This window comes from Staurois parvus, unplaced genomic scaffold, assembly GCF_062004578.1.
Source record: "Staurois parvus isolate SC_StPar_1 unplaced genomic scaffold, SC_StPar_1.0 ptg000238l, whole genome shotgun sequence".
Classification (NCBI taxonomy): domain Eukaryota; kingdom Metazoa; phylum Chordata; class Amphibia; order Anura; family Ranidae; genus Staurois; species Staurois parvus.
Window position 1 is genome coordinate 1897082 of NW_028318034.1, and position 576716 is coordinate 2473797.

At 41.0% G+C, this 576716-nt stretch overlaps 1 protein-coding gene across 1 annotated transcript; it reads right to left on the bottom strand.

Annotated features, from left to right (window-relative positions):
* Window positions 1-172924: 172924 nt before the first annotated feature.
* Window positions 172925-416121, bottom strand: ANOS1 (anosmin 1). Its single transcript, XM_089680281.1, has 14 exons — window positions 415755-416121; window positions 341098-341145; window positions 276747-276809; window positions 267859-268081; window positions 253254-253438; window positions 247387-247516; window positions 225836-226041; window positions 224307-224451; window positions 223096-223242; window positions 203262-203350; window positions 199575-199746; window positions 188581-188801; window positions 186928-187069; window positions 172925-180601 (listed from the first exon to the last, which is right to left on the bottom strand). The coding sequence occupies exons 1-14, from the start codon at window positions 415983-415985 to the stop codon at window positions 180543-180545; spliced, it is 2061 nt and encodes a 686-aa protein (XP_089536407.1). The 5' UTR covers window positions 415986-416121; the 3' UTR covers window positions 172925-180542.
* Window positions 416122-576716: the final 160595 nt, after the last annotated feature.

Here is a 576716-nt window from a genome sequence, read left to right on the forward strand (position 1 = left end):
CAGTACCTGGAACATGTTTGAATGTCCAGGATTTTTTTTCAGTGATGTTTTGTTTCTTCAGTACAATTTCATAACATCTTTGCTTACATTTTATTTTACATCTTCACATTATAACTTGCCTCAATAGTTATTAAAATCCACTAAACAGTAACAGTATCTAACATATTTATAACACAATCCTCTTTATGAGAATGAAAACTCTTTAGTTGTGTGTTAGCTCCTAATAGTATTTATCCAAAATTGAATTTAAGAATAAACATGTAAGTGTTTAAGGACTCCTATTATTGGGAAAATATGTTACATAACCTGTTAATTCATATCATCCATGGGAAAATTCATATCATCCATTAGAAATCTTCAAAATCATGTTCTGAATGGTATGAATGGTGAAAAAAGCCATGTAGTGACTAGTGATGAGCTGAAGGTACCCGAGCTCGGTTCAAGGAGGATTAACCTAACATTACTGAAGTTCAGGTGCTAAATCTGAACCCCATTGACATTAATGGTAGCTTAATCTTTGACCATTTTCTAGGCTAATAGGTAAAGGATTATCAAAAAAGATGTCCTGGGGGGCTGGGCACTTCAGTACTGCCTTGGGGAGCATATGCCAAAGCAAAAATGTCTTTAAATATTATGTAATCACTTTAATATTGCTTAACCCCTTCACGACAGAAGGAAAAACATATCCCAATGCTGAAACACAGTTTTGCAACTTTCATGTGTTACTAAAACTGTACATATCATCACATACTTGTAGTATTGTTACATAGTAGCACACACTAGTGTATTCAGGTGAATTATACCTTTTTTTGGGGGGGGAGGGGGGAATAATTTTTGGCTTTAATTCAGTGGTAAATGTTAATAGTGTCACAGGACTGATCAAAGAAAGATGGGCACTATCACCAATACACATCATGGCCACGGGTTGCTTGCTCTTGTGCGCATCGGCACATGCATGGCACAATTGCACATGCGGATGCTCGAATCAGAAAGTGTGCATGCATGGTGGCGAATACATTCTGCTGCCTATTTGCCTTTAAAAGCACAGCAGCTCTGACCACTTGTTGCTGGATGATGGTCAGTCACCCGTGTCCCTGTGCTTCTGTCTTTTTATTTGACTTCCCATTGCTGAAAAGGATTGCCTCTGGCTTGCCTTGTCTCTTCTCCTGGCTCTAACCCCTGGCTTGTTCTTCTGACTCTGCTGCTGCCTGACTACCTGTGTATGACCCCAGCTTATCCTCCTGACCTCGTTTCTGCATGATCACCTGTGTTTGACCTTGGCCTGTTTGGACCTTGCCTCTTGCTTCTACTCCTAATTGACCTCCTGTGCATAACCTCCAGCCTGGCTCTCTACCCTGCTTCTTGCTTGCTCTCAAGTTCTGCCTGCTAAGTCTGGAGAACATCAGCTCTGCAGCCATTCCTGCCAACTTCAGGTGATCACCATCTCAGCTTTTCAGGCCTTGACAGCTGGCAACCCGTGCTTCTCTGGGCCGAGCATCTCCTGTTCCTACTTTCAATGGTTTTCCGCACTCAGCTGCAAGGGTAGCCCTCTCAGCACTCCAGCCTCTGACCAGGTATGTGAAAAGCAGATATCTCCTGATTTTTGTTTTTATTATTATCAAAAGAACACTGGCATAAAATAGTAAAAAAATATATTTTTTTTACATTTAGCTGTACATTTCTTGCTATTACCATAACCTACTGCCAAAAAACAACCAAAAATAAATTTTACTTCTGACAATCGCAGCAATACTACATATGTCTATACTATTTGTTGTTTGTACCCATAGTAGGGCCCAGAAACAATATGCTTTTTATATCCTACCTAAAAAAAACTGACACTGACATTAACTAACACTGATACAAATTTAAAAAATGCTTTTTTTATCCTACCTAAAATACACTGAACCTGACATTTGACCACATCATTTGACCCTGGCCTTGACTCTAACCATGGTCTTTAATCCTTGACCTTAACCCTAATCCTGGCTTTGATCAAACTCTAATCTTTAATTTTTTTTATTATCCACTTCTCTAGTGAGGAGAAAAAGATACAATGTATTTTATTCTCAGTTCAAGAGAAGAAAAAAAACACAGGGGCAGGCTATACAGTGACTGGTCACGGTGATAGTCAATAAGTGGCTATCACAGCAAACAGGCGATCAGAAACCAGGCTGCTCAGTTCCCTATTATTAGTACAGGACCCAGAAATCTCGGTGAGAGTCCAGTCTCTGTGCTGGAAGCATGTTGTACAGCACTCTCCCTGCACACACAAAAGTACACATATATGTGGACCACAAATAAAGGACCACTGCAATGGAGCTGCATATATAAGTAGAGTCGTGGGAAGGGGTCAAGATAAAACATTTAAAATGCACAACTCCTTTAAATAATGTGTCTGTGGGATACCCTTAAACTTTCTGTGAAATGGCATATCTACACAATTTATACAACCTACTACAGCAAAACAGACATTTACTGTACAAAGAAATAATTCCATTTAAATTGCTGGTAAATAATGGCTCCTGGCTGATTTGTTCTGTCTGTAAACAAAGTGGCTGGGGAATCTCTTTATCTATACCAGGCCCTTATCCTAAAGAAGGGTCTGGTATAGATGTTAATGTGGGTTGTTTACACACAGACCTCTCCCCTTTCACTGTTTCTCAGCGATCGCTGGGTGCCAGTGGGGAATTTCCGCCGGGACCCGGTGATCGACAGCTATAGCCGCCCTACATGCGCCGCCATTGGTGGCTACAGCTGTCGATCACCAGGTCCCGGCCAGAAAAAAAAATTCCAGTATCTATACCGCCATTTGTAAACGCTATAACTTTCACGTAAACCAATTAATTTACAAGTATTGGGTTCTTTTTTAGCAAAGACATGTAGCAGAATACATTTTGGCCTAAATTTCTGACAAAGTTTGATTTTTCAAATTTTTTTACTGGACATGTTTAATAGCAAAAAGTCAAAAGTATTGTTTTTTTCTCATAATTGTTGGACATTTTTTTTATAGCACAAAAAATAAAAAATGCACAGGCAATAAAATACCACCGAAAGAAAGCTCAATAAGTGGGAAAAAAGGATGGAAATTTAATTTGGGTGCAGCGTTGCATGACCGCACAATTGTCAAAGTAATGCAGTGCCATAAAAATGGCCTCGTCAGGAATGGAGGTAAATCATCAAGAGGGCAAGTGGTTAATGAAATCATTCCTAAAAAGAAGGATCACTGATCACGTAAAAACACACAATTTGCTGGACCGAAAACAGCATGGCTTTACTGAGGGCAGATCATGTCAGGCTAATCTGATTACATTTTTTAATATATCACTGATGTTTTGGACCAGGGTGGTGCTGTGGACATAACCCATCTTGATTTATTTGATATGGTTCCACATAATGATCTAATACAAAACATTGTACAAGCTAGGACTTAATCCTTTGGTGACTCAGTGGATATGCATCTGGTTAAAGGATAGATTTAAATGGGGTTCATTCGGACAAAGACCAGTCACCAGTGGTGTATCACAAGGTTCTGTACTAGGTCCTGTTCTATTTAATCTGTTTGTAATTGATATAACTAAAGGTTTTGTGGATAAGGTATGTCTTTTTGCAGATGACACAAAGATATGCTATAATATATAATAATATATGCTATATGCTATAAGGTGTCTGCAACATGGAACACGACTTGGCATTGCTGAAAGTTTGGTCAAAGCAGTGGAAACTGCAGTTCTATGTTTCTAAATGTAAAATAATGAACCTAGAGAATAAATCCCGTGATAGACTACATTATTGGAAATACAGTGTAGGCCAGCACTACAAAGGAATACGATTTGGCCTACTTATTTCAAATGACTGCAAAATGAGCAAAAAATGTGGCAATGCAGTTGAAAAGTAAATAGAATTCTAGGGGTTATCACTAGAGGGGTAACTAACAGGAGGAAGGTGGCCCTGAATCCCATGTACACATCTTTATTTATACCTTATTTAGAATACTGTGTCCAGTTCTGGAGACCTTCCTTGCAAAAAGATATTGATAGAATAAAACAGGTCAAGAGAAGGGCAAAACAGTGGTCTCAGGAGAGACTTTGGGAACTTAACCACTTGCCTACCGGGCACTTATACCCCCTTCCTTACCAGGCCAATTTTCAGCTTTCAGCGCTGCCGCACTTTGATTGACAATTGCGCGGTCATGCAACATTGTACCCATATGAAATTTTGATCATTTTTTTCTCACAAATAGAGCTTTCTTTTGGTGGTATTTAATCGCCACTGGGCGCTTTACTTTTTGCGCTATAAATTAAAAAAAGTGCAAAAAATTTGAAAAAAAAAAAAAAAGTTTATTTGTTTCTTTTATAAAATTTTTCAAACAGGTATTTTTTCTCCTTCACTGATTTGCGTTGATGAGGCGGCACTGATGGGCACTGATAGGCGGCACTGATGGGCACTGATAGGCAGCACTAAAGGGCACTGATAGGCAGTACTAATGAGGTGGCACGGATAGGCGGCACTGATAGACAGCACTAATTAGGGGTCACGGATAGGCGGCACTGATATGCAGCACTGATAGGCGCACTGATAGGTGACACTGATGATGGGTACTGATAGACGGCACTGACTGGCATCACTTCTGGGCACTGACTGGCGGCACTGACTAGCACAACCCCTGGGCACTGACTGGTGGCACTGACTGGCAGCACTGGTGGGTGGCACTGGTGGGTGGCACTGGTGGACAGCACTGGTGGGTGGGCTCAGGTGGGTGGCACTGGTGGGCACAGGTGGGTGGCACTGGTGGGCACAGGTGGGTGGGCACAGGTGGGTGGCACGGCTGGGCACATGTAGGTGGCACTTCTGGGCACAGGTAGGTGGCACTGCAGAGTGGCACAGGTGGGGGCACTGCTGGGCACAGGTGGGGGCACTGCTGGGAATGGGTGGGCGGGGCTAGTGGGCACACTGCTGATCGGAACTTGCGGGGGTCACTGCTGGGCACCGATCATCAGGGCACTGATCATCAGTGCCCTGATGATCGGTGCCGATCCCCGCTCTGACAACTGCCGGTTCTCGGCAGTACTTTCCTCACGATCTGACAGCGTGAGGAAAGTGCAGCCGAGAACCGGCACTTGCATTTTCCTGTGATCAGCGTGTCATTGGACACCGCTGATCACGTGGTAAAAGGCCGGTGGGATCGGCCTTTCACCACATCACGTGATCAGCTGTGTCCGTAGGACACAGCGATCACGGAGATCGCCGGGTGCGCGCCCCCTGGGGCGCGCAGGAGAGCGCGTTCTGGGAGGACGTCATATGACGTCCACTCAGAACTGGCCGGCCGCGGTGAAGCCGTCTTTCGGCTATGCGCGGTCGGCAAGTGGTTAATATGTTCAATATGGAGGTAAGAGGGAAAAGGGGAGACATCAAGGGTGTGAATATGGTTTAGTAGGACAGTATTTTCAATATGATACCAAGATCACAGGGACATGACCTCAAACTAGCAGGAGGAAAGTTGATGCTTGGATTAGACTTCCAGCAGAGGTAGCGCATCAGTCAACAGTAAGTGGATGCAAAAATGCTTTGGACAAATATGGATCTATGTTCAGAAAATCAAGTTTAAAAAAATGGAGCACATTTGATAGACCACTTGTTCTTTTTTCTGCCATCACTCTTCTGTGTTTCTATGATTCCATGTTGCTCTTTATGGACACATAGTTGTGTAGCACCACATTCTATAGCACATAGTTCTATGACTATACAATCTAAATATATTTATTTGTACAGTATTTTCCTATAAAGAACATTCATGTTTTGCCAATAAAAACAAGTAAATCTAATTGAAGGAATTTAGAAATTTACTTGGGCAGGTCCAAAAAGCTTATATAAGTTTCTGTTAAAGAGCTTTTCCTAATTTACAACCCATTTCAAATTTTTGTAGCCAAATCATTATTATAGAAGATGCCACTGTAACTCTCTAAATTACTGATATTGTTAATCTGAGCATTAAAACATTACTTGATTATAGCTAGCTTAGCAGGGGGTGAAATATTACATCTAATCTCAATTGCTTGATATTGCCATTGGAGATCTTAAACAAGTCAAGGTCAATATCATCTAGATTTAAGTCATTTTAAATCAAATGGAACATGCACAACACAGGCTACATTCATTTTTTTTATCTGCCATCAAATCTATACCTTATGTTTTATATTTCTCCTTCTCTTCATTCTAAATTTAGCTTGCACTTCACTGAAGCTATCATACTCAAATTCAATTACCTGCTCAAATTTAAGATACATCTGATCACAACAGAAAACCAGGTGGCCATTATAGCTGAACTATAAAAAATTCAATTGGTTAGACTGAACATAAAATTTTCAAAGGGAAGAAGTATGTTACATGATTTTGAAACCAGCATTTTGAAGATGTTACTCATTAACTTGTTGGCGTAATGACGGCTCCTATGTAACAGGAGAAAGGGGTTCAGCATTTTAGATGATTAAAATGATTCTACTTAAGCCTAACAATAGTAACCTATACAGCATAATAGTCCTCCATTAACCTATTCACAAAACATTCAATGATTGCATACAATTAAAAGAAATGCACACACAAGCAGATGCATAGTTTACATACGCTGCATGCTAAAATAGCTTGACAGAACAACAGCACATTGAATATATAAATAGATATTTACATAGAAGGAAACCTTATGCTTTTTCTGTACCTACAAAACATGTAATTATATACTTTATGTTTAACAAGAAGACAGTTTCATTCTAGTTGAAACAATTATTGCTTTTAAGAAAATGAATACAACCTGTTCTTCTACAACCACTTGTTTTTAACAACTGTGAGTTACGTTTTTTAGTCTGTGTCTGTTAATCTCTATCAGTCTGCGTTTGTCTCCGTCTGTCACTGCTGATGTCCATCAATACCTGTCAATACAAAACCTACTTCAGTGTCTGTCTGCACCCATCTGTCACTGTATATCATCCATTATTATTATTACTATTACTGTTATTTTTAGTAACACATTTTCTTACAGAATAAATCAGTACAGCATAAAAGGACATCTGGTACATTTGTGGGCTTATTTAGTAAAACAGCATGAGCAACACAATACAGTACTTATAACAACCAATTACCAATGTGGTAAGGTTTTAATAAAGTATATTCTGATTGAGTTACAGCTGTTTGTTCCTTGCTATATTTTTCTTGAGTAACAATATCTCAGAAGCAGCTGTATACAGTATTCCTTACATACTTTTGTTTCATAGCCAGGCATTACTGACTGTTTCAGAGTGGTATTCTAGACAAACAGCTAAACACTCCACACACACATACTTATATGTTTACTGTTTTACTTTTCAAAGGTTTTATCACATTGGCCAACCATTGTTATTTTGGGGAATTTCTGAAGACCCACACAGTTATTTTTATCATTTCTGCTCTTAATATGAATATAAATATCATATGTTTTCCAAACCTTGACACCTATATTAAAATAATTGGAACTCTGATAAATGAACCAGGCATTCCATATGTTCATAGGGGCATGCCAAAATCAGTCATATATAAAATCACATGAAACATGGAGGCCTCAACGTCCTTGACTTGGAACTATATACAGTAGTTAAGCAGCAATTGCTGGATACAGGGCACCAATGCCGATACAGATTCTGATCTGCTGTAGATAAAAATACAACGCCAAGCTTAAATGTTTTTTATATACTCCAAAATGCACAGAGATCTTCTTCACGCAGAGACTTCTAAACTCCTCTTTTATTGTGTTAGGCTCTTTGGCACAATATTCAGAATAAATATCACTTTAACAGCCATTCTTACTTATCTTTGCTCTGGTATTAGCCCTTAAACTAGCGACCTTGTTTAACCATATCATGCAAGGCAATACATTCCCGGAGGTGGTGCTGCTAGCCAAAATGTTCCTACTTCCAAAACCAAATAAAGACCATTTACTCCCTCAAAATTGCAGGCCTATCCCAAGAATTGATAATGACCTAAAAAATATCAGCAGGGTTTTAGCAGATAGATTGGCATTGCTTATCTCAGTTCTGACCTCTCCTGAACAATCTGTGTTGTATCCCAAACAGATTGATTACGGATAATATAAAATTAGTCTCCAATGTTATTCAGGATGCTAATTTATTCTCTAAACAGGTATTATTATTAAGCTTAAACATCAACAAGGCTTTTGACAGCATTCTTTGGCCATATTTACAAACTTTGTTATAACAATATGGGTTTAAGTATGAATTCCTCAATGAGTTTAATGCACTATACCACCTTCAAAAGAACAGAATCCGTACTCCTGGATGTAACTCTTCCTCTGTTTTTTGCATCTTGGGCAGAGGAAAACAAGGATTCCCCCTTTCCCCTTTATTATTTGTACTTGCTGTGGAACCCTTGGCCATCGTCATTAATATGCACCCAAATTTTAAAGAATACTTTAGCACCTTCACGCCGATGTAACACAAATATGCGTCCTTACAGAACTGGGATTTTTTCCGCTGGGCCACATATTTGTGTACCTGTCTTTGTGCTGGGAATGCGCTGCACGGCACGCTCCCAGCATAAAGACTGGGGTGTCACTGAGAGTCCCGAGTTCTCTTCTAATGATCGGGACCTGGGACTCCCGATTCCGGGTCATGTGATCACTGTGATTGCCTCTAATTGGCTATCACAGTAATTAGTCATTGTACAGCCCCCTTGTTTTTTTTCTCTATGAATGGAGGAGAGAGATACATTGTATCTCTCTCTCGCTCATTGCATAGAGGAAATAAAAAAACCTGTTAAAAAGAAAGATAAATAAATATTTAAAAATAAAGTAAAAAATAAAGAAAAAATACCTAGATCAAGGTTTGATCTAGTTCAGTGCCAGGGTTAGTGTTTGGTTCAAGGTCAGGGTCAAATGTCAAGGTCAAAGGTCAGGATTTTTTATTTTATTTTTTTTCATTGGTGTCAGTGTCAGTTAGTGTCAGTGTGTTTTAGGTAAAAAAAAAACAAAAAGAAAATGTGCACTATTGCTTCTGGGCTGTACTGTGGGTACGAATGTAATTTCGGTTGTTCTTTGGTGGTAGGTTATGGTAGTAACAAGAAACATGCAGCTAAATTAAAAAAATTATTTTTTCTTTTACTATTTTGGGCCAGTTTTCCTTTGATAATAAAAAATAATCAGTTGATATGCATTACCATTTACCACCACATGAAAGCTCAATTTGTCCTGAAAAAAAACACGCTATAATTCACCTGGATGTACAAAGTAGTTGTGATGATATGCATAGTTTTACTAACACATATCAAAGTTGCAAGATTGTGCTTAGCCTTTAGATTTGTTTTACCCTTAGGCATGACAGGGTTAAGGTGCAGTTACAATTAAAACTCTGTATGCGTATGATGTGGTGTTGTTTATCATTAAACCTCATATCACTAGCTTATTGAGTGTCCTTCATTATTTTGCTGCCATCTCTGATTTTTCCGTTAGTTTTCTATAATGCCTATCAATGTGCCTCTGTTTTGATGCAAAGCTCTAAAACAACAGTTCCCATTCCATTGGGTTACAAAGTCTTTACCCTACCTTGGAGTACATTTGACCCCTTGTGTTTCCTCGCTCTTCCAGCAAAATTATCTTCTTTGAGTTACATGTCTTTATAATAAACTTAACTTATGGAAATTCTACTCTGTATCTTTCCTCGGGAGAGTTACCACAACTAAGATGAACATTTTACCTAAACTTACTGTATACCTGTTTTGAGCACTCCCTATTGTAGTACCTAAACAGTTTATAGACAAGTTTCAAACCGATATTAATGCATTTATTTGACAGGACAAACATTCCAGATTCTCGAAACAGGTTCTTTATCTTTCTCAGCACCCAGGAGGTTTAGGCCTACCTAATTTTGGCTTTGTTACTTGGCTTCCAGATTTTCTTAACTAGTCCAATGGTATATTGACCACTTCAAGTTCCATGGCTCAAATTAGAGGTCTGTTCAAACACGTACTACTTCCAAGGTGTTCTATGGTCTTCCTCTATATTATATTAAGCATTGGTCACTTTGGTATTTCAGTCTATTTGCCTTTGGTCCAGTTATTAATTTAAATTTGATCTGGACTCTCTAGTTTCCCTTTTGACTTCCTTGGAGACCCTTCTTTTAGCTTTTTCAGTTGATCATCAGATCTTTTGTTGCTCTTTTGGTGGAAAGCCAATAACCTTGTTAAATTATTTGCATTTAAGAATGGGTTGGCGTTCATCTAGTCTGATAAACTTCACCAATCCATAGACATTCCTCAACAGGAACATCTGCGATACTTTCAATTTAGAAGCCTTTATGCTTTTAGTTTTGCCCTCACGCCTACCTCTCTTAAATCTTTTTATGAGCGTATTTGTAGTTCCTCTTGCAGAGAAAAGAGTTTAATGTCTGACACTTACAGATCCCTAGTTAGCACTCTAGCTCCTAAGTCTCTTCCTTAAAAGCATAAATGGGAAAAGGATTGTAATCTACAATGCACTCCACAGGATTGGGATGCAATTATTGACAGTCTCCTAGCATGCACAAGATCCCTCACTATTATGGAGACAGCAAATAAACTCTTAATAGATGATATTATACACCTGCCTGCATCAATGCTATATTTCCTAATTCCTCAGCTCTTTGCTTTCGGGGCTGCCCTTCTCTAGGTACACTATATAATATGTTTTGGTATTTGGTGAGGTATTACAGCCAGTGTGGCTTAAGGTTAATAAGATCAGTCAGCCACTTCAATTGACCTTCAGCCACTTCAATTCTATGTGCTTGCAGTTTAAATCTATCCCTGGAGTCACACCCCAGGAGGACAGGCTGTTTGGATAAGGACAGTTTTGGTGATAGTCCTTCAATAGAAGTCCACTGTCCTTCCATTTACTCCTATTATTGACAGAGAGTGCTGATGGAGCAAATATACCACATGTTATATGATACTATGCCCCTCTGATGCCAAATGGAATGCTTGAAAAGCTTCCATCATTCTTTTTTCATCATAATTTTTATTGTATCAGAATTACCATATACTGTATTGAGACATTTATTTCATGCTTTTATTTTTTCTTCTTTGAGGTATATATGACATGACTTTTCTTTTGCTTTCATACCATTCTTGATGTTGTAGCTATACTGCTGCTATTTGTATATTGAACTGGATGGGGTTTTTTTTAAAAGCTTCTCATTTTCTTTTGTAACTATCTGAATATTTAAAACCCTTTTGGATCACTTGTGGCTTCTGTTTATTACCTACCAATGAAAATAGTTTGTAAACCAAAAAATAATGGGAGCAGGCAAACAAGGGATAGTGTAAAACTGAAATACAATAAGTATCTATAACTGGCTGGTAGAGGAACCATACATATCAACTGTAATATTGTTTGGATGAGAAAATGTAAGTGTTTGTAATAAGTGTGTAATGACAATTTCTATTTGTTGCCTGTCACTGGGCAAATGGAACATATCCTGTCAGTCAATCCTAAGAGCTATTACAATATTCTACCATAAGAATTTAAAGGATATGTTCAACTTTTAACAAAAAATAATAAATGCGCATTTATTATTTTTTGTTTCTGGAGCCACTAAAGCATTGCACCAGTGACCAGCAGATTGCTGGTGCCATGCAGGTCTCCTGCAGACCTGTCAGTGCAACTGTGTGCCCATACATTCCATACAGGCAAGCAGATACTTACTAACAGGAAGACTCAAAGAACTACCATGGCACTCCACAGCGCCATGGTACTTTATTGAGAACTACAAGCTGACAGCCGCAAAGGCTATAGAAACTTGTAGTGTTCTTGCAGGGCACAGGTCACTAAATGGTGGACCGCGGTCCGCAAACGGCCCCAGTAACACTGCTGCCCGGGCCGCCAGCCCACAATGACAGATCCACTGCTGAGCAGGACAGTCATCACGGCAACATGACATCACGTGTGCAGCCCGCCCCTTTCAACTCACTGTCTCTCCAGCTCCCGCTCCCTGCCTGTACACAAGCGTCCAGCAAGGATCTCAGCAAAGCTCCTGTCTGCCCTCAAGGTAGGGTGTAGTCTTACAGGAGCACTCTGGTGGGCACATTGAATGTTAAGGGGCACTCTGATGGGCACAACATAGAATGTGCACATCAGAGTGCTCCTTATTTTATGTTAAGGTGCACTCTGACGGCACATTTTATGTTAAGGGGCACTCTGACGGCACATTTTATGTTAAGGGGCACTCTGACGGGCACATTTAATGTTAAGGTGCACTCTAATGGGCACAACATAGAATTTTCCCATCAGAGTGCCCCTTAACATAAAATGTATCCATTAGAGTACCCCTTAATATAAATGTGCCCATCAGAGTGCCCCTTAACATAAAATGTATCCATTAGAGTACCCCTTAATATAAATGTGCCCATCAGAGTGCCCCTTAACATAAAATGTGCCCATTAGAATGCCCCTTATTTTATGATAAGGGGCACACTGACTGGCACATTTTATGTTAAGGGACACTCTGATGGGCAAATTCTATGTTGTGCTGATACTGATTTTGCTAAATACCATTTCTCATCAGCAGTTAGAGCAGCCTTTTGACTTCTATCAGTGTCCAGCAGAGCACAGGTTAAAGCTTGTGTGAGGAGTTTTCTATAGGAGGGTGTAGAACCCTTGACCTTTGTCTGGGCAGTGCTGATTGGCCCTGTGCTGATCAAATGCACTCTCTCAAGAAAAGAAAAAACCTCTCTACCAATATACACCAAAACTGAGCATGTGCAGTGTCTCCGCATGATGTCTTATCAGGAGATAAGAGGTAACACTGGAAAAAGGGGAGGATCGGGCAAGTCAGGATCAAACAAAATTTTTACACAATGCAGAAGATTAACCCCCTAGGTTCCACAGTGAGTATAACAAGCATGCTTTACTTCATATACAGACTGATTTTACTGTTGTGGGTTTAGTAACACTTTAACTTAAAAGTACCTTCTGCTGTACTCAGCTTCCTCCAAATCTCCAAATTCCTTTTTTTGGTACTGTGATCTGACTTCCCATTAGAGGGCAGCCACATTCGCTCTCCATGGTCCCACCATATGTAGGAGTGTAGCCACCCTCTCTTGCTGACTCCCAAGGTTGACTATGAACTATGGGATTTGTAGTATGCAAGAAGTAGTGCACACGACTTAAACTGTCATGCACTGCTTGTTCCAAACAAATGGAAGTGAGTTGAAAAAGGAGAGAATTCATAAAAGGATGGAGAACAACATCCTAAGAAATGATTTCATGAAACATAGGTACAGGGCCATCAAACAATGGAAGTATATGATTTGTTTAGTGTTACTTAAATTATGTATTAATGAATACAGAGCTGAATTTATAAGTATTTTTATATCTGCCTGGAATTCAGGTTTAACTGACGCTTACTGCAGCTTATCAGAATGACCTTCCCTACTTTCCCCTAAAGCCAGTTGGCAGCAAAAGGTGGAAGCCCTGTGTAAGCTTCAAGTTTATCCCAATTACAACTTCCACAGTGCTCTCTCCCCATCCCATGCGACAGCATTGTTTTCTAGAGTCAGCAAACACTCTAAATCAGCTCAGTAGAAAGTAGAGTGAGTTACATGCACCCTATATCTGGACACAAGAGTTGCATCTTTTTACTCTAAGCAGGGAGCAGTGATAAGGAAGTGAAGGGAAGGTGCTTTGCATGAGCAATGCAACACTTTCAGTTTAATGCCCAACTGTAACTGCAAATTAACCTTGCACTAAGGTCTTCACACTGCAAAGGGTAAATGCTTGTTGAGTCTAGGGGTAATGGAATAAGTTGTAGTCTTGTATTGTAAATAATGATTACAAGGGTCTCCCCTTCAATTCAGAACATCAGAGAGAAGAGGAGAGTGAGGGGACCTTCCAGAGTGAGGAATAAGGTAAGTATTTTACCTTATATTCCTATCCCTATATTTAACAAGAACTTAACCCTTGTAGTATGGGGTTTTTTTTTTTTTACAAATCCCTAAGTTCAGCTTTGTGTTGTACCAAAGTTCTTCTGGAAGTACATACTACTGTTAATATATATAAAAAAAAGGATGTTTTCTTTGCCCAGATGAAAAAATATCTCCAATATAAAGTATTTCAAATTTACATTCTAACCTAACAGGATATATGATTTGATCCACATTTAGGGGCATAATGGTCATTTACTTTTCCATTGTCATGTGGTGACATTGTGGTTTTGGGGGATTATATGATGTTCAGGAATGTGATGCTTGGATTTGGTTGAAAGAATAAGTCATCTGCTTCTCATTACAACTCCCCTGAGCAACAAGTAGCCAAGATGAACAGATTCTTACTATGTCTGCAGTATCTTCCTACAAAAATATTTACTGCCTGCTTGAAAGTTGTAATTGCCTGTACAGTTCTCTGTTTGTCATTTTAAATTAAATTAGGTTCATGTTTATTAAGACTTACAGCTTTATTTAATAAAAATTCCATAGTCTGTATTCCATTTTCTATCTGTTCTAAAGCCTAGTCTTTTCCAGCTGATGGGAGCCATCTTTTTAAAAGTTTGTAAGGTGTTATGTGGGTTTCTCGGTCATGTGATCACTGTGATTGGCTTTTACAGTGATCATGGGATTGGGAGCACACCAGCTCCTGATCACAATTAGTGCCTGAGAGCTGCTTGGCAGCGCCAATTCCAGTAAGTCCCCCCACAATGATAAAAGGTATATGGTCTGATACAGTATGTTCAGGAAGGAAGGCTGCAGGATCCCTGTCCTCTTTCCTTTTACCCAGGATGTCTGGATGAGTCTGGTTGAAATGTTAAGTGGAGCCCCATGCTGTTTTGCCCTTTTTAAAGGATGTTAACTTTTAAAAAATTAACAATAAATGCCTAATTTTTTACAGGTAAAAAATTAGCATTTGCTATTTTGTTTGGGGGAAGGGGGCATGGAAAGCATTGCACCAGGGATTATCATATCACTGGTGCCATGCAGGACTCCTGCAAACTGTGTTCCCATACATCCTGTACAGGCAAGCAGATACAATCTGACAGGAAGACTCAATGAACTACCTCAGTGCTCAACAGCACCGTGGTAGGCTGTCCAGACTTGTAGTTTATTAATTCACAGAACTCTGCGAATGAATGACACGCCCTTGTGGGTGGAGCTCCGCACGGCCATGCTGTTTTCAAAAAGTGACAGCTAGTATGGGGAACTTCTCCTCGTAGTTTTGTCACAGGTAGGGGGGGGGGTCAGGCAGCGGCTGCGGTGGTGGGAACACATTACATGTTCCACCCTAAAAATGGATGGAGCATGTTCCCAAAGGTGAACTTATCCTTTATTGTTACTTTTAAAGAACTACATCATACTTTCCTGTAACTTCACATGTGGCTTTAAGACATCCCCCAAGTATTTGATTTAAATAATTTATGTATTTTCAATAATGCTCTTTAAGCTTGTTAAGTCACTTGAAAAGATACTGAAAGGTATTTTTTTTTTGCATTGGTACTTTTCCCCAGTAGAAAAATCCAACTACTTATGTCCTTTTTGTAACACCAGCTTGCAAATTAGACATAAAAAGGTCAGAAAAATATTCAGCTCTCATAGACCTCAGTAGGGATTGGTGCTATTTTTGGGGTTTGCAGACTTCCAGCTGGGTTTACCAAACCTCTAGTAAATAGAACTTTGCTCATCTACCACTATCATCTACATATGCAGGATTTAAAGTATAAACAGATAGCAGAATGGCTTCTTAAAATGTTCTGCACCATACTGTCAAAGAGTGGCCCAGTTATCCAACTATCTGAAACACACCAAATGGTAGTACAGAGTTTTTTTGTTTTTAAGTGGTGCTATTGTCAAGACAGATAAGAGGTGTACCTTAAATACAGTCAAGAAAGCTGGACAAAATGCAATGTCAACATTGTTATACACTTTGGCACCAACAATTTGTCCATACTTTTTGTACAAAAGCATGTTGTAAGTCACAATCTTTGCAAGTTAGTTTGTTCTGTTTCATTTTCAGAGGTCTTATAATGCACAAAAAGGGAAGTATTTCCTACTGCTGAGTTCATTGCTTGGTTAAACGAATGATGTAAAACTGAAGATTATGGTTATGTTAGTCATGATGTTAGCAGAAGATCCGATATTGAGCTGTACAAAATAAATGGTCTGCATCCCTCACACAAGGGCACTGAGCTACTTAGTATGAATCTCAGAAATTTTGTATATGCATTTTAACTGGTAATTGAGGATAGAGATGTTGGTGATAAGGAACCTTTCTATCCCCATCAGGTACAAAGCAAATGTGAGGGTTTTTGTTTCTAAGGACTTTGTTGATAGGGTATTTAATTCAGTTAAAGTTCTAGTACTGAAAATCCAGCAGTAGATAGCAGTGTATGTCACGTGCATTAATGTTAGTAGTTTAGGAAACCAGCTGTGTAAGCTGACAGCTCTTAGGTCTGAGGATAACTTGAACTTTGTTGAGATTACAGATATGGTCTAGGGATTCACATAAATGGGAAAAAAAGGGGTCCCAGTGGAGGTGCGAGACTTTGTCTGCATGATAATCAAACCACGATTTGACAATACCATGGTCATCATCATCATGATGAGGGGGTCTGCAGAATACCAAGATATGGTTGCTCAAACCATGAACGAACCGCCACCATGCTTTACCATTAGCACAAGACAGTCCTGGTCGTAAGCTGGGGATTGTGTTTGCCACATGAAAACACGTCCAGTGGTTGGTAACAGTGTGAATCTCGATTCATCAGACCATATTACAGTCTTCCATTAATCTACAGTCCAAAATTTATAGCTGTTGCACCACTCTCTCCTCTTCTCATCATTATTATTGGTCACTAGTGGTTTGGCAATTGCAGCTCCTCCGTGAATGTTTTGCTTATGGAGTTCCCTCCACACATTTTCATGGATACAGGCTTTGGAAGACTGATACTGAGCTCTGCAGAAGTTACTTTCTTACTCCAGGCCACAATCCTCCGTAATGTCCTTTTGTCTCTTTTTGTCAGTTGACCATGTTGACCAAGCTTATGTTTATCAGACAATGTTTTCTCGGCAACTGTGCAAGCCGTAAGAACCTTTGATCCTGTACCTTGTGACACTGCAACAAAAATTGGTAACTTCAGTCACAGAGGCACCAGCTAAGCAGGCACCAACAATTTGCCCTCTTTGAAACTCTGAAGCTCTGAAATGGCTCAGTATTACTAGCAGTGCACACAGTGAATGATGAGAATGAGGCTTCCCACCTGTTAAATAGGTGTCTCATCGCACAGTGGAAGCAAAAGAATGTTACATGAGTTCTGCTTTCAATGCAAAATATGTAATCACTTTCACACCTGAAAATCATGTAATGTTTCCATATTTTTGTCCAACCACTGTAACTACAGGGTAAGCAATACAGAAAAGACATAGCAGAAAAGAGGGGAGGTGACGTTGCCATTCATGTAAAACATTGCATAAAGCTAACATTAATTCAAAAACACAAAGACTACTTAAACCCTTGTAGGTCTATCTGCAAGCTATAAAGGGATTTTCCTTCAGAACTGGTGAAGTAACCAAATTTTGCTGCTACAAAATCTTCTTACAATGGAAGAATCATGGGGACTTCCATCTAACCTAATTTGGGAGATTTTCCTGCTCTGTTCCAGCCTCTGTCCTTAAGTAAGTACAAACATAGTATTGGTGTTATTATAGGACTGAATATGTCAATGTGAATATATGGGAGTGGAGGTTGACCGCACTCCAATAGCCAGGAAAATGTAAACTTTATTGAATAAAATCCATACACAAAACCAACACAGTTCACAGATACAGGATGACAGCAGTTATAGTTACATTTTACTGGCAATTGGAGTGCGGTCAACCTCTACCTTTGAACTATTGGTGGGGCAAACATTTTGCCAATGCAAGTAGGCAAATGCTTTATTCTCTGTTCCACATTTTATATTATATCATGTATGCACATTGTATTTGTAGTTATTAGTAATGTATATTTTTGATTTATAATGTGGTGAAGTTGTATACCACCGCCTCGTTCTGAAGAAGTGGTGCTTGCCATGAAACGTAATATCAGAGAATACGGGAGGATGCCCTACAATACACCTTGATGGACATTGTCCTTGTAATATTGATGATTGATTAACATAGTTGACAGGGCAGCAGTCCAATTCCTTGGGCAGTGTATGCTATGTATATATGAATAAATATTTGCATCCTGATTTATCATTAGCTGAATTTTTTATTCAGTCTCTTCCATCAGGAGTTATTCCTCATGACTGGCGGGCATCTAATAATGTACCTATCCATAAGAAGGGTTATAAGGAAGAAACTGGCATCCCACAAGAACCTCAGATTTGGAGTTGCTCTGTCTCGACCCAGTTGTCTTGCCATTACAATTTGGCTGTTGTCAGGGTTGTTCTTATCCTTTTTTCTGCACATTTGTCTGCTTTCAACACATCAACTTCAGGTACAACATGTTCAGTTGCTGCCTAGTGTACCCCAGCAACCTTCAGATTCCACTGTAACAGGATAATCAATGCAACTCACTTAATCTGTCATTGGTAATACAGCTATGGCTAATCGGTGTAAATATTTCATAAAAAGTTGTACAAACTCGGACCTAACCCTTGGGTGATTTAGTGGACACTCACTTGGCTGAAGCATACTGTAGATATGAAAGTGTGTTTGTGAATGGGGTTCATTTGGAACAGAGACCAGAGACTAGTGGTGTATCTCAAGGCTGTGTACTAGATCCTGTTCTATTTAATATTTTGTAATTGATATAACTATGTTTTATGTTTGTAATTGATATAACTATGTTTGGTGGGCAAGGTATGTCTTTTTGCCAATGACACAAAGGTTTGCAATAGGATTGATATTCCTGGATGTGTCTGTAACACAGAACATAATTTGTCATTGCTAAAAGATTGGTCAAAGCAGTGGAAGCTGCAATTTAATATCTCTAAATGCAAAATAATACTCTTAGAAAAATGAATCCTCTGATAGAGTGCAATATTGGGAGTACAGTTATCCAGAACTATGGGAGAAAAATTTGTGTGGGTGCTTTTTTTAGATGATTGAAAAATGAGCAAACAATGTGTCTTGGCAGTGGCAAATTCTAGAGTGCATCATTAGATGCATGACCAGCCAGAGGAAGGAGGTCCTGATTCCCCCATATACTGTAGATCTTTAGTGAGACCTCATTTAGCATACTGTGTCCAGTTCTAGAGACCTCACTTGTTAAAAGAGATATTGATCAAATAGAATGAGCCCAGAGATAGGAAACAAAAATGGTGAAAGGTTTGAGGGATAAAACATATCAGCAGAGATTGCAGACACTTAATATGTACAGTCACAAGCAGGGGTGGACTGACAACTCATGGGGCCCCCGGGCAAAAGGGGATCATGAGGCCCCTGTGTCCTTGCCCAAACTCAAAAAAGCCTATGAAAAAGGTACTAGGGGCATCTCATGGGGCCCCCTACTGACCCTGGGCCCTCGGGCAGTGCCCGAGTTTCAAAATGGTCAGTCCACCCCTGGTCACAAGTAAATAAAGCAAAGGGGGGGGACTAAGCTTTAAATACAATAAGGGTGTGAGCAGGGGCGGACTGACCATTTGGAAACTCGGGCACTGCCTGAGGGTCCGGGGTCAGTAGGGGGCCCCATGAGATGTTCCTGGTACCTTTTTCATAGGCTTTTTTGAGTTTGGGCAAGGACACAGGGGCCCCATGATCCCCTATTTCCTGGGGGCCCCATGAGTTGTCAGTCCACCCCTGGGTGTGAGTAAGATTCAGGAGGGCAGAATTTTCAATATGACACTAAGATTAAGAACATAGGTACAGGTACATGACTTTAAACTAACAGAAGGACAGTTCAAATCTAACCTTAGAAAGCAGCTGATGCTTGCAACAGACTTCCAGCAAAGATAGTGAATCAGTCAACACTAAGTGAACTTGAACATAATTGGGGCAAACATAGATCTATACTCAGACAAAAAGGTTCAAAAAGAAAGAAGGGTTAAAAAGAGGTAAATGTTATGGACCGTATATATGTATATTTTTTTTGCTGTCACTCTTTTTTTGTTTCTAAGTTCTAGGCTGGTAAATTGTTTGCATAACACCTGCTATATATGGGCCAAAATACAGGGTAATGGGACATGCTCTAAATTTACCCTGATCACTTGTTCAAAATATGAACCCTGGAAGAGAAAAGGCAATATATTTATCTTTTCAGAGGCTTGTGTATAGAAATGCTACCTCTTCATTGCTTGCCGGCCACAGGAGGTATTAAACCTTTCAATTGTGTTAAACACCTGTTTTCTTTGCCACACACATTGGTTGCTTCTACCAGCTCATACACACTGTAGTAATAGCAGTGATGCAGTGGTATTCTGTTAGAGATTCTATATAAAGCCCTAAAGAACAGTCACTGCATAGTAAACATGTGTTTATCTGCTGCTTCTCTGGAAACAGGAACTTTTTATTCAGGAAGAAGGCATAGGGCACAGGTGTCAAACTGGCAGTCCTCCAGTTGTTGCCAAACTACAAGTCCCATTAGGCATTGCAAGACTGACAGTTACAAGCATGACTCCCAAAGGAAGAGGCATGATGGGACTTGTAGTTTTGCAACAGCTGGAGGGCTGCCAGTGTGACATAGAGTATAGTCATAGTTGCAGCTAAACACTTATAAACATTGGCATCTACTGGTTGAAGCATATATGTCTATTGAACACTGAAGTAGTTGTGGCAAAATACATGAACACTGTATTCCAACATATTTCAGCACACAGGTCACTGGAAATATAATTATAATACCGCTTCTTTTACAGTCTTGGCCTTTTGTACAAGTGACCCTCACAGTGATAAAGTAAAGGATATGTTAACAAATAGTAGTTAATGAATAGGAAAAAGTGGTTAGGTAAAAGGGCCACTTTCACGTGTTTCTTGAAAGTAGACATAAGAAGTAAAATGATGTACATGTATGTCATCTACCATATTAATCTGACTAAATCAAAATCAAAATTGTATTATTTAGCCCTTAAACTTACAGCATATCTAAAGCCAAACCATTGTTTAGTTTTGTTTTGAATAGAATGGTAATACTGTTGAACATTGTCAGGTGGCAAAAATTGCTTACACACCAAGAAACCCACCCCGTTGACACTGGAGGGTTTTTCAGCTCAAAGCTCAATGCTCAAAAACGCTTAACAAGTAAAATGCCATTATTTCCAATAGCCCCTGTTCATGCGTGAGTGTTCTGTCGCCTATTGGAAAATGAATGTCGCTCAAAAAAGTACTTGCGCTTCTTTTCAGGCACTTCTGAGCATTTTGTCCCCAGAGACTTGAATGGAAATGCCTGAACAGTGGTAATGGGCATTTTTTCAAGTGTTTTCTCAACCGTTTTCAGCTAAAAAACAATGCTCAAAAAAGCCTGAAAAGAACACCTGAAAAGAACTCTTGAAAAAATGCCTGAAAAATGCTCAGCTCAGTGTGAATGCAGCCTAAAGTTTTAAAATTTACTGAATGTCTATGAGGACCTCCGCCAATGTTTCAGTGACAGACATGGTAAGAGCATACAGTATATTCATGTTGTACATGGGTTCACTGTTCTTGTCTCCCACCTTGATAAGGAGACCTGTGATTAAATGTTCTTTCTGTTTGCAGGTACCCTTAATGAATTTTTAAGCCCGATTGGCCATTTTCTGCACTTTGTTAATACCACCGTGCTCCCACCCAATGAAATATGCATAGAAGGTGGATTTGTACATATCATGCGTTCATTACTGCATCTGCCCACATTAGGGTGGTTTGCTTTGTCAATTTAACCTGGTAACTACAGTACTGTTAGTGGACTAAAATTGATATTATATTAAATGTCCTCATGTTACAAAAAATCCATAAGTAAACCTAAAGTAATATAAAACATTTATCTCATATTTATACTCTTGCTTTACCCAGCTGGAAATAAATTGTTTGCATTTATCTAACACACTGATGCTACTCTTGTGATTTATGGACATTTTCAAATGCATATTACTGAGATGCCAAAAACATATTTCATTATGTTTCTTCTTGACAATTTACTAATGTAACCTTTTCAAATATCACAGTCAGATATTTAAATATAAAAAATGCTGACTAAAATAGAATATCAAATCAGTAGACTGGCAGTTTTTTCAGGTATCTACCTGCCATCTACAAATCGACCTGATCTGGGTCAACTTTTGTGCCAAGCAAATTACTTTGTCCATTGCCTGTTAGCATGTTTTACATGAGGGAGTGGAGATGCCCTTGAAAATATTTCTAAGCCTAGCAGAACATATCTAAAATTCCAAAGGAAAGCAGCCGTGTTGGACAGAAGAGAACAGATTTTTTTTTTAAAAAGTCAGTTAAATGCCCATGTTCCCCGCTAAGTTACCACCACCTCCTTCCTGCCCAGAATTCTGAAAACTTAACTTGCTGATGTACCAGCAAGTTTCCACTCCATTCTCTCTAACTGGAGCTCTGAGAGGTAGGGATGAGAAAGTTTTTTACGTTTACTATTTACACTTTTTTTAACCACTTTACCGCCGCCCTATAGCAGAAATATTGCTACAGGGTGGCAGGGGTGCGCAAAATCATATATGTATACGGGCATTTTGCATTTCCAGGTAGGGGGTGTATGTGAGCCGTGTGCACCCTTCCCGCGCCACCATTCGTGGCCTCGACATTCAATCTCCGGGTCCCAGCCGGTATGTAAACAATACAGTTCTCTCCCCTGTCAGGTCCAGCACAGACACAGCCCCTTATTACAACACACACAGCACACTGTTAACCCTTTGATCGTCCAAGATGTTAACCCCTTCCTGCCCAGTGCCATTAGTACAGTGTCAGTGCTTTATATTAGCATTGATTGTGACGATCACGGCGTCAGACCCCAGCCCTTCTCACCAAATTCGTGACTGAAGGACTAGCCAATCTAAAACTGCGCTGTCACGTGCGTAACAATGCCATGTCCAGCTGCACCCTGCACAAAAATTTTCCAGCTAATGGACCACAACCTGTGTGCCGGCAGCCTGAGAGCGATTGTTACTGGGTCAGGTTAATTACGCAATTAACCCTTCACACTGCCACCACCTCATTTTTGTACAGAGAAAGAGGAAACTCGGCAATGTCAGCAATAACACAATGATGGTTGAATAATCATCGGTATACCACTGTCACCGCAGGCAGAGATATACTGAAGTTTAAAACACACACACAGTAGCGCTCTTCAGAGGCAGGGGTGCTTAGTTTGCATTAAAGAGCTTTAAAAACAGTTCAACACTTTCATAAAGTAAGATTTATTACTAAAAGGTCAAAAGGGTGCAATAAAAATATTTACAGAAAAAGATGTAGCCAATATATACAGTCATGGCCGAAATTGTTGGCACCCTTGATATTTTTCCTGAAAATCAAGTATTTCACACAAAAAAGGTATTGCATTAACACATGTTTTGCTATACACATGTTTATTCCCTTTGTATGTATTGGAACAAATATAAAACAGAGGCAGAAAAGCAAATATGACATAATGTCACACAAAACCCCAAAAATGGGCTGGACAAAAGTATTGGCACCCTTAACTTAATATTTGGTTGCACACCCTTTGGAAAACATAACTGAAATCAGTCGCTTCCTATAACCATCAATAAGCTTCTGACACCTCTCACCCGGAATTTTGGACCACTCTTCCTTTGCAAACAGCTCCAGGTCTCTCTTATTGGAAGGACACCTTTTCCCAACAGCAATTTTAAGATCTCTCCACAGGTGTTCAATGGGATTTAGATCTGGGCTCATTGCTGGCCACTTCAGAACTCTCCAGCGCTTCTTTGCCATCCATTTCTGAGTGCTTTTTGACGTATGTTTGGGGTCATTGTCCTGCTGGAAGACCCAGGATCTTGGACGCAAACCCAGCTTTCTGACACTGGGCCCTACAGTGCGACCCAAAATCCTTTGGTAATCCTCAGATTTCATGATGCCTTGCACACAGTCAAGGCACCCAGTGCCAGAGGCAGCAAAACAACCCCAAAACATCATTGAACCTCCACCATATTTTACCGTAGGTACTGTGTTTTGTTCTTTGTAGGCCTCATTCCGTTTTCGGTAAACAGTAGAATGATGTGCTTTACCGAAAAGCTCTATCTTGGTCTCATCTGTCCACAAGACGTTTTCCCAGAAGGCTTTTGGCTTACTCAAGTACATTTTGGCAAACTGTAGTCTTGCTTTTTTATGTCTCTGTGTCAGCAGTGGGGTCCTCCTGGGTCTCCTGCCATAGCGTTTCATTTCATTTAAATGTCGACGGATAGTTCGCGCTGACACTGATGCTCCCTGAGCCTGCAGGACAGCTTGAATGTCTTTGGAACATGTTTGGGGCTGCTTATCCACCATCCGGACTATTCTGCGTTGCAATCTTTCATCAATTTTCCTCATCCGTCCACGACCAGGGAGATTAGCTACAGTGCCATGGGTTGCAAACTTCTTGATAATGTTGCGCACTGTGGACAAAGGCAAATCTAGTTCTCTGGAGATGGACTTGTAACCTTGAGATTGTTGATATTTTGCCACAATTTTGGTTCTCAGGTCCTCAGACAGTTCTCGTCTCCTCTTTCTGTTGTCCATGCTTAGTGTGGCACAGACAGACACACAATGCAAAGGTTAAGTGAACGTCTCTCCTTTTTATCTGCTTTCAGGTGTGATTTCTATATTGCCCACACCTGTTACTTGCCCCAGGTGAGTTTACAGGAGCATCACATGCTTGTAACATTCTTATTTATCCGCAGTTGTGAAAGGGTGCCAATACTTTTGTCCAGCCCATTTTTGGAGGTTTGTGTGACATTATGTCGAATTTGCTTTCTTTCCTCCCTTTTTTTGTTTTGTCCCAATACACACAAAGGGAATAAACATGTGTATAGCAAAACATGTGTTAATGCAATACGTTTCGTGAGAAATACATGATTTCCTGGAGAAATATCAAGGGTGCCAACAATTTCGGCCATGACTGTATATATAAATATACAGAGAACAATAGCACAGCAAAGAGATAACAGAATCAAGTTTAGAGGGATAAAGTACTTGCCGTCCACCTTGGGTTAAACAGATCAGGTTTCAGAGCCAAATGGGTCTTATCTCCTGAAGTTAGTTCCGATGTTAAAAGGGAGATTCTTCAACTTCAACTCAGCTTAGCTTAACTTCAAGCTTCACAGCCTTTACCTAGGAACTCAGCAGGGTGTCTCCCTGAAGCAGCGAATCAATCACCTCATTTGGGTGGGTGTCGCAGGAGGAGACCCAAGCTATGGCCAAAAATCCCTCCTAGCTTATATGGTTCATAACTTACCCTGGATACATATAACATTCTATCCATGAGTAGATTAATACGCAGAATCTTCTGTTGAACGTCTACATATGAAATATGAGATGAATGGTTAATGGTTAAGGAGATATAATTTTCTGCTCTCCTGTATATGCCAGCTAGGGGTTGTAATATACCAGGCGACTTGTCTTAAAGTGTGCCGTCCGAATATGGGCTCCATGTTTATGTAATTATGTCCTATTTGAAGATATAAAATTATATGGAAAAGTGAGTTTTAAATGTAAGTCTGTTTTTACGACTACCTGGAACGTCTTTGAAGCTCCGTGAGGACTGGTTTATGGTTTTACAATCCCTTCTCCAGCAAGAGTCTGCAGACATAGGGGCACCAGCTAGTAAGGTTTACAGCTATGACGCCCTCCCAATGAGTTTGCTGCCTGTGATATCTGTCATCATCCAGACCACATGTCACTCAACAGAGAGGGAGGGGGGATATCAGAGGAATCTGATTTGGGAGAGAGAGAGATACAAAATGGAGGGGTTTGGAGCAAAATGGATGACCGCGTCTATCTCTGTGTGCATGATTGCTACACTGGTCATTGTATTGGTGCCACTGGGGATGTCAGTTCCCTCCAGTGTCAGAATGCCCGCCACAGTCCCACTATAAGTCACTGATCACTGCCATTACTAGTAAATAAAAAACAAATTGCAGTATATATACCGCCATTTGCAAATGCAATAACTTTCATGTAAGCCAATTAATTTATACATATTGGGATTTTTTTTAGCAAAGACATGTAGCAGAATACATTTTGCCCTAAATTTATGATGAAATTTGAATTTTTACATTTTTTAATTGGACATGTTTAATAGCAAAATGTAAAAGATATTGTTATTTTTCTCAAAATTGTCAGTCTTTTTTTGTTTATAGCGCAAAAATAAAAAAACACACCGGTGATCAAATACCACTGAAAAAAAGCTCTATTTCTTGAAAAAAAGGACATGGATTTAATTTGGGTACAGCGTTGCATTATTCGCAATTGTCCACAAAAAATGGCCTGGTCAGGAAGGGGGGTAAATCCTCTGGAGGGCAAGTGGTTAATGAGCAACACTGGGCCCATACCCATTCATTTGGGGGTAGGGGCAGAAAGCTGGGGTCCCCCTTATTCTAAAGTATTCTACAAAACTATACCTTGTACAATGCCTATTTATGAAGGGAATCCTACTTTACCCTCCTTTTTACAAGTAGAAACAAATAGCTCTGTGCATTCTAGCTGTGAGAACCCACGGTCTCTGAGAGGTCTACACTAGAAATTGTAAACCTATCAGCATAGTTCTCAATCGTGTATTGAACACCTCAGCAATGTTTATAAACAAAACCATGTCATTGATAGATACCATTGTGTTTCTCTCCAGCTGAACCAAGAAAAAATAATTGTCTTAAATAAGAAGATAATAATAATAATAATAATTATTATTATTATTAGTTGTAGTAGTAGTCATAGTAGCAGTGATAGTAATAAAATAAAAGTCACTTTATTGTCTACCAGTCAGAGTATAATTACAAATTGAGGCACAGCATCTGTTAAAACATTGTTTCAAATAAAAGCCTCATATGTCCTTAAAATACAAAGTAAAAATTATTTTAGTAGCCTTATTAGTCTTAGGGGCATACTATGTTTATAAAGCAGTGAATGTGACATTTACCAAACATTCACTGTAAGTGACTCAGTCACTGTACTTTATAAGACTTGCACCAGGAAAGATTACCTGCAGTGAATGTTTAATGAATGTCACATTCACTGCTTTATAAATATACCATTACATTGTCAAGTTACCCAACACATAATCACATTGCTAAATTTGATCTGGATATCTAGACTTAAATGACATTTGTGCACAGAAAAGGTTAAAGCTTTGCAAAAAAGCAAAACAAACCACAATACTACTATGTTTAAGTCCTTGAATGTTTTAATTAAATTATTTTATATAAAAAATGCAGAGAACCAGTGAAATTAAAAAAGGAAACTGGGAATACAGTAATTAGGACTACATTTATTGAAAGTAAAGACACATCAACGCTTACCTAAGGTACAAAGGCAAAAATAGCATTTCATAGGACAATTTTGATGTCACTAGATAGATAATTTTATACTGATACATCATAATTTACAGTACCTGCTATCTTTATCAAGTTATAATTTGCAGACTCTGTCATTAAGTATACATTGTCAGATCAGAATTGTATGTTGGTAATATAAAATTAACTTGTACTACTTAGTAATAATTATACAGCGAGACATGTTATGTTAATAAAAAAAGAAAAGTAACACATTTTTATACTCATAGCAGATTACTAACTCCTGACCTAAAAGCAATGATAGAGCATTCGTTTAATTTTCCAATGGTTTTTATGTAAGAAATGTGAAATATAATTGTCAATTTAATTAATAAATGATGTAAAGGAATAGCTAATAGATTGTTTTTAGTTAAATATGTTAAATCTTGCTGTAAATATTTATGTCAATGCATTTTAATGTTATTTTCGGTCAGCAGTTTTTAGTTATGTAGGTAAATGCAGCTAACCATGTTTGCAGTAATTCCAGAGATCAGTAAGAGAAGATAACCAAATACATAGTATCTAAAATATTGAGAAGTATCATGAAAAAACCTTTTATTACAATTAAGCTGGCCATAGATGGATTGAAATTTAATCAGGTTGAGCAGGGACTGGCTGAATTTTGATCCATTTATGGCAATTCCTGTTGAAGAGGAATCAGTCTAGTGATCAACTTGCCTCAAACAGAAATTTAGGAAAAGTTGTGTTTGATCAGCACATGCAGCCAATCAGCTGCAGCACTGATCAGTGCATTCTGCCAGTGGTAGGAATTTCAATATTACATATTGTATTGCATGGAGGATTCCTTCATACACCTCAAATCCATTTTTTTTTGTGATGGCAGCCGGAAAAAAAAAGAATCATCTGCAGCCAGCTGTAGTTGGCTTAAAGCATATCTAAACTGAAAAATAAGCATTACATATTGCACTACATTCCAGTCTGTGTTACAAGCTGTCTCCACAGCCATGAAAAGAGAGGACCCCCCCCCCCCCCCAAAAAAAAAAAAAAAAACTGATGCAGCCACCACAAGGACTGGCAAACTGTAACCTATAATACATATTTTGGGGGTTTTGATTTGCAATAAATACACTATATCATGGCTGAAACTGTGTGGACGTGATTATAGTGTAGGGCTTTCAGGCTTTAATTAAGAATTAGGGATTAGATTTATCAGCAATAGTAGAGTTAGATTAGAATCAAGGATTACAGTAAATTAGAATTAAGGATTATTGTGGGTTAATTTCTAAGTTTTGGGCTAAGTGTTAAAAGTCCTATGTAGAGTATTAATGTTAGGGTTAAGAGTTAAGTGTTAGGGTAGACTAACCACTTCAATAACAGACACTTTCACCTCCTTCCTGCCCAGACCAATTTTCAGCTTTCAGTGCTGTCACACTTTGAATAACATATACTCAGTTGAGCAACATTGTTCACATATAAATAAAGTTTTTATAATTTGTTTGAGACAGAGTCTTCATTTGATGGTATTTAATGATCACTGGATTTTTCATTTTTTTGGTATATAATTGAAAAAATACCAAAAAGTTAAAAAAAAAACACAATTTTAAATAATCTTTCTTCATAAATTTAGGCCAAAATGTATTCTGCTACATTTCTTTGGTAAAAATAACCCACATCAGTGTATAACAATTAGTCTGTAGGAAAGGTATAGAGTCTACAAACTATATTTATATTTAAAAATTGATCAATCCTGATTTACTGACATCTCAATCCTTGATGCCATAAAATGGCAGGACAGTATAAATACTCCCCAAATGATCCCTGTTTTGAAAGTAGACAGCCTGAGGTATTTAGTAAGAGGTAAGGTGAGTTTTTTTGTTGTGATTTTTTTGTCACAATGTTTGGGAAAAAACTAAATTAAATAATTTGTTTTCAAATTGTTATTTGTTTACATACTGTCACCAAAGCAGTATAGCATCCTCATATGACTAGTTTGGCAGTGATCAGGGATACTGACTGGTGACAGTATGTAAAAAAAAATTTTTTTTTCAATTTTTTTAAACATTTTTACTTTTTTTTTCTCTATAGACTGTGACCAGAGTAGTGCAGTGTTACCATAGATACATAGTTAGTCTGGCTGAGAAAAGTCCTTTCAGTTCAACCATTAAAAAAAAAGGTTATAATCCTATACACACAGTTGATCCAGAGGAAGGCAAAAAAAAAACAAAGAACAATCCAATTTGCTCCTGCAGGGGAAAAAATTCCTTCCTGATCCCCCGAGAAACATATTCCCTGGATCAACTTTACCTATAAATGTTAGTATCCAGTTGTATTCTGTGTATCTAGGAAAGAATCCAGGACTTTTTTAACCACTTGCCTAGCGGGCACTTATACCCCCTTCCTGTCCAGGCCAATTTTCAGCTTTTAGTGCTGTTGCACTTTGAATGCCAATTGCGCGGTCATGGAACTCTGCACCATATGAAATTTTTTATAATTTTTTTCACACAAATAGAGCTTTCTTTTGGTGGTATGTACTCACCGCTGGGTGTTTTATTTTTTGCGCTATAAACAAAAAAAGAGCAAACATTTTGAGAAAAAAAGTTTTTCTTTGTTTCTATTATAACATTTTGCAAACAGGTAATTTTTCTCCTTCACTGATGTGCATTGATAAGGTTGCACTGATAGGTAGCACTGATGGGCACTAGTAGGCGGCACTGATGAGGTGGTACTGATAGGCGGCACTGATGAGCTGGCACTGATATGCAACAAAGATGGGCACTGATAAGCAGCACTGATGGGCACTGATAGGCAACACTGATAGGCGGCACTGATAGGCAGCATTGATAGGCGGCACTGATGAGCTGGCACTGATATGCAACAATGATGGGAACTGATAGGCAGCACTGACGGGCACTGATAGGCGGCACTGATGGGTGGCACTGACTGACGGTGACTGACGGCACTGACTGGGGGCGCTGCTGGGCACTGACTGGCGACACAGCTGGGCACTGATGGGTGGCACTTCTGGGCAGCACTGATGGGTGGCACTGATGGGCACAGGTGGGTGGCACTGATGGGCACAGGTGGGTAGCACTGATGGGCACTTGTGGGCAGCACTGCTGGGCACAGATGGGCGGCACTGGTGGGTGGCACTTTTGGACACTGATCATCAGGGCACTGATCATCAGTACCGATCCGTCCTCTGACTATTGCCAGTTATCGGCAGTTCTTTCCTCATGCTGTGACAGCGTGAGGAAAGTGCAGATGATAACCGGCAACTGCATTTACTGGACGCGGCATTTGTTGGACACGTGGTAAAAGGCCTCTGTGATTGGCCTTTTACCACATCACAGCAATCACAGAGATCGCCGGGTGCGCCCCTGGTAGGGCGCGTTCTGGGAGGACGTCATATGATGACCTCAGAGTGAATAGCTCTACACCAAGTTCACTATATGATCCACTGCTGTATTTATACCCCTTATCACCCCTTAATCTCCTCTTCTCAAGAGAGAATAAATTCAGTTCCTCTAATCTTTCCTCATAGCTGAGCTCCTCCATGCCTCGTATCAGTTTAGTTGCTCTTCTCTGTACTTTCTCCAGTTCCCCAATGTTCTTTTTTGTGAATTGGTGCCCAAAACTGAACTACAGGTGAAACTCGAAAAATTAGAATATCGTGCAAAAGTTCATTTATTTCAGTAATGCAACTTAAAAGGTTGAAACTAATATATGAGATAGACTCATTACATACAAAGCAAGATAGTTCAAGTCATGATTTGTCATACTTGTGATGATTATGGCTTACAGCTCATGAAAACCCCAAATCCACAATCTCAGAAAATCTCCTATTGGGGAGATTTTCTCTCACTACCTGTCAGGGTATGAAATTTTGGGTGCACAGATAATAACAAAAACACAATTTTAGTACCACAAGGTTATAAATTCTGACAATGATTGTATAGCTTTATATGCCTTTCTTTTTTGTTAACAGCAGTAACCCCAATTTCTTGTACCAACATTACAGGGACATGAAGTGAAGTAAAATCTCCCAAATTTATTTATTTTGTTTATTTTGTATCCAAACACAGAAAAGTAGACATTCACAGAGGTTTTATTCATTAACTCTAGCATCTTTACTTCCTTATATTCAATATTAAATATATTCACTTTTTAGTATTATTTTCCAATTTTCTTATTGGAAAACGTTTTACATAATAACTTGAGAGGACACAGTTGTAATACATAAGTATATCAACAGATATGCATAACAGTTTATAGTGTTACAAAACATATATATCTTCATTTAAGTACGATAATAAAAATATATGTCTACTTGTTACTTCTCAGTTCAAAAACCAAAAAATTTACTATACAAAATATGGTACAGAATAAAGAAATATAACCCCAAAAGGTGCAAATTGAGTGAAAAAAGATCTCAAGGTCACAATGCTTCAGAATCAGGATTTGTAATCTAATTATCATTTGAAAATCTATAAAGAAACCAAGGATCCAATTTTAGGTTGAATAATTTCTTTGTGTTGTTTAGTGTATATTTTTTTTTTCCATAATCATAATTTTATCAATCCTAGAAATACTTTGTGTAAAGGAAACTATAGTAGTTTTCCAGTGAAGGGCTATTGCCCAGTGTGTTGCTACACATATATTTTGTATGCGGTTTGTTAGAGATGACGATATACTTGGAATACCTCTAAATAATAGACAGTTAGGTTCACTTCTTTGCTCACTAAAGTGTTAATTAAAGATCTATTTCCATGTGGGAGCTACTTGTGTGCGTTCTCAGAAGACATGCAAAAATGTACCAGGAAGGGAAAACAACAAGATGGTGACACAGTTGGGTAGAAAATACACTATATTGACAAAAGTATTGGGACAACCCTCCAAATCTTTGGATTCAGGTGTTCCAATCACCTCCATGGCCACAGGTGTATAAAATCAAGCACCTAGGCATACAGACTGCTTCTACAAACATTTGTGAAAGAACAGGTTGCTCTCAGGAGCTCAAGCTTGGTATCATGTTAGGTTGTCACCTGTGCAATAAGCCCATCTGTGAAATTTCCTTCCTACCAAATATTCCACGGTCAACTGTTTGTGATTTTATAGCAAAGTGAAAGCAACTGGGAATAACAGCAACTCAGCCATGAAGTGGTAGGCCACACAAAATGTGGCCTTCAGATTAGCACAATAACAGTGCATAGAGAGCTTCATGGAATGGATTTCCATGGCCGAGCAACTGCATCCAAGCTTACATCACCAAGTGCAATGCAATGCATAGGATGCCATTGGACTCTAGAGCAGTAGAGATGTGTTCTCTGGAGTGATGGATCACACTTTTCTATCATGCTGTCATTGGACTCTAGAGCAGTAGAAATGTGTTCTCTGGAGCGATGAATCACACTTTTCTGTCTGGCAATCTGATGGACATGTCTGGGTTTGGTGGTTGTCAGGAGAATGGCCTGACCAAATTTTGCCAAGTGTAAAGTTTGGTAGAGGGGGGATTATGGTGTGGGGTTGTTTTTCAGGGGCTGGGCTTGGCCCCTTAGTTCCAGTGAAGAAAACTCTTAAACATACCAATACATTTTGGACAATTTTATGCTCCCAACTTTGTGGAAACAGTTTGGGGAGGGCCCCTTCCTGTTCCAACATGGCTGCACACCAGTGCACAATGTAAGGTCCATAAAGACATGGATGAGTGAGTTTGAAGTGGAGGAACTTGACTGACCTGCACAGAGTCCTGACCTTAACCCAACAGAGTACCTTTGGGATGAATTAGAACAGAGACTGCGAGCCAGGCCTTCTCAGCCGACATCAGTGCCTGACCTCACAAATGCGCTTCTGGAAGAATGGTCAAACATTCCCATAGACACATTCCTAAACCTTGTGGAACGCCTTCCTAAAAGAGTTGAAGCTGTTATAGCTGCAAAGCTGACAAGTCAATGTTAAGCCCTATGGACTAAGACTGGGATGCCATTAAAGTTTATGTGCACGGAAAGACAGGAGTCCCAATACTTTTGGCAATATAGTGTATGTAGGTGAGATGAAGTGTAATAACATGTTGTAAATAATTTTACTGCTGTTTCACGTATTGTTATTTTTGAGAAGAAAATTGTAAACCCAATTCAGCTTCACATCTTAACAAATAAGGTAATTTGTCAACTAAAGTAGAAGAATTGAGATTATTATATGAAATAAAAATAAGCCATTTTCCTCTGTGGGTTTTATGACATATATGTTCATAGATAGGGAAGTAGTAACTTGAGGTTTAGTATAATGGGTATTATAGAAAAGTCTTATTTGTAAGTAGTTTTGGTATTCTGAAATGGGAGCGGATTTAAGTTCTTGTATTAAATTAAGCGCAGAAAGGTGTACTTTTTATAGAAATGTACTATCTGAGTCATTGTATTGTCCACTCACCACTGGAAAATCTGTGGGGAGGAAAAAGTACATTTTAAATCTAGGCTCTCCCAAGAAAGAGGCTCCAGGTGAGGGATTGGATGTCAAATTCCAGTCTTTTTTACACTTATACCATAATTTTGGAGAGTGCACTACTATTGTATTATGAGTTGCGATAGAACACATTGGGATAGAATTAGCCCAAAGGAGGCCTAAAAGGTACAATGATGAGATAGAGGCAATTTCGAATAATAACCAAGGAACTACAGGTTTTAAAATGCCCCATTGGGCTAATTGTTTTAGTCTACAAATAACAAAATATACCCATAGTTGTGGGAGTCCTAAACCTTCTTACCTAGATTACGTGTATATGTGAATACACCCTAATCCTTCTAGGATTATTTACATATACACAGCTAGATATGAGAGTTCCTACACAAAAAAGGTATTTCCATCTGCAATACACATTTATTCATAGAGTTACATAATATATACAAATTACATGCTAAACAGTATTTACAACACAATGTACAGTATAATGGGGTTGCTAGCAGCAATAATTTGCTTTCAACAGAAAGCCTTTATTATTGGTTTTAGACATTGATTTTAAGCAATTAGCTAAGCTATTGAAGCTCAGGTTAATACTTAATAAACAGAATATTTAATTCAAATAACTGTCCACCCGACAAGTACCTACCCCAAACTGCAGCCCTTTTGATGCATGTCTGAAGAGCAAGTGTCAGAGCCTGGGATTGAACCTGATCCTTCTGCAGTGGGAGGCAATGTCTCTTCTCACTGAGCTATCTGGAATGCTGGACAGCTCCCTTGACAATTCTTGGATAATCCTGCCTTGTGCCTTGATTTCTCTTGAACCTTGAACTCCTTGCTCCTCCCATGTACTTCCTTATAAAAGCCATGTCCATGCACTTCCTCCTTGCCAGATTATTGTGCCTTACCAGCCAATATCCTGCTTACTGTTCTTGCTGCTGTCTTCATCTACGTTACCGACCTTTGGCTTGCTACTGACTACGATTCTGCCTCATCCTATCTACTACCATTGGTGACTGACCCTTGGCTTGTGAGTGACTCCGCTTCTGTTTGATCCCTGAACTGTTTGATCCGATTTTGGTTTTCAGCCTACTCATTCCCTGGTGGGGTGATCCTGAGATCTGCGACCTGGCATTCACACGCAGCCAAATCCATCTTCACCATTAGGAGCTCTGGGGAAGACCGGTGGATGCTTAGACCCCGCACCTCAGGTGAGCCTGCGTCATTCCCAGGGTGGGCCGCTGGTGTACCAATCCTGCTGGGTAAGCCTTACAAGTGCTGTAGCAACTGGTCTCTGAACCTGACCTTATATCGTGACAGCAAGATTAAAGATATCCAAGCCAATTTCAGACAGCTGTATTCCATCCCTCCACTACAGTCCTGGAATGCCACCCTCCAAATCCACATGCTGGTAAGACTAGAGACATGTACTATTAATTAATTAGCCCTATTAATATGCCCACAAATTTTTTCCAAATTTTTGGAAGCAATAGAATTTAACCATACCTATCGATGGATGTTGTCAGAGAAAACTGAGACAGAACCCGGAAACAAAAGTTTCAATTGATGAATGCTATTATGCATATCGAAAAATAAATGTAAAGTTCTTCATTTGCCTACATCTTCTCCACCTAAATGAATAAGCACAACATTAGGTAGAGGAAAACCATAAAAAAGGCTTCTGAGCTCCGTCAACAGTTCACCCCAGACCATCCCACGCTGACCAAACCAACATATCTTGAAGAGGTTAGGATCCAAATATAAATATTTTGTATAACTTCTTGAAGCCACTCTTTGTTGTGCCCAAAAAACAAAGGAGTGACCAACAATCCAGACAGTACTCGGATGACCTGAAATTCAAAACATAGAGTTATGTTTAATATACAATTTGTATGCATTGGATTTCCACCTACCCAATTTTTAATAGCCACATAATCCAAACCCAATCTGGCTTTTTCAGTCGCAGCCCCAATTCTAAAAGAATGTGTAGAAATCACAACATTGCCTAAGTCAAGTAACTACAAAGACCTTCTGATAATCTTCCAAAATTGATACATAGTAAGTGGTAACTTATTTTCGTGTAAAAATAAAAGACCAGCAAGTGAAGGTCTAATGTTAAGATAATTTGTAAGCAATAAAAGTGTGCAAATGAATGGATCATGGCTTGCATATAGAGTAATACAAGCACCTTTGCCAAATTGCTAAATATATTCATTTTAGACTGGCTTATAAATATTTTAAGCTTTGCAGGTGTAAATATAATATCTTTGAACAACATACCAGACCTAATCTTTGCATTTGCTGGAAAAAGCTGCCTTAAAAAGAATGGCCTCAAAATGTGAAAAACAAACCTCATCAGTAATTGTACATAAATATTGTAAAATCTGAGGAGTAATAGGAATTCTATCATCCATTGAAGAATACTGTTTCTTGTAGCCTTTCATAGCCTGTTGTACCATAAAATAACTAAAGCAAGATGGAAAACCATGCAATTTCAAAATAAATGAAACCCCCAAAAGAATTTTATTAACATGTGCCCAGGAGAAGCGAGCAGCTATTAACTTATTTAAAAATAATAGAACTACATTTTCAGAGTATGCACTTAAAGAAATGGTATGCTCATTCAAAAGAGACAACCACAACCACCATGCAGAAGTATAACTTGACCATCTTGAAGGTACCAACGATTTTATAATGTGAGAAGTAACTAAGTCAGATCCCATAAATGAGGAGGGCAGGATGTTCCACAATGGTCGGCAACCGAAGGTGCTAAAAAAAAAGGTGCATCAGAAAATAAGAGAGAGCATCTGCTACTTAGTTATCCTTACCTGGTAAATAATAAAATAATAAAAAAAATAACCCAAATGTTTAAACTCAAACATTTATGCACAAGATATCTCAGCAAGTTACTTACAGGTTTAGATTTTGAAAATAAACAATTTATAGCTTATAGAACGCCCTTATTATCAGTACTAAATAAGAGCCTTCTATTACAAAACTGTTTACCCCAAAAGTCTGTAGAAACGATGATAGGAAAAAGCTCTAATAAAACTATATTTTTAAACAACTCCTAATTTCCAACTTGCAGGCCATTTATCAGTGCACCAATGCATCTACCAGATGGCTGCAAAACCTAAAGAACCTCAGTAAATAGGAACAATTTTAAATCTAAAATAAAGTCCTGTTGCCATGCAGATCTGCCATTAAATGCTTCCCGATGGCCCTATAGCAGAAATACTGCTACATGGTGGCACGGGTGCACAAAATCACATATATATGCGTAATTTTGCATTTCCGGGTAGGGAGCACGCGCGCTCCCTACCCGTGCCACCATTTGCGGCTGTCAATCACTGGGTCCCGGCCGGTGATTACTCTCTGGCGCCCAGTGATTTACGAGGATCTCTGACGGGGAGGAGTACTGTTTTGTTTACTAACAGTTCTCCTCCCTGTCAGCTCGGGCACACTGCTTTGGATGGAATGCAGTGTGCTTACAGTGAAGCACTGTAAAACATTCCCAGCACACAGTTAACCCTTTGATCGCCCCCATTGTTAACCCCTTCCCACCCAGTGCCATTAGTACAGTGTCAGTGCTTTTTTAGCACTGATGACTGTATTGGTGTCACTGGTGATATCAGTGACACCAAGTCAGTTCCCCCCAGTGTCATAATGTCCACCGCAGTCCCACAGTCCTGCAGTCCCACTATCAGTCGCTGATCGCCACCATTACTAATAAAAATAACATTTAAAAAAATCCCAATATATATACTGTACCACCATTTGTAAATGCTATAACGTTCACGTAAACCAATTAATTTACATGCATTGGGATTTTTTTTTAGCAAAAACATGTAGCAGAATACATTTTGGCATACATTTATGATGAAATTAGATGTTGTTTTAAATTAGTTCATTGGACTTGTTTAATAGCAAAAAGTCAAAAATATTGTTGTTTTTTTTTCTCAAAATTGTCTTTTTTTTATAGCGAAAAAATAAAAAATGCACAGGCGATTAAATACCACTGAAAAAAAGCTCAATTTGTGGGAAAAAAAAGAACATAAATTTCATTTAGGTGTAGCATTGCATGACTGCTCAATTGTCAGTTAAATTAACTCCTCGCCGTAACGCAAAAATTGGCATGGTCAGAAAGGGGAGTAAATCCTCTGGAGGGCAAGTGGTTAAATTGTGACAGAAAAGAGTTCCAGATCAATAAATCTTCTCTCAATTCAGTAGTCACTCTAATATGGGAAGTAGGGCTCTTCAAACCCGCAATGGCTAGATAAAGTTTTCTAGAAAATATTTTACCCATTGGTAATATTCTTGTAGCAAAAGCCAGAAGTCCCAATAACTTTTGCATATCTTTTAACATGACCTTTTACTTTCGAACAACAAGAATTAATAAACCTAAAATTTTACATATATTTTCTCTTGAGAGACAGAATTCTATGGCCAAAGTTTAAATTATGATGCTCCAAAATTCTAAACAGGTGGTAAGAAGCACAGTTTTGTCCAATGCTAGAGGGACACCAAAAGAAGGGTCTGCAACAATTTTAAACAAAGGATGAAATCAGAAGGGTCAAGGAATAAAAAATTGTCCAGATAGTGAATTAAGAAAAAAGAGCCAGCATCTTTTGCTACAAGCAGTTCCAAGAGAGTTGAAAAAGTTTCAAATAAAAACACGATAATGAGCATCCCGTTGGCAAACACCAATTAAAATAAAATTTTCCTTCAAACTGATATCTCAAAGAAATGAAAAAATCTGGATGTAATGGTAAGAGACGGAGGCAAATTTAATATTCACTTTTCCCAACAACTTTTTGTCCCAATTGATGGAGCATGGAGATGGCATCTTCAAAAGAAGCATATGTAACGGGACACAATGCTTCAGGAATTTGATCATTCAACAACTTGCCCACCGGATAAGAAAGATGATGGATGAGTCAGTAGGCATTTTTTTTTAGGTAAAATAACTAAAGGAGATATCCTGAAATTAGAAAACAGTGGAGAATCACAAGGACGAGAAAGTCTACCATCCTCCAATTCTTTGAAAAAAATTTTCCTGAGCAACGGAAGCTAAATCATATATGGAAGGAAGATTGTCAACAACCGAGCAGCCACACCACCAAAAGGAAGTAATTGAAAACCATCATGAAAACCTTCAAAGAATAACCGCGCCATCAATTGATCTGGATACAGTTGAAGCCAAGGGACCATGTTTTCCAGAAACACTGGCATGCGTGCTTCTAAGAAAGGAATCATTCTGAGTAGGCTGACAAGAAGTAGAGAATTTTTTAAAACATTTCATGACAGGATGGGCACCTGCACAAAATGCACATTCATGCTTATATCTACAATTGTTAGGCCATTTACATTGGCTATCATTAAAGGAAAACCAAATCCCTTTTTCATAACCAGCAGGATAACTGGAATTTAAAGTACGGTATTTTGTACGTCCAGGAGGAGACCTTTGCGGGACAAACAAGTTTAACCACAGCCCCACATCCTTATTTCCCCATCATATTCCTGAATGCACAGATAATTTATGACAAAGTGACTCATCATATGTAAACTACCTGAAACCGCTAAAATTCTTGTAAGCCTCCAATATAATTTCAAAGTCCTAAATTAGGTTCGGGAAATATTTCACACAAAATACTAGTGTAAGTACAAAAAAGCTTGATGCCAGTTATTAAAAGGGCAAATAACAGGTTTTTTCTTATCTTCTTCAGACTTATCTTTATCAATTCTAAAAACTACATCCCTATTAGATGGCAATCAAGATAATAAGTCAATAAATTCACCATGCCAAATTTATTCTTTTATGGCTGCAGACAGGTGGAAACCTAAAGGAGACATGATGTAGGGTGTATTTTCCAAATACTATTCTCAGAAGGGGACATAAAAGGAACCTGTGCTGAATTTGTAACTCCCTCTCCAGTCTTCTCCCAAGAAGAAAGCATGACATTAGAATTAATAGTGTCCTCCACCTCTGGATTACTGTCCCATACTGCAGCAATCACATCTCTGTCACTCAAATTAGGTAAAGAGTAAGTAGGATGAACAGTAGAAAGGTTCTGTGCAAGTCGAGAGAGAGAAGAGGATTAGGAAGACAAAAATTACCATGAGCAGACTCACCAGCTCCAGTAAGAAGTGATGTGGGGGTCAGAGCCTGAATTAGGATCACTGGATTAGCTGGCACAGAAGGCGGTTGAACCTCTGGGACAGGAGAAGGCAGGGAAACTGGCATTTCCCATCTGTGCAGCTGTCTGGAATGGCATACTGTTGGCGTGGAGACCGGTGGCCAATCTTTTGCGCTTACCTGCTGTGGCTCCTCCCTCTCTGCTCTTCTGGGTGGCATGCTCTAACTGCCACCTCCTTGAAGAGGCCAGCCCAGCAGTCCTGCTGCTCACTCCTTGAATGCACTGAAATGCCTACGCAGTTGTCTCCACCTCTTCTTCTGCTTCTTGACCTCATTGGCTCCTCCTACCAGCGATTTGCACCGATGACCAGAAACTGGATCTTCAGGGGGATCCTCTTCCTTCTTAATAGAGTCTTCTGGACCTGCACAGGCTTTCAGATAGCCACCGCCATCTCCGCTGCGACTGCCAGGTGCTGCCGCCTTTTCATTGTCTTGTCTCGCTAATCACACAGGCAAGGAAATGCACATCTTCAGCCAGGTGGCCGCATCTTCAGCTTCGGCCCACTTGATAAGCTGCCAAAGAAGAGTCTTAATGCCACCCTGGGGTTTCCAAACTGTGGGTTCAAAAGGAAGCTCTTTTGCATGGAGCTCCACAGCTGTCCACCTCCAGTGGTGACTGGCAACGGACCCCTGATAGAGCCTCTTTTATATAGGGGTTCTCCTGAAGTTTCCTTGACTTACTGTATACTATATTTACAAAATACCCGCATAGACATATTTACAATACAATGTACAATACAAGTATGAAGTTAGTTTACGTCTCAACTTCAGGTCTGGTCATGATGGCTGCTGGGTGTCCCAACACAAAGAGACGTACAGCTTGCTGACAAAGCATTATATTTCCCCCCTCCTTTCTGTACGGTGGTTAATATAATGCACTGTAATTGGCCACCGTACCTAGAAAATGTATATTAGGCACAGCCTGATTGGAGGATTCAAAGAAGGCTTCTGTTTACAACTCATGTGAGATGTGATAAAGGACAGCAAAAGACCAGAACTTATATAGTGGAAAACTATATACATTCACACCAGTATGGAAGCTAGGAATAGTTTGATGCTGCAAAAACACTCAATGGTTTAAATACTGTATATTTCTGTCTAACTAAAATATTCTTGTAATCATAATATTTTTTACATCTGTTAATGTAGATTTCACATAAGCTCATTATCTAACAACCAATCCAGATTTGTGTGAGTGTTATAGGATTTTTTTATAGTATCTTGGGGGTTTATCATTGGGCTGCACAGTGGCTAAATGGTTAGCACCTCTGCCTAGTAGTACTAGCGTCATTGCTTTGAATCCCAACCACGGCACCACATGCCTGGAGTTTGCATGTTTGCTGTGTGGGTTTCCTCCCACACACCAAAGACATGCTGGTACGTTAATTGGATCCTGTCTAAATTGGCCCTAGTATGTGTATGTATGAATGTAAGTTAGAGACCTTAGATTGTACTCCCCTTGAGGGTTAGGGACTGATGTGAATGTACAATATATGGAAAGCGCTGCATAAATTGATGGCGCCATAAAAGTACCTGTAATAAATAATAAAATATGTATTAATGGCTGATTGGAGTTTAGAGTAAAAATTATTTTTAATGAAAGTGTCTGTACAATCTCTTTAGCAGATGAAAGGTCCTTAAAATCTGCAATGAGAAATATGCTGACAGCTAACTTAACAAAAAATATATGTCACTTCCAGTGCCAGATGTAAAATCTTTATTGAATTCTTTTCATATGGAGGTAGATTTCACTGTAGATATGGAAATTATCAAAACACACATTGCATGCAAGTTTTCTAAAGTGGTTACATGTGGACATCACTGATTTGTAAAAATGATTAAAATAGAAGCTGACAATTCTATATTGTCAAAAATATTTTATGTGCGGGAAAATTGTGTTAATGCGTATATCTTTCACTTTAAAATGTATTTCCCCTCTGTAAAACTATCCTTTTTGTGTTTTTCATAGTCTAAACCTTGGGGCTTTGTGGTGCTTTGTTCCATAAGGCTGAGTAATAAACACAGTGCTATGGGAACACAGGTGGCTATCTTGGCTTTGCCTAAGCATATTTCTTTGTTCTTAATCACAAGTTCCCTTCCTTTGCCTACTGAGTAGTTAATAAGCAGAAGGCATGGAACAATGAGCTATACCTGTGTACATACCAGTGTCTCCTTATAGGACAAGGACAACAGCAGGCATTCTCAGCTGGAAGAAAATAAAGCTCAAGAGCAGTTAAATGGCTATGAGACATCAGAATAGAGACTGCTCACTTTGCAAAATAAATGTTCATTTAGCTCTTTGAATGAGGTGGGGCTTTGTTCACCTTAATCATCCAATCATGCAATCCAGTGCAAAGTTGTTGTTTTTTTATAATGTCCCTAGTACATGTTTATGCAAAGTAAACACAGCTTCATCTTATCTAATAGTTTTAAGAAGAGGGGAGAGAAGCAGGGTGACAATGGATTAAAACCTTGGAGTGCCATCATCTAAACAATCATATTACAGCAGAAAAAGAACTTGGGACTTTATAGGACAGCACCCAAGGACATACACTCAACACATATAGTAATTATTAAAAAAAATGTATTAATCACAGCATATAAAAGTTTAAAAGTATTACATTCGGTGCACAAAGCAATGTTCTTTTGTTTGACACTCTACAAAGATCACTTATACTGAGTGTCCCATTTCACAGGTAACAGATTTCTGTCAACACATTTCGTAGATGGCCCACATTGTCAGCACTGAAGAAGACAGCCATGCAATTTCATTGATCTCAGTATAGTGGTCACAAATAGTTTCTGGCATCATACTTTACAGCAATCTAAGTTTACACTTATTTACACAAGAAAAAGCTGCTGGGTTACATCTACATGGAACTAAATACTAGAGAGGTCTAGGACTTGCATGTTGACCTATCACAAGATGGTAGTGTTGGAGAAGACTTCCTCCCTTCCCAATTCACAGAATAAAAATTAGCCCAACAAGATTCTCATATTATTTAGTATTATTCACTTTCCAAAGTGAACTTAGATGTGTTTAAGTGAAAGTAGTTGAACTGCTTCAGAACCTTTCGTAAATCAACCTCATTGTGTATGGCACTTGACATACGTATTCTAAGATACAACCACTCTAGAAAGATTGTCACTGCACTGAGATTGTTTACAGTCATTTTCTACTAACAAACTATTACAACATATTATTTACTCTGCATGATTCTTTTTTATTGTAAATACTTATATGATTCCCTTATTCTGTTCTTTGATTAGATTATTCCTGCACAATTTAACATATGCTATGCATAGGAAAATAAGTGGCTGAACTGCCCTTTGATTCCATGAAGACATTGAGCATAGGAGATACGACATAAACAAATTTCAACAGAGTTTCTAGAGCATATTTCCTATGTTTAGCTCTTCTCTTCCTGTCAGCACTCAACCACTTCAAATACCTGCAATTTTCAAAATGACAGCTGTTAATTGCTATGTATTAAATAGTTGGAGCTGGAACTGTCAAAATGCAGCCTTCCTGTGAAAAATTAGGTTTACATATAGTTTGCAAGTAGTATATATACAGTAGTTTACAATGTAGTTGAATATTACGAGGGGTGTTCAAAGGGATGCTAGCATGGCAGTACTATATGAAGTATTTAGTGGTAAGTGTGTCCTATTACTGATAGGTAGCGCACATGTCGTGAGCCAATCCAGAGACCGTTAATCAAGATGGCAGACAACAGTGTTAGTGTGTGCATGCAACAGCGTGTGGCGATGAAGTTTCTTGTGAACAATATCTACAGAAAACTTCAAGAACATTTGACTGGTGTAAACGTTTCAAAGATGGCTGTACGACCATTAGTGACAATCCCAGCCGTGGTGGTTCCCAGCCCACAGCAGTCATTCCTGTGAACATTCAGCGCATGGAATATCTGAGCCTGGATAACCAAAGCATAACCTGCCGTGAAATTGCACAAGAGGCAAATCTTTTTGTGGGAACGGTGAACACAATCATTCACGGACATTTGCATTTTCAGAAAGTTAGCACATGCTGGGTACCAAGACAGCTTTCCACTTCTGACCAACACAAAAGAGATGAAGTCTGCACTGTGTTGAAGAATCATTTTGACAGGGAAGGCCAGGATTTTCTGGATTGCATCATTACATGTGACGAAACCTGGGCACATAATTTCACTCTGGAATCAAAACATATAAATAAAAAATGTTAAAAAAAAACCCTTGTTCCGAGAGATTTCCTACCTGTTTGGATCCCTAAAAGAGTTCCTCGGAGGTCAGTATTTCAGCATTGATGACGAAGAGAAACAGGCTGTTCTAGGATGGTTCAGACATACTGACAAATCGTTCCATGCCAAAGCTTTCCAAGCATTAGTTAAATGCTGAGATAAGTGTATAAATGTAGCAGGGGAGTATGCTGAAAAATAAATGCAGTTTTCACTCCTTGAAATTTGTTCTTTTGTTATATAAACTCAAAAGTCCTGGTTTGACTTGAACGCCCCTCGTACAATGAAAATACAATGTGGTGTTACACTGTATTTACTATTTAATTAATTTAATAATAGCCATCAATTCAAATCAGTCCTGCCTTCAAGGAGCTTACAATCTAAGGTCCCTAACACAAATGCATAAATATCCATTCTCTTACCCATTGATCTACCAGCATTTCCTTTGGAGTGTGGGAGAAAACCCATGCAAGTGCAGGTAGAACATTAAAGTTTCCTGTAGGTACTGTTCTGGTTGGGATTCGAAGCAAGTACACTAGTGCTACAATGTAAGAGTTTTAGCCTCTAAGCCACTATAAACATGAGTTATCACTTACTTACAAAGTAAAAAAAGAAAAATTAACAAATCGTATCCCTGTTTAACTTGTTTTTAACCCTTAGCTAACTTATTAACTTCTCCACTTAGCTATTTTTTTTTTATTTTTAATTCTTGTTAATATTTGTTAATATTTTAACTTTTTTGTGCTTAGTTGCAATGTAGAATAATAAATAATGCTAAATTTTTACAAATTGCCTGTTTATTTTCAAACAACTTTGCCATACTTTGTATCAGAAACATTAACATTTAAGTGTCAAGTTTAATGGGAAAAATTATAGAAAAAAAGTATACTTTTTAATTTAAACTACTTCAAAAAAAGAATAGCACTGGTCAAATTAGAATAAAACATTCTATATAGTTTTTTTTTGTCTATAAATGTAGATAGAAAATAAAATACATTTTGTTAGACACTAGTTCCACTAGACACTAGAAGAAAGTCTAGTTTTTCTGCCAAAAAAACAGTGAAGAGAATTTGTTAAGCAGTTGATATCTGGAGCATCTTTGAATGGTAAACAATCAGCTTTAGATTTTAACCTCTTCCATACAGTGCACTTTTACCCCCTTCCTGACCAGGCCATTTTTCAGGTTTCAGCGCTCTCACAATTGAATGACAATTGCGCGGTCATACAACATTATACCCAAACTAAAATTTTATCATTTTCTTCACACAACTAGAGATTTCTTTTGGTGGTATTTAATCACCACTGGGGTTTTTATTTTTTGCTAAATTAACAAAAAAAGACTGAAAAGTTTGAAAAAAAAACACGTTTTTCTTTGTTTATGTTATAAAAGTTTGCAAATAAATAATTGTTCTTCATAAATTTAGGCCAAGATGTATTCTACTACATGTCTTTGGTGAAAATAACCCAAATTAGGTTGTATTTTTTAGTTTGTAGGAAAGTTATAGAGTTCACAAACTATGGGATATATCTGAATATTGATCAGTCCTGAAGTACTGACAGCCAATCTAATTTCTTGAGGTCCAAGAATGTCAGAACAGTACAGATATCCCCCAAATTACCCCTTTTTGCAGAGTACACAGTCCGACGTACTTCATAAGAGGCATGGCGAGTTTTTTGAAGTTGTATTTTTTTTGTCATAATTTTTCGGAAAATGAAAAAATTGAAAAAATGATTTTCACTATTTTTTTTTACATACTGTCACCAGTGCAGTACAGCATTATCATATAATTGGCATGGCGGTGATCAGGGACACTGACTGGTGACAGAATGAAAAAAACATTTTTTTTTTTGTTTTTGTTTTTTTTATTATTTTTAATTTGTTATTACATTTTTTTCTTTCTGCCCAGATCCTGTCCGCATGGTACATACACTCGCCTTACCGATCAGCTGTCTTCCTTCTCCACCGCTCTCCTCCTCTTTACCGCCTCTGGCTGCTCCCTCACTCTAATCAGCTTCCTCAATCCTTGTGCTGCTGCTTGGCTCCTCCTCTATGCCTGTGGGCTTTCCCTGAGCTACAGATCCAGAGGCCGATACCGGTGAGGAGGTGGAGCTTGCAGGGGGAGGGGCAGGCTGCCATAGGCCACCCAGTGATCCCAGGGGAGTAGCCAGATGAGAGGGGCAGCATGTCATCCCGCCCACATTATGGTCCACCTAGAAAATGAAGACACTGGATGGACACCCTCTCTACCCCTCCTCTAACAGTGCCTTTGTGGACCGGATTGAAGTGGGACACAGACACAGGTAAGACACATAACAGCAGCCCCTATCTCAAGTGTCACTTCCGTGGGAAAGGGGGCACAGTGGCGCCGCTGCCCACCCTGAAAAGTGCTGCCCTAGGCAAACACCTTGTTTGCCTCGTGACAAATACGCCCTGACTTTGAGACGACCATACTGTGCACATATAAATTAGAAACTTATTTATATGGTAATAGTTACATAACACAAGTGATAAAAGGCATCATCCTTCTATGAAAGCCCTGACAATAAATGTAAAGACTTCGGCAGGGTCTAGCAAGATGGCTGCTTACTAGCTTTAATACACATTTATAGAAGAAAATCAACTAGTTGATAAGAATTTACTTCACTCTTCACTCTGCTATTAAAGTACAAGGTTTATTTATGCAGGCTTGTTTACAGGGTTCAACTTTCCTTTTTTCTTTTTTCTACTGTATGTCATAAAAAAAAAAAAACACAAAGAAAATTTTCCCCTCTCACCATAGGCAGGTAGAATGCACAAAATTGCTTTCTAGATTGGGGTGCTGGAGGTGGGAAAGAGTCGATAGTCATGGGGCCCACGGTCAGTAAGGGGCCCCATGAGATGCCCCTGGTACCTTTTTCATAGGCTTTTTTGAGTTTGGGCAAGGACACAGGGGCCCCATGATCCCCTATTGCCCGGGGGCCCCATGAGTTGTCAGTCCACCCCTGTTCAGCACTCACCTCTTCCTGAACGGTATATAAGCTAGTACAAAGTAAAAGCACAAAAAAAAGGATGCACAGTTGTCAAACTGATATTTTTCATAAAAGGTACACAGATTTTTTTTATAAAGTTAGATATTAGAAGAAACAAATATTCTCCAAATCAGCTGACATTTGCTGTTTTCTGCATCCACACAGCAACCTATCCCTGACTGGGTCTTACATCTCTTAAACCACTATCTCTGTTTATAGCTAAAAATACCATCAGCTGAAAACATTAAAATTGCCCTTTAATCTTTTTCAGCAAAATGATTGTTTCTTTTGTATATACTCTTAAACATATGATTTTTTACAATGTATAACATTAATCAATACATTTTTTAGAATTATTGTTTTTGCTACTTTACCTTTTTGTATATTACCTTTCTGACACCCGACTGTTGTCCAGTGCGGCAGTGATGCAGTCAAGATTGATACATTGAAAGATTTTTGGCACAAGAGAACACATGACTTACATTGTAGTGATATATGGGGACTTTTTTTTGGATTCAAATCAGTATTTTATGGAACCTGATTAGTATTGTGTTTCACTTATTTAGATACTGTTTTCATTATAAGTGACGTGTAAAGTTTTTTTTTTTAAATATTTTAGCACTGTTTTTTGGATGTTTATAGGTCAAATTTAATAAAATTATTAATAAAGTGCAGGCACTCCAATCTTTATAGCAACACATGGCATTCATCAAGTATAATGTGATTCCATGTTTTGTATCTCAATGATTTTTATTAGCTTATAAACATTAAGAAAAAACACTGGAGCAACAAGACACGCCCACGCAGGGGCCATCAATTGAACATAATGATTCCATGTTTTAATTCCATGTTTTAAACAAATAAAGTCCACCTAAACAAAATAAAGCCCACAGTGTGATCCTATGTGTTAAAAATGTAATCTATTTGTTAAAAAAAAAAACAAAATAAAGGTTTAACTATACAAGATAAAGTCCAAGGGCAAGTGTCCCAGCACCAAGTGAAAAAAATCATGAGCATGTGATTCTTCCTTCCTCTGTATACATTTGAATGTATGTGCCACTGCGTGAATACAAAAATGCACACTCACCATAAGGACATGACTTCTTTGTTAACCCCTTCATGTCTAAGGGTAAAAAAATCTTAATGCCTAAGCACAATTTTGCAACGTTGACATGTATTAGTAAAACTGTACATATCATCACAACTACTTTGTACATCCAGGTGAATTATAGCGTGTTTTTTTCAGGACAAATTGGGCTTTCATTTGGTGGTAAATGGTAATGGATATCTCCTGATTATTTTTTATTATCAAAGGAAAACTGGCCCAAAATAGTAAAAGAAAAAAATCATTTTTTTTAATTTAGCTGTGTGTTTCTTGTTACTACCATAACCTACCACCAAAGAACAATCCAAAATAAATTTTTAAGATCTTGACGATCGCAGCGATACCATATGTGTGTATTTTATTTGCTGTTTGTACAGCCCATAAACAATAGTGCGCATTTTGTTTTGTGTTTACCTAAAACACACTGACACTAACTGACATGGATACCATTTTTTTTTAATCCTCACCTTTGGCCCTGACCTTTAGAGCTTGACCTTTGACCCTGACCTTGACCCACACACTAACCCTGGAACTAAATCAAACCTTGATCTAGGAATTTTTTTCTATTTATTTATTTATCTTTATTTTTAACAAACATATATCTCTCTCCTCCATTCATAGAGAAAAAAACAAAAAACAAGTGGGGGGGGGGCTATACAGTGACTGATCACTGTGATAGCCAATCAGAGGATATCACAGTGATCATGTGACCAGGAATTGGGTCCCGGGTCCTGATCGTTAGAATGGGACCTGGGGCTCTCAGTGCCACCCCGGTCTTTGTCCTGGGAGCGCGCTGTGCGGCACACTCACAGCAGAAAACAGGTACACAAATATGTGTTCCCATGGAAAAAAGTCCAGTTCTGTGAGGCCGCATATTCGTGTGACGTCGGTGCGAAGGGGTTAAAGAAGGTCATTAAGCGCTTTGTTCTGATGTATCACTGGGTATCAGGGTCACTCTAAAATGTATGCTCTTTGTTATTGTTGAAGCTGGGTCATGCGCTCATTCACCAAAAAAGATGCCAAAAGATTATAATATACTGCAGTATTTATTAAAAATATAAGATCCGTCAATATATAAGAACTATATCCTCTCACATTTGATAGAGACTGGCACCAGTATGTACAGCTTGCATTAGAGGGAACAGCTACACCGCTCAATTCACTAGAGCCGGCGTGCATTCCAAGAGCCGGCTCTAGTGTGCTGGATTTGATGTCACTAAGGTACCAGAAGTGATGGCAAGGTCCACCTCAACCAGCTTCACCAATAAGGCATCTTCAGGAAGCAGATTTGAGAGTGTCCTTGTACCCAGTGATACACCAGAACAGAGCACTTAATGACCTTTTTAACAAAGGGATCATACCCTTGTGGTGAGTGTGCATTTTGTATTGATGTTGTGTGAATCACAAGTGCTCCAATTTTTTTACATTGGGCAGCACAGTGGCTAAATGGTTAGCACTTCTGCCTGGCAGTACTAGGGTCATTGGTTCAAATCCCAACCATAGCACCACCTGCCTGGATTTCTCCCTGTGCCTGCGCGGGTTTCCTCAGGGTACTCCAGTTTCCTCCCATACTCCAAATACATGCTGGTAGGTTAACTGGATCCTATCTAAATTGACCGTAGTATGTGTATGTATGAATGTGAGTTAGGAACTCTAGATTGTGTGCCCCTTAAATGTTAGGGACTGATGTGCATGTACAATATACTGTGTATATGTAAAGCGCTGCGTAAATTGACAGCGCTAAATAAGTACCAATAATAAATAAATACAAATAAAATACTTGGTTCTGGGACACTTGGCATTGGACTTTATATAGTTGAATCTTTTTTTGTTTTTTGGTTTACCTGTTCCTGCCCAGCCAATAGCAAAATTATGGCCAAGCAGGACTCTCGTTGATCCTGGTGGGCGACATATGAAGTCCTTCCCAGATCGGGCCGAGCGTATGCCAGCTTGTCCACACTGTGGCTAATCACATGACACAGATGGGCTTTGATTGTCCCAGCCTGTGATCACTGTGACCATTCACAGCTAGACACACTTGTATACAATGGATGGAATGAAATAAAGCCATCCATTGTATACAACTGTCATGTGACCTGCTGTGATTGGTCACAGCAAGTCACATGGTACTGGCAACGGGGCCGGTACACAGATCTGTCATTGGCCATGTCCGAGGTACACAGCCGATGACAGATCTCGCCAAAGTGCTGCCCTGTGATCCAGGAAGGACGTCATATGACGCCCTCCCGGAGGGACGAAGTGTTCGCCTGGCCGTCATATTACTGTAGGCCAGGAAGGAAGTGGTTAAAGAGGTGGATAGATTAGGAGATAGCATGGTAAGTTTTTTACACAGGGCTGCATATATGCAGCCTCTCAGCATTAAGGCCCAACCTCTGAGCAGCCGTAAATATGCGTACAGCCGGTGTGAAGAGGTTAAGCATACACCCATGTGAGGGCCAGGTTTTGCTTGCACAGGATGCACAGGTGTTCGGTGCATCCATGTGTAGACAGCCCCATTCATGTCAACTGGGACACAACACAATTGGGATGCAGTGGCTGCATGGACACAGCTGCTGCTCCCAATTTGACATCTGTGTGGGTGCATGTACTTGCTAATGGGGATCCCCAAATGCAGACATTGTGGGGAGACATTGCAAACATTTGGTGACCTGCATACACCTGCATCCACAAGGAAAACAAAACACCTGTGCATTCTGTATAGGCAAATAGGGCCCTCAAAAGGGGGTACACTTAAGTACATCAGAAAACAAGTCTTTGAGCAAATTGTATTTGCCTGTTGCAAAACAAAACAAAAGGTCTAAAACAAGTATTTTCATTTTGTTTTGTAAATAGTAAAACAAATGCTCTAACTGTTAATATACATTGTATTACATCAGGACACTTCAAATAGAATTCTGACAGATGAGTTTAGACTTTATTTAAAGTGACAAAATCCAAACCTATTTTTGAATGGCTTCCCCTTTAACATTTTAATTGGGCTTAGCAGAGAAATAAGCATGGCATTGTTGACAGTAGCCAACAGCTGACAAAACATTGTCTACTTGAACATCCCTTTTTTGAAAACCTTTAAGACTTTGTGATGACTACTGTGGAAATCCATACTTGAGATTTGTGTAATAAAAATACCAGAATGATGTCATTGCACACAACTCTAGGAAGCTTGGTTATTTCATTCTTTCTGTGTGGCATGCACAAACTAGCCTAAAAAGTTCTTTAATGTGTCAGAGTTTGCAAGTAAGTACATTGTACTGTTTTTTTTTTATTGTTCTTCAAAAAAGCCTTTGTAGTATTTTAAGGTGTATTGCAATTGCATCTCAGTGAGACCAATTAAATATACTTTCATTCTTGCAGATGTTTCCATCACCTGCTCTCTGATCTGCTAAAAGCAATGAAGCTTTCTTTCTTCTCGGTGCTGCAACACAGGTCAGAGGTCATTACTCAGCATAAGTTCTTGATGCATGGTAAGTCTCACAGGTCTTTGTTAAGGAGGAAAAAATATGTTCTTCATGAAATTTATGTACTGCAAAAGATAACTGCAGCTGCAAACCAATGTCCTTATTGAAAACACATGAAGGCTGTACACTATAGTGCAAAATGTTGCTCTACAAAGGATAAATGAGAAACATGACGGAACACCAACATGGTCTGTAAACTTTCAGCACTTTGCCAAATAGCTCAAAGTCTTCTAAAATCCCACTGCATTAAAAGCATACATTGTTAAGAAGCCTACAGGCTCACAACTCAGTATTTTAAATTACCCAAATGTATTCTGATTGCAATGAGCTTTCCTTGGATTTCCTAAATATTTTTACAGAAATGTGATCAAGATGCTTCATACTTAGCAGGCGACATAGAATGAAATGGTCGTGTTTGATGTGAGGTAGATGAAATCCCAATTAAGCATTGGGTGGGTGTGGTCTAGACACCTGCACCCTTACTAGGACCAGAACATCTGCCCCACTCCTATCAATCTGGGGCCTCTAATCCCCTGGGAAATTATGTACTAACGTTAAAACTCAGGCATTGCATAGTTCAGAAGTTCTTTGTGAGTCATCAGTCAAACAAATTCATAGTCCTGCACAGGGGCGGATTGACAATTCATGGGGCCCCCGGGCAATAGGGGATCATGGGGCCCCTGTGTCCTTGCCCAAACTCAAAAAAGCCTATGAAAAAGGTACCAGGGGCATCTCATGGGGCCCCCTACTGACACCGGGCCCTCGGGCAGTTTCCAAATGGTCAGTCCGCCCCTGGGTCCTGCACATGTACCTGTGTGCATAGTACTGCACAACTCTTTGCCCCCAAAAGGCATTAACCACTGGCTCATCTCTCCAGGTGAATAATACCATTTTTGTGCTTGTGTAACTATCCCAACTTGTGTTTTTCTAACCCTTTCCCTGTCATTTCCCTGTCAAAAGGTTTGTGTGCATTAAGACAGATAGATACATAGATGGATAAATAGATAGATAGATGAATTTGGTAAATCAATCCACGGAAGGTGGAAATGGTTATAGGATTCTGCATGTTTATCTGCTAATTGGACAGAGAGTATTTGCCCAGCTTCACATTAATAATCCAAACAAGGGCCATAGAGCTTTTTGACCAATAACTTCTGCTTCTCACATGTCTCCATAATGAACAGTGCAAGGTGTTTGTGAAAATGGCAGGAGGCCAAGCAATGACCCCAGCACAATTATGCATAACTGAGCCTCAAATCCAAGAGAAGCCATGTGCAGCTGCACATCTACACAAATGATATGTCCTCCCTTAAGTCTACCACAGCTTCATCCATATTAAATACAGTCTTACAGACCAATTGGAATATTCAAGTTTGCTAGCACAACCTATAAGAGAGGAATTGCAAAACCCTTTCTGAATACTGACAACACTTAGTGGACTATTGCATAGTTAAAGTAGAACTATAGGCAAAATGTTTTTTTTATTTATTTTGGATAGAGTAAGAGAAGACTATAACCCCTGTCAGTATATTTTTTTTTTGCCATTTGTGTCCCACTGGGGAGATTCCATAGCCAAAACAGGAAGTGGGAGATAATCCACGCAAGTTAAGGGAATTCCTTAGGGACCCCCATTGGAAAATTTACCCTCTATTACTTTTTAGGGGACAACCCAAAATTTGGGGTTTTCTTTACTTTCACTTTCGATGATAATGGTAAACAGGACAAATATAGAGCGTGAATCTCCCTAATGGGGGCACAGAAAACAATAAAAACTTAATAGGTGCTCTAATCCCTCACCACTCTGTCCAAAAAAAAAATTGTTTTGCCATTAGTTATACGTTAAACTTGCTAACAGGCATGCATATCATGGAAACCTGCTTGGACTGATCTATTTCAAATTATGCCTCTATGGACCTGGCTTTGTACACAAAGGCAAAGTCATAATAAAGTAGAAAAAAGTGGGAGCTGCCAGAGTTAAATTTCTAAGTTAACTAGCAGGTGATTGGTTGCTAGGTGGTCCTAGCAATCAATCACCAGCTTGTTAATAGGTAAAATTAACTCCAGCAGCTCCCACCTTCTATTCGGTGCTGCTTTGTCTCCCATTCTGCATGCCCCAGTAAGGTAGGAAGGGGCAGAGTTGCGGAGGCTGTGTAATGTGAAGAAGAGGGAATAGCTACCAGAGTCTGTGTAATTTGCAGGGGGCTGTGTAATGTAAAGGGGGTTGTGTAATGCGCAAGAGGCCATGTAATGCACAATGGCTGTGTAATGTAAAGGAGGCTGTGTAATGTAAAGGGGTCCAAAGGTGCAGGGGCTGGATAATGTAAAGGGAGCCAGAGGTGCAGGGCCTGTGTAATGTAAAGGGGTCAGAGGTGCAGGGGCTGTGTAATGTAAAGGGGCCAGAGGTGCAGAGGCTGTGTAGTGTAAAGGGGGCCAGAGGTGCAGCTGTTGTGTAATTTAAAGTGGCCCAGAGGTGCAGGGACTGTGTAATGTAAAGAGGCCAGATGTGCAGGGGCTGTGTAATGTTAAGGGGGCTAGATTCACAGGGGCTGCGTAATGTAAAGGGGACTGTGTAATATGCAAGGGGCTGTGTATTGTAAAGGGCACCAGAGGAGCAGGTGCTATGTAATGTCCGGGGGCTGTGTAATGTAAAGGGGCTATGTAATGTGCAAGGGGCTCTTTAACATGCAGGGGGCTGTGTAATGTTAAGGAGTTGTGTAATGTAAAGGGGGCTGTGTACTATGCAGGGGTTGTGTAATGTTCAGGAGATGTAATGTAAAGGGGACTGTGTAATGTAAAGTGGGCTGTGTAATGTAAAGGGGACTGTGCAATGTAAAGGGACTCTGTAATGTTCAGGGGGCTGTGTAATGTAAAAGGGTCAAGAGATGCAGGGACTGTATAATATTGCCCAGTCCTTGAAAAAAAGGGTGGGGGGCTCCATATCAATTGGATATCTCCTCCTGATACATACAGATAAGCTCAATGTTAAACATGGTGGTACTGAAGATTGATGGCCCCTGTGGATGTCTATCATGGTGACTCATGGGGACCAGAGGCACAAACAGAGGCAGGCGGACTTCCAGGAGAGTACAAATCCTCATATAGTAGTCCATAGTGATAAGTGAAATAAAATAAACCGAAATAACGCTTTAATGCTTTTAATTGCAATTTAAAAAGCCACAGATGTGGGACATTAACCTCTAATTGGCATTTTAACCCTTGTGTGTCATCTTGTGTGTCTGTACGAAGGCCAAACATTCCAGGGTATGTAAACTTTTGATCATGGCCATTTGGGTGATTTCTGTTATCATTATGATTAGAGATGAGCGAATTATTCAAAAATTCGGTTCGGCTGATTCGCCGAATTCGCCGAATAAATTCGCTTCGAGCCGAATATATTCGCTGCGAATTTAACTTATAAAAAGGGTGTTTCTAGGCTTCAGAGAGACTTAATATTAGTGCAGAACACTGTACCTTTAATTTAAATGCCCTTGGAGTCTGCTGGGGAAGAGAAATAATACTGTCAGTCAGTATGACATGCAGATGAGTGCCGTCGATCTTAGAATCACCGCACACTTCACTCATTTGGGCAGTCACGGGGCCAAAACCAGAGTGTGGAGCCACAGTGTGGCGGTGGAGGCAGCAGCAATGGGAGGCCATACAGCACCCTATGACAAAATGGAACCCACCAGCAGTGTGAGGAGACCTGAAAGTGGCACATGGCAGAGTGTGGCGATGGAGACAGCAGCAATGGGAGGCCGTACAGGGACCCATGACACACTCTGGACCTGGCAGCAGCATGAGGAGGCGGTACAGGGGCCCATGACAGATTACGGGCCTGGCAGCAGCATGAGGAGTCGGTACGGGGGCCCATGGCAGATTACGGGCCTGGCAGCAGCATGAGGAGGCGGTACAGGGGCCCATGGCAGAGTGGCGGAGCGTAAGCAGCTAAAATTGAAGGCCATACAGAGGCCTATGTTAAAAAGTCCCCCCAGCAGCAGCGTGGGGAGACGACTATCAAGAGTCCAATGGCAGAGTGGCGGAGCAGAAGCAGCTTCAATTGAAGGCCATACACAGGCCTAGGTTTAAAAGTCCCTCACAGTTAATTCCAATAACGAACTCTACTCCTCCGTGCAATCTACTTACGAGACCCTGGGCAGGTCTGGGTCCAATTTGTGGTAGAGACTGGTTTTGTTCAGCCATGCTTGAGCGAGTAATAACAGGTCTGTGCTGCCCTTTGGTGTCTGGCTTAATGCGCACAACACTGAACGTCCCAGCGTTTGTCAACGATTTGCCGTTAAGTGATGCAAACCCGCTGAACCACGTTCATGAGGAGCCGGTACAGGGGGCCATGAATCAGTATGGACCTGGCAGCAGCGTGAGCAAACGACAGAGGCACATGGCGCAGGGTGGCGGTGTAGGCAGCATTATTCTGAAGCCATACACTGGCCTAGGTTAAAAAGCGGAAACCGTCAGCAGCGTGAGCAGACGACAGAGACACATGGCGCAGGGTGGCGGTGGATGCAGCAGTATTCGGAAGCCAAACACAGGCCTCGGTTAAAAAGCGGAAGCCGTCAGCAGCGTGAGCAGACGACAGAGGCACATGGCGCAGGGTGGCGGTGGAGGCAGCAGCAATGGAAGGCCATACAGCACCCTATCACAAAATGGAACCCACCAACAGTGTAAGGAGACCTGAAAGTGGCACATGGCAGAGTCTGGCAATGAAGTCAGCAGCAATGGGAGGCCGTACAGGGACCCATGACACACTCTGGACCTGGCAGCAGCAAGAGGAGGCGGTACAGGGGCCCATGGCAGAGTGGCGAAGCGTAAGCAGCTTAAATTGAAGGCCATACAGAGGCCTATGTTAAAAAGTCCCCCCAGCAGCAGTGTGGGGAGACGACTATCAAGAGTCCAATGGCAGAGTGGCGGAGCAGAAGCAGCTTCAATTGAAGGCCATACACAGGCCTAGGTTAAAAAGTCCCCCCAGCAGCAGCGTGGGGAGACGACTATCAAGAGTCCAATGGCAGAGTGGCGGAGCGGAAGCAGCTTCAATTGAAGGCCATACACAGGCCTAGGTTAAAAAGTCCCCCCAGCAGCAGTGTGGGGAGATGACTATCAAGAGTCCAATGGCTGAGTGGCGATCCGGGAAGTCAGCGTTGTGATTGCAGATGCAATGCAGAAATTCTACGAAGTAATGCCGTGGGTGCGAAGAAGATCATATACCGTCGTACTTCCATCCATAAGACGGAACAACCTGCGAACCGGGAGCTTTATTGCCCTGACCCGCTGAGCAGCTTCTGGGATACCCAAGAGGCCCATGGCAGAGTGGCGGAGCGTAAGCAGCTTCAATTAAAGGCCATAGTGTCTGAGGATGGACGTTGGCGCAGAAAGGCAGAGACCAACTGACTACATAGGTGGTTTTTATAGTACTTTATTTTGGCCTCCCTCTCAGCAGGTGTGAAAAAGGCCACCATTTTTGAACGGTAGCGAGGGTCCAACAAGGTGGACAGCCAAAAGTCATCCCTCTGTCTGATGGTTATTATTCGCCTGTCGCTACGCAAGCAACCGAGCATGCTATGGGCCATTTGTGCCAAGGAATGCGAGGGACTCCCTGCCTCCATCTCCACAGCATACTGCCACGGTGCATCTGGGTCCTCTGTCTCCTCCTCCTCTACGAGATGCTCCTGCTCCTCCACTCCTGTCCGCTGAGTGGAAAAACCACCCATTTCACTCAATAATTCCTGAGCACCAATGTCCTCCTCTACCTCCTCCTCTTCTTCCTGTCCTGCCCCCACAGGGGTCATGTGGCGTTGAGATCTGTGCGCCACGTCTACCGCACCCTGACCAGCCATTGTTAACAGCATTTGTTCCAGGACGTGCAACAGAGGAATGACGTCGTTCATCCCATAGTCCTGCCGACTCACGAATAGCGTGGCCTCCTCAAAGGGCCTGAGCAAGCGGCAGGTGTCACGCATGAGCTGCCAATGGCTGACATCTAAGTTACACAGGGGAGTACCTTTATCCGCTTGTAACATCAGGAAATCGGTGATGGCCTTTCGCTGTTCGTAAAGGCGGTCTAACATATGTAGGGTTGAATTCCACCTTGTTGCAACGTCGCAGATCAGGCGATGCTGTGGAATTCCGTTCTGCCGCTGCAGCTCAAGGAGGGAGTGCTTTGCGGTGTAGGAATGGCTGAAATGCATGCAAAGTTTACGTGACATTTTAAGGATGTCTTGCAGTGGGATGGTGGATTTTAGGAACCGCTTGACAACCAGATTGAACACGTGAGCCATGCATGGCGCATGGCACAACCTTCCTTGACGCAGAGCAGACACCATGTTCTTTCCGTTGTCGGTCAACATGGTTCCGATTTTCAGTTTGCGCGGAGACAGCCATCTGTCGATTTCTCTGTTCATTACACTCAGAAGTTCCTCCCCTGTGTGACTACGTTCGCCAAGGCATACCAGGTGCAGCACAGCGTGACACCGTTGCGCCCTGCACATGTGATATGCCGGTCGGGTAATGGGACTTGGCACGGGGGTGGCGGCTGAGGACACGGCGGAAGAAGAGGTGGTAGAGGCGGACATCTTTTGTGGACCAAGGACGTGCAAACGTGGAGGCAAAAGCGGCGTGACCTGTCCAAGTTGCTGGTGCGGATGTGCCGGCACCACATTCACCCAGTGGGCCGTAAATGACATGTACTGTCCCTGACCGTAGTTACAGCTCCACACGTCGGCGCTGCCGTGCACTTTGGCAGAGACCGACATGCTCAAAGACTGGCCCACCATCTCTTCTACATGTGAATGCAGGGCTGGCACTGCCTTTTTGGCAAAGAAATGCCGGCTTGGCACTCTCCACCGCGGCTCGGCACAAGCCATCATTTCTCGGAAAGGTGCTGAGTCCACCACTTGGAAAGGGAGGGACTGCAGCACCAGCAACTTGGACAGGAGGACGTTCAGCTTCTGCACCGTCGGGTGCGTGCACGCAAACTGTTGTCTCTTGGAAACGGATTCCAAGAAAGACTGCTGACGGAATCCGTGAAGAGGAGTAGCAGGAGAAGGAGCATCTGAACAAGCGGAAGATGCCAACGAGCGACAACTCCCCTCAGCAGAGGTGTTGGAGCCTTGACTGGCTGATAGAGGGCGATTGACGTTGGGTGACGGAGCAAGTAACGGAGCGGGTGATGGAGCGGGGGCTGGGGCAGGCAGAACCGCCGTATCTTTATCACGGTTTTCCCAGGCCACCGAATGGCAACGCTGCATATGCTGACGCAACGCTGTAGTCCCAACATTGGCCCCCTGGCCACGCTTGACTTTCTGGCCACATAGTCGACATACGGCTACGTTTACTTCCTCGGGCGGCTTGACGAAAAATTGCCACACCGCCGAGTAGGAAACTTTGCCCCCGCTACTCCTCACTGGCTGACTGCTACTTCCTCCGTGCACACCGGCACCACTACTGGCCGTGGTGGTAGGCTGCAGTGGAGCTGGTGCTCTACTCCGTGGCCGTTTGGCTCCACTGACACTGCTGCGACCCTGCTGCCTCCTGGGCAACCCACCGACTGTTTTGCTCGCTGCCAAGCTGGCACCCTCTTCTCCTGATGATGCGGAAGCAATAGCCTGATGACGACGAGGCTGCCAAGTGCGATCAGCCTCATCATCATCAATTAGGGTCTCCGCGTCACTACTAGCCCCCTCGGCTGCGTGTGGGTCAGGAGACAGACCTGTCTCTAGACCGGCTACCGAGCCACTCTCCTCGCCAGTACTTCTTCGCCTGGCTGCTGAAGAGGCGGATGTCTCCCCCCGTTCCTGACCGCCCTCTGTTAGCTCTTCCTCACTGTACAGTGGGGCTGAGCCCACAGCATGCGATACTTCGCTTGGTGAGGGAACACCAAAGGACAGGGGCAGGTCGAGGACACGTGATTTCAGTGGGCTTGCTCCCGGGCCATGCCAACTAACGGTTGTGTCTGACGTACCCACCGACCGTTGGCTGTAGGTGTCAGAGGTGACCTGGGAAGAGGAAGACGACCGAGTCAACCAATCGATGACGGCAGGGTTGTCGGTGGAGACACGACCGCTGGATGACACCGGGAGCACTGGCCTCTGGCTGCGACTAGTGCTGCCTCGACCCCTTCCTCTGCTGCCACGTCTGCTCGCTCCTGAAACATTGCCTCCTCTGCCACTCCTCTGCGTGTTGTCTGACATACTCTTTAATTCAATAAGCACCCCAAAAATAAAACCGGATTTAACTCTTTGAACGTACAATAGTGGTTGTGAAGCAGAAAGTCAGTTTATTTAGCACAATCGGTCAATTGCAGCTTGCCGTTGGCTGGAAACTGTACGTTTATGTCACTGGAATGCACTAATCACCCAAAAAATATTACCGCCACCCGGCGTGTATATGGATTTAACTCTTTGAACGTACAATAGTGGTTGTGAAGCAGAAAGTCAGTTTATTGTACACAATCGGTCAATTGCAGCTTGCTGTTGGCTGGAAACTGTACGTTTATGTCACTGGAGTGCACTAATCACCCAAAAAATATTACCGCCACCCGGCGTGTAAATGGATCTAACTCTTTGAACGTACAATAGTGGTTGTGAAGCAGAAAGTCAGTTTATTGTACACAATCGGTCAATTGCAGCTTGCCGTTGGCTGGAAACTGTACGTTTGTGTCACTGGAATGCACTAATCACCCAAAAAATATTACCGCCAGCCGGCGTGTAAATGGATTTAACTCTTTGAACGTACAATAGTGGTTGTGAAGCAGAAAGTCAGTTTATTTAGCACAATCGGTCAATTGCAGCTTGCCGTTGGCTGGAAACTGTACGTTTATGTCACTGGAATGCACTAATCACCCAAAAAATATTACCGCCACCCGGCGTGTAAATGGATCTAACTCTTTGAACGTACAATAGTGGTTGTGAAGCAGAAAGTCAGTTTGTTTAGCATAATCGGTCAATTGCAGCTTGCCGTTGGCTGGAAACTGTACGTTTATGTCACTGGAATGCACTAATCACCCAAAAAATATTACCGCCACCCGGCGTGTATATGGATTTAACTCTTTGAACGTATAATAGTGGTTGTGAAGCAGCAAGTCAGTTTATTTAGCACAATCGGTCAATTGCAGCTTGCCGTTGGCTGGAAACTGTACGTTTATGTCACTGGAATGCACTAATCACCCAAAAAATATTACCGCCACCCGGCGTGTAAATGGATCTAACTCTTTGAACGTACAATAGTGGTTGTGAAACAGAAAGTCAGTTTATTTAGCACAATCGGTCAATTGCAGCTTGCCGTTGGCTGGAAACTGTACGTTTATGTCACTGGAATGCACTAATCACCCAAAAAATATTACCGCCACCCGGCGTGTAAATGGATCTAACTCTTTGAACGTACAATAGTGGTTGTGAAGCAGAAAGTCAGTTTGTTTAGCATAATCGGTCAATTGCAGCTTGCCGTTGGCTGGAAACTGTACGTTTATGTCACTGGAATGCACTAATCACCCAAAAAATATTACCGCCACCCGGCGTGTATATGGATTTAACTCTTTGAACGTATAATAGTGGTTGTGAAGCAGCAAGTCAGTTTATTTAGCACAATCGGTCAATTGCAGCTTGCCGTTGGCTGGAAACTGTACGTTTATGTCACTGGAATGCACTAATCACCCAAAAAATATTACCGCCACCCGGCGTGTAAATGGATCTAACTCTTTGAACGTACAATAGTGGTTGTGAAACAGAAAGTCAGTTTATTTAGCACAATCGGTCAATTGCAGCTTGCCGTTGGCTGGAAACTGTACGTTTATGTCACTGGAATGCACTAATCACCCAAAAAATATTACCGCCACCCGGCGTGTAAATGGATCTAACTCTTTGAACGTACAATAGTGGTTGTGAAGCAGAAAGTCAGTTTGTTTAGCATAATCGGTCAATTGCAGCTTGCTGTTGGCTGGAAACTGTACGTTTATGTCACTGGAATGCACTAATCACCCAAAAAATATTACCGCCACCCGGCGTGTATATGGATTTAACTCTTTGAACGTACAATAGTGGTTGTGAAGCAGAAAGTCAGTTTATTGTACACAATCGGTCAATTGCAGCTTGCTGTTGGCTGGAAACTGTACGTTTATGTCACTGGAGTGCACTAATCACCCAAAAAATATTACCGCCACCCGGCGTGTAAATGGATCTAACTCTTTGAACGTACAATAGTGGTTGTGAAGCAGAAAGTCAGTTTATTGTACACAATCGGTCAATTGCAGCTTGCCGTTGGCTGGAAACTGTACGTTTGTGTCACTGGAATGCACTAATCACCCAAAAAATATTACCGCCAGCCGGCGTGTAAATGGATTTAACTCTTTGAACGTACAATAGTGGTTGTGAAGCAGAAAGTCAGTTTATTTAGCACAATCGGTCAATTGCAGCTTGCCGTTGGCTGGAAACTGTACGTTTATGTCACTGGAATGCACTAATCACCCAAAAAATATTACCGCCACCCGGCGTGTAAATGGATCTAACTCTTTGAACGTACAATAGTGGTTGTGAAGCAGAAAGTCAGTTTGTTTAGCATAATCGGTCAATTGCAGCTTGCTGTTGGCTGGAAACTGTACGTTTATGTCACTGGAATGCACTAATCACCCAAAAAATATTACCGCCACCCGGCGTGCATATGGATTTAACTCTTTGAACGTACAATAGTGGTTGTGAAGCAGAAAGTCAGTTTATTGTACACAATCGGTCAATTGCAGCTTGCTGTTGGCTGGAAACTGTACGTTTATGTCACTGGAGTGCACTAATCACCCAAAAAATATTACCGCCACCCGGCGTGTAAATGGATCTAACTCTTTGAACGTACAATAGTGGTTGTGAAGCAGAAAGTCAGTTTATTGTACACAATCGGTCAATTGCAGCTTGCCGTTGGCTGGAAACTGTACGTTTGTGTCACTGGAATGCACTAATCACCCAAAAAATATTACCGCCAGCCGGCGTGTAAATGGATTTAACTCTTTGAACGTACAATAGTGGTTGTGAAGCAGAAAGTCAGTTTATTTAGCACAATCGGTCAATTGCAGCTTGCCGTTGGCTGGAAACTGTACGTTTATGTCACTGGAATGCACTAATCACCCAAAAAATATTACCGCCACCCGGCGTGTAAATGGATCTAACTCTTTGAACGTACAATAGTGGTTGTGAAGCAGAAAGTCAGTTTGTTTAGCATAATCGGTCAATTGCAGCTTGCTGTTGGCTGGAAACTGTACGTTTATGTCACTGGAATGCACTAATCACCCAAAAAATATTACCGCCACCCGGCGTGCATATGGATTTAACTCTTTGAACGTACAATAGTGGTTGTGAAGCAGAAAGTCAGTTTATTGTACACAATCGGTCAATTGCAGCTTGCTGTTGGCTGGAAACTGTACGTTTATGTCACTGGAGTGCACTAATCACCCAAAAAATATTACCGCCACCCGGCGTGTAAATGGATCTAACTCTTTGAACGTACAATAGTGGTTGTGAAACAGAAAGTCAGTTTATTTAGCACAATCGGTCAATTGCAGCTTGCCGTTGGCTGGAAACTGTACGTTTATGTCACTGGAATGCACTAATCACCCAAAAAATATTACCGCCACCCGGCGTGTAAATGGATCTAACTCTTTGAACGTACAATAGTGGTTGTGAAGCAGAAAGTCAGTTTGTTTAGCATAATCGGTCAATTGCAGCTTGCCGTTGGCTGGAAACTGTACGTTTATGTCACTGGAATGCACTAATCACCCAAAAAATATTACCGCCACCCGGCGTGTATATGGATTTAACTCTTTGAACGTATAATAGTGGTTGTGAAGCAGCAAGTCAGTTTATTTAGCACAATCGGTCAATTGCAGCTTGCCGTTGGCTGGAAACTGTACGTTTATGTCACTGGAATGCACTAATCACCCAAAAAATATTACCGCCACCCGGCGTGTAAATGGATCTAACTCTTTGAACGTACAATAGTGGTTGTGAAACAGAAAGTCAGTTTATTTAGCACAATCGGTCAATTGCAGCTTGCCGTTGGCTGGAAACTGTACGTTTATGTCACTGGAATGCACTAATCACCCAAAAAATATTACCGCCACCCGGCGTGTAAATGGATCTAACTCTTTGAACGTACAATAGTGGTTGTGAAGCAGAAAGTCAGTTTGTTTAGCATAATCGGTCAATTGCAGCTTGCTGTTGGCTGGAAACTGTACGTTTATGTCACTGGAATGCACTAATCACCCAAAAAATATTACCGCCACCCGGCGTGTATATGGATTTAACTCTTTGAACGTACAATAGTGGTTGTGAAGCAGCAAGTCAGTTTATTTAGCACAATCGGTCAATTGCAGCTTGCCGTTGGCTGGAAACTGTACGTTTATGTCACTGGAATGCACTAATCACCCAAAAAATATTACCGCCACCCGGCGTGTAAATGGATCTAACTCTTTGAACGTACAATAGTGGTTGTGAAGCAGAAAGTCAGTTTATTTTGCACAATCGGCAAACTGCAGCACCAACTGTGCACGACAGCCACCAAAAAAAAAAAGGGTGTATGTCACTTTAAATTTTCGATTCTTTGATAGCTGTGGCCCTAAGTAACGATTCGGTGTCCCTGAGTAACGATTCTGTGGCCCTGAGTAACGATTCTGTGGCCCTGAGTAACGATTCTGTGGCCCTAAAGTCTCTGTGGCCCTAACTCTGTCCCTGTCCCTAAGGTCTGTCTCTCTTGAATGACCGGAGGCTAATGGAGAATTCTAAGATGGCCGCGATTTATAGCTCCACCATTACACAGTGCTGGCTGGCTGCTGATTGGCTAATGCGATCACATGTCATGAATGCATTATGGGTCAGCGCGCCTTGTCTGCGCGCCTTCCCAGAGATCCCCGCCCCATCTTCTCTGTCCATTTTCTCCGTCGCCACACATGTTGCCGCCATTTTTGGGAAAATTCGATTCGTGCATCCGAAGTTTGCTAATCTTCGGATTCGTCGCGAATAGAATTTTTCCAAATCTTCGGAACGAATTCCACTTCGTCATGTTCGATTCGCTCATCTCTAATTATGATTTAAAAAGGAACCAAACAGCTATTTGATAATAAATTGCTTCATATGATCATCATCCTTCAATAAAAGAGCATTTTTTGGCCTGATCAGTCATATTTTCAATATCAATGCCCAAATTTCACAATTTCTGACAGGGTATGCAAACTTTTGAGCCCAACTGTACATTTTGTAATGAGATAAATAACTTTAAACCATGTGACAAAATTCCTATAATGAAAAAGTCCAAAGTGGTATTATACCCAACATCAAATTATATTAAATAGTCCTTTTAGAACCCTTCTTATGGAGTGCTTCTTTTTTTCTTCACCACTTGTGCTCAAAAGCGAGCACTCAACAAAAGTGTTTGACCCCTCTTTACAGGTAGGTTAATCAGCTCTTTGTTCTTTAGGGCCTTTATCCCCATATCTTCCTACAGTCTAATGGCAAATCACTCATAAAGCAACCAAGCATGAGACATCATATAAAACCATCATGGCATAGTATTTATTATAAACCAACAGTTAAAACTAAAGATTTGACACCAGTGTATACAGCTTGTATGTTAGCGCCACGTCACACCACTCTCACTGTTTGGTGTGCGTTTCAAGCCTCGATCTTGGCTGTATGTGACATCATAAGGGACTGAGAAGCAGCAGTCCTTGTACTTCAACTTACGTTTCAACAGAGCAGCATCTTCCCTTTATAAAATGTAAGGATCAAAGTCAGCCAATAGACTAAAAACCTTCATTTCACTTTGTGCCTGAAATCTAATCTCAAAATTATTGAGAAGCAATGAAAGTAATTGCATTACACCATTGAGAGCTCCCACAACTGGCTAGTTTGAAAATTTCCACACACAAAAAAAACAAATGTGAACATGAAAGGTTACCATAAAATTAAAAGTTAAAGGATTAAAGGATAAGTTCACCTTTCATAACATGTTCCATGTTACACCTATATTCAGGGTTATGAAAGGCCTAGCCCCCACTCCTCCTCACTCCACTGCTTTGACAGTTAGCAAGAGTTCTTCTCCCTCCTCTAGCTGTCAACATTTTTTAAAAACATGGCTGTGCAGTATTCCGTGAATAAGAAAACTACAAGTCCTGACAGCCTTACTGGCTATTGGCTTGTAGTTCAGCTTTAAATCTGTCAAAAAAATGCCTTACCAATCTTTCAGGCTCATTTAGTTTATCAGAGGAGGAATTAAATAGCAGTGCTACTGCAAAGATACATTAATGTAAGCATGTGTGGGGGAACAGATGTTTCAATTTCTTTAATCTACTGTTTACAACACTGGTATACTTGAAGACATAGACTGTCCTAATTCCAGAGGCAAACATTAAGTTGCGATTTGTTAATTATCTTGACATCAAGAGTGCAGCAGTGCTTGAGAAAAGACATACTGTTTACATTAATGTTACGTGACTAAGTGTTTAGAGGAGCTTCCATATTGCAAGGTACGTATTTTCATTTTTAAATATAGCAAAGGATGGCTAGTGAGGACTATAATGTACTTTTAATCCTACTTAAGCACAATGATTACTTTCCTATATGTACATCACTGAGTAAAGCAATATAAAACATAAAAGTAGATTCATTTGTTACCTAGTTATATTTAAAGAGCCATTGATTTATGATATAATCAATACATGTTTATTATATCACTAAATCTGACGCTGTTGTCTGTGTGATATATAACCTTGTAAGAAGATTCAGGAGTCAAGACATGTACTAGGTTGCTTTCCAATATTTATTTTATATGGGAAGCAGTGTCTTATATACAGGTACCGTATACATCAGATTCTCATGCTCATCATAAATGTATCTACTTGTGTTTTGCCTATTTATGTGCTTATTGAGATGTAGCAGTGGTAAATAATACCTATACTTCTGATTTTAAAAGAAGTGGATAGGAAACATGTTTGAAATCTATTGACTAGAGCAGTTTTTCTCAACCGGAAGAAACTGTGACCACTATGGGCCCTGCTAGTAATAATCCTGTAATGTAAGAAGATTCAGGAGTTAAGACATGTACTAGGTTACTTTCCAATCAGGGGCGGACTGACAACTCATGGGGCCCCCGGGCAATAGGGGATCATGGGGCCCATGTGTCCTTGCCCAAACTCAAAAAAGCCTATGAAAAAGGTACCAGGGGCATCTCATGGGACCCCGTACTGACCCCGGGCCCTCGGGCAGTGCCCGAGTTTTCAAATGGTCAGTCCGCCCCTGTTTCCAGTATTAATTTTATATGGGAAGCAGTGTCTTATATACAGGTACTGTAAACATCAAATTATCATGCTCATCATACATGCATCTACTTGTAGAATGTGTGTTTTGCCTATTTATGTGTTTATTGAGATGTAGCAGTGGTAAATAATACCCATTGCTTCTGATTTTAAAAGAAGTGGATAGGAAACATGTTTGAAATCTATTGACTAGAGCAGTGTTTCTCAACCTTTTCTCAGTCAAGGCACCTGTAAAATTATGCACAATCTTGAGACACCCCACTCTAAAATGTAAAAAACTAAACTAATAGTTTTATCCAATACAGCATCATCCACACACTTAAGGCAACCAAGACTAGTGGTGATTTATTCTTCTAAAGCAAATATACCTTTGCACACTGGTACTGACTTGTATTCCAATTAGAGATGAGCGAATTATTCAAAAATTCGATTCGGCTGATTCGCCGAATTTGCGGAATAAATTCGATTCGATGCAAATTTATTCGCTGCGAATTTAACTTATTAAAAGGGTTTCTAGGCTTCAGAGAGCCTTTATATTAGTGCAGAACACTGTACCTTTAATTTAAATGCCCTTGGAGTCTGCTGGGGAAGAGAAATAATACTGTCAGTCAGTATGACCTGCAGATGAGTGCCGTCGATCTTAGAATCACCGCACACTTCACTCATTTGGGCAGTCACGGGGCACGACGAAGAAGAAGAAGAAGAAGAAGATGAAGAAGATGAAGAAGAAGAAGAAGAAGAAGAAGAAGAAGAAGAAGAAGATGAAGAAGAAGAAGATGAAGAAGAAGAAGAATATGAAGAAGATGAAGAAGATGATGATGAAGAAGATGATGAAGAAGAAGATGATGAAGAAGAAGATGATGAAGAAGATGATGAAGAAGAAGAAGATGAAGAAGAAGAAGAAGATGAAGAAGAAGATGAAGAAGAAGAAGAAGAAGATGAAGAAGATGATGATGAAGAAGATGATGATGAAGAAGAAGATGAAGAAGAAGAAGGAGATGAAGAAGAAGAAGATGAAGAAGAAGAAGATGAAGAAGAAGAAGATGAAGAAGAAGAAGAAGATGAAGAAGAAGAAGAAGAAGAAGATGAGGAAGAAGAAGAAGAGGGTGAGGATGAAGAAGAAGAAGAAGAAGAAGATGAGGATGAAGAAGAAGAAGAAGAAGATGAAGAAGAAGATGATGAAGAAGATGATGAAGAAGAAGAAGATGATGAAGAAGATGATGATGAAGAAGAAGAAGATGATGATGAAGAAGAAGAAGAAGAAGAAGAGGATGAGAATGAAGAAGAAGAGGATGAGGAAGAAGAAGAAGAAGAAGAAGAGGATGAGGATGAGGAAGAAGAAGAAGAAGAAGAAGAAGAGGATGAGGATGAGGATGAAGAAGAAGAAGAGGATGAGGATGAGGATGAAGAAGAAGAAGAAGAAGAGGATGAAGAAGAAGAAGAAGAAGAGGATGAGGATGAGGATGAAGAAGAAGAAGAGGATGAGGATGAAGAAGAAGAAGAAGAAGAAGAAGAAGAGGATGAGGATGAAGAAGAAGAAGAAGAAGAAGTAGGATGAAAATAAGAAGAATTCCAGTACAGCAAAAAGTGTATCTGCAGAGAGCTCCGCTATTTCTGACAGTTCTCTGACAGTTCCTTCACATTTACAGCGGTTGAAACATTGTATCTATTTGTTTCCGAATAAAAACATCTGTATCCTAAATGGAAACAATTAGATACAATGTTTCAACCGCTGTAAATGTGAAGGAACTGTCAGAGAACTGTCAGAAATAGCGGAGCTCTCTGCAGGGACACTTTTTGCCGGCTGTAGAAGGGATGAAAATCGGCCGATCGGGAAAAATTTGATTCGTGCATCCGAAGTTTGCTAATTTTCGGATTCGGTGCGAATCGAATTTTTCCTAATATTCGAAACGAATTCCACTTCGCCAAGTTCGATTCGCTCATCTCTAATTCCAATGTTTCTCCTCTCCCCCAGTTTCTCTCCCTCTTGCTCTAGTTCTGATGGAGAGCGTCAGGAGAAGAAAAAAAAAGGATACTGTGTAGGTGCCCGATGTTCTCCTTATTAACTGATTACATTATTGGTTGTTATGACACCAGTGGCTAGAGGATTGTAATGGTGCACAATGGTAATACGTGGCTCTGTGGTTTTGTGTAGCTAAAAGGCAGGCTTAATCCACCCACTGGCTTGTATACAATGTTTGGGCAATTTTTAGGCATTTGAAAATAAAAAAGCAAAAGTCTCTCAGCACTCTCAGCTTAGTACATGAACGATATTCAAAAGAATATAAAAAGTATTTATTCCTCATTCCTATTGGTGGAATGGCTCAGGTCAGCAGCCTTAATGATAATTCCTGTGGAATGAAGACCAGGAATGGATGGATGAGAGGATGGATGGATGGAGAGCGCTAATGAAATTCCACTGCTTGGCACATCAGATCTGGGAGGAATCCTCAATGGTATATAGAAGACAAAAGCACAAGAATTTGTAAAAATAATGTGTCATTTTTTAAACAAATATCCAATCTTACATTCAAGTAAGAGAAGTGCTGCTTGGACATGGAAGGAAATGACAGTATGTGCCTGAGAATGATGAGCCCGGTCTAAACATCGGCTATAGCTGTCATCCACAGGAAACCAGACTCGTTGTGTAAAGATGGAAAGCTGCAACATCAACGGCCATCTTCAACGAACATGTCATCCACTGGGAAGAAGTGAAGGGGGTACATACAACGTGTTTCAGATGCCCTGCCTTCTTTATCAAGTACCTGATAAAAGGATAAAGGAGGCAGGGCCTCTGAAACGCATTGTACATGTCCCCTTTGCTTCTTCCCAGTGGATGCCATGTTCATTGAAGCCTCAATTAGATGGGAAAATGCATGACTTGTAGATAATCAGAAAATGTAAATACTCAGCAACTCTTTCTGTACAACTTTGAAGGACTTGATGATGCTGCTTTTCATAAGGTTGTGTAGTCTGCATATCTTTAACCTTTTGTAAACCCAAAATGATTGAAGAGATAAGTAGTCCAGGTAAAAGTAGGGGTTAAAAGTAAAGAGAGCAAAGGGAGATGCAAGATAAAGAGGTTAAGTAGAAAATATTTATCTTTTTTAAGAAAACAACAGTACATTAATTGCTCTTCATTTCTTTCATTCTTTTTCAATAAACAGAACTAAGAAACTTGCAAGCCCAAATTCATCTGTGACAATGCAAGGGTTATTGTTTTTCGCTGCAAATTAATACAGTATGTATTGGAATGGAATGGAATGCTGTATATTTTTTGGAAAACATTTCAGAAAACATAGTAACGTGAAAAAACTAGCATGTGTTCGTGCCCATTACCTACTTTTGGCTCGATCTATCAAATTTTGCAAATTGAATCTAGTGAGTGGACCTGGTCCTGGCCAATATCATATCAGGCAAATCAATGTATTCTTTTCTCATTGTTTCTTGTCAACATTAAATTAATTCATTAGGTTGCATTTGTCTTCTATGTATAGTTGCAGATTTATATTACATTATGTAACAATATTTAACTATCTAGTTAGATAATTTAAAATTGAATTCTGGAACATTATATAGTACAGTCAGATGAAAACTCTCATCATGTGTAAGAATTAAGGATTCTATCAAAAATAAAAATGTGTTACCAAGGCACTTGTTTTGCAGTAATCTTGAAATTTAATGCAAAACGGGTGTTCTGAGGGGCATATCTTATAATCATCTTTCACTGAAAGATATATCCTTATCAAACAACAGTTCATTGACTAGGGGAACTTGCACTCCCTGTAGTTTAGATGTTCACATGAGTAAATGAATGGAACTATTATTTGTGAAGATCATTCTCCTATTACCTGCCTAGAGGGAGTAATCCGAGTGTCTCAAGTCACCTATAAAACAGCCAGTTAACAGCTAAGCCTATTTCATATGTGCAGTCCAGAATTTCAGTATATGGCAGTAGAAAATGGCATTTAAGAAGAGATGATGGTATATGTTTACAGCCTGGTTAGGTTAGGTTTCTGAAGAAACACACTGGGTAAGGGAACTAAAGGACCTACAGTAAATTAATGGGTTGGATACTGTGCTAAAATCTGGATATTATTCCAGCATTTTTCATATTACAAAACATTTGTCAGGAGCAAGGAAAGTGCTACTGTGCTGCAGTATAACAATGTCATTGGGCTGAACTTGCCTTGGCTGGTGGGTCACTGATGCTGTGGGAATCCAGAAATACAGAACAACCAGGCATGCCAAGAATAATTTAAAAACTCTGTAGTGTCTCTTTTAACCACAATTCCACATCAGTCAGTAAAGTTGTCCATCTCAGTGAACTTCGGGAAATCATTTAGGATTTGCATAACAAAATATCCTCTTTTTAGGGCACTCAGAGCGCGAGTGGACACTGATTCATCCTAAGCCTGAACTGCAGGCAAATATAAAAACACCATTTTCTACAGTTTTGTATTTATTTAAAGGCTAAGTTCACCTTTAATGCTACATTACATGTTACATTTATGTTACATGTTATACTAATATTTAGGATGTAACACGTTAACATGGTGCCACCCCCCTACACACACACACACACAATCCCCACTCTGACAGCATGTGTGAGTTCCTGTCCCTTCATTAGATGTCAGATTTGAAAATGATATGAGAATCTTTGAATGCATAAACTTAAAGTCCTGTTTGCCACTACAGCAGATGGACTAGTAGTTCTCAATGGAACATATTGGTGATCACCATATTCAAAGCTCATTGACACTTACTCCAGCCCTCTAACTGAAAGCTCATACCCTGGTATGGAAATGGAGCTAAAGGAAGTGTCTGCAGGAGCTTGGCATTGCGTCAGAGATCCACTGATCGAGGTTGCAATACTTTGCTGGCAAATTTGCAAAATAAATTAATACACATTTTGTTCTACAAATATATGCGCATATATTATTATCATTATTATTATTATTATAATTTAAGCAAAAAGGTAGTCTTAACTTTTAACCACTTCTCGCTGGAGCACTATATATAAATGGACTAATAGGATCAGGGGCGGACTGACAACTCATGGGGCCCCCGGGCAATAGGGGATCATGGGGCCCCTGTGTCCTTGCCCAAACTCAAAAAAGCCTATGAAAAAAGTACCAGGGGCATCTCATGGGGCCCCATACTGACCCCTTGCCCTCGGGCAGTGCCTGAGTTTCCAAATGGTCAGTCCGCCCCTGAATAGGATGTATCTGTCTTTATAGTGACACTGCACTGCTCTGGTGACTGTATGTAAGAAATATGTAAAAGAAAAGATTTTTTTTTTTTTGTAACATATTGTGACAAGAGCAAGTGCAGTGCTGTGATGGTGATCATCACAATGGTACAATGTCTGGCTGCTCTGACATCACTCTATGTGCTGCCAGACATTGTTTCTGATTACCACTACAACAGTACAATGTCACCAGACCAGTGCTGCCACTTAGTGTCCCTAATCACTACTGCAGAAGTCAGTGTCCCTAATTACTAACGCATACCCTGTCCCTTCTCATTGCCACACCAGTCATATTGTCCCTAATCACTGTCACACCTGTCACCGTGTCCTTGAACACCGCCACACCCAGTCCCAGTGTCCTTGATCACCATCGCACCAGTTACAGTATCCCTGATTACTGCCACACCAGTCCCAGTTCACATGTGCAATGCTTTCTGAAGAGTGATCCATGTTCAGATCACTCTTCAGAGAGAATTTCACAGGCAGTGAGGAGGCTTTGTTTCACCTCCTCACCACTTGCTTTAACCCTTTGGCCCAAGCACCAAAATTCACTCAGTAGGTGTACAAGAGGTATCATTCCTGCCACAGCTGTGAAGCAAAGCATCACTACTGCTGCATGTGTACACACCCAGCAGCTAAATGAAGGGGGGGTTTAGCAGTTTAGGGGTGGTAACACTGCAGCGCAACAACAAGGTTTTACCAAACCCAACCTCACGTATAGCCAGTCATTGTCTCCAATTACCACCACACCAGTCATAGTGTTGTCTGACCAGTAGCTAGAATCAGTGTTCCTGATTGGCACCACACCAGTAAAGCCAGCTATTCCTGATCACAGCCACACGAGCCCCAGTGTCACCAGACCGATGTATGCCAACAAAGTGTTCCTTATCATCACCAGCACCAGTGTCACTACACCAGTGTAAGAAAGCAATGGTGTCCCTGATTGTCACCACACCGGTCCCAGTTGCACCAGACCAGTGTAAGTCAGCAGCAGTGTTCGTGATTTTTGCCAAACTAGTCCCCAGTGTCACCAGACTAGTGTAAGCCAGCAACAATGGTTGCCTCTGCCTGTTGCCTGTATTAATCATGGCCTGTTTATTGACCATGTTTCTGCATGCTGCCTGAGCTGACCCATAAGCACACCTGACTGATTATGTTCCTGTGAGACATCAGTTCCTGTCATCCCCTGTGGTCAACTGCACTCCTGGAACTAGAGGAACTCTTTTGTTCTTCATTTCTTCAGCATCCTTTACCGCCTAGCCTTTGAACGTGGCATTCCTGGGGCAGTCACGCACTAGGAGGCTAGGCATGCCTGGCTTAAAGGACCAGGGACTGACGTAAGTGACAGACACTACACTAAGCTATATTTCCTGACCATTTGTACAGAACTGACCATTACAGTACATTTGTTTTCATACAATTGTATAATACACAAGATATGATGTCCGTTACATAACATAATCATTTCAAACACTGAAACAATCTCACACATGTGGTATCCCATACTCAGGAGGAGTAGCAGAATGTGTTTTGGGGTGTAATTCAAAGTATGATCTGTGGAAAACACTTACATGTGTTTACAACTTTGTATAAAAAAAGCATTTTCATTTTCTTTCTGCATTTTTCAAAAAAATTAAATCTTCAAAATACTCACTATGCCTTTTAAAAATACCGTAGGGTGTTTATTGTTCAAAATGTTGCCATCTTGTGGGTGTTTCTACTGTCCTGGTGCTCCAGGGCCTCCAAAAATGTGAAAGATAGTCAGGAAATGACAAGTGTAATTGTGCTTATTGTATATTGGGCTTATGTGGCCAGATTGTGAAAAGATCTTACACATGTGGTATCACAATACTCAGGAGGGGTAGCGGAATGTGTTTTGGGATGTAATTCTAAGTCTGCCTATGCTGTGTGTTAGAAATATCTTATTAGACAACTTTGTATTAAAAAAATCATTCTTTTGTTTTCTTTTTTTTATTATTATTATTGTTATTATTATTATTATACAGGATTTATATAGTGCCAACAGTTTGCTCAGTGCTTTACAATATAACAGGAGACAATACAGCAACAATACAGTTCAATACAAGAGGGATTTGAGGGCCCTGCTCCTTGGAGCTTACAATCTAGGAATCTTAAATGCATTGTCCAAAAACTTGTGGCAAAAAAAAATGACATTTTCAAAATACTCACTATTCACTTTCAGAAAATGCCTTGGGGTGTCTGCTTTTCCAACATGTGGTTATAACTCTTCACAGTTCTTCTCTTGGTCCTCCATACATGAAACTAAGAAACAAATAACTGGATTGTGATTCTGTAGGAATACTTAATTTAGAATAGTTGTTATAGGTAGTTTTTCCAAGCAGGTATAGCAGATACAAATTATTGCAGCTCTGTGTTCAAAGATATGTTATGAAATGTACATTACTGAATGTAAAAAGTATCTGAATTTGACTTGGTGTTGGACAGAGAAAAAAGATGTATTAGTGTGCTACTTCTCCTTCACCATACAATTGCAGGCAAGGGCCAGGGACAGGTTGGGGTCTAGTTGTAATGACTATCTGGGGGGGGGGGTTATTCATTAAGAGTTAAATAGTGCATTCATTTTTGCCTTAAAATAATTCATGAGGTATTCATCAAAAAAGCAGTCAATTTACTAAAAAAGTGATTTGTTTTATGAATTAGACACATTTTCTGTTCCTAGTTATATTTGGCAATTAACTTAGTTTTTTGTTGTTGTTGTTGCTTTGTCTTTTCACAGGCTGTAATGCTGCACCAGTGAGATTGAGTGAGATTAATGAAGACACACTAAGAACTAAAACTTTTTAGTGAATTGACTTTAACCACTTGCCCTGCAGAGTATTTACTTCCCTTCCAGACCAGGCCATTTTTTGCGATATCGTGTTGCGTTACTTAAACTGAAAATTGTGCGGTCATGCAACATTGTACATAAATAAAATTTATGTCCTTTTTTTACCATGTTTTTTTTTTCTTTTTTGCGCTATCAACAAAAAAAGACTGACAATTTTGAAAAAAAACCAATATTTTTGACTTTTTGCTATAAAACATATCCAGTAAAAAAAAATTAAAAATAAAATTTCCTCACTGACACCCCCAGTGACACTAATACAGTGATCAGTACTAATAAAAAAGCACTGACACTGTACTAATCACACTGGGAAGGAAGGGGTTAACATCTGGGCAATCAAAGGGTTAACAGTGTGCTGTGTGTATTTTACTATGTGGACAAGCTTCTTTATATTGCTTTGCTATGCAGAGCAACACAAAGCAGCCTGTGCATGCTGACAGGGGAGAGATCTGTGTTATTTACATACAGACATCTCCCCTGTCAGCTTCGCCGACGATCACCGAGTTCCGCATGAGAATTGGCGGCCCAGACGTAGTGATTGACATGCTGAGGAGCAAATAGCGGCGCGGGTAGGGAGTGTACGGGTGAGCAGCCCTTACCTGAAAGTGCAAAATCACATATATATATATATATATATATATATATATATATATATATATATATAGTACATATATAAATATATACATGATTTTGCACATCCCTGCCACCCTGTAGCAGTACTTCTGGGCAGCGGTTAATAAAGCTCTGCCGCTATTTATCTCACATTTGTTTTTGTTTTTTCATGAAATGGCTTTAAAATTATATCATGCAATAATTTAGGTTAATAAAATAGATAAGCATTTCTAAATTTCCCCTGAATCACAGAAAAACAAGGTCCCCTGCCCTATGAGACAGTGAAAAGTTGAACAGACAAGTCAAAGCTTTCAAGGAGTCCCCTCATGCTGCCAAAACAAGTTGTGAGAACATGCTTTGTAATACCAATAATCACTATCCTAAAATATCTTAAAGTGGTTTCAAAGTTATTTATTTATTTGTTTATTTGTTTTACCCTAATGCATTCCCTGCGCTAACATAAAAAATGTTTTACGGCTTGCTGTCACCCCTCTCTCAAAACATTTACTGGAGTCCTTTATTGATCCAAGGAAACAGCATACAGGGTACACACCACTCAAGGCTGACCTGCCAGAAATCCAATGCTGCTGGATGTGTCTGTGTACCTCCTTGGTCCCTTGGTATATTTTGGTAATTAAATTAATTCACATGATATTTATATCTATATATTTATATGTACATACTTTTATATTTTGTCTTAATTGTATATTTTGCTTATTATGTTTTCTTTCTTTTTAGATGAGTTTTTTTTTTTAATTTCTTCATTGTTATTATTTTGGTGGTTGGCATACAGCTTTTTTGTTTTGTTTTTGTGTTTTCCTTGGGTGTTTCAAATTAGTATATGTTGACTATGTGTTTATATGTTGGGTTATTTTGAGCTCTATTGTTTTAATACAAAAACAAATGAACACTGCTCCTTTGGATACTCCTATTAGTTTGTTTGTTTGTTGAATGTTTGTCATTGACAAGTTAACCCCTCCACTTCAAGTGTGTGTGTGGGGGGTCATCTGGGTTGATTTATTTCACCTGTTGATGTAGGACCAAAAAGAGTGAGTATATTTTGAAAGCATGTTTAATATGTATTTGAAGGATATTTGTAATTATGTTATTTACCAGTGAAGTCAAAATTGTCTTTTGTCAACAATAACTCTGTAGGAGGTCTTACTATTGAATTATTTCTGTGTAGACCAGGGGTCTAGTCAATAGCACAGACTTGTGTAAGATGCTTGGACATGGATAGGATAAATTACATATACTGTAATTAGATTAGCACAAAGGGATTTCTTACCTCTGTTTATAACACAGCAAGGATTATCCTAAAGAGTTATTATTGAAGTATACTGAGTGAGTGCATTGAAAAATAAAAGACAAAAATAAATTAAAAATAATTTAATCTTTATTGTATATGTAGATATCCACACTAAATATAAGTATAGAATTATTCAACTCTGAGTAAGCAGTGTGGAAAATTATAGTATTTGATATAAGAAACTATGGTATATGGAATACATTATTGCTGTCTTGTCTAAACACAGCTCCAGGCAAAACGTTTGTTTATTATGCTGGAGTCGGGAGGACCTAGAACCCCTTTGAGATTTTTATTGTTTGTGTTTACACTGTGAAGACTTCCCCTAACTTTTTAGGTGACCACTACAAGTTGTAAAGAAAAATCTCCCCAGTGAAAAAACAAACAGAAGCAAAAAGAAACTTATTTGAGCACAGTGTAAAAGCATTTATTGCTTTCTGTATAGGAATTTACTGAGATAAAAAAAAAGCAGTCTATTCGTAAAATAAATTAATAATATATTTTAGTGAAATAATGCTTTGGAGAAAAAAAACAGGAATACAATAATTAAATGTAACTTTCCTGACAGCTCCATGTCAGTACAGCTGGTTAAGGGCCCCACCCCCCCCATGCTTCCAGAACCTAACTCATAAATTTGAGCCCACCTGCAGCCTCAGCAATCCTTTTTTTTCCTCCCATGTGCAGGACCTAGGTGTGCTCCTCTACCTGGCTTGTCTAAAGGACTGGTAAAAAAGCAGTAATACGAGCGCTATCAGAAATAAGGGTAGGATGTAGCGGCTAGAAAACTAAAAGGTAACAAAACAACACCTTCAAAATGACAAATAACAAAATAAGTGCAGCGCTGAAAATCAAGTACCAGATGAATCAATGGATATAACAAAGTCACATGTCACTAATGGTGACTAATAATAAATTAAATCAATGTCCCAAGGTATGAAAAGCCCACGTGAGGATCCAATGTGATCCTAAAATTGGTGCGTGGAGGACTTGATCCAAAGTGGTAAATTAAATAAATGAGTAAATTGCGCACTCACCAGAAGTGCGTAAAAATACGCCTTTGAGATTTGCCTGTCTCACCAGCTGTGTACGGGGTCAACAGCACTCATATAAAGGTCACGATCCTGTGCGTATTCTGGTCACGTCTCAGGTGTAGTACTCAGATGTGAAACACGTTAAAAGGTTCCTTTAAAGTGCAGGTTCTGCGGGTGAGGGCTCTCAATAAAGAGAGCCCAATAAGGGACACACCTTAGCATGATACCGCAAAGATAATTTATTCACAAATAGGTGTAAACAGGTAGGTATGAACGTGAGCAAAAACGCATAGGAAAAAGACACTGACCATATAACATTCAGGATGGCCACCAGCGGTGGCTAGACGTTCAGCTACTGTACCCCCTCTGACGCATTTCGAGCGATGCTCATCATCAAAGGGTGCAGGGCTTACAGGTAGGACGTTCTGCTACTACTATTTATATTTGAAAATGGCCATTTACTCATTTATTTCATTTACCACTTTGGATCAAGTCCTCCACGCACCAATTTTAGGATCACATTGGATCCTCACGTGGGCTTTTCATACCTTGGGACATTGATTTAATTTATTATTAGTCACCATTAGTGACATGTGACTTTGTTATATCTATTGATTCATCTGGTACTTGATTTTCAGCGCTGCACTTATTTTGTTATTTGTCTAAAGGACTGTCTGTCTGTCCATGTGTTTGAATTTTAGCTGATCGTGGTCCCTGGTGTACCGGCTAAATTACCCATAATCCAGGGAGCCCTGTTGGTAGTCCTCAACTTTTATCATGACAAATAGCCTTGCCTGGGGTCTATGTGAAGTGGGCAGCGGTGTCAGCACAGTCTCCCCTAGGCAAACACACCTGCTCAATCTTTACAGTTGGATGACAGAGGTTGGGTGAACTAAATTTAAAAATGCTGCATTGCTAGGTATTGTTGTGCCCTGCTCTTTGCAGCTGCTGTGCATACCCTGGGCTCCTCCACAGATTGTACTCTACATAATAAGTGCACAAAATAATACTCTGTCTGTTCACACATAGCATTAATCTATTGGTGGATTCTCAGGTTTTCTTTACTATTGTGCCATTATGCCAACCCCGTCAAAAGACCAGCATTCCCAGAGAAGGTAGGGGAGTCACCTGTGGATGACTGCTGTAGCCAGCATTACCTGTTGGAATATAGGACATTTTTTTTTTCTATTAACAATTTTTATTGGTTTTTACATATATACTGTATATACAAACAGTAAATGAAAGAGGAACACAAAAGAAAGAAAGAGCACATCGATGGTAAAATCTGCATGATTACAAACATATTAATGTCACATAACAAAAGTGGGGAGGCCATTAGAACCGTACATTTGGAGAAAGGTGGGAAGAAGTGAAATTATCCCATGGGCGCCACACTGCCTCGAACACAGCAATCGAACAGGCATGTAGAGCAGTGAAGTATTCCATCTGTCTCAAATCAGCAATAATTTTAAACAGAGTTGGCATCGAAGGAGGTATAGAGGATAGCCAACACATAGGAATGCTTCTTCTAGCCGCAGTCAGAATATGCGTGGTGAGTTTCCTGGCCATTTTAGGAAGACCTGGGAATGGCAGGCTCAACAAAAAGTATAGGGGCTCAAAGGGGAGAGAGGTATGTAATAGCAATTGTAAAAAGGACAAAACCTCTTCCCAAAAAGGAACAATGGATCCACAGGTCCAAAAAATGTGGAAGAGGGAGCCAAAGTCTAGGACATCCCTTTTATATTTAAATGTGCTCTCTAGTTTCTCAAAAAAAAAAAGAAGGTCTTTATGACGTCAACAATTTCCTAGGATGGTTTGTGTGCATTGAAGAATATTGTCATAATTCTGTTGCAGATTCCTACCTTTTTGTTGCTTGTCTTAACAAAACATTTTCATTATCTCCTGCTCTCTGGTAAGGCAAAGCCTGGAGCTTACCACCTGGGGAAATCTGGCTATGGTTGGAAGCTTAAGTATCGACCTCCATCTAGCAGTTGTTAACCCTTTAGGGTTTGTAACTAAGCAAGCTATTTTCTACTTCATTACATTATTTTTTTAATTTTTCTTTAGGTGCTTTAAGTGGCAGGAAAAAAACCTGCCTCTTAAAGCAGATTATCTAGTCTGGCAATGAGCAGTCCCAGAGCTTTCCTAAGCTAGGCAACCCTCTTCAGACTTTTCAAAAAATAAGAAACAGAGGAACATGATTGTGTGATGAACATGAATGTAATTGTTTCACTCACCCTCTAAAGGGGTTATATGTTCTAGCAACAAGCAGTCTAATAGCCTTTCCAAGCAAAACAGCCTCTTCAGACTCTCCAAAGGGGAAGAGAAGGGTGACCATGACAGTATAAATCTTGCTTTGTTCAAGCAACCAGAAATGAGGATGATGACACCTAACATGTTGTGACATTCATTAAACAAGTGCCCAGTACACTCAAAAGCAGTTGTTTCCACTCATCTATATGTTATATGCAATCTGTTCTAGCAATTAGAAGTCTCATAGCTCTTCCAGGCAAAGCAGCTTCTTCAGATTCAGGAAAATGCAGACAAGCATGACAATATGTATCCTGCTGGTTTAAGCAGCCAGGGATAGAGATGATGACACCTAGCAGGATGTCACATTCAATAAACACATTGTCAATACTCTCTAAAGGATTGGTTTCCACTTACCCTTTGAAATGGTTATCTGCTTTGGCAATGAGAAGTGGTCTAGCCTTCCCAGGCAAAACAGCCCTCTTCAGAGTTTCCATAGAAGATGATATGGTTGGACATGACTGCATGAATACGGCTTTGTTCAAGCAACCAAGGATAAAGATGATAACACCTAACAGGTTGTTACATGAGGCTAATACACTCTAAAGGAATTTTCCACTCATACTGTGAAAGGGTTATCTGTTAAATCAATGAGCAGTCTCCTAGACTTCCAGGCAAACAATTCTCAGACTCTTCCAAAAGAAGATTCAAGTGAGCATGACTGTATGAGCCCTGCTGGTTAAAGCAACCAGGGATAAAGAAGTTGACATCCAACAATTTTTCACATTCATTGACCATGTGGTCAACACATTCTAAAGTATTCTACTCACCTTGTGAAGGGGTCATATATTCTGCCAGTCAGCAGTCTCAGAACCTTCTCAGTCAAATCAACCCTTTCCAGATTTGTCCAAAGAACATGTGGACAAACATGACTGTCTGATTCCTGCTTTGTTCAAGTAGGCAGTGATTAAGATGATGGTGACCAAGTTGTCACAATTCATCAAGCATGTGGTCAAGCCACTCTTAAGGAATTGCTGAATTTACCTTCTGCAAGGGCTATCTATTCTGGCAATGTCCAGTCTTCCATTTAGGAACATTATAACTGGTCTCAGAGCCTTCTCAAGCCAATCAATCCTCATCAGTCCCTTCTGAACAAGAAGATGAGGATGACCTTTGTCAAGGTTTTTCAAGTGCCTCCAGAGGACAGCTTTACAATTCTCTTATGGTGACTGAATCAAATGCTTGTTCTACAAGATTGGAACATGTTGTCATAGAAAGGATGTCATGGATTTTGAATCACCCCTTTGGTTGTTGTGTCCCTTCTGGGTTTGGCCAGATACATGACTTTACCATTAAAAGATGCAGTGGCCTTCAAGGACATACTCTATAACTGGATTATTCTTGATCTTGGAAGGTGAAGTCTGAATTAATAGTGGTCATTTTGGTTTCCTGCCTCAAGATGAACATCTGTTGAGTTAAAGGAGACTAAAGTTCAAGACGCTTCCATGCTCACTCCAGAGAGAGTAGCTTTTGCATTTCTGACTGGGAATCAAAGAAAAAGCAAGCACATAATCTAAGAAGTCAGCAAAGAGTCAGGATGCTTTCTGTTATTTTGGGAATTGTTCCATCCATGCATGCCATCCTTACATGTCGTTTGGGCACTTGGTGGTTCCTCTTTGAACATAGGTATAGCTTTGGTGATGGACACATGGTCACTCAAGGCAAGCATTTCGGGACATATTTGGGAGATCTTTCATCCTTCATGTCTCAAATCCAACAGGTCAGATAGGCTCAGTTAAACTCTCACCCTCTATCAAGTTGGATTTCTGGACTGGTAGTAGTCAGAGGGCCTAAATCAGAAGATATGGATTACGTCCTGTATGTAAGCGAGCCACGACTTGTGTTTGGAGAATCTTCTGCAATGTCATTACCATCTGATGACCTGGTGGCTGGTGATGCAGTAAGACACCAGCAAAGTAAGAGTTAAGAATGTAATTTTAGGCTCTCCTAGCCTTCAGTGACCTCATCCAGGGTGGACCTGCCCTGTTGAAGTTAGACAGCACAACTGTGACCTACATCCAGAAACAAGGCGGCATTTAGTGTCTCCCTCCTGAAGGAGGTTTCTCTAATTCTAGATTTGACCCAAGTCAATATCCTGCAGCTATCTGCTGCCTATGTGCCCGGTCAGATGAATTTTTAGGCAAACAATTGTCTAGGACAATCCTGGATGACAATGAATGGTCCAGACTGCCACAACTCTTTCAAGAACTAACGGGCTTGGTAATCTCTTCCAGAGATAGACCTGTTCATATCCCCAGTTAACACCAAGTTGATTTCCAGTCCAGCAGCCACAAGCAATCGGGGTGGAGGTGCTGATCGCAGAGTGGATTTTCAGGACAGCTTATGCCTTTCTGCCTCTCCCTCTTAATCTCAGCTTCCTGCTGGGGCTGTGGCAGGGGAAGGTGATAGTTCTGGTGGTGATCCCAGATTGGTTGAAGGGGCTTTGGTACCCTCTGCCCCTCCTAATGAGTGCCAAGGATCCACTCCCTCTGGCAGTAAGATCGGATTCTCCAAAATCCCATTCGTCCAACACCTGACAGGCTCAAGCTCATGGCTTGGGTCTTGAAAGGCAGAGGCTAATAGATCTCATGTGCTCTGTAAGGGTTGTGAATACGCTTATGAAAGCAAAGAAGAACAGTAGAATATGAAATAAATTCACAGGATTGCTGCTGATCAAGGTTTTACACTGGGCTCATCACAAGTCTGTCACATTCTGTAGTTTTGTAGGCAAGGCTTGGTTTAGGTTTATGCATAAGTACACTATGGGGTCACATTTCAGATACCTCTGCCTTCACCAACATACAGTGGGCATCCAATACTCCGTTATACTGTCCTTCAAGCTGCAACTTGGTTGAAACCTACCTAAATTGTTTGTGAAGTGGGATCTCCCATTGGTGTTGGACTTGTTTGCATTCGATGTCTTCAATAAAAGTGGCCCCTTGTGGGTACTTCTTGCTGAAAACTGATTTCCTGGTGGCAATTACATCAACCAGAAGAGTGTCTGTATTAGCAGCACTGGGGTTTAAAGAACCCTTTCGTATGTTCATCCCGGATAGGGTGGTACTCATGCTGATGCTCAAGATCGTGCCTAAGTGACCTTCAGAGTCCATATCACATGAAAAGTTGTCCTTCCTACATCCCACTTGGGGAGTACCCAATTAGTTAGGCCATCAGATGTGGGTCAAGCTTTAAAATTTAACATCAAGGCGACATCTGGCATCAGGAAGTCGGAGCACTTGTTTGTCATTCCAGGTAGAGCGTGTACTGATTTTATGTCTTCCAACAAGATTATTGCCTCCTGGTTGGTGAAGCTCATCTCCTTGGCCTACACGTTGAAAGGGTTGGCTGTGCCAGGAGGATCACTTCAGTGTCCACCGAAGGGTCTCGACCTTGTGAGCGGCAGCAGGCTGAGTGTTCCCAGATACTATCTGTAAGGCAGCTGCATGGGGGTCGATATATACGTTGATGGCTCATTGCTGTATAGAAGCAGGCTTAATGACAGTTGAGTTTGGCAGGGGCATCCTGGCATCTACTTTTTAGCAAGAATTGAGGAGTGCATAGCATTTTCCCTCCCCTTTTTTGGCTAGTTTGTTCCCAGCTGTGCTGACATGGAGCTGTCAGTAAAGCAGAAAATTGAATGACAGATACGTAACGTAATTTTCCTTTTCTGACAAGCTCCATGTAAGCACAATTCCCACCCAGCTTGGTAGGACTAGTTACAGAACTTCGAGGCTGCAGGTGGGATCAAATTTATGAGTTAAGTCCTGGAAGCATGGGGGGGCGGGGCCCTTACCCAGCTGTGCTAATATGGAGCTCGTCAGGAAAGGAAATTACGGTAAGTATCTGTCATTCAATTCTCCGTTTTCACAGCACAGCTGCACAGTGCATGGCCTGCAGTCAATATTACCGTATTTTCCGGCGTATAAGAAGACTTTTCAACCCCTGAAAATCTTCTGAAAAGTCGGGGGTCGTCTTATACGCCGGTGCGAGCCGGGTCAGGGCGGCACTTTTTTGAGGGGCGGTGCGGCGCCGCCCCCCTCCTCCTCCAACGAACACAAAGTACAGGGGTGGGCAGAGGGGCTGCTGTACCTTACCTGGCTCCAGTCCCATGACGATCCGTCCAGGAAGCCCGGCTGCTCCATCTTTCAGTTCGGCCGCTCGATGGTCACGCGGCCGCTCGGCTCCGCCTCCTCACCGGTGATTGGGCGCCAGCACTGGAAAGGCACACAGGCGACCAATCACCGGCGAGGAGGTGGAGCCGAGTGGCCCATGAAAATCGAGCGGCCGCACTGGAAGAAGGAGCAGCCGCTCCTATCCCCCACTGACACCAACGATGGGGCACTATTCCTCCTCCACGCTGACACCAATGATGAACCACTGTTCCTCCCCCACTAAAACCAACAATGAGGCACTGTTCTCCCCACTGATACCAATGATGGGGCACTATTCCTCCTCTCCACTGATACCAATGACGGGGCACTATTCCTCCTCCCCACTGACACCAATGACAGGGCACTATTCTCCCCACTGATACCAATGATGGGGCACTATTCCTCCCCCACTGACACCAACGATGGGGCACTATTCCTCCTCCCCACTGATACCAATGATGGGGCACTATTCCTCCCACTGATACCAATGATGGGGCACTATTCTCCCCACTGATACCAATGATGGGACACTGTTCCCCCCACTGATACCAATGATGGGGCACTGTTCCTCCCACTGATACCAATGATGGAGCACTATTCCTCCCACTGATACCAATGATGGGGCACTATTCCTTCCACTGACACCAATGATGGGGCACTATTCCTCCCACTGACACCAATGATGGGGCACTGTTCCTCCCACTGATACCAATGATGGGGCACTGTTCCTCCCACTGATACCAATGATGGAGCACTATTCCTCCCACTGATACCAATGATGGGGCACTATTCCTTCCACTGACACCAATGATGGGGCACTATTCCTCCCACTGACACCAATGATGGGGCACTATTCCTCCCACTGACACCAATGATGGGGCACTGTTCCTCCCACTGATACCAATGATGGAGCACTATTCCTCCCACTGATACCAATGATGGGGCACTATTCCTTCCACTGACACCAATGATGGGGCACTATTCCTCCCACTGACACCAATGATGGGGCACTATTCCTCCCACTGACACCAATGATGGGACACTATTCCTCCCACTGACACTAATGATGGGACACTATTCCTCTCACTGATACCAATGATGGGGCACTATTCCTCCCACTGACACCAATGATGGGGCACGATTCTTCCCACTGATACCAATGATGGGGCACGATTCCTCCCACTGACTAATGATGGGGCACTATTCCTCACACACTGACACTAATGATGGGGCACCATCATTGGTGTCAGTGGGAGGAATAGTGTCCCATCATTGGTATCAGTGGGAGGAATAGTGCCCCATCATTGGTGTCAGTGGATGAAATAGTGCCTCATCATTGGTGTCAGTGGGAGGAATAGCACCCCATCATTGGAATACCATACTGAAATAGCATACCATATTGAAATCAAATCTGATGTTTTTTTATTTGGTGTGCGTTGGAAGAGGGGTAGTCTTATACGGCGAGTATAGCTCAAACCCTATATTTTAACAGGAAAAGTAGGGGGTCGTCTTATACGCCCAGTCGTCTTATACACCGGAAAATACGGTACTTTAAACTTATATGTTTGCTGCCATTACTGTAACTTTAATGCATATCTACACACTGTTGACTCAATAAAATATATTTGTATTATATTTATTACTTTGAATATATTTGAAAAAAATTGGCATATAGGCTATAGGCAGGAAATGGGGAAAGGTGACATTTCTACCTCAAGATTTTTCTTAAGGCATTTAAAAGCTTTACTGATCTAGCTTGCAAGGCACTTATTCTGGTGTTGAATGCATGAGAATGGGTATGATTCAAGAGGGCAGTGGTTCACACTAACTATCCTCCCTTTTCTGGCCAGCCAGGCTGCATTTTTAATGTGTGTGTTTCATATTAAAAAAAACTAGTGAATCCCTCCTTAACATTCACACCAGACCCTTATACAGGCATGCAGTCTGGTTGTCAAGGAAAGGGAGGGCAGTGAGCATGCACCCCCCCTCCTGAACCATAAACAAAAGTCTCCCCACTTGCAAGACACCTTGTTCCCAGGTGGGAACAAGAGCTTCTTTCTCACATCTAGTTTCCAAGAGGATGTGGCTATTTACAGGGTGGGTACTTGTCAGAATCTGGAAGCTCCCTTTAAAATTAATAGCTGCCCCTCCTGGGGGAATGAGAACAGAGTATATGAGTGCCCCTTTTCAGTTATTTCTCAAAAAAATTAAATATTAAACAGAAAGACATATACACTGAAAAAAGTACTTAATTGAAAAAAAAACAATGCTCCCTGATGTAAATCCAACTATATTCACATATCCAGCAATATACATCTTCATCAATCATGTTGCACCACCACCATTGTGACCTGCCTTGTGATGATGCTTCCCTGCTGCTACCTACAAGACAGATTTGGTAAATATTTGACCAATGACTTTGCCTGTGATTCCTGTCTGTTTAATTCACAAACAGAAGCTGGAGGATGAGGCAGGCAAGCTAGCCTTTATTTCTTTGGGAAAATCAGTTCAGATGATATCCATGTGCATTAGCCTTGTTAATTTAATTAGAGGTTACATTTAGGTTTTAGCATTGGGAATAGAGGTTGGGGCAGATCAATAGATAGGTTAGAGGTTCCTTTAAGGTTTACATTATATTGAGAGAGAAGAAATCTCTTTAAAGTGATAGTAAATCCTTTCTAAACACCCATTCAGATCTATAAGTTACATATGGCAAAACAGCATTTACCACAACATACAGTAATGCACATTTGCAAAACATACCCACAAGGCAGTTCACTCCATAGCACATACCATCGTAAAAGGATGTATTTCCATTTTTACTGTATTGTGGTGCATTGGCAGCAAATTAAAAATGGGCAGGTTGCCTTAATGAATTGGGCATTAGCTAGCCAGTTCCAGAACAGTTTCACATCCTGTCTCTATATATATCCACTTTATTTTAATATGTATATATTTTTAACAATTTCATATATCAAATGCCAGAGAAGTATATGCAGAAATTTAAAGATGTGGTCATGTAGTATTTTAATTAAATGTACACGTATAGCTGTATCTGTAAATAGTGGAATTCCAAAGCATTCTATTGAACGCGTATATATTGTTTACATGTTACAAAAATAACACCATGATTTCAGTGTCAATGACAAAAACCACAATAATATCCTTAGCTTCACTTCCTCATCCTTAAGGTCATGTTAGAACTTCTAATTATGGGAAAGTAAACAATTAATGCTATACTCAAAACAAAAGCAAGCCAATACTGAGAACAGTATAGGTATAGCTGCTTTACAAACTGGTTCAAACATTTGTCTGGTAGTATTTTGTATTAAAAAAAACAAGTTATGTCTTAGGATATAAGAATGGAATAAATAATTTCATTTTGTTTTTCATTATATAAAGCCAGTGAGCTTACAAAATACAGAAGTGCAAAATACCTAATAGGCAACAGATCTGGTAACTGGTAAGGGGGGCACAGAAAGAAGAAAAATCAAATAGTTGATTAAAGTAGCATATGTGCTATACGGAGTTGTTTGATTATTTAGTTGTTTAGTCTTGCCAGATTTTTGTGTTGAACTTGTCTTTTGAGGGTTTGCTTCTTGGTAGAGCCTGTGTCGTAACCACCTTACCTCACTGTGGAAAGAGAATGCATAGTTTTGTGTATTTTTTGTTAATATTTTATTGTTTTTTCTCAAATTTCTTTAAAAAACGTGGGCCTTTCCATGGTCTCATAATGTAGACTGAACAAGATGTTGGCTGCCCTAGTACCTAGAGGTGTTGACAAGAAGGAAAAAGAAAGGAACAATTGATAACATTAGTGAACAGTCCAAAGAAAAAAGCTTTGAAATCTTGCTGTATATAGCTTCAGGTATCCTCAAATGATCAATTTGTTATATCCCATGACATGGATCTATCTATCTATTCAGTCATATCCGACCCTTGGTGATTACACTCGTAAGCGACTTTTTCCATGAATTCATTTAGCAATTATTTTACAGGGTAGGTTGCCAGGTCTTTCCCCAACCCCTACCATGCAGGAAATCCCACGTGGCCAAGGATGAAACTAGGACAATTTAGACAGGAGCCAATTAACTTACCAGCATGTATTTTGAGTGTGGGAGGAAACCGGAGTACCTGGAGGAAGCTCACGCAAACACAGGGAGAACATGCAAACTCCATGCAGGAGATGCCATGGTTGGGAATTGAACCCATGACCCAATTACTGCAAGGGAGAAGTGCTAACCACTAAGCCACTGTGCCGCCCCATGACATGGGTAACCAGTTAAAAATGATCCATTTGAACTTGAGTAAAACTGAGTTATAGGTGAAGCACCTGGCCCTGATGTTACCCATGTGCTAAGTGAACAATTGTAATTGAAAGGCCATTATATATTCTTCTTAACCAAAGCCTGCCCCTGCCCCCCTGCCCCCCGTGTTTTTGCTTTGATTAGGATTTGTCAGTGTTTTGCCTTTATTTTACAAACATTTAGCTTTTGTAACTCAGGGTCCCTGAGTTCCATATTTACTTATAAAATAAACCATTATTTCCTTTTAATAAAAGGGACATTGTGCAAAGAACAGTGATATCGGGAGTTGGTGCACTGTACACTGTATAATGGTGCCCTGTAGCATGCATTAATAGCAAAAAAATAACAAAGTTGAAAAAAAATATAAAACTAAAAGTGTCCCAAGTTATAAATAGGAAATTAAACTGTTTTCTTAGGAAGGCTATCTTTTTTTCTGACCAAAAGGTGCTTAATATGCAAGAGGTAAAATTTTAATTTTCTATGTGGTTTTTAACCCATTTTGTTGGTTTTCATCTTGCCATCTTTTTTCATTTCTAGATTTCATTCACAGGGTTTGTGTAACATACATAAACACTGCTGACATGTTTAAGCTAGCCAGTCAAGTTTAACTTGGTCAGACAGCATAGCTTATTGCACAAAATCTGTTCTCAAAATGTTGGCAGATACTGGACTTTACCTGATTATTTAAAAAGGAATTTGTAAATGTTGTGAAAAAATTGTTTTAATAACTTAATACTGCTATTTTTTTCATTTTTCAGTCATATGATGCCTTAACTAACAAACATTCAGAAGATATCCTTTTGAAAAGCAAAGTCAAGATGACTGCCTTCAAGGTTAAGTGTACCTTAATTGCCAAAAAAAAAGGTTTTCAGAAGTCAGTCAGGTATTTTGCCATTCCCTGAACTATTTTGCTTTGTAAATTGTGTTTGACCATTTCAGCAGAATATCCAGAGTAACGTTTGGATATTGATTTGTAATCTGAATAGCAGCATAAAACAGATATATTTTAACGTTACATTAAAATTTTAGCCTATATGAAAAATGTAAGAGACAAAATCATAGTAACACTCAGGAATCTGAACCATATGCCCTATTACCATATTAACCTTAGGGTCAAATTAAAACAATCAATAGGCACTCCAAAACAACTTTAAATTACCAGTACATTTTCAGACAATTGAAATAATATATATATATTTTTTTTAGGTTTTTAAGCACATTCCTTTTCACGCCAGAGCTAAACAAAATCTAGTAAAAAATGATTCAATATAAAGGATATTGAATCATAGGAAGTTGCACTTTTAAAGGGAATAATCCCCAGGAGCTCTACTGACTACCATTATCCAACCACATGTTTTTAATATTTGCCTTCAATATAACTGAGTATTTTTGGCAAAGTAAAATTGCACCACATTCGCTGGGGAAAATTCCCTTTTAAAGTGCAACTTGCTAAGTGAACATCCTACTTGCCATTAGCAAATCATAGTTATAATATACGACAAGACAGAAACAGGTGAATTAAAAGGGGTTGAATTGAGTTAATTACAATGTAGTGTTTTCATAAAGGTTGAATGTCAATAAATATACATATTCTTAAAGGGAGTGTATATTGGTTTATACATATTTTATTTATTTTGTTATTGTGGCAAAGGGCCAACATTTTAAATATTAAATTGTATCTTATTCTCTTTTTGATCAAGCAATCTTTTCTCCAGTCTTCTACTCTGCTTGCTTATACAGGCCTGCACTGCATAACTCAATAGCTTAAAGTGAAACTCTTACACAAACATGTGGATATGTTAGAGCAGTGAATCAATGCTTATCTGACAGCTCCAAATATGGCTTTCACACATTAATTAGATAACCCATAGTGAACTGGGAATCCTTTGTTACTATAAATATATATATATATACTAAAAGTATAAAATTAAGAAATAGTCTTTGCTTTGTATTTAGTCACTTAGCAGTAACATACATATGAAATGCAGACCAAGAAATTAATACATAATATGGTGCATAATTTTTATGGGTTTATGTCAATAGGCTTTCTGAAAAATAAACTTAAGAATAAATATTCATGTAGCACAAATGCTTTTCGACGATTAAGATTTATTAGCATAACTAAACTACATATTGGCTATTACCATAATTTCTATGTTAGGACAAGAGACATTCAAAACCAGTTTCATTTATAGTCTAGACTTATGTTTATTGATACTTTTAAAACATTTGTAAAAGTTTGTGGTGTCTTATTTAAAAGAGTTTAGGACATGCGGGGCTCTCTGCTTCCTATTGACAATATGTTTTGACAACTTGATTGTTCACAAGCCCATAAATCCCACATTTAGATAAAGCTCTTAATGGAAAAGTAACAATTCTGTGTAAGTCATAATGCATTATTTTTCATAAGAATTGTTTGGCAAACAGGCTGTATCTTGTATAATAAGCAGATGTACAGCAAGGCTGGTTCTAGAGAAAGAAAACCCCAGAAGAATTAAATAGACATGGTCCTAGATTGCAGTGTATGAAATATAATACATGTCTTTATCTAAGGATTTAGCCATCTAATGTGAATCCCAAAGAATAAAGGGGGGGGGTGATATTTTATTCTTCTGCTGTGATTCAATAACACAGTCCATGTCATTTTGATTGCAAATCAGACTAGTGCTCATTGTGTGGTAAAGTTCCTGAAAAGGACCCATAGACATTTACAATTTTTATATGAATAAACTTATTAATATGTGTTAAATTAGCCCTGTCACAAACCTGGACAACAATGTCAAAATGATTAGCAGATTCAGAGCCAGACACATCTGAACATCTGTAATAAATAAATAGATAAATTTAAAACTCTGTTTGTCTCCACCCTGTCCCACCATCTTCCCTATTGGTCAATTATACTACAAAAATGTAGGGGGGGAGGCTAGACCTTCCATTACACTAACGTTCTGGAAAGGAAATGAGGAGTCACAGACTCCATCAATAAAAACCTGATAGTGCTTTCAACCTTTCTTCCTTTTACCTAAACGAACAAACAGGCTTTCAATACTCTTTGTATATTTCTTTGTGCAATCCTGATTTTAAAATAAGTTTTAAAATTGTAAATAAAGCTATTATATTATTAGATTGACTGTAATGTATCAAATATATTCAATGCCTTTCATTGTACATCTTTATCACTATCACTGATATTTAAAAACTATAAGTATTAAAAAAATGGAAACAATTATATTACATTAAAGTATATGTCAAACCAAAAACTTTTTTTTTTTGTGGATTGAGCACAGATGGAATAAAACTCATGTCCTGTTTTTAGTAATATCAGGGGTTCAGAACAGTAAGAATGAGATTAAATCTTTTAATATGAACAAAAAAAAAATGACAAAGGGTTCCCTTATTCAGAACTAAGCAAAATGGTTTTAGCTGGACATACACTTTAAATAATGATCATTATTCAGATAGACATGAAGTATTATGAAGAGTGACTTACTGGTACTTTTTTTTACCATTCTTTATATTCTAATAGTCTATGCAGACAAAATGTTTGAACCATTTAAATTTTATTTTCAAATACAACTTACAAAGCTGTCACATCTAAAAGGCAAACTTTAGCTATAAATTGTATTTTTAACTTTTAGTAGGACAAACATTTGGCATCAGGGCTAAAAGTACTTAAAATCCCATTAAAAAAACATGTTTACTTCCTTCTCAGGAAGGAAATTCCTTTTCCAACTTTTGACGTCATGTAAAAGGTTTTTAAAAATCTGTACATGTAACCAAATAGATCCTGAAGGTGAAATGCAAATAAGCAATCAGCAACACACAATTTCCATTAACAATTTTCATTATAAATTTTCATCCAATTTTCATGTATTAGTATTTACTCTAAATAACAGGAATATCGCTTTACCAATGCCTACAAGTATAACACTTAGGCTTGACTCTATACATTGAAAATATATGCTCAATTTTCCCTTTAAGAAGTGGGATTTTTACATATTTTTATACAGGAATAAAATATAGTATGCAAACAGAGCATCTATTTTGCAGAGCTCAACATACAGTAATCAAAGTGGTAGTGGACTGTACATGAGTTTTAATACTCTCTACAGTCATTTACATTGATAACACAGTATCATCTACCTACTGTATCTTTTTCAGATTAACAGAACACCTAAATCTGAAAATGCAGACAATGCTTCATATTGAATATGCTACTGTAGTTCTCTAGGCTACTAAATTACTAAACAATGTCCTTATTCTGGGAACAACATCATTTGCTAGATTCAAAAGTGTGGCATGGGTATTTCCTATCTCTCCAAAATTCACTGAAGGTGGGACTCTCAGCATAGATTGTAGACATTTCACAGTTTGTGGCATTCATTTTTCTAAGGCTGATCTATGTAGCTGTTGCTACATAGAGTCTTGCACATTGCACTCACGATTGGTGTGGTGGAAAAAGAGACATCTCTTCAGACTTTTTTTTTTGTGGTATTTATTTAATATTGGACTTATTTCACACTAATTCGGAGGACATTTTATTGTGTGCATTATTTTTTATTATGTATAAGTATTTGGGTATATCACAGCGCTACTAGTACCGTTAACATTTATTTGTTTTGCTTGCACTATTTATATACATTTCTCATATAATCACATTTAAATTCATATATAAAATCCATTGTACAATGTAAGTCAGTGCATACTGTTAGTAGATAAATAGGATGTAGTAGAGGTACGCCTACATTCCTTTTGATTAGATGCATACTTTTATTTCTTTAAAAAATTCTAGTAATAAAGTGATCTCTATTAGCAAGATCACTCAAATATAATTCTTAGTCCTGTCCTTACCAATCTTAATGTCTCATCCTGTTTCACAGAGGTATATAACTGTCCTTAGTATGAAATTGGTGTAATGTCCAACAGGAAAATTCCAGACATCTCACCGCCAGAATCCATGAGAGATAGAATCTCCTAGGTGGTTTAACTCTTCAGCAACTAATAAGCAATGAAATATCTCTTAGGGGTAGACTGACATGAGATAGTTCTAAGAGTAATGATCCAATAGTAAACATATAGTTCACATCATTAAACAAAAAGTTTGTACTTCATTTCATTCAGTCACTGGGGTAGTTCCTCTTTCCCCCAAATCCTGCTAGATGACATTAAAGGGCAGAGACAAAAGTAAACAGCTGTGGGTTCCAAGTTCTTCTTCTGTTGCCATTTACTCCAGGATAATATAGCCAAAGCACATCCTGAAACTTTACTAGAAACAAATTAATTTTATTGTAATTCCCTAATGTCCAGTAAAACACATACCAAAATCGATGCCATGGGTATAGTGTGCTTTCACAAAAACACATCACAGACAAAGAAAAACCACCACACTCTTTAAAAATCACACATTTGCACCTGACCATATTGCGTAATGTTTCTCGATCTGCATCTATAAAACAAAAAAAAAAAACTTCTTTTAAAAAAAAATTTACAGATGCTTACAAGCATTCCAAGTTCCTTAAATGTTTTTTTTCTCTTTCATTCTAAACTATTTAGCAGATCTTTTCTTTGTTGGCTCTCCGGGGGATGAACTATAAAAATGTGTACACATATAGTTTATTTCAGAATTTTATACGGTCAAAGCGTGTTGTGTCAAGCTGCTTTTCTTCAGACAGCACATTTAGACAAGTATTTGGACAAATGTGCTCCAATTTTTAGATGTACATATACTTGTATAAAGCAAATAACTATGTTCAATGTAGATATGCATTAACTGCTGAAGTGATTACTTACACAATATAATAATTTGAAAAAGAGCAGCTTTCTATCTATGAATGCGAGTGCAATTTAATCTTTAAAAAATCCCATAGACTCAAGAATAAAGGTTAGGGGCTTTTATATCCATGTAGAATTTAATAAAATGTTGTATTTTTATTGCATTGATTTGTAATGAAAAATTATGCCAATCAAATTCAATTCTTAGAAATAATTTGCAGATTGTCTGCTATATGGTTATTGCCATTCGCCTAATCTAACTAACAATAGCTTCACTCCATTATTTGTATTAGTTATACCAGTTCTGCTGAGTTTTTTTTTCTTTTACATTTACTAGCCATAAACCTTAATTTCACATGAAAAGCATTTGCCTTAAATTATTCTTAAATTATTATTAAGTTATCATCATTCTACCCCCCCCCCCCCCAAATCACAAGAATATACAAATTGGGTGATTTTTCCAGTTATTGTACCAATGTTAAAAATCAATCACAAATTAAATAGTGGCTTTACCTTCCAGTTACCATTGTAGCCATTCAAAATATACACTTAGGATATCTTACATTTTTAATGAATGCTTTAATTGTGCATGGTTAAGCTCCTCAGCAAAGTGTGAAAATAGGACTAGACTTGGCTAACACTGGGATACTAGAATACACATGTATTTGTTGGTTTTGGATAGAGTAGGGAAGGATTAGAACCCACTGATTTTTTTTTTTTTTGTTTTTGGAGACATTACAGTTTTGCACAGACACAACAGGAAGTACATTTATCAAAATGGTGGACAAAGTCACCTTTTTATGTAGAGGGTGGGTAAGTGAGCGCAAACAGATCAGATGAGCAGCTAACATACAGGGTAATCCTCAATACCTTGGAATATAAAAATGTGAATGGGATATGCAGCGCTAAAGAATGAATAACAAGCAAAGAGGGTGTCACCATATATAGTAACAATTCAATAGTTCATATGATGTAGCAAAAAGGAAGATGGATATGATCCAATGATGTTCAAAATCCCATTCAGTGGAATAAGAGAAAATTAGTGAGGTTGTGCGCTTACCACAAGTACACACAATGTGAGCATTGTATGCAAATAAACAGCAGCCGGGCGTCACGGTCTGGTCAGCAGCCTGGGCAACATCTGGTCATATGAGGACATCTGGGTCACAGGTCCAACGCTGTCCAGGCCCCCTCTGGCTCTCAAATCCAAATCGCCACCTTGCAAAGCTCATTAAAAAACGAGCCGGGAGGCAAGAAAGTGCTAATAGTGAAGTACGTTTATTATGAGCATAAGAAGTGAGCTAAAACAACAAGAACTCACATCGATAAAAGCATACATCCAGGCCCAATAGATAGGCTTCCTGGTGGTTAGTGGTTCAAACAGCATGCAGACCATATACATCCAGGTCCAATAGATAAGTCCCTGGTGGCTAGTGGTATCATCAGCATAAATACAGAGTTAAAATATGTGATGACAAAGATACTCATCCAGGTCTGGTGAAGGTGTTCCCTGGTGGCTAGTGGTTCCCTAGTAGCAAAGGCGTCAGTAGGGTGGATCCCCTAACATGTTTTGAGCTAATGCTCGTTTTTCAGACCTCTGTCACCAGAAAAGGTGTCCAAACTGGAAAATTTTCCTTTACCTCATACTCCTTTGATGCTCCCATCACTTTCTGTAACTGAAACAATGATCACCAGGACCAATAGGGTGAATCCTCCCAAGAAGGACATAAGAAAAAAGTTGAAGTTAGTCTTCTGAACAAGTGGAGGAGTCCTTCAACATCTTTTTTTGTACTCAACATTGATAACTTATTAAATATTCTGCCCTTTACAGTAACCCTGGCATGTAGCTAAAACATATGTGAGTATTGTCTCTTTTATAAGTTTTATAGCAAATGAGTACCATACATTCTTAACCAATCTCAACTAATTAAAACAAGGTTCTTGTATGCTTGTCTGATATACTGTATACTGCACAATCACTGGAAGGTATAATCTGCAAGTGTATTCTTAGTTAAAGTAAGAATGAGATAGACCATAAATAGAACATCTGGTGAGAGAGAAAACAATGGGGAAAAATGTCTAACAGGGATCGCTCCTCATTTTGAAGAAATTAAAATTCACTTCCCAGTGTGTCTCTTGGAAAGGAAGTGATGGGTAATCCCCCCCCCCCCCAAGGGACAAAGACAGCAAAAAAAAAAATCCAGCAGGGGTTCCTATTATTCCCTACTCTATCCAAACCTTAAAAGAAACATTTTGGCTGGAGATTTACTGTCTCTTTGAAATGTATACTACAATCACAGATGTTTTCAGTTAGTAAACAACCCTTATGCCTTAAATATTTTGTATGATTTTTAAATTGCTGTTGCATATGCATGTATAATATTACAGCAATCTACACTGTGTCCTTGTGGGAACTGTAATGCTACCTAGTTAGAGCTGATGAAAACGATACTATATTCATGCTCTGGTTCTAGCTACCTGGAATATTTTTCTGAGTTTTACATCACATGTTTGGATAGAACCAATAAACATTTTAATAAAAGGAAAAAAACAATAGTGAAATGTCTCTTTGTTCATTGAATTTATACATACATATGTACATTTTTCTGGGACTCTGAAATAAAACAGTCTATTTAAACAGGTCTGTGTTTATCATTTTCCATTCTATCAGTTGCCAAAATGTTATTTTAACAATTTTTTCCCACGGGAAAATAAAAAAAAAAAGTTTCATATTTGTAGAAAATGTAAGTCAACGTTTCATGAAAAATAATTTGAAGATAGTGGTGTATTTGTCATGAAGCAAGATGGTCATGTCATCAGAGGTGACAGCTTGCAAGGGGCTGGTCACTGGAAGACCATAAAGTGAATGTGTGGCTAAAGGAAAACTGCACATTAAATATCAGTAGTGGGTAGCTGACAGAAAAAGCTGTCTGCACGTACCTACCGCTGTAGAATATGTGCTCATATTTCTCATAGTCTGGACATCTTTTGCATAAAAATAGCTGGCCCTGACTTGACATTGTTCAGGCCTGCTAAGAGGTAGATTAAGGACTGGGCATTTCATTGTGGGGGTGAATGCAGAGGGTGTCAATTCTCCATTACCAAGTGTAGAAAATGCAGGGGTGTGGGGATTTAAATTTTACAGAAAAAGGCGTTTCCTCTGCAGCAAGAATTCTCTGACAGCTTACACTTTCAAATTCTTGTTCCTGTTAGCTGTAATTGGATAATTGTTTTTAAGGGGGGTCATGATCAAGAAGCAGCAGGAGTGGAAGTGAAAGAATAGATCCCGAGAATGGATGTCACAAAAGCAGCAATAACCTTAGACTGTAGGTTCTCAAGTATGTATTCCTCTCCAGGAAAGAGAACAGTGGGCTTCACAGTAGTGACATTACCAACTTTCACTCTATATCTCATAAGTCTAACAGTCTGAGACAGCGGTACCTTGGAGGATCTCACACTATATATAGATATACAGCTATTAACCTACAGGGAACAGGAAGTGCACTGATTATTTTTATGAGGAATACAAGGCAAAAAATATATTTTGAAGGCTAATGTTTAGGCACAATTTCTACATACTCCCTATAACATGGCAAATCTTCATTACATAAGTTTAGGTCTACTTTATATACGCATCTGTGTAAGCACATGTAAAAAGCAGTCCATCTCAATCTGTTTTCAGATAAGTCTTTAAAACTTCAAACTGCCCCAGTTTTACTGTTGAAGTTATTAAGCAGAGGTCCCTTTATAAGTAACTGTAGAAAAGTTCACTTTTATAGCTCCCCAGAGAATCAGCAATATGATGATGGCATGTGAAAAGCTATTTTTTTAGTTGTACAAAACTAAAATGTTACGGACAGTAACGTCTGGGAAACCCAAGCATGATTATTCAGTGAAATTAGTGGTACGGCTGGGAACACTGGGAGATCAAGAAAGCATAATAGAGGACTAATAACCATCTTATACAAAGTTTAATTTACTTAACTTAGGGGTTAAATAAAACAAGCAATCTGTTTTAGAAATATTCTATACACGTATGTTAAAGAATTCTTATGTGACTTTAGGCCAGATCATTATTGCACAATATTCTTAAAAATCCAGAACTGAATGAGTTATAATAAAAACACATTTGGGAGTAGAAATCACCTGCTTTGGTGTATGTTTTTCTGCTTTCTGAACTATTAGGAGGAACAAATAGATAAAGAAAGTGACATCAGTAAAAGGTTGTAGAGCTTGAAGGAGACTGCCAAAGAGCAGATTTAATACCCAGAATTAACCTACCCTTTGTGAATTTGCTTTGGGAGATTCTAAAATGTCAAACACATTACTGTGGACATTGCAACTGCCTGATGACTAATATTGCTTAAAATAAAATTTGTCCTTACTATAATATGAACTTTTATTTGCTGACAAGCAAAAGGTTTAATTTTCTGTGATGTGATCTGACCTTCAATTGCTAAATATAAATAAAACAAACACAGGCAAAACTGAATTTCACATAAAGCTTTGTAACAATATGATAGATGTTATTACCTCCTGTGCAGAGTGATACATATGCAGTATTATATATATATATATATATGGCATTCAAGTCAAACTGGGACTTATGAGTTTATATAATAAAAGAACAAATTTCAATAAGTGTACACTGCAATTATTTTTCAATATAATCTTCTGTTCCAGTTATACAGTCATCCCAGCGTTTAACTAATGCCATAGAAATATTTTTTAGTATGCCTAAACCATCCTAGGACAGCCTGATTCACTTCACCATCAGTGCTGAAATGCTGACTCCTAAGGAACTCTTTTAAGGGTCTAAACAGATGGAAATCATTCAGAGCAAGGTCCAGGCTGTAAGGGGGATGTGGCAGTACCGCCTAGCCGAGCTGCTGTTATGTGCACATAGTGCAGTGAACAGTATAAACGTGTGCATTGTCCTGGAGAAGCAGGACTCCCTTAGTTATCAAACAAGGCCATTTTTTCCACAGACAAGTATTCACATCACTCAGAACATAATATTCACTGTTGATAGTGGCACCATGGGATAGAAAAACCACAAATAATGCCATGTTGTTCCCAGAAAACAGTTGCCATCACTTTGCCTGAAGACGCAATTGTTTTAAATTTTTGTTTGTGGTAGTGAGTCCACATGCTTCCACTGCATTGATGCTCGTTTTGATTCCAGAGTGAAATAATGTGCCCAGGTTTTGTCACATGTAATGTTGTGATCCAGAAAACCCTGGCCTTTCCTGTCAAAATGCTCCTTCAACACAGTGCAGACTTCAACTCTTCTGTGCCAGTCAAAAGCGATAAGCTTTCTTGGGCTAACTTTTTGATATTGCAGATGTTTGTGAATGATTGTGTTCACCATTCCCACAGAAGGATTTGTTTCTTGTGCAATTTCACAACAGGTTGATTATGCAGGACCAAGCATTCCACGCATTGAATGTTCACAGGAATGACTGCTGTGGGTTGGAAACTACAACAGCTGGGATTGGCGCTGATGGACGTAAGACCATCTTTGACCATCTTTGAAAATTTTACACCATTCAACTGTCTTTCTATGGCTGAGCGTCTCATCAACATACTGTGCTTTATGTCTTCTGTATATATCCATGGGTCTTCATTCACAAGAAACTTCATTACCACACACTGTTCCATGCACACACTAGCACTGTTGTCTGCCTTCTTGATTAATGGTCTCTAGATTGGCCCACAATGTTACATAGTTACATAGTTAGACTGAAAAAAGACAAAAGCCCATCTAGTTCAACCATTAAAAAAAAAGTTATAATCCTACACCCACAGTTGATCTAGAGGAAGGCAATACAACCCTGCAAAGCATGATGCAATTTGCTCCTGCAGTGGAAAACATTTCTTACTGATCCCCCAAGAGGCAATCAGATATTCCCTGGATCAACCTTACCTATAAATGTTAGTATCCAGTTATATTCTGTATATCCAAGAAAGAATTCAGGCCGTTTTCAAAACAATCCACTAAGCATTACATTACATTATACAGTGTTTATATAGCGCCAAGGGTTTGCTCAGCGCTGTACATTAAAGCGGGGGGACAGTACAAGAGACAATACAGTAACAATACAATAAATGAGAGGTTCGAGGGCCCTGCTCTTTCGAGCTTACAATCTAGGAGGGAGGGGATAGACGTAGAGGAGGAAGTGGCTGTGGAGGATGGAGTGGTAGGAGGAGAAGAGGAGAACGGCTGTTAGGTGAGGGTGGGGTAGGCTTCCCTGAAGAGATGGGTTTTCAGGGTGCGCCTGAAGGTGAGGAGGGTAGGTGACAGTCTGATGGATTGGGGTAGGGAGTTCCAGAGGATGGGGGAAGTTCTGGAGAAGTCCTGCAGTCGGGCGTGGGAGGAGGAGACCAGGGAGCTAGAGAGTAGCAGGTCTTGTGAGAAGCGAAGGGCACGGGTAGGATGGTATTTGGGTATCAGGTCAGTGAGGTAGTTTGGGGCAGCATTATGGATGGCTTAGTTAGTAATTTGAATTTAATGCGTTGGGCAATTGGGAGCCAGTGAAGGGATTGGCAGGGGGGGGGGGCGGCCGAAGTGGAGCAGTTGGTGAGGTGGATGAGTCTAGCCACTGAGTTCAGGATATACTGGAGCGGGGATAGCATTTGTCGGGGTAGGCCGGTGATAAGGGAGTTGCAGTAGTCTAGGCGTGAGATAATAAGGGAGTGTACAAGTTGTTTAGTGGTGTCTGGGGTGAGGAACGTATGTATCTTGGAGATGTTGCGGAGGTGGAGCCTGCATGACTTTGATAGTGATTGGACATGAGGTTGGAAGGAAAGGTTTGAGTCCAGGGTGACACCTAGGACTTTGGCGTGTGGGGTGGGATTGATGGTGGCGTTGTTAGTCGTGATGGAGAGGATTGGGGAGGGGCGGCGCGGGCTGGGGGGAAAACTAGGAGCTCGGTTTTGGACAGGTTTAACTTGAGGAAATGGAGCGAAATCCAGTCTGATATGCCGTTTAGGAGGTGGGTGATACGATCAGAGACTGAAGGGGTGAGTTGAGGGGTGGAGAGGTAAATTTGTGTGTCATCGGCATAGAGGTGATAGTTGAAGCCGTGGGAGTGTATCAGTTTGCCAAGGGAGGAGGTGTAGATGGAGAAGAGAAGGGGTCCGAGGACAGAGCCTTGGGGGACCCCAACAGAGAGGGGGAGAGAGGCCGAGGTGGAAGCGTTATAGGTAACGCTGAAGGAGCATTAGGATAGGTAAGAGGAGAACCAGGGCAGAGCAAAGTCCCTGATGCCAAAGGAATGTAGTTTAGTAAGGAGGAGGGAGTAGTCGACTGTGTCAAAGGCCACGGAGAGGTCGAGGAGTAGGAGGACTGAGTAGTGGCCATTAGCTTTTGCGGTTAGCAGGTCGTTAGTGATTTTAAGTAGGACGGTTTTGGTGGAGTGTAGGGGACGGAAGCCAGACTGTAGTGGGTCAAGGAGATTGTTGTCAGTGAGGTGGGCGCTTAGGTGATTGTAGACTAAGCGCTCAAGGAGCTTGGAAGTGAGTGGCAGCAAGGAGATGGGTCTAAGGTTGTTCAGGTCAGTGGGGTCCAGGGAGGGTTTTTTGAGTATGGGGGTGATGTGCGCGTGCTTTAGGGGGGAGGGGAATGCGCCAGTAGAGAGGGAGAGGTTGAAGATGTGGGTGAGGGAGCGAATGATGGAGGAGGGGGGTGACCGGAGGAGTTGTGAGGGGATAGGGTCCAGGGGGCAAGTGGTGAAGTGGGCTTCAGTGAAGACCTTAGTGACCTCCTCAGTGGTAGCAGGGCTGAAGGAGCGGAGTGTTTGGGAGGTTATAGTGTGTGGGACGTTAGGTGTGGTGGGGGGCAGTGCGGATGTGAGGTCAGAAGAGGGGAGAGTTGAGGGGGTGATGGAGGGAGGGTGGCTAGGTGGATAGGTAGATTGTGAATTGACAATGTCCTTACGGATTGCGTCAATCTTATTTTGGAAATGATTGGCAATCTCATGGGCGGTGAGTGAGGTACTGAGTGGAGGTGGAGGGGGGGGGGGGGAGAGAGCAGGGAGTTGAAAGTGGAGAAGAGCTGGCGAGGACAGGTGGAAAGTGTGTTAATGAGGGTTACGAAGTAGGCTTGCTTGGCGGCGTGGAGGGAGGAGGTGTAAGTGAGGAAGGCGGATTTGTAGAGGAAGAACGGACGAGGGGATCTGGTTTTGCACCATAATCGCTCCAGCGCGTGACTGCGTCGTTTGAGACATTTTGTATGGTTGTTCTGCCAGGGTTGAAGCGGTCGGGGTCTGATGTTACGTGTGGTTAGGGGTGCCAGGGAGTCTAGGGCAGTTGACAGTGAGTCGTTGTACGCAGTAGTGGCCAGGTCAGGGCATAACAGTGGAAGGATACTGTCGTACAGACGGTCAGCTGCCGAGTGGAGAGGGGTCAGGTTCAGGTTGCGGAGGTTGTGGCTGGTGATGGTTTGACGCTTTGAGGGGGGGAAGTTAGAGGAGGGGGAGACGGAGAGCGTGAGGAGGTGGTGGTCAGAGAGAGGGAAGGGGGTGTTAGTGAAGTTGTGGAGGGTACAGAGGTGGGAGAAAACAAGGTCCTGGGTGTTCCCATCAGTGTGGGTGGAGGACTGTGTGCACTGTGTGAGCTCGAAAAAGGAGGTTAGGAGGAGGAGTTGAGAAGTAGCCGGGTTGTTGACATTGATGATGATATTGAAGTCCCCAAGGATGATGGTCGGTAGCTCAGAGGAGAGGAAGAAGGGAAGCCAGGCGGCAAAGTCGTCCAGGAAGCGGGATATGGATCCAGGAGGCCGATAGATTACTGCAATCCTCAGAGGGGTGGGAGAGAAGAGCTGGATGCAGTGGGCCTCAAAGGAGGAGAAGGATAGGGAGGGGGGGGTTAAGGACGAAAGGAGCAGCGGCGACAGGAGAATGCCGACCCCACCACCTCTACAACCGCGCGGTCTGGGTGAGTGGGTCCAGACGAGGCCTCCATAGGTGAGTGCTGAAGGGGAGGTGGAGTCAGTGGCTTGGATCCAGGTTTCGGTGACCGCTAGGAGGTTGAGGGAGTGGGAGACAAAGAGGTCATGGATGGTGGTGAGCTTGTTGCAAACCGAACGGGCGTTCAGGAGTGCAACCGAGAGAGGAGGGGTGGATGCGGGGAGGAGGGAGACGGGTATAAGGTTGAGGGGGTTGCAGCAGCTGGCGGGAGCAGGAGGGTGCCTAGAGGGGGAGTGGGGAGGTGGGGGGCCAGGGTTCGGGGAGATGTCCCCGGCGGATAGGAGACGGAGAAGGGTGAGGAAGGTGGCATGGGAAACGGGATGTGCAGGAGCGTGTGGATCTGTTAGTGGTGGCATGTGGGTCGGCGGGAGAGTGGAGTATCAGGAGGAGGTGGTGAGAGCCGTAGTGGGGAGAAGGAAGAAGTGAAGGAGCAATGTAGAGCTGTTTTGGGGGAGTAGGGGGGTAGAGGGAGGCGATTTTGGGAAAGGAGGAGAGGAATACAAGGAGGAGGAGTGCAGGTGACATGTTAGGGTGAGCGGAGTGCTGGTCAAATCGAGGGAGGTGAGAGCTTTCACATCAGGGCGTGATGAGAAACCTAAGCTGGCCAGAACCAACTCTTGAGGGAGTCTATTCCGCATTTTCACAGCTCTTACTGTTAAGAAACCTTTCCATGTTTGGAGATTAAATTTCCTCCAGATGTAAAGAGTTCCCCCTTGTCCTCTGTGATGACCTCAGGGTGAATAACTCTACATTGAGTTCACGATATGAACCACTGATATATTTATACATGTTGATCATATCACCCCTTAATCTCCTCTTCTCAAGAGAGAATAAATTCAGTTCCTCTAATCTTTGCTCATAGCTGAGCTCCTCCATGCCTCTTATCAGTTTGGTTGCCCTTCTCTGTACTTTCTCCAGTTCACCAATGTTCTTTGTGAATTGGTGCCCAAAATTGAACTGCATATTCCAGGTGAGGAATTACTAATGATTTGTGCAGGGGTAAAATGATCTCTCTCTCTCTCTCTCTCTCTCTCTCTCTGGATTCTATACCTCTTTTAATACAAGAGAGGATTTTGCTCACTTTAGAAACCGCAGCTTGGCATTGCATGCCATTATTAAGCTTGTGATCTACCCGAACTCCCAAATTCTTCTCCACCATTGATTCCTCCAGTTGTACTCCCCTAGTATGTATGATGCAGGGGTGGACTGACCATTTGGAAACTCGGGCACTGCCCGAGGGCCCGGGGTCAGTAGGGGGCCCCATGAGATGAACCTGGTACCTTTTTCATAGGCTTTTTTGAGTTTGGGCAAGGACACAGGGGCCCCATGATCCACTATTGCTCGGGGGCCCCATGAGTTGTCAGTCCACCCCTGGTATGATGCATGCATATTCTTAGCCCCCAAGTGCATACTCTTACATTTATCAACAGTAAACCTCATTTGCCACATAGTTGCCCAATTAAACAGTGCATCGAGGGCAGCTTGTAAGTTGTAGACATCCTGTGAGGACATTATTCCACTGCACAGCTTGGTGTCATCTGAAAAGATTGAAATGGTATTTTTAATCCATCCCAGACCCTATATCATTTATAAATGTATTAAAAAGTAAGGGTCCCAACACTGAACCTTGGGGTTTACCACTGACAACCCTAGACCATTTTCAGTATGAATCATTAACCACTACTCTCTGAATACCATCTTTTAGCCAGTTTTCTATCCATTTACATACAGATTTTTCCAAGCCCGCAGACTTTACCTTACAAATTAGCCGTGTGTGGGGAACTGTGTCAAACGCTTTTGCAAAATCCAAGTATACCACGTCCACCGCCACCCCTCTGTCCAAGGTTTTGCTCACCTCCTCATAAAAAGAAATCAGATTTGTTTGACAACTTCTGTCTTTCATGAATCCATGCTGTCTGTTGCTTAAAATATTTTTTTCCAGCAAGAACTCATCTATGTTGTCTTTTATTATACTCTCCAGTATGTTCCCAACTATAGAAGTTAAACTAACAGGTCTATAATTACTTGGTAAAGATTTTGACCCCTTTTTAAATATTGGCCCCACATTGGCCTTACACCAATCCAGTGGCACTATGCCAGTCATTAAAGAGTCCCTAAAAATGAGAAACAATGGATTTGAATAGAACAAACCTCAATTCTTTAAGGACCCGTGGGTGTATGCCATCCGGTCCAGGTTCTTTATTCACCTTTATTCTGTCTAAATATTTTTGGATCATATCAATTGTGAGCCAATGTGGATCATCTGGAGCTGTGTCAATACCATGCCCATTATGGACAAGAGCTCCCCCATGTTCCTTTGTATAGACAGAGCTGAAGAAGGTATTTCATAAATTTGCCTTCTCTTTGTCCCCAGTCACCCACTCTAGATTATTTTGTAAAGGGCCTACATTCTCAGACCGGACCATTTTATTATTAATATATTTGAATAATTCTTGGGGGTTGGTCCTGCTATCTTTTGCAATCTTTCGTTCATTTTCAATTTTTTCGGCCTATATTTCCTTTTTGCATATTCTGTTATATGCTTTGTAATGTTTAAACTATGATAGCGTTCCTTCATTTTTATATTTAATAAAAGCACTTTTCTTCTATAGCTTTTTAACTTTGTCCATAAGCCACATAGGTTTGATTTTTAGCCTTTTAAACGTGTTGCCCATTGGAATATATTTTGCATTGTGTTCACATACAGCCTTTTTGAAGAACTCCCATTTCTCTGTTGTGTTCAGTGATGCCAATATTCCCTCCCAGTCTAAGTTTTGAAGAGCAGCTCTCAGCCTTGGAAAATTAGCTCTCTTAAAATTGAGCATTTTTATTTTTCCGTATGTGCTTGCTGCTTAGAGCTAACAATAAATTAAATCATGTTATGGTCACTGCTACCTAGATGTTCTTTTATATGGACATTCGTAATAAGCTCTGCATGATTTGAGATTACTAGGTCCAGCAGAGCATCATTCCTAGTTGGGGCCTCAATGAACTGTACCATAAAATTGTCCTGTAGTAGGTTTTTGCTCTTTAACTGTTCCTGCAGTACCATTATTCCAGTCAATTTAGTTAGTTAGTAGTTAAAATCCCACATTATTACCACTGTCCCAGCCCTTGCAGCCATTTCCTACTGTGCAAGGAGTCTCCACCTCCTCATTAACACTGGGAGATCTATAACAAGCTGCAATAATTACCTTTGTAGTATGTACCCCCATGTGCAGTTCCACCCATAATGCTTCAGCCTTATCACAATCTCCACCAACAAGGTCCTCTTTCACACTTGCTCTGAGATCACTTCTCAAATAGGGTAAATAGCAAAGGTGGTGGTGTCTGTCTCTGTCTCTCCGAAAGTGAACATAGCCAGGAATATTAATGGCCCAGTCACGTGAAGAATGAAGCCAAGATTCAGCAATACCAATTAAATCATAGTTCTCTTCATGCTTGGCAGACTTCTGGCATTGGTGAACAAACACTTTAATCAATTGACACCTTGTTCACACGTATTTTGCATATTTTTTATTTTCATACAAATGGTACCAATTCCACTGGTTGTTTGTAACATGGGAACCTTCTTATCATATGCCATAGCCTTCCCCCCATCTTTCCCCATTCCACCCACAAAAAAGTACTGACCCCTGTCTGATCTGTTTGCCTCATAATCTAATTCACCCTCCCCCCTCAATCCTAGTTTAAATACTCCTCTAACCTTCCCATAAACCTTTCCCCCAGCATAGCAGATGCCCTTCCATCTAGGAGCAAACCATCTCTAGCATATAGGTTGCACCCCAACGAAATGTCGACCCAGTGCTCTAGAAACCCAAGTCCTTCCCTCTTACACCAGGTTTTTAGCCATGGATTGAGTTTTCTAATCTCCCCCTGACTTTCCTGAGTTGTGCATGGCACAGGTAATATTTCAGAGAATATCACCTTGGAGGTCTTTCCCTTCAACTTGCAGTCTAGTTCTTTAAACTAATTCTTAAGGAGCCTCCACCTTCCATGTATTCTGTCATTGGTTCCAACATGAACCAAGACAGCTGGGTCATGCCCAGCCCCTCCCAGTAATTTATTAACTCAGTCCACCACATTCTGAACCCTGGCACCAGGGAGACAGCAAACCGTTCAGTTGAGGCAATCCTGGTGACAAATTATTCCATCAGTCCTTCTAATTCTAGAATCCCCTACTACCACCAGCTGTCTAGGCCTTCCGTCCCTACCCTCACCACCCCTCCCAGATGGTCTGCCCTCCCGGCTGTTAAGGATGGCAGTGACATCCAGGGCTGCCACCCCTGAGCTTGCCACCCCAACATATTCACCCAACTTGGCAAATCTGTTTGAGTGCACAAACCCAGGGCCAGCCTTCCTTTTCTGTGAGTCCCTACCACTCCCTTTCATTACATTAACCCATCTTCCTACCTGATAATCATGATAAGCCCCTCTGCCATCTACATCAATCCCATTAGCTACCTGATCAGAGAGCAGAAGACCTCTTTCAAGGTTGTCGGTTCTGCCCAGTGTGGCAACTTGCTCTTCCAGATCTCTAACACGAGTTTCCATAAGGGCAACCCGCTCACGTCTATCGCAGCAATTTCCATCCTGGAGCTGTTGCTCCTTTGTTGAATGCATGCGGCACATTGTGCACTGCACAAAATCTTCCACCCTGCTAGCACACATTATCCCAGTCACAATATTAATAGGAAATATCAGTTGTCACTTACTGGTTAGTAGACTCCTGTTTTCCACTCCTGTTTTTTAACTCCACTTATCAAATGTCCACTTAGTCAAAGGTCCAGCAAGCAAAATACAGGCAAGCTCAAGAATGAACAAGCTCAGAGTGAGCTCTACATCAGGTTATATAGTTCCTGTATCACCTGTGACCAATTAACCCCTCCCCTTTATTAGCAGACTGAAGGAAGGCCAGGAAAGGAAGAAAAACATGCTATTTAAAAAGTGACAGAAAAAGTGATTTAAAAAAGTAAAAGCTTTTATCAAGACCCAAAGAAGAAAATAAAACAACTACAAGCACCAGCAATCACCAGTATTCAAAAGTAAATCTTTTTCACTCTCCACTCAAATGTCCCACTCTTTTTAGCTATCAGCCAGCAAAAAATGCCAGATGTGTTTGCCACCTATCAGTAATAGGACATACTTGCCACTTACTACTGTGTGTAGTACCGCCACGCTAGCATCCCTGTAAAATTAAGTCTCAGTTTGATTTTAACGCCCCATATAGATAATTAAAATAATAAAAACCAGGAGATACCCTTTACCACAAATGAAAGCCTAATTTGTCCTGAAAAGCACAAGGTATACTCCAGCTGGATACAAGCATTAGAGATGATAGTTACAGTTTTACTAACAAATGGCAGAGCTGCAAAATTGTGTCCAGGCATTAGGATTTGTTTTACTTTCATCATGAAGGAGTAAAGTGACTATCACTTCTGTAAGAAAAACATAAAGAACACATATTTTTCATTTGCAGAGCTATGAGTTGGCACACTTCTTGGTGTGTTGGATTCCTGATTCATTGCCACGTCCATTACAGGACACAGTAGTGATGTTGAGGGGGTGCTAATGGAACCTAAGCATATCAGGGGGTACACAAGCATCTAACTCTCCAAGAAGTGATAGATGAGAAAGTTCTAACAGAGGCCACAGATCTTGAACAGAGAAAGATCTGAAGAACATGCAGTGAAACGGGTAAGTATAAGATGTTTCCTTTTGGAGGTTAAATTTGTTTTAATTAAAGAAACAAACTTGACAGAGTCCTAGCCTTCCAACTGTTAGACCTGTTTCATATGGGTGTACTAGAGTGCACTCTCGTGTGAGGTCCATGCTTGCATGCACAGGTGTTTCGTACACCATTGTGCAGGCAAGCCCATTCATGTCCATTGGGATGCAGAGGCTGCAAGAAAACAGCTGCTGCTCCCAATTTGACAGCTATATACGTGCTAGGGCCCAAGTACATGCTGTCTGCATCTGGGGCCTGATATCCACATGGATGTCAAATTGGAAGCTGTGTCTATGTAAATAAGACTGCCTGCACAGGGATGCACTGAACACATGTGCATCTCCGTGTGGGCAAACACAAGCCTCACATGGCTATGCGCTGTAGTATGCTCATGTGAACAAAGCTTTATAAATCTAATCTAATAGTGCTAAGATTTTCATTTGGTAAATAATATATACTGTATACAGTATTTCCAAAGATTCATCTGTATACCCCTAATTTTGAGTAGATGTCTGATTTGCTATTGGAAAAATACCAGGTGGCAAAACAGTTGTAGTAATGAGCAAAAGTCAACACTTTGGGATTTATAAATGTGTTAAAAATCATTTGTGGACTTTTGGCTGCTAAGCTAACAAACCCCACAAATTACTTTGATCTCTGTGTCCTTGTCCTTGTGGAAAAATCAACTGTGTTCATTAAAAAGTTATTTCTGACATATATTAACCCTACTGGGTGAAAATATCACCAGTCATATCCTTTTTCAGGAAACAATAGGGACAGGCTAGCATAAAATCAAGTAGTGTGGAGTGGAAGTGGGACAAATCTCTGCTCTATAAGTTTATATTAATATGCCTTGTTGGAAAGATCTTCAGCATTGCAACCTTTACTGACAAAAGGCAAAGATGGGGAAAGCACATTTTAAAGACCTGTTTACAGGGGCCTTTAAAATGTCATTATTCTGCTGCTCTTTATTATTCGTTTTCTTCAGGGAGATAATGGAATATTTATGATTATACATTATATATGAACACTCTTTTAAGAAGTAAGGTTGAAAACTGTTCAGAGAACTGTGGAAGTAAAACCTTGTCTTTGAATATGCACCAGTCAATAAGGTTTGATTTGACACAACAGGCACCAGTGAAAGTATATAGATGCTGATTTACAATTTATCGTAAATAAAATAAGTCCTGTGCAATGGCTGTGAATCATTACAGCTGAACTCCAGAAAAACTGTCAACGATGATGACAAACATATAAGGGAGTTGTCTCTGCCAAAGGATTTTTACTGTATTTCTGTCCATGCAATTTTGAGATAAACATACTGTAGCTTTGACACACAGCATAGCCATTTCTAGCAATTCAAATTCAAATTTTCTTACTTATATCTTTAAATATATTTTTTTAAATGTACATTAGTTAATACACTGTCACGTTCATTATCTGTTATATCTGCCCTGAACTGAGCTGTGAAAAAACACACCATTGAAGGTACAGTATTTGTAAAGGTCAAAACTGATCAAACAAAAGGTCCACAAAGAGAATGCATTTCTTCAATGTATGCACCAAAATCAGTAATCTAAATTATTTTCCCCATTGCAGGTTTTGTAATAATGAGCAAAGTGAAAATTTCTTGAAAATGACCACTGAATTTTTGCTGTATGATGTATTTATCACATGCTTTATAGCACAAATACACAAAAATGTGGGAGAAAAGCACAAGCATATCTGCACATTTTATGCAACTCTTTTTTAATCTTTTTTTCTTTACTGTTTAATAACATTTTAAAACAGCATTAACACCAAAAATAAGTTGCAAGACACTACACAGAACACAAAAACAGAATATACTTATAGCACATTAAAAACCATCATAAACCACCTTCATTTCACCTTCTTCAATTACGCACATTTTTCAGCAAAGTAAAAACTGCCAATTTCACTTACAAACCTATTTTTTTTAGAAAGCAAAAGTCCTACCAGGAGAGATGGGTAGGTTAAATAATGACAACAGCTATACAGAAATCACAGACTAAATCTGGAAAAACAATGGCTAAAGGAGGAGCTGACTACATGCAACAAGCTGTTTCCAAACCTCTGGTCAGGGTTACACAAATGGAAGTCCTGCCAACGATGGAGGCCTTGTGCTAGAGAATTAAATTAAGTGCATACAAAATGGGGGCCTAAAGCCTCCTACCACTGATATCACCAGTTCTTGTCCACACTGTCCCAAGGTGGCTAGCTAAAGCTAGACTGTTGGAAGACTAGAATGCTAAAAAGCAGGAATGACTCTGGAATAACTAGAAACTGCAGCAGTAGCTCCACTCAGAGGCACATGGCCCTGGGGCCCTCAAACACATACTCCCCATCATAGCAGCCATGCTCCCTTCAAAGCAAAGTCCTCTTACAACTTTCCTTCTGCTACATGGATCAGCAGAAGACAATCTCTTGCAGCAGAAATTGTGGTATCACAACTCATATCAGCTGCATAGGTTGCTTAAATAGTTGGGAGTGGAGACTGCAGGGGGTATATCAGCCAGGGATCGAGAACAGCAGCACACTGATCTTCTCTTTTAATTGCTGTGCAGGGAGCGCATGCCAGCACAAGTCTGACCATTGGATTACAGGCTGGCAGGCTGTGCTCTGAAGCAGAATGCAAACAAGAAAACTAATCACATTGGATGTTCCTCCATGCCTAATGTGGTCAGTTTGAAATAGGAATGCAGGGGGACTGGAAGGGTCACCTGGTATATCAATGAAAGAAAGCAATGCAAAGAAAACAGGATAATTGTTGATACAACTACATGGCAGCACAGACACATATCAGAAATATGAAATGTCAGATTAACATACTCTTTAAGTATACAAATGTGCTACTGCCAATCTTAACATGTTTAATTATATCAACTATAGCTTTCTGTCAGTACAGGCACTGCCATTGTTAGACTCCTTCTAAAAATGCTAGATGTCTGACTAAACCTTGAACTCCAACGTAGTGTAAAATTTAACTTTACAGCTGGTCCTCCAATACATTACAAGACAAGTCCTAAATACCCTTTAGAGCAAAGGAATAATCAGGAATACCTCTCTTATTTTCAACTCCATTAAGGTTATTGCTTCCAAATTTCCAAAATCTATACTGCTTTATTGTTGGAGATGTTACCTTATAACATGGATTTTCCCTAGATATTTTAATATTTGTATGTTTTAATCTATGTAAATAAAGTGTAATAAAGATTTTATGTCATCCCTGGTACCAGTACAGTCCACTTCCATTTTGTTTTGGGCTGTTATTCCAACTCCCAGAGTCTCTCCTCTCTGCAAGAATGGTAATCCAAAGCAGTGTCACTTTGCTGCTCAACTATTTGCAGTTTTCCAATGTCATCCAGTGCAATACAGGATCACATGCAACCTGGGAGGATCAAAGAGTGGAAGAGAGTGCCAACTTCTAGGGAAAAGAGGGCTATAGTTAGTATTGTTGCTTATTTCTATACCCCTACACAAAATGAGCATTTGGTTCTTGCAGTGCAGGGGAAGAGGGGCACTGAAAGTTTATTTTTTACAGTACACTAGAGTTCAGCTTTAAATGTTTTTGAAACAGCAGTAGTCAATGCAGGCAGCATTAAAGCCAAACATCAGTTTGACAACAAGGCAAGGAGAGGTCAGCAATGACAGCCTAACTGATTTATCCAGACTATATTATGAAAGGCAGTATAAAACCTGTTACAAAAACCAAGCTGCATTTAAATTTTGAAGCTGAAGAGGTTTGTTAGACTTGATCTGTATTACATGAAGGCATGTGGATACTAAACTATTAAATGTTTCTGTTCTATATACATTTGCACACCATATTAAAGTAAGGAAAGGGATGAAGTCCTTAAACACATAAAAGTGACAGCTTTAAAGGTTTAGGTTGCAAGGTTACCTAGGAAGATTGCTCCAGTACGTTTGCCCTTTAAAGAGGTTAATTTGATGGTTTCTTTGATTCCCTTTGCTGAATGTATAGAAAGAGCAACTCTTCTGCATGAGCATTTTTATGTTGGTCATTATTTTAATCACATTGGAATGTTTTACTTTTTAGCAAAGAAACACGGGAAAAAACATACCCTCTAACATTTATATTGCTCAGCAACTTACTTAGTAACTTCATTTTACTGTTTATTTAACTAACAAGTAAAGTTACTTTAGTGAAAAAGACTTGATTGTAATCTAGAATCTGAAGGAGAGAGATAAGATATAGCAATAATAATTTTAAATAGATAAAAATAAACGATAAAAAAATGGAGGAGTTTTATTTAATAACAGTTCAGTAAAAATAATAAACAGCATTCTTTCTTCTTTTTTTTCTGATTGTGGAGGTTATACACAATATACTGTTAGAATGAAGCCTGCATGAGCTCCTGGGGACACAGTGAAACAATATTCTTAAGTTCATAGCAAGAAAATGTGAGACAGATAATAGCAGAAATCTGACTTATGTAACAAAGCTAATAAGATCTTAAAGTCATTTTGTGTACACAGCCTACAGGTGAACAGCAGTCATTTTTAATTAGTACAACCAAAAGTCCACATTATTTTTTACTACCTTGCAGGAATATTTACAATAATTTATAAGATATATTTTCATTTAATAATTTGTAAAAATAATTGTAATAGCTTCCTATCCGGCCCATGTATATTATTGGTTGTACATTAGCTATGTCAATGTGGGTGCACATACCCAAATGTCCTCCACAATCAGCAGCTTGTGTGTGACTCCTAGAGCACGGTTATCATTGTGTTCCCCAGAAATAGTAGATCATATGATCAGATAAAATTGGTCCTGTACCATGTGATCCCATGCTCCCCACCATGCCAGGGTCAACAGTATAGTTTCACCACAATCTGAATGCCATATTCAAAAAATGTACAGAAACAAGAAGGCATTCCAACAATGTCACCAGACCAGTGCTATCAGTCAGTGTCCCTGATTGCAGTGATATTAGACTGCTCTACACTAGCACCAACGTCCTGATCATTACCACACTAATGTCATCAGAGTGCTCCTAATTGCATTGATGCTAGACTGCTATACACCAGCACATGTGTCCTGATCACTACCACATTAGTGTCAACAAAGCCAGTGTCCCTAATTGCAGTGACAGCAGACCACTATACACCAGCACCAGTGTTCTGATCACCGCCATACCAGTGCCAGTGTAAAGAAAGCCAGTACCCCTGATTGCAGTGATGCCAGGCCATTGTACACCAGCACCAGTGTCCTGATCACCACCACACCAGTGACAGCAGTACAGATTCACCACAAGCTGAATTCCATGTCCAAAAAAATGTACACAAGCAAGAAGGCATTCGAGATTCTGAGCATAATAGATTATAATAGTGAGGAACTCTCACTGTCAGATTCAGATTCTGAATCTGAACCCCTGTAGAGTAGTAGTTCAGTAACCGATTCAGAGCAGAGAGACCTAGCAAAAAAGAATTAGGCATTCTGAACAGCAGCAGGCAACCACCAGCAGCATAACTCGCTCCTGTGAAGTGTCATGCACCATCAATGAAGTATACCCAGATGTATGGCCAAGTACAATTATTGGGGTGTCACATCAGCCACAAAGGATTGTGGCCGATACTAGTGTCCCAAAGGCACTTTTAAATTTTGTATGGCCACCTTCAAATTTAGCAGCACCTATAATCCCTGCATTTACAGCGCAGTCAGGCATTCAGGCAGAAACCAAAAATGTTAGGCCCATTCAATGTTTTATTTATTTTTCACAGAAGATTTTTTCAATCCAGTTGTGGACTATAATATGTAATATGTAACCAGTAATGCCAGTTACATTTATGTCCATCCAGTTTCAGAATTAAAATGCTTCTTGATCTAACACTAAATATGGGACTCACAAAAAAATCAACTGGAGTCCTATCAGTCCACACATACCATGCACCACATGTTACTTCCTTATGTCCAAGACACACAATTCCACCCTTATGTCCAGGGCACATGTCAAATAATTATGATATTTTTGCATTTCAATGACAATTCCCTGTGCCCTCCCCAAAGTCAACCCAAATACAACAACACATAAGGCCACTTATCAATTATTTTATATTTATACTCATGACAAACATCTGTGTCGACAAGTCCCTCATCCATTTTACAGGCAGGTTGGGCATTAAACAATACTGTATATACCAAGCAACTATCCAAGATATGGGGTGAAGTTATGCAAACATTGTGAGAGGATCACAGGGTACACTTATGACTTTTGGATTTATCAAGACAAAAGACAGCCAACTGGAGTCCTCTGGATGTCCATCCTATCGGGGGAGCAGTGGAAAATATTGTGTTGGACCTTGTATCACCCCTATTCCATCAGGGATACCACCTCTGTGTGGACAATTTTTACACCAGTATTCCACTTTTTCACTACCTTTATCTCTAGCAATTGTACTTCCTGGCTAGTAAACATAGCATTCTGCTATGGGGCAGCCATGTACCAGTAGATTAGACCTGCTTAACTTTTAGGAATAGGAAGTGCTGTAGGTGAAGTTACACTATGCTATATTCACTGATCATGCATACATGACCCGGTCTTCTGCTCAGCAACGTCTGACCACCTCTCCCCTGCAGGTGGCTGACGTTGGCTGGGTGTCGCTAACGGCATATCCCTGCCCCCTTGGTGGCAGGTGTGCACCACAATGAGCATGTGCTGCCATTCCTGGCCAAGCGTGGTGACGTCACGTGCCCCAGCACTACCTAGTGGTGTATCATCCTTGTGGGATCCCCCTGCTGACTTGCCTGACACGTGGTTGCTCCATGCGTTATCAACATCTGTCCTGACACACTTTCTGCTTTGTAGCTGATACCTCAAGGTATTTATGAATTTATAGAAACAACTAATAACATTATACTATGTCATATCATGTTATACTTATATTCAACCCTTCTTTTATGTAGTAACTCCTGAAGAAGTGATACTCTCGCAAAACATGTTGAGTAACTACAGAGTGATTACTAATACTAACATCTGATCTATGTCTTTTGATACCCTTACCGGGATACGGTATTTGTGTATCAATTTTAACTATTATTGATGAGTTTTCTAATCTACATAGAATGCTCCACCCCCTCTTGAGGGTCTTGAATTCTTAGCGGAATAAACTGTATGTACTGTTATGTGATGGTTTACATTCAAATAATAAAGTGATTTTAAAGATATCTTTGTTGCAGTGCCTCTAAAGTCCGCAATTGGCCTTTTTAAGTTTTCTTTGGTTCAATGTATTAATCATTATGGGACATGGCACATAGGAGCCTGTTATATGCCCTTACAGTCTGTCACTCTGTGTTGGGCATTAGTCTATGTCATTACAGTACATTGTTTTTTATTCAGTGTTAGTTGATTTTTTTGTGATACAGGAGGTTGAAATGTCGATTACATAATCAGTCCAAACATTGAAAAGATCTTACATATGTGGTATCCCCATACATGGTGGTAGAAAGTGTTTTGGGGTGTATTTCTAAGTATTTCCATGTGTTAGAAATATCTTACTTGAAACTTTGTGTGCAAAAATACAACCTCATTTTATTTTGGTATTTTCCAAAAACCTGTGGCAAAATATTACACTTTCAAAAGACTCATTATGCCTCTTAGATTTTTACCAAAGAAATGTAGCAGAATACAAGCATTATTGTTTAATGTTGTATATTTTTAACAATTTATAATTGTGTGGCATCATAAGGAGGTTTTAGTTCTAGTCACTGCATGATCACAGACTCTACATGGAGTGCTGTATTGCACAACATTGGGCATTGATGTTTTTTTTCAGTAATTTATTAATTTGTGATTCTTTTGTAGATAGTGGTGCACTTATTATTTATCTCTTTGTTACTGTGGGTCAAGTCCAATGAGGTGCATGCTACCTCATGGACTTATACCTTTTAATTAAAAACTGACAACTTTACTGTGCTCTCTGCACTTTGACTGGAGAGATGCTCCTCTTTTTACACAGCAGCCACTCTGCCTGCTGTCCATTCACAGAAGGTTTGTATTTTGTGAATGGGTTCTTATAGTACCAAGCATTCTGTGATTGGGCTGGAGGAAGGGAAGGGTAGGCACAGCAGCTGCATACAAGTCTGCAGCTACAGGAGCCGAGACCAGAAGGTCTAGCATCAAAGCACTAGACGTATAGCAATAGTTGCACTCCCAGTGCTCAGCAAACATTTAAATTGTAAATTAGACAGAAAAGTTCACTAGGTGGCATGCACCTTGTTGGACTTAACCCATCACAATCACCCACACTTCTGCCTGTATTCCTAGAGCTTTAAGTAGGGGAGTGCTAGAACCTCTGTCAGATTTGTATTGTTGTCTTCTTCCCATGTTGTTGTTTTCCCACACTTGTCTGGTAAAATTTTGTCCCCAAAACTGAAAGTGGTATAAAGCGATGGAGCCCCAGATAGCAGCACAACATTATAGGAGGTCCAAACCTTCCCTACGCTATCTAAAAGTTAAAAAAAAAAAAAAGTTTAACTATGAAAACACATTAACTGCAATATAAAAAAAATCAGGTCTCCACACTGGCTTTGCCATGTGACAGAGCTTTGTAAATTTTGTGAATGAATGGACAGAAATACAAATCTTTTGACAGGTAAATAGCTCTCATGTGTGGACTGTATCTGCATATTTAGTGGTTTTCATGGAGCTTTAATTTTGTCCAGCATTAAAAGAAAAAACAGTAAAGATAAAAATAAATGTATACCGTATTTGCCGGCGTATAAGACGACTTTTCAACCCCTGAAAATCTTCTGAAAAGTCGGGGGTCGTCTTATACGCCGGTATACGGCGAGCCGGTGTGTCAGGGCGGCACTTTTTCCAGGGGCGGTGTCCTCCAACGGACACTAAGTACAGGGGTGGGCAGAGGGGCTGCTGTACCTTACCTGGCTCCGGTCCCGGTCCCACGATGATCCGGTCCAGGAAGCGCGGCTGCTCTTTCAGTTCGGCCGCTCGATGGTCGCGCAGCCGCTCGGCTCCGCTTCCTTACCAGTGATTGGGCGCCAGCGCACACAGGCGACCAATCACCGACGAGGAGGCGGAGCCAAACGGCCCCGCGAAAATCAAGCTGCCGAACTGAAAGAAGGAGCAGCCGCTCCTCTCCCCCACTGACACTAACGATGGGGCACTATTCCTCCTCCACACTGACACCAACGATGGGGCACTATTCCTCCTCCCCACTGATACCAATGATGGGGCACTATTCCTCCTCCACACTGACACCAACGATGGGGCACTATTCCTCCTCCCCACTGACACCAACGATGGGGCACTATTCCTCCTCCCCACTGACACCAATGATGGGGCACTATTCCTCCTCCCCACTGACACCAATGATGGGGCACTATTCCTCCTCCACACTGACACCAATGATGGGGCACTATTCCTCCTCCCCACTGACACCAATGATGGGGCACTATTCTCCCCACTGACACCAACGATGGGGCACTATTCCTCCCCCACTGACACCAACGATGGGGCACTATTCCTCCCCCACTGACACCAACGATGGGGTACTATTCCTCTCCCCACTGACACCAATGATGGGGCACTATTCCTCCCCCACTGACACCAATGATGGGGCACTATTCCTCCCCCACTGACACCAACCATGGGGCACTATTCCTCCTCCCCACTGACACCAACGATGGGGCACTATTCCTCCTCCCCACTGACACCAACGAAGGGGCACTATTCCTCCCACTGATACCAATGATGGGGTGCTATTCCTCCCACTGACACCAATGATGGGGCATGATTCCTCCCACTGATACAAATGATGGGGCACTATTTCATCCACTGACACCAATGATGGGGCACTATTCCTCCCACTGACACTAATGATGGGACACTATTCCTCACACACTGACACTACTGATGGGGCACCATTAGTGTCAGTGGGAGGAGTAGTGCCTCATCATTGGTATCAGTGGGAGGAATCATGCCCCATCATTGGTGTCAGTGGGAGGAATAGCACCCCATCATTGGAATACCATACTGAAATAGCATACCATATTGAAATCAAATCTGATGTTTTTTCATTTTTATTTGGTGTGCGTTGGAAGAGGGGTAGTCTTATACGGCGAGTATAGCTCAAACCCTATATTTTAACAGGAAAAGTAGGGGGTCGTCTTATACGCCCAGTCGTCTTATACGCCGGCAAATACGGTAAATGTGCTTGAAAAATGTTTTGGCCTTGCATTTATTGTTCGTACTAATTTATTCTTTATAAATCATCCTCATATTCCACAACACTGTATGTTGAAAAGGTTGGCATAAAGTCAAGGCAACATGCAGTGCAGAACATGAAATTAAGTAAAAAGAGAACATTGTGATCGGGAGCATACAATCTATTAAATACCAGGATTTTGTTTCAATTAAAATATATACACACATCATGAATAAATATGACAGTGTTATATGGTATTACTTAAGAACAGACTCAGTGGCTTCTGTTGCCTAAGCACATATCTCTTACTTATCATGACTTAAAGTACTATGAAACCATTTCATGCTTTTTAATCTATTTTGCATGTGTGTGGTCACAGTGCTGTGCTGCATATAAAGGGAATCTGTCGTCTCCAGGGCTTTAAAACTGTTAGCCTAATAATCACATTCCTGTAATCTTTAGAAGTGGTGATACCGTTTCCCATCTGAGGGGATGCTATAATTCCAACTTCTTGTCCGTATCATAAGGATACTATTACATGCAGACCCAATAACACATGGTGGCTTTGTTGTTGTGGTTACCTAACTGAAATAGCATTTTCCTTTTAAAACCTGACTTTTTATATAGCATTAGGCAGATCTATATAGTGGCCATTTATGGATGGGTCAAAAATGTTAATAGAATAAATGATTCCAAAGACTGTAATAAAAACATATGCATGCAATTCAATAAATGTTTTATTATTATGGGTGTATGCTAAGTGAAAATGGCATATAAAATGCTTTTCAAAATAGAGAGTCTATTTATTTTAAAAATTAGAAAAAAATCCTTTGAAAATGTTAATGTTCATTTTTTTCTGACTTTTACACCTTGTGAGAAAACATTCATAGACTCCAAAATCAAAAGTTGACCCTGAGGAGAGCAAAAATCCTTTTTAAGCCTGATTTAATTTGCTCCAACAGGGAAAAAATATTTCCTGTTCATCAAAGGCAATCAAATACCCCTGGATCAACATTTAAAAAAAATAAAAATAAATAAATATATGTATATATATATATATATATAAATAGCTATATAAATGTCAACATTTCTAACTTTCTGTACCCTATTAAATCCATCTTACAGTGCATTCAGCATGATATAGAAAAGCATGCGCCTTGAAATTGTTTCTAGTAGATTTATTACATATAGATTGTTTATTTGCACAAATCTTTACATATTCTATTTATTCTGATAAAACCTCAAATCACAATTTAACATTTAGGAGAAAATCACAAATTAAAAAGAACAGATACTGTACCAATGCCAGATACTGTATCAATGCCAGATATATAATAAAACAGATGTGCACTAGAATCACACTGTGTATTGTTAAACACAGATGGCCTAAAGGTAAGGTAAGCTTTTGGTAGTTTTCACATTATAAGTTCTAAAAAGCCTTTTGAAACAATGATCTGGGAAACCTTCAACATATAAAAACAGCTTTGATAGTTCCACCTATCTTAACCAGGATTCCCACCAACTGATCGCCACCCTATCTACAATTTGATGTCAGTTAAGAGCATAGGGAGTGGTCTTGGGGAACTCTTGTACCTGAAATCTGGCATGCTAACTCATTCCTTTGACCTAAATGCAGTTCCGTAAAGTTGGTTCTCTAGAAAATGGCAGCAACCGGAGGTGGTGCTAATAGCCACTAAAATACAGAAACATTCAATAATCTAGCACTAATCTGAGGCCATATATCCTCTGAACATTTCACTGGCAGGCATGAGCCATACATACATATTAAAACCCTGGAGTCACTTACATCCCTTCAGATGTGAAAGGGCTTGTTACCTCTAGTCACCACCAATAACAAAAAGACTTGTAGCAGTGATACTGTGGATGCCATAAATTATATAACTCCCTTATTTTGTCTACTGTGAGTGGTAGGGGTCTACAACAAATTACTATAGATGTCAGGTTTTGCAAAGAAATGCCTTTCCCTCTTTAAGACAAGGACAGATCTCTGCAGAAGCAAAAATGGGTTTTACTACTAATATTTACAGCAATGATGTAGATGTGCCTATCTAGAGTTATTTAACCATAAGGTATTTTACAGTATAACACAAAAACTTGCTCAGTGCTGTTGTTAGTGCTTAAGGCTTGGACAAAAGTATCTCTAATAAAGAGCATATAGTTCAGCACTTGTAAATAAACAAGCTTGACTAAACTTGTAGGAGCATTATTGTTTATATAGTGGCACCAAAGATTATTATGTAAGCTTAGGCTGTAAACAGTGTCATTTAAAGCCACCAATGTAAAATCAGCCAGCATTCTACCAAATGTTGTAGCTGTTAGTTTGGGAGTTCAAGTCTGATCATCAGGGTTCTCTTTCTCAAAGCATTGCCAAACAAAGTAATAACTGGGGCTATTGAACCAGAAGATAATGTGTGATACCTACCTTCTATATGTAGATGTCAAGTCAAAAAGCCTGAAAAACTGTATACAATTTGAAATAAATTACTCTATATATTAGGATATTTTTGCCCTATGGATGATGGCGGTGAAATATGTGTTGGAATTAGACATGTGATTGCCTTTTGTTCTAAGAAGGCTTTACTGGTTTAGTTGGAGAGCTTTTTGAATCCTTTAATTTCTTCTCACCATAACTTGTATGTATATACTGTCCTTTGTAGATGTCAAAGAGACAGTGTGAAATTACATCTGTACATACAGAACAATTTGGTTATTGATACATCCAATAACTGTGAATATTGATGTCACTGTGTGTCATATTTCAAAAAGGATGGTATATATGAATTTGGGATTCAGATCTATCATCTGTCTAAAATGTATCTCACACAAAATAAATCTAAAACAGACCGTCATTAAATAAATTCTTAGAAGAGACATCATGTCACAATATACAAGCCATTACTAAGAAGTGATTCTATCGAGTGATCCAAAAATCAGCAACATCCGTTCCAAGAAGAACAATTTTGTGGAATTTGCTTCGTATATGAGCATTACAGACACCTCCCATGATACTTTGTAGATAGTAAATTGCAAATGTTGGCATAGCACAGGAAAGAAGCTTGAGATCTGTTAATACAAATGTTTCCCGTAAAACAAAAGAACACATGCCAAAAACATCATGTCACTGCAGATGTTTTTCTCTGAGCACTGAATGTATTAGCATGCATACACATTACTGGTCTCCTACTAAAAATGCTGTCATACATCCAGAATATGACTTTATCTGTTAGGTGATATAGAGGTCATATAAAATGCTATTCTGTTTTTCCTCTGTGTCTCCTTGCTGAATGATGCTGATTTTGTCATTTTAAGCATCTGTATTTTACCTTTTATTTCCAATGTTTCTGATATGACCAAAACAGCCAAGTCTAAAGAAATATTAATAAAAGCTGTTTAACCAGAATTCTATGTGTATGTAAAATATCAGTAAATAGCAAGTCAGTCAAATAAATTTGCTTTTTTTTTTTCATTCAAAGTTATGCAAGGTGATTGAATGAGGGGTCCACAAAGTGGTCTTTCATAGCCACTCCTTCATGGGAGATTGTTTCTTTATTTCTATTTTGGCTTTATTGGATGCTCTTGCTCTCAATATCATTGCATGAGCATACATGAAAGTATCATTCTGTATTTGCATCCTCACACTTGGCAGTAGAGCTGACACTTTCATTGAATTGTCAAGTTGAAAAATGCTATAATAGTGTCTAAGACTCACACTAGTTACTAGAGTGTACAGTCACTTGCTGCACTTGTCTTCAAAGCTGGTATTATATAACTAAAGAAATAGAGACTGTTCAAAAGAAAAATGAATGTTCGCTTTGCTCTTCTCCTTTGGAAAACCAACCCAAATGTGTAATGTTAACCACCAGCAACAACAAGAAAATGATCTGTAAAACCCTGCAGATTAAGATTGTAGCAAAGTCCAGTTGCAGGGGCCCTTGAGGATGATCATGATAAAAGATCAGTATTAGTGTCAGAGACCTGAAAAGAAAAGATGAGCAGTGATGGGGAAATCCTCCAGTGTTGTCTAACCAGCCTGGAATGCAACTTCTCAAATACAGAAACTGGTGTGGCACTGAAACTCAGAGTCAGCCTATCTACTCTACACTTTAGTTCCTCCCTAGTAGTTTCTAATCTGTCATACAACTGGACCTCTAACTACTATACTGTGGCTGTCGGATGCCTAATCTAGCTCTAGCCTAAGCTGGTAATTTCTAAGCTAAACCTAGCTATAAAATGCCAGACAAGAAGAGAAAGGGTTAACTAAAATAACAGGAAATGCAAATAAACTATATTACTAATATACTGGAAGGCAACCAACACACACCATTCAGTAGCACAGACCTAGCTATTTGGCACTGTGCATGTGAAATAATAACACTAGGATAGAGATACTCTGTCTGCCGTACGGATTCAGATACACATTCAAGAAGCTACGGACTGCTGCAGTTAAGTTAGAGCATAGGAATACTTGTAGAATAGTCTCTTCTAGCCTGGGGTTTGCAGCATGAACAGAACATATGGCTGAGACTTTCTTTCTCTCCACTTTCTCTTTCTGGAGTTTTTAAATGCAGCCTACAAGAGACAAGAAGTGTTAATACAAAATTAAACATAACATTCCTGCAGCTGCTGTATTATTGCACTCTACAGTTTTTTCTTGCCCTATTGTATAGGCATTGCAGACCTTCCTAAATAGACCTGATAACTCCACAGTGAAACAGATGAAGAATATACTGTTCTTGGGGGGGGGGGGTTTAATGGAGTGATTGGGTTGTTTTCCATACCCTTCATTCACTTCCCTAGTACAACTATAAAAAAAATTCAAACCAAATGGTGAGCTAAACTCAGCTTTAGAAGTTGGAAATCTCAGGTAATTCTGATCAATTTGAATATTGGAGAAGGATCTCACTTGAAGAGATGAACTACAGAACTTGTGGTACCTGAAATTGTCCATCCAAAGTGATACCTATGAGCTAAGCTTAATTGACAAGTACACATATAAACATATTGTCATACATTTTTATATAAAAATTATATTGGGGACACCTTAATGGTTTACAGGGGAAAGACACATAGTAGAACAGATAGCCAGTATGAAGGAAGGTCATTCTTTTTACCATGATTATTGGGATTCACCTGTAGAACCCTCTGTAGACTTAACTGTACACATACAAGACTTATGCATGGGCTTTTGTCTGTTAATACAGGTTTCTCTATAAAAAGTGATGTCTGTGCAAGCACAAGTGGAGTAAGAAGAAAAGCATAACATGAGGTCTAGCATAGAACAGAAACAAAATGAAGCATACAACAGAAACAAAATGATATTCTATGACCTGAGATTTGCTGCTAGCATCAATTATAGGATACACTATAATATGTATAATAATAAAGAAAACAAATGCTGCACTACTCCCCAGAGGATCATAGAAAAACAATGCTAAAATCATAAATAATACAAATATCAAAATAGTAAAGCTTATTATCTATGATCATAAATTCAACATGACTGAAAATGATAAAAAAAAAAATCACAAGACCATAAACCAACATGTAAAGTCATTACATTTTGCAAAGAGGTGATCTGATGTGACTTCTCCCAAAATCCTCACATGCAGTAATACCCTGTATCACTTCACCATGCGATACATAGAAGGCTTACCAAAGAATATACACGCACCGGCCATTTTATGAGGTACACCCTGCTAGTGCCAAGAAAATATCCCCCACACCATTACACCACCACCTCCAGCCTGAACAAATGATACCAGGCAGGAAGGACCCATGCTTTCATGTTGTGTATGCCAACTTTTGACACTATCAGAATGGTGCAGTTGAAATGGAATAACCATTATCCTCTGACATCAACAAGGCATTTCCATCCACACAACTGCGGCTCACTGGATATTTTCTTTTTTTTTTGGACCATTCTCTGTACACCCTAGAGATGGTTGTGCAAGAAAATCACGGAAGATCAGAAGTTTTTGAAATACTCAGACCAGCCTGTCTGGCACCAACAATGGTGCCACATTCAAAGTCACTTAAATCCCCTTTCTTCCCTATTCTGATACTCAGTTTAAACTTCCGCAAGTCGTCTTCACCTCGTCTAGATGCCTAAATGCATTGAGCTTCTGCCATGTGATTGGTTGATTGGCAATTTGTGTTATCAAGCAATTGAACAGGTGTTCCTATTAAAGTGGCAGGTGAGTGTTTGACTCAGAGTGAGAAGTAAAATAGTGCTTGATTTGTATAAACCTGTGGACACTGAGATAAATCTCCACCACGTTTCTCTCCAACGCTCCTCCAAAAGCCATATACATAAGGAGAAAAAAGAAAGAGCCTTCATGATCCAAATAGTGGCCCTTATGATGCCATATCTGACCAAACACATAAGAAGCTGGATGTTGTGACATTGCCAAGCGCTACCAGTACTTAGAACTCTGGGAGTTGTAGTTTTTATTGCTGTTCTGTATACAGCTTCACCAACTGAGAAAATACAGTTTTATATTGTATGTATTACTTTTGTATGTGGCTTCTGGAGGAGAGTTGGAGAGGGAAATGGCTGAGTTTTATCCCACAGTGACCACAGGTTTCTACAAACCAACTGTTGTTTCACTTCTCAGTCTGAGTGACATACTGTATATTCTCTGGTATGCCTTTAATGTATTGCATAGTGAAGTTACACTGAGTGTTATTGTATGTGAAGATTTTGTGTGACATCACTCCATATCACCTCTTTGTAAGATTCAATGGCTTTACATTTTGGTTTATGGACTTGTGATTCTTAAAGAGCACTCATATATTGCACTTTGTTATTTTGGTCATATACACCAATCTATCATCATAGATATTAAGTAGAGATGAGCGAATTATTCAAAAATTCGATTCGGCTGATTCGCCGAATTTGAGGAAGAAATTCGATTCGATGCGAATTTATTCGCTACGAATTCAACTTATAAAAAGGCTTTCTAGGCTTCAGAGAGCCTTTAAATTAGTGCAGAACACTGTACCTTTAATTTAAATGCCCTTGGAGATGAGGAAGGAGAAGGAGAAGGATGAGAAGAAGGAGAAGGATGAGAAGAAGGAGAAGGAGAAGGATGAGAAGAAGGAGAAGGATGAGAAGAAGGAGAAGGATGAGAAGGAGAAGGATGAGAAGAAGGAGAAGGATGAGAAGAAGGAGAAGGAGAAGGATGAGAAGAAGGAGAAGGAGAAGGATGAGAAGAAGGAGAAGGATGAGAAGAAGGAGAAGGATGAGAAGAAGGAGAAGGATGAGAAGAAGGATGAGAAGAAGGAGAAGGATGAGAAGAAGGAGAAGGATGAGAAGAAGGAGAAGGATGAGAAGAAGGAGAAGGATGAGAAGAAGGAGAAGGATGAGAAGAATAAGAAGGATGAGAAGAATAAGAAGGATGAGAAGAAGAAGAAGGATGAGAAGAAGGAGAAGGATGAGAAGAAGAAGAAGGATGAGAAGAAGAAGAAGGATGAGAAGAAGGAGAAGGATGAGAAGAAGAAGAAGGATGAGAAGAAGGAGAAGGATGAGAAGAAGAAGAAGGATGAGAAGAAGAAGAAGAAGGATGAGAAGAAGAAGAAGGATGAGAAGAAGAAGAAGGATGAGAAGAAGGAGAATTCCAAGCCGGCAAAAAGTGTATCTGCAGAGCTCCGCTATTTCTTAAAGAAATAGAAATAGAAATAGAGGAGCTCTGCAGATACACTTTTTGCCGGCTTGGAATTCTTCTTATTTTCATCCTACTTCTTCTTCTTCTTCATCCTCATCCTCATCCTCTTCTTCTTCCGAGGATGAGGATGAGGATGAAGAAGAAGAAGAAGTAGGATGAAAATAAGAAGAATTCCAAACCGGCAAAAAGTGTATCTGCAGAGCTCCTCTAAGTGTATCTGCAGAATAGAGGAGCTCTGCAGATACACTTTTTGCCGGCTTGGAATTCTTCTTATTTTCATCCTACTTCTTCTTCTTCTTCTTCTTCATCCTCGTCCTCATCCTCAGAAGAAGAGGATGAGGATGAGGATGAAGAAGTAGGATGAAAATAAGAATTAAAAGAAGAAGAAGAATGAAAAGAAGAAGAAGAAGAATGAGAAGAATGAAAAGATTCTTCTTCTTCTTTTCATTCTTCTTTTCATCATTCTTCTTTTCATCATTCTTCTTTTCATCATTCTTCTTTTCTTCATTCTTCTTTTCATCATTCTTCTTTTCATCATTCTTCTTTTCTTCATTCTTCTTTTCATTCTTCTTTTCATTCTTCTTCTCATTCTTCTTCTCATTCTTCTTCTCATTCATTCTTCTTTTCATTCATTCTTCTTCTTTTCATTCTTCTTTTTCTTCTTCTCATTCTTCTTCTCATTCTTCTTCTTTTCATTCTTCTTCTTTTCATTCTTCTTCTCATTCTTCTTCTCATTCTTCTTTACATTCTTCTTTACATTCTTCTTTACATTCTTCTTTACATTCTTCTTTTCATGAAGAAGAAAAGAAGAATGAGAAGAATGAAAAGAAGAATGAAAAGAAGAATGAGAAGAAGAATGAAAAGAAGAATGAGAAGAAGAATGAAAAGAAGAATGAAAAGAAGAATGAGAAGAATGAGAAGAATGAAAAGAAGAATGAAAAGAAGAAGAAGAATGAAAAGAAGAAGAAGAATGAAAAGAAGAAGAAGAAGAAGAATGAAAAGAAGAATGAAAAGAAGAATTTCATTCTTCTTCTTCTTCTTCTTTTCATTCTTCTTCTTCTTCTTTTCATTCTTCTTCTCATTCTTCTTCTCCTTCTTCTTCTCATTCTTCTTCTTCTCATTCTTCTTCTTCTCATTCTTCTTCTTCTCATTCTTCTTCTTCTCATTCTTCTTCTTCTTTTCATTCTTCTTCTCATTCTTCTTTTCATGAAGAAGAAAAGAAGAATGAAAAGAATGAAAAGAAGAAGAATGAAAAGAAGAATGAGAAGAAGAATGAGAAGAATGAAAAGAAGAATGAAAAGAAGAAGAAGAAGAATGAAAAGAAGAAGAAGAAGAATGAAAAGAAGAATGAAAAGAAGAAGAAGAATGAAAAGAAGAAGAAGAAGAATGAAAAGAAGAATGAGAAGAATGAAAAGAAGAAGAAGAAGAATGAAAAGAAGAATGAAAAGAAGAAGAAGAATGAAAAGAAGAAGAAGAATGAAAAGAAGAATGAAAAGAAGAAGAAGAATGAAAAGAAGAAGAAGAAGAATGAAAAGAAGAAGAAGAATGAAAAGAAGAATAAGAAGAATGAAAAGATGAATGAGAAGAATGAAAATATTCTTTTCATTCTTCTTTTCATTCTTCTTTTCATTCTTCTTCTTCTTTTCATTCTTCTCATTCTTCTTTTCATTCTTCTTCTTCTTTTCATTCTTCTTTTCATTCTCCTCATTCTTCTTTTCATTCTTCTTTTCATTCTTCTTTTCATGAAGAAGAAAAGAAGAATGAGAAGAATGAAAAGAAGAATGAAAAGAAGAAGAAGAATGAAAAGAAGAATGAGAAGAAGGATGAAAAGAAGAATGAAAAGAAGAATGAGAAGAATGAAAAGAAGAAGTATTCCAGTACAGCAAAAAGTGTATCTGCAGAGAGCTCCGCTATTTCTGACAGTTCTCTGACAGTTCCAGTGGTTGACAGCGGTTGAAACATTGTATCTATTTATTTCCGAATAAAAATATCTGTATCCTAAATGGAAACAAATAGATACAATGTTTCAACCGCTGTACATGTGAAGGAACTGTCAGAGAACTGTCAGAAATAGCGGAGCTCTCTGCAGGGACACTTTTGCCGGCTGATCGGGAAAAATCCGATTCGCGCACCCGAATTATGCAAATATTCGGATTCGACGCGAATCGAATTTTTCCTGAAATTCGAAACGAATTCCACTTCGCCTGGTTCGATTCGCTCATCTCTAATAATAAGCTTTACTATTTTGATTTTTGTGTTATTTATGTTTTTTGGTTTTAGCACTGTTTGTCTGTAATCCTCTGGGCAGTAGTGCAGCATTTGGTTTCTTTAAATATAACTGCATCTCAAAAGCTCTGTACTCTATGCAATCCACAAGTCACTTATAAATTAATTTCACCACCTTAAGATGCAGCTGTCAGCTGTCAGCTATGATGGCCAATAGAATTTCTTCATTTATCTCTGCAATTACTACACCCTCAGGAAGTGTAACTGACATCTCATGCTGATATACTTGACTTTTAAGGTGCTGATTTATACTCCTCCAAGGCCTCCCCCAGTGTGGGGGAAATTCATGAATTTCTTTCAGAATGTCTGCTTCCTCAGCTGAATTCATCTGATAGAAGACTGTTGGATGCTCCTATCACAACTGAGGAACTAATGGATGCCTTGGCCCTATCTTCTCCAGGTAAATCCCTGGGAGCAGATGGCCTACCAGTGGACAGACATTCTTTTGCCCAAACTAGAACCGGTGTTTAAAAATGCTGTGAAGCTGGGACATCTGCCTCCTTCTATGAATGAGGCAGTAATAGTTATCTTACTTAAGCCAGGCAAAGATAGTTTGTCCCCTGATTTCTATCGGCCCATTTCTTTGTTAACAACAGATATAAAACTGTTAGCAAAGATGCTTGCAACGCGTCTTGCTAAAGTTATCTCTAAAATTATATACACAGACCAATCTGTATTATCCCAGCTAGAGTGACTGCATAGAATATTCAATGGTAATTTTTGAATCTTCAGATACCAACCACTAACTCAGGTCACCTAGCCATACTGTCCCTTGATGCAGCTAAAGCCTTTGCTAGTGTGGAATGGTCATAACTATGGGAAGTATTGGTGCACTTTAGCTTGGGAGAATGGTTTATTGAGTGGGTGAAATTGTTATATTCTGCTCCCAAAGCTATATTGCAAATTAATGGCAATCTCATGGATTCCTTTCCACTGCATAGAGGAACACTGCAGGGGCACCCTCACCCCTGCTGTTTGCATTGGATATAGAGCCCTTGGCAGCTGCCTTCAGTGTCCCCACATATCACTGGGTTTATATGTGGATCTGGGGAGGACAAAGTGTCAATGTATGCCAAAGATACTCTCCTGTATCTAGGTGACACTGGTCCCTCCCTCAGCCAAGCTATGTCCCTGATTGAGGACCCTGTTGGGTTTCTCTATTAATTGGAGTAAATCAGTTCTTCTCCCAGTTAGTGAACTCACTCCATTTCTGCCACCCTGTGTCTGGGAGCTGAAAAGAGTCACATTATTTAAATATTTAGGTGTCCACATTACAGCTAATCCCACAGAATAGCTGACACTGAATCTACTCCCTATCCTTAGACAACTCCAATTTAAATGTCACACCTGGTGTAAACTTCCCCTAACAGTAGTGGGCATAGTAAATCTGCTAAAAATATTGTGGTTCCTGCAACTTTTATATGCGTTTCATAATTCTCCTCAATGGATACCACATCATTGGATTCTAAATATTGAAACATTATTTAGTGCCCTCATATGGAGGAAAAAATCTGCTAGAATAAACTTGTCTACATTATAATATAAAAAGGACCAAGGGGGCTTCATGGCTCCCAATTCTAAACTTTACTTCCTGGCCTCTCAACTCCAACATATAGGTTGTTGGGGGCTACACACTCAGTCTGATCCAAGAGGCAGATTGATATTGAATGCGACATTGGACTGTGTACCCTTGTCACAACTGGAATCAGGGTTCTCTAATATTTCAGCAGAGGGCCCAAATTTAACTTTAATGATTAAAATATGGCAGACAGTGAAGGAGCATCAAGATTTAAGGGGATTTCTGAAGGAAACACTACTTTGGCATAACCCCTCTTATGCTGAGTTGTATAAGCTTGAGGGCCTCTGGTCCTGGGAAGAGGCTGGTATCTACTATATCCCCCAGTTATATTCTCAGAACATACTGAAATCTTTTCTTGATCTACAGGAAGAGTCTGATTTACCCAGACAACAGTTTTACAGATACCTCCAGCTGAGACATGCCCTTCAAGCCCAGGCCAGACATTTCACTTTGTCTCTAGCTGATCACCCTTTACTGAGGGAAGTGATGTTGGAAAGTAATAAAAAAGGGTATGATTTCTATTCCACCTTGATTTCTACTATACAGGACTCTGCCAAATTACCCTGTAGGAATAAGTGGGAACAAAACCTGGGAGACTTTGGGGGAGAGACTTGGGCTTACAATCCATCCCCCTCAGTTCTGTCTCTCCATCATACAAATTATCTCAATTATTCCTGCAACATAGAGAGTTTATTGTACACCAGCCCAGCTATATGAAAGGGGCAGATGTGACTTTCCTCTTTGCCCTAAATTTCGTAGTGAGGAGGGCGGCCTTATACACCTGTTATGGAGATGTCCAAAACATATTGGAAAGACGTTACCAACACAATAACTGCTGTGTTTATGCTTACAGTTCCTATGGATCTTGTAATATGCCTACTGGGCATGGATGATGAAGAACTCTTTCCTTCATCAAAACATATGGCTATTATTTGATTACTATATATAGCCCAAAAACAAATTGCCCAAGTCTGGATGTCACTCTATTTCTCTACTATACACTAGATCAATCAAGTTAACTATATTCTGATTCGGGCAAAACTAACTTACCAACATAAGAATGCACGTTGTAAGATCTGTTCTTTATGGCAGGCATGGCTTGAGACCCCTGGACTAGCTCCTTACCAATTGGTCATTGAAAGATTACTAAAGGTATAAGAACTAATACGTTTTTTTCAAAATCTTTACTTTTTATTTTGCTATGACAGGCTGAAAATTGAAATTATCATTATGTACTATATGCTGCTAACTATGAGATGGATAATCATTTTTGTATTACTTTTTCATAGTAAGTGATAGGACTGAGGCTGGCTTGTTTGCCAGTCTTTCAAAAGTTTTTCTTTGTCTTATGTTCAATTCTTACTTGTTCTTGCTATGCACTCTAATATGCCACTATTGCCTTTGGAAGGCTACTTGACAGTTGTACTTCCAGTTTGATATTTATACTTTGATATGTATCTTTGTCATACAATTTTGTTGAACCTGGCAGAGTGATTTACTTGCTTCTTGTATGTTTAAAACATACTGTAAGTCTTTGTATCTTTTTTAGGAGGGTCAATAAACACTTTTCTGTGACCTAATTAAAGATGCAGCTGTGTCCAGGCTATGGGAATTAAACATTTTACAGATTCTTAACAAACCATAAATTATCACAACAAAGACTCTGAAGTCAGGTTTCAGTCAGTTTTTAGCAGCTTATAGTCTCCTGCTTTGTGCTTACATTAGAGAGCTGGGAGCTTGCCAAGGTTTGGAACTAAAAGAAAGGAAAGGGAAAACAGGTTGTGATTTAAGGGATCTTGTTATAAACTTTGAAGATTAATTTTCCACAATGCCTTTAGATACAATGATCAATGTGGTCTCTCTTTAAAACGTTTTTAGTATTTGGAATACGTAAATCTTTTATTGTACATACTTTAGCCTAGGCACAGGTTCACCATACATCTTCCTGCTTTGTTTAGATCTGATGTGCTTAAGTACATTCTCTCTTTAGGCAAATATTAGTACTTAAGCACAGCCATGTCTTAAGTTCATCTCACTTTAAAAAGAATAAAGTTTTAAATCATAATTCACTCAATGCATATGCAGAAATATCAGACTCTGAGTTTGGAAAATAATCCTGCTATTACTAGGTGTTACTCTGGTGAAGATTTGGGAAAAATCTTATACCTTCTAAACTACTGGTTGCTATGTTTCTGATTGGTTTCCCTTAGTTATAAGCTACTTTGAATTCTCTTCTCCGTTTGCTATCTGCCCTAATTCAGCCTGATTCTTCAGTGCTCTGTCCTGCTCCCAGGTCCTGACCAATGGCATGACCTCACCAAAATTGATAAGCTCAATGAGAAAAACACTTCATCACACAGGATCAGGTCACAGTATAACATGTTGTGTACTCAGAAGGATGAGAGAGGAAGGTGGGTGTTGTTGGATGGAGGTTCTGTAAAAGCTAGAACCATTTAAAGCGTAGTATAGTAGACAAGGGTGGACACAACGTTTGTTGCAACTGTGAAGCTGCATAGGGACCCTCTCAAACTTACCAACTCATGCATGCAAAAGGTTTGTCAGATGAGTGCTGGGATTACTCCAACAAAGCTGTCAATCAATAAACAGTAAATAAGTAATTTTACTTGCCCAATAGTTGAAAATGGGGTCAAAGGTGTTTTCAATGTCATCGCATAAACAAAAACACAGGTATCATTTTGCATTTGCATCTTCACACTTGGTAGTAAACCTGACATTGTCTTAAAATTTTGGATCTGGGAAAGCTTTACTGTATCTGAGACTCATGCTAGTAACTAGAGTGTGTAGTCACTTGATGATCAGCGTTGACATTTTTTTTCTATTCAAAATGTCTTGCAGAATCATATGCACTTAATTAAAAAGTTACGCATCAGACATAAATATATTATGTGTCCCTTTTACATTGCTCATCTCTGTGACCAAGCCCAGTGGAAAGGGCAAAATGCATCAGAGGATGGTAGTCCATGGGCGGAACTGTTATATCTGATGTGTTCATGTTGAACTTTAAAATAAACTTTATTGAAAGTTAATCATCAGTGAGCAACCATTCTTTACTACAAACATGAGCTTCCTATTAAGAAGACTTTGTGGCCCCCACCCCAGTCTCTCAAGGTGGCACAGAACTGTGCAGAGGCAATCTATTGGTCTAAACATTAACAAAAACACACTTGAATGATGTATTCATGAGTTCAGAGTTGCATTAAAAGGATAAGTTCACCTTTGGAACATGTTACATGTTCTACCCGTTTTTAGGGTGGAACATGTAACATGTTCCCATAGCTGCAGCTGTGACCCCCCCTCCCCCCTCTGATAGATATTACAGGGAGAAGTTTCCCTGTACTATCTGTCAAATTTGAAAACAGTACGGCTGTGCAGGGCTCCACCCACATGGCCGCATCACTCATTCATGGACTTAGCAACTGTGGGCTTGTAGTTTTCAATGAACTACCACGACACTGTGGAGTGCCGTGGTAGTTCATTGAAGCTTCCTGTCAGTATATCTGCTTGACCATACATCTCATACGGCAAGCAGATATTCTGACAGGTCTGCAGGAGACCTGCATGGGATCAGCGATCTACTGACTGCTGGTGCAATGCTTTCCAGACTCCTCTGGACAAAAAATAATAAATGCACATTTTTTACCTGCAAATAAATGTGCATTTACTGTATTATTTTTGTCCAAAAGGTGAACTTATCCTTTAATTCTTGTATTTTAAATCTGCCTGCAGTTCAAATTTGAGCATGTATACTTTGACTGCAGAACTTCTATTCAGTATAATTTATCATGGAACCTACAGGCACAAACTATTCGTAAATGGTATCACAATAAGGAGCAAGAGTGACTTACTATTTTATACAGTATATAGGTAACATACTGTACAACAATAACACAAACGAAATGTGGGTTGCATAGAAGGCTTTATGGAGTAGCACATCATGACCACATAAACTGACTTAAATGTAACCTACCACGTCTGATCAGTTTTTGAAGGTTAAAGTGGTATAAACCCAAAAGCAAATATTTATTATTATTCTACATTATTTATAAAGCACCAACAGTTCGTTAAGCGCTGTACATTACAATGGGAGACAGTACATGCGACAGTACAAAACAATACAATGTGATACACGAGGGGTTCGAGGGCCCTGCTCTTTCGAGCTTACAATCTAGGAGGGAGGGGATATTGGTACAGGAGGAAATGGCTGTGGGGGATGGAGTGGTAGGAAGAGTGGAGGAGGTTGGCAATTAGCAGGGGGTGGGGTAGGCTTCCTTGAAGAGGTGGGTTTTCAGGGTGTGCCTAAAGGAGAGAAAAGTAGGTGATAGTCTGATGGATTGGAGTAGGGAGTTCCAGAGGATGGGTGACACCATGGAGAAGTCCTGGAGGCAGGCATGGGAGGAGGAGACCAGGGAACTAGAGAGAAGGAGGTCTTGTGAGGAGCGGAAAGTGCGTGTTGGGTGGTATTTGGATATTAGGTCAGTGATGTTGTTTGGGGCAGTATGATGGACAGCTTTGTACGTCAGCGTTAGCAGTTTGAATTTGATCCGTTGGGCAATCAGAAGCCAGTGGAGGGATTGGCAGAGGGGAGTGGTGGAAATGGAGCGGTTGGTGAGGTGGATGAGTCTGGCTGCCGTATTCAGGATCGACTGAAGCGGGGATAGCCTGTGGCAGGCCAGTGAGGAGGGAGTTGCAGTAATCGAGTCATGATATGATGAGGGAGTGGATGAGCTGCTTAGTGGTTTCCGGGGTTAGGAACGGCCGAATTTTGGCGATGTTGCGGAGGTAGAGTCTGCAAGAGTTTGTTAGTGATTGGACTTGGGGCTGGAAGGATAGATTGGAGTCAAGTATGACACCAAGTACTCTGGCTTGTGGGGCGGGCCTGATGGAGGCATCAGGCCCGTGATGGAGAAGTTGATGGGTGGTGGTGTGCGGGCTGAGGGGAAGACGAGGAGCTCAGTTTTGGAGAAGTTCAGTTTAAGGAAGTGGAGCAACATCCAGTCTAATATGTCGTTCAGTAGGCTTGTGATTTGGGCGGAGACTGAGGGGGTGAGGCGAGGGTTCGAGAGATAGATTTACGTGTCGTCAGCATAGAGGTGATAGTTGAAGCCATGAGAGTGTATGAGTTGCTCAAGGGAGGAGGTGTAGATGGAGAAGAGAAGGGGCCCGAGGACAGAGCCTTGAGGGACCCCAACAGAGAGGGGGAGTGAGGGGGAGGTGGTAGCGTTATAGGTAACGCTGAAGGAGCGTTGTGATAGGTAGGACGAGTGCCAGGAGAGAGCAGAATCTGAGGCCAAGGGAGTGTAGCTTTTTGAGGAGGAGGGGGTGGTCGACTGTGTCGAAGGCCGCGGAGAGGTCTAGGAGTAGGAGCACTGAGTAGTGGCCGTTAGCTTTGGCGGTTAGCAGGTCATTGGATAGTTTGAGTAAGGCAGTTTCGGTGGAGTGTAGGGGACGGAAGCCGGACTGTAGGGGATCAAGGAGGTTGTTGTGGTTGAGGTGGGAGCTTAGACGATTGTAGACTAAGCGCTCGAGGAGTTTGGATGTAAATGGCAGCAGGGAGATGGGTCTAAGGTTGTTCGGGTCATTGGGGTCCAGAGAGGGCTTTTTAAGAATAGGGGTGATGTGTGCATGCTTCAGAGGGGAGGGGAATGCACTGGAAGAGAGGGAGAGATTAAAGATGTGGGTGAGGGAGGGTAGGATGGAGGAGGAGGGGGGTCGTAGACGTTGTGAGGGGATAGGGTCGAAGGGGCAGGTGGTGAGGCGGGCATTAGAGAAAATCTTGGTGACCTCTTCGATGTAGTGAGGTCGAAGGAGTGGAGTGTTGAGGGGGCTTCAGTGTGACGAATGTTAGGTGGGGTGTAGGTCAGAACAGTGGTAAGGCCGAGGGAGAGGGGTGATGAGGGGGTTGCTGTGTGAGGGGACTGGTGGGTAGGAAGTTTGAGAAGTGGCGACGTCCCTGCGAATGGTGTCAATCTTATTTTTTAAATGATTGGCAATCTGAAGGGCGATGAGTGAGGTGCTTGGTGAAGGTGGGGGTGGAGAGAGTAGAGAGTTAAAGGTGGAGAAGAGCCTGTGAGGATTGGAGGAGAGGGTCTTGATGAGGGTCAGGAAGTAGGCTTGTTTGGCAGCGTGGAGGGAGGAGGTGTAGGTGTGGAAGGCAGATTTATAGCGGGTAAAGGCTAATTGAGATCTGGTTTTGCGCCATAGTCGCTCCAGTGCACGACTGCATCGTTTGAGAGTTTTGGTGTGTTCAGTCTGCCAGGGCTGGAGCGGTCAGAGTCTGATGTTTTGTGTGGTTAAAGGCGCTAGCAAGTCAAGGGCGGCTGACAGCGAGTTGTTATAGGTAGTCATGGCCAGGTCGGGGCAGGACAGGGGAAGGATGCTGTCCTAGAGTTGATCAGCTGCAGGGTGGAGAGGGGCAGGGTTCAGGTTGCAGGGGTTACGGCTGGTAGTAGTATGCAGCATTATATTGCAGCTTACCGATTCTTAGATGTGATGGTTGCATTCATTTTCTTTTTTAGGCTTTTTTTCTATTTTCATCTGGTCATCCAGCCAGCAAGTCTGCTTTTCAAAAGCTCAAACTCTCCAGTAGAATGTATCAGCTTACATGGATAGGACAAACCATTTAACACTGACAGGGGTGGTTAAAATGATCAGTTTTATATATTCATGCAAAACCTTTATCCCAAAGGGGAAAAAACAAAACAGTTTGCTGTAACTGATTATAACCTGTGAGCTGGAAGTTGACTTAAATTAATTACTGTTTTGAAATCTGCGAATACATTTAACACTCCCCTTCACTCCCCGCAGAATCAGGGGCATAGACAAGGGGGGAGTCAGTGGGGTCTGAAACACCCCCGCCCCCAGAGGAGAGTTGCCAACCATCCATGCAGCCCTCGACATTTCCACTTATCCTCTAGTGGAAATAAGGTGGGGGTGGCGAGTAGTGCCGGGACTAGGGTGTGTGGGAGGGGTGGCAGTGGGGGTGGTGAGAATCAGCAATCTCCTGTATGGCTTTCAATAAAGCAGCTGGAAGCCTCAGGAGAGAGAGGAGGAGAGGCGGCTTCCATACAGGAGATCGCTGCTTGTCACCCCCCACAGTTGCAAAGAACATACCTGACAGGTCAATTTTTTTCCTGCCCCCCTCCAACCACCACTGTGTTCTTCTCAATGACCAGCCCATCTCTCCATCCTTCACACCAATAGGAGAAGAGTGGAGAGAGGCTGGATCTGCCCTGCCTTCCCCTGAGCCTGCCCACACTCCAGTCCATGCAGCTTAAGAGGAAGTGTGGGCGGGAAACTGAATACAGCAGTCAACAGCTCTGATGCATCTGAAGAACCTGCATCTCTTTCTTCCATGAGCCATTGTGAGTCCTTCCTTCCTTCCTTCCTTGTTGGTGTGTGTGTGTGTGGGGGGTAAAATGCAGCTCAGCTGAGAGATGGACTCTCCCAGAAAAAAAAATTATCTACAGCCCTGCCCAGACTGCCACTGCTGTTGTCTTCTGTGCTCCCTGTGTTTCTACATCCAGAGTGGGGGCACTCTAATATGGGAAGTGTGTTACTGGCCAGATCACCAGGTGGAAACAGAGAAAAAGCCAAATAAAAGAAAACTGATGCAGTCAACACTTCTAATGATTGGTAAGCTGCAATATATTCAATTTTTGGTTTTAGATTTAATACCACTTTAAGACTCTGAAGGCTGTCATTCTTATTCTTGCTTCATTAACAAGTAAATCACTGACTTAGAAGAGTTAATCAGCCAGTGAAGTATTTGGACAACTGATATGTGCATACTTGTTTAAGATCTGTGTGTGATAAACCTTCATAAACAAGTTGGAAGTGGCAAACAAACTGAAGCAAAAAGTGGTGTTTCTGCTGTTCACGAAAAATAGCAGAGATGGGTCTGAAAGAAGAGTGCAATTGCAGAAATCTGTTACATATGTTTCTTTAAAACACATTAAAAATGTAAAACCTTGCAGCTTGTTTTCTAAGAATGTAAATCTACCTTAAATGACTCTTACTCATTATCTGTGGTAGGTCCTTAGTAATAAAAAAAAGTGGCTTTTTATGCTTTACTCGGAATCAGCAAGCATCTTCGTTATAAGATCAAAGCTTCTTTAACACATAACCATTGCCTGACCCATTCCATCAGTCTGTCGTCAAACAACTCCATGTTATTTTTATTTAATAAATAGGAACTCAGGCATTATTGATGGAAAAAGCTTGCTTTGCTCTTGATTAGTTTGACCTCAGGTTAATTTATGAGAAGTCAGTGCTAAGTTCAAGAGTAGACAAACATCTCCTAGATGGAATGGATAAAGATGGGTCAAGTTCATGTGTTCATTTTATTACTACAAAATGTACCATGAGCCACTCAAGAAGTATATAGTATTCTTTATATTGAGCTGTATTTAAAGAAATGTTGTATTCCAATAATATAACATTGCATCATGTTTTTAATTCTATTAGACACTATCACAAAACAATGCTCTTAATATCTCCAATATAGAAAAAATGCTGCACTAATTTCCACCACTTACAAGTTAAAACCAATAATATATCACCCTAAATGTACATACATATAACAAGTGGATAATAGAATAAAATAAAAAAGTAATAATGTGCCATGTACAAATATCTGTAATAATTAAATTATGTGCACAGAACTCCTTAAACAATGAAAGTCCCATAAAATAAATGGTGACTGTCCTAAGAAAAAAGTAAAGAAAAGGCCCACGTCCACCAAAAGAGATCCTGGAGATAATGGTATCCGAAGATCGATGTAAAGCTTCCACCAGATTGTAACAAAATGCAGCCTTACTAAATGTGAATGATCTTCATACTAAAGAGAAGTCAAACAAAGCATGAGTATTAATGTTCCACAAGAATTGCCTCTTTCAGGGTCCACAAGAAGCTTTGTAGAGGAAGATTTGGCTCTGATCCACTCCAGCCATATGTAACCTGAATCTCCTTATTCAGCCATCAATCATAGCTCATAGAAAAATATAAGCAAATGCCCCACATGGCATAAAACCAAACCGATACACTCACATTTAAAATTCAGTAATAGCGCTGTACATAAAACCACTGGTCGGCAATACAAGCCCTCACTGGTTGACATCTGGTTATGCAATGACATCAACAGCATGCTAAGCCTGGTGGAAGCTTTACATCAATCTTCAGATACCCTTATCTCCAGAATCTCTGTTGGTGGATGTGGGTCTTTTCTTCACAGTCTTCTTAGAACATTCACCATTTATTTTATGTGACTTTCATTGTTTGAGGAGTTCTGTGCACATAATTGAATTATTACACATTTGTATATGTATTATTGGTTTCAATTTGTAAGTAGTGGAAATTATCATGGTATTTTTGCTGTAAAATTTGAAATGTTTTATATTTCACAGTATGCTTGCAGCTTATTCCACCGATATGGTTTCATGAGAGCAATTTTCTTTGCTTGTAAATTTGCCTTTAATATCTCCTACTTAAATAAATCTGAACTTTACTGATGGAAAAATCCTGTTTTTCTCTTGGTTAAATGACCTCAGGTTAATTTATCAGTGCTAAGCTCAGGAGTAGACAAACATCTGGATGGATTGGTTAAGATAAGAAAAGTCAATGCACCCCACATTACATCACAAAATGTGTATAACTTTACATACTATAAGGCCCTCAGAGAATTATGAGAATATTGTATTTCTTATATACAGCTGTATTCACACCACCATTGTATTCCATAAACTATATACACTGATCAAAAAAAGTAGAGGAAAACTTTTTAATCAGAGTATAGCATCAAGTCAATTAAATTCTTGGGATATTAATCTGATCAGTTAAGTAGGAGAGGGTGTTTCTAATCAGTTTCAGCTGCTTTGGTGTTAATAAAATTAACAACAGGTGCACTAGATGGGCAACAATGAGACGACCCCCAAAACAGGAAAGGTTTTACAGGTAGAGGCCACTGACATTTTTTTCACTACTCATCTTTGCTGACTGTTTTTCACTTGTTTTGCATTTGGCTAGGGTCAGTGTCACTACTGGTAGCATGAGGCCATACCTGGACCCTACAGAGGGTGCCCAGGCAGTCCAACTCCTGCAGGATGGCACATCAATACGTGCCATTACCAGAAGGTTTGCTATGTCTCCCAGTACAGTCTCAAGAGCATGGAGGAGATTCCAAGAGATCGGCAATTACCCTAGGAGAGCTGGACAGGGCCGTAGAAGGTCCTTAACCCATCAGCAGGACTGGTATCTGCTCCTTTGTGCAAGGAGGAACAGGATGAGCACTGCCAGAGCCCTACAAAACGACCTCCAGCAGGCCACTGGTGTGAATGTCTTTGACCAATCAGAAACAGACTTCATGAGGGTGGCCTGAGGGTCTGACGTCCTCTAGTGGGCCCTGTGCTCACTGCCTGGCACCATAGAGCTTGATTGGCATTTGCCATTGAACACCAGAATTGGCAGGTTCACCACTGACACCCTGTTCTTTTCACAGATTAGAGCAGGTTCACCCTGAGCACATGTGACAGACATGAAAGGGTCTGGAGAAGCCTTGGAGGGACACACAGACCTCTGCAGGGTAGACAATAGCACCCTGACTGCCATTAGGTAAATAAGAAGTAATTGAAGAAATATTTTAAAAAGTTTAACACAAGTAAATATGATACATTTTCCTATCTCTTTACTATGCTAGCAGCATAAGAATTAAAAATAGTCAGTGATTTCAAACCATATTTTAACATTTCTTAATAACGTTGTTTTTGAGCATGAAAAAAAGTCTATGCTAATGCTATATAAATACTTGCAATATGTAAATAAATAAAATGTTGATTGAGAAAGTGATGTTCTGCTTTAAATATTTCTAAGCTCAGGCAATATTGATGGAAAAAATCTTGTTCTTCTCTTGGCTCTTAAACAAGCTCAGGTTAGTCTCAGAGAAAAATCAGTGTTCAGTTCAAGCATAGTCAAACATCTCCTGGATGATATGGGTAAAAATTATTCAAAGTCAAGCATCTATTATATTACCACATGATCTAATAATTTAGACCCTCAATAAGTATATAGTATTTCTTATACAGCTGTATTTATAACACCATTGTGTCCCAAAAGCCATATATTATGGCCTCCAATCTTAAAGTGGTTGTATAGGCTCAAGGTGTTTTACCTTCAGGCATTCTATGCATGAAGATAAAAAACCATCAGTGTGCAGCAGTGCGCCCAGCCCTCATCACGATCCAGCGATGTAAACGACAGCCTCGGCTGTCCCGGGTCTCTGCCTCCTCATTGGCTGAGACAGCAAGTGGGAGCCAATCACAGCCAGTCAGCCAATGAGGAGAGAGAGGCGGGGAAAAGCCTCAGCTCCATTTGGGAATGGACACAGCGAGTGACCCCATAGCAAGCTGCTTTCTGTGGGGGCACCAGACAGGAGGGAGGGGCCAGCAGAGCCTGCAGGGGACCCGAGGAGAGGAGGATCTGGCCTGCTCTGTGCAAAACCACTGCACACAGTAGGTAAGTATAGACATGTTTGTTACTTTTCAAAAATAAAAACATTAACCTTTAGAATCACTTTAACTAAGTCTATTAGACTTAGTTAAGTCTAAGACTCCCTAAGTCTATATTTAAACCACCACAGATCATTCCCTTTTATATCTCCCGCTTAAAAAAAGGCTTGTGTTATTTCATAGCTTTGGTTATAAAGTCATTGTCATAGTCACGTTTCCATTGTACAACTTTCATTGTAAGTATCGACTATATAAAATTGCTCACGTGGCTGATTTTGGATGTGCACTCTAGGCATGGAACACTACACTACAGGCTGTCAGCACTCTATAAATGCAAGTATTTAGGCAATACAGTACTTTTGCAAAAATAAAAACATAAAATAAATATCCCCTAAAATTAAAATACGGTAGGTAATCTTTATTTATTTTACAGTCTTTACTGCACATTTCTGCTTTATCCAAGAGAACCACCCACTGGAAAAAAGCTTATGCATCCTACACTTCTTAAAGTGTCAGGTTCCTCATCCCCAAATGCATGTAGTGGTTTGATCTGCCAGCCCTACTTCACTACTGTTTCCTGTAGCAGTTTTAATTGATTATAGAATGAATCTGTGGCACAGACAATGGGAGAAAGGGGCATTAGCTGCCTTCTTTATAAGGGAGGCTTCATTTTATGTTTTTATTTTGTGAAAGGGTCTCTTTAAGGTAGCATCAGCTATATTTTATGTAAAGTACATGTACTGTGTTTTCTGTTTTAGGAGCATATAGCGATCTTTGATCAGGCCTCATCCAGGGTCAACATTTATTTCCTGGACTGAAATGCTGGATGACAAGGTCATGTAAATCCTGGTGCTTGTGTTATTTTTGTGTTTTCAAAATATATGACAGAATAGTCTATGATGCAGTCTCATCTTGTGTCTTCCTACGAAGTTGGAGTATTTGCTGGAAAAAAGAAGGCTGAGAAAATGCTTCAGACCGATGACTTCATATCAGTCTAGTTACAGTCACTTGATTGGAACTCAAGTAGTGATGTTAATAATGCAAAGTACAGCTTTTTGGAAATAAAAAAAAAGTCCTTTTGCTGTATACTGGTACATGAACGAATTTATTAAAGTGTTACTCCCACAGTACTCAGTATATGTAAGCGCAATTATTTTAGTCAATATAAACTGTAAAATACCTTTTCTCATCAGAAATTAGAGCAGTCTTGTGACTTCAGCAGAGCACTGGTTAAAGCTTGTAAGAGGAGTTTTCTTTCTGGTCTAGGAGGATGCAAATCCCCTGACCTCTGTCTGGACAGTGCTGATTGGCCTTGTGCTGATCACATGCACTCTCACAAAAAAAAAAAAAAACTATAGCAATACACACAAAACTGAGCTTGTGCAGAAGGGCTACGTATTCAGTCTGTCTTATCAGTGAGGGCATTTCAACAAGAGGAGGGGCAGGGATGTCAGGATCAAACATCATTTTTACACAATGCAGAGGATTAACTCCTTAAGTTCCACAGTGAGTATAACAAGCATGCTTTACTGCATATACAGACTGATTTTACTGTTGTGGGTTTTGTAACACTTTAATGTAGATTTAAGGTTCACTTTTATATCACAGCTCCTTTTAATCTTCAGATCAAGATGGTATTATAATCAGATTTTAATCATCTCCCCTAGGTCTCGGAAAGTACATTCACTAATCAATGAGTCAGTCTGATGCAGACAGTTGATGTAAGGAGGCACACTGATGAGGACAATCCATGTAAGGGGGCACTGTGATGGGGACACCTGATGTAAAGGGGCACACTGATGAGGATAACTAATTAAATCTAAGGGGGCACTGTGATGGGGACACTAATGTAAGGGGGTGTTCTGATGGAGGACACTGATGCAAGGTTGTGCTCCGATTGGGAGACCTGATGTAAGGGGGCACTCTGATTAGGACATCTGATTTAAGGGGATACTCTAATGGAGACCCTGATGTATGGGAGCACACTGATATAAGGGGGTACTGTGATGGGAATATTATTATACAGTATTTTTAAAGTGCCAACGGTTCACTCAGCGCTGTACATTACAAAGGGAGACAGAACATGCGACAGTACAATAACAATACAATGCAATACACGAGGGGTTCGAGGGCCCTGCTCCTTCGAGCTTACAATCTAGGAGGGAGGGGATATTGGTACAGGAGGAGAAAGCTGTGAGGGATGGAGTGGCAGGAAGAGTGGAGGAGGTCGGCAAATTAGCAGGGGGTGGGGTAGGCTTCCCTGAAGAGGTGGGTTTTCAGGGTGCGCCTAAAGGAGAGGAGAGTAGGTGATAGTCTGATGGGTTGGGGCAGGGAGTTCCAGAGGATGGGTGACACCCTGGAGAAGTCCTGGAGGTGGGCATGGGAGGAGGAGACCAGGGAACTAGAGAGAAGGAGGTCTTGTGAGCAGCGGAGTGTGCGTGTTGGGTGGTACTTGGATATTAGGTCGGTGATGTAATTTGGGGCAGTATGGTGGACAGCTTTGTACGTCAGTGTTAGGATTTTGAATTTGATTCGTTGCGCAATCGGACGCCAGTGGAGGGATTGGCAGAGGGGGGTGGTGGAAACAGAGCGGTTGGTAAGGTGAATGAGTCTGGCTGCCGTATTCAGATCGACTGAAGCAGGGATAGCCTGTGGCGATGCAGGCCAGTGAGGAGGGAGTTGCAGTAATCGAGTTGTGATATAATGAGGGAGTGGATGAGCCGTTTAGTGGTTTTTGGGGTTAGGAACATGCAGATTTTGGCGATGTTGTGGAGGTGGAGTCTGCATGAGTTAGTTAGTGATTGGACTTGGGGCTGGAAGGATAGGTTGGAGTCCAGAATTACACCAAGTACTATGGCCTACGGGCGGGCCTGATAGTGGCATTGTTGGACGTGATGGAGAAGTCACGGGGGGGGGGTGCGGGCTGGGGGGAAGACTAGGAGCTCAGTTTTGGAGAGGTTCAGTTTAAGGAAGTGGAGCGACATCCAGTCTGATATGTCGTTTAGTAGGTTTGTGATTCGGGCAGAGACTAAGGGGGTGACGCGAGGGGTTGAGAGATAGATTTGTGTATCGTCAGCATAGAGGTGGTAGTTGAAGCCGTGAGAATGTATGAGTTGGCCAAGGGAGTAGGTGTAGATGGAGAAGAGAAGGGGCCTGAAGACGGAGCCTTGAGGGACCCCAACAGAGAGGGGGAGTGAGGGGGGAGGTGGTAGCGTTATAGGTAATGCTGAAAGAGCGTTGTGATAGGTAGGATGAGAGCCAGGAGAGAGTGGAATCTCTGAGACCAAAGGAGTGTAGTTTTTTGAGGAGGAGGGGGTGGTCGACTGTCGAAGGCCACGGAGAGGTTGAGGAGTAGGAGCACTGAATAGTGGCCATTAGCTTTGGCGGTTAGAAGGTCGTTGGAGAGTTTGAGTAAGGCAGTTTCGGTGGAGTGTAGGGGATGGAAGCCGGACTGTAGGGGATCGAGGAGGTTGTTGTCCTTAAGGTGAGAGCTTAGGCGAGTGTAGACCAAGCGCTCGAGGATTTTGGATGTGAATGGGAGCAGGGAGATGGGTCTGAGGTTGTTCGGGTCATCGGGGTCCAGGGAGGGCTTTTTTAGTATGGGGGTGATGTGCGTGTGCTTCAGAGGGGAGGGGAATGCGCCTGAAGAGATTAAAGATGTGGGTGAAGGAGCGTAGGATGGAGGGGGAGGGAGGGCGTAGGAGTTGTGAGGGGATAGGGTCTAGGGGGCAGGTGATGAGGCGGGCATCAGAGAAGACCTTGGAGACCTCCTTGATGGTAGTAAGGTCGAAGGTGTGGAGTGTTGAGGGGGTTTCAGTGTGAGGAATGTTGGGTGGGGTGGAGGTGGAGGTCAGAGCAGTGGTGGGGCCGAGGGAGAGGGGTGATGAAGGGGTAGCTGTGTGAGAGGGGACGGGGTTGGAGGGAGTTTGAGCAGCGAAGATGTCTCTGCGGATTGTTCGAGGGAGAGGGGTGATGAGGGGGTAGTTGTGTGAGAGGGGACGGGTTTGGAGGGAGTTTGAGTAGCGGCGATGTCCTTGCGAATTGTGTCAATCTTCTTTTTGAAGTGATTGGCAATCTCAAGGGCGGTGAGTGAGGTGCTGGGTGGAGGTGGAGGTGGGGGCGGAGAGAGTAGAGGGTTAAAGGTGGAGAAGAATCAGCAAGGATTGGAGGAGAGGGTCTTGATGAGGGTCAGGAAGTAGGCTTGTTTGGCAGCGCGGAGGGAGGAGGTGTAGGTGTGGAAGGCAGATTTATAGCAGGTGAAGGCTTGTAGGGATCTGGTTTTGCGCCAAAGTCGCTACAGGGCATGACTGTGTAATTTGAGAGTTTTGGTGTGATCAGTCTGCCAGGGGTGGAGAGGTCGGGGTCTGATGTTTCATGTGGTTAACAGCGCTAGTGAGTCAAGGGTTGTTGACAGCGCGTTGTTATAGGCAGTCATAGCCAGGTCGGGGCAGGACAGGGGAAGAATGCTGTCATGGAGTTGATCAGCTGCAGAGTGGAGAGGGGTAGGGTTCAGGTTGTGGAGGTTACGGCTGATAGTGGTATGACATTTGGAGGGGTAGGCATTAGAGGACGAGGAGATAGAGAAGGTAATAAGGTTGTGGTCAGAGAGAGGGAAGGGGGTGTTTGTGAGGTTGTGGGGGGCGCAGCGGTTAGAGAAGACAAGGTCCAGGATATTACCGTTGGAGTGGGTGGTGGATTGTATGCACTGTGCAAGTGTAAAAGGAGGAGGTTAAGTGGAGGAGTTGGGATGTGGCCGGGTTGTCAATGTTGACAGGGATGTTGAAATCCCCAAGGATGATGGTGGGTAGCTCGGAGGAGAGAAAGAAGGGTAATCAGGAGGAAAAGTCATCAAGGAAGCGGGTTACGGGTCCAGGAGTCCGGTAGATTATGGCAATCTTCAGGGGGGTTGGGGAGAATAGTCGGATGCAGGGGCCTCGAAGGAGGAGAAGGATAGAGAGGGGGGGTTTGGGAGGATTCGGAAGGTGCTCTGTGGTGACAGGAGCAGACCAACCCCACCACCTTTACGACCGTTGGGCCTGGGAGAGTGGGTCCAGGTGAGACCTCCATAGGAGAGTGAAGCATGGGAGGTAGAGTCAGTGGCCTGGATCTAGGTTTCCGTGATCGCTAGGAGGTTGAGGGAGCGGGAAACAAAGAGGCCGTGGATGGCGGTGAGCTTGTTGCACACCGGTCGGGCATTCAGGAGTGCACACGAAAACGGGGGGGGGGTTGTGGTTTTAGGGAGCAGGGGGACAGATACTAGGTTGAGGGGGTTGCGGCAGGACGTGGAAGCGGGAGAGTGCTGTGTGGGTGAGCGAGGTGGTGGAGGGCCAGGGTTTGGGGAGATGTCCCCCTCGGTTAGGAGGAGAAGAAGGGTGAGAAAGGTGGCATGGGAGCGGGATGTGCAGGAGCGTGTAAGTCTACCAGTTGAGGTGTTCGGGTCAGTGGGAGAGTGGAGTATTAGGAGGAGGTGGTGGGTGCCGTAGAGGGGTGAAGGAAGCAGTGGGGACACTATAAACAGTTGTTTAGGAGGAGCTGAGGGATATAGAGAATAGATTTTGGGAACGGAGGAGAGGAATATGAGGAGAAGGAGTGAAAGAGGCATTGTAGGATTGTGCACGGGGTGGCGGATAGGAGCGGTGGGAGGCTTGGCTGTCGATAGTCCAGCGTGTAGTGGTGTATCTCATCGCTGTGTCTTCTGGTAGCTGGAGTTTAGGGGAGTAGGGAGAGGGGATCAGGTGTGGATAGATGGTTTCCAGGGGCGCTTGATTGGAGACTGTCTGGCATGCAGTGGGGTCTCTCGTTGTGGTGGCTAGCATCTAGGGTTCTAGTCATTAGGTCAAGTTGAGCTGGCGTCGGTGTCAGTGGTCCCTGGGTGGTCGGATCTGGAGTGTTGTGCGGCTGTTTCTTGTCCTTTAGGTCGAGCTGGGTTAGGGTCGGCATGAGTGGTGTCTGGGTGGTCGGATCAGGAGCGTTGTGTGGCTGTATCCTGCGCGTGCTCTTGAATATGAAATAAAGGGGTACTCTGATGAGTACTCCTGCTGTAAATGGGGATTCTGATATGTACATCTAATTTAAGGGGGCACGGGCTCTGTTTAATCACTCTAACCCAATGACAACCTAATACATACTAGTGTTTCCCAGGTCGTGACACTGTATGACACACTGTCAGTGACTCGCACAGTGTTGTCATTATGCCCCCTGACTTTTTTTTACCGCACCTCCAGATCAGAGAGGCTATATCCGGCCCTGATTATAATGCAAAATAATTATAATAAATGTTGTTATTGAGTTCTTTTAAACTCTGCCAGCGTAACAATCTCACCAGTCCAAAACATCAAAGTGGTATTAAACTCTGCAAAACACTCACCTCCAACTTCCATTGAGGCAGTTATATTCCATGTCAGCCACTGCCGTTTATTCCCTGGGCTACTTATGGGTGCTGGGTTTCCTTGATTGACTAGAGAGGAGTAACATTAACTTGTGCATGGGCACATTAGTTAGTCTTTCTGGCACCGCTGTAGTATGCTGGGAATGCATGCAGAGCTGCGCATGTACTGCTCAGCGTACATTCATTGGAAGACTGGAAAGCAGACTCCAGGCAGGTAAGTGTCTTTTCTTAGAAGAGGCATAGCATGTCTCTTCTTCAGTAAAGAGCTGCCTGCTCACCGTTTTTAAACTTTTAGGTATAGTTCCACTTTAATATGTGGTCAGTGTACCTATGCCACCTTATCTTTTGCTGTTCCACCTTTTAGTAGTAAGCCCTGTTTCCCACCACTGTATAGGTTGGGCATTGAAGGGACATATGCCCCTTTTCTCAGAATATATAGTAGATTCTACTAATATTTGAGATATTTAACGTAAATAATCATTGTGCCGAGAAATGTTAATTCAGAGATTGTAGAAGGGAAGATAAAACCGTTCACATAGTGTACTTTACAGTTTGTCTAGGGTTTAGCTTTAACAAGGGAAAAAAACAGCATAGCATGGTTTAAGATTAAAAAATATATAACAAGGGCTAAATTATTTTATATTTACCTATAACATATGGCTTGTATTTATATGAACATTGTATCTAGCAGAGACAAGTTGCTCATCATCAATCATTCTTCAACTCAAGGAATGTCATTCTAGTATATAGAGGCAAAACAGTGAAACATCTTAGCAAGATCTCCACCTTCTATCATCAACAGAGTAAGATCGATGGTGTGTGATGGCTTCCCTTTATGTGAGTCATGAGATCTAAATTGTTCCTATCCATGTATAAAAATATTTGCAGATATCATAAGCTGCTAATGTTGATATACGTGCCATCAGATCTCAGCTGGACTACTAAGCCATAACTGTTTACATATACAATTATTTTTTGAACATTTAGGTAGCAAAAACAACTGAAAATGACTTACTGTGACAGGGTTGGTGTTTGCAGAATTCTTGGTGGTCCTAAATGATTTCCTTCTGAAATCTGCATTAGTACCAGGACAGATGTTAGAACTTTTGGAAAATCATTCACGTAAACATGTTTTTAGAAACCACAGATGTATACAGCATGGGTCATTGCACAGGTAGTAAATGAAGCTAATGGTTTGTGTCCACAACACATTTCCTTTCTTCTGTGTCCATCTATTTTCTGGCTGTAAAATTCTCTTTAACAGCTTAAACAAAGTGTGTCTTTTTAAAAGCCTTTAATGTTCTAGTGGGTTTAATCTTACTTGCGAGAAAATATTCTTCTAATAATGCATGTGCTCTATAGTGTCCATATGGGGTTACCCTATATGTATATGATATGTAAATGTAATTGGTTTCTATATGCTTACATTGCTTTGTTATACCTATGCCTTCAGAGAGAGAAATAACAAGTCAAACAACACATATGATTTTTCGCTAAGTGATCTAACTGAAAAGGCCACCAGTTATCCTCTAGCATCAACATTTTTACATGGCAATGTGGGCTACAGGGGAGAGAGAGGAGCAAAAAGTTACATTTGGCACAATCATTTTCTGCAAAAAGACATGGTAGAAACACAGAGATACAGAAACAGAAAAAAAAAAATATTTTTGCTGAAATAATTTTTTTGAATTCATAATGTATAAACAGTTTCTGTAAACTAAGTCAGTATGTTTGGGGTGTCCAAAAATCAAGGCAAAAATAAATATGAATAAATAGTTACATAGTTAGTCTGGCTGAAAAAAGACAAAAGTCCATCCAGTTCAACCATAGCAAAAAAAAAAGTTATAATCCTTTACCCACAGTTGATCCAGAGGAAGGCAAAAAAACACAGCATGATCCAATTTGCACCTGCTGGGAAAAAAATTCCTTCCTGATCCCCCGAGAGGCAATCGGATATTCCCTGGATCAACTATACGTATTAATGTTAGTACCCAGTTATATGCTGTGTATCCAAGAAATAATCCAGACCCTTTTTAAAGCAATCCACTGAGCTGGCCAGAACCAACTCTTGAGGGAGTCTATTTCACATTTTCACAGCTCTCACTGGGAAGAAACCTTTCCATGTTTGTAGAAAAAATTTATTTTCCTCCAGACGTAAGGAGTGCCCCCTTGTCCTCTGTGATGACCTCAGGGTGAATAACTCTACACCGAGTTCACTATATGAACCACTGATGTTGATCATATCCTCCCTTAATCTCCTTTTCTCAGGAGAGAATAAATTCAGTTCCTCTAATCTTTCCTCATAGCTAAGCTCCTCCATGCCTCTTAACGGTTTGGTTGCCCTTCTCTGTAACTTCTCCAGTTCCCCAATGTTCTTTTTGTGGATTGGTGCCAAAAAGTGAACTGCATATTCCAGATGAGGTATTACTAATGATTTGTACAGGGGTAATATGATATCTCTCTCTCTGGAGTCTATACCTCTTTTAATACGAGAGGATTTTGCTCGCTTTAGAAACGCAGCTTGGCATTGCAGGTCATTATTAAGCTCGTGATCTACCAGGACCCCCAGATCCTTCTCCACCATTGATTCCCCCAGTTGTACCCCCCTAGTATGTATGATGCATGCATATTCTTAGCCCTCAAGTGCATAACCTTACATTTATCAACTTTAAACCTCTGTTGCCACATAGTTGCCCAATTAAACAGTGCATTGAGGTTGTCTTGTAAGTTGGAGACATCCTGTACGAACGTTATTCCACTGCACATCTTGGTGTCATCTGCAAAGACTGAAATGGGATTTTTAATCTCAGACCCTATATCATTTATAAATGTATTAAAAAGTAAGGGTCCCAACACTTAACCCTGGGGTACACCACTGATGACCCCAGACCATTCAGAGTATAAATCATTAACCACTACTCTCTGAATACGATCTTTTAGCCAGTTTTCCATCCATTTACATATGGATTTTTCCAAGCCCGCAGACTTTACCTTACAAATTAGTCATGTGTGGGGAACTGTGTCAAACGTTTTTGCAAAATCCAAGTATACCACGTCCACCACCACCCCTCTGTCCAAGGTTTTGCTCACCCCCTCAAAAAGAAATCAGATTTGTTTGAAAACTTCTGTCTTTCATGAATCCATGCTGTCTGTTGCTTAAAATATTTTTTTCCAGCAAGAACTCATCTATGTGGTTTTTTATTAAACTCTCCAATATCTTCCCAACTATAGAAGTTTAACTAACAGGTCTATAATTACTTGGTAAAGATTTTGCCCCCTTTTTAAATATTGGCACCACATTGGCCTTACGCCAATCCAGTGGTACTATGCCAGTCATTAAAGAGTCCCTAAAAATGAGAAACAATGGCTTTGAAATGACAGAGTTCAATTCTTTAAGGACCCGTGGGTGTATGCCATCCGGTCCAGGTGCTTTATTCACCTTTATTCTTTCTAAATATTTTTGGATCAAATCAGTTGTGAGCCAATGTGGATCATATGGAGCTGTGTCAATACCTTGTCCATTATAGCTCCCCCATGCTGTTTTGTATACACAGAGCTGAAGAAGGTAATAAATTTGCCTTCTCTTTGTCCCCAATCACCCACTCTAGATTATTTTATAAAGGGTCTACATGCTCGGACCGAACCTTTTTACTATTAATATATTTGAAGAATTTTTGGGGGTTGGTCCTGCTATCTTTTGCAATCTGTCGTTCGTGTTCAATTTTTGCAGCTTTTATTTCCTTTTTGCATATTCTGTTATATTCTTTGTAATGTTTAAACGATAATAGCGTTCCTTCATTTTTATATTGAATAAAAGCTCTTTTCTTATTATCTATAGCCCTTTTAACTTTGGCCGTAAGCCACATAGGTTTGAATTTTAGCCTTTTAAACTTGTTGCCCATGGAAATATATTTTGCAGTGTGTTTACATACAGTCTTTTTAAGAACTCCCATTTCTGTGTTGTGTTCATCAATGCCAATATTCCCTTCCAGTCTAAGTCTTGGAAAGCAGCTCTCAGCTTTGGAAAATTACCTCTCTTGAAATTGAGCATTTTTAGTTTTCCCGTATGTGCTTGCTGTTTGCAGCTAACAATAAATGAAATCATGTTATGGTCACTGCTACCCAGATGTTCTTTTATATGGACATTCGTAATAAGCTCTGCATGGTTTGAGATTACCAGGTCCAGCAGAGCATCATTCCTAGTTGGTGCGTCTATGAACTGTACCATAAATTTGTCCTGTAGTAGGTTTAAAAAGTTTGCCCTTTAACTCTTTCTGCAGTACCATTATTCCAGTCAATTTCCTGGTAGTGAAAATCTCCCATTGTTATCACTGTCCGAAGCCCTTGCAGCCCTTTCGATCTGTGCAAGGAGCTGAATTTCCTCCTCAATAACACTGGGAGGCTTATAACAAACTCCAATGATTACCTTTTTAGTACGCACCCCCATGTGCAGTTCCACCCATAGTACTTCAGCCTCATCACACTCTCCATCAACTAGGTCCTCTTTCACACTCACTCTGAGATCACTTCTCACCTAGAGATAGACACCACCACCTTTCCTATTTACTTTGTCTCTCCGAAAGAGAACATAGCCAGGAATATTAATTCACCAATCATGCGAAGAATGAAGCCAAGATTCAGCAATACCAATTAAATCATAGCTCTCTTCCTGCAACAAAGCTTCCAACTCACCTATTTTGCTTGGCAGACTTCTGGCATTGGTGAACAAACACTAATTGATTGACACCTTGTTCACACGTATTTTGCATATGTTTTATTTTCATACAAATGGTACCAATTCCACTAGTTGTTTGTAACATGGAAACCTTCTTATCATTTGCCATAGCCTTCCCCCCATCTTTCCCCATTCCACCCACCAATAAGTACTGACCCTTGTCTGATCTGTCTACCCCGTTATAATCTAATTCTCCCTCCTCCCCCCTCGATCCTAGTTTAAATACTCCTCCAGCCTTCCCATAAACCTCTCCCCCAGCACAGCAGACCCCCTTCCATTTAGGTGCAGGCCATCTCTAGCATATAGGTTGCACCCCAATGAAAAGTCAGCCCAGTGCTCTAGAAACCCAAATCCTTCCCTCTTACACCAAATCTTCAGCCATGCATTGTGTTCTCTAATCTAGCCCCTGTCTTTCCGGAGTTGTGCATGGCACAGGTAATATTTCAGAGAATATCACCTTGGAGGTCCTTCCCTTCAACTTGCAGCCTAGTTCTTTAAATTGATTCTTAAGGAGCCTCCACCTTCCATGTATTCTGTCATTGGTTCCAACATGAACCAAGACAGCTGGGTCATGCCCAGCCCCTCCCAGTAATTTATAAACCCGGCCCACCACATGCCAAACTCTGGCACCAGGGAGACAGCAAACCATTCGATTGAGTCGATCCTGGAGACAAATTATTCTATCAGTCCTTCTGATCATTGAATCCCCTACTACCATCAGCTGTCTAAGCCCTCCTGCACTACCGTCACCACCCCTCCCAGATGGTCTGCCCTCCCGACTGTTAGGGATAGCAGTGACATCCAGGGCTGCCACCCCTGAGCTTGCCACCGCAACATCTTCACCCAACTTGGCAAATCTATTTGGGTGCTCAAACCCAGGGCCAGCCTTCCTTTTCTGTGAGCCCCTACCACTTCCTCCAATTACAGTAACCCATCTTCCTACCTGATAATCCTGATTAGTCCATCCGCCCTCCACATCAATCCCATAAGCTACCTGCTCAGAGAGCAGAAGACCCCTTTCAAGGTTGATAGCTTTGCCCAGTGTTTCAACTTGCTCCTCCAGATCTCTAACGTAAGATTCCAGAAGTGAAAGCCGCTCACATTTGTTGCAGCGGTATCCATCCTGGAGCTGTTGCTCCATTGCTACATACATACGGCACACTGTGCACTGCACAAAACCCTCAAGCCTGCTAGCACTCATATCCCAGTTACAATATTAACAGGAAAGATCAGTTGTCACTTACCGGTTAGTAGACTCCTGTTATAATCTCATGTTTTCCACTCTGGTTTTTTAACTCCACTTATCAAATGTCCACTTGGTCAAAGATCCGGCAAGCAAAATACAGGCAAGCTCAAGAGTGAGCTCTACAGCAAGTTATATAGGACCTGTATCACCTGTGACCAATTAACCCCTCCTCTTAATTAGCAGAGTGAAGGAAGACAAGGAAAGGAGGAAAAAAAATGCTATTTAAAAAGTGACAGAAAAAGGGATTTAAAAAATTAAAAGCTTTTAGCAAGACCCAAAGAAGAAAATAAAACAACTACAAGCACCAGCAATCACCAGCAGTCAAAAGTAAAACTTTTTCAAATTTCCCACTCTTTTTAGTGATCAGCCAGCATAAAATGCATAAAAATATTGGTTTAGTATATTCAAGCATAATTATTGTATTAATTTTAGCCCTGATGAAGGAGGCAGTTTTGAACCACAAAATGCACAAGATACATCCACAGATCTTGTGTGTACATTTTAAATTACATATACAACTTTGGACTTTCTGCCCCTTATTCCACCCTGAAGTGGTTCTTATAGCTCTTCTGTTGTAAGAGCTACATGTTCAATATTAATATGCAGCACATTAGTACTTGTACATAACCTTCGGAGAGTTACCTTGGGTTTCCATTATCATCTTTTGCAATTCTGCTTTAGAGTATCCAGCCATTCTGTTTCTGAGCTCAGGACTATTATTAGCAAAGGAGTCAGAGTTACTGACAGGACTTCTACATATTTGTATATACACTGCTCAAAAAAAAATAAAAGGAACACTTTGAAAACACATCAGATTTCAGTGGGGGAAAATAGCATGCTTGATATCTACATTGATATGGAATGGGTAATGTGTTTAGAACGTAAGGACGCCCCATCACTTGATGGAAATTTAAATTAGGAATTCAAAGACACCCCAAAAATCAAAGTGAAAAAATGTTGCGGCAGGCTAGTCCATTTTGCTAAAATTTCATTGCAGCAACTCAAAATGGTACTCAGTAGTTTGTATGACCCCTACATGCTTGTATGCATGCCTGACAATGTTTGGGAATGCTCCTAATGAGACGACGGATGGTGGCCTGAGGTATTACCTCTAAGATCTGGACCAAAGCATCACTGAGCTCCTGGACAGTCTGAGGTGCAACCTGGCGACGTCAGATGAACCAAAACATGATGTCCCAGAGGTTTTCTATTGGATTCAGGTCAGGCAAGCATGGGGGCCATTCAATTGTATAAATTCCTTAATTCTCCAGGAACTGCCTGCATACTCTTGCCACATCAGGCCAGGAATTGTGCACCAGGAGGAACCCAGGACCCACTGTACAAGCATAGGGTCTGACAATGGGTCCAAGGATTTCATCCCGATACCTAATGGCAGTCAGGGTGCCATTGTCTAGCCTGTAGAGGCCTGTGCATCGCTCCATGGATATGCCTCCCCAGATCATCACTGACCCACCACCAGAACGGTCATGCTAAACATCATTAGAGGCAGCATAACATTCTCCATGGTTTCTCCAGACCCTTTAACATCTGTCACATGTGCTCAGGGTGAACCTGCTCTCATTTGTGAAAAGCACAGGGCGCCAGTGGCGAACCTGCAAATTCTGGTGTTCAATGGCAAATGCCAATCAAGCTCTATGGTGCCGGGAAGTGACCACAGGGCCCACTAGAGGATGTCAGGCCCTCAGGCCACCCTCATGAACTCTGTTTCTGATTGTTTGGTCAAAGACATTCACACCAATGGCCTGCTGGACATCATTTTGTAGGCCTTTGACAGTGCTCATACTGCTCCTCCTTGCACAAAGAAGCAGATAACGGTCATGCTGATGGATTAAGGACCTTCTACAGCCCTGTACAGCTCTCCTAGAGTAACTGCCTGTCTCCTGGAATCTTCTCCATGCTCTTTAGACAGTGCTGTGAGACACAGCAAACTTTATGACAATGGCATGTATTAATGTGCCATCCTGGAGGAGTTGGACTGCCTGTGCAACCTCTGTAGGGTCCAGATATGCTCATGCTACCAGTAGTGACACTGACCCTAGCCAAATGCAAAACTAGTGAAAAACAGTCAGAAAATATGAGTAGGAAAAAAAATGTCAGTGGCCTCAACCTGTAAAACCACTCCTGTTTTGGGGGTCGTCTCATTGTTGCCCATCTCGTGCACCTGTTGTTAATTTCATTCACACCAAAGCAGCTGAACCTGATTAGCAACCCACTGTACTACTTAACTAACCAGATCAATATTCCAGGAGTTTAATTGACTTGATGCTATATTCTGATAAAAAAGTGTTCCTTTTGTTTTTTTGAGCAGTGTATATACAGTATATGCAAATGTTTTAGGCTGGCTTGAAAAAATTCTGTAAATTAACCTCCATGGCGGTAATCCAGAGTGTGGCTCAGTGTTAACCTTCAGTAACAGAAGCAGTAACCCCGAGCAACACTCGGGATTACACTGCAGCGATCCCCCAAGCCTTACATTGTCCTGTGATCCCACAATGTCCTCCCGCTGCGTCCCTGGCCATGTCCTCTGACCGATGTCGGCATCCTTCTTCCAGGTTCCATTCTCTGAGAGTGTCAGGATGTACAGGGGCAGAACTGGTGGCAAATTCAAAAAAGTTATAATGTGACATATACACAATACATTGTAATCTTTTAGAATTGCATTACTGTGTCACTCCATTTCACCTCAGAATTCTCCCTAGTGCTTTGTCCTGTGCCCTGCCTGTACTTTGACTGTTATTTCTGCCTGGAAACTTGAGAAAATTCATGGCATCCAAGAAGTGTCCCTGTAGGCCAAAAGTTGTTTTGGACCAGCTAGAAGACAGTGACAGTGAATTAGAATCACTTTTAGAATTGAGCGATAGTGATTCATGGGGAAATTCGTCATCAGACACTGAAAGTGAGGACGATTCTGTGACTGAGCTCAGTGATGTGTGAACTTGGTGCACTATTGACTGTGGTATGGATCAGGCATAGCCCCCAAGATTCCCATTTACTGGAGCACCTGGTATGAAAGTAGACATCAAACATGACAACCCCTTGGCATACTTACAATTATTTCTGACCGATGAGGTTATTGAAAAAATTGTTACTGAGACAAACCGGTACCAAGAGCAACAATTGGCTACTCTGCACTGGAAGCTTTCTAGAAGCAGAAAGTGGGAACCAGTGACCAAAGATGACATTTGGAAATTTCTGGGCCTAATAATACTTCAGGGAGTGGTGGGGAAACCCCTGCAGAAGTGGTATTGGACAACTAATAAATTACTGCCACTCCATTCTTTGACACGGTCATGTCAGAGTACAGATTTTCCCTGATGTTTACACTTTGAAAACAACGAAGAATTTAACTAAACTACTCATCCTGCACCAAAACCAAAGAAAATTTGGGAAGTATCTCAAATGATTCTAAAGAATTTCCAAGGGAGCTATGTGCCAGAAAGAGATATCAGCATAGATGAAAGTCTAATGGCCTACAAGGGAAGGCTCAGCTGGGTGCAATATAATGCATCAAGGAGAACATGATTTGGAGTAAAATCCTGCATGCTATGCAAATCGTCACCTGGCTACATTTGGAATTCAGTGATATACACTGGGGAAGGAACAAAATTCAGTACAAAATACAGCAACTATGGAATGGCAACATCTTCCATTCTTTAACTAATTGAGCCATTGCCAAATCAGGGCTATTGCGTAACAACCGACAACTTTTATACGTCTCCTGAACTTTATCAGTTTCTTCTCCAAAACAAAACTGATGCCTATGGAACCAATAGGGTTAACTGGCGCAACATGCCGCCAATGTTTAGCAATAAGAAGCTGAAGACTGGAGAAATAGTTGCCTGGCAGAAAGGCAAAATGATGGCACTGCTATGGCATGACAAGAAGGATGTGTGCCTAATGAGTATGACTCATAATACCTCCACTGTTATGGTACGCACAAAAGGTGGGAAAGAAATCATGAAGCCACAAGTAATGATAGACTACAATAACACCATGGGAGGTGTTGACAGAGCCGACCAAGCAATGACATTCTACCCAGCAATGAGAAAACAGCAAAAGAAGTACTACAAGTAGATCTTCAGGCATCTTCTTGAGCAATGCTTGTTGAATGCCTACATTCTACTCAAAAACAAAGAGTGACAAGCCTGTGATTCATTCGGACTTCATTTGGAAAATTGCCGAACGTATCTTTGTGAACCACCAAACACCATCAATGGCTGTGACTAGAGGTCATCTTGCTGTTGGTGTTGTCAACCCGGAATGCCTGACTGGTCGACACTTCGTGGACTACATTCCACCAACTAAGAAAATGTCAGCACCTACTAGGATGTGCGTGGTTTGTTGCTTGAAGTGAGATGACACTGGAAGCAAAATCAGAAAGGAAACCAGGTTCCATTGTCCTGATTGTGACGTCAGACTTTGTGCAGTCCCATGTTTCAAAATTTTTCATACCCAGGAGGTTTACTAAACCAATATGTAGTGTCTAGTAACATTGCACCCTTGTTTGGACTAATGTCAATGTTTTTGGTTTGATTACATTATTGAATTAAATTTATTATTATAATATTATTTTTTATAATTATTTATTATATTATAATTTATGATTTTGTGTTTCAAACTTTATCATACATGTTTACTAGACTCTTGTTTGGACAGACTTAAGTGAGTTATTCCTAAGCCTACAATATAAAACAACACATGTCCATGCAACACAATGTACTGCTTTGGATTCCAAAATACTGACATAATCAGACTGCCAGGGAGGTTAAGAATGCTTTCAGAAATAGTTTATTTTTATCAATTAACAAAATGGAAAGTAAACAAACAAGAGAAATCCAAATCAAATCAATATTTGGTGTGACCACCCTTTTCCTTAACAACAGCATCAATTCTTCTAGGTACACATTTTGCACCATTTTTGAAGGAACTTAGGTGTCCGTTTAAGAAAGAGAGAAAAGCTGAGATCCTGAGGATCACAGCTGATCTCTCAGGTGTGCCAGTTTATGAAGCTGAAGTGAGGAGCGGAGAACATTTTCTTCACTTCTCATCACAGGACACACCCTTCTGTTGTTCACGTTTACAGAGATGGCCAGTGAGATCTGAAGATCTCACTGGCCATCTCTTTAAAATATCTCCATCCCAGACTCTTTAGCCCAGATCTGGAGAATCTTGGTGAGAAGCTGCTATGATGTTAGGAAGAAGGCTTCTTTCTTCCTAATATCAGTACTAGCGGGGTTAAACATTGATATAAATTATAACTATATATGTTTATGTTTATTTGTGTTTTATGTATGTATATATATATATATATATATATATATATTGTAAGCTCCAAGGAGCAGGGCCCTCCTTTTCCCTCTTGAATTGAACTATATTGTTGCTGTACTGTCTCCCTTTTATATTGGAAAGCGCTGAGCAAACTGTTGGCGCTATATAAATCCTGTATAATAATAATAATATATATATATATATATATATATATATATATATATATACACACACACATACATACAGTATAGTTATAATGTATTGTCATTTAGGACTCATTCACCTGAGCATGCAGAATTGTTGGCAGAATTGCACAATTCTTGCCGCAATTCCACATTGTGCTAAAATTGTGTTAAAATATGCAGTGTGCTTTTGAGTGCCATTCATTGTTAATGGCACCCCAAATGCTGTTAGCAAACATGCATTTTACCGCACATTTTGTCATTTCACAAATACGCTATCAACGCACCAAAATACATATTGAAAAAACACACAACACTCCATACCCAAAAAAGGTTCAGTTTGGCTTTTTGGGGCCTTTTTAACGCACATTTTGGTGAAGTTTTTAACAAACATTTTGCTGCTTTTTTAACACACATTTTTTTAAAAATGTGAGCTGAAATTATTATGTGCTTTTTGGTGCTTTTTTTAGTGTTTTGGTTCCTTTTTTAGCTCAGTTTTTGTGTGTGCTCTGGAAACACATAAAAAATGCATGCCATGTTTGTGGTGCCATTATTTGTAATGGCACCCAAAAGTGGCTAGCAGATGTGCAGTTTACCAAATTATCCACAAAAACCAAAGCAAAATGCACTTTAAAAAAGTGCCAAAATACGTGCTAAGAAAAGTGCCAAAATGTGTGTTACAAACCACACCAAAATGCATGTTAAAATAACCTGTGCCAAAATGTGCGTTAAAGTGCCTAAGGCTAGGTTCACACCTATGCAGGTTGCCTTTGAGCCGTTTCTGCATTGTGTTTTGCGTTGCGTTTTTGCACTTGTGCTTTTTATATGCATTTTGTGGGGAGGGGGGTTCATTTTTTTATTGTTCTTGTTGCTAGACAGATTTAAAATGCAAAAAGCAAAATGCATAAAAAATGCTGCAAAAACGCAGCAAAAATGCAATACATGCTTTTCTGCAAGGTTTCCATTGAAGTTTATAGAACCAAAAATGAAACTTTTTGCATTCAAAAAATTCCCTCACCCTTTCCAAAAAACGCACCAGGTGAAAAAGCACAGGTGTGAACATGTGCCATAGGAAATCATCTTAAATGCTGCAGAAAATGCTTAGGTGTGAACCTAGGGTAAATGTGTATTTAGAAAAGCACCAAAATGCACATAAAACAACCCACATCAAAATGCGTGTTAAAAAAATACAGCATGTTAAAAAGCAGCAATATGAATGTAAATAATGCTAAAATGTGCAATAAAAAGGAGCCGAAATACATATTTAAAGAATGTGCCAAATTGTACATAAAAAAATACCAGTGGTAAGTGCTTATTATTTTCATGTAATGATCTTTTCTTTTTAACTTTGGTTTCACTGTTTAAACTCAGGTGATCTGTAATCACACAATTATTTCACAAGATCACATGCAGCCCCTTCCCTTCTACATAGATCTCAGCTGTTCTCAGAGGAAAAACTTCTCTTCTTCTGAGAACATGTTCTCTGCTTCATAAACAGGGGGACAGAGAAGATTTTTCCCTGAGAACTGCAGAAAACTGAAATGAGATAAATTATCTCTGCTTAATAAACGTACGGCGAATAAACGTTCATAAAATCCTAGAGAACTAACCACAGAACTTTGATTTGACTTTGTGCAAGTGTAAGAACTGATGCTGGTTTAAAGCCAAATGGTAGTGACGCCAAATACTGATTTGATTTAGATGTTTCTTCTATTCTCTCAGTTTGCATTTTGTAACTGGATAAAAATAAACAATTAAAATATGTTTTTAAAAACATTCTTATTTTACAGCATTTCTTCACACCTGCCTAAAACTTTAGCACAGTACTGTATACATACATATAAACACACATACATCTAAATGAAAAAAGCTACAAGACAGGAAACATTAGGTCAACAACTGTGTTTAATATAGAAAAGACTTACCTATGTAACAGCAATGTTTTTAAGAAATGGCAGAAATACATCCCAAGTCTGTGTATTTAGCTATTTACTTAGTATTTAAAGTAGTATTAACTCCTATAAAAAAATCTTTCTATTTAAATGCATTTAACATTGCAAATATTATTATTTCTTTTTTTTCCTGTTTTAAAACTTTGAATTTCATCTTCTAGGTGCAGCACTACCCCCTAACTTTTGATGATATAAATAAAAGCCTGCACTCACGCTATACAACTATTAAATGATAGTAGTGCAAATCTCTATAACAATATAATCAACAGAGTGCAGTCAATTAAAAATGTATGTTCTTTAACCACTTGCCGCCCAGCCACCACATTAAAACGGTTGCAGGGTGGCACGGCTGGTCAAAACCACGTTTTAAAACGTAGTTTTGTAAAACAGATAGGGGGAGCGCGCAAGGTGCGCGCCCGCCCTACCTGTCCCGCGGGTATCACCAGCGGGTGTCAGCCGCCAGGTCACAGTCGGTGATTACCGGCCGTTTCCCCGGGATTTGCCGTGATCGCTCACAGAGAGCAGGGCTGCATTGTTTACACACAGCTCGTGACAAGCTGAAGAGGGAGAGAAAAGTTTCTCTCCCTCGATCAGCCTGCCCCCGCCCCGTAGTAAAACACTCCCCTCACACAGTAAACCCTAAAAATGTTAACCCCTTCCTCCCCAGTGCCATTAGTACAGTGTCAGTGTTTTTTTTTTCACTGATCACTGTATTGGTGTCACTGGGGATGTCAGTGACCCCAAGTCAGTTCCCCCCCAGTGTCAAAATGTCCGCCGCAGTCCCGCAGTCCTGCCATAAGTCGCTGATTGCCGCCATTATTAGTAAAAATAAAAATTAAAAATCCCAGTATCTTTCCGCCATTTGGAAACGCTATAACTTTCATGTAAACCAATTCATTTACACGTATTGGGATTTTTTTTAGCAAAGACATGTTGCAGAATGTATTTTGGATGAAATTTGTGACAAAATTAGATTTTTTAATTTTTTTTACTGGACATGTTTTATAGCAAAAAGTCCAAAATATTTTTTTTTTTTCTCAAAATTGTCCATATTCTGTCATATTACTTTTGGTCCCTTAACAAGTGGGAGGAACATATGCAAACTGTTGTAATTCCTACACCGTTTACCTGATTTGGTAAAATTGTCTCAGTAGCTCCGGGACCCTGTACCACCTGGACAGGAGTTTGTATCCCTGCTCTTAGAAGCTATTAGCAATGGAAGATTTGTGCGCTAATTGAATGATGCGGTTCACCTGTTCTCCGAAGAAGGACACCTGCAAGTCATCTTCCCTTTTGCACACAAAAGCCTCCTCTGGCATGTTTAACAGTATATATAACTTATAGGAGGTGAGGCGTGGACAGTAACATTGTTGGTTGGGCCTTCAGTCTAGTAGAATGGATAATGTCAATAACCTTTGTCGTGTTATCTCTCGCCTCTCTCTGAGGGACGAATCCCACTTGGTCAGTATGAATAAGCTCAGGGATATAGGGGAGCAGTTTCTTTACTATGATCTTAGAAAACAATTTAAGGTTGACATTAAGAAGAGCAATGAATCTATAGTTGTGATCCTTGTCTGGTTTCGGAAGTACAGTGATATGCACCCTCAACATGTCCGGCAGAGGAAGTCTGAAAGTGAGTTGTACGCCCTTAGGAAGTAAGGAGAGAGGATCTCTCTAAAAGTTTTATAGTAGTTTAGAGTTAGGCAATCTGGGCCAGGGGCTTTATTCACTTTGATGGAGGCTATTGAGAGGTCTAACTCCTCTGTGGTAAACAGACTTTCCATCTCCTTGCAAGTCTGTGAGGGTAAGGAGGGTATGCCAGAGGTTGCCAAGAAATAGGCTATTAAATCTTGCCGCTGAGAAAGAAGCAGAGGGGTGTGGTCATTCATGGTTATAGAGATTATGATAAAAATCTCTGAAATGCCCTGATCTGAGTTACCATTGGTTTTGACTGAGTGCCATGGAGGATGTTCGCTAAAAGGGTTCCAGGCTTATTCCCAAATTTCTAAAATGACCGTACCAATCTACAGATTTTATCCTGTATTGTATGTTCACCTGTACTCGCTGTCCTAGTTGTTCTCTCAACAGCAGTAGTTCCTTTTGTGTAACTATGGCTAAGGATTTTGTCTGGACAATCTCCAGTTGCCTAATGTGATCGAACAGCGTGGAAGTCTGCATTGTCCTTTCCTTCTTCAGTCTGGCTCCACGCTTAATAAAGAGCTCCCGCATTTTGCACTTGTGAACTTCCCATAGGGTCAAGAGTCCCATCTCTGGGACATCATTCGTTTGAAAATAAGATGTAAGCATCTGGGATACCTCTGCCATGGTGGTAGGGTCCTTTCAAATTGCCTCATTCAGTCTGCAGGAGGAAAGCTTGTGTATAGTAAGTGAGAGGTCTAGCTCCATATGTATGGGGGCATGGTCAGAAAGAATTATTGGGTCAATAAAAGTGTTGCATACCCTAGCTTGTTCTCCATGAGGGAGAAAAAAGTAGTCAAGGCATGAATAGATTAGATGGCCTAGGATGTCTGGATGGCCTAGGCGCCATGAGTCCACTAGATGCAGGAGGCTCTCCATCTTAGCTAAGTCACGTAATAGTCTTGTTCTCTTTTTGGGTGCGTTCAAGCCTTGGAAGTTGTATGAGGTGAACTTGATGGGGTACTGTAGCAGCTTCCCCCCTCTGTCCATCACACCTGGTCCCATCTCAAAAAAAAGTGTGGGGAAGGGGGGGAAGGAAGTTAAAAAGAAATTACGCTGATGTGCAAACACTGTCAAATATGCCTGCTTGCCTCAGCGTCTGCAATATGTAGGTATAACCTCCCTATCTAACCCAATGGGATTGGGAGGGTCCTATGAGGGAGTAGAACCATGCACTGGCACCGTAAAAATAGAAATAGAAATAAAAACATATCGTAAATGCCAGGCCCCCTTGCAGACTAACCAAGGGCATAAATCTGCTAGATTGTAAGCTGTAATGAGTAGGGCCCTCTGTTTCCTCTTGTACCAAATTGTATTGTAACTGTAATGTCTACTTTCATTTTGTAAAGCACTGCACAAACTGTTGGCACTATAAAAATCCTGTATTATAATAATAATAATATTAATAAGAGTAAATGTACAGAACAACACACAATATAGTAACCAGTAGATAATGAACTAGCAGCCCTATCCGCTTCAGGAGGAAGCAGCTGCCATTGAGTCAGGGGAGAAAGGCCACCACTCCCATCTCTCCCCCAAACCCCATCCATACAGGATCCCACCGTAATCCTTCACTACTAGTCTCACCATTGCATGACATGTAGCAGCACTCTTTCCACTTATGTAGCCCATGCAGAACTGTAAGAGGGTTCTTAGCTGTATGGCATATTCATACAAATGAGGCTCCATGTTGCTCACCGGTATATCCCAAAATTGTATTAAATTTAGGTACCCTCACGGAGGAAAATATATGTAGGCTGCAGGAACCCCCTGAATCTTTTATCCTATGTCTAACATAATGGACATCTGGGTGAAACATATAACAAAATAACGCAAGACTGCCCAAACCCCCGGGATAATGCCAATCCCGAACATGAAAGCCCTACAGTCACTGTTTATGAATATCACCATGACGCATGTCGGTAGCAGTCACTGTCCTCCTCTGTGGTCTCTGTGCACAGAGTTCAGGTTCTGCAGGTCCCAAAGACTGGCGGGAGGTGGAGACATTTCTTGATCTTGCACGGCATGCCCGAGGTGGATGAGGAACCATATCGGTGGAAGCACGGCCTTTGTCAGGCCACTCCAGCTAGTCTGGAACCTCTACCGGGCAGCATCAAGAAATTGAAAAAGATCCAGCAACTGGGAAGGGGTATGCAAGGTGAAGGACCAGTTTTGGTTGCTAATGAAAATATGTATCTCCATCTGTAAGTGGCCCCGGCAGCTTGTATCACCTCCAACAGGGGGCGCACCATGTCCCACATTCAACTGGTATGTCGAAAAAGGTCTGGAAAAATCTAGTTCTGTGCCAACGGGCCATTCTGCCAAGCCTTATGAAGGATATGTTCTTTAACGGTGTAAAAGTGGACTCGGCATAAAACATCCTGGCCAGATCTGGGCAATGGAATCTGGTGTACTCTAATTCTAGAGTGTTATCCAAAGCTTTGCCCAGGATGGTGTTACAAATAGCCAGAACCATGGTTTTAAGCTCAGCTCCAGACATGGATTCCGATATTCCCTTTAAGCACAGATTATTTCTCCAGCTGCGATTCTCAGCGTCCTCCTGGTGGAGGAGAATGGTGGTAAAGTGCCTGCAGGAGGAGGCACAACATTCCTCTATAGCATTTTGGCAAGAGTTAACAAAGTCCCTTGCTTCCTCCAGGGAGGCCTGCTTGGCATCCACCTGGGATATCTCCTGCCTGACATCTGCTATCTCCTTCTGCAGGGCACCCTCAATCCTCCATCCTGGAAGAGAGGACATCTATGTCTTGCCTGGTGGATAAGGGAAGGAGGATGTATCTAAGCTCAAAATCCAACTCCGAATACTGGGAGGACTCCGATACAAATGGGGTAGATTCCCTGGTGAGCCGCGGGGTGGGTATAGGGGATAGGGACAGCTGAAAGTGGGCACTGCTCTTCAGGAGGCTTAGGTCTGACTCTGTTATGTTTAAACAAAAAAACTTATTCCTGCGCCAAAACTTTCCAAATAACACTCTAAAAATGCTGCTGTGCCAATCGTGAAAACACAAACAATATAAATATAAATAAACAGCGCAAATTTAGATAATTAATCAATATAATAAATCATTAAAATAAGTGCATAAATTATTCGTGTTTCCCCTTAATAATAAACAAAAACACCCAAAAGTCCATGTGCTGAAGACATAATTAAATTGTAGAAGTGAAAAAATAAAAAATGAAAGTGCCAACTTCTTTTCTTCAAAAAATATTTTCACCTTCCACCAGTGCACACACCAACATTGAATACACTCACCAGAACTTGGTGAGTAAAAGACCTTTTAAGGAATTTTAGGGATCCTAAACCCTCTTTGGTGCCACGCTAGGGAAAATCTTCACCCTCCGAATAGACTCCACCATCCAACCAAAAGAAAAAAACTCACATAGCATAATATTGTCACACCATAGTAACTTATTCCAAATAGAGATTAAGGCCACTCACATGTTAATCACTTGCTAAAGGCATGTTTATTATGTAAAACAGGCTTCAGTTCCAGCAGATATACAACCTTTTCCTTCCAGGACTCTCACATCCACAATGGAACAAGGACAAAACTCCTCTTAGACCAAACAATGAACCAAGATGGCCGCTGGAACGCACCGCTCCGCGGAGCGGTGCGTTCCAGCGGCCATCTTGGTTCATTGTTTGGTCTAAGAGGAGTTTTGTCCTTGTTCCATTGTGGATGTGAGAGTCCTGGAAGGAAAAGGTTGTATATCTGCTGGAACTGAAGCCTGTTTTACATAATAAACATGCCTTTAGCAAGTGATTAACATGTGAGTGGCCTTAATCTCTATTTGGAATAAGTTACTATGGTGTGACAATATTATGCTATGTGAGTTTTTTTCTTTTGGTTGGATGGTGGAGTCTATTCGGAGGGTGAAGATTTTCCCTAGCGTGGCACCAAAGAGGGTTTAGGATCCCTAAAATTCCTTAAAAGGTCTCTGACTCTGTTATGAGCTGTTGCTCCCATGATGTGTCTGCAGCCAAGTGGCTTAGCGCCATATTGGCCACGTTGCGGCTGCTGCTGGAGGATGTGACAGGGAAAGATACCTGTGGATCCCTGCCGTGTGCGATGCACTGCTGTGCCCAGACTGTCTCCAGCCCCTGGTCATGTGTGTGTTGGCTTGGTCTGCTGAAGGTAGCACTCGGGATAGCCACGAAGGAATGGAACTCCATGAAGCTGGCATGCGTTCCAAATGGCAAAAGTGGCATAACCGGAAGTCCCTGCCCCTATGCGTTTCATCACATCTGGGCATCCACGCCTCCTGATGACATCCCAGATGTGATGAAATGTGTAGGGGCAGAAACTTTTGATTACGCCACTTCCACCATTTGGAACACACTCCAGCTCCAAGGCATATGGAGCGGCAGCGTTTCCACAGAGAGCTTAGGCAGATTGTTCCGGGTGTTGGGAAGGACAACATAATATGTGAGTGTACTATTGTTTTTATCTTTTGAAGTTTATTAAACAGTAAAACCCTATGATGTTTTTCTATGGCTTTCTCTCTATACATGGGCTATGCAGAGCTAAAAGTTTGGACTGTGTTAAAGCACCTATTGACCTTTCCTTGGTGTACACTTAGGGGGTCAACAACCTCTGGTGAGTTTGGTCCCCGCACCCTGCTTTTGCGCGCTCCCCGGGAGTGCGCAGCACCGCCATCCGGTGCCCGCTGTGTCCTCTGAACACAGTGAAACACTGATCGTCAAACGGGACCTCTGTACGAGGTCCCGATCATGTGATCACTGATTGGCCAATCAGTGATCACATGCAAAGTAGTAAGCAAGATATCACTTCTTTTTTTTTTTAAATTTAAATATTTATTAATTTTCCATATAAAATACATGTTCCATCATTACTCTCATATAGCATACAAAACCATCATTTATATCCCTTTCTATCTTTATTCCCATTGCCCCACTACCGCCAATCTAATACCCCTACCCACCCTGAAAAAACCTACCCCCACCCCACCCATAAGACCACCCACTCTGCATTTCTCCATTACATCTTTTCTTAAGTATTTTCACATATCCCACTCTACTACTTCATATATTTCACCTTGGACACAAAATCTTCCCATTTTCCCCACCTCCTATAATACAACCCCATCTTGTCTTCTTGCATATAATACAGTTTCTCCATCCCACATATCTGGTTCACTCTTTCCACCCAATCCTCTTCTCTCGGCACCTCTGAGCTATGCCAAAACGTAGGTATCAGACCCTTTGCCGCATTCAGATAATACCATATACCCGAATCCTTGGATTTGTTCACTGATAGTTCTGTACTATGTAATAGACACAACTCTGGATCCAATCCTATCTTTATCCCAGATATTATCCCAATCAAATGAACCATTGTCTCCCAAAAACCTTGAATCTTTGGGCACTCCCACCATATGTGATATAACGTACCTATCGTTCCACACCCCCGCCAACACTCCAGTGTATTCTCCCCATTCATCTTATATTCAACGTTCGGTGCAATGTGCCATCTTGTTAAACACTTATAATTTACCTCCACCTCTCTCATGCTTATATTCTCGTGTGTTAGTCTATATATTTTCCTTTGTTTGTCTTCATCTATCTCTATTCCCAAATCCCTTTCCCATTTTACTATATACATCGGCTTTGCATGTGTGTCTAACTCGGTGAGAATTTTATAAACTTTTGCCGTGCCCAGTTTCCCATCTCCACGTGATTCCAACAGCCTCTCAAACAAATTCCAATCCTTTCTTAATCTCAAAGGTTTCGGAAGATTCCCGACAAAGTGTTTCAATTGATGGTATCTACCCTCATCTATCTTAATAAAAATTTCCCTTTTGTCCTTTTTCAAATCCTTAAGTGTTTTCAATTCCTGCCCTTCCATAACATCCCTCAATTGAATATCCTCCTTTTTACACCATTTTCCTGTGCTCTCTTCCCTACCTGGAGGGAAAAACTCTGTGTTCCTCAGTGACATCAATTGTGAATTAAAATCCCATTTCATAAGCTTGTGCAGTTTAACCCACACCTTTAAAACATTTAATGTATAAACACTTGTGGTATCTTTTAATCCTCTATATTGTGCTGGTACCCATATGATTTTGCTCAAGTTAACTCCGCTTAATTCATTTTCAATCTTGACCCATCTTTTCCCCTCTGGATTGTGTGTCCAGTCATAAATTCTTGCTAGAACTACTGCTCTATAATACCTCTTAATATCTGGCACTCCCAATCCTCCCTTCTCTTTATTTCTACTCAACAAATCATAAGATATTCTAGGTTTTTTATTTTTCCATATATATCTTGTTAACATCTTTTTAATTACCTTGAAAAAAACCTTCGGAAGTTTAATTGGGATCATCTGGAATTTATACAGGATTTTAGATACTATTACCATTTTTATCAGATTTATGCGACCTATCCAGGACGGGTCCTCCCAATTTCTTTAATTCCTCCTTAATCTCATTTAAAAGTGAGATATAATTTAATTTATACAAGTTCGTATATGAGGCAGTGAGTTTAACCCCTAGATATTTTATCTCTCTATCTTTCCATATAAAAGGGAATTCTTTTTGTATCTTTTCTTTTTCACTATTTGGAAGATTTACATTTAAGATCTCAGTTTTTGTTGGGTTGATTTTCAAGTTTGATAGCTCCCCATAATCCTTTAAGCTCTTCATTAAATTTGGGAATGTTATCCTAGGATTTCCCACATAGAAAACAGGTCATCCGCAAAGGCTGCCACTTTATGTTCAATTCCTCCTATCTGTATTCCTTTTATGTCCATATTTTTTCTAATTGTTGCCAGTAGAGGTTCCAATGACAATACATACAACAATGGGGATAGTGGGCATCCCTGTCCTGTTCCATTTGACATTCCAATAGGTTCCGACCTCTCTCCGTTAACCAAATTAACCGCGGAGGGCTCTCTATACAATTTTCCTATCCACTCTCTCATTCTAACTCCCAGTCCTAGAGTCTCCAGAGTGTCCATCATGAAGCTCCAATCTACTCTATCAAATGCCTTTTCAGCATCGTCAAACGGGACCTCTGTATGAGGTCCCGATCATGTGATCACTGATTGGCCAATCAGTGATCACATGCAAAGTAGTAAGCAAGATGTCACTTCTGACATCATTGCTTACTACATGTGAAATCTGTGAATGATCACAGAGGTCACATGGCTATTCACAACAGCCTTGTACCATGTGACAAGCTGTGATCAATCACAGCTCACTCAGTAGTTCTCAATGGCTGCAAGAATGCAGACAGAGAGAAAGAGAAATTATTGCTTTTACATCCTATATGGGTGTAAAAGCAATCAGTGTAAAAAAAAAAAAATCTTCATCACCCCCCAAAAGTAGTACATGGTGAAAATTGCCCTGGTCAGGAAGGGGGTAAAAGTGTCCGGACTGGAAGTGGTTAAGAAGAATCATGGCATATATGTTTGCATTTTAATGTGACACTTTTTATTGCACTGGTACTTTGAATGTATAAGGACACTTTAAGGGACACACATTTTTGATTGACTGCATGATGATGATTATGTTGTTATAGAGATTTGCACTTATATCATTTAAGAATTGTATAGGGTGAGCACAGCTTTTTATTTATATAATCTATTGTATGGTGCGTGGGGAACATATATCATTAGGGAAACAGCTAACTAGCTCATAGTTTATTTTCACACATTTGTTTTCACTGTGATTACTTGTATTTTAGTTGTTGCGCAGCTATTTTCAAAATACCCCCTAACTTTTGTCTGGGGGGTGATCACTCTATCTCTCCTCAAACAACTCCGTCAGGATTACATCCACTCGTGCATACTGGTAATGTGCAATTACCAATGTAAAATAAGTAAACAAGTACACTTTTTAAAATTAAAATTATGACAACAATCTTTTTTTTTTATAAACTTTACTCACTATAGTTTACATGGTTTCTCTGCTACAATTCAATGACTGATCTGTCAATCAAAACAGGTGGACAGGGAGGTGGGCAGAGTTCCCTTTTGCTCCAGGCTCTCTGTGCCACCTGTGTCAGTGCAAAGAGCCACTGTATGCATCTGTGTAGTGCTTGGGGTGTCTTTGGAGTGTGGGAAGAAACCGGAGTACCTGGAGGAAACCCATGCATGCACAGGGAGAACATGCAAACTCCAGGCAGGAGGTGCCATGGTTGGGACTTGAGCCAACGACCCTAGTACTGCCAGGCGGAAGTGCTAACCATTTAGCCATTGTGCTGCCCCATATATATAAAATACATCACAAATTTTATTCAAACAATATATAAAAACAAATTATATCACAAAGATCATAATGTATGAATTACACTTGTTGAGAGTGAAAAATTACACGTTTCGTGTAAATCTTGCTATAGGAGCACTGGATAGCAGCAAAACCCTTCCTTTACTATCCAAAACTAAGCAAACAAATTTTGGCTTGACATAAACTTTTTTTTAACTGACGTTATGTATTCATTAGTCACAATGTAGTGTTTTATGCTGAGTTTCTCAAGTTTGTCCATTTAGATATTATATACTGAGCTATTCAGTTTGATATAATTGGGACATTTATAAATACCTTTAGTTTAAAGCATTTATATAGTTGTTGAATTACCTATAAGTAAGTACAGCTATCCTTAAAAAAAGACACATAAACATTTTACATTTAGGGATAGTTTATTACATAAACATTATGTACAAATTCTAATGTGAGATTGGTAACTTAGGATAATATTTACACTTAAAAATTTCTTTACAAAATCATCTTTACACTTTTTTCTTCAATTTTATAAACTTTATGCAAGGGACAAAAAAACAAACCTTTTCTCTTACATATATAAATAAATATGTGGTGACCATGACATAAGCCATACTCACCACCATCATTGAATATGATTTCTACATTCAAACATATGTAGATTTGCACAAAAGAGGACATACTACAGACAGATATGGTTTTATGATCACCAGTTTTATACAAATATATTCAGCAAATGCTAGATGGGTTCAACTGAGCCATGCCTAAAACTGAAGATTTCCAAAGACTTATATTTTGACATGCAAGACACATAAAACACGCTATAATTAGCATTGGCATTTATACATTTACAGCTTAAATAAAATGTTAATATTACTACATGCAACGTTGTATTCACATCATGGTCATTTCTACAAAACATTTGAATTAGGCTACTTTCCTTGTCCCTATTATTGAAATACACAGGTGTTGCACCACAATGAAAGGCAATAAATACAAAATATTAAACCATTTTTTACAGAAAAACCGCCATTAAAGCATTTTAAAAACTACTATTTTTGGGTTATATGGATATTTTCCCCCTTACTACTGCATTCAGTTCTATCTACGGTATTAGTTTTACATACCACTGTTATATGACCTAAACAGACTTATTATTATATATGACCTATTCTGGGTATGGTTTGCTTTATGGTGATTATATTGTATTAAGCGGACAACAACCTGATGCAGCTTGACTGCACAAGGTTTAAAATGTCTCTATAAAAGAATTTAACAAAAAACACTTAAAGCCTGTTTCCACATTTCTAACAAAATGTGACAGTCCTAGAAAGAAATGAAATAATCAACTTGATTATAAATAAAATACACTTACTCCATTAAAAAACAAAATCTGTAAATTTTGGCAGCGTGAAATGCAAACACAGATGTTTCAACAGAATGCAGTGTGAATCTTCACTTTGAATACCTAATCATGCAGGTTTTAACAATAGGAACTGCACAACTGGGTGTTTAAACTGAACATAGACTTGCTAGGTTACCTAAAAAAAAAAATGAGTTAACCCTTTGTATGCTGAAAGCCAACAAGAACATTCTGTAGGAGTTACTGTGCTTGGAACTTTCTCATAGCAACAAGCTAATTTAGGTGTCCGTTTATGAACCAGCGGTAATAGATCACTGCTCAGTTCTCCGGCATTCTCAGAGAACACAGTTCTCCTGTGAATGCTGCTTATGTAGCATATGTAGATCAGTTCTCCAAACGAAGGGAGAACGGTCTACAAACGCTGGAAAACGGCTGATTTAACTATAATCTCGCGAGATTACAGTAAAAGATCAGTTTACTAAACAGAGGTAAATTATCTCTGCTTAGTTTTCGGTCCCTCCGATTCCCCAGCTCTGGGATGGAGAATCTGGAGGGAGAACACAGATCTCCAGAGAAGGGCTGAACATATTCTCCTGGATGTCATAAACTGTGAATGACCAGAGAATAGCTGTGATCCTCTGAATCTCAGCTATTCTGTGGTGTCCGTTTGTGAACCAGCGGTAATAGATCGCTGCTCAGTTCTCCGGCATTCTCGGAGAACACAGTTCTCCTGTGAATGCAGTTTATGAAGCAGTTCTCCGAACGAAGGGAGAACGGTCTCCAAACGCTGGAGAACGGTGTACAAACTCTGAAAAACGGCTCATTTTACTATAATCTCTCGAGATTATAGTAAAAGATCAGTTTACTAAGCAGAGGTAAACTATCTCTGCTTAGTTTTCGGTCCCTCTGATTCTCCAGCTCTGGGCTGGAGAATCTGGAGGGAGAACACAGATCTCCAGAGAAGGGCTGACATGATCTCCTGAGTGTTATAAACTGTGAATGACCAGAGAATAGCTGACATCCGTTGAATCGCAGCTATTCTCTGTGTCATAAAAGGACACCCGTGTGTCATAAACGGACACCTTAGTCATTTCCCTTTGAACATAATGTCAAATAGTTGTCAGAAAGGTGGAGTTAAGGTGCAGTACACCTAGACACAAAGATAAAAAGAAAGAGCATACATTGGTAATAATATTGAAAGACTCTGTATTAGAAGAAAATAATAAAAATAGAAGAGGAAGAAACAATAAAATGGCTTCAGGGTAAACACATTTTGAAACTTTGCTGGCTGTTAAAACAGCTAACTTCTATCAATGTGTTTTTTTTGTTAACATAGTTGCATTTCTGCTACTTTGCAGTGTATGTATTTAGTAAAAGTGTTTTTGCTATTTTTAGTAGTTGTTTTCTGCATGCATTATAGTGCACAAGAACCAACATGTGAATACTTCTACAGATTTTGTTTTTGAAAACATTAGCTTCTAGGTTAAGCAGTATATGAATTTGTTTTATTCCTGCACATGGTATACAGGGCTAAATTGTGTCAATATCCAACACAGTAAATGTGTGAACACATTCACTTCTAAAATGAAAATGTTAACTAAATTTATCACTGCAGAGAATTCAGAATAAGAGTTGGTATACACATTACTTATTTTTTACACTGATGTACATTTAGGTGTCACATGCAACAATCTGCTGCCAGAAAATTTTTTGGCAATACATAACTGATATTTTAGAAAAAAATATAGTTTAAAGCTGATTTACGGATTTCGGCAAAATTTGGATATAAAAAGGATTGTCTCTTACAGACAACCCTAGATAGTGCTTGCAAGTGTTCAGAATCTAAATAGGATACATACCACCCAAACTATTATGCTGAGAGTCTCACGGACTACCCTCCTTTCAGAATATTGCATGACCTCTGTAATTAGCGTACTCATCCCAGAAGTATAATCTATACATTTATGCAACATTTGAACTTGTAGAAAAAATTACCAGGAAAAAAAGTTGCATATGTAAGTTGCAATCAAAATGACAGCTAAGTCACTGCAAAATTTGTGCTGGTCATCACAAATATGAAAATGACACACTGGAGTTCGAGATTACAATAACATGCTTTTCCATACAGTGATTAGCTTTAAAACGAAAAAAAAAAAAAAAATACTGGACTATAAAATTACAACCTTTTTGTTTTCTAAACAATTGTATACGTCTATTTATTTTACAGCACAAAAGAGTTACTAATAAATGATGTACACAGCAATTGATCTAGCCTGAATATGCTGGGTAAGACAATTCATGTATTTTATGTATTTTTCACATTAGGCTTATAAGTATTTTACATGTTTTTTTTTCTAAATCAGCTGAAACTTTTTTTTTCTTTTACCTTTTTCATATTTATCTTTTGAAGAAAGTACACATTTTTGAATAACTTAGATTGTAAGCTCCAAGGAGCAGGGCCCTCCTATCCCTCTTGTATTGAACTGTATTGTTGCTGTATTGTCTATTGTTATATTGTAAAGCGCTGAGCAAACTGTTGGCGCTATATAAATCCTGTATTATAATAAAAAAAAAACAAAGGAAACCATCTTTAAAGACCCTGTCAAAATGTTTAGTAAATACAGAGACAGCAAGCTGAAATAATATGTAAATTTTGACTTTTTTTGTAAGAATCAAACTTGAACTCCCCCCAGATCTAGCAAGCCTCCACACTGACCCTTTAACATAACCAGTGGTGTCGATGAGAAATAGGGAGGTTGATGGGATTAAGGAAAGTTCAGCTTGTCTTTAGCTGTCTTTATCTTTGGGTCTGCAGTTTGTTTTGAGTGGTTTCACTGAAGGTAACTTTTGCATATGTATTTTCGCACTCTGTGCTCAATTTGAATTTCCCAGGTTTGTGACAGATTTTGTTAGGTAGGTAATGGCTACCATAGCAAACATAGTATTTGCCATATACAGTACTACAGTTCTCATTACATTAAGCTAAACTCCAAGCAGGTTTTAAATACATGCAGTTCTGTATTCATAAAAGCAACAGTAAATGTAACTTTTCTGAATAAGATTAGTTATCATCCTTTTGCAAAATCCTGTATATAAAGTTCAGGCTAGAATGGGGAGAAGTGATACAAGGAGTTCTCCAGTGCGTTGCCTCTCATTTCAGTGTCCAGTCACAGAATAAGGGTATTGAGTACCTATAGATGTTGCCTAAGTGCAGCAGGGACAAAAGCACATCTCCTGTTCTGTCAAAAAGGGCTATATACACCGCGTTCCAAATTATTATGCAAATTCTATTTAAGTGTCACAAAGATGAAATATTTTGTTTTTCAGTTTAACTCATGGATGGCATTGTGTGTCAGGGCTCTTTTGATCACTGAAAACAATCTCGGACACCTGTGATAATTAGATTGGCAGGTGAGCCCAATTTAAGGAAAAACTACTAAAGGACGGTGTTCCACATTATTAAGCAGAGCACCATTTTCAAGCAATATGGGGAAGAAAAAGGATCTATCTGCTGCCGAAAAGAGTGAAATAGTTCAATGCCTTGGACGAGGTATGAAAACATTAGATATTTCACGAAAACTTAAGCGTGATCATCGCACTATTAAGAGATTTGTGGCTGATTCAGAGCACAGACGGGTTTGTGCAGATAAAGGCACATTGAGGAAGATTTTTGCCAGATCCATGCATCGGATCAAGAGAGCAGCTGCTAAAATACCGTTACATAGCAGCAAACAGATATTTGAAGCTGCTGGTGCCTCTGGAGTCCCACGGACATCAAGGTGTAGAGTCCTCCAGAGTCTTGCAACTGTGCATAAACCTTCTATTCGGCCACCAATAACCAATGCTCTCAAGCAGAAACAGCTGCATTGGGCAGAAAAATACATGAAGACTAATTTTCAAATAGTCCTGTTCACTGATGAGTGCCGTGCAACCCTGGATGGTCCAGATGGATGGAGTAGTGGATGGTTGGTGGACGGTTGGTGGACGGCCACCCTGTTCCAACAAGGCTGCGACATCAGCAAGGCGGTGGTGGAGTCATGTTTTGGGCTGGAATCATGGAAACAGAGCTGGTCGGCCCCTTTAGAGCCCCCGAAGGTGTAAAGATGACCTCTGCAAAGTATGTGGAGTTTATGACTGACCACTTTCTTCCCTGGTACAGAAGGAAGAACTATGCTTTCCATAATAAAATCATCTTCATGCATGACAATGCACCATCTCATGCTGCAAAGAATACCTCTGCATCAATGGCTGTTATTGGGATAAAAGGAGAGAAAGTCATGGTGTGGCTTCCATCCTTCCCTGACCTCAATCCTATTGAGAACCTTTGGAGCATCCTCAAGCAAAAGATCTATGAGGGTGGGAGCAAGTTTACATCCAAACAGCAGCTCTGGGAGGCTATTCTGACATTTTGCAAACAAATTCAAGCAGAAACTGTCCAGAAACTCACAAGTTCAATGGATGCAAGACTTGTGAAGCTGCTATCAAATAAGGGGTCCTATGTTACAATGTAACGTGACCTGTTAAAATGTTTAAAAAGTTAAAATGTTGTTAAAAGTTTGATTGAAATAGCTTTTGATTTCAGTAAATATGCTGCAAACAACAATTTTCAGTTCTTTACAACCTATAAAGTGTTTTGAAACTTACTGTGTGTAATAATTTGGAACAGTGCATTGGAAGTTTTTTATGTTTAAAAAAAATACTGTTATCATTAGGAGGTTTGTTCAATAAAATTTGAATTGTACTCTTAAAAGTTGATAACATGAGAATTATGCTGACTGTTATTTACATCAATTATTTAGGTAAATGAGAAAAATATAATTTGCATAATAATTTGGAACACGGTGTAGGTGGCAGAGCTGTGTACATTTCAGAACTGGATGGAGAGCAATACAAATCCTTTGGCAATTCTCCAAATATGTATTTTATCTGTGTATTTAGCCCTTTTCCTTTAGTTCAGCTTTGAAAAAACACCTTGAATCAACTACTCCAAAGTAAAATAAATGTTAAAACAACAACAGAAGTAAGCAAGCCCATACCAATTGGCATTTTGTATTTTCTAATATTTGAAAACCCCATTATCACTTTATGAACTCATCAAAAAATCCTTATTTTACATACATATACAAACAAAAGGAGTGCTATGTTTTACGTTTAACACAATGCAAATTTTAAAAACAAAAATATGACAAAAGAAATCTAAAGTCTACCAATCAATAAACTACCCAATGAGTTGATTATTCTGAAGCCATTGCATTAACTGATTAACTGGTTGAAATTATCATAAGAAAGCATAGCATAATATTTTGGGTGAAAATTAGGTAACAATTGGAAGACATTGTGTTGAAACTCAGAAACAAAAAATATATATATTTATATATATTATATTATATATTTGAATGAAAAATAATTATAAATTCTACTAAATGCAGCACTGTATACGACATATAAAATGTGAAAGTAATTTTTAAAGCATCACATGGTGACCATATTTTGTCTTGCAATGTAATAAACTATTACAAAGAACAAGATTGAAGTACATTTTTTTTATCGATTGACTTTTGATGTGTAGATATGAACTGTAGAGGCACTCTTTGATGGCTAGCAATACAATATGGCTATACACAGCTACTATTGTCCGCTGTATATTCTCAAGGACCTAAGGAAAATTAAATAAGGGAATATTAACCCTTACTGGAGTGAATATATGCCATTCTCCTTAAAAAATGTCTTGTATTTATCATTGTACTTATAATGAAGGAAATGTTTAGTCAACAAATGGACAACTGAGGAATAGCAGTACAACCAGAATAATTGGTGAATGTCCATTCGGTCTGCTGGTCTGTCCATTCTTTTTGGGAAAAAATGGTGTTTCCAGGTCAGAGTAGGCAAACACAAATCCCACTGAATGGTAAACATTTGTGGATAGCACAAACAGCAAGGTGTTCGAAAAACTAGAAAATGGCAGCTCAAAAGGGGCAGTGCATCACAGAGATCTAGATGTCCCATGTGTACTCTGTGTAGCTAAGAGTTTTAAAGAAAGCTCTGCTGAAAGTTTCTTTTCTCTTTGCGGTATGAAGAAGCACCAATAGCTGCAGATGTTTTGAAATCTGAAGCTATACAAGATAGGTATACCTTTATGGGGCAAAAATACACACTAGAAGCTAATTGCCCCATTTCTTTCCATGAAACAGTCAGGCTTTTGCAAACCTTATAAGCTTCCCTGGCTGTTGCTTTGCAACTCTCTCTTTTGCATCTTATTTCTTCCATCATTTATACTGGCCTCCTTCCTGTTCCTTTTATAATTAATTTTTGTTCCTACACTTAGCAGTATTTACAAAATATAATATTCACAAACCAATAACTACAAGGAATAATTGGTACAAAGGAAAAAAGTGCCATATAAAGCACTTTTTTGTTACAATCTAGGTAAAATACAAAGTAAAGCAACACAAGTAGCTCAAATCTATCCTTCAATATATGCTACACGTTGCATACTGGGACTTGAGAAGAAGCCACATCGAAGGTCCAGAACACAAATGCAGAAATGGCTGCCTGTTTTAAATTTGATATGTCTTCAGGAAAATGATGCATTGTCCTTCTAGGTGGGTTTTTATGTCATGCAAAGTTAATTTTATATAAGTCTAACAGTAATTGTTCAAATTTTATCTGAAGATGACTTGTAGTGATGAGGATGATGTTGCTTCACACGAGGCCCTGCAAAGAAAACAGAACATCGAACATTAATCTATTAAACATAGGGTGGCATATTATTATCATAATGATGTTAAACATTTAGTACATAATTTAACAAACTGGCATAGAACTAAAAAAACTGAAAGGGGTTATAACCTTCCCTTACTCTATCCAAAATTAAAGAAAACGTTTTGCTTTTTACACTTTAAATAACATGCTTGAGGGGATGCCTTATAGCTGTATGTGGTGTTAGGGAACAGTACAACGTTCAAGTGCAGTCTCAGCAACAGCCTACACTGCCAGCACATGATGGGCTGTAGAATTGATTGTTTTTTTTTTCTTTTGCTTGGCTTAACATACAGCAGCAGTCCAATTAGATTTGTTTAACTTTTCAAAAAAAATGGCCTTTTCAAGTAGTTTCCTCAAACAGTCATAGACCCACTTTGACTGACTGATACAAACTGACCAGTAGTTTGCTGCTCCTGCTTTTGCTGATGCAAACCTGTCCTGCAGCTGGCCAAGTTCTATCAACCTCTATTAGACCACAAATTATAAAGAAGTGTAGAATTGGCCAACAGCAGGAAATTTTGAATGAGGGAGAATTGTCTGAAATATACTAGGAAAAAAAAGAGTACAAGTGGGAGTTTTACTAAAAGAATTAAGCAGTGTAAAATTGGCCAGCAGCACAATTTTAATCCAGAATACTAGACCTAACTAAAGTATGCCTTTATGGTAAACATAGTCAACCTGAAAAATGCTCTGTCTCAAGTGGTAGTAATGGAAAAAAAAACTTAATACAATTTTAAAACATGCTGTACGATTTTTTTTTAATAAACTGGTGTATAATTTCTAAAGATATTTTGGAAATATCTCATTTCAGGGAACTGATTCTATTACCATGTAGGACAAGAAAGATTTTTCTTGACTAAGTTGTATTTGACTTACTCTTTCTACTCTTATGCAGCCTGCTCTCTTTTCTCTTTGTATTGCTCCCTTTGTGTGAAATCTATGGTGGTCCTGCCAGTTCCTTTGCTTTCCTATTAAAAACTAACCACGCTAAGCAGGAGAACACACCATGGTCTGTTTTTCTGTGCTGAGAACTCAGCCTGCTTTCCACCAATGATCAGAGTTCTGTTGTCATCCCCCCCTCTTTACAGCCATTCACTGAGAAGATCAGTGTACTACTGTTTTTCCTCCCCCAACTCTGCAACATCCTTATGCATCTGAGCACAGAGGGTATGTGATCACATATAAAAAAGGGAAAACAGGTATTTATAATTTTTCTTATTTTTATGCACAAATGTTTTGCTTTTTATTTCTGTTTTAAACTGAGTGGTTTGTTTTACAAGGTGAGGGTTCACATATATATTAAATGAACCCTTTTATTTCTAATAGATATTATTAAACTGTAACATTCAAGCAATACAATAAAATATAATATTTCCTGTAGCAGTGACAGAAAAATATAGTTTATATCAGTATATAAAATAAAGTACTAAAGTTTTCTTGTACACATTGCTTAAAACTGAACTGAAGCAGCTAAATTCACAAAAGAAATCCAAAGACTTTATATTTTTGTCCATTCATTCCGGAGATTTGCACAGCCCCTACACAGCACAGCTAGGTGAATGACACCGCTTACTAAGGAATGTGTCCTCCCTCCACCCAGCCTGTTGACTTTATAGTAAAATAGCATTAGCAGACTGGTAAGGTTATCTCTCTGCTTTCTCCTCCTATGAGCATGCTCCTGTCAACACATTGTCATGCAGCACATCTGACTGGCTACCTGGCTGACAGTCCTGTCCTTCTCCCTCTCAAGCTAAGAGTTGCTGTACAGGGAGTTCTAAGGTTGAGTTCCAAGAGGCTTATATAAAGTCAAATTCAGGCATTAAAGCCAGCCATAGATGATTTGAATCTCAACCAGTTTAGTGGGGACCGGACAAGATTCAAGCCAAGAATCGGCAGGCTGAATGTACCCAAGTTAATCGATCGATCAACTTGGGTACCAGTAGCCTGTAGAATTTTACATGTGATTATTGCAAGTGGCTATTATAGCCACTAGCAGTAATCACTGTGTTCTCCCGGCGGGGACAGCTTCCCCCAGGAGAACACATTGGCTCCGCGAGAGGGATTCCCCCATCAACACTTACTATGTTGATGGGGAAATCAAGCGATTTTCTTTCTAACCCAAGGTTGCAGGAAAGAAAATCGCTCTGTCTATCGCCGGCTTTACACTAGAAAAATAAACAAGTTTAGTGATTTATTAATGAGTACAGAACTGCATTAATTTGTATCTTTTATATCTACCTGGAACGGTATGAATTTTTTAAAGCTACCTTTCACCCATATAATTGATCACACAATAATAGAAAACAAACAAAATACTGCAAAGGAAGGAAAGATTAAAGGTGATTCTTAGTATCAATCATTCCTGCTTGGTTGAACAGAGCACTCTTTACCCAGCAAAGAATGTAAACTAAGGGAAGAATGTAACAACAAACACAGTTTTGTTCTTAATTGCCAATTACAACACTGTTTTTTATGCAGCTGTGCAGGATAATGGTACATCCATTCACTGCTTACCAAACTGTTTGTGTTCTTTTACTATTTAGTGCATTAACATTTCAAAAGCTCTGAAATGTTTGTGAATTTCTTCTTGAAAATACTTGGTAAAAAGAAAATATTCCTTATGCAGAAATTGCAGGAATGCACACAGGACTCCACTTGTAAATAGTACACAGAGAAACCATGTAAGAGTTCAGGGCCGAAATAAATCATAAAGCTACACACTGGTGCCATGTTGAATCATGGCATAGGAAAATACAAAAGTTATCAGTGTTGAGACTGTCATCATAAAGGTGCAGAATAAGGATGACCATGCCAAATTCTTGTCATCCCCCTTAATTGTAAACATATTTAGGCATTTGGGTAGAAGCCTGTACAGATGTAGAACTGATTTACAGAACCATAATGAAACATTATAGCTGGTAGGTGGAATCTTAGGCTGAAACAACACAGTCAACATTCTCAGCCAAAGATGTGGTTACAATCTGAATTTTAATGAAAATAATTTAATATAATTTCACCAAGAATGTGCTCCCAGAAAGGGTATAATACATTGGACTTAACACATAGCTTTCACACTGATATACACTATACTGCTATAACACTAATTCTTCAAGATAAAACCATCCAATTTAGGTGTCCGTTTATGACACAGAGAATAGCTGCGATTCAACGGATCTCAGCTATTCTCTGGTCATTCACAGTTTATAACACTCAGGAGATCATGTCAGCCCTTCACTGGAGATCTGTGTTCTCCCTCCAGATTCTCCAGCCCAGAGCTGGAGAATCAGAGGGACCGCAAACTAAGCAGAGATAATTTACCTCTGCTTAGTAAACTGATCTTTTACTGTAATCTCGCGAGATTATAGTAAAATCAGCCATTTTCCAGAGTTTGTAGACCGTTCTCCAGTGTTTGGAGACCGTTCTCCCTTCGTTCAGAGAACTGCTTCATAAACTGCATTCTCAGGAGAACTGTGTTCTCCGAGAATGCCGGAAAACTGAGCAGCGATCTATTACTGCTGGTTCATAAACGGACACCTTAGCTTCTCCCTTTGAACTAGTTCACAGTGTAATGTCTCCACCACAATCAGTTTTTGGTGTACAGCAATTAACCTGAGAATACACTTATCCACTGTTTTGAAGTGGCTTACATACCAAGAGAAAATGAGACTTAAGCAGCCCATAGATTAGTAATTTGCTTTTTAATTTAGCAAGCAAGTTGAATGAAAAAAAACAGACTCGATTCAACAATCCACATTCCCAATGTGGATGAGGGAATCCTCCCTGCTGTGAGAATACACCCGCCATCAGAATACCTTGATCACCTTTGATCAAGTGGAAAAAATCTGACAGGGCGGTTTTACAGTAGTACAATACAGTACTGTAGATTAACTTCTGTACAATCTCCCTGCCCAAACATAGATCAAAATGTGGCTGGTCCCTGATGGACCTGCCAAAGTTTGATTCAAGTATGGTCAGCTTTGCTTGAGAATGTACACAAAATAAATTGTGCAAATATTCAGTTCAACTATCCAATCATGTACATATGAAATAAGTAAACAGGGATTTTCTTTTTACATTATCAGATAATTTAAGTGATGTGAACATTCTCAAATCCTCTAGTAAATCAGCCTCAATCTATAAAAACTCTGGGAGACTGTTTACTTAACTTCCCTGGCGGTCTATCTAATCAATATTTTTGAATGTCAAAGCATTACATTGTTTTGCATGAAAATGTGTTGTTTTATATTGTAAGCCTGTAATTCTTAGGAATAACTCACTTAAATCTGTCCAAACAAGAGTCTAGTAAACATCTCAGGTATGATAAACACACAAAATCATAAAATATAATATAATAAATAATTATAAAAAATAATTATATAATACTAATACATTTAATTCAATAATGTCATTGTCTGATGATGAATTTCCCCACAAATCACTATCACTCAATTCTGCAAGTAATTCTAATTCACTATCACTGTTTTCTAGCTGGTCTAAAACCGCTTTTGACATAAAGGGAGGCTTTTTGAATGCCATGGACGTTCTCAAGTTTCCAGGCAGAAAGAACAGTAAAAGTGCAAGCAGGGCACTGGATAAAGCACTAGGGACAAAATTTAGGTGAAATGGTTTGATACAGTAATGTAATTCTAAAAGATTACAGTGTATTGTCTGTATGTCATATTTTAACTTTTTTGAATTTCCTGCCGGTTCCGCCCCCCCCCCCCCCCCCCGTGCATATCGACGCTTGCAGGGAACGGAACCCGGAAGACGGATGTTGGCATTGGCTGGAGGACATGGCTGGAGGACATAGCAAGAGGACATCGTGGGATCGCAGGACAAGGTAGGGATCGGGGGGGGGGGGAAACAGGAGAAGCACTATGGAGTAGTCCCGAGTGTGGCTCGAGGTTACCACTTTTGGTACTGAAAATTAACCCCGAGTCACACTCGGGATTGCCACTAGGAAGGTTAAGCTGGCTATGCTCTGATAGAAATTCCCCGCTGGACTAGATGAATTACTATAAGTGTGTGTGGACTCTACAGCTGCACAGGAGTTGATTGCTTTATCGACTTTTGTCAAAGGAACATGTTGAAAAATGCTCCATCAATCAGTGGCTGCAGCCATTGATCAGTGTAATCTGACAGCGGTGGGTGCCATTGTCAGAATACAATGACCCAGTGGGGAGGATTCCTACATTCACCTTGTTTGTCTGGATGGCCAGCTTGGGCAAGGTGAATGTTCACTGCACTGTTTACAACAAACAACCAATCATGTGGTGAAGAAAAATTTTATTTTATTCTTTATTTTCATACATTATTGATGTGACCACAGTTTAAAGCAGGGTTTCTCAACCAGGGTTCCATGGAACCCTAGGGTTCCTCCAGATGTTGCTAGGGGTTCCTTGAGCAATGAGCAATATCCGCTTCTCAGATTGGTTCCCACTAACACCATTGATATTTTCAGCTATCTATAAGGGGGTAATTCTTCTCAATGACCACAAGTGTAAGGAACATTCTTTCCACTGACCATCACACCAATGTATCATGAGCCGTAGATAGAATAATTTTTAGCAGGGGTTCCCCGAGACCAAAAAGTAATTTCAAGGATTCTTCTGTGTTGAGAAAGTTGAAAAAGGCTGGTTTAAAATGTTATTAAAAGCAATTTAAAAAAAAATAACGTGTCATACTTACCTGCTCTGTGCAGTGGTTTTGCACAGAGCAGCCCTGATTCTCCTCTTCTTGGGTCCCCTGCTGGCACTTCTGGCCCCTCCCTCCTGCTTAGTGCCCCCAAAGCAAGCAACTTGCTATTGGGGCACCCAAGCACGCTTGCTCCTGAGCTGCTACTCTGCATGTCCATTCACACATAGAGCCATCACTTGGCCCCATCCCCAATGGCTCTGCTGTTGTCTCAGTCAATGAGGAGAGAGAGTCCCCAGGAAGCTGAGGCTCTTGTGCACATTACTGGATCACAAAGGGGCTCAGGTAAGTATTGGGGGGGTTGGGGGGCTGCTGCACACAGAAGGCTTTTTACCTTCATGCATAGACTGTATGAAGGTAAAAAAAACCTTCAGCCTTCAGAAGCACTTTAACCTTATTTACTGTGATTAACTTGCCAAACTAAACATGCACTTTTCAGATTTTTTATTCACTTTACTAAGTGAAGTATCTAATCCTTCAGGCTGGATTTAGAAAGTAGATGCACTGCTTTTTGGATAACTATATTAACATTTTATAAAATAAAATTTGGAAATAAAAAAAATCTGACACCAGAGTTTACTTACTATGAGGTAATGATGGAATTACATCTGGTGTTTGGAAGGATTTTATTGTTGCTGGACCCTCTCCCCCTGTTGTTAATACTTGGACTTCCAATCGGTAGAGCATTGATGGCCTAAGATTATGAACTGTCAAAACATAATGGTCCTGCATATAATAGAAAATGTTTGTTAGATAACTCTGAAGACAGTGTTCACAATTAAAGCAGAACTCCAGCCTCACCTGTTTTGGTCTCATCTGTTTTTCTCTCTGATGCTTTGCAAAAAACAGTACAGGGCAATGCAGCAGGCTCAATTCCTGTTTGCAGATCCCCAGTCCTCCACTAGACCCAATGAGTCTCTTAAACATATCATCTGGGTTTCAGGGGATGACAAAAACTGCTGCAATGTCCTATGTGGGGTATACAACTTCACGGGAGCCAGTTTCATCTGGATAAGAAAGTATTATGGTAGAGCCAACCCCCTCTGCACATTGAATCCCAGGACTTAGGAACTGCAGTTAACAGTGTACTCTAAGGTAATCTGTTACTCTCTATGTAAGAATATGGTGTTGTTTCTCAGTAAATATAACTGACATGCAATATTTCTTATCATATTAGATGATAATATGTAATTTATTATCCACTTACACAGGAGCAGTAAAGGCTATGGAAGGAGAGCTCAGTCTTATGATTACAATGTACAGTGTGATCTGAACTGCAACACATGTAACACACAGCATCTGATTTACTTTCTTCTACTGTTTACATTTAGGTAAAGCTGCGTATAATAGTTTAGATAGGCATAATGTCTACTTAGTAACATTGAGTGGGCATTACTGCAGCGATTTGTTGGATCCACATGAAGCCTCCCAGTGTGGGGAAAACTGAAAAGCACTGGGATGGTCATATGAACTGTTTTCTCTCTCCATTTTAAAGTATAAAACCTTAGATAAATGATAAAATACCTAAGGAAAGCTGCACAATATTCAGAGGGGAGTATAAAAATATAGCGTGCTGCAGAACGAAGTTCTTCTTTAATGTTCAGTTATTTTTAAAGGCTAAGTTCACCTTTTAAAAAATAATAAAAGCCCATTTTTTTGCATGTGCGTTTATTATTTTTTTCCTAAGGAGCCAGCAGAACATTGCACCCAGGATCAACAGATGGCAGGTGCAGTGTCAGGCTAATGCACTGCCTACAGCTTTCTGCCCATACCTCTGTACAAGCTTTCTGTTTGAAAGCATTAGGAAGTGTCAATGAACTACAAGAGCACTCATCAGCACCCTCACAGTTCATTGAGAACTACAAGCCATCTGCTGTGGTGGCGGACAGACTTGTAGTTCATTTATTCGTGGCTTTTTGTGAGTAAACAATGCAGCTGTTTGGGCGGAGCCCCATACAGCCCTGCTGTTTTTAAATTATGACATTGGGTATCAGGAGAACAACCCCACCCGCTGTCACGGGGGGTTTCTCGAGGTGCAGGCAGGTGCTGTATACATAAATACAGATGTAACATGTAACATGTTACGAAAGGTGAACTTATGTTTTAAATAATGTAAAGTATTAAATTATAGTTAACCATATGCACTTAAATTATATGATAAAATTGATCTTTCTAAAAGATAATTAATAGAAACAAAACTTACAAAAACAACAAAAAATAATATTACTGTATCTTACCGCTGGCAATATCTGAGACTGGGAAATGATACTGTTTGGTAAACTGTTTTGTCGGCTCTCTGTTGTGACTTCTGCCCATGTGACCTGGAATCCTGTCATAGGCTGTTGAAGATTTACTTTGGAAAGTTTCCATGAAAAATGTCCAGTAATGTTTCCCTCCTCGACATTAAACGAAGCTGACAGATTCTCAGGTTTAGCCAATACTTTAGAGACAACTTGTCCTGTAAAAAAGAAGTGTCTTTGAATTGAAGTGTTCAGCAAGATCTTTCCCTTTATATTGTCAGCAAAATTATGTATTGTAACATTTAGCAAGCAAGAAAAACGATCCTGTGATTCCTGCTGTGAAATGCAAGGTCTTTTCATAAACTGTTAAAGCAGTTATAGCATTAGGGTGAATATGTGCTGACATACCACTTTTAGTAATTACAATGTCATATGCAAAAACCAAAACTGGTTTATTTATTAACAGCATAAACACTGTTTTACTGGTTTTGATTTTACATTATTATTGCTATTATTTTTATCATTATTACTTCTCTGTGAATTACAATACACAATATAATACCCCTAATTCAAGCCAACAACATTCTGCTAGAGGATGACTGGTAAATTAAAAAACAAATATGTTTGGGAGATTCACTGTTCTCATCCCCATGGGTACCACAGTTATGTCAGTCACTCACAAGGCTTGATGTGAGGTGGGCCCAGGTGGGCCCTCCTTCTCTCTGAAGCTGAATTGTTGGCTTCTAGATTGCAAGAGAAAGGACTACTCAGACCTGGCACTAGTGTCTCCTTTTATCATAACAGAGAAGCAGCACTGCAAAAGTTCTTCCATTCAGATTGTCAACTTGCTTATTGTAATGATGTTAAAGGGCTTCTTCTCAATATGGGACTGCCCGCATATGATTCAAGTGAATGGAGACTTGTTACTGAGCGTAGTAAAAGGAGTTTGAAATGTGTGTTACTTCACAACAGAAATATATATGGTTCAATCCCAATAGGACACTCTGTAAAAATGAAAGAAGAGTATGCCAACATCAAGATTGTTCTGGATAGATTGGAATACCATGTTCATGAATGGGTAATTTGTGTGGATTTGAAAATGGTTAATTTTCTGCTGGGTCAGCAAGGAGGTCACACCAAATACCCTTGTTTCCTGTGCTACTGGGACAGTAGGGCTACATTAGAACACTGTTTTAAAAAAAACTGGTCACCAAGAATCAGTTTGACGCCTGGTGACAAGAACATCAAGAATGAGCCTCTGGTTGATAAGAATAAAATTGTATTTCCCCCACTGCACATAAAACTTGGGTTAATGAAGCAATTCGTCAAAGCTCTTGATCATACTGGAGACTGCTTCAGCTATATATGTTCAACCCTTTCAAGTTTCAGTGCCGAAAAGAAAAAGGCAGGAATGATGGCCCTCAAATAAGAACACTCATCAGGGATCCACACTTTGTTACAACAATGACTGCGGCAGAGGTTAGAGCTTGGAATGCATTCTCTGATGTGGTGCGGAATTTCCTTGGGAACAGGAAAGCGGACAAATATCGAGAGATTGTGGAGGAGCTGCTCTTGAGTTTCCAAGCACTTGAATGTAGAATGAGCATTAAGGTTCACTACTTACATAGTCACTTGGCCCACTTTCCAGAGAACATGGGTCAGGTCACGTGAGCGAAGAGCAAGGTGAACACTTTCATCAAGACATTAAAGTTATGGAAGAACATTAACAATGCCGGTGAGACTCAAACATGATGGCAGATTACTGCTGGTCCTTGATGAGAGATATTCCACAAGCTGTACATCAGAGATCATCAGAGAAGAGGTTGTTTATGCAGATGTAACATCAATATTGTGAATGAACTTTTTGTACATATTTTTCTTATCTTCACAATTAAATTCTTTCATGGTAATTTGCATTCACTCACATTGATATGCAGTCACTCACAACTTTGTGCTACGGCTCATTAAATGTTTGTTTCATTATTATTGTATATTGTATCTTATCTTATTCTTGTATGTATGCCTGTATAGCTATTCGTATATGAGCATAAATATGCTGTTTTTATTGAAAATGCAATATATGATATCTCAAAAACCTGATGTGATAGACAAAAACTGATGCCAGATTTGGAATCAGCACTCCAAAATTACCTTAAAACTGTCGGAATACCTTATGCCAGAAAAAGTGTGTTGACCAGTGTTATGAATCAAAAAGCAGTAGACAATGCCTTGAGTACACTTTGGATCCTTAAAGTTGGAAGCCCTCTACTTTAACAAATACTCCATTACTATAGATGCTACAAGGGTTGTGGTTGGGTAGGTTAAAGAGGATCTTTAGTCCCCCCCCAAAAAAATTAAAAGTGAGTAGTTACACACACTGTAGCTGCTGACTTTTAATAAAAGGAGACTTACCGTCCAGGGAATCAGCACTGTTCTCACCTGGTTCTTTGATGGTCTTCTGGTCCCTGGTGGTGCCAATTCTAGAGTGGGAAGCCAGCTGGGACTTTTTGTAGCTTCAGAGCTGGTTTCCAACTGAGTATGCACAAGTCGCGCTGACTGTTGTGAATGGACACTCAGCATCCGGGGACCGGTGACATGTCCCAGAAGGCTGTGGGCAAAGGGGCGGGGGAACTAGGAGATTCAAGCAAAAGTGGAAGAGGGTTCCTAATGAAACTAGGTACTTGCTCCAAAAAAAAAAGCCCAAAAGCTAAAGAGGAGGGAGTAAGAGTCGTAAAAGCAAACCTTCCCATTTGGGGTGAAGTTCCACTTTAAGAAAGGGGTTAAGAAAGGGGTTTAAGAAAGGGTGCTGACTATTTTGGCAACATTTATAACTTCTACTTTTGTGAGACCAACATCTTGATTTTATGTACAAATAGACTGCTTTGCATTTACTGCACTAATATAAAGTATGTGTTCTTCTTTTTGCAAGTTTGTATTGGTATCTGTATCACCAATTTAGAGGGCCATACATACTGAATATCTGCTACTATCCTCTCTTGTGATAAACTGGCTATTCAGTGGTCAGTTTTCAACGAGGACTATATATATATATATATATATATATATATATATATATATATATATATATATATATATATACAGTTGTGTTCAAAATAATAGCAGTGTGTTGAAAAAAGTGAATAAAGCTCAAAATCCTTCTAATAGCTTTTATTTCCATACACACAAATGCATTGGGAACACTACACATTCTATTCCAAATCAAAACATGAAGAAAAATATATCAAATTTGTGTTGTTCCTCTAAAACAATTGAAGAAAAGTGAATATTTGACTGTTCAAAAAAATAGCAGTGTTTGTATTCCTCTTTACAAACATTCACTATATAAACTGAAAAATGTTTGAAGATTTTGCTTTCCTTTGAATCGCTTAATTAATATTTAGTTGTATAAGCACTGTTTCTGAGAACTGTACATCTGTGTTGCATGGAGTCAACCAACTTCTGGTACCTGTGAACAGGTATTCCAGCCCAGGATGATTGGACTACATTCCACAGTTCTTCTCTATTTCTTGGTTTTGCCTCAGAAACTGCATTTTTGATGTCACCTCACAAGTTTTCTATTGGATTAAGATCCGGGAACTGGGCTGGCCACTCCATAACGTCAATCTTGTTGGTCTGGAACCAAGATGTTGCACGTTTACTGGTGTGTTTGGGGTTGTTGTCTTGTTGGAACACCCATTTCAAGGGCATTTCCTCTTCAGCATAAGAGAGCATGACCTCTTCAAGTATTCTGATGTATTCAAACTGATCCAGGATCCCTGGAATGTGATAAATAGGCCCAACACCGTAGTATGAGAAACATCCCCATATCATGATGCTTGCGCAACCATGCTTCACTGTCTTCACAGTGTACTGTGGCTTGAATTCAGTGTTTGGGGGTCGTCTGACAAACTGTCTCCGGTCACTAGACCCGAAAAGAACAATCTTACTTTCATCAGTCCACAAAATGTTGCACCATTTCTCTTTAGGCCAGTTAATGTGCTCTTTGGCAAATTGTAACCTCTTCAGCACGTCTTTTTTTCAACAGTGGGACTTTGCAGGGGCTTCTTGCAGATAGCTCGACTTCACATAGGCATCTTCTAATTGTAACAGTACTCACAGGTAACTTTAGACCTTCTTTGATCTTCCTGAAGCTGATTGTTGGCTGAGTCCTTGCCATTTTGGCTATTCTTCTATCCATTCGAATGGTAGTTTTTCACTTTCTTCCACGTCTTTCAGGTTTTGGTTATTATTATTATTGCCATTTTAAAGCATTTGCGATCATTTTAGCTGAGCAACCTATCATTTTCTGCACTTCTTTATATGTTTTCCCCTCTCCAATCAACTTTTTAATCAAGGTACGCTGTTCTTCTGAACAATGTCTGGAACGACCCATTTTCCTCAGAATTTCAGAGAGAAATGCACTGTAACCAGCATGTACAACATTTGCTGCCTTCCTTCCTTAAATAAGGGCAATAATTGCCACCTCTTTTTCAAAGAATGAATGACCTCACTAATAGAACTCCACACTGCTATTATTTTGAACATGCCCCTTTCAATTAGTGATTCAATTACACAGAATCAGCAGCATGCATGTCATGACTGTTGGGTCTGTTGGACTTCTATTACTCTACTACACCTGCTAGTAAATTATTTGCCATGTAGAAATATCAATTCTACCAAAAACAGAGATTGATCAGGTTAGTGATGTCTGACTGCTATTATTTTGAACACAACTGTGTATATATATATATATATATATATATATATATATATATATATATTCTTAGTTAGTGGAAATTGATGGTTCTCTGTGCTAGTATATGTTTAATTAATTACTGACACCATTGAAAATAGGTGTCCAAGATACTTACTAATACATTAATTTAAAATAAATTGTCACAGTTTATTTTAAACTTGACGCTACTTTTATACACTTGCGTTTCTCACTAGTTAAACTTAACTCTAACATATTTATGTGTTATACACACACGTATCTGGACAGAATAAAGAAAGAAAAAAGTAGCCAGTCTCATTTATTTCTGTTCATAGTTTTGCCAATTTGTAATAATGAAATGAATTGTTTTGTAAAACGCAAAAAGAAAAAACATACTAACACACTAACTATTTTCACTTATAAATTTGTGTTTTGTATTCAAGGGCAGATCTGCTGACCTAGTTTGTATGCCGTCTAAATACATTCAGTATGCTAATTTGAAGAAACCATGGAGGTACTTAATAAATAATGCATATACAGACTGGGTTTATTTCAACTATGCATGAATATATAAACATCTACAGATGAAGATTTATAGTGTACACAGAGTTTTAAACCAGGAGCAGTATAGTATAGCAAAATTTTATGTTTATTAGAAACCCTAGTGTCTAATTTGGACACATGTAAATTTAGTCTACACCTCCACACATGAACTAATATTAAAGGGAATTTACATTTTTTTTAGGTTTGCACAGTTTATGGACAAGCTCTTCTAGCACTTTTCCACCTTCTAAGGACTCACCACACCCACTGTGATTATATACTTCACCACTATGGTTGTATCTTGAAAGAAATTATACCTAAACATAGTCCTTTCCCAAGCATAGTCTGTTAATAAATAAATCCTTTCACTGCTTTATTTATATCAAATATGTATGCAATGAATACTTCTACATGTATCTTATAATTGAGCATTTTTTTTTAAATAGGGGAAAATAGAGGAAGCTGTCCTGACCTTAGGTTGCAACTTCATACTAACAGCTAAGTAAATGGTCCCTGCCACTATATAATATTATTATAATTAATATTCTTATATTCTTTACAGAACATTGAAGATAATACAAGTTTTGAGAACACTAATTTTTTTCTATTGGTTAGATTAGATTAATTTGTTTCTTTCTAAATGTAACTGTGTAAACTTGATGGCTGTAGGACTGGACTTAGTTTTTTTATTTATTCACATAAATGTTTTGTAAAGTGTCACATTCAATAAAAGTTTCACATTCAATAAAATCCAGCACTTTTAGGGGTACAAAGGGTTCACTTCATCAGTTTGGCAAATGCTGTAGAATAGAAACAGACACTGTTCTGATACAGGTAGAGCGATCTTGAAAGATATCTCAGTTGCCTAAGATAAACAGCATCTGCTCCAGAAGCCGGTATAAGCAGCCTGAAAGTATTAGTTCCAACACCAGTAGCCCTAGCACTAACGCTAAACCTAACACTAATCCTAGGCCACAAAAGGGCCAGCCTTGGACACCAGGTGCTTTGCGGCTTGAGTTTTTTTTTTTTTTTTCTCACTTCCAGTTCCCCAAAGGCTTATATCTTCACTTCTTGTCTGCAGCAGCACTTCAGGAATGAAGGTTTCAGTACAGGTACACCATTACAGGTTTAATATAGAGAAACTGGTGCTCACAAAAGCTTTTAGATAAAAAGAATGGGACATGATTTTAAAACTAGGTCATTTAGAAATGGAATGTATGAACAGAAAAAACACAATAGACATTAGCATCCATATAAATATTTGAAATAAAGGACTGTTTTATTTCAACAAGTTCTATGATTTGTTTTGTGTTTAATTTGCATTTCTGAGGTTATTTTGTGGCATAAAGCGATGTGAAAGCTCTTCCATTTTTTTTACATAAGTTAACTCTTCCTAAATTAGCCTGTTGAATAAGTGCAGATACACCAACAATGAAAGCTTGTACCAATGTCTGGCAAGACTTCACAAACATTTCACTGAATTACAGTAAACTTCAATGCTAAATCTTTGTAAAAGCAACAGAGTATGAAAGACTGCTAACTGAACTTCAACACCTCTCTCCACACAAAGAAAGCCTCTATTTGTTCTAAGTCTTTAAGTTTTAAAACATCAATTGGAAATGTTTTGCAATATAAGTAACTTGGTTGACCCAAAAAGCTCTACCTTGAAGAGTTTACATTCCATTATGATACATGTGAATCCATTCCAAGAACATCAAAGTTACATGAGTTTATTTTGTAATACAAAAATCAACTTTGGATATGGCCAGGTGTTTTTTTTCATAGACATTGAAATAAAATTACTCAGAAAAAAATGTGTATGCTTTAGATATCCTCTGTTAACCTTAGCTTACTATCTCAATACCAATACTATATACTCTGCATATACAGTGTATAAATATATATATATATATATATATATATATATATATATATATATATACTGTATATACTATATTGCCAAAAGGATTGGGACTCCTGCATTTACACGTACATGATCTTTAATGGCATCCCAGTCTTAGTCCGTAGGGTTCAATATTGAGTTGGTCCACCCTTTGCAGCTATAACAGCTTCAACTCTTCTGGGAAGGCTGTCAACGAGGTTTAGAAGTGTGTCTATGGGAATGTGTGACCATTCTTCTAGAAGCGAATTTGTGAGGTCAAGCACTGATATCAGACGAGAAGGCCTAGCTTGCGGTCTCCGTTCTAATTCATCCCAAAGGTGTTCTATCGGGTTTAGGTCAGGACTATGTGCAGGCAAGTCAAGCTCCTCTACCCCAAACACGCTCATCCATCTCTTTATGGACCTTGCTTTGTGCACTGGTGCGCAGTCACGTTGGAAGAGGAAGGGGACATCCCCAAACTGTTCCCGCAAAGTTGGGAACATGAAATTTTCCAAAATGTCTTGGTATGCTGATACCTTAAGAGTTCCCTTCACTGGAACTAAAGGGCCAAGCCCAACCACTGAAAAAAAAACCCACACTATAATCCCCCTCCACCAAACTTTACACTTGGCACAATGCAGTCAGGCAAGTACCGTTCTCCTAGTCACCACCAAACCCGGACACACCCATTGGATTGCCAGACAGAGAAGCATGATTCATCACATCTGAGAACACCTATCCACTGCTCTAGAGTCCAGAGGTGATGTGCTTTACACCACTGCATCCATGCATCCAACACCTTGCATTGCACTTGGTGATGTAAGGCTTGGGTGCAGCTGCTCGGCCATTGAAATCCATTCCATGAAGCTCTCTATGCACTTTTGTTATGCTAATCTGAAGGCCACATGAGGTATGGAGGTCTTTAAGTATTCACTCTGCAGAAAGAGGGCAGCTTCTGCACACTGTGTGCTTCATCATGCAATGACCCACTCTATCATTTTACATGGCCCACCACTTCGTGGCTGAGTTGCTGTTGTTCCCAGTTGCTTCCACTTTGTTATAACACCACTAACAGTTGACCTTGGAATATTTAGTAGCAAGGAAATTTCATGGTTGGACTTATTGCACAGGTGGCAACCTATCATGGTACCACGCTTGAATTCATTGAGATCCTGAGAGTGAACCATACTTTCACAAATGTTTGTAGCAGCAGTCTGCATGCCTATATATATAAATATATATATATTGCACTCTTAATGCCAATAGTATATACACTGCTCAAAAAAATTAAAGGAACAGTTTAAGAACACATCTGATCTGAATGGGGAGAAATATCATGCTGGATATCTATACTGATATGGACTGGGTAATGTGTTAGGAACATAAGGATGCCCCATCGTTTGATGGAAATTAAAATTATCAAACTACAGAGGACTGAATTCAAAGACACCATGAAAATCAAAGTGAAAAAAATGATGCAGCAGGCTAGTCCATTTTGCTGAAATTTCATTGCAGCAACTCAAAATGGTACTCAGGAATTTGTATGGCCCTCGCATGCTTGTATGTATGCCTGACAATTGCAGATGGTGTCCTGGGGTATTTCCAGATCTGGACCAAGGCATCACTGAGCTTCTGGGCAGTCTGAGGTGCAAACTAGCAGCTTTGGATGGACCAAAACATGATATCCTAGAGGTCTTCTATTGGATTTAGGTCAGGCGAGCATGGGGGCCATTCAATGGTATCAATCCCTTTATCCTCCAGGAACTGTCTGCATACTCTCGCCACATGAGGCCGGGTATTGTTGTGCACCAGGAGGAACCCAGGACCCAGTGCACCAGAGTTGGGTCTGACAATGAGTCCAAGAATTTCATCCCGATACCTATTGGCAGTCAAGGTGCCATTGTCTAGCCTGTAGAGGTCTGTGCGTCCAGCCATGGATATGCCTCCTCAGGCCCACCACCAAAACAGTCATGCTGAACGATGTTACAGGTAGCATAACATTCTTCACTGCTTCCCCTTTCACGTCTGCCACATGTGCTCAGGGTGAACCTGCTCTCATCTGTGAAAAGCACTGGGCGCCAGTGGCGGACCTGCCAATTCTGCTGTCCATTGGCAATTGCCAATCAAGCTCTATGATGCTGGGCAGTGTGCATAGGGCCCACTAGAGGACGTTGGACCCTCAGGCCACCCTCATAAAGTCTGTTTCTGATTGTTTGGTCAGAGACATTCACACCAGTGGTCTGCTTGAGATCATTTTATAGGGCTCTTGCAGTGCTCATCTTATTTCTCTTTGCACAAAGAAACAGATACTGGTCCTGTTGATGGGTTAAGGACCTTCTACAGCCCTGTCCAGCTCTGCTAGAGTAACTGCCTGTCTCCTGGAATCCCCTCCATGCTCTTGAGACTGTGCTGGGAGACACAGCAAACCTTCTGGCAATGGTACGTATTGATGAGCTATCCTGGAGGAGTTGGACTGCCTGTGCAACCTCTGTAGGGTCCAGGTGTCGCCTCATGCTACCAGTAGTGACACTGACCCTAGCCAAATGCAAAACTAGTGAAAAACTGTCAGAAAAGATGAGTAGGGAAAAAAAGTCTACCTGTAAAACCATTCCTGTTTTAGGGGTCATCTTATTGTTGCCCATCTAGTGCACCAAACACCAAAGCAGCTGAAAGCGATTAACACCCCACTCTGCTACTTAACTGACCAGATCAACATCCCAGGAGTTTAATTGACTTGATGCTATATTCTGATTAAAAAGTGTTCCTTTAATTTTTTTGAGCAGTGTATATAGTTGAGTTCCAGCAAAGGTTGGGTAATGGGAGTCTATGAGTGACATCACAACTCCTGGGGGCAGTAGAAGACTCCTGGGAAATTATCAGTCCAATAGCAGGTAGGGATCAAGTGAATCTTTCACTTAGAAGTAAGTTTATGATTTGGCCAAATTCAACAGTAGGTTTAACCACATCTCCCTGACCTTACAATATGTCCTCAGTCTTCTGGGTTTAATAGTGCTGTGCTTGTACAATGACAGTGAAGACAATAGGGGACAATACCAGAGAGGAGGTGAGTACTGCAGCAGGAATTACAATTTTTGTTTTTATACAGGTTGTGGAATTAAAGTAGCAAATAAAATGCCTCAAGTTAAGCTTTAATTGTTCTCTGTAGATAGCTGGAGAACATGGCATAATTTGAATTCATACTATCTAAAAATAAATTTTTTGGAAAGTTTTATACTTGTGGTGTGGAGTCAAAAAACACCCTATGCTTTGCTAATGAGATGCAAATGATTAAATGAAAAGCTTAGTTTTTCTGCACATACAACATAATATAACAGGTCAAAGACTGATGATATGCAAAGCAATAACCAACAAACTTATTTCAGATTAATCAGAACTTATTGGTTGGTGCCCTTTGCTCCTTGCTTTAGTAAATGAGTGCAGAATTGATTAATTCCTGCATACTGTTTGTGTCTAACAAAAGCCTATTCCAAATGATCCTTTTATTGCTAGAACATACAGAGCCAGAACTATAGGAAAATAAGCATTCTAAAACACTATCAGTAGTAAAATCTGGAAGTGTCCTGAGAAAACTCAGACATGCTGCACTAAATGGGCGCCTGTGATTATTTGGATTTATGAAGTACAAGCTGAACCCTGGTTAATCACACACCTGAGATATAACATGGAGAGAGCTCAAAAACAACTTTAGAACACCAATGACATACCGCTCATTGATCTAACTCCTAATTAAACATAATGACTTGTAAGCCAAAGACAGCAGCTTGCCAACACACAGAATGTAAATTATAGAAGCTGGCTTGGTCCAGGATACATGGCCAAGATCATTCTTACCTCCATTGGTTGGACAGTTGATGTGTTTGTGGTTTTTGCCTTTCAACGCTGAACAGGGAGGAGTTGTGAAGAAAATACTTTCAGCCTTTAGATGGCCTTTAGATCTGGCTGGTTGTACTGTAACTTTGTATTTGCAGGAAAACATTAATGCTGGTAGTATTATGTGGTGGTCCTATAAGAAAAAATGATAGGGATAATACAAAGGTAATGGATGAAATGCTGATGATTGTGCACGTAAATTAGCATTTCACGAGCTTTAACAGACTTGGAGAAATCCTGTTCTCAACTTATAACAACTAAAAGCACCAAAAAAATTAAGTATAATAAACCTATAGATCTTCCTTTCCATATTTTTTTGTAATATTCAGTATACCTTTGAACATCTGAACACGTAAGCACATCTGACTTCTTTATTCGAAATCAGCTGCCTAAAACAGCCCCCACCACCTCTGAGAGTTTGTAATCACTGTCTGTGGTCAAGCTTTTCCATCCCTCTCTTCAACTAGCTGCACAACGTTTCATGTAGCTTCCAAGGGATGAGTAAGGAGGAATAATACAGAGTGTCACCGAAATGACTGCTCTGAGTCTGCTGGGACTGATTACTTCACATGCAAGGTAGTAGTGGCTAGCAGCATCTTCATTGCTTTTTGAATTTTTTTTTTTTTTAAAAGGAAACAGGTAAGAAAAAAAGCATAAAATACATGTACATATCTTATGGAAAGATTATTGTTGAAATGAATAAAGTTAGTGGCAGGATCTCTTTAAAAGAGAATAACACTAATAAATGAATAACTCTAATCAAGGAAAATATGTTTAATATATAAGGCTAAAAATAACTAAATCAATCCTCTTGAATCAAGATCTGCTCTGGATAAGGCCAAATTGTGAAGTATTATTTGGTCTGCTTTTTTTTTATTGTTTTTTTAAAATAATGTGTGCCCTTGAACCAGAATAATACCAGCTGGGCACATCAGATGCTAATAGTGACAGGTACACCATCTACCTGTTCTCCCTTATATCATCTACTGTAGATGCTGGGACCTGGCAAGGGATTTTCTCAAACTCTGGGATGAACAGAACTGGCATGCGTACAGTGAAAGTCTTGCTTTATTTTAAAACAAAGAAGGCCATTTAAAAAAAAAAAGAAGGCCTACTGTCACGTAGACATTTTCCAACATGTTTGAATGCTTCTGGGTATCATAAGTGTTTCTCAGTTTACTATTGTTAACCACTAAATAGCTTTTGATTGATTGTTACAAGCTGTGCTGAAAACAGACATGCTTTTGGACTCCTAGCTAGAAGCTAGATAGTTTTCTTTTAAAAGCATTGTCTGTTCTCTTGCTAAATGCTTTTGTCCTACAAGGGTTCTCTGTTCTCGCTGACTACATGGCAGTAACAGACTATGAATTAGATTTACTAAAAGTGTAAAGAATGTTTGCAAAATTAGATTGTAAACCCAAACACTAAACTTCTACGTGAGCTTTAACATTTAATTTTAGTTTCAAAAGTAATTTCCAACAGTTTATATCTGCAAATTTCATCTTAATAGCACCTTGGGATCTTTTCATGAAGATCCTTGTTCAGGTACTTCCTGCTTGTGCTCCTGTTTTGTCACCCTTCCACAAAGGTTTCTGATGAATACTACAAGTGGCCCTTGCAACACACCTTACCCAGGCAATATTTTATCTAAAAACGCCATTTGTTTATGACACCCAATGCTTTTGCAAAATAAATGTTAGGGTTTACATCTATTTTTTGCCAGCATAGAAACTCCTGCAACAGCAACTTTTGTATGTGTAGCTAAATTTAATTAATTTCAACCAATTAAATGTATCCCAACCTTTATTTCAACATTTGTTTCAGTTTGTACACTGACTGCTATATCCTTCTTATATGATTAAGAATCTGTTATGAAGTAGTTTCAGTATACTATGTACAACACAATTCCAGCACATTGACTGAACTTGTATTGTTTGTGAAGTCTAGATATTTACTTTGTATCAATATATCATACTATGCGACTGTTTACAATGTGGGTGGCTACTAAAATGATCTCCAAAAGCTGGCAGCTTTAGCTATGCGTTGTGAATCACCTGGACTGCACTGCATCAAAGTAACTTGAAATAGAGAGCAAAATTCCCATGACGTGAAGAAAGATGGTCTATAGCACATTATGAATGTAAATGTTCATCCAAGCAAAACAACTAGGGTATTAGAGCCAGCATAAGAGGCCAGTTTAGGATACACTATCAATTCCTCTACAATGTTATGTAAATAAGGGAGTGTTATTCATCACCATTTTCATATTCTGTAAATTGTAACACAATGTTTCTGGATAATCTAACATCGTAAGCCAGAACAGTTTAAAAATACAGTAACTTTTGTAAACAGCAAATAGCCTAACTTATTTTAACCATTGACAAAGTCATTAAAAAGCCTTTGTGTGATAATAGCTTTTGAACCCCACATCCGAATACTGCCCAAATACAAACTAGATAGATAGATAGATACATAAGATAATCATAGGTTTATGGTATGAAGGGTTTAAAGGTATCAAAAAGTCATCAAACTGAATCAGCTCCTAGCACAGCAAAGCCTTCCTAAGACAGGTGATACTCTCGTCTCATTCCATCACATATCCCAAATATAAGAGGATTATTCCTCATTTTAGGAACTGGGTGAGCCATGACAATTATTAATTTATGACCCAATGAGCAAATTAACTTCTGGTGTATAGTAGAGATATGACCTAATATTATAAAGCCGCTTATTCCAAGCTGCATAAAGCTGTTTCAGGCTTGTTGGCCATCACCAGTGCAGTGCATGCAAACGATTGCTCTATGGAGTAGGTCTTGGGGACCTATAAGAAAGAATAACTGTAAAGGTTATGGTGAGAAGCATTTAAGGAATTAAAAAGCCATCCAAATGAAACAGTGGACACCACAGTATGCCTTGTCAGAGCAATGAGGATTTACATGTGTCATTCTTTCCCAAAACTAAGAGGACTTTTTCCTCATTTCAGAACAATAGATAGATAGATAGATAGATAGATAGATAGATAGATAGATAGATTATCCTTTGTGATACCTTGAACTATCTTATAGCTTATAATTTGTTAGGCAGCAAACACACCTTCACTTCCAGTGCAAATGGAGGAAGCACTATGTACAGTATATCTAAGGCTGCTCAGGAAGAAAACAGGAAAGATGCTAGCTGCACAACACCACTTAGATATTACAAACCAGGGCACAGTTGTGGTATGATGGTTCTGGCTTTCATCCCATTCTAGAAGTGAGCAGTGTTCAGGACTATATTCATTTTCAGAAATTGTGAAATAGTATGGGGTTGATTTACTAAAATTGGTGCAAAATCTGGTGCAGCTCTGCATAGAAACCAGTTAGTTTCCAGATTTTTTCGTTAAAGCTTAGTTGAACAAGCTGAAGTTAGAAGCTGATTGGCTACCACACACAGATGCACCAGATTTCACACTCTCCAGTTTAAGTAAACCTTGACTAAGCAGACCTCTTCGAAAATGTCTGAATAAAAGAAAGAAGGAGGCACATTTGAAATCATTTAAATTTTAGATAATTATGAAAGCATGTAATTGTTGTGTAAGTATAACGATAACTAATTTTCCCTAAAGCCCTTCTTTGTCATCCACTGTATATCACACTACATATTACTTACTTGAGTTATTGCTTTCTCTGGTCCTTTGGTTTCATTATGTGTACATGATTCAGGATGCCATTGTATATGGTAAAGCCCCATAAGAGGATCTAAAAAAAAAAAACATAAATTATCAAACAAAAGGGGTTTAGTTTTATGCTTTTTATGGAGTTGGACATATCCTCTTGGACTAGAAAATGTGCATTAGCTCCAACCAAGCCAACAAAAAAGTCCAAATCCACCTAAACGTTTTTATTTCTGTAGAGAGGATGGAAAGGTTGGAAACTTTCACATTTGTATGCCTGTTTGTGTTCCGTTGGGTGTTACAATGACAGGCAGTCACATGACAGCAGATTAATTTAGTAGCATAAGGAGGGGTTAGAATATATTATTATTATTATTATACAGTATTTATATAGCGCCAAAGGGTATGCTCAGCTCTGTACAGTAGCAGGGGGACATAACATGAGACAAGACAGTAACAATACACTACACGAGGGGTTCGAGGGCCCTGCTCTTTCAAGCTTACAATCTAGGAGGGAGGGGAAGGTGGCACAGGAGGAGATGGCTGTGGGGGATGGAGTGGTGGGTGGAGTGGAGAAGGTTAATTGTTAGGTGAGGTCGGGTGTTAGGTGAGGTTGGGGTAGGCTTCCCTGAAGAGGAGGGTTTTCAGGGTGCGCCTGAAGGTGAGGAGGGTAGGCGACATTCTGATGGATTGGGGTAGGGAGTTCCAGAGGATGGGGGAGGTCCTAGAGAAGTCCTGCAATCGGGCATGGGAGGAGGAGACCAGGGAGCTAGAGAGCAGGAGGTCCTGTGAGGTGCGGAGGGCACGGGTAGGGTAGTATCTGGGTATCAGGTCAGTTATGTAGTTCGGGGCGGCATTGTGAGTGGCCTTGTAGGTCAGGGTTAGCAGCTTGAACTTGATGCGTTGGGCAATCGGGAGCCAATGAAGGGATTGGCAGAGGGGGGAGGCAGATGTGGAGCGCTTAGTGAGGTGGATGAGTCTGGCCGCTGAGTGTAGGATCGACTGGAGTGGGGATAGCGTTCGTTTGGGTAGGCCAGTGAGAAGGGAGTTGCAATAGTCCAGGCGTGAGATGATGAGGGAGTGTACGAGTTGTTTGGTGGTGTCTGGGGTGAGGAATGTGCGTATCTTGGAGATGTTGCAGAGGTGGAGCCTGCAAGATCTAGATAGCAGTTTGATGTGGGGTAGTTATATGTTTTTATTAGTCTGTGTCTTCCTGTCCTAGTGACAAAACTTGACAAAAGTTCTGATCCTAGTCCACTCTTCTGAAAACAAGTTTTGAATGAAGGGAAATTGAAAAAAATCACTTGTGTCTAATTGAGTGTTCTAAGAAATTGCTATCTTCTTTTCCCTAATGTACAAATAACTACTTTATAAATAAATTAGTATTTGGCACCATCCAGTGTACACATATGTTGTAGCTAAGTGGAAAGTGGAAACTTCAACAAGCAATACAACTTTTTACAAACTTCTCCTTATGCAGAATTATGCTTGGTATTGTCGAAACACATCTACCAATGAAACGCTACTGCTGAGAACAAGGCATATAGCAGAAATGGGAATGGCATGGATAACCACTATTTATTTTTAAATTAAACCTTTAAGGTAGCTGAAGAAAGCGTAAGCCCAAACTTACACTGAAGGGGCCATAGTTGGAGTAAGCACAAAGGAACCTAGAGAGAGATAAACCTGCTGGCCAAGAATAAGAGCAGATGGCAACGATTTGTAGACTCACCATGTTTCTTGAAAGAAAGTATGTGTATGTGTGTGTGTTTGTGTAAAACCACAAGTAAGCACATACCACACATAATATACCCCGTTAACCACAATTCATAGTAAAAGGAGCCTTCGTATAGTAAAATCAGAACCAGACCAGACATATACAACTAACTAAAGAAATATTTAAAAAATCCATTAATCTGAGAGTACCCAGAAAATCTATACATTATCCAGGTCAATCTAATATACTCATCACACATTTTATTAGTTGAAAAGGATGGTACAAAGACAGGAAATTTACTGCCTAGCTGTATATTTTAAATCAGCTTTGAATAAAATATTCAACAACTTTGTACTTTGATTTAAATTAATCCTGGGGTGTGTAAATCTATCATAGATATAAAAGTATGTCAATAGTTAGTAATGTAATACAGCTTTGAAGTGTTCACAGGTTTGGTCCATATGTGAATGTATTAAAGGTCTTAAGGCTTGACTGTCTTGTCTGCTGAGGAAATCTTTACAATGTATGTATTCAGATGGCTTAAGTCTAGGTTTTTCCTACCATAGAACTCTGTTCAAAGGAGATGCCTGATCAATATGATTTCAAGGTAATTTTAAAGGGTAACACTCTAAAGTGATACAACTGTTTTGGCAGGGCACTCATTGCTGCAGTCCCCACCTGCTTCTAATAACACTGTGACCCAACACAAAGAAATTCTGGTTCTGCCACCACAATTTTACTCATCTGACATGGCTTAATGACAAGTAATGCTGTTATGGTATGTCAACTGGATTAATCATTTATTCCATACAGTCAAGGAGGAGGGGCAAAAATGTGGTTTATATGAGAAAATATTTATTTGGGTATATGATTTAACGTTAAAGCTGAAATGCAGCCCAAACAGTTTTGTATCTACCGCATCTGTGTTCGGTGAGCCGGGTGAAGTGCGGACCCCGTAACCTTAGATCGGGGGACCTCTGATGTCATCATGTGGCCTCACTCCGGGGTGTTGTTACTGCTTCTAGGACTCAGCATAGCTCCCTGGTGAGCCTTACATCCGTTCTAGAGCCCAAGCATCAGGAGTCTGTGACATATGACACCACCCTAAGGATGAAACACGCACTGATGTAGGCCGGCTAGTACCCTGTCCATTTCCTAGAGGGAGACAACAGTTTGGCTGCTCTACACCCAGAGGAAGAAGAGTCCACTAAAGACGGCCCAGCCCGTCCATCCCATTCTATGAGGGGGACCTCTGGTTTATGCATGACATGCGTATTGAAAATACGCATCTGGTGAGTGCGTATTTTCACTATTTGTCACCAGACCACAAGATCGGGAAGTCACTAGCAACTCCTGCTTAGATCACTTATCACGAACTGTCACTATTTATTTATTTATTTTGACATTTATTTGACATTTTTACATTGTCTTATTGTGTTTCTTTTATTACCCACATGATTCGGAGAACATACACTTATATTGGAGTATTTAGCGTTGCACTTCTTTTTGTATAGTTTTGTATCTGTTTTGGACAGGTCAGGGAAGGGTTTTAACCACTGTTATATGTTTGCCCTGTGTTCTTGTTGGGAAGATTTTGCCATACTTCCTATTCTGGTCCCTAAACAGGAAGTGAGGCGATCACAGGTGGAAATTAAAAACTTGACATAGGTTCTAAACCTTCCTCACACTTGTTTAAAACATATAGAGGACCCAAACCTTTCCAAATTTGACAAATAAAGGATTTTGCTAGGGTTGAGCTTTAAATTACCCTGTATTTGATTCATTCTGCTTTCCATTGGCTCCCGCTGCTGTAAACCACATTCAGTAAGCCAATGAGGAGAGAGAGAGGCCTGGGCTGAGCCTTGACTCTGTGTGTGAATGGACACACAGAACAGCAGCTTGGGAGTATGCCTGCTTGGGTGCCCTCATAGCAAGCTGCTTGCTCTGGGGGCACTCTGCAGGAGGGAGGGGTCAGGAGCACCAGTGGGGGACCCAAGAAGAGAAAGATTGGGAAAAACCATTACACAGAGCAGGTAAGTATGACATGTTTCTTATTAAAAGAAAAAAATGCCTTAAATATCACTTTAAGCTTATTTGTACTGTATGGTCCTTTCATCTCAGATAATGACATATATAATGTACATATGATTCTGACAAGTTATATAGAGCTTACTTGACCATTGAGAGAATAATATCTTGCAGCAATATTGTCCAAGAGATGGTAGATGAACAATCTATCCAATTTCTATCCAATTTCTGTTCACTGGTTTTTGCTATTTTGTAATTGCCACCAAATATCAGTATAGTAAAAATACATTTTAGCGCTGGAGTACACTTTAAATCAACCTATGAAATATTTTCACTGTCTAGTTTGCATGGAAGCAAACATACCTAAAAAGTAGGGATGCATCAATACCATTCTTTTATCAGCGAGTACATACTTTTGATCAAGTACCCGCCAAAACAGATTACTGATACTTTGCAATGTGATTTGTGTCCATACAAAATGTATGGAGGCAAATTGCACCACAAAAATTAGCATGCGATTTGAACAGGAATTCAATTCCTGTCCAAGTCGCATGCAGTTTCCCTGTGTTAACCCAGGTTGCCATAGCCTGAGTTCACACAGTAGTGGTGCAGGAAGGTTTCCTGCAGCGTAGAGTGGGGATGTATACTAGGCAGTTGCTCCATATTCTCTGGAAAGGAGAGAAAGTGGTGAAATCTCTCCTTGCAGTGATGATAGTGCAGGCTAGAGGGATTTTGATTGGTTAGCATCATCACATTCCTGTTCAAATCGCATGCTAATCTTTGCGGTGCAATTTGTATTGGTGCAAATCTCACCGCGAAGTATCAGTTTCCGGTATCAAGATTATTTTCACAAATATGAGTATTCGTGAAAATGCTCGGTATCATCACCGATACCGGTTAAGGTGCATCCCTACTAAAATGTAGTAACTGCTTTATCTATCTGCCTCTTACATAATTTTTGCAGATACATGAACATTTTTAGATGACCATAGGGGCATGTGAAAATGTGTATATTAATTATAATCTAACGTTAAGGTAATTTCCTGAGAAACTTCAGATGCAAGTGGCCATTTCCCAACCAAAAGGCACCATAACTGTTCTGGGACAGGGAAGGAACAATCCAGATTTGCTGCCAGCCAAATGACCATCCAGGAATTAGATGCAGTCCACAGGCAAAAGAGGACTACTGAGCTGATAGCATTTTCAACAGACACTTAACCTAATGTCTGATTTGTACAATAAAGATTTGCTACAAATTAGGGTGAGATTCGTCTAACACCTCTTGGGTATTACTTTGAGTTTGTAGATCCTAGGCAGAAGCTCTGAGGTCCATATTGGAATTATAAAGGGGTTTTGATACCTTTATACTTTAAGAAATATGCCCCAATGCCTTTATATGATCATTGCCTTTAACAACTGAGCTTCTCTCTTATAGCTGAAATGAATATACAACATCTGAACCCATAAAAGCTAGCCAGTGACATACTAACTGAAGTAGGGATCAATGAATTAAATACCTGCAAACCAATTATGTGAGTAAATCACTGCAGGAACAAACCTTTAATGTCTAAAATTAAAATTGCATACAAAGTAATACTGAAGAGATAATAGAGTACAATCTACATTTAGTATTAAGGAGATATTATAATTCTGTTACTAAGGCCAGATACTCTTCATTTAGGAAAAAAAACTATTCTCATACTCTACTAGTACTGATTATACATAACCAGCAAGATTTTTTCTGAACAAAGAAATGTAATTCTTTAATTTTTACTATTCACCTTTTGTTATTTCAGTGCTCTGCAGGAAAATAGAAAGAGGTATTTTCAGCAACATACTTATATGCTTGCACTGTAGCAAGCCTAGTCTAGTTTGATTCCTATGAATGAGTAAAAGAAAATAGCAATATGTTGTACCCCCGTATGCCTGCATGTAAAAATATAGAAAAAAATATGCAAAATGAATCTAGTCTAAATTATGTTCAAAGAAAATGTGTTTCTATTAAATCTGAACACAATGATCACCTATAAAATATTCCAGCTTGGTTGAGTCAAAATGTGTGGAAAATCATAATGCTCTAAATATTAAATCAATGACTTCTAACTTTATTCATTTTACGTCTTCCTATCTGGTACATATATTTTTCAAACAGTGCACAAAAAGTAGGAGTAAACTTTCAAAATACTAATTTTAAAGCTAGGATTTGCTTTAAAAAATGCATACAGTAGATGTCATTATTGCTTAGTAAATGTTTATTAAATCTGAACTTCAAAGCAATGAATAAAAATTATGCACATTTTAAGAATTAAAATTTGTGTATATATATTCTGGCTATACTTCTCCAAGCACAGCCAATTCTTGTTAAAGCTCCAGACAAAATGTATTTTTAGCAATTTGGAGTTTAATTGGGAAAGTTTAGAACCTCTGGCAGGTTTTTATGGGCCCTCCTAGTAAAGTTTACCTTAAATTCCAGTCCATGAGGCACCCTGTCCTGACCTGTCACTGAGGGACATTTTTTTCTCAGTTGGAGAGATTTCCTCTCAATTGATATCTCAGTAAGAGTTGGACAAAAAAATGAGAAACGTCACAGCATGGGCACAGTTCTAAACCTTCCCTACTTGGTGGCTTTTCTTCAAAATACTCAGATCTTTCTGGTTGCTGATTACAGGAAAATATCTTACAATAACTGTGCTCCTTACATTGAAGTGGTTGTAAACATAAAAAACACAAATCAATCTAATCATACAGTTGAATAGATTTTACCTTTACTAAGCATTTCAGCTTAGTTTGGTTTCTTGAAGCAATCCCCTTCTCCAGAAATCCACCCTGCTCTTCTGAACAGAATAAATCCAATACAAGCAGAAAAATGGTGTCGCCACTCCCCTTCTCCTGTGAGTGACAAGCTGTGCTGAAGATGAGACCAGCATGAGCCTCCATGTAATACACTGCACAGGAGTGGAGGAGTGGGTGTCCTCTCCCTGCTGGTCTCTGTCTTCACAAGATGGAGAACTCAGCACCAGTGATTCATGACATAGATCGGCATCACTTCAGTAATGATGTAGTCATCTAGTTAAGTCTGCTGACAGGTGATTATTGTCCTGCTCTATTCACAAAACGTAGCTTGTGAATTGCTGTTTACAGAGTTTTACATGAGAATGTTTCCTAGTCTACATTGCCACTTTAGGCTGCAGGATTCCTAGGATTTTAAACATTAACCTCTTCCTACCAGCTTTTCCTGATTAGCACAGATCCTGTGCTGTAAGCAGAGCTGACATAGTCACTGGCACCTGAATGCACTCAGGAGACAGGCATAGAGATGTCAGATAGATGTTCACGTTCTTAAGCCGAGGCTGGAGGGTATAACTGAGGGATTGTATGACATCACATCTCCGCCTACCATTCTCTGGGCCTAAGCCACGCCCACAGATCAGCAGTTTTTGGAGGGCTGAGACAAGCTAGGGGAGCATTTTTCTGAGGTACACTCACAGTTGTATGTATGTTTACATTAAAATGCATTAATTTATGGAAAAAGTAAATATTTTAATATTTGCATCTACAACCACTTTAAGGCATAACATCATTGCCTAGCACTCTATGATAATAAACATATATTCTTTTCAGAGGGTACAAAGTGACCTCTACCACAGCATCAGCACCCAATTAGGCTTCTTATGTAAAAGCTGCCAAAACACCAAAGGAAAAGCAATATATAACAATTATTTTCAGGTTCTGTAATTGGAGCAAGAGGTCAGAAAGCATGCATTAAGTAGATATCATTCAATAAGCTTAAGCTCTGTCACGAGAATGACTTGCATAGTGTACAGTGTAGTGACATTTTCAATTACAAAATTATTAGGGAGAACAGTACATTTTATTTTTAAAAATGTTAAATAGGGTACGTTGCTACATGCACCATTGTGGGTGCAAAAGTAAAAACAACCATGCATATTCCCCAGTCCAACAATGTCTAGTGACAAACTCTGTTCTGTAAAAATGGCTGCAAAATGGCTGTAATAAATGTACAGCTATCCCAGCAGTCCAATAATGTATTACTGAACAGTGTAAAAAAATTAAAAAAATATATAAATCTTTTGGATGTGGGTGTCTAAAGCTTTTACACTGTTCTGAATCATCACCAAGCAAAGTGATACACTATATGGCCGAGTGTTTTTGAAAACCTGACCATCATACTTATATGAGCTTGTTGAATATCCTATTCCAAAACCATGGACATTAATATGGAGTTGTCCCTCACTCTGTGACTTTAGACAGAGACTTGCAATTGGTTGTCAATAAAGTTGATGTCATGGCTCTGTGCTGGTGATTGGGGTTCCTCAACACCAAACACGTCAAACCATGTCTTTATGGTCCTGGTCTCTACACAAAGGCAAAGTCATGCTAGAACAGAATCAAGTCTTCCTGAAACACTTTTCACAAAGTTAGAATAGCAAAGTTGTCCAAAATCTCTTTCTGTATGTTGTGGCATTTATTATTATTATTATTATTATACAGGATTTATATAGACATTACAGTTTGCGCAGCACTTTACAAAATGAAGGTAGACATTACAGTTACAATACAATTTGGTACAAGAGGAAACAGAGGGCCCTACTCGTTACAGCTTACAATCTAGGAGATTATAGTACCTTACACCCGAACACCTGAAAATTTGAAGTAGAGTTCACATGTTTGGCCATATAGTATACATATACTGTAAGCCTCTATAATATATTGCATCGTGTTATTATAGGAAACTCTAGATTGACAAACACCACAAAATATTTAATTTAACAAAAAGTGCAATATTAATTCACAAACTAAAGTGTACTAAAGATGCAGTTAATCAAATTACTCTATATAGCATTATCACTATTCTAGAACTATTTAATTGCCTGAGCAAATTGCTTTAAAAGCTTTTCAGTGAGCTGATGCATCAAACCAAGCATAGCAGGTCACTTTCTATGAAAGGCAACACTAGAAAAATATTCATTTTTCAAAGACAAACACATTAAGTCATATGAATACAAGAGATATTTCTTGTTACAATAGGACTTTGATTTTTTTTTCTTTTCCTTACACTGTATATTAGTACACTGCAAAGATGATCTAGATCTATAGTCTATGCCTTCCTATGTCTTCCTTTTTGCTTTCAAAAAGCTTTAAGATAATAGCAAAGAAAGAAGCATTCCTGCCTGATTAAATGGATTAACTACAGACCAGAACTAATCGCTGTGGCCAATTCTTAATTCAGCCAATGTGCATCATGTTGTGCCCCATTTTCCTTAAGGCACTTGTAAAAGAATGTCATTTGTATGTCTTCTGTCAATTAACTTTGCTTTGAGCCTTATTTATACAGATGTGCCCTGGATTTTTTGCCACGCTTCTTCACTTTGAACACAGCAAAAAGAGAAGGAATTTTAAATATTCACCTTTTGTTCTTTTGTCTTCTTGTGTATTTTTTTATCCAGGTAACATAAACAGGCTAAACTGTAAATAGAGTAATTCAAACCTTGCTTATGCATCTTTTGAAAGGTAATATATATGCAACAAATTGTACATTCCTTTTGGATTTAAAACAATATGTTTGGAAATCTGTAGTTTTAACGGAAGACTTTTTTCAACAAAAATGGGACCACTTTGCAGGTCACACACGATTCATTTTTTTTTTCATTCAACCAATGGGTTGAACTAAAAAAAAAGAACTTTTGCCTTCTGCTGGTGGACAGTCTTCCCCACCACCAGAATACAATCATCAGTGTTGTTGGCTATAGCCAGCAGCACTGATCATTCTGGAAAAACCCAACAGGCTGTTGTACACTATAGATCAACTTGCATACAAGCAGCTATCTCATACATGGATCAAAGTTTGTCTGGTACCTGCTGAACCAGCCAAATTTTGATCCATATATGGCCGACTTTAGGTCTGTGTGTAAGCTAAGTAATGCATGGGAGCCAAGATTAATTTTTTTTTATTCAACCAAAGGGTTGAAAGGAAAATAAAAAAAAGAACCAACTGCCCCATTCACACATTCGATGTGGATGAGGGAATCACTCCCGCTGAGCTTTTGTATTCTGCCAGAGGGGAGCCTTCCCCACTGCCAGCATACTACCATCAGTGTTGCCAGCTAACGTTAGGTCTGTGTGTAAGCTAAGTAATGCATGGGAGCCAAGCCATAAACATCTCAGGGGAAATTGAGCAGCAGCTTGATCACAGTATCAATGATAGCATTAGTACAACATTGGGCATGCAGGTAGAATCAAAGTTATTATAGGCAAGAAATACTGTACCTCCTTAACAAAGTCTACAGTATGCATATAGCTAGTGGTACCATGTGAAACAGAATTTTTGCAGTAAGGATTTTTTCTAAAGTATATCTATAACCAAATTAATATTATTATCAAAAGGGTTCCTGTTCCAGAATAGAAAAGGTTGGAGATATAGCAAATAATGGTAAAGATGTGCAGGTCAAACATCGGGCGGTATGTAGAGTATGTAGCAGAAGAGTATGTGCAGGAGAGGCATGTAGAGGATGTGATAATCGGTAGTAGTATGTGCAGGAGTGTGTGTGTGTGTGTGTGTGGAGGGGGGGGGGGTATGACAGCAGATAGTATGTGAAGGAGAGAAGTATTTAGGGTATGACAGCTGACAGTATGTACAGAAGAGCATTTCAGACTGATGGATGGAAATATGTGCAGGAAGGTGTGGGGGGGGTGTATATGGCAGGAGGAGAGTATAACAAAGTAAATTGCAGTATGTCCAGGATATTACAAGAGGGAAATATGTGCAGGAGGGGGGTAAGAAGGGTACAATATTGGGCTGTATATCCAAAAGATTTTCTTGCACCTTCTTTTCTGGTGAGATCCATAAATTTTGAATGTATGTCCCCATAATCACTAGTACACATAGGGGGAGATTTACTAAAACTGGAACACTCAGAATCTGGTGCAGCTGTGCATGGTAGCCAATTGGATTCTAACTTCAGCTCTTTGGTAATAACACCTGGAAGCTGATTGGTTTCTATGCAGAGCTGCACCAGATGTTACATGCTCTAGTTTGACTAAATCTCCCCCATAGAGAGGGTGAATCTCTCCATCAGAGACAAAGACATCATTGTAAATCTGAGAGAGGTTCTAACCTAAAAATGGAGATATAACTGAAAATTTTTTAAGGCAGTTTTGAGTTGCTCACTTAAATAATTACTAATTAGAAAGCAGGATATTGCTTTAACCCTTTTGCTGCCACCTATGTAAGGCATACAGCAGAACCGAGCCACTTGCAGCTGGCCAGGTCAGTATCCCTTACATATTTACAAAGCACAAATCGAATTTCCCTTCATGTTTATTCACTGCAGTGTGTGGCAGTGCAATGTATTGCATTGTGACATGCTGCAAAGCCAAAAGTACTGCACATCCTACGTTTTTTTCTGCGCACTTCTCCCCATCATGTTGTCCTACTTGTGACCTGAACTAAAAGGGCATAAGGCATTTGCTTTGTCAATGCATTGAGACTGCGATAGGCAAGTTGTTCCAGAATAAGAAAATAATGAAACAGTAGTCATCAACACAGGAAGATTCATACAGTAATAATACCCTAGAAACTGTTCTAATACTTCCCCATTTTACAACAAAACATGTTTTGTTGTAGTCTGCATCTTCACTGAAGACATTTCCAATCACTTCCTGTTCCCAAAAAATCCCTTGAAGTGGAGATTAAACAGTTCCTGACCACGCTATAGCCAAAAGATGGCTACAGCACGGTCGGCTAGATCCCGAAACCACACCCACCACGTGCCCCCGGGGATGCACACCATTCGGGAGCTCTGATTGCTGTGTCCTTAGGACACAGCTGATCACATGTCCAGGTGAAGGACCAATCAGAGCCGCCTTTTAACATGCGATCAGCTGTGTCCAATTACAGCTGATCACAGTGTAAACAGGAAATGCCAGTTATATGCAGTACTCTCCTCATGCTGACATCGTGTGAGGAGAGGAGAGCCAGTAAGCGGCATCTCTCAGAGGAGACTGTAGCAATCGTGCGCACAAATATGGACGCGGGTGTCCATGTTGCTAAAGATCCTCCATCTTGTGTCATTCTCACTCCAAAATCAGCCCCCCTCTCTTTCTGTTGAGTGGCTGGTGGTCTGTGTGTGTGCTGAGTTCAGGAGTGCACAGGGCACAGCTGGATACCCTTGATGGTTGTAAACCCAATTAGCTGATGCCAGGGTGTCTGTCCCACCCTTGCTCTGAAGCTGATCATAAAGCTATAAACCCGTCAGTCACTGGACTTCAAAAGCATTCCAGGATAGCAGTAAAACATATATCTCATTTGGAGACCACTTTTTTATACAATTTCATAATTTCTCGTAGGAAATACATACAATAACACAAAATATATATTCAGATTGGTCAGTTTAATGCGAGTCACCTGATACCTTACACCCCTAGATTACGTCTACCAGAGAGCAGAAAGTGATATCTCCTTAACCATCCCAAGCAGATATGTCATATCTGGTATCTGGATGTTCAGAATATCATTCTGCGTATTATCCTACCAGTGGATAGGATGCTACATGTACCTATGGAAGGTTATTGACCATGATATAAACTGGGAGAGATTTGGTCATAGCCTGAGTTCCCCGCCTAAACACCCCTCCCCAAATGAGGCGATTGGCCCTTGGCTTCAGAGACACCCTCTGCTGGGGAACTACAAAATACGCTGTCAGGCCTGGAGAAGTAAGATGAAGAGATCTCCCTTTTAACATCAGGAACCAACTTTGGGAGAACGGTACCCTTTTGTTCAGGACCCTTGAATCTGCCAAAGCTGACGGCAAGTATTCTACCTCCCTAAACTTCTTTCTGTTATCTCTCTGCTGTGTTATTGCTCTTTGTATGTATATATATATATATTGGCTACATCTTTTTCTGTAAATATTTTTATTGCACCATTTTGACCTTTTTAGTAATAAATGCTATTTTCTGAAAAGTGTTGAACTGTTTCTAAAGCTCTTTAATGCAAACTAAGAATCTCTGTCTTTGAAGAGCGCTACTGTGTGTTCTAACTTCTGCATACATCTGCCTGCGGTGACAGTGTGTATACAGACGCTTATTCAAACATCATGGTGTTACTGCTAAGATTGTTGAGTTTCCTCCTTCTTTGTACAAAAAGGCGGTGGTGGCAGTGTGAAGGGTTATTTGCACAATTAACCTGACCCAGTAACAATTGCTCTCAAGCTGCGGCACATAGATTGTGGTCCAGTGAGCTGGAAAATCTTTGTGCAGGTTGCAGCTGAGTGTGACATTGTTACGCACTTGACAATGCGGTTTTAGATTGGCTACTGCTTCTATCACAAGTTGGTGAGAAGGGCTGGGGTCTGACGCCGCGCCCGTCACAGGGACATCTACGCTGATCATCACAGTACTGATCATCAGTGTCCTGATAATCAGTGTAGCCCCACCAGTGCCCATCAGTGCTTTGTATCAGAACCCATCAGTGCTTTGTATCAGTGTCCATCAGTACTGGCTATCAGTACCCATTAGTGCTGGTTATCAGTACCCATCAGTGCTGTCTATCAGTACCCAGTAGCGCTGGCCATCAGTGCCCATAAGTGTTGGCTATCAGTGCCCATCAGTGCTGGCTGTCAGTGCCCATCAGTGCCGTCTATCAATGCCCATCAGTGCTGCCTATCGGTGCCCATTAGTGCCACATATTAGTGCAGCCTCATCAGTGCCTCCTCAACAGTGCCCACCAATGCAGCCTATCACATCAGTGAAGGAGAAAATCACTTATTTACAAAACCTTGTAACAGAAACTAAGAAAAACTTTTTTTAAAGATTTGTGGTCTTTTTCATTTGTTTAGCAAAAATAAAAACCCCAGTGGTGATTAAATATCACCAAAAGAAAGCTCTATTTGCCTAAAAAAAAATAAAAGTTTAGTTTGGGCACAGTGTTGCATGACTGTGCAATTGTCATTCAAAGTGCAACAGTGCTAAAAGCTGAAAATTGGCCTGGGCAGGAAGGAGGTAAAAGTGCCTGGTAAGCAAGTGGTTAAAGAAAGAAAAAAGAACTCCCTAACATTTTTTCTATGGAGCCTTATTACACATCATTATCGCCCTGTCTAGTTGGCTTTGTTTGCTTTCTGTCTACAATATACTGTACATTTTAAAATAAACAATATTTTTTAATTTCAGTTTTACATACTGAATGCTGTTGTTTTTCTGAAGCTACAATGTGGCTTTGTGACCTCAGTAGTTTATATGCAAACAGTGCTTAATGGAGTTCTTCTGACTACTATGCATCTTTAAATATTTTGAAGATTAATGATGGAAAAATCACTGTGATGATTTCAAAAGATTTATGAGCAGAGTGTACTGATCCATGTATATTTTAACATATTACTACCCCCAAATTCATCTCAAAATCTATAAACATAGATATGCCACAACATGTAGAAGCATGCTAGGGTGATGAATAATACAGATCAATGTCAATGTATATTTCTAAATATTCCTCTTAAAAAAAGAATGTTCCAAATAATGTGAACACATCCCATTAATCTCCTTATTATTTTCACATGATCTAACTCTGCAGCCCTAACTTTGTAAAGCTGTTATGTCTGAAGGGGATTTATTGATGCATGGCTGGTTACAATGTATTAGTCCGTTACTGGAAAAATCTTTTGTATATCCAGCATATGACTTTGTATAGATTGTTATATCCAACTGTCTATACGTCAAGCAATGCTATAGCTCTGGAAATAAATGTTTTTGATGGTAAAAGGCAGCTAAAATTAATTTCACAAGTAAAATGTGTACTTTCATTCTATACAAACATTACAATATATATATCAATATAAACACTAAGCAATATATATCTGTATAAGTAGCATAAAAAAACAAACAAAACTGTGCTTATAGTAACGTGCCAAAAAATACAATTGGTGCTAAAATCATTGCTGCCACTTCTAATAAATAAATGTGACCAAAAAAGGAACAACTTAAAGTGGTTCAGTAGTGCAAAATATCATAAAGTACATGAAACAATAAAATTAAATATCAAAATATGACTTTTGATGTGAATAAGTCCTAAATAAAGTCCTTAATAAACCCACAAAAATCTTCAAGTTCTCCAAGAATGTTCACCACGTGTACAAAATGAAATGTCACCCCTTTCTGGTGTGTACTCACCAAATGAGTATGGCCCCCACTCTCATGGTTGGCCAAATCGCTTAAAGAAAACAATCACCATCTCCCATACACCAAGATGTCACTCTCTTCAGGATGCACAGGTATCATTCCACGGATTGGTTGGTAAAAGGTGTAAAGGCATTGAAAATGGTCACAGCCACCTTCTTCGTCCTCTGTGATCATCTCCCATATGGTCATGTAAGGGAAAAACGCAAAAGAGAAACCAATATGGTGCAGTACAAAATGCCTTCTTTATTGGCCCAAATAGATAGCCACTTACAAGAATTAAAATAAATTAAAAAATGCTGCAGATAGTGAAACCATACCATGTGAAGCCCTGCAGTGCTTTCACCACCGCCGAGTGTCACAAAATGGTGCAAATCGCATCACTTCTGGTTCTGCTGTCGTCATTTCCGGTTACCGCACAGTCCCGTACTGACGCGTTTCGTCACTTCCGACTTCCTCATAGGGTCAATATAAAAGGCATTTTGTACTGCACCATTTGTGTTTCTCTTATGTGTTTTTCTCTTACATGACCATTTGGGAGGTTTTTACAGAGGAGGAAGAAGGGTGGCTGTGACCATTTTCAAGGTCTTTACACCTATTACCAACCAATCTATGGAATGATACCTATGCATCCTGAAGAGAGTGACATCTTGGTGTACGGGAGATGGTAATTGTTTTCTTTAAGTGATTTGGCCAACCATGAGAGTGAGGGACATACTCATTTGGTGAGTGCACACCCGAAAGGGGGGACATTTCATTTTGTACACATGGTGAACGTTCTTGGAGAACCTGAAGTTTTTGTGGGTTTATTAAGGACTTTATTTAGGACTTATTCATATCAAAAGTCATATTTTGATATTTAGTTTTATTGTTTCATTCACTTTATAATATTTTGCGCTACTGAACCACTTTAAGTTGTTCCTTTTGTGGTCAGATATATATCTGTAGCACTCTCCTAGCGTAGGATGCTAGGTAAATTTAGTTTTGGCTCCTTCTGCAATCAAAGGGGCACCAATCATTTGTCTGGTCTGTTTAGAGGTTCACAGGCTGAGAGTAAGATTGTTCCCCCCTGCCTCTGGAAGAAAGCTTCCAGAGCTTAGGGAGGAAGATGCATATAACCAGCCTGAATGTTTGTCATGCTCCAACCAATCCCTGGTGAGAATTGTCCAGAAAAGGGCTGGAAAGGTGATAAATAGCCTGAAGCATTGTAGATTTGGAATTTCTCTCCACAGGAGGATTCTGATGCCTCCAGGCAGCCCATGGACTATGTAGCTGTTTAGAGGTCTCAATGGTGTAAGGGCTGAGGACTTGACTGGACCTCATTAGAAGCTGATTGCAGGACCTCACCACAAGGGTTCTGGTCTGGAGAAGGACTGTCTCACTCACTGGACTGTGTCCAGAAGAAGCTAGAAGGTGACAGCTGTCCTTGGGACTTGTGGGTAAAGACCCTAAATTGATACCTTTGACCATGCAGTGTTGTACTGGGTACCAGCAGCTGTGCATTGGTGCCAGAGACTTACCCCATGGTCACCAGCTGTGAGGTGTTAGACTAATCAGAAACCTGCCTCATGGTGCTTAGCTGTGAGGCATTAGGCTGTCCAACACCCACAAATGCTAAAGAAGAAGATTATTCTTTTATTGCTGTGTGCTAACTGTTTTGTAATATCCCATGCCCTAAACCTTCTCCTGTTTTAAGTTTCTTCAAGCAATAAATGTTATATAGAAGCCCCCTAGATTGTGTTACTAGAGATTGTGTGAATGGTACTTGAGGGGACGGGCAGCTTCTGTACCATTAGGGAAGAACCAGTTGATACCAGTGGCCCCTACGGGGGTAGCAAAACACATATATAAGTGTAATGCCAACAAAAAGATTTTTAAAAATTAAAGTTGGTCATGGGATGGCTTATAAGGCAGGATTGAAGTGTTGGCTATGGGATGGTTGATACTACAGAATTTTGAATAGAATACAGAAATTGTGAAAATGGATTCATGTGATTGGCTAAGCTCAGTGAATATTCATTTTACAAACCGAATATACTCCAGTAAGTCAGCTATGTGAATATGGGAAATGGACCCATTCACATGCATTCATTACAGCAAAAACCTAGCAAGTGGTTACTTTTAAGAGCAAATTTAAGTGAATCAATCTACCCCCTAGTTTGAGCTAACTGATAAACGTATCATTAATTATTGCATTAAAATGTTCCACTGTTTCCACTGACATATTAAGCACTTTTTTTTTTAATACAGACCTTAGACACAGAAGTACAACAAACAGCAGTCACAAGAAAATGGACTGCTTCTAAGATACATTTGCAGTGTGTTTAGCATGTATTCAGAATGCATTCTCATTGTATTTTCTTTGACTTATATGATGTAACAAAAGCAAATACAACAAAATAAAGTATAATGAGTTTACCAAGATAATAAAACACAAAGCATAGCGAAAGCAATAGTAAACTCCAGTTGTCAACGCTCACTACAACTCAGTATAACTTTCAAGCACTGCTTTCAGCATCCTTCAAATCCACATCAGAAAGGTATGTAGACAGCTAAACAAAGATGCCTGTGCAGGCAAGTCCTTATTTATATAGTCGTGTTTAAAAAAAAAATCACTGCACTAGACCTTTTCCAATCATACTATTCAAACGAGCAGATATTTAGCTGTGTGTTTGCCTAAAGATTCACTTTAGTTTGAAGCCCCCAGCAGCATATATTTCCTTTCTTTCCCTTTTCCACCACCAGTCACTAGAGTAATAGTTTACACAAGGCTATAGACTATTTGGACTATTTTTGTAACAGTACTGATTGGCCCAGCACTCTCACATGATATTATTATTATACAGGATTTATATAGTGTCAACCGTCTGCGCAGCACTTTACAATATAGAGGGAACAGTACAATTACAACACAGTTCAATATGGATGGAATAGGAAGGCCCTGCTCATAGAGCTTACAATCTAAAGGGAGGGAGAGGTGGTAAAAAAGGTAGTATCTGCAGGGGATAATCTGATAGAGGTGACAGATTTTTAGGTGGCGATGGGGTAGGCTTCTCTGAATAAATGAGTTTTCAAGAATCACCTAAAGTCGGGCAGGGTAGAGAGTTCCAGAGGATGGGAGAGGTTCTGAAAATGTCCTGGAGGTGAGCATGGGAGGAGATAACAAGGGAGCTATAGAGCAAGATGTCCTGGAAGGAGCAGAGAGGACAATTTAGGCAATATCTGCAGATGAGGTTAATGATATAGCTGGGGGAAGAGTCGTGGATGGCTTTGTATGTTGTGGTTAGTACTTTGAATTTTATATGCTGGGCCAGTGGAAGCCAGTGGTGGGATTGGCAGAGAGGGGCAGCAGTCATGGATGGGTTAGTAAGGTGTAAAAGTAAGGTTGTACTGTACATGCTCCTCCATACCTGGAAGTACTAGACATGTATGTCATCTCCTAGCACTAAATGGAGGGGTAGAGAAATGAAGGAAAAGTATGTATATGCTAGGGAGTGGATTAAACCTAAAAAAATGCAAAAAAGTTAAAAATTTACCGAACTTAATAGGTTAACCAACAATTAAATTCTGCTGAGTAGATGCAAAATTACCATTATCAAGGACTGGACTTTTTATTTTTATTTAAAAAAACTATGGTTTGTGTTATCTGTGTTGCTTTTTCAACAACTTTGCCTACTGCCTTGGGATCCCAGCTGTAAACGTTTGTCAGTATATGTTTCATATAAAACATATAATTTTAAACGGCATTCTAATCTAGTTAATTAAATGAACTATGAAAGAAGTTAAGACTGAACGATTGCTAATCCTATTAAAAATGAATCTTAAAAAAGTAAAAATTCCAATATCTTTATGGTTGAACTGAGAATGCCCTGCTAGTTAAATACCAGTTAAAGTATGGTCTAAACAAGGATTTCTAATGAAACAGAATGTCCTAAAATGCGCAAGTCATGTGACCACTAAACTATCTATTTGTTCATGAGCCATAATGAAATAAATTATACTTATGTTAATGCTTGCAGTCATTTGACCTTTGGAACAACTTTCACTGATCTGGCTCAAAAAATGGCAACTCCAGCTATCTTGGTACATATGAATTTTAAATGGAACTGGACCAGAGGTATACAAAACTGAAGAGAACATTAACTAGAAAAGATGGTAATATGTGTATGCCAATGCCTGTAACTAAGCTTCTACACTACAGGATGCATAAGATGGGAGGAGGGACCATTCTGTGCACTGGGGAGGCCAGTATTTTACCCACCTAGCTGGCCAGCAAGCAGCAAATATTAGTTCTCTGTTCACCTTTTTTCCACCACCACCAATCAATTTGGCAATGCTGAAATTCTATTGAGAGCTCACTATAGCAATTGAATGGAGGGTCTTTAGTTTGATCAGTTTAGATGCATTGAATGCTCATATAAATACCTGTGTGTTTGCCATATTTCCCCTCACTTTACAGTGATCACTAACGTCACTTTATGTTGTATGAAGTGAAAGGAAATATCCACCATTGGACACAGGCCGCAAAAAAAGAAAAACATAGAGATGATAGGAGTTTTAGCCATTGACTACCTCTATCCAAAACTGAAAAAAATGACTTTAGATTAGCTTTAATGTTAGGCAAAATTATATCATATGGTCCTGATAGAAAATTAAAATCCTAATCTGATAGAACGTAGCATGTGTGCTGGTTAAATATTTCTATTGTATTCTATTGCAGTGCTCTGTACTGTGCCCAATCTCTCTTTAAAAAATGGGCCATTTTGACATCAATGCTTTTTGCTTAAATTTTAAAGAAAAATACTGAAGTTTCTAAAGAGGAATAATATCTTCTCATGTTTTACCAAAACTTGTAAAAAAAAATAATTTACTATAAAAATGATCATTGCATTCACCTTCATTCTTTTTCCAGTACACTTTGACCTGAAGTTGATTATCCTGGTAGAACGGGGCTCCAATTTCAAGCATGTGAGCCGTGCGCTTTCTTTGAGGTGAAACTAGAGTATCAGTCTTTATTTTGCTGACTTTTGATACTTGATCCTCTGAAAATAATTAAATGATTTATTAAGAAGCAAATATCAGACTTTATGAATTAAAAATTCATACATTGATTTTAATATCCTGCAAATTGCTTTAATATTGAGCTGGTGGATTACTTACATAAATATGCAAACATGGCATTCAGTAAAACATTTTCTTTACTGATACTTTTTGCTTTTAGACAGTATTAGTAGCCCAAACAGTAAACCAATTTATATGTATTTATATTATTTACTAGAAACTTGGTTTATGTTCAGTTGCAAAAGTTTGGCTAAATACCTTTCTTTCTATATAAGGTCAGCTCTAAGAAATTTCACACCAAATTCACACTTTGTTTCTAAAAGGAAAAACAAGTTAAGTTGTGCAGTAGGCTTCAGCTGCTTAATAATGTAAGTAAGCACCTGCTGGAAGGGGGACCCAGACCTATTAGTGAGAGGGAAAAAAAAGAGGAGCTAGGGAAAGTTTTCATGGGCATGTACTTTAAACATACAGTCCATTCAATATAAATAAAACTGCCTATTTTGTAGTACACAATGCCTGAGGGCAGAAGCAAGCATGGTCCTAAGGCTTCATGTACACGAGCAACTTTTTGCCAAAGCTTCTAAACTCAACTTCATAAAAGCCTATGTGTCCATGTACACATAGGCTTTTAGCAGAGTTTTCCTTTCCTGAACGCGAAATAATCGCATTTGGGATAGAAACATTATGATTGCCGACTGTGGGAAAACAAATGCAGCAAAACCGCGGTACTGTGTTTTTGACACAATTCGCGTTTTCCCGTGGCCGGCGGTCAGGGTAAACTCATGTACATGAAGCCTAAAGTGCTCACTGCATCTAAATAAAGTGATGTAGGGCACCCTCTAAGATCCTTACCCCCCCCCCCCCCCCGGCTCTGTAAGGAGTTTATCAGCCCCTGTGATGATGTGACAGAGGCTAGGAAAGAGGATTACTGCAGTGTCCGGCGGAGTTAAGTAAACAAAAAGATAGAATAGATTATAAGAAAAAAAAACTTGCCTATAGCGGAACTGTAAAAGAACGTTTGTGGACAGTGTTTGTATATACTTACTACTGGAACTTGATGGCCCCGAGGAGAAATATAATGAGACCTTTGCACTTTTCAAACGGACTTGTCCCCAATATGTAATAGCTTGAATCTCAACCATATAATTGCTGTTTGGCTGCAATCCCTCTAGAGTCACATAGTTTTGGTTCTGAAAATGAAAAAAAAAAAGAGTAGGAAAATTAACTTCACACTGAATAGTGTTAGGGTCCATGCACACTGGTCTAGAAAAACACTGGGATGGGTGTGCATAAGGTAAATGGCCTCTATGGCTGGGTAGAGGGCTTTGGGTAATATGTTAAAAATGGATGGATCTAAATATTTTGTGAATCTACCTTCCCTATGTGGGGCAGACATTACCCCTTTGTTGCGGGTGTGAGATTGAGTCTCCTTTTTTGGACCCTATCATTCATACCTCTATTACAGGTATGTACTGCAGATATATATTCCATCCAAGCAAAAGGGATTTAATTATTCCACTAATGTGCTCATGTTTCTGAATTTTGTTTATAAACCATTTTCTAAAGGATACCCCCTCTTCTTGATACTGTATGCATAGTGCAGTATATGGCTGCCATTCACGTTTGCTCTATCCAGGGTCCCTAAACTGTTTAGGGCTTTTTATGCCCCCCTATTGGCAGATGGAATCCTAGTACCACTGCTAAACATAAGCATAAGAATCATCATTTATTTGTAAGTTGCTGATGCCTCTCCTCCATGTTGGTATCTTAAGTTGATGGCTATATGGCACATAATAATGGGCTCAGATATACAGTATGTATATTTTTATTTATGATTTGTATTTACAGCACCTACTCCTGATGAAGCACTATGTAAAATATGTTGAGAATGAAGGCATATTGATAATCTTCTAACTGTCCATGAGTCTTGGATAATCAGGCTTGATGATTCTGAGGTTGTAATGTATATGATGATCATATGTACTGGTATTTGGATTTTTGAGCTCTCATTACAGTGTAATATCTATTCAGGTTAGGATGGATGCTATGCAGCATTGTTTTAACGATATACAAAGACTTTTTAACTAATGGGTTTCTTTAATCATTTGTCCCAATAAGAAATGTATTTTAATTACGTTTTCTTTAGTATGAATTTGTTGAGAGGTTACACCTTGAAAGTCCCACATTGTGCTTAGTTTTTTTGGTAGATGCATTCAAGTTTGTAATGTAAAATTTTAATTCTCTTACAGATCCCTATTTTACTTTGTTCTCACGATATATATATAATTGACATCTTAAAAGTATTAAACGTCCAGTGATACTTCATTTTGTTTGTGCTTTACAAAAATATCTGGGATGTGGTGTCATGGTTCACTGCTAATCTAGGGACAAGCTATTATGTTGTACTATATAAAAACTTTTTTCCTCTTTACATATATACGGTAGTCATATTAAATATATATAGTTCAGCAAACAAATACATTGTGGGCTAATAGCAGGAACTGGCTAAAACTTGGTGGATATATGCAAAAAATGCAAGCCCATCGATAAATAAAACAAATAAGCACTCATTACCCCTTCTGTTGTCTTCCTGCGCTTCTTCTTGGTTGGAACAACAGATTTGCTATGTGATGTCCAACTCCAAAACACTTTATAATGATGCACAGGTATATCAGGCTCCTCTGGGAGATCCCATGTAACTCGTACAGTTGTTGTACCATCATTGTTTGTGGTGGAATTGATGATTCTGAGGTTAGTTGGTGCTGGTGGAGCAGATGGATCTGAAAAAGAAAGTTTAGCTTTGAATGTGTCCTTAAATATAGATTTTACATTTGAGGCAACTGCTGTTTTGTAAATAACGGTATATATTTCCTATTGTTTAATGCATAATTCAGCAGGAGAGAGAGAGGGATAGAGAGAGAAAATATATAATATAGTATGCCTATGGTGAACCTTACAATATACAACAACAGTATAATTTCTTTACAAAAGCTGTATCTTTTATCATTTAAGTAGACCTTCACCCAAAATTTAAACTTACATTCTTTCTTTTTTCAGCCTTTACAGTTTTGTTCCTGGGAGTGAGTATCTTTGTTTTGTGTACCTGCCAGGGGCGGACTGACAACTCATGGGGCCCCCGGGCAATAGGGGATCATGGGGCCCCTGTGTCCTTGCCCAAACTCAAAAAAGCCTATAAAAACCAGGAGCATCTCATGGGGCCCCCTACTGACAAAGTTTCCAAATGCTCAGTCCGCCCCTTGTACCTGCTCCCACTTCCCTGTCAGCAGCCACCTGAGATAACGTCACACATGCCAGGAGGCTGTAGTAGCCGTACCAGTTGCAAGGCATGCTGTGTCTTGCACATATGCAGTAGGGAGCCAACTGTGAGCCATCAGAAGTGACAACAGACTGCAGAAACCAAGATGGCAATGCAAAGGAACAGACACTCAGAAAACAGTGGACTATGTAGAAGACAGGGCTTGACTGCATAGACTTGTAAGTATCTATTTATTTAACCACTTCTGTGATGCCCTATAGCAGAAATACAGCTACAGGGTGGCACGGGTGCGCAAAATCACATATATATACGTGATTGTGCAGTTCTGGGTAGGCAGCACACGTGCGCACCCTACCCGTGCCACCTTTCGTGGCCTCGGCTGTCAATCACCGGGTCCCAGTTGGTGATTCCACACTGGCACCCAGCGATCTCTGAATATTACTGACGGGGAGAGACCTGTATGTTAACAATACAGATCTCTCCCCTGTCAGCTCCTGCACAGTGCATAGCAGAGCCATACAAAGCAGTGTGCTTACAGTGAAAGACACACAGCCAACATTGTAAAACAGCACACAATTAACCCTTTGACTGCCACACATGTTAACCCCTACCTGCCCAGTGCCATTAGTACAGTGTCAGTGGTGTTTATTAACATTGATCACTGTATTGGTGTCACTAGGGATGTCAGTGACACCAAGTCAGTCCCCCCCCCCAGTGTCAGAATGCCTGCCATAGTCCCGCTATAAGTCACCACCATCACTAGTAAAAAAAAAGAAAATTCCAGTGTATATGCTGCCATTTGTAAACGCTATACCTTTCACGTAAACCAATTAGTTACACGTATTGGGATTTTTTTTTTTTAGCAAAGACATGTAGCAGAATACATTTTGGCCTAAATTTATGATGAAATTAGATTTTTTACATTTGTTTATTGGAGATTTTTAATAGCAAAAAGTCAAAAATATAGTTTTTTCTCAAAATTGGTTTATTTTTATGTTTATAGCGCAAAATATAAATAAACGCACAGGCGATCAAATACCACCAAAAGAAAGCTCTGTTTGTGGGGAAAAAAAGGATGTAAATTTCATTTGGGTGCAGAGTTGCATGACTGCGCAATTGTCAATTAAAGTAATGCTGTGCCGTATTGCAAAAAATGGCCTGGTCAGGAAGGGGGGGGGGGGGGGTAAATCCTCTTGAGGACAAGTGGTTAAAGTCAGTAGCTACACTATTTGTAGTTGCTGACTTTTAATTCTCCCATTCCCCACTCACGTTCCCCTTTGAAACATTGTCCTTGAGCTCCAGTCATGTGACTTTGCTTAAACTAAGATGATGTCATCAGTTTCCCCGCTGAAGTTCCTCTTTAAAAAGCTAACCTTGCGCTCTAGTTAAAGCGGAGTTCCACTCACCCTGACAAAAAATAAAAGTCAGCAGCTACAAAAACTGTAGCTGCTGACTTTTAAAAAACAGCCACTCACCTGTCCCTCGGTCCCGTGGTGTAGCCCCCACAGCCTGTTTGACTGGCTGTCCTGTATTCCAGGAGGCCGGTATCTTCAGTGTGGTCACCCAGCTGTGACTGCTTGCGGCTTCACAGCCGGGTACCCACTGCGCATGCGCGAGTAGCGCTGCGCTACCTGAATGGTCCTGTAGTCTTCTGGGACCTGTCACATGTCCCAAAAGACTACAGGGTGGGAGGGAGGACACTTCTGATCACCTAGGCGATTGGACCGGAAGTGGGAGCAGGTACCTGTCAAATTCGGGTACCCGCTCCCCCCCGCCCCCCAAAGGTGCCAATCCTTAATGGGGAGCGGGGGAGCAGTCTTTAAAGCGGAATTTCCCTTTTGGGTGGAGCTCCGCTTTATGTGACTGGTGATGATGTCACCAGTCTGTTGCAGGCTGGAAAAAGCATTCCTCAGTCTCCACTGTCCAGTAATCAGTCTGTAACTTTGTAACAAGTAAAGCAAGCCATACATGGGTCGAATTGTTCATTCTGGAATCCGATGGTGTCACCGATGATTTTGAAAATCGGTAATTTTTCACGAATTTTCCATGTCCGATAAATGAAATGGGGAGGAACCACGAAAATAGCCCGGTGCCATTGCCCCACTAACAGAGCGAAAATCGACCTATTATTCTTAGGTCCGATTTTCGAACTAAAAATCGTTCGAAAATCAACCCATGTATGGTCGGCCTTAGAAGGTAAGAGGCTGCAAGTGAGGACTGATTTATAAGTCATCTTTTCCTCTAACCAAAATCAGCTTTCACTAGTCTAGATCTACTGCAATGGCATACTTGGGATGGCTGCTATGTATTTCGGTCTCAGTGTTATATGTCCACCAAGCTATTCAAAAAAATTCTAAATGTACAATAACTTACAATGACATGTGTTCTTGAAGGATGAATACTCATCTTCTGTTTTACATATTAGTCATGGATCTATTTTTACAAGGTGTAAGTTTTTTCAGCCAGCCCTTGTGTTATTTTATACTGCATGTTAAGCTGTCTTTTCAGTGGTGGTTACATCCATTCATGGAAATGCATCTCTGCTCAATTTGATATATGTCACAATATAGTCACAGATATGTACTTCACATGAGCCTCGCTGAGTACAAAAATAGCAGGTCAAGTGGAGCGTCACTCATAGTTTAGGAACAAAAGGAGAGGGAACTTGAAAGCCTTTAACAAAATGAGGTCAGGCATTCTTTTAAATTCAGTGTGCACCTGGATGTTTTTGCAGTGCTAAATTAGCTTTTTAATACATTTCCACGCTCACTGCATTAGTCAAATAATCAACATAATAACTAGAATCCCCTCTTTTTGTTTGAGGAAATCTTCCATGATCACACTGAGCTGAACCTAGTTCTTAGTCATTGTATAGCAATTGTTAAAAAAAAAAAAAAAAAGATTCTCAGAAAAATTAGATGACATGAAAAGGCAATTATTCTGTCTAAGGTATGAATAGAATGTGTTCAGCTGAGCAATCTATTTTTATCCCTTAACTACAACATTCTAAGGATGGTGTAAGTTCATTATAAGCCAGCCATTATAATGTCAATGGCTGTCAGCCTAAAATGTGTTTGTTTCACACCTAACTGATTGATGGCATTTCTTAAAAGCAGAACTATGGCCACCTATACAATATATATATACTGCAGCCCTTAATTGTAACTGCATCTGTATTTACCATTCTTTTCTTGCCCCCACACAAACACACATAGCCGCAAAGTCTTACAAATACCTGTTGATCCTGCCAGTGAAGTCAACCTCATGCAGTTACCTGTGATGGGGGATAACGCTGCTGCACTGTTACAGAATTCAAAGCAGCAATGTATCCAGTGTAGGCTGTGGATGCTTGCACAAGAATGGGCTGAGAAAATGTTGCAGGAGACATGACTATCAGAATTGTCACTGCTTTTTTAAAAACCTGGACCTTGTCAGTCAGCACCTTGCCACATCTAGTCTTACCCATTGCTTTTTTGGTTGACAGCACAGCCTCTGTTTCTGGAAGCCTCCCATTGTGAGTTGCAGTGTCTCGGAGGCAGGGGCGGGCTGACCATTTGGAAACTCGGGCACTGCCCGAGGGCTCAGGGTCAGTAGGGGGCCCCATGAGATGCCCCTGGTACCTTTTTCATAGGCTTTTTGAGTTTGGGCAAGGACACAGGGGCCCCATGAACCCCTATTGCCCGGGGGCCCCACGAGTTGTCAGTCCGCCCCTGCTCAGAGGGGAAGAGTGTGAAGCACAAAGTAGGATTTGACTGATTAAAAAGAAGTAAAAGATTTTTTTTTTTAATTTTCTTAACCCCTTGACACCTACGTCACACAAATATGCGGCCTTACAGAACTGGGCTTTTTTCCTTGGGGCCGCATATTTACATACCTGTTTTTGTGATGGGAGCGCGCCGCAAAGCATGCTCCCAACACAAAGACCCAGGATGTTAGTGAGAGCCCTGAGTCCCGTTCTAACGATCAGGACCCGGGACTCCTGATTCTGGGTCATATGATCGCTGTGATAGCCTCTGATTGGCTATCACAGTGATCAGTCACTGTGAATCCCGCCCCCCCCGTGGTTTTTTTCTCTCTGAATGGAGGAGAGAGATACATTGTATCTGTCTCTCACCTTGCAGAGAGAGAGAAAAAAAAGCAACTGTTTTTTAAAAAAAAAAAGATAAATAGATATTAAAAAATAAAAGAAAAAATAAAGAAAAAAATACATAGATCAAGGTTTGATCTAGTTCAGTGCCAGGGTTAGTGTTTGGGTCAAGGTCAAGGTCAAATGTCAGGGTCAAAGGTCAGGATTTTTCTTTTTTTTTTTAAATTGGTATTGATGTCACTGTGTTTTAGGTAAAAAAAACAAAACACAAAATGCGCACTGTTGTTTCTGGGCTGTAGTACAGGAACAAACAACAAATAACATACACATATATGGTATCGCTGCAAGCGTGAAGAGCTGGAAAAACTATTTGGGTTGTTCTTTTTACTATTTTGGGCCAGTTTTCTTTTGATAATAAAAAAATCAGGAGATATCCATTACCATTTACCACCAAATGAAAGCCCAATTTATCATGAAAAAAAACAAGGTATAATCCACCTGGATGTACAAAGTAGTTGTGATGATATGTATGGTTTTACTAATACATGTCAAAGTTGTAAAATTTTACTTAGGCTTTAAGATTTGCTTTACCCTTAGGCGTGAATGGGGTTAATGGACTCTTGCATTGCATAGTAACTAGATTGAAGACCTGAACAAATTGCCATATAGGAGATGTTAAATGTATCTCTAGACAGGATGGGTGTTTTAACCTACCCATTACCTGGATTTTTTTTTATTTTCCTTTTTCCTAAACTGGCTTTCACCATTTGTCAGGGATCCTACAGCGGTAGCCTCTAGCACTCCACAGACCGGATTCCCCCAAGGCGCGGAATGTAAGTCCCTACCTGCTTGTTCACCAGGGCCCCTGATGGTGGGGATGGACTTGGAGCAGGCCGAGACCAGGTCGCGGCCCTTGAGTTCACCCAGCTGTGGTAGAAGCACCGTTGGAGGTGTATAGCAGGTGAGAGTCTGATGTGAGGAGGTCACAAGAGCAGCGTCAGGCAGGCTGGGTCGGTAACAGTGGTGGCAGCGTGGTACAAAGTCAGCAGGCAGAGGAATAAACTGGTCACAAGCCGGGTTCGTTAACAGGAGATCAGAACGTGCAGGGTTAAGCAGGAGAATGGTCAGACAAGCCAGGGATCAGAGCAGGAGAAGACAGCAGTATCAGGAACAGGCTGGGTCGGCAACAAGGTATTCGGGAACACTGGATCAAACAGGAACACAGGTAACAGGTAAGACCATACGGCACTTGAGCATTGCAAGAGCTGGGTTTAAATAGGCCGCCCAACTCCTGACAGGCGCTCCTGGGTCCTAGTGCCTGCCCGGCGCCGTCATCGGTGACAGGCGCGCCTGGGTCCTAGTGCCTGCCTGCCTGTATGTCTTGTCAGGATTCTACGCATGTGCAGATTCGATCGCTGAGGCGATCTTCCCATTCCCTGACACCATTTGTGCTAATGGTTGCCTCGTGTATACTGATGCCCCAATGCCCCTTGTTTGGGGGTAGTCACTCCCATGCGGAGGTAGTGTGTGCCCATGGGAGATGCCAAGATGTGTCTATGTGGTATTGAACCAGACTGTGGTAAGGGATTTATTGTTTGTTCTAAATATCATTAGTGTATTATTTGTATGTATATGTACTTTATATATATATGGATTTATATGTTATAATCATAATGTGGATATGAATATGTTGGTCATTATTTTATAGCATACATGCACTGGCCCATTTATTAGGTGCACCTTGCAAGTGCCAAGAAAAGATCCCCCAACAATTACACCACCACCACCAGCCTGAATCGTTGATACAAGGCAGGATGGCTGACTGGTAAGTGTTCCTGGGAAACCCTTAGTTTGTCTGCGATGTGCATTGCCCTTCCATGTGCACCTTACTGCTAAGGCTGGTTATAGGTTGGACAGGTTGCCATTTTTGTGAGGATGGATCCATGCTTTCATGTCGTTTATGCAAAATTCTGACCCTGCCATCTGAATGTCTGCCGCTCACTGGATTTGTTCTCTTTTTCGGACCATTCTCTGTAAACCATAGAGATGGTTGTGCGTAAAAAACCCAGCATATCAGCAGTTTGTGAAATACTCAGACCAGTTCGTCTGGCACCAACAACCATGCCACATTCTGATGCTCAGTTTGAAATATAGTAAGTTGTCTTCACCAATCTAGATGCCTAAATGCAATTTGTATTACCAAGCAATTGAACAGGTTTACCTAATAAAGTGGCCAGTACAATACAGTATACAATACAGTGTTTTGTTACTGTATTGTCTCATGTACTGTCCCCACTATAATGTACAGCGCTGAGCAAACTTGTTGGCGCTATATAAATACTGTATAATAATAATAATAATATCCTAGTACTATGCTCCTGAGGAAGTAGTGTGTGACTGTGAAACACATCAAGTCTAATGTGCTGTGAATTGATGTGGACAACACTATGAAGATCCAGCTTTATCAATAGATTGGGTTTTGATAAACATATATTTTCCTCATCATTACAATGGCCATTTAGTACAGTGCCTTGAAAAAAGTATTCATACCCTTTGAAATTTTCCACATTTTGTCATGTTACAACCAAAAACGTATCAATGTATTTTATTGGGATTTTATATGATAGACCAGCACAAAGTGGCACATAATTGTGAAGTGGAAGGAAAATGATAAATGGTTTTCAAAATTTTTTACAAAAAAAATCTTAAAAGTGTGGTGTGCATTTGTATTCAGCTCCCTTTACACTGATATCCCTAACTAAAATCTAGTGGAACCAATTGCCTTCAGAAGTCACCAAATTAGTAAATAGAGTCCACCTGTGTGTAATTTAATCCCAGTATAAATACAGCTGTTCTGTGAAGCCCTCAGAGGTTTGTTAGAGAACATTAGTGAACAAACAGCATCATGAAAGCCAAAGAACAAACCAGACAGGTCAGGAACAAAGTTGTGGATAAGTTTAAAGAAGGGTTATGTTATGAAAAAATATCCCAAGCTTAAAACATCTCACGGAGCACTGTTCAATCCATCATCCAAAAATGGAAAGAGTATGGCACAACTGCAAACCTACCAAGACATGGCTGTCCACCTAAACTGACAGGCCAGGCAAGGAGAGCATTAATCAGAAAGCAGCCAAGAGGCCCAGAGTAACTCTGGAGGAGCTGCAGAGATACACAGCTCAGGTGGGAGAATCTGTCCACAGGACAACTATTAGTCGGGCACTCCACAAATCTGGCCTTTATGGAAGAGTGGCAAGAAGAAAGCCATTGTTGAAAGAAAGCCATAAGAAGTCCGGTTTGCAGTTTACAAGAAGCCATGTGAGGGGGGGACAGCAAACATGTGGAAGAAGGTGCTCTGGTCAAATGAGACCAAAATTGAACTTTTTGGCCTAAAAGCAAAACAATATGTGTGGCAGAAAGCTAACACTGCACATCACCCTGAACATACCATCCCTATTGTGAAACATGGTGGTGACAGCATCATATTGTGGGGACAGGGAAGCTGGCCAGAGTTGATGGGAAGATGGATGGAACCAAATAGAGGGCAATCTTAGAATAAAAACATGGGGTGGAGGCTCACCTTCCAGCAGGACATCAACCCTAAACATACAGCCAGAGCTACAATGGAATGGTTTTGATCAAAGCATATTCATGTGTTAGAATGGCCCAGTCAAAGTCCAGACCTAAATCCAATTGAGAATCTGTGGCAAAATTTGAAAACTGCTGTTTACAGACACTCTCCATCAAATCTGACAGAGCTTAAGCTATTTTGCAAAGACAAATGTTCAATATTTTCACTCTCTAGATGTGCAAAGCTGGTAGAGACATCCCCAAAAAGACTTGCATCTGTAATTGCAGCGAAAGGTGTTTCTACAAAGTATTGACTCAAGGGGGCTGAATACAAATGCACGCCATACTTTTCAGATATTTATTTGTAATACATTTTGAAAAACATTTAATATTTTCCTTGCACTTCACAATTATGTGCCACTTTGTGTTGGTCTATCACATAAAATCCCTATATAATACATTTATGTTTTTGGTTGTAACATGACAAAATGTGGAAAATTTCAAGGGGTATGAATACTTTTTCAAGGCACTGTATAGGAGCACAATGTAAACTATTTTTAGTAAGAAAAAAAGCTTTTGTTGGTTTTATATTGTAAGCTCTAAAGAGCAGAGCCCTCTGATTCTTGCTGTATTGAGTTGTATTGTAACTGTACTGTTTGCCCTCATGTTGTAAAGAGCTGAGCAAACTGTTGGTGCTATATAAATCATGTATAATAATAATAATAATAATTGTATTCATTGTCTAATAAACTTTGTACTGTATGTTAAGTAAATTGTGTTCCGTACGTTTCACATATGGTGCCCTAAAAGTCAATCTATTCTTTTTGGGGTTTTCAGTTTCCTGATTTCATACATCACTTTGAAACAAGCAAAAAAAACGTGGTTATTTGAGCGCATGTCAAACTGCAATGATTTCATACATTTTAATAAATATAATCAAACACATACATAAACTTATGTAAAAGTTTATTCAGTGTTACATCAAAGATATTGCTCAGAAATGCAATCTGATGTCTGCTGTCAAGTTTTAGGTAGTCAGACTGTCTGAGTACTGTAAAAATTGGAAGATTATGCTTTTAAAAAACAGTTCACTTCATGTTATCTGTTATCATTGTGACCTGCAACCTTGAAGCCTTGAAGTGGTGCTAAAGACAAGCTTTCCAGCACTCAGAAACATTAAAGACATATCCTTAGGATTCCTATGTGTTCAACAAATGACACACATAAGCCAGCTGCTTGACATTAGAAAATCATTAGTCCCAAGAGGGGGAGAGAAAGATTTTTATTGTAGGCAGTGGGTGTCTGTTTTGATTTTACTAGCACTCAGCAACATAACCATGAAATCACTCTCAACATGGGATTTATGCCTCAAGGAAGAATGAATTGCAGCTTTTTCTTTGCAGGTTTTTCTGCCAATGCTGAACACTTGTTTAGTAGACTAAAAATGTATATCAAAGACTGTGTAAAAAAAAACACTTTGCCTAAAGAAGAACTCTAGTTAATATACATATAAAGCAACAGGTCTTAATATATATACAGTATATATATCCATATATATATATAGATATAGATATAAATATATACATAAACACTATATTGCCAAAAGTATTGGGTCACCCCTCCAAATCATTGGATTCCGGTTTTCCAATCACCTCCGTGGGCAAGGTGTATAAAATCAATCACCTATACATGCAGATTGCTTCTACAAACATTTGTGAAAGAATGGGTCTCTCTCAGGAGCTCAGCGAATTCAAGCTGGTACCATGATAGGTTGTGACCTGTGCAATAAGTCCATCTGTGAAATTTCTTTGCTACTAAATACTCAACGGTCAATTGTTAGTGGTATTATAACAAAGTGGAAACAACTGGGAACAACAGCAACTCAGCCACGAAGTGGTAGGTCTTGTGAAATGACCATGCATGCTGAAGCACACATTGCGCAGACGTCGCCAACTGTCTGCAGAGTCAATAGCTAAAGACCTTCAAACGTCATGTGGCCTTCAGCTTAGCATAACAACAGTGCATAGAAAGCTTCATGGAATGGGTTTCCATGGCTATGCAGCTGCATCTAAGCTTTACAACACCAAGTGCAATGCAAAGCGTAGAATGCAGTGGTTTAACATGCCGCCACTGAGGTGTTCTCTGGAGTGGCGAATCACACTTCTATGTTTGGGTTTGGCGGTTGCCAGGGAACGGTACTTGTCTGACTGCATTGTGCCAAGTATAAAGTTTGGTGGAGGGGAATTATGGTGTGGGGTAGTTTTTCAAGGGTTGGGCTTGGCCCCTTAGTTCCAATGAGGGGAACTCTTAAGGCATCAGCATACCAACACATTTTGGATAATTTCATGCTCCCAACTTTGTGGGAACAGTTTGGGGATGGCTCCTTCCCTTTCCAACATGACTGCACACCAGTGCACAAAGCAAGGTCCATGAAGACATGGATGAGTGAGTTTGGGGTGGAGGAACTTGACTGGCCTGCACAGAGTCCTGACTTCAACCCGATAGAAACCCTTTGGGATGAATTAAAGTGGAGACTGCGAGCCAGGCCTTCACGTCCGACACCAGTACCTGACCTCACAAATGCACTTCTGGAAGAATGGTCAAACATTCCCATAGACACAGTCCTAAACCTTGTGGACAGCCTTCCCAGAAGAGTTGAAGCTGTTTTACCTGCAAAGGGTGGGTCAACTCAATATTGAGCCGTATGGACTAAGATTGGGATGCCATTAATGTTCATGCGCGTGTAAAGACAGGCGTCCTAATACTTTTGGCAATATGGTGTGTGTGTATATATATATATATATATATATATATATATATATATATATATACACACCACATATACACCAATCTGTCTGACTATCTCCTACTCTGTCCTCTTTTAGGCAATCCCTGAAAACCTATCTCTTCAGGGAAGCCTATCCTGCCTTCAGCTAATAACCAAATCTTCTATTTCTCTCATCAGTTCATCCTCCGCAGTTATTACCTTTTGTTCCACCAGCCCCTCCCTTAGATTGTAAACTCTCAGGTGCAGGTCCCTCCTAACCCTCTTGTATTGAATTGTATCATTTCTGTATTGTCTCCCTTTATATTGTAAAGCACTGAGCACACTGTTGGCACTATACAAATCATGAATAATAATAATAATAATATCAATAAGAATAATAATAATAACAGATTATCTGCTCTTGGATATTTTTTATTGTGACTTACATTAATGCTGATGGCTGCTAATCATTTAATAGTAGATATGCACAGTTCCACTGTAGCTCTGGCATATGGGGGTGAGGTCAGTGTACTGTATTCACTAGGATGCCATTTATAAAGGAGAAGATATATAAAAGAAATATGGAGAAAAGAACTTAAGAAAAAAATAGGAGCTGCTGTTCGGTGATCAATGAATATTTAATCTTTTAGTCATTGGAAAAATTCGATTTGGAACTTGATTGGTCATTATCACTTGACTGGTCACTCACTTCACTGTTCTGCCATTTCCCAGATACATAGATCCTAATTTGCTCAAGCTTTTATCTGGTTTTATTTTTTGTTACATTATGTCTCATATTAGCCACCTGCATTGCATTTAATACTGAATAGAAATTTGCACGCCAGAAATTTTTGTTTTGTTTTGGAGGCATTCGTTCTTTCAAGAATTTAGTTTCACCATATTTGTTAATTTGACCTGATATGTTTTTTGGTATTCATTTCGTATTTTCGGCATTCCATTTGTATATCCTTTGGTCCGGGTGGATCTGAAAAATTTAACATTTTCTCCAGTAGTTTGCAATATTCAATATATTATCGAATTGGATAGATTCTAATCAGAAGGATTCTATATTTTTGAATGCTAGTCGAACCTTCCAGGAGAAATAGCGTAAGCTGATTGGACAATATCAACTGGCGTCATGTGCATTCAAGTTTAGTCCATTCATTGTATGGTATGGCTGTACAAGTGAAAAGTGACTGTAGTACACATTAGTTTTGCACATTCATGAAGAGAATTCTTATTACTTGTGCTTAAGACCACTGAATTCAACACTATGGTAATGAGTAGGGATAAGTAAACCAGAATTTAAGCAGTCTAAAGAGAATCATGAGCACCTGAATAATAAAATGGTGTCACCAAGGGGACTATTTTCAACTATGTGGTATATACCTACATTGAAAGCAAATTATTGCACAAGTTACACTAGTGTTTTTATCACCAACAACATTTGCATCACAAAAACCACCTGTGGTTAGCCACTAATTTCCACAATCAACTGCTTGACCTGCCAACCGTAACATGTCTTAATGAAGAACAGTTTAGAGCAAATAATCACATGAATCTGCATCCAATCAAAAACTTTATCAAGTTACAAAGCTGATCAAAGCTGATGGTCACTCAACTGTGCAACTGGGCTCAAGGTCTGCATTATCCTTAAAGGTAAGTGTCACGGTGTGCAGGCTGCCTGTCTCTCTGCTCCTGTCCCCTCTGCAGCTTCCCCCTGCTCCCACCCCCCCCTCTCATCCTGTCATGGCCCTTTGATGCGGGCAGTCCAGGATGAGAGGTGTGACTTTCGTCACTCCCCCCTCTCCTGTCTCTGCCCCTCCTGAGCAGCCAGAGGGAGAGAGGCGGTCCCCTGCTGAGAAGCCCACACGTTCCCAGCCACTTGGCTGGGAAAAGGGTGGGCAACTCACTGGGGTGTTCGAGCCGCGGCATTCACACTGATGCCGCACGGCCCCGACGGGGCAGCGCGGGCACAGGGGTTTTCCTGAGCTTGCACTCGTCAAATGACAAAGGCCGCGCTCCTGAGAGCATACCTCGTTGCCGGGCGATGAGGCAAGCCATCCCCGGTTGCTAGGGTGACACTCTATACCGGCCTTAAGAAGAGTCCCGGGTAGTTCACCGCTCTGCAGCTGCCAGAAAAGATCTGCGCTGAGGCGAGACTCCTGCAGCACTCTGCAAAAGACCCCAAAAGACTATTACTGCTGCCCCTGAGCTGGGGGGAATTATTATTAGTACTGCTTGCTTTGGTGTGGATATTGAGAGGATTTTTCTCACTACTGATGCTCTGCAGCATTACCCAACGTTTGGGAGGATTATTACTACTTCTGACACTGATGCTAAGGTTGGAAGGATTATTATTACTACTACTGACACTGATGCTGAGATTGAGGGCATTGTTACCCACGGAGTACACTGCTGGTACTCAGGACTGGTACCTGCTGTTAGGACCCTCTGCTGTGTGCTGAGGAGGGTCGCCCCCCGGACTGTCGCCTGCTGTGAACCATCCCTGTCGGAGCCGTGAGTGCATGCGCCCCTGTTTTATTCCCCCTCGACTGTTCCTGAACTCTGTTCCCCCTCTGCTCCCTACTTGGATTACAAATTTCTAGAGACGCTAACTTTGCCCCCCCTTGGGGATGGATTACAATTATTTTGAGCCCTCTCCTTGCTATTCTCCTAGACTGGGTACTGCCACGCTATCTGCAGACACCAATTGAGTGACTGTCAGTTCTTTAACAAAGCTTTGTGTGTGTATCATCTGCTCTGTGTGTTCTGTCCTGCCTACCTCCCGTCACAGTATTGGGGTAAATGTAGATGTAAATACAATTACTAGGTGCTACCAAAATGCCAGACCTGAGTATTATAATATGTCACAACTGCAGTGACTACCATTATGAAGAAGGCAGTGTACTGTGCATGAAACTGCCATAAGCAATGTAACATAGCCTGAAGCTAAAAAAAAAAAAAAGCAATTGGAAAATCTGTCAAGGCTTTCTGGGATGACAAAAACAACAGGTTCATCTTCAGTAGTAGATTTGATAAGGGTGCATTGTGGCAGAGTCCAGGTCCCTGACATTAGATAAGGCTGCAGCTGTCACACTACTAAGTGGCATTCCAACAAACTTGGCACAGCTTTCACTACTTGTAGAGGCCTTGCAATGAGCAACATGTAGCAGTTCCCAGAGTACATAGGTGATGATTTCATCATGGACACAGGTGACTATCATTACATTTTGATTGTTTTAAGGTTAAGGTTTCTATTGGGCTGATCATTGTGCTGCTATTCCTCTAACTTTTTGGTGGTCTTGAAATTTTCAGTGTATACACTTGAATAATTACTATGTCAGGCTATATTTGACATCATTTCACCTACATAGCTTGTAGCAGCTATTCCATATAACCATATAACCAGACACACACATAATTTATACGTGGTTTTATGTTGTGACACTTGCAAGTGATTGATTTTAAGAGAATGATGGCTTACATATTTTTTTCATAACTGCACCTGGCCAGCCAACTATTCACTGCATTTGTAACTTTACTATCTAGCACACAGTCAATGCCTTAGTGGATACATTAACTTGATAAGTGAGTGTTGCCCAAGTAATATATTGATTCTTTTGTTGTGTTCATGTTTAATAGTTAACTGGTGCCTCTGAGAGCAGATAATGGCTAGAAAGTGGTTGATATATGCTAACATTTGACCTGCCATTTACTTGAACTGGGTAAGGCTAAATACTTCCTGAAAACAAGATTTACTTTGTGTTATTAAGAGTTATTACAGTCTGTTCACAGAGGTTGATATACAAATAACATACAATTAATTATAAAAAAAAATCAGTTGTATAAGAATATCTTCTGGAATCCCCAAGAAAGGCAATTAAAAAAAACATGTTACACTTAGCTGCTCTGTGCAGTGGTTTTTCCACAGAGCAGCCTTCTTCTCTTCTCGGATCCCCTGTCAGTGCTGCTGGCCCTTCTCTCCTGCTGAGTGCCTCCAGAGCAAGCAGCTTGCTATGGAGGCATCCAAGTTAGCTGACTCCCAAGCCATAGCTCTGCGTGTCCATTCACACACAGAGCCATGGCTGGGATCTGCCCCCTCTCTCTCTCCTCATTGGCTAACTGGCTGTGATTGAGAGCTGTCTCAGTCAGTAAGGAGGGAGACTCCCCGAAGAGCAGAGGCTCTTGTGCACATCGCTGGATGATGATCAGACTCAGGCATGTATTAGGGGGGCTGGGAGGGCTGCTGCACACAGAAGGTTTTTTTACCTTCATGCATAGGATGCAAGAAGGTAAAAACCTTGAGCCTTTAGAACCACTTTAACTTGTTTTTCCCCAGTAAAACTCTCCTTATAATGTAGTACAGTTACATACATCTCTGCAATACATGCACAGTTCTCCATGTTTTATTCCTTCAAACATGCTGCAAGCAAGGCCATGGATAAGGGGGTACCACCAGTCCACCTGCATGGGGCCCAGGCCTGCAGTGGGGCCCAGGCAACTGGGTGAATCAGATGTGGGCAGGGAGGGAGATCGGAACAGTGGGGGAACAATTACTGGAATCGGTCCCCTGTATGGCTCTCTCTGCAGCATCAGCAGCTCGATTATTCTCTTCTCTTTCCCACTAGTTTTCAGCTGCAGCAGAGAGAGCCATACAAGGGATCGGTTCCAGTAATTGTCCCTCCCTCCCGACCACCATGCCGATCACCTTCCCTGTGCACATGTGATTCATCCAGTTGCCTGGGCCCCCACCGGCAGCTGTAAGCACACAATAGGATCCTTCATGATGGAGAGTGGGGGAAGGGTCCGATAATTATGTCACATTAACCAGCCTCTTCCTTTCCTAAATGAACACAATGAGTGATCGGTACAATCATTCACTGTGTTCATTCATAACTGAAGCATAATAAATTGTGTTTTTTTTAAGGGGGCCTGTCAGGTTGGCTGTATGGGGCCCCATGGTTTCTAACAGCAGTCCTGGCTACAAGCACAGAAAAATAACTGTTGATGTGCCAGAAATATAGTGTTCTTCTGCCTAACTCTTTGACATGACAACACAGAGTACATTTAGCTCTGAGTTCCAAAGTTGCGTTGGCAAGCCCACCTACTTTAATTTTGATGTCTTACTAAGGGCACAGACATCTGCTCATCTTCTCTCCCTCATACTTCATCTCAGGAAGTATAGCACAGGAAGTTAATATTTCAAAAGATTTATGGGAAAATCAACTGGATTTTTTTTCTTATCAAGTAGATATAACAACAAAAATAAACAATAAGAGAGTCCATTCTTAGGGTTACATTTTAGGATCCTAGATTCATATATGCAAATAGATATTTTTTTATAATCTAAAAAGCAGTTGTAACAATTTTTACACACAGTAAAGTCTAGTTAGTGTTATTTTAGATAACACTTAATACCAATAGCACTTTGGGCAAATTTTGACATCATTATTCCTGTTATACTCCAAGGAAGATATGTCTAAGTCCCATATGTGTTAGATTCAAATAGTTTTTTTTTAACTGTTAATGAAAGTGTTACTAAACCCAGGGCCCTGCATTCACTATATCTGGTCTCCCACAGTGTACATATATATATATATATATATATATATATATATATATATATTGTACACTCACATCAGTCCCTAACCCTCAAGGGGTGTACAAACTAAGGTCCCTAACCTACATTCATACATACACATACTAAGGCCAATTTAGACAGGATCCAATTAACCTACCAGCATGGCTTTGGAGTGTGGGAGTACCTGGAGAAGACCCAAGCAGGCACAGGGAGAACATGCAAATTCCAGGCAGGTGGTGCCATGGTTGGGATTTGAAACAATGACCTAAGTACTGCCAGGCAGAAGTGCTACCCATTTAGCCACTGTGCTGCCCATTTTGAGTTATCATTTAGTGTTTACCTTAAAGAGTAAGTTTTAAACAGTTTTTTTTACCAGATTTCTATGTTTGATATTTCATATTTTTGTTATTAGCCAACAGAGATCAAATAAATTTTCTACTACAATGAGTTGCCTGACTACAACAGCTGTTGAGGTCAAATATCAGACACACAGGGAATGCACTGTTTTTACTGGGTTGGCTTACTCATAGACATGGACTGCAAGAATCAGCAGCTATATGCTCACTTTACAATGATTGCTCACTTAGCGTAGCGAATAAAGTGAAGCTGTATTTATTTTTAATACTAAATTATGTAAACAGTGTTTTTTTTTTGTACACGTTTGGAGGATTAAATACAAATGTATTCACTTCACTTATTTCTCCCTCTGCTCTCTGTTCTTGGGACACATATTTTCCAGACTTCACAAGCCCTGACGATCATCATTCTTCTGTCCAATGAGACTGCCTTAGTGACTAGTAAGGGCATTCTTGCTGGATAGGGAGATACCACTTAAGTGTAGCATAACCATTAAGTCAAAGAAATTCATGTCTCAGTACAGAGTAAAACTATATTACAGAAAAGTTTTTCTTCTTTGACTTCAGTTGGGCTTAAGTGAAGTCATATACATAAATATTCAATAAGACATGTTATACTAAATATATTTTCACTTCATTTTGCTTCTACCTTTCTGTTAAATCAATTACTCAGTATATACTCTATAAATGATTGTGCAGTCCATATATGATTGTGCTGTCCACTGCATTCTAACTGACCTGGCCACACACCATCTCTCTTTTTCCACAGTACAAGTATGTGTGAAAATGCCTGAGATGAAGGGTGTGACCCTTGCTGATCTATGCCAGTCTAAAGCACTGGAGTGAACAGATAGGCCCAAGTCAGGTGGACCTGATCGGAAGGCCAATGTACTTCAATATGCTACTACTGGGTCCGATCTAGTATGCTAACAAAAAACAGAAGGGGATCTGTCCACTTCCATTTAGGCGGATTGGACTGGAGGGTAGTCAGATGTAAATAGACAGCAGAGTCCATTTACTCCTAGCCATCCATAGGGCAGAGCGGGCTATGCCCATGTCCTCTCTGTAGAAACCGAGAGGACAAAGAAGTGTCATCCACCTGCTTAGTGGTGTATTTAGGTTTTGTGCTGCCCTAAGCTACACAGAAATTGGACACCCCCCTCCATGGCGGAGAGAGCCTGACACTGACCAACACCAGACCCCCCCCACCTGACAGTGACCAACAACACCCCTGCCCCATTCCCACCCCCACCCGAGAGAGCCTTCCACTGACACCCCACAGCTCCACAGCTCTGAACATCCCTGGGAATGACAGTCAGGCTCTGCATACACCGTCAAGCAGCCCCTCTTGGATCCCACCTGGTGCCTATGCCGCATATGTCCCTTCTTCTGGGGGGCAGTGCTGCCCCCCTAAAAAATGCCTTGTTGCAAATGCCTTGTTTGCCTTGTGGTAAATACGCCCCTGCACCCGCTCTGCTCTGATCAGCAGGGAATCTGTTAGAAGATCCACTGCTGATCAGAACAGATTCCAACCCTTGTGAAAGGGGCCAAAAAGGTATTTGAAGGCAAGGTCAAGTGAAAAACAGTTAAAGCTGAACTCCAGTCTTACATTCCAACTTGCACACCCTCCTCTCATGTAATGACTTTGTTTACTCTGAGCCTCTAACAGTAAGTATTAGGAGATACGTCAAGTCAGAGAGAGCCCACCTCACTTCCTGGTTAGAGGATGCTCAGTATCAAATAGCCCTTTCCTCCACTACCTAATTGTCCCAGCCCAACCCTTTTATTTACTCAGTTTTAGTTATTTCAATCATGGAAGTCAGAATCCCATGCTGGGGTGGTCTGCATGCAAATTCAGCCTGCTTAAGCATTCCCACTGTTTCAGAGTAATATCCACCCTTCAAGGCATTTTAAAATGTATATTACATATCTTAAGAGTCAGTCCCCTTCTTGCACCAGGACCAAGGGCTCTTTAGAAAGTATTGTGGAAGGGTGCTGTGATGTTTACAGGAAGCTATGTACATCACCCTGCCTTTTTCTCCCATCAACCTTCGTCTGCCTGCATTGCATAGAAAAGCATTGAAACCCAGTGATGTCACTAGGTCTTAAATTAGGTATGTAATGAAAACAGAAAGGCTTTATTTAGAAGAGGTCATTATTATATTGATGAGGGGGAAAGGAAGGGCCAGGCAAAATATAAGAAGATTAAACTTCAACTCCGAAGATCTTAAGACACAGGGAAAGAGGTCTCAAAAGAAAAAAACGACACAAGATTTACAGTAAATTGGCCTTTAATAGTAGACATTTTGTGGTGTCTCTCTTTAGGCAAGGCTTTCTCTTCTAAATGTTTACATTGAAGTACAGCGTAAAGTATACTCATAATGACTTTTGGAAATATGAGTATAAGGTAACGTCAATGAAGTAATAACAATGAAGTAATATAGGGCAAGAGAGAACACTAGAAAATGTTTATTGTTGGTAAATGAGAAATAGAATATCTATTTTTGTCTCACTGTCGTTTATATGTAAAATATGACGTAAATCATCTTGTGTTTTCTTTGTTCTTTAAGACACAATTCTACTACACAAACTCAAACTAGAAATACAAGTTGATGATAAACTGTCACTTGTACTTAAACAGAGTATAGGCAGAACAGAATTGACAGTGACTGAGGAATTCATAAGTGAAAAATGTGCCTTCTCAGAAAAAAATGCCATTCACACATATAGTTCTGGTTGGCAAGCTATGGTTTTCAGCTCTGTACGTTAGCATTATTCAAAAATTAATACGCACGTTCAATTAAATTAAAACAATAAAAACTCTGCCGTTTCGATTGTGAGTGCCTCTATGTTAGTTTTGGATTTGTATGGATTTCCTTGTGGGTGAGTACCTGGGCATTTACTTCAAACATAGAGTATCGTGACTACCCTTGGGACTGTTTAGTGCTTTGCATGTCATTGTTTGTGGGTATTAATTCTTGAATAGTAAAGTGTCTTCAAATGCCCTTCAGCCCATTCCTCCCCTGAATTACAGGGACTTGGTTTTGCATGCCATATATTGTGATATGCTTTGTGTTCTTTATGTTCTATGATCATTATTACATGTGTTGCCAAGGATATATAAACAAAGGTAAGTTAATATTGCCACAGCTGTGTAGATCAGAAAGAGGAACACCCATTAGCACCAACTGTGTAGGATTACACACTCCCTACCATGTCCCCAGTTATATGACCTGTGAAGAATTAATGTGCAAAAAAATGATTGACTAAACCCAAAAGTACTTTTTTCATCACAGTGTTTCCTTTGACTTTTTAACCACTTGCCTACTGGGCACTTATACCCCCTTCCTGCCCAGGCCAATTTTCAGCTTTCAGCGCAGTCACACTTTGAATGATAATTGCGTGGTCATGCAACACTGTACCCATATGAAATTTTTATCATTTTTTTGAGACAGATATAGCTTTCTTTTGGTGGTATTTAATCACCTCTGGGTTTTTTATTTTTGTGCTAAACAAACCAAAAATAACTGAAAATTTTGAAAAAAAAAAGTTTTTTCTTGGTTTTTGTTATAAAATTTTGTAAATAAGTGATTTTTCTCCTTCACTGATGTGTGCTAATGAGGCCGCAGTGATGGGCACTGATAGGCTGCTCTGATAGGTGGCACTGATGGGCACTGATGAGGAGGCACTGGTAGGTGGCACTGATGGACATTGACAGGCATCACTGATGGGCACTGAAAGGCAGCACTCATATATGGCACTGATAGGCGGCACTGATAGGTGTGACAGCTTGTGAGTGATAACCGGCATTTACCTATTTACATGCGATCAGCTGTGATTGGACACAGCTGATCACATGACCTAGCCGACATCTTCGGCTCTTTCCATTGATCAGTGATCCGATGTGTCCCTCGGCACCACTGATCGCTGCACTGCACGGAGCAGGGCATGCACAGTTAGAGTGGGAGGACATCATATGACTTCCTTCCAGAACGAGAGAACCGCCTTGCGCCTGTCACTGCCTTATATGGCGGGCGGGAGGCGGTTAAACAATGATGTGATAATAAAAAGGGTTTGTGTGTGTGAAAGGTTTAGTGTAATGTAACATTTTTAGTAGTTAAGTATAGTAGTTATTAAAAAGGCCCACACATCCATCTAAAAAGAGGGACAATGGAGAAGGAAAGAAGGGGGAGAGGGATTTGGTTCCAAAAGAGAGACAGTCCCTTCAAATGAGGGATAGTTAAGAGGTATAGTGATGAGTAATGTACTGTAAAATGTTCACGTAGCAAGGGAAATTCTCTTTCTCTTTTTCAAATGAAAAACAAAACAAAACAAAACCTGATTGAGTGCTGGAAGTTAGTACAGCTTCACCTCATTCAATGAGCTAAGGACAAATTCCTCTGCAAAATGAATGACCTATTATTTATACTAAATCAACCCCATAGAATCAATCTGTATAGCATTGTGACTTTATACGCACTACTAACCTTTAGATGACCGGAAATGTTTGCTAGGTGCTGTAAAGCCTCGTGTTCCATGGACATTCACAGCAGCCACTCGAAACTGGTACCACCTGCTCGGTCTCACATCAGGAAGTTGTATCCTTTCATCTGTAGTCTGATTAAGAAAATTACACACTCTAAGTAGATACAAAAATAGCAAAAAATAATATTATACTTTGCATGTTTGATGATTGTTATCATCGCCTAGCCTGTTACATCTTTTAAATGTCTTAGCAGAGAATTCTCAATACTGGAATAATGGTGTCACACTGCTGGTAAATCTCAGAGGAAAACTCCCGAAAAAGAAGCTCAATACAGCATATGTGTGGTATACAGCTGCTACACTGCACAAACTCCTATGTAAGCAGTTACTAATCACCAGAGCTGCATAGGATAAAAAAATAAACCTTTATGCATGTTTAAAAACACTTATGAGTACAAACAGACATTTAAATAAGACAGGATCTCTGTTAAATCTCTTTTAGAATAAACAGAAAAAAATGCCAAAGAGAAAAAAGGTACTGAAATGACTGAACCCACCATTATCCATCCAAGTTGATAATATAACTATTTCTTATGAATGTTACCACTGAGGTATTGGTCCATATCCCTTCTTGTCTAGTAAATAACTCTGGTTCTTGATCCACTCAAAACTGTCAGTGTCCAATCTGTTATGAATCCTGCAGCTCAACTGACAAAAAATAACAAAAGTACTCATGGATGGCTCCTCTTTGTCAGACATTGCTTTGGTTTTCTATGCATACACCCATCCGGAACCTTTTCTTCTCTCATATGTGTCTTTCTTCTGATTAATATTTCTGACTCCTGCTCCCAGGACTTCTCTTTTGCGGTCCATCTTTCATATAGAACACCTTTGTGCATGCCATCAGCAATTTACCTATCCTCCAATATTTATCTACTATATTATAAATAAATCCTGGCTTTGATCCTTTTTAGAAAGTCACATAAGTTTGATTTATCACTCCTTTAATTCTATCACCTGATTTTTCTATCACATAAAGTATAGGTTAACCTTTGGGAACATAATACATGTTCCACCCAATTTTAGGGTGGAACATGTAACACATGCCCACTCCTGCAGCTGCTCCCCGATCCATTCTCTGTGAGAGCAGGCGGGGGATCTTCTCCCCGTACCTGCTGTCCCTATTTGAAAATGGAGCGGCTGTGCGGGGCTCCACCCGTATGGCAACATCATTCATTTACAGAGTTCTATGAACGAATGAACTACAAGTACTGACATTCTTTGACACTGTCGGCTTGTAGTTCTCAATAGATTCTTCCTGTCTTTGTGAAACTACCTGCCTATACGATGTGCGCTCATACAGCTTACTCTGACAGTCTGTAGGAGTCTTGCACTGCAATGCTTTCCAGGCTCCTACAAAAAAATGTGCATTTTTTTTTTAAAGTGAATTTATGCTTTAACTATTATCAACAATATGGCTACTCTCTGTGCTTCCTTTTGTATTAAACTATTGTTTTGCATAGGAACCCTATTAATTTTTTGTGTATTTATGCAAATCTTGCTGTGATCTATATAGGCCCTGAGTGTAATACTTTGTACGGTTTTGTGCAATAATAATATTATTATGCTTATAAGGCTGTCCATAATCGTATTGAACTCTCACTGACAACAACTTATAATAGGAGAACTGTTTGCTATAGCTGGACCTGCCACAGTTGTGTTCCTTGATAGGTGATGATGAGTATGGACATGTGCACTGAAGGAGCTGTTTCCTTTTTCATTGGGAAAAAGCAACAATCATTCATCAGTCACAAGAATGTACCCATATGTTGGAGAACCCTCTAGGAAGAATAACATGTACTTCCAAAGCATATTTATGTTCATTATTGTTGTTGTAATTAAATCCCTCCTGGTTCAGTTATGGCAACAGGCTCACTTCTGAAATATTGCTTGCAAATATTTTGTCAGGGGAAGACAGTTTAATCCAAATTATGGCTGGCAAACTGCAGTAGCCTGTAGCAACCAATCAGAAACCATATGCCACTAGTCTGACCACACTTAACAGTCAAAAACCTGACAAGTTGACCTGAGTGAGCCTTTAGTGATGGTCGAATGGTGATGCACATTTGCTATATTTTAACAAAGAACCTTGCTCAATGCTGTACCTCATTTCTATAAGGATCAGCACTGACGTATTAGTTAAACAGCTGCGGTTTGCTTTGTCCAACATCAATAAAACATAAGTTTCCTTTTAAAATTGTTGTAAAAAAATGCATAGGATCATGTATATTTATAACCCATATAACAGGCTCAAATACTCTTTTGTGTAGCTCTATACACATTTAAATTGTTTTCCTTACCACATAATTGATCATTTACTATGTATAAAACTAAGCAGTATTATTGGAATGGCTTCCATTTATTATTTCAGTCTCGCCATCCAAGCATTACTCCTACAAATGTGTTTTATTTGGCCATCTAGGATGGGGCTAGGAATCAATGGATTTATAAGAAAGACTGTGCAAGGACTCCATTAGTTTAATGTATCTGTTTGATTAAGCGAGTAGATTAGAAACCATACCAGGTCATTTCAGTTCCAGTACTGTGGAGTCCTTACAATTCTACATTTGTGCTATTTTTCTTCACTGCCCAGCACATGTTAACTAACATTAACCCTTTGTAAGGAGTGTTTATCAGCTTCAATTATAAACCATAGTACTTATTCTATCTAAAAAAACACCACATATTTATTGATCAGCTGACACGTGGACTGGCCATGGGATACATATGACAGCATAGAGTTGACTGAGATCCCTACTAACATTAATTTACCATGGGTCCAAATTACCTTTTGTAAAAAACTCTAGTTTTAAAGGGCTTATGTCTTAAGCTCAGTAGGTTTTGTTCATTAGTAATGAGTTTTATCAATACTAATTGATATGACTTGCTCCACATGAGTAAATTCAATCATCAGGACAGATGAAACAGTGCTAATTAATGACCTGCCCTGCTGATGGCAGAAAACAACACAGTAGGTAAGCATTAAAGCAAACCTGTAGCATGCCTTTACCAAGCAGAGTAATGCAGGCCATAGACGGGGAGAAAACCGGCCGGTTTTTTAACAAAAAAATGAAAAATCGGTCGTTCAAAAGGCCGATGCTACCACCAACAGTGAAAAAAAATCGGCTGATTTTCTTCCCGTCTTCGGCCGGCATTTAATTACTTCTGTCTTTCTCTTCTTCTTCTTTCTCTTCTTCTGCTTTCTCTTCTTTCTCTTCTTCTTCTACTTCTTCTCTTCTTCTTTCTCTTCTTCTTCTTCTTTCTCTTCTTCTTTCTCTTCTGCTTCTTTCTCTTCTTCTTCTTCTTTTTTTTCTCATTCTTTTCTTCTTTTTCTTCTTCTTCTTCTTTTTCTTGCAGGTCACGGCTCATGCGCAGATTTTTTATCAGTAAAAAGATCGGCTGATTTGCTCATCATTGCCGTGAAAATCGGCCGATCTGCAAAATCGGCCGATTTTTTTGCAACTTTACCGATCACAAAAATCTGACAAAATCCAGAAAAATGGCCAACCAATTAACCCATTAATGGTGCGAAAATTGGCCAATTTTGTTTTCGGCCGAAAAATCGGCCGATTTTCAACCCATCTATGTCCTGCATTACACTTCAGATAGCATCTACCCTACACTACAATGCCACACATTTCGATGACTACCATTACCCACCACTGCTGCTTCCTATTAAGAACATGATCTTCCACATACAGGACAAACATACAAGCTACTTTCCCATCTTAAAACACAGTCTTGCTCTGTATCTAAGCAAGCTATCACTAAACCTGAGCGATATCCCATGGTGGAGATGCCAAGCCCTAAGCAGGCATTGACTTTCTTTTTTAAACACAATTTACAGTTTGGTCATATTAGGGATTTTAATTTTTATTATCAAATTATGAGAGCCACAAACAAGCTTCTATTAACCATTCATTCACATTCACGTTTTTATGTATACTGAGCAATACTAGCTATGGCACAATATCATCCAGTCCTATCAGTTGTATGACCACATTTGTATACAGTCCACCAGGAAGTACCTAACAAGGATAGGAATAAGCTGCTATGGTTTGGCCTGTTGTTAATCAATTATATAGAATACAGGGGTAATTCTACGGATAATAGTTTCAAAAATATATGTAAAGGAGTAATAAACACAGATTTAAAAGCCTGAGGGCTTTCAGAATGTTGTTTAAAGCGGTTCTAAAGGCAGAAGGTTTTTTTTTACCTTAATGCATTCTATTCCTTAAGGTAAAAAAACCTTCAGGGTGCAACTCCCCCTTCAGACCCCTCTTATACTTACCTGACCCCCATCTCGATCCAGTGTTGTGCATGAGAGCCACGGCTTTTCCAAGTCCCTCTCTCTTCATTGGCTCACACAACAGCGGGAGCCATTGGTTCCTGCTGCTGTCAATCACAGCCAGTAAGCCAATGAAGAGAGAGTGAGGGTGGGCCAAACCACGCCCTTTGTGTGAATGGACAATGTCCATTCACAGGATTGCAGCTCAGGCGCGAGCTTGCTCGAGTGCCCCCATAGCAAGAGGCTTACTATTGGGGACACTTGGAAGGGGGAGCCCAATCACATAGAGTTCTTTTGTTATAATAGTATGCTGCCTGGTTTCCACTAATGCAGAAAGTTCATGCAAGCCCACTGATTGGTCAGCTCTGCCTGAATGTTCATTTACCCAAAATTCTCTGGCAGATTACACTTTGACTCTTTCTTTTTCAGTATTTTATTACAGATTTACAGGTAAAACATATAGATTTCAATAAGCTGGCCAGTCAATAAATGTGACAGATTTTGAAGGACTAATACAGCCATGAATCAATAAATCTGCAAGAGAAATCATGTTCAACTCTGGATTCTGAGTATTATGTGTAATCCATTACATATTAAAAGAATAGTAAATATTCTGGATAATATTTCTGTTTAATTCATATTTATTATATGCTTAATGAATTCAAGATAATATGACATTTTGTTCAGAAAGGGATCGTTGTGAAAGCTAACTAGAAAGAAAATTAAGAATAGCCTGAATATACAATAATGGGATAATGAAGAGACGAGAAGGTAATGAAAGAGTAGACAGGTTAATGAGAAACAAAGCTCTGTGAGAATGAAAAAAAAGAGATCACAGTGATCTATGTGATGCAGAAAAGATGGAAGCTGAACGGGCTGAATTCCGAGTCATGTATGTCAGCCATTACATCTGTTTTGGGAAAGTCTCAAGATAAGAAAGTACTGAAATAATATAAAAAATGTCCTTGACTTACATGTGCTAAGAATAATACTATTTTATCAACTTCTGCATCCCCAGAACAATGTATTCCAAACATGAGGGCTTTCAATACTTTGAGGTAGATTTATTAAAGGCAATTAAGCTGTTCACTTTGCAAGGAACCAGAGCTTGGTGAATGAGGTGAAACTCTGCTGATGTCCATCACACAAGCCTGTGCAAGCAAATATGCTGTTTTTTGTTATATTCCTTGCATGTGTTTGGGTATTTTTTGCAAAGTGAAATTGTACCACATAACTAAGCTCTGGGGCAAATTTCCTTGTAAAGTACAACTTTCCCTGCAAAGTAAACAGCCTATTTGCCTTTAGTGAATCAACCCCTTTGAGTCACTCTAAGTTATTAACCCAGAACAAGGCTACAGATACTGTATGCAATTCTCCTTCCTTTACGTTGCACTAGTATTAGATAATGGATTACCATCAATCAACTATAGTATATGCTTACTGTTAAAATGTTTATCAGATCCCAAAACTATTTGACATACTCATAAATAACACATACTCTTTAAGAAAATGTAGACAAACCTGTGCAACTGTTTGCCAAGGTGTGGCATCATCCTCACTTGGATGTATCCCATAATTCCATCTTTTCTGCATCACATAGATCACTGGCTCAACAGAAATGTTGAATTTTGAAGACCATTTAATTTCAAGATTTCCCTGTTGGAGTTCACTGAAGCTTAGTTCCTTCCTTGGCTTCAAAGGAACACCTGTAACACAGCATAAAATTAAACTTGTAACCTTCGCGCACTTGGACATGCCTATGTCAAACACAAAGACAGAAAGGTCTCCCTTGGAGGCTATGTGCCTGATATCAATTTGTTTAATAGTTTTTTCCTTCATTTTAACCCATTATAAATAAAAGACATCAAAGCAGATCATCAAACAAAGGCATTTCCCATTGCACAAAAGTCCTTCTCATAATTATTCATTTGATGATTTTTAAATGTTCAACTATGTTTTATGCTGGCAATCTCAACATAAAATTACTTAGTATGAGACTGAATTTGAATGTAATGTCTACTACAGAAAAAAAGGCATTGTTATTTGTGCTGGAGGCAAATAGTAGTAAGATTTCACATTTAAGACTATGTTAACAAAAACTAAATTTTTTTTAGATGTCAGTGGCAGAAGCATGACACTATGTACATATTAATGACCATGGTAGAGCAGAAGAACCTTGCCAATGGTAAAGCAAATGAAAGATAAGGGAAGCAAAATATAAATGCAGCTGATATGTATTTCAACGTTCCAGTATCCATCCAAAAGTAAAATATTGGCTTTGGTTGGACTTGGTCTTTAAAGGGTAAATCCACTTTCTTGCGGAAAAAATATTGTAAATAAAAAAAAAATGATATCGCATTTACAATTGCAACACAAGCCAAAGTATAATACTTATATAAAATTACTAAAAATTTATTTTCAATCTGCAGTGATGTAATTTTCTGTAAAATGCAATGCAATATGGCTACCTGGAGGCGTTCTCTACACAAATTGTGTACATAACGCCTTTAAGAAATGTAATTTCCTGCTTATGTGATTGGCTCACTGATTTTCCCAGAATCAGATTCTGGCAATTCTTGCATCCTCTGCATCAAACATTCCAATTTTGGTGAGATACTCCCAAAGGGTTAATCACTTCTAAAGGGATTCAGACCCTACCCCTTTCTTCATTAGGACCCTGTAAGTGCAGAAGTTGATCACTAATGAACAAGTTACTCCCATTCACGTTCACCTTGCAGATGGAAAGAGACAAACGGCTATTACTTCAGAATAACAAAAGGTACGAATCTTCATCAAAGTTTGCCAAAATCCCCACAATGTACATACAGTAGATCATCCAGAGGGGAATGCTTACCTGTAGTTAAAATGAATATCACCTAAGCGTGTACTGTTTAGGAGATATTCCAGCGAGCAGCAGCCAGAGACATCACCACTGCATGCAATCTGAAGGAATGGCATACCTGTGCCGTTCCTTCAGAGCTGTGTGTTGTGCCTGGGGCTCCCACGCACATGCGTGACATCATCGTGGCTCGGCCAGTCAGATGGCCAAAGCCCACGCATATGGAAGGAAGACTGGGTGAAGATGGAAGCCCAGTCAGTAGTGACAGAGTGGACTTTGTTTTAGGGTAAGTATTTCATAATGTGTTACTATGCAATGCATACTAGCACATTATGACATTACCTTTCAGGGGGAAACCTTTTTTTTTCCAAGAGACTTTACTACCGCTTTAAGGTGCAGATGCAATAAGGTACTTTTTTTGCGTGACAACATGTGTTGTGTTAATACAGCTCATGGTAATGCTCCAAAAAGTTCAGAAAAACAGACATTCACCATTTTTTGGCATTGGAGCTGCCTTACTTTAGTGCACTGGGGTGCCATTCATTTTCACAGAAATGTGCATGCTATATGCATGGTAATAATGAGGGTCCTGGAAAGGTGTGAATTAAATCTTGTATAAATTTGCCAACATATTGTGGTTACTATACAAAAGGAGTAGAAACTTTTCACTAACCAAAGCTGTTTCTCTTTCAATCATCTAATCATTTGCATGCATTTTTTTTTATTTCCATTAAAAATGTTTGGATATTCAAAGTGAACACAGCTTCTCCTAGTTCAGTCCATGTAAGGGCTGCAGATGTGCATGGGTGGCATCACTTTGTAATTGCCCCCCCGCATATCTGGCACACACACATACATTCACAGTCGTCAAAACACAAGGTACCGCAGAACTACTTTTTGCACGTTCCTGTATGTTGACAGCCCATTGAAATAAATAGGCTGTCCTAAACACATTGCATGGCAACGTGCTGGACTGTGCAGGGTGCAAAAAAAAAAAACTCTTTATGGTATGAATGAGCCCTAAGAGTAAGGACTGGTTCATACTAGTGCACTAAGTAAAGCATGCACATTTATCACCTGGGGGGGATTTACTAAAACTGGAGAGTGCAAAATCTGGGGCAGCTGTGCATAGAAACCAATGAGGTTAAAGGTTTTATTGTCAAAGCTTATTTGACCAAGTTGAAGTTATAAGCTGATTGGTTACCATGCGCAGCTGTACTAAATTCTGAGTACTCAAGTTTTAGTAAATCTCCTCCAGAGTATCATGCAATTAACATTGTTGCAATCAGCATCCCATTGGTTTGGAATGGACTACTAATGCACATAAATTAGACGTGCAATGTTTTTTTTTAATCTAAATTTATCTGTAAATTCAAAAGTTTCATGTGAATTTCCTTTACTGGTCTTTGGAATTACAATAGCATAGGCTGTCATTATTGACATTTCCTTCTAAAAATGCTAGTATCCTGGAATTAATGCTGAATCTGTGCCTTTAATATGTTCTCACTCACTGACCCAGAAAATGTTTACAGATCAGGTGTTCTGAAGTCAATCTGCCTTTGCATGCTGCATGTTTGACATGGACCAGCAAGTTAAAAAAGAAATAAAGCCTTTGGATCAGAGTGACAGACAAGCAACTAGCATTTTCAGAAAAAAATCAGAAGCTTACATATTACAGTACAAGTTCAGTTTAATAGTAATAACCACTATAATATTTTTGTTTTAAGATTAAGATATCTATCTATTATTATATGAATTAAAAAAAAATATTAATTCTTCCAAAACTAATAATATTTTCTAATATAAATGTTCTTATTGTTTATAGTATAAAATGATAAAGCCATGAGTTTCAAGGTAAACATCTGGTATTTGAGTAAACATTACATATGTTGCACGTAAGTACGCAGCCTTCCAATTTAACTCTATGTGATGAGAATCATGAACTATGTCAGATTGAATTTGTTCACTTTAAACTCCATCCTTAATTATGATGTGCAATAATTCAGCAATTTGCATGCAGAAATGCTCCATCTGCTTTGCATTAAGGTCCATTGGACTCGGTTGATTGAAAATCATTCAGCCTTAGTTTGCTGAGTGTAATTGTCAACATATGGACTCAAAGATCACAAAAAAGTAACAAGTGCAAGTGTGTTTCAGCAGAAACAGGAGTGACCAGCTCAACCAGATGTGCACCATTCATTTTATATTATTCTTTAGTAATTTTGCACCAAATGTATGGCGAGCATAAATAGAAAAACATCATATACTACATTAACTGCAATAAAGGCAGATATTATATAGGCTAAACCCATAAATCAGTTATTGCAGGCAAGAAACAATAGCATTAATGTGACAGTATCAAAAACTGATTTTCATATCAGTTGTTTATCATATAATGGGCTAACTAGCTTTTGAGAGCATGTTCCATTGTTTTTTGTTTTGTTTTTGTAAGTTTGAAGCCTCATAGTGTTTCATTCTTTTGGTACTTATTCAAGCCAGTGAAGAAAATTTTCTTTAGGATGGTTTCTACACTATCTTATGTTTTTTTGTGCTCTCCAGCATTTTTCATTTTTATGGGATTTTCCTTAAATCTTTTATATTGGATATATCAAATCTAAAAAAAAAATCACATATTGGACTTATCAATTGTGGCACTAGTAATTTTAAGGGGCTATAGGGAGCACAAATGTGGAATCATTGATTTTTAAATTGGTTGCAACAGCAGTGATCTCTGGCAGTGTTATGTAACATATATCCATGTCCTCAGCCTCCAACAACTCCTATAGTATAAGGAGTGTTCAAGTCAAACTGGGACTTTCAATTTTACAGTCCAGAGACTGTTAATCAAGAAGCAGACAACAGGTTAGTGTGTGTGTATGGAACAGCATGTGGTGATGAAGTTTCTTGTGAAAGAAGGCATAAAACCCGCAAATGAGTTGCCTTTCTTCTGTATGCATTCCTTTACCATTTGATGGGAGAAGTTTATTGAAGGTGGAGAAGCTACTTATTATTCTGGAAGGGATCTCTATTGACGATCCACTGCTGCATTTGAGGATATACCATACTGCTCATGTTGACCGACCTTTTGTGCGGTCAAACTTTTCAGTGAGAAACCAATTTGTTTGGGTGGATGGTGACGGCTCTTGGATCAAATCTTTCCTCTTATGCACCTACTTCTATCCATTTGGGAATCTATATGGACTTTATCACATTTAAAGTGCTATAAGACCATTGTATAATTAGGGCTGCATTTATTTATCTATATCATAAAACCCGCAAATATCTACAGAAGACTTCAAGCACAGTACAGTCAGCTGCAGTAAGATCTTTGAATGGTATAAACATTTCAAAGATGGCGGTCCAGTGACAATCCCAACCGTGGTGGTTCCCAGCCCACAGCAGTCATTCCTGTGAACATTCAGCATGTGGAACGCCTGATCTTGGATAATCAACACATAACCTGTCATAACATTGCACAAGAAACTAATCTTTCTGTAGTAACGGTGAACACAATGATGACAAAGCGAAGCAGGCTGTCCTAGGATGGTTCAGGCGTACTGACAAATCTTTCTATGCCGAAGCTTTCCAGTCATCAGTTAAATGCTGGGATAAGTGTATAAATGTAGCAGTGGAGTATGTCGAAAAATAAATGCAGTTCCCAATTCTTTGAAACTTGTTCTTTTATTATATAAACTCAATAGTCCCAGTTTGACTTGAACGCCCCTCATATATCCCCAGTCCATAACCATCCCCTGTAGCAAGTGTGGTCATGTATGTTCTCTGACCATCTGCTATATCATATCCACAATCTCTAACCATCTCTCGCAACACGCCTGTAGTCCCTGATCATCTTCTATTGCATGGCTACAGTGTCTGACAGTTTTCTTTAGCATTATGTTAGCTGAATGTAATGTGTGTCATGTAAGTTAACCACCCCTGTGTTATAGGAAAGATGTCCTCCTTAGATGACCTTGCTGTACACCCTTTTTGATCATCATTCAATTCACTCACCGTTTTCCTAAGCACCGTTTCATAAGGATTTGTCTATAGGATTTCATGAAGGTAGACATGTGGGATTCCTGAGGGTTTTTAAATGCTATGATATTACTGATAGACAACATATTCTGGTTTACACCTCCTACAAGACCCATGGGGGTTTATTTACTAAAGTTGGAGAGTCCAAAATCAGACTCCCTTCTGCATAGAAACCAGTCAGCTTCTAACCTCAGCTTGTTCAATGAAGCTTTGGCAATGAAACCTGGAAGCTGATTGGTTTCTATGCAGAAGTGAGTCTGATTTTGCACTCTCCAGCTTTAGTAAAAAAAACCCCATGCTGTCCATTGATTCTCAAAAAATAATCAACCCACCGGGACAAGGCAATAAAAAAAGAATCACAGAGATGTTGATTCAGTGAAATTAATGTACTATTCCAGCATACCATCCACTAAAAAAAGGACTCTTCAGTCTGAGAGTAGCAGTTAAAGTGATAGTGTCCAAATAGTGGTAAACTATAGAAATGAATTGACTTTCACCTTGGAGTATCAAGATAAATAAAGATCAATCTGTATTGGTTGCTATGAGTTACCACACTTTGCCCATTGCATTTTGCCTTATTTTATCGGTCTTTAGAATTTACAACTAGAAATTAGCAAACCAGTCCACACAGATTAGGAGTCTACCTAGATCAGAGCAATTCAAAGATGGCAAATATTTGCTGATCTGCTTAACTATGTCCTATTTTGTTGGTACATATTTTTAATTTGTTTCCTTATTTATCTTTTTTACATATTGGACCTCTACATTTCCTTTTTTCTGGTGAAAGCAGGGATGTTTATAGCCACCCCTCCCTCACCCCACTGAATTGGTGAAAGGTTTGTCAGAGCCCTTACCTGTTTGCTAACATGCACGTCTTAAATATAAAAAAAACAAAATGTTTTAATTTATGTGCAAAAATATAGACTCTCGCCCCCTGTTCACAGACATATTCAAAAAGGTAAAAGACAATTATATTGATATTTGCTGCATTTCACAAACTGTTAATAAGAATAAAAAAATATACATAACAAAAAGACTCCCCCCTCCCAAAATTATCTTTTTAATAAAAAGTAATCAGTTTGGAGACAACCTTTAACTGATTGTTCATCTTTTCTCCTCCACCTGAAAAAATATCTGCCAAAGAGTAAAGTTGGGTACAGGGATTCAAGGGAATCTCTGCAAGGCAGGCCATACTGTAGATGAAAATCACTCCATTTCCCCCATCAGCACAGCCAGTGTTGATGGGGAATCCCCCCTGCGGAGCCGATGGGCTTGATGGATTGATGGATCGACTTTGGTACAATCAGCCTGCCCATGCTGAACCGACCGAGATTCAAACCATCTATGGCCAGTTTAAGACTACTGGAATACAAGATTCTGGGAGACTTCCTTGTACGTTTAATTAGTTCAATCACTCTAATCTTTTGTAATAATGGATTTCCAATGGCAAAAAAAACAGCTAGAGTAGGCAAAATGCTAGTGTAGCTGATTTGTACTTATTCCCTTTTCAGTATGGCCAATTATTACATTTTGAATTGTAAATCACAATGATCTCCCAATAAATGTTATAGCATACAAAAGAATCATAAAGATCAGTAACCAGAGAAGAGTGCAGAAAACAACCTCTCAAAAAATACTAGGCAGAAAAGCAACCTGAGCTAGCCAGGTGGGTCATGTCAGACAGACTATTTGTTGTGTCTAATCTTTTAATTGCGTAGTTTTAACATTGTTGCCCTAAAACACAGTAGCTTGGGCAGGAAAAGGAAATGCTCTCTAAAGAAATATTTAGAATTTAATCATAGAACAGGAACAGGATACATCTACTCTAGGAGTTATCCAAACTCTACTACAACAATTATAAAATAATCCATACAAAAACACACTCTAAACAAAAATAAAAGTGCTTCTGCTCATGAAATAAGGTTTACTACTATTATTTTCTTAAAATCTAAAACAAACACATTTATAATTTCTATCACATGCCCTTTAATTGCTTATTTAGGCATGCTGGAGCATGCAGTCCAAGTAAAGGTAGCAGAAGATGTAAGTCTTATTCTTTTTTTTTTTTTTAAGTTTTTTACTTAGGCCTAAGATATGATTTAAAGTTGCACTTCACTCTGCTTAGAATATTGGTTGTTTTGTTTATGTTTTAAATTTATTATCTTAAAAATTACAGTTTTTCTCTTGAGTACTTTGTATCCACTGGCACCAAAACACCATTGTTTTCGTAGCCAACTGCTTTATTAGATGGATGCTGTAAATTATATACAACGTATTACTGTTACATTGTTTTCTAAATTCTTAGACCAGTTACAATTGCAGAAATGTTTACTCATAGCAGTAATAATAATTTCAGATTCATCATGCTAGAACCTATTTATAGAGATTGAGCAAAGTCTTATTAAATCAACAGTATATTTCATTTTTGTTCATGTTCTAGAACAGCCTCTAGGCTGTCATCAAAGCTCTTTCTGGACTGAAGCTGGTTTTAAAAACATCAGTGTTGCCTGAATTTACCATGCGCTGACATAAAACGTGATATACCAGAATTATTGATTATTGTTTTCTTAAAGCTTAACCCAAGGCAGAACAGCTAAACCCATACTTGAAATACACACATGTGAACTGTGTTATCAAAGCATTTGTGATTCTGTCAAGCCACAGTTGTAAATCGTGTACTTCTGACTGACAGAGCAGCAAGGAGGATGATATTAGTTTTCCTTCCCAAGTTAAATCTAAACTCCAGGTCAACATAATGGGCACATGGGGGGGAGATTTACTGTAACTGGAGAGTGAGAAATCTGGTGAAGCTCTGCATAGAAACCAAACAGCGTTCAGGTTTTTTTTGGCAGCGTTTAATTGAGCAAGCTTAAGTTAGACGCTGATTAACTACCATGTACAGCTGCACCAGATTTTCTGTGCACCGGTTTTAGTAGATCTCGCCCTCATAATATTGCAGCTTTATATACAATAATATATCCTTAAAGTTATATTAAAGGCATGTTTTAAATAAGAAACATGTCATACTTACCTGCTCTGTGCAGTGGTTTTGTACAAAACAGCCTCGATCCTCCTCTTCTCGGGTCCCCCACTGGCGCTACTGGCCCCTCCCTCCTGTCTAGTGCCCTCAGAGCAAGCAGCTTGCTTTGGGGGCACCCAATCAGGCTCACTCTTGAGTCGATGCTCTGTGTACAAATGGAGAAACAGAAAAAGGGCGCACCGACCTAGTGCATTATCGTTTAAAATAATTTATTGAAGAAACAAAATAGGTATCATTCTCACAATGGACATAATAACACAGGCATGTCAAACTGAACAAGATGTATGATCCAAACAACATCTGAGTCCATACAATGGAACCCTGGATGACCAACTGGCTAGTTGCCAGTTGGTCATCCAGGGTTCCATCGTATGGACTCAGCTGTTGTTTGGATCATACATCTTGTTCAGTTTGACATGCCTGTGTTATTATGTCCATTGTGAGTATGATACCTATTTTTTTTCTTCAATAAATTATTTTAAACGATAATGCACTAGGTCGGTGCGCCCTTTTTCTGTTTCTCCATTTGTATCCAGTGTATTTGGACCACCCCGGTCTGTTGAGGGCAGCAAGCAGTGCATATTCCAGAAAATTCCAGAACATTCCTATTGGGTCTACTGAGTCTTTTCCTACCGCAGGAGTAAAGTGTTTTTTGTGTTCGATGCTCTGTGTGTCCATTCACACAGAGCCGTGGCTCAACCCCATCCCCTCTCTATCCTCTTTGGCTCACTGGCTGTGATTGACATTGGCTCCCACTGCTGACTCAGCCAATGAGGAGCGAGAGTCCCCAGAGAGCTGAGGCCCTCATGCACATCACATGTATAGCGATGGGGTTCAGGTAAGTATTAGAGGGGGATTGGGCTGCTGTACTCAGGTTTTCTACCTTCATGCGTAGAATGCATGAAGGTAAAAAACCTTGATCTTTTACAATTACTTTAAATTATCCTTGGTATCGGTGACTTGCAGTCCACTATACAGCAGAGGTCAAACTGGTAGAATAGGAAGCAGCACAAGGAGTAAATCAGTTGTACTACAGTGCTAGGAGCATACTGATAGAAGGAGAGAGCAAGGAAGCAAAATGATGATCTAATTCATCTGCTCCTTTTCCTTTCACTGTCTAGTAACAGGTTGGGGGATACCTGTAAGTGTTACTGAACTGCAATAGAGAAAACCAAGACTCCTCCCTGCCAGAGGAGAATGTGCCCTGTGGCAGAACTGTGTATATCCCAGGTCTGCATGTACAGACCTACAAATCATTTGGGAGGAAAAGCACATACAGTATGAATGGTTCATCTATTTATTTAGCTGTTTGCCTGAAGCTCAGCTTTAATGAGTACAGTGGTGGCAGACACCCACTCACAAACTGCTGTTTGGCAGTAAAAGAGCAGCAGCACATTAAAGCCAACCATACAGAGGGTCGAATTCCGAATTAATTTTCCTTCGAACATTTTCTAGGAATTTTCGTTCAAATTTTGCACTATTAGTGGGTCACAGAAACCATGACCATGACCATCAAATTTGAGTGATTGGGCATGTTGGAAATTTTTGGAAAAATGAATGAATTTCGAATCAATGATGGGAGAATCATGCAAGAAATATAAAGCTGTGACCTGGAAAGAAAAGAAAATTCTTGGCCACGAAAATTCGTTTCTGTAGCAACATGAGAAGAAATTGAAGGTTTGGTTGGTTTAATTTCGAAATCAATGGTGGCACCATCACATCACAAAATGCAAGAAATTTCACATTTTATAGAGAAAATTTGTTTGGAATTCGACCCATGTATGGCCTGCATAAGACAACAACTCTGCTCACTCTGCACTCTCCTCCTATCAGCATGTTCCCTGGCAACACAAGTGCAATGCATCAGAGTATCATTGGTTGCAGTCTTAATGTTGGAGATGACATAGACTGATATTAATATATATTAAGGGGCTATTGTCATGTGTTCCCTCTGTCCCCCTGCTGCCACCAGTGATCGTATTACTGGACCGTAGCTGGCCTAAAATAGGAAAGTATATGCATTTTTTTTTAAACACAGATTAGACAGCATAAGTAGCAGAAAGGAGGGGGTGCATTTTAAAACATAGTGTTGAGCAGGAATTCCATTTTAAGTTTTGTAAAATATGTTTTGAAGAAACATTACAAACAACTTACAATATTTAAATATTTTAGTGCAAAGAAAAATAATCTAGGCTAATTATCATTTAAGTATCAATTCACCTTTATTGGTGGTCCTGTAAAATGGATTGGATCTACTCTGGAATGCTTCGTTTTAGCTTTACAAATTCAACAGTGATGGGACGTGTCAGCATGCTTCTGCTAAAGCAATATACACTACCAGATGTGGGAGATATCATTAGTACTATTAAGTTAAGCATTTCCTTTAATTCATCATGTAATGAAAGGGTGCGATGTACACATGGCTTTCCTGGTTTGAATGACATGCCCTCTTCCGAATAATGACTAGTTACAAGTCACCTAAAGGTAATGTACATTTACAGAATTGGACATGCTTGACTTTAATAATGTATCTTTTATATTGTCCAACTAGGCTTTAGTATCACTTTCTACAGATAATGAAAGGGTAATAAAGAGAGCACAATTAGCCTCTTATCCTGCAGGTAAAAAGCATCTGGGTTTTAAGAGCCTGTCATTGAGTGCAGAGATCCTGCTGTGAGTAGATGAACAATGAACTAATGTCAGATTATTCACTGAACATTTGCTGGGAAGCCTGTAGTAACATAATGACTGTTATCTCCGGATTTGTCAATACCATTAACTCAATGATTTCCTAACTCTCCTTTACTCACACTAGCCATACATGGCCAAATCTTTCATCAATAAGACAAAAGATCAGATAGTTGCTGAGCAACCTTGGCAGATAGGAATGATGCCTTTTAACAAATAAATTCTATTTTTGTGTAACTATTTTAGGGTGCAATGATACATTTCCTGTATCCTGGAAAAAAATGTCAATATGATACAAAGCAAGCTCTGTTCAAGTAACAGCACAGCAAACACCCCTGCTGCCTGCCTGTGGACTGCACCTTCTGTTAGAATGCCCTGAGGCTTAAAATAAAAGTATAGCCAAATCTTTTTTGGCCATACTTGTATTCTTGGTCACAGGAGTTCACTCCAGTGCATTCACGCAGTCCAGAATCAGCCAACAGCAGGCTAAAGCACGCTGTCGGCTGATGTCACAGAGCCACTCCAGACTCTGAAAGGATCCTGACCATAATGTCGGGATCCACCTGGATGCCTGATTGGCATCTGGCTCAGCCTCTCAGCACACCACTGGGAGCTTGAGCCAGATGCTCCTGCCTCTTCTCCACCTGGCACTCCAGTGAGGGGCGGAGAAAAGGGTGGTGACTGACAGTCATTGCTCTCTGCTCAGTGAAGAACAAGAAATGAGCTATCGGCAGTCATGTGATCATTTAATTTTTGCACTTAGGGCCGGAGGTGGACAGCTCCAGCATCAGACCAGTGCTGCACCATAGAGGTATGTGTGTTTGTCTTTTATAATCCAACACTTCTCCTTTAAGGCACTCAGCAATCAACTTGTGTAGTCAGTGGCTATGTTCTACCCCCTCTCTCATATCACTATTGCTCAATGAGACCACCAATTAACAGTGATGGATCGATAGAGCAGTATGGGAGGTGGACAGAACTCGTAACTACAGGGGTTGATCACTATTTAAATAGTAAGGCAACACCCAGAGCCTAGAACCTGAACCCTAAAGACCTGTAAGAAGGCAAGAGTCTTGAAAATATAAAAAGCAGAGCCAATGTTAAGATGTCTGCTAAGTCCTATAAGAGGTAGCCTATAATAAATATCATATAACTATAGGTAACAGCTAAGAAAATTTAAGAACTATTCTGCAGTGGGAAAGCCCAAAGCCTCGGTCATCTTGTATGTCAGTGGTAATTGGACAGGTTGGAAAGCAAATACTGCTCCAGGTGGACTCATAATGCATTAGCATCTTCACCCTGCAATTCGGTGGTGGTCCAATCCACGTTCGATGAAATCCTAATCAGCAAGAAGTATAGGTTGACTGCACTCCAATGACAATGTGACAAAGATTCCTCAGCTTGCCATATGTATGACACTTGATTTCCGAGACCGACAATAACCAATATACAGACATTCATTTACAATTAGGTGTCCATATAGTTTGCATTAGACCAAGTAACTGTTCTGTTTTTATTTGTCAGGACCACTGAACTAAATGTCTTTATGACTCAGTACACTGCATTACTAAACTATATGGTAATATTTTTCCCATAAGGGAACAACTTAACAAACCTGGAAACTTTTAACCTATTACAACATATGTCAATATTTTGGGACAGAGTTCCATACGAACATTCTTACACTGGTACTGTGATTTAAATGCATTAATGTATACCTTCAGAAAGTCCTTTTGAAATGCTAAATTAATAATACAATAATAGCTACCATGCAGACTTATTTCTAAGAGTTATGTGATGTTTCTCATGAATGACAGCTGTCATAAAACATATGCTCTTAGTTATGGCCAATTCTATATAGAATACTATCATTAAAATGGTTTTAAATTGATGATTCATGATTTTAAACAGGCCATACTTGCTAGGAGCATTATAAGGTTTGTATATGGCCTATTATGATAGTTACTGTATTATGGTAAAGATTACTGAAAAGTACTGCCATTTCAATTAAAAGAAAATTAGATTACAGTATTACACTTTTACAATATAGTCTATTTCATATGATACTCGTAGGTAATGTTCTAACTATTCTTCGATGTATCTCTGCTGTCAGGAGCCTGTAGTGCTCCTGTTCCATGGAGCTGCTGGTCTCATTCCAGAAACCTGGTTTTGGATGAGCTGCACTCTCTCTGTCTGATTGTCCACCTGCAGGGTGATTGATATAGATACAGCCTTTGGGTGGAGTCCAAACCTGTTTTAAGTCTGCCAAATCCTTAGAGTCATGCTTGTGATAATGTTTGCAATGCGTTCTCTCCCTGTTTACCTGCCTTGTTCCCATGCCTTAACCTTTACCTTAACTTGATCCCAGACCTGCCAGTTAGTTTGGATTTCCTTGTTATAGACCTCGGATTGGACTTTGTACTACTGTCTGAATTCTGCCTGCCTTTTGACCATGGATTTGACCCTGACTACTCCCTGAACGTTGCCTGATCCCAGACTGCCATTACACCACTCTGCCTGTCTGCCAACCGCAAGTACCTGTTTGCTGTGCCTAGCAAGCGTCTGCCCCGCTGTGGTAACCAGGCACTATAGCATTGTGTATAAGACCTGAAGGCAACAGAGTACCTGTAAAAGAAGCCTGTTATAGATGAAGAACACAGAGCCAGCTATACTGCCTGACCACCAATGCTAAGGGTAGGTGTTATATTTGCCTTCTGAACAGTAGAGTGTGCTTGAATCATCACAGACATCATAATCAATCTTTATGGTGACCACAAAGAATTTTCAACACTACAAGGTCTATTTTAGCTGTGTCCAGGAAACAGAAACATGCATGGACACCTGCACTCACACAGTAAGATGTCAACAGCTACAGTACTTGAGCACCTTGTTGTTAGTCGGTGACTCCAGGCAGATAAGTATATAATAAAGTGATATGTACTGGATGCAGATGGTGTAGAGTGGATGATTTGTGAATAAATATTTAGTGTTTGCTATGTAGGACCAAGGATGAGTATAAGCGTGTGGCAACCAAAGTATGGTACAGGTACTAAACAGTGACAAACAGCAAACATCTTTAATTAAAAAGCATCAACAAAGCCCACCAATTGTACAGATACCCTCTGCAACTAGCAAAAAGTCTCCTTGTGAGTTGATCAGGTAACCTGTTTTTAGAGATCTTTCTAAAGAATGCTGCTTGTTTTTGGATCTAGTATTGATGCAGTTCTATTCTAACTTTCAAATTGCTATAAAAGACAAGGACACAAGCAGCACCAGTCTGACTGCATGACAATGGAGGTTGCCAGCTCCTGCAGCAGAAAAGTCAATAGGAAAAACAGATGCCAACCTCAAGTATTTATGCAGGATTGTGGTAAGTAAATATACACATTGGTATACACAAGCAAATTGCATAGTATACATCTTTGGATACAGTAGTCTGGCTGCAATATGTGCAAGGCCATTATTACTGTGAGTTGAACAGCAAACTTTTCTTTGACTCATTGAAAATGCCAAACACTTCCTACCTTTATACAAGTTTTTAGGTACTTGACATGTGTGGCCACATCCATTCGAACAGCACTTCTTTACCCCAGAGCATTCATTATCTGCATCGCAACTTTCAACACAAGCCGCTGCAAATCCGCTGGCTTTTTCTGGAGCGGGGCATTCACCTTGCTTCGCCGACAAGATGGATTTGAGAAACTCGCAGCTGGTTAAACATTCATAGTGCTTCTTGGGAAACAGCGGCTGGAACAAGGAGAGGTACATTTATTTTTATCTGTGATGTTACAGAGGAAATTAAAAAAATAATGAAGAGCATAGCGAAGGTAAATGAGGCAGCACAGATGCATGCATTAAATAGGATCTGGCACAACAGAACATCCTTGTCTGAAGATCAGCATTAATGGTCTTAGGCCACTATTTAATTCCAGGCCATTCATAAGAGTCATTGTACTGGTAAAAACTGAACTTGTACAGAGTAATATATAACTTAGGAACCAAAGAACAGCTACTGCATTGGTTGATGATGAATATCACACACGTATGAACTGAACAGATGATTTGACTTTTGATCTTTTTCCCATCTACATTTTCATAAACATGTATAACCTACAAATGTGCTGCTCCTATTAAAAGGAACGGATATTGGAATTTCCACGAGCAGGTACTATTTCAGTGACTTTCAAGTAATTAATTGTTGATGCCTATTTCACATGTTTACTTTCCTGAATTTTTATTGTATTAAGTTTTTATTTTAAAACCATACTTTTTATTAGTTTAAAATAAAGCAGGGAAGGGTTAAAGCAACTATTTTGTTATGTTTTTTTTGATACTTGTATCCTGCTGGAGATATTTTCTTGCACTTCCTATATTTGGAGACAAAGTAAGAAATGAGTAAATGGAATTCCCAGTTTAGAGAGTTGCTATTGGAACATGTATCCTGATTGGAGAATTTTCCTTTAATATTTAATTCTGGTGACAAATCAAGACAAAGGTCACCAGGAGAAACTGAGGGGTAAATCAACAAAAATATATATTTTTTAAATAAAACAATTGTAGATGGGTCTCTAATCAAATGGTAAATTACCCACTATGGTCCACTCTGTGACATTGCCACCTAAGGAGTACCTTGTTTTTTATGAGTTGGCTTCCACTTATCTTGTGAAAAAGTGCAGTAAAGTACAAGCATTGTGTAACACTAAAAGGCCCCTTGCACACGGGTGTACTTCGCCAGTGGATTTACCTTCTCAGCAGGGGATCTGTCCGCTGATCCCCACTGAGCAGAAGGATGACAGGCCCGTGTCTGCTCCACTTATACAGAGAGGACACAGATAAAGCCTGCTTTCCTCTATGGGCAGTCCAATGTAAACAGACCCACTATCCATTTACATCTGACTGTCATCCGACCGGGTAAATGGATCCCAATCTATCTGTTTTCAGTGAATCGGACTGGATTGGATAAAGGCGATTTTAACATGCGTTAAAATATAATGCATTTTGTAGGTTTTCCTGTGACATCACGTTTGTGGGTTAGAGAAGGAGCGAGTGAACACATTTTTGGGTTTTGGAGAGTTTTTTGGAGTGGTTTGAAGGGTTTTTTTGGTAAAAAGAATTTCTAGCACAACAGCCCTAATCATTGTGATTGCACTTGCTGTATTTAGGAAGAAGAGGCATATGAGGAGATTGGGGCAAGTGAGAAGATGCTATTGGGAATATCCATTGTTCTCAGCATGTGAAAGTAAAGTGGAATTTTGGACAAAGTCATATCAATAAATTCTGACTGGCTGACTAGAAAGCACCTGCTGTGCACACACTCCTCTTCTCCTCACTCTCCAATTCCCCAAAGATGGCCACTGACATGGGTGCTTGTAATGGATGAAAATTAATGATAATGCAAAGTTTTTTTGCGTTGATGACCGGTTTACACGCATATACATGATTTGCATACATGTTGCATTTTAACATTACGCAGTATTGTAATGTGCACAGGACACATAAAAAACAAATGTGTCTATACTTGACCTACATTTTAAAGCACAGATGAGCGCACTGGTATGAATTAGCCCTAAATGTTACTATGTTTTAATTAGCGGCTAGGGCCTGCTGTAAAGGGATGTCTCCATTTGTATTTAGTGTATTTTGTACTCTGCTGTGCCTCCTTAGTAAAAGATTTGTCATGGCAAACCAGAATGCACATCCCATCACCCTATTAATAAAATAAGATGTTAACAGTGGGAGAAGCATCTGCAAAGATGGCATTGCCTGCAACAGACAACACAGAGATGCATCAGGCAAAAAGCGCAAAGCCAAAGGTAAGTTTATTTCTGCTTTAGCTTCCATTATTTCCCACTACTTTCCCACCTTTACATAAGAAAGGTGGGGGAAATGATTATATATTGGACAAGTAACCCCTTAAAATAATGCTTCCTGAGCAGCCAGCTTATTTTGCTTACCAAAACCATGGTCTGGATTGGGCATCTGAAAAACAAATCCATCCCACACAATGACCCCAAGGCTTGGGATTAAAGTGGGGGGAACATGCCAGCAGAGGCCCCACAAATAAAGAGGAATTCAGGACACCGAAGTAAGATGCATAAAAGGCCTTGATTCACTTATAAGCTATAACACCAATGGTGTTTTGGGGCCACACAGGGAGCCATCTATCAATGTGACAAGCTGATTTGGAATCTGGGGTTCCAACAATCTTGATATATCTTGTAATAAGCAAGGACATCTTTTTCAAAGTGAAGCCTTATAAAAGTCACTGTGTATGTCCAATAGGCGGACAATGGTTTTACCACTTTGACCTGACTAGCCTCTAACATCTACTGATCAGAGATTCATTCTGCACAGAAATAAAGCCTTCATTCTTACAAATATTCTCAGCAGCTAATCACCCAGAGATTAAGTATATAATTATAGATGCTGTTAATAATTCTATTGTATAAATAAAACAAGATTAATGTAAGGTTTATCACTTCTGTAATGATTTAACTTAAAAGCAATGCTCATGTGGAAAGAACAGGATAGCCGTCTGTGAATTGCAAATTTGTAGCTAGTTAATTAAAACTGTTTATTATCCCTTGGGGTCTAATTTGCCCCATGGCCTTCTCTTTCTTGCTCTTTTTTCTTGAGCCCTAAGTGTTTTGCTCTTCATTACTAGTCTTTGAAGTTCTAAATATAGGTTCAATCACTAATCAGTGTGAGGCTAACAGATTTACAGAGGATTGCACTGTCTACAGCTGTACCGCAAATGTTAGCTGGCAGAAAGAGAAAATTGTAGTCTCCTGAAACTAGTATAACTAACTATGTCATGTTGTTAACTGTCTGGAACCTCAGTCAGATGCACAATTAAGGGATCGCTATTGCTAAAAATATTGAACTATGAAAACTGTATGTGGTTACAGTGCATTTAAACACTAATAATGAACTTCTCTTATTTGCTCCCTCTTGGACTGTTAAATATACCATTGGAAGCATTAAACTGTATGTGGTTAACGTGTATGTAAACCCTAACAATGAACTTCTCATAATATACAAATTAAAATCTTAAAATGTTTCATTATTTCTGTTCGTTTAACAAAAAAAATAAAAACCACAGAAATCTTGTGAGCTTAACTGTCTATGCTCTCTGCTTTGCTGAATGTTGTTCATTAGCATTGTTTCCAATTTCCTCTGTGGATTACAGAACACCTCCCTCTACTTACCTATTTCAGGCCTCTTTTGTCCAGTCACGTGATTTCCCCTGTGTCAGCCAGCAGCGGGGAGGGAGCGCTGACAACAGATGTGCCGTAGGAGCCTATGAGTGATGTCTCCCAAGTATTACCAGCCGTTGTTGAGTACTCTCTCCTCCCCCATGCAGCCAGCTGGCTAGCACAGGGGAAACCACATGACCAGGCCAGAGAGGCCTGAAAATAGGTAAGTATATACATGTTTCTTGCACAGGTTAGTTAGCATAGGTGCTAGGAGAGTTGGTGGAGTATTTTTAAGACTAGTTACAGTAGGTATAGTCTGGAATTACAATTTAATATAAGACTACTATATTTTATTTATTACTGCATACAGAGGATACAATATTTTTCACAATAGTGTTCCTTTAACACAAAAGAGTTTCCATGAATTAAAAACACACACTATACTGCCAAAAGTATTGGGACGCCTGCCTTTACACGCACATGAACTTTAATGGCATCCCAGTCTCAGTCTGTAGGTTCAATATTGAGTTGACCCACCCTTTGCAGCTATAATAGTTTCAACTCTTCTGGGAAGGCTGTCCACAAGGTTTAGGAGTGTGTCTATGGGAATGTTTGACCATTCTTCCAGAAGCGCATTTGTGAGGTCAGGCACTGATGTCGTACAAGAAGACCTGGCTCTCTGTCTCCGCTCTAATTCATCCCATAGGTATTCTATCGAGTTGAGGTCAGGACTCTGTGCAGGCCAGTCAAGTTCCTCCACCCCAAACTCGCTCATCCATGTCTTTATGGACCTTGCTTTGTGTACTGGTGCGCAGTCATGTTGGAGCAGGAAAGGGCCATCTCCAAACTGTACCCACAAAGTTGGGAGAATGAAATTGTCCAAAATGTCTAGGTATGCTGACACTTTAAAAGTTCCCTTCACTGGAACTATGGGGCCAAGCCCAACCCCTGAAAAACAACCCCACACAATCATCCCCCCTCCACCAAACTTTACACTTGGCACAATGCAGTCAGGCAAGTACTGTTCTCCTGGCAACTGCCAAACCCAGACATGTCCATTGAATTGCAAGACAGTGACGTGTGATTCATCACTCCAGAGAACAAATCTCCACTGCTTTAGAGTCCAGTGGTGGCGTCCTTTACGCCACTGCATCCAACATTTTGCATTGCACCTGGTGAAGTAAGGCCTAGATGCAGCTGCTTGACCATGGAAATTCATTCCATGAAGCCATCTATGCACTGCTGTTGTGCTAATCTGAAGGCCACAAGAAATTTGGAGGGCTTTAGCTATTGACTCTGCAGACAGTTGGCGATTTCTGCACACTGTTTGCTTCAGCATGCGCTGACCCCGTTATTTTATGTGGCCTACCACTTCGTGGCTCAGTTGCTGTTCCCAGTTGCTTCCACTTTGTTATAATACCACTAACAGTTGACTATGGAATATTTAGTAGCAAGGAAAGTTCACGGATGGACTTATAGTACAAGTAGCAACTTGTACTATATAGATGAACAGTTGGTTTGACTAATAGGAAAGTTTCATTTGTACATCATTCAGGCTGGGTCAGTGCATGAAGCCATCTAGAGAAACATACGCTTGTCTGAAATGCATATGCACAGGGAAATTGTGGGAAGAGATAATTTATTAACATCTAACTGTTACTGTTACTGCACACACATTATAAAAACTCCAAGTTTAAGTCTCAAGAATATAGATGTGTTTCTCAGAAGAAAATGCTACAAATATTTCAATAGCACATAACAAATAATCGAATCTCCAATAAGTGGGTGTATTTGTTCTACATTTTTATCTGCCAAGTGAAAATATTAAAGCAGACCTTCAGGCTACAGAACAATATTGATAGAAGTCAGTGGCATGTGTTGATGGACAAAACTGCAAATATGAATTTCCTCTGTGCCCAAGTGAAATGAGTCATTGCTGGTTCACCTTGGTCCAGCCCCAAGCATTTTCTACTCTATGTCCTTCAGCAGGCACTTCCACAGCCTGTGTTTCAGTGAGCAAATTTCATCATAAATATCTATGGCAAATCACACAATAGCTTGGACAAGTGGTGACTGCTGCAGAAGTTGGAGGAACATGGTGGTAAAGGAAACCTGTGCAAAGACAAATGTGTAGGTTGCTACTGTTGATTCCTTTCTGATAATGCTAGTCACCCATCTGTCTATGACTTCAATATTTTTTGATTCACTATCCTGGAATAAGAATGCAGATCAGAAAAATCAGAACACCTAACCTGCATACTTCTATTTATTAGTGACTTAAAAATACTAAAGCCAGGAAAGAGAACAAAAGGTCAACAATGGCAGTTTCTACTCCTCGGAACAGAGACATAAATAGAAGACTCTGTTGTTCTGCCTGTCCCCACCAGGATTTTTCCTTACTTATGCGCTGCTTTGGCTAGAAAGTAGGGGAGAAGTACTTGAGTTCAGATTTTTGTTGAAGTTACTAACTTTATACTGTAAAAGCTCTAGGTTTGGAGGATCCCCAGCCTCGCTAAAGTCTCATTTTATGTTTATGTTAAGACCTTTGTTGAATTTGCTTTAACTAAGAATATAAAAAAAATTAGTCTTGTTTGATGAGTAAAACATATCCAATTACTTAGGACTTAGAATAGCTTCCAAAACATTACTGAGATGCAATGTATTTTCCAGGATATACAATATATATACGCCAATCTGATAGATTTCTTATGTCTACCTTACATTTTGCACCTCCTGGCAATATCACCCCTAACATGTCAAGCTGTACTAATTAAGGTAGCAGACTGGCTTACCTAAAATTACTCTAAGGGCAGTTAGACAAATCTAAGAATATCCTGAGTTATTCCTTGTGCATAGTAACTGAGTCTATAGTCATAGTAACTAACATCTATTTCTTTAAACAGAATTAATTCATATGAATTTTTACAACAGGACCAGAGGACATTACATGATATACAGTTCTGAACAATACCAGATTCCGAACAAAATGCTAAATTGTCTTCTACTATATCAACTAATGTCCAGAAAAGAATTACTCAGAAATAAGCAAACTGACTTATGGCCTATCAGTGGATACAGTAGATGAAATTAAAGTGCTCAGGTGGCCTTTGAGTTAAAGGAAACAGATATTTAAGCTGAACTCCAGACTTACATTGGTCTATTTTAAAAGTGTTACTAAACCCACAACAGTAAAATCGGTCTGTATATATAGTAAAGCATGCTTGTTATACTCACTGTGGAACCTAAGAGGTTAATCCTCCACATTTTGTAAAAAGAATGTTTGAGCCTGTCTTCCCTGATCCTCCCCTTCTTCCAGTGCTCCCCTCTTTTCTCCTGATAGAACAGAGGTCTAGAGTCACTCTGTGCATGCTCAGTTTGGTGTGCATGGCTAGAGAGGTTTTTTTTTTCTTGGGAGGGTGCATGCAATCAGCACAGAGCCAATCAACACTGTCCAGACAGAGGGTCAAGTTTCCTGTATCCTCCTAAAACAGAATTAAAACTCCTCCTACAAGCTTTAACCAGTGCTCAGCTGGACACTGATAGAAGTCACAAGACTGCTCTAACTGATAATGAGAAAAGGTATTTAACAGTTATATTTACTAAAATAATTGCATTTCCATGTTGTGTGTACTGTGGGAGACCAGATATAGTGAATGCAGGGCCATGGGTTTAGCAACACTTTAAGAGACTGCTATGGAAGCTGAAAATCACTGAAATAGTCAGTACAACTACAGTAATGGTCTCTATCATTGGGGTCTTATGCTGAGTGGCTACCCCACTGCACATTAACTGACCACTGAGGATAGCTTCACACCGCCACCATTCACAGAATACAAGACATTCTCAGTTTGGACAAGGTGAAAAGGAGGACTTTAAGAGTAAGAATGAGACTCTATAGTCAGTACCACCAGGTATCTGTTCCTTCATTCACTATGCACCCTACCTTCTTGTTCTACTGCAGGAGTCTAAAAAAATCTGGTACTGGGGTGTTTAGTAAGTGAGCAGCCAATTTCTATTCTCCAGAATTGTGACTAGGCTTGGAGGGCTATATCAAGCCCTATATAAATACTGACTTTCAAAAAGTCATCATAAACACATAGTTTTCAGTAGGCACCAGTTGCAGATCCAGAGTTGGTAGATGCAGGTATTTTATGGAGTCTACAATACAGTGTCATTCTTACTTTTTTCTTAATGCAGGCTTACTGTCTTTTAACTGAGTATGTATAGGCCTCTTGCACTTGTTCACTCCTAATCTGTGAACACATCAGCAAACTGAAAGATTTGGAACTGATTTGTTCAACTTCAGTTAAAGTGTATTCAAGAACAAAAATGTAATGCATTTCAGCTTACCAGTCATTATATAGGATGGCTGCATTAGTTATTTGTTTAAAGCTATGTTTTCCTTTATTTTCACCATAGGGTAGGTATTGCTGAGTACCCAGTATGAAAGTTCTTATCACTCAGAGGTCTTTCTGAAATGTTTGTTGGTTAAGAGAGTCAAGTAAAGCCAATGCATTTAACTTCACTTTAGGACAGGAAATGTGTTTGGACTAAAGAACATCTACCCCTCTCCTCATCTCTAGAGCAGGGGCCTCCAAACCTTTTAAACAAAGGGCCAGTTTACTGTCCTTCAGTTTTCAGGAAGGCCAGTGAGGGTAGAGAATATCCCGGGCCCAGCATCAGTGAGAATAAACATAGCCTCAGAGTTGGTGGTCAGTAGGAGGGGGAGTAGTACCCCATCATTAGTATTAGTGGAAGGAATAGTATCCCATCATTGGTATCAGTGGAAGAAACAGTGCCCTATTGTTGGCATCAGTGGCAGGGTCAGATAAAGGCTTGCAAAGAGCCACATCTAACTCATTTGCCGCAACTAGAGCATGGGGTTGGAGTTGATCTATAGTCCACAGAGAGAACTGGGCAGGGCCAACAGCACTGCTAACAGATAACAGTTAGTTATCAGGACAGAAAGCTGAGAGAATAGCAATCATAAATGTATAATATAAAAATCACTTTTAGGGAATGTTTGCAATATTAACTCAAAAATAACCCCAAGGAATACATGTTTGTTTCAATTTAAATGAAAGGAAAGAGCAGCTATGAACGAACTCAAAACAAAAAGCAGAGGATTACCAAAATCAAAGACATCTTTTAAGTTTCAACATGGCATCTTTTATGAGGGAAAAAATCTTTCCTGGTACAGAATAAATCCGACATACCTCACAGAGACTTTGGCAGCTATTCTTTTTCAAGTCCCAGTTTTCCTTGCATGGCTCCAAGCACTGTTGAAAGATTGAACAAACACTTAGTCAAACGGTTGTCATTTTGCAGTGTGTGTTTTATTTTCATTTCTTGGGAACGTAATACTGAAAACCAGGAGAAAAACAACAGCGGCAGACATAACAGTATTACTTCTGCTGTGACTCAGTTTGAATCTGTCAGCAAAGCGTCCCCCTGCTCCTGTGAACTGAAAGGTTAGAGGAGTGCAATGCTGAGAGTCAGTCCACCCATGAAGACTCTGAGCTTTCAATGTATTCTAATGGTTATTTCTCAGACCTTATTATATTTGTCTGTTTTTAGAGGAAATTGGATCCTGATGAAATTCTATCATGTTTTTCCCGCATTTACAATTAACAGAGTTAATTATTTATAGCTTTGGGAGCTGACAGTATGCTTCCAGTAATGCCATTAAGATTTTCAAACATTTGATACACAAGCACATTCATGTTACTAGTATGGGAATTTTACCTTTCAGTGCTGGTAATGTAAGCAGGTACTGTATGTATTTGCTGTAGATGATATGTTGAGGCTGATTTAGTAAAGGAAATGAGAATATTTACTCAGTAAAATTTGGGAAGATTCAAATCAGTTATCTATTCATCTGAAAATCAAATTTCTCTTTGTTTATGTCATCTGAACAAGACTGAGTAATTAAAGTGAACACACCTACAATGGATTGAGTGAAGATACTCAACTCCTTCATTAAATCAAGTCTCATTGTCCTAGGAATACCTGATGATCACTGATGATACTTTTTCCAGTATTTTAACATAATTTTTAGGGTACTCTATTGATGAGTAAGGACTCTTGTCACACAAGATATTGTATCAGAGGACTGTGTAGCACTATCCTAAAGATTTTGTGTTGAAATCTTAGGGAGGCAATAGAAAGCAGAGTCTTTCCGATGTGGATGTTTCTCATCCTTCTTAAAGCATCTCTATATATTTCTTCCATATTGAAGTTGCACACTTAGTAAAGTTACAATGGGCCCCCAATGGTCTGTATCGGGGAGCGAGATCTGCAAGGATTTGCTCTGTTATTATAAATTGTTTAGGTTTAAAGGGCGCTGTATACATTTTGAATTTCAACAGATTCCTGCTGAATCTGTTAAAATTTGAGCCATGGGTTGCCCCGTCACCACCAGCCAGGTGTTCATTTGTCTTTTACTGAAAGACCTTTTACTGAATTGACAGCCAAACAGCCACTTTTTGGGTATTCTGACAGCCTCAGATGCCAGCTGTCATAATACAATAACCAGCAAAGGAGATTCCTCCCTTGGCACTGGTTAGTGTGCAGGAAGCTGTTCGACTTATTTTGCTCAGCCCAGGGGCTGAACAAAAGAAATGCATGCATGTATGGTTAGTTTAAAGAGGTTTTTTATCTCCCTCCCCCAAATAAAATAAATTAAAAGCCAGCAGCTACAAATACTGTAACTGCTGACTTTTAATAAAAGGACAGTTAACTGTGTAGGGATTCAGCACTGTCGATACTTAGGCCAGTTCTTTGCCAGTCTTTGGGTCCCCAGCTACACCATGCTAACTGTAGGAAGCCGGCTGCGACTCTTTGCAGCTTCACAGCTCTCCACTGCCTTTTGAATAGACTCCTGGGACCTGTGACGTGTTCCAAGATGCTGCAGGTGGGGCAGTGGGAAAGTGGGCGTGGGTGCCTGTCAAAACCAGGTACCTGCCCCCCCCCCCTCCTTCCCCAAGAAAAAAAGTGTCCAAAAGTTGAAAAGGGGAGGCAGAAAAGTGGAATTTCCATTTAGAGATAACGTATTGCTTTAAGTGTAGGCAAAAACCTGAATAAGCAGGTAGTATACAATATACTTTTATACCTATACCTGTATTAAAATCTGTTCAGACATTTTCTAATATAGCTCCCCCCACCAAACTCTGTACAAAGTCCTGACCATTTACTTTATTTTTTTCAATGCAGTCAAAGCAATTAAGTTGGTCAAGATTATTACTGGGTAAAGACTGATAAGATCTCTTTCCTCCAATCAGCAAGCTTAATTTTTTGGATTCACAGCATGTATATGAGGATATAACAATAAGTTCAGCACTATAAATTAGCAAAAATAACCCCACCACAAAAATTTGGAAGAGTGTATATCAAACAAGCATGAGCTAGTCCAAACACATAAGGACAAATCAGTGGCATACGTCCATGTAATTGCTCTTAAATCCATAAGTATTGGTGCTTGTGAGGTGAAACAAAGGATAGAAGAGCCCTTCACAGTCACCTCAATAATAGAGCCTCTTATCAGAAGAATTTAACTACCTTTAAAAATAGTCAAACAGAGCAGCTATTAAACTTCCAGATAATAGTCATCAGTCGGTTCGCTGTAAAGCTCTTTCTATCTGAATCCAATGTCTAGTAGACCAGATCTCTTCTCAAGATGCCATACATTAAACAGAAAGCAAGGCCATCTCACAGTGTAGTAAAACAACAATAATCAATTTATTAAAAATAGTTTCACACTACCAAGATGCCCACACTCCGTGCTGATGCGCAATGACGTCACACACCAGGACTCCATCCACTCCAAGCTTAAGCTGGCCATACCCCAATCAAAATTGAGTAGTTGGTGGCTCTGATGGCACCCTATTGCCAAACATCTTTAATCAGAAAATCAAAAGAACCAAGCAGATAATTATCAAGCAAACAGTGACTGCAGCCGCCAGTGGTTACTGTTTGGCCATCCCCACTGTATCCTGACAGCTGTGTATGGCCAGCTTTAGCATGTATTTCACAGTGGTGCTCGGAACCAGGGAACACTTGGCCAGCATTTTTACAAGCCCAAGATTTTTGGCCATTTAGAAGGCAGGCATCCAGAGAAACTTTAGTAGAGTTTGTTCCCTATGTGTGTTCTCCTTAAAGTAACATATTTTGGCTGCACTATAAATGTATAAAACTCCAATGTCTTCATATGTACTTTGAGATAGTATGGGAAAGAACAGATACCTATCTATGAAGATGAACAAAAATTTGATCAATGTCTTCCTATATCAATTGCACTTTCTCTTAGAGAATACACATCTGGAAACTGTGTATTCTGCACAAAACATTTAAATTATATTTTCTTAACTGTTTACAATTCAGCTGAGTCAGCAAAAAAACATTAATATATTGAAATTTTTGCACAAGTTGTTTATGAAAAGAAGGACATGCCAATTATCCTCTGGTCTCCATAAAGAATGTATAATTTTGAGTAAAATAAATGAACTGTACTGTCAGCATCAGAATTCTCACGAGGTTGTTAGCAAAACAGTAAGCAGAAAATGGAAATGGGGTGTGACACCATGGTAAATAATTAATGGGAAATAGGATAGTGTACGTTAAAAATTGAGGGTAATAGAAAAACCGTGCTTATTCTTAAAGGCTGATTTCTCCCAATGAGTTTTGGAACACATTGGGACTCATTCTGAAATATGATAGCAGCACAAATAGAATAAATGATGAAAGTATTGCATGCCCATTGCCAGCTAGATCAACAAAATAAATGCAAACACTTAAAGGGAACTCCATGCTAATTTAAAAAAAATATTTCCAAGCAGATATTAAAGACACAAAGTAATGTTGCTCTGTATTCATTTATAAATTGTCAAATGTATTTTTTTAATGCAATCATTGTTAGTACCTGAAATAAATTGCTATGAGACTCTTGCAATCTCTGTACAGCAGAGTTCAGACTAAAAGAGAGGGAAAAGCACAAGGAGCCAATCCGCTTACAAGGAGCATGCTGACAGTAAAAGAGAGCAGAGTGACAGAATGATGAGCTCATAAGTGTTCTGCTTTTAATTTCACTGTCTACTCACAGGGTAGGGGACGGACAAGACCTGTTGTTACCTAACTACAACAGAAAAAAATTGAATTCCTGTCCTGGCACACAGGACTGTGTGGTTTTGCAGAACTGTGAAAATCTTAGAACTGGATGAATAGAAATACAATCCCTTTGCACAGTAAAACAGCTCCCATACATGTATTTCATCAGTGTATTTAGCTGCTTGCCTGGATTTCAGCTTAAAGTACGCAAAAGTTGATTTCACAGGTAGGTTGAGTATAATGTGCATATACTATAATCTCTGCATCTCAAAAAACTCTTAATTTTAAAGTATTTTAAAGTATTTAAGTATTTTACATACTTAACAAAAGTTTACAAAATACAAAACTTTACAAAATTAAAAGACATTAAAAAGGTAAACATACCAGTGTATTCCTTAAAATTGATCAAATACCATTTTGTTATTATTGTTTTTCATTATGGATAAAGTAGGTTAGGATTAGAACCCTTGTTAGATAATTATTGCTGTTTTTGTCCTCACTGGAGAGCTCCACTCTCGCTCTATTTGTCCTGGTGACCATTGTTACTGGAATTAAAGGTGAAGGAAAATCTACAATTTTGAATTGTCACCAGAATAGGAACAGTGGGATAATTTGCCAATGTGGACATCTATTCCTATGACAACTAAGAGAGAATTTCCTTTAGTTTCCAGTTGTGTCTCCAGATAGGAAGTGAAGGAAAATCTCTGCATAGGCTGCATAGGCAGAAGAAAAAATGTGATAGGAGTTTTAGGACTAAATCACGTTTGTGTTGAGAAGTGTTGCAATAATGAAATGCACAAATGTGAATGGGCCCTTAAAGTGGTTGTAAATGCATTTTTGCACTAAGGTTAAAAAAAACACATTTGGGTGCAGCTCCTCCCAGCCTCCCTAAATACTTAACTGAGCCTGATCTCAGTCCACGTGCCCGCTGCCTGGTGTGCGCAAGAGAAGCGCTGCTGTTCTATCTCTTCCTGCTCACTGGAATCAATGAGAGCAGTGGGAGGCATTGGCTCCTGCTGCTATCAATCAAACCCAGTGACAAGGAATTGAGGGGCAGGACCAGGCTGCATTATGTGTGTCAATAGAGTACTACCTATACCACCTAGCAAGCCGCTTGCTGGGGGGGAGGGTACAAGAAGGGGGAGGAGCCAGAAGCACCAGTGGGGGACCCAGGAAGATGAGGATTGAGGCTGCTCTGTGCAAAACTATTGCATAACATGTTTATTATTTTTTAAAAATGTTTAATATCACTTAAACACTTCTTGCTTCATCAAGTGAACTACAAGGGGTTAGCTCAGGGATATCTCAGATTCTCTGTACATTTATCTCTAAAGCCCAACTCCAGGATATTAGCAATCTACCCAACCCCATCTAACTCACCGCTGAGTTGAAAAAAAAAACTATCGAAATGCCCATTTTACTTACCAGAAGTCATGGTCATGTGACAAACCTTCTCTTTTCCTCTCCTTAAGTTCTGGGGTATTGCTTGGGTGTTCACATCACTGCCTGCACAATGTGGACACCTCCTATATGTGGAGGCAACATTTTCAACAGCCAAGTCCTTTTTCATAGGCCAGAGAACTCTTGGGGACAGTGAGGGGAAAAGTGCCCAAGATAACAAGCAGGGAAGAATGTCTAGTCTCCTGGCTTGGCTCATAGAGGAGACTGTGACTTTGATCCATTACACTGTAGGATGGCTTAGGAAGAGGTGTTTGGAATCATGACTGAGGAGTAAAGTAATTGATGCACAATGCACTATTGATATTTAATTTTTGCCTGGAGTTGCCCTTAACCACTTGAAGATCCGGTAACATACATATACATTATGGGCTTCAAGTGGTTGTACTGGGATGTTTTTTTTTTTGTCTGGCGGCTGGCTTTTTTGTAGAAGCCATCCAAGCAGCTGATTAGCCGCCAATGCCTTTCCGGGATCTCTGTCCCACCGGAGATTTCGAAACTGAAGATGGTGCTTTCGCCAGCTTCACATAGGGTCATAGGGGAACCTGGAGGTCTCCAATGACCTCTATGACAAAGGAAACCGGAAGCAACAAGTACTATTGTCAATTCCGGTTTCCAAGATGTAAACAGCACCATTTTTAAAATGGCAAAGTATCTGATCAAACCAATCTCAAGTCAGAGGAAAGGAACCCGATCTCTCCATACATTCCTTGTGATAGCACAAAAGTGATAAATAAAAAAAAATTAAAGAAACAGTGTAAAAAAAAAATAAAATAATGAATAACATTTTTTTTAAATGTAAAGCACCCCCGTCCCCCCATGGAAAGGTAAACTCACGGGTCGGTCCCACGTGCATATGTAAATGACGATCTCACCACACATATGAGGTATTGTCACGAGCGCAAGAGCAATTCTAGCACCAGACCTCCTCTGTTACCCTAAATTAGTAACCTGTAAAGGCTTATAAAGTGCCACCTATGGGGATTTTAAATACTGTAGTTTGGCGCTAACCACAAGCATGCACAGTTTTAATGCATGACATGTTTGATATCTATTTACTCACTGTAACATCATCTTTTATATTTTACAAAAAAAGGGTGTTTGTGTGCAATGAAATTCATGAAAGTGTATTTTTTCCCAAAAAATTGTAGTAAAAAAACCCATTGTGCAAATACTGCGTGGCATAAAAAATTGCAAAACCCATCATTTTATACTCTAGGGCCTGTGCTAAAAATATATAATGTTTGGAGATTCTAAGTAATTTTCTGGCAAAAAATACTGATTTTTAAATGTAACCAAAAAGTATCAGAAAAGGCTGGCTCCAAAAAGGCTGCACGAAAAATTAACAATTAAAGGTCTGCTACTATTTTAAATGAACAAAAGATATTAAAATGTTGCCAAAAGTTCTATAGGTACAATCCAGTTTCTGCCTGTCGGTGTCTCATAAATGAATTATACATACAATCATTTTTTATCTCACATGTATTTAATTAGCAGCACCAGAAAATGACTACTTGTTATTTATTTGATGTCATTACAGAATGTAACAGTTTGTTATAGATTGCAATCCTATTAATTCAATTACGTGGGGAACGCTAAGGTTATTTTCAGGACACAGTTGTGCTCACTGGAAATCTCAGATGATACCATCTGAAATCTTAGTACTTGTAAATTGATTGGTTGATTTTGACTCAGTGCCAAGTCTCTGCATATTTTTAGCAGGCCAACATACTGCTGAAATAAATGATGTGTATGTTATGCCTTTCCTGACAGATCCATAAAGCAGATTAATGGAGACACGACTGGATAAACCACGTTGACATTTCATTGTTTTAAAATATCAACATGTTATAATTCAAAGATAAATAAAGAGCTGTTCAGTATATCACTCCCATCATCCCACAATGTTCTACTTCCTGTAAACCTAGATTAGGAAAAGTCGGATCAGATAACTATTCGGCCTCATGCACACTGAATGCTTTGGCCTTCTCTCCTAGATGTCTTGCCTCCTGGCAGTGGTGTTTTGGCAAAAAAAAAAAAAGGTTTGCCGTTTGTAAACACGTGTAATTGTTTAGGCGTGTCATACCCTTTGTGTGTTATGTCATTCCCTTGGCCAGGATAATACTTTGTTCTAGCCATTGAAATTAATTAACTCTCAAGCGCTAAATGTGCACAGCGATTTTTTCTTTTCTTTCAAAATGCCGCTGCTCCTGGAGGCACTGTTAGCATTTTTTTTTTTACTGCCTCTGAAACGCTCCTGCCTCTAAACAATAGATGTGCTTTCGTTACACTTCGTTTTTCAGACACAAATGTCATGAGATTGTCAGAGAATGTCAGAGATTTGAATAGATAGATATTTATTTATGTATTTTTTTTTTTTTTTTTTTTTACATACTGTCACCCTATCAGTTTTTTTTTACACTGTGATTGCTTTTACACCCATAAAGACTGTAAAAACAATCCTTTCTCATTCTCTCTGGCTGCACTCCTGCAGCCATTGAGAATTACTGTGAGAGCTGTAATTGGTCACAGCTTATCACATGGTGCAAGGCTGCTATGAATGGCCTTGTACCATGTGACCTCTGTGATCATTCACAGAATTCACAAGTAGTACACAATGATGTCAGGAAGTGACATCTTGTTTACTACTGTTCATGTGATCACTATTTGGCCAATCAGTGATCACACAGCGGCTCCGAACAGTGATCTGTGTTCACCGAACACAGAAGGGCACAGATCGTGGCACTGCACACTCCCAGGGAGCATGCACAGGCAGCGGATGTGGGGGCATGTTTACAAATGTCCACCCACATCGACTATGCTCCCTGCTAGCCATTTATCGGCATGGACTGGATGGGAAGAGGTTAAAAACATCCAGTTTGCATGAGGCCTTCATACATGTGTTTGTGGCAGATGGACCTCCAGACTGTGGACCTCCAGTTATACTGTCAGGGTCTTAGAGATAGGGACTGCCATGCATCTATAGCTCGCTATATACTGATAGATTTTGGAGAATGTCATCAGAGATTTTGGAGAATGTCATCAGAGACTTGACAAATGTTCGAAAGTACTGCAAAATTTAATTTGGTTTTCACCTTGGAGTGAATGGAATCTTTGAATAGAAAAATCACATTTACTATTAGACTTTCATTATTTATAGAATAACATTTTACCCTGCTCCTTTGATTTTTTTCATCACTGTGGTCAGTGTGGGAGAAAAAAATAGAAAATGGGAACCTCATTGCTGCAAGACAACAAGTTTAGCACAGAGTAACACATCCTGTTGACAAGAAAGCTAAGATATATATGCTATGTAGCTGTGGTGTGCTGAGGAAGAAGGGTAACTACACAAGGACCTGTGTTTTTTTTAAGTCCTCTACATGTGACTAGTTGTTAGATATATACACTCTCCAGCCACTTTACTAGGTAAAGTTCAAATGCTTGGTAACACAAATTGCTAATCAGCCAATCACATGGCAGCAACTTAATGTATTTAGGCATCTGGACAGGGTCTAGACGGTTTGCTGAAGTTCAAACCAAGCATCAGAGGTGGACTGACAACTCATGGGGCCCCGGGGCAATAGGAGATCATGGGGCCCCTGTGTCCTTGCCCAAACTCAAAAAAGCCTATGAAAAGGTACCAGGGGCATCTCATGGGGCCCCCTACTGACCCTGGGCCCTCGGGCACTGCCCAAGTTTCCAAATGGTCAGTCCGCCCCTGCCAAGCATCAGAACAGGCAGGAAAGGGGATTTAAGTGACTCTGAATGTGGCGTGGTTGTTGGTGCCAGACGGGCTGGTATGAGTATTTTAAAAACTGATCTACTGGGATTTTCACGCACAACCATCTCTAGGGTTTACAGGGAATGGTCCAACAAAGAGAAAATATCCAGTGAGTGTCAGTTGTGTGGCCACAAATGCCTTGTGGATGTCAGAGATCAGAGGAGAATGGGCAGACTGGTTGCTGCAACATTCAAATGGTAGAATCATTATTTGGCGTAAACAACATGAAAGCATGGATCCATCCTGCCTTGTATCAACGATTCAGACTGGTGGTGGTGGTGTAATGGTGTGGAAGATATTTTCTTGGCACTAGCAGGGTGTACCCAATAAAGTGGCCGGTAAGGTAGATACAGTAGAAATAACCCTAGAAGCAGTCAATTTTCACATTGTTATTGTTTTTTTTAATGGAAGGTAAAGCCCAATTGAACTTTCAGTTTGCATAAGATATATACATTCCAGGGGCAACAAAACAAAATTGTTCAAAATGTTACAGTTTATTTTCTTTAGGAAGCAGTCATAGCCAGCAGGCTGCAGAAAAAGACCCTTGCTCTTTGTGTACAACAGCAGTGTATCTGTAGAAGTCCAACATGATCCCTGCTGAAGGCCGGTTCACACCATAACGCAGTGTGGGAAACCTGTGTTCCATGCGAGTTTCTTGCACCGTGTTCAAAATGCACTGCATTAGCAATATGCAGCAGGTGTCAATATTAAGTTAATGACACCCCAAACACAGGTCGCAAACGCTGTGTGTGTGACCACACCAGATCACATAAAACAAATGTACCATACAATGCACTTGCAGCGAGTTTCCAAAAATAGTGCATGCACTGTACTTTTGGTACAGTAGGGTGCAATTTCAGCCTATTCATAATGAATACGTTGAAACTGCACCACACAGAACTGCATGTGAATTCCCAGTGTGAACTGGCCCTTAATCAGAACTAAAGCTCAGCATGCAACAAAGCCCATACTCCTTGCTGATTGGATATGTTGTACCTCTGCAGAGAGACTAATGCTTCCACGTAGAGAGCAAGGATCCTGCCAGCATGCTGGCAAGGGACAGGCTTGCTAAATAAATTGATCTGTAAGACTGTGAACACCTGTTGATGTACCTCGATTTTATTTAGCTGATATAAATTGCAAGTTTAGTTGGGTTTTAAGTTGACCAGTTCAGGTGCAACTAATGCTTAAAGAGGAGTTCCACCTGAAAAAAAAAAAGTCAGCAGCTACAAAAACTGTAGCTGCTGACTTTTAAAATACAGACACTTACCTGTCCCTCGGTCCAGCGGTGTCCTCACCACCGCTGGTTTCACCGGCTGTCTTCTCTCCCAGGTGCTGGCATCTTCAATGTGGGCACCCGGCTGTGACAGCTTGCGGCTTCACAGCTGGGTTACACTGAGCACATAGAATGCATGAAGGTAAAAAATCTGGAGCCTTTGGAACCACTTTACACTCTGCCTATCCACTCCAACAATGTAACATCTGCAAGTTGCCTGCCTCGTCAATGCTAACTTCTTCTTCTTTGCCATTTCTGGGTTCAGAATCTTTGGCCAGTTTTATTGGCTAGTAGGAAATGATCTAACTCCCATGCATGTATATGGGAGTTAACTCCTATCCTAGCACCCGACAGATGCAGATACTATACAATGAGTTGAGTATGGGCAACTCAGTGTACAGTGTAAAGAAAATTGCAAAGAGGAAGATAAGAAGCCTGTACTACAATAGAGTCATAGGGGTTGATTTACTATATGCAAATAGGCTTTTCACTTTGCAAGTACATTTTCCCCAGAGATTATCAAATGAGATGAAGCTCTGTTGACTGCCATCATCTAATCATGTGCAAGCATCAAAAAGTTTTTTTTTTCTTATTTATTTGCACATGATTGGGTGTTCTTTGCATTCACCACATTCACTAAGTTCTGGACAAAATTCCCTTGCAACTTGAACTTTCCCTGAAAAGTGAACAGTCTATTGGCCGTTAGTAAATCCACCTCATAGTATGCCTTTTCTATAATTAAAAAAAAGTCTTGCTGTTTTTTTAGTTTCAGACCACAGTTCTGCTTTAATAAAGTTCTTTTTTTGAGTTGTTATTTTTCTACAAGAGTGTTTAGATGTAGAAACATAACCCTAAGACTTACTAAATGCAGGACAAGTTGGTTGTAATAAGACATGCTTAATCCAGCTTTCAACCAGTGCCTTTGAACTCTTGCTCTGTCAACAGCATATCGTATCACCAATGTCACCAGTCACTCTGTCAACGAGCAGATCCAATCTGCATCCACTTGTATATCAATAGCTACGAACGTGATGCTTGTAAATATGAGTGCAATGCGGTTTCAATGTTAAATGGGTGTCCAAGAAAGCCTGGAAAAATTTTAAAAAGGTATCCAGTTTGTTTAATGAAGCTATGCATGCTGGTAGAAGATGACACCGAGCAACTCAAAAACAATTTTTAGCACCACGTACCTCGCTTAAATGTTTTCCTGGCCTAGATACATTTGATGGCTCTGTAACTAATACAGTAACGTTCGAGGTGACGTTCATCACTATGTTGAGAATTTGACAGCCGGAAGAAAGGAAGTGCACAGTGGATGACATAGAAAAACATATGTGTTCATAAACCCTCTCTTTCTGCCTGTCTGGTTAGGAAAAAGAAAACAATGTCAAAAGCCCTGTGGCCCTCTGCTATTACATTATGTGCATACATTTCATTAGTCATCTGTTCTTAATGTTTTCTACAGTAAATAACAATAGAAAACCACTTCATATGCAGCCAAGCAGAAAACTAGCCTAATTTTCTTTATTTACTGCTGAATGGCATATATCCTAGAGCTGAAAATAGGATACAAAAGATGCAGAATTAATGTAGCAGATGATGAATTAAATATATGTTCACGGTATTTTTGTTTTTAATATACTACTCCAATATAAAACAGATATAGCAAATATTTTTTTAATAAACCCTACATTAAAAAAAACTGCTTAGCAAACTTCATGTTTTGATAAAACAAATTTATTCAGGAAATTCAAAGAAAAGTTAAAGATACAGTAAGTACTGCAACAAGTACAAGATATTAAAGTGATTGTAAGCCCTCACTTTGTAAAACAACTCATTCAGTTAAAAATAGAAAAGAAAGGCAAAACACTTGCATATACATGTAAAAATTATGTATACTTCCCCCCTCCCCCCTTTTTTATAAGCGATTACATACCCTCTTTTCTCAGCTGCATAAAAAGGAGGGGAGGAGAAACAGGAGCACATTGATGTTCTCAGTGAAAGGCTGTGTGGAGGAAGTAGGGGGGGGGGGTAAGCAGAAATCTGATCATTGGAGGAGAGCAGGCTGAGTCCCCAGCATAGTTAGAGAACTGACCACTCTGTGCTCTCATGCCTAGTGTGGTCAGATTTAATAGGAAAGCAGAGAGACCCGCAGGAACATCAGGGATTTCACACAAAGGAAGCAATACAAAGAGAACAGAATGCTTTTCAGACAAGTACATGGTACAACAGGCACATATCAGGAATATGAAAAGCTGGGTTTACATATTCTTTGTGTACAGTATTTAGATGGTTTCATTGTACAACCAAAAAGAACATTCTTGGACATTGTGAATACAAGTAGCATAATTTAGCTGGCAGTTAAGGGCCTCCACAATATATAAAAAAGACCATGATCTTAGAAAGTGAGCAGAAGAAAACATTACTTTAAATGACTAAAATACCAAGGAACGGAAAAAAAGGAGGAGGTTGTTCAAGAAACCCAGACATGGTCATCTCAAGAAAATGGGAGTTCTGGAGGAATCAGGTGTTATACGGGCTCCAGGGACGCTTGAAGGTGATTAGGAGTCCTGATAGCTGGACAAGTTATTGCAAAATAAGGGCATGGAAATCTGCAGAGTCAGTAAAGGCCTGCCAACAGGACCATGTATTTTGGACTTTTTCAGGGTCTGTACTATTTTCTGCCACTAATGTCTCAATCGCTAGAGGTCATTGAGAATCTGAGCCTAATTCTGAAGAGGAAAGGTGCTTTCTGGTTACAAGAGATGGCAACCACTTCATGTTATTTTATTAACAGTTACCTGATAAACATTTCAGAGCTGATTCACATATGTGCAGGGTGGACTGAAGATCAGGTTTCACAGCTAATTGACACAGTAAGTTGCTCAGTGGTTCAAGTCAGGTTCAGGACAGGATTTTATCCTGTTCACACATGTGCAGTTTTGATATGGTTGCTATAGAAGTCAATAGCCTGTAATATGCGCCTGAACTGGACCACACTTCTCCAAACTCAGACAGCACTCTTTTTCAGTCCACACTAAATCTGTACTGCCAGTGAACATACACTATATTTCCAAAAGTACTGGGATGCCTGCCTTTAAACGTACATGAACTTTAATGGCATCTCAGTCTTAGTCTGTAGGGTTCAATATTGAGTTGGCCCTTTCTTTGCAGCTATAACAGCTTCAATTCTTCTGGGAAGGCTGTCCACAAGGTTTAGGGGTATGTCTATGGGAATGTGTGATAATTCTTCCAGAAGCGCATTTGTGAGGTCAGGCACTGATGTCAGATGAGAAGGCCTGGCTCACAGTCTCCATTCTAATTCATCCCAAAGGTGTTCTATTGGGTTAAGGCTAGGGCTCTGGGAAGACCAGTCAAGTTCCTCCACCCCAAACTCGCTCATCCATGTCTTTATGGACTGTGCTTTGTGCACTGGTGTGCAGTCATGTTGTAACAGGAAGGAGCCATCCCCAAACTGTTCCCCCAAAGTTGGGAGCATGAAATCGTCCAAAATGTCTTGGTATGCTGACACCTTAAAAGTTCCCTTCACTGAGGGGCCAAGCCCAACCCCTGAAAAACAACCCCATACCATGATCCCCCCTCCACCAAACTTTACACTTGGCACAATGCAGTCAGGCAAGTACCATTCTCTTGGCAACCGCCAAATCCAGACACATTCATTGGATTTTCAGACAAAGAAGTGTGTGGTCACTCCAGAGAACTCATCTCCACTGCTCTAGCCTCCCTAGCAGTTTGATTATGTCCATATTTCTGTGCTCAAAGCGGTACATTTCTTTGCATGGAAATATGTATTTTTTTTATTGCAGGCCTGTAATTTTTAGGAATAACTCACTGAAATCTGTCCGAACAAGAGTCTAGTAAACATCCCAGGTAGGATAAAACTTGAAACACAAAATCATAAATTATAATTTAATAAATAATCACAAAAAATAATAATATAATAATACATTTAATTCAATAATATAATCAAACCAAAAACACTGAAATTTGAAATATAGCGCCAAGTTCACACATCACTGAGCAAAGTCGCAAAATCGTTTTCAGTGTCTGATGATGAATTTCCCCACGAATCATTATCACTCAATTCTGCAAGTGGTTTAATTTACTATCGCTGTTCTCTAGCTGGTCTAAAACCGCTTTTGACCTAAAGGGACGCTTTTTGGACACCATGGACGTTTCTCAGTTTCCAGGCAGAAAGAACAGTAAAAATGCAGGCAGTGCACAGGACAAAGCACTAGGAACAAGATGTATGTGAAATGGTTTGATACAGTAATGTTTTACTATGTGATTTTAATGATTTTAGTGAATGTCACTTTTTGTCATTTTCAAATTTCCTGCCGTTCCGTCCCCCATATGTCCCGACGCTTGCACGGGACGGAACCCAGATGACAGATGCCGGCATCCACCGGATTACATTGCCGGGGACACTGCAGGAGGGACATCGCAGGAGCGCAGAACAAGGTAAGTGATCGAGGAATCACGGAGCAGCGCCGCATAGTAAGCCCGAGTGTAGCTGGGGGTTACCGCTTGTGGTACTGAAACTTTACCCCAAGCTACACTCGGGAATACCTCCAGGGAGGCTAGAGTCCAGTGGCAGTGTGCTTTAGACCACTGCATCCAATGCTTTGCATTGTACTTGGTGATGTAAGGCTTGGATGCAGTTGCTCGGGCATGGAAACCCATTCCATGAAGCTCTCTGTGCACTGTTGTGCTAATCTGAAGGTCACACGGAGTTTGGAGGTCTTTAGCTATTGGCTCTGCAGACAGTTGGCGACTTCTGCACGCTGTGTGCTTCAGCATGCGCTGACCCCACTCTGTCATTTTACATGGCTTACCACTTCATGGCTTAGCTAATGTTGTTCCCAGTTGCTTACACTTTGTTATAATACCACTAACAGTTGATCGTAGAATATTTAGTAGCAAGGAAATGTTACGGATGGACTTATTGCACAGGTGGCAACCTATCACGGTACCACGTTTAAATTCACTGAGCTCCTGGGAGCGACCCATTCTTTCACAAATCTTTGTAGAAGCAGTCTGCATGCCTACGTGCTTGATTTTATACACCTGTGGCCATGGAGGTGATTCAAACACCTGAATCCAGTGATTTTGAGGGGTGTCCCAATACTTTTGGCAATATAGTGTATGTGAACAGGCACCCAAGAAGAAATGTTATTTCACGTCATGTGGATTGGATGCAGTTCAAACCATTTCCAATTCGCATATATGTGAACAGGCACTCAATGTACTTTCGCACTATTACATGCTTATTGTTCCATATTTTGATTGTTCCACATCAAGTTCTGTAAGTTCTCCCGCTATTGATTATCGTATTTCATTGCAGCCAGCCACCACACTTGATAACCATTGAGTTAGCATCTCAGATGCAAAGAGTGATTTATATTTATTGAATTAGACACTTATTGGTAGAATTTTTATTATTATTATACAGGATTTATATAGTGCCAACAGTTGGCCCAGTGCTTTACAAAATGAAGATAGACATAACAGTTACAATACAATTTGGTACAAGAGGAAACAGAGGGCCCTGCTCGTTAGAGCTTACAATCTAGGAGGTAGGGTTGAGTGATACAAAAGGTAATAGCTGTGAGGGATAAGCTGACGGAGGAAATAAAAGGCAGTTTACTAGTTAGAAGCAGGATAGTTTTCAGGGATCCTCTAAAGGTGGATAGATTAGGAGATAGTCGGACAGATTGGGGTAAGGAGTTTCATAGGATCGGAGAAGCTCGGGAGAAGTCCTGGAGGCGAGCATGGGAGGAGGTGACATGGGAACTAGAGAGCAGAAGGTCTTGGGAGGATTGTAGAGAGCGGTTTGGTAGATATTTTGAGACTAGGTTAGTGATGTAGCTGGGGGCAGAGTTGCGGATGGCTTTGTAAGTTGTTGTATTTTGAATTTTATTTGTTGGGTGAGTGGAAGCCAGTGGAGGGATTGGCAGAGAGGGGTAACAGACACTGAATGGCTGGTAAGGTGGCTGAGCCTGGCAGCAGTATTCATGATGGACTGGAGGGGTGATAGCCTATATAAAGGTAAGCCAATGATCACAGAGTTGCAGTAGTCGAGACGAGAGATAACCAGGGAGTGAATTAGGAGCTTTGTGGTATCATTGGTTAAAAAGGGGCATATTCTGGAGATGTTGCGGAGGTTGAGGCGGCATGATATGGACAGGGATTGGATGTGGGTCTGAAAGGATAGTTTAGAATCCAGGGTTACCCCTAGCACTCTGGCATGCGGGGATGGGTTGATAGTGGTGCTATAGACCCTGACTGAGAAATCAGGGGAAGAGGCACGTGGGGGAGGAAATATTATGAGCTCAGTTTTGGATAGATTGAGTTTTAGGAAGTGGTGTGACATCCAGTATATCAGTCAGTTATATGTGAGGAAACTGATAGGGTGAGTTGAAGAAGGTGTAGATTGAGAATAGGAGAGGTCCAAGCACAGAACCTTGGGGGACCCTGACAGTAAGAGTAGGAGAAGAGGAGGTAGAGTTGTAAGTAGCACTGAAAGTGCGGTGAGATAGGTGAGATAGGTGAGATAGGTAAGATCCAAACCACCAGAGAGTACAGTCACGGACACCAAGTAAATAGAGTTTTTTGAAGAGTAGGGGATGGTCAACTGTGTCAAAGGCAGCAGAGAGGTCCAAGAGTAAGAGTACGGAATAGTGACCATTGGTTTTAGCGGTTAGTAAGTCGTTTGTGAGTTTTAGGAGAGCAGTTTATGTGGAGTGTTGTGGGTGAAATCCAGACTGAAGGGGAATGAGAAGGTTATTCTCAATAAGGTGGCAGCTCAGCCGATTGTAGACTAGAATGGTACTGTGAGGAGTAATAAGACCCAATCATTGTTGGATTAATTGATCAAACATGACAGCCTTCACATACATATTGTTGCAAACAGTTTCAAATGGCCCAGGTGTTCTGGGATAGAGTGTATCTGCCACACAGACTGTGGCAGTGTTTCCATTAAAAGGCCCCAGAGAAAAAAAATAATGAATGGCAGGAATTTGCATTTCTGCCTCTTTACAGATCTAGAGCATGGCCAGGGAGAGAGAGGCTGGGCCTGCTTTCCATGGCAGGTTTTCCACCTGGTACTGCAATAAAACAGGAAGATCTGTTTAAGAGAGAAGTGGAAGAGACAGAGATAGCAAGCAAGCAAGCAAAGAGGATAGTTGTTAGATGTAGATATGAGCAGTAAGTTAAAACCTCTTCTTCGCAGCACTAAGGTCATCAGTTCAAAATCACAACCACATTACCTGCATTGAGTCTGCATGTCCTTATGTGTGTTTTATACAGCTACGCTGGTTTCTGCCCATACTCCAAAGACAAGTTGGTAGGTTTATTAACTCCTGTCTAAAGCGTTCTTTAAGTGTATGTATGCACATGAGATAGGGACCTTGCAAGTTCCTTAAAGCAGAACTCCAGTTAGAATTTTTTTTCACCATGCAGTGGGGCTGAGCCCCCAGTGCATGGATTGATTGGTCGTTTTTTTCTAGGATGACTAAGCTCATACTCACCTGACCACTGATCCTACAGAAAACCGCGCTCCCCCATGGTCCAGCTGTGGACTGTTCCTGTCTGTCAAGCGTGCATTGAGCGTGCTGATGTCAGGAACAGTCCATTTATATGACCGCTTTGGCAGGAGCCAAAAGGACCGGTCTTGTGCGGGCAGGATTGGCAGGAGCCAAAAGGACCGGTCTTGTGCGGGCAGAATTGGCAGGTCAGGTGAGTATATCTTCAGTGTCCTCTCCCATAGAACAAAATAAGCATTTGACCAATGCAGTGCCGCCACAGCCCCGCTGCAAGTGCCAAAAAAATGTTTCTCACTTTAAAATCAGGAATGCTAATGTACAATATATGCAAATTGTTGGCATGATATAAATACTTGAAATAAATACAACTTTATTGTATTTATTTTATTTTAATAAAAGTGAGCAGGGAAACCCTGAAACTATAAAAAAAAGTACAATATAAAGTGTATTTACAAACCTTACAGAATTACAAACTTTAGAAAGCGTGAGAAAATTTTTTTTTTTACTTTATTATACTATCTTTCATAAAACACTTCTAGTTACCTGCCAATGAAGCAGGCATAAAAGCAGGAATCCTTAAAGCCGAGCAGGCTGAATGAAAAAAACCTGACAGCTCAGGAGGAGCCACTGTACTACTATCCGATGTTAGTGTGACAATCTTCCCTGCTGTGCTATTGTGTTTTTACAGGGGGGACGTCAGAACACCCATTGGCTGAGAGCACTGATCAAGAGATGATTGGCAGATATTTTTCAATCATGCCCCTTCAACAGAAGCGAGCCTGATGGCCAGCTTCTATCGGACTGGCTGCCTACACGGGGGCCAAATGTTGGACGGTTTCTTTTGAACTGGCCGATGCCGCCCGACATTCGGCCCATGTGTACTAGGCTTTAGGTGTTTGCATATGCATGTCTGCTTCAGGTCCTGCAAAAGAGGCATATTATATGCAAATCTCAATATTTGTAGTGTTTCTTGCTGGCCTAAATGATCAATTGAAATACAAAGATAGAAGACTATCACTTAATACTAACAGGAAGTGTCAAGATTTGCTTTCAAGGTGCCCCAAGAATCTTGGGGCATTGTGAGGGCTGGAACAGAAAGAAAGTTATGTAGAAGCTTCAAAAGATATCAACTTTTTGTTTTTCATGCCACTTAACTAGTTACTCAACATGGCAAGTAATTTTAAAGATGATAATATATGAAATGAGATGGTGCACTTGAACATACAATCATTTTTATGTAACAATACTATGAAGTACAAAAATAACTTCAGGGAAAAGCTTCAGTATTTGTTGTTCTGGTAATGCATATATTAATGCACTGGTTGAGTGCTTATTCTAAGCGGTGGATAAACAAAAAGATTCTTGTCAATAATCCCCTTCTATTACTGGAATTGTGTCATTGACTGCACTGCATACGTTGCCTGCCTAAAACATTGCACATACTACCTATTCATACTGTCAAGAACCAAGGTTTGCACTGTACCCTCATCGACTACCTAGCTATTCAGCTGTAGTTAGGGTCTGCATGGTCCCACACTTCTTCACCTAGATCGACAAAATCCACATTAATGGACCTCTGTTTTGAAAAGTCAGATTTATGTAAGGTTCCTTTATTTAAATATTAACATTCTAGTTCAGCTCTGGTATTTTAGCATGAAAGAAGATCAACCTTTCTAGTTTTATAATGTCTAAACAAATGATTGACCTTTACAGAAACATCCATTGTTAGAAAACGCTAACACCAAAACTATCAGGGAAATTGCAGATAATTTGTTATTGATTGTCTGCTTCAAATTCCTGTCACACTTGTCAATAAAACCTTCCATTTCAGACCACCAGTGATTCAAAATCGCTCTTTTGTCTGAATGACAATTTTGTTCTTTATTCTAGAATGCCCATGTCTCATTTAAGTGAACTATTTTCACAGGGAGGGATGGGTCTGGTTTTAAGACTGCCAGCCTCGGGGCTTTCTCTTCTAATTTCACGCAATAATAAAATGCTATTGTTTCTTTCAGGATGCAACATGAGTGGTGGCCCAGTTAACATGAATGTAAGCGGAAAACTGCCTGAAGTTTAACATAATAAACACACCTAAAATGAATAAAGCAAAACAAATACATTAGTTTGTATATATTATATAATGTATATAATTTCTAAACACTATCTATCTATCTATCTATCTATCTATCTATCTATCTATCTAACCATTTAGACATAAATGCAGCATTGTAATTCTAAAATGGTTTATAGTTACATAAATCCTAAGAGAACAGCTCTCAACATTTCAAACAATGAGAATAAATACACTAATAGCATATCAAAGACACGTTCAGACTGTTTGTTGCATCTCATTCCATTTTTCTTTAGCATAATGGATTACTCAAGTGTTGTAACCATATAAATATAGCACCATTTTTTATGCTTTGATTAAAAAACCATTTAGGTCTGCCAAGATCTGAGGCCACTTGTAGTGAGATTCACATATTTATATAAATTAATGGGGTTTATTTACCAAAAGCAAATAGACAGTGCACTTTGCAAGTGCAGTTACTCTAATTTTCCTTAGTAAATGTAGTAAAGCTTCACTTTGTAAAGAACACCAAATCAGGTGCAAGGAAAATGTTAAAAAATAATTTTTGCTTGTACATAATTGGATGATTGGACTTTACCACATTTACTAAGCTCTGGGGAAAATGAGTGCAATTGCCCTTGCAAAGTGCACAGTCTATGTGCCTTTAGTAAATCCACCCTATTAAATACATGCTACAATTAAAAAAAATGCCCCGTGGCTTAGGTAATAAAATTAATAAGCTTTCCCTGAAATTATGGAGAAATAGTGCAGACCCATGTGGCTGGTAGCAAATGTCCTTTTGGACAAAACGCTAACACATCTCAGTGTAACCCCTGACACTTCCTCAGGAGCATTGTTTTGCACTATTAGCATTATACTTATCTATTGTCTGCCTATACATTTTCTCTGCAACACAAAACTATACACTATACATTTCCTCATGCAACTGTAAGGCCACGTACACATAAACTCACCTAGTCGTTAAACTCTCCTTGCAGCAGAAAAACGCTAAACGCATTTAGCGCTTGAATGTTTATTCATTTGATTAGCCAGAGTATTTTCCATTGACATGGATAAATGCCCAAGTGCTAACTGCGGCTAGAATTTAGACATGTTTACACGTGTTTTTGCCGCATTTAGCGTTTTGGGGCCAAAACATTCCTCCCCTGAACAAGATTATTCTGCATTCAGAAGAGGAGTGTTTAACTGCCCCTAAACTCTGCTGCTGCTAAACTCCTGTAAAAGCCTACAGCATGTGTACGTGGGCATTTAGGCTTTTATTGAGTTGAGTTCAGGGGCTTTGGCAAACAAACCACCAAAAGCTTGCAGCGTACATGAGGCCTAAATAACTGCATGCACTTTATTATTGGAAGCATTATATTATTACACTATGGGGTTGATTTACTAAAACTGGAGAGTGCAAAATCTGCTGCAGCTCTGCATAAAAACCAATCAGCTTCCAGTGGTTTTTTTTTTGGCAAAATTTCATTGAACAAGCTGAAGATTGAAGCTGATTGGCAACTTTGCACTCTCTAGCTTTAGTAAATCAACCTCTATGTTTTATTTCTTTGCAGTTGTATGTACATGTTCACTATCTATTCTATTAGCATACTTATACAATACATGCATATAACTTTTGAACTCATAATCTTCACCAGTTCAAGGCTTTATTTAGAGCACTGGTTAGCATATTTATTTGAGGTATTGTCCTATGGAATACATTCCCAATGAGGGGATTTGAAATGTTTTTATATGCAAGGAATGTGCTTTTATATTTGCACTGAATAAAGATTTGGTGAATTATCAAAATGGTTCAGGATGCCCAGTGGTTGAGGATGACCATATTTGACACTGATCAGGTAATTCATAAGCAAAACATATGCAACATGCTCACTGTATGAAATCCTGAATGCAAAGGTTAGAATAAATCATCCGCCACATTTAATTAAAATGTTGTCATTAAATAACGAGGCTTGAATGATGTATAAGTACACGCAGCTATGTTACGGGCACGAATCCCTTATAAACATGACTTGCTGGTAATTTGTGTCACACAGAGCTTGTATGACACACAATCAAATCCTTTCTGTGCCCTATTACTGGCCTTCAGTTTCTATCACAAAGGCAAACACCAAAAAAATTACTTTCTATAAAATATTCATCATAGCTTTTGTGTAATGTCAGTTTGGCAACTAATGTTGAATGTGTGATTGAACGATTTGTTAGAGTATCATATGAACGCTATTAAAGCTTAAAGTAGACGTAACCCAAATCACCAAATCTTATATAAATATTAAACTAAAATTTGCTATTCAACAGTAACTATTTTTTAATTATTATGCTGCTAGCATTAGCAATGTTGAAAGGAAAGGGTGTTATTTTTACTTGTTTGAAACTTTTTTTTATATTTCTTCAGTTACATTCTGGTTTCTGGCCTAGGCCAAAATTATGTAATATATCCCCGGAGACTGCATGGCCATTTTTTTTTCTTTCATCTAAAGGAGGGGCTTTCTCAGTTAAACACATCCTCCTACCTGCATGCCTGAGCTAAGCGTAGATGAATTCTATAAAGAAAAAGCTACATGAATAATCTGCTCTTACTCCAGATGGCAGGAAACTCTAGGAGATGTTTTTCAAAGTGATTTCTCTACAAAACAAAGAATGAAGACATGATGGATGAGTGAGTTTGAAGATTAAAAATTTATTAAATAGCGCTTTCAGTTTGCAGTGCTCAGAGACAGTTAATGAGGTTCTTCACCCTAGAAACAAAAACATTAAAATTAACAGCTACAAACACTGTAGCTGCTGACATAATAAAAGGGCACATACCTGTCCGGGGATCCAGCCCCGTCCTCACCCAGACTGATTCTTCACCAGTCTTGGGGTCCCCGGCACCAGCATGTTTAGTTTGGAAAGCCAGCTGTGACTAGTTGCAGTTTCACAGCTGGCTTCCCACTACACATGCACAAGCAGTGCTGTGCTTTGTGAATGATCCCGCAGCCTACTGGGACCCGTGACGTGTCCCAGAAGGCTACAGGCGAAGGAGTGCAGGGAACTTCTTGATCATCTAGGTCAGTGGCCGGCAAGCCGCGGCTCGCGAGCCACATGCGGCTCTTTACACGCTTTAATGCGGCTCTTGTGTGCCGGGCGCCCGCTCCCCTCCCTCCTCTCGGGTGGCAGGGACTCTGCAGCGTGATCCAAAAAAAAACAGCCAGGGCAGCGCGCTCAAATGCAATGATTGGCCAGTCTCGCTGCCACTCACATCCTGATAGCCAGTGATTGGCTGTCAGGATGTGTGTAGGCGGGGCAGCGTGACGAACGTGAGAGGAGCTAGGCTCCTCTCACAGTCCGCCCTGAAGACCGGAACGGCGCGGGAACACGGCGAGAGGAACGCGCGGAGCAAAGGTAAGTGAATTGACAAAGGGGGGACTTGGCTTACTACTTGCTACTTACTTACTACTACTATATGAGGGATGAATTAATATGGGGGATGAATTACTATATGGGGGATGAATTACTATGGGGGATGAATTACTATGGGGGATGAATTACTATATGGGGGATGAATTACTATGGGGGATGAATTACTATAGGGGGGATGAATTACTATGGGGGGATGAATTACTATAGGGGGGATGAATTACTATGGGGGATGAATTACTATATGGGGGATTAATTACTATATGGGGGATGAATTACTATGGGGGATGAATTACTATATGGGGGATGAATTACTATAGGGGGGATGAATTACTATATGGGGGATGAATTACTATGGGGGATGAATTACTATATGGGGGATGAATTACTATAGGGGGGATGAATTACTATATGGGGGATGAATTACTATATGGGGGATGAATTACTATGGGGGATGAATTACTATAGGGGGGATGAATTACTATAGGGGGGATGAATTACTATAGGGGGGATGAATTACTATATGGGGGATGAATTACTATATGGGGGATGAATTACTATGGGGGATGAATTACTATATGGGGGATGAATTACTATGGGGGATGAATTACTCTGGGGGATGAATTACTATATGGGGGATGAATTACTATGGGGGATGAATTACTATATGGGGGATGAATTACTATAGGGGGGATGAATTACTATATGGGGGATGAATTACTATATGGGGGATGAATTACTATGGGGGATGAATTACTATAGGGGGGATGAATTACTATAGGGGGGATGAATTACTATGGGGGATGAATTACTATATGGGGGATGAATTACTATATGGGGGATGAATTACTATGGGGGATGAATTACTATATGGGGGATGAATTACTACGGGGGATGAATTACTATGGAGGATGAATTACTATATGGGGGATGAATTACTATGGGGGATGAATTACTATATGGGGGATGAATTACTATGGGGGATGAATTACTATGGGGGATGAATTACTATATGGGGGATGATTTACTATGGGGGATGAATTACTATATGGGGGATTAATTACTATATGGGGGATGAATTACTATGGGTCATGAATTACTATATGGGGGATGAATTACTATAAAAACTTATTGAAACTAAAAACAGTGTACCATCCTATGTATTTTCAGTTTTAAAAATGTGGCTCTCAAAATAAATTTCAATCGTGGTTTTGGCGAGATTTGGCTCAGTTGAAAAAAAAGGTTGCCCACCACTGATCTAGGTGATTTGGGCAGAAGTGGAAACCAGGTACCTACCCCCCCCCCCCCCAAAAAAAAAAATAATATGCCAAAACGTAAAGAGGAGACAAACAAGGGGAACCTCTTCTGGGTGAATTTTTGCTCTAAGTTCTGCTTAATTTCAAAATTCATTTTCAATATTTGTAAAATTAAAGCTTCCATTAAATAATACTTTGGGATCCAGTGCTGCAGATCCATGTTTAACTACTTCCTGTTGTGGAGCCTGTCCTTCTTTTCCAGTTGTGTTCCTGTGTTGTCACCCTTTCAAACAGACTTCTGTTGGAGACTTCAAGTAGAATTACAATACATGTTACTCAGGCATGGTTCAGTCTCATCACCCATTGTTAGTATTGCTCCGCAGCCATTGGTGAAGTGCATGCATGTAGAACAGATATGGCTGTACAGTGAATGCAGGAAATCAGCAGCACTGAGAAGCAACAAAGGATGACAAAATGTGTTTTATCAAACCAAATGTCATCCAGCTGGGGTTTATATCAACGTTAAAGTTTGAACTGACCTGACAAACAAACGAGGTTTGTAGGAGGTGAAACCCCTCAATGTTAATATGTGCATGGACCTGCCATAGGGAGAAAATATTAGTTTGGCATAGCAAATCTAGCTTGCAGATGGTTCTTTCTGTGCATGTTAATAAGTCCATCTATTGAAAAAGGTATTAACTGAAAAAGCAGTCAAAGTAAAAGGCTAAGAACTTTAAGGGTTGCATTACCTTTCAAGAAAGACGCATGGACATTCAACTATATAAAACCAGCATTTTAGTTATCTTAGCACAACCCAGAGTAGCCAGGGTTAGTTATTAAAATCCAAGTGAAAAAAACAAAATTTAAAAACATATGCTCACTGTTATAGGCAGATCCCCTCACTTTTGTGACACCCTCTACATTACAATCATTGATATATACAGTAACAATTTACTTGCTCCAGAAAGGAAAGAACGGCCCTTCTGATATATACAATATGGCAAGTACACAACACAAGGCAAATGTAAGGCTTGTAGAGGAGGTCAAACTATCTCAACACATTTTGCAGAGATGCTTCTTCAGGAAAGTGAAATTAAACAAGTAAATTAATCATTCCAAAGTTGAAGGTCACTGCCATAGAGGTAGGGATACAAGGAGAGAGGCACCAGAGAAGCCAAGGCCAGTCCTAATACAGGCAAAAGGGTTAGTCCAGGGGTAGCATATATCCCAATCTTTTTCTTTATTTGAATTTCCCTGGTTTGCAATAGGGTCTACTCTGCCTCCAAACAGTGTAGGTGTGCAGAATGAACCAAATCACCTATATCAATGTCTTCCCAAGAGAAACAGTTACATTTTCATGGGTTGTTGTTACCATCAGAGATAGACCAAATTTCATCTCAGTAGCCAACTTATGTGAAGACTGGAGAACCAGGAATTAGATTTTCACCCAATAACCCATAACACACAATATCTCTGGCTCTCTTCATAACAAACTCTTCCTAGTGCCTAATACTAGCGATAGGAAGCCATGGTTGGCCAGATGGCAATAAAGGGACACTGGGGTCTAAAAAGTGCCAAAATAAATGAAGAACTGAAGTCCATCTAAATTAAATGCAGAAAGAAAATTATCATGGCAATTTCTACAGTCTACAGTTCTAATTTCTTTACTATAGCTGATTTCCATCTTGTAATATCACTGACGTACAGAATGGCTTGCATAGCCTTATCTAGGCAAAACTACCTAGAAGTATGAAATATAAGGCAGCAGATCAAATTTAAATATGATAGACATCTCCAGCTGCATAAAGGCAGAGCTCTCCTCAGGGTTTTTCTTGGGTGCTCCCTCCAGATGTATTTGGTGGCCACCCCTGGCAAAAATGCTTTGCACAGCGCTCTCCCTATTCATAATTTTTAAGCTCCTGGCTCCTTTGTAAATCCAGGATGACAGCAAACAGATTTTGAATGGAAAGCAGTGGAGATCGGTAATCTTTGCTGTACTGAATGAACCTGGAAATGCTTTTTTAATGCATTGAGAATCTTTGTGTTAAGGATGTTCGATATTTTGTAATGGCTCTCAACACACAAAAAACACACACCTGTGCTATGGCAACACACTGCACCACCACACACATCTATACATTAACGTGTGCTATAGCACACCTGTGTTTAGGTCTATAAGTACATAGGGGTGCTATTCAAAAAGAGTGGCAGTGTACATCATTGCACATATAATGGACTAATGGACTAAGGACTCCACCAGTGGATCTGCCTGCTCAGCGTGGGATCTGTCCGCTGATCCTCAGTGAGCCAGTGGATCACAGGTCCATGACTGCTTCGCTTATGCAGAGCGGACATGGACACAGCCCGCTTTCCTGGTGTAAATGGGCCGCCTGTCCATTTACATTTGACTGGCGACCGATCTGCTAGACAGATTGAGAACATCAGATCAGATGCAGGAGGGTATAAATGGACACACGTCCGTTTACATCTGCCACTCCATAGAGGGCAATGGATGGTCCAATAGGGTATTCATGAAAAATGGACAGGTGGGCCCAAAAAAAGTGATGAGCTGTAAAAGGTTTTAATGTGCTGCCTATTTACAATTTTGAGTATTGTAGGTTTTTTTTCTGTTTCACCAGTACACACAATTGTGAGGCTGAGTATATTTTGTATCTCAACATAGTCTAATCTTTTTTATTAAAAGTCAGAATTTTTGAGGGGTTGATTTACTAACAGCAAAAAGGCTGTTCACTTGCAAGGAAGGCTGAATTTTGCAAGGGAATGTTCCCCAGTGCTTGGTGAATGTGGTGAAATTTAACTTTGCAAAGAATACCCAATCAAGCAAAATATAAAACAACACTCTTACTTGCACATGATTGGATTATAAAACCATGCAGGTTACAGTGAGAAGAGACTAAAGGAAACAAAAGTCCTCAACTCTATTTATTGAGTAGCATAGTAAAGCTTCCTTAAAAATAGATGCTATTTACGCCTCATTCCACCACATATACAAAAAACAGGGGGTGATCTGTCATTTCAGGACAGTGGGTGGAGCCACCCAAATAATTTATTTACATCCAAATAGTCAAACACACAATAAAGCAGTATTAAACCCAAAACCAAAACTGTATCGAATTTAAACTTACCAATCATTAGATGTGGTGGTCGTATTAGTTATTATTTTCTTTTTTTGGGGGAGGGGGCTTTTTCCCTCTGTTTTCACCTGGTGCTCTAGCTAGCAATACACCTCCTATATTACAGTGCCCGCACTCTGCATGAGGGAGCACAGGGGGCACATTTGAACAGCAGCAATGTCTGTCTGGGTGGAGGGGAGTGCTTGATGTACTAGCATATTTAAATACACTAACAAATTGAACCCAAACTCCAGCTAACACTTTATAAGCAGCTACAGCAAATATTTTCCTTCATTTTGTGAAGGTTTTACATAAATAGATAAAAGCTGGTCATTGTAAGCATCCCTGTCAGTGTTGAATGGTTTGTCGCATCCATGTAACTGATACAATTGCAAAAGAGATTGTTCTTTTGAAAAACAGACTTACTGGCAAGATCACCAGTTAAAAAAAAAAGAAAGCTCAAAAAAGAAAACTAATGCAGCCAACACATCTAAGAATTGGTAAGCTGCAATATAATAAATATTTTCTTTGGGGTTTAATAATTGCTGGGGTATAGCATGAATGTAACGTAATAACGTAACGTAAAAAAAATAATTTTTGCAAGGTTTCCATTTTCAGTCATTCAATTCTATAGAGAACACTGCAACATACTGTGTTATACACATTATGCGGTTATTAATAAATCTTTACAGTGTACATCAGTAAATAATATCCTTGTTCAACAAATCATATCCATATGTAATTGGTTAACACATCTTGTGTGATAATTATCACTAAAGCTGAAAAATTCAAGGGGAACCAAGGTTCTAGAGAATCAGACTAAAAGCCATCAGCTAAGTGACAGATGTTTGACACATATTGATCCCTGCTGAAGTGACAGTATTATCCACATTATCCACATTATCTGTGTCCCAAGTGCTAAAAAGCTGTAGATTTGTTTAATAAACTTAAGACCAAATGTGCAGAGTTGAGATTTTTCACAGCTCTGTGGTAGCACAAGTCACAGATTAAGGTGAAGGTTATTCAGTATATTTTTTGCATCAGTTTAACTTGTTTTAAGAGTATTTAAATCACAATTAGATTAGCTTTAAAGTGTGCCCATGCTCGATTTTATATATATATATATATACACACACACTATATTGCCAAAAGTATTGGGGCACCCCTCCAAATCATTAGATTCAGGTGTTCCAATCACCTTCATGGCCACAGGTGTATAAATTCAAGCACCTAGGCATGCAGACTGCTTCTACTAATATTTGTGAAAGAATGGGTCGCTCTCAGGAACTCAGTGAATTCAAGCGTAGTACCGTGATAGGTTGCCACCCGTTGTTAGCAAGCTGGCTGGCAAGTTGTCCATTGTTCTTTCCCCTTCATTCGCTCTGTGATGCCTGTTTATGTGTCCTTGCTATATAAGCCAGGTATAGACTTGGGCGGTGGGCATCTTTTTATTTGCAGGTTGCCACCCGTGCAGTAAGTCCATCCTTGAAATTTTCTTGCTACTAAATATTCCATGGTCAACAAAGTGGAAGCAACTAGGAACAACAGCAACTCAGCCACAAAGTGATAAAATAACAGAGCGGGATCAGCGCATGCTGAAACGTGCAGTGTGCGTTTCTGTGGCCAACTGTCTGTAGGTCTGTGGCCAACTGTCTATAGGGTCAATAGCTAAAAACCTCCAAACTTCGTGTAACCTTCAGATCAGCACAACAGCAGTGCACAGAGAGCTTCATGGAATGGGTTTCCATAGCCGAGCTTCCGCATCCAAGCTTTACATCACTAAGTGCAATGCAAAGCGTCGGATGCAGTGGTGTAAAGCACGCCACCACTGGACTCTAGAGTTTTCAGGAGTGACTAATCATGATTCTCTGTCTGGCAATCCAATGAATGTGTCTGGGTTTTGCAATTGCCAGGAGAACGGTACTTGCCTGACTGCATTGTGTCAAGTGTAAAGTTTGGTGGAGGGGGGATTATGGTGTGGATTTGTCCTTCAGGGGTTGGGCTTGGTCCCTTAGTTCAAGTGAAGGGAACTCTTAAAGCATCAGCATACCAAGACATTTTGAACAATTTCATGCTCCCAACTTTGTGGGAACAGTTTGGGGATGGAATCTTCCTTTTCCAACATGACTGTGCAGCAGTGCACAAATCAAAGTCCATAAAGACGTGGATGAGTGAATTTGGGATGGAGGAACTTGACTGGCCTGAACAGAGTCCTGACCTCAACCCGACAGAACACCTTTGGGATGAATTAGAGGGGAGACCGCGAGCCAGGCCTTCCCATTCGACTTCATGAATGCGCTTCTGGAAAAATTGTGAAACATTCCTATAGACACATTCCTAAACCTTGTGGACAGCCTTTCCAGAGAAGTCAAAGCTGTTAAGGGTGGGCCAACTCAATATTGAACCCTACAGACTAAGACTGTCATTAAAGTTCATGTGCGTGTAAAGGCAAGTGTCTCGATACGTTTGGCAATGTAGTGTATAAATATACACTTTTTTTTCTTGGGCAAGCTAGTATGATGATGCAATAGTGGGGAAAGGTACAAAAGCTGGTTTATTTTATTTATTTTTATTTTATAGTAAAACTACATGCAAAACATTTTTTTTCATTTTGGATAGAGCAATGGAAGGTTATAACCCCTGTCAGACTTTTTTTGACCATCTGTGTCACATTACGGAGATTTCCCTTCACTTCCTGTCCCATAGTCAAACAGGATGTGAGAGGAAATCCCTGCAAATTAAAGGAATTCCTTGTTTATCCCCAGGTCACCAGAATAAGGGTCCCCATTGGAAGATTTATTTTCTATTACTTTTCTGGGGACAACCCAAAATTTTGGATTTTCTTTTACTTTCACTTTCAATGAGAATGGTAAACAGGACAAATAGAGAGGGGGAATCTCTCTAATAGAGGCATGAACAGCAATAAAAACTGACGTGTTCTAATCCATCTCCACTCTATCCAAAACTATGACAAATAAAAGGTTTGCCTTTACACACACTCAACATCCCCTCCCTTTCCCCTGTTATTAGAGCTAAGAGAAGTATCTGTTATGTGAAGAAATTTTTCACTGTCATTCCTCCCAAGTGACAGCATTTATGCTTGATGATAGGCTGCTCAGGTCCCCGGTACTGTCACATGAGGAAGTAGAAAGAATCCTTATCCTACCTTGCTCTGGTAGCTAAGCAGAGTGGTGGTAAGTATGTTCAGTTGGGAAGGGTAGTAGTTAAAGTGTAACTAAAAGCACAACTTTAGGAGTGCTATAACCCGTCAGATTTGTTTTTTGCCATGTGTATCGGGGAGATTTCCCTTCACTTCCTGTCCTATAGCCAAAACAGGAATTGAGAGGAAACCTTTCCAAATTTAGGGAATCCCAGGTTGTCATCAGGGTCACTAGATCTTCTATTCTCATTTGCCGATTTACCCTCTATTAGTATTCAGATGTCAATCCAAACTTTGAGATTTTTCTTTGACTTTCATGTTCAATGATAATGGTAAACAGGACAAGTAGAGAGGGTTAATCTCCCTAAGGAGGAAGGGGGGGGGGGCACAGACAGCAATAAAAATTGACAGGTGTTCTACTCCATCTCTACTCTATCCAAAATTAAAAAAAGGTTTGCCTTTTGTTACACTTTAAGTCAGCTTTTCTCAAATTGTTAAACACAGAGGAACCCTTGAAAAACAACCTTGAAAAAAATGAATTATAACAAGTGTGTGGATTGGAACATCAGCCAATCTGCTTATTTATCATTTGTGGAATTTAGCTTTAAATGAAAAGTTTCCATGGACTCAGCAGTAATGCTCTAAGCAGATAAAGTGACCAATAAAAAAATGGCAATTCTCTTAACACACGTTTGAAATTAAAATACTCAAAAAGTTGTCCCTACAAAAGAAGATAGTAAACACTTACCTTTAAAATTCCCACCCCGGTCTTATGCAGAAAGAACGTCTGCTGAAGTCTCTTCATAAACTATCTCTTCGGGCAGTGCACATCTCCTGGTCCCTCTTGCTCTCAGAGGTTCTTCCCACCAACTTCTCAGTCACAATAGGTTACAGTAGTGCCATTTGGATTAGCAGGAGGAATTACCAAGAACAGCAAGGGGCCAAGAATCTGGCACTTACAGAAGTGTTGGTTTCTGAAAAGACTGCAGCAGAAGATTTCTTTGCATCAGTGTGGCTCATTGGGCATGAGATGTATTTACTAATTTTTGCAAGGACAGCTTTTTTTGGGCACTTTGATTTTAGCAACAGAGCCACGTTGAGGGAACCTTACGCTAAGCATACATATGCTGCTATTGTTAAACTCTTTTAAAACTGCCAGTTCTATCATAGTTATGTTAATCCAAAGGTGTCAGTACTGGAACAGGTTTGCAGCTCAGGAATTCCAACTATTCTCTGACTCCCATGTGGCATGCTTGTTCCAGGTCAGTGACTCAGAAAGTATAAAGGCTGGAGATAGCCAGGCAGCTACTTTTTCAAAAAGAGGTCAGCTAGGACAGCCTCTATATCTCTCAATACAGTTCTTTTATTTGACTGTAAAAGATCTTTTAACCAGTGCAGATATTTAGTGATTTAACTTGAAAACAGAAGTATACTTTCATTGGTGGGGTGAATTTTTCCTATAATCTACGAATATGCACAGCAGATTATGGCATACACCTCCTTCTGTGGTGTCCTCCAGCAAGGATGGGTCCCTCTGCTATTGCCATATTTGCTGTCAGCTCTCCTAGGTTTGGCTGTGATCCTCTTTAGTCACTGGGTCACTGATGATGTCATTTTTTTTAAATGCACATAGGAGTTGCATCCCTTCCAGCACTTGGATGTGCCATACAGTGTATACCGGAATTAATAAATCGGCAGGGGGAAGAGGGGGAAGTATTTTTGGCAGAAGAGACTTTGTATGTCTCTTCTGACAAAAATCTCCACCTTCTACCTCCTAATGCAGCCTTTTTCAACCAGGGTGCCCAGGCACACTGGAGTGCCTCCACATTTCTTCAGGGGTGCCTTGGCAAAATGCCTAAAAAGTGCCCAAACATTGTATACAAGCCAGCAGGTGGATCAAGCCTGACATTTAGTTACACAAAGCCAGGGGTTTTCATTGTGCACCCTCACAACCTTCCATCCACTGGCGTCCTAACAACCAATGGCATCATTGGTTGAGAATGGAGGAAGTTGGCGCCTGCACAGCATCCTTTTTTGCCTCCCCTGCCTGTCTCCATCAGCACTGGGGTCACACCAGCAGAGTGAGGCAGAGGAGGAACATTGAAATACTAGTCAGTACCAGTGTAAAAAGGTGTTTGCTTTGGAAGAATAAATCCCCTCCAATGCAGGATGTCCTACAAGTGTGAAAATTGCTGCATTATGTAAAACTATTAGTTTAGCTTTTTTTAAATTACAGTGGGGTGCCTTGAGATTGTACATGCTTTTAAAGGATGCCTCAAATGAAAAAAGGTTGAGAAACACTGTCCTAATGTATGATTGCATGGCAGCCTACTGATATGACCAATAGACAGAAAACCAGCTCCATGCTGGAAAATACTGTAACCCTAAGTGCTGATTCACACATTCACAGCTAATAGATACAGGAGTTGTTCAGTGGTTAAGGCCAAGTTCAGGACAGATTTAGATTAGGTTCAGGTTAGGATTTTATCCTGTTCACAAATGATGACATTTACAGTTTAGAAATGGTTCCAATAGAAGTCAATAGCCTGTAATCCACATCTGAACCAGACTGCACTGCCCAGAAATCCTACGGGACTCTTTTCTGCACTAATTCTGCATTGCTAGTGCACTGGACATATGGGAACAGGCACCATATGAAGCAATGTTATTTCACAATTCATGGGGATTGGATGCAAATCAAACCACATCTAATCTGCATATATGTGAACCAGCACTTATAGCACCTTAATGTACATATTTTACTTTTCATCCATAAATGCAATTAAAATCTCTTTCTCCTAAACCAACTTTAAATACTATATATAGTGGTCTCGCAGAACACTTTTTAGAATACAACAATTTATTTAAAAAATTGCATGGAGTAAATATACAGCTGGTTTTTTTGCATGCATATAAATGTTGACCTGGCAAGGTAATATCATATTGCTAAGCAGTTTCCATTTGTCAGCTATCTTTGTGTATCTTCTCAGCAGCAACACATGACCCTGGTCACAGTGTACAAAGCCTTCAGAAGCTGTTACTCATCCATCTGCCACCCAGTGAGTGAATAATGAGGCCTACAAATATCCATCAACAGCATGGTTCAGAACCAAACAAAAATTAACAACCGTGGCCAGTCCGACCTCTTCCTGCTGGGCACACACGCCACCCAGGAGAAATCTTTCCGAGGCTTGTCTTCCATAATTTGAACATGGACATTCACAGTGAAAGCATCCTGTAGCAATAGCAAGTACAGCAAGGCCTTTTCAGATAAAGAGGATACTTCTATTATTATGTATATCACAAAATAAAAATAAAGGGCTTTACTTTTCATACAATTAGTAGAATCCTGAAAAATCATTCCATTCTCCCAAAAAGGCCAACTGTTGTCCCACAAATCCTGATTTATAGTACAGATAAATCCTAAGGGCTAAATCCCACTTTTATGATGCATTGTGTTAATGCATTTGCTACACACATTAATACACATTATAAGAGCTAGTGCACTACGTTTGTCATTCCTTTTGAATACGGTGCTGTTCTGATGCACAAGTGTTGCAGCCAGGGGCGAACTGACAAATCATGGGGCCCACGGGCAATAGGGGATCATGGGGCCCCTGTGTCCTTGCCCAAACTCAAAAAAGCCTATGAAAAAGGTACCAGGGGCATCTCATGGGGTCCCCTACTGACCCCGGGCCCTCGGGCAGTGCCTGAGTTTCCAAATGGTCAGTCCGCCCCTGATTGCAACGCACCACAACACATAGTTAATGCAACTCCATGGGGTTGATTTACTAAAACTGCAGAGTGCAACCTTTGGTGCAGATGTGCATGGTAGCCAATCAGCTTCTTCAATTAAGCTTTGACAAAAGAAACTGGAAGCTGATTGTTTGCATTCAGAGCTGCACCGGATTTTGCACTCTCCAGTTTTAGTAAATCAACCGCCATGTGTCATGGTGAACTGCAACAGAAAAAAATGTTGTATGTTCAACTTCATTTTCATGTTCATTTGAATGGGCTGCCCTAGTGTAACATACAGTACGTTAACCCTTTACTAACACATATGCATTAACACAATGCACCAAAATGGAAAATCATGCATGGGCCCTAAACTTGAAACCTCTGTCTGACTTACAGCTGTTCCAAGGTTGTGTGAGAGGGTGACAACATAGGAGCATAAATGGGAGACAAGAAGAGGGTGTTGTCACCCTATACCCTAACGTATTTCAACAAGTACCTGGCAGGATCACTAGGTTGTATTTTGATGAAAGCTCTAAATTTAAGGCATATCTTAACCCAAACATTAAGGCTTCATGCACACAGAACGTAAAAAAAAATCTCCTAGAAGCTGTCCTCCTGGCAGCAGTGTTTTTTGCAGTAAAAATGCCTGATGCTTGCAAAAGTGTTTAGGTGCATTTACATGTGTCAAGGACTTTGGTGTTAATTCATTCAATTGGCCAGAATGATAATTTATACTGGCCATTGAAATGAATTAACCCTTAAGTGCTGAATGAGCCTTTTGTTTAGGCGCATTTAGGCACATTTCTGCGTGTTTAGACGTGTCAAGCATTTTTTCGGGCAAAATGCTGCTGCTCCTGGACGCACTGGCGCTGGGTTTTTTCTCCTGCTGGTAAATGCTACTGCTACTAAAAGCTTCTAAAAGTCTATGTGTGCATGGACACATATGATAACATGGAGGGCCGTTTGGAAGCAGTAAAAAAAAAAAAGAGAAAAACAAAACAGAGGGCACACCGGCCCTGTGCATTACCTTTAAAAGTATGTTTATTAAATGTAAAAGAAGGTATTCTACTCACAAAAGTACATGAATATAAGCACATCATATGAGGAGAAGCTGGTCCTCGAAGCGCGTTGGACATTTTGGATGTCCATCATTCTCATCACCATTCAGAAGCGAGGTGCAAATTGGACAGAGCGGTCTCATATGATGTGCTTATATCCACGTACTTTTGTGAGTAGAATACCTTCTTTCAAATTTAATAAACATACTTTTAAAGGTAATGCACAGGGCCGGTGTGCCCTCTGTTTTGTTTTTCTCTATTAGTACTTTTGGACTCCCTGGTTCTTTGAGGGCGGCAGGGCGTGCATGTTCCGAGACATTCGTTGTGTGGTCCCTGTGACGTGGGGTCCATCCCTAGGCACGGAAATGTTTGTGTTTTCTACTTTTACAGAAAAAAAAATGCCTGATACGCCTAAAAGTGGCTGCAAAAAAATGCCCTGTGTGCATGAGGCCTAATTGTATTGTAACTCACCAGTTCTTAAATGTGGTGGCTGCCTTAGAATCTGTTTAAATTTTTTCCTAGTAACAACAATCCTGTCCTAGGATGACAATGCTCGCTCACCCTACGGTATCTTTAGCCACTTCCTTGCCGCCCTATAGCAGAAATACTGCTACAGGGTGGCACGGGTGCACAAAATTATGTATATATACGTAATTTTGCAGTTCCGGGTAGGAGGCACACACCTTGCATGCGCCTTACCCGCGTCACTTTTTGTGGCCTTGGCTGTCAATTACAGGGTCCCGGCAGGTGATTCCCGCTGGCCCTGGGCGATCTCCGAGGATTTCCAACGGGGCAGAGACCTGTATGTAAACAGTACAGATCTCTCCCCTGTCAGCTGATGCACACTGCTTTGTATGGCTCTGCATAGCAGAGCCATACAAAGCAGTGTGCTTACAGTGAAACAAACACATAGCCCCCATAGTAGAACAGCACACAGTTAACCCTTTGATCGCCCCACATTATTATTATTATACAGGATTTATATAGCGCCAACAGTTTGCTCAGCGCTTTACAATATAAGGGGAGACAATACAGCCCACACGTTAACCCGTTCCTGCCCAGTGCCATTAGTACAGTGTCAGCGCTTTTTATTAGCACTGATCACTGTATTGGTGTCACTGGGGATGTCAGTGACACTAAGTCAGTTCCCCCCCAGTGTCAGAATGCCCACCACAGTCCCACTATAAGTCGCTGATCACCACCATTACTAGTAAAAAATAAAAAAAAAAAAATCCCAGTATTTATACCGCCATTTGTAAACGCTATAACTTTCATGTAAACCATTTCATTTACACGTATTGGGATTTTTTTTTAAGAAAGACATGCAGCAGAATCCTTTTTGGCCTAAATTTATGATGAAATTTGATTTTTACATTCTTTTTTTACTGGACATGTTTAATAGAAAAAAGTCAAAAATATTATTTTGTTTTTCAAAATTGTCTTTTTGTTTTGTTTATAGCACAAAAAAAAAAAAAACCGCACAGGCGATCAAATACCACCAAAAGCAAGCTCTATTTGTGGGAAAAAAAATATGTAAATTTCCTTTTGGTGCAGTGTTGCATGACCGCACAATTGTCAGTTAAAGTAGTGCAGCGCCGTGTCGCAAAAAATGGCCTGGTCAGGAAGAGGGGTAAATCCTCTGGAGGGCAAGTGGTTAAAGAAGCAGTATTGTCACACTAGGCTGCTCTTTTGATTTGAACTATAAACACCTACTTCTCTTCTCATCTTCATAAAGTAGGGGGAGGCATTCTGTAGTTTAGAAGAGAAATGACCTGAACTGATAACATTGTTTGAGGCTTTTTTCAGTGCACAGGATTCAGGACCAACAAGTATTTCTGTACTAGCAGTAAATGCACTCTTCTTGGTTTAAGAGGTCCTTTAGAAATAATGAAAATGACTTTTGAAATTATATCAACATGTTTGGGCTTATATGAGATTGTAGAACCAGGGTTTATATATATTTTAACATTCTAGCCTGCAAAATGACCAACCTAATTTAACACACATGGGCTAATTCTATAGCGTGTAATATCTTTTGTCCCCAATTTTCCTTGACATTTATGTTTCAAATTATGCGTCTGCCCACTGCAATCCACTGTGGAAAGAGAAAATTGGTAGTATAGCTTTAACAGGAACTGGCAGATGCTGACACTTGCATTAAAGCATTTGTGTCACTAATTCATCTTGCATCTCTGAAGCACTGTCTTCTGTTACCGTGCTGGATCAGCCATGGTTCACTGATAATTGGGCTACTGCAAAATACTACTTCATCAACTTCTCTCTAGATAGCAAAGATTTACAGTTGATTAATCTGTATAGTTCACTTGCTTTTTCAAACAGTTCTAGGAAAAGATTATCTCTATGGCCAAGTAGCTTTAAAGAAAGCAGGCCGGCTCTGAGTATTCCTTGTGAAGACCCCATCATTCTGTAGACAGTGCTCAGCAGAGCGGATAAAGCAAACAACGAGCCGGTTAGTTCCCAGGAAGGGCATCAATAATACCATTTCTCTGCACTTCAATTTTTTTTTTCTACTACTTTATTACATCTATTTATTTATTTATTTAATTTGTCTTTTTTCATTGCAAATGAGTCGAATATATTGCAAGTTTACATACCGAATATACAAATCTAGTTTGCGTCCTGAATCTATACTTAGAATAAATAGTAAAGTAGAATTATAGGCTATATATTACAAATATCACCTAAAGCTTGACCCCCTCGTGTTTTGTTTTGTTTTGTTACTGTATTGTCTCATGTACTGTCCCCCACTATAATGTACAGCGCTGAGCAAACCTTTTGGCGCTATATAAATACTGTATAATAATAATAATAATAATAATAAAGCATCTCCTAGATTGTAAGCTCGAAAGAGCAGGGCCCTCGATCCCCTCATGTTTTGCATTGTATTGGTATTGTTCTGTCACATGTTCTGTCCCCCTTTGTAATGTACAGCGCTGAGCGAACCATTGGCGCTTTATAAATACTGTATAATAATAATAATAATTAGATTTAAAGTGGTTGTAAAGATATTTTTTTGAAAACAAACATGTCATACCTGCTTGCAATGGTGCTCCTGGTTCCTCCCTTCTTCCGAGTGCCCCATAGCAAGCACTTGTGCATGCTCAATCCTGAGCTGGGCTCTGTGTGTCCACTGACACACACAGCGAGGCTCGGCCCCACCCCCCACTTGCTCTTCACAGACTGTGATTGAGGGCAACAGGAGCCAATGGCTCCTTCTGTTGCCTCCATGTACAATGAGGAGAGATAGAAAGGAGAGACAGCCGCTGCTCTCGGGTGTAGTTCTGGATCGAGATGGGGCTGAGGTAAGTATTTAGGGGTGCAGGGAGACAGAGCTTAACACAGAAGGTTTTTTACCTTAATGCAGAGAATACATTAGGGTAAAAAAAAAACTTTTGCTTTTACAATCTTTTTAAACAAAGCCAACTGCATAGATTAATGTGTAGTTTGCACACATACAATGTCTAATTGTCATACATATCTAATTATCCTGTCATCAATTGGCCTACCTGTAATAAATAAATAAATAATATGTGCCCAGATGAATACTGAACAAAACAATATTCTCACAGTTCATATTCACATATATGAGGATTAGATGTAGTTTGAACCACATCCAATCCAAATGACATGTGAAAAAACATTGCTTCCTGTGGTGCCTGTTCACATATGTCCGGTGCACTGGCGGTGCGGATTTAGTTCGGTTTTAAAAAGAGTCATGTCCTATTTCTGAGCAGTGCGGTCCAGTTCAGGTGCGGATTACAGGCTATTGACTTCTATGGGAACTGTTTCTAAACCGCATATGTGTGAACACAATAATATCCTGTGCTAATCCTGTCCTGAACCTGATGTAAACCTGACATGAACCTGTGGACAACTACTGTATCAATTAGCTGTGAAACCTGAGCTTCAATCCACACCGCACATGTGTGAATCAGCTCTAACTTCAATGTGAGCATGAACAAATATAGATAATTAAATAAATAGATAAATAAATAAAAATTCATATGCAAAATATAATTAAAAAAGTCCAAAATAAATCCTGGAAAAGGTGCTCTGTACTGCAAAACCTCATATACAGTGCTCAAAAGGTGCTTCTTAGGAAACAAGCAAGCCTCTTACCAAAATTAGATGATTTCAAGCTATAGAGATCAAGCAAGCATGTGCGTCACAACTCCAAATTAGCCCTCTCACTGTCAGACCACTGGAAGAATGGCTGCATTCAGCAAAAAGGTGTGCAATTCCACCAAGACTCGGTTCTAAGATCCCATACCGCTCATCAGGACTTCTCCAGGACTTCCTCCATCCTCTGGAACTCCCTACCCCAATCCATCAGACTGTCACCTACCCTCCTCAGCTTCAGGCACACTCTGAAAACCCTCCTCTTCAGGGAAGCCTACACCAACCTCACCTAACACCCGACCTCACCTAACAACTAACCTCCTCCACTCCTCCCACCACTCCATCCCCCACAGCCATCTCCTCCTGTACCACCTTCCCCTCCCTCCTAGATTGTAAGCTCGAAAGAGCAGGGCCCTCGAACCCCTCGTGTAGTGTATTGTTACTGTCTTGTCTCATGTTCTGTCCCCCTTGCTACTGTACAGTGCTGAGCATACCCTTTGGCGCTATATAAATACTGTATAATAATAATAATAATAATAATGATGATATATAGCAGGCTTAAGCAAGTAGAAGCCTCATAGTACAGGTAAAAGCAACTGTTTATTAAAAAATGTATTGCACTTACAATCAGGTGAGTATGATAAGCAGTGTACAACATTAGGCAATCATCCGGCCGCTGTGTCAGTATGCACGCCGGTCCGTGATGATATCACACAAATTGGGATTGGAGATTTAAAGTAAATCAGGTCAGACCTGCCACCCTGTTTAGCGATGCTGCATTATGGATTACAGTACAGCATCACCACATACATTGAGAAGAGTTCTGTCAATGCTAAAAACCCACTTACTTAAATTGCCATTAACTCAAATCATAATAAACTGTCAGTACATGCTATATTACATTGTGTTTATACTCAGTTTGGCACTAGAGCATTTGTTTTCTGTAAAATTGCAAAAAACCTGGTTGATCCTGCCGTTCACTGTCCCTCCTTCCTTGTCTGTGTCCCCACTGCAGCCTAAGATTGTGTAGACCAGCCATTGCCACATCTGTTGAGCATGCCCCAGTTTCAGTTCCCTTCTAAGCTGTTAATTTCCTCCTTTTTCTTAACTGTGCAGTCCTTATGATTACAGAATCACACATGTGGGAGTATACACAGTGGTAAATGACAGTCCCCTCCCTCCCTCCTCCTCTTCCATGTCCTATTATTGTTAAACACTATGGATGGATGGATGGGGGAGGGGGAAATATAAGATGGTGATTGATGGAGGCTTCACCTCCCTGTTAGTCCCAGCACACACACACCTGTCAAGGTCCTACCTTTTCCCAGAGGTTATGTTACTCCATGTGCTGGCATCCATCTTGGATTTCTGCTGAGCATGGTGGGAAGCTTTTATGCCTTCAGGTCTCTGAGGTCCATCCCCCAGAGGGGTGTGGCTGATGACATATAAGCCTGTGATCCGCACATGCTCTTTGCACTTGTGTCTTGTGTCTTTGTCTTGCTACAGCTCTGTGTATATGCTCGTGACTCTTCTGGTATCTGACTCGGCTTGTGACTAAGACCATTCTCTGTGTTTTCCTTCGATCTGACCTTCCGTTGCTGAACCCGGCCCGTGACCTGTGATTCTCTGTCTACTGTTCTGTACCGGTTTGTCCTGTTGTTGTTGACTCGGCTTGCCTGACTACGCTATTGTCATTCTCTCCAGCTACACGCCATTGGCGGCGGCCATTACCGCAGCCGGGGTGTCTTGGGGGCCGCGACCTGGTTCCTGGCTGCGTCAAGTCCATCCCCACCATCAGGGGCCCTGGTGAAGGGCAGCCTGGGACTTAGACTCCGCGCCCTGAGGGACTTCGGTCTGTTGGTGGTGGTTGTCGTCAGCCAGTGCCTTACCCTGCCACTAGGCCTACCTGTCCGTTCCACAGCCCTGCCCTGACAACACCCTAGACAAAGGCTGAAAGGGTGTGACACAACCTATGATTACCAGAACCTCATCCAGATATCTTTACAATGTGAACAAAGTGAAAGCTATTGCCAGTCTGCCTATACCATGTTACTGCAAAATAAACAAATAAATAAGCCTTAGAACACTTTGTTGCTATTAATTATCTATTTGGATTCTTTACCAATCAGCACTTTGCAGGCACAGACTCACAGTCCAGACATCTTCTGGTGCCTCAGCATACATTAACAGAGTACTAATGGCCAAATAAGGTGCAAATTACATACAGTAGAATGACCTTTATACAGAAATAAAAGGGATAATGACAATTTAATATTGCATGTTTAGTATCATTTTAATGTCAGTCAACACTGGCTACACTCCCCCCCCCCCCCCCCCAGGCATTGTGACTTAGAGCACAGCACTGTGCACATCACCTGGGGAAAAATATAAAAGTGGTAGCAAAGGCAGTCCAATGGGGCACCTGGTGCCTGATGAAAGTGATTGAAAGTGATGCAAGGTGTCCTACTTGATCCCTGTTCCCAGCTCTAGCAGTCTGAAAGGGATTGAAGCCCTGGTAATGCAGTCACACAGACCCGGAATCTAGTACCACTCTCACTGAACAAGGAAAGTAAAAAAAAAAACAAAGGCAATACATTTTCAAACCCAAGAATAAAAAATAAATATACTGTTGTATAACCAGTTCTTAGATGTGGTGAATGTATTAGTTTTCATTTTTCAGTCAAAATATATTTTGGCATGTTCAGAAATGAAATGTTGATCATTTGGAAAGCACAAACAATCTTATGTTCCTTCCAAGTTTTTTTTTCTGTGAAGTACAAGTCCCCTGCCCCCTATGTACTTGAGATAAGGAGATAAGTAGTCCAAAGCAGCATTTACAACAATCATGTCTCCCTCCTTAGATACAGTGGTTTGAGAGAGTGTAGCCACCCTAACACAGGAAGTGTGATGTTTATAAGTTGACTAGGTAAAAGAAGAAAATGGATGCAGGTAAAATCTTTAACTTAGTACACATACTTGGAAGAAATAACAGACATATTTAAAAGCTATAAAATGCCCCCCCCCCCCCCTTTGTGCTGTGATTACATTGAAGTTACATTAGTTACATTAAAGAACTGAACATTTTAAAGACTAGGGATGTTAGATTACTTGCCTTTTGCCATTCTACTAAATAGAGTATGTTCCAGCATAGAAAGAAATATTATATTTATTTTATTGACATTAATACTTAGAAGCCATATGGTTATCTTGGAGTGCACCAAATTATTTCATATTTTTAGATTAATAAACATTCACATTTGATATATGTACAATTGAATAATACTGCAGAACTTGGCTGTCTAGTCATACTGTCCTTATTTCTGGCAAATTTATTCCAATTTATTCCTTCAATTCTAAATTTATTTAATTTGGGAACCATTAGGCCACATTGTCCAAATCACATTCCAAATGTCAAAATAAATTTGAATTAGATGTTAATATGCATCTTATGTGGTTACAGATTCTTTCTATTTTGTCCAAAGCTACTAGAACAGAAAGAAATGTTTTTTTCCCCTTTTCTGTAGGCTACATTTAGCTTGGTGAATAATCAGGGTGGGCTGCCCCGAAGGTGGTAGGGTTGCTCTTTTCCCTGTAAAAAAAAAAATACTAGCCTTCCTCTTTTTTAATACTTATATCCAGGGGCGGACTGACCATGTGGAAACTCGGGCACTGCCCGAGGGCCCGGGGTCAGTAGGGGGCCCCATGAGATGCCCTTGGTATCTTTTCATAGGCTTTATTGAGTTTGGCCAAGGACACAGGGGCCCCATGATCCCCTATTGCCCAGGGTCCCCATGAGTTGTCAGTCCGCCCCTGCTTATATCCTATTACTAGCAGTTGCATCAACTCTTATTTTTTCCAATCCAGTACATTTCTGCTGGAAACCTTAGATAACTACAGAAAAAAGATAACCCAAACATTTCTCACCACATACACCCATTTGTATTGCATTGTAAAAGTCAGTTATTAATGAAAGCACCTGGTGTTGATCTCATTATTATTATTATTATTATTATTATGCAGTATTTATATAACGCCAACAGGTTTGCTCAGCGCTGTACATTATCTTATATACTATTTTATATTTATTACTAGTACCCCATGATTGTGTGTTTTCCAAAAAATCCATTAGGTGTTTAAAAAACTAATAATACATAATGAAATACGTGTTATATACGATTTAATATTTTCAAAAACCCAATCACTTATAGTGAGAGGATGGAGCTCTTAGTTACCAGATTAAAAAAAAAAGAAGTAATGTATACTGGGACCCAAGCTGACTACAAAGTATGCCATTTTTAATATTTTATCTGTACAGAATTAAAAAAGTATCACTTAGCTCAACATTGTTCTGGTTTACTTTGTAATATACAAATTCTTGATTAAAAAAAAAATCTATTCTTTAGACAACAAAGAAAGTACTACAAATAATAGACTGTTAAGTGAATATTTTCAATAGATGTCCCTTTAATGACATCTTTAAAAGCTCTCTGTGCTGTTTTAACTTTTTGTTTTTTTTATCTTTTTTGCTCTTCTATCCCTATTCTTATTTCAGTCCTGTTTGTTGATAGTATTAATGCTTTTTTAGCATGCATTTGAGCTCTTATGTAATAACATGTAAAATGAAGAACATTCTTCTTTGGAATGTAAGCTCTTCAGCATCAAGGGATTTTTCTTTAAGGTGCTCCAGAATATTAAGTCAGTTAGTTCAGTACAACATTGAACATAGACCCATATTTGAAAGACCTTGTATATAAAGTAGTCCTTGTATATAATCCACTTTCACAGGTTTGTCATAGTTTTCCTATATGCTTTAGACAATTTTCTGGCCCTATGGAGCAATACCCCAACACCTTCTCCATTTAAACGAATAAAACATAGGCCCAGAAGTGTCAACCATGCTGTAGTACACCAGGCTTGTTTAAAACCGCTTCCCCGCCACCCTATAGTAGAACTACTGCTACAGGGTGGCAGGGCCGCGCAAAATCACGTATATATACGTGATTTGCATCTCTGGATAGGGGGCCCACCATCCAATCCGTGCTGCCATTGGTGGCTAGGCATATCAATCACCAGGTCCCGGCCGATGATTCCCCACCGGCACCAAGAGATCGCTTTGATCACCCCAGATGTTAGCCCCTTCCTGCCCAGTGTCATTAATACAGTGTCAGTGCTTTTTATTAGCACTGATTACTGTATTAGTGTTATTGGGATGTCAGTGGCAGTTAGTAACCACCCAGTGTCAGAATACCCACCGCAGTCCTGCTATAAGTCGCTGATCGCCGCCATTACTAGTATAAAAAAAATTAAAATCCAGTATATATGCCGCCATTTTTTAGACTCTATAACTTTCACGTAAAGCAATTAATTTACATGTATTGGGATTTTTTTAGTAAAGACATGTAGAAGAATACATTTTGGCCTAAATTTATGAAGAAATTTGATTTTTCAAATTTTTTTACTTGATATATTTTATAGCAAAAAAGTCAAAAGTATTGTTTTCTTTTTCAAAATTGTTTTTCTTTTTTTGTTTATAGCGCAAAAAATAAAAAATGCAAGGTAATCAAATACCACTGAAAGAAAACTATTTGTGGGAAAAAAAGGACATAAATTTAATTTATGTACAGAGTTGCATGAACACGCAATTGTAAGTTAAAGTAATGCAGCACCGTGTCGCAAAAAATTGCCTGGTCAGGAAGGGGGGTAAATCCTCTGGAGGACAAGTTGTTAAAGTATTACTAAACCCAGGACCCTGCATTCACTATATCTTGTCTCCACAGTACACACAACATGGAAGTGCAATTATTTTAGTAAATATAAACGGCTAAATACCTTTTCTCATCAGCATGTAAAGCAGTCTTGTGATGTCTATCAGTGTCCAGCCAAGCACATGTTAAAGCTTGTAGGATGAGTTTTTATTTTGGTCTAAGAGGATGCAGAACCCCTACCCTCTGTGTGGACTGTGCTGATCACATGCACTCTCCCAAGAAAGAAAAAACTTCTCTAGCAATACACACCAAACTGAGAATGTGCAGAGTGTCTCCACACGCTATGTCTTATCAAGAGATAAGAGGGGGACACTGGAAAAAGGGGAGGATCAGAGAAGTCAAGATCAAACAGCCTATTTACACAATGCAGAAGATTAACACCTTAGGTTCCACAGTGAGTATAATAAACATGCTTTACTGCATATACAGACTGATGTCACTGTTGCGGGTTTAGTAACACTTTAAAACCCAACTCTAGCTAACAATTTTCTTTCGTTTTGGTCAGAATATGGAAGGGTAAGAACCTATGACTGTATCCTTTTTGGGTTATTTCCCCTTCATTTCCTGTGTGGTCACCAAAACAGTAAGTGAGGGAAATCTCCTGAACAGGTACACATACAGCAGGAAAACCCTGAAAGAGGTTCTAAGCCTTCCATACTTCACTCAGGAATACAAAAAAGTTGGGTTAAGTTGGGTTTTTGTCCTTAAACTTCACTTCTTGTACTGCGATTTTGTATAGACAGACAGGCAGTATACTTGTCAATGTACACAATGTTTTTCAAGCACATGAGTAAAGCCCATAGACATATTTCATGAGAGTTGGTACAATATGAGCAAAGCACAGCAGCCCTGAACGAGTGCTCTCAGGGCACAAAACAACTGGACAGATTATAAAGTATTTCTCAATATTTGTTGTTTTCCCTGGCTTTGGTACTGTCTGTGCAAAACTGATCCCTCCCTTCTACAAGTTACCTATGGTACTGGAGTGGTTCTCTTTTAGGAATAACTTTTCCAGATGATAATTCCAGACAACAGAATATTGCATGCATGTTTCATCATTCACTAATGTCCAGTGGCAGCGTAAAGTGGAATTCCAGTCTAAACCTCACTAATGCTAAACCTACTCCCATCCCCATTCTAAACCTATTCTATCTAACCATGTAAAGAAAAGATCCTATACTTACCTATTCTGAAGCTCCAGTCTGGTCCCAGGCTGAGCTGTTAGCAGCAGTTTCTTTGTAGAGGAGACACAGCTGACAATGGATGCCCCATAGTAAGCCTATGGGTGACGACATCTCCTACTCATTTCCCCAGCTGTTGTCTGCTTTCCATCCTGCACAGAACTCTCTGCTGGAGACTGGACCAGAGCGGCTTCAGTATAGGTAAGTACAGCATTCTTATCTTGATATGGTTAGATAGAATAGACTTAGAATGGAGGTGGGAGTAGGTTTAGTGTTAGTGAGGTTTTGACTGGAATTCCACTTTAAGACTCCAATAGCCCTCGCAACCCAAAGTAGCCTTGTGACCTGCAAAATTATATTCTCATTGAATGTAATCTTTCAGGAGAAATATTAGCTATAAAGAGTATTGTTTCCTTTCCTGAGCGTCCAATACAATCATAAAAATTCAAACTGTAGGTTTGTTTTGAGTATAAATTTATATTTGTTTTTGCCTATATGCATATGCTAACTGATAAATGTAAAATGAACTAAAAAGCTGTGACACTTAACAAATGTTTAGTTATATACTGTGTATATTCACATATAGGTAGGATGTGCAGTTATATGTAGGTGAAAAGTCAAATTTTTGCTTTTAAATCAACAATTCTGCTTTACCTAACTACAGTTGTCATCACAACTTGGTGAAATCGAATCTGTGATTTCTGGAGTAACCTAATCAGTTCAGTCTTGGCATTTTTCTCATTCCAGGCTCTATAGCACAGCAGTCGAATCAAATTATGTCGCTTTCCCATAATAAAATTGTGACACAGTCTTCAGTATTTCTGTAAGGCTCTCCTTGGTTGTAAAGTGTGTATAAAAGTATCCTCTCTCTGCATGCCTTCTAGCTGACATGAGTGTTCCTAGGATAAGGGACATGGAATGTTGCAGCCTTTGAAGACTAATGATCTCCCAAATGCAGCCTAATATGTTTGATAAAAGTCTCTCAGCATGAAAGCACAGAACATTTACCATAAGAATGGGTGAACTGTGGGACTGGCACAGCACTGACACAGTCTCTGGCTGGGTCTGGTGTTGAGGCACACATTGTAAGCTTTTATTTAAGTGGGTTTTGAGTGACATGAGGGAGCAGGGAATCAGTTGAAATCATTAACTCATCTTTCCACCTGAATTATCTCTAAAAGTGACTCGACAGGAAGTTTCAAACACTTCTTAGTTAAAGGACAATGCTTCTTTATTTGGCCTGTTTTGAGCTTCCAAGTTTGTAGAAGTTGTTAATTTAGGTAGTTTGTGTCTTGTTATTCTCACACCCCATGCTTCTAAATGAAGTGTAAAAATTTTCCTGACCTGTTCAATCAAAAACTATGCAAAATTTAGTAATTTTGAAGAATACTAATTGTTTTTACAATTGTAGGTATTAAAGTTGAAGTATATCTAAACCCTTTTTTTTCATAGTCCTCTTTCAGGCTTCCACCTCTTGTCTTGTCCTAAACAGAAAGTGGGGAAATCTCAGTGGATATACAGGCTAATGTTTCCCCCACTCTACTAATAAAGTTGCTTTCATTGCTGTTCCTGTCCCCTTTGAAGAGATGTTTCCTCCTCAAGGCACACCAGGAAGTGAACAGAAATCTCTCCAGTGGTCCCAACCCTTCCCCATTCTATCCAAACCCTTCCTCCCACCATTCATAGTTAAAGGCGTTTTAGGTTATAAGGTTATACTTACTAGCTCTGTGCAATGATATTGCACAAAGTTGCCCCTTACCTCCTATTTTAAAGTTCCACACTGGTGCTCTCCACTCCCCCTTCCCTGCAGGGGCACCAGGGTGGGCTTGCTCCTGAACCAGGCTGTATACATCCAAAGACACACACAACGTGGCTTGATGATGCCCACTCTCTCTCCTTACAGAATTTGACTGACAACAGCAGGAACCAATGACTCCCACTGCTCTCAGAGTCTCCTGTGAGAAGAGGAAGAGAGAGCAACAGCGCCGGATGACATTGGATCGAGAGAGGCTTTAGGTCAGTGTCACGGGTGGAGAGGGGTTGTAGGATCAGGTATTGGAAGTTTTTTTTACCTTTTGAGTTTATATATTTAAAATAAACACTTAGAGGGTTATTTAGTAAACCAGACAGTGCAAAATCTGGTACAGCTCTGTACAGGAGACCAATCAGGTTCCAGGTTTAATTCAGCAAACTGAAGTTAGAAGTTGACTGACTACCATGTACAGCTCCACCACATTCTGAGTGCAGTTTAAATAAATCTACCCCCTAGACTGCTTAATCTCAGCTCTTCTATATCACAGTGGTAGCAGTTTCAAATATCAGCTAAAGAACTGCTGTAATCATTTCACATTCCACAACAGATGTCTTTCAATAAGAAAAATTATATGCATACATATAGTGTAGGACCTGCTCATAGCCCACAGGCAATCCACTGTCTGCAAAAGATGTATATATTTTTAATGATGCCACGTAATGACAGGATTTTTACAAAATCCAACTCTATGTTTTGTTGTTTTATTGCTAAATAAATGTGTTGAACAGCAAAAATTTTGAAAACTCTGACCCAGAAATATAGTCTGTGAAGAAAAAATGAGTTCAAACTGTTCAGCTGAATATACTACACAGTTAGTATGACAGAGAAAATAGACTAGATTAGCTAAAGGCGCCACACACGGTTCCAATATAACATCAAGACTATTGTCTAGTGTTCACATTCATTGTTGGCATGCTCTGCTGTCTTTCTGAAATGTTATATTGTTAATACATTTATATAGCCATTTTCACAGCATACCATTTGACAGTACTCACCATCTACTCTATAAATCTTTATTTGTTTAGACTACTGTAGGATTGTAAAGTTTGAGCTTTTTATGCTTGACAATTCCTTTGCTTGTTTCAAAGACTTTTTCACATTCCTTGAGATAGGATGAACAAATTTGGAACATTCACTAGTATTGTGTGCCCTGGTCAAGTCAAATTCTGGGAGAGGAACTCCTTTTTGATAATCTGTCCCTCAAACCCTTTTGAAAAATATAGAAAAACAAAGATTACATAGTGATGGCAGCTGTGCTAGTAGTAGGGATTGCAGCATGAAACTTCTGTGTAATATCAACCTGATATTATGATGATAATATAAAAAGCCTGTGAAAAGAACAGTGTGATGAGTTGTTTATACTTGAGATCGGGGTTTCGAGACATACTCCAGTCTCTCAGCTTCAAATCTTGAGTGCCCTCAGATACAGGATTACAGCAAACATGATCAGGCTTGTTTTCCACAACCACAGCACCACTAGAAAATTGTTTTGCCATCATAGTCTTCTAATCATCATAAACAAAGCCTTGTTATTGTTTTTAATTCATATCCATTATCAAATCTGATCTAAGATGTATATTCTCATTTTTATGAAACAAAGATATTCATGAAAAATTGCCCCTAAACAGGAAGAGCTATGTCACACTTTGCAATTCTGTAAATGACAAAAACTTGCTAGTGACTGAATCACTAAAGACAGCCATAGACAGATCAAAATGTCACCAGTTCAGCAGATACCGGACGAATTTTGATGTATCTATGAGAAGGCTGGTTGTATGTGTTGTTTGTCGATATGTGGATTGACTTCAGTACAACCAGCCTGTTGTTTTTTTTTTTCTTTTGGTCATTGCCAGCAGCTATACCCACCAGCAGTGATCATTGTATTCTGATGGCTGGGAAACCTCCCCCTGTCATAATACCAAAGTGCAGCAAGAGGGATTCCCTTATTAACAATAGCTGTGTTGGTGAGGAAATCAAGCAATTTTCTTTCTTTCAATCTGTGGTTGAAGGAAAGAAATGTGCATAATGTACAGCATGCCTAACACACAACTCAACCTTCAATGAGCTATTGTTATCTTTCTGCTCCTTCACTAACAATTAAGATTCTTGAAAATTTCAACTAGCATGGGATGAGGCTTCCATTAGAGAAGTGGCAGTTGTTTTTTGTGCCATTGGAGAGGTGCTATCAGCTGCAGGATATCTACTTGGACAATGCCCTTGGCCCATAGCAACACAAGCTTTGTAAGAAAAGCTAATGCACCTGCAAGTACTAATGGATTAGTTTTAGCACCTGTGGCTTGCTGAATTTCATTCAGTGCACAAATCATTATTAGCTACACATATATTCCCACGATTAGTAGAACTACTGTCAGGTAATACACTAAGCTTCTTTGCATATTGTCACAATATTCTAAGCCTGGTTAGGACCAGGACATGAACAATGCTCCACTATATAAGGTCTATCCAGAAAGCATCCAGCCATGTAATATGAAAAATAGAGACATTTATTGAAGAAAACACAAGATACAAGAAACATTGTACATAGGACAAAGACGCCTCAGTCCCCTTCAAGGTAGGCACCTTGAGATGTCACACAAAATCTCGGACATAGTAGTTCTTGGAATCTCCAGATCAGCTTCTAGTTCTCGTTCTTTGTTGATTGCAGGCCCTATGCGTTCAACATTCTCATGTGCTCTGCTTGTTCTTCTTCCTACAGCCCTTCCAGAGCGTGGATCACTTTCAGATTTCATCAGATTTTTGGCCATCTTTGAAGTGTCACATTTTTTTTTGCACTACACTCATTGCAGCATCCTCAAAAGCTTTCTGAATCATCCAAATAGTTTCCATGGAGGAATTTTCAAGTTTAACACAAAATTTGATACAGATTTGTTGCTCTACTTGCTCAGTCATTTTTAATGTGATGGCTACACAGTGCACATGCTCACTCAACAGTCTAGTGCTGCCACTGATTAGTACAGTAAAGTCGTCATTGTTCATGCACATTCCAGTCAACTCTCCTTGGCTGCCAGGTTACATCAATCTCGTGCCAACTGTTCTTGTTATATTAACAATGGCTGGATATTTTACCTTGCTCCATGTGAAAGAGTGATCCTAGTAAAGGAGAGTTCCTTAGAATAGCAAGGATTGTACGTTTACAGGCTCCAGAATAAAAGGCATCCCTAAGTATGCTTGACGAACTAAAAAAGGGGAAATCTACATAAAAAATGTGATATCAAACTTTAAAATAAATCAATCAAAATTTGATATGATTTGAATTATAGTTTCCATTTAAATGCTATGAAAAGAAGGTAGTACTGAAACACATGGTAAATTTTTGCATCACAGCTCACCAAATAAAATTAAATGTCTCATATACTGCTATGAGCTATAGTACATTTTTCCACAGTTACCAATTTTCATCTTCTCTTGTTTACCAGACATCAACCCTGGATGGTAAAGCCTGTTGACATGGAAAATTCACAACACTGTAAAGCTAAAGATAATAAATGACATTTATTGCAGGCCCCTACAACGGTTTCTACATAAAAAAATCTGCAGAGCTATGCACATTGTTCACTTTTTTAAACAATTTTATAGGCTGATGTAAATGTCACTATAACAGTCAATGCCAATAGCAGTTTTCCATGACTACATTGCATTGTAGTTTATTCTCTTGGACCAAGTCTAAAGTTCTTTATAAGACCCATGGTAATATAAAATAAAATTGTCCCAGCCAGCTCCAGACCAGGATGCATTTCAAAGTTTTTCCAACTAATTGCTCTACATTACAACCTGATTTTTATCTTTACCAGCAAGCAGGGCAGTGAACATTTTCTATCTATGAGAGCAGGCGTTGTAGCTCTAATATTTCATCTTGACAAACAATGTAATGAAACCTGTCGGCTTACAGCATCTGTTCAAAGAACAAACACAAGCACACTATTTCCTGCTGTCAAAGCACAGGGGAAATTTACAGCTCAGGGCGCTGAAAAGTAGCCAGGTAAACAAGATCATTTTGCACATGCTATAACCATCCTTTGGTTGTTTCGAGTAAGTGCTTTGTCTTTGCATATGGCCTGAGGCACTAAAAACAGATTTAAGGAGCATCATAAACAGTACCATGACAATAAAAAGCAGAAAGTATTGAAAAAGACATGGCTTAGGTTAGGGAAATAAAGTAAATGGGACACAAACTTTGGCAATGAAAACTAAACATATGATGAGAAAATATGCAATTAAATTAACTTGATGGACAAAAATATTTTTCGTTCTGAATAACTATGTTGCTGTATTCTCTCAAACTTTGTAATCAAGGCTCAAAGGATCATTAGATGTACAGATCAAGACTGCTGAAAACACATACAAATCTTGACCTTTTCAGTAAAAGACAGTCCTGATCCCGCTCCTCCCACTCTCTGAGCCTTCCTGTTGGTCAGTGGGTCCTCTCATCCTTTAAAAAGACCAATAGGGTGGCTCAGTAGGTGTGAAGAGGTCTCTGATGAAGGTAATCATTCCCTAAAGCTGCATACCAGTTCCAAGATAATAAAATACAGCCATCATAAATCGTGCCTTTGCAACTAGCATGCAGCCTGTTTATTTATTTATTTCAGGTACTTTTATAGCTCTGTTAATTTACACAGTGCTTTACATATATATTGTACATTCACATCAGTCCCTAACCCTCAAGGGGTGTACAATCTAAGGTCCCTAACTTACATTCATACATACACATACATACTAGGGACAATATAGACAGGATCCAATTAACATAGCAGCATGTCTTTGGAGTGTTGAAGGAAACCGGAGCACCCGGAGGAAAACCACACATGCACAGGGAGAACATCTGAACTCCAGGCAGGTGGTGCCGTGGTTGGGATTCGAACCAATGACCCTATTACTGCCAGGCAGAAGTGCTAACCATTTAGCCACTGTGCTGCCTGTTAGTGAGAAATTATTTTTTTCCATTAAAAGATTCTAAGCAAGGTGTTTAAGGATATGTATAGCCATTAGGTGTCATGTGAACAGGAATACAGTAGTGTGAATCTTGCAAACAATGGATAGTTCTGGTGACAAATATTTAAGGTAGGATTGCCCCTCACTTTGTAGAGATTTCCTCTCATGTTCTGTTGCATCTATAGGAGACAAAGTGAAGGGGATAGTCCAAAAAGGATAGAAAAACATAAATAAACATTTAACGTGTCCTTACTCAATCTAAGACTAAAAAAAAAAGTTTGGGCTATGCATAAACTTTAAGCCCCTTGATGTGTTCATTTATAAAAGGAAAATAGAGTATATTATAAGAGTACACATACCAAAATGCTACTGTGATGTGAACAGAGTGACAAAGTTAAGCATTATTAATTAGCACACTTTACAAAATGTTGACAGCATAACCCTGCAATACATACCTTCTTTTGAAACATTTGATAATGCATCTTTGACCAAAGTCCTAAACCAGCTATGCAAGGTCTCTATTTTTAATAGCCATATGCCTACAATTTATTCATTTGATGGGCATATATAGACAGATTTTACAGGTGTCCAAAAGATCTGACCGGAAGTGGGAGCGGGTACCTGTCAAAACCAGGTGCCCCTCTCCTTTCCCTAAAAAGTTCCAAATATGACAGTGGATGGGGGGAGGATACAAAGAAGCAGAACGTCCCCTTTTGGGTGAAGTTCCACTTTAAGCTTTTCAACATCTTTTACTGATTGTTTTCAGCGGGGTTTTTTGGGTGTTTTACCGAATACTATTAAAGCTATGATCTATAGGCTGCCAAAGAAGAATAATGGTATTGGGCCTTTAGAAAGTGCTGAAAATTTCCGAGATATTCAGATACTTGCAGCTACAACACTTTTACACCCCCTACACTACCACAACTAATCGACCAGATGCCATGTCTCTCTTTGAACGAGCATGCTACAAAGACGCTCACAGACGTGGGCTTATCTCTTGCTTATATTCACTCTTCACAACCTCGATTACTACATCCCCCCCTTTGTATACCCATAAGTGGGAAGTGGATCTAGGCAAGAAACTTGACGTATCTGATTGGGATCACATTAGGGCCAACACAAAATCTTCATCACAGAACATTGTAGCACTGGAAACAAATTATAAAGTTTTAACCCGCTGGTACTTGGTCCCAGCAAGAATCGCAAAATTTACCCCTAATTACTCTCCCAACTGTTTCAGAGGCTGCGCAGACCTAGGAACACACTACCATATATGGTGGAACTGCCCAGTGGCCCAAGTCTTTTGGGATGAAATTTTCACCATGATATCTACACTTAGCACTATCACTCTACGTCCTGACCCAACAACAGCCCTACTCAATCGGTGCCCCCCTGGAGTTTCCAATTCACAATTCAAGCTCCTCATGCAAGTTACAACGGCAGCTAAACAAGTTATAGCGAAATCCTGGAAATCCCCCACCCTAAGTGTTGCGGCCGTCAAAACCAGAATAACACAAGCCATGATACATGCAAAGGTGGAAGCCACAATTCTAGACAAGATTCCTAAATTTTTACGCATATGGAGCCCCTGGGTAGAGCACTTCCTCCTGCCTAACTTCGATGAATCACTCTTCCTTGATTTGTATACTGCGAGCCAAGGACGCTGTCAGTAGCCCTTCGTAGGCAGCACCTGAGGTCTGCTGCAGACTTGCTGAGTGCTCATGGAGTCACCGTTACTGTTCCCCTTTCCCTCCCCTATCTTTCACCCCCATCTGACCCCCCTCCAAACTTCACCCTATTTCTTTTTTGCACCTGGGAGACAATACTCTGATTGGCTGGGACAATGATGTTATCTGTAGTCGACTTTTATATACCTGTTTCAGCTAGAATTATATAGACATCTGTAATGTGATCCTCATTCATTTTTTCTATGTCCTACTGCCACCTCATTGTCCAATGTACACTAACAAAGTCTCCCTGTTTGTAACGTATGTAACTTTATGGTTTATTGTTAATAAAATGTTTGAACAAGAAAGTGCTGAAAATGGCAAGATTTTTCCAATGTTGAAAACAAAACACATAAGACAATGTGGAAAATAAAATATGCATCTTAAAATATTGTATTTGATCATTTATACAGAATGCTTACCTACTGAATAGGCCACAAAAAATAGCAAATTCATAATTTTGCTTTTCTACAAATTTCTCCTAAAATATTCAGAAAAACCATGACTCAGTTATCACTAGTGACATATTAACTTGTTCTTTTTCTAAAGAAAATGGGCCCAATCACAGTAGGCCAAATATCCTACCTCATCTCTAGACTATTCACCTATCCTATGCATCTAACTAAATAAAAGCAGAAAATATATCCCTAGCCTTGAATCAGCAAATGTTACAATAGAGGAGAATAAGGAAGAGCTTGAATAGTGATTGACTTGACTGTTCAGACTTTTGAATGGGTCAGCTTCAGACAAGCTTCCTAGCATTGTGGAAGGAACTGCCCAGCTGTTAGGGGTTAGTGAGTGACATCTCTCTAACTAATTCTTAGAGATCAAAGCTTTATTACTATGAGTTTTCATATCAGACTGAGAGTATTGTGGCTTCAGCAAGACCATTTGGCCACACTAGTATTGATAATATTGTTGGAGGCTTTGTATGCCATTCCTACTGTATGCATATCAAGGCTTTGCTTATTGTTGGCATCAACAGAAGTCCCTTGAAAGACCGCAAAAAAATTTAGGCTCAATTAGATCAGCCAGCCAAAGGCTTATGCCACAGTAATGACAGGTAGGGATGGAAAAGTCTGATTTTATGAACTGTTCTTTCAGTTCAGAATTGTCTAATTATTTTGTACCTTAATGCATTCCCTGCATTAAGGTAAAAAACATTAGACTAATTGATGTGCCCCCTCCCCCCCTAAACACTTACCTGACTTCTATACCGATCCAGTCTCTCTTCCTGCTCTCAGAAGAAACACTGAGAGAGCCATGGACTCCTACTGCTATCAGTCAAATCTGTCAGGAGGGAGTGAGGGGTTTGTGGCCATGCTGCACAGTGTGTGCCTATGGACACACACAGGTCAGTGGAACAAGGAGATTGCACATTAGGGAGGTGCTGCCTGGATGGGATTGCACTCTAAGAGTAATAAGAGCTTGCATTGAACCTTTCCTTAAGTTGCTAGATGATCCTGATTGTTTTAAAACAAAGGTCTGTTTATGAAGGTGAGTGAGTGTCCACTGGGAAAGGTCGAGGTTTTCACAATCGCATGATCGCCGCCACCAACATGCGACAATCGCACGACCGCAACCAACAATAATACGTCACGCCCACGGCGTCAGACCCCAGGCCTTCTCACCAAACTCGTGACCAAAGGACCGGCCGATCTAAAACCGCGGTGTGACGCGCATAACAAGGCCATACCCAGCTGCACCCTGCACGGCGATTGTCCAGCTAATGGGCTACAATCGTTGCCTGCAGCCTGAATGCGCTTGTTACTGGGTCGGGTTAAATACGCAACTAACCCTCAACTGCCACCACCACTTTTGTCGGAGACTGGGAAACTCCCATTATCAAATATACACTATAATGATTAAAATATTGATCTATACAACACGGTCCGCAGGCCTGTTATACAGAGATTATAACAAACAATAGCGTCTCTTCAAAGGCAGGAATTCGTGAATTGCAAGTAAGCGCTTAGAAACAGTTCAACACTTTCAGAAAGAGAGGTTTATTACTAAAAGAGTCAAGCAGGTGCAACAAAATATTTACAAAAAGATGTAACTAAGATGTATATTTATATATAGATAAAGACCCACAACACAGCAAAGAGATAATAGGAAGGAAGTTAAAGGGTTAAGCTACTTGCCAATACGCCTTGGTTTGTAAGTAGATCCAAGTTGCAGAGTGGAAAGGATCTTTGATCTCCTGCTGTTACGATGTTAAGATCAGGAGATGTCTTTAGCTTAACTTAGGCTTGCCAGCCTCTCTTTTTAAAAATCCTCCTGCAAGGGGGGTGGCTCTGAATACTGGCCACTACGCTGTTTTGGGAGGGGTCAGTCGGGGAACTCTGAATTAGAACCAACATCTGTCATAATCCATGACAGGAAACATAGGGGAAAAAGCTGACTTGAGGAATGTTCATTTCATTCTGTCATCTTTAACTGTTAGGTTTTGTGAGGTTACAATCTCTTTCAATTCCGGGGAGAAGCTGCCTTATCTGTTTTATGATGGGTGAGCCTACACAAGTTCTGGGGTCAGTGCTTCCCAATGCTCTGATGAGCTGGCCTTATCATGACTTAGGTGAGCAAGGCTACACTTTCGCAGACTGCTCGGCATACTCTAATACTCTAATAATAAAGAAAAAAAAAAGGGAACTCCGCGTCCAACTCTGATGAGCAAGTTTGCTACAGAGGTCACAATCATTTTGCCACCTGTGTATATTTATGACTTCACATGTTGCACAAGGATATTAGAAGATGTAATTTATGGACACTGTCATTTGTTTGTAATATATCGACTTCAACTTTCTTTTTCAATGGTCACATTTGGAGGTCTGTTATTGTGTTTTTGATTTTTATACTAATGTGATACATAATTTGTTGATTTATTCCATTCATATGGAACATGTTGTTATGCATTATTGCAATTGATGATATACAGTAGGTATATGAGTATATAGCATATGATTTGGAGCATTAAATAGGATTAATTTATTTGGCTGCACATTTTGTTAGGTGATTTTTATCACTTCAAATGCCAGTTGCTTAGGGTTATGTGAAGGTTGTTGTGTGAGATATATATTAAAAACTACCATTAAAAGCGTCACTTCAAGGGAACTACTAACATGCTCCTCATAAACTGCATTATAAAGAAATATAGGGAAAAGTTCCAGGATGAATACCTTGTAGAATCTATTGAAAGAGCCATCGAGGCCCAAGGCTTTACTACTTCTGGAAAGCATATTAATATGGAAGAGCTTGTTCTCCATTAATGGAGAATGAAGGGAAGATTGTTTGACCTGTCTTAAGATGGGAAGAGCAAAATACACAATGGGGTTAATTTACTAAAACTGGAGAGTGCAAAATCTGGTGCAGCTCTGCATAGAAACAAATCAGCGTCCAGTTTTTTTTTTTTTGGCAAAGCTTAAATGAACAAGTTAGGAGCTGAGTGGCTTTCCTACACAGCTGCACCAGATTTTACACTCTCCAGTTTTAGTAAATCAACCCCAATGCATGTAGAGATATATTTTGAGCTGTAAGAAGGAAAAAGGCACTTTAATGGGTGTGCAGGTTATTTTGGCATTTTAATGTTGTTTAATGGTATTTGTGGCCTTTTTTGGCTATGGTGTTAGAGCAGGCATGTCCAAAGTCCGGCCCGCGGGCCATTTACGGCCCGAGGGTCAGTTTAATACGGCCCTCCATGTCAGTGTGTCAGTGTGTCTTATGGAGCGAATATGGAGCGGCCGGTCCAGTATTTCCACCGCGGCCGTGTCAGAATACCGGGCCGGCTGCTCAGCTCTGCAGCGGGACCTTACCTGTTCCTCTACCCAGCGGCGCGCTGTCTTCCCGGCTTCTGTAGTGTGGGCACTGGGCATGACAGCCGGGTGCCAAGTGCGCATGCGCAAGAAGCGGTGCTTTTTGTGAATGGTAAGGCGGTACCTGGGACACATGACAGATCCCAGAAGCCGCCGGACCAATCACAAAGTGCAAGTGCTTCTCGCTCATGCGCACTGGGCACCGAGCGCCATTACAGAAGCCGGGAAGACAGCGCGCGGCTGGATCGAGGAACAGGTAAGATCAAAGAACAACTGTGGAAGTAAGAGCGGGTACCTGTCAAATTCAGGTACCCGCTCCCCACCTCCCCAAAGGTCAGCAGTCATCTGTACTGTCCGCAATCTCTGGTCATCCCTGTGCTGTCTGCAGTCTCTGGTCATCCCTGTGCTGTCCGCAGTCTCTGGTCATCCCTGTGCTGTCCGCAGTCTCTGGTTATCCCTGTGCTGTCCGCAGTCTCTGGTCATCTCTGTGCTGTCCGCAGTCTCTGGTCATCCCTGTGCTGTCCGCAGTCTCTGGTCATCCCTGTGCTGTCCGCACAGGGATGAAAGTTTGGACACCCCTGTGTTAGAGGGTTGGCTCAAGATTTAATCTAGTGTCATGCTAGGGGTTATAGCCACTGACCTTAAAGATTCAAGCAACACTACTCTCCCCCGATGTGGAGTCTGTCACATTTCTATTGGAGGTTTTTATCCTGCCAGCTCTTGGTTGGGTGTTTTGTGTTTAAGCACTTTTTGAGTGGTGGATTTTTCTTCAGTAGTTGAATGCCTGTTCGGCACTCGTGGTAAAGGCAGGTGTTTAGACTGTTATTCAGGCTTTGGTTAAAAGGTGCACAGTATATCTGTGACTGGCACATGTAATGCTTGTAACAAAAGATGATTTTATATGAAATTGCACTACCTTAACAATGTTGTAGCCTTGCCTTTTCTAACATAATATGTCATTATTGGACAGGCTGCATTTCGTTAGGAAATGTGAATGCATGCACTTCTCAGCAGTCAAGTTCTATAATTACAATACTATGAGCCTCAGATATAAAAACACAAAGACATCTGCTACTTCTCTCACCTTTGCTAAAACCTACTTCTAGAGTTTAATGGAGTGGTATAGCTGATACGTTCATTTTATATTTCCACGCTCTTTTACAAAGTGACACAATGACAACAAAGTAAAATGTATTCAATGTTGTAGGCAGTTCACTATAAAAAGAAGGCAAGTAAAATATGTCCATGGTTAATCCAGAATAAGTTGTCCATGACATTGAACATTACCAAGATAGTCTAGAGATTGTCATAGCTATGTTTTATTCAATTGACTTTTTATTATTATTATGGCTGACTAGGTTGAGGAAAAAACTGTATTTCTATTTCAGTGACAGAAGATAAAACTCTTTGCTTGAGATATACTGTTGTATCCAACCCTCCTTTTAAAGTATTATAAATAGAGCAATAAATATAACCTGCAGTGATCCTATTTTTGGGCCATGCTGCTGTGCTGAAGTGTCAAAGAATCTTGTACAGACAGAAGGTATTCTTTGAACAAAATGCTAACCAGTATCATCCATTCGGAGAAGATATTCAGCCTTGCATGTTATGATTTTTTCTAATTTAAACTGGATTTGACCCAGACAGAAAACCCTTCCAATTGAGATGGAGATCAATTTAAGAAGTACAAGGGAAAAAAAAGTCAATAATGTGGTATATTTGTCTACCTTCTTTCTGTTCTTGGCTATTATCCTCTGTCAAAGGCTAAAGACCAAGAATCTCAGGAGGATCATAAAAGAAAATGATCCATAAACGGCAGACCACTTCTGTAATGTGGACATTACTAATCTGATTAGGCAAAGTGTTTAAATGGTGGCCAAGTATTTGACTGCAGATTTAATCTACAACCATATTAAATAATCAGGTGGGAGAAAGCTATATATTTCACAAAGTCCTTCACATTAATCTTGTTGATTTAATCACTGAAGGGATTCCATTAAATGGAGGCAGATGTACATTCTCATTAATCAAGTGGGTTCATGCTGCTAGCTTTAGGTCAGTACAATTTTAGTGGAGTGTAATCTGTAATCGCAGACTTCTAAATTGTGGCTGACGCACTTGACAAATATGTCACTACATCATGTATGAAATTTCACTGTCTTGAAAAAAAAAAGTATAATTTGGATATTTCAATTACTTAATACTACATTGTATCTAACTAAACAAATACACATAACGTAAGCATGTTGCAACAGACTGCATTTTCATTAATTTATTTTAAAGCAAACCTATGGGCTGGTTATAGTTTGGAACCTGGCTATTGGATTAACATTTGGGCAATTCCAGATGGCTGTACAAATGTTTAATGGGCACTCTATTATGCACATTCTAACAAGACCTTTCCTAGACACGCTCTGGCTTTTAGTTACCACTGTCCATGCCTGTATTGGCCTGTGAAGACACTCTTCTTTGCTAATAGGGATGTAAAGAAAACAGGGGGGGGGAGAAGGGGGTCACAATAATATTAGCCAAGGTCTCACTGTGCTCAAAAGTAAGTGAACATTCATGCCAAAACTTGGAGGTGCTGTGTAAGTCCACGGCCAAATTACAAACTTTAGCCAGCCCATAGTTGCATTTTAGGTCTCTGTGGCTCGTTATAGTCTATTTGATGTTCAGAAGCAATGGAAAAGGTTTGAAATATGAGCTCACCTTAAAAAAACCCACCTTATCCTTCCTAGCCCTATAACCCAATCTAAGACAGACTGACACACACACACACCACCACTTAGATGCTTACTTCTATTTCCATATTGTGGCATGTTTTTAGCCTTGTTAAAAATGTTCTACAGTGCTGGCCACTGCCTGAGCAGTAACTTCTCTTAGTAAACATCAACTGGCTGTGCTTCTTGAGATCTATGGAGAAATTACTGGGCAAATGTGCTAAACCGGAGAAGATTTAGTTTTGGTATAAACAATGGAGTTTGGGCTTGTGTCAATTGCATCATTTTTACATCAGTTTGAGATGCTTCAGAGATAATTCAGAAATGATGAATTTGACCTGCAGCTGATCTCCTTCTAACCTGCATTTGACCAACTTCAAGCAGTTTTCATTCCCATAAATTTGTATTGGAATGCAAAACCTATAACAACAGCCCATCAACAGAGGCCTTTAGGTGTTTTTTTTTGTGAGTCTTTTTAAAATAAATCCGTACTCTGAGTTACGTATGTTTATCAGGTTCAAAAAAGGGAACTATACTGTAGATATCATACAGTAATTTAATTACATAAGACATAAAGAAACATACTTTGATTAATAACTCTAGAAGCACATTGCAAGATAATAATGATTAGTGAAAAACATTTAAACCAAACCCTTATACCACCTAATCATAAAAAATTGCATCATAATCTATTTTCCAATGTAATATATTTTTTAAAGATTATCTTTTAATTGACATCTGATCCAGCTATGATGTTCTACAACTGTCAAAAAATTAATCCTGCTGGCTTTATCCCACTCTCAGCTGAAAATGGTTCACAGGAATGCAGAACAAACTGCACTCCTGTTATCTATGGAAGAAATATAGACAAAAATGCTTTGGCTTCGGCCATACTTCTCATTTAAGAAATGTTTAAAACGGAAAGGGTTGTTTTAAAGGAGGATATTTTCTTCATAATAATTTTTTTTTTTTCAGTTTTTAAGTATGGCATTCCTCACGTTTTATATCTGCATTTTTCTTAGTTTATATCTGCAATGTCCTCAGTTTTATGACTAGCAGAACAAAACAGGAGCTATGTAAAATATGGTACTGTTATCTTAAATTCCTATATATTACAGATTCGGTGTGTAAGCTACAGCATGAGAATAATTCTAGCTTGCTCTTCATTGGAATCACCATTTAAGTGACCCTTCACATACACAATTAACTACTGTATCTAACCTGTGCACAGAGGCTGTGCATGCCATTTAATGCTCCTTCCATCAAGTTACAGTCTTCTAGAAATCCCTCACAGCTGTGAAAACTCTGCAAAAAAGTTTAATTTCAAACATCTAGTAAAGTAGGGGTGTCAAACTGGCGGCCCTCCAGCTGTTGTGAAACTACATATCCCATCATGCCTCTACCTTTGGGAATCATGCTTGGAACTGTCAACCTTGCAATGCCTCATGGAACTTGTAGTTTGGCAACAGCTGGAGGACCGCCACTTTGACACCCGTGTAGTAGCGTATCCTCCCATGCTAGCCATTGATTACTGAAGAAAGTTTGGATTTTAAATGATACTCTTTATTGGCTAACTTATGTTTTTTAAAGATGCAAGGTTTGGGGATTACCTCAATCCTCTTGTCAAGCTTTATACGAAGGAATCTGAGTTATCATGAAAGTTTGCATCTTTATTTTCTTAAATTAGCCAATAAAATGTACTGTATCACTTACATTCAAAACCTTCAAAAGCCTGATAGCCAGGTAGCTCCACTATATGCTAGATTAAGATGCCTTTTTACATTTAATGTTCTAGACAGAACATTTGCCCAATTATCCATTCAGAAACAGCTTTTGGTATGTTATAAAATGCAGAAAACATGACAAACCTTTGCTTAGGATGCTTTCTTTTCCCATGCACAGTCATCTCAATTTACGGACAACAGAGCATTCCCATCATTATTTGAGAACTACAGTAGAATTAACACTGTGTCTGATGTAACGCACCTTTCATCTATGCAGCTTAATAAGAGTTCTGTCTCATAGAATCAGTTAGTCATGAGTTTATGTGCTCCCTGGGGTTTTAGTGTCAGAGCAATGGTAAATAATAGAATATATCTGTCTTAAACCCCTAAAGCATTAAAGGTATCTGAAATGATTTGCAGCCCCTCCCAAAGGACACAAATGGGTTAAATGAACAAGAGTTCTCAGTTCTATTCTGGACTTGTCAAGTCTTGAATAAGCACTATCACTGAAAAGCAATGTTTAAATGGAGCCCTCAACAGTGAAGGAGTTATTATGGTACTTAAAAAGCCTTGGGAGTAACGACAGAAGGATGAATCACACAAAGAGAGAACATTTTTCCACATCAACTATTAATGGCTCATTTTTCTCACTTTCTCTTTTTTTATTTAAAGAAACAACAATCATGAAAGAACCAGAAAAAGATGCATTTTACCTTTGAACATTGCTTGTGATTCTGGCACCAAATCAAAGAACCGTTGTTCTGTAACAAAAACAGAAAGTTCAGTTAGAAAGTTGAAGTACACCCGGGGCTATTTATGCAGTAGTTAACATGTATGTATTTAAAGGGGAATGGTTCATTTTTGGGGAAGTGATTTAATCATTACTTGGGGAACTGTCACTGAGCATTGCTACAGTCACCAGGTTTAATTTTACCATTCAGCATCTATTTTGATTTGCATGCTTTGTCACTAGTCTGTAGAATCATATTGGTCAGTCTTCCAGGTTGTACAATCCTGCTTTCTACGATGATAATTGGTGTTGATTTACTAAAGGCACATAGGCTGTCCACTTTGCTAAGGAATTATGCCCAGAGTGTAGTGAATGTGATCAAGTTTCTCTTTACAATGTGTACCTAAACACGTACAAGAAAAATAAAAAAAACATTTTTGCTTCAACATTTTGGATGATGGAAGTCAACAGAGCTTTGCCTCATTCACGCAGCTCTGGGGATATTTCCCTTGCACAGTGAACAGTCACTGCAAGTGATCAGGCAATTTGCCTTTCATAAATCTACTTTGCTTGTCTCATAGGTTGTGTACATTCTCAGGCAATGTCATCTTCTAGGTGAGAGTTCTTAGTGAACAATTAAGTTGGCCATAAATGGGAGATGGCAATTTCAAGACAAGTGCCAAGACACATGGGTAACAAACATTTTGTAGCAACTGTACTTTGAGGGGGAGGTGGACAAGAGTATATCACTTTGTTGCCGTGGAAAATATAAATGCATAGCCACCTACCAATCCATGACAACGGAAATTATTTGTAGCCCGTTTTAGATAAATGTATGAAAAAAGAGTTTATAGTTACAGTTAATGTATAGTAATGTTATAGTTAATGTATATTCTCAATCCACTTAAAAAACAATCTGTTGTTATCAGGACCAAGCTCATCAAACTAGTGTCATGATGCACATACTTAGCATATGAAAACTTGAAAGCCCAAAGCAAAATAATATAACAGCCCAAAACAATTCAATAATATCATTATTCTGTGGCACATATTCAAGGAGATCCTAGACATTTAGCAGTGCTACTTCTTGTGTGTATGTGTAAACAACCACACCATAGTCCTTTGTAGGAATTAGTTAGCAGTCATTTCATTACACAAAGCACTTGAAAGTTGACTCAATATCTGCAATAGAATCTTGTATCTAAGCAGTATGATACACTCACAGAAGACTTGGCAGAGTAAGACAGTTACAGGCCAACAGCCTAATAGTTAAGAAGAGATTAGTGTAGTAGTTAAGTTGCTGGCCCCGTTCTGTGGTCAGTAATTGCCAAACCAAAACTCAGCTAAATGTTGTTGCTGGAATAGAGTCAAATTATTCAAGGCAAAAACAGCCACAAACCTCTACCAACATTAACATCAATGCTTTGATTTAAATGTTAACAGTAACAGTAACATTGTGGCATCTCTAATTAAAAAGTATACTAAAGGTTTGCTGTGTTAGGCTGCCAGTAACAGAAATCAGCACTTTATTAACTCATAGAACTATAATAATAAAGGGGCTATTCCTTTTATTTTCATAACTTTTAAAAGAAAATGTGTTTGCCTCTACCCTTTTATGAATGCTCATACCTCAGGATGCACAATAAACCTGCCTAGCTTATTAGTAAGGTTAAATGCCACTGAAATGTCCTGGAGTTTTAACAAAGTCCAGAGTCCTGCGGATTTGTCATGTGTCCCGCTACTGGTCGGGTGCTGGCTGCACTTGGTGGGCTGTACACAGCTTTATTCTGCTGCTGAGAAAACCAAAACATGGAGGTACCCCCTCTCTTTGCACATGCACAGCAAAGCTGTCAACCACCACTCATCGTGTGACAAGATCTTCCTGGAACTGCCATGGTGTACGCAGGCCAGGTTCTGCTACATGTGCAGCTGTGACCTGGACATCAGTGTACAGCTCAACATATGAGTAAGAGTCATCCACTATTATCCTTAATTCCTCTCCCTATACCTGGACCTTCATCTCTCCACCATGTTCCCTGACCTCTCCACCATTACCTCACCTGTAACTCTTCATACCAGAGTGTGATGTGAGTGATAGACCCCCACCATTATCCCTTACCCCTCCCTTATACCTGTCCTTGTATTTCACTTACTGTACCTGTGCCCCTAGACTCTCCTGTAACCTCAAACTGGACATCAGGGCATACTTCCAAACAATCCCCAATTTTGCAAGTATTTTAAGAAAATTCTGGCATCCCCCACATCCAAGCTGTGTCCTACTGCAAGCTCTGTTGCTGGAATGCTCATTCCTGCACCCAGCTTTGGCTCCTATGCTGTTCTTTCTGGCAGAGTGATTTCCTGCCACCATTAGCACTATAAATCTGGCAGAGGGAGGAAGTGGTGCAGGATGAAGAGTGAGGAAAGGTAAGTACTCCACTGTACACCAATGACCCTCACTCTGCCCTCATATATCTCTATAGAGCATCAGTGCACCCCTCTCACACAACATAGTACCAGTGCCTCAGTAATTTCCAATGTCCCCCTCGCCCTACACAGAGAGTTAGTGCTTCCCTCACCCTTCGCAGGGTACAGGACCCCACCTGTTCCCCTCAGAGGCAGAAACATATACACTGTGCAATGTGGACATTATAGATATTGTTCGGTGAACAAAAGAAAGGACAGCACAATTACAATGCTAATATGGCGTTATGGAAGTAATTGAAACATACTCTGAACTTAAAGTAGAACTATAGGCAAAACTTTTTTTTTTCATTTTGGATAGAGTAAGGGAGGGTTATAATCACTGTCAGATTTTTTTTTCCATTGCAGAGACATACCTTCACTTCCTGTTCAATACCCAAACAGGAAATGAGAGGAAATCCTTGCAAATTAAGGGAATTCCTTGGGGACCCCCAGGTCACCAGAACGAGTGTTCCCATTGGAAAATTTCCCCTCTATTACATTTCTGGAACAACTCAAAATTTTAGATTTTCTTTTATTTTCACTTTCAATGATAATGGTAAACAGAACAAATAGAGAGGGGAATCTCCCTAAGGTGGGCACAGACAGCAATAAAAACTGGCAAGAGTTCTAATCCACATCCACTATATCCAAAACTTTAAAAAAAAGTTTTGTCTTTACTTATACTTTAATAAAATCCAGAATAGAAAGCATCTACATATATTATAACATGCCTAGAAGCATGAAACTTAAAATAAAACTTTGTACAACAAAGCTGTACTTATATAAAGAAAAAATCAAAACGGACATGAAGGCCAGACAGTATGATATAGGACCATGCATGGAATATACAATGTAGAAAAGAAGACCCAAATTAAACTGAAACAGAAAAAAAAAATCAGACCAGATAAGTATCCTAATAATCCTAATAATCCCATTTTTTAGAAAAGGCAGCATAGAGTCATGCAAGGTGTTATATATACGTTCCATTAGTTTAATGGTCTCCATCCTAGACAGTACTTGGGACCAAGGGGCTTACTGAGTATACCAATTAAGTGCTATCACCCATTGTATAGAACTAAGTAAAGTGTGCAGCAATCTCTCACATGGGGTGGGTACCTCGGTGATCAGAGCAAACAAAAAAAGGCACATTGGAATGGTTAAAGTGTTACTAAACCCAGGACTCTGTATTCATTATATTTGGTCTCCCACAGTACACAGAACACGGAAGTGCAATTATTTTAGTAAATATAAACTGCCTTTTCTTATCAGCAGTTTGAGCAGTCTAGTGACTTCTATCAGTGTCTGGCCGAGCACTGGTTAAAGCTTGTAGGAGGAGATTTCATTCTCCTCTAGGATGCAGGATCCCTGACCTCTGTCTGGACAGTGCTGATTGGCCCTGTGCTGATCACATGCAGTCTCCCAAGGAAAAAAAATCCGCTCTAGCAATGCACACCAAACTGAGCATGTGTAGAGTGATTCCACACCTCTGTTCTATCAGGAGATACTTAGGGGACAAAGGATGAAGAGGAGGATCATACAATATAGGATCTAACATCTTTTCTACACAATGGGGAGAATTAACCCCTTAGGTTCCACAGTGAGTATAACAAGCATGCATTACTGCATACACAGACTGATTTTACTGTTGTGGGTTTTGTAACACTTTAAGGATAGATTATAGCCAGCTAATAGGGCAGATCTAGCTTGCTGCCACAGAGAGCAATGTGCTTTAAAACTCCAAAAGAAATATATAAATGTACCATGATCTGCGCACCAACCAAAGCAATTTGGAGGAATGGTATGTATTTTATTAGCTGTATCACAGATCATCATAGAGAGATATATATAAGAAGGTTAGAATGCATATCTGTCTACACTAGCATTTATTAAACCAACTATTCCACACATTTTTCTCCCCCCATGCACTCTGTAGTGGTCTTGATGAATTTATGTTCTTTTGACCACCTTAGCAGTTCGAAGAACAGCTTGATTCACATTAAGTGCGGATCATCTAGTTCCTCTGAATTTGTTTTGCCTGCCAGAAGTTCTGAGTTGTGAAAATCCTTTTGGACATTTCTATTAGTCACAAGTCAAATATTGATGCAGGTACATAGACACAAGAATACACTTGCCCAATTCACCTAATGTCAAACGAATCAGACAAGTGTGTTTAATTTGGAAGTATCAGCAACAGTCCTGATAAATCATTATTGTAGAAGCATTTGAGGTAGAAAACCAGACATGTGAAGTATCTGTAGGTCACTTGATCACTGAAAGGACATGCATGCTCTGGTAATATGACATGTCTTGTGTAGAGCTAGCTTTACAGGAGATTGCGCCATGACAGATATATCTGTAAATGTGTTTTTCAACTATTTCATAGTTTTAATACATACAGAATTACTAATTACATGTCTGTGCTGCTCATCACTATTACACTCCATACGGATTGTATTGCTGGTTTAAAATTCATTAGTATACTGTTAAAAAATAGTTTTTGTGAATGGCACATTGACCCTTTGTGGCAGGAAAACATGTATCATGACTCTGGAAGAATTAGACTCTTAACCACTTCTCTGCAGGGGAGAAACATAGGATAGCACAGCTTATGAAAATAGTTCATTACCACAATCTTGCTCTCTAAACCTTTTGCAGTGCCTATTATAACAAGACCCCCCAAAATCAGCAGGAAATTTTGGGATTTGTGTCAGCCTGTCAGATTATATGGCAATGTTTGTTTTACTAGAGATACTCTACACTGTATGTTATTAATAAGGAGCGAATGAAAGCTACTAATCCTGTGGTCTGAGCACCAGCTGAAGCAAAGTGCATCTGTCTACCAACTGGACCTAGACGTAGTAAACCATTGTGAATATAGCTTCTCTTTCACTCTGTGTACACATAACATGTGTGCATGTGTGTGTTGTGTGTGTAGACATGGTGGTGCTTACCATGGCCGGTGCTAGACTATTTTATGCCATAGGCAAGACCAACTACTTGCGCCCCCCCCCCCAAAAAAAAGATAAATAAATGTAAAAAATTTAAATCAGTAGAAAATATTAAATTAACAAAACATGAAGCTGCTAAATTTCTTTCAATTTGCAAAAATAAGTGCCATAAGATGTCACCAGCACCAATATTAAAGACAAAATCAGTGTCACAGACAGACTGTATCTGTGGCTGGCAGTGGCAGGGTGACAGTTGCAGTGAGTGGATGTCAGATACCGCCTGGCGGTACCTCTAGTGATCCACAGGACAGGACTCCCCAGGGCGCGGGGTCTAAGTCCCAGTCTGCTTGTTCACCAGGGCCCCTGATGGTGGGGATGGACTTGGTGCAGACAGTGACCAGGTCACGGCCCCTGAGTACACCCGCCTGTGGTAGAGGGATCCGCCAGAGGTATATACTGGTAGAGAGCCTGACGTGAAGAGGCAGATAGGCCTGAGCAGCAGTGACCGGATCCGTACAGGATGGATGAATGGATGGCAGGGTAGTGTAGCGTAGTCAGACAGGCCGGGTCGGTAATTGTGGGGGCAGCACGGTACAAAGCAGCAGACAAAGAGTAGTCAGGTCACACGCCGGGTTCAGTAACAGGAGTTCAGATCAATGGGGATATCCAGGAGAGAAGTCAATCGAGCCAGGGGTCAGAGCAGGAGATAGTCAGCAAGGTCAGGATCAAGCAGGGTCGGCAACAAAAATAAATAGCAGGAACACACGAACAGGAACAGGGTAATAAGACCATACGGCAACTAGTGTCTGTGCAGGGCTGGTTTAAATAGTGCGCCTTGCACAGTCATTGCGATCGCGAGTGTGCATGCGCAGCTGCCTAGGTCCTAGCGCCTGCCGATTAGAGCGCATTGTGCAGACCCGTGCGCCACCGTGACTGCTGACAGTGGAGGATGATGGATCCAAACTCTGAGAGGTCCCAGGCTGGAATTCTCCAGGCAATAGGGGGAGATAAAACACTGTGAAAGCAGGCAGCCCATCCCACACACACATAGAGAACTCCTGAACTGAGCGATCCCACACAGTGACAGATCCGACACAACAAACCACCACCAACACTGACACAGATCAGCAGGCCTAGCAGGCACTAGAAGAGCAGGCTTTGGGATATCATCACTCACTGACACATTGCACATGTGATGAATGTCCGGCTGGCCAGGTCACTCTCACACAGGCATGAGACATCAGACATTACCTTCCTCCGCAGGTGCAGCTCTGCCTCCACTGTTGAATGGGAAGAGAAGGGCTGGAACTCCACAGTGATCAGCAGCCACCAGCCAACTTGCAGTAAGGTACTGAGTCTGACAGGAACACTGGAAGGAGCAACAGCTCAGCTGCTACAATGGCCCCAGACACTGGGCATCTTCCTGTCTTTTCTTCCTCCCCTCTGCCGCCACTCCTCTCAACTGGAGGATCATTCATGACATGGCAACATCACATACAGAGAGAGTGTCGGCCTATGCTGCACCCAGGCGCCCCTAAGTGGCAGTGCACCCTAGGCGGCCACCTAGTTTGCCAAGTGGAAGCATCGGCCCTGGCGCTTACAGCTCTTCAACTGTAGGCAGCAAAAACTTAAGCAGGTTTGATATGTTTAGTGCCAACTGATCAGCCAGGTTGTTTTCCCTACAACCTTCACTGAAATAACGGAACAGTTAAAGGCCCAGTGCTCACATGCCCAAACTCCTTCAGGTATTCAACACTTCTATACATTTCATCTCATGTTTCGGTTAGCAATAGTAGTAGTGGTTTTTCACTGTTTTATGGTTGATGGTAGTTTTTTGGTGTTGTATAGCAGATGTCCTTTAACTGATAAAGATAGAGATGGCAACTACACAGAGGAATTATCGGTCCACTCTGACATACTGGCATCATAATACAGCTACCTTATTGGCTAAAATTATATTCTGACATCACTGCTGCAAGAGACTTGAAAAATATTGAGACTACACAAAACATACCATGTTTCTTATCTTCTGACTATGTGAACATTTCCTTTACCAGGTGGCTTTTTTGACAGGTTGATTGATAGTTGCACCTAATTACTAATCATTAGGAGGACACATGATAAACTACAATTCCTTTTAAGTAACAAAGGTCAAGACAAAGCCAACAGTTTGACTTTTAATTTGCCCAAACTAATGTTGATAAATGATGTCACAAAAAAAGGAGGCAGCAAAATGGTATAACAGCCAATGCTGTGTAATAAGCTTACTTAAACTGGTAAAATTATTAAATTGGTAACTAATAGAGTCCAAACTGGTAGCCACAACACATACGAATGGTGGAACTGCTACGTGAAAATAGGCTATGCTGTGCTGTTATATCATTTACCAAGGTACCAGATCAGTCTTGTCCTCAGATATGTCAAGTTCAGATGCAAGCAATAGATAGTACCAATGGCTGAGTTGAGCACGGCTAGAGTCAAGTAAAATTTGGGTGATGCTTTTTAGTACTTCTAAACTTAGCCTAAAGTAAGCCATAGATGAGCTCTCATAAGAAGCAGAATACAAGGATTACTGCTAACGGCTCTAGCGGCAGGGTAATCAACGGCTAAAAATCCAACAGGCAATCAACTTGGGTGAAATCAGGCTGCCCATAAATGGATCGAATCTCGTCCAGTCCCTACTAAACCGGCTGAAATTCGATCCATCTATTATTATTATTATACAGTATTTATAAAGCGCCAATAGTTCGCTCAGCGCTGTACTTTACAAAGGGGGACAGAACATGTGACAGAACAATACCAATACAATGCAAAACATGAGGGGATTGAGGGCCCTGCTCTTTCGAGCTTACAATCTAGGAGATCTATGGCCGGCTTAAGCAAGAGACCATGTAGCCATTGCTCTAGTAATAGAGAGCTTTTGAAATGGAAAAATTAAAGAAGATCTCAAGTGAAAAGTTAGTTTAGGCTCTTTTGCTGTTTTCATTGAAAACGGCGGTCCATTCCCCAGATAACTATCTCTCTGCTGATGAAGTCAAGAACTTGCCCTTCCCTTCCCTGCTAGGAAACTAGCAGTAAAGCAGTGGCCAGTGAGTTACAGTGGACTGCTGTTACATGTAGTAAAGTTTATCTAAAAGTAGGATATCTAAATACAGTTTTTTTAGGTTTAGACATAATAGGAAAAGGTTAAACTCATTTCAGATTTTTTTTTTGTTTTTGTCCTATTTGGGAGATTTCTCTTTTCTTCCCATCCTGTAGACACAACGGGAAGTTACCCTATTAGACAGTTGTCACGCAAATGCTCATTGGAAGACTCTATTTCTGTTTCCTATATCAACCAAACATTTTGGGTTTTCCTTGCTTGCTTTTCTGGTGCCATAGAGTTGTCTCACCAATGGCGACACAGGCAGTCCTACTCCATTAACAGTTTTGAAAAATGTTTTGATTAAGATACACTTTAGATGCAACTAGCATAGATACCTGAATTTGAACTAATTTCAGCCTCTTTACTGCAGCACTTGGAAACAGAGGGCAAGAGGCAGCACTCTGAGCCAATCAGGTGTTCTGCATTCACATGGTATCACAAAGAACATGCTGCCAGGAAGGGCAAGCACTGAGGATGACCTCATGAGTCAGTTGCTGATCCTTCACAATCCAAACACATGCTGGTATTACTTAAATACAACAGAAGAAAGCCAGGGCACCAGGCTCTGCTGTGTGGTAGGACTGTATAAATCTCAGGACTAAATGGGCATTAAAACAACTCATTTGACAGATAAACAGCTCCAATGTATATTTTTCATCAGTGTATTTAGCTGATTTCCTAAGGTTTAATTTCAATGGCAGATGGATTTAGTGAAAATGTTTGTAGTTGACTCCTGTCTCTTGTTATTTTCTCTATCATTGAGGGTGATGAAAAGTCTTCCAATTTAAAGTACCAATAATGCTTTATGAATTTCATCTCTACTCACTGCACTGGATCATTTTTTGTTATCACAATGCCAGTTATGATGGTGCTACCTTTAACTATAGAAACAAAATTCAGTAGCTTAAAGGTGAACACAAGAATTGCAGTTTAGTTCAAAGATGCACATGTTCAGGATATCAATACATACAGGAAACATGGTAACTAACTGGTTAGCACATTTGCTAAGCAGCACTAGGGTCATGGGTTTGAATCCCAGTCGTGACACTGCCCTCTTCGAGTTTGCATGTTGTGCCTGTATAAGTTTTCTTCCATCCTCCAAGGACATGTTGGTAGGCTAGCTGGCTCCTGTTCAAACTGGCACTAGCATGTGTATGAATGCAAGTTAAGCTTTGAACACATGATCAAAACATTATACGGAAAATACCAGTTTCAAATTGTTCATGCGATAATCTGATCGTTAGTACACAGCTTTCGACAGGCAATCTCGAAAGTTCATCTGAAATTATCCGAAGAGACAAACACAAAAAGTTTTCTCGTACAATGCCAGATTATACAATTTTCGTTTAATCTGTACAATTTTCGTCTAAAAATAACAATACAAATACAATACATTACATCACTTCCAAAATTGTGTTCTGTTGCATGAGAATTTTTGCAGGTTCAGTAACCTCTTCATTTTCGATATGGAGACTAGCATGCAAAAAAAAAAAAAACAGGACTATCATTCGTCTGATATTCTCATTATGTGCATGAGACTTTAGGGACCTTAGATGGTAAGCTCCTTGCGGGCAATGGCTAATGTAAAGGTATAATAAATATGTAAATTGATGGCATTATATAAGTGCCTGTAATAAATAAATTATATCAAATTTCAACATCCCTGGAAATTCTGAGTAACTGCATTATTATCTGTTCCAAATGGAATTTTGCTTAAGCCACATCAATTGTGCCAAGATTACTTTCAATAAAACAATGTTAATATTTATAAAGGGCAAAAAGCGTAGGATTCCTGCTACTCTACTATATGCAATGGTAACCAGTACACTCATATGCCTGTTTAACCACATTAAAAGATGATTGGAATGATGCTGTCATTGTATATATATGTTGGCTATTACAAGTCATATGTCTTAGCTATGCAGAATATCATTAGGATTTACCTCCATGGCAGATTTTATTAGCAGCAAGTAAATGCTTCTTTTAAGAGTGCATTCCTATCTAATGATGTTCTCATGGAAACATTCAACAGGGCACCAACACATTGTCTAACACTCGCCTAATGCATGTATACTATTAAATGATAAACTGAATCAAAATGATTTTAGAAGGGATGCTACACTAGCCACTAGACCGAGAGTGAATGATTCACAATTCCAGCACTTGCTGGTCCGATTCCATAAATCAAAATGAGCCTCGTCCATTGTACAGTTTGGGATAAGATACAAGCACATTCAGTCAGTGCAGAGAATCAGAATAACTTTGACAGCTCTTAATTTTAATGGTGAGATTATTCATCTTTAGGTATGGATGCAATTTACAAAGCAACTAAAACAAAACATTTTCAAAGCCATCCTGTCATCATAAATCTATGCTGCACACCTTGACAACTTGACATTCACATTCCTTTTTTTGTACTTTTTTACAGAGACACTGTCATTTTTCCCATTCGGGTGACACTGTTTGCCCACCCCCCATGAATATAAACTAGGGTTGCACCAATAGTGTTTTTTATTGGCAAGTATGAGTACCAATACTTGTACGCCAATACCAATTATCGATACCTTTGCTGTGTGATTTGAGTCCATACAAAATGAATGGGCTCAAATCGCACTGCAAAGAATGAAAAGCGGTTTGAACTGGAATGCGGTGCGATTCCTGTGTAAGTCACATGCAGTTTTCCTGCGGGTAGAGTATGAATTGCAGTGCCATTCATTTTGTATGGGCTTAAATTGCACTGCAAAGGAAGTTTTTTAGGTATTGGAACATTTGCAAATGCTCAGTATTGGCATCAATACCAGTATCAGTGCAATTATAAACTTACCCAGACATGCTCCCTCATTGACTCCCTTCACTACTGGAGCAGGACTTTAGGATATGAGGGGCATATGACCTTCTCTATGTGTCAGTGTTCAAGCATGAGCAGTCAATCATCAGGCCAGAACACTGAAACATGTTTGTGGGATGGGGGGGTATGTCATCACATCATACCCCTGTCTAAGCTTTGACACCAGTCAAAACCAGAGCTTAGACAGGCGGGGATGTTGCAGTGGAAAGTTAAATGGGCAAACATACATGAACATTTAGATTTGAACTCCCTTTGGGAACCCAACCTAATTGCAGTTCTTATTATCATCTTAGCATTTGTTTAACTGCCTTGCTAACAAAAGCCTCATAATTTGCAGGTATGTTCATCTTCTAAATATTAGAAAAACTAAGGCATACAGTTCATTGCATTCACTGGTTCACACATCATTCTTATGTCTGAGAGTACTGCAGACTTCCACACATACACACACTTGCCTACAAAATTGCCTACAAACAACATCAATCATCATGTACTGTAGGTGCTTATTAGGTTGGGTATGACTGCAATTTAAGAATACTTCAGATTTGCTATTTGTAGCCAACAGGTAGCATATTAGAGGCTACAACTGCAGTCATATGCAACTATACTATAAATATCCTTATTAGCTTTTTTAATTTTACTTTCTGCTATGTGCTGCTGGGGCATGCATGGGCAAATTTACAGTAGTTTGCAAATTTCCTAAAGATGCATTAATAGATTTTTGGACATTGATGTTGTAGGTATGTATATCACTTGCTTCAGGATCTTTTCATTTAAAGCAAACTTGTATTTAGGACAATACTAGGACAATGTTCACTTTGTAAGAAGGGAGGTTCATGTAAATACCTGCCCCACTCTCCACCATTGCTCCAATCTGCTTCCAAACTTGCCGAATCACCCAAGCCTTCTAGAATGAAGAATCATGACAATTTGTTTGCATTCCCATAATGAAGCACCTGGTGCCTGAGTGGTCAACTACCAATGGTCAACTGCTGTTGGCAGTGATGTGTTTGTGTGTGGGTGTGTGGGGGGGGTGTAAGTCTCCACTAGCTTAGAAATGCAGAACATACACATGAGTCTGAGCAATCTGATCAGGAGATCAGAAGAAAAGGACAGCAGGTAGGGTATCCACTTGGCCAGTATTTTACCAGCTTGGCCAGTTAAAATAGGACTTGTTGTCATTGTATAAATAGGGAAGAAAGAGCAGTTCCTTCTCCCACAAAATGTGGCAACCATACCAGAAGGGGAACACAGGGGAGGCAAGTGCTGACTGTTTATTGTCCCTCCTGCTAAGCAAATCTGTCAAAATGGGCCTTGTACTCAATTCATGATCTGCGTAATACATTCAACAAACCACAATTTCTCCCTCTTCATGTATAATCACTTAAAGGCGATAGGGCTAAAAAGAAGAATACAGCTGAGAAAAAGTACGTGTTGTAATAAGGACTTCTGCCTGTTGTACCTAGGTGATGGTGATATCATGATCCTTCTGGTGAGATTCCAGTGAATGTTCAGAATCCTTCTTTCAGGATTTAGGATCCCGAATTCTGATACGTTTTCATCATCCTGTAACAGCCATTATGAGGAACACACAAACATGTTTTCCTTTATTCCAGAGTAGTTCACAATGAAAATAATTCAATAGGAAGAGAAATGCCTCACACAGCAGTAGAGGTAAGACTCCATCCTTTTTATGGACAGTACTGGGCAGCAGATCTGTCAAAAAGATCTTATCAATGTAGACTACAAGGTAAATGATATATAAATTGTGTCCGACATGCATTCTTTTATAATTAAATCAGGGCTTTTTTTTCAGAGGGAACGCAGTTCTGGCACCTGTAGCACTGAATGCATGTAATGGCAATGGGTGCTGAGGTGTGCTGGAGGATTTATTGTTGCTGGGAGAGAGTAAGTTGTTGCTGGGAGGGATCTATTGTTGAGGGAGGGGTCTACTGTTGTTGGCTGCTGGAAGGTCTATCAATGCTGGTTGCTAGATTTATTGTTGCTGATGGGAGTTTATTGTTGCTGGGGTAGATCTATTTTTGCTGTAGGGTATTTTGTTGTGGTGAGGGTCTATTGTTGAAAGGGTGTACTGTTGCTGGCTGTAGGGGATCTAATATCATTAACAAATTGCTTGGAGGTGGGTAGGGGGCAGGGACAAGGGGTGACTCAAAAGGGAGAGTTCCTGCACCTATTCTCTGAGAAAAAAAGCAAAAGCCATGAATCAAATTATTGATTCCGGGTTGAAAGATAATTTAATTTGTGAATAAGGAATTATGATGCAATATCTACATTTGCCCTAAGAATTATATTTCTCCTCTTAATTTCAAATCAAATAAAGAAATCATTTGCCAGATGATACTATCAAAGGCAGTTTCACTATTGTGTGATGTATGTTTGCATTATGAGGCACATAATGCTCAGAAAAACTGTGTTTGTAGAAATTATAGAAGAAAGAAATGCTTGTTATCCTAATAAATACTTTAAATACCTCTTTTGTGGCATTCTTAATCCCAGGCCAATAGGCTATATATGATGCACACTTCTGCACAGACCTCCCACCTCAAAGAAGACCCTAAGCTGTTTTTCTATACTGCAATCATTTAAAGCCATCATTCTTAGTAATATTTCATGTTTTGTCTGACCTTTTTTTATTGTCTTTACCTGTAAACCTTTCAGTCTCATCTGCGGGGTTATTCCTAAAAGGTAAGCTATTATAATGCATTCCATTGATCATTGTGCATCCGTGTCTCAGGATTAAATTGGGACAGCAACATTAGCGTTTTTTTATGATTTTTAAGAATGCAATGGGTTTTAAATGGTGCCCGAGATTGACAGAAGCTCATTTCAACTACCCTGGATTTGTTCTTATGACAAAAAACAGCCACATCATTGTTTTACACTTTTATCAAAGTACAAAAAAACAGCAAAAGGTGAACTAACAGCAATTGAGGTGACAGTACAGATATAATGACTAAATGTAAAAAAGCCACACACACAAATAACACTAAATAAAAGAAATATAACTACACTCTACAAAAAAACAAAGCTTCAAATAAAGAAAAAAATATTATTTTTTTCCCAAGCAAACTGCATCTAGGCAGCTCATTAAATAAATTTGAGAATTCTACTTTGTATGTAACTCAATCCAAAATTCCAGTCAGTGCTATTAGCCCAACAGGTATCTTGTTCTTGCAGCATTTTTGTAAATTTCTTCAGTGACAACACTGATGAAATGACACTTTGCTACAATGTAAAGTAGTGAGTGTACAGCTTGTATAACAGTGTAAATTTGCTGTCCCCTCAAAATAACTCAACACACAGCCATTAATGTCTAAACCACTGGCAGCAAAAGTGAGTACACCCCTAAGTGTCCTAATGTCCAAATTGGACCTAAAGTGTCAATATTTTGTGTGGCTACCATTATTTTCCAGCACTGCCTTAACCCTCTTGGGCATGGCGTTCACCAGAGCTACACAGGTTGCCACTGGAGTCCTCTTCCACTCCTCGATGACAACATCACGGAGCTGGTGGATGTTAGAGTCCTTGCACTCCTCCACCTTCCATTTGAGAATGCCTCATAGATGCTCAGTAGGGTTTATGTCTGGAGACATGCTTGGCCAGTCCATCACCTTTACCCTCAGCTTCTTTAACAGGTCATTGTAAGGCTTCAAAAACAAAATAAATCCATCAGAGAGATGGCAGCAACATTAGGAGTGGACATATCAACAGTTTGGTACATTCTGAAGAAAGAATAACGTACTGGTGAGCTCAGCAACATAAAAAGGCATGGACGTCCACAGAAGACAACAGTGGTGGATGATCACAGGATCCTCTCTATGGTAAAGAAAAACTCATTCCCAACATCCAGACAAGTGAAGGACACTCTCCAAGAGGTGGCCGTATCATTGTCAAAGTCTACAATCAAGAGAAGACTTCATGATAACAAATACAGAAGGTTCACCACAAGGTGCAAACCATTCATAAGCCTGAAGAATAGAAGAGCCAGATTCGACTTTGCCAAAAAACATCAAAATAGCCAGACCAGTTCTGGAAAAGCATTCTTTGGACGGATGAAAGTAAGATTAATCTGTACCAGAATGACGGGAAGAAAAAGTGTGAAGAAGGCTTGGAACAGCTCATGATCCAAACAACACAATGTCATCTGTGGAGGCAGTGTGATGGGATGGGCATGCATGGTTTCCAGTGGCACTGGGTCATTGGTGTTTATCAATGATGTGACAGAAGACAGAAGCAGCCGGATGAATTCTGCAGTGTTTAGAGATATATTGTCAGCCCAGATTCAGCCAAATGCAGTAAAGTTGATTGGACCACGTTTCACAGTACAGATGTGTCAAGGTCCTACCTTTTCCCAGAGGTTATGTTACTCCATGTGCTGGCATCCATCTTGGATTTCTGCTGAGCATGGTGGGAATCTTTTATGCCTTCAGGTCTCTGAGGTCCATCCCCCAGAGGGGTTTGGCTGAGTACATATAAGCCTGTGATCCGCACATGCTCTTTGCACTTGTGTCTTTGTCTTGCTACAGCTCTGTGTATACTCTCGTGACTCTTCTGGTATCTGACTCGGCTTGTGACTAAGTCCATTCTCTGTGTTTTCCTTCGATCTGACCTTCCGTTGCTGAACCCGGCCTGTGACCTGTGATTCTCTGTCTACTGTTCTGTTCCATTTTGTCCCGTTGTTGTCGACCCGGCCTGCCTGACTACGCTATTGTCATTCTCACCAGCTACACGCCATTGGCGGCGGCCATTACCGCAGCCGGGGTGTCTCGGGGGCCGCGACCTGGTTCCTGGCTGCGTCAAGTCCATCCCCACCATCAGGGGCCCTGGTGAAGGGCAGCCTGGAACTTAGACTCCACGCCCTGAGGGACTTCGGTCTGTTGGTGGTGGTTGTCGTCAGCCAGTGCGTTACCCTGCCACTAGGCCTACCTGTCCGTTCCACAGCCCTGCCCTGACATTACACAAGTGCCATGAATCCTGACGGTGCAGGTACGCCTTCGCTTCCAATGTTGGTCGCCAGACTGGATCAACAGGATCTCCTGTTGGACCAGTTCGCTCAGGCATTGCAAACTCTGCTTGCACGCACCGCACACCTTACTCCTGGTGCTATTAGGCCGGTTGTCACTCCGGTGGTCGCTCCCACTGCTGTTCCGCTTGTTGCGCCTACCGCCGCAGCTGCTGCGGCACCCGCGGCGCCCAGAGGTATGACTGGTTCAGCCCCTCTTCCACACCGCTTTGGGGGTGAGCCGAGTCAGTGTCGTGGGTTCCTCAACCAGGTGGGGATTTACTTCGAATTAATACCCCACGCTTTTCCGACTGAGAGGTCAAAGGTGGGTTTCCTAATATCGCTACTCTCAGACAAGGCCTTGGCCTGGGCAAATCCCTTATGGGAGAGGAATGACCCCGTGATTCACGAGTTTTCTGGTTTTGTCGATGCCTTCCGTAGGGTATTCGACGTACCGGCTCGCTCCGCCTCAGCTGCCATCTACTCATGTCTATGCATCAGGGTTCACGGACCGTTGCCGAGTAAGCCATAGAGTTTCGTACCCTGGCGGCAGAGGTGGGTTGGAACAACGAGGCTCTGGTGGCTGCGTTTTCTCAGGGTCTTTCTGATGCATTGAAGGACGAGATTGCAGCCAAGGAATTGCCTGTGGAGCTGGAAGCACTAATTTCCTTCCTGATCCTGATTGATACCAGGCTCAGGGAGAGGCCTTCACTCAAGGAACGCCTGCGGAGGCCTTCTAATCGACTGGCACCTGCATTTTCTGTCCCACCCATTCCTCCCTCTCCTCCCACGCCTCCTGGGGATAGCTTGTCTTGTGGGGAGCCCATGCAGCTGGGGTTTGCTCGCCTTTCCGAGGGAGAGCGGGCCGCTCGGTGTCGGGAGGGTCGCTGCCTGTACTGTGGCCTTGGTGGGCACTTTCGGCAGTCCTGTCCGGTCCGTCCGGGAAACGCTCGCACCTGAGATCCTGTCGGGGACAGATCTTGGGTGGAGTCTCCTCGTCCCCGGCGTTCCGCAGAGATAAACCACTGATCACCGTTGTCCTCTCTTTGGCGGAGGGCTCGGTGACGGCCCAGGCGTTGGTAGATTCTGGGGCCGGCGGGTTGTTTATGGACAGCTCGTTTGCTGCCCAGCACTCCATTCCCCTGCAGGCTCGAGTTACCCCATTGGTTCTCGAGGCAATAGATGGCAGGCCCCTGCAACCACCGCAGGTTACCCACGAGACCATGCCAGTTGAAGTAGCTATTGGGGCTGTTCACAGGGAGTTGGCCTGTTTCCAGGCGATTTCTTCCCCGCACTATTCGGTGGTTTTGGGGTATCCCTGGCTCCAGACGCACAATCCAACCTTTAATTGGCGAACGGCCAAGATTCTCTCATGGTCTCCACAGTGTGGGGCCGGGTGCATCCGTGGGCCGGTTAAGGTGTTGTGTGCCTCCTCGGACTCTGCGTTGCCCACCGATTATGGGGAGTACCAGGACGTGTTTGATAAGGTACACGCTGGTGCCTTACCTGCTCATCGTCCTTACGACTGCGCCATATCCTTGCAACCCAGTGCCACTCCTCCGCGTGGCAGGGTGTATCCTCTCTCGGTTGCGGAGAATAAGGCCATGGAGGAGTACGTTGCGGATGCGCTTTCCCGGGGGCACATTCGTAAGTCTACTTCCCCAGCAGGAGCAGGCTTTTTCTTTGTAAAGAAGAAGGGTGGTGAATTGAGGCCTTGCATCGATTATAGGGGTCTCAATCGCATCACCACTAAGAATGCCTACCCGATTCCCTTGATTACTGAGTTGTTCGACCGCCTTAAGGGGGCAACAATCTTTACCAAACTTGACCTTAAGGCGGCGTACAACCTCGTACGGATCAATCAGGGGGATGAGTGGAAGATCGCGTTTAACACCAGAACCGGTCACTACGAATACCTGGTGATGCCTTTCGGGTTGTGTAACGCGCCCGCAGTTTTTCAGGAATTAATAAATGATGTCCTTCGTGACTTGTTGCAGCAGTGAGTGGTAGTTTACTTGGATGACATCCTGGTTTACTCTGCCTCCATGGAGTCCCATATCCAGGATGTCAAGCAGGTGCTGCAACGATTACGTGAGAACGAACTTTTTTGTAAACTTGAGAAGTGCGAATTCCATCGATCCCAAGTTGTCTTTTTGGGCTACATCATTTCTGCGGAGGGATTCTCCATGGACCCTCAGAAGGTTGCGGTGGTTCTGCAGTGGCCTCGTCCCAATGGTCTTCGGCCCATTCAGCGCTTTTTGGGTTTCGCCAACTACTATCGGAAGTTCATCAGGAACTTCTCCATGCTGGCAAAGCCTCTCTCAGACCTAACCAAGAAGGGCAGTAATCCTCACGAGTGTCCATCCGAGGCCATCATAGCTTTCGAGGCTCTGAAATCCGCCTTCGCTTCGGCTCCGATACTGTCTCATCCCAATCCTGGATTGCCCTTCGTCCTGGAGGTTGATGCATCCGAGACGGGAGTAGGCGCTCTCCTGTCTCAACGTCGGTCGCCTGATGGACCCTTACTTCCCTGTGGGTTCTACTCCAGGAAGCTTTCCTCTGCAGAGTGCAACTACCAGATTGGAGATAGGGAGTTGTTGGCAATCATTCTGGCTCTCAAGGAATGGAGGCACCTGCCCGAGGGCTCCGCGGTTCCGGTCCTCATTCTTACCGATCATAAGAACCTGACTTATCTTTCGGAGGCCAAAAGATTGACACCCCGTCAGGCCAGATGGGCCTTGTTCTTGTCGCGGTTCAACTATGTGGTCTCCTATTTGCCTGGTTCCAAGAATGTCAGGGCTGATGCATTATCGCGGCAATACTCTGAGTTGTCCAGGGAGGACTCTGAGCCAACCTCGGTCATACCTCTGGATCAGATCCTGGCTGCCATTCGCACCAGTCTGACTTCTCCCCTTGGGGAGCAGATTTTGGCGGCTCAAACTGACGCTCCTCCCGAGAGACCGGAGGGTAGATGTTTTGTACCCGAGGGGTTGCGCACCCGTCTGCTGCGTACCTACCATAACTCCAAAACTGCCGGGCATCCGGGGAGAAACCAGTTGTCTTGGGTCGTCTCTCAGTTGTTCTGGTGGCCAACTCTCCGTTGCGACATCGCCTCTTATGTAGTGGCATGTTCGATCTGTGCCCAGAATACATCTCCACGGCATCTTCCAATGGGTCTTCTGCAACCCATTCCCAATGGGTAGCGTCCTTGGTCACACCTGGGCATGGACTTTATTGTAGACCTCCCTGTGTCTCGGGGTCATACGGTCATTCTCATGGTCGTCGATCGTTTTTCCAAAATGTGCCATTGAATTCCACTCAGGAAATTACCAACAGCGCAAGAACTGGCCACGGTCTTTTCCAGGGAGATTTTTCGCCTGCATGGGTTGCCCAAGGTGACTGTCTCGGACCGCAGGAGTCAGTTCGTGTCCAGATTCTGGCGCGCCTTCTGCTCCCAGTTGGGTATTAGTCTCTCCTTTTCTTCAGCCTACCACCCGCAGTCCAATGGGGCTGCGGAGCGTTCCAATCAGGCCTTAGAACAATTCCTTCGGTGTTATATCTCGGACCATCAGGACGATTGGGCCGATCTCCTGCCTTGGGCAGAGTTTGCCAGGAACTCAGCGGTCAACTCCTCCTCCGGGATGTCTCCCTTCATGGCTAACTATGGGTACCAACCCGCGGTATTACCTGAGAGGTTCTCACCACAGGATATTCCAGCTGTGGAGAACCATCTTGCTGCCCTGCGTTCTTCATGGGGGCAGATCCAGAGGGCCTTGAGGGACTCAGCTCAGCGTCAGAAGTCCCAGGCTGATTGCAGACGGTTGCCCGCTCCTTCATACCAGGTTGGCGATCGGGTGTGGTTGTCTACTTGTAACCTCAATCTTCGGGTACCCACACCCAAACTAGCTCCCCGTTTTGTCGGTCCTTTTCGCATTCTCCACAAGGTGAATCCGGTGGCCTATGCCCTTGCCCTTCCGCCTGGGATGCGGATCTCTAATATCTTTTATGTATCACTGTTGAAACCTCTGATCTGCAATCTCTTCACTACCTCTCTGCCTCGGCCCCGTCCCATCCGGGTTGATGGTCATGAGGAGTATGAGGTGAGCCGGATCCTGGACTCTCGATTGGTGCGCAGTCGATTACAGTTCCTGGTTCATTGGCACGGTTATGGTCCCGAGGAGCGTTCCTGGGTTCCTTCCGCGGATGTCCATGCTCCTGCCCTCCTCCGCGCTTTTCATACCCGCTTTCCTCAGAAACCTTTTGTTGAGCCGTGGAGGGGGAGGGGCCCTTAAGGAGGAGGTACTGTCAAGGTCCTACCTTTTCCCAGAGGTTATATTACTCCATGTGCTGGCATCCATCTTGGATTTCTGCTGAGCATGGTGGGAATCTTTTATGCCTTCAGGTCTCTGAGGTCCATCCCCAAGAGGGGTGTGGCTGAGTACATATCAGCCTGTGATCCGCACATGCTCTTTGCACTTGTGTCTTGTGTCTTTGTCTTGCTACAGCTCTGTGTATACTCTCGTGACTCTTCTGGTATCTGACTTGGCTTGTGACTAAGACCATTCTCTGTGTTTTCCTTCGATCTGACCTTCCGTTGCTGAACCCGGCCTGTGACTTGTGATTCTCTGTCTACTGTTCTGTACCGTTTTGTCCCGTTGTTGTCGACCCGGCCTGCCTGACTACGCTATTGTCATTCTTACCAGCTACACGCCATTGGCGGCGACCATTACTGCAGCCGGGGTGTCTCGGGGGCCGCGACCTGGTTCCTGGCTGCGTCAAGTCCATCCCCACCATCAGGGGCCCTGGTGAAGGGCAGCCTGGGACTTAGACTCCACGCCCTGAGGGACTTCGGTCTGTTGGTGGTGGTTGTCATCAGCCAGTGCGTTACCCTGCCACTAGGCCTACCTGTCCGTTCCACAGCCCTGCCCTGACAAGATGGACAATGATCCAAAACACACTGCAAAAGCAACCTAAGAGCTTTTGAAGAAAAATAAGTGGAATATTCTGTAATAGCCGAGTCATTCACCTGATCTCAACCCAACTGAGAATGAATTTCACTTGCTGGAGGCAAAACTAACAGCAGAAAGACCCATAAACAAAGAAAAACTGAAGCTGCAGTTAGAGCCTGGCAAAGCATCAGAAAGGAGGAAACCCAGTCTTTGGTAATGTCCATGGGTTCCAGACTTCAGGCAGTCATTGCCAGTAAAAAATTCTCAACAAAATATTAAAAATTAGCATTTTATTTATGATTATACTCAATTGTCCATTTACTTTTGGTCCCTTGAAAAAGGGAGAATGGCTGCTCTTAAGAGCTGTAATTCATAAACCCTTCCTTCAATTTGGATGTACATACCCTCAAATTAAACCTGAGAGTGTGCACTTTCAGCCCATATCCAGTATATAACTATAGCTTGAATATGTTTTGGTAAACATCTTAACAAATATAAAAATGTGCCTGTGCCCAAATATATATGGACATAACTGTATGTATATATACATATATATATATATATATATATATATATATACTGTATATATATATATATATATCTATATATATATACAGTATTATTATTAATATTATGAGGATTTATATAGTACCAACAGTTTGCACAGCGCTTTAAAACATGAGGGCAAACAGTACAATTACAATACAATTGAATACAGGAGGAATCAGAGGGCCCTGCTCATTAGAGCTTACAATCTAGGAGGGAGGATCAAGTGATACAAAAGGTAGTAGCTGTGGGGGATGAGCTGATGGAGAAAATAAAACTCCAGTTGTTAGGTGGGGGGCAAAATAGGCATCTCTGAAGAGGAGGATTTTCAGGGACTGTCTAAAAGCAAACAGAGTAGGAGATAGTTGGACAACTTGGGAAAGGGAGTTCCATAGGATAGGAGAGGCTCAGGAAAAGTCCTGGAGGCAAGCAATGCAAGAGGTGACAAGGGAGCTAGAGATCAGGAGGTCTTGGGAGGAAAGAAGAGAACATTTAGGTCATTATTTAGAGACTAGGTTAGGGATGCAGCTGGGGGCTGAATTGTGGATGGTTTTGTAAGCTGTTGTTAGCATTTTGATTTTAATTTGTTGGATGAGCAGAAGCCAATGGAGGGATTGACAAGAGAGGCGTAGCAGACACTGAATGGTTGGTAAGGTGGATGAGCCTGGCAGCAGCATTTACGATGGATGGATATATATATATATATATATATATATATATATATATATATATATATATATATATACTGCTCAAAAAAATTAAAGAAACACTTTTTAGTCAGAGTAAATCAAATCAATAGAACTCCTGGGATATTTATCTGGTCAGTGAAACAGCAGAGGCGGTTACTAATCAGTTTCAGTTGCTTTGGTGTTAATGAAATTAACAACAGGTGCACAAGTTGGCAACAATGAGATGACCCTAAAAACAGGAATGGTTTTACAGGTTGAGGTACTGACATTTTTTTCCCTACTCATCTTTTCTGACTGTGTACATGCCATGGCCAGAAGGTATACTGTGTCTCCCAGCATAGTCTCAAGAGCATGGAGGAGAGCCAGGAGACAAGCAGTTACTCTAGGAGAGCTGGACAGGGCTGTGAAAGGTCCTTAACCCACCAGCAGGACCGATATCTGCTTCTTTGTGCAAGGAGGAACAGGATGAGCACTGACAGAGCCCTACAAAATGACCTCCAACAGGCCACTGGTGTGAATGTCTCTGACCAAACAATCAGAAACAGACTTCATGAGGGTGGCCTGAGGGCCTGACATTGTCTAGTGGGCCCTATGCTCTCTGCCTGGCTCCATAGACCTGGTTTGGCATTTGCCATTGAACACCAGAATTTGCAGGCCTGCCACTGATGCCCTGTGCTTTTCACAGATTAGAGCAGGTTCACCCTGAGCACATGTGACAGAAATGAAAGGGTTTGGAGAAGTCGTGGAGAATTTTATGCTGCCTGTAACATTGTTCAGCATGTCCGTTTTGGTAGTGGGTCAGTGATGGTCTGGGGAGGCATATCCATGGAGGGATGCATAGGCCTGTACAGGCTAGACAATGACACCCTTATTGCCACTAGGTATCGGGATGAAACCTTTGGACCCATTGTAAGACCCTACGCTGATGCAGTGGGTCCTGGGTTCCTCTTGGTGCATGACAATGCCCGGCCCCATGTGGCGAGAGTATGCAGGCAGTGGAGGATGAAGGAATTGATACCATTGAATGGCCCCCATGCTCAACTGAACTAAATTCAACAGAACACCTCTGGGATATCATGTTTCGATCCATCCACCGCAACCAGGTTGCACCTCAGACTGTCCAGGGGCTCAGTGATGTCCTGGTCCAGATCTGGGAGGAAATACCCCAGGACTCCATCCATCGTCTCATTAGGAGCATGCCCCGACATTGTCAGGCATGCATAGAAGCAATTAGGGGCTATACAAACTACTGAGTACCATTATGAGTTGCTGCAATGAAATTTCAGCAAAATGGACCTGTAGGTTGATAATTTTTCAGTTCCATCAACCGATGGGGCATTATATATATATATATATATATATATATATATATATATATATATATATATCTCAATCATAAAAAGTAAAACTGAAATGGGTGTACAGTCGCATACGGGGGCATTGTCCTGTGTGAGTGCATTTTCTGCTGGTGTGCAAAACAGCAGTTGAACACAGCCCCCTGATCAAGTCCTCTCTGATTTTTCACAGGTAAATGCTGCTGTCTGATCTCCACCTTAAACTGTCTTACTGCTACGGACTGACTTTCTGCAAACTTAGGGTAAATGCTTCTGTCTGATCTCCACCTTAAACTGTCTCAGTGCTATGCACTGACTTTCTGCAAGCTTAGGGTAAATGCTGTTGTCTGATCTCCACCTTAAACTGTCTCATTGATATGCACTGACTTTCTGCAAACTTAGGGTAAATGCTGCTGTCTGATCTCCACCTTAAACTGTGTCAGTGCTACACACTGACTTTCTGCAAAATTCAGGATAATTAGTCTATATCTTTTTGTCTGTTTGTGGTGATTGATTCTCACCTCCTTTTTGCCTTTCTGTGATCAGAGAATTAATCATCTTTTATGACCCTGGCCTGTGTTTGGGACTGATCTGACTTTGACCAATTTCCACCTAAATTCATGTGTTCCTTATCAGTTCCTAATTGGGGCGGAGAAAAATTACTCATGTGATCATCTCCCTATAAATTTAGACCAGCTTATGGGGGAGGTCACAGATGGAGGGTACAATCGCAGATGGGGGGCATTGTCTTGTGTGAGTATATTTTCTGCTGGAGTGGAAAACAGCACTTGAACACAGCAGTTTAACTAAAGCAGGATAATTAAAGATAAAAACAAAAAACTCTACTGCACTCTGGAAGGACTGCAAGCAAAACACCCTGGGAAACATCTCTTACAAGTCTGATTCCCACTCCATCTACCTTTTAATATGCCACCTCTACTCCTCCTTTTCATATTACTATCCTCCGTTCTCAAAATCACATTTCTTTACCCCTCTGCTCTACCACAAAGCCTATACATATCACCATCACTTCTACCACTTCCCTTCTACAGCTCTCATCGCCTCCTGCTGATACTTCAGTCACCTGCTGACCCAAACACCAGGACAGGCAGGCATGTGCACTCATATACGATTGCTCTCATCTTACTTTCCACACCCTCCTTCTTCTCCTAACTTCTGGGTTTTCTCCCCAAACCCTGGTCCTGCAGTGTCTCACCCCCATACCAGGCACCCTCCTTCCTTCAGGAATAGCCACAATCCACTCAATTTGATCTCTATACCCATGCTCCTAAAAACCACCCTCCCTTTTTGATGTGCACTCTGGAATGCCCGCTCTGTCTGTAACAAGCTCACCTCTCTCCATGACCTTTTTGTCTCCCACTCCCTTAACCTACTAGCAATTACAGAAACCTGTCTTCAAGCATTGTATTCTGCTTCTCCCACAGCACATTCCTATGGAGCCCTTCACTGGACTGACTCACCCAGACCCAGTGGTTGGAAAGAAGGAGCAGTTGGTTTGTTTCTATTCCCACTGAGCACCTTTCATGTCCTCCCTATCCTTCCCTCTCTATCCTTCTCTTCTTTTGAGACTCACAGCATTTGGCTGTTTTCTCTCATTTCTCTGAGGATTGCAGTGATCTATCTGCCTCCTGGACCAGTGTTGTGCTTTCTTGATGAATTCTCTGCTTGCCTACCCTACTTTCTCTCCTCTGAAATACCCGCTATCATTCTTGGAGATTTTAACATCCCTATTAATGTGAACAACCCGGCTACATCTCAGCTCTTCAACCTAACCTCATCTTTTGCTTTAACACAATGGACACAGTCCTCCATTCACTCTGATGGGAATACACTAGACCTTGTTTTCTCCCATCTTTGCACTCCCTACAACCTCACAAACACCCCCTTTCCTCTCTCTGAACACAATCTCATCACCTTCACAGTCTCCTCGTCTTCAAACACTTATACCTCCAAGCAGCAAACAATTACCCACAGAAACCTTCACAACTTTAACCCTTCTCTTTTCCACTCTGCAACTGACCACTTCTATGTCCTGCCCTGACCTGGCCACTGCTGCCTACAACAGTTCGCTTTCATCCACACTAGACTCACTTGCTCCTCTAACTACACAAAGTATCAGGCCCCAACCATTACAACCATGGCAGACTGACGATAACAGAAATCTTAAGAGACATAGTTGTGCACTGGAGCGACTGTGGCATAAAACCAAATCCCAGCAAGCATTCACCCGATATAAATCTGATTTCTTAAAATACAATTCCTCCTTCCATGCTGTCAAACAAGCCTACTTTGTCACTCTTATTAATACTTTGTCATCCATTCCTCGTCATCTCTTCTCTACTTTTAACTCTCTACTTCCTCCACCCAGTAACTCACTCACTGCTTACGAGATTGCCAATCATTTCAAAAACAATGCAATTGTGAGGGCATCTGCACTACACAGACATCTATCCCACTTAGCATACCTTATATTAAACATCCCTCAACACTTTCCTCTTTTGACCTTGCTACTACTGAAGAGGTCACTAAAGTTTTCTTAGCAGCCTGTCTCACCACGTGCCCCCTGGATCCTGTCCCCTCACAACTACTACGGTCACCTTATTCTTCTATCCTATGCTCCTTCACTCACATCTTCAATCTCTCCCTCTCTATTGGCACCTTCCCCTCCCCTCAAAAGCATACAAAGATCACTGCCATACTTAAAAAGCCCTCGCTGGACTCGACCAATCTGAACAACTTTAGACCCATCTCCCTGCTCCTGTTAGGACTCTTAAAACGCTTAATCTACAATTGCCTGAGCTCCTACCTCACTGACAACAACCTACTTGACCCTTTACAGTCTGGCTTTCGTTCACTACACTCCACTGAAACTGCCCTACTAAAAGTCACTAATGATTTACTAACTGCTAAAACCAATGGCCACTACTCCATACTCTTACTACTTTACCTTTCTGCAGCTTTTTATACTGTTGACCATCCCCTCCTCCTCAAAAATGTAAACTCTCTTGGTCTCCAAGACTCTGCTCTCTCCTGGTTCTCCTTCTACCTATCACAGTGCTGCTTCAGCATTACCTATAACTCTGTCTCCTCCTCTCCACATCCTCTTTCTGTAGGGGTCCCTCAAGGTTCTGTCCTTGGACCCCTTCTCTTCTCCATCTACACCTCCTCCCTTAGTAACTTAATAAACTCCCTTGGCTTTAAGTACTATCTCTATGCTGATGACACGCAAATCTATCTTTCTATTCCTCACCTCACCCCTTCAGTCTCCTCTTGCATTACTAACCTACTAAGTGTCATATCAGCATGGATGTCATTCTACTTCCTCAAACTAAATCTTTCTAAAATGGAGCACATACTAATCCCTCCAGCCCGTGCCCCCTTCCCTGACTTCGCTATCAAGATCAATAATACAACCATCAGTCCCTCCCCTCATACCAGGGTGCTAGGTGTAATCCTAGACTCCCATCTGTCCTTTCAGCCCCAAATCCAATCACTGTCCAAATCTTGTAGACTTCACCTCCACAACATCTCCAAGATACGCTTGTTTTTAACCTCTGAAAACACTAAGCAACGTATTCACTCCCTTGTTATCTCTCACCTTGACTATTGTAACTCCCTCCTCATTGGTCTACCTAATCTCAGGCTATCCCCTCTTCAGTCTATCATGAATGCTGCTGCCAGACTCATCCACCTTTCCAACCGTTCCATATCTGCCATCCCTCTCTGCCAATCCCTCCACTGGCTTTCAATTGCCCAACGAATAAAATTCAAAACATTAACAATAACATATAAAGCCATTTTTAACTCCAAATTACATCACTAACCTTGTCTCCAAATATCACCCAAACCGTCCTCTCCGCTCCTCCAACAATCTCCTGTTCTCTAGCTCCCTTGTCTCCTCCTTCCATGCTCATCTCCAAGACTTCTCCAGAGCCTCTTCCATCCTCTGGAACTCTCTACCACAATCTACTTGACTATCACCCACTCTGCCCACTTTTAGGCGATCTCTGAAAACCTTCCTCTTCAGGGAAGCCTATCCTGCCTTCAGCTGATAACCAAATCTTCTATTTCTCCTATAAGCTCATCCGCCCACTTAACACCTTTTGTACCACCAGTCCCTCCCTCTTAGATTGTAAGGAGCAGGGCCTCCTAACCCTCTTGAATTGAACTGTATCATTGCTGCATTGTCTCCCTTTATATTGTAAAGCACTGAGCAAACTGTTGGCGCTATATAAATCCTGTATAATAATAATAATGGGCAGCACAGTGGCTAAATGGTTAGCACTTCCGCCTGGCAGCACTAGGGTTGTTGGTTCAAATCCCAACCATGGTAACACCTGCCCAGAGTTTGCATGATCTCCCTGTGCCTGCATGGGCTTCCTCCGGGTACTCCAGTTTCCTCCCACACTCCAAAGACATGCTGATAGGTTAATTGGATCCTGTCTAAATTGGCCCTAGTATGTGTATGAATGTAAGTTAGGGACCTTAGATTGTACGCCCCTTGAGGGTTAGGGACTGATGTGAATGTACAATATATATGTAAAGCGCTGCATAAATTGACAGCGCTATCTAAATACCTATAATAAATAAAATAAATAATAATAATAACATTTTGTCCACACACATTTTACATGCATTAGAAAAAGCCACAGAAAACAGACTGCTTCAAACATACAAAAATGAAAGATTGGTTACTACTGTTAATGCATGGTTTCCTTTTCCTCCAGTTTTACCATGAGCAAGTCTCACCCTTTATGCCCAGATCTAAAGAGGAACTGAACTCTGGAAACTGTGCCCAAAAAACAGTCAGAGGGGAAGGGCGAAAAAAAAAACGTCATACCTTTTACTTTTAATTTTCCTGTATTTTGAAATTTTGTTATTGCAGGGTCATGGTAAGGGAAACATTGTTCTGTTTACATTTAGCTTGTCTGAAGTTTGCATTGTAACTGCAATTAATAAGAACCTGTACTGTGGAAGATGTGCACAAAACAGATAAGCAAAATCAAATGGTTAGTCACCAGGTTTGCCTGTGGTCTCCTGCAGCTGATCTTGTCCCATTACTGACTTACCATGCCTTGTTTTACACTGTGTCTCTGTGTGAAGCAGGCTGTCTTGGTAGAGGCAGGGCTTTTCTTCCTCATGTCAGAGCCTCCAGCAAGGAGAACAGTAAGCAGCACAGTAGTGACATCACCAAATCTCACTCCGAATCTTGAGACTACAAGACTCATGCAGCAGTGCCTGAGATCTCACACTGCAGATATAACGCTATGAGTCATTAGGTATAGGAGTGCCTAGACACCCTCTCATATCAAAAGAGCACTGCTTTTTTCCAGGTGAAATTCAAGACAAAAAGGTACATTTTCAGGATAATACAATTCAGGCACAATTAACTCTTCTTTTGTTCCCTAATACAGTGTTTCTCAACCTTTTTCATTCAAGGCACCCTTTAAAATTATGGACAGTCCCGAGGCACCTTTTAAAATTATGGACAGTCCTGAGGCACCCCATGCTGTGCAGGTAGCTGACATCCTCCTTATCAACTGATGATGTCATTGGTTGTCAGGCTGGCGGCGGTTAGAAGGTTGTAATGGTTCACAATATAAACATGTGGCTTTGTATAACTAAAAGACAAGCTTGTTCCACCCACTGACTAATATACAAGTTTTGGACATTTTGCCAAGGCACCCCTCAAGAAACCTCAAGGCACCCCAGGGTGCCTTGGCACCCTGGTTGAGAAAGGCTGCCGTAAGACATAGTAAACCTTCACTATTTGAATTCAGTTCCATTTTAAGAACCTTTGCTATAAAACACCATGTAAATCCCCTTGAAGTTGAATGGTTCATACAAATGTGTACTTCATTAGCTAGGTTGAGTTGTGCCAAAGAACACACACTTTATTTCTCATCCGCCCTCTGCATACTTTTGTAGGAAGTTCAAGGAACTCATCCATAAAATTTTGCTGACTTTACAAAATTAACCGCCTAAAAAGAAAGGTATTCTAACTGGATGCACTCATTTATTCAGGACTACATCAATGATAACATAATACATCAGTGGTAACATAATACATCTAATTGGTTATGCTGCAGGTAGTACAATTATACTGCATGAAACGTGTTGCTTAAATAGGTAAGAAACTGGGGTATACGTTTCACATAAAGTGGAAAAGTCCTTTCAATTAATAATTGTAACATACATTTCTTTACCAAACATGTCTTTTTTCATTTTAGGCTGATAAAATTAATAGTGCTTTATGCATCATTACTTTTTAACAGAACCCGTGGCTTATTACTTGGATGAATAAATTGTATAAATTTGCCTTTTTAACAGAATTACATAAATCACATAGAAAAATTGGCCCAATTATTTACCACTTACATTAACTTGCTCTTGCAGAAAAAGTAATCCATAAACTGGCTATCATTTTCTAAATCCTAATTACACATTAAAGATGCTGGGGTTGATTTAGTAAAGAAGTAGTGACTTTTCACTGAGCAAAGTGAATATTCATTGAGCTTAGTAAATATGTTCACTTTAATAATCCAATGACCAGCAATCTGTCCCTGATCCTGCAGCCTCCTGGGATTTCCCCTTCACATATCTCAGGAGGCTTCCGGAGCAGGGACATTGGGGGCAGCTGTAAGGATCGCAAAGGGACAACTAGTTCCCAGTGATGTCAGAGAGGTTGATGGTGGTGCAGAATCTGCCCATTGACAGTAGATTGGGGAAGTCAAGCAGATCAATTCTGAATTTGCTGGGTGGGTACGTATGCTACTTCAGGATATAAGGCAAAGACAGATTGAAAAAACAAATAAAACCACAAGGGATCACAGAGCAGGGAAGCTCCTCTTTAACTAGGCTCAGCGAATATCCACCTTGCTCAGAAAACAGTCTGTACTCTTTTAATATATTAACTCAATGCATCAAACATATTCCACAAACAGTACAAGGAGATGAGTGCAAAGTGCAATGACCCCCAGAAACTAATCATAATGCACTTTTCTCCTTGCGCTGAATACGCCTGCATACGTTATATGGTCATCAGTGAGATGTCTAAACCAAAAGTGCTATGTGGTTATAAATACATAGCAGATAATAGTGCAGATAATCACTAAATGATTGGTACTCTTTGACAAGTGGAATTCAAAACAAGGAAGTTGTTGACACCTGTTTTTTTTCAGTTACTCTGACCACTAATTATATCCTACAAAATACACTGCTAGTGGCTCTTCTATTACAATGATTTGTAGCCACTAGTTATAGTCTTCTCAGAGTTTTTATGACATTGCTACACTGTGATAAATCAGACGGCTTCTGGTAAATTACAGACTCCATCCCGTAGCTATAAAGCACTCAGAGTGGTCTGATACAACTACAGTACACATATATTGTGGGTCATTTATCATTAAAAAAAGGGTAGATGATCTTGTGTACTTATGACATATGCAAGCTGTGTTGACAGTGTTTTTCTTTATATTGTAATTAATTGTATATGGATTTTTTTTAAATGAGACAAGCAGACATCTTTGAAAATGCTGACTTTGTTTTTAAATTAATCTTTATTTCAAAGAGTTTTCAAACCTAAAAGTAAAAGAAACAGCTACAGACATACAGTTGTGCTCAAAAGTTTACATACCCTGGCAGAAATTGTGAAATTTTGGCATTGATATTATGACTGATCATGCCAAAAAAATGCTCTTTTATTGAAGGATGATGATCACATGAAGCCATTTATTATCAAATAGTTGTTTAGTTCCTTTTAAATCATAATGATAACAGAAATCACCCAAATGGCCATGATCAAAAGTTTACATACCCTGGAATGTTTGGCCTTGGTACAGACACACAAGGTGACACACACGGGTTAAAATGCCAATTAGAGGTTAATGTCCCACATCTGTGGCTTTTTAAATTGCAATTAGTGTCAGTGTATAAATAGTCAATGAGTTTGTTAGCTCTTACATGGAAGCACTGACTAGTAGTAGTAAATGCTGACTTTTAAACTGTGATAATGATATTCTCACTGGACAGCACAGCTAGGTCCTGGACCTTTTTCCAGACTACAGTGTGGTTATGCAACACAATCTGGTCCAGGAACCACTCCAGCTTGTGATTGGACAATGAAGGACCAGGAGCACATGAAAGGGTTTTCTACCTGATGTCCCCACCTGTAAAGCAGGCCATAGATTAAGCAATTTTTTTTCCTTCCATCAACATGCTGCCCATACTTGAATCAAAATTTGTCCGGTCCCTGCTGAAGCGGCTGAATTCCAATCCTTGTATGGCTGGCTTAAAGTGATACTAAAGGTTCACATATTTTCTAATGTTCAATAAATCTTTATTGGAGTTTTAATGCAACATACAGCATAGGCCAGTAGTGTACACCATATGGTAGTATCATGACTATAGATTTTGTACAGAAGAAAAACATAAAGATTAGTTACTTTGCCAGTGTATAAAAGAATTGCTCCAGTGAGGTGAGGAAATGTAATCTGAAATAATCAAGGAGAGAAGGGGAGGGGAATGGGAGAAGGAGGGTAAGAAAACAGAGAGGGGTACAAATAAAGGGGGACATCTAGACACAATAATAGGTTCACATATTAAAAAAAAAAAATTTAAAACATGTCATACTTACCTGCTCTATGCAATGGTTTTGCACAGAGCAACCCCGATCCTCCTATTCTCAGGTCCCTCGCTGGGGCTCCTGGCCCCTCCCCCTGCTGAGTGCCCCCAGAGCAAGCTGCTTGCTCTGGGGTCCTCGTGCATGCTTGCTCCCAAACCCCCTCTGTGTGTCAATAAGACACACAGAGTGTGTCTCACCCCCGCCCCTGCTCCCTCCTCATTGGCTGTGATTGATAGCTCCCACTGCTGTGTCTCAGCCTATGAAGAGGGACAAACCCAGGAGAGCTGTTGCTGCCATGCACATCACTGGATCGCGATCATGCTCAGGTAATTATTAGGAGGGCTGAGGGGGGAGCTGTACACAGAATGTTTTTTTCCTTCATGCATAGAATGTGTGAAGGTACAAAACCTTTAGCCTTTACAATAACTTCAGGGGTGCCTGCTTATAAAACAAATAGATGCCTACCCCCCCCCCCCGAGGTTTTCTAAATAAGGGACTGAACAATACAGAATCATGAGACAAGAAGCTACATTCTGACCTAGCAGTATTGTAAGGTGTCTGAGAACATTTATCATGACCTGTATTATGAAAAATCTGTGCTGACAAGCTTATGTAGCTGCTATAGCTGAGCTTACAGAAAACTGATTTTGCTAATTGCATGGTTGTCTGTGATTTCAATGCTTTCTGATCTAGGAACAAGCAGAAAGTAAGAATGAGGTCAGTATTCCTTATTTCCCGAGTATTCTTGGTCAGTGACTCAAAGGAGTTGATTTACTAATGGCAAATAGATTGTGCACTTTGCAGTTGCACTCATTTTCCACAGAGCTTAGTAAGTGTGGTGAAGCTCTGATGATTTCCATCATCCAATCATATGCAAGCAAAATTGCTTTTTTTTTTTTTTTTTTTTTCCTTGCAACAGATTTGCTATTTTTTAGTGAAGTGAAGCTTCAGCACATTCACTAAGCTATGGGGAAAAATAGTACAACTGCACTTGCAAAGTGCACAATATATTTGCCTATAGTAAATCAATCCCTCAAAGTATTGTGTCCAGTACATCAAAAAAAATATGACAGTCACACAAGCAGGATTCCCTATTCCCTGTAGAAAAGCTCAACAAAAGCAGCCTACATTATTTTCGTAGCACATTTCTTAAAGTGGAAGAACAATCTAACTAACTATTCTTAACAACATTCCCTTCCTTCTCCTCTTACCTATCCAGCACACCATGTATAAAAAAGATCTGTGTACTTACCTTTTTTTTAATCTGGTCCGGTCTGGTCATGTGATCCAGCAGCTCTCGCTCCCCGTGTTAGCGATCTGCTGCAGGGGAATGAAAGGGAGCGCTGGCAATGCACAGCCCACGGGAGCCTATGGCTGATAGTGAAGAGCTAATTTTTTTTTTTTTTCTTTTTGTTTGGACTTGTTGGTATTAGTTAAGTGACAGCAGCTGTATAATATTAATCATTCCATTGAGCGCAGGAGGATTTTTACACTTTAGCCTATGGGTGATGTCATGGATCCAGGAATTCACAGCCATTGTCGAGTGCTCCCTTACACAGGTAGAGCCAGAGATTCTGAATCATGTGTTAGCCTTTAATGCCACTTTAATAGGTAAACTAAGTGGACTTTATCACTTTACCATATAACTGATTCCTTAGACTTATTGGCTAGATCTCCTGTTTAAAGTAGCTAATGATTAGAACACATATCACTAAAATGCTGAGATGTGCAATTAGCCTGATAAATAAAACATATTAACTTGGCTTTACGTAGAAGTGCATTTGATGCCTCAGTGGTCTTCCATTAGTCTGTCTTCATCTCTGGTCACGCAACTTTGTTCACATTAACAAGCTAATGAATTGTGAGGCTACTGGCTGCCAAGTTACACTCACCTCTGATAATGGGAAAAGCAAAAGGTTAGGAATGACAGCAACCAGGTGCTTGCTAGATTTTGTTAGAGAAAGACCATGGGCCCTGATGCAAGATCTGGAACAAACCAAATGTGGCATATGCTCAGCAATAGACACTAAACTGCACAGAGACCACAGGGTACCTCTCTGAATAAGCATCCCATATTTTGGACAGCTGAAACATAAATTACAATGGATCCTAGAGTTATTCGGAACTTTCACATTCATGATCAATGCAACAAATGTTACTTTAAAGCAAACACAGACCCCCAGCAAGACATAGGATTTTAACGTCCAGCTCCCCACACACAGATCTGTACTAATACATTCTCTGCAACTAAAATGATTCATGTATTTATGTAACTGTTGAGTCCTACTGCAGGTCATGACTGTCTCCTTAACAAGCCAATTAGTGGCTCTGAGTAGAGACATTTCCTGGTATTGAAATTAAACAGTAGGTCTAATGAGGGAGTGGGTCCTATTTAAAAAGATAGGATGAAGTGCTTGAAGTATTTTTTACAAAAGTTGGACACGTTCTTAGCAATTGTTTGCATTTACAAAGAGTGTAAAACTCTGCCCAAAGCTTTTCGATTGCTTAAACGGTGAACGCACATTCAAACCACAATTGGGGCAATTTGTCATTTGAAGTAAGAGCATGTATGTAGCGTAAAACTAAAAGTCCACTTAAAATAGGTATTTTAGTTTTGGATTTCAGTAGATGAGCCAAATCACTTATCAGACTCCTTCATCTGTTGGGTACTGCATGGGCATAAGTGCTGGCAGAAATCAGTCCTAATTTACACCCCTCCTTATTCTATCCCACCAACGTTTTCATTCCTCTGTCAGCAGATCGAAGAATTTTACAAGGAGAATGAGATTACATAAGGGGCTTTAGTAGATGATCAGAGCTGAGAGGTAAGTTGCACAAACACTGGCAATGGAAACTATGACATAATAAAAAGACTGTGATATAGTTAATGCCAACCTACCATCATACCCCTGTACTGCAGGAATTCTCTGTCCATTCTACTCTCAGGTTTGTTCACACCAAAAGTTAGTCTCAGCATTTTTCTGTTTTTCCAGCACTTGCAATTCGAAATTGTTCACACCAAGGCAATATGATAATGAAGACTGAGGAGTATTGCAAAAAATCTGCATGAAACATTCTCAGCATAATTTCATCTCCCATTATACATCATAGAATTGCTCATAAAATGCTTGCAAACTGTTCAGAGACACTTGTTCTAAACAATTTCACAGGATTTGAAACAATACACCAGGAAGAAGATTCACACAAAATGCCTAAAAATGTCAAGCTTTTAGAAATGAATAATATAATAATACGTGTTATTACTAGATTTCTTAAAGTGATTCCTTTAATCCTCTGCTTAATCTGCTATATCAGCTGTTTTAAATATGTATGTATTTATTTATTACTGGTATTTATTTGGCATTAACAATTTACGCAACTCATACAGTATATTGCCCATTCACATCAGTCCCTGCCCACAAGAAGCTTACAATGTAAGGTCATTATCTCGCATGTATACATACACTAGGGTCAATCTAGTTTTCTAGTTGTACTTGTAGAGAGCAATGCTAAACTATATATTTTTTTTAATAATCTAGACATGAGCCATATAACCTACATAACGTTCTATATATATTAGGATATAAGGATGTGGGAAGAAACCCACTCAAGTACAAGGAGAACATGTTTGTAGATGGTGTCCTGAGTGGAATTCTAACCACATACCCTTGCAAAGCAGAAGTGCTAACCACTATGCCACTGCACCTTCCCTCTTTAAGCATGCAGCCTAAACATACAGACACATAATAGAGCAAATTTAGGCAGGAGCCAAGTAACCTACCAGCATTTCTTTGGAGTGTGGAATAAAAACCACACTAGCCCAGACAGAACATGGAAACTCCATACAGGTAGAATCATGGTTGGGTTTTGAAGTGATGACCCTAGTGCTAGAAAGCAGAAGTGCTAACCATGAGGATTGTACTACATCTTCTCTCCTTAAACATGCAGCCCAAACAAGCTAATGGCAACAACACAGATATGCAAATCTGAACTTTATTTTTGGACAGCTAAGCCCTCAAGTTCATGAGTGACCAGTAGCCCATCCTATCTGTCCACTGTCAAATGTAGTGAGCAGTTACACATCACTGTCACAAGGAAGCAGAGGTGTTTCTCACACGTAGGCTATGGTTGACAGCTTGGCATCCTCCTCCTAATGCTTTAAAGATGCAAGGTAGTAGAGGCCAACAGGTTAAAAACCAGGTCTATGGGGACAAAACGGGGCAAAGTTTCTGTTCACAGAATATATAATGGTAAGTTGTTTAAAAGGTGAATAATTCATATTTGGCAGCCATTGCTGGAATGCTTGTCAAAGTTACTTCAATCCAATGTTTGAGTGAACAAGCTTTCAAGTTCTTCAGCAGCAGTTTCTCTATATCTTTCTCATAATTCTGCCATATATTATCTTGACTTTGAATATACCACAGCTGCATAACTCTTAGCACTACAGTACAACATGCTATGCTCTTCTATATCTCTTAGTTGCTATTTCAGCATTTCTTCACGAAAACCAAATTCAGCACAACAGCTGTGTGTAAAGAGCTTCGCAGGAAAGGTGTCAATCACGTTTTTCTCTTGGAAAATTCCTGCTGAACATATAATATTTTTGTAACATCGTAGGTATCCAAATGAAATATACTCTTTAAGAACTACATATCAGGTACTTACCAAGAACGTGTTTGGCTTAAGGGAAACACCCATAAAACAGTGGTTCCTGGAACCCATTAATGGGCATGTATCAAGGAACATGGAGGAAAACTGGCAGTCACTGACTACAGCAATATTGAGTAACACCTACTTTAACCATGCACAAAGTAGCAGTTTATGTGTATATTCCAAAACCTGTTATATGGATACCACCTGGCTTTAACATTTTGGTACTCTCAAAGGTTGTGGAACTGAGAGACCTGAATGCAATGGTGGTATGGAATTGAAATCAAGGCAACTGATGGAAATGTTATGAAATACCAATCTTTAATAAAAAAAAAAAATATAGGGAGTTATTGAGAAATCAAAAGTGTAAAATGTAATGTAATATAAACTGAAAATCAGTTTTTGACTTTAAGCCATACATCAACTAGCCTAGGAACATAATATTAAAAAATCTTTTAAGTTCCAAAATCCAGTATACATTTACTGTGTGGTCCCTTTACAAATACAAATCACTTGTGGGAGCATACCTGTGTATATGAACAATGTGTAAAGAATTTTGCTAAGCATTGCCCATGCCCCATTACAAGTTATTCCAGACAGCTAATCATGGAAAGCAGAATGCAAGTCTCAATGTATTCCTGAAGCTCTTCATTTTCAGTCCAGGCCTGGAGACATACACTCCATGCACAGTATCTAAACTCTAGCCGGAGCTGCCTATTTTTAGCATTTTGTGGATCTCCAGTGATAGAATTTACCATAGTGTCTCCTTACAATATGGATACTAAATCATCAGGTTGTTCTCGCTCTTTAAGTCAGTCCTGAGCTCAAAACGTGAAGGCATATTCTATCATAGGGACATCAAGAAATGTTACAGGTGCCTAAGTGGTTCTCTAAAAGATTTAAGTTTAGTCTTGAACTTCTCCTGGAAATACCACTTCCTGTGTTTTTAACCTCAAAGCTGTGTATTTTCATTGCAGGAACATCTAAGGTATTGTAGCTGGCCAACTAAGAACAGTCCTAGGTTGTTAATATGGTTCACATATATGTGTATACCAAACCTGCCAATAACCTCAGTATAGTATATATGTGCATATGTTAAAGCCAAAAGCAGAATCATTGCTGTGATTTATGTCTTTGATTGTTATATGACATTTTTATATTAATTGTGTTAGCAGAAGCAGAAAAGGAAAATATGCCTTTAAGAGTTAGTATAAGGTGAGCCAATCACAGACAGCCTCACACTGTACAGAGCCTTAACCAATCCCAGCCAGTTTCACATTTATGTCTGTGTAAAACTCCCTGCTAGGATTTTCTAGAGACACATGCTCACCAGACAGAAGAGGAAACAGACAGTTCCAATCAGAAAAGCTTTATGGAAACAGAGAAGGCCAAATAGGTATTTAATGCACTTGTGTATTCCTCTATTGTTTAACAGTGCAGGTAGATCTGTGTCTAAAAACTGTTGTATGTGTTTACTTGTAGTTCCACCGAACTTACGAACTTACGAATTTAACGAATCAAGTCACTGTAGAGTAATCATAATCGAACTAATTTACCGAATCTAACGAATTTATCAAGCTATCGAATCAACCCAATGTAATACGAATGAAACCATTGTAATACGAATGAAACAAGCCATTGTAAGCAGTGTTATATGAAGAAGATTGCAGTTATTAAAGAAGTTAACTAAAGTATTCGGTGTGCTCTTTAAACCTACTGCATCCATAGAGCGGCATTGGAGGAATTACAGAGTAAAGTCAGTCTAATCAAACAAAGAAACAGCAATTGCATAATTTTTCTAATGCCACAACGCACTAGGCACCAAAGGGTGCTGCGCCTGCCACAGGTATTCCTACCTCTGACTGATAGCCATATAAATTTTGGAATGAGATTAGGAGATGTTACCACTGTACAGCTCAATGCTCTCATTGCTGGAGAGATAGCTGCAACCGAGTGCAAGGACCTCCCTTCTTCTGCTCCATCACTTTTAAGGATCTGTGCTTCCTCTGCCTATTTTGCTGATTCTTGAACATGACTTCACCAGCCATCTAATTGCGAGTTATCATAGAGGCAGCTCTGACACAAGTAAGCAAAGTCCTGCCTCTACCAAAATGGCAACCTCCATACACAGGCACAGTGCAAAATGAGGCAGGCTACAGACAAGCTGATTGTAACCAGAGCAATGTTTACCATGGCATGGGTCTGCGTTAACAAATGTCAAAGCACAGGAAAATAAAAGGCAGAAGTAGGTGTTTTTTAGCATCCCCTTGGAAAAATGTCGAAGGAGAAGCCAACAACCAAGTACTGGACATTAAGGACTAGAGTTCATCTGTATGATCCCTAGTTGTAGTATTTTCCATTGTGCACTGAATAGTGTACACGATGGGTGCAGTACAGCTTGTCAGTAGCGGTGATCAAGCTAAAAAAACTGCAGCTTGCCTGAATATCTGCAAACAGATCTGAGGTATACACAATCGCAATTTTGGAATCCATACAGCTGTGCTTAATTTATTTTATGATTCTCCGCAATGTGGGCATATATGAGGCATGAATCAGCCAAAAAAATTTACATTTTATAATAAAAAATTGTAAACCATTTTAATCGTCTCTATTACTATTTTCCAGCACAAGGTCTGACCTAACCAATATAGCATATACTAAACTGAACGGTATATACTTATGAAAAACAAAAAAACACACACAAATATCTTCTGCTAAAGGCCACACATTAAATGCATTTATATAACCTATTTTATGGCCATATCAGTTCATTCATCCAATCTGTTATAATTCTCTTTTATTAAAATATAATTAAACATATATTTAATGAAATAACTCAGCCAGACATAAAATGCTTTGACAGCTTTCTTTAACTCCCCTTTGTAACACAAACTTAAAACTGTCTTATTTTACAAGGTGTTAAGTATTCATTGGGGCCCAGACAAAAGGTTAGCCTATGCAACCACAAATGCACACTATATCAGCATTATGTCCTAAAATAACATCCCAAAATAGCTGTAAAAGACCAAGCATTATTGAATCATATTCAAATGAACATTCCATTCTTCCAGCAGATGATAATATTGTAATTGTAAAACAGCAGTAACCCCTTGTGACCACCCGAAAAAGATGCTACCTGTAATCTGAGATGGTAGTCCAGCTGTCTACCTCTTTATTCCATGCAGCTGAGTCTGGTAATCTCAAGGGAAGTGACTCTTTCACACTGTTTAAACTGGACGCTCAGTATTTGGAGCTTTTATATGTCATATGTAAACTGCATAGAAGTCTCATCCATCTAGCATGTTATGTTAGGGAATGCCAGTTAGATTTTCACCTCAAAATTATCATCAAAGTGTTTTTATGCTATAACAACCCAAGACAGCTTGCTTAACCACTTAAAGTCTGGACAATTTCACCCCCTTCCTGTCCAGGCCAATTTTCAGCTTTCAGTGCTATCACACTTTGAATGACAATTGCGCGGTCATGCAACACTGTACCCATATACATTTTTTAGCATTATTTTGAGACAGATAAAACTTTATTGTGGTGGTATTTATTCACCACTGGGATTTTTATTTTTTTGCTATATAAATGAAAAAGGCCAAACACTTGAAAAAAAAGTGTTTTTCTTATAAACTTTTGCAAATAAATAATCTTTCTTCATAAATCTTGGCCAAAATGTATTTCTTTTTAGTAAAAAAAAATAACCCAAATTAGTTTATAACCAAAAATTATAATTTTTCTAAACTTTTTTTACATTTTTATTTAATTTTTTATATTATTATTTGTTTTTGTTTTTTTTAACATACTGTCACCCTAGCAGTACAGTGTCACCCTAGTGACAATGTACTACTTGTGGGGGGGTGACGAAGATTTTTTTTTTTCACTCATAAAAGCTGTAAAAGCAATAATTTCTTCTCTCTGGCTGCATTCTTGCAGCCATTGAGAAATACTGTGAGAGCTGTGATTGGTCACAGCTTATCACATGGTACAAGGTTGTTGTGAATAGCCTTGTACCATGTGACCTCTGTGATCATTCACAGATTTCACACATAGTAAGCAATGATGTCAGAAGTGACATCTTGCTTACTACTATTCATCTGATCACTGATTGGCCAATCAATGATCACATGATCGGGACCTCACACAGAGGTCCCATACAGCGATCATTGTTCCCAGGGAAGGAAGTAGGAGGATGTTTATAAACGGCCACCCGCTCCTACACTGCTCCCATCCGACTGTTTATGTACATGGGCCTGACGGGAAGTGGTTAAGGGACAGCACTGTGGTTTAGGGATTAATTCTTATGCTTTGAAGCAATATCATCCCTGGTTTTAATCCAGACCAGGAAACTATCTGTATGCAGTTTGTATGTTCTCTCTGTGCTTTTGTGTACTTTTCATCCCACACTCCAAAGACAGGCTGATAGGTTAATTGGCTATTGTTTAAATTAGCTCTAGTAGGTATGTGCAGGTCTAAAAATCTCAACTGCAGACCATGGTAACAGTCTGTTGAGTAGCTAATGCAGCTCCTTTATCCATTTCAGGTGTACACCCACAGAAAAAGAATGGTCCTAAGGTCAGAAGTGCACCAAAGATCGCAACATAGTCATGGTAGTGGGGAAGGGATAGATTGCTTGATAACAAAGGCCTACCTCCTGGTGCTGGAATTTTTTTTTACCCCAGGTATATATTTTAACAGCAGTTGTAAAACACCATTCATCACCATTTCTTTGCTCTATAATCAAAAACAATTGAGTACTGTCCATGATACTTTTTAATTTGCACTAACGTTCAAATTTTCAGGACAAACTTTTGGGATGTACCTGCTTCTTCATGGTCCAAGTGTAAATCAAAAAAGTATCACAGGCGGTACTCAATTGTGTTTGTTGCAAGTGCACTAATATGGCTACAACCACATCAAGCTTGCGCTTTAATGAGATTTTTTCCTTTTCTTACAGTTGTGTTAGGATTGTCCTGTTAGGGTTGTTAGATTAACTTCTTGCCGACCAGCCACTGTAGAAATACGGTGGCAGGTCGGCACGGCTGGGCAAAACCACGTTTTAAAACGTGCGTTTTCAAAACAGGTAGGGGGCGCGTGAGGCGCGTGCCCGCCCTACCCATCCCACCGATCGCGGCCGCGGGTGTCAGTCGCCGGGTACCCATCCCGCTGATTAACAGCAATCACTGACAGAGAGCAGGGCTGCAGTAGCTCTGCTTTGGGTCAGTCCCCTGTCAGCTCCTGACATGCTGATCCGGAGAGAAGAGTTTATCTCTCCGGATCAGCATGTTCCCCTGCAGTACACACCCCCACCCCCTAGTAAAACACTCCCCTCACACAATTAACCCTTTCAGTAAATAAAAAAGTTAACCCCTTCCTCCCCAGTGCCATTAGTACAGTGTCAGTGTTTTTTTTTTTTTGGACTGATCACTGTATTGGTGTCACTGGGGATGTCAGTGACCCCAAGTCAGTTCCTCCCCCAGTGTCAGAATGTCCGCCGCAGTCCCGCAGTCCTGCCATAAGTCGCTGATCGCCACCATAAGTCACTGATCGCCGCCATAAGTCGCTGATCGACGCCATTATTAGTATAAAAAAAAATTAAAAATCCCAGTATCTTTCCCATCATTTGTAAACACTATAACTTTCACGTAAACAAATTAATTTACACATATTGGTTTTTTTTTTAGCAAAGACATGTCACAGAATACATTTTGGCAGAAATTTATCACTAAATTTGATTTTTACATTTTTTTTTTACTGGACATGTTTTATAGCAAAAAGTCCAAAATGTTTTTTTTCTTCAAAATTGTCAGCCTTTTTTTTTATAGCGCAAAAAATAAAAACCGCACAGGCGATCAAATACCACCGAAAGAAAGCTCAATTTGTGGGAAAAAAAGGATGTAAATTTCATTTATGTACCGTATTGCATGACTGCGCAATTGTTCGTTAAACTAGCGCAGTGCTCTATAGCAAAAAAATGGCGTAAATTGCAGTATCTATACTATAGTTTGTAGACGCCATAATTTTCACACAAAGCAATCAATATACACTTATTGGGATTTTTTTTACCAAAAACATGTAGAAAAATACATTTTGGCCTAAATTTATAACCAACTTTGAGTTTACTATATATTTTTTATAGCTGAAAGTAAAAAATATTGTTTTTCTTAAAAATTTTTGGTCTTTTTTTGTTTATAGCGTGAAAAATGAAAAGCGCACAGGTGATCAAATACCACCGAAAGAAAGCTCTATTTGTGTGAAAAAAAGGACGTACATTTTGTTTGGGTGCAGCATTGCATGATCGCTCAATTATCAGTTGAATCAGTGCAGCGCCGAGTAGCAAAAAGAGGCCTGGTCATTAAGTGGGGTAAATCCTCGGGAGTGCAAGTGGTTAAAAAACGTAAACAGCAACTCCAGTTTGAATGGAAACCCTAGCTGATGAAAACCTCCATGCAAGTAACACAGCTAGCACATACAGTTTTTCATGTTAAATATGCACATGCTAAGTAATGTTTAAATGTAACATTTCAGGTATTTATGTGAGCTCAGAAATCACAGTACTCTGGAACAGCCTTTTTCGTCTAGGGTGCTGCATCACTCTGCAGTGCCTTCTGTATTCTTCAGGGGTGCCTAATAATTGTCCCAAAGTGCCCAACAATTGTCAACAAGCTGTGGGTAGATTAAGCCTGCCTTTTTTTGGTCAAACAAAGCCATGAGTGTGCCAGTGTGCAAAGGTATATTTGCTTTATGATACGTGGATGCCGCCATATAATGTAAAACTCTTAGGCCCCTTTCACATTGGGTTTTATTTTGATCAGCAGGGGATCTGTCTGCTGATCCCCTGCTGATCAGAGCATAGCGGGCAGATGACAGGTCTGTGTCCGCTCAGGTTGTACAGAGTTGACATGGACAGAGCCCACTCTGCTCTATGGACAGCTGGCTGTAAATAGACTCCGCTGCCCATTTACGCCCAACTGCCTTCAATCTGAGCTTCCAGAGGAGGACAGATCCCCTTACTTTTTTTCAGTACACCAGATCGGAGGTAGGTGGGTATAAACGGACACAAGTAGGTTTACACTTGCCTGTCCACAGGGGTGAATGGAGGGTCTGATCAGGTCCAAAAATTGAAAACCTGACAGGCGGACCTGATTGGTCCCTTTGCGTGAAAGGGGCCTTAGTTTACTTTTTACAATTTAGAATGGGTGCCTCCAGATTATGCAGAATTTCAAAGGGTGCTTTGACTGAAAAAAGAGACACTAAGACCCTGTTCACAGCTGTGTTCTGTAGGAATTGGAGCGTAAATTTATTTATTTCAGGTACTTATATAGCGCCATCAATTTACCCAGCGCTTTACATATATATTGTACATTCACATCAGTCCCTAACCCTCAAGGGGCATACAATCTAAGGTCCCTAACTCACATTCATATACAAGGGCCAATTTAGACAGGATCCAATTAACCTACCACCATGTCTTTGGAGTGTGGGAGGAAACCGGATACCCAGAGGAAACCCACACAGGCACAGGGAGAACATACACACTCCAGGCAGGAGGTGCTGTGGCTGGGATTCGAAAAAACAACCCTAGTACTGCCAGGCGGAAGTGCTTACCATTTAGCCACTGTGCTGCCCATAAATGTACGTGTAAATGTACGTGTTCACAAAAATGCATGTTTTTATGGTAGGTGCCCAGCATTGTTTAATCAATTTCTGAAGAAGAAACATATTTTTGGACAATAGGCAGCTGCAGCTGATTGAGTGGGGCAGGAAGAGGGATGTCCCTTTAGGAAGTGACAGCAGGTATCGAAAAAATGTCCCAACCCAACCCCCCCCCAAAAAAAAACAAACCCTGCCCTTCAGTTACAGGCAGAGGGGAGAAACAGATTGAGCGGTACTTCCTTTTTGTGTGACATTCTGCTTTAAAAAAAGGTTTGTACTCTGCTTGTCCCAACAAAGTATGAACTCTCCAGAATAGGAGCGGATATAAAATAGTATGGGATAAGTTCCTGATAGATACTGACTAGGTGATTTGAGGCATATAGGTGAAAAATTAACAATATCATCTTGCTTGTCCACACGCTCCATTAGTTTAAAAAATCTAGTACAGTGGCAGTAATTACTGGAAAAACAGATCAGTCATGGGAACTACAGGGCATATGGAAGCTATAACCTCTGATGGCCTTTTAAATAGACAGGTGTTATGTCTGCTGATTCAGGTGCCAGTGCATCCTGTAGATGAGAATTTCAGCTCCAGCACCTTCTGTTATTTCAGAGATTGTGAAAATGATAATGTGGTCCACCAGGTTTCCTGCTTTGGGGATGGAAAAGAGATAACAGTATTGTGGCTTGGAAATGTTTCCTAACTCTTTTACTGGGTGGTGAGTATAATGTACATATTGACATGAGATATTGCCATACTATAAAATGAAATGAGTATACAAAAATGCTTGCTGATCAATGTTAAATAAGGCTCCTTTCACACGGCGAGTCCGATCAGGTCCGCCTGTCAGTTTTTCAGGCAGACCTGATCGGATGGTCCATTCCCCCCTATGGACAGGCAGGTGTAAATGTAGACTTGTGTCTGTTTACACCCACCTACCTCTGGGTCTGATTCAGTCTGCTGAAAAAAAAAGGGGGATCCGTCCTCTTCTGTTTAGGCGGAGCAGATCAGATCAGAGGGTAGTCAGGTGTAAATAGGCAGCCGAATCCTTTTACTCCTGGCTGCCCCTAGAGCAGAGCAAGCTCTGTCTGTGTCCGCTCTAAATAAAACTGAGCGGACATGGATGTGTCATCCACCTGCTCTCATCTGATCAGCAGGGGAGCTGTCAGCGGATACCTTGCTGATCGGTACGGATTCTGCCTCGTCTAAAAAGGGCCTTCGTTTTCAATGATAAGGGATTATGTTTAAATTGTACCTTTAATAAATTATCATTGTTTCCTGTAAATCATATCAGGGCCACAGTGGGAATGTCTATACTCTATGCTGGAATAATGAAGATGGCAGCAAATACGGGGTGTGTCCTCCTATTTCCTACTCCAGGCAGATTTAAAAGATACAAATTAATGCAGCTCTGAATTCACTGACACATCTTTAAATTTCTTTTTTTTTTATGCAATTAATGTAAATACCTGAATGTCACCCAGTATCTGTCTCTTGTATTGCCTGCACTGCAGAGCTCAAACTGGGAGACAGAGAAGTCAAAGACGTCAGCTAGATATGCTGCAGTATAAACTGCACGGTCTAACTGTTATAAAAAAATTACACAAGATTCACACAACATTCATCCAAAATTCACACATTTTTCAATGGATTCCAAATCCAAATGGAAAGATATGTGAATCTTTGTTATACTGTAAGTTGGGAAATAATATTAAATAAGGGAATATCATGCCATTAAAAATATTTTTTATTATAAAATATGTGTTTTCATCATTTTAAATCACGTGTTATATATCAGCAATGCTGGTCTTTCGCAGCCTCTTTGCATGCACTCTATCAACTGCTGCACATCATTTCTCAGGATTGGTTTCCTGATGATGACATCAATACAACATGCCTGTACAATGTACGTCAACATGGCTGCTTGTAATCTCCTCCGTATGAGCAAATGTAACAGGGAGATAGTGCAGGACCCTATTCTGAGACAGGACAGAGCAATATTGCCCTAACAGAAAGAGCTTGAACAGGGATCTTCATGGCAGGATCATCAGGTATTATTTGAATGGCAGCTGCAAATTAAAAAATGCTGAAATGACTTTTGAAATGACTTTAACATTTGAAATCACTAGATTATCAACATAAGAGGCTAGGGGGGCTGGAGAACTGCAGAAATTTCCTGGATGATGAACTCAAATACTCAGCAGGTAAGATATCCTCTTTGTAAGGTTAAAGGGTAAGTCCACTTTTGTGGTTAAAAAAACAGCAAAAAAATAAAAAATAATATAACATATACAGTTGCTAAAAAAGCCATTTTGTTATTAAATTACCTTTCCTTTTTAATCTGCAGCGCTGTAATTATATGTAAGATTAATTATAATATGGCAACCTGAAGGCGTTCTGTACACTGATGGTGTACAGAACATCCCCCAGAAATGTAATTTCTTTCCTGTGTGATTGGTTTACAAATTTTCCCAGAAGTCTGCATTAAGATACAAGTCAGATTTCCCGAGAGTTCTTGGTGAGGGGGCATCCAGAGGAAGGAGAAGTGGACAACGCCGACGGGGGACAGAAAAAGAAGAGGTAAGGGACCACTCTTTGCAGTACTGCAGAGCATTTAAGTATAAACTTCCTTTATATTTGAATTAAAAAAAAAAAAAACCTTTACTATCACTTTAAAGTGTAGCTTGAAGTCATGTTTAAAGTCTCAAAGTCTATAAAGGCTCCTAGTCAACCAAGACAACCATGGTTGCCCCTATAAATACTGCAGAGAGAAAAAGCATAGAGATGAATTGCCAGAAATGTTGTTATTGGCAGGATTACCAGGTGAAAAAAAAAGAACAAAAAACTGAAAAAAGACAACTAATGCATCTACCACATCTAAGGACTAGTAAGATAAAATATAGTACATTTCTCTTCTAGATTCAGATACGCGTTAAGCAAAATGGAAGCCACCCGTCATTGGGGCTATACCAGTCACCTTAAGGCAATAAGAATTACTTTGCAGTTAATGTTCAGAAATACATCTTGTAGGCCTAACTTAGCTTAGTAATGTCAAACCAACGGAGGGATCTCTTGGATGTTGCTTTCATGTTAATGTTTTCAGCTGAGAATAAGTTCTGAGGCAGCTGATTGTGTTGTGCATTATTAAATACACTTCATGTATTTCTACATGAAAGGAAGAAATGCTTCCTGCCAATAATATGTACTAAAACCATAGGGGAGATTGTAAAGCACAATAAACTAGATGTTAACATCATGCTGGCTTCCACACACAATCTGTGCCCCTGGCCACTTCATGCATTTTAATCTCAGTCTGTGTTTTGCTCGAGTTACTATAAAGGCAGGTTTAGCAACCTGGACTACCTGCATTTAAAATAAATGTAATTATATATGTAAACCCTCACCATATAAAACAACCCATTCAGTTTACAATAGAAATGAAAGGCAAAACACTTGTATATAGATATAAAAAACATTATAAATACGTTTTTCCCTTTTTCATAAATGATCATATTCCCTTTATTCTGAGCTGCAGCAGAGCTGGGGGAGGAGAAACAGCAACACACTGATATTCCCAGTGAAAGGCTGTGCAGTGAGGTGTGTCAGGATCATTCGGTCAGGATCAGTCTGATCATTGAAGGAGATCAGGCTGATTTCCGAGCACAGCTAGAGAACTGACCATGCCGTGTTCTCATGCCTAATGTAGTCAGTTTTTAATAGGAGAGCAAAGGGAATGGCAGGAACACCAGGGATTTCACACAAAGATAGCAATACAAAGAGAACAGGATACTTTTTCATGGTACAGCAGGCACATATCAGGAATATGAAATATTGGGTTTACATACTCTTTAAAGGGTCAGTCTATCCAAAAGTGATATTAAAGTTATTGATCCTGGTGAGCTGATGAACAATTTTTATTTGGCTCTTCAGCCTCTACCAAAAACTGAAATATAAGTTTTGAGTGGATTGACCCTTTCATGAAAATATTTATGGAATGTCCTTACATGTCCACAACGCTGCTGCCAAACTAAAAAAAAAAAAAATGCATCACGCATTTATAGAACATTGGCTGCCTAAGAACACATGATATAACACTTGTTATGAATGAGTGTGCCTTACCGTATTGCAGATGTGCAAACCCAACATTTAGCAACCACAAGCTCCACAGTATGCATTTTAAAAATGAGTTGTAAAATGCAAGCTATGGTGTGCAGCAACGTTGCAATATTTAGCTGAGACTGGTATCTACTGTAAATACCTCCCCAAGTGTCATGGAGAACAAGGGGGAGGCACTGGAGAAATATTTGTCAGTTTCACTTTAAAGATTACTGGTCTCTGGTTTGAATCCCCCAATCTGCATGGAGTTTGCATGTACAGTTGCAAGAGAAAGTATGTGAACCCCTTGGGATTACGTGGAGTTTTGCATGAATTGGGCATAAAATGTGCTCTGAACGTCATCTAAGTCACAACAATAGAAGAACACAGTCTGCTGAACATAATACTACACAAACATTACATGTTGCCATGGTTTAATTGCACATAACATGTAAACATTCACAGTGCAGGGAGCAAAAAGTATGTGAACCTTTGGACTTAATAACTGATTGACCCAAACCATGATGCTCCCTCCACCATGTTTTACAGTGGGGATGAGGTTTTGGTGTTGGTGTGCTGTGCCTTTTTTTCTCCACACATAGTGTTGTGTGTTCTTCCCAAACAACTCAATCTTGGTTTCATCTGTCCACAGTATATTTTGCCAGTAGTGCTGTGGAACATCCAGGTGCTCTTTTGCAAACTTCAAACGTTCTGCAATATTCTTTTTGGACAATGGCTTCCTCCGTGGTGTCCTCCCATGTACTCCATTCTTGTTTAATGTTTTCTTTATTGTAGATGTGTCAACAAAAATGTTAGCATGTGCCAGAGATTTCTGTAGGTCTTTAGCTGACACTCTGGGATTCTTCTTTACCTCATGCAGCATTCTGCGCTGTGCTCTTGCAGTCATTTTTACAGGACGACCACGCCTAGGGAGAGTAGCAACAGTGCTAAACTTTCTCCATTTGTAGACAGTCTGTCTTACCGTGGACACATGAACATCAAGGCTTTTGGAGATACTTTTGTAACCCTTTCCAGCTTCATGCAAGTCAACAATTCTTGATCGTAGGTCTTCTGAGAGCTCTTTTCTGCGAGGGATGGTTCACATCAGACAGTGCTTCTTGAAACCAGTAAACCCAAAACAGGTGTGTGTTTTTTAAGGGCAGGACAGCTGTCAGCAACACATCCAATATCATCATACTGATTGAAGTCAAGGTTGGCTCACTCCTGGCTCCAATTAGCTCTGGGAGAAGTCATTAAGCTAGGGCCTCACATACTTTTTCCTCCCTGCACTGTGAATGTTTACATGTTATGTGCAATTAAACCATGGCAACATGTAATGTTTGTGTAGTATTATGTTCAGCAGACTGTGTTCTTCTATTGTTGTGACTTAGATGACGTTCAGAGCACATTTTATGCCCAATTCATGCAAAACTCCACGTAATCCCAAGGGGTTCACATACTTTTTCTTACAACTGTACTCCCTGAGCTAATGTGGATTTCCTCCTGGTGGGGAGCCTTTTCCACCATCAGAATACAATGATCAGTGCTGCTGGCTATAGCCAGCGGCAATGATTGTTCGGGAAAACTGCTACAGGCTGGTTGTACAGAAGTCAGTCGATCAGTAGTCAATGGACCATTGCCTGCTGAACTGGCCAAATTTCGATCCATGTATGGTCAGCCGAACTGTTAATCTTCAAGAAATTCACTCAGCTCCTATTTTCCAATGGCATATTTTAACCACTAGCCTACAGGGCACTTATACCCCCTTCCTGCCCAGGCCAATTTCCAGCTTTCAGTGCTGTTGCACTTTGAATAACAATTGCGCGCTCATGTCACACTGTACCCATATGAAATTTTTATCATTTATTTTTGACAGATAGAGCTTTATTTTGGTGGTATTTAATCATCTCTGGGTTTTTTTATTTTTTCTTAAACAAACCTACAACCACTGAAAATGTTGAAAAAAAACAAATGTTTTTTCTTATTTTTTGTTATAAAATTTTGTAAATAAGTGATTTTTCTCCTTCACTGATGTGCGCTAATGAGGTTGCACTGATGGGCACTGATAGGCTGCACTGATGGACACTGATAAGTGGCACTGATGAGGAGGCACTGGTAGGTGTCACTGATGGGCATTGACAGGCATCACTGATGGGCACTGAAAGGTTGCACTCATATATGGTACGGATAGGCAGCACTGATAGGTGGCACTGATAGGCGACACTGACTGGCACTGATAGGTGGCACTGACTGGTACTGTTAGGTGGCACTGACTGGCACTGTTAGGCGGCACTGATAGGCAGCACTCACAGGCACTGATAGGCGGCACTGATTCACACTGATAGGCATCACTGACTGTCACTAATAGGCTGCACTGACTGGCACTGATGGGTGACACTGAAAAGCAGCTCAGATAGGCACTGATATGTGGCATTGATGTGGCACTGAAATGTGGCACTGGCAGGTGGCATGGATGAGCACTGAGAGCTGGCACTGATGGACACTGACAGGTGGCGCTGCTGGGGCTACACTGATCATCAGTGCTCTGATGCTCTGATGATCTGTGTACATGTCCCCTCCAAGGAATGCTGATTACCAGCTCTCCTCTCCTCATGAGCTGTCAGCGTGACAGCTCGTGGGGAGAGAAATGCCGATAACCAGCATTTCCTTATTTACATGTGATCAGCTGTGATTGGACATATTATCGATATATTCGGCTCTTTCCATGGATTGGTGATCCGCTGTGTCTGAGGGACACAGCACACCGCCGATCGCCGCGCTGCGTGCTCCAGGAGCCACGCATGTACGGTTAGAATGGGAGGACGTCATATGACGTCCTCCCAGAACGAGAGAACCGCCTTGCGTCCGTCATTTTACTATATGGCGAGCGGGGGGCGGTTAAAGGGGGTAACTAAGTGATGTTCTTGTTATGGTTAACATATACTTTAAAAGAGAAGTATGGCATTATTTTTTTTTAAAAAATCATATCATAGATCCAATGTGCATCTGTCCCTGCTGGCTCAAAGCTGAGAACTGAGCGATCAGACACCATTCAGTTCCCCCCCGCTGCTCTGAGAAGAGAGTGACTGCTAGTCATCACTGTCTGCTCTGCCCCTCACTGGAGCACTGGGCTGTGGAGGGGGTAGGAGTGGCTGTCTAAGGCATGAGGCATACTGAGCGGATGAGTCAGGTGCTGGTCCAGGCTCCGGGGTGGGTCCTGACCATATGGTTGCAATCTTTTCTCAGCCTGGATGGGCTCTGTGATGTCAAATGGGTCACAGGGGTGCAGAATGAACTGCACTTCTGTTATCCACAGAAGAAGTATAGCCAAACGACTGTACTTTTATTGCCCCCCCTAAAAAAAAAAAAACTTAGAATGCAACCCTACATATAAACGTCATAGTCTTGAGACACTAAACGTCAACGTCTTGAGACACTGGTGTCTGGTTCTAAACTGTGAGATCTTAAGGGGGCTTTTTTCCAACAGAGTGTAATGTTGTACCATGCATGTGTAAGATTAGGTGCAAAGGTCATGCAACACATCTCACACATGCGGCGTACCACATTATACTCCTGTGTTGAAAAAAAAAACCCTTTGCCCCCAAAATCTTGCAAAAATAGTTTGCAGTACCTCAAAGGAATTTTTTTTTAACAGTAACCCAATAAGGTACTCCGCTCGTGAGAATTGAGGTGCATACATCATCAGTGCGCTGCGCAAGATTCTGAACCACATGGAGGGCAAAGCTAGAAGAATGGACAAAGGCTACAAGAAACAAATCAATTAACTGTGACTATCTTTATTCACTCTATACATAGAAACAAAAAGAGAGAGCAAATCAGCCTTGTGCATCAACCATGACACATTTTAATTAACGAAAAGCTAAGAGACTGGGGTAATCCACTGTAGGTTCATCAATAAGACGTTATTAGCTTCCATATTTTTATAACATCTCTAGGTGAGAAGCATGCTTTAAGAATTTTGGCAAAGCAGATTTAATTATATTTTAAGAACTTTTGTTAAAATAACTCTTCTTTGCATCCAAAATAAATATATACACTATATTGCCGAAAGGATTGGGATGCTTGCCTTTATACGCAAATGAACTTTAATGGCATCCCAGTCTTAGTCCGTAGGGTTCAATATGGAGTTGGCTCACCTTTTGCAGCTATAACAGCTTCAACTCTTCTGGGAAGGCTGCTCACAAGGTTTAGGAGTGTGTCTATGGGAATGTTTGACCATTCTTCCAGAAGCACATTTGTGTGGTCAGCAACTGATGTTGGATGAGAAGGCCTGGCTCACAGTCTCCGCTCTAATTCATCTCAAAGGTGTTCTATCAGGTTGAGGTCAGGACTCTGTGCAGGCCAGTCAAGTTCCTTCACCCCAAACTCACTTATCCATGTCTTTATGGACCTTGCTTTGTGCACTGGTGCGCAATCATGTTGGTACAGGAAGGGGCCATCCCCAAACTGTTCCCACAAAGTTGGGAGCATGAAATTGTCCAAAATGTCTTGGTATGCTGATGTTTTAAGAGTTCCCTTCCCTAGAACTAAGGGACCAAGCCCAACCCCTAAAAAACAACCCCAACCCATTTTCCTCCCTCCACAAACTTTACACTTGGCAGAATGCAGTCAGGCAAGTACCGTTCTTCTGGTAATAGCCAAATCCAGACACATCCATCAGATTGCCAGACAGAGAAGCATGATTCATCACTCAAGAGAACACGTCTCCACTTTTCCAGTGGTGGTGTGCTTTATACTATTGCATCCGACGCTTTGCATTGCACTTGGTGATATAAGGCTTGGATGCAGCTGCTTGGCCATGAAAACCCACTCCATGAAGTTCAGTAAGTACAGTTGTTGTGCTAATCTGAAGGCCACATAACGTTTGGAGGTCTTTAGCAATTGACTTTGCAGATGGTTGGAGACTTCTGTGCACTATGCGCTTCAGCATGCGTTGACCCCGCTCTATCATTTTACGTGGCCTACCACTTTGAGTTGCCGTTGTTTCCAGTTGCTTCCACATTGTTATAATACTACTAACACTGACCATGGAATATTTATTAGCAAGGAAATTTCACATATTACAACCTATCTCGGTAGCATGCTTGAATTCAGTGAGCTCCTGATAGCGACCCATTCTTTCGCAAATGTTTGTAGAAGCAGTCTGCATGCCTAGGTGCTTGATTTTTTTACACCTGTGGCTATGGAGCTGATTGGAACACCTGAATCCAATGATTTGGAGGGGTGTCCCAATACTTTTGGCAATATAGTGAATATTTATATTAGCAAACACAAGTTCTAAATCAAGAACTTAAAGTATACGTTTTTGACATAATGAATATGGTGAAATGAATATGCACATAGAGTAAATATCTCATATGGGTTTTAGACAGAAAAGTTATTATACATGCTTCCAAATTGAGTTCCAATACAATAAAACATCTGGATAATAAATTAACGCCCCTTGGCTGTGCTCTGTAATAATGACTTCTATTTTGTGCCGTGCCAACAAAGTGTGTGTATACATATATAGCAGTCCGCTGACATTCAAACCCCAAATGAAAAATGACTTACAGAATATATCATTGAGAAAATGTGTAATATTGATTTCATTTTCACGCAAGTTCTAATTTGCTGGATGAGGCAAGGTCATAATTTACTATGTGGAGTTTAGGAAATTGGTTTTGTGTACAGATTATCACAAATGCTACGGCCCAGGCAGTATATTAAATTAGTGTCAAGGTAAATGATTCATTGCCCAACTGTAAAAAGGTGGCGTTTGTTATAATACTTGTGGTTTCCATTTGATTTGTTTTGAGACAAAACTCTAATCCAGGTTGTTGCAAAAAGGCAGAAATTGTTCCATTTCTCAGTAAACTACTACATGTCGGGAAATATTTTGTTTATGAAAATTGTTACGGCATAACCACCATACACACCCAGTTCAAATATTATCTGTAGCCAAAACTCTTTTTTTAAGTTTTCCTAGTGTAAGAAAGGATAAGAACATTTGTTTTTATTGTTCAAATCTGTGTCGTTGTTCGGTAGATTCAGTCTCTATTTGTCCTGGTGACCACTCTCACAAGGACTAACAATGACACCTTTCACAAAAAAAAAAAAATTTATTCAAAAAACATATAAAGCTACAAGAGCAATGCAAGTATCCAACAGAACAACCAGAACCGATGAAGAGGGTGTACCCTCAAAATATGTAAGCGCATGCAGAATTCAGGGGCATCGCTTTCTTCCACTAGAGAGGTGTTACCAGTTCTGGTTGTTCTGTTGGAATTGTGCATTGTGTGAGTATTTTTTTTTTCATTAAATAAAAGCTATCATAGTTACAGCAAAAGGCCGGTGCGCCCTCTATTTTTTGTTTCTATGTGTAGTGCTTATGAATTCCTCAGGTGGGCAGCAAGGCCAAGCAGATGCTAGAAGACTTTGACCAGGGTTGTGTGCTGAAGATGCTTGGAACTTAGAGAGATTTTCTTCATAAGGACTTGTGCCATGTAGAGAAGTGATACTGTTAATATACATTCTGTGGTAGCCTGTCAAATTCGCCCATGCAAGTCAATGGGGCCTGTGCCACAACCACATGCCAAATGCTTGACCGGCAGTTATGGCCATTACCCCAAAATAAAGCAGAAAAGAAACAGGCATTCAGGAGGTGGCAGGGTTACCTCCTGAATGCCTGTCAGTGACTGCTTAGCTGTGCTCCAAAATTCATTTTCAGATTTCAAAGCATTGGCTAGTGTGAACCTAGCCTAAAAGAAACAGAAAATCCAAAATTTTACACTTTTCACTAGAAGAAAGGAAGACAAATCTTCAATTACGGACACCTGTTTTGGTGACACCTGCCAAAGAGGGAGCTTCCCTTCATGTTGTGTCTCTGGTACAGGGAGTTACAGGCAATTTCCCCAAGGGGACGCAAGAAGCTGAAAATAAACTAATTGGGGTTTTGATCATTGTATACACTGTCCAAACCAACATGGGCCAAGCTTGTTTGAAAGAAGTCATGTTGACTGATCACTGTGACTGCTATTTGATATCTAGCATGGCAAATAGTTTGTACAGTGGTAGTTGCCGTTTAAGTACAGACCACCAACACATAGCAAGTACCAGCATACAGATGGTTTCCCCATCTGTTGCATTCTGAAGAAGGTTCTACTTGACAGTAGCTGCTAGCCATAATATCACAGCCAAGGACAGCTTAAAAACTAACCTAATATTAGCTATATTTTTATATTGTGCAGCGCTAAGAAAAAATGATCAAGTATAATGTCCGAGATGGCAATATATCAGCTCACATATATCCCAATTAAAGGGAGTGCAATGAATAAATATATTGATAAATAAATAAATAAACATATATAGAGATCAGTAATCAAATAAAAATATATAAAGTTCCAATCAGGTGACTGTAGTGAATCCTGATCCGGCAAGAAGTGCTAAAGTGGTGTAAGTAATATGCACTCACCGGACGCGCATATTAATTGCGCCTTATATAAGTAAATCCAGGTGTCATCTGATGGGGCCTGAAGCAGAAAAGGTCTTCCATCCGGGGGATGGGTCAACAAATGTGAAAGCAGTATGCCAAGTATCGGCGTATCCTTATTCCTTCTTAGGAGTGGTCATATATCACCAGGTATCCATAAAGAGTGGTAGCCCGTCCTGGGATAGTAGGTCTGCAGGTTTAAAGCACTCACCCAAGAGGTGGGAACAGGAATACTCCCATAGTGTAGTAGGTAATAACAACTTTATTTTAGATGCATCAAATTGGTAAGATCAAGTAGATAAAAAATAGACAGCAGTGTGACTGACCATCTAGTGTTAAAGATGGCCGCCGGAGCTCCACGTTGCTCCGGCGGCGTGACGTCATAACGTGGTGTGGCTCCTCCTGACACATATCGTGTACAAACACGTCCTCAGAGGGGGCTACCCCCCTTTAGCACTTCTTGCCGGATCAGGATTCATTACAGTCACCCGATTGGAACTTTATATATTTTTATTTGATTACTGACCTCTATATATGTTTATTTATTTATTTATCAATATATTTATTCATTGCACTCCCTTTCATTGGGATATATGTGAGCTGATATATTGCCATCTCAGACATTATACTTGATAATTTTTTCTTAGAGCTGCACAATTTATTTTATATGTTCTCATTTATGGTGTTATTGGTTACCCATTTATGTGCATAGTCGCTCGTTCATACTCACTCCAGGCGCTCACTTTCCTTTCCATATATTTTTATATTACATGTATGTATGCTAAGATACAAAAAGATACGCATACAGTTATTTATTACATTTAATAGAGAACGAAGTGCGTATAATGCACCTGTCTTCCTCTTACCCCAGAATGCCAAAGCCATCTTTGCACAGACATCATGCAGGGTCGGCATCTACTTCCTAGACTAAGGTTTGGTTCACACCATGGCCAGATCTAGGGGGCTGCTGGGGAGGGCTGCGCCCCCCCCCCCCCCAGGCTTGCCACCCCACTGAAATTCTGTCTGGCTGCTGAGCTCCTCTCCCCATTTCCGCACTCAGGTCTGGGACAAGACAGGGGGAGGGGCAGCCTAGAGCAGGGAACTAAATTGGAAAGTCTGAGAGAACTCACTGTGATAGAGTGGAGAGGAGGTGTGGTCTTTGCTCTCCTCCTGTCAGAACAGCGATCATCCATGCAGCAGGTGACACAGGATTGCTCTTCATCAGGCTGTACACAGGTTTGATTATGTGCCCCCTATCCACATTTTCCACTGCTGGGAGATGGGCAGTCCTTGGAGTACATAGGGGGAGGTTAATCAAACCTGTGTGTACAGCCCAGTGAACAGCGATCCCTGTGTCATCTGCAACATGGAGCATCACTGTTTTGACAGGAGGAGGAGAATACAGCCCAGCACACCTCCTCTGGTTCTATTGTGATTTTTTTTTGGAGGGGAGTTGAAACATACAGGTGGGGAATTTTACTGGTACCAGTTTTGGTTCAATTAAAAGGTTTGTGGAGGAGGAGGGATGGGGTCTATTTGTGCTGGATAGGGCAATTTTAGGGGGGGTTGGATTTGTACAGCTACATGGAGGAATGGGGGGGTAATTTGTACTAGGAGAGGCTGATAGGATATTGGTTAAGAGGGGGAATGGGGGGATTTGACCCCCTGTACCCTGTCCTGCTGACCCCCTGGTCTTTCATCATGATTACCCCTGTAAACTTCCCTGGTAACCCCCTGTCCACTGCCCTGCTCACTCCCTGACCTTCATCCTGCTGACCCCCTGATTTCAGGGACCATATATTGTCCCTTTCATCACGGCTGAAAAAATAAAGTACCCATTGGTAAGGACTCAAAATAGTAATTTAAAATCTAGGTTGTGGGCACTCAGGACCTGATGAGACACCTACTGAACCAGTACTGAGTGCTCGCAACATAGATTGGTGATTCGATTTTCACACACTAACATAAACATCTAAGGATAGTTGAACATGCACTTACCTAAACAGTCTAAAATCGGTTGTGCTTCCCTAAATGGACTGTATTTGGCAATGCTTCTCTAAACAGCCTGAAATTAGTAGTGCTTCCCTAAATGGTCAGTATTCTACAGTGCTTCCCTAAACTCTGAAATCAGTAGTGCTTCCCTAACTGGACTTTATTTGGCAGTGCTTCCCTAAACGGTCTGAAATCTATAGTGCTTCCCTAAATAGTCTGTATTCTGCAGTGCTTCCCTAAACTCTGAATTTGGTAGTACTTCCCTAAACAATATGTATTCAGTAGTGCTTCCCTATATGGTCTGAAATCGGTAGTGCTTTAAATGTTATGTAATGAGTAGTGCTTCCCTAAACAATCTGAAATCGGTAGTGCTTCCCTAGATAGTCTGAAATCAGTAGTGTTTTCCTAGATGGTTTGAACTCGGTAGTGCTTTCCTAAACTCTATGTAATCATTATTGCTTCCCTACACAGTCTGTATTCAGTATTGCTTCCCGAAACAGTCTAAAATCGGTAGTGCTTCCCTAAATGGTATGAAATTGTCAGTGCTTCTGTAAGGGCTCGTTCACACTAGGCTGTTTTGCCAACGCTTGCCAAACGCCCCTATAGCGTTTGGCAAGCGTTGGTCCGGTGTTTGCGGAGCGTTTTTAACGCTCGGCAAACGCTCCGCAAACGCCGCATGCGCGGTTTAGCGGCGGTTGCTAGGCGTTTGCCGAGCGTTAATAACGCCCCACAAACGCCTATAATGCATTTGAGTGGTGTTACCGCTCCGCAACCGCGTCGCAACCGCACCGCAAACGCCGGCCGGGCGTTTGCGGAGCGGCACCATAGACGAGAATAGGAGGCTTCAAAGCCTCCTGACTCGACCAGAGGCGTCCGTTTTGCCGCGACGCAACGCGACGCGACGCAAACGCTCCTGTTAGAACAGCACCATGTGCTGTAATGTGCAGAGTTAGCAGAGGCGTTTGGGAAGCGGTAAAAACGCTTCCCAAACGCCTCTCTGCCGCCTGCACACAAGGCTAGTGTGAACGTAGCCTTAAAGTTATGTAATTGGTAGTGCTTCCCTAAACGGTTGCGCTGGTCATACATTTATGTTTCATCTATGGAAAAGAGTGGGGAAAGGTGCACTACAAAGGACCTCCATATTATCCCCAAATCAGCACTTTGCAATACGGTCCTACTTCAGCTTAAAATAGACTTTCATTAATGAATCCTGCTACTTGATTAATGGAGTCTTCCAACTCAACGTTGCAACCTTTTGTTGAATGAGGATAATAGACTTGGTAAGTATTCTTGGAATACAGTGTACTTAACTGGGGCACAGCTCCTCTTCCCTGCAGCTGTCATTTATAAAACACCGATACACTTTCGGCTCCATACACACTGGGCGGTTTGATAATGCTGGTAACATTAGCTGTGTAAAGTCATGTTAAAAACGAGAGTTTTTCAGCTTTTTTTTAGCATTTTTGCATTAGCATTTAGAGGCATTTTTTCCGCATTTGCGTTTTGTTGTGGGTTTTTTTGTCAAAAAATATCCAAAAATGCCAGTTTGCGGTGTTTTCCTGCATTTTTCAGCGTTAGAGAGTTTTTCCAGCCAAAAAACGTCCCTGTCAAAAAACTTTATTTACAGTCTGTGTGCATGGACACATAGGATAACATGCTGGGGAGTTTACTGGCTGTAGAAAAAAACGTCAAAAGCAAAAAACAGCAGCTGTAAAAACGTCCAGTGTGCATCTCCTAGATTGTAAGCTCTAATGAGCAGGGCCCTCTGTTTCCTCTTGTACCAAATTGTGTTGTAACTGTTATGTCTGCCTTCATTTTGTAAAGCGCTGCCAAACTGTTGGCACTATATAAATCCTGTATAAAAATAATAAATAATAATGAGGACTTATGGTCAATGATTGGAAGCATAAAGGAAGAAGAGGGTCTACAGTGTTAAGTGGATAGTTACAATGAGAGGAGAAGGGGGCACAAGACACGATGTCAACATAAGGGTGATAAGTCTGTTTCCAATCTCCAAGAATTAATGGCAAATATAAAACAAATGAGATGAAATGCCCTTTATTCTCAATAAACTCAGGCTCTGTACTGATTCAGTTCACAAAACTCCTGCCTTGCTTGTGTTCAGACATTTGTGGTTTAAAATAAATGTTGAACTTGCCCTACAAATTAACCTATTCCGCTGTTAAGCCTGCGGTCAGTAAAATGACAGTAGCCAGAAAATGTCATGTTTCTGAAAATGCCTAGTCTGACCAGATCACTAAATGCAAACCGTCAGCAAATATCATGTCAATAAATACTGTTGGTCAGTAAATGTCAACAGTAGTAAAGTAAATACTACATGTCTGGTAATGCTTTTTTGAAAATCTGCTTTTCTCCTACAGCACACAGATTTATATGAAGCGATAGGATCTACAAATTGGTATAAAGACATTAATCAAAGTTATTTAATGTAAAAAATGCTACAAATGAAATTAAAGTATAAGTGCTTTTAAAATAAAGTGCATTTCTCCTTTTTGCCCCCCATCCCACCTATCCTAACCCCTCCACAGATGCATACACCTCTATCTGACAGCCATGGTTCTAGTCTTTGTTTATATCCACTGATGCATGTCTTCACTGTCCTGGGTTAGTGCCTTCCATGGGTCTGTGTGCCAAGGCCAGGGAGGATCAGAAATTCGAGTCACTGGTTGTAAACAAACAGTGGAACTGTGACTGTCGGATAGAGGAAAGTAGGATGGGTATGCTGGTCAGTATATTCTGGTGGTGGGGGAAGTCTCCCTGCTGTCAGAATAATACCTCAATGGGAGTGATTCCCCATTCACATTGAGTGTGTGGATGGGACAACCAAGTCATCTTTTTCTTTCAACCCATCTGTTGAACAAAAAAAATGAATCATGTATGGGCTGCTTTAGACTCAGCCATATAGTAATCACTACTTTGTCAGGGCCAGTCCCACAAAGATCACCTAACTGCTCACTCTGTACTGCACCATTGATGGCGATGATGGGGTTGGTGGTGATTACACTGGCAACTGCACAATACTTGGCCTTGTCCAAGCAAGTTCCTGCCAGCTTCAACCCACCATTGATTCAATAAAACACAACATTTCATTGCAATCTACACCATAGCTCCTGACTGTCCCTCATTTGAATAAACTGTCCTCTTTTGATTCCAAATCCCTCTGTCCCTCGTGCAACCTCAGTTGTCCCTCTTTTTGGTCTAATGTATACATCGCTATACAAAATGTATTATTTTACTACCAAAAAGATTATGCTGCACTCAACTTTTTATCCAACCTCTTTATTACTATATTTGTTATTGGAAAGACAATTTAAAGGAAAAATAAAGGTCAATAAAAGGTCTTAGGTGTAGGTTAGCGAACCATTTTCTGCATATTGGATGTGTGTGGTCCATGTAACCAGGGCCATTATAGGGACGCGATCTTTGCCAATATATTGTATGCTAAAAGGTGTCCCTCTTTATCTTTTCAGAGGCGGAGCTGCGTGCGTGATGGCACACTGCCACATTGATCCATGTTGTGGTGGTGGGAGATGTAAGTGTACAGTGGCATTGCCTTCCTTTGAGCCTGTCAGTGGGTTTACTCATAGATGGATTTTATATGTTACTCGATTGCTTGTGGAAATTTTGTTTTAATAAATGCTGCACTATGAAGTATATTTTATTCATGGTGTGTGGCGTTACTTCATGAGCATATGAGTGTATGACAGCCCCTAGGGCAGGATAAAGAAATGAGTTGGCCAGACCTGTGGAGACTAATGGGAACTTTCGCTCTTCACATGGCAGCCCATCCGTGTGGTGAGTGTACATTGTGCCCTTCTGGTGGAGGAGATTCACAGTTTTCCCGATGTAAGTTTGGTGTTAAATAGTCACTGTGCCGGTGGTATGGAAGATGGATTGATGCTTCAGTCAATATGACATACTTTGGACACTTTATCATCATAGCACTGTATTTTGTATGTAACACATTTGTTATAAGCTTTATTTTTTATGTTGTATCTTTTTCAGTTAGTTGGGCGGTATGCTACACAAATTCTATACTTGGACTTCACAATACTCCCGCCTTGTTCCAAGTACATCAATAATATTAGTCCACTATGCTTGTCATTTGCTGGCCGCATACATAAATCCAGGGATACTTTTTAGTTCCAGTTCCAATTCTTGCATTAGCGATGTCTACCCCAGGTATCATATGTCATTCTATGTAACACACAAGGGAATAAATGAGCCCATTACACCAGCTATTACAGTCATATATTGATCCCTGCTTCTGAACAAAGCAGTCCATAACCATTTAAATCTGACCAAACTTATAAATACATAGGGTCATGGGTTCAATGTTGCCCTAAGGCACTTTCAGAGTTTACACTTGATCAGCTCAACACCTTCCAAATACAGCACAGGTGTCTGCTTCCCTGGAAAATACAGCGTCTTCTTCCTAAAGAGCATGCAGCTCCTCCATAAATCTTACCTATGATTCACAGAAAACTGTCTGCTTGAATTATTGCCCAGTATTAGAAACATGAGATGAAGGTCATTTCAGTTAAACAGTTTCTTAAACAAAAATGATCTGCACTTGAGCAGTTTGGTGCTTCACAAATGGTCCCAAAGCAAATGGCCCAAGGGAAAATGTCAACCGTATTTCACTTACTGTCACTTGAAAGCCAAGTCATAATGGTGACCACAAGCAACATTTGTGCACAGTGACCACTAGCCCAGATGGATTGTCCGTACGTTGGATTACAAAACACAGCTCTCATTACAGTCCACCTTTACAGGACAAAAGCTTTACAAACTTATCAAAAGAAAAAGTGAGAATATAATATACCTTTTGGAGACTGACCATACGTCACCATACATTACTATTTCATCTGCTGAACTTTACCTCTTATAATCAATCAGTCACTTAATTACCATTTACTGCACACACTATCAGCATATGATATACTTCACTGCATGCAATAAATGCTATTACCATAAATTATAATGGTCCACGTCTACTTCTGCAAGTACGTCTTATGGAAGAAGTTTATCTGGAAAAATGACTGTAGCTATCATTTATGTTGTCACTGATAAGAAAACTGGTGTATGTAAATCTGTCAGATCCATTTATAATAGACAGTGGAATTTCAGATTACCAGGATACAACATACTATCCCTGATGGATCATTAAACATAATCACAAATGTTTTCCATCATTATTCATCTAAACTTTCACCTACAGCAGGACATACTGATATATGTCTGATGTGTGTGATAGCACTGGACCAATAGGCGCAGCACAGTAGCTAAGTGGTTAGCAGTGCCACCTAGCAGCACTAAGGTCATCAGTTCAAATCCCAACCATGGCACTACCTGCCTGCCATTTGCCTGTTCTCCCTGTGTCTGCGTGGGTTTCCTCCCACACTCCAAAGATTTCCTGTCAGGTAAATTGTCCCTAGTATGTGCATGTACAAGTGTGAGTTAGGGACATTAGATTGTATACTCCTTGAGGGCAGGGACTGGTGTGAATGTACAATACATGTAAAGTGCTGCATAAATTGACAGTGCTATATAAGTACCTGTCATAAACAATAGAAGTGAGACTTGGTTCTGATGGATGTACAGTGGAGTGTGTTTTCCTTCAAAGGATCTGACCTGTGATGAAGGTATAGGGTAGGTGGACCTTGTTCTGGTTCCATGTTGTGACAATAAGCACACAGCAGATGATAAACTCCAGGGTGTGTATTGAGAAGCACCCCCTACTACAAATGTTCATATCACTCAGCTTAGGTTCACACCTACTGTATGCAGTGCAGGAAATGATGAGGCCCCTAGGGCCAGTGCTAGACTATTTTGCATCCTAGGCAAGACCAGCTATCTGCACTCCCACCAAAACTGTAGAAAATATTAAATCAAGAAAACATGAAGCTGCTGAATTTCTTTTAATTTGCAAAAATAAGTGCCATAAGATGCCACCAGCACCAATATTAAAGACAAAATCAGTGTCACGGACGGACTGTATCTGTGGCTGGCAGTGGCAGGGTGACAGTTGCAGTGAGCGGAGGATGATGGATCCACACTCTGACAGATCCCAGGCTGGAATTTCCCAGGCAATAGGGGGAGATAAAACATTGTGACAGCTGGCAGCCGAGCCCACACACACAGAGAATTCCTGAACTAAGTGATCGCACACAGTGACAGATCCAAGACAACACACCACCACCAACACTGACACAGATCAGCAGGCCCAGCAGACACTAGAAGAGCAGTCTTTTGAATCGTGATGATGTCATCACTCACTGACACATTGCACATGTGATGGATGGTTGGCTGGGTCACACTCACACAGACACGAGACATTAGAGTCAGACATTACCTTCCTCCACAGACGTAGCTCCGCTGATGATTGAAAGGGAAGGGCTAGAACTTCACAGTGATCAGCAGCCACCAGCCGGCTTGCAGTGAATGACTGGGTCTGAGAGGAACACTGGAAGGAGCTACAGCTCAGCTGTTACACTGGCCCCTCCCATCAATTGGAGGATCATTTATGACGCGTCCCACACAGACAGTGCTGGCTTATGCTGCGTCCAGGCATCCCTAGGTGGCAGTGCGCCCTAGGTGGCCGCCTAGTTTGCCTAGTGGAAACACTGGCCCTGCCAGTGCCTTTCCCGCACTTCCCTTGTGATCTGCAATGGGAGTCAAGACAATGTTAATGACACTGCAAACACAGTGCATTTGCTTGCACCGGATCACGTCATACAAAATGACCATGTGACCCAGTTGCAGCTCCAAAAAAGGTGCATGTGTGTTTTTGGTTCCATGCAGTGTGATATGAGTCCATTCAAAATTAATGAAAAGGCTCAAATTGCACAGGAATGAGGTGAGGTTCCTGTGTGATTCACATGCATGTTAAAATGTGGACTGGGGCTTAGGAGTCTTTTTGAAATGTTTATTGGTTAAGTGCATCAAATATATATGATATATGTGACATCTACTGAATTTATAAAGCAGCAAATACTACAAGACTGATTTTGTAACTAGATGAATCCAATATCTGCCAGAGGATTCTTCCAATTTCTATAACTTAACCCTTAATAAGCAAACAGACCTTGTTATTATCTACAGTTTTGTGCATGTATATATAGATCAATATAAGCATGTTTATTTGTATATAGTATATTTTATTCAATTGCATTACAATATCTTTATAAAAATAATGATAGGTAGATGATTCAGTATATGGGGAGAGAGAGAGAGAGAGAGAGAGACAGTAGATAGCTACATTAGATTCAAACAATATAGATTCAAACAATATAGATAAAAAGGTTAGAGTGAATGAGATTGATTGATTGATTGGCTGGATACAGGAGGAATAGAAATAAATAGACAGATAGATTGAGTGATCAAACTCTAATCTATTTACCAGTGTCTACCTAATCTATTTTGTACATTTTTATCTATCTATCTATCTATCTATCTATCTTTATTCTACCTGTATCCAGCTAATCAATCAATCAATCAATCAATCAATTTCTCTCTTTGACTCTCTGTCTCATTCACTCTAACCCTTCTCTCTGTATAATTTGAATCTATCTATCTATCTATCTATCCTAAACTATTCTATCTACATTAGATATAGATTATAGATTGCATCAATACAGACAGATTATAGATAGATAGATAGATAGATAGATAGATAGATAGATAGATAGATAGATAGATAGATTCAAATTATACAGAGATAAGGGTTAGAGTGAATGAGACAGAGAGTCAAAGAGAGAAATTGATTGATTGATTGATTGATTGATTTGCTGGATACAGGTAGAATAAAGATAGATAGATAGATAGATAGATAGATAGATAGATAGATAGATAGATAGATAAAAATGTACAAAATAGATTAGGTAGACACTGGTAAATAGATTAGAGTTTGATCACTCAATCTATCTATCTATTTATTTCTATTCTTCCTGTATCCAGCCAATCAATCAATCTCATTCACTCTAACCTTTTTATCTATATTGTTTGAATCTATCTATCTATCTATCTATCTATCTATCTATCTATCTATCTATCTATCTATCTATCTATTAATACAGACTGATATATAGATAGAACAGTTTAGGATAGAAAGATAGATAGATATAGATAGATAGATAGATAGATAGATAGATAGATAGATAGATAGATAGATAGATAGAAAATAGATCTCTCTCTATTTGTATGTAAAATCTATTTGTGTGTATCTAATCTATCTATCTATCTAGATACAATCTATTTATCTATCTATCTATCTATCTATCTATCTATCTATCTATCTATCTATCTATCTATCTTTCTACAGCAGTGTACAATAACGTTGTAGCTCCCTCTTCTGTCCAAAACAGTAATTGTCCCATAGTCAGCTCAGGAATGCTGTTCCCCTTCAGTTTGGGATTCATGGTTTAACCACTTTCCAGCACCAGATGACTCAGCTATATATTACATTTATATTAAAAAAAAAAAACTATACTTCTACATATCTCTAGTTTTGCATTCAAGTCTTTTTGGGTTTCTCAATCAATTTGTGGTAAATTGTTCCACGGATGTTTTGTTTTCCTTGCTTACCAAACCACAGACCACAATACAATATGTTGTCATGTTTTCTGACCAATTTGTGTTTATCCCATTATTTGTGTGTTTTCCTTAGAAAGGACACAAATGGCAGGACTGATCAGGGAGATTAGCTGATGTCACTTCTGACATTTCCCTTCACTCCACTGTATATATCAAAATGAAGACCAGGCATGGGTCCTGTGGGCCTAGTTCATAATATATAGAGTTATATAAAAAGCGTCATAACCCTGAACGACTAATCAGAATTTGACTGTTTTGAGTTCAATACTTTGAAATCACCACACATTCCTATAGATACATTGTTATCCCTGTTGGTTTTCTGGCTAAATTTACATTACAATATAAAAAATACATTGTGGCAAGGATTCTGTATGCTCGGTGGTAATATTTATGTCTGTTGATTGTTTATATAATTTTTTTTTTTTCATTTAGAAAAAAAACTGTTTTCTGAATCTGTCCTGTGTTCATAAAAAACAATTCACACTTCTGCTGACAGGAATAATTCAAGCACAGAATTGCATCTATTGCTAAACATGAACCACACACACACACGGTGAACATTCATGAGGTAAATGAAAAAAGGTCTGTGACTAAGACACAGGATAATTGTAAACAAGTGAGCGTCCCTCCCTACATCTAGTCTAATGTTACACAAAAATACCTCAGAGTATGTCATATTTTCTGCATGTCATCCCAGCCGTAAGATAATCTGAGTTCAACGTTCCCCTCATTAAAGGACAATGTTTATGGTGTGTGTGGTTCCTGATATGCTACCCCACAGCAAGCCATCTTCTCATATAAATGTATCCCACATGGATGTCTCCTTCCACTAAGCCCACTCCCAGCTTTTTCCATTTCAGCTTTTTGCCCCCAGAAGGTCAGCTAATAATGATGTGGATTTCACAGGTTAATAGGTGATCAGGGATTTTCTTTTCTTGTTTCAGATAAAAAAAACCCTCTGCCTTTAAGTGGAAGACTTATCAATGAGGAGCCTGGGGCGGAAAAGTCAAGCAAAGGGGCCAGCTTATCATTTCTGAAGCCCTCTCGCTTTTTATGACTTTAGCATGCTGTGAAGGACCTCACCGAGGTGGCGTTTGTCACTCTAATGCCCAACAGGTGCCAGTCACTTCCACAGGAAGATCACGGGCTAAAACTCTTCAGCAGATAAAATAAACAAATACATAGCACAACGTAGACAAACACCATACAGGCCTCTGCAGTCTACCCAGAGAAAAGATTCAGGTACCATTACAACAAATAATACACGCTGTATAAACATACTAATTCAAAATACACAAAAGAAATAAAGCTGGGTACACTCTATTGGAAGAAAAATACCATACGAGGAACGATCGGTTGATTATCTGATCATTAATATAGTGCTCTTGACAGTCCGACTGAAGGTGCAAGCTAGAAAATTTTTATTGTATGCAAACACAACTTCCAATTTTCACTCAATGTGTACAGTAATTGTATGTAAATGATCAAATAGAAAAACTGCATATGGTCAGAAGCAAAGAATAACCAGGAAGAAGGTGGCAATGAACATGGAAATCATACACAAGAAGGAATGTTTGCCTTTGTCCTTTGAAACTTTTTGTGCAAGTTGATACCATTGTTGGTTACATCATGATATGCACCTTCATGGAAAATCGGATGATTGTTTATCTGATTTTCTCATAGTGTGTACCCCACTTAGCACTTTCCACCAAGTGATAAGAAGATGGATGCTAAAAAGGAAAGCTTTACTCCGGACTGACTAGTTAGTTCATTCTGAAGAACCAAGGTTTAGGAAGAGATAATGAGGGCTTGCTCACACCATAACGCTGTGTTAGCACGCATTGGGGGAGATTTACTAAACCTGGAGTGCTCAGAATGTGGTGCAGCTCTGTATGGCAGCCAGTTAGCTTCAGTTTTAGTAAATCTCCTCCACAGAGTTAGTGTGCTGACATTCAGATGTTCTGCGTGCTTTGATATGCTCCATTTTGATTGACCTGGATGTAGGTAAAACCACCAAAACTGCAGAAGTCAAACTCAAAAGGTGCTGCTCAGAAGCAGTAATAGATTGCTCCAGGCTGTCAGCACTACTTCCAGGTGCCGGTCAGGGAATGCGCAGACGCACCAGGCTCAATCTGGACAACAAAGTAGCACCTGACTGCACTCTGGCCAGGCAGGCACACTAGCAATCGCAATTAAATTAAAATGGAACCATCTTGGTACCCACCCATGGAAGAACCCCCTCTAATGCTTTTCCCCCAATTTTAGGCTTATGGTAGGAAATTGGGTGAAACGTGTAAGGGGGTTCTCCCATGGGTGGGAACCAAGCTGAAGCCATTTTAATGATTATCATGATCATCAGTGTGCCTGGACAGAGTGCAGTCAGTTGTCATTTTCTTGTAGACCCAAAGTAGAGCTTGCAGGACTTTTAACCCCTTCCTGCCTGCCTGCCTGCCCACTGCAGCCCTTTAACTGAGACTTAAAAGGTAAGTTCACCTTTACACGTTTCCCAAAAAGGTTCCTATACATATTTTCTCCAACAGATTAAAATGCTGTGCCCCATTCCCCCAAAAAATGCCCACCTCTTCAACTGCTGACAACAATACCCTCCCCAATCCATTCTGCAGATCAACTTACCCTTTAAAGCAGTGGTCTCAAAAATGTGGCCTAGGGGCCAGATGTGGCCCTTTGCTTGCCTTTATCTGACCTTTTCCTTACACTGATACAAGACACTATTCCTCCCACTGACACCAACAATGGGGCATAATTGCTGCTATTGACATCAACAATTGGGCACTATTTCTTCCATTAACATCAAAGATAGGGAATTATTCCTCTCACTGACAACAACAATGGGGAGCTATTCCTCCCACTGGCACCAACAATGGGGAACTATTCATCCCACTGACACCAACAATGGGGCAATGTTCCTCCCATTGACACCAACAATAAGGCAATATTCCTCCTATTGACACCAACATTGGAGCCATATTCCCCCCACTGACATGAACAATGGGGAACTATTCCTCCCCCTAATACCAAAGATGCGTTGTTTACTCTCACTGATGCAAGGACAGTTTTTACTCCCAATGACCACAGTCTGGCCCCCCTAAAGTCTGAAGGACAGTAAACTGGCCTTTTTTTTAGAAAGTTTGGAGATCCCTGCTTTAAAGTGACACTAAACTGGTTTAAAATTCTATTCAAGCATATATTCTGAACTTAAAAAGTATATTCTATTGTTCTCAGCCATCTGCAAATCTCCAGATTTATTTTTTTCTTCTTAGAAGGTGGTTAGATTTGTTCTTCATGGTCCCACTGTATGCAGGAACGTAGCCATGCTCTCCTGCTCACTCCTGAGATGGACTATGGTCTACGGGTTGTGTAACAAATGGAAGTGAAAGGCTAAAGGGGAGGTTCAGGAGCTCATGGAGGCTATTACAAGGAGGCAGAAAAAAACAGTAAGAAACAATTTCATGAAAAATAGATCACAGGGCCATTAAGTAGTGGATGTGTATGGATTATTTTTGGAGAATAAAGATATCCTTTAGTGTCACTTTAAAAGGGAGGGATGGAGCAGACTTCCTGACCACATCACCCCTGTGATTGGCTGTCATAGGAGTCATGTGATTGGATGCCTGTCCTATCATTCCTGTTCATAACTACAGACCAGTGAGCGCAGTGAGCAGTGAGCACAGAAACACGGTATGTTCTGTGTGTGGGCGTTAAGACTCACCCTCCATGCCACTTCACATATGCATTACATGGTTGGCAAGAGGTTAACATCCTGCTTTGCAATGTATCACCATGGACAAGTCCTATTGAAAATAATGTACTGTCTCTTTTATGTGCACTTTGCGACTACCGGAAAATGCAGCAAAATACAGAACACTATCTAGTCTGAACAAGCCCAAATTCTGATGTCATAAGGGCAACTCTGCTGTTAGCGGTCCTGTCACTGGCAAATTGTTGAAATCGCCAGGATCGCTAAAGAGGCTGCCTGTTAGTCCCTAATGAATCAGATCCTCTGTATCTAAGGCAGCATGATTTTGCTTCCATCTCACAAGCAGCCTCTTTAGCAATTGTTTGGCTGGCAATTTGCCCCCAGCAGCAGAATCACCCATCTGACATCAGCCTAACAGTTAACTAAACAGGTACTTTTTGCTACTAAGTACATATTTTATCCCTTTTAGCTGCAAGTACTGATGCATGAGACATTAAAATGTCTGTGAAGATTCTATTTCATCTAGATCATGATATATTACAGTATTAGTCACCTTCAACTGGACCTGGCATGTAATGTTGAAGATGTTTTACCAGTCATTCTCTCAGAAATTAGTTACAGGAACCTTCCGCCAGTGTTTGTAGCTAAACAGGTAACTCAAACACCTCAACCCAATTACATTAGTTAAGGCTGACTGAGTTACTTATGTGGTTATAAATGTTGGGTATGTTCCTGACACTCATCTGGACTCAGGAAGCTACTTGAAACTGGTAAAATATCTTCAGCAGTCCAGTTTTATGTGACTACTACTAGATGTGAAGACAACTGCATCGGATCTATGACTGATAAACTCTGGACTCGTGACCAGGGGCGGACTGACAACTCATGGGGCCCCCAGGCAATAGGGGATCATGGGGCCCCTGTGTCCTCGCCCACACCCAAAAAAGCCTATGAAAAAGCCAATGAAAGGTACCAGGGGCATCTCATGGGGCCCCCTACTGACCCAGGGCCCTTGGGCAGTGCCCGAGTTTCCAAATGGTCAGTCCGCCCCTGCTTGTCACAGACCTCTGCTAGATCAGGTCTTACAGAACATGTTACAAGGATGTATCATATCAACAAGTTACATTCAAATGGACTTGGTATTTAATGTTGAATATATTAATCCACATGTTTTTAAATGTTGGGTATGTTCCTGCTACCGTTCATGTGGACTAATGAGGAAGATTAGTGGCAAAACATCTTCAGCACTATAAAAGAAGTCCACTTGTATATGACTATCTACTACTAGCTTTATGAAGCCAGCCTTAAAAATAAATAATATAATTGGATGGATCTATGACTGATAAAACCTGCAGTCAGCACAAACTTCTTCCAGAGCAAGGTTTGCAGAAGAGGTTGGTATGAAGATATATCTGCAAGTCACATTCATCTGGACTTGGTCTGTAATGTTAAATACATTTCATCATTCTTCCATGTAGCTTCTTCAGCTCAGATGAGTTTTTGGAACTATGTGAGGGCAATCTTGGAAATGATTATCACTTGATTGGATCTTTGACTCTGGAATCAGCACAAACCTATGCTTGACCATAATACTCTTTTGGGCTAAGGAAGCTACTTGGATTAGTGGCAAACATCTTCAGCACTATAGAACAAGTTCAGTTGTTTGTGACTACTACTAGTTATGTTAATGACTAGTAATAACTTGCAAATCTATGACAGATAAACTTTACATTCAGCACAAACCCCTGCTAGGTCAGGACTTGCTGAAGAGGTTGTTATTAAAATGTTTCATATTAGCAAGACACCTTCAACTGGATTTGGTCTGTAATGTTGAAGACATTTCACCACTGATCTAAGTTGCTTCCTCAGCTTCCATCAGTATCCAGGAAGCTTCCTTAAGTGTCAGAAGCTATTTGAAGACAACCTTGGAAATGATTATCACTTGGATGGTTTTATGACTAATAAACTCTGGGATTAGCACAAACTCTGCTAGATCATTGCAAAAGAAGTTGTTATAAAGATGTATATCAGCGGGTCACATTCAACTTGAACTTGGTCTATAATGTTAAAAATTATACTCGTGTTGTTATAAATGTTGGGCATGTACTTGACACTCATCTCGGCTAATCTTGAAAACTACTTAGATTAGTGGCAAAACATCTTCAGCACTCTAAAAGAAGTCCAATTATATATGACTGACTAGGGTAAGCAATATGAACCCAACCTTGGAAATCTACGAGTGATAACTTCTGGAGTCAGCACAAACCTCTGCTTAGATCATAACTTGCAGAAGAGGTTAGTATGAGGATGTATCATATCAGCAGGTCATATTCAACTGAACACTGTAATGCTGAAGACGTTACTTATTTGGCTATAAATGTTGGCTAGGTTCCTGGCTCACGACGCTCTGGAAGCTACTTGGATTAGTGGCAAACATCTTCAGATGTCCAGTTGTATGTGATTAACTAGTACTAGCTGGAGATAACTATGGGAATGATTATGACTTGAATGGATCCATGATTGATAAAACTCTGGAGTCAGCACAAACCTCTTCTAGATCATGGCTTGCAGAAAAGGTTAGTGTGAAGAATTATCATATCAGCAAGCCATATTCACCTGGACGTGGTCTGTAATGTTGAAGACATTACCTATTTGCCTTTAAATGTTAGATATGCTGGCTACACATTATACAATTTTGTTTGCATAATTTCCCTTAGATTTACCAAAACCATAAAATATAAGTTCAAAACTAAACACTTACAAATTGTATGTGATCAGGCAGGCCCTTGCACTACATAGTTGAATGTAAGTCTAAAGGAAATTGAACATGAAAATTGTATAATGCGTAGTCAGTTTAACACTCTGGGTTCAAGAAGCTACTTGGATTAGTGGCAAAACAGCTGTATAAAAGAAGTACAATTGTATGTGACTAACTAGTACTAGCTATGTGAAGTCTACTTTGGGAATCTATAGCTGATAAACTATGGAATCAGCCCAAACCTCTACTTGGTCAAGGCTTGCTGAAGAGGTTAGCATGAAGATGTATCATCTCAGCAAGTCACATTCAGCTAGACTTGGTATGTAATGTTGAAGATATTGTCTATGTGTCTTTAATTGTTGTCTATGTTCCTGACACTCATCTGGGTTCAAGAAGCTACGCGGATTAGTGGCAAAACATTTTCAGCTTTATAGAAGTCCATTGTATGTGGCTAACTAGTACTAGCTATGTGAAGCCTACTTTGGAAATCTGTGGCTGATTAACTATGAAGTCAGCCCAAATCTCTGCCATGTCAAGGCTTGCAGAAAAGGTTAGTATAAAGATGTATAATATCAGCAAGTCACATTCAACTGGTCATGGTCTGTAATGTTAAAGACATTACTTATGTGGCCAAAAATGTTGGCTATGTTCCTGGCAGTCATCTGGGCTTAGGAAGCTACCTGGATTAGTGGTAAAACATCTTCAGCATTATAGAAGACGTGCACTTGTGTGTACTAGCGATCTCAAGCCAGTCTTAGAAATGATCAGCAGTCATGGTTGTATGACTGATAAACTCTGGAGTCAGCCCAAACCTGCTAGATGAAGACTTGAAGAAGAGTGTATTAGAAGATTCATCAGCAAACCATTCTACTGATGTTATCACATACCAGAGTAGCCAGTTATAAGGCTCCATTTAGAAAGCGATCCTTATAGTGAGTCCAATGACATGGCTAAAACAAAGATGTCATAGCTGTGTGAATGGGATTGTCTATGACTGATCATCAGTGATGAGAGTTGTGTAGGGGACTTTGGTGTAGGAGGGTGAACTTACACAGACACACATGTCCTACCTGGAAGTGTTTGAAGAATGCAGAGATGCGAGTGATGTGCAGACTCAGACACCTGGACGTACATCTGGCTCTATAGACACTCAACGTGGAGAACGACTCATCCTGCTTACGAGGAGAAGCTCCGGCAGCAGAAGCAGCAGCAGCAGAGAAGTAGCCGGCAATCAGGCTGCCCCCCAGCAATATAATCCACAGGGAGAGGGGGGCAGGAGAGCCGCGATTCTTCTGCAGCATCTTGTACAGGAGATGGATGGAGGAGCCTGGCTGAGATCACTGGGATCGGGACATGGGAGCCGCACAAACTAGGAAAGAAAGTTCACTCATTCAACTCTATGTGCTGCCAGACCTTCCACTCCCCCTCCTCTTACTGCTGCTTCTCACCACTCCTCTGCCAGCAGAGGCACCTCCCGGGGGCGGGGACAGGCTGACAGCTGCTGCGCTCATTGGCCGACGGAAGGAGCCGATTGACAGCACCCTGGACCGTCTGTGAACGGTGAGAGCTGTTCAATCAGATGACAAAAAGTCAGAAGATGACCTGTGGTGCTGTGTGTGCATGACACTTATGTCCGGGGACATTCACAGGACAAAGGACATTATACTTACAGTATTATATATATATACACACATCATTGTTAATATACATCATCCTGTATAATAAATCCTTTATTTTATATATATATATATATATATATATATATATATATATATATATATATATATATAGATCCTGCTGCAGAAGGATCTATATACACATATATAGATATATATGTGCATTGTTTATATAAATATATATATATATATATATTTCATAATAACATATATATATATATATACTAATGGGGACCATGCTATAAGGGGATACTCTAATGGGGATCCTCATGTATGGGAGCACACTGATGGGGACCATGCTATAAGGGGGTACTCTGATGGGAATCTGAAATAAAGGGGTACTCTGCTGAGGACTCCTGATGTAAAAAGAAACTCTGATAGATACATCTAATATAAGGGGACACAGGTTCTGTTTAATCACCCTAATCCAAGTGTTTCACAGGATGGGACACTGTACGACAGACTGTCAGTAACATTCATTGCACAGTGTTGTCATTATGCCCCCTGACTTTTTTTTAATGTACCCCCAGATCAGAGAGGCTAGATCTGACGCCTTAACTGATTGGAAAGGGAGTTATGGCTATTCAATTGTTTGCAGATTCATCATTTTAAGCAAGCTGCACATTGATTGGATAAATATATATATATTTATACATAATGTATACTGTACATAATGTATAATATACACAACATACTTTATATATATATATATATATATATATATATATATATATATATATTTATCCAATCAATGTGCAGCTTGCTTAAAATGATGAATCTGCAAACAATAGAATAGCCATAACTCCCTTTCCAATCAGTTAAGGCGTCAGATCTAGCTTCTCTGATCTGGGGGTACATTAAAAAAAAGTCAGGGGGCATAATGACAACACTGTGCAATGAATGTCACTGACAGTCTGTTGTACAGTGTCACATCCTGTGAAACACTTGGATTAGGGTGATTAAACAGAACCTGTGTCCCCTTATATTAGATGTACCTATCAGAGTTTCTTTTTACATCAGGAGTCCTCAGCAGAGTACCCCTTTATTTCAGATTCCCATCAGAGTACCCCTTTATATCAGGGTCCCCATCAGTGTGCTCCCATACATGAGGTTCCCCATTAGAGTATCCCTTACATCAGATATCCCCATCACAGTGCCCCCTTATATTAGGTCTCCCAATCAGAGCACCCCCTTACATCGGTGCCTCCATCAGAACACCCTCTTACATCAGTGTTCCCATCGGAGTGCCCCCTTACATCAGGTCTCCCAATCAGAGAACCACCTTACTTCAGGTGTCCCCATCAACATCAGAACACCCTCTTACATCAGTGTTCCCATCAGAGTGCCCCCTTACATCAGGTCCCCCAATCAGAGCACCACCTTACATCAGGTGTCCCCATTGACATCAGAACATGCTCTTACTTCAGTGTCCCCATCAGAGTGCTCCCTTACATTTGATTAGTTATCCCCATCACAGATCCCCCTTACATCAGGTGTCCTCATCACAGTGCCCTCTTACATGGATTGTCCCCGACAGTGTGCCTCCTTACATCAACTGTCTGCATTAGACTGACTCATGGATTAGTGTATGCACTCTAAGAGACCTGGGGGAGGGGCATGAATAAAATCTAGACGGGCACAGCCCACCCCCGCACCCCAATATATGTGGCCCTGTTAAAGCCCCTTTCACACAGTCAGTTCCATTTTTTAGTTGGACTTGACCAGACCCTCCTGTCTCCTCTATGGGCACTCAGATGTAAACAGACATGTGGCATGCCAATTGAATGCGTTGTTGACTATAGATAAATTATTTATTTTGGAAGAAATCAAATGGAAAAGAAATTGCTAATTTATCAAAGCATGCATGGCCACCATTAGATTTTATTATCCTATCAATGTGTGATTCCATTAAGCCGATTGAAACTGCAAACAATTGAACATCCATTATTCCCTTTCCGATCGGTTTAGACTCAATTTTGAATAGAATCAATCAAACAGAGTCGATCATGCAGGGGCAGAATATTATTGATCCTTTTGCATCAGTCTGCAGCATTCAGACACTCTGTTCATAATTATGACCATATATCGATCCATCAGATTATGAGATTAAATGGTGGAAACAGAGATGGGATTGATCATTTACGATTGTAAATTAAGATAGTGTCTTAAAGTGATATTAAAGGCAGCCTCACAAAATAAATAATAAAAAACATGTTATAATTACCTGTGGTTTTGCAAAGAGCAGCCCTGATCCTCCTCTTGGGTCCCCCACAGGTGCTCCTGGCCCCTCCCTCCTGCCGAGTGCCTCCAGGGCAAGCAGCTTGCTATAGGGGCACCCAAACAGGCTCTCTCCTGAGCTGCTGCTCTGTGTGATCATTCACACACAGAACTATGGCTTGGCCCCGCCCCCTCTTTTCCCTCATTGGCTCACTGGCTGTGCTTGACAGCAGCCGGAGCCAATGGCCCCCGCTGCTGTCTCAGACATTGAAGAGGGACAGTCTCTGGAGAGCCGAGGCTCTTGTGCACATCGCTGGATCGCGATGGGGCTGAGGCAGGCGTGGACTAACAACTTATGGGGCCCCCGGGCAATAGGGGATCATGGGGCTCCTGTATCCTTGCCCAAACTCAAAAAAGCCTATGAAAAAGGTACCAGGGGCATCTCATGGGGCCCCATACTGACCCCGGGCCCTCGGGCAGAGCCCGAGTTTCCAAATGGTCAGTCCGCCCCTGGGCTGAGGTAAGTATTAGGAGGGCTGTAGGGGGATCTGCACACAGATTTTTTTACCTTCACACATAGAATGCATGAAGCTAAAAAACCTTCACATTTTACTACTACTTTAACTATTGATTGAAATCCCATTCCTTGTGTGGCATATTGATTGATCATTGATAGTTCAACTATTCATACTGGAAGAGATCGATCAGAAAATAAATCGATCGATCATCAATGTGTATATAGCCACCACTAAATTTAATTATCCAATTGATGTGTGATTTATGGTGACCACACAGTCTTCCATTTTCTTTCCAATCAATGTGCAATTTGATCCAAACAATCGAACAGTCATAACTTACTTTCTGATCAATTTAGACCCAAATTAGATTGGATTCAATCAAACTGAGTTGATCGGCCAAAAATGATTGAGCATTTTGCATTGATCAGCAACACCAAGATACTTTGTTCATGAACACGATAGCATTTCAATCACCCTGAGCATGACATTGCATGGTGGAAACAGAGATTTGATTTATGAATTACCATCGCATGTTACATTAGTATCTTAACTATTCATCAAAGTCCACTTTCTCCATGTGGCATATTGATCAAATGGGTTGTTGACTTTAGATCGATTGTTCCTATTAGAAGAGATCAATCGGAAAAGAAATTGATCATTTATCAAAGCGTGTGTGGCACCCAATGGACTCAATTTGGATTTGATTCAATCAAACTAACCTGATTAGCCAGGGCAGAAAATTATTGACCATGTTGCATCGATCAGCAGAAATGATACTTTGTTCATGAATTCGATCTTGTTTTGATTGGTCAGAGTTTAAGATTGCATAGTGAAAAGAGAGAAGCAATCGATAACTTGTAAAGTTTACTATCTTATCTTAAATATTGATCGAAATCCATTTCCCTGTGTGTGGCATATCAAGGGGTCATTGACTGCAGATTGATTGTTCCTATTGGAAGAGCTTGCTCGAAAAATAAATCAACCATTTACCCAAGTGTGTGTAGCCGCCAATACACTTGATCTGGATCAGATTCAGCCAGGGCAGAAAATTATTGATAATTTTGCATCAAGCGGCAGCACTGCCATGCTTTGTTTATGAATACGATCGAATTTCCATCGATCAGATTACGAGAATGAAAGGTGGAGAGATACTTATGATCATGTCTTAAAGTGTTACTAAACCCAGGACCCTGCATTCACTATATATGGTCTCCCACAGTGCACAGAACATGGAAGTGCAATTATTTTAGTAAATATAAATTGCAAAATACCTTTTCTCATCATCAGTTAGAGCAGTCTTGTGACTTCTATCAGTGTCCAGCAGAGCACAGGTTAAAGCTTGTAGGAGGAGTTTTCATTCTGCTGTAGGAGACTGTAGAACCCCTAACCTCTGGCTGGACAGTGTTGATTGGCCCTGTGCTGATCACATGCACTCTCCCAAGAAAAAAAAAATTCTCTAGCAATACACACAAAACTGAGCATGTGCAGAGTGACTCCACACAATATGTCTTATCAGTAGATAAGGGAGGGGGCACTAGAAGAAGGGGAGGATCAGAGAGGTCAGGATCAAACAGAGTTTTTACACAATGCAGAGGATTAACCCCTTAGGTTCCACAGTGAGTATAACCAGCATGCTTTACTACATATAAAGACTGATTTTACTGTTGTGGGTTTAGTAACACTTAGACTATTAATTGAAATCTACTTCCCTATGTGTGGCATATCCAGCAAATGGATTGTCAACTATAGATCAATTATTCAGAAGAGATTGATCGGAAAATAAATCGATCAATTATCAAAGCATGTACAGTCACCATAAGAATCTAAAACAGGACAACTATAGACTTATGTATGGTTCCCTAACCCATAGAAAAGTAAATGTTCCCTCTATATGAGCTAAAGTTCTGATTCTTTTAGTAACAATCATCATACTTCTGATTGCATAGCGACCTTTTCTTAAATTTGTATGATTTTCATTCTGTGTCTGCGCAGTGAAAGGCTCATTACCTTTTCTATGGGAAGCAAATCAACCAATATTGATTGCTACGGCTAAAGCTGGCCATCCATACATCAATCTGAGTGTTTCACACTGCTGTGGTGCATTAATGAGCTTCATTTCATGCAGTGATGATGGTTGCATTAAGACAGTCCATTCATTTTTAAAGTGACATTAAACTCTGGTTTAAAAAAATCTATTCAAGTATGTATTCTTAACTCAAAAAAGTATCTACTATTGTTCTCAGACTTTTCCAAAATCTTCAAATTCTTTTTTTCGCTGTGATATGACTTCCTGTTAGAAGGTGGCTACATTCGTTCTCCAAGGTCCCACTGTATGTAGAAACGTAGCCACCCCTCTTGCTTGTCCCAAGATGGATCTTGGACTATGGTCTATGGGATTTGTAGTGTGCATAAAGCAGTGCACATGACCTTAACTAATGTGCATTGTTCATTCTAAATGAAGGAAGTGAGGGGAAAAAAGGAGAGGTTTTGAAGCTCGCAAGAAGGCAGAAAAACACAGTAAGAAACAATATCATGAAAAATAGATTACCAGGACATTAAATAATGGATGTGTATGGATTATGTTTGAAGAATAAGGATATCATTTAGTGTCCGTTCAGGAATGATAAAAAAAATCTACCCTTGCAGTGAGACCCTCCTGCTCTGCAAGGGTTAAGGTGATATTAAATTCTATCAGTGTCTGGCCAAGCACTGGTTAAAGCTTGTAGGAGGAGTTTTGTATATGCAGTAAAGTATGCTCACTTTAACCCTGCTCTGCAAGGGTTAAAGTGATATTAAATTAAAATAACAAACATAGTTACATAATTAGTCTGACTGAAAAAAGACACAAGTCCATGTAGTTCAACTTTAAAAGGGAAGGAAAAAAAAGATTATAATCCTATACCTATATAACATACCTGTACTGTGCAGTGGTTTTGCACACAACAGTCCTGATTCACTACTTTTGGCTCCTTCCCCCGTTGAATGCTATTGGTGTCCATTGACACAAAGAGCGTGGCTCAGGCTTGCCTCCCTCCTCACTGGTTGTGATTGACAGCAAAAGGAGCCAATGGCTTCTGCTGCTGTCTCTGAGCCAATGAGGAGGGAGAGAGCAGAGAGAAGCGCTGCTTTTGCTGGATCGAGATCAGGCTCAGGTAAGTATTGGGGGGGGGGGGCAGCTGCATGCAGAAGGGTTTTTTTACCTTAATGCAGGGAATTCTTTAAGGCGGAGTTCCAACCAAAAGGGGAAGTTCCGCTTTAAAGATTGTTCCCCCGCTCCTCATTAAGGATTGGCACCTTTGGGGAGCGGGGGAGGAATGGGTACCCGAATTTTACAGGTACCCGCTCCCACTTTCGCCTAGGCGATCGGAAACAGAAGTTGTCCTCCTACCGTCCCTCCCTGAAGTCTTGTGGGACACGTGACAGGTCCCAGAAGACGACGGGGTCATTCGGGAAGAGCAGCCCTACTTGCGCATGTGCAGTCGGCACCCGGCTGTGAAGCCGCAAGCTGTCACAGCCGGGTGCCCACACTGAAGATGTTGGCGCCTGGAATACAGGACGGCCAGTGAAATGGGCTGCAGCCAGGGCAATGCAGGAAAGTGGAACAGATGAGTGGCTGTTTTTTAAAAGTCAGCAGCTACAGTTTTTGTAGCTGCTGACTTTTATTTTTTTACAGAGTGAGTGGAACTCTGCTTTAAGGTAAAAAAATCCTCTGCCTTTATTACTTGTTGTGTCTACTGGGCAGAGGAATAAGCAGGATTACTTACCTTGTCCCTCCACTCTTCTCCCTAAAGATCCAGTCTGTGGGTGGACCGTCAACATCATCATGTACTCACTATGCAGTGCTATTAACCCTGTACTCTATGTGGTGGGCTGAGTGTGCGGTCACAGCTCAGAGAGGATGCTTCGGGGGATCGGCAACACACCTCTGTAGGGACCCTGTTAGAGTACAGAATAAGGGAAATATTTCTTCTTATTCAGTAACTGCTACACATAATGAGCATTTAACTGTTGCGGTGCGTGGGCCCCTTTGCAAGGGCAGATTTCTTTAATTTCTCAGTGGTGGTGGGCTTTAAACTGGAACTAGACACCAAAATAAAAATATATACATACCCTTATCGGCCACTTTGTTAGATATGCCTGTTCAATTGCTTGGTAACACAAATTGCTAATCAGTCAATCACATGGCAGCAGCTCAATTCATTTAGGCATATTGAAGTGAGAAGTGGTGAAGATGACTCGCTGAAGTTCAAACCAAACATCAGAATGGGGAAGAAAGGGGATTTAAGTGACTTTGGATGTGGCATGGTTGTTGGTGCCAGATGGGCTGGTCTGAGTATTTCAAAAACTACTGATCTACTGGGATTTTCACACACAACCATTCTAGGGTTTACAGAGAATGGTCCAAAAAAAATATCGAGTGAGTGGTAGTTTTGTGGACGAAAATGCCTTGTTAATGTCAGAGGTCAGAGGAGAATGGGCAGAGATGATAGAAAGGGAACAGTAACTCATGTCAATATAGACCAAAATCTCTGAGGAATGTTTCCAACACCTTGTTGAATCTATGCCACGAAAAATTAGGCAGTTCTAAAGGCAAAAGGGAGTTCAACCCAGTATTAGCAAGGTGTACCTAATAAAGTGGCTGCTGAGTGTATAACTATAATAAATACATATAATATATTGAGCATGTCCTTATATTTAGTGGCTGTATTTGTTTTCTTTTTTTAGGGCTCGTTCAAACCAGCAGCCGCATTGCAATACCGAGGCTGTTGGGTGGTGCAGTGGGGCCGAGATCCACATAGTGATGATGCGCTGAGCTTGGAGGATTGCACTGTTTACTTTTTTTAATGAACTTTATTGAGATGTCACACAGACATCTCAATAAAGTTAAATTGCCAGCAGTAGAGTGTAAGGCAAACAATTGCCTTGCATTGTGCTGCGCTGAAAAAAAGTACTGCATGTAGTATTTTTATTCAGCACACTATGTCTGCACACCACCGCAATGCAGTGCTTCGAAAAGGGCACCAACTGGTGGGACTCTGCTGGACAAGCCACCCAATGCAGTCTCATTGTATGTGGTTTAAACATCCCCCAAATCTTTTTTTCCAATATTTTTACCTGGTGATGTGTACAGTAACACACTTCCTGTTCTAGGGCAGCTACACTCTCCCCGCCACTGTATCTATTGAGGAACAGCGTAACCACCCTTAGTAGCATAGTAGTGTTTTACCGTGTAGGCTAGTGTGAATCTAACCTTGATGCACTTACATTTTATTTTTCTATTCAATGCAGCATACTATAACACACAAATCGATCACATCCAGGGCCGGTGCTACCACTAGGCGAACTAGGCAGCCGCCTAGGGTGCAGGTATAGCCATTGGTTTCACTACTCGCCTGCTTGCTGAGAATTGTATCACGCAGGGTGTTTTAATCTCTGTTGCTGAGAATTGTATCACGCAGGGTGTTTTAATCTCTGGTTTTATGTTCACTTTTCTTTTTCTACTTTATTTAATTGGATTGTTGCAAAAAATGTAATGCTGGCATCTGTAGTCCACCTAGCCGCTGCTGTGCCCATAAGTAGTGGGATACATCAGTGTGCTTCCAGGCCTCTAGAAGGAGCAGAGAGCTGTGAGCATGAAGCCTGTCCTCCAAGGTACTGGACCTTCCCCATGTGACGTCACGTTCGCCTTGTGTGCATTCCAAGCCAGACAAGACATTTACAGTTGTTCTGTGGTGCCCTGGCATCTCTCCGTCTCTCCATCCACGGCTCCAGACCCACACTGGCTGATCCATAGGATGGGAAGGTCTGACGGTGACTATTATCGATGATAAGCTACATTTTATTTCTTTCTTCTAAGTGTTTAACACCACTTTCTTATGAATTTGGTCTTTTAATACTGCACTTAGTGGCGCCTTCCCCTGTCTTTTTCTTGTCTTCCACATACAGAGCTGGCATACTCTGATGATGTCTGCTGCAGATGGCGCTGGTTTCTAATGGACTTATGGCAAAAATTTTGAAGTTTTATTTATTTATTTTTTTGGAGGGGGGTGTGCGAGTAGCTGGTCTTGCCTAGGGTGCAAAATAGTCAAGCACCGGCCCTGATCACATCTGCACATTGCAGTGCTCTAAAAGGCATGTGGGGCATTGGGGTGCTATTTACAACGACTCATTTCCCAAGACTGATTGAGATGAAAGGGACCAGAGGGTTGCAAAAATCTGTTCGCTTTCTAATTGATCGTGTACATGGAGCAATTTTTCAATTTTGAAATACATTTTTATCTTTTAATTTTTTTGTTTGGATTTTCCAGTATAATTTTGACATTCAAAGTATTCGGATCGATTGTTTCAGACTGCTATCATTTAGGCCAGTGGTCTCCAAACTGTAGCCCGGGGGCCAGAAGTGGCCCTTTGCTTACTTTTATCTGGCCTTTCAGGCACTATACCTTCCACTGATACAAGGCACTATTCCACCCACTGACACCAACGATGAAGCACTATTCCACCCACTGACACCAACGATGGGGCACTATTCCACCCACTGACACCAACGATGGGGCACTATTCCACCCACTGACACCAAGGATGGGGCACTATTCCACCCACTGACACCAACAATGGGGCACTATTCCACCCACTGACACCAACGATGGGGCACTGTTCTACCCACTGACACCAACGATGGGGCACTATTCCACCCACTGACACCAAGGATGGGGCACTATTCCACCCACTGACACCAACAATGGGGCACTATTCCACCCACTGACACCAATGATGGGAGACTATTTTTTCAACTGATACTAATGAAGGTGCACTATTCCTCCTAATACTAAAGATGGAACAATGTTTATGCCCACTAATGCCAGGACATTTTCTACTTCCTCTTGCCACAGTCCGTCCCCCCTAAAGTCTGAATGACAGTAAACTGGCCCTTTGTTTTGAAAATTTGGAGACCCCTGATTTTGGATGATCTGATTGAATGGTTGATTGCATGAAAAAGTCTACCTTAATTTTGTAAAGCGCTGTGCAAACCGTTGGCTCTATATAAATCCTGTATTATAATAATAATAATAATAATAATAATGTGTATATGACCAGGATATACTGGTGAGTTGTCAAAGCTTTCAATTGGCTTTCAAACCACCTGAAATTAAAAGGTCCACGGCAAACCGTCGCCTACTGAGTCAATTGTTTTCTGGATTTGAATCAACGTACAGAGAAAACTGAGGTGGAAATCAATAAAAAAGGCATTTTCAATCAATTTATACCCCAGTTTTAATCATGTAGTTGCTCCAAACAGGAAAACAATTTAAACCACGAATGGCAGATTGCTGTTCAATTCCATGTAATTGCATCTTTTGTCCAGTCATGGAAGGCTTACAGATTTGCCATAAAATTACTGGAGACTGAGCAGTCTAACAGTGAGCAGAACTATGCAACACAATAGCACAATCAATCACACTAAAATGCAGGCGTTCATAAGTAGCAACATGTACAAATGTGTCAATCACTGTAGATTTTTGGTTATGCAATAGATGTAAACCTAAAAATCATTTATGGAGCATGGAGCCAGTCCTAGAAGTCTACAAGCATGCGGTAAAACTTTGATGGACGTTCCTTGCATTCAACAAGTCATTAATTATTAATTCACTAGTTATAAATATGTATAAGTATATTGTATATATTGAAAACATGTATATATAATAAAAAAAAAATATGGACAGACTCGATGGACCTCTTTTTCTTTGCCATCACTTTCCTGTTTCTATTTTCTCCTGTTGAGAACAATTGCCTCGTTAGCAAATATAAGGTAGTGTATAGGTAAGGCAGTCCATACATTAATGAATATTTTTTTTCAACCAGCCATTTGAACGAAAAAAAATGACTTTATTCCCCCATCCACACACTTGATGTGAATGGTGAACCCCCCTTCCAAGCTATTGTGTTCTGATTTCCCTGCCATCAGAATACACTGATCAGTGCTGCCGGCTATAGCAAAAAAATCAAAATTTGTCTAGTCCCTGCTGAATCGGCTGAAACTTTGATTCATATATGGACAGTGTAAAACACAAAAATGCTGTCTTCATTTTCACACATATTAATTACTTGTAATAGTTGCAATATTGTTATCAGTATTAAAGACCCAGTGTAGATGTTATTTTACTTATGCTGCTAAAGAAACAAAAAAAACTATTGTATAGAATTGTATAGAACTCTAGGCCCCGGTTCACACATGTGCAGATACAGATATGTTTTAGAATGCATTAATTTGCATGACATGTAAAATAACATTGGGTTCTATTGTGGCTTTTCACATATATTTGGTGCACCCACAGTGCGAATTTAAAAAGAGACCTGTGCGGTTTCTGAGCAGTGCGAATTGCAGGCTCATTGACTTAAATGGGAACGCTTCTAAATCACACGTCATCAGTTGTAAACATGATTTGAGCCTTGCCAATTCACATAAGAACCGTAGCTAAAGTGCACCTGAACCGCTGAACTTTGGAAATTCGCACTGAAAACAGACCTGAAAATTGCACCACACGTGTGAACCCAGGCTAAATGTGTGTGGGCCTAGAGGAGATCTCTAGTAAATCATTTAAAATCACCTCCAATGTTTTGTAGAAGTATTCTAATTTTTTGAGTGTTGCTTGCTAGATGGTAGTCAGTGTCCTATATATATATATCAAGGAATGCAAGTTGAGTTTATATATATATATACATATATATATATATTTTTATTTTTAAGGCATATTCCTTGTTCCTTATCTAATATGCATTCCTTGATATACATATAGGACACCAAATACCATCTTGCAAGCAACACTCCAAAGGAAAGTGAAATATTTCTCTAGAACCTAAGAGGTGATTTTAAATGATTTTCTCTTTTAAGACTGTTGCATGACTTTAAAATTCCATGTAGCTCCTTATTTCTTAAATTAAACTTGTTAAATTCCATAAGTTCCTGGGCTGTGGCTGAACCACTACCAAAGTGACCCAGGCTGACTCTAGTCTTCTACATGCCCTGTTCAAAGACCACACATGCAGCCCTTCAGCAGTAGTCACTGGTCCTGTATGAAGGACATGATACTCTACTACAGCTGGCTGGTTGCATGAGGAACAGCAGTGTAATAATAGCCACACATGTTATGATCATTTCACTTACAACTCTTCTATCCCCTACTGAGTTCATCAGTGGATGTTGATATAATGCTACCCACATGTGACATACATCATAGACCTTTAATATGATCATAAAAAATGTCTCAAACTTCATAAGATTACCACATATAGGTGCAGTTCCTGATCATTATTGTAGAGACCATCTGGTAGAACGGTACATCTACAAATGAGCCACATATACTACACAGCAGTCATGTCCAGTGAACATTTACAACCTGCTCAACAGTTTTTCATGAGATAAACTGTATATAAAAATAGCATTGAACATATTACATCTTTTTATAGCGGAACTAAACTGCTCAAATATAAAAATTGCTAGGAGGTAGAGTTTTTTGGCAGAAGAAATATACTTCTACAAAGAAAACTTCTTCCTAGCATATTTTTAATCTCTATGTACTCTACGTGGTGCAAGTGCAGTTCACTGTACACTCCTGACTCATGAAGCCAAGTATAAATTCTGTGTACGTATGCAGGACTTAAATCATTGGTGGCAGGGGAGCAAAGGGGGGCCTTAAAGAAACGGTAAGTAGATGGTGGCGGTGGGGGACAAAATTTAGCCTGTGAACATGAATCAGTCAGCCATGGAAGAGGGCATGCATGTAGGTAAGTGTGCCTTGAGGTAGGCTGTATCGGATATTATGGCAGGAGCCCTCCCTTATCCAGCAGACTTCGATTGCACTTTAAAATCAATGACTGGTGGGTGTATATATAAATTGCAGAGCTATTCGTCCTCCAAAACTGCATAAACATTAATTTTGTATGATATCTATCAAAACTGTCAGTAGGCTATTTTCTCTCCAAGTCAGATGTACTTTATTCATAAGAATAGCATTAATCAGGAAAAAAACTTCTTATGTCCACTAGATGGAGCTGACAGTCATAGGAAGTTTTTATTCACTATGATCATCAGCTCATCTAGTGGCCCTAATGCAGTATATTCATGCTATACCTATGAATGAAAGACACGCAAATCTGGAGAGAAAATAGACTGGTAGCATTCAATTTTGCCAACATTTGCACAAAATGTACATGCAGTTTTTTATAAATACACCCCTTGGACTCATTTCAGTATGACTGAATGGGTTTGATTTACCAAAAGAGAAATGTTCAAAGGCAGGGACAAATCACTGTAAAGATAAATGGCATACTTTCACTGTAGCTTCTAATTACTACATGGACCTACAATCACCCACTAATCCCTAAATCAATTTGCCAAAGCATACAATCATGTTCAATGCTTTTGTTGTAGACCTGTTTACAAAATGCATCATAATATAACAATCATTACAATCATCATTATCAATACAGTTTTTGTAGCTTATACAGTATGCAGGTAATTGTGTGTAGCATCCTCTAGTTTAGCTAGATAGGATTTTTGTTACAGGCTTGCTAGAAGCTTGGGATGAGTCAGCCTAGGAGTGAGGTAAAGATGTCACTTCAGGATAGGCTGGGAGGTTGTACAGGTCAGGGCTCCTGGAGCCCTCCCACCCTTTCATAAACAGCTGGAACTTTCTGGAAGAGGGGTGGAGGTGGGAAGGAGGGCCATATTTGCATGTGTAAGGGGACTTGACAAAACCACAGGCAGGAGGTCAGGCATGGTGGCCAAGGACAACCTTTAACTGTGACAGAGCCTGAGCAGCAGGGAGGTTGGGTGGAAGATGGATTAAGAGAAGGCTGGAGTGTGGAGCCTGGGAGGGGGCCCCAGAGAGGAGAGCCTGCCTACAGGCAGGATGCTGGAATGGAGGCTCTCCACTGCCCAAAGTCCCCTAGGGAGGACATCCTGAACAGCAAGGAAGGAGCCAGCCTAGCATAAGGCCTGAAGGCAGCCACCAACCCACCACACTGACAGGACAAGACAGTGTAAATACTCCTACACTCCCTGGGCCAGAAAAGGGGAGAGAGGGGGTGATCAGGTGTAGGATCCATCTAGTTCTCATCTGGGACTATTTCATTTCTAGAGAGAGATCTAGATCTTTGCCCAGGAATACCCTCATTGCAGCTGGGTGAAGAGGAGGAGGTACGCCAAGGGGACTTTAGAGCTCCTTACGGAGACAGTGCCATTTTTGCAGATCTACATTTTGTACAGTGTACAGGTTGCTAAGAAGTTTGTCCTCAAGTTTACAGTTCCTTGGGCATCAAGTATACCCCTAGACCCCAATCTAAGTTGTTAACCACTTAATGAAAACGAAAAAAAAAAACAGCTCAAGGACTGTATTACTGACTCTGTGCATGTGAAGGTGTGGGAAAATGTGTGTTGCCGAGCTGTTCAAAGCTAAAGGGGGGCCCAAATCCAGCAGCTCTCGAGAAGGTAGCACTACATTTACTTACAAAGGTATAAAAGCCAGAGGAGCCAGGAAAGGAGCAGTCTTTAAAAAAACAAAAAACAGAATGTCATGCAACAGAGCAAGCAAGGCAATGTACAGTAAGTATGAGTTTATCAATAGCACAATCACAAACAGCACTGTATAAAATCATCTATGACATGGCCAAAGTGTGCATCTATGCTCATTCTCACTGTGATACCTCACAAATCATGCAATTTGACCTTTTTTACTTCCAGTGGATTTTATGCCATCAACTTCAATTACTATATAGCAGTTTGCACTTCATGAGGTTTTGAGAAAGTGAATTCCTAGACATTCTACTGTATCAACATTCTAAAAAATAATTATTGTAGAATGACAGAACTGGTTTGAATTTGTTTATTATTTAAATTCTTTGAAAACTCCTTAAAGGTGGCTAAACATGAATCAATTATTGCACATAGAAAATAGATTTGCAATAGATTTGTAGCAACACCCGCAAAGAAATCATTGGATTGTATTAGGTCTCTCAGCCTTGCACCAGTGACAACCTGCCTTTATTGGACCCAAGAATACCAAAAATATATATTGCATTTTAAATGGACTTTGAGATAAACAGAGTGACAGCTGAGATTCCAGGGGATGCAAATATATGACCGGCGTGGGAACCATTCCCATTTAACAGTGTGCAACAACGGCCCTGAAGAAGAGAGACCCCTTTCTCCGTAATGCATTGGCTTGATGTACTTGTCACTATTCTCAATAAATGGCTCTTAATCTACCACCAAACTTGCATTCTTCTGGAAATCAGATGCTCCTTCTTTTCTATTATTCCTAGGCCAAAACCATTTCATACATCTTAGGCATTTTTTTTCTTCATATGCAGGAGGAGAAGAGGGGTTTTCTCAGCTAAGGACACCCTCCTACCTACATGCCAGAGCACAGGACAGGTGGATTCTAGGAAGTAAATGCTACATGAATCATCTGTCCTTACTCCAGATGACCACCAATAGAAATGCTATGGGGTGTTTATCAAAGTGATTTCTCATGAAAATAAAGCATGGAGACATGGATGGATAGGAAACTTTGCTTTGAATATTACAAATGGAATAAATAGGGATTTATTTACCAAAACTGGAAAGTGCAAAATCTGGTGCAGTTGTGCACTGCAGCCAATCAGCTTTTAACTTCAGCTTATTCAATTAGGCTTAGATTAAAAAAAAAAACAGAACTGGAAGCTGATTGGTTTCTACGCAGAGCTGCACCAAATTTTGCACTCTCTGGTTTTAATAAATCAACCTCATTATGTTTTTGGTTCATGGTGCTATGATACAACGAAGTTCCACTTTAATCCCCTTGTCTGGGATTCTATTGCTGTCTATCAAACCAGTTGGGAAAATAATTGATCCTGATGACAACTGACACTTGGAATAAAAGTGATAAATAAATCCAAAACTGCGTGTTTCCACCAGGAAAATAATAGAGGGGAACTCTATTACTGGCATTTTTCAAGTGGCAATTCAAAATAGAAACAAACTCTCCTGCGCTCTGAGACCCAAAGGAAGTGGATAGATGGAACCAAAAGTTGAAAAAATTTGACCACCTGTGCATATGGGGTTGTGCAGCTCCAAACAAGGCTGGGGAAGCCCGACCAATACTGTGAAGCAAAAACAAAAAAATAAGCGCACCAACCTTGCGCATTACCTCAGTAAACCAAATTTTATTGAATACAGAAATATACTCACAAACAATGAAGTATTTCAAGCATGTCAGTTCACAAAGAAACTAAGGAATGGTAAGACATGCGCGAGTCCCATTATAGGGGTGGACACTCAGGGAACAGTTGACGCGTTTCGAAGGATGTTCCTTCCTAGCTCTGATGAAGAAGGAACATCCTTCGAAACACGACAGCTGTTCCCTGAGTGTTCAAAATTTGGTTTACTGAGGTAATGCGCAAGGTTGGTGCGCTTCTTTTTTTGATTTTGCTTCACAGTATTTTTCAAGTGGCTTTGGATATATTTCCTCTAACTTCTGTTGTGTCTACAAGATCGAAGTATGAAAGAAAAGCTCCCCAATAGGACACAGATGGCAAAAACAGATAGGCATTTTGGTAATTTTTTGTATCTAAAATGAAAAAAGAGTGGCTTTAGACATACTTCAAATGGCCATATATATGCTGTCATAATTTTATTTATTTATTTCAGGTACTTATATAGCGCCATCAATTTACGCAGAGCTTTACACATATACTGTATATTGTACATTCACATCAGTCCCTAACCCTCAAGGGGTGTACAATCTAAGGTCCCTAACTCACATTCATACATACACATACTAGGGACAATTTAGACAGGATCCAATTAACCTACCAGCATGTCTTTGGTGTGCAGGAGGAAACTCACACAGGCACAGGGAGAACATGCAAACTCCAGGCAGGTGGTGCCGAGGTTGGGATTTGAACCAACAACCCTAGTACTGCCAGACGGAAGTGCTAACCACTAAGCCACTGTGCCGCCATTGTGCACACCATCATAATCATCGTGTGCACACAAAAAAAATACATTGAGAGTACACTATGGTTGTTTGATGGTTGTTGACAGAGCACTTTTTTAGTAAATCAGGCACAGTGTTTCCAAGTATTATAGCTATGCATCAATGCATTAGTTATAAGCCTTATACAGTAATCTCTGGAAGGAAGCCCCTGGACTACCCCTGCTGTCAAATATTCATACACATTAAAATCTAACTGTGCAATCTTTGTATAATCTACTTTATATTTACTAAAAGTAAAAGGACCTATCTAGATGATCTAATAAATGTGTATCCAGTCAAGAAGGTATTTGGACTACATTTTTGTTGGTAAAACTGAAAGAGATTTTAAAGACAGACAGTTTAAGTGGAATTTTTTATGGTTCTGGTGTGTACATCCTGCACAATCTCTAATCCTTTTGGAATTTCCCATATACTGTAGTTTTCCTCTGAGCTGCAGCAAAACTGAAGAAAAAAACCGGGAAAAATTGTGTACAATAGCTATAATATAAAAGGAAAACTAAATGTTCCATGTCCCTTTAAAGGATTTTTCCATAGACTACAACCATTCCTGGATCAGATCCATCTATTCAGACCTATATACATAAGCACTCCTGCAGAGCTGCAGCAGAGGTTTGGAGAAAGTGAATTCCTAGACATTCTACTGTATCAACATTCTACAAGATAATTACTGTAGAAGAACAGAACTGGTATGAAATTGTTTATTATTTAACCTCTTTGAAAACTCTTTAAAGGTGACTAAACATGATTTAATCATTGCACATGGATAATAGATTTATTATAGATTTGTAGCAACACCCATGAAGAAACCAGTGGATTATAACAGGTCCCTCTGCTTTGCACCAGTGACGACCTGCCCTTATCAGATCCAAGAACACCAAAAATCTATATTCCATTTTAAATGGACTTTATTATCAGATGAAAATCCTGGAAAGGAAGGGTTAAATAATGAGTACAAGGTGTACCAATACAAATTCACATGTGAAAGTATTCTCTTGACCATCGTTCACTTTCTGTCAAAACACACAAGGCCCAAGGAGCAGGGCCCTCCTATCCCTCTTGTATTGAACTGTATTGTTGCTGTTTTGTCTCCCATTATATTGTAAAGTGCTGAGCAGACTGTTGGCGCTATATAAATCCTGTATAATAATAATAATAATAAGGCCCAAGTAAAACAACAATCTTGGTTTAGCAGTAACAACAAAAATAGCAAAAGTATCAACAGCAGAGTATTATAACTACTAAATCACAGATCCTATCTACCACTGGCCAGTGGGATAATATACAGTATACAGTCCTGCTAATGTTGGGCCCCCTTTGATGGTGTGCTTACTCCCCTTTGAGAGTGTTTGCAATCCAAGGGCAGTTAAGAGCAGCAACAACAACTTTCCTACAAACAAGGTGTCCAAGTGGCTAGTGATGAGCCAAACTGCCCTGGGTGCTAAACCTGAACCCCGTTGAAGTCAATGTGATCCAAATTTTTCAAATTAAAAATGCCTAATTTCTGAGCTAATAGGCAAGAGGGTGTCAAAAATAGCATGGGGTGAGCACCGTTCTAAGGAACATATACCAATGCAAAAAAAAATAATAATTTGACCAGGAACAGTGATTTTTTTTTTAAAATGCTTAAAGGAAAACATGAATGAAGGGCACATTTCTGCGATGTACAGAAAGTGCTGCAGCAGAACTGACATTTGACATTTACATAGCTTTAAAATTAATGTCAAATGACATGTCATTGACAGCTTCTTTGTTATTAAAAAAGAAAACAAAACATAAAAACAGTACACAGACCCCTTCAAAGGTCTGATATTTATTTTGGGGGACCTTTGAAAGGGTCTGTGTTCTGTTTTTTTGTAAACAGAAGTAAGCTGACAATAAATGTAATTTGCCAGCAATTTAAACAGTCATTTTGTTTTCTTTCTAAATATCATGTGTTTGCAGCAGCACATTCGACAGCACGAATGACGAAAAAAATTTGTAGATTCCCCCCAAAATACATACCAGTCCCTTTGAGTCTGGTAATAATGTTAAGGGAGACTCCATGCCCCCCCCCCCCCACCCCCACTTCTGAGTTATATCAGGCTACATGCCTTCAACACTGAGGAGGAGCCTGGAAGCTGCAGACTTTTAGTACACAATTATACTGATCCCATCTCCAGCCTGAGCCTTCCAAAGCTGTTTTCTTAAGCCCTTAAGCAAGGGTCAGGCTGAAGCCCATGAAACGCATTGGCTGTTGAACAAGGGTGGACTGACAACTCATGGGGCCCCCCGGGCAATAGGGGATCATGGGGCCCCTATGTCCTTGCCCACACTCAAACCACACCCAAAAAAGCCTATTAAAGGTACCAGGGGCATCTCATAGGGCCCCCTACTGACCCCAGGCCCTTGGGCAGTGCCCGTGTTCCCAAATGGTCAGTCCACCCCTGCTGTTGAATTCACTACATGTTTTGGAATTTACCATTTCGGTGCAGTGCTCCAAATCCTTGATCCAATCATTATACCTATTGCCCAAGGTTTTTCTGTGGGGATCCCTTGTTGTATGGAAGCAGCCCACACATCACCTAGATGCCCCATTGGGGTATTAGTAGTAGAGTATTGTGACAATCAAAGATAACAAGCAGAATCCACCTAGGGTCCCAGTGCCATTAAATCCACCATTCCTGGGGAACCAGTGATAGCAGGAAGCTGTCATATATAGAAGGAAAGTGAGTCTCTTGCTAACCCACCTAAGACCCATTTCTAGTGCTCCCTTACCACTCTGTCACTTTGTCAGACCCATGGCAAATACCCATTGTTGGTAGGTACTGGGGGAAATGTTAACTCTTCCCATAATGCTGTGCATAGGCCTGGGCAGCCAATCACCAGCTCTGAACATTGTCACGTGACGAGCAAGAGGATATCATCCACACTGTGTAAACTCCAACACAAAGCTTACTCTGGCTTTTCTTTAGTGGAGGAATGAAGTAGGTCAGAGTGGACAGAACAATATTATTTATCCCTGACTGGCTAAGGAGACAGAGTCATTTTAATTAAAATTTACCCTGTTAGGGGTAATAAAGCTATGATGTCTGTACCCTGTGAAGAAAGTGTGTGTAGAACATCCCCAAAGGAGCTACTAGTTTGTTAAGCCCTCTGAAACTGGTTTCTTTCTTCAGTTAGTTGGACTTGCCTTTTATCGCTCTGACACCTGATGCGTTTTGTTATGCTTTTTCCATTAATTTCAATGGGGAGGTTAATTTTTGGTGTTATTTTTTACTGCACCAAACATGCACTAAAAATGCAGTTTGCAGGACTTTAAAAATGCAACCGACACATAAATGACCAGTGTGAAGAGTTCCATAGGATTTAATGGCCATGTGTTATTCTTATGCTTTTTTTAACGCAAAAACGGAAGAAAAACTGATTATTGTGAAAGCTGTTTAAAGCGTATGACAAAACTAAGACAAAAAATATATATTCATAATTGGTTGCTCATTGATTACTGTTTTATCCCCTTAAAAAGTTGGGAGTACTAAAAAATACCTGTTGGTCTGCCAGAAATCCAGTGGGCTCCTAACTTTTTGTTTGGGCTGACAACATGTTGGCCCAGCTGAACTGAAATAGCAACCAGATTTGTCAGTCCTGCCTGCTAGACTGTGGTGTAAGTTTACACTGCTCTTCATTTCTTAGCTCTAGGTATACTGTTGTGGGTTTCTTTCATCATCTCTGTCTCCAATTTTGATGTATCTTGATAATTATCTGATCTTGTATATCTAAGGCCACAAATAATTGAGGTAGGAAGAGGGCAAAAAATGGTTGTCCTGGGGGGGTGGGGGCAATCTGGTCTTGCCCTCAGCTCCTTCTGAACACCTAGACCAGGGGTAGCACCCTGCGGCTCTCCAGCTGTTGCAGGACTATAAGTTCCATCATGCCTCTGCAAGTCATAGCTGTAACTGGCAGTTTTGTAATTTTGCAATGCCTCGTGGGGAATGTAGTTCCACAACAGCTAGAGAGCCACAGGTTGCCTACCCCTGACCTAGACTGAAATGTTGGGAGATTTGCAGCATACCATAAAAAAAGTGGATGGGGTTATTTCTTGTGTGCCTTCTTCACCTTCCTCCATCTGTTTGTGTTGTGCCTTTGTCCTCTCTTTTTGCATTTTAGAATGGAGGAAGAGCACTCTGGCCCTTTGCTTAAAATGACAACAACTCAGAAATCCAGAAAATTAAAGAAACAAGTGTAACGTGCAGCACTGGTGCTTCCTTTGCACAGTATATTGAGTACTGTAATCAATTTAAAGAGCAAAAAATTGATATTTAGCAAATTATTTCACTGATACTAAAACAAAATTAGATCTAGGTTTGAGGCTAATAGAATCTTCTCTTTTTAAAACAATAAATTGGTTTTAATCAGGTATAACAGTAAAGACATAATTATAATGAATTGGTTCAAATTAAAATTTAAATATATTATCAGTGATTCAAAAGAAAATAAATCATAAGCTAATCAAAGGAAGATAAATATCAGGATGCTCCATGAAGTGTTTTGTGCATAGCATGTATAATCACATTGCTAATAGGCATTGATCTGTTAAGTGAAAAATAAATATGCACTGTGAATGACACATAAACATACAAACTTAGGCATTTATTAAAATATGACAATATCTCCAATTCAATAAATTATCTATAACACAATTCTAAACCACAGAATAAGAGAAGTTACTAGTGGAAACTTGGTTATGGATGTAAAAGATTCAAAAATATCTCAGAACCAAAATTCAGCAAAATCTAAAGAATTGGATAAAGAACAAAGAACCATGTTATTATGCCCACATCCCACCCCACAACCCTATATAACGCAAAACATTTTGTAGCAAAGGGACTGTAGGAGGGCATAAGGGGTTGTGAGAAAAGGCAGCAAAAGAGGAAATATACCATAAAATGCAAGTTTTTTGTACAAAATGTAAAAAGGAGTTAGTAGTGACCATATCCATGTAATAGACCCAGGTATAAGTCACATCTGTACTACAGAGAACATTTCTGTTTTTACAAAAAAGGTCAATAAAAGAAGCTCAACACATTTCTCAACACTCTTTCTTCTTTGGGAGCGAACACATGGAGTGACACATATGATGTCCAAGATCATGGGTCAATGCATTAAAAATAATGTCATAAGGCCTTATTCCAGTGAGTCAGCATACATGATGAAGCATCAGGGAGCATATAAAGGATCATGAAATCCGGCATATGTCACTAGCAAATACCATTAAATATCACCCATATGGGTGAGGTATGCGTATGTAGAAAGTAAGTGCATCAACTAGAGTCTGTGGGTGCATGATCATCAAATAGTAGTGGGACACAACAACCATGAATTAAGATTATAGTGGTAGTTTTTGCATATTCGTCTGTATACTGCACATTCATCATGGGGGCTGCTCTTGGAGAGGTGGAATGTTCTTTGTAGCACAGATGTGAATTTGACCTGGGTATTTTACATGGATAAGGTCACTACTAAGTCTCTTTTAAATTTAGTACAATAAACTTGGCATTTTATAGTGTATATATTTTTTTGTTGGATTCACTCACTACCTGTCCTCCTACCCTCCTTCCCTTTGCTACAAAATGTTTTGTGTTAAAGTCTAAAGAATGTATGTCTACAAAATCATACAAGCAAAATTGATTGCAAAAGCTACTGCAATAGAGACTCAGGACCCTACCTTGGGAAAACCATGGGCATGGATCATCGGGGACAGGATTTAACAAAGCCTTTGAATCCAAGAGGAGATGCTGGAACATGCAGACATGGATGGTAACACCCAAAGCCCCAAGGACCCATCACAGACTGAAATTATAACAGATAGATCTTACAGTCGATGTATCCAAGACATATATATTAATCTATAGGCCAACTCATTTCATCTTTTGCTCAAATATCACTCGGGGGGAATGGCATTTTATTTTGGTTTATCTTGGTTTCTAAACTGAACATAGTCATTGCTACTTGCAATTAAACCAATCTAAAATGCAATTTATGTTAGCATGTTGTTGATACAGAGAAAAGTGTAGCAATCATATATCTCATATATTTTACAGTGATTAGTAATCCTGCCACTAGTTGGCTGGGTTCTTATATAATGTCATGTTCTCTCTTGTGGAACTACATGGTTATGATGTAATTTCCTGTCATTGTGTTCCTTTTGTTTTTCCATTAACTCAAGAAGGGCTCAGCCATGAATCCATGAAGCCATGAATATTGGTAAGAGTCAGATCTGCAGCAGCTATCCAACATTCTGACAACACCTATATGTACAGTGCTGTCTATCTGCACTACAATATTTTTTTGGTTAGTCTGTGTTTCCACAATTAGAGTTAAAAATGGCTTCTATACAATCCAGCACTTGCAGTAATCACAGCACAAGCTCAGAAACATGAAGATGCTGTTGTACTCCAATGTTACTCCATTGATCTGTGCAGAGAGGATAACCTTGCCATACAACACTATGATTACCCATGTGGTCTGTGTAAGAAGAGAACTAAATTAGATATTGAAATTTAGCAGTAAAAAAACGACATGCAGTCAATTCAGCTGCACACTTTATGATGTTAAATGATTCTGTTCATCCCGTTTTATGAACCTGCACAAGTAGGACAATAAATAAAATATAACCCATGACCTTGCAGAGCTACAGACCATTGATTCTTAGCGGAAAAAAAACAACTGCAATTAAGCTGTGGGTGCAAATGGATAGGAAATGGGATATCAAGTTCATTATTTAAAATCTGAGCTATAGTTGTATTTCAGCAGCTACATGAAAACTGCTTACATATGGGTCTTCCCCTTTCTCTCTTTTTTTTTTTTTTGTGTAAAGGGTTTATTTTAGCCGAAATGTGCATTTTTGCATACAAATTGATAGTTGATAAAAAAAAAGTTCTTTTTGATGCAAATGGGTTAAAAGCTAAACTCCAGGCACACGGCTAATGTAAATGCATAGTTGAGATACAGAAATGGAAGCTGTCTTCCCTTCCAAAGAATTTGTATTTGTGTCCAACCAGTTCTGCGATTTACTCAGCTCTGCAGACAGTACAACCACTTTCATGACTTGACCTTGCCTCATTGCAGTTAAGCTGTCATATTTGTTTCCTTTTGATTTGTTGATATACCATCAGTATACCATTGAAAGTGTTTTGTTAAATCTTTTTGATAAGTGTAAAATATTCATGTTTTTCTTGTCAGTAATTCAGAACTGTCCAGCGTTCTCTTCACACTTGATGTGTTAGCTCTTTACGAGTATTTAGTCCTCCCTGTTCTTGTCTTGAACTACAAGTCAATAAGTTCCTTTGCCTTGGATAAGAAGACAATGTGAGTGGTTGTGTAGTTTAGCAAATGACAATTGGCAGGGCTGACACCACTCAACCCACAAAAATGTTGTGTGCTGTCAGTCCACAATAGGAAATTAGAAGGTGGTTACATTTTTGGCATATTACCAGGCATATTTCTTTGCTAGCAGGGTATTTAAAAGGCTAAAAGATGGGCAAATGTGCATTTTTGCAGACATGTACTGCATATGTGTTTTTTTCCTTTGCTTTGAGACGTAGTTTAAAAAACACAGTTAAATCATCTCCTTGCTCCCAGCCTGTGATTAGATATTGAAGGAGCAGCAATAAACTGACAAAGTCATCTCTTCACTCTTTCCTCCCATTGTATGATGCTTGTCAACATGTGTGAACTCAGGACACCTGAGTAGCTCCTAGTGCTGCTGTAAAATCTGTATGGTCAAAGCTGTTATGACCGTTTTTCTCCTTTGGGTCATGAGAGTGCGCTTACCTTTGCTCTCCTGGCATCACAAAGCAGCTGTTGGCTCTGGAAGGAGCCCAACCATATTGTCAGCATCCACCCAGTTTCTTGATGGACAGCTGTTTCTATCACTCAGTACGCAGATTAGAGCAGATGTCAGCTATTCCCACACACTCTCCAGCCCAGGGGTCCAGTGAGTGCTGGAAGGGCAGAGCGGAGAGCGGTGACTGACAGTCACTATTCTCCGCTCCGAGAAGACTGAGAACTGAGCTATTATGCTCATTCCTCTGTCTTAGAGCTGGTGGGGGACATCATCGAGGTGAGTATGTTTATTTATTTTACTAACCCCATACATCTCCTTTATTATTTTTGAGCATGTTTATGCAGTTTTTCACACAGTAGTCCCCTTGCACCTCATTGCTTGTGATATGCAGACAGCGCAAGGGCTAATGTTAGAGCAGTAACAATTATGTATAAGGGTGTGCCCTTATCCAACACACTGGTAAGCATATTTCACCAATGAGAAATGCTTCCTTTGCTATAGGGAAAAATAGAATCATTGGTGAGTTCATCATTACATGTACATTGCAGCTGAGACAGGCTAAAAAGATGCAGACAACATAAGCACGGGGACATTTCTCAATACCTGACATTCAGAAATCTGACTGTGTGTAAGTAGATATACTGCCAAGTACCAGCTAGGTAAAAGCAGGTTTTTGCTGAAACATCAAAATACTGTAACAAGTGATGGAATCAATGCCTCTGTACAGTGTTGCATTTTTACCTTGTATTGCATTGAATGAACTAGATGCTAGCAAGCTAATTATTTGTGTGAATTGCATGTGTTTGTACAGGATTCTGATGATGATGAGTAACTATGTAAACAGGGCAAGGTTAGGGACTGTTGGGGACCATGGGATATCATTGTATGGGGCCCCTAACCCTGGATGAATGGAGAGGGAGATTAGAATGAAAAGCTGCTGATGGAAAAGTGAGTAATTATTTGTTACTGGCATGGGATTATTTGCCATTTTACTGCCATGATTGGTACATTCTGATACCTATTAACATGCCTGGGGAGTTTTGGAACTCTGAGAAACTGAGATTTTGCAAGCAGAATTAGGGGTATAGCCAGAACATGTAGGTGTTTTTAGGGATGTGGTTTAAGAGTGTTCGACCTTTTCATGGGCCTACCTTGTGGTGTTTTTAGGCTTCCTAAAACAAATAGCACTTAGTCAGACATTCTCACAGATGGCAACGCTGCACTAAGCTGGGACAATTCACAGACATATGTGGCAATACACATTCAGGCAGGGGCAGTTAGCTTGCCTGCCAGTAGGTTGCTCTGTTCCCTTTAGGGCATGGTAAAGCAGATGTTAGCTTCCCTTTCAGAGAAACCGCCCATGTAGTAATGAAATGGGTGTAGATAGTGTCCCTATAAACACTAGCTGTGGGTAGGGCCTAAGTAGAGAGGGGTATGGGAACAGAAGCAAATGGAGTCACCTTGGGTCCATATCTGGTCAAGGCGTAGGAGATCCAGTTCACAATATCTTGGAAGAAGATGCAGAGCAACAACCGGGCAGCAGAAGTGCAGTCATGAATCAGGAGCAGAGTCAGTTCCAGGCCAAGGTCAGCATCAAGCAAGCAGAAGATGTACTGGAACAGCAGGCAGGAAACAAGCTTGGGTCACAAGCCAGAGCCAACAACAGAGGTTCAGGAACAACCAGGATGAACAAGCTGGGTAAGGATACAGATGAACATAAGATCAGGTCACAAGCAGAAGGAGCTGATGACCACTCAGCAATAAACAACTCCTGTAAGGCCTTAAATAGGCCACTAGGCGTCGAAGTCCATCATGAAAATATGCACAATACTAACGCTCAGGCACCTGTATGCACATGTGCCCATAAAGATGCCTGCAGGGTCTTAGTGCTGTGCACAGTTCTATGAACTATTCTATGAACTATTCTGCATGCATGTACATTGCTTTCAGCACAGGCATTTCTTTGAGCTCAGGCATTCCTCTTAGAATGGCCTTGAGCATGACTTTCCTGACACCTTGCCACTCCTGATGCTCAGCTCTGGGTCCTGTGGCTTGGCACATAAAGGCCTTGTGGGCTGGAACTGAGAAGCTTTGTGGTGAGTTTATTATTCTAAGGGGCTTATTATGGAAGCATGGGAAGATGGCTAACCTGATGAACAATGTTCTGCACTTATCTGAAAGCACCATCAAGATGTTGCTGGAATATTGCTTATGTTCTGCATTAAAGACTCTAACAGTGATTCTGTGAAAATATGATGCTGTGTTAGAGATATTTGTAAAAAGAGTTGCAGTAAAGTGTTGAAACACATTTAAGAGTGTGGACATTCCTTTATTCAACAATTGGCCTCTGGTCGAGGATGTTGTGAGTGGGCCTTTGACCTGGAGAACATATCCAAGATGGTGGATACAAAGGCAGGTACATGTGGTCTCTATCCAAGAAGAAGTAAGACAGCTTGATACCAACAGATTCCAATCCAGGTCCACTACATGCAATCAACACAATGGCAGTCATATCAACATTCAGGCAACAAACTGACAATTGTTATAATACATTGATAACAACTGTGGGCAATATGCTGGCAATCAAGAGAATATGTGGGCAATACACTGGCATCTGGGACAATATGTGGGCAGCACACTGACAGCTGTGGTAATATATGGGCAGCACAGTGGCAAAACACTCGCTGTATTTTTTAAACTATAACATCGTATTTAGTATAACACATAAAACACACTACAAAAAAAATTACATTATTAGTAAGCATTTTTTTTACCTGAAATCAAAAGCATACAGTATTTACTGTTATGGCAACAGTTACAACTTAGCACCCACAATATACAGTGGGGCAAAAAAGTATTTAGTCAGCCACCAATTGTGCAAGTTCTCCCACTTAAAATGATGAGAAAGGCCTGTAATTGGCATCATAGGTAGACCTCAACTATGAGAGACAATATGAGAAAAAAAAATCCAGACAATCACGTTGGTTGATTTGGAAAGAATTTATTTGCAAATTATGGTGGAAAATAAGTTTTTGGTCACCTACAAACAAGCAAGATTTCTGGCTCTCACAGACCTGTACCTTCTTCTTTAAGAGGCTCCTCTGTTCTGCACTCATTACCTGTATCAATGGCACCTGTTTGAACTTGTTATCAGTATAAAAGACACCTATCCACAACCTCAAACAGTCACGCTCCAAACTCCACTATGGCAAAGACCAAAGAGCTGTCAAAGGACACCAGAAACAAAATTGTAGACCTGCACCAGGCTGGGAAGACTGAATCTGCAATAGGCAAGCAGCTTGGTGTGAACAAATCAACTGTGGTAGCAATAATTAGAAAATGGAAAACATACAAGACCTCACCCCGTGGGGTCAAAATGATCACAAGAACAGTGAGCAAAAATCCCAGGACCACACGGGGGGACCTAGTAAATGACCTGCAGAGAGCTGGGACCAACATAACAAAGGCTACCATCAGTAACACACTACGCCGCCAGGGACTCAGATCCTGCAGGGACAGACATGTCCCCCTGCTTAAGCCAGTACATGTCCGGGCCAGTCTGAAGTTTGCTAGAGAGCATTTGGATGATCCAGAAGAGGATTGGGAGAATGTCATATGGTCAGATGAAACCAAAATACAACTGTTTGGTAGAAACAGCGCGTCGTGTTTGGAGGAGAGAGAATGCTGAGTTGCATCCAAAGAATACCATACCTACTGTGAAGCATGGGGGTGGCAACATCATGCTTTGGATCTGGGGAGGGACCAGGACGACCGATCCATGTACAGGACAGAATGAGTGGGGCCATGTATCGTGAGATTTTGAGTGCAAACCTCCTTCCATCAGCAAGGGCATTGAAGATGAAACGTGGCTGGGTCTTCCAACATGACAATGATCCCAAACATACCGCCCGGGCAATGAAGGAGTGGCTTCGTAAGAAGCATTTCAAGGTCCTGGAGTGGCCTAGTCAGTCTCCAGATCTCAACCCCCTAGAAAAACATTGGAGGGAGTTGAAAGTCCGTGTTGCCCAGCGACAGCCCCAAAACATCACTGCTCTAGAGGAGTTCTGCATGGAGGAATGGGCCAACATACCAGCAACAGTGTGTGCCAACCTTGTGAAGACTTACAGGAAACGTTTGACCTCTGTCATTGCCAACAAAGGATATATAACAAAGTGTTGAGATGAACTTTTGATATTGACCAAATACTTATTTTCCACCATAATTTGCAAATAAATTCTTTCCAAATCAGCCAATGTGATTGTCTGGATTTTTTTTCTCATTTTGTCTCTCATAGTTGAGGTCTACCTATGATGCCAATTACAGGCCTCTCTCATCTTTTTAAGTGGGAGAACTTGCACAATTGGTGGCTGACTAAATACTTTTTTGCCCCACTGTATTCAGTCATTTACATACATTTACATACACGTTCAACTACAAGAGGATGAAGAAGAGTCTGAAGAGATGACTAGAGCAGCCCTGACAACTCATTACTATCCTCCTTGGTCAACACTTTTGCTATATCGATCTAAATAGGGCGGATACTGTAAAAGGGGAGCAGAGTAAGAGGGGAGCAGAGTAAGAGCACCTGCCAATAGGAGGTCTGCTGATGAAGGAGAGGATAGTCCATTGATGAAAGGGGCTACTTAATGTTATAGGCCCAGGAGCAATTGGCTTCTTTCCTTCACCCCTTTATTCTAGCCTTATGGAGGGTATCCATTCCATACTTTTCTGCAGTGCATCTGCCACAGACAAGCAGTCAAAGTTAACCTGCCTGGGTAGAAGTATAAGGACTCTAATTATTGATCTCTTGCCCAGCAGTTATTATGCAACAAGTACAGTATACAGACCAGAGAAACACAGAAAAGTAACTACAAACTCTTTCCTAGTAAGGAACTCACACTACTGTCTAAACTAAAGACTTAGGTTGGCCTAACAGCCAGATAAGGTTGTTAAAACTGACTATTTATAGAGGGAAAGGTGTATGATCTTTCTAATATAGATTGGTACGATGGCTACGTCAGTTGGTGGATTTGTCATTTGATGATACTCCGCCAGCTACAGAATCATAGAAATGCAAGTTTCCTTACAGAAAACAAAAATAATAAGTAATAGAAGAACAGATAGGTAATTGGTTGAATGATCAGAGAGGGCGTATCTCTAACTTGCAGTTTACCAAACAGATGTAAAATTAATATTGTTAAATTAATAATGCAAAGTAAGTTCAGAATGGCAAAGAAGATTCATACACTACAAAATAATACAAAACAAATTATGAAAGCTGCACAAACATGGACTCTTCACAGCTTTGTCTCTGTGGCTCAATCAGGGTAAGAGGTGGCTGCATAAGCTTTTAAGTCTCTATAAGCTTTTATAAGACTATATCAACAGAGAGTTCAATACTTTGGAAAAACAATTCAGAGCACAAACCACTACTTGCACTTATGATTATAAACAGTGTTGCTCACAGTGAAGTCCAGGTTAACTATGGTATGACAGGAGAATAGCTGGGGGGATCCAGATCCCAAGGACAAAGGGCAACCCCACTATATAATGGCACACTGGGGATGTGCTCCCTATACTAGCTGCGTCTTCTGCAGAAGCTGCATGCTATTTGGCTCCTGCCCAACTGCCTGCAGGTCAATTCTGACATTGGATGGCCTCTCATCCGGCTGCAGATTACTTGCCCAGGTATCTTTGTCTCATCAGGTGTGGCCTGTTTGAGTTGCTGAATAATTTAAGTTGGGGAACATATCTTCCCTGTATGTGTTCTGAAACCCAGGAGTTGTGGAAAATAGAGTTTAGGGGGCTTATTCCTGCATCTCAGTATGGTGAGCAAATGGGCACTCCACTACACTGGTAAGCAAAGACAAGTAAATTTTATTATAATTTCTTTAAAAAAATCCATATCCCTATGTGCAAGAATTGTTAAAAGGATCATACTACTGTCAATTTAGGTTTTAGAGGGGAACTCTTCCAAGAACTTTTTCAACCATGGGCAAAGTGGGAATATTTCTTCATGCGGTGCCCTCTACAAGCAGGATGAAGAAAGGTTCTCATGTCTTCTTGTGGTACATTATCTGTTTTCCACCACAAGGTGTGCCTTCTAGTATTGTATCTATATCTATAGAAGAGCTACCTGGGCTGTTAATAGGTAAGAGCCAGAACCAGGGGTAAAGCTTGGGTCCAGAGGTGGGAGTGAACATAATCCCAATCTGAATATTCATACTGAGCTACACCACTGGGATGGATAAACTGCGAGTAGAACATGCCAAACAAGTAGAATTAGCACAAAGGTCATGCAAGAGTTTAATGAAATTGCCTAACTGTGCCTTGATAAACCAAATTTGATTATAGTTAATTTCCAAATAAGGTCAGGAGGTCGTAAATAGCAAAATTTGGGATAATCTCACACATGTGGATGCAAATTTGTCCAAAACACAGGAAATTACTGTTCCTAAATTGCATGTTTCGCTGCAGAACAGATTGATCTGCACACAAATCGAAAATTAGCAAATTGTTGGATCTCCAATATTGGTCAGCACTGCTCAGGAGCAATAGCATTGTTGGATGGTTTCCAGAAAGTCTGTTGTAGGTTTTATTATTATTATTATTATTATTATACAGTATTTATAAAGCGCCAATAGTTCACTCAGCGCTGTACATTACAAAGGGGGACAGAACATGGGACAGAACAACTACAATACAATGCAAAACATGAGGGGATCGAGGGCCCTGCTCTTTCGAGCTTACAATCTAGGAGGGAGGGGATGGTAGCACAGGAGGAGATAGCTGTGGGGGATGGGGTGGTAGGAAGAGTGGAGGAGGTTGGCAAGTTAGCAGGGGGTGGGGTATGCTTCCCTGAAGAGGTGAGTTTTCAGGGTGCGCCTAAAGGAGAGGAGAGTAGGTGATAATCTGATGGGTTGGGGCAGGGAGTTCCAGAGGATGGGTGACACCCTGGAGAAGTCCTGGAGGTGGGTATGGGAGGAGGAGACCAGGGAACTAGAGAGAAGGAGGTCTTGTGAGGAGCGGAGTGTGCGTGCTGGGTGGTACTTGGATATTAGGTCGGTGATGTAATTTGGGGCAGTATGGTGGACGGCTTTGTACGTCAGTGTTAGGATTTTGAATTTGATCCGTTGCGCAATCGGAAGCCAGTGGAGGGATTGGCAGAGGGGAGTGGCGGAAATGGAGCGGTTGGAAAGGTGAATGAGTCTGGCAGCCGTATTCAGGATCGACTGAGGCGGGGATAGCCAGCGGCGAGGCAGGCCAGTAAGGAGGGAGTTACAGTAATCGAGTCGTGATATGATGAGGGAGTGGATGAGCTGTTTAGTGGTTTCTGGGGTTAGAAACGTGCGTATTTTGGTGATGTTGTGGAGGTGGAGTCTGCACAAGCTTGTTAAAGATTGGACTTGGGGCTGGAAGGATAGGTTGGAGTCCAGAATGACACCAAGTACTCTGGCGGGTTTGATAGTGGCGTTGTTGGATGTGATGGAGAAGTCAATGGGTGGTGGTGTGCGGGCTGGGGGAAAGACAAGAAACTCGGTTTTGGAGAGGTTCAGTTTAAGGAAGTGGAGCGAAATCCAGTCTGATATGTCGCTCAGTAGGTGTGTGATTCGGGCGGAGACTGAGGTGGTGAGGTGGGGGGTTGAGAGATAGATTTGTGTGGCGTCGGCATATAGGTGGTAGTTGAAGCCGTGAGAGTGTATGAGTTGGCCAAGGGAGGAGGTGTAGATGGAGAAGAGAAGGGGCCTGAGGACGGAGTCTTGAGGGACCCCAACAGAGAGGGGGAGTGAGGGGGAGGTGGTAGCATTATACGTAATGCTGAAAGAGCGTTGTGACAGGTAGGATTAGAGCCAGGAGAGAGCAGAATCTCTGAGGCCAAGGGAGTGTAGTTTTTTGAGGTGGAAGGGGTGGTAGACTGTGTCGAAGGCCGCAGAGAGGTCAAGGACTAGGAGCACTGAATAGTGGCCATTAGCTTTGGCGGTTAGCAGGTCATTGGAGAGTTTAAGTAAGGCAGTTTCGGTGGAGTGTAGGGGACGGAAGCCGGACTGTAGGGAATCAAGGAGGTTGTTGTCTTTGAGGTGAGAGCTTAGGTGGGTGTAGACTAGGCGCTCGAGGAGTTTGGATGTAAATGGGAGCAGGGAGATGGGTTTGAGGTTGTTCAGGTCATTGGGGTCCAGGGAGGGCTTCTTAAGTATGGGGGTGATGTGTGCATGTTTCAGACGGGAGGGGAAAGTGCCGGAGGAGAGGGAGAGATTAAAGATGTGGGTGAGGGAGCGTAGGATGGAGGGGGAGGGAGGTCGTAGGAGTTGTGAGGGGATAGGGTCGAGGGGGCAGGTGGTGAGGCGGACATCAGAGAGGATCTTGGAGACTTCCTCGATGGTAGTAAGGTCAAAGGTGCGGAGTGTTGGGGGGGCTTCAGTATGAGGAATGTAGGGTGGGGTGGAAGTGGAGGTCAGAGCAGTGGTGGGGCCGTGGGAGAGGGGTGATGAGGGGGTAGCTGAGTGAGGGGGAACGGGGTTGGAGGGAGTTTGAGCAGCGACAAAGTCCCTGCGGATTATGTCGAGGGAGAGGGGGGATGAGGGGGTAGCTGTGTGAGAGGGGACGGGTTGAGAGGGCGTGTGAGTTGCGGTGATGTCCTTGCAAATTATGTCAATCTTGTTTTTGAAGTGATTGGCAATCTCAAGGGCAGTGAGTGAGGTGCTGGGTGGAGGTGGGGGTGGCGAGAGTAGAGAGTTGAAGGTGGAGAAGAGTCGGCGAGGATTGGAGGAGAGGGCCTTGATGAGGGTCAGGAAGTAGGCTTGTTTGGCTGCGTGGAGGGAGGAGGTGTTGGTGTGGAAGGCAGATTTGTAGCGGGTGAAAGCTTGTTGGGTTTTGGTTTTGCGCCATAGTCGCTCCAGGGCACGACTGTGTAGTTTGAGGGTTTTGGTGTGATCAGTCTGCCAGGGCTGGAGCGGTCGGGGTGTGATGTTGCTAGTGAGTAAAGGGCTGTTGACAGCGCGTTGTTGTAGGCAGTCATAGTTGTGTTCTGCAACCTGTATTTAAATGTAGAAAGAAAGAGTCGGTCAGTTTATGCCAAACATCTTTAAACATTGTAGTTTTTACACATTTTATACAAAAAATGATGGTGGCAATGGACTGTATCCATACGGACGGTGCCAGTTGACTGTTACTATGATGGACTATGATTTAGTAAATAGTGAATATGAGATGTTTTGCAGTATAGAAGGCCATACATAGGCTCTGATGTATTAAAACCCCAACAAGCATAGCTTACAGAAAGTGGACCTGCACTTGAAACCAAATCTGCCTCTTGCATTTTTAAACAAGCTCACAACTTTGGAATGCTTATTTTGAGGCACTTCAGCTACATATCTTACAACTGTTGTGTCTGCTATATTCTAAGAATAGTGTACATCACTGAATAAAGCTTTATGTGCGCTCTCCAAACTATACACTAGAAAAAGATATATTTAAAAATATGAATCATTTTTCAGTCTTAAGGTGGCTATGTACACTTTGATAAATGATCAATTTCTTTTCTGACCAATCTCTTCAAATAGAAATAATTGATCAATAGCTGACAACTCATCCAATTTATATGGGGAATTGTGAAGAAAAGATCTTAACTTACAATCGTACGTTAGCAATTGCATGTTTCTTACCACCATGTAATCTTATATTCTGATTGATCGAAATATGATTGTTTTTATGAACAATGTATCTCAGTGTTACCAATTGGTACAGAACAATTGACAAAATGTCACCCTAGCAGATCAATTTAGTGTGATAGAATTTGATCAAAATTGAGTCTAAAATGACTGGAAGGAAATTATGGCTATTCAATTGTTTGCATTTGTAATTGCATTGATTGAATCGCGCATTGATCTGATAAAAAAAATTGACACGCGTATGGTTACCATTAAAGGCACACTTTCGTTGCAACTGAACATGAAGCCTTGTGATGTATAAATGCAGCATCTACTTGCTTAGTACTTTAGTTTTTCATCCAGGTAGTGCTGTACAGCACTATCCCCCCTAATAACATTTGACAGTAATCTGTCTGGAGGCATCACAGGTCCTCTTTGCCCTCTTAGGGCCCTTTCACACTAATACATTTTTACCCTGCAAGAAAAATGCAAGAAAAATGTTTCCCTTTAAATCTTATGGGACTCTTCACACCACTGTGCTGTGGATGCTGTGCATTTTGAAAAGTCCTGCATGCTGCATCTTTGGTGTGGTTGTAAAAACAGCACCAAAAATGCAGGTTCCCATTGAAATGAATAGAAATTGAGGTAAAAAGGCACCCAAAATGTAAAAAGCAGTGCATTTTTGGTGCGTTTTTTAGTCACATGTCCATTTTTCACAGGTGCAGGCAACCAGAAAAAGAACCAGAAATGCACAGGAAATGCATCTGAAACTTAGAAAAATGCTGGCAAAAACACACACGTCGCAATTTTGCTACAGAGCAGTTTGAAAGGGCCCTTATTCCTCCAGCAGTGAACAGATCCTAAATGCTGCAGATAGCAGTGCCACTCTCTGCAGCATCCTACTGTGAGTCCAGAGTGGGGGTGGAGTCTTGACACCCTGGGCTTACAGGAAGTGGGTTGAATGATGCGGCTGTCATTAAAGTGGTTCTAGAGTCTAAAGGTTTTTTTTACCTTAAAGCATTTTTTTCATTAAGGTAAAAAACCTCCCACTACCTGTTCTCCTCCTCCCCTCTCTAACACTTACTTGACTCCTGTTTCAAACCAGTGGTGTTCCCGACTGCAGGTCTTCTCTCCCTCTCTTCTGCTTTTGCTGAGGACAGACAAAGCCATTGGCTCCTGCTTCTGTCAGTCAAATCTAGGAGCAGAGTGTGGGGGAGGAGCCAAGCCATGCTGTGCGTGCTTATGGATAGACAGAGTCTGGCTCGGGAACAAGCCCAAACATTTACTCCCATAGCAAGTGGCTTGCTATAGAGGCAGACACAGAAGAGGAAGAGCTAAGATCATCATTAGGGGACCCCAGAAGAGGAGGTTTGGGGTTAGACCTAGAAGAAAAGTGGCACAGTGGCACTAAATTGATGAGTTTGTGGACCAGAGCAGTACTGCTTTTTTATATTTGAATGAGCCGCTGGGGGTGCTTTATTTTGCGGAAACTACAATTGAGCTTCAAACACACAGGAAATTACAGTTTAATTATTCATACAATCATGTAAAGACAACATTGTTTAAAGCACAGTGCACAGGGCAAGAACTGGTTTTGTCGTTTTAATTTACAGATCACTACCAGAAAAACAGTAAGTCTGCCCTTTATCAGTATTTAGGAACATGTGTGAATTGATGGGGGCCCCTTGACTTTGGCTAATCCTATTAAAATGAAACACAATTTCAACATTTCGACTTTAGTACTTTGTCCAACATGGCATTAATTGTTTTTTTGACAACTATAAAAAATGTTTTATTTTCATGCATGTAAGTGTGGACAGACAAGCATTGTACACTGGTGCTTACTTTTGCTGGTTTATTATCATTAATGTGCACTGCCAAAAAAACAGTTTAACTCTCCTTTTTGGTTTTGCAAACTAGAACAGTAGGACTCCAGCTCCTAAGTACATCCCAGCTTTATATATGTGAGCAATCATATTTGCAAGGACTTTTGGTTGCCCATCATGGTTTCAACATCCTAATATTAACTAGACTCACTAGCTGCAATAGGAACAGCAAGCTGAAAACTCTGCTAATCCACTTTTAAGGATTTAATAAAATAAGAGGTCCTAAAGCAGTAGTAAAGTCGAATTAAAGTTTTAAAAAATCCATTTACCCTGCAAGTTAATGGCCTAATGTGCTAGTGTGCATCGCATGCTAGATCATTATGACTGACTGCCTGTAAAATAAAGCCCTTCAGGGGTGCGCTCTCACCGCAGACAGGGCTTCCATATTCTCCCGGTCTTCTTTTCAGGTGCATGGGCTCCAGCCATCCATTTGAATAGTCAAGCCCTGATGGCATGTGCAAGGGAGTCACGGTCGTAGCACAGAGTTCTGGATTGATGGCACATTTACTATGCCCTCAATTTAGGGTTGCCGCCTCATCCCTTTACGACTGAACACATATTATTTACACAGGTTCTGAGGCAAATTTAAAGTGTTACTAAACTCAGGACCCTGCATTCGCTAAATCTGGTCCCCCACAGTACACAGAACGTGGAAAAGCAATTGTTTTAGTAAATATAAACTGCTAAATACCATTTCTCATCAGCAGTTAGAGCAGCCTTGTGACTTCTATCAGTCTTCAGCAGAGCGCATGTTAAAGCTTATAGGAGGAGTTTTCTTTCTGCTCTAAGAGGATGCAGAACCCCGGACCTCTGTCTGAACAGTGCTGATTGGCCCTGTGCTGATCACATGCACTCTCCCAAGAAAAAATAAACTCTCTAGCAATGCACAGCAAGCTGAGTATATACACAGTGACTCCACATGGTATGTCTTACCAGGACATAAGAGGGGGACCCTGAAAGAAGGGGAGCATCAGAGAAGGCAGGATCAAACAGCATTTTTACACAATGTAGAGGATTAACCCCTTAGGTTCCACAGTGAATATAACAAGCATGCTTTACTGCATATACAGACTGATTTTACTGTTGTGGGTTTAGTAACACTTTAATGCATATAAGGCACTAAGTGAGTTTAACCACTTGCCGCCCTGCCACTGTACATATACGGCGGCAGGGCGGCACTCGCAGGCAAAACCACGTTTTAAAATGTGTGTTTTGTAAACAAATAGGGGGTGCGCGCGAGGCGCGCCGCCACCCTATCTGCGGATCACTGCCGCAGATGTCAGTCGCCGGGTCACAGCCGCTCCTTAGCGGCTATGTCCCGGTGATTGGCGGCAAACAGTGACAGACAGCACAGCTGAAGTAGCTGTGCTGTCTGTCACTTCTCTGTCAGCTCGAGGATGAGCTGATCGAGAAAGAACAGTTTCTCTTTCTCTATCAGCCTTGCCCCGCCCAGTACACACCCCCGCCCCCTAGTAAAACACTCCCCCTCACTCCTATAACCCTTCCCTGCAAAATAAAGTTAACCCCTTCCTCCCCATTGCCATTAGTACAGTGTCAGTTTTTTTTTTGCACTGATCACTGTATTAGTGTTTTTGGGGATGTCAGTGACCCCAAGTCAGTACCCCCCAATGTCAGAATGTCCGCCGCAGTCCCGCAGTCCCGCCATAAGTCGCTGGTCGCTGCCATAAGTCCCTGATCGCCGCCATAATTCGCTGATCGCCGCCATTATTAGTATAACAAAAAACCCTAAAAATCCCAGTATCTTTCCCGCCATTTGTAAACGCTATAACTTTCACGTAAACCAATTAATTTACATGTATTGGGTTTTTTTTTTTTAGCAAAGACATGTCGCAGAATGCATTTTGGCAGAAATTTATGACTAAATTTGATTTTTGCATTTTTTTTTTACTGGACATGTTTTATAGCAAAAAGTCAAAATATTGTTTTTTTTTCCTCAAAATTGTCAGCCTTTTTTTTATAGCGCAAAAAATAAAAACCGCACAGGCGATCAAATACCACCAAAAGAAAGCTCAATTTGTGGGGAAAAAAAGGATGTAAATATCATTTAGGTACCATATTGCGTGACCGCGCAATTGTCCGTTAAACTAGCGCAGTGCTGTATAGCAGAAAAATGGCGTAAATTGCAGTATTTATACCATAGTTTGTAGACGCTATAACTTTCAGGGGGCCTAAATTTATAACCAACTTTGAGTTTACTATATATTTTTTATAGCTGAAAATAAAAAATATTGTTTTTCTTCAAAATTTTTGGCCTTTTTTTGTTTATAGCTTGAAAAATAAAAAGCGCACAGGTGATCAAATTACACAAAAAGAAAGCTCTATTTGTGTGAAAAAAAGGACGTAAATTTTGTTTGGGTGCAGCATTGCATGACCGCGCAATTATCAGTTGAATTAGTGCAGCGCCGAGTAGCAAAAAGAGGCCTGGTCATTAAGGGGGGTAAATCCTCTGGAGCTCAAGTGGTTAATTAACACCTTAATCAGCCACAGGACCTGTGTAATTATTATGTGTTTGGGTTTAAAGGGATGAGGTGGCAACTCTATCTCAATTCAGAGCACAGTGCACATGTGCCAGTGATGGCACCAGCTGCAAAACATGTGAATATCTCCTAAATGGTGCACACAGGAGATATTAATTTTACCTACAGGCAAGTTTTATTATATGCTTACCTGTAGGTAAAACTGAAGTTTACTACAGCTTAACAAAAAAAAAATAAAGGATTTTTGCATAGCTTCAATTTATTTACCTAGCTCAGTGAATATTCATGTTGCTATGTTTTACTATGTTAGAGACAATGTGAGTTGTTACATGGCACTCAGTGAAGCTGCTACTGTATATCACAGGCTCACTAATAAAAATGAAAAACAAATTGCCATACTGAATGGAATTCTTATTTTCGTGCTTGCTGTAGGTGTGTACATCAAAATATAGAAGGAAGTGGGGCAGCAGAAAGTCAGAGAACTTGCATTTGCAGAATACCAAGCCAGCATTGGCAGTCTCAATGTTTCTTTCATGAAAGGTTTAATTATAATGTAACACTACCTCCTTAGGGGTTGCTGATGAATTTGGGTCCCCTATAGTCCTGCACAGCCAGTTCGTTAGCATTTTTCACCCATGCTTTCATCCACAGTCAGAAATCAGACCTTGAGCTTTGGTTTTGTTATTTTAATTGAGGGGATTAAACAATTAAGGCTTGTATAGGATGCCCAAAGGAACTGAAGTCGGAGGACAACTTCCAGAACTACTCACAGCTTCTTCTCTCTAATACACAGTCTCTGTTGGAGTGCTAACCAGCAGGCAGCTCCAGTTGTTCTAGCCAAGACTCTAGATGACTCCTCTTCACCCAGCAATCCGAAGGAGTTCTTCCTGAACAGGGAATCTGTCTCCTGTTCCCTTAAGTATGATGCACAATCACTAGCACAGGGCTAATTTGGTTTCCCACCAGAGTGCTCCTTCTCCTATCTGCCCAGGGGGTGCAGGTGTACTCACTCAGATCCTCTCCTGTACAGCTTGTGGAATGGTTGCTACTACCAGGCCTATCAGCATGGCTGCTCCTTCCTTGCCATACAGGTGTTCCTCTTTCAGGGGACCAGTGAGTCCTGAGGTTTCCTCCTTCTCAGCTTCAGGCTCACAGGCAGGCCCCATCCCAGCAGGCCTCCTGGCAGCCTTCTTTCTGCAGCCTCCCATTCCCATGACTCACTGCTCTTCCACTACCACTCTCCAAATCCAGATACCGAGCAAACTCTAACATCTTTTAAGGGATTCCAGCCCCTTGCCACGCCTCCTGTTGATGATTGGCTGAGGTCCCTCCAAGGTGCTACCTACCACTCCTCAGATCCACCCATTGCCTCCAAGGCCCTCCTCCGAAAGCCTCAGAGCAAGGGAAAATTCCAGAGGGGCTGGCCTGCAGAGTCTCTCAGCCCTGATCCAAATGTGACCCCTTTGGCCATTGCACCTGAGCTACTATTCAGCTCCTGTCTAACCATTAGGGCTCTAACTCCACCTAGTGCAAATAGGAGGGTGCTACATAGGATCTAAGGTTTAAATAATTATTGTTTAATTATTCATTACAGCTGAGTATTGAATTTAACGTTTTGGGAATACTAATTAAGGTTTAATTTACACTTTCAGTTGCAAGTGGTAAAGATAAGCTTTTGAGTTGCATATTTACTGCTCCTTTTTAAGCTTCAAGGACAGGGTTGCTCCTCAGTGCAGCAAAAATGATCCTGCCCAGCTGTACCACCACCAAACAGAACATATAGGCTCGCTGTAGCTGCAGAGTATTCCCATTTGAACAGCTAACTTGACTGTAAAAAATAAAAAAACAGGCATTCAGGAGGTAGCAGTATCACCTCCTGAATGTCTGTCAGATGCACCTGAACCACTTCCTGAAAAGTGATCCACCACAGTTTGCTGCTCACAGATTGATGCATATGTAAAATTAAACATGGGGATCCTTATCCATGATGCTATTCTTCTCAGATTTTCCCCTCAAGCTGTCCAGTGCCATAAGTCTTCCATATTGATTGATGGCTAGTGTCATCTAACCCACTTCCTATGGTCCCAGGCTGTCATGGACATTCACCCTGATGCTGCACCATCACGCAGCCTGGGCTTACGTTACAGAGAGATGCTCAGTCTGGGGGAAGGACAACTGGACTGACCTAAAGACTACAGGTAAAAATATGTATAGTTTTGAAAAAGTTTTGAAAAAAAATAATCTCCACTTTAAACCAAAGATATCTGAAAAAGTCTTAATCTATTACTTTGTACTTTGCATTGTCCTTCTGTGACATGGGGAAAAAAAAATTGTTGAGCAATTAGGCTAAGCTTGCCAAAAAGAAACATGCAATTGTATTAAAAAAAGAAAAAAAAAGTTTTTTGTTTTTTTTTAGTAAAATAAGCCATGTCTAATTATATGTCATACCTTTTGTAACAAAGTGATTTCCTTTCTGTCCTAATTTCCAACCATGCATTGTGAACAGTTTCAACATTTACAATATATAAACTTTATAGTACTTTATCTGATCTAAGCATAACTACCAAAGAATGTAAAAATTTAGGGTATATAAACATATAAAACTATCAAAATCTACATCTAAGTGTTAGTTAAATTATCTTTACAATGTTAACTCAAGAAGCATGGCTTGACTTAGAGTAGTTTAATAGGACGCATCGCCATCTACTGCCCTAAAAAATCATTACAGCTCTGTGTGTGTTTATACAGAATATAAATTATTCAGCTGATGCTTATCATTCCTCTCTAAATGAATAGAGTTCATAGGAGGTGGTAATGTGAAATGTGATTGTAGAGATAAGCATAACTTGAATGGCGTTGGAAAGTGAAATAATCACTGTGAGCAAGTGTTGCATAATAATCATATAAGATTGTAACCCAATGTTTTCTCTAATAAAATGATAATAAAGATTTAATGAAAAACCTGTCAGGCATTTTCCCATAATTTAAAACTCCGTGTTGAAAAAATTAAAAGGTTGCATTAGTAAGTTATAATCAATCTCAATTCTGTTCATATGTGTAAATCTTTTGTAGCATGAAACTGTTATCTTGTGGATCGGAGAAATTTGTACTTCTAGAAAGTATCAGTTCACAGGACTTACATACAAATGGAGTATATTCAAGAAACTGGTTGTCATAGGGATTTGTTATTATTTTTTGTGTGAATCCTACTTAAGTCTTAAGTCTATTCTTAAAGTAAGCCTGTGATTATGTAGCACCCTCCTAGTTAGCTAGGGGAAGCTAGCTGAATATTTTTTAGTTGAGCTGAGTAGCAGCCTGGGTACTAGTCAGCTTGGTCAAATTTGGGTCAGGGCTGAGAGGCTCTGCAGATCAGGTCCTTGATAGCTCTCCCTGCTCTAGAATCTTGGAGAAGATACTAGAAGCAGTGGGTGGGAGTAAGGATAGGTTGGTCTGCACTCTCATGGGATCCTGGCCAGTCCTCAAGCAGTAGGCTTGGCATGGGGCCAGGACAGTCCTTAAGAGTGACTGAGCCTGCTCAGCAGCAGGAGAGTTTGGGTGGAAGATGAGCTGCAGGAGCCTGGGAGGGGGCCCAGTGGGAAGGAGCCTATCTACAGGCATGGCACTGGAAAGGAGGATCGCTCAGCCTTGCTGGCCCCCAGAGCAAGGACCACCTGTAAAGCCAGGAAAGGAGCCAGTCCAGAGGAAGGCCTGAAGGCAGTCACCTACCTAAATCTGAAAGTGAGTAGTCCTACACCCCCTGGGCCAATCAAGGGAAAAAGAGCACTCTGGTGGGAAACCTGATTAGCTCCTTACCCAGAATTGTTTCATTTAAAGTGGCAGGCACTGGATTCCCTTGCCGAGGGATTTCCCCCAGGCAACTGGATAAGAAGAGGATTATCTGGGGTCTGGGGTGGTACACCAGGAGAGGCTGGAGAGCTCTCCAAGAAGAGTTTCTGTTGTGTAAAGACTTGTACATAGTTGCTAAGAAGTTTTTCCTAGGCTTTCAGTTCCATTGGGCATCCCATACACCCCTTACCCCATCCAAGTTTAACACCCCTTAATAAAACATAAAATCAAGCTCAAGGACTGTTTTCTGACTCTGAATGCAAGTCTGTGGGAAATGCCTGTTGTCTGGCTATGCAGGACTATAAGGAGACCCAAATCTTCAGCAACTCTTACAGAGGTAATACTACAATTATAATAAAATAGAAATTGTGTGGCAGCTCGATGGGGGGATTAGGCATTGGCAGGGCTTTTTTTTCAGTGGAAACACAGGGGAATGCAGGAACCTCTAGCATTGTATGTATGTAATGGCAAGGGGTGCTGGGATGTGCTGAAAAGTCTATTTATTCTGGCTGCTGGGGGATCTATTGTCACTGGAGTGAATCTGTTTTTGCATGATGGCCTATTGTTGCTGGGGAGGTCTATTGCTGCTGGTGGGGGGGTCATCTATTTCTGCTGGTGGGGGGGTCTATTGTTGCTGGAAGGGATCTGCAGTTGAAGGAGGGGTCTATTGTTGCTGGTTGCTTGAGAGTCTGTTGATGCTTGCTGCTGCTGGTAGATCTGTTGTTACTGTTGGGGGATCTATTGTTGCTGGAGTGGTATTTTGTTGCTTGGGGGGTCTTTTGCTGCTGTGATATTTGGCTGTGTATTCTCTACAGGGAGCGGTACTGGCAAGGTGGTAGGGATGGAACAAAGGGACTGTGCTCAGAGGTGGTTAGGGGGGAGACAATAATGATTCAGAAGGGGGGAATTCCTACACCTTTTCTCTGAGAAAAAGAGCCCTGGGCACTGGACAGTCCATTGATTGTGAAGGCCCCTTGATGTTAAAAACAATTGCTTGCTTTTTTACTCCCCTGCTCACTTCCCTCAAATAATTTTCATCTGGACCCATGTGTAACCATTCCATTCTCTCCGATGTGCCTTTTCCATAAATGAGCAGTTAAAGTTAACCTGTCTTGAGCAAAGTATTGGAGCTATCATTACTGACCTCATTCTGAAAATGTTATTTGCCTAGCTGAAGAAATGTTTTTCTGTGTTCTCTTTAGTAGTGCATGCACTGCTGATTGCAGCACAACAGATGATTAGAAATGGTAAAGATGTCCTTCTTAATAGCTATTTAACATGTTCAGAAAACTCAACATTGGTCACGCACTGCATAGCATGCTCGTCCCTGTATTGTCAGAATGAGAAAATTCCCGAAAATGTTTCCATTTCCACATTTGTTTTCTCTACTGTCACTCTATTTAGTTATTTTCTGAATCATACACCATGAGGAATAAGTTTCACTATTTTATCACTGTTCCTTGCAGTTCTGAGGGAAATGCAAAACAGCAATGAGGGAGCATTTTGTTCACAGGTAGTCTTCAAGAAAATCAGCAGTAGGAAACCGAGGTAAAGTATATATAAATCTAGGAACAATTTGTACTATATTGCAGTTTATTTATTTATTATTAGTTTCTTTTTAGGCCATTTAAAACTCTTTTTACCTGGTGATCCTGTCAGTATAACACTTATTGTCTTAGGGTGACAATCTACACTCATGTTATCTGTGTAAGAGGAGTATATACTGTAATGATGAATCCTCCTGCGCTTCAATGGATGATCCCTAACCTAAGCTGCTCACACCCAATCCTAAACCCAATAGGTGAAAATACAAATTGACATAAAATGGTGTAGCGCTAATAAATAATATAATACATAAATAAAACTATATATACGTTCATAACACAAAAATAAAGTGATATGATCCTCCCTGGATCCAATGGTGAGAAATGAATATTACAGTGAATCGTGTAAACAGGAACAAAAATCCTGTGAAGTGAGGACACAAATACATACAACCCCATATCCCCAACTGAGGGATCAATAGATCAAAATAATATAATAGTATAGTGAATATAGAAAGTTCTGAGGGAAATGCAAAACAGCAGTGAGGGAGCATTTTGTCCACAGGTAGTTTTCAAGAAAATCAGCAGTAGGAAACAGAGGTAAAGTATATATAAATCCAGGAACAATTTGTACTACCGTATATTGCAGTTTATCAGTTTCTTTTTAGGCCGTTTAAAACTCTTTTTACCTGGTGATCCTGTCAGTATAACATTTATTGTCTTAGGGTGGCAATCTACATTCATGTTATCTGTGTAAGAGGAGTGTAATCACCCAAGAACAGGAGGTGTTGAGGAAGTTTAAATTTTGGCACTACATGTATTTGTGCACAGACCCCTGCAACCAATGTGGAAATTTTCCAGAACTATTTGTAACCACACTACACTACATATACTTTGAATTTGGGCCAGTTAAATTAAAAGAGCCAATAGTGGGGCCATTGTCTGAGCCATCAGGGTTTCCAACAGCTATTTTTCAGTGTGAGTTGGAGTAGTTTATGGAGAACTGGCAGTCTGTGTAGAAACAGTTTCTATACAGTGCTATGCTGTGATAGATTGTGCTAAATTACTGTGATATACAATGTGGTGGGCTGCATACTATTGTGTGCCCCTTCTTTCCCCCTGTTCAAAGTTCAAAGACCCAAAATTACTTTTAGGATTACCTTTTTATGTGTGTCAGCAACAACAGATGTTGCTGTTTAGCTGCTGCCAACCTAGGCAAAGCTGCCCATTGTTTGCAGCATGCCACTGCATGCAGTATTTGTGCAAATCACCACATACTGTATTTATTTCCCTTTTGAAATAACTGCAATTAAATGTAGGAATACCCCTTTATATGCATACAAACTCGTGCAGACTCCACCTCCACAACATCGCCAAAATACGTGCGTTCCTAACCCCAGAGACCACTAAACAGCTCATCCACTCCCTCATCATATCACGACTCGACTACTGCAACTCCCTCCTCACTGGCCTGCCTTGCCGCTGGCTATCCCCGCTTCAGTCGATCCTGAATACGGCTGCCAGACTCATTCACCTTTCCAACCGCTCCATTTCCGCCACCCCCCTCTGCCAATCCCTCCATTGGCTTCCGATTGCGCAACGGATCAAATTCAAAATCCTAACATTGACGTACAAAGCCGTCCACCATACTGCCCCGAACTACATCACTGACCTAATATCCAAGTACCGCCCAGCATGCACACTCCGCTCCTCACAAGATCTCCTTCTCTCTAGTTCCCTGGTCTCCTCCTCCCATGCCCGCCTCAAGGACTTCTCCAGGGTGTCACCCATCCTCTGGAACTCCCTGCCCCAACCCATCAGATTATCACCTACTCTCCTCTCCTTTAGGCGCACCCTGAAAACCCATCTCTTCAGGGAAGCCTACCCTACCCCCTGCTAACTTGACCGACCTCCTCCACTCTTCCTACCACTCCACCCCCCACAGCTATCTCCTCCTGTACCACTATCCCCTCCCTCCTAGATTGTAAGCTCCAAAGAGCAGGGCCCTCGATCCCCTCATGTTTTGCATTGTATTGCTTTTGTTCTGTCACATGTTCTGTCCCCCTTTGTAATGTACAGTGCTGAGCGAACTATTGGCTCTTTATAAATACTGTATAATAATAATAATAGTTGGTAAGCCCAAAGGAAGAGGCAGAGGTCCTGCATGCTGAGTTAACAGAGGAGAGCAAGTTCTGCAGCAGCAAAAAGTAATGGTCAGGCCACAACATCTGGAGGCAGGGCATGAGTGCTTTTTCTGACCCATAGTAGCTCTACTGTACAGCCACACCATGCACAGGAAGTAGTTGAGTGGTAAACAAATATTTCCTCTTCTTTCTCCTCCTAGGTGCAGAGCAGCCAGTTTTCTGCAAATGTGCCATCTTCTTCCTCCTCCTTGTAATGCTGCCTAGGTTAATTAGATGTTTATTTTTTGTTAGCTAGAGGCTGGGTAGCAGCCTGGGAGAGAGGTAGTGAGTTCCCCTCAGGTTAGGCTGGGAGGTTCTACAGTTCAGGGCTTCAGAAGCCTTCCAACCTTTCCAGAAACTCAGAGAACTTTCTGGAAGAGGGGTGGAGGAGGGGAGGAGGCCGAGATCTGAATATTTGAGGGAACTTGGCCAATACCCTGGCAAGAGGCTGGGTGTGGTGACCGAGGGCCACCCTGAAATGTGTTAGAGCCTGAACAGCAGGGGAGAGTGCCGGGTGGAAGTTGGACTGAGAGGAAGGCTGGAGTGTGGAGCCTGGGAGGGGGCCCCAGGGAGGGGAGCTTACCTGCAGGCTTGTTGATGGAAGGGAGGATCTTAACTGTTCCACCATCTCCTTGGAAGGACAACCTGTGCAGCAGGGAAGGGGTCAGACCAGCCTTTAGGCAGCCACCAAACCACCAAGCTTACAGGACAGGACAGTGTGAGTACTCTTACACCCCCTGGCCCAGATAGGCGGAGAGGGCGGTCAGGTGCAAAACTCAACTAGTTTTCATCCGGGACTACTTCATTGTTAGCTCTTGGGACCCCTTGCCCAGGGATACCATTAGTGAAGCTGGGTGAAGAGAAGGACTTATCAGGAGTCTGACAAGGTACATCAATGAGACATCTGTGCTCCTTAAAAAGACAGTGCTATTTTTTGTGGTTCTGCATTTTGTACAGTGTGCAGGTTGCTAAGAAGTTTGTCCTCAAGTTTGCAGTTCCTTGGGCATCTCATATACCCCTAGACCCCATCCAAGTTGTTAATCCCTTAAAATGCTTGTTGTCTGGGAATGCAGAGTATAGGGGGACCAAAAACAAATCCAGTATCACTCAAGAGGGTAGTGCTACATCCTTTTGTTCAGCAAATCCCATTATAGCATTGTAGAACACCCATGTGTGCCATCAACTGGAGAGGAGGAAAGTTCTGAGGGAGATGCAAAACAGCAGAGAGGGAGCATTTTGTCCACAGGCAGCAGGCAGAGGACTGTAGGATACGCCTGTCCTAAAATGTCTGGGGAACTGTTTCGTAGGTACAAACAACTGCTATTCCCAGGGCCAGTCCACAGAGCTCTGCAATGTAGATGTTTTTGAAAGTACATGCTGCTGACAGCACTGTTGTGGTCCGCAGCCTCTGCTGCAGTGTTTCAGCCATAGTAAGAACACAAACTATTTGGGTACCATGTGTATGAAGAAACACTTCACTCCAAAGCATATATCTTGATGGAAGCAGTACCTCAGTGAGACAAATCAGTAGCAAAAAAACCCACTCTACTCCCCCTACTCCTTCTTCACTTTTCACATCTCTCTCATCCCTCAAAAGGATTTTTGTGATGGATCTGCTGCAACATTTGTGGCCTCTAGTGAAAGTGACAGAAGTCTCACAAGGGGTTTGAAAGGCTTAGCCATGTCAAATAAGGAAAAGGATCGTGGGGCCACACTGAGAAAGGTCAAGAAAAGGCTGATCCTTTGCAAGATTATTTTGCCCAAAAGGCCACTCCTGCTCTTTGCTTGTATGTTAAGGAAATACAATTTGAAGCCCTATGCCAGAAAATTGCAAGTTCAGGTACACTTTTATTCCAAAATCAAATAAAAGGTATTGTCACCTAGCCATTGTGTTTCAGGGGCCAAAGCAATGCCCCCCATCTTTAGGGTTTAAATGTAAAAAAAACAACCTTGCATCCAAGTACAGTTTCAGTCCAATATACAATCTTAACTACTTTCCACCATTAGGCCCCCAAATATATGTGGCCTGAGGTAGAAGTGGTTATGCCAAACTCATGGCTGCCGCCATTATCCTGGTATACATTTTTACAGCTGATGATGAGCTGATGATGAGCTTTCATGTGTAAGTTCTACCAGGGAGCCCAGGACAGGATCACTGCAAACTGTTAGGCCATCTTCCAACAGAGGAGGAGAAGACACATCTGTCCCTTTCCCTCCTCTGTGATGAATGAAGCCAGAAGTGATGAGGATTTCTGTTGTTTACTGATCTCAGTTTGATCAAATACTTTTGAGTGTAGTGGAGAGATCAGATCTCTCCATAAAGAGTACCTGTCAGAGTACCTGTCACTGCCCATGTTATCACACTCAGAAGTGAGGACCCCATTAACTATTGGATTGCTTGGACCACTAGAAAGAGTTTTCAGTGTATGTGCTGGAGTTTTGGCTTGCCCTGCAGCGTGCATGCTGACAGAGAGGACCTTCAGTGCTTCAGGACTTTTTTTTACAAATAAAACCCTGCTGATGATGATACAAGCTAAAGCTTTAGGTATCATCTGCCCCCCAAAAAATATACCTACAACCATTGCCAGCTCTTGGCACTTCTCTTGGCCATGCCAGTACTCAGGCACTGCACATGCCCCACAATGTTTCTGCTAAATGTCTAATGTTTGCTTCAGGGAAAATCCTGTGTAGCACCTCAAAGCCTGTGGCCTATTCAAATGCTTACAAATAAGAATGAAAACCAAAGGCAAAACCAAAAGAAACCAAAAATAAGGAAACATAAATGAATGTTAGTATGGCTGCTGCAGTCTTCAAAATTGAGGCAGTGTTCCCCAGCTGATACATTTCATCTCATCCCTGAAGTGTGAGCCAGCTTCTGGACTCCTGGGGCTGCAGCAGCCATCTTAACCATAAGCACTGTATGTACCTGGTGCTGGTCCTTAGGCACATATACACATGAGTGCGGTGTAATTGTAAGGTTTTATATGGTTTAATGAAGTCGGCTGCTTTGCGCAATGAACCTTTTCTCTGATACTGTCTTTTGGGTGACCGTGTATTGCATTCGAAGAAATTGCATCCTGGTACATATGAATGGTCAAGTTGGTGACGAGATACACAGTGGGCTTAACCAAAAAAGTGCAGTAAGAACTACCTAGTAATAGAAAGTCCATACATTTTGGTGAGTGTAAATCCATGTGGGGTCACCTGGAGCACCTAGAAGTGGTCACCTGTTTATCTGTTACTAATGGCACCAGCACATGTTCACCTTTTTTTTGGTTTTCAAGCAACAATTATTTCAGTGGGGTTTACTGACACATTGGACATTAGTTGTATTTTCTGGTGTTGTTTATATATCTATTTTTTTGCACCTTTACAAGTGGCAAATTGTTTAGTATCCTTGATTCACATTTTTTGGCAGTGCGGTCTATATACACATTTATACTATTAAAATGCTTGTATACTGTCCCGACATTAGCCAATTTCTACCAAATCCATACCTGAAGTCTATATTTTGAGATTTTGCATATCAATATGGGGATAGGAGGGAGTTCAGAAAATGTAGGGTTGTGGTTTTCAAGTGTTTTTGTGTACTGTTTTAGCATTTTATTACAATTTTATTAGACAATGCAGTGTGGTACTGCAAGACAAGAAGCTCACAAACTATACAGTTAAACTGCAGTTCCATTGGCCAATTTGTAACAGCTGAGGGCTTTTAGATATTGTTGTGGCTGTTACTTCAACTGATCAATTTAGACCTATTATTGCTAGATAAAAAAAAAGACATCACAGCCAAAATTGCCTACAATCATTTTTTTTTATTTAAATGAATCAGATTGAGGTACTGCTGCTGTATTTAAGCCAAAATAAATGTAAAAAAATAAAAAATCAATTACTTACCAAAATGTATTTTGCCAGAATACATTGACACTGTCTGTGAAAATTGTACTATTCTATAACATTACATACAGCCTAAAACCATCTTCCAAGCATGTAATTTAAAGGATTGGTGATTTTCCCATGTTGCATTAAAAGTATGCGCTGTATGTTTTTTACAATTTTCTTTTCTTAAATGTCCCTCAGCTCCCCATGCCTTTTTGACAATAGCTTCCTTGTTAGCCTTGAACATGGGCAGAATTTAGTATTAAGATTCACCCTTGCTCATATACGTTAACGTGGTTTGCTGCTAAACTCGGGTTTCATTGATTTTTCATTTATTTTTTGGTTGTTTGCTGTTAATGATAATGGTTTACTGGTTTCTATGCCTGGCAGTTAAGGACAGTATTTGGAGTTTGTAGTGCAATTTGGCAAAGACTGAGAGCCCAGACCAGTTCAGAAAGGAAGTAGACCAGGTCTCCTATGAAGCAGCAATTTGTTTTATATTTTTTTTTCAGATCATCCAATCTTGTTTGTTTTGGCTCATTCCTATGAAAAAGTGTTCACAGGTAGGATGCGTGGGCAAGATGAACATATCTCTTTCTGAACGTGTCTGTTAGTCATTCTTAGTCCTACAAATTCTATCTTTCTGGTCCAGACAGTCTTCACACTTAACACTCCAGTTGTAGTTTTAAGTGGCTTGGGTGCCTAAGCGCTGTCCTTGATGACCATGGCTTTCTAGGCTCTTGCTTATGTCATCTAGTTAGATATTTTTCCCTGCTGGCTTCAGAAAATAATTCTGGTGGATGAAGTAGTATGCACCATTTTTCCCTCTTGCCACCCTTGCTGTGCAAACATTTTTTTTAATTCTTGCATGCTGCATATGACTTCTTTCTTTCAATGTTTATGCACAAGCATTATGACATTTAAATAGTTGACATTTTTTGGTAATTCTCTTTTTGTGGCCTTAAGTTGTTAATTTCCCCTGAGTTATGCCACATTTTTCCATGCTGAGAGGGATAGGATCTGAACATGGCAGCTTATTTTCACTGATTGATAACTTCCGCCAAAAGTCCCCAAATCAGCTTTAAAAGACCCTAAAGCATTCAGCTGCTGTACAGGAAAGAGTGTATCCCAGCATAGAGAAGTCACATATCCAACGTGATTCATCAGCAGATGAAATGAGGCTTTGAAGAAGGTAGACAATGAAGTGCAAAACCTCATAGTCACACTCACAAAACAAATCCAGGAATATAGAGTTTTAGAGGGCATGGCATACATTTTCTGGAGGAAGTGTGTTTAGCTCTGGTTTCCTCATTAACCTTAGAGTAATGCAAGAAAACAGGCAGATTGCTAAAATCTGTGCAATGCTCTATTACCCGTAACTAAATACAGCAAACTTCCTCTGTTTGTTTAGTGAAGTTCTTAGAAGGCTATGAGTCAGTAGGTTTAAAAGGGCACCTTTTAGTGCCTACCAAAACAAAATACAACATTCAACGAACTGACATCATGGATGTCTGACCCTACCAGAACACTCTGGCAGTCTCCAGGTCATGAGACATGTTAGGAGTGAACTTTGGGTGAAAACTCTCTTCATTAATTAGAAGCTTTTGCAGGTGACAATTCTTTGCCCAAGAGCAATAGGACTTTTACAGATTAGCTCCAACTCAAGCTCAGCACCTAAAACATTGAGTCCATGTTTATTTGAATGTAAATGATGTTGGTGCCTTTAGAATACTAAAAGTTTCATTATTTTTTCTATTCACCTACCTAATTCAGACTTATTCTTCCATGCTTTAGAGTATGTTGGCATTTCATTGCAACTTCTGGAGTCTACAGTAAAATATCTCCAGCAGAAATACAAATGCACTTTAGGGCCAGTTTCACTAAACCATTTAGTCTACCAGATCGGATTATAAGTTTGAACACAAATGTGTTCTTTGCCATTCAAGAAATAGTAAAATGTTGATTTTATTTCTTTCCTCCCCAACAGCATATACTCACTTTCCTTTTGCTCCCCCACTGCTCCATTCAGCCATTGAGAGAGAAGGTAGACAGCCCTGTGTAATGTCAAGTTGCATTTCCAGTTGGAGCTTACAGAGGGCTGAATGTCTGCCTAATCACCTTGTAACAGTGGTAGGCCAAATACCAAGCATCAGTGATGTCACATGCAGTGAGTTACATGCGTCTCCATACCTGGAAGTGCCAGGTATTTCCATTTCACATGATGGTTGAGTGAAGTGCCATGGGAGTGAAGCAACGGTGATGATAGGATGCTGGGTGATTGGCCTTTAATATTTTCACTGCCAATTACATGTCCTGCAAGTTATGCCATTGAATGGATTAAAACGGCAGCAACAGATGCTGTAAGCTTGTTTTTTCTTTATTGTGCAGGAGGCTTTGGGCTACTTAGTAAAATTGACCTAAGTGGCTGTAGAACAGCCTGATCACTTCTATGGGACTCTCAGGGTGCCACACCAAACAGAACCGTACCCCACCAGAGCTGGGAGCCTGGAACTACAAAAAACCTGTCAGGATGGCTACAAAATGTGTAAACAGTGTATCGTGTACAATCTGTCCTGGGAAGGGGAGACTTTAGGGGTCTCCAAACAGATAAACTGCCACCTGCCCATTGCTATCACAAAAGGGGCATGCCAGACATCTTGTGAGAGCAATAAAAATGTAGCAATGCCTGTGCATGCACATGCATTTGCGCAACACATTTTGGGTATCCCTGTGCACACAGGAATGAGAGGAGTAATTCTATGGCCATCATTTCTAATAACTTTAAATTCATAAGGCATTTGAAGCATTGCCTATTGATGATTTGGGTACTGTATTTTGTTTTTGCCTTTGCATAAGTGCACACAAATTTGAGTCCTGACATACTGTATATAGTGTCTCTTTACTCAATACTGTCTCATCTGTTCTGGAGATTATATTGGGTTTGTGTGCACTACAATACATTTTAGTGTGTTTTCACTGAAAATGTATATTTGATGAACAGGTTACATAGTTAGTCTGGCTGAAAAAAGACAAAATTCCATCCAGTTCAACCATAAAAGAAAAATGTTATAATCCTACACCCACAGTTGATCCAGAGGAAGGCAAAAAACCTAGCAAAGCGTGATCCAATTTGCTCCTGCAGGGGAAAAATTCCTTCCTGATCCCCAGATTGGCAATCAGATATTCCCTGGATCAACTTTACCTATAAATGTTAGTATCCAGTTATATTCTGTGTATCCAAAAAAGAATCCAAGCCTTTTTTAAAGCAATCCACTGGACTGGCCAGAACCAACTCTTGTCTTGTCTATCTAGGGAGTCTATTCCACATTTTCACAGCTCTTACTGTGAAGAAACCTTTCTCCTTATTTGGAGATTACATTTATTTTCCTCCAGATATAAAGCGTGTCCCCTTGTCCTCTGTGATGACCTCAAGGTGAATAACTCTACATTGAGTTCACTATATGAACCACTGATGTATTTATACATGTTGATCATATCCCCCCTTAATCTCCTCTTCTCAAGAGAAAATAAATTCAGTTCCTCTAATCTTTCCTCATAGCTGAGCTCCTCCATGCCTCTTATCAGTTTGGTTGCCCTTCTCTGTACTTTCTCCAGTTCCCCAATGTTTTTTGCGAATTGGTGCCAAAATTGAGCTGCATATTCTAGATGAGGTCTTACTAATGATTTGTACAGGGGTAATATGATATCTCTCTCTCTGGATTCTATACGTCTTTTAATGCAATAGAGGATTTTGCTCACTTTAGAAACTGCAGCTTGGCATTGCATGCCATAATTAAGTTTGTAATCCCAGATCCTTCTCCACCATTGATTCCCCCAGTTGAACCCCCCTAGTATGTATGATGCATGCATATTCTTAGCCCCCAAGCGCATAACCTTACATTTATCAACATTAAACCTCATTTGCCACATAGTTGCCCAATTAAACAGAGCATTGAGGTCAGCTTGTAAGTTGGAGACACCCTGTAAGAATGTTATTACACTACATATCTTGGAGTCATCTGCAAAAACTGAAATAGTATTTTTAATCCCAGACCCTATATTGTTTACAAATATATTAAAAAGTAAGGGTCCCAACATTTAAATTTTAATATATTTATAAATGATATAGGGTCTGGGATTAGAAATACTATTTCAGTCTTTGCAGATGACTCCAAGCTATGCAGATGACTCCAAGCTTTGGCTACACCCCTGACAACCCTAGACCATTCAGAGTATGAATCATTAACCACTACTCTCTGAATACAATCTTTTAGCCAGTTTTCTATCCATTTACATACTGATTTTCCAAGCCTGTAGACTTTACCTTACACATTAGCCTTGTGTGGGGAACTGTGTCAAACTCTTTTGCAAAATCCAAGTATACTACATCCACCGCCACCCCTCTGTCAAAGGTTTTACTCACCTCCTCGTAAAAAGAAATCAGATTTGTTTGACAACATCTGTCTTTCATGAATCCATGCTGTTTGTTGCTTAAAATATTTTTTTCCAGCAAGAACTCATCTACGTGATCTTATATTAATAAAAAAAAATTAAAACATTTTAAAAAAGTTAAAGCGGAGATAAATCGCACTTAAAAAAAAAAAGTTTTCCACTACAAGGTAATGTCGCATTGTCTCCGCTGCAAAGGCTTCCATCTTCACCCAGCCTTTCTTCCAGGTTCATGAGCTCCAGCTGTCTGACTGGCTGAACCGCAATGATGTCACTCCCATGCATGCCTGTGGGAGGCCTGGGCCACGGCACAGAGCTCTGAAGGAATGGCATGGCTATGCCATTCCTTCAGAACGCATGTGCTGGCTGTCAAAAAATTTGGGATTTACTACCACTTTAAGCAAAGATTGTGCAACATAAAAAAACTAATCTTTTTATTATGCAGAAAATCAGAAAATATACAATGTTTGGGTGATCTTAAGTAAACTTCTAGCTTTAAATACAAATTTTTAACATTTAGAAAAATTTTAAAAATTGCTCTGGAAGCGAAAGAGTTACCCCAAACCTGTTTCTTTGCTGTGCTTGGGTATTTTTCGGTAACTTTTAAAGGCTGAATGAATAAATTCCTAATGTGTCACACCATCAGTATGATTTTGTTTAAAATATTGACATTTATCAAAAGCAGTATTTGACTGCGCCGAGAGATAGCCTTTCTGGGTCTTCCTGAGAAATGTAGTCTGGTAGAATGATGTCCCCAGTCAGCTACAGGAAGGAGAAAGTATTTTCTCATCTCTAGTTTCTCCCAGTTATTAGTGGACAGGTTTAACATTGTACGCTTCTGGCAGTTAACTGGGTGAGGTAGCAGTAGGGATCTGACCTGTGTGAGGAAAGCTATATACACACACAGCCAAGATTATAAATTTACAATACAGGCTTTGGAATTTACATAATTGTACCATCTCTAGGCTAGAATTTTAATACAGGATGTAGATGCTCTCCTCTTATGGAGAAAAAGAATAGAAAATAGAAAATGAGAAAAACAGAACTGCATGCTTGGAGCAAATTGATTTTAAAAACATGCAAAGAAATATCCAACTTCAAATATTACCTGCCAATTCCTTAATTTACTAAATTAATATTCAGCATGTTTTTATAGGGGACAAGAAGATCTAAATATGATTACCTCTTGTTGTGAAATAGAGGTATTCGATATCTTGAAATGTAGTTACTAAGAAGAATCAAAACATTGAGACCCTCTCAGTTTCTTAGAAAAAAAAAGCTAAAAGACAGGTCCTTGCAACAGTAGAGGTATAACTTAAATAAAGGAATGCGCTAAAACCACAAACTATTCCTAATTTAGTGTAGAAACATTAGTGCAAAAGATATATATATCTATTCTCAATTAATATCAAAAAATATCAAAATTATGTGCAAAACTATTTTTTAGTGCATAAGTAATTTAAATAATTAAATTTGTGAATATAAAAAATTGTCCAATTCTGAATTTCTTCAAATGTCCAAAAGAATCCTTTTCAAATTCAGGTGCTCTCAAAGAAATTGTGCCAAAATCCACCACCAAAGTAAAGTTGGGTAACTCACCAGAGCTCCATGCAGATCAATCTCTAGATCAGCAGATGCAATCTCTGGGAGCAGATGCAATAAATCAACTTCTCAGGTGTGATGATCAATAGCTACACAATCGTCCATAAGGTAGGTATCCACCACTCAATATAACGGTTCCAGGAGCATTATATCACTCTCTCTTTTTATATCTCTCCACCGAGGTCATGTTTGGGAATGAAAGAGAAAATCATGGTGCAGCCAGTTTTTTTATAAAAGTATCCAACAATTTAATAAAGATTTACACTCACAAAAAGGGTGTCTTCACCGACACCAGTATAACAGCATAAAACAGCAAATGGTATAACAGTCTCCTGTTCCCCGCACACTCACTACAGCGCTCGTGACTCAATCTTCTCCCCAGACGTCAGCATCCAGCAAGCCAAGCCCTTTTTGTGAGTGTAAATCTTTATTAAATTGTTGGATACTTTTATAAAAAAAACTGGCTGCACCATGATTTTCTCTTTCATTCCCAAACATGACCTCGGTGGAGAGATATAAAAAGAGAGTGATATAATGCTCCTGGAACCATTATATTGAGTGGTGGATACCTACCTTATGGATGATTGTGTAGCTATTGATCATCACACCTGAGAAGTTGATTTATTGCATCTGCTCCCAGAGCAAAAAGCGTTTTTTGCTGATCTATAGATTGATCAGCATGGAGCTCTGGTGAGTTACCCAACTTTACTTTGGTGGTGGATTTTGGCACAATTTATTTGAGAGCACCTGAATTTGAAAAGGATTTGTTTGGACATTTGAAGAAATTCAGAATTGGACAATTTTTTATATTCACAAATTTAATTACGGTATTTAAATTACTTATGCACTAAAAAATAGTTTTGCACATAATTTTGATATTTTTGGATATTAATTGAGAATAGATATATATATCTTTTGCACTAATGTTTCTACACTAAATTAGGAATAGTTTGTGGTTTTAGCGCATTCCTTTATTTAAGTTATATTATAGCACTAAGAAATTTATTTGGTTTCTTTGAGGTGGAATTGCTGCTTTAAAGTATTAAGGGTGTGGCGCTTTTATTACACTTGTAACAGTAGAGGTATACTTCCGCCTGGCAGTACTAGGATCTTTGGTTTGAATCCCAATCAAGGTACCACCTGACTGGAGTTTGCATGGTCTCCCTGTGCCTGAATGGGTTTCCTCTGGGTACTCCGGTTTCCTCCCACACACCAAAGACATGCTAGTACATTAATTGGTTCCTGTCTAAATTGTCCCTAGTATGTGTATGTATGAATATGAGTTAGGGACCTTAGATTGTACGCTCCTTGTGGGTTAGGGACTGATGTGAATATACAATATATATATGTGAAGCGCTGCATAAATTGATGGTGATATATAAGTACCTGTAATAATAATTATACCTCTCTGGAAGCCTGTATCTTCTATTTTCTGCTACAACATTGCAGCCTTTGTCAGACCCTTTAATGCAGAACTACGCTTCATCTGAGCACCAGAAACCAAAAATGCTATTTCATTCATTTTTAATATTCAAATCAAGCTTCCCAATCCATCCATGTCTCCAGGCTATATTTTGCTGAGAAATAACTTTGGAAATACTCCCCTGCCCTTTCTGGCTGTGACCATTTTGACTAAGGGCAGATGATATAGATAACTTTTTTTCCTGGAATCCATCTGCCCTTAGCTAGGGCGAGCAGGCAGGAGGATGTGCTTAGCTGAGAAAACCCCTCCTGAAGACTCGTGGGATGTATGACATCATTTGCCTAGGCCAGGAACCAGGAAGTGACTGAAGAAATGTAAAAAAAAGTTTCCAACAACTAAATATAATATACCTTCCTATCTATTTTTTAATACTAGCAGCATAAGGATTAAACATAGTTCGTGTTAATTGAGAGAGTGAAGTTCTTCTTTAACATGTAACACTTCCAGGAGTGTTGGATACCTGTGTCTCTTGCCATGCCCTGTAGTTTCTTCCTCCAGCCATTATGTCACTACAGGACACAGTTGAGGTCACGGGAAGGATACTCAGCCCGCACACCAAGGGTCACAGGCATCCAACACTTCTGGAAGTTAAATTCTGAAGACTCTAATAGAAGCTGCAGTAATGGAACTGACTGAAAGTGGGAGATATACCTCTTTTATTGCACAGACCTTACTTTTGGATTTATTTGAGGGAATTGACAGTACCTCTTTAACCATATTATAGTTACTGCAATGGGAAATATTAGCTGGATCAGGAATGTTTCCAAGCAGTCTGTTTTGCTAAATTTTATTGGGAACACCGAGTACATTTAGTGATACTTTTGATTAAATGAACAATTTGGTGAATGGCAGATGATAAAATAAAGCAGAAGACATTCCTGATGTGTAGTAACAAACTTAAAATATTTAGAGCCTGAATAATCTTTTACACTGTCTAAAGCAAGAATCAAAAGGTCTTTTGATATGCATTGAGGCTTTTACCAATGCTATAGGCCCAGCAGATTATCCACAGCAAATTCATTTTAAGTTTAGGGTTCACTTTGTTATTGTTCAGCTATGTAAGATATTCAGAAGGTCATTTGAAACCATTAAAACAACTAGAAAAATACTAATTTAAGAAGATTAGCAAAAAAGAAGGGACTTTAACGGCACCCAAAAATATAGATACAGGCTTAAAAGTGAAAACGTTTATTACAAATTGTTCTAAAACACGGAACACATAAGAACAACATACAGCATTGGTCAATAAAAAAGCATAGAACTAGCCGTTGGCTTTTTGGACATACAGGCTGCAGGACTGCCCCATTGGGGTTGTCATATATACTATTATTCTCATATGTCTCATGGTGGTTCTATTTTTTTATGTACCAATATTGTATGTTGTTCTTATATATGCAGTGCTTTAGAACAATTTGTAATACACTTTTTCACTTTTAAGCTTGTATCTATATTTTTGGGTGCCGTTAAAGTCCCTTCTTTTTTGCTACTCCTCTTGACTTATCTATTTTGTGATGTGGCATTCTGTCTAATCAGATTTGGCTACTCCTCTCTAACTATAAAAATACTAAATTATCTATAAAGCATCCATATTATTCATGCTGAATGAAGAGGATATAAAGATTAGCTAGGGTAGGCAAGAACTCCCATTGAAGCTCCTGATCTTTGCAGAAAATATTACACATCAAAAGGGAATAAAAATCTCAAGCTGAAAAATTAAAAGGTTCTCTATGAGAAAGTTGCAAATCTAAAGACTGCCATTAAAGACAATTCTTAGGGGATGTATCATAACATTTAAGTGGTGTTAAATGTAACCTATGAAGACTAACGTTTAAATGAATGGCAAATAAAGCTGATTTTTCATCAACCTCCCATATCTTATTACCTACTTCACAGCATACATTTTATGACACACCTCTATTATCATCCAGTTTACTGATAAACATGCAGGGGAATGGTGTCTATGCATTTTCAAGATTTTTCATTTGCTTTATCAGAGGATTTATAGGAGGAACTTAAGTAGAACATATGATCACGCACTCTCTGGGTGAACTTTAGGGTCTCCTGCAAGTAGCCGTAAGGGATAAGGAAATACAGGGCTGTAATCCATCCTAACTTCTGAAAGCCAGGTGCTATATCATCACATATCAATTGTTAAGATGGTTCACAAATATGGCCCACAACTATAAAGTCAGGATCCTGGTACTTGTAAATAAAAAAACTCATTTGCTCCTATATTTGCTTATTTAAGGCCAGTCTGTTTGGCCCTACCCTCTTAAATCTCTATCCATTGAGGAATAGATGGAGGTTATTTATCCAATAAAAGTAGCATTGATAATCCAGCATGTCATGTTTACAAGATGCTGGACCAGAATATAATTTTCATTCTACATAAGGAGGAACTCCCAGGTGAAAAATGTTGCATGTCCAGGCCCATGATGATGAATTTCCCAGTCATGATGGGGTGGTCAAGTGTGGTGAGAGTGATAGCCAAACTTTGTGGCCAGTTAGCAGATCTTCTGTAATATGACTAAATACAAGTGGTAAAATATACTGTATAATATCCATGCTTTACTACGATTTATGTAAGTGTGCCACGAAAAAGCTACTGTATTTTTCGCCATATAAGACGCACCTGACCATAAGACGCACCTAGGTTTTAGAGGCAGAAAACAGGAAAAAAAAATTCTGAACTAATGGACTGCAGACACAGTACAGGAGATGACCAGAGACTGCGGACAGCACAGGGATGACCAGAGACTGCGGACAGCACAGGGATGACCAGAGACTGCGGACAGCACAGGGATGACCAGAGACTGCGGACAGTACAGATGACTGCTGACCTTTGGGGAGGTGGGGAGGTGGGGAGCGGGTACCTGAATTTGACAGGTACCCGCTCTTACTTCCGCGGAGTTGTTCTTTCATCTTACCTGTTCCTCGATCCAGCCGCGCGCTGTCTTCCCGGCTTCTGTAATGGCGCTCGGCATGACAGCCGGGTGCCCAGTGCGCATGAGCGAGAAGCACTTGCGCTTTGTGATTGGTCCGGCGGCTTCTGGGATCTGTCATGTGTCCCAGGTACCGCCTTACCATTCACAAAAAGCACCGCTTCTTGCGCATGCGCACTTGGCACCCGGCTGTCATGCCCAGTGCCCACACTACAGAAGACGGGAAGACAGCACGCCGCTGGATAGAGGAACAGGTAAGGTCCCGCTGCAGAGCTGAGCGGCCGGCCCGGTATTCTGACACGGCCGCGGTGGAAATACCGGACCGGCCGCTCCATATTTGCCTTATAAGACGCACTGACATTTCCCCCCCAGTTTTGGGGAAGAAAAAGTGCGTCTTATACGGCGAAAAATACGGTACTTCAAAATTTTGTTTCATTTAGCAATCTCTCTTGTTATACATTTGTTATCCTGCAAGTTGCATTTGAGTATGAGCTCTTGTTCCATAATGATCTTTGGAGTATTTCAGATACAGTACATATACAGACATATAGCTATAAATACATTTTTTTTCCCATCCAGAAATCTATGTTTATGTATGTGGTTGGCCAAACACAAGATAATATTTAAATCACTATGTTCTCATAAACTTTGAATAATTGAACGTTATAAGTAACTGAGTGTCGTGCTACTTATATTGTTTTGTAGCAGCCTTGGAAAACTGAACATCCTATATGTTTATTTAAAGAAATGTAAAAATTACAGTAGATGATAATATATTGACAAATGCAAGTTCCACTGGTTGATGGGGCCCTTTGCAAATGGTAATTCAGTCTGAGTTCCCAGACAAAGACCGCTAAACAAAAATACAAGTATGCAATCTCACATTGAGCTAGATGTGAAAAAATGAATATCCAATGACAGCTGAGAACATCTGGAAATAATTGCCTGTAAATTCGTCTTGTGGATTTTTTTCTGTTCCATTTTTTTGTTAGGATGTTGTGGTAAAATCAGCTGTGAGAGCTGACAGTTTGCAGACACAAATATGAATGCTATTCGCTGTTGATGCCAATTCCGCCACTTATTTATTACCTTGCATATTTGAGATGTAACTGACAGCAGAGGACCAGATAATGAAGCAGACCCAAACTGCAGCAATCCAATCCAATGGTCATTATTTTTAAATGCAGATTGAAATAAAGTGACAATATAACGAATTAAACAAGTTTGTGTATACAACATATGCCACATACTATTTTTTGTCATCAAAAAAGTCATCATGAAAGCTAATCACCTTGGTCTAAAATCAGCCAGCTAATCTCTAAGGAAACACTAAGCCCAATAAAAGCTATACTTATATAAATAAAAAAGTATAATTACCCTTCCTACCATATGTGCTGTCAAGCGCTGCTCCGCCAAATGCTTCTCTAATGTTGAGGAATCTCCAGCTGAAGCCTTCTTTAGAAACCAACGCTGCCAAGAGTGTCGATCTTCTTGTCTCCTACAGAGCACAGTGGTTCCAATTTTTGGGCTCCCCACAGTGCTCAGTGGTTCCTTCCACTAACCTTCATGTCACTACAGAACACAAAAATAAGTTCAGAAGTAATTCCTCTTCAACAGGGCAGCATTCTGAAGCATGGGCAGTGGATTTGCATTATCTTTATTAAAGGTACAGTACAGCTTTTATTGTGAGTTCCCATTTTCTTACATGGTAGTTTTCATTTTAAAGCCCCTTTATGGGCTAAAACTGATTTTCTACCATCCCTCCCTCCAACCACCTTTAAACCCATTTTAATATGTATATTTCTCCCACACCTTGTGAAGCCAGATATCCCCTCCATGTCCCTAACTGCTGCAGGTCTGGGTGGTGGGAAAAACTGATCCAGCACTGTGATGCCCCCTGGAGATAGCCGGTTCCCGTGATGATGTTGTCCTCTTCTGGATCCTGAGAGGACCCAGCCACTGGACATCCAATAGGAAGTTTCCACATTATGCAGTCAATGACATAGACACCTAAAGAAGGACCCTTCCAGAAAGTAAATAGAAGAGGATAAGGCTTGGGGATGCAGCATCGCGTAACTACTTGGTAAGATAAGTAACAAAAAGGGCATTTAGAAAGGGTTTGTTTTCCTTTCCAGTAATCAGTGATCACGAGGTGGGGCTTTAAATATCTTCTTTGGCAATTTTCTTTTATCTTCTTTTATATATTTATCCAGGGATGTTGTAAAAACTCTTTTAAATTGCTCAGTTTTGAAAATGATGTAATTTATGTAAATTAATGCATACATACAGGGGGTGAATACACCGTATGTGCTGTCAATACTGCATAGGAACTTTAGAAAAAAATTGGCCATAAAACAGTGCAGGGTCACCTGGGATTTCAATATTAGTTGGGCACTAAAGGAAAGCTAAAAAATGTATTACAGTTCCCTATTGTTCTGGAACAATCTGGATCTAATGATGTTAAAGGGAGCACATCCACTAATCCCATGAGGGACAGGAGTGAAATTTCATAGCAAAAGAGAGCAAAGAGAAATCCAGATTTATTTTATCAGAGCAGAGTCTACATATGGCATCAGTGATGGTGCTAAATGGGTTCTAATTTTTTTTTCATACAGGGCATGTCTGCATTAACCACAGATTGGAACAGGGGCGGACTGACAACTCATGGGGCCCCCGGGCAATAGGGGATCATGGGGCCCCTGTGTCCTTGCCCAAACTCAAAAAAGCCTATGAAAAAAGTACCAGGGGCATCTCATGGGGCCCCCTACTGACCCCGGGCCCTCAGGCAGCGCCCTGGATCGGAAACTCATTTTGTAGGGGTGTCAGATCCCAATAAACACTACAAACCACTTCAGCTCCAGAAGATTTTACCCCGTTCATGACCAGGCCATTTTTTGCTTTTCAGCACTGGGCTACTTTAACTGGTAATGCGTGGTCATGTAACACTGTATCCAAATGAAATTTATATCATTTTTTTTCACACAAATAGAGTGGTATTTGCTCACCAATGAGTGTTTTATTTTTTACTATATAAACAAAAAAAGACAATAAAAGTAAAAAACAATATTTTTTACTTTTTGTTATAAAACATATCCAAAAAAATGTTTAAAAAATCAAATGCATTCATCAATTTAGGCCAAAATGTATTCTGCTTACATACATGTTTTTTAAAAAAAAATTCCAATAAATGTATATTTATGGTTTGCGTGAAAGTTATAGCGCCTACAAACGATGGTATATATACTGGAATCTTTCATTAATATTTCATATTAGTAATGGCGGTGACCAGCAATTTATAGTGGGTCTGTGATAGTGTGGCAGACATTCTGACACTAACTGACACTGGGTGGGAACTAACTGCCACTGACATCACCAGTTAAATTATTACAGTGACCAATGCTAACAATATATTGTACATGGTCACTGTACTAATGACACTTTCTGGGAAGGGGTTAACATTTGGTGGTACTCAAAGGGTTAACTGTGTGCCTAACAATGTTAAAGATGCCTGTACTGTGTGCTGTTTTTATCTAAGTAAAGTAGGTAGTAAAAATTAGCACATCACTACTGTCTGTAGAGAGTCCTGTGTTGTTTACCAGCTCTTCTGTCATTAGCTCAGCCGATCAGCTTGTGCTGTAGCAAATGAAAGCACAGCCAGGGAGGTGGGCACGTGTGCCCACTACCCAGTAACCCCAGATCATGTACATGTACGTGATCTGGCTCAAAAGATCTGCTGGATAACAGTAAATCTGCATGGGCCAGTCGGCATGTGGTTAATCAATGTCAAGGATGAACACTTCATGTGGCAATTCAAAGAAGTGAAACCTAGACTGGTGAGATGGAGTCGCACATGTAAGTTAATGGTGAATGGGTATGATAAGATGCTCAGTAAATCATGTAGGAATTTGACTTATATTTTAAGAAAGAAATTTAGAAAGTTATGTACTGATATTTAAATATTTCCCTAAAATTATACTCATTACCTCTCCCCTAACCTGAATGACCTTTAACCTACCATATCACTTGACCTTTAAAGTATATGTAAAACCCAAACAATTTTTTTTTTATTCTACAGTAGAAAATGGTAAAACATCTGCAGTTGAGTGTCAGTTTGCTTACTATGCTCAGATGCATCCATTTTCTCCATTTTCAAAACTCTTTGGGTTCCAGGACACGCCCAGGGAAATACGTTTCTAAGCTCCTCTCACCCCAACCACCAACCACTGCACACAGATTTAAAAGGGATGGAAATTAAGTGTATCACCATACAGATTAGGCTCCCCATTAGCTGTCTGAGGTTTGCGAATCAGGTGCCAGATACTGTACAGCTACCTCCCAGGGGTACCCATTTCAGGAAATATACATATACCTACACTCAGGGGAATGCACACAGAGGCACTCTGGGATACTTTCCTTTTTTTATAATTTGTTGCAGAGGGGTACTATGAGATTTTTCCTTACTGTTAATGCTGTTCATTGATTATATAATTCACTGTTTATGCTGCTCTTTATTAGTGCTGCTGATACTAGATTGATTTTTCTTAGTACCATAGTGATCTCGATTAACTGCCATGTTAGCCCAGTATTCACATCAGTTAGTTTATTGCATTGAAATAAAATCCTTTATCTGTTCATTGATTTATGTGCATTGCCATTTTGTTTGCCTTACTCTAATATACTTAATGTGTTCACAACAGTGCAGTATCCTAATACTTGAGCTCATAGGTATTTGTAGCATCTCAATACAAAACCAGGTGTGTCAGAGGGGATCAAGCAGTTCTCAGAGTCCTGGCAAAGAACACAGAATCCATCATACCAATCTGCTCCTCAAGGGGTAAGCGCTACATACAGAATAGAAATGTCCTATTACAACTGCTACTGGATAAAGTATTCCTAGTGGACTTTTTTTTACCTTAATTCCTAATCTGGTGACAATTTAAAATTTCCTCTCACTTTCAATCCTGTTCAGAGTGATCACTGTAAGAGGCAGAGACAAGGAATCTCTAAGAAGGATACAGCCAGGAATAAAAACCTGACAACATTTGGCTTTAGTTTCACTTTAACCCATACATTTGGAATATAACTACTGGTCCATAATCTTTTTGTTAAGAATTGCAGTCCAACACCCTAATGTAGCAGCAGAGAAATCACAGTGCCAAGAAAACATGGCTTCACAAGCTTCTGGAAGAGCGATTCATCAAAAAAGTCTACATAGCAATGGAAAACTACTTCAGTAGGCAACTGGTGCCAGTGATGGAGGTCTGTTTTCCTTGGACTCCTACCAAGATACTTTTCTAACGCCAATCTGGATAGGGTGCTCAAAACAGCTTTGCAAATTTTAGCTTTATATGGCTCTACCTAATAAACATATTCATTTTAGCTGGTTTCTAAAGTAGAGCAGCAAAAAAGAACCTAGAATACTTGTATATGTATGCTTATGATAAGTGCCACTTGCATTGCTCCCCCAATTAAGAGGCTCTGCACCCTTTGCTAAAAGTGGAACCCTTATTCTAAAGGCTTAAGATTTTGTATATTAATGCATTTTCTGCATTGAAGTAAAAGAACCTTCTGTGCCACAAAATCTCCCCAAGCCCCATTTATACTTACCTGAGCCTGATCTTGATCCAGTGCTGTGCCCGAGAGCAGCAGCTCTCTCAGATTTCTCCCTCCTCACAAGGCAGATTTATAGCAAGGGGAGGCTTTGGCTCCATCCACTGTCAATCAAAACCTATGATGAGGGGGCATAGGGCAGGGCACGCTTTCTGTGTCTATGGACATGGGGAGTGCGCTCACATAAGTACCCCCATAGGAAAAAGCTTCCTATGGGGGCTCTTGTCGAAGAGGTGGAGCCAGAAACCCTGGTTGGGGACCCCGGAAGAGGAGGATTAGGGCTGCTCTGTGCACAACCATTGCATGTAGCAGGTAAGCATGACATGTTTATTATATATAAAAAAGGTTTACAGCTGCTTTAAGTTGTGATCCTCTAGTGCCATGGAAGTAACATTGTGCTGTTCTTATTGACATTAATGGGCTGTAAAAAATGATGCTTCAACAAGAAAGTTCACAGATGCACAATACATAATATAAAGCTAAAGCTATATCAAAGAAGATTGGTCAAGTGGCAATCATCTACTCTGTAATCTACCTTGTAATTGTTTCAATATTGTACAGTCTGTGCTATAATATTTATGTGCAACCTTCCCCTTTTATGTTAACCCAAAGCACACTGTTATTTCCTGCAAGGTATTTCATATTCCTTCCATTCGTTAAAGGACATTATAATCTCTACAATTTTATAAGTCCTGTGGTGTTAACTTTTTTTAGCTTGTTTCATTATTTTTTCATGGTACATTGACTGCAAATAAATGTCACCCCCAGTGATTTATAGCTGTATTTCTGACATGCTGATACAAACATATTGAGCTAGTTAGGGTTATGTATGCACATGTGTGCTTCTGTGATCTTGGAAAGTACAGATGCTAGTAAGGAGCATGGACATTTAGCATAATATTACTGGATGTTAAACTCAGACCTCTTAAAAGCTGCTTTGATATTTAAATGTGTTATGTAAATATACAAGCCTTTTTGCATTTTTTATCATAAAAGTAATATAAATGTCTGTGTAGTACGCTTAAAAAATACAGTGTATTTTCAGTGTGCATACATTTTGAGTTAACATTGAAGTGTTCTTACTGTGTATATCAAAGCAAAAATATTTTCTTAAGACAAAAAATAGGAGATAATCTGTGACATTGACACAGACGTGATTGAAAATCTGACAGCATGTCAGGAAAATCACTCCAGCCACCATAGCTGGATTCCAGCACAAGTACCTGTGCAAGTATATGATTCTACTAGTAGAATCCTGCATGGCCCTTTGTCTCTGTGCAGGCATATGCGCGTTTCTGCATGAGAGTGTGCATGCTCATTGCTCATGGTGGCACCAAGCAGAGAATTTAAAGTTGAGGCATCAGTGCTGTTGTATACCTGTTTCAAGCAATTCTGCAATCTGATTTTAATTGCTGCTACCAAACCAATTTATTCCTTGACCCATCTGTGACTCCTGATTGCTGGTTCATCTGCTCTGGTACTGACTAGAGATGAGCGAATCGAACATGACGAAGTGGAATTCGTTCCGAAGATTTGGAAAAATTCTATTCGCGACGAATCCGAAGATTAGCAAACTTCGGATGCACGAATCGAATTTTCCCAAAAATGGCGGCGACATGTGTGGCGACAGGAGAAAATGGACAGAGAAGATGGGGCGGGGATCTCTGGGAAGGCGCGCAGACAAGGCGCGCTGACCCATAATGCATTCATGAGTCATGAATCATGACATGTGATCGCATTAGCCAATCAGCAGCCAGCCAGCCAGCACTGTGTAATGGTGGAGCTATAAATCGCGGCCATCTTAGAATTCTCCATTAGCCTCCGGTCATTCAAGAGAGACAGACCTCTGTGTATTGAGGGACAGAGTTAGGGCCACAGAGACTTTAGGGCCACAGAATCGTTACTCAGGGCCACAGAATCGTTACTCAGGGACACAGAATTGTTACTCAGGGACACAGAATCGTTACTCAGGGACACAGAATCGTTACTCAGGGACACAGAATCGTTACTCAGGGACACAGAATCGTTACTCAGGGACACAGAATTGTTACTCAGGGACACAAAATTGTTACTCAGGGACACAGAATCGTTACTCAGGGACACAGAATCGTTACTCAGGGACACAGAATCATTACTTAGGGCCACAGCTATCAAAGAATCGAAAATTTAAAGTGACATACACCCTTTTTTTTTTTGGTGGCTGTCGTGCACACTTGGTGCTGCAGTTTGCCGATTGTGCAAAATAAACTGACTTTCTGCTTCACAACCACTATTGTACGTTCAAAGAGTTAAATCCATATACACGCCGGGTGGCGGTAATATTTTTTGGGTGATTAGTGCATTCCAGTGACATAAACGTACAGTTTCCAGCCAACGGCAAGCTGCAATTGACCGATTGTGCAAAATAAACTGACTTTCTGCTTCACAACCACTATTGTACTTTCAAAAAGTTAAATCCATTTACACGCCGGCTGGGGGTAATATTTTTTGGGTGATTAGTGCATTCCAGTGACAGAAACGTACAGTTTCCAGCCAACGGCAAGCTGCAATTGACCGATTGTGCTAAATAAACTGACTTTCTGCTTCACAACCACTATTGTACGTTCAAAGAGTTAAATCCATTTACACGCCGGCTGGCGGTAATATTTTTTGGGTGATTAGTGCATTCCAGTGACAGAAACGTACAGTTTCCAGCCAACGGCAAGCTGCAATTGACCGATTGTGTACAATAAACTGACTTTCTGCTTCACAACCACTATTGTACGTTCAAAGAGTTAGATCCATTTACACGCCGGGTGGCGGTAATATTTTTTGGGTGATTAGTGCATTCCAGTGACATAAACGTACAGTTTCCAGCCAACGGCAAGCTGCAATTGACCGATTGTGCTAAATAAACTGACTTTCTGCTTCACAACCACTATTGTACGTTCAAAGAGTTAAATCCATATACACGCCGGGTGGCGGTAATATTTTTTGGGTGATTAGTGCATTCCAGTGACATAAACGTACAGTTTCCAGTCAACGGCAAGCTGCAATTGACCGATTGTGCTAAATAAACTGACTTTGTGCTTCACAACCACTATTGTACGTTCAAAGAGTTAAATCCATATACACGCCGTGTGGCGGTAATATTTTTTGGGTGATTAGTGCATTCCAGTGACATAAACGTACACTTTCCAGCCAACGTCAAGCTGCAATTGACCGATTGTGCTAAATAAACTGACTTTCTGCTTCACAACCACTATTGTACGTTCAAAGAGTTAAATCTGGTTTTATTTTTGGGGTGCTTAATGAATTAAAGAGTATGTCAGACAACACGCAGAGGAGTGGCAGAGGAGGCAATGTTTCAGGAGCGAGCAGACGTGGCAGCAGAGGAAGGGGTCGAGGCAGCACTAGTCGCAGCCAGAGGCCAGTGCTCCCGGTGTCATCCAGCGGTCGTGTCTCCACCGACAACCCTGCCGTCATCGATTGGTTGACTCGGTCGTCTTCCTCTTCCCAGGTCACCTCTGACACCTACAGCCAACGGTCGGTGGGTACGTCAGACACAACCGTTAGTTGGCATGGCCCGGGAGCAAGCCCACTGAAATCACGTGTCCTCGACCTGCCCCTGTCCTTTGGTGTTCCCTCACCAAGTGAAGTATCGCATGCTGTGGGCTCAGCCCCACTGTACAGTGAGGAAGAGCTAACAGAGGGCGGTCAGGAACGGGGGGAGACATCCGCCTCTTCAGCAGCCAGGCGAAGAAGTACTGGCGAGGAGAGTGGCTCGGTAGCCGGTCTAGAGACAGGTCTGTCTCCTGACCCACACGCAGCCGAGGGGGCTAGTAGTGACGCGGAGACCCTAATTGATGATGATGAGGCTGATCGCACTTGGCAGCCTCGTCGTCATCAGGCTATTGCTTCCGCATCATCAGGAGAAGAGGGTGCCAGCTTGCCAGCGAGCAAAACAGTCGGTGGGTTGCCCAGGAGGCAGCAGGGTCGCAGCAGTGTCAGTGGAGCCAAACGGCCATGGAGTAGAGCACCAGCTCCACTGCAGCCTACCACCACGGCCAGTAGTGGTGCCGGTGTGCATGGAGGAAGTAGCAGTCAGCCAATGAGGAGTAGCGGGGGCAAAGTTTCCTACTCGGCGGTGTGGCAATTTTTCGTCAAGACGCCCGAGGAAGTAAACGTAAACATGTCGACTATGTGGCCAGAAAGTCAAACGTGGCCAGGGGGCCAATGTTGGGACTACAGCGTTGCGTCAGCATATGCAGCGTCGCCATTCGGTGGCCTGGGAAAACCGTGATAAAGATACGGCGGTTCTGCCTGCCCCAGCCCCCGCTCCATCACCAGCTCCGTTACTTGCTCCGTCACCCGACGTCAATCGCTCTCTATCAGCCAGTCAAGGCTCCAACACCTCTGCTGAGGGGAGTTGTCGCTCGTTGGCATCTTACGCTCGTTCAGATGCTCCTTCTCCTGCTACTCCTCTTCACGGATTCCGTCAGCAGTCTTTCTTGGAATCCGTTTCCAAGAGACAACAGTTTGCGAGCACGCACCCGACGGTGCAGAAGCTGAACGTCCTCCTGTCCAAGTTGCTGGTGCTGCAGTCCCTCCCTTTCCAAGTGGTGGACTCAGCACCTTTCCGAGAAATGATGGCTTGTGCCGAGCCGCGGTGGAGAGTGCCAAGCCGGCATTTCTTCACCAAAAAGGCAGTGCCAGCCCTGCATTCACATGTAGAAGAGATGGTGGGCCAGTCTTTGAGCATGTCGGTCTCTGCCAAAGTGCACGGCAGCGCCGACGTGTGGAGCTGTAACTACGGTCAGGGACAGTACATGTCATTTACGGCCCACTGGGTGAACGTGGTGCCGGCACAGCCGCACCAGCAACTTGGACAGGTCACGCCGCTTTTGCCTCCACGTTTGCACGTCCTTGGTCCAGCAAAGATGTCCGCCTCTACCACCTCTTCTTCCGCCGTGTCCTCAGCCGCCACTCCCGTGCCAAGTCCCATTACCCGACCGGCATATCACATGTGCAGGGCGCAACGGTGTCACGCTGTGCTGCACCTGGTATGCCTTGGCGAACGTAGTCACACAGGGGAGGAACTTCTGAGTGTAATGAACAGAGAAATCGACAGATGGCTGTCTCCGCGCAAACTGAAAATCGGAACCATGTTGACCGACAACGGAAAGAACATGGTGTCTGCTCTGCGTCAAGGAAGGTTGTGCCATGCGCCATGCATGGCTCACGTGTTTAATCTGGTTGTCAAGCGGTTCCTAAAATCCACCATCCCACTGCAAGACATCCTTAAAATGTCACGTAAACTTTGCATGCATTTCAGCCATTCCTACACCGCAAAGCACACCCTCCTTGAGCTGCAGCGGCAGAACGGAATTCCACAGCATCGCCTGATCTGCGACGTTGCAACAAGGTGGAATTCAACCCTACATATGTTAGACCGCCTTTACGAACAGCGAAAGGCCATCACCGATTTCCTGATGTTACAAGCGGATAAAGGTACTCCCCTGTGTAACTTAGATGTCAGCCATTGGCAGCTCATGCGTGACACCTGCCGCTTGCTCAGGCCCTTTGAGGAGGCCACGCTATTCGTGAGTCGGCAGGACTATGGGATGAACGACGTCATTCCTCTGTTGCACGTCCTGGAACAAATGCTGTTAACAATGGCTGGTCAGGGTGCGGTAGACGTGGCGCACAGATCTCAACGCCACATGACCCCTGTGGGGGCAGGACAGGAAGAAGAGGAGGAGGTAGAGGAGGACATTGGTGCTCAGGAATTATTGAGTGAAATGGGTGGTTTTTCCACTCAGCGGACAGGAGTGGAGGAGCAGGAGCATCTGGTAGAGTAGGAGGAAGAGGAGACAGAGGACCCAGACGCACCGTGGCAGTATGCTGTGGAGATGGAGGCAGGGAGTCCCTCGCATTCCTTGGCACAAATGGCCCATAGCATGCTCGGTTGCTTGCGTAGCGACAGCCGAATAATAACCATCAGACAGAGGGATGACTTTTGGCTGTCCACCTTGTTGGACTCTCGCTACCGTTCAAAAATGGTGGCCTTTTTCACAGAGGGAGGCCAAAATAAAGTACTATAAAAACCACCTATGTAGTCAGTTGGTCTCTGCCTTTCTGCGCCAACGTCCATCCTCAGACACTGTGGGCCCTGTGCGCTCGCGTTCCGCTGCCATGGCAGCAGGGGAGGGGTGGGGTGGTAGGAGCAGTGGCAGCTCCACCAGCAGTGGCTGCCTCAGTCTGCAGTCGATGATGAGTAGCTTTCTTCACCAGCGCAGTGAGGAAACTACTAACCAGCCGCAGCAGCAGCAGCATCAGGTGGACCTGGAGCAGGACCTCAAACAACAGGCTTGGGCCTACTTGGACAGCACCCTGCCAACCGAGGTAGACAATCCCCTTGACTACTGGGCAACGAAACTTGACCTTTGGCCCCAACTAGCTGAATTTGCCCTTGAAAGGCTGTCATGCCCGGCCAGTAGCGTGGCATCGGAGCGTGTGTTTAGTGCGGCAGGAGGTATTGTAACTCCGCGGAGGACACGACTGTCCACCCAAAGTGTGGAGAGACTCACGTTTGTAAAAATGAATCAGGCGTGGATTAGTCTGGATTTCAAACCACCAGTTCCTGACACAACTGACCTAATAACCTAGCCGTTCAGGCCGCTCCCTGAACACCTCGGGAATTGCTTTGTATATCTGTCGCCTTAGAGGCCGCTGTCTGAACAGCTCATGAATTGCTTTCTATATGTGTCGCCTTTGAGGCCACTGGCTGGACAGCTGATGAATTGATTTGTATATATGTACTTATTGTCCGCTGTCCGGACAGCTCATGAATTACTTTTTGTATATAGCCTTCCAAACCACTCTCAGAATAAGTCATGATATTCATGCTGTGTATAGCCTTATAGGCCAATGGTCAATCAAGTCATGATTGTTATAGTGTGTATAGCCTTATAGGCCGCTGTCTTTACAACTTTATAATTCCATGCAGTATATAGCCCTATCGGCCACTTTCTGGCATCCAGTTGCTGTAGCCCCCATCACCATACTGTGCCACGGGCCCCTGTACCGCCTTCTCATACTGCTGCCAGATCCATCCTCTGCCATGTGCGTCTTTGTCGTCTGCTCACGCTGCTGGGTTCCAGTTTTAAACCTAGGCCTGTGTATGGCTTCCGAATACTGCTGCCTCCACCGCCACCCTGCGCCATGTGCCTCTGTCGTCTGCTCACGCTGCTGACGGCTTCCGCTTTTTAACCGAGGCCTGTGTTTGGCTTCCGAATACTGCTGCATCCACCGCCACCCTGCGCCATGTGTCTCTGTCGTCTGCTCACGCTGCTGACGGCTTCCGCTTTTTAACCGAGGCCTGTGTTTGGCTTCCGAATACTGCTGCATCCACCGCCACCCTGCGCCATGTGTCTCTGTCGTCTGCTCACGCTGCTGACGGCTTCCGCTTTTTAACCTAGGCCTGTGTATGGCTTCCGAATACTGCTGCCTCCACCGTCACCCTGCGCCATGTGCCACTTTCAGGTCTCCTTACACTGTTGGTGGGTTCCATTTTGTGATAGGCTGCTGTATGGCCTTCCATTGCTGCTGCCTCCACCGCCACCCTGCGCCATGTGCCTCTGTAGTCTGCTCACGCTGCTGACGGCTTCCGCTTTTTAACCGAGGCCTGTGTTTGGCTTCCGAATACTGCTGCATCCACCGCCACCCTGCGCCATGTGTCTCTGTCGTCTGCTCACGCTGCTGACGGCTTCCGCTTTTTAACCGAGGCCTGTGTTTGGCTTCCGAATACTGCTGCATCCACCGCCACCCTGCGCCATGTGTCTCTGTCGTCTGCTCACGCTGCTGACGGCTTCCGCTTTTTAACCTAGGCCTGTGTATGGCTTCCGAATACTGCTGCCTCCACCGCCACCCTGCGCCATGTGCCACTTTCAGGTCTCCTTACACTGTTGGTGGGTTCCATTTTGTGATAGGGTGCTGTATGGCCTTCCATTGCTGCTGCCTCCACCGCCACCCTGCGCCATGTGCCTCTGTCGTCTGCTCACGCTGCTGACGGCTTCCGCTTTTTAACCGAGGCCTGTGTTTGGCTTCCGAATACTGCTGCCTCCACCGCCACCCTGCGCCATGTGTCTCTGTCGTCTGCTCACGCTGCTGACGGCTTCCGCTTTTTAACCTAGGCCTGTGTATGGCTTCCGAATACTGCTGCCTCCACCGCCACCCTGCGCCATGTGCCTCTGTCGTCTGCTCACGCTGCTGACGGCTTCCGCTTTTTAACCGAGGCCTGTGTTTGGCTTCCGAATACTGCTGCATCCAACGCCACCCTGCGCCATGTGTCTCTGTCGTCTGCTCACGCTGCTGACGGCTTCCGCTTTTTAACCTAGGCCTGTGTATGGCCTTCAATTGAAGCTGCTTCTGCTCCGCCACTCTGCTATTGGACTCTTGATAGTCGTCTCCCCAAGCTGCTGCTGGGGGGACTTTTTAACATAGGCCTCTGTATGGCCTTCAATTTTAGCTGCTTACGCTCTGCCACTCTGCCATGGGCCCCTGTACCGCCTCCTCATGCTGCTGCCAGGCCCGTAATCTGCCATGGGCCCCCGTACCGACTCCTCATGCTGCTGCCAGGCCCGTAATCTGTCATGGGCCCCTGTACCGCCTCCTCATGCTGCTGCCAGGTCCAGAGTGTGTCATGGGTCCCTGTATGGCCTCCCATTGCTGCTGTCTCCATCGCCACACTCTGCCATGTGCCACTTTCAGGTCTCCTCACACTGCTGGTGGGTTCCATTTTGTCATAGGGTGCTGTATGGCCTCCCATTGCTGCTGCCTCCACCGCCACACTGTGGCTCCACACTCTGGTTTTGGCCCCGTGACTGCCCAAATGAGTGAAGTGTGCGGTGATTCTAAGATCGACGGCACTCATCTGCATGTCATACTGACTGACAGTATTATTTCTCTTCCCCAGCAGACTCCAAGGGCATTTAAATTAAAGGTACAGTGTTCTGCACTAATATAAAGGCTCTCTGAAGCCTAGAAACACCCTTTTTATAAGTTAAATTCGCAGCGAATATATTCGGCTCGAAGAGAATTTTTTCCGCGAATTCGGCGAATCAGCCGAACCGAATTTTTGAATAATTCGCTCATCTCTAGTACTGACCTTGGCTCATCCACCAACAACATTTCCTGCCTTATACTCTGGTACTTCACTGCCTGCAAGTTCCCAGCCAGTTCCTGACTCTGTCTCTGCCTATTGATTTGGTATCTTCTTGCCCCCCTGATGCTGACCTTGGCTTGTTCCTGACCTTTTCACATTGATGGCTTTCATTCCCCTATCACTTATACCACTTGAAGACAGTGCTCTAAGGTTTCAGTGACTCCAGTATCATCCACCAACACTTGTGCCACTGCTTTGCTCCTACAATGTTCTTCTATCCAAGGCAGGGGCGGATTGGCAACTCATGGGGCCCCTGGGCAATAGGGGATCATGGGGCCCCTGTGTCCTTGTCCTTTTTATCTTGAGCATCTCATCCAAGTATGTGACACGGAGTTCTAGCATTATCTTACACTTTTATTTCTCTCTGTGTTGCTGTTGGAGAGTTCCCGTCGCTTCTGCTTTGCTCGAATGTCACTAGGACAAGAATTGAGGGTAAATCCCTGATAGCAGTTAAAACCTGAAAAGGGTTCTTTCCCTTTCTTATCCAATCTAAAACAAAGAAAACATTTTGGCTGTACATACACTGAGGCAGGCCACAGATTATGCAATTTTCTTTCCTTCAACCATGGGTAGAATATAGCCATCAGCAGTGATCAGGCAAAAAAACCTGACAGGCTGGTTTTACTGAAGTCGATCTCTAGATTGACTTCAGTACAACCAGCCTGCCCATAGATAAATCAAGATTCGGCAGGTTCCTGCTGAACTGGCTGAATTTGGATCTGTCTATGACTGGATTAAGGGTGGCTTCACACTATTCTGCTGCTTTTTAGTGCAGCTAACCTGTTGTTTTTGTTCGGGTTAGCTGTACTGTCCTATAGACTTCTATGAAGTTCTGCAATTTTGGTGCAGTTTCAGAAAGCGCACCAAAACTCCTGCATGCTGCACCTTTGGTCCACTTTCTGAGACTGGGCCTCATAGAAGTCTATGGGAAAGCAAAGCTAACCCACATGAAACCTGCACGTTGGCTACGCTTTGCCCAAAGCACAGCAGGGTACACCAGGGCAGTGTGCATCCATACTCTGATGGTGCAGAAGGCTCCTTACACTGCTGGCAGAAAAATGGGTTTACTTTTGTACAAAAATGTGCTGTGCAAATGTCTCAAGAATTTACACAGCCATCAAGAAATGCCCGCAGCGATAAAAGAAGAAAAGAATTAGCGAAGGGCAGGCATGACTAGGCCCAGAGTGGGAAGGAAGACGTGTGAGGGTTAATGATTGTTTAGAGTTGGTAAAGGATAGCTGGGGGATCTGGTTGGTAGAGGAGAGTGTAGGTGGGGTCTCCTGCACTTTATGGTGGGGTATTCTGGGGAGGGGCGTCAGTTGGGAGCTGGACATGGGAGAAAGAGCTTAGGAGAGTCAGGCACTGCCCGAGGTCAGTAGGGGGCCCCATGGGATCCCCCAGGTACCCTTTTTGTAGGCTTTTTGATTTTGGGCAGGGACACAGGGGACCCATGATCCCTTATTGCCCGGGGGCCCCATGGGTTGTCGGTCCGCCCCTGCCTCCTGCACACTGCTATGCATGGCTTTGCATGGCAGGGCCATGCGAGGGACGGGTGGGCCTGCCGCCTCCAGGGGGAGGGCCTGGCTGCAGAGCCGGGTCTCTGCTTTTCTGCAGGACCTGGGCTCATCAGAGTTAGTTGGGCGGGAGCGCCATGTGCTGGGAGGTCTGCGCCTCCGGAGAGCTTTCCCCCGGTCTCCCCACAAGCCCCAGGGCTCGGCTCCACGATGGGAGCCCCACTCGGGACCCTCCGGCCCCCGCTGGCAGGGCGCTCTCCTGCCTCTGCTCCCGGGTAGGCCGGGAGGAATTCTTGTCTTCGGCGGAGTTTGGGGGGCGGGTGCCCGCACAGCAGTGAGGACGGGATGACAGCGGCTCCTCCGCTGACAAGGCACCTGTCAGGGAGGGTGCCCGGCGGGGGGAGATGTCCTGCTGCTGCTGCCAGGCTGTCTGGTGCTGCGACCGGCGGGCCCCCTGGCAGCATGGAGCAGCGGCTCCATTAACAAAAAAAAATAAATTTTCGTCAGGTGCAGCGCTAGGCGGAGGGCTGGCAAGTGCCCAGGGTCGTCCAGGAGTGTGGCTGGTGCTGGGCGGCAGGAGCGGCACAGACCTGCGGGACCCGTGGCTCCTGGGACTGGGAGGCCATCCAGTCATCGAGCGGAGGAGGACCAATCGGAGGGCGAGCTGTCGGAACCCAATCCGAGGGCGACAGCTGGCCGCTCGGCGCCGGTGGATTTTGGACGGGCGGCTGCTGGGACATCTCCTGGGCAGCCTGGTGAGTTACCGTTTTTTTTGGGTCTGCTCTCTTCTTTTCAGCTGCTCTCCGGGACCTGTTGGGGGGCGGGCTTCTGCTGTGTCGGGGGGTGGCGTCATCTCGTTGTGTATTGGTGCGGGGGTCTGCGATTTGCGGTCCGGCTGGGGACTTGTTGCGCGCTTTGCACTGGGCGGTAGTAGGGGCGCTGGGTCTGCTTCTGTGTGATTCCCACCTGCAGGTGGGGATGTTTGCGGGGGCCTAGGGCAGGATAATGGGGACGCACGGGGCCTGGTGTTTTCTTCTTCTCCGGGTTAGGGTCAGGGGTGGTTACGGCGGTGTCCGGTGCTCTGGGCTAGGAGGCCCCATCCACGGTTTTGGGTGAGGGTGCGGGGGGTGCCTGGGCCGGGTGGCTTCGCAATGTGCGTGTGGTTCGAGGGCCCGTTGGTGCGCATTGACATTCGGATGTACGAAAGTAGATTGGGTGAGGTGTGTATGTCGAGCTCTTCACGCTCTTGATCTTGGAGCGGCTGCCTGTCGATGGGTCGAGGGTTGACAAGGGCAGGCGGGAGGACGCGGAGAAGTGGCGTTCTTTTCGTTTTATCCCGGGTGCTTTTGCTAATTGGTTGCAGGCTTTCGCGATTGTGGCCAGTGTCATTGGGGAAACGGCCCCTGAGCATTGCTCGGCGCTTTTCTGTTCCCTTGACGCTATTAGCAAGGCTCACTGGGTTTAGTGGGGATCGCAGGGATGCACAGTTTCAGCAGCATAGGGCAGTTCACCCGTCGTGGCGCTGGGACCGTAAGGTCCGTGGCCTTTGGATGCGGCTTATGACTCCGCGAGGCCCTCTGGTCTGTTTTCAGGGTGGGCCAGTGGTTCGTTCTCCCCGGGACGATCGGCCTCAAAGCGTAGGGGTTCTGCTGGCGGTTCCATTGGGGTACTTGTCGTTTCGGCGAGTCCGGCCGTTTTAAGCACGAATGTTCCGGGTGCGGTGACACCCATTCTTTGTGGCGCTGTTTCAAGCGGGGTAGAGGCCTTTCCGAAGAGCATGCGGGTATAAAGGACGATGCCAGGGAGGGTGAAAAGGATGCGGCCTTTCCTAAATAGATACCCTGATCAGGCACCCGCCGTGCTGCTGGCAGCAAGGTTTGTTCGGAGGGTTTCCGCATCCCGTGTACTTTGACTTCGATTCCTCCTCTTATCGCGGAACTCACGGTTGGCCTTGCAGTATCCAGAGGTGGTTTCGGCTAAGTTGCGAAAGGAAGTGGGGTTAGACCGCATGGGCGGCCCATTTTCTTTTTCTCCCTTGGGGGGTTGTGCCCAAAAAGGAGCCTCATGCGTTTCGGTTAATTCCTCACCTGTCCTTCCTGACAGTGGGGTCGGTGACCGACGCCGTTGATACAGAGTAGGGTGCGGTGTATTATACGTCGTTCGATGCGGCAGTTTTCTGGGTTCGTCGGTATGGGCGAGGTGCACTCCTGGCGTAATGGGATATTGAGTCAGTGTTTCGGATGTTGTGGGTACATCTGGATGGTCTTCGTGTCTTGGGTTGTCGTTGGGAGGGCTCGTTTTCCGTTGTGAAGTGCCTTCCCATGGGGTGTTTTATATCCTGCACTTTGTTCGAGCAGTTCAGTTCGTGCATGGAGTGGGTGGTGCGGGATGTCTCTGGGGTGCATGCGGTCATCCGTTATTTAGATGATTTTCTTTGTGTGGGTCCGCCAGCTTCCGGGGTATGTGCAGTTTTTGCTGGCCACTTTGCAACACATTGCACAACGTTTCGTTATTCCACTGGCGTTGGACAAGACGGAGGGCCCGGCTTCGGTGATTACTTTCCTGGGCATTGTTTGGATTCAGGAGCTGTGGAGTGCCGGCTGCCTGAGGACAAGCTATTGGCCTTACAAGTTGAGATTCGTGGGGTGCTGGGCAAGCGTAAGTTTCAGCTGCGGGCCTGGCAGTCGTTGTTGGGCAAAGCTTACCTTTGCTTACCGTATACTGCCGATGGGTTGGGTGTTCTGCCGCCGATTGGCGACGGTGGGGGTACCTCCCCTGTTACATTTTATTTGCTTGACTTGGGATCATCGGGCGGACTTGCAGATTTGGCTCACCTTTTTGGATTCCTTCAACAGGCGAGCTCTGTGGATGTCTGGCCCTGGGAGCCATTTTGACCTGGATTTGTTCCCGGATGCAGCGGCTTCCGTGGGATATGGGGCCTTTTGCCGGGGTCGGTGGAGTGGCCTGCTTCCTGGCGGGAGGCGGGGGCTTTTTTTCTTCGTATCTTGGTGCTGTTGGTATTTTTTCTGGTGGTGCTGGCGGTTGCAGTGTGGGGGGAGGATTTTCGGAAGTAAGGGTTCATTTTCGGTGTAACATTTTGGGGGTGGTTCAGGTCGTCAATCGGGTCTCAGCTTCTTCGTGGCCGGTGGTTGGTCTGCTTCGCCATTTCATGTGGCGTTGCCTGCAGCTGACCATTTTTCTTCGTGCTGTGCGGCTCCCTGGGGTTGAGCACACTCTGGCTGTTGCTTTGTCTCATTTTCAGTGGGACACATTCTGAGGGTTGGTGCTGGGGGAGGAGCACCGCGGGGTTCCTTGTCCCGACTGGCTGTGGGATTTTGCCTTGGGGTCTTTGCAGGCTGGATCCGGTAGTCGGTGAGTGAGGCGACATGGTCTGCATACTCAACTTAAATGGTGTGGGACCCATCGTTGGTATGGTGTGCCCGGGAACATTCCAGTTAACCGAGGTTTAACTGGAAGGTGGTGGTGCTGCACTGCGGACAGTATGGTTGTCTCCGAGCTGGTTGGTTGCGGCTGGAGGCCTAGTGGAATATGGTTGTCCGCAGATGCATTTTGACTGGTGGGAGTGGTGGACCTGCTGCAGAGGGTCAATATTGATCCGTGGGGGCCTGAGTTGGGTTTTGCTGTGTTGTAATTTTTGCATGGAAATTAGAGCAGGGGGGTGTCGGCTGCTGCGTTGGATTGCCGGTTGGCTGGTTTGGCCTTCTTCTTACGTTGCGGGGGTGTCGGGGTTTTCACAAAAGTCTTTTTGGGTTCGACAGGCCCTTCAGGGTTCCCGTAGGGCTCATCGCTGAAGGGATTCACGGCGTCCGGTGTCCGTTGAGTTGTTAGGGTCTTGGTTTGTGCACCTGCGGTCTGTGTGTCTTTCGGGCTTCGAGGTGTTTATTTCGGGCGGCCTTTGCAGTGGCCTTTTTGGGGCATTGCGTTTTGGTGAGATCGGTAGTCCGGTTACATCTTTTTTCTGTAAATATTTTTATTGCACCCTTTTGACCTTTTAATAATAAATCTTTCTTTCTGAAAGTGTTGAACTGTTTCTATAGCCCTAACAGATGGTGTCTGAACCTACCTTCTGTGTGTTCATTCATGCTCAAACCAACATTTATTTGAACCAGTACCATTACATTGAGTTTATTTACCACTAAACGGTCTTGTGTCTATTTCCTGGTGCTAATTCACAGTCACATTAAAGACATCTATACCTCTGTTCTTATAAGTACTTGCAGTAACTTGCTTTCAGCCAGGTATGTCAGAGGGGCCAAGGGTGTTCATAGTTTAGGTGCAGAACAAAGAACTCAAATTACCACACAGCTCCTGCAGGGGTAGCACTAAATGCTTTAAAAATTGTGGTAGATGTATATCCTGAAGCAGTTTATAGCTAAGCTGTTACCCTAACAAATTTTTACTGCAGTTGTAAGGAAATAAAAATATACGTTTTTGAGGATCCGTATGGTTCTAACTAGAGATGAGCGAATTATTCAAAAATTCGGTTCGGCTGATTTGGCGAATTCGCCGAATAAATTCGCTTCGAGCCGAATATATTCGCTGCGAATTTAACTTATAAAAAGGGTGTTTCTAGGCTTCAGAGAGCCTTTATATTAGTGCAGAACACTGTACCTTTAATTTAAATGCCCTTGGAGTCTGCTGGGGAAGAGAAATAATACTGTCAGTCAGTATGACATGCAGATGAGTGCCGTCGATCTTAGAATCACCGCACACTTCACTCATTTGGGCAGTCACGGGGCCAAAACCAGAGTGTGGAGCCACAGTGTGGCGGTGGAGGCAGCAGCAATGGGAGGCCATACAGCACCCTATGACAAAATGGAACCCACCAGCAGTGTGAGGAGACCTGAAAGTGGCACATGGCAGAGTGTGGCGATGGAGACAACAGCAATGGGAGGCCGTACAGGGACCCATGACACACTCTGGAAATGGCAGCAGCATGAGGAGGCGGTACAGGGGCCCATGACAGATTACGGGCCTGGCAGCAGCATGAGGAGTCGGTACGGGGGCCCATGGCAGATTACGGGCCTGGCAGCAGCATGAGGAGGCGGTACAGGGGCCCATGGCAGAGTGGCAGAGCGTAAGCAGCTAAAATTGAAGGCCATACAGAGGCCTATGTTAAAAAGTCCCCCCAGCAGCAGCGTGGGGAGACGACTATCAAGAGTCCAATGGCAGAGTGGCGGAGCAGAAGCAGCTTCAATTGAAGGCCATACACAGGCCTAGGTTTAAAAGTCCCTCACAGTTAATTCCAATAACGAACTCTACTCCTCCGTGCAATCTACTTACGAGACCCTGGGCAGGTCTGGGTCCAATTTGTGGTAGAGACTGGTTTTGTTCAGCCATGCTTGAGCGAGTAATAACAGGTCTGTGCTGCCCTTTGGTGTCTGGCTTAATGCGCACAACACTGAACGTCCCAGCGTTTGTCAACGATTTGCCGTTAAGTGATGCAAACCCGCTGAACCACGTTCATGAGGAGCCGGTACAGGGGGCCATGAATCAGTATGGACCTGGCAGCAGCGTGAGCACACGACAGAGGCACATGGCGCAGGGTGGCGGTGTAGGCAGCATTATTCTGAAGCCATACACAGGCCTAGGTTAAAAAGCGGAAGCCGTCAGCAGCGTGAGCAGACGACAGAGACACATGGCGCAGGGTGGCGGTGGATGCAGCAGTATTCGGAAGCCAAACACAGGCCTCGGTTAAAAAGCGGAAGCCGTCAGCAGTGTGAGCAGACGACAGAGGCACATGGCGCAGGGTGGCGGTGGAGGCAGCAGCAATGGAAGGCCATACAGCACCCTATCACAAAATGGAACCCACCAACAGTGTAAGGAGACCTGAAAGTGGCACATGGCAGAGTCTGGCGATGAAGTCAGCAGCAATGGGAGGCCGTACAGGGACCCATGACACACTCTGGACCTGGCAGCAGCAAGAGGAGGCGGTACAGGGGCCCATGGCAGAGTGGCGAAGCGTAAGCAGCTTAAATTGAAGGCCATACAGAGGCCTATGTTAAAAAGTCCCCCCAGCAGCAGTGTGGGGAGACGACTATCAAGAGTCCAATGGCAGAGTGGCGGAGCAGAAGCAGCGTCAATTGAAGGCCATACACAGGCCTAGGTTAAAAAGTCCCCCCAGCAGCAGCGTGGGGAGACGACTATCAAGAGTCCAATGGCAGAGTGGCGGAGCGGAAGCAGCTTCAATTGAAGGCCATACACAGGCCTAGGTTAAAAAGTCCCCCCAGCAGCAGTGTGGGGAGACGACTATCAAGAGTCCAATGGCTGAGTGGCGATCCGGGAAGTCAGCGTTGTGATTGCAGATGCAATGCAGAAATTCTACGAAGTAATGCCGTGGGTGCGAAGAAGATCATATACCGTCGTACTTCCATCCATAAGACGGAACAACCTGCGAACCGGGAGCTTTATTACCCTGACCCGCTGAGCAGCTTCTGGGATACCCAAGAGGCCCATGGCAGAGTGGCGGAGCGTAAGCAGCTTCAATTAAAGGCCATACAGAGGCCTATGTTAAAAAGTCCCCCCAGCAGCAGCGTGGGGAGACGACTATCAAGAGTCCAATGGCAGAGTGGCGGAGCGGAAGCAGCTTCAATTGAAGGCCATACACAGGCCTAGGTTAAAAAGTCCCCCCAGCAGCAGTGTGGGGAGACGACTATCAAGAGTCCAATGGCTGAGGGGCGATCCGGGAAGTCAGCGTTGTGATTGCAGATGCAATGCAGAGATTCTATGAGGTGATGCCGTGGGTGCGAAGAAGATCATATACCGTCGTACTTCCATTCATAAGACGGAACAACCTGCGAACCGGGAGCTTTATTGCCCTGACCCGCTGAGCAGCTTCTGGGATACCCAAGAGGCCCATGGCAGAGTGGCGGAGCGTAAGCAGCTTCAATTAAAGGCCATACAGAGGCCTATGTTAAAAAGTCCCCCCAGCAGCAGCGTGGGGAGACGACTATCAAGAATCCAATGGCAGAGTGGCGGAGCGGAAGCAGCTTCAATTGAAGGCCATACACAGGCCTAGGTTAAAAAGTCCCCCCAGCAGCAGTGTGGGGAGACGACTATCAAGAGTCCAATGGCTGAGTGGCGATCCGGGAAGTCAGCGTTGTGATTGCAGATGCAATGCAGAGATTCTATGAGGTGATGCCGTGGGTGCGAAGAAGAACATATACCGTCGTACTTCCATCCATAAGACGGAACAACCTGCGAACCGGGAGCTTTATTGCCCTGACCCGCTGAGCAGCTTCTGGGGTACCCAAGAGTTTGGCTTCTGTGGGGAATATGGTTGAAAACTGAAACTTAAAGGCATGTTGACGGAAGGGCACCAGTGTCAGTGCTCCGGAGGGAATATAGCTTCAAAGCTAACACTTAAAGGTATATCGACGGTCAGAGACCACAGGAAGTGGAGTTGGCGTCTTAAATCGACTGAATGTGGCAGACGTGAAACGTCTACGGGCCGTATATGAAACGGGTTGTTCCTCTTTCTGGAGCGCACAGGGCCCACAGTGTCTGAGGATGGACGTTGGCGCAGAAAGGCAGAGACCAACTGACTACATAGGTGGTTTTTATAGTACTTTATTTTGGCCTCCCTCTCAGCAGGTGTGAAAAAGGCCACCATTTTTGAACGGTAGCGAGGGTCCAACAAGGTGGACAGCCAAAAGTCATCCCTCTGTCTGATGGTTATTATTCGGCTGTCGCTACGCAAGCAACCGAGCATGCTATGGGCCATTTGTGCCAAGGAATGCGAGGGGCTCCCTGCCTCCATCTCCACAGCATACTGCCACGGTGCGTCTGGGTCCTCTGTCTCCTCCTCCTCCTCTACCAGATGCTCTTGCTCCTCCACTCCTGTCCGCTGAGTGGAAAAACCACCCATTTCACTCAATAATTCCTGAGCACCAATGTCCTCCTCTACCTCCTCCTCTTCTTCCTGTCCTGCCCCCACAGGGGTCATGTGGCGTTGAGATCTGTGCGCCACGTCTACCGCACCCTGACCAGCCATTGTTAACAGCATTTGTTCCAGGACGTGCAACAGAGGAATGACGTCGTTCATCCCATAGTCCTGCCGACTCACGAATAGCGTGGCCTCCTCAAAGGGCCTGAGCAAGCGGCAGGTGTCACGCATGAGCTGCCAATGGCTGACATCTAAGTTACACAGGGGAGTACCTTTATCCGCTTGTAACATCAGGAAATCGGTGATGGCCTTTCGCTGTTCGTAAAGGCGGTCTAACATATGTAGGGTTGAATTCCACCTTGTTGCAACGTCGCAGATCAGGCGATGCTGTGGAATTCCGTTCTGCCGCTGCAGCTCAAGGAGGGTGTGCTTTGCGGTGTAGGAATGGCTGAAATGCATGCAAAGTTTACGTGACATTTTAAGGATGTCTTGCAGTGGGATGGTGGATTTTAGGAACCGCTTGACAACCAGATTGAACACGTGAGCCATGCATGGCGCATGGCACAACCTTCCTTGATGCAGAGCAGACACCATGTTCTTTCCGTTGTCGGTCAACATGGTTCCGATTTTCAGTTTGCGCGGAGACAGCCATCTGTCGATTTCTCTGTTCATTACACTCAGAAGTTCCTCCCCTGTGTGACTACGTTCGCCAAGGCATACCAGGTGCAGCACAGCGTGACACCGTTGCGCCCTGCACATGTGATATGCCGGTCGGGTAATGGGACTTGGCACGGGAGTGGCGGTGAGGACACGGCGGAAGAAGAGGTGGTAGAGGCGGACATCTTTGCTGGACCAAGGACGTGCAAACGTGGAGGCAAAAGCGGCGTGACCTGTCCAAGTTGCTGGTGCGGCTGTGCCGGCACCACGTTCACCCAGTGGGCCGTAAATGACATGTACTGTCCCTGACCGTAGTTACAGCTCCACACGTCGGCGCTGCCGTGCACTTTGGCAGAGACCGACATGCTCAAAGACTGGCCCACCATCTCTTCTACATGTGAATGCAGGGCTGGCACTGCCTTTTTGGTGAAGAAATGCCGGCTTGGCACTCTCCACCGCGGCTCGGCACAAGCCATCATTTCTCGGAAAGGTGCTGAGTCCACCACTTGGAAAGGGAGGGACTGCAGCACCAGCAACTTGGACAGGAGGACGTTCAGCTTCTGCACCGTCGGGTGCGTGCTCGCAAACTGTTGTCTCTTGGAAACGGATTCCAAGAAAGACTGCTGACGGAATCCGTGAAGAGGAGTAGCAGGAGAAGGAGCATCTGAACGAGCGGAAGATGCCAACGAGCGACAACTCCCCTCAGCAGAGGTGTTGGAGCCTTGACTGGCTGATAGAGGGCGATTGACGTCGGGTGACGGAGCAAGTAACGGAGCGGGTGATGGAGCGGGGGCTGGGGCAGGCAGAACCGCCGTATCTTTATCACAGTTTTCCCAGGCCACCGAATGGCGACGCTGCATATGCTGACGCAACGCTGTAGTCCCAACATTGGCCCCCTGGCCACGCTTGACTTTCTGGCCACATAGTCGACATACGGCTACGTTTACTTCCTCGGGCGTCTTGACGAAAAATTGCCACACCGCCGAGTAGGAAACTTTGCCCCCGCTACTCCTCACTGGCTGACTGCTACTTCCTCCGTGCACACCGGCACCACTACTGGCCGTGGTGGTAGGCTGCAGTGGAGCTGGTGCTCTACTCCGTGGCCGTTTGGCTCCACTGACACTGCTGTGACCCTGCTGCCTCCTGGGCAACCCACCGACTGTTTTGCTTGCTGGCAAGCTGGCACCCTCTTCTCCTGATGATGCGGAAGCAATAGCCTGATGACGACGAGGCAGCCAAGTGCGATCAGCCTCATCATCATCAATTAGGGTCTCCGCGTCACTACTAGCCCCCTCGGCTGCGTGTGGGTCAGGAGACAGACCTGTCTCTAGACCGGCTACCGAGCCACTCTCCTCGCCAGTACTTCTTCGCCTGGCTGCTGAAGAGGCGGATGTCTCCCCCCGTTCCTGACCGCCCTCTGTTAGCTCTTCCTCACTGTACAGTGGGGCTGAGCCCACAGCATGCGATACTTCGCTTGGTGAGGGAACACCAAAGGACAGGGGCAGGTCGAGGACACGTGATTTCAGTGGGCTTGCTCCCGGGCCATGCCAACTAACGGTTGTGTCTGACGTACCCACCGACCGTTGGCTGTAGGTGTCAGAGGTGACCTGGGAAGAGGAAGACGACCGAGTCAACCAATCGATGATGGCAGGGTTGTCGGTGGAGACACGACCGCTGGATGACACCGGGAGCACTGGCCTCTGGCTGCGACTAGTGCTGCCCCGACCCCTTCCTCTGCTGCCACGTCTGCTCACTCCTGAAACATTGCCTCCTCTGCCACTCCTTTGCGTGTTGTCTGACATACTCTTTAATTCAATAAGCACCCCAAAAATAAAACCGGATTTAACTCTTTGAACGTACAATAGTGGTTGTGAAGCAGAAAGTCAGTTTATTTAGCACAATCGGTCAATTGCAGCTTGCCGTTGGCTGGAAACTGTACGTTTCTGTCACTGGAATGCACTAATCACCCAAAAAATATTACCGCCACCCGGCGTGTATATGGATTTAACTCTTTGAACGTACAATAGTGGTTGTGAAGCAGAAAGTCAGTTTATTTAGCACAATCGGTCAATTGCAGCCAGCCGTTGGCTGGAAACTGTACGTTTAGGTCACTGGAATGCACTAATCACCCAAAAAATATTACCGCCAGCCGGCGTGTAAATGGATTTAACTCTTTGAACGTACAATAGTGGTTGTGAAGCAGAAAGTCAGTTTATTGTACACAATCGGTCAATTGCAGCTTGCCGTTGGCTGGAAACTGTACGTTTATGTCACTGGAATGCACTAATCACCCAAAAAATATTACCGCCAGCCGGCGTGTAAATGGATTTAACTCTTTGAACGTACAATAGTGGTTGTGAAGCAGAAAGTCAGTTTATTGTACACAATCGGTCAATTTCAGCTTGCCATTGGCTGGAAACTGTACGTTTATGTCACTGGAATGCACTAATCACCCAAAAAATATTACCGCCAGCCGGCGTGTAAATGGATTTAACTCTTTGAACGTACAATAGTGGTTGTGAAGCAGAAAGTCAGTTTATTTAGCACAATCGGTCAATTGCAGCTTGCCGTTGGCTGGAAACTGTACGTTTATGTCACTGGAATGCACTAATCACCCAAAAAATATTACCGCCAGCCGGCATGTAAATGGATCTAACTCTTTGAACGTACAATAGTGGTTGTGAAGCAGAAAGTCAGTTTATTTAGCACAATCGGTCAATTGCAGCTTGCCGTTGGCTGGAAACTGAACGTTTATGTCACTGGAATGCACTAATCACCCAAAAAATATTACCGCCACCCGGCGTGTATATGGATTTAACTCTTTGAACGTACAATAGTGGTTGTGAAGCAGAAAGTCAGTTTATTTAGCACAATCGGTCAATTGCAGCTTGCCGTTGGCTGGAAACTGTACGTTTCTGTCACTGGAATGCACTAATCACCCAAAAAATATTACCGCCACCCGGCGTGTATATGGATTTAACTCTTTGAACGTACAATAGTGGTTGTGAAGCAGAAAGTCAGTTTATTTAGCACAATCGGTCAATTGCAGCTTGCCGTTGGCTGGAAACTGTATGTTTATGTCACTGGAATGCACTAATCACCCAAAAAATATTACCGCCACCCGGCATGTAAATGGATCTAACTCTTTGAACGTACAATAGTGGTTGTGAAGCAGAAAGTCAGTTTATTGTACACAATCGGTCAATTGCAGCTTGCCGTTGGCTGGAAACTGTACGTTTATGTCACTGGAATGCACTAATCACCCAAAAAATATTACCGCCACCCGGCGTGTATATGGATTTAACTCTTTGAACGTACAATAGTGGTTGTGAAGCAGAAAGTCAGTTTATTTAGCACAATCGGTCAATTGCAGCTTGCCGTTGGCTGGAAACTGTACGTTTATGTCACTGGAATGCACTAATCACCCAAAAAATATTACCGCCACCCGGCGTGTAAATGGATCTAACTCTTTGAACGTACAATAGTGGTTGTGAAGCAGAAAGTCAGTTTATTGTACACAATCGGTCAATTGCAGCTTGCCGTTGGCTGGAAACTGTACGTTTCTGTCACTGGAATGCACTAATCACCCAAAAAATATTACCGCCAGCCGGCGTGTAAATGGATTTAACTCTTTGAACGTACAATAGTGGTTGTGAAGCAGAAAGTCAGTTTATTTAGCACAATCGGTCAATTGCAGCTTGCCGTTGGCTGGAAACTGTATGTTTATGTCACTGGAATGCACTAATCACCCAAAAAATATTACCGCCACCCGGCGTGTAAATGGATCTAACTCTTTGAACGTACAATAGTGGTTGTGAAGCAGAAAGTCAGTTTATTTAGCACAATTGGTCAATTGCAGCTTGCCGTTGGCTGGAAACTGTACGTTTATGTCACTGGAATGCACTAATCACCCAAAAAATATTACCGCCACCCGGCGTGTAAGTGGATCTAACTCTTTGAACGTACAATAGTGGTTGTGAAGCAGAAAGTCAGTTTATTTAGCACAATCGGTCAATTGCAGCTTGCCGTTGGCTGGAAACTGTACGTTTGTGTCACTGGAATGCACTAATCACCCAAAAAATATTACCGCCAGCCGGCGTGTAAATGGATTTAACTCTTTGAACGTACAATAGTGGTTGTGAAGCAGAAAGTCAGTTTATTTAGCACAATCGGTCAATTGCAGCTTGCCGTTGGCTGGAAACTGTACGTTTATGTCACTGGAATGCACTAATCACCCAAAAAATATTACCGCCACCCGGCGTGTATATGGATTTAACTCTTTGAACGTACAATAGTGGTTGTGAAGCAGAAAGTCAGTTTATTTAGCACAATCGGTCAATTGCAGCTTGCCGTTGGCTGGAAACTGTACGTTTATGTTACTGGAATGCACTAATCACCCAAAAAATATTACCGCCACCCGGCGTGTAAATGGATCTAACTCTTTGAACGTACAATAGTGGTTGTGAAGCAGAAAGTCAGTTTATTGTACACAATCGGTCAATTGCAGCTTGCCGTTGGCTGGAAACTGTACGTTTCTGTCACTGGAATGCACTAATCACCCAAAAAATATTACCGCCAGCCGGCGTGTAAATGGATTTAACTCTTTGAACGTACAATAGTGGTTGTGAAGCAGAAAGTCAGTTTATTTAGCACAATCGGTCAATTGCAGCTTGCCGTTGGCTGGAAACTGTATGTTTATGTCACTGGAATGCACTAATCACCCAAAAAATATTACCGCCACCCGGCGTGTAAATGGATCTAACTCTTTGAACGTACAATAGTGGTTGTGAAGCAGAAAGTCAGTTTATTTAGCACAATTGGTCAATTGCAGCTTGCCGTTGGCTGGAAACTGTACGTTTATGTCACTGGAATGCACTAATCACCCAAAAAATATTACCGCCAGCCGGCGTGTAAATGGATTTAACTCTCTGAACGTACAATAGTGGTTGTGAAGCAGAAAGTCAGTTTATTTAGCACAATCGGTCAATTGCAGCTTGCTGTTGGCTGGAAACTGTACGTTTATGTCACTGGAATGCACTAATCACCCAAAAAATATTACCGCCACCCGGCGTGTAAATGGATCTAACTCTTTGAACGTACAATAGTGGTTGTGAAGCAGAAAGTCAGTTTATTTAGCACAATCGGTCAATTGCAGCTTGCCGTTGGCTGGAAACTACGTTTCTGTCACTGGAATGCACTAATCACCCAAAAAATATTACCGCCAGCCGGCGTGTAAATGGATTTAACTCTTTGAACGTACAATAGTGGTTGTGAAGCAGAAAGTCAGTTTATTTAGCACAATCGGTCAATTGCAGCTTGCCGTTGGCTGGAAACTGTATGTTTATGTCACTGGAATGCACTAATCACCCAAAAAATATTACCGCCACCCGGCGTGTAAGTGGATCTAACTCTTTGAACGTACAATAGTGGTTGTGAAGCAGAAAGTCAGTTTATTTAGCACAATCGGTCAATTGCAGCTTGCCGTTGGCTGGAAACTGTACGTTTGTGTCACTGGAATGCACTAATCACCCAAAAAATATTACCGCCAGCCGGCGTGTAAATGGATTTAACTCTTTGAACGTACAATAGTGGTTGTGAAGCAGAAAGTCAGTTTATTTAGCACAATCGGTCAATTGCAGCTTGCCGTTGGCTGGAAACTGTACGTTTATGTCACTGGAATGCACTAATCACCCAAAAAATATTACCGCCAGCCGGCGTGTAAATGGATTTAACTCTTTGAACGTACAATAGTGGTTGTGAAGCAGAAAGTCAGTTTATTTAGCACAATCGGTCAATTGCAGCTTGCCGTTGGCTGGAAACTGTACGTTTAGGTCACTGGAATGCACTAATCACCCAAAAAATATTACCGCCAGCCGGCGTGTAAATGGATTTAACTCTTTGAACGTACAATAGTGGTTGTGAAGCAGAAAGTCAGTTTATTTAGCACAATCGGTCAATTGCAGCTTGCCGTTGGCTGGAAACTGTACGTTTATGTCACTGGAATGCACTAATCACCCAAAAAATATTACCGCCAGCCGGCGTGTAAATGGATTTAACTCTTTGAACGTACAATAGTGGTTGTGAAGCAGAAAGTCAGTTTATTGTACACAATCGGTCAATTGCAGCTTGCCGTTGGCTGGAAACTGTACGTTTATGTCACTGGAATGCACTAATCACCCAAAAAATATTACCGCCACCCGGCGTGTAAATGGATCTAACTCTTTGAACGTACAATAGTGGTTGTGAAGCAGAAAGTCAGTTTATTGTACACAATCGGTCAATTGCAGCTTGCCGTTGGCTGGAAACTGTACGTTTGTGTCACTGGAATGCACTAATCACCCAAAAAATATTACCGCCAGCCGGCGTGTAAATGGATTTAACTCTTTGAACGTACAATAGTGGTTGTGAAGCAGAAAGTCAGTTTATTTAGCACAATCGGTCAATTGCAGCTTGCCGTTGGCTGGAAACTGTACGTTTATGTCACTGGAATGCACTAATCACCCAAAAAATATTACCGACACCCGGCGTGTAAATGGATCTAACTCTTTGAACGTACAATAGTGGTTGTGAAGCAGAAAGTCAGTTTATTTAGCACAATCGGTCAATTGCAGCTTGCCGTTGGCTGGAAACTGTACGTTTATGTCACTGGAATGCACTAATCACCCAAAAAATATTACCGCCACCCGGCGTGTATATGGATTTAACTCTTTGAACGTACAATAGTGGTTGTGAAGCAGAAAGTCAGTTTATTTAGCACAATCGGTCAATTGCAGCTTTCCGTTGGCTGGAAACTGTACGTTTATGTCACTGGAATGCACTAATCACCCAAAAAATATTACCGCCACCCGGCGTGTAAATGGATCTAACTCTTTGAACGTACAATAGTGGTTGTGAAGCAGAAAGTCAGTTTATTTAGCACAATCGGTCAATTGCAGCTTGCCGTTGGCTGGAAACTGTACGTTTATGTCACTGGAATGCACTAATCACCCAAAAAATATTACCGCCAGCCGGCGTGTAAATGGATTTAACTCTTTGAACGTACAATAGTGGTTGTGAAGCAGAAAGTCAGTTTATTTAGCACAATCAGTCAATTGCAGCTTGCCGTTGGCTGGAAACTGTACGGTTGTGTCACTGGAATGCACTAATCACCCAAAAAATATTACCGCCAGCCGGCGTGTAAATGGATCTAACTCTTTGAACGTACAATAGTGGTTGTGAAGCAGAAAGTCAGTTTATTTTGCACAATCGGCAAACTGCAGCACCAACTGTGCACGACAGCCACCAAAAAAAAAAGGGTGTATGTCACTTTAAATTTTCGATTCTTTGATAGCTGTGGCCCTAAGTAACGATTCTGTGTCCCTGAGAAACGATTCTGTGTCCCTGAGTAACGATTCTGTGTCCCTGAGTAACGATTCTGTGGCCCTAAAGTCTCTGTGGCCCTAACTCTGTCCCTTAATACACACAGGTCTGTCTCTCTTGAATGACCGGAGGCTAATGGAGAATTCTAAGATGGCCGCGATTTATAGTGCTGGCTGGCTGCTGATTGGCTAATGCGATCACATGTCATGAATGCATTATGGGTCAGCGCGCCTTGTCTGCGCGCCTTCCCAGAGATCCCCGCCCCATCTTCTCTGTCCATTTTCTCCGTGGCCACACATGTCGCCGCCATGTTTGGGAAAATTCAATTCGTGCATCCGAAGTTTGCTAATCTTCGGATTCGTCGCGAATAGAATTTTTCCAAATCTTCGGAACGAATTCCACTTCGTCATGTTCGATTCGCTCATCTCTAGTTCTAACAGTCCTACATCAGTGGAAAATTTGAAAACACACAGAATTGATGTACGGCTAGATGAAACCTGGCATCCTTTGTTTCTCTGGAACATTACTATCGCATACCTGGTTAGAGGCCATGGTGAGATGAGGGTTTAGCTGAATCTGAATGTGTCAGTCCCAATGTGCTGGCAGGATCTTGTAGGCAGGTTGCCTTCCACTAGTAGCTATGTGCTGCCCCGACCCAGAGGGGTGGGTTAAACTGTGCTGTTGTTTCCCAGTCTGGCTTTTGTGGATTTTTCTGGGACCAGCCCACTGGTCCTATGTGGCTATAAAAAGGGAACATGGGTTCGGGGCTGGGAATCCAGTGGAGCTAGTGAGCTTGTGGCATAAGCAGATGGAGCCGTCAGAGAGCCTGTTGGGGAACCACAAAGTCCTGTGCCTGGATCCAGGCCAAGAAGGAGGGGAAGCATGGAGGAAGTACCATCTACCTACTCCCTTACCAGAAGCTGGCCTTTTAAAAGAGTCTTAACCCTGCAGGCCACTAGGCATGCTCTTAATCACTGTGATTGGGAGCCCATCCTACAAGCTCTCAATTGTAAACAGTGACTTGGAGCTCTGTTACAGTGCTGAGGGCCTGGGTGAGCATGCTCCCAACACAAAACAGCAGCCCAGACCTAGCTATATGCATATACTGTGTGTTTCATGCCCACCACCATGCTGCTTGCTACATATACAGTATGTGTATGGCAGAAGGGAAGAGGTTAATGAAATTCTCAAGAGATGATTAGCTGATAATAAAAATCTACTGCATCTATATGGAAAGAGAGCCGAACATAAATCGTTTTTTAAAGTAACTTCAGTCCCATAGATTTATAGCCAAATAATGGTATGGAGGCAAGTAAAGGTCAATGCAACACTTAAGGGCAGATGAAAAACTATTGGTCCTTGGTGCTGTTATGAATAGTAATAGACTAGTGATTATAAATGAATCTGTATACAAATATTTTATGAAACAGTACACACTTGGCAAGCGAAAGATAGAAAAAATCCTTTAAAAGCTTTCCAAAAATGTATATGGATATTATGAAAACATACTCAAGATATTAGATTCTTCAAAGCAACGCATTTTTAAAGGATTACAGACATCTATTGAAAACTTTCACGTAACCTTGTGCAAAGTATTTCTTTTTAATAAAGTGACAGAGCTGCTATACAAAAGACGCTATGTTTGCTTTTAAATCAAAGTTCTGGATTGTTTTTCTTCTCACCTACAGTCCTGCATAGACTTGCAGCGGGGAAAACTCAGTGAAGGAAAATAACTAGATTATTTGAAACACTTGCTGGGCAGTATGCAATTCTCTGATGGTGATAACTGCAAGTTTATGAAATATTCACAGATGTAGATACACGCTGTGCTTTAACTCCGTTCTGCTGCTGTTCTGATACATTTCAATGTATGAAATAAACACTAAATAAAAAATATTGAAGTTCAGTTTTCTTTTTTTTAAATCTGCACAAGGGACACTACTTACATTGAATGAGAAGTGTCCTGTGCCATGTGCTGGTGGCTGCTATCTTAGTCTTCAGTCTGAGTCCCCCACCCCCATACCCTTGCAGAAGTAATCTTCAGGTGCTATGAGAGTTAATATAAGCCTATGGACCTATCATAGGCACTCATCATACGTAAAAACTATGCCCACCTTTTCCTCCCCCTCCTCCATTCATTGCAGCTGTACTATAGCTTCCAGCAATGAAAAGTGCTCTATGATTAGAGGATGGGCGGATGATATATAGGTCTGCCTCCTCCATTCATAGAGTGCTTTTCATTGCAGGAAGCTATAGTACAGCTTTATTGAATGGTCGAGGGGGGTTAGGGTGGGCATAGTTGGCATGGCACTCTTAACAAGTTCCTATGACAGGTCCAGTGTCTCACATTAACCCCCACAATAGTGGAAGATTACTGCTGCTGGAGTATAGAGATCAAATCATTTCAACTAGGAGATCAGCCAAAAGCACAAAAATATTTCTCATTCTATATAAGTTTCAGCCCTTGTGCTGATTTAAAAAATAAATAAATAAACGTAGGCTTCTAGTAATGGAGTTTGCTTTGTGTGTATGTGTGTAATAATTAAGGGCTTCATCTGTGACATCCAACTGCTGAGAGATCAAATTTTGGCCAAATTTTATTTTTTGGTGCATATCTTTCACACTGACCTCTGAGACACTGATATAAACATTGGATGTGAAGCCCAAATACAAGATGTATACCCAACCACAAAAATCTCAAATTCTTATATTATTATACAGTATTTATAAAGCGCCAATGGTTCGCTCAGCGCTGTACATTACAAAGGGGGACAGAACATGTGACAGAACAATACCAATACAATGCAAAACATGAGGGGATCGAGGGCCCTGCTCTTTTGAGCTTACAATCTAGGAGATATAACATAGTTATTCCTAAATCATGTTCAAAATCTGCAGCTTTTATTAAAATAATACCTTGTGCAATTGCCATGAAGGTGGGCATAGTTCAGGGAATTCCTTTTATAAGGGGAGTACACTCTGTTCCTTTCTATTCTCCTGCATTGTCATTGTATTGTAGGTGCTTCTGTTGGGGACTACAAGTGGGACTTCTACTACACGCTTCTTTAGTAAACCAAATATTACTCTGCTTAGTGAAGGACATCCATACCTCCCAACTTGCAGCATGGGTAAATAGACTTGGTCTATGCATAGCATACACTGCACACATGTACCGCAGTCCTTGTACCCACAAAATATTCTGTAATTACTGTGCCACAAATAGGGGTCTTAGAACTAGTCATGCCACCTGGCAGTAAGTGCCTAGGCTGAGTGCTGGTACCAGAGTTCCACCACTGGATTTAGGATTTTTTTTTAATCCTGGGATAGTCCCAGAAACTGGGAGTACATAACACACATAGTCCACGGTTTAGAAGTATATAGAGTTCAGAGTGCAGGGGTCAGGAGTAAGTATTGCACAGAACACTGGGTTTAACATACATAACGCTGTGAACAGAGGAATGTAATGCACAGAGTACAGGTGTAAGGAGTGTGTAATACACAGAGAGTGCAGGGGTGCAGGAGTGTATAATGCTCAGCATACAGGGACAGGAGTGTATAATGCAAGAGTGCAAGGGTCAAAGATGTGTAGCACAGAAAGTGCAGGATCAGGGGAACATAACACCTGTGAAGGGGTGTGTAGCATACAGATTACAGGGGTCAGGCGTATGTAAAGTGCAGAGTGCTGGGATAATGCACATTGAGCACAAGACAGGAGTGTGTAAAGTTCATTATGCAGAGGTCTGGAGTAGGTAATGCACAGAGTGCAGTGGTCAGGGGTGTGTAACTCACAGAGTGCAGATATTAAAGTGTTACTAAAACCAGGACCCTGCATAGTGATGGTTTCCACAATATGGAAATGCAATTATGTTAGTAAATAGAAACTGATAAATACCATTTCTCATCAGTAGTTAGAGCAGTTTTCTGCCTTCTATCAGTGTCCAGCCGAGAACTGGTTAAAGCTTGCACTGACATGCATGACCCCCCCCCCCCAGCACATATTTTTTCTGCGAGCTAAAATTCTTCTCAATTAAAAATTCAAAAATGTCCCCTACCTTCAAATTGAAAATCTCCCTCCTCCTTTCCTCCCAGCATAAGTGTTCACACTCCCCCAAATCCCACAATCTGTCATCCAAGCACAAATCTTCATTACCTCCTCCCCTAAGGTCATTATGGCTCCCCACCACAGTCAATTTCCCTGCTTGATGTTACCAGACCTCAGATGCAGCCTGGCAAACAATACAGAAGAGGCAGGATGCGTACACTGGGTGCATGTAGAGCCAAGGCACTGCTAGGTCTTCATGCTAAGCATAGACTAGTGAGAGTGAAAGGTTATTTGCCACTGATGGAGTTGTCAAGGGACATGCCTCATCTGTCAGCTCATTTCAATTTAAATTATTAGTCTATGAAAGGGGTATTGAATTAAAATTCACAAAGGTCCAGTCAGTAAAATGTTCTTCCAGCAGAGGTCCAAATCACATGTTTGATTCTTAAAGGCACCTCTGTGAATTGGCAAACATGGCGTGTTTTTGCAAGTTCCAAACCACATGGTGCCGTAGTGCCATGCAGCTCGGATGGCCCCTTTAAAAAAAAGGTCAGGGACCTCTTTCTCTGCATTTTCTCCCTTCACATTACAGTTCTTAGTCCCCCTTCACATTCTTGTCCTCGGCCCCCCTTTATATCACCCCCTACTTCAAATTGCCGTTCTCAGTCCCCCTTCATATCATCTCCCTTCATGTTTCTGTTCTCAACCCCTTTATAGCACCCCTCCTTCACATTGCAGTCCCTAGCCCTCCTTCACATTCCTGTCCACACCCCTTTTATATACCCCCCTTCAGATTGCAATACTCAGTCCCCCTTCACATTCTTGTCCTCACCCCCTTTATAGAATCCCTCCTGCACACTGCAGTCCCCAGCTCCCTTTCACATTCCCATCCTCATTCCCTTTATAGCATCCCCCTTCACATTCTTGTCCTCACCCCCTTTATAGAAACCCCCTTTACTCTGCAGTCCCCCAGCCCCCCTTTACATTCCTGTCCTTACCCCCTTTATAGCACCCCATTTAAATTCCTGTCCTCACCCCGTTTATAGCACCCCCTTCACATTCCTGTCCTCACCCCCTTTATAGAACCCCCCCTTCACTCTGCAGTCCCCATCCCCCCTTCACATTCCTCTACTCACCCCATTTATAGATCCCTTCCTTTACACTGCAGTCCCCAGCACCCCCTTCACATTCCTGCCCACATCCCCTTGTAGAACCCCCGCCTTCACACTGCAGTCCCCAGCCCCTTTCACAATCCTGTCCTCGCCCCCTTTGTAGAATCCCCCTCCTTTCATAACACTCACTTCACATTCCTGTCCTCACCCACCCCTTTTATATCACTCCCTTCCCTTCACATTACAGTTTCCGGACCCCCTTCATATCACCCCCGGCTTCCCCCGTACTTCAAAGTAGTGCCACACCCCACTGCCCTGTCCTACCTTACAGTGCAGAGGGAGGAATGCACAGAAGGTCAAGAGCTGACATCGGAAGGGCAGCATAGTTATGGACAGAGTGCGGGAGCTGCCCCAATTAACTGATTGGTTGCTATGATGCAGGGCAGTCCTAGAAATCAATCAGTTAACTGGGCCAGCTGACGCCCTCCTTCCATTGTTGTGCTGCTTCCGTATGTCAGCTCTGCAAAGAAGACAGTGCCAGGGAACCGGCTCCTAAATGGCACGACTGCGGCAGGTCCGGGAGGTACATTGACTCGGTCTGCATCCAGACTGCGGTCCGCCATTTAGTGATGGCTGGTCTATGAAGTATTTCTCTATAAATGTATTTTAACATTACTATTAGGTTTCAGATTTACAGTATTTTCAAGTTAAACATAAACCGAAACTTAATGACAATAAGGGGCATTATCAGGAAGATTCACATTATCAGGAAGATTCACATTGCAGGGAAATCATTCTGGTGCCTGTGTTTTAAATTACAGGGGGCGATTAACCACCAGTGAGTGTTTGGTAAATTCCACATTCACTGCTTTGTAAATATGTACCTGCTTGTTTACGTGCATGCGCTTCAGTGACGACTGCCTGGCATTTCTCAGGGTGGGGATTCCTGATGGTGACCACAGTCAGTGCCGCGGCAAGGGTCATCTGGTGCCCAGGGCAAAGATGCCAAACTGCACCCCCCGCCCTTGTGTGGAGTAGGGGGTGGGGTTAAAAGCGACATGCATAGCACACCTCATAAAAATATATGTAACATATGAGTTTAATAGTGGTACACATTCCATCTTGCAGTAAAATATGAGGCTAACAGTGATGTGTACAGAAATGCCCCAGCATTAGTGTGAGGAAAATATGCCTGTGAGTTGATTGTGTTACTGGAAGGAAACAAATGTTTCTCCATTGCTGGTGTCAGTCTAAAGCTGAGTATACAGTATATGGTTAGTTTTTTTTTTTTTGCTCAGCTGGTAGGTGGGAAAAAACTGATTCCCCTATCCAAACAAGCTACGTGGACGGAAAAATTCTCTGCTCTGTGCTTTTATATTCTATTCCATTAGGGCTCACCTGCTGTCAGAATACACTGATCAGCGCTGCAGTCAGGTTTCCAGCATGGCCATTTGACAGAAGTCGATCTACTGAACAATTTCTGTTGGACAGGGAAAGCCACACACAATTGAAATTTGGGTGGTCCCTGCTGAACAGGCTGTATTTCAGTCTGCCTATGCCCACCTTTAGGAGGACTGATGTGGTGGTGGTGGTGGTGATATAAAGGAGTGAGGGGGCTCTCTGGGTTCATTTAGCTAAAGCTAGGTTTTTTCCTTCAACCAGTGGTGTGAAGGTAAAAAACTAACAGAATCTCCCATCCACACAAGTGTGGTAGATGGGGGAATCCTTCCTGCTGTGTTATTGTATTCTGTCAGAATACACTGATCAGCGGCTGATGCTGATTGGATGCAAGCTGCTGATCGAAGGACATTTTCCTACAGGACTGTATGACAGAAGCCCATCTAACGATCGACTTCTGTTGTACCAGTAGGCCTACGTACAGCTTGGAATTCAAGCTGCAGAACCGGCTGATTTCTGATCCATGTGTACCCAGCTTAAGGTGCCTCTGAGGGAGGGAGGGAGGGTGGCTATCAGAGGGAGAGGAAAGCTCTGGGGATAAATTTTGTACCTTTAGGCCTCTTTCACACAGGCAGACTCCTTTTTGATCAAGAGGGGATCTTTACGCTGATCTCCTGCTGAGCAGATGAGAGATGGTGCATGACAGGTCTGTGTCTGCTCAGCTTATGCACAGCTGACATGGACACAACAACAACGCCCAACAATGGCAACGGACCATGAGGAAGGGGAGCAATGATCATGGCTGATGCCGCACAAATGAGCCAATGCATGGTGAACTGAGGTCAAATCGGGAAGAAATACCCGTTGTCATAAGATATACACACAATGTACAGTTACAGAGGACAGCATATGTGGAACAATGTGAGATTTACTTCAGCAAGGCAATACCCACTTATTATGTTTGTGGAAGCCATTCCCCTAGTGGAACATTACTAGGGTAGAGCTACCGTGGAAGACCTAGGCAGTATGATAAATGTGATACCACTAACCTTGACTTGCTCTACTTTCAACTGCCCTCTAATTACTCTAAACCTGTACGTGCTATAATTGTTATTCCCTGATTTGTTGCTACCTGCTAATGCCATATTACATTTACTGTTCATTGGAAATGCAATTGGATGAATACGGAAGATAATATTTGTCTTCTATATGGAATGGACTGATGTTGCTTCATGACTCCCTCTGGAGCATCATTAAATGAATTCATATCTAATGGCATCTTTCTTTGTCGATTTAACAGTATCTGCTAAACAATTGTCCTTCCCAATACCATAAGTTGCCTACTGTGGACTTGATGATAATGAGTTATATTTAGTAATTATGGTCAGTGATATTCCTAGTGAGATGCACAATAATAGTGGATTAGATACTTTGGGGCCCTGGGGCATATATGTATTGCATTATTGGCATATAATTGATTAATACTCTATAGCAGATGTTTGTGCTAATCTTTGCAATACATTTATTTACTTAACATCCGGACGTTTATTAGATATCATAATTTTTATACACTGTTGGTGTTGGTTGTACTATGGTATTGAGCACTGTATGTTTGTCAAGTTAAGTGGAAAATTGCCATTTTATGGTATTTTTTTAAATAATTAAATTTATATAGACTTTTCATTAAAGCCTTGTTTGCCGTATATATAACCTTTTTTTGCCTACCCAGGGAACTTTATTTCCTGGATAGGTATTAATTGTTTGGCAGACATGGCACAGCCTGCTCTGCTCTATGGACTGTCTGGTTTAAATGGACCCCTCTGCTTTCCCATCTGATCCACCTAGACTGAGGGGGATGGATCTTGAAAATGGAATTGGTGGTAGGTGGGTGTAAATGGAACTGCCAGTCCATAGGGATGAATGGAAAGTCCGATCAGGTTCATCTAAAAAACTGACAGGCAGACATGATCGGACCATTCGTGTGAGAGAGGCCATAGTCAGCCTAAAAGCCAGATTTCTTGTAATATATTAGCACCTACTGTACATATGGATATTCCAAAGTAATTTATACTATGAGTCACTGCAGAGAGATTTACAGAAGTATCACAGACCACAGGCTTGGACATTTCATTCCAGCAGAACAGAATCTCACCTCTTTTGCAAGCAAAAAGCCCCAAGTTCAATAAAGATTTCTACCTATCCTGGGAAGTAGTGTAGCTGTGCTAATACAGTATGTGGTTTCATCAGACTTGAATACAGATACCATAAATAGAAAGTATATAACCAAACACAGGTTGCAGCCTGACTGACAGAAAGGAAGTTTCACTAAACTGTTATATCTAACATTAATTCAGTATATTTCAGCACTTCACCTTAATGGCAGGTTCCATGGCTTGAATCTGGAATTTCTTAGCTGGCCTGGGGAGAGTTCTGAAGACTTCAGGGCTTCACAGTGATTGGTGCTGCAGTGTGCTGAGTTTTCTCTTGCCAGCTCCGCTCACCTCTACTGCTGCCCAGGCTGTGAGAGCCCCAATCCAGCCAGGCAGACTGACAGCAGCCAAAGCTAGGAGAGAGGGACCTTCTCCCATGTGGACACTGGTATAGCTGCTGCTGCAGAAAGGAGGCACACAGTGTGCACAGGCCAACCTTAGCTCTGTGTACCAGCGGTAGCAGAGTTCAGGGCAGCAGGAGGTGTGACAACTGGGCGATTTAGTGGAGAGTTTCTCCTGCATGTAAACAGCATGGTGCAGTTCTCAATCTGGCGCCCCACTTCCTCCCTCGCCCGTTCTGCCCACCCCTCCTCCCGGCCCTGACTTCAGTGCACCATATCCTTGTAAGGTGTGTCGAAATGGTCACTTGTAGTTGCCATTAGAAGCCCATTTTACAATGAAGAAGCACAACTAGTAGATAGGAACCAACCTATAGCAGGAAGTCCCTGAACAAGTTCCTTAAAGGCAGGATTTCCATGTATTATTTTAAACAACTTGCTAACTGGGGCAATTTTTAAAATTTTTCACATACATATTACAATCTACATTTTTTTTGTTAGATATTTACTTAAAACCTCCATACATGATACATTTTCTAAAAGTAGAAGCTCTGAAGAAGAAAACTGTGGCTGTCGCTATTTTTTTATAACACACAATATTTGCGCAGCCATTAATCAAATGCAAATTTTTAGGAAAAAATACACTTAAATGAATTTTAGTGCACACAAGAACAATACAATACACAACTTTTTTTGAAAATATAAAAGATGATGTTGCATCAAGTAAATATATACCAAACATGTCAAGATTTAAAACTGTGCACTATTGTACCTAAAATTGTCCATAGGTGATGCTTTAAGAGCTTTAACAGGTTGTCAGCTTAGAGTTAAACATGAGCTCTGGCACTCAGTCTGATGTTCACAGTGCTACCTGTGTGTGTGGTGCAATCCCTGTTTACATATGGGTGTGTATGTGTGTGTGGTTGCATTTGCATGTGAGAACAGGGGGACAAGGGTGATTTTAAATTTTTTTAATTATTTTTATTTTATTTAAATTATTTTTACACTTTTTAAAAAATGTACTGTATCTTTATAGCTATCACAAGCTCTTTATGACAGGTACTCTTTATGGAGACATCAGGGACCTCTGATGTCTCTCCTGCCCTTCAAAGCAGCTGATCAATCATACACTATGTTGCCAAAAGTTTTGGGACGCCTTCCTTTACACGTACATGAACTTTAATGGCATCCCAGTCTTAGTCCATAGGATTCAATATTGAGTTGGCCCACCCTTTGCAGCTATAACAGCTTCAACTCTTATGGGAAGGCTGCCTACAAGGTTTAGGACTGTGTCTATGGGAATGTTTGACCATTCTTCCAAAAGCGCATTTGTGAGGTCAAGCACTGATGTCGGACGAGAAGGCCTGGCTCGCAGTCTCCGCTCTAATTCATCACAAAGGTGTTCTATGGGGTTGAGGTCAGGATTATGACCTGGCTATACTTCCCCTTTAATGAAGGTCAGGACTTTGTGCAGGCCAGTCAGGTTCCTCCACCCCAATATCACTCATCCATGTCTTTATGGACCTTGCTTTGTGCACTGGTATGCAGTCATGTTGGAACAATAAGTGGCCATCCCCAAACTGTTCCCACAAAGTTGGGAGCATGCAGTTGTCCAAAATGGCTTGGAATGCTGACACCTTAAGAGTTCCCTTCACTGGAACTAAGGGGCAAAGCCCAACCCCTGAAAAACAACCCCACACCATAATCCTCCCTCCACTAAACTTTGCACTTGGTATAATGCAGTCAGGCAAGTACTGTTCTCCTGGCAACTGCCAAACCCAGACACATCCATCGGATTGCCAGACAGAGTGTGCTTTGTCACTTAAGATAACTCTCTAGAACTGCTCTAGAATCCAGTGGTGGTGTGCTTTACACCACTGTATCCAACGCTTTGCATCACACTTGGTGATGTAAGGCTTGGAATTAGCTACCTGGCCATGGAAACCCATTCCACGAAGCTCTCTAAGTACTGTTACTGTGCTATTCTGAAGGCCACACAAAGTTTGGAGGTCTTTAGCTATTGACTAGTTGGTGACTTTTGCGCACTGTGCACTTCAGCACATTCTGATCCTGCTGTCATTTTACGTGGCCTACCACTTCATGGCTGAGTTGCTGTTGTTCCCAGTTGCTTCCACTTTGTTATAATACCACTAACAGTTGACCGTGGAATATTTAGTAGCAATGCAATTTCACGGATGGACTTATTGCACAGGTGGCAACCTATCATGGTACCACGCTTTAATTCATGGAGCTCCTGAGAGTGACCCATTCTCTCACAAATGTTTGTAGAAGCAGTCTGCATGCCTAGGTGCTTGAATTTATACAGCTGTGGCCATGGAGGTGATTGGAACACCTGAATTCAATGCTTTGGAGGGGCATACCAATATATTTGGCAATATAGTGTATATCTGTTGTTCAGCTGCTTCCCGCTTCCCTGTCTGTGACGACCAGGGAAAGAAAGTTCTGAATGCAGAAGTGACAAAATCCTCATTGCTTCTGGCTTCATTTGTCACAGAGGAAATTGGGGATGTTCCTCTATCTCCTCTGTGGGCAGCTGACTCAACTACTTGCTGTGCTCCCGGGCTCCCTGGTGGAACAGGAGATGCACAGATGGCGGAGAGGACACCGCAGTGCTGTGATCAACTTCCTGGATCAATTTTACATGAAAGTCAATTATTGGCATTAGCTGCATCCATGATCCTGGTATAACCGCTTGCTGCCCAGGATGTATATATATATATGTATGCTGGGCAGCAAGTAGTTAAAGAAAGCTGCAGATTTTAAAATATCAAAATGAGTTTTGTAATTACAGTAACGTGTTAAAGCTTATATAGGATTTTAGTGATTAGGCTTACATATTGTTTTTCTAATGCTACTAAATTTAGTCTGGGCATCTAGGATTCAATGACAGCTGGTCATGAAGGGGTTAAAAAAATAGACCTTCAGTCCTTCTATATCCACTAAACTGTATACTGTATGTATCAGCAGAGCTACAAAACAGATAGAATGATGTATTTTTTTAAATAAGCATTTCTTATACCAATGGGCCATTACACCTATTTTGCTTCAACAATGTATCAATACGTTCTGTCTTTATAGAATGCGCACAGGATATGTATATTACGCTCAGTTGCTAACAGAACATCCACTATTAGAATTTCCACAATAGTCCTAAATGGTAAAAATCGAAACACAATGAAACAGAACAAAATGTCAATTGAGGCATTAACTTCATTGTTCGGAAAAACCTCAAAGGGAAAGTACACAGATTCAGCAGCTAAGATAAAACACATTTTTCTATGGTGGTATAATAGGATCTGATACTAGCGCGTTCAGATATGAAAGGTGTTTATGCATCTGCGGTTCTTGTTTGAAGTGATGCATTTCTTCAACTTTCTTTAACACTTACATAAACAGAGCATACATTGACTTCTAATCTGTATCTAAGCAAGGATGTCCTATTGATTGCCATTGGTCCCCACTTCCCCGGCTGAAAACAAGACTTCTTTTTATGAACGTTATTAAATAGCAGTTTTACTTGGCTTAAAACTTTACACACGTGTTACCAAGAATAATAAAGTCTTTGATAATAATGCAAACAGCCTTGTCTTATGAAGACTAATACAAAGGTAGCAGACCAACATCACAAGGAAACTTTCATGGAGAGACACCTGGTCGATAACTTGCAGTCCTAGTAAATGGGAAAATAAGGTTTTCTCAGCATCTGCTTGTGTATTATAGGCCAGCATGATTAATGGCTTCCAGAATGACAAATCACTATTTGTTTTTAAAGAGGCAGGGTGTTCGGCTGCTTTGGCAGACTAGGGGTGAAGTGCTTATTTATTCAGAAGCCAAGTGTCAGTTTCATGGTTTTCACTATCACTGTTTTTGCAAACCGGTATTTAGGACAGATGCTTAACCCTTTGCACAGTTCCAAGCACATGGGAAATTAAACTGTGAATTGCCTTAGCTCAAGGTCACATACTCACCGCCTTTTTCATAATATATAGTACAATAATGAGAATCTAAACTCTTCCGCTGTCCCACTTATCTAACTTTCACAGCTGCTGGTGTGTAGTTATAGGGAAGCTTTGTATGTTAGATTAGCTATAATGCAGTTGTGAAAAATGAAACATGTCTACACTTAGATCCACTGTTAGTCAATATTTGTTGCTGGTGAGTTGGGATGAGCCCGAGAGTACTCTGAACTCACCTCTAACCTGAACTCTGAATTTTGGCTTTTTGTAATCCAATGATCTGCAGGACGGGTCATTCCAGGCCTTGGCCAAAAGCTAATTGGAGTACAAAAAAGTGGGAATCCAGCATTCAGGTTAGAGATGAGTTCAAAGGGTGCCCAATCTCATCTCCACTGGGGAATAGCGATAGGCTAAGGCAGGGGTGTCCAAACTTTTTTCAAAGAGGGCCAGATTGGATGAAGTGAACATGGTGGAGTGCCGAACATTTTTCCGAACATTCTTTGAACCATTACAATTAAATGCAAATAAATTATTTTATGCCAAGTTAATTGCAAACGACATACTTTTCATTTCATAGCATTAAGATCAACTGACAGCTGAGTTTTCACAATGTATTGAAAATAAATTTTAAAAAAACTTACCTGCACTAATGTGAAGGGTGAAAAAGGTAGCTGGAGCTGAAGTCTCTGCTCGGCAGCTGGGAGGGGAAGAGAAACACACTTTACGCTGGAAGCCCGGCCCTGACGTCACCGCCCTCTGTCGCTCCCAGCGTGGCGCAGTCACGCATGCGCACTGCTCTCAAACAGAAGACTGTCTGCCACCGAAGGGAGGGCCGTGCGACAGCCGCATTTACACAGACCAGGGAGAATGCGCCGCAGTCAGGCATGCGCACTGCCCTCTGCTCTCAAGCAGAAGACTGTCTGCCATAGAAGGGAGGGCCGTGGGAGGGCCACATTACACAGAGCAGGGAGGGCTGTTGGAGGGCCGTATTAAACCAACCCCCGGACCGTAAATGGCCCGCGGGCCGGACTTTGGACATGCCTGGGCTAAGGTTATGGGCAAACACAGTTCAGTCCATACCCATGGGAAACTGATAGGGATGAACAGTAAATATACGCTAACAACACAATCTGTATTGAAGAGGAATTAATTATCCATAGTTCTTTCATTTTCTGAACAGAAGGTAAATTGCAGGAGAAGAGACCAATGAGATTGCAACAAGGGAAAGGAAAATGTAGCGTTTACAAATACGTGAGAGTTCAGGGATAAGGTTAGATGTGAGTTCAGAGGATGCCCAGTATCATCTGTATTGGTGAATAGCGATGGGCTCTGGTTCTGGCACAACCCAGTTCAGCTCAAACCCATGGGAAACTGTCACATGATAGGAATGAACAGTAAATATACACTAACAACAAAATTTGTATAGAAGAATTCACATTCCATAGCTCTTCCATTTTCCAAACAGGCAGTAAATTGTAGAACAGACCATTGAGATTGCAACAGGGGAAAGTATTAGTAGTATTTGCATTAGGGGTATATTTAGAAAGCAGAGAACTTGACTTTCACAAATATTCGCTGTAGGAGAATCGGTTACACCTATTTAAAATGCATGCACCTGGATGGTTCTCCACCAGTGAATGTTTGTAAAAGTCACATTCTCTGATTTGTAAATAACCTCCTAAGAGTGCAATGAACACATTCTTGGGTGACAAGCAGGGGCGGACTGACAACTCATGGGGCCCCCGGGCAATAGGGGATCATGGGGCCCCTGTGTCCTTGCCCAAACTCAAAAAAGCCTATGAAAAAGGTACCAGGGGCATCTCATGGGGCCCTCTACTGACCCCGGGCCCTCGGGCAGTGCCCGAGTTTCCAAATGGTCAGTCCGCCCCTGGTGACAAGTGCACTCAAAATATTTATTCATACTTACATCCAAGCAGAACCAGGAATTGTGATGTTATTGCTCCAATCTATATTTTACAGTATAAAGGGTGTCTTTAACTTACCTGATTTAGATGTGAATTTATAAAGCAGGAGCATGACCTTATTATAGCCATAACACGCCTTAAAAAAAGATGGATGGGGTGGAGGGAGGTGCTTTGGAAAACTTACCTGTGCTTTGTTGGCTTCAGGAGGCTTGTGATGACAAAGTCATCAGGGCAGCCTCTCCTCCAAACATGAAGATATTTGTTGTTCTTTATGAATGGACCCCAACTTTTACAAAAATTAAATCTTCCCTCATGTCTCAGTAATATTTTTCATGGCAAGAATTCATTTCTGTTGCAGACATTTTATAAGCAAAAAAAAAACACGGGGACTTTACTGGTACCATACCATACTGGTTGTTTTTATAAAAGAAGATTATTATTAATTTACAAAATTACTCATATATTAATATAAAACTATTTGGCTTAATAACATATTATTTCCTTTTCTACATCTCCATGTGCTTATCTTGTGCTGTCGATCAAACATTGATTATTAACATACATATGACTTAAAGTGGTACTCAGCTCCCCCATGTTGTTTTTCTCCCCCTCTCACCTGTTGTGATGGGTTCTCTTCAAAACACAGTTTTACCAGTACAGCAAATCCAGCCTTGTCCCACTGTGATACATAATTTGAGTCCTGCACCACCATCTCGGTTCTCTGCAGCTTGTTGCCTATTCCTCCAGGTGTAGATAACCCGCTACTGATGACATGCCGGGCCCGGCCTCCAGCCCACTACCCGGCTACTCTGTGTGCTTGATCATACAGCTTCCTGGGAGATATGATGTAAGTATCTCAGGAGACTGCAAGATCAGGCAGACATCATAATGGCCTAGGTAAGAATGTCAATGGGGGTAGGTCCAAAAAAATAAACAAAACAAAGCGAAATACACACAGAAAAAAACTCATTAACAGCATTAACTTCCTTTTGCCTTATTAAAAGTCAATAATTAAGTAGGGTTGGGCACTACTATCTCAGGTCATCCAGAATGTATCCAATTAAGTTCTGATAGTAAAAAGGGGATAGTTGAGCAAACAAATCTGTGTGTCCAACTGTAGAAAAGATGGTGACAAAAAAGGGAAGCATTTGAGTGGGGAAGTAGAAAAGAGAGGAGAGGACAAATAAGGATATGAAGGGAGGGGGAGGAAGCGTGGTCTCTCTATCATGACTAACTGGATACTGAGGAGTTACCTCCCTTATCCAATCCTGAAATGTCGATGAATAACGGAACATAGACCAGCGGGTCCAAGTTTTTCTCAGTCATTTTTTTGCTACAAAAGCTGTTCTAGGTCCCCAATAGAGTCAAGTTGATTCACCCATTCCACAAGGGGGGGGGGGTGGTAGTTGTTTTCCAGTATTGGGGTATTACCATTCTGGCTGCCACCAGAAAATGTCTGAGGACATTTTTTTAAGCTGACTTAATAGTGCGGTTTGAGTCACCATGAGTTTACAATAGAGATTAAGGATTCAAAGCCAGAATGCTTGGATAGGGGGGCACTCCCAACATATATGAGGCATAGTGCCTTTAGGGACATGGCACCAATAAGTATCTGAAACCACATGGTCAAACTGGTGAAGAACAAGGGGCATGTGAACCATTTAGTTATGAGCTTGAACCTTTTTTCCTGCACCTTGGTTGCTCATGACAATTTGTGGGTCAGAACGAAACATTTTTCCAAATCTGAGAGGGCAATTATGGTCTGAAGTTCTTTTTCACAGGTTAGTGTGTAAGAGGTAGGGTTTGGATGCACTACAGTTAAGATAATAGAGTACAGCTGGAAGACGGTACATGTCAGCAGGTCTTTCTGTAGCAGAGATTCAAATGTCCCAGATACAAAGGGGTTTATTTACTAAAGCTGGAGAGTCCAAAATCAGACTCCCTTCTGCATAGAAACCAATCAGCTTCTAACCTCAGCTTGTTCAATGAAGCTTTGGCAATGAAACCTGGAAGCTGATTGGTTTCTATGCAGAAGTGAGTCTGATTTTTGACTCTCCAGCTTTAGTAAATAAACCCCAAAGTGTCTGTTGTGTAAGGTCTACAGGGGACAAAGAGCCTTTATGTAGTTTAGTAGGTATCCACAGAAGGACACAAAAGTTGATGGGGTTCAAATTGGTTTTTTTTAAGTCCATAGCTTAGAAAAAGGGTGTTGGAACCTGTCTAGTATTCTGGTTAAAAAACTACTGCCTAATGATAGAGGGAGGTGTCTGGCACCCTTGAGATTTTAGGAGAGTCAATGTTTTATAACAAAGTTTTGGATGAGATCCATTCCATATGAATTTGGAAAACAAGTGATGGAGTATTTGAAATAGGATGAGGGAATGTTGAGAAGAATTGTCTGAAACAGATAGAGAAAGTGTGGAATAATGTCCATCCTGAGAACATTGACCCTGACGAGTCGCAAAAGGCATTTTGTGGGTTTTTCTTGGGAGTGGGAGAAATTCAATGAGTAAAGATAGAAGCCATTGGTGGTTAATAGATCCCAAGGTAATGTATGGACATGAAACAAATCTTAAAAGGGAAGTTTGAGGAGGATCAAAGGTAGAAATGTATGTGGTTGCATCATGTATATGAGTAAATCATCAGCAAAGAGAGCTATCTTCAAGTAACGAGGGCCTACTGAGATACCTGTGATACTGAAATTGTGTCTCAAGGCTATTGCTAAGCGTTCCATCATCAGGATATATAAGAGGGGGCATAGAGGGCAATCATGACGGGTGCCATTGCACGTAGGGAGATAGAGGGAGGAAAGATAGAGAACCATAGACTCTGATTCTTGCTGAAGGTGATGAATAAAATGATTTGATAAATCACATGGAGACCCAAACTTTTCCGTTCAAGAGACATTTTTAGAAATTCCCAATTAACTTGCTTAAATGCCTTTTTCACATTGAACGTGCTTTTTTTAAAAAAAAAAATCCCATTCCTATTTATGCTTATTGTTATAAACCTCTGTATAACTTAGCATAACTTAACATAGCACTATCGCTACTCATCAGTCTTTGTCATCTGATCTCTCTGGTTATTCAGGTTAATTTCACAGCATTAGCGGGTTTGGAGCTTGCTGGCTGTAAATGAAAAAATTAAAAAAGTCATATGCATTGTTACATGTATTAATGTAGCGCTTTCCCCTGATGGGGCAGCTGAGAATGTACTCAGGTCTTCCACAATAACACAGAGACTGCAATCACATAGGCACAGTCCCATGTACATCAACAATTCAGGCTCAGTTGAGAGGGGTTTCAGGTCACAGGATACTCCAAAACACTGATAGCAATAATTGAAAGACAAACTTCTCATTAATCTTCCAGCTCTTCCTAGAGGTAACAGGGAATAACCATTATATCTATAACCCTACAGCAGCAGACTGTATAGCCACTTCTGGGGCTTAGTCCTGTTCTGACACTTGCACAGCTAATAGTCCCCAGCAAAAAAGATTCTTCTCCAGATGTAAAAACAGTGCCTTCTAGCAAGTATAATCCTTTGGCAATCTTCTCCAAGACCTCAGCCCAGCAGCTGCCGGAGCCCAGATTTTTGTCACAGCAATTCTTCTCCTAGAGGCAGCAGTCCTGTGAAGATTGTCACCCTTCCTTCTGTTCAGGACGCCTAAACATTTATCACCTCCCCAGCCATCTTCTGTGTTCCTCCAGGGATTGGCTGGAGCATGATAAATATTCATATCGGATATCTTCATCTTTCTGCCCTATATTCTGGAAGCTTCTTCCAGAATAAGGTGGAAGAAATCTAATACCCAGCTTCAGAAACCCTGAGCAGACAAAAACAATCAATTGCTGCACCATTAACTGCAATGGAACCAAAACCAAATTTGCCTAGCAGGTTAACTAAAGGAGGGTACTGCATACCTAATTACAAGGACATTTTACAAAGTATTCAAATGTTATTTTCAGAAAAAGAAAGAAAATCTAGAACACATACTTTAGAATTGCCCTTTACGATTAGGATACAACATCATTTTTTTTATTTCTTCTGTATCTAACAATTCACTGCAGAATGTTCACCTCACAGGAGCTAGCATTAAATTGTTTACTATTTATCTTTTACCAATAAATTGAAGCTGTTTCTTTGTCCTGCATTGGCAATGCACAGGTCCACTTTAAGGACTTGTTTGCCCCGCAATCCCTACATTCAGCGTGCTATTCTACATGCATGTTTATGTGTGTTTGTAATGCATTTTCACACGTTGTTATTTTTTTTTAAACTCACATGAAATCACTGTAGTGGTGTAAGCTAAGCTCACTGAAAAACTTTCTTTTTTTTTTTTGTATGTTGACTGCATATGATGTAACTTAGACCTAAAGCCAGACAACTAGCATTTATAAAGAAAAGATTTTCTGAGCACAACCACAATTGCTTGAGCTTTATTCTGTTCCATAAACCTGCGATGGTGGTGTTTGAGATTTTGATCACATATTAGTAAAGTTCCTTAACCGCTTGCCCAGCGCCCTATAGTAGAAGTACTGCTAAAGGGCATCAGGGCTGCACAAAATCACGTATATATACGTGATTTGCATTTCCGCTATTGGCGGCTAGAGATGTCAATCACCGTGTCCCAGCCGGAAATTCGCTGCCGGCACTTGGTGATCGTCGGGGAAATCTGACAGGGGAGAGACCTGTGTGTAAACAACACAGGTCTCTCTCCTGTCAGCAATCATATGCTGCTTTGTATTTCTCTGTAGAGCAGAGAAATACAAAGCAGCATCTCTTCGTAGTAAAACACACATATCACATAATGTAACACACACAGCGCACAGTTAACCCTTTGATCGCCCCAGATGTTAACCCCTTCCTGCCCAGAGTCACTAGTACAGTGTCAGTGCTTTTTAGCACTGATCACTGTGTTCATGCCACTGAGAATGTCAGTGGCAGTTAGTTCCCACCCAGTGTCAGAATGCCTTCCGCAGTCCCGCAGTCCCTCCGTAAGTCACTTATCGCCGCTATTACTAGTCGAAAAAAAAAATTCCAGTATATATACTGCCATTTGTAGATGCTATAACGTTCATTAAAACCAATTAATTTATATGTACAGTATTGGGATTTTTTTGGCAAAAACATGTAGCAGAATATATTTTGGTCTAAATTTATGAAGAAATTTGACTTTTAAATTTTTTTTATTGGATATGTTTTAGAGCAAAAAGTCAAAAATATTGGGATTTTTTCAAAATTGACGGTCTTATTTCTTTTATAGAGCAAAAAATTAAAACCGCAGAAGTGATCAAATACCACCAAAAGAAAGCTCTATTTGTGGGGAAAAAAAGAACATAAATTTAATTTATCACAACCTTGCATGACTGCGCAGTTATCAGTTAGAGTAACGCAGCGCCATATCGCAAAACATGGCCTAGTCAGGAAGGGGGGTAAATTCTCTGGAGAGCAAGTGGTTAACCAGTTTCCTACTGTGCTATAGCCGAAAGATGGCTACAGTGCGGTTGTCTGTTCTGAGACAACGTCCATGGACGTCATTCCAGAACATGGCCACTGCACGCCCCCAGTGGCACGCTCCCTGCGCCGTCGGTGATTGCTGTGTCCTACGGACACAGCTGATCATGTGATTCGATAAACGGTCAATCACGGCGTTCTTTTACCATGTGATCAGCTGTGTCCAATGACACAGCAGATCACTGGGTAAATACAGTTGCCGGTTATTGGCTGCATTTTTCTCACGCTGTCACAGAAGAAGAGACATGATCAGCACTGACTGCCGTCCACCTGAGCCACCCACCTGTGCCCAGCAGTGCTGCCCACCTGTATCCATCAGTGCCTCCCACCTGTACCCTGCAGTGCCACCCACATGTGCCCATCAGTGCCACCCAACAGTGCCAGACACCTGTGCCCATCAATGCCACCCACCTGTGCCCAGCAGTGCCGCCCATCAGTGCCCAGCAGTGCCACCCAGCAGTGCTGCCCATCAGTGCCACCTATTAGTGCAGCATCATCAGTTCCAGCTTATCAGTGCTTGCTATCAATGCCGCCCATCAGTGCCTCCTATCAGTGCCCATCAGAGTTGCCTATCCATGCCACCTCATCAGTGCCCACCAGTGCTGCCTATCAGTGCCCATCAGTGCTGTCTATCAGTGCAGTCTCATCAACGCCAGACTCATTCACCTTTCCAAACGCTCCATCTCCTCCACCACCCTTTGCCAATCCCTCCACTGGCTTCCGATTGCGCAACGGATCAAATTCAAAATCCTAACGCTGACGTACAAAGCTGTCCACCATACTGCCCCATACTACATCACTAACCTAATATCCAAGTACCACCCAGCAGGCACACTCCGCTCCTCACAAGACCTCCTTCTCTCTAGTTCCCTGGTCTCCTCCTCCCATGTCCGCCTCCAGGACTTCTCCAGGGTGTCACCCATCCTCTGGAACTCCCTTCCCCAACCCATCAGATTATCACCTACTCTCCTCTCCTTTAGGCACACCCTGAAAACCCATCTCTTCAGGGAAGCCTACCCCACCCCCTGCTAACCTGCCGACCTCCTCCACTCTTCCTACCACTCCATCCCCCACAGCTATCTCCTCCTGTGCACCACCATCCCCTCCCTCCTAGATTGTAAGCTCGAAAGAGCAGGGCCCTCGATCCCCTCATGTTTTCCATTGTATTGGTATTGTTCTGTCACATGTTCTGTCCCCTTTTGTAATGTACAGCGCTGAGCGAACCATTGGCGCTTTATAAATACTGTATAATAATAATAATAATCAACGCACATCAGTGAAGGAGAAAAATTACCTATTTGCAAAATTTTATAATAGAAACAAAGAAAAACTTTTTTTTAAAAAAAATTTTTGCTCTTTTTTTATTTACAGTATAGTGCAAAAAATAAAACACCCAGCGGCAATTAAATACCACCAAAAGAAAGCTCTATTTGTGTGAAAAAATGCTAAAAATTTCATATGGGTACAGTATTGCATAACCGCGCAATTGTCATTGAAATTGCTGAAAGTTGAAAATTGGCATGGGCAGGAAGGGGGTATAACTGCCCGGTAGGCAAGTGGTTAATCCATGTTGACAATTGCTGCGTTTGCAATATATTGATTTCAAATGAGGCAATTCAAAACAACCAAATCATGAAAAATGTGTTGATTCTGATATACTGCATCTGGTGGTGAACAGTGACATCTAGTGGGGAGTGAAGCAAACTAGTACTAGAGTAAGTCAGATCTGGAGAGCTGTACTGTATTTCTGTTCTGTTTTATGGGACATATGCCATGGAAAAATATGTAGACTGCCATTGCTACCATCTCCTTCTGAAAACGATAGTTGCCTGACTATCAGGCTTCACACACACTGGCGTTTGCCCAGCTCTTCTGAATGCCTTGCTCCTGGCAAGAGAAAAGCAATATTTAAAACTTGTTTAGCATTGTTAGGACACTTTCAGGTGCATCATGTGTTTGGACGTTCATTAATTTCATTGGCCAATTTGAATTCATTCTGGCTGGTAAAATGGATAAATGCTCACGTGCCTAGTGTGAACATGGCTAGTCCCGTTTAGTCACATTTACACGCTATTAGGCGCATTGAGCTTTTTTTTTTTTAGCCCATACACTCTCCTGAATGTGTTTTTGTGTGCATTCAGATTTTCTAAACTAGAGAGGTGTTTAGAGGCAGACAAAAAAAAAGCAAAAGCAAACAAACAAACAAACATCAAACTCCTATAAAATGGGCATTTTTTAGCTGCAGTGTGTATGAGGGCTTATTCACAATGTACATTGTACAATTATTTTTTTGTAAATCAGTCTCACTGTTAGTGATAAGTGAACTAGGCAAAGTTTTCTTTGCGGGAAAGGTCACAAACCCTGAACATAGCACCAAAGTCCACTGTAGTCTATGGGAGATGAATCTTGTTATTTTTTTTTCTTCAAGCCTAATTTGCCCCTCATGCAAAAAAAAATACATCTCAGCAAAGAGAGGGTCTTTAATGCAGCTTAGTGCTGGGTCACACATATGCAGATTGAATGCGGATTGGATGCAGTTTGAACTGCATCCAATCTTCATGACATGTGAAATAACATTGCTCCCTAAAGTGCCTGTTCACATATGGCCGGTGCACTGGTGGTGCAGATTCAGTGCGGATTGAAAAAGAGTCATGTCCTATTTCTGAGCAGTGCGGTCCAGTTCAGGTGCAGATTACAGGCTATTGACTTCTATGGGAACCGTTTCTAAACCGCACATGTCATCAGTTGGGAACAGGCTAAAATCCTGACATGAGTCGGATCTGAACCTGTCCTGAACCTGAGGCAAACCTGACCTGAACCGCTGAACAACTACTGTGTTGGTTAGCTGTGAGACAAACCTGAGTTTCAATCCTCACCGCACTTGTGTGAATCAGCTCTAAAGGGCAATATTAAAAATACCCAAATCCTTTACATAACATTCTTTGAGGATGCTTACCCTGTGCCTTGAGTTAGGTAGCAGTATGATGTAGTGCTTTAAAAGTGCCATTTTCTGTCTACAACAATGGTGGAGGATCTGTCATTTAGAGGTGGCAGCACTAACAGCACTAAATGACAAATAAGGCCAGTTTGTTTGCCCATTACATACAGAAGACAGGGATAAAGAGATACACGTGGAAGGAAGTTTCACATGAGACCATGTAGCTTAATCATCAATGGCTTTATTGAAAAAATGTATAAACAAATAATATATAACAAGTGAGCTTAAACCACTAACTGACACATCACTAAATTAAAAAGACAATGTTGCCCAGTCACAGAAGCAGCTGCTCACTTGTCCACATTCCTACATGGGGGGTGATAGATAGTATTGCATGAGATTTTGACCATCTCCCTATAAATTTAGATCAGCTCATGGGGGGTGGTCACAGATCGGGGGGGCATAGTCACAGATGGGGTGCTGCTTTTGCGTGAGTGCTGTTTTTGATGCAGTGCTAAGACGCAGTTGAACACAGCAGTTTAACTAAAGCAGGATAACTCAAGCAGCAGGAAGACACAACAACAAGAAACTCTACTGCATGCTGGACAGACTGCAAGCAAACACCCTGGGAAACATCTCCTACAACTCTGAGTCCCACTCCGTGTACCTTTTAATATGTCTCCTCCACTCCTCCTTTTCACATTACTATCCTGCGTTCCCAAAATCTCACTTCTTTACTCCTCTGCTCCACTCCAAAACTTGTACATCTCACCCTCACTGCTACCATCTCCCTACTACTGCTCTCATCACCTCCTGCTGATACTTCACTCTCCTGCTGACCCAAACACCAGGACTGGAAGGCATGTACACTCGTGTTTATCCCGCTCCTATCTTACTTTCCTCACTCTTCTTCTCCTAACCTCGGGGGATATCTCCCCAAACCCTGGTCCTCCAGTATCTCACCTCCACACCAGGCATCCTCTTTCTTCCGGGAATAGCCGCAATCCGCTCAATTTAATATCATTCCCCATCAGGGGCGGACTAACAACTCATGGGGCCCCCGGGCAATAGGGGATCATGGGGCCCCTGTGTCCTTGCCAAACTCAAAAAAGTCTATGAAAAATGTACCAGGGGCATTTCATGGGGCCCTCTACTGACCCTGGGCCCTCGGGCAGTGCCCGAGTTTCCAAATGGTCAGTCCGCCCCTGGTCCCCATGCTCCCAAAAACCACCCTCCCTTTTTCATGTGCGCTATCGAATGCTCGCTCTGTCTGTAATAAGCTCACCTCTGTCCATGACCTTTTTGTCTCCCGCTCCCTTAACCTACTAGCTATTACAGAAACCTGGCTTCAAGCAGCAGATTCTGCTGCTCCCACAACACTTTCCTATGGAAGCCTCCTCTGGACCCACTCACCCAGACCCAGTGGTCAGAAAGGTGGTGACGTTGGTTTGCTTCTATCCCCACTGAGCACCTTTCAAGTCCTCCTTAACCCTCCCTCTCTATCCTTCTCTTCTTTTGAGACTCACTGCATTCGGCTGTTTTCTCCCATTTCTCTGAGGATTGCAGTGATCTATCAGCTTCCTGGACCGGTGTCCCGCTTTCTTGATGATTTCTCCACCTGGCTACCCTACTTTCTCTCCTCTGAACTACCCGCTATCATTCTCGGAGATTTTAACATCCCTAATAATGTCAACAACCCGGCTACATCCCAACTCTTCAACATAACTTCATCTTTTGCATTAGCACAGTGTATACAGTCCTCCACTCACTCTGTTGGGAATACATTAGACCTTGTTTTCTCCCGTCTTTGCACTCCCTACAACCTCACAAACACCCCCTTTCCTCTCTCTGATCACAATCTCATCACCTTCACAGTGTCCTCGTTTTCAAACACCTATCCCTCCAAGCAGCAAACAATTACCCGCAGAAACCTTCACAACTTGAACCCTGCTCCTTTCCACTCTGCAACTGACCAACTGTATGACAGAATCTCTCCCCTGTCCGGCACCTGGTCACTGCTGTCTACAACAGTTTGCTTTCATCCACATTAGACTCACTTGCTCCTCTAACAACACGAAGCATCAGGCCCCGACCGTTACAACCTTGGCAGACTGACGACACCAGAAATCTTAAACGACATAGTCGTGTGCTGGAGCGATTGTGGCGTAAAACCAAATCTCAACAAGCATTCACCCTATATAAATCTGCTTTCTTAACATACAATTCCTCCCTTCATGCTGCCAAACAAGCCTACTTTGTCACTTTTATTAATACCTTGTCATTCAGTCCTCGTCGTCTCTTCTCTACTTTTAACTCTCTACTTTCTCCACCTCCACCCAGTACTTCACTCACTGCTCACGAGATTGCAAATCATTTCAAAAACACGATGGACGCAATTCGTAGGGGCATCGCCACTGCACAGACATCCATCCCACTTAGCATACCTTATACTAAACCTCCCTCAACACTTTCCTCTTTCGAACTTGCTACTACCGAAGAGGTCACTAAGGTTTTCTCAGAAGCCCGTCTCACTACCTGCCCCCTGGATCCTGTCCCCTCACAACTACTACGGTCAACCTCTTCTTCCATCCTATGTTCCCTCACTCACATCTTCAATCTTTCCCTCTCTACTGGTGCCTTCCCCTCTAAAGCATGCGCACATCACTCCCATACTTAAAAAGCCCTCCCTGGACCCAACCAACCTGAACAACTTAAGACCCATCTCCCTGCTGCCATTTACCTCTAAACTCCTAGAACACTACATTCGCCTGAGCTCCCACCTCACCGACAACAACCTTCTTGACCCTTTACAGTCTGGCTTTCGCTCACTACACTCCAATGAAACTGCCCTACTAAAACTCACTAATGATCTACTAACTGCTAAAACCAATGGCCACTACTCCATACTCTTACTACTTGACCTCTCTGCGGCTTTTGATACAATTGACCATCCCCTCCTCCTCAAAAAACTCCACTTTCTTGGCCTCAGAGCCTCTGCTCTCTCCCGGTTCTCCTCCTACCTATCGCAGCACTCCTTCAGCCTATAGCCTTTACCTATAACGCTGCCTCCTCCTCTTCACTCCCTCTTTCTGTAGGGGTCCCTTAAGGTTCTGTCCTTAGACCCCTTCTCTTCTCCATCTACACCTCCTCCCTTGGTCGCTTGATAAACTCCCATGGCTTTAAGTACCATCTCTATGCTGATGACACATAAATCTATCTTTCTACCCCTCACCTCACCCCTTCAGTCTCCTCTCGCATCACTAACCTACTAAGTGACATATCGGCATGGATGTCACTCCACTTCCTCAAACTCAATCTTTCTAAAACTGAGCTCTTAGCATTCCCCCCAGCCCGTGCCCCCTTCCCTGACTTCTCCATCAAGATCAATAACACAATCATCAGTCCCTCCCCTCATGCCAGGGTACTAGGTGTAATCCTAGACTCCCATCTGTCCTTTCAGCCCCAAATCCAATCACTGTCCAAATCTTGTAGACTTCACCTCCGCAACATATCCAAGATACACCCGTTCCTAACCTCGGAAACCACTAAGCAACTTATTCACTCCCTTGTTATATCTCGCCTTGATTATTGTAACTCTCGACTCCTTGGCCTATCTCATCGCAGGCTATCCCCTCTTCAGTCTGTCATGAATGGTGCTGCCAGACTCATCCACGTTACTAACCATTCTGTATCTGCCACCCCTCTCTGCCAGTCCCTCCACTGGCTTCCCATTGCTCAACGGATAAAATTCAAAACATTAACAATAACGTATAAAGCCATTTATAACTCTGCCCCAAATTACATCACCGATCTTGTCTCTAAATATCACCCAAACCGTACTCTCTGCTCCTCGCAAGACCTCCTACTCTCTAGCTCCCTTATCTCCTCCTCCCATGCACGTCTCCAGGACTTCTCCAGAGCTTCCCCCATCCTCTGGAACTCTCTATCCCAATTTATCAGACTATCACCTACTCCACTCACTTTTAGGCAATCTCTGAAAACCTATCTCTTCAGGGAAGCCTATCCTGCCCTCAGCTAATAATGGAATCTTCTACTCTTCCAACCAGTCCATCCCCCACAGTTACTACCATTTGTACCACTAGCCCGTCCCTCCTAGATTGTTAGCGCCAAGGAGCAGGGCCCTCCTATCCCTCTTGTATTGAACTGTGTTGTTGCTGTATTGTCTCCCGTTATATTGTAAAGCGCTGAGAAACTGTTGGCGCTATATAAATCCTGTATAATACTAATAATAATTGTCGAGGGCCTCAGAGGATAATGCGGCAATTTATGGATAGCATCTAAGAATATAGTGAAGTAATTCACTTATGTCATTCCTTAATATATAATTTGCTGACAAATGAATCATGCGGAACACATCATAATCAGATAGGCATATGATGGTATAGTCACGTGTAATGCCTGGTTGAACGGTCCGCTAGTGTAATTGTATGGTACAATCATCAATCTCCCAAATGTGGCATTAGGGGGCTGGAGCACCACCAATATAAGCAAATCATCACTAGCATCTCACCCTTCCTTTTGTGACATTAACTTTACCATCCGCATTGTCAGTCCTTTTACAGAATGGCAGCAGCTCCGCAAGATGACGTCTTGTTCGCAGTGTCGGTGGTATGAATAGTACACAGTAGGTGTGAGGCTAGGAAAGCTTATTGCCCATGATTGAAATGGAAGTCGAGCTGAGACAGCTGCTATGTGTGGTGATGCCACGTACAGAACGTATGTGAGGGCGTGCAATACTGCTTGGCCAAGTAGGTTATCTACACCACAGGGTTTAATATCCTTGAAGAAGCCCAAGCGCATTGGGTGAAACATGTCGGATTGCACACCCTCACGTACAATCTGTAAAGTTAATGTCACAAAAAGAAGGTTGAGATGCTAGTGATGATATGCTTATATTGGCGGGGCTCCAGCCCCCTAATGCAATATTTTGAGGTCACTGAGTTGATTGTACTGTGGCAGGTTACTTTGTGTCATCAACATTTCATCAATATCTTATGTCAGGACTACTGTTGACTTCTCAGTACTTTTTACCATACAATTACACTAGCGGACCATTCATCCAGGCATTACACGTGACTATACCAGCATATGCCTATCTGATTATGATGTGTTCCGCATGATTCATTTGTCAGAAATTTATATATTAAGGAATGACATAAGCAAATTACTTCACTATATTCTTGGATGCTATCCATAAATTGCCACATTATCCTCTGAGACCCTCCACCATCTAATGCAATACTATCTATCACCCCCCATGTATGAATGTGGCCAAGTGAGCAGCTGCTTGGGTGACTAGACAAAGTTGTCTTTTTAATTTAGTGAGGTGTCAGTTTGTGGTTTTAGCTCACTTTTTGTATATTATTTGTTTATAAATCTTTTCAATAAAGCCATTGTTGATTAAGCTGCATGTACATGTATAACAAAGTGGAAGCAACTGGGAACAACAGCAACTCAACCATGTAGTGCTAGGCCATGTAAACTGACAAAGTGGGTCAGCAAGCGTATGCTAAGAGTGAATAGCTAAAGACCTCCAAACTTCGTGTGGCCTTCAGATTAGCACAACAGTGCATAGAGAGCTTCATGGAATGGGTTTCCATGGCCGAGTAGCTGCATCCAAAGCTTACATCACCAAGTGCCATGCAAAGCATCAGATGCAGTGGTGTAAAGCATGTCGCCACTGGACTCAAAAGCAGTGGAGACATGTTTTCTGGAGTGACCAATCACGCTTTTCTGTCTGGCAATCCAATAGACGTGCCTGGGTTGCCAGGAGAACGGTATTTGCCCGACTGCATTGTGTCAAATGTAAAGTTTGGTGGAGGTGGAATTATGGTGTGGGGTTGCTTTTCATGGGCTGGGCTTGGCACCTTTGTTCCAGTGATGGGAATTCTTAAGGCGTCAGCATACCAAGACACTTTGGACAATTTCATGCTCCCAACTTTATGGGAACAGTTTTGGGGATTACTCCTCCCTGTTTCAACATGACTGCACACCAGTGCACAAAGCAAGATCCATAAAGACATGGATGAGCGAGTTTGGGGTGGAGGAACTTGACTGGCCTGCACAGAATCCTGACCTTCATTAAAGGGGAAGTATAGCCAAAGCTTTTTTGGCTGTACTTCTTCTATATATCACAGGAGTGCCATGCACTCTGCACTCCTGTTACCCAGTTTCAGCCGATAACAGGCTTTAGCTGATATCGCAGAGCCAGTCCAGGCTCTAAAAAGATCCTGACCATATGGTCAGGATCCACCCATATGCCTGGACCAACAGCTGGCTCAGCCTGTTCGCGATCTGCTGGAGACTCCCACCCCCTGCACAGCCCGCAGGTTGAATGAGCGCTGGAGGGGCAGAGCAGAGAGCTGACAGTCATGACTCTCTGCTCACTGAAGACTGAGAACTGAGTGATCAGCGGTCTTTAATTGATCAGTTCTCAATCTTAGATGTTGTGGGGGAGAGATGCAGCATTGGCTTGATGTTGCATCCACCTAGATGAGTATGTAGGTTTGTTTGTTTTTTTCAAACCCATGCTTCTCTTTTAAGGCTGACATTTAGAAACTTTCAGTAGGATTACAGTGAACCTAAAATAATTTATTTTTATTAGATATTTTTATTTGGATAATCTTTTGAAATATTGTCTTTTTATAATTAATTTGTAGTCACTTGAAGTGATTGTAAAAGCTTGAGGTTTTTTTTACCATTCTATGCATGAAGTAAAAAACTTTCTGTATGCAGCAGCCCTTACCTGAGCCCTATTTGTGCATGAGAACCTCCACTCCCCCAGGTCACTCCCTCCTCATTAGCTGATCACAGCCACTGAGCCAATGAGGAGAGACCGGGGGGGTGGGGGTGCAGCTGAGCCACACTCCGTGTGTGAATAGACCTACTGAGCAGTGGCTTGGGAGCAAGCCTGCTTGGGTGCCCCCATAGTAAGCTGCTTGCTCTGGGGGGCACTGGGCTGGAGGGAGGGGCTTGGAGCGCTGAAAGGGGGACCTGAGAAGAGGAGGATCAGGGCTGCTCTGTGCAAAACCACTGCACACAGCGGCAGGTAAGTATAATACATTTATTGTTTTTAAACAAAAAAAAACCTGCCTTTAGCATCACTTTAACAAAAACAAAAAATATACCAAATTGTTGAAAGCTTTTTCCATGAATTGTGAGAGGTATTAACCCAAATAAATCCTCAGAATATGTACCCTACCTATCAGCAAAGAGTTTCTAGTTTCAAAACAGGGCATAGTTGCTTGCATATGCAAAACCTATATGGAAGTTGATCACAAGAGGCACTGTTCTGCTCCGATCTATTATATTGTTTTGATAATTAGATTTAATAAATCATTAAAGTAGGACAATTTGCTACTGGAGCACCTTAACATGTCTGGGCAGCTTCTGTAGAAAACCTCTGTTCTCAACCTAGAAATATGTTGGACAGGTTATTTGTTCTACTTAGTAGGTCACATGCTGGGGTTTTTCAAAACATCAAAATGAGTTTGTAAATAAAAGATGAATTTTCCCTTTAAAATCAATGATTTAACTTTGCTTTTAGGTTTAAAATTGTAAAAAGCCATGTAGCATGCATTATAGTTAACAATTTGTGTCACTAGAGGGCAGTGTTTATACTCCATAAAATTTACTGCTCTAACTTTGGGCTAATAATTCTTTTTATGCAAACAAAACATTCTTTATTTCAAAGAGAACATACTGTTTTCCAGATTTCTATTTACTTCCACAACAGGTACAACATTATTTCTAAAGCCAGCATGATTAATACTAGAAGTGCTGTTCTGCAAGTACGCAGTTGATGAATTTTAAATACTAAAAGTTCTAATGCACTATACATATCATCTAAATCAAGTCAGGCAAACAATGCAGGTTTGCTTCATACTGAAGAATTTTGTCTCTTCAGCCATTCTTTACAGAGAAATTGTGTGGTAAACACGGAAGAAAATAAAGATATGTTTAGATCTTGTAAAAAGCTTGAGATGTAGTAGTATTGGAAAAGTTTGGTGCTTTGTTAACCACTTGCCTACCAGGCACTTATACCCCCTTCCTTACCAGGCCAATTTTCAGCTTTCAGCGCTGCCGCAATTTGATTGACAATTGCGCGGTCATGCAACATTGTACCCATATGAAATTTTGATCATTTTTTTCTCACAAATAGAGCTTTCTTTTGGTGGTATTTACTCCCCGCTGGGCGCTTTACTTTTTGCGCTATAAATTAAAAAAAGTGCAAAAAATTTGAAAAAAAAAAAAGTTTATTTGTATCTTTTATAAAATTTTTCAAACAAGTATTTTTTCTCCTTCACTGATTTGCGTTGATGAGGCGGCACTGATGGGCACTGATAGGCGGCACTGATGGGCACTGATAGGCAGCACTAAAGGGCACTGATAGGCAGTACTAATGAGGTGGCACGGATAGGCGGCACTGATAGACAGCACTAATTAGGGGTCACGGATAGGCGGCACTGATATGCAGCACTGATAGGCGGCACTGATAGGTGACACTGATGATGGGTACTGATAGACGGCACTGACTGGCATCACTTCTGGGCACTGACTGGCGGCACTGACTGGCACAACCCCTAGGCACTGACTGGTGGCACTGACTGGCAGCACTGCTGGGCTCCACTGGTGGGTGGCACTGGTGGGCAGCACTGGTGGGTGGGCGGCACTGGTGGGCACAGGTGGGTGGCACTGGTGGGCACAGGTGGGTGGGCACAGGTGGGTGGCACTGCTGGGCACATGTAGGTGGCACTTCTGGGCACAGGTAGGTGGCACTGCAGAGTGGCACAGGTGGGTGCACTGCTGGGCACAGGTGGGGGCACAGGTGGGGGCACTGCTGGGAACGGGTGGGCGGGGCTAGTGGGCGCACTGCTGGGCGGAACTTGCGGGTGTCACTGCTGGGCACCGATCATCAGGGCACTGATCATCAGTGCCCTGATGATCGGTGCCGATCCCCGCTCTGACAACTGCCGGTTCTCGGCAGTACTTTCCTCACGATCTGACAGCGTGAGGAAAGTGCAGCCGAGAACCGGCACTTGCATTTCCCTCTGATCAGCGTGTCATTGGACACCGCTGATCACGTGGTAAAAGGCCGGTGGGATCGGCTTTTCACCACATCACGTGATCAGCTGTGTCCTACGGACACAGCGATCACGGAGATCGCCGGGTGCGCGCCCCCTGGGGCGCGCAGGAGAGCGCGTTCTGGGAGGACGTCATATGACGTCCACTCAGAACTGGCCGGCCGCGGTGAAGCCGTCATTCGGCTATGCGCGGTCGGCAAGAGGTTAATCATATTAAATATTTACTTACTGGATTATTAACTTCCTATATAATTCTTTCTCAGCAAACAGTCTGTGGTTCTATTGGTATTTCTCATTTTAGAATAAAAAACATAAGGTGCACTGTCATAGTGCCTAATATCTAACAGAATGAAAGCCCAACAATGGGCAATTAAAAAACCTCAGAAAAGGGCCCCCTAGATAGTAAAAATCAATAAGCAGCTTAGGCAGGAATACCCTGCTTCAATATGGAGCTGCCCCTGCAGTACTACATTTTTTTTTCTACAAAATGTCCCCAGTTTTCTGAGTTGAATTACTCAACCCTGTATTACTCAACCTGGAAGGCTGAAAACATGCTATGAATGCAGGTTGTCATGACCCTGCCCCTGAAGTGTATCTTCAAGAACAACCCACCACTGGAAAAGATCAGAAGAAGAAGTAGCATGATACATGACTGGTCAGAAGACATCAGACAAAGTTAAAATGATTAAAACTAAAAGCATACCATAGCCATTGGGGAGATTCTGGCATGAGAATGTGTCACCTGTGAGGGAACCACAAAGCCTGGAGTTGGGCTTTAAAGAGGAACTGTTAAAGATGCCATTTCAGGAGCAGTAGAAGAACATAATTGTATAAAGACCCAGAAACATACAAGCTGTTTCTTTGGGATGCCTCTGCATATGCTGACAGTGGCCACATAAACAGGGGCGGACTGACAACTCATGGGGCCCCCGGGCAATAGGGGATCATGGGACACCCAAAAAAGCCTATGAAAAACCCAATGAAAAGTACCAGGGGCATCTCATGGGGCCCTCTACTGACCCAGGGCCCTTGAGCAGTGCCCGAGTGCTCGAATGGTCAGTCCGCCCCTGCACATGAATGATGCCGATAGCTTCAGTATCACAGCTAGTTGGCAAACCTTGAAAATCTCTCCTAATGGTGTCTAGCTTCTGCTGATGGTAGTGGGGCTTACATGTTTCTGAAAAGGTACAAATATCACAGGGTAATATCGCCAAATACCACATTGTTGTACACCGGGGGGGGGCCTTGCGGCCAAGTGACTTTATAGCTTCCCTGCGGGTGTACAACAGTGTGGTGTTTGACATTTTTAACAGATACGTTCGTCTTTCAGAACATGTTACATGTTACACCCATATGCCCCACTGACTGTCAACATTTTTTAAAAACGTGCCCTCATTTGCAGTTTTCTGTGAATAAGAAAACTACAAGTCCCAACAGCCTTTGCAGCTTGTACTTCTCAATGGACTACCACAGTGCTGTGGAGCGCTATAGTTGTTATTAGATTCTTCCTGCCAGAGTGTATGGGCTTGTTCATACGGGATGTACGGGCAAGCAGGTATACTGACAGGTCTGCAGGAGACCTGCATGGCACCAGCGATGAGTCTTGATTTCAGCTGCGACATTCAGATGGTAGGGTCAGAATTTGTCATAAACAACATGAAAGCATGGATCCATCCCACCTTGCATCAATGGTTTAAGCTGGTGATGGTGTATTGGTATGAGGGATATTTTCTTGGCACACTTTGGGCCCTTTAGTACTAACTAAGTATTGTTTAAATGCCACAGCCTACCGGAGTATTGTTGCTGACCATGTCCATCCCTTTATGACTACAGTGTACCCATCTTCTGATGGCTACTTCCAGCAGTATAATGTGCCATGTCACAAAGCTCAATTCATCTCAAACTGGTTTCTTGAACATGACAATGAGTTCACTGTATTCCAATGATCTCCGCAGTCACCTGATCTTAATTCAATAGAGCATCTTTGGGGTGTGATGGAACGAGAGATTCGTATCATGGATGTGCAGTCAACAAATCTGCAGTAACTGTGTGATGCTATCATGTCAATATGGACCAAAATCTCAGAGGAATGTTTCCAATACCTATGCCATGAAGACTGTTCTGAAGGCAAAAGGGGGTTCAACCTGGTACTAGCAAGGTGAACCTAATAAAGTGGTGAATGTATAGTGTGTCCATCAGGGTTTAACCTTTTTCACAAGCTCATTTGATCTCTGTAATGCTGAGATCATATATTTCTGGTAAGAAGTTGGCACTTTGGGTGGTCCGGAAAGTTGGGAGCACCAAATGCTTAATTTCAGTGCACAAGTTTCATACCATGTGTTAGCAGTCATTTGGGCTATTTATGGACACTGGGTATGGACTTTATTTTTCACATAAGTTTTATTAACAGTTGTATGAGGTAATGTTTGTTTGTACTTTATACTTTGTGTAGTTAGTGATTTTTTTTTTCTTATTAATGTAAACACGGCAGAAATATATTTTGTTGTACACAGGTATATTCAGTCACAGACTGGTTTTCACATGGTTTTGCGCACTGTTTTGGTTTTATAGTTAATATTCCCGTATCCGGATATACATATCCATAGTGCTGCAATTTCATGGTACAACAAGCACATTCTATTTTTTCTTTTTCCTCAGCAAGCCATTGTAATGGGAGAGGACAATGCAGTGTCTTAAATGGAATTTTATTAATACACGCTGTGTTTCCTTTGACAGGACAGAATAGTTTTACCAGGGGAAATGCATAGGGGTCTGCTGCCATCCACTGTTAGCTGCTAATATTACAGTGCTGATATCACAGTGTTATGTATAATTATGTATTAGCACTTCCTGTCTCTGCAAGGCTGGTTGTGAAACCCCAGAAGGAGGAAGTGGAGAGAGTCCCAGCCCTATTTCCTGTCTATGCTGCTAAATCCAGGCCAAAAGGGATTAACAGGCAAGTGCTCCTATGCTTAATAGTTTACTATTGTTGCCCATGGATTCTGGCTATATATATAAATATATATATATATATATATATATATATACAGTTGCAAGAAAAAGTATGTGAACCCCTTGGGATTAGGTGGAGTTTTGCATGAATTGGGCATAAAATGTGCTCTGAACGTCATCTATGTCACAACAATAGAAGAACACAGTCTGCTGAACATAATACTACATAAACATTAGATGTTGCCATGGTTTAATTGCACATAACATGTAAACATTTACAGTGCAGGGAGGAAAAAGTATGTGAGGCCCTAGCTTAATGACTTCTCCCAGAGCTAATTGGAGTCAGGAGTGAGCCTAACTTGACTCCAATCAGTGTGATGATATTGGATGTGTTGCTGACAGCTGTCCTGCCCTTAAAAAACACACACCTGTTTTGGGTTTACTGGTTTGAAGAAGCACTGTCTGATGTGAACCATGCCTCGCAGAAAAGAGCTCTCAGAAGATCTACGATCAAGAATTGTTGACTTGCATGAAGCTGGAAAGGGTTACAAAAGTATCTCCAAAAGCCTTGATGTTCATGTGTCCACGGTAAGACAGACTGTCTACAAATGGAGAAAGTTTAGCACTGTTGCTACTCTCCCTAGGCGTGGTCGTCCTGTAAAAATGACTGCAAGAGCACAGCGCAGAATGCTGCATGAGGTAAAGAAGAATCCCAGAGTGTCAGCTAAAGACCTACAGAAATCTCTGGCACATGCTAACATTTTTGTTGACACATCTACAATAAGGAAAACATTAAACAAGAATGGAGTACATGGGAGGACACCACGGAGGAAGCCACTGCTGTCCAAAAAGAATATTGCAGCACGTTTGAAGTTTGCAAAAGAGCACCTGGACGTTCCACAGCACTACTGGCAAAATATACTGTGGACAGATGAAACCAAGATTGAGTTGTTTGGGAAGAACACACAACACTATGTGTGGAGAAAAAAAGGCACAGCACACCAGCATCAAAACCTCATCCCCACTGTAAAACATGGCGGTGGGAGCATCATGGTTTGGGGCTGCTTTGCTGCCTCAGGGCCTGGACGGATTGTTGTCATTGATGGGAAAATGAATTCCAGAGTTTATCAAGACATTTTGTGGGAAAACGTACGACCATCTGTCTGCCAACTGAAGCTCCGCAGAGGATGGGTGATGCAACAGGACAATGACCCAAAGCATACAAGTAATTCAAGAAAACAATGGCTGCAACAGCACAGAATACGCCTTCTGGCGTGGCCCAGTCAGAGTCCTGCCTCAACCCGATTGAAATGCTGTGGCATGACCTTAAGAGAGCGATTCACACCAGACATCCCAAGAATATTGCTACACTGAAACAGTTTTGTGAAGAGGAGAGGTCCAAAATTACTCCAGATCATTGTGCAGGTCTGATCTGTAACTACAGGAAATGTTTGGTTGAAGTTATTGCTGCCAAAGGAGGGTCAACCAGTTATTAAGTCCAAAGGTTCACATACTTTTTCCTCCCTGCACTGTGAATGTTTACATGTTATGTGCAATTAAACCAAGGCAACATCTAATGTTTGTGTAGTATTATGTTCAGCAGACTGTGTTCTTCTATTGTTGTGACTTAGATGACATTCAGAGCACATTTTATGCCCAATTCATGCAAAACTCCACCTAATCCCAAGGGGTTCACATACTTTTTCTTGCAACTGTATATATATACACACACAGAAAGGGGTTAGACAAAAAAATGGAAACACTAAATGATTTCCAGGTGTGAAAGTGAAGACATGTTTTGCTTTGAAAGCAGAAGTGATGTAACATTCTTTTGCTTCTGCTGTGTGATGAGACACGTAGCTAATAGGTTGGAAGCCTCGCTTTTGTCATTCACTGAGTGCGCTGCTAGTAATATGGAGTCTTTTCAGAGCTTACTGAGCTTCAAAGAGGGCAAATATTTGGTGTCCGCTCAGCTGGTGCCTCTGTGACTAAAGTTGCAACAGTCCCGTGAAAACTGAGATTGAGATTTGCAGTCACTCTTGCAGCAGTTGTTTTGTTATTCCAGGTCACAATGCTGCCCAATGCCCATTTGTCTCTTTCGATCAGTTGAATATGCTGCTGATTAGATCAGGAATTTAGCAGTTACCTCTTCACTACCACGCAATAGCCGAAATACGGCTACATTGCGGTTGTCTAGTTCTGGGAGGACATCCATGGACGTCATTCCAGGAGACACCCCCTGCGCACCCCCAGTGGCATGCACCCGGCACCACCGGTGATTGCTGTGTCCTATGGACACAGCTGATCACGTGTCATGGTAAACGGCCAATCACGGCGGCCTTTTACCACATGATCAGCTGTGACACAGCAGATCACTGGGTAAACACAGTTGCTGCTTATCGACTGCACTTTCCTCATGCTGTCACAGTGTGAGGAAAGCACTGCCGATAACCGGCAATTGTCAGAGAAGTGATTGGCACTGAATATCAGTACTCTAATGATCAGTGCCCAGCAGTGCCACCCACCTGTGCCACCCCCTGTGCCCTGCAGTGCCACCCACCTTTGCCTAGCAGTGCCACCCACCTGTGCCCAGCACTGCCACCCATCAATGCTGCCCAGCAGTGCCACCCATCAGTGCCCAGCTGTGCTGTCAGTCAGTTCCACCCATCAGTGCTGCTAATCAGTGCCCATCAGTGCCACCAATCAGTGCAGCATCATCAGTGCCGCCTATCAATGTCACCTATCAGTGCCTCCTATCAGTTCCCATCAGTGCTACCTATCAGTGCCACCTCATCAATGTCCATCAGTGCTGCCTATCAGTGCCCATCAGTGCTGCCTATCAGTGCAGCCTCAACAACGCACATCAGTGAAGGATAAAAATTACCTATTTTCAAAATTTTTTGCTCTTTTTATGTTCATAGCACAAAAGTTTATAGCGGCAATTAAATACCACCAAATTAAAGCTATATTTGTTAAAAAAAAAAGATACAAATTTCATATGGGTACAGTGTTGCATGACCGCGCAATTGTCATTCAAAGTGCAACAGCGCTAAAAGCTGAAAACTGGCCTGGGCAGGAAAGGGGTATAAGTGCCCGGTAGGCAAGTGGTTAATATTTACTATGATAATTGCATTTCCATGTAGTGTGTACTGTGGGAGACCAGATATAGTGAATACAGGGTCATTGGTTTAGTAACACTTTAAGTGTAAGTCAGAAAATTAGGATGTAATGAGGATATTTAATAATTTTACGTAAGCGTATACATTTGTCTTAAGATTCTGTTCACTGCTTCTAGTGTATAGTCAGCATACCCATAAGAGATGTTTTGTTGTGAGTGTAGACTACCAAATAACCGCCAGTTTCTTACATTCCTGGGATACTCCAGCATCATTTTCGCTAAGCACAAGTTCTCTTTTCTGCTTGGCTTTAGTATGGAGACTCATCCCTCCTGTTCTGTATCCTTCATAACATACCCAAATAGATGAATTAGACCCCTCGAATTGGATGTGGCAGGTAAGGTACAGAGTTCTGGCTACTGACATTCACCATTGATAAAGTAGTTAAGCCATAATTTGTTTTTTGTTTAAGGTATATCTCAATGCAGCACTAAAAAATCCTTAACTATAAAATATATCTAAAGTGCGGATTTAAGTGCAGCACATAGTTTTTTTTATTTGTTTAGGATATGCATGGTTTGCACAGTTTAAAGGCACAGATTGATACACTTAAATTTGCAATTTATATATTTTTTTGCACATGCGTATATGCAGTTGATGCACATTGATTGGATGGTTTGCACAGTGTAAAAGGTCCATATGAATAAGGCACTTTAGGTAAAGGAATGTGTGTACACAACAAAAATTGTTGTATTATATTGCACTGGTTTAGGACACTTTGGGAGGGATTTACAGAATCTGATGCAGCTGTGCATGGTAGCCAATCAGCTTCTAACTTCAGCTTGTTCAGTTAGGCTTTGACAATAAAACCTGGAAGCTGATTGGTTTCTTTGCAGAGCTGCACCAGATTTTGCGCCATGCAGTTTTAGTAAATAAACCTTAGGTTTTTTATAGTGCTGAGATATACCTTGTAGATCAAATAATTTTGATTGTATGCAGCTTCTGGTAGAGATCTTTTAATAGTGTGGGTTTTATTATGTAATTTTGTTTTTTTATAATTGACCAAAGTAAAAGCATCAAATTGTACCGTACCAAGTCTTTAAAGCTGAAGGTGGTTTTGTTTGTTGTGGGGGATGTACAGCACCAAGCAAATTAGTTATCAAGAACAGATCTAGACAGTCTGATGTAGGGGTGCAGTAAAAAATATTGGGGGGACAGAGGATGTGAGGTCAGTAGGGCAGTGTACAGGGGGCCAGCAGGGCAGAGGATAGGGTCAGCAGTTAATAGGGCAGTCTACAAAGGTCATTAGTTTGTAGGACAGTGTACACAGGGTTATCAGAGCTGAGGACAGTGTACAAACGACAGTGTGCAGAGGGTCAGCAGAACAGAGGACAAGGGTCCGCATGGTGGAGAAAAGGCCAAGTCAGCAGTGCAGAGGACAGGAGTCAGCAGGGCATAAGACATTGGTCAGCAGAGATGAGGACAGGGTCACTGTTGGCAGAGCACTCAGCAGGTCTCCTCTTCCCACCCCACACTGCAAACAGACTGGGTACTCAAATCTCCTCCACCCCACACAGCACATAACCGAGATCAGATTCCCTTACAGACACAGCATTCATCTGCACAGTGCAAGCTAACAGCACAATTGAATAATTCCCCCTCCTCCGAGTCCAAATCCCCCCTCTCAACACAAATCTTTGCCGCTCAATCCCACCTCCCAGCTCAAATCTCCAATTCTCTCAGCAAAAATCTCCCCTACCCAAAATGTTTCACCTCTTGTACACATCTTATTTTCCTCAAATATCTCATCCTAGCATCCCATCCTAATACTTTTCCCAACACAAATCCTCCATTCCCATCCAACTCCCCCCCCTCCCCAAATTACCCTTTCTAGCACAAATCATCCCCAGCCCACTCCTCTTAACCCAAATTTCCCCACCTCCTCCTAGCACAATGCCCTCCCACATCCCCCGCTTAGCCCAAATCCACCAGCCCCTCTTAGCAAAAACTCCCACCCCCAATCCCCCCTCCTAGCACATATTCCCCCAATCCCCCCTCCTAGCACATATTCCCCCCAATCCCCTCTCCTTGCTCATATGCCCTAATCCCTCCTCCTAGAACATATTCCCCAATCCCCCCTCCTAGCACATATTTCCCAATCCCCTCTCATAGCACATAGCCCCCTCTTTTTAACATTGGCACATATCCTTCCCCTTCCCCTCCTAACACATATCTCCGCAATCCCCCCTTCATAAAACATACCGCTCAATCCCCCCTTCAATCACATGCACCCCCCATCCCCCTTCTAGCACATATTCCCCCAAATCCTTCCTCCTTGCACATATCCCCCATAATCGCTCCTCCTTGCACAAATCCCCCCCAATCCCTCCTCCTTGCACATATCCCCCCCTAGTCCCTCCTCCTTGAACATATCCCCCAATCGCTCCTCCTTGCACATATCTCTCCAATCCCTCCTCCTTCCGCATATCCCCCCCAATCCCTCCTCTTTGCACATATCCCCCCAATCCCTCCACCTTGCACATATCCCCCCAATCCTTCCTCCTTGCACATATCCCCAATAATCCTGCCTCCTTGCACATATCCCCCCTAATTTCTGCACCTTGCACATATCTCCCCAATCCCTCCTTGCAGATATCCCCCCTAATTCCTCCTACTTGCACATACCCCCCCTAATCTCTCCTCCTTGCACACATCCCCCCTAGTCCCTCCTACTTGCTCATATCCCCTCTAATCACTCCTCTTTGAACAAATCCCCCCCCCCCAAATCCCTTCTCCTTGCACATATCTCCCCGGTCCTTCCTCCTTTCACATATCCCCCCCCAATCCCTCTTCCTCTCACATATCCCCCCCAATCCCTCTTCCTTTCACATATCCCCCCTAATCCCTCCTCCTTTCACATATCCCCCCTAATCCTTCCTCCTTGCACATATCCCCCCATCCCTCCTCCTTGCACATATCCCCCCTAATCCTTCCTTCTTGCGCTTATCCCCCCTAATTCCTCCTCCTTGCACATATCCTCCCTAATTCCTGCTCCTTGTACAAATCCACCAATCCCTCCTCCTTGCACATATCCCCCCTAATTCCTTCTAGCACATATCCCCCTTAATCCCTCCTCCTTGCACATATCCCCCCTAATCCTTCCTTCTTGCAAATATCCCCCCTAATTCCTCCTCCTTGCACATACCCCCCCTAATTCCTGCTCCTTGTACAAATCCCCCAAATCCCACCTCCTTGCACATATCCCCACTAATTCCTCCTAGCACATATCCCACCCAATCCCTCCTCCTTGCACATATCTCCCCAATCACTCCTCCTTGCACATATTCCCCCTAATCCCTCCTCCTTGCACATACCCCCCCCAGTCCCTCCTTCTTGCACATGTCCCCCTAATCCTTCCTCCTTGCACATCCCCCCCATCCCTCCTCCTTGCACATATCCCCCCTAATTCCTCCTCCTTGCACATATCTCCCCTCATCCTTCCTCCTTGCACATATCCCCTCTAATCCTTCCTCCTTGCATATATCCCCCTTAATTCCTGCTCCTTGTACATATCCCCCAATCCCTTCTCCTTGCACTTATCCCCCTAATTGCTAACTATGTGTTAGTTATGTGTATTGGTGTATATTCCATTACTTACACACAATTGCTTATGGTAAAAATCTTCCCTGCAGTGCCTCCTTCATAGTTGTCACATACTGCCCTCCGCACTATGAGAGTTAAGAGCTGCTGCTGCTACTGAGAGAAGTTGTGTTGCTTGCTTGCCCCTTTCTGCCCTCTATGCCATTGACAAATCTCATATTATTACTCTCCCACAATGTGTTGTTTTCTGTTCATTGGGGAGGGGGTAGTTTAATGACAGGATCTGCACTGTCCAACCATTGCAAGTATTGTATTGTGTGAGAGCAGAAAAGGGCAGGTGAGCGGTGCAACCTTTCTCAGTAGCAGCAGTTGCTGTTAAATCTCACAGTGCCAAAATATATCCGCTCAGGGCAGTATCTGGTGGCTATGAAGGAGGAACTGCAGGAAATATTTTTACCAAAAGCAGCATACATCAGGCAATGGGATACACATGTTTTTGGTGTTGTATATAAAAAAGCTTCAGTATTAAATTAGGTGCAAAATTTAATGTACTCTTCAGTTAAAAATTGGTGAATTTCTTTTGACAGATTGGGGTTTGCAGCTTAAAAAATCTAATAGTCAACATGGAGCAAAATTCAAAGAGACATGTCTATAAAAGTCATATCTACAAAGAAAGGTCAAATCAATCATATAGTTCTTTCATTTCTCTTGTACCTGTGCTGTCATTATGAGGATCTTATTTTATTAAAAATAGTATTTCATTTAAGACATATCTGTTAGGAGAGGAGAGGATTTCTCACCAACCAGGCAATGCATTTTATGCCCACCTTTCCTTGTAGCAATGACAGGACCAGAAATGTGTTCTTTACATCTCAGCTGCAGAACAGAAGCAGCAAACAGGGCTCTTTCCACTTAGAAATATGTTAGAAAGTACCTGTGTTCATTTCGTTAGATGTTAACAAAGATATATTGCCTAATGGTATTTTTATCATTTTATTTTTACATTTAATATACTTCAATATCCAAAGTTTTTGGGTAGAATAAGGAAAGGTTAAAACCTTGTCTTTTTTTTTTTTTTTGCTGCCATACCAAGGAATGGGAGGAAATATCTCTTGAAGGGAAATGCCCCTTAAAAGTAGCCATTGAAACAGCTGGTCCAGTTGAAGATGTCCCCTCTATTTCTGTTTTAGCGAAATCTGTAAGATTTTCTACTTCCTGTTACCATCTAAGTAACAATGGTTACAAAATAGAGTAATGGTACAAATAGAGAAAGTAAATCTCATTGCGGGGACAAGGACAGCAATAAAATCCCAACAGCAGTTCTAAATGTTACCTATATTCAAAATGATAGATAGATAGATAGATAGATAGATAGATAGATAGATAGATAGATAGATAGATAGATAGAAATATATAAGTCCTGTTGGTGGATTAATGAAAATCTATTTGGAATTACTGTCACATTTTAAATTCTTCATCAAATCATCAAAATATCTGAAAGAAGGATGATTTGAGATGCCCATAGAAATCATTCCTTCCCCATTTGTTCATGTAAATGAGTAACAATATTTATGGGGAAAAAAATAAAACTGAAGATCAGGCAACAAAAAAAAAAGTATAAATCTTGTAACGGTGAAAGACATGGATGTGACCAATAAAAAAAGAAGGGTTCACTAAGGCACTCTAAATGGAATGTTTTCAGTACAGTATCTTTTGGAAGCATCTCTTAGAATCTAGTGTTATAGATATTAATTATTGTTTTTATTATAATCATTATAAACTGATCAATTGCTCTATTTTCAGCATTGGAATCTGAGTTTATATACTGAAAGCTCAGTCAGAGATTTCTGGATTGCGCTGAAATATATATCAAAAAGAGAGAAAAAAAATACTGTATATACAGTATTAATACAATATAATATACTGGACAGACACAGAACATCTACCTGTTATATATATATATATATATATATATATATATATATATATATAAAGAGAGAGGGAGAGGAGAGAGAACATGTTAAGAAGTTATAAAGGTAGAGCCACATTTTACATACTGTGAAACAGGTGTGCTGATACAACTTGATTTACAACAATCCCAAATAAAATATAAGTGCTAACATTCATAGTTAACTTATGCCAATATTAAATGCAAAAAAACATGAATAACATAATTTATGTGTAAGTATTAGTGACAATGTCCCCAGTAAAGTTAGTGCTATGTAACACTGAGCCAGGTGCAGTGCCCCAGGTAAGACTTCAGAACAGGGGGAGATTTACTAAAAGTAGAGTGCTAAATCAGGTGCAGCTCTCCCCTTAGTAAATCTCCCCCTATGTTTCCTTGACAGATGTCCCCAAGTGCAGCAAATACTCTTGCCGGAACTGTACGATCTCTAAATTAAAAGATATCTAAGAATGCCTGGCTAACAAACAGCCTGTAGTATCCAGCAATATCAGCTTGAGCTCACAAACATATGTAATGGAAGAGGAATACAAAGACACATCCCTTAGTGTATTAATTTTGAATAAAAACTGAGGATTATTGAAAATCCACTCACACATACAATACACAGAAACACAGAAAAGCCAGCAGAAGAAAATCCAAGATGGCAGCTGCAGTACTGCTGGTGCATGTGAGGCACATTTTACCTTGCTCTTGGTAAAATGTTGTAAATACTGTAATTAATGTTTATTAGTGTCCCAGTAATGATATTTTATTTTGGTATTTTCCCCAGCATTGAAATTTGACATTAACAAATTACCTTTCTGTTTTCTTCATTGTCTTACCAAACTTAAGACAAGTCATTAAACAGATGAACAGATCCAGGATCAAATCCTTTGGAGCAGTTTATCTGCAACCCATCCACACTGCCGAGCAACAATCCAGAATCACCAAACCAGCAAATATACATCAGTAATAAGTGTTAATTGGTTAACCGATATATGAAACAGTAAATACATTTAATTTAAAAAAATAACTTAGACCTTTGTTAAATGCATGGGCAACATGGAAGTGTCTTCTAACTACACAGTAGGGTTTATTTACTTAGCTGGTTCACTCAGAATCTCATACACTTCTGCATGGAAACCAACCAGCTTACAGGTTTTATTGCTAAAGTTGAATTGAACAAGCTGAGGTTAGAAGCTGATTGGCTAGCATGCTCAGTTGCATGAGATTCTGAGTGAACCAGATTTAGTAAATCTCCCCCAGTGCTATCTCTTGCCATATTATCTAACAGTATCTGTGCATGGAGGGTGTTGCAAGCTATTGATTGTGCTCTCCCTCATGTATCTAGTAATCTTTAAAAAACAGCCATACAATTATGTGTAAAAATTAAAAGAATGTAAGTATGCAGTCCACCTGACAACAGTTAGTTCAATTCTATTTACCAGATTGGCTAGGACTATTAATATTTTCTTTGTTTTTCTGAAATCACCGAATAGAAAAAAAAGCAAATAATATCAGACAATGGGGAAAACAGGGATGAAGGAAGTGAAAGGGAAAAGGGAAAGGCTGATTTTCACACATAGTTCAACATATACTATAAAATGGGAATGAAAATGTAGGTGGGAAACAACAAGTATAGGGGTCGCTTGCTTAGAACAGACCTCCTTCTTTATACTGGTATCTTCTGGGGATTGAAGACAGAATGCCCTTCATGCTGTTTCCTTCTGTCAGCTCTTGCTTTTGATTTGATCCTGTTTGATTCAAAATTTACCCCAAAGTCCTTATTAGTACTAGTAGTTATGTTAGCAACAAGTTTGATTCCGCATTCCAAAAAAATGTTGGATGCTTATGCGCAGGTAAATTTTAGAGTTTACAAGAGTACAGTCTCGTATAGCCATTCATTTGTATGCAATGATATATGCATCACATGCGGCTCCACGGGTGAAAGAAAGTTTACAGGACTTACTAGTCTTCAACACAGGAGGTTGAATGCAGCAACTTAATTTATTCACTTATATGGACTAGGAATCTATATAAGTTTTTTCTTTAATTCTTTTCTTTTTCACAAATAAAATATATGTTGACATAATAGAAACAAGGACATTTGGGAATACTGAGCTTATATGTGGATGTACATATATATATATGATTACATGAGTTCTTCAAAGTAGATCAACAGGATGGCCATGGCCTGTCCTGACTGCGCTACATAACTGACGACTTAAAAAATTACAAGGTTTTGGAGACTGTACTAGTGTCAGAAACTGACCGGATTGTGATGCAATGCACTTTTGGAAATCCTCCTGCCTTATCCAGCATCTTTAAAGCGGAGTTCCACCCAAAAGTGAAAGTTCCGCTTTTCTGCATCTCCCCCCCCTCCGCTGCCACATTTGGCACCTTTTGGAGAGTAGAGGGGAGCGGGTACCTGGTTTTGACAGATACCAGCTCCCACTTCTGGCTCAGTTTGCCGCAGACACCACTGGGTCTCTGGACAGGTAAGTGCCCTAATATTAACAGCCAGCAGCTACAGTATTTGCATCTGTTGACTAAAGGGGGGGGGGGGGCGGAACTCCACTTTAAACACTATACCTGTATATTATAACCTTGCTTGGAGTTATACATATTCACCTGCTTTTTTGCATGAGTTTCATCCAACAAGCCAAAACAAATTAATTTGGTAATTTGCATCCTTTGAATACAGAGGGTAATAGGGTTCAGTCTACCTCATGACAGTGTTTACAATACATCAAAGCTTGACGAATACGAGTTATTTAGGTAGCCAGGTAGATAGTGTGTTTATATTTTCTGGTTCTGTTTTTCTTTTTTTGGAAGCTTTAAAAGTCACCCTGATGGATTAATTACCCTGCTTGTATCTAAATTGGCCATAGGGGGCATGTAATTGCAAGACATGGCAAGCAAATTAAACAGTTAGTTCCCACAAGGCAGAGACTGATGTCTGAATAATATTTTCTGATTATAAAATGCTGTGTAATATCATGTTCAATTATATGTAAAGCATAATAATAAGTATTAGAATTGTGAATACCTGTTTTCTAAATATGGATCTGCACATGCAGGAAAAGTATTATTAAGACACAATCACAGATCATGGTTGTTTACTATCTATAAACAGAAACACAGTAAAACAAATGAATCGTGAAAAATGCTCAACTAAGAAATATGATTAGTAAATAAATAGATGTATCAAATGGTGGTCCATAATGAGTTTAAATCAAATTAATGCTAACTACATCAAGCGCATAATGATTTACAGAATGATGCAGGAGAAACATAATCAGTCACTATCATTGCTTATGAGTTCCAGCCTAAATCATAAACAGATCAGTTAGCAGATGTATAGTATTCAAGCAATGATTTAACAACACTTTAATATATTTATTGTCCTTGGTGTTGTTGTCAAGGTGAAAAACTATAGTAACTGTTTTACCTGCCAAAGCATATTTAATTCTGTAAAACCACTTGTAATGCAGACAGCAGCATTAGAGTTATTAAAGTATTCTGGGTCAAACACAACCCCAGTCCCCTAACTGGATACTGAAAATCAGCTTCTAGGGATTGCAGGAGGCTGATGCCAGGACAAAACTCAGATAGCCACACTAGCTGAATTTAAAAATATAAATAAATAAAATACATTTTATATATATATATATATATATATATATATATTGAAAAACATACTTTTATCTTTGACACAGACTCTGCAGATTTATCAGTAGTGATAGCTCCAATATCTAACACTGTACAAGAACACCATGTTGAAACCAAAATGGGTGAAATGTTCACTGCTCATAATGAAATAGTGGACACTCACATAGACCACAAAACAGAGCTGCAGCAATAAAAACTCAAAATGGCAGACTTGGAAGCTCAAGAAGGAAAAACATTAAATTCCATGGCATTCCTGAATTGGTCAATCCTGATGCCTTGGTTCCTTACCTTCAACAATTAATGAAGCTTCTTCTCCCATAAGTTAACGATCTAGATATAGCCACTGTCAGAGCTCACAGAATCCCCAAACCTGCTTTTTTGCCCGTGTTATTCCCTAGAGACATATTGGCATAAATACACTTTTACCATATCAAGGAGAAACTTATGTCTGTGGCAAGGAACTCATCGGCACTTCCAGCCTCACTTACAGGTATTAAATTGTATGCTGCCCTCTCCAAAGCGACATTGCTTAATAGAAAGCAGCTGATCTCCATCATTAAGGCCCTTCACAATAATGGCATTGGATTCCAGTGGGGTTTCCCCATGAAATTTGCGATCAAGCGACAGGGAAAATCCTTCACGATCTGGTCTCTAGAAGCAGGTCTTGTTCTCCCATTTTTCGTACCAACCTCATCACATGGAAGTGGAATGGAACTGACTGCAGTCCCTGCAACTTTGAGATAACCTTGCAGACCATTTTCCTTATATTCATAGCTGGAGTTCCTCGGCCTTAACCCACAAAATTCTTCATAAACAAGTAACATACCACCATGCCAACCTGTTGTTGCTATGGTTGTTCCTTTCCCCCCCACTCATCAGTAGCAGTATATGCTGCCCATTTCTCTTGCACTTTCAGCAAGAACGTTTTATGGGTTTTTTTTTTGTTTTTCTTACTTGTATTACCAGTCCCAAATACTCTAACAACCTCTACATTGTTTCTGGCAATTCTACTCACTAAAATCATTTATACGAGACCTCATCCTACCCTGCTGGACCATAGCTCCTCTATTCCTACCACTGGTACTCACTATTATCATTACTATAACACCTTCCTTGAACCATACTGTATCATCAAGAAAATTAAAAAAGATTATCAGCTACTATGCTCCCCCATCTCTATATATTACCATTGTGCTTAAATTTGTATCACTCAACATTCCGGGCCTTATTTCCCATACAAAAGATCATCACTCGTCAGAGAAGTTCAATCACTTTGGGCAGATTTTCTCTTTATCCAGTAAATGCACTTTGCTGTATCCAAGACACCTCATTTCACTTTGAAACATTTTCCCTACTTAATTCCTAGCCTCAAATACCAAAAAGAAGAAAGGAGTTTTGACAGCCATACGAAACATAGTAAACTAAACTAATTTCTGAAATTTCGGATCATACTCAGTACACCCTAGTTAATGTGTATGCCCCAAACTCTAAACAAATTCAGTTCTGCAAAAGACTATATGCACAAAGCTCTACATGCAAACGTGGACATCTAATCATCGGAGGAGATTTTAATACAGTTGGAAATATTGATCTTGACTCCTCTTCTGGAAAATGGCCCTGTCACCAAACCTTGAACCGCTTTTTACATACTAATGACCTCTATGACATCTGGAGATGTCAACATGGTGCAGAACGAAATTACTAGTACGATTCTCCCTCACAAGAGAGCCTTGGTTCAGCATCCCCTTTCTAACTCCCCAGTAGTAAATTCTTTAGAAATAGCAAATGCTTTTAGCAAATTTTACCAATCTCTTTATAACCTCAAGGAAGACAAGACCACTGCTCAACCATCTCCCACCTCCATATAGAATTTCCTGCAACCGATCAATCTACCCTATCCCCCTCCCAGAACCAAGTTATATCTGAACCATTCTCTACAGAAATTGCATCGGCTATCAAAACCCTGCCCCCCAACAAATACTCTGGTGGAGGTGGATATATTAATGAGTACTATAAACAATTTGCCTCTATTCTTTCCCCACACCTAATGAACCTCTTCAACTATGCTGTGTCCTCTGGTTCCTGGAGATGTTACAATCTATAATACCAACAATACCTAAGCCAGGAAAGGATCCCCAACTAGTACAAAATTATGGGCCTATATCTCTGATAAACACTGATATGAAATTATACGCCAAAGTAATAGCCCGCAGATTGCTTCCATTTCTCCCATACTTGATCCACCAAGATCAGGTAGGATTTACACCTGGTCATCGGGCCCCAGTGTGACGGTGCATGGCGTCAGACCCCAGCGCTTCTCACCAACCCGTGACCAAAGGACCAGCCGATCTCACACCACTCTGTCACTTGCGTAACAATGCCACTCTCAGCTGTGCCCTGCACAAAGATTTTCCAGCTTGCGGGACCACAATCTATGTGCCGGCAGCCTGAGAGCAATTGTTACTGGGTTAGGTTGATTACACTATTAACCCTTCACACTGCCACCACCAGCTTTTTACAGAGAAGGAGGAAACTCACAAATCTTAGCAGTAACACTATAATATTAGTATAAGCGTCTGTAATACACACTGTCACCACAGACAGATGTATTCAGAGGATTATTACATACAGTAGCACTCTTCAGAGAAAGGGATTCTTCAGTTTGCATTAAAATCTTTAGAGTGTTCAACACTTTTCAGAAAATAGGATTTATTACTAAAAAGGTCAAAATGGTGCAATTAAAATATTTACAGAAAAAGATGTAACAAAGATATAAAGAGAGCAATAAAACAACAGAGAAATAAAGAAAGAAGTTCAGAAGGCAGAATACTTACAAAAGTCTTTGGTTTGAGTCCAATTGTGCGAACAAAAGGATGCTTTGGCTGTCAAGTCTCTCAGATGGTTCCTGATCGATGTTAACCACTTGAGCTCCTGAGGATTTACCCCCCTTAATGACCAGGCCTTTTTTTGCTGTTTGGCGCTGCACTAATTCAAATGATAATTGCGCAGTCATGCAATGCTGTACCCAAACGAAATTTACGTCCTTTTTTTCACACAAATAGAGCTTTCTTTTGGTGGTATTTTATCACCTGTGCGCTTTTTATTTTTTGCGCTATAAACAAAAAAAACACAAAAATTTTGAAAAAAAACAACATTTTCTACTTTCAGCTATAAAAAATATATCGTAAACTCAAAGTTAGTCATAAATTTAAGCCAAAATGTATTCTGCTAAATGTTTTTGGTAAAAAAAATCCCAAAGAGTGTATATTGATTGCTTTGTGTGAGAGTTATAGCGTCTACAAACTATGGTATAGATATTGTAATTTATGCCTTTTTTTGCTATACAGTGCTGCACTAATTCAAATGATAATTGCGCGGTCATGCAATGCTGTACCCAAACAAAATTTACATCCTTTTTTTCACACAAATAGAGCTTTCTTTTGGTGGTATTTGATCACCTGTGCGCTTTTTATTTTTTGCGCTATAAACAAAAAAACCACGAAAATGTTTTAATAAAACAATATTTTCTACTTTCAGCTATGAAAAATATATCGTAAACTCAAAGTTAGTCATAAATTTAAGCCAAAATGTATTCTGCTACATGTTTTTGGTAAAAAAATCCAGTGCATTAGCGGGCAAACTGGCGCTATCTGGGAGGGGCGCTAACACTATCGGAAGTCACCAGTGACACTAATACAGTGATCAGTAAAAATCTGTTCACTGTAATCAATGACAATGGTGACAGGGAAATGAAGGGGTTAACTGGGGGGGGGGGGGAGGGGGGCGATCAAGGGGTTAAATGGGATTTCTGGTGCACTAGCGGGCAAACTGGTGCTATCTGGGAGGGGCGCTAACACTATCGGAAGTCGCCAGCGACACTGATACAGTGATCAGTAAAAATCGGCTCACTGATCAGTGACACTGGTGACAGGGCAGTGAAGGGGTTAACTGGGGGGGGGAGATTAAGGGGTTCGACAGGATTATTGGTGTATTAGCGGGAAATCTGGCGCTATCTGGGAGGGGCGCTAACACTATCGGAAGTCGCCAGCGACACTGATACAGTGATCAGTAAAAATCGGTTCACTGATCAGTGACACTGGTGACAGGGCAGTGAAGGGGTTAACTGGGGGGGGGGGAGATTAATGGGTTAAATGGGATTACTGGTGTACTAGCGGGAAATCTGGCGCTATCTGGCAGGGGCGCTAACACTATCGGAAGTCGCCAGCGACACTGATACAGTGATCAGTAAAAATTGGTTCACTGATCAGTGACACTGGTGACAGGGCAGTGAAGAGGTTAACTGGGGGGGGGGAATCAAGGGGTTAAATGGGATTACTGGTGTACTGGCGGGCAATCTGGCGCTATCTGGGAGGGGCGCTAACACTATCGGAAGTCGCCAGCGACACTGATACAGTGATCAGTAAAAATCGGTTCACTGATCAGTGACACTGGTGACAGGGCAGTGAAAGGGTTAACTGGGGGGGCGATAAAGGGGTTAAACGGGATTACTGGTGTACTAGCGGGCAATCTGGTGCTATCTGGGAGGGGTGCTAACACTATCGGAAGTCGCCAGCGACACTGATACAGTGATCAGTAAAAATCGGTTCACTGATCAGTGACACTGGTGACAGGGCAGTGAAGGGGTTAACTGGGGGGGCAATCAAGGGGTTAAACAGGATTACTGGTGTACTGGCGGGCAAACTGGCGCTATCTGGGAGGGTCGCTAACTCTATCGGAAGTCGCCAGCGACACTGATACAGTGATCAGTAAAAATCGGTTCACTGATCAGTGACACTGGTGACAGGGCAGTGAAAGGGTTAACTGGGGGGGCGATAAAGGGGTTAAACGGGATTACTGGTGTACTAGCGGGAAATCTGGCGCTATCTGGGAGGGGCGCTAACACTATCGGAAGTCGCCAGCGACACTGATACAGTGATCAGTAAAAATCGGTTCACTGATCAGTGACACTGGTGACAGGGCAGTGAAGGGGTTAACTGGGGGGGCAATCAAGGGGTTAAACAGGATTACTGGTGTACTGGCGGGCAAACTGGCGCTATCTGGGAGGGTCGCTAACTCTATCGGAAGTCGCCAGCGACACTGATACAGTGATCAGTAAAAATCGGTTCACTGATCAGTGACACTGGTGACAGGGCAGTGAAAGGGTTAACTGGGGGGGCGATAAAGGGGTTAAACGGGATTACTGGTGTACTAGCGGGAAATCTGGCGCTATCTGGGAGGGGCGCTAACACTATCGGAAGTCGCCAGCGACACTGATACAGTGATCAGTAAAAATTGGTTCACTGATCAGTGACACTGGTGACAGGGCAGTGAAGAGGTTAACTGGGGGGGGGGAATCAAGGGGTTAAATGGGATTACTGGTGTACTGGCGGGCAATCTGGCGCTATCTGGGAGGGGCGCTAACACTATCGGAAGTCGCCAGCGACACTGATACAGTGATCAGTAAAAATCGGTTCACTGATCAGTGACACTGGTGACAGGGCAGTGAAAGGGTTAACTGGGGGGGCGATAAAGGGGTTAAACGGGATTACTGGTGTACTAGCGGGCAATCTGGTGCTATCTGGGAGGGGTGCTAACACTATCGGAAGTCGCCAGCGACACTGATACAGTGATCAGTAAAAATCGGTTCACTGATCAGTGACACTGGTGACAGGGCAGTGAAGGGGTTAACTGGGGGGGGGGGGCAATCAAGGGGTTAAACAGGATTACTGGTGTACTGGCGGGCAAACTGGCGCTATCTGGGAGGGTCGCTAACTCTATCGGAAGTCGCCAGCGACACTGATACAGTGATCAGTAAAAATCGCTTCACTGATCAGTGACACCGGTGACAGGGCAGTGAAGGGGTTAACTGGGGCGGGGGAGGGGGGGGGGGGCGATCAGGGGGTTAAATGTGTCCTCTAGTGTGTTCTAACTGTCAGTGTGCTGTTTTACTCACTTTTACTGTTTCTTCTTCTCTGTCTGGAACGGAATGTGTCCAGGCAGAGAAGAATGACATCATATCCTGCCCTGTGTAAATGTCAACACAGGACAGGATAGGACAGGGACCGATCATCTGATTTCAGCCAGAAATCACTGGCTGAAATCTAATGATTGATCCCTCCTGGATCGAATCATGTCACCCGCAGGTCGGCGGGAGCGTGCATGCTCCCCCTACCCGCGAAAGTGTTGGGAGCGCAGAGCCCGTTTTAAAACGTGGTTTTGCGCTCCACTGCCGCCCTGCACACGTATATATACAGTGGCAGGGCGGCAAGCGGTTAAAGGAGAATTCATTTTTCTCCAGGCTGTCAGTCTTTTTCTATGATCTCAAAGGGGTGTCTCCTGAGAACAAATGACCAATCGTCTAGTTTGGGGATGGGTAGCATCCTAGCAACTGGCAGAATAATATTTAGAATTATATACTAAATGCACAGATACTAAACTTAGCATATCTTGCCACTCCGGATAAAAGAGACTGCTTTATGTTCTTTTGTAGGTACTGGTATAATCATGCAAGGTTTCGTTTGACTCATATTAAAATGATCTATCCAAATATGTACTTCATATTAATATTAATGTGCCCAGTTCCTGCTGAAGTGTATGAATTTGTATGAAAAATGTCCCATGTGGAATGTACGTTTTATCGAACTCTTTAGCCCTAATGACCTAACAGGTCATGACTGACTGAGTTATTGTTTTACAACCGGCAGAGGAAAGTGGTTTTCAAACAGACCCCCTGGAACCAAACTAATTAGTGGTTCACAACCATGGAGTTTATCTAGCTGTGTTTTAGATAAGAGGCACTTTTGACCTCTGTTCACTTACAGACTCACATTCCATTCAAAAGTGAGGAGGGAGGACAGGAGAAACAATGCCATGACCTAACAAGATGGCTGTCAGTGTCCATGTCTCTATTTTGCACAATCGTCACACCCAGATACTACAAGAAGACTACTTTCACTAATTTATAGCTTGGAAACTCAAAAAACGCCTTCTCTGTTCCTTTCTCTGAATGCAGAGAAGGTGTTTGACCAAATACATTGGGGATTCTTGCAGGCAGTATTGCAGGAATATGGTATTTCAGGCTGTCTCTTTACTCCCCTCCCTCTGCCAGAGTGTTAACCGACGGTCCAATATCTAAACCTTTTAAAATCACTAATGACACAAGGCAGGGCTGCCCTCTATCTCCCATTATTTTTGCACTTCTTTTTGTTCCTCAAAAATTAGAGAGGAGTCCTTAATCTCTAGCATTCCATACTATGGAATTGAGCACAAAATTAGTCTGCTTGCAGAAGACCTCATTTTAATGGTTACCAGCCCCACCCAATCACTCCCCACAATACGTAATATTCTTAATCAATATGCAGAAGTCTCCTACTACAAATTAAATGAGAATAAATCCCTGATCCTAAATTTACACACACCTTCAAGAACTCAACAATCTCTTTCCAAAATTTCCATTTGTGTGGGCCAAACACTCAATCCCATATTTAGGGATTAACTTGACCCCCTCAACAGCCCAATTTCCTGCAATCCCTGCCAAAAGAACTTCTTTCATTTAGAACCATCAGCCTGTCAAAACTAGGCTGGATTGCAGTCCTGAAAATGTTCATACTACCCAAACTGCTGTATATATTTAGGACCCTCCCTATACCATTACCTTCTAACATCTTTCACAATGTTCAAAGACAACTAGCTCAATATGTGTGGGACTCTAAATGGCCTAGATGTGCTACTCATTTACTATTATGCCCGCTCAATTGACGTGGCGTGGGCTTCCCTAACCTATATTCTTAATACCAAACAGTGCTTTGGACCAAATATACTATTGGAGTCATCCCACTAAAGAAAAATCTTGGTCCAAAATGGAATCACTATTGTTTTGCCTGCTTTTACCACAAAATCTCCTTCTCCTACGCTCTTTAGATCAGATGTATCTTGATATAAACCACCCTCATATTAAAGCATTATTAGAGGCCTGATCTATAATGCTGTCCTACAAATTCCCAGAATCGAGATTGATACCACTTTCCATTGACACTTTACACTTTATGATACCTTATCTAGACCTAGCCTTGTTAGAAAAATGTGGTAAACACACACTGTTAGATTTCCTATTTTAATAAAGTTTCCCCTACTACTACCCTCCTGTTTCCTATCTTTCAATATCTCAACAACCCCAGATATTCTGGTAAAGGGATTTCCCTTTTATACTCCTATATCACCAATCTAACATTCACCCTTAGAACAACCTCTTTAAATAAATGGGAACTGGCACTAGCTCAAAAAATCTCAGACCAAACTTGGCAGAAAGCCTTCTTATACATATCTAGATCCTCCCATTGCACTACTCACTGGGAGTCATATTTGAAACTCCTCTATCAGTGGCATTTAAGACCTGTTAGACTTTCAAAAATGTATCCTACTCATCCACCTGGATTAGAATATTGTGACAGTGCGTAGAGGGACATGTATGAGATGACTGTATTTCGCCTGATGATGGGGAAAAAAAACACCTGTATCCAATGACTATTTAGACTTTGCCTTTACCACCTATAAGCACAAGTCTACTATGCCCAACAGTAAATATGCTGCTGGAGTGGAGGAAACCCTTTAAAATTTCTTAGGTGAAACATGCCAAGTCTGCCTACCCACATCATGTTCGACGTGCTTCAACCCAAGTACTTCCAGGCGCACATACACTATATTGCCAAAAGTATTGGGACACCCCTCCAAATCATTGGATTCAGGTGTTCCAATCACTTCCATGGCCACAGGTGTATAAAATCCAGCACCCAGGCATGCAGACATTTGTATAAAAATGGGTCACTCTCAGGAGCTCAGTGAATTCAAGTGTGGTACCATGGTAGGTTGCCACCTGTGTAATAAGCAATTAGGAACAACAGCAACTCAGGTCACGTAAAATGCTGAAGCACAGTGCACAGAAGCCGCCAACTGTCTGCAAAGTCAATAGCTAAAGAAATCCAAACTTCATGTGGCCTTCAAATTTCCACATCCAAGCAGCTACATCCAAGCCTTGCATTACCAAGTGCAAGCAAAGCGTTGGATGCAGTGGTGTAAAGAACGCCACCACTGGACTCTAGAGCAGTGGAGATGTGTTCTCTGGAGTGATGAATCACACTCCTTTGTCTGGCAATCCAATGGATGTGTCTGGGTTTGGCATTTGCCTGGAGTACAGTACTTGCTTGACTGCATTGTGCCAACTGCAAAGTTTGGTGTAGGGGGGATTATAGTGTGGGGTTGTTTTTCAGGGGTTGGGCTTGGCCCCTTAGTTCCATTGCAGGGAACTCTTAAGGAGGCAGCATTCCAAGACATTTGGACAATTTCATGCTCCCAACTTTGTGAGAACAGTTTGGGGATGGCCCCTCCTGTTCCAACATGGCTGCACACCAGTGCACAAAGCAAGGTCCATAAAATCATAGAAGCAGTGGAAATACATTTTGTATCTTACATAATTATGTTTAATTTTATGATATGATAACGCATTGATGGAATTTTTTGGGCTTTATCTGTATTTATTCAAATAATGAGCAATAGAATTTGGTTCCTATAATATAGTTGAACATTGTGCAGATATACTGAAAAATGAAAGTCAAAACAAGAAAAACTTTTCAATTGCTTTTTTTTTATTTCCAGGCAATTCTCCTAAAATGTATCATTTACAAATCAAGGTAAAAAAAGGCAATCCTCTTTGTTGTACAAACAATTCTATTAACAGAAAACCTGTGTAGCAGTGTAGCAAGAACTCCAAACTTTATTTCTATTGTTGCTTTTTTGTAATCTAATTTTTGGAAAAAGTAATTGAACACTTTTTAAGTTTCAGAAGAATGTATGTGTACTGAGTAGGAAAGCACTTGTTATAGAAGCATATATACCTTATGGGGTTGATTTACTAAACCCGGAGAGTGAAAAATCTGGTGCAGGTGTGAATGGTAGTCAATAAGTTTCTAACTTCAGCTAGTTCAATTAAATTTTGCCAAAAAAAAAACTGGAACTGATTGGTTTCTATGCAGAGCTGCACCAGATTTAGCACGTTCCAGTTTTAGTATATCAACCCCCATGTATTTGAGCTCATTCTCCCATCTCTTTTTTAATGATAAACAAAGGCTATCAAGCATTACGCAGCAATGTGAGATTAGTTTAGGTGTTAGGGTCCAGATTATGAGGAGGGTTATTTTACACTTGTATGAAGTATAGCTATGTAATGTAGGTTAAAATGTTATTTAAAAGAACCCTGGTGAACCTTCCACAAAGGTTCTTTCTGTTATGTGGTGACATCTGACTCCTAATTGTGCTCCTATCAGTTGCACTACTAATCCATAGCAGCCCATGCAGCAGCTGTTGGTCCTATAATAGTGTCCATGTGACAGTGCGTAGAGGGACATGTATGAGATGACTGTATTTCTCCTGATCATGGGAAAAAAAACACCTGTATCCAATGACTATTTAGACTTTGCCTTTACCACCTATAAGCACAAGTCTACTATGCTCAGCAGTAAATATGCTGCTGGAGTGGAGGAAACCCTTTAAAATTTCTTAGGTGAAACATGCCAAGTCTGCTTACCCACAACATGTTCGACATGCTTCAACCCGGGTACTTCCAGGCGCACATACACTATATTGCCAAAAGTATTGGGACACCCCTCCAAATCATTGGATTCAGGTGTTCCAATCACTTCCATGGCCACAGGTGTATAAAACTACTAATCCATAGCAGCCCATGCAGCAGCTGTTGGTCCTATAATAGTGCCCATGTACAGCTATCATGGATCCAGTGCTAAATTATTAATCCTGATTTTCTGAAGTCTCCCTTTTGGAGGACAAGCTACACAACACACAGGACATCTTTGGGATCATGCTGTCAGCTACCCACAACCCTTTCCTTTTCCCCATTTGTGAGTTGATTTATTGTCTTCAGGGCCTCTGGTTGTCCTGGCCAGCTCTCTTAATCATTTAGGCCTAACACGGTCTTTTTGAGACTAAAAAATCCCAGAGTATCTCCTAGGTTAAAGAGTAATTTGAGGTTTTTAATTTGACAAAACAAGTCACAGTTTAAAAAGTCAGAATTATGGTTACAGAGTAATTGTGCATAAGAGCACTAAGAATTACTGTATGTAATAATATAAAATAAAAAGTAACATTTTATTGACTAATAAAGACCACAATGTTCTGCATTTGGTGACTGTGGGGGGTTAGAATTTACACCAAAGCCCTAAGATCTTACACTCTAAAAAGATCAGTTGATGCTGAAAAATGAAGGTAAGTTACTGAGCATATTTGAAGTTTATTTCTTGCCTTGCTGCTCTTCTCTAGCAATTTCTAACAACAGCCCTGGTTCTTAATACTATCCTTACTATGCTAACAGTTCTCCTGCTACCTGTCCTTGACTTAATATTAAAGTACATGTCAAGCCAACTTTTTCTTTTGTTTGCTTTTAACAGATGGAGAGGAAAGATTTGAACCCTTTCCCAGTTTCTACAGCAATCTAGATCTCCATTAATGAGATTTCCCCTTACTTCCTTTCTTGCTGAAAACTGTTCTACCAGACAGAGGTCTGAAATGAGAAAATAAGCAGAAAAGGTTTCTAGCCTGGCTTTGCTCTAATGAATAAAGCATTTTAGCTGTCTGTGTTGCTGTTGGAGCGTTTCCCATCACTTCCTCTCTGTTGTCAGCAGGATAGGAAGTGATAAAAAATCTCTCTGAGCCTCAGATGGAAGTAAAAACCAGATATAGGTTTTAATCCTTCTCCACTCTATCCAAAAATAGAACAAATAAAAAGTTTAGTCTGGACTAAACTGGCCCCTCTCCCTTAAAAATTCCTATGGGGCCCTAAAAATGAAGTTATGACCCTGGTTACTTTATTGTCAGCCTATCACCTGTACTCCAGGTACTTGATGCTGGACCAAGTGCTTCTTGGCAGGAAGTGGCCAAAATAGGCTAGAAGAGAGCAGCAGCACTGAACTGCAACAACATTTGGAATAAAAGGTGAAAACAGTATTGTGGAGCAAACATTCTCGATAGATAGATAGATAGATAGATAGATAGATAGATAGATAGATAGATAGATAGATAGATATAATTTTTTGTTTAATAATAGTGTCCCAATAATTGTCCCAATTTTTGATGCTTGCTTGGGTAAGTAGTCAATGTCAAAGCCACTCAAGAACCTCAACCTCCTTTCAAGTTTTAAAAGATGAATTTAATATGTAATGCTCCATTTACACCTAACTCTATTTAGGTATAGCTGATCATTAATTTCCAGTATCTCAAATTAGATTTTCCTTTGGCTGCAAGCCATGCATCTAAACAGCTGTCTCCAGGTTCTTGATTTTTTTGGAGCAATCTTTAAAACATTTTTCCTCTTATTTTTTAATAGCACAGCCTTTTCTTTCCATTGTTAGTCACAAGGCAGACAGATAGGGAGTCTGGAAAAGCTTCTTTGCTGCCAGTTTTTAGAAAAAGAGGATCAATTTTCAACATTTTATTGCAGTCTATCTCCCACACAAAAAAAGATTATAAAACTTTACTGCTCAGATAGGGAAGTTTACTGTAATGAATAGTTTAACATCCAATAGGTAAATTGAGTCATAAAAAATATGCCTTTATATACCCAAAGTCAGCAGCTGCTTTCATGTAAGAGGACAGATATCATTGCCAGTGTGATAGGACCTTCTTTGGGATAGTCCTTTCTTCTCTTACACAGTCAGCTGCTCCCTGAAACACAGCTGTTCTCTTCTCTATATGGGGAACTATAGTCTTTTAAGGGTCCATTCACACGATGTAATTGCATAATTTACTGCAATGTGCAGCAACACATATTAAAAGCTTTCATGTAATTCAATGTTATCCATGCACTTTTTTGTCAGCATAACACAATGCAGAATGAATAGCACCCCACTGTACCCAGGCATTTAGCATGCCTTTCTACTGTGACCACTTACCTTATTTCTACAATGGCTGTAATCATGGTATTAGGTGCAAAATTCCAAAAGCAGTGAATATGAAATTCACCAAACATCAGTTTATTAGTTAATTAATTACTTAATCATTCTCCAGATTCACCCTGTAATAAAAGGGGGAGGAGGAGTCTGATGAATGGCAAGATTCTCTTCCCTGTTCAAAGATTGTGTTATATGCATTGTAATCAATGCATGGGCTATTTTCAATGGATGAAGGAGGAAGAAGGAGGTATCTGGAGGATCTTTTTTACTGCAGCTCACAGAAAATGCAAAGCTATTAAGTCCTTCATGAGTTGTCAGCACTGCAGCTTACATATATATTTGCAAATGTGTGCAAACAAACCCCTCTGTTTTTAACAGGAATTGTCAGTCACGGTCGATTTGGTTTTTTTTTTTTTGCAGGCTGGCTGGTAAGTGTTCTGGGACATTTGTGTTTATTAGAGTTGTGTGTTGCCCTTCCATGTAAACCTTACCTCAAAGGCTTTAAGGAGCGGTGGGCTCCCTCCAGGCAAGCCTGCTCCTAATCTATCCAGTGCTATATGTGCCCCAACTTGGGAGACTGAAAATGATAGGGTTGGGACCCCAGTACACAGGGTTGCCTTGATGTAGGCATTGCATTTACACATATATTTTCAAATGTGTGCAAACAAAACCCTCTGTTTTTAACATGAATTGTTAGATTGAGCCAATTAATTTTTTTTTGCAGGATGGCTGGTATGCGTGCTGGGAACACAATTATATCTGTATGGTCCTCCCGTGCTCTAGGTCCCCTATTAGTTTATACTAAAAAGCTGCTAGCACCTTACTATATACCCGATGGAAAATGAGAAATTGAAGACTAATCTCTAGGTGATAAATAAACTCCTGTGATGTTAACACCCCACACAGTGTACAAACTTGTAAATAAATATACATAAACCAAAAATTATTGAATAGAAAACATCCAAATTGTGGATAATAGTGAATACCACCCAAACGTAAAAAGGTGTAACCTAGGTACACCACTAGACATAAAATAGGTGACTATGGGTGAACAAATATAAATCCTGTATTATAATAATAATAATAATATAAGTGTAATTTCAGATTCTTGCTATCAAAGTGGCTTTATCTGCACTATCCAATGAGCTCATTTCTGTTTTTATATCCACATGTTTATTTAGTCCTAAACCAGCCATAGAGGGATCAAAATTCAGCTAGTTCAGCAAAGACAGGCTGAATTTAAATCCATGCCCCTGCCGATAAACAGAAGTCCATCTTTTGATCAACTTCTGTTGACCATACCTTTTGGAAAAAAGCCGCCGATCAGCAGCTGCAGCCAATGGCTGGTCTGTATATTCTGACTGCAGAAGAGTTCCCCACTTTCATAATACAATAGTGCAGGAGGGAAGGATTGCCCCATCCACCTAGATTGTGTGGATGGGAGAAGCGTTCAGTTTTTTTAGTTCAGCCTGCTGGCTGAATGAAAAAAAATTATCCATATGACCAGCTTTAGAGATATACAGAGAAACATATATGCAGAGCCAAAAAGGATTTACAGTATATAACTTTATAGCTGGTAACAAGGGGAGAGCCTGCATCAACGGTCTGATCTGTGCATTATTTTACCAAAAGGGTAGTTGATGCTTGGAATAGAAATAAATTGTACTAACAATTCCAAGTTGAGGGATCATATTGGTTCTAGGAAGTGAACTGTAATCTGGAAAAAAAAAGGGCCTGTGGATGTAGTGTATCTAGACATAGCCAAAGCATTTGACACTGTACCATATACTAGCTTAATCCACATATTGAGATCTGTTGGCATTGACGATAGTATATGTGCCTAGATAGAAAACTGGTTACAGGGGTGCATCCAGAGGGTGGTGATAAATAGTGTATCTTCTGAATGGTCAGGAGTTATAAGTGGGGTACCCTAGTGCTCTGTCCTGTTACCAGTCCTGTTTAACTTGTTTATAAATGATATAGAGGTTGGGATAAATAGTTCAATCTCAATGCTTTCTGACGATATAAAAGTAAATAGTTCAATCTTAATGCTTGCTTATCATACAAAGATAAGCAACTTCACAGCAGGGTATAGCTACATTACTGGAAGACCTCAATAAAATAGAAGGGTGGGCAAACACATGGCATGTGAAAGACCCAACCAGGATAAGGGCTTTTGGAGGGGACTATGGGCTGGCCTTCTATCCACTGACTATGGCCTATGGAGGAGAGCAAGGATTTTGTCTGCTTCTCCTGGTCACAGCATGGAGGAGAGCCGGGTACTGAAACCCTTTGAGTAGCCAGGAGTATCTACTGGGATTATGCGGCCAGGGAGTCCCCAGAACAGTAGTGAGTCTGTGGGAGCATTGTATCGGACAGATCGGGCAGATGCACATTCACCAGCTGGATATGAAACTCTTCTTGGGCATATTTGTTACCTTGCCCTTGCTGGTCCTTGAGAGCTGCATAATGCAGCATTTGTCCATTTCGCCCCGGCTGCTACCAACTAAATATTATTAACATTTTATACTATTTCCGCCGAAGATATTGGTCTGCTGGAAGGGTTTGGAGGGCAGGAGGATCCCAGTCAGGAATGAAATGTAAAGTAATGCACTTAAGGGCTAAAAATATGAATGCAAGCTACACACTAGAGGAATCAAGGATGAATTCAGATCTGGGGGTTCATGACAGATTTAGCAATAGCATGCAATGCCAAGCTGCAGCATGCAGGGCCACTAGAATATTAGCATGCATTAAAAAAGGTATTTATTCAAGAGATAAAACTATAATTCTGTCACTTTACAAATCTCTGGTTCTAAAATGTTGGTGGGTAAGGTATGTCTTTTTGCTGATGACACAATGGTCCGCAATAGGGTTTATTGGAGGTGTCTGTAATATAAAAAATGATTCGACATTGCTGGAAGATTGGTCAAAGCAGTGGAAACTGCAGTTCAATGTTTCTAAATGTAAAATAACACATTTAGGGAAAAAGAATCCCTTGACAGAGTACAAATTGGGGGTACAGTGTTGGCCAGGACTACAGAGGAAAAAGATTTGGGTGTACTTATAGGGGCTAGACAAAAAAGCAGAACACTACATGATTTGCAGGTGTGAAAGTGACAACATGTTTCATATTGAAAGCAGAAGTGATGTAACATTCTTTTGCTCCCGCTGCATGATGAGATACCTATTTAACAGGTGGGAAGTCTCACCTTCATCATTCACTGTGTGTGCTGCTAATACTATGGAGTCATGTCAGAGCTTATTGAGCTTCATAAAGGGCAAATTGTTGGTGCCCGCCTAGCTGGTGCCTCTGTGACTGAAGTTGGCAATTTATTTGTTGTGTCGTGAGGTACAGTATCAAAAGTTATGACGGCATATACGGTTTCTGGGAAACGCTGTCTGAAAAGCATAAGTGCGGTTGACATGGTCGACTGACCGAAGAAGACACAAAAGCATTGCGTAGGATTGTGACACACAATAAGAAAACAATTGCTGCAAAAGTGGCTGCAGAGCTCAATCTCAGTCTTCACTAGCATTATTACTAGCAGAGCACACAGTGAATGATGGAAGTGAGGCTTCCCACCTGTTAGCTAGGTGTCTCAAAAAAGCATGTTACCCTGCTTCCTCTTTCACTGTGAAACATGTCATCACTTTCACACCTGCAAATCATGTAGTGTTTCCCTTTTTTATCTAACCCCTGTGTTTCAGATGATGAGCAAACAGCGTGGCCAGGGAATGGGAAATTCATTCTTGGCTACATCACTAGAGGGATCACCAGCAGGATGAAGGAGGTCCTGATTCCTCTACATAGGTTTTTATTTAGACCTCATTTAGAATTGGGTCCAGTTCTGGAGACTTCACTTGCAAAATGATATTGATAAGACAGGATGAGTCCAGAGACAGTTAACAAAAATTGTGAAAGGTCTGGGGGATAAAACATATCAGGATAGACTTCAGGAACGTAATATGTACAGTCTGGTGGAAAGAATGGAAAGGGGAGGCATGACTGAAACCTTTAAATGGGGTGAGTAAAGTTCAGGAGGACAACATTTTCAAAATGAAGGCAAGATTGAGAACATGATGACATTATTTCAACCTAGCAGGAGGAACGTTCAAAACTAATCTTAGAAAGTTATATTTTACTGAAAGGGTAGTTGATGCTTGGAATACACTTCCCACAGAGGTAATAAGCCAGCCAATAGTAGGTAGATTCAAACATGCTTGGGACAAACATAGATCTATAAAAAAAACAAACCCCCCCAAAAAAACAAAAACATATATAAATTTAAAAAACAAATAGGGCAGACTTGGACCACTTATTTTTTTGTCATCACTACTCTATATTTTTCGTTGTCAGACATTTGTTAACACAGTCAGGACCCATTCACACCAGACCACGGTGCAGCAAAGGTGCATTTCCGTGCACGTTTCCCACATCATATCGGAATGAGCTGCCCTTGTTAGCTGTAACGGTGCCGTTAATTGTTAATGGCAGCCCAAATGCAACTAACAAATGCAGCACTTGTGCAGCCATCAAAGCGATATTAAAAAGTCTTACCTGCTGTACTTTTTACACGTTCTCATGCATTTGGGAACTCACTGAAATTGATAGGCTCTCAAAAGTGATACACAGATGGATGAGTAAAAATGCACACAAATGGACACGCTCCCATTTGAAATGGCCATGAAACACTGCACATGTATAAGGATTTACAAAAATGTATCATCTCAGTCCAGGAAATAGATGCTAATATAGCTGGATAGTATCTGAACAAAGATACTATAGCTACAATAGCTCTGTTCTTCTGGGCAGAAGTACAATTGAAGACATTGTCAGTGAGAGTACTGTGAACTTTATAAGAGATAACAATTACCTGTAAGCATTTTTCACTCACTGGCCACTTTGTTAGGTGCACCTTGCTAGTACCCAGTTAGACCCCCTTTTGTCTTCAGAACTGCCTTAATTCTTCATGGCATAGATTCAACAAGGTAAACATTTCTCTGAGATTTTAGTTCATATTGAATTGAGTTTCTGTTGCTTTTCTATCATCTCAAACATCAACAAGATATTTTCTCTTTTTCCGACCATTCTCTGTAAACCCTAGAGATGGTTCTGTGTGAAAATCCCAGTTGATCAACAGTTTTGGCACCAACAACCATGCCACGTTCAAAGTCACTTAAATTCTTCATTGTGATGCTCGGTTTGAACTTCAGCAAGTCGTCTTCACCACATCTAGATGCCTAAATGCATTGAGTTGCTGCACTGTGATTGGAGGATTAGCAATTTGTATTACCAAGCAATCGAACAGGTGTACCTAATAAAGTGGCCGGTGAGTGTACAGCATGTTTGAACACAGCATGAAAAAATATGTCTGATATAATGTTTGCTTGAAACTCAGATAACATACACAGCCAGGGGCGGACTGACAACTCATGGGGCCCCCGAGCAATAGTGGATCATGGGGCCCCTGTGCCCTTGCCCAAACTCAAAAAAGCCTATGAAAAAAGGTACCAGGGGCATCTCATGGGGCCCCCTACTGACCCCGGGCCCTCGGGAAGTGCCCGAGTTTCCAAATGGTCAGTCCGCCCCTGTACACAGCTGATTCATCAGAGGAGTGACCCAACAATCCCCCCTCCCTTTTTTCCGCTCTTTGTAGCTCCAGACAGAACTGAAAATACAGCAAGGCAGGCTCAAAGGAAAAAAGCTACTGCTGTGTGCTAATTCTATAAATTCAAAATACTCCGCTGAACCAGTGTTGTTGGTGTACTGTGTGCTACAAGTTAATTTATAAAATATTTGATACAAATAAAAGTTTAAAATGTGTAAATTTACAGAAATTATGGTATAGTTTCCATTTAAAATGAACCTAGCATGAGATATACTGTATGTATATAAGGCATGTGTATGCAAGTGATATGAAACTGTAACACTTACAGATTTATGTTACTGCTTGGAAATCCCAGTACTTTCCCTGACAATGCTAATCCACTTTTCTCTCCAAAAACTATATTTGTTTAAACATAAACTAGGTGTCAACTGATATGTTGGCTCAATGATAACACAGTTCTGGTGCCTGTGCAGACTTTGAAACAAATCAGTCAATGAACTGCAAAGCTAGAACTAATTTTAAGGATATATACAGTATATATATATATATATATATATATATATATATATATATATATATATATATATATATATAAATTAAATTTATTTTTATTGTGAATAATATGAATATATTTAAAAGGTCCACTTTAATATCTTACATTTTTAGTGTTTGTCCTAAAAATTAGTGTTCATGACAGAAGTACTTATTGGCTGGCTATAGCTGATGCCAGCAATAAATACATTTACCAGGAATCATAACATTATTCATTGCTGCTTGTTTTTCTTAGTACTTTCTAATGTAGAAGGAATGCCAATTACATTAGAATAATAATTGTGTTTGAGTAAAAGAAAAATAGGGCATAAATGATAATTTGCTTGTACACATGTGCCTAGAGATGAATGTAATTACAAAAAGAAGCAGCTGTGACAGATAAACAGCAAATGCTATTAAGGCCGTGGCAAGCTGCCATTATTTTGTACAGTATCCTCGATGCATACAAGGTGTTCTTCAGTGTGCATAAAAAGCAGATTACACTTTGTGCTTGTTATCTAACATTTAAAGCATCCGTGAAAATACATCATATATTACTAATAGAAAAAAATGAGCAAATATGTGAAAACATTTTTCATGTCAAA

Bases quoted from the DNA above. Each gene is read 5' to 3' on its own strand.
- ANOS1 (XM_089680281.1), bottom strand. From the start codon at position 415,985: ATGCTGCAGAAGAATCGCGGCTCTCCTGCCCCCCTCTCCCTGTGGATT. The intron at 199,747-203,261 runs GTAAGTAATATG...TTTTTCTTATAG, and splicing joins CAGAGAAAGCAATAACTCAA to GACCACCACATAATACTACC. The intron at 180,602-186,927 runs GTAAGTAAACTC...TTTTCTTTGCAG, and splicing joins AATTCCATCATTACCTCATA to GGCCTCGTGTGAAGCAACAT.